This window comes from Theropithecus gelada, chromosome 11 (assembly GCF_003255815.1).
Source record: "Theropithecus gelada isolate Dixy chromosome 11, Tgel_1.0, whole genome shotgun sequence".
Lineage (NCBI taxonomy): Eukaryota > Metazoa > Chordata > Mammalia > Primates > Cercopithecidae > Theropithecus > Theropithecus gelada.
In genome coordinates this window covers 17500160-18076875 of record NC_037679.1, presented here as the reverse complement: position 1 = coordinate 18076875, position 576716 = coordinate 17500160, and the positions used below count along the sequence as shown (strand labels likewise).

Sequence of the window (576716 nt, the reverse complement as noted above, 5' to 3'; positions counted from 1 at the left end):
CAGAGAAAGGCAAAGCCCAATGTAAGGAAATCCAAAAAATGATGCAAGAAGTGAAGGGAGAAATATTCAAAGAAATAGATAGCTTAAGAAAAAACAACCAAAAATTCAGAAAACTTTGGACATACTTTTAAAAATGCAAAAAGCTCTGGAAAGTCTCAGTGATAGAATTGAACAAGTAGAAGAAAGAAATTCAGAGTTCGGAGACAAGGCCTTCAAATTAACCCAATCCAACAAAGACAAACAAAAAATAATAAGAAAATATGAACAAAGCCTCCAAGAAGTCTGGGGTTATGTTAAAAGACCAAACCCAATAATAATCAGTGTTCCTGAGGAAGAAGAAAATACTAAAAGCCTGGAAAATATATTCGGGGGAATAATCAAGGAAAACTTTCCCAGCTTTGCTAGAGACCTAGACATCCAAATACCAGAAGCACAAAAAACAGCTGGAAAACTCATCGCAAAAAGATCTTCGCTTAGACATATTGTCTTCAGGTTAGCCAAAGTTAAGACAAAGGAAAGAATCTTAAGAGCTATGAGACAGAAGCACCAGGTAGCCTATAAGATTAACAGCTGATTAATTTATCAGATTAACATCAGATTTCTCAGCAGAAACCCCTACAATCTAGATGGGATTGGGACCCTATCTTCAGCCTCTTCCAACAAAACAATTATCAGCCAAGAATTTTGTATGCAGTGAAACTAAGCATCATATATGAAGGAAAGAAACAGTCATTTTCAGACAAACGAACACTGAGAGAATTCGCCATTACCAAGCCATCACTACAAGAATGGCTAAAAGGAGCGCTAAATCTTGAAACAAACACTGAAAACACATTAAAACAGAATCTCTTTAAGCATGAATCACACAGGACCTATAAAACAAAAATACAAGATAAAAAGCAAAAACGAAAAGATGAAAGTACACAGGCAACAAGGAACACGATGAATGCAATGGTACCTCACACTAAATGCTCCACTTAAAAAATAGGGAATGGCAGAATGGATAAGAAATCACCAACCAACTATTTGCTGCCTTCAGGAGACTCAGCTAACATATAAGGACCCACATAACCTTAAAGTAAAGGTGGGGAAAAAGGCATTTCATACGAATAGACACCAAAAACGAGCAGGAGTATCTATTCTTATATAAGACAAAACAAATTTTAAAGCAACAGTAGTTAGAAGAGATGAAGAAGAACATTATATAATGGTAAAAGACCTTGTACAACAGGAAAATATCACAATCCTAAACATATATGCACGTAACATTGGAGCTCCCAAGTTTATAAAACAATTACTAATAGACCTAAGCAATGGGATAGACAGCAACACAATAATAGTGCGGGACTTCAATACTCCACTGACCTTACTAGATAGGTCATCAAGACAGAAAACCAACAAAGAAACAATGGATTTAAACTATACCTTGGAACAAACAGACTTAACAGATGTATACAGAACATTTCATCTAACAACCACAGAATACACATTCTATTCAACACCACATGGAAATTTCTTCAAGATAGACCATATGATAGGCCATAAAACAAGCCTCAATAAATTTAAGAACACTGAAATTATATCAAGTACTCTCTCAGACCACAGCAGAATAAACCTGAAAATCAACTCCAAAAGGAACCTTCAGAACGACACAAATACATGGAAATTAAATAACCTACTCCTGAATGAGCATTAGGTCAAAAACGAAATCAAGATGGAAATTAAAAAATTCCTTGGGCTGGGCTTGGTGGCTCACACCTATAATCCCAGCACTTTGGAAGACCAAGGTGGGCGGATCACCTGAGGTCAGGAGTTCGAGACCAGCCTGGCCAACATGGTGAAACCCTGCCTGTCTCTACTAAAAATACAAAAATTAGCTGTATGTGGTGGCACATACCTGTAATTCCAGCTACTTGGGATGCCCATGAGATGGAGGTTGCAGTGAGCTGAGATCGTGCCACTGTACTCGAGCTGGGGTAACAGAGGAAGACTCTGTCCCAAAAAAATAAATAAATTATACATATCTATATACGGATACAGATATATATGAGCTGAATGACAATAATTATACAACCTATCAAAACCTCTGGGATATAGCAAAGGAGGTGCTAAGTTAAGAGTTCATAGCCCTAAGTGCCTACATCAAAAAGACTGAAAGAGCACAAACTGACACTCTAAGGTCACACCTTAAGGAACTAGAGAAACAAGAACAAACCAAACCTAAATCCAGCAGAAGCAAAGAAATTACCAAGATCAGAGCAGAACTAAATGAAAATGAAACAACAACAACAACAAAAAAAAAATACAGAAGATAAAGGAAACAAAGAGCTGGTTCTGCTAGGTGTGGTGGCTCACGCCTGTAATCCTAGCACTTTGGGAGGCCGAGGTGGATGGATCACTTGAGGTCGGGAGTTCAAGCCCAGGCTGACCAAGAGGGAGAAACTCCGTCTCTACTAAAAATACAAAATTAGCCAGGTGTCATGGCACATGCCTGTAATTCCAGCTACTTGGGAGGCTGAGGCAGGAAAATCACTTGAACCTGGGAGGTGGAAGTTGCGGTGAGCCGAGATCGCGCCATTGCACTCCAGTCTGGGCAACAAAAGCGAGACTCTGTCTCAGAACAAAAAAAAAAACTAGTTCTTTGAAAAGATAAATAAAATTGATAGATCATTAGCAAGATTAGCCAAGAAAAGAAGAGAGAAAATCCAAATAACCGTACTAAGAAGTGAAACAGGAGATATGACAACTGACACGACTGAAATACAAAAGATCATTCAAGGCTACTATGAACAACTTTATGTACATAAACTAGAAAACCTAGAAGAGATGGATAAATTCCTGGAAAAATACAACCCTCCTACCTTAAATCAGGAAGAATTAGTACCCTGAACAAAACAATAACAAGCAACGAGATTAAAATGGCAATTAAAAAATTACCAACAAAAAAAGGTCCAGGACCAGATGGATTCACAGCAGAATTCTACTAGACATTCAAAGAAGAATTGGTAACAACCCTTTTGACACTATTTCATAAGATAGAGAAAGAAAGAACCCTCCGTGATTCATTTTATGAAGCCAGTATCACCCAAAAACCAAAACCAGGAAAGGACATAACCAAAAAAAAAAACTACTTTCAAGTTCATATGGAACCAAAAAAGAGCCCCCATTGCCAAGACAATCCTAAGCAAAAAGAACAAAGCTGGAGGCATCATGCTACCTGACTTCAAACTATACTACAAAGGTACAGTAACCAAAACAGCATGGTACTGGTACCAAAACAGAGACATAGACCAATGGAACTGAATGGAGCCCTTGGAAATAATACCACACATCTACAACCATCTGATCTTTGACAAACCTGACAAAAACAAGAAATGGGGAAAGGATTCCCTATTTAATAAATGGTGCTGGGAAAACCGGCTAGCCATATGTAGAAAGTTGAAACTGGATCCCTTCCTTACACCTTATACAAAAATTAATTCAAGATGGATTAAAAACTTAAATGTTAGACCTAAAACCATAAAAACTCTAGGAGAAAACCTAGGCAATACCATTCAGGACATAGGCATGGGCAAGTACTTCATGACTAAAACACCAAAAGTAATGACAACAAAAGTCAAAATTGACAAATCAGATCTAAGTAAACTAAAGAGCTTTTGCACAGCAAAAGAAACTACCATAAGAGTGAATAGGCAACCTACAGAATGGGAGAAAATTTTTGCAATCTACCCATCTGACAAAGGGCTAATATTCAGAATTTACAAAGAACTTAAACAAATTTACAAGAAAAAAAAAATCAAACAACCCTATCAAAAAGTGGGCAAAGGATATGAACAGACACTTCTCAAAAGAAGACATTTATGCAGCCAACAGACACATGAAAAAATGCTCATCATCACTGGCCATCAGAGAAATGCAAATCAAAACCACAATGAGATACCATCTCACACCAGTCAGAATGGTGATCATTAAAAAGTCAGGAAACAACAGGTGCTGGAGAGGATGTGGAGAAATAGGAACACTTTTACACTGTTGGTGGGACTGTAAACTACATCAATCATTGTGGAAGACAGTGTGGCAATTCCTCAAGGATCTAGAACTAGAAATGCCATTTGATCCAGCCATCCCGTTACTGGGCATATACCCAAAGGATTATGAATCAGGCTGCTATAAAGAGATATGCATATGTATGTTTACTGTGGCACTATTCACAATAGCAAAGACTTGGAACCAACCAAAATGTCCATCAATGATAGACTGGATTAAGAAAATATGGCACATATACACCATGGAATACTATGCAGTCATAAAAAAGAATGAGTTCATGTCCTTTCTAGGGACATGGATGAAGCTGGAAACCATCATTCTGAGCAAACTATCACAAGGACAGAAAAACAAACACCGCATGTTCTCACTCATAGGTGGGAACTGAACAATGAGAACACTTGGACTCAGGGTGGGGAACATCACACATCGGGGCCTGCTGTGAGGTGGAGGGAGGGGGAGGGATAGCATTAGGAGATACACCTAATGTAAACGACAAGTTAATGAGTGCAGCACACCAACATGGCACATGTATACATATGTAACAAACCTGTACATTGTGCACACATATCCTAGAACTTAAAGTATAATAATTAAAAAAAAAAAAACTACTGACTGATATCCTTGATAAACACTGATGCTAAAATCCTTAACAAAATACTAGCTAACCGAGTCCAATAACATATCAAAAAGATAATACACCATGATCAAGTGGGCTTCATACCAAGGGTACAGGGATGGTTTGACATATGCAATTCAGTAAACGTGATACACCACATAAACATAATTTTTTAAAAAATCACATGATCATCTCAATAGATGCAGAAAAAGCGTTTGACAAAATCCAGTATCCTTTTATGATTAAAACTCTCAGCAAAATCGGCATACAAGGGACATACCTTAATGTAATAAAAGCCATCTATGGCAGACCTATAGCCAACATAAAGAACGGGGAAAAGATTAAAGCATTCCCTTTGAGAACTGGAATAAGACAAGGATGCCCACTCCCACCACTCCTATTCAACATGTTACTAGGAGTCCTAGCTGTAGCAATCAGATAAGAGAAAGAAATAAAGGACATCCAAATTGGTAAAGAGGAAGTCAAACTGTCACTGTTTGCTGACAATATGACCATTTACCTTGAACCCCCTAAGGACTCCTCCAGAAAGCTCCTACAACTGATAAAAGAATTCAGCAAAGTTTCCGAATCCAAGATCAATGTACACAAATCAGTAGCTCTTTTACACACCAACAGCGACCGAGCAGAGAATCAAATCAAGAATTCAATGACTTTTACAATAGCTACAAAAATAAAATAAAATAAAATAAAAATAAAATAAAATAAAATACTTAGGAATATACATAACAAGGAAGTTGAAAGACCCTCTACGAGGAAAATTGCAGAATACTCCTGAAAGAAATCATAGACAACATAAACAAATGGAAACACATCCCACGCTCATGGATGGGTAGAATCAATATTGTGAAAACGACCATATTGCCAAAAGCAATGCATTCCCCATCAAAATACCACCATCATTCTTCACAAAATTAGAAAAAGCAATTCTAAAATTAATATGGAAACAAAAAAGAACCCACATAGCCAAAGTAAGACTAAGCACAAAGAACAAATCTGGAGGCATCACACTACCTGATTTCAAACTACACTATAAGGCCACAGTCACCAAAACAGCATGGTATTGTATAAAAATAGGCACATAGAACAATGGAATAGAATAGAGAACCCAGAAATAAACCTACATGCTTACAGCCAACTGATCTTCCACAAAGCAAACAAAAACATAAAGTGGGTAAAGGACACCCTTTTCAACAAATGGTGCTGGGATAATTGGCTACCCATATGTAGGAAAAAGAAACTGGATCCTCATCTCTCACATTATACAAAAATCAACTCAGGATGGAGTTGATTTAAAGACTTCCAAGCCCTGAAACCATAAAAATTCTAAAAGATAACATTGGAAAAATACTTCTAAACATTGGCTTAGGAAAGGATTTCATGACCGAAACCCAAAAGCAAATGCAATAAAAATGAAGAGAAATAGCTGGGAATTAATTAAACTAAAGAGCTTTTACATGGCAAAAGGAGCAGTCAGCAGAGTAAACAGATGACCCAGAGGGCAGGAGAAAATCTTCACAATCTATACATCTGACAAAGGACTAATATCCAGAATCTATAACAAACTCACACAAATTGGTAAGAAAAAACAATCCCATCAAAAAGTGGGCTAAGGACAAGAATAGACAATTCTCAAAAGAAGATATACAAATGGCCAACAAACACATGAAAAAATGAGCAACATCACTAATGATCAGGGAAATGCAAATCAAAACCACAATATACCACCTTACTCCTGCAAGAATGGTCATAATCAAAAAACAGTAGATGTTGGCATTGATGCGATGATCACGGAACACTTCTACACTGCTGGTGGGAATGTAAACTAGTACGGCCACTATGGAAAAGAGTGTGAAGATTCCTTAAAGAACTAAAAGTCGAACTACCATTTGATTCAGCAATTCCACTACTGGGTATCTACCCAGAGGAAAAGGAGTCATTATTTGAAAAAGCTACTTGCACGCGCATGTTTATAGTGGTACAATTTACAATAGCAAAATCGTGGAACCAACCCAAAAGCCCATCAATCAACGAGAGGATCAAGAGGATAAAGAAACTGTGATATATACACACATATATATATGTGTGTGTGTGTGTGTGTGTGTTATATCATATATGATGGAATACTACTCAGCCATAAAAAGGAATGAATTAACAACATTTGCAGTGACCTGGATGAGACTGGAGACTATTATTCTAAGTGAAGTAACCCAGGAATGAAAACAGTACATCGTATGTTCTCACTGCTATGTGGGAGCTAAGCTATGAGTTACACAAAGGCATAAGAATGATAAAATGGATGTTGGGGATGTGGGGGGAAGATGAGGAGGTGAGCAAGGGATAAGAGACTACAAATATGGTGCAGTGTATACTGCTTGGGTGATGAGTGCACCAAAATCTCACAAATCACCACTAAAGAACTTACTCATGTAACCAAATACCACCTGTACCCCAATAACTTATGGAAAAATAAAGAAATAAAGTATTGCTTCTAAGTTCAAAAGCTAGCTCTTTCATTTACTTAGCTTGTAACTTTAAGCAAATTTATTTAGCTTCACTTGGCCTCAGTTTCCCCATCGATGGAATGATGACAATACGAGTAATTACTATATAATATTATCAAGAAGAACAAGACATGATATAAGTTATATGAAGTTCTTGGCTGGGTGTGGTGACTCACGCTTGTAATCCCAGCACTTTGGGAGGCGGAGGAGGGTGGATCACAAGGTCAGAAGTTTGAGACCAGCCTGGCCAACATGGTGAAACCACGTCTCTACTAAAAACACAAAAAAAATTACCCGAGTGGTAGCGGTGCACGCCTGTAATCCCAGCTACTCGGGAGGCTGAGGTGGGAGAATTGCTTGAACCTGGGAGGTAGAGATTGCAGTGAGCAGAGATCATGACGTCACTGCACTCCAGCCTGGGTGACAGAGCAAGACTCCATCTAAAACAAAAAAACAAAAAAACATAAGTTCTTAGTCAAGTGTCTAGGGCAGTGGTCCCAACCATTTTGGCACCAGGGACTGGTTTCATGAAAGACAATTTTTACAAGGACAGGAAGCGAGGAAGTAGTTTTGGGATGAAACTGTTCCACCTCAGATCATCAGGCATTAGTTAGATTTTCATAAGGGGCATGCAACCTAGATCCCTCGCATGCGCAGTTCCCAATAGGATTCAAACTCCTATGAGAATCTAATGCCAAGGTTGATCTGACAGGAGGTAGAACTCAGGTGGTAATGCTCCATCAGCTGCCACTCACCTACTGCTGTGTGGCCCGGCTGCCAACAGGCCTCAGGCTGATACCTGTCCATGACCCAGGGGTAGCAGACTCCAGGTCTAGGGTATAGCAAACACTGAAAAGTACTGGCCATTATAATTATTTATCAGGCTTGGAGAGTAAAGTCTAGACTCTGTCATCATCCTTTTATTGCTGTGGGGTTAGTAAGTCTGGGCCTACATCTCATGTTTGGTTTTATTCACTCACATTCCTGGGTTTTTCTGCCCATCTTGGGTATTACTGCATCCTTTATCATTGGGAGATAGTAAATAGCCTGAGTAAACAGGGATTACAACTCAGTACATGGCTCACTACATCTCATGCCACAACAGAAAGAGCTGTGAGCACTGTAACTACCTGATTCATATCTCACCAAAATGACATTGAGGTTGGCTCCTGTCTACGTAACTGGCAAAGTGCAAAATGTGTATTAAAATAATTTACTTTGTTTAAGAGTCTATAACTTACTTTGACTAGATTTTACCAAGCTGAAAATAAATTTTAATTGCTAATTGAATTTATCCATGCTTTTAGTCTTAAGGTTTTGGTCACCACTTATTTTCTCCTAGTTTTGAAGGAAGTGGTAGGAAACCATTTTCAAATTTTTCTAATGAATGAGTTTCTTGATAAGAATGATTCTGATTTTCCATGTGTATGTATTTGATTTTTCTTTTTTTTCAGTATTTACTTAGGTTGACATCTGAAAACTTACATAAGAAGTGCAAGTGAAGGAAAACAAATTATAAATAGAAGTGATTAGCTCACCCCCACCAACCCCCCAAAAAAGAAAAAGACTGGCTATATCTTTAGGAAAACCTAACTTTTCTTCTTTTATAAAACATAGGAAAACTACCTATAACTAAACACTATATAGATATTAGTTTGGTGATTTATAACTTACTATTAAAATATGACTAGCCGGGTGTGGTCACACGCAACTGAGGAAGCTGAGGAGGGATGATCACTTCAGTGAGCTATGACCTCACCACTATACATTAATCTCAGCGACAGAATGAGACCCTGTCTTAAAAAATATATATTAAATATAAAAGTAAAAAACAAAATATTACAAATATGGCAATCAACATATTACCTGCTGGATCAGTTTGAGAAAACGACTTGAGAGATTTAGGTTTTCAGAGAGAAGCCAAATTTTTGTTTTCTTTCTTTTTCCAATTTTCTTTTAAAATATTTCTAAAGTTAATTTCTTATAGTAGCTGTGTATATCCCCAAGTGTTAAACAATCTAATTCAAAAGTCAAGTAAGACTGAAATATTATCTCCGTAAAATATAATTAATAATTTAAAGGTAATATTTTAAGTTTCACCTTGAAGACTATATGTGTTTTTCTCCCAAAGCAATGCCTATTTTAAAAATTCTAAAGTAATCCCCATTCATATAGTTAAGACATGACTTTACAGTATTTACTGTTAAATGGAAAAAAGTAAGTTTTGAACTTAAAGGTTGAATGTACCCTATAAAAAATAAAACAGGAAATGCAACGACAACTTCAACTTAAGCTGTATCAGTAGCTGATTTAAGTTATTCACTCCAAACAGTGACATTCTTCCTTCCCCCAAGAGCTTTCCATTTCCTTCTTTTCATCTATTCTTCTTTTTTTTTTTTTTTTTTTTTTTTTAACTATAACTGAGTTTCCTACAGGAAAGGGAAGCTGGAGTAGCAAAATTTAAGTGCATGTACACCCCGTTTCTACTCATTTTTCTCTTGCAGATGGTTAGAAGTAAGGTGTATACTTATTTTTTATTTTTCCCAAAACTATGCCCCTGTCACAGGAGTGAAAGGCATTTTCTGTGAAATTATAACCAGCCTTACTAAGTGAATTTACCCTTTCAAAAGTAATTGAAAGAGAAGGAAATGTATCAAGGCATGAGATAAAACGAATTCAACATTTTAGCCAATGTTTCGCTACAGTGACAGAGGAAGAGAGCAATACCAGCAAAACAAAGCAGAAAAGCCAGGTGGCTGACAGTTCCACTTGTGAAAAATCTGGAAACAAACCAAGATGATATTAGGAAAAGAAACCTAACAGTTATTCTTCTAATGGCACAATTGTTGCTAATTATGTAAAATCATTGTATTTTTGTTGTCACTTATATTTTGATTGTATGCTATGCAATATAGTGAGCACATTCAAAACACTAAGTCTCACAAAAAACTGTCTGAAATATAATATCTGTTCTATAGGTTGGAAACCGAGCCTTAGAAATTCTCAAATCATTGCCAAAGATCACTTAGGATTTGAACCTAGGGCTTAGCCACCATGGTAAGTTGATAGCATTTCTCCCTACCTTTTCATGTTCTATGTAGCTACTAATTGCATGGTACCACGCATTTGGTCTTTATTCATTAAATAATATTAATGTGACCCATTCTTTCATTATTTTATATCAAAATAATTTCTCTTCAACTTTCCTTGGGAATTGCTACAGCAAAACTTTGTTTTGTTTCTTCTGTTTTGTGTTCATTCAAGTAAACATTTCATTTAGGCTCCTCTGGGGGCATAATTACTTGGTTAGATCATTCTAAAGTTCTCCAATAGCTTTTTCCCCTCATTTTCTGAAATATTTTCCTTAAGCACTCAAAAACTATTTTAAAAAAGTCCAAATTGTTAACAACAACAACAACAACAATAATTTCCTAGGCTTATCTATCCTTACCATCACCTCTACATAATATCTTTACATCCTTACCTCAAAACTTTTACTAAATGCACTCCTTTTTCTCAAATTACACAACTACCACTCCTTATGCAGGAAATACTATAACATTCTCCTAACCTAGTCTTCCTGACACTACTTTCTTCCTCTTCTGGTTAGTCCCAAATACCTCTACCAGAGTGATCTTCCTGAAACATAATCCAATTTGATTTCAGACTGTAGTTGAATTGATATATTGTTATGAAATATCACATATACAAGAATATATAAAATATATATTTGGCATTTAAGGAATAAAATGAAACCAACAACTAAAGGTCTACTAACTTGACTGAGAAAGAGAACATTCCCAGTATTTTAGAAGCCCTTGTTTGGCCCTCCCAGATCTCAGTCTGTCCTTCCCTCAATAGGTGAACACATTCTTAAAGTTTGTATTAATTATTGTCTTGCTTCCCAATTTAGTGTGGTCACATAGCATGCAACTCAAGTGATATAAATACATATGTACACATACACACACACACACATACACATACACACACACATATACACACATATATATGTATTTTAGTATTGTCTGTTTATCTGCACTTTATTCAAATAGGTTCATACTGTACATATTCCTTGGTGATCACTCCTTTTTTTAATACTATGTTTTTCAGATGCATCCAGGTTACTGCCTCTAGCTCTATTGCATAGCATTTCTTTGTATCAACATTACAAAATACATTTATCTATGTTATTGATTATATAATGTGAGTTATGCTATGTATTAGTCCATTCTCACACTGCCAATAAAGACATACACCTGAGACTGGGTAATTTATAAAGGAAAGAAGTTTACGTGACTTTTAGTTCTGCACGGATGAGGAGGCCTCAGTAAACTTACAATCATGGCGGAAGGCTAGAGAGAAGCAAGGCACCTTCTTCACACAGCAGCAGGAAGGAGAAGTGCTGAGTGAAGGGGGAAGAGCGCCTTATAAAACCATCAGGTCTCGTGAGAACTCACTCACTATCACAAGAACAGCACGGGGGAACGGTCTCCCATGATTTAATTACATCCACCTGGTCTCTCTCTTGACAAGTGTGGATTATGGCAATTATAATTCAAGATGAAATTTGGGTGGGAACACAAAGCCTAACCATATCATGCTATAATCTGAATGTGTATAACCAATGTAGTGATACAAGGAGGTGAGGCCTTTGAGAGGGGAGTAGGTCACATGGGAAGAGCCCTCATAAATGGGATAGTGCCCTTATAAAGAAGATCCAAAAGAGACTCCCACCCTTTGCCAAGTGAGGACACAGTGAGAAGGTGCTGTCTGTGAACAGGCCTTTACCAGACACTGAATCTGCTGGCACCTTGATCTTTGACTTCCCAGCCTCCAGAACTGTGAGAAATAAATTTCCTGTTGCACACAAGCTACCCAATTTATGATATATTATTATTGCACCCTGAATAGGCTAAAACAAGTTGTTCTGTTATTTTGTTATTATAAGCAAACTGCCATGAACATTCTTGTACATTCCTTTGGTGTACATATGCTGGAGATCCTGTATAGTACATGCCAGGATACATTGTACATAAACTATTTTCAAACATTATTTCCAAGATTTATACCAATTTATACTCCCATGTGATTTCTCTTTTCCTCCACATCAGAGATCAGCAAATCTCAGCTCATGAGCCCAATCAAGTTTGCTGCCTGTTTTTGTCAATAAAGGTTTATTGGAAGAAAATTATGTTCATTTGGTTAGATATTGTGTGCAGCTGCTTTTGTAATACAACAGCACAGTCAAGTAGTTATGAGAAAATTTATGCAAATCCTAAAATAATTACTATCTGACCCTTTACAGAAAGTTAGCCGGCCGGGCGCGGTGGCTCAAGCCTGTAATCCCAGCACTTTGGGAGGCCGAGGCGGGTGGATCACGAGGTCAGGAGATCAAGACTATCCTGGCTAACATGGTGAAACCCCGTCTCTACTAAAAGTACAAAAAACTAGCCGGGCGTGGTGGCGGGCGCCTGTAGTCTCAGCTACTTGGGAGGCTGAGGCAGGAGAATGGCGTGAACCCGGGAGGCGGAGCTTGCAGTGAGCCGAGATCCGGCCACTGCACTCCAGCCTGGGAGACACAGCGAGACTCCGTCTCAAAAAAAATAAAATAAAATAAAATAAATTAGTACTTTTACTACCTCCAAAACAGTGTATAAACCATACAACAATTTAACTATATTTACCCATTCTGGCTTTGTACTATTGCCATATCCTTCACTTTTATGTATGCTACAAATACCACAAGACATTATTATTGTTATTTGAAATAGTCAATATTGTCTTACATTGTTACACCTTCTAGCACTCTTTACTCTGTGCATTAGTTCCATGCATCCATATGGATACTTTTCCTTTAGCCGGAAGACTTCCCCTCAGTATATTATGAAATGTAATTCTGATGGCAATAAAATACTTTAGCTTGAGTTACTTCTTTGGTTTAAAGAACCTTGATTTTGTCTNCCTTTTTTTTTTTTTTTTTTTTGAGACAGAGTCTCGCTCTGTCGCCCAGGCTGGAGTGCAGTGGCGCGATCTCGGCTCACTACAAGCTCCGCCGCCTCCCAGGTTCACGCCATTCTCCTGCCTCAGCCTCCAGAGTAGCTGGGACCACAGGCGCCACCACCACGCCCGGCTAGTTTTTTGTATTTTTAGTAGAGACGGGGTTTCACCGTGTTAGCCAGGATGGTCTTGATCTCCTGACCTCGTGATCCGCCCGCCTCAGCCTCCCAAAGTGCTGGGATTACAGGCGTGAGCCACCGCGCCCAGCCTTAAATTACATTTTACTTCATTACTAATGATGTTTATTATCTTTTCATATGCTTATGGACTTTTCCGATTTCCTTTTCTGTGAAATGTCTATTCATGCCTTTTGCCAATTTCTCTATTAGCTTTTGTTAGATTTTCTCCCTTTTTAAATCATAGGAGTTCTTTGTATATACTAGTTAGCAAACATTTTTCAGTGACATGTGTTGGAAATATTCTCTCCCAGTCCCTGGCTTATCTTTTACTCTCTCTCTCTCTCTCTCTCTCTCTCTCTGTGTGTGTGTGTGTGTGTGTGTGTGTGTGTATTTCCTGAAACAGTGTATTTTTTTCTGAACAGAAATAATTAATAAATTAATTTGAGACAGTCTTGCCCTGTTGCCCAGGCTGCAGTGCAGTGGTGCTATCTCAGGTCACTGCAACCTCTGCCTCCCGGGCTCAGGTGATCCTTCCACCTCGGCCTCCCAGGTAGCTGAGACGACAGGTGCACGCCACCATGCCTGGCTCATTTTTGTATTTTTGAGAGAGTCAAGGTTTCGCCATGTTGCCCAGGCTGGTCCCAAACTCCTGAGCTCAAGTGATCCACTCGTCTCAGCCCGCCTTGGCCTCCCAAAGTGCTGGGATTACAGGCGTGCGCCACTGTGCCAGGCCGGGATTGATTTTTGAGTGTGAGATGAGATAAGGCTTCAATTTCACTTTTCATCCTCAGGGGTCATCACTTTTTCCAGCATCGTTAATTACATTGTTTTTTTCTTTTCCCACTAATTGGCAATGTCTATTCTTTCAAAAGCCAAATACCAAATAGGAAAGGATCTCTGTCTAGGTTCTTTATTTGGTCCTACTGTTCTATTTTGTTTTCACTATGACAACACCACACTGTCACAATATCTGACTGGGCAAGTGGCACATGGATCATCTCTGTTCATCGACACAAACTGTAGAGTTAGTTTGTCCAATTCCATGAAAAACCAGGATGAAATTAATTTGAATTTTTAGATCAAAGTTGAGAGAATTCACTTCTTTATAATATACAGCCTGAGAACATGGTATATAGATTGTGCATCTCTTATCCAGACTGTTTGGGACCGGAAGCGTTTGGATTTTTTTGAATTTTGAGATACTTGAATATATATAATGAGACATCTTGGGATGAAAACCAAATCTAAACACAAAATTTATATACATTTTATATATACCTTATACACACATACATATAATTGTATAAAATTAGCCTGAAGTAATTTTATACAATATTTTGAATCATTTTGTACATGAAACAAAGTTTTGACTACATTTTGATGGCGATCTGTCACATGACGTCAGGTGTAAAATTTCTCCACCTGTGGCATTATGTCAGTGCTCAAAGTGTTTAGGACTCTGAAGCACTTCAGATTTTGGATTTTCAATTAGGGATGCTCAACCTGTATATGTCTCTATTTATTTAAGTATTACTTAATATCTTACAACAAAATGTTATAATTTTCTCAATAAAGGACATTAGTATATTTTAATAGTTCTTTTGTTGTTCGTGGTGGTTATTATTTTTATTGTTGATTTAAGAGCTGTTAGAAAAAAGTTTTTTTGGTTTTATTTTAATTACATTTCTTGATTGTTACAGGCATGTGGATATACAATTGAATTTTATATATAGATTTTGGTATCAAATACATTTGCAAAACTCTTTTACGCTGGTTAGAAATTCTGATAATGAGCATATTCGTCTTGTTCTGGATTATAAAGAGAATGTTTCCTATATTTCATACCAAGTATGACATTTATAATATACTTCTGGATATGAACTTTTTCAGATTTGGGAAATTCCCTTTTATCCTAGCCTGCTAAGATCTTTTTATCATTAATAAATATTGAATTTACCAAATGTTCTTTCTGTATTTATTAATATAATTAAGCACTTCTCCTTTAACCTATTAATGCAGTAAATTAAATTAATTAATTTTCTATTAAATTAACCTTGGTTTTCTAGGATAAACAGTCTGGCTCATTAACTCTGAGCATTGTTGTATAATTAAAATATTTAAGGCTGTGAAATTCATTCCAAAATTTGCTTTACTTTCAACCCACAGGTTTTGTAACATATTTTTGTTATTATTTAGTTTTAAATACTTAACATTTCAATTATGATTTCTTTCTTTTAACCTATCAGTTATTTGAAAATGTAGTTTTAAGTTTTCAGATATTTGTCTTTTTCTTCCTAGAAGTATGCCTAGATTGATTTTTTTACTTCCTTGGGTGGTATTTAAGAAATGTGATGTAATCCCAGCACTTTGGGAGGCCAAGACGGGCGGATCACGAGGTCAGGAGATCGAGACCATCCTGGCTAACACAGTGAAACCCCGTCTCTACTAAAAATACAAAAACTTAGCCGGGCGAGGTGGCAGGCGCCTGTAGTCCCAGCTACTCTGGAGGCTGAGGCAGGAGAATGGCGTGAACCCGGGAGGCGGAGCTTGCAGTGAGCTGAGATCCGGCCACTGCACTCCAGCCTGGGTGACAGAGCGAGACTCCATCTCATAAAAAAAAAAAAAAAAAAAAAAAAAAAGAAATGTGAGCTATATGGTTATCAATGGCTTAATATTTGTTGAATATATCTTTATGCCCTAGAATGTAGTCAACTTTCATAAAGTTTTTCCTGTGTTTGAAAAGAATATTTATACCCCAATCGTGGAGTATGATGTTCTCTGAATGTTACACAGATCAAATTTGTTAATTGTACTGTTCAAATCTTCTATGGAATTGTTGATGTTTTTTTCTGCTTGATTTATCAGTTACTGAGAGATGTAGTATAAAATCTCTGGCTACACCCAGAGACTATATTATTAGGTGCATATAAGAATAGCACTATTATGTCTTAACAGTGGTTGAATTCCTTATCTCTAGGAATGCCTCTTAAAGTTTACCTTTTCTGATAATAAAATGACTACACTAACTTTCTTTGGTTTATCAATGAGTGGTAAACAAAGTTTGTCTGTCTTTTGGCTTTCAATCTTTATCCAGAAGTTTTAAGTATATATCCTGTAAACACAATGCAACTTGATTTTTGTATTTTATTTGTTTTTAAATCCAATATGACATCTGTTTTTAACCAGAAAGTTTAGTCTACTTACATTAATAGTGATTGCCATTATATTTTGATCATTTCTACACTCATATATGCTTTCCACCTTTTTCTTTTTTTAAAATCAAGAAAATTGAGAGTTATTGAATCTTCAAAAAAAAAAAAAAGGAAATGAACTTATTTTACATAGGCAATACACATTGCAGAAAATAAAACACAGATAATAAACAAGAATCTTTAAAACGCTTCCCTATGCATCACTCTGGTGTATACCTATTCATATTTTTATGATTTTTATAGGTTCAATTATATTGGGTATAATGAGATATGTATACACACATAATGTTGAAGTTTTCTGAGGAGGAAAACTATGAAATAATATTTAAGGAGATTTCCTTAGTAGTGTAAAACAGATTGGAGGAAAGAGATTAGTGTCACCAAATGTAGAAAAAAAATAAGGCTGCTATAGTTTTCTGAACATAAGATAAAAGCATGATTACAGGTGCATTTGAGCACTCAGCACCTAGTTGCCCTTGATAAATATGTCACTAAAACTTAAAAGCCAGAAATGTTGCACTAAGTTTGAAAGCAAATCTTCATATCCCTGCCATTATTAATGAAAGACATTGTTTTAAGTTATAATTCAAGCATAGTTTAAAGTCACTGAACCTTAGCTCTTTAATGATATCATGGCCGGGCGCGGTGGCTCAAGCCTGTAATCCCAGCACTTTGGGAGGCCGAGACGGGTGGATCACGAGGTCGGGAGATCGAGACCATCCTGGCTAACATGGTGAAACCCCATCTCTACTAAAAAATACAAAAAACTAGCCGGGCGACATGGCGGGCGCCTGTAGTCCCAGCTACTCGGGAGGCTGAGGCAGGAGAATGGCGTAAACCCGGGAGGCGGAGCTTGCAGTGAGCTGAGATCCGGCCACTGCACTCCAGCCTGGGCGGCAGAGCGAGACTCCGTCTCAAAAAAAAAAAAAAAAAAAAATGATATCATAAATCTCCGCTGTGTGCAATAGAAATCAGCCCACTTTTGGAAGATCTTGACAAGTAGTTGGAAGGTGAATTAGTTAATCAAAGGTCTGTTCATTTACATGTCGTCAAATTAAATTGGGGCAATAGTTTCACTGAATTAACCAGTTGTTTAAGTGTTGCATAAATATAGCCTTAGTTTTAAAATTAAGAACTGGCAGGATTTCTTCTTAGAAGATTGCCAAGTCTGGGGCTATTAAAGGCCGTCCCATCCCAAGAACTTTCCACTTGTAGCTGTCAAGGATCTTTTTTCTTAATTAAGCCAAAATAGCTTGACGTCTGAGAGACTTCCTGATTGTAAATGAAGTGTCTTTGGAAACCTTTCTATGTCTTCCAGGCCTAGAGACTGATCCACTTGCTCTTAAGATTCGTGTACACTCAAGTGGGAAGAGCAGGAGGAGGGAGTGTTGCAAGGAAAGAGAGCACTGGCCAGTGAGTCAGGTGTTACTGAGAGGGACTTGCCACAGGAGCAAATACGTCCATTGGGGATTTGTTTCCATAAGCTGTCAGGAAGCCCTGTTTCCACACTATTGGGACTTTTTAGAAAGGCACCCACTGTCCTGGCAGAGTTCACCATCTTAGTTCTTAACATCCACACTGATTTGTTCTTTGTTCAACAGCCTAGTTCTTCAAGCTCGGGGATCTACATGTTTCTCTGAAAATGGCCATATTATCACTATCTAGACCTCATACTCAGTATCACGGTTATTTTCCCTCTTTTAAGTTTTTCCCTTCTCCCTTTACTCATTTCAACACACACACACACAAACACACACACACACACCCCTACCTCTTGAGCATGTACAATGTTCTAGGCACTAGACACTTAGCTAGGTTCAGGGAGTATGGTGATAAATAACTTAGAAATAATTTCTGCATTTCCAGTGCTCATAATAGTAGGGACACATAGCAAAGGCATTATCCATGTTCACTCCTGATAACCTTTTTATCAACTGTTGTCCCAAATAACCCTTTTTTCCCCCACACAATCTCAACCCAAGAGTCTCTATTTTTTCAATGACTGGAATAAATACTCCTTTTGCAAAATGTGAACAAGAAGGACCCAGACAGATGTCTTAGACAAAGACTGTAATCTGTTAAGAGTCATACCACATCAGATTTGGGCAAAAAGGTAAAGGATTCTGGATATAAGAAATAATTTCGTTCTCACTCATAGATGGGAATTGAACAATGAGATCACTTGGACTCGGGAAGGGGAACATCACACACCAGGGCCTATTATGGGGAAGGGGGAGGGGGGAGGGATGGCACTGGGAGTTATACCTGATGTAAATGATGAGTTAATGGGTTCTGACGAGTTGATGGGTGCAGCACACCAACATGGCATAAGTATACGTATGTAACAAACCTGCACATTGTGCACATGTATCCTAGAACTTAAAGTATAATAATAATAAAATTAAATTTTAAAAAATAATAAAATTTTTTAAAAAAAGAAATAATTTCACTTTCTCCACACTAAATACAGTTGCTTATTTTTAGTTGCCAGTTGTTGTTTTTCTTTTGGGAAACTTTCTCTCTTCAGTGAAAATTCAATGGTGACTCATTGAGACCCCCCATGGAGAGGACTGTGCTCCATGGGACACCTGTGGATAGGGCCACCATGGCAGCTCCCTGGTGGAGCGGGTCTGCTGGGCACACAGCCAGCCCCGCAGGCCAGCTCTGACCCAGGTTACAGTAATGCAAACGATTTGCTTTAATCCAACCAAAATAAGAGTAGGCAGTCCTAAAGCCCTTTAAGAAAAATCTCGTTCTACCTTTGACCCAGGCTATTTTTCTTCAATATTTAAAGTTCAAAGGCATCGTGTGCTTATGCTTTTATTTCAAAGCAGAAAATCACCTTTATTGTATTTGATCACTCTCCTACTTTAATTTGCAGACTTGCTTATTTACATAGCATACGCTGGACTTTAGCCTAATGTTTAATGGATATAATACAAGAACTTTTTAAAACTTGTTAACTAGGAAATACATAAAATACCGACCTTGTGGGTAAATGTCTTTTGCATACATTTTTAAGCATTAGTTGCTTACAAGTTGCAAGAGTGAGGTTTTAACATGACTCCTGGGAGAATTATACCAGTCTTTATGGAACACATTGCTCACAGCTGTGGTGAAATTGCGATCACTAAAATTCACAGCACTTTTTATTCCACATCAGTGACATCACTGGTATAATTTAACTATAATTCACATGTGGGAAGCAGTTGTCTACAAATTGAAATTCTCCACAGACTGATTCTAAGGTGGGGAAGAAACTGTAACATAAAGCAATTGTATGATTTTATTTTGCATTCATCATTAATGTCAGTTTCCAAAACATTTTGGATAACATTATCAGAGGGTATACTTCTCTTCCTATGAAAGCAGATGATATTTTGAGGATACTTTTTAAGGTACTAATAGAAAGACACTGTTCCATGAGACCAAAGTGCTAGCTTTCCAGCAACATGTTCTACTGTTTTTGTTCCATAAAGAAAGACTTTCTGTTTAGAAATATGACAGTAAGACAGCTTGTGTCTAAAACCTAATTCAGTGTCCCCTGGTAATCTCATGAGGAATCTGAAATTAAAGCAAAGAGAATACCAAAACGGGTGGATTGTTTTAGAATATTTAGGTCCTCACTGGAGAAGAGTAAGATAGAAAAAAGTAGAGAATTGCCCATTATTAACTCTCTGTTGTTTTATCGCTCATATTGACTTGCTTCATGGTAACTTGAATGTCACCCTGTATCCTTCTGTTGGGCAAATTAATTTGATTACAGGATGAAATAGATCCCAAATGTTTTTTTAATTAACAAGAACTAGACTGCTCCTTGACTTCCTTCATTCAAACAGGAGAAAATAAATCTTCCCATGGGAGAATATGGTCAAGGAAATAGAATTCAGGACTAGGCTAGAATGGCCACCTGTACGAAGTACATTCTGCTCAAGGGGAGTATTTGCAACCAGAAAAACAAAGCTTCTAATATTCATTCATTTAGCCCCTCAACATAGATATATGAAGCTCTGGTCATGTATCAGCGCTGGGCATTAGACATTCTATAAGGTTTTGTTGATTACTATGGCATGGCTGGCATTGCTCTGGGCATGGAGTTTCAGAGGTAAATAGGACGAAGTTCCTACCCTGTGGGGCTTCTATTCTAGTGGAGGGCATAAACAGTACAAAATGCAGATATAATTTCAGGTAGTGGTAATACAAAGAAGAAAAATAAGTCCCAGAAGGACTAGAGATTGCCTGGAGGCAGGGAGAGGAAGAAAGCTATTTTGAGGATGTGGTAAGGAAAGTTTCTCCGGAAAGTGAAATTTGAAAAAAGGCCTTAAGGAGGCAAGAATGAGGCATGAGGCTCCGGTGTTCCAGGTGGAATGAACAGCAAGGGCAACTGGCCTCAGATGATAATAGCCTTGGTATTGCCAGAAATAAAAGGAAGGGGAGCAAGTGTGGTATTTCCAGGGGGAGATAAGGTTGAGAAAGCAAATGGATCCTGTGGGGCCTTGTAGACCTCAGGCAAACCTCTGGATTTTATTCCGAGTGTGAGAGAAACCACAGGAAGATTCCGAGCGGGAGAGCAGAGGAATCTGGTCCATGCTTAACAAGGAGATGTGGGTTGCTTTGTGAAGAAATGATTACACGATTTGAGACTAGTATCAGAGATGGAGTAAGGGGCTTTTCCATTAATCCCAGTGAAAGACGATGATGGCTGAAATAGGGTGATGGGAGTGGAGGTGTTGTTGACACTGGTCAGAATCAGTATGAATTTTGAAAGTAGAGCTGACAGAGCTTGCTGAAGTGGGAGGTGGGTTGTAAACTGTGAGAGAAAGAGAAGAGTGAGGAAGATTCCTAAGAATTTGGGTGAGTGGATAAAAATTGATACTGCTAGCTGAGATGGGTACTCAGATCATTAAGACAGACCCTGGACTCAAGATGCAAGGAGTTCACATCACTGGGAATAGACCAACCAACACACACACACACACACACACACACACACACACACCCCTAGTAAGTGTTGTAATAAAAATATACACAGGAATTTCCTTATCTCTGGATTTTTCGTAACTTTTATTTAAATGATTCTCCTTTTGTCAGTTGCATAAATAGACAAGTGAATGGTGTGGCCTGCTGCTATGTGGATATCTGATATTTCTGTGCTGGCTGACTGTACAAATTAGTTTGTACAGCAGCAGATTCTTCATGGTTATTTACCATATAAGTATCTATTCCTTCACATCACAGAAGGTATTCTCCCTATCCCTTTCTCCAAATTTCCAAACTTGTCCAGGCTATGATGATCACTCAAGATAGAATCAGAGTCTTTTTCTGTATAGATGGATAAGATTCATCTATATTGTTTGATGGAGCAAGATGGAGAAAGAGAAGAGTTTATGCACGCTTAGCATTTCATCACCCACGGAAAGAAACCATAAGAAGAGCTACATGGTAATAGAACTTGTTCCTCACAATTCCAGAGTAGCAACTTCAGATTCTCAAATTTTGGAGGGTGTGTTAAAATGCTGATCCCCAGAACCCATCTGTAGAATATCTAATTCAGTAAGTTGGGAAAGAGCCAAATAGTCTTTATGGTTTATTATTATTATTATTATTATTTTAGAGACAGGGTCACTGTCACCCAGGCTGGAGTGCAGTGCCATGATCATGGCTCATTGTAACCTCGAATTCCTAGCCTCAAGTGATTCTCCCACCTCGGCAACGCAAAGTGCTGGGATTACAGGTATGAGCCACCATACATGGCTTGAATAGTTTTTGTGTTTAATAATTTCCTCCCCCATGTCTGATGCTAGATTTACACTGATCATCCTTGGAGAACCACTATCATCTATAAATTGTTCTGTTTTATCTTAGTGTGTTGTGCCTTCTAAACTGTAGACAGAGGAATCATATTCAGCATAAAGTTTTGCAATTAAGGATGATAAAAGATGAAAGATATTTTAAAGATTCTCTGACCTAAACTTCTTTTTATTCTTTTAAATATCAGAGTTATAAGAAGTTGACGGCTCTTAATCTCAGATCTAGTCACATATAAAATGCATCTTAAATATGTAACTATAGTTACTAAATATGGATTGCCTTAGGATATTGAAGCTATTTTTAATGGAGGCAAGCATGCTACATTTGAGTGATTTCATAAAAGATGATTTTAAAAACTCGCCTAGGGCAAAACTTTTAGAAAGAGCTTTTGTGGCTGCTATCAGTATGTTCAAATTATGCATAATTTTGTTTCTACCATTCTTGTCTTAAATCACCAGAACTCAAGTGTAATTATTAACATGATGGAGAATACTATCCTCACCTTGAGACATTTTTGTCAGGTACTCTCATGAACACTATGGAAAAAGATCTAAATTTATGGGGAAAATATAGTATATTTTCTTGTTTACTTCACAAGCATATCAATTTCAATGAATAATCACAAACTTCAGAAAAATGTCCATCAACTGTTAATGCTATGGAATCCTTTTGGGACAGATCTACTGACATTTAATGAAATTGATTATTCATGTTTCCATTAACTTCCTCATACTGTATTTTCATTAAGTGAAATAAATGTTTTATCCAAATTCCTATTTTAGTTAAGTTGCCTTGACTTTAAAAAATATTACCATTACATTAAATAATTTAATGTTCTAGGACTAACTGCCCAAATAAGCTTTACTTTCAAGAACATATTTTTATCTATCTGAAAAATTCAGTATACTTTTATATGAATTACTTTTGTGCAGAGACTGATAAAATCATAATTAGAGCTCTTAATATTGGATGATAATAAAAATTCAAAAATGAATTCACAACTTTTAATGCAAGGAGTATATGTCTCTAGTACTTTCTCTTATATGAAAATATAGATTTTATTAGAATTCTAGTAGGTTCATTTTCATGATGTGTATTGTGTTATTCATAGCAAAAAGTATTTGTCACGTAACTGAATGGCTTAACTATAAATTCAGACAATGAATATAACTTAAATGAATATAATGACTTTTAGAATTTGTGTTGTGTCTGAATTTAAGGGAAGATTCTAACTCAAGACTCACTGAGATGACTCAGGTAGTCTCCTAAAGAATGGAAGCCTCTGAGATGTTCCTTTGGCAGTGGACTTGAAGGTCAGCCTCAAAAAATAAAAAGCTGAATGGGAAACTAGAATGTAAACTTAGCCAATTTGGGACACTTCTGTTTGAAATTTTTTCCTTAAGCTGTTCAGAAGTTAGAAAAGCATACAAATTAGCATTTACTTATAAACAAAAAGAAAAATTCTGTTACCACATGTGAAGTATCTCAATAGTAAAAATAATCTCTAGCATTAATATTTAATTTCCCTGGACTTGTGGGATCATATGCACCCCATTCATGGTTCTCCTAATTAGGTGCAGCCCTAGAAAAAACTGTGAAGAAAAAAAAGACTGTTTCCCTTTCTGCATCCTTTTCCTCTTCTGATTACCAACCACCTAGGTTCTCCTGTGAGCCAAACTTAGTTTTATAGAACACTGACCCTAAAATATCCACGATACCTTATGCAACACTCCTGGAGGTGGGGGTGTATTGATATTGCCGAAGAGGACTTTAGAAAGACAGTAATGTCTGAACCCATAGTTCATCTCTAACGGTTAGATTCCGAGGACTACTATGATATCCGGGCAGGATATCAACTTTCACAAATTGGACCCTAAAGTGATTGATTCATATATCTGCATAAAACAAATCTTTTTTGGATCAACGAGGAAAGGAGGAAAAAAAAGAAGGGGGAGTGATTGCAACTGACCACCCTCAAAAATTACCAGGCAAGGTCCATGCTTTCCTTATTGATTTCAATCTACTGGAAACTCCTTCTTTTCAGCAGCAAGGAAGACAGTGAAAATCCTTGCTTCTCCTGACTGTAGTGGAAAGCAGGGTAGCATAGTGGTCAAGGGGTACACTGTGAAGTCAGGTTGACTGAGTTTGTATCCCAACTTCATCACAGGTCAATTCCTTAGCATCTCCATCCCTCCGTTTCCTTATCTGGTAATATGGGGATAATAAGGTGATTATAAAACATAAATGAGTTAATAATATAAAATATCTAGAGAATAGTAAGAGTAATAAGAGCTTGATAAATGTCAAACATTATCATTTGTATAGCTGTAAGGGCCTCATATCTCAATGTCTCCATATTCATTTCTATAAGGCACATAAGCAGAAAGACATCCCTGATACACATGAGGGTGTGAGATAGAAGAACAGTAGTGTTCATGCAAAAGTATTTAAAAGAATTGTAATTATTAGGCCAGGCACCGTGGCTTACGCCTGTAATCCTAGCATTTTGGGAGGCCATGGCAGGCGGATCACTTGAGGTCAGGAGTTCAAAACCAGCTTGGCCATCATGGTGAAACCCCGTCTCTACTCAAAATACAAAAAATTAGCTGGCCATGGTGGTACATGCCTGTAATCCCTGCTACTCAGGAGGCTGAGGCAGGAGAATCACTTGAACCTGGGAGGCAGAGGTTGCAGTGAGCAGAGATCATGCCACTGCACTTCGGCCTGGGTGACAGAGCGAGACTCCATCTTAAAAAAAAAAAAAAAAAAAGAACTGTAATTATTTAATTTGCAAAGAGATAGCTAAGGAATATTGCTGGTGACAGCTTTGATTTTGCCCAGGAAAAAAATAGATCAAACATACTTTGAGTATGTTTGTCATTTGATGACAAGAGAGCATAAGTTTATTTACGTGGACGTAAAGATAAATGTTCTGACTGAAAAAAAGTTTTTTGAGTCTGAAATAACTGCCGTGAGAGCAAAAGAGGGTTCCTGCTGTAGACACAGCTGTGCCTGGGGCAAGCAGATGAGCGAGGTGTTCTTGCAAAGCATCTTCATGCTTCACGTCAGTATTTCAGTGGAAATCTTTCTGCATGGATGTATACACATAGTAGAAGTGTAGGAAGCTTTGGGCTAAATTTTAAGATGTTAGCAATAAAGTATCTGTACTGTCCTTACTGTGACAGGTGCACAGTATCTTGCTGAAACTGACCCCATTCCACCAAAATTATTACTCACTGTCTATTTGAACAAACATATGCGGAATCATATTGTAACTTGACAGTGATCCTCATATTTAGGGACGGAAGCAGAGTTTTAGGTGCAGCGAACTTGATTCTGACAATGTTTATGACAAAGTCATCTTAATTATTTGATAGTCAGGCCTGGGTAAATGTAATATGTGTAAGAGGATTAAACTATAAATAAAAGCAATAAATAACTCATTTACGAGTGCTCTCATGGTTCTGAAATGCAAATTAATTCTTAAAATAGTGTATAGGCCAACTGTTCATCCAAGAAGTGGGAGAAAAACATTCTGCAAAACAGTTCCCAGGAGGGATATATAAGTCTTTTTACTAAATATGCCTAATGATTCTCTCTGAACTCGTGGCATAAATCATAACAAATTGAGTTATGCAGTAACTTCTTGAGATGGCATAATAAAATTCCTACTAAAAAAATCTCAGAATATGTATAGTATGCTGTCATAACAGACAGATTTAGAGCCTTGTATTAAGGTTAAAAGTGGTTTAAGTTTTGTTTTCATTTTAAAAGTAAATATTATTTTCCTCATTCTATTTCATATTAATAATTGAAGGTTTACTTAATCCCAACATTCCATTAGTAATTAATCTTAGCAGTGGGATGTTTCTGTAGTTCACTCACTTTGTTTCATTATTTGCTGCATAATGAAAACAGCAATTTGGAAGTAATAGGAACTAGAATCTATATGGGATGTTATAGTCACAAAATATTGTAGCATGGTACAGCAAGGTATCGTTTTTCATTGGATTTTACAGGTGAGAAAAATGGAGCCTAGAAGAGTGAGGAAATCTAAAGTTACAGTGTTTCACCTTCTGACCACCCAGCTTCTTCGCTAACAACTTTTCAAGCATTTGGATTTCTGTATTCCTGACAGGGTGGGCTATTTTACATGAGTTGAGATTCTCAGTGGAGTTTTAGGATTGCAGCTGGCCACAGAAAAAACAAAACAAAACAAAAAAAACGACAGATGACAAGAAGCAGCAGCAAGGATTGGAAAAAGAAGAGAAAGTGTTCTGAGGTTCTCAAAGGAATGGGAAAACTGGAGACCACTCAAAACCTCTACCGCTGGGAAGGACACTCTGCCTTGAGGAGGGTCTGGTGGAAGCCGAAGGCGCCCTCCCCCTTTTCCCATTCCTTACCCCATCTCCAGACTCCCAGCAGCTCCAAAATGATTTCCAGGATATCCTGTGTTGTCTACAGTATGAGATTCCCTCAGAGCTCACATTATAACCAGAGGGTGACGTGGGAAATGAGTAAAACACAAAATAGCATATATTAATTTGCAGTTCAGGTAACACTGTTCGTTTTCAATTCAAATAATATCACACAGTTGGCCAACTTGAGAAAAACAGATGGGTGGCTATCTTTATTTTTCTAAATATTTTCTGAAAGTTAAGACATGTTTTCTGAAAGTTAAGACATGTTCATAGCAGGCGTTGTGTAAAGTAATCTCTCTAAGTGAAGCTGTGCATTTTGTGTGTTTGTGTGTGTGTGTGTGTGTGTGTGTGAGAGAGAGAGAGAGAGAGAGAAAGGAAGGTTATCTATTTCTTCTAAAATGCCTTAATGAATGGGAAAAGATATGGTTAAGTTACAAAGTACAGCAACATTTGCTTTTGGCATCATTATCTGGGGATTTTTGTCCTTTTCTTCCTCCTTTGCCTTATCTCTTTTCCCTTTTCACAGCTCACACTTACACAAACTGTGTCATTCATTGTAATGATAAAGTAAGTACTGAGTGTTTAGCTTTCATTCTTGTCCTTGGATGTTAAAACTGACAGCTTAGCACCTCTATTACTTTTTATCGGTGAGTCACTGGCCTTGCCAGCACTCAAGATAAGAAAGTCTCACACTTGCCAGAGAAAGAAAAAAGACCAGGAAAACGAAAAAGAGCACTGGGGTTGGGTTATGCTAACCACAAAATGGGCGGTAGGAGACCCTTTTGAAAATGGATGAAACTTACCATTCACTGGGACACAGTTGGAAATGAGAAACTGTCTGGTGTGATCTCAGCAATTTCCAATGGAAAGTCAACTTCCGAGTACCTGGTTAAGCGGTGTAAACCTCTGAAGGAGTAGAGAAATCCAACATCTCATCTTATTTTATTTCAAATGTTAAAAGACCTCTGGTGAAAATGAATTTGACTTGCTCATACTAAATTCTTATTCGTAAGACATTACCGACAAAAACTGAGATTCAACATTTGATAGCACCGTGTCCTGTGTGTGTGTGTGTGTGTGAGTGTGTATACAAGAAAATAAATGACACATAAGCGTATCAGAGAATTCAGTGATACATTGTTTCTGGGTCACTGTTATTCACTGATAAATTTTGGGAGATTAAACAGAATCTTATGTGCCTCTTCTTTCTCTATTACAACTATCTTTGCTGTCACTCTGCCTTCATGCCTATTTTCTATCTACTATAGAGGAATCAGAACAGAGCTATGAGGGGCCTCAAAAGATATTAGCTCTCATCTGCCCAGATACCCAGTGGAAGTTCTCTCTGCCCTGTGGTTCATGAAAGGTTTGAGAAGCCTGTGAAACTATTACACTGATGTAAAGTTTCAGACAGGCAGGTGGCTCATGCCTGTCTTCAGGATGCCGAAACGGGTGGGTGAATTTCTTGAGCCCAGGAGTTCGAGACCAGACTGGACAACACTGTTAAACGCCATCTATCTATCTCTCTATATATATATATACACACACACACACATAAATACAAAAATTAACCGGGTATGGTGGCATGCGCCTGTGGTCCCAGCTATTCAGGAGGCTAAAGTGGGAGAATCACCTGAGCCCAGAAAGTTGAGGCTACAGTGAGCCAAGATCCCACCACTGCATTTCAGCCTGGGTGACGGAGTGAGACCCCACCTCAAAAAAATAAAAATAAAAAAATAAAATAAAGTTTTCATGTAGGACTAGTTCCCCTTTGTATTGACCACATGGTTAAGCACATATTGAAATGGAGAACAGTGATTTTTAATGTGTGCTGCATTCTTTCCATGTCATCCTCTTTTACTGTCTCAACGATCACATAAAGTTCTGAGTAAGCTTAAGCGACACCCATAAAAGATCCTCTGTTGACTGATTCCCAAATACACTTAAAGTGGAACAAGATCTTACTAGCAAAGTAACCTTTCCAAAGAAATCCCCTAGATATGTGTAATCTCCTCTTCCCACATTTACAATTGTCTTATCTTCATCTAATTGGATAGCACTGTTTTAGCGATCACCATTAAAGAATCTTTCCCAACCTTCAAATTCATTATCATAGAAATAAAGGTATTTTCTTGTTGTACTTGTATTTATTTGGTTTACACAATATTGTGTGACATTAATAATAAATATTAACAAGTCTGTAACTACTGTGGATCAGCACCTGACAGGTAGGAGCAAATATGCAAAAGCTGTTCTAGGAAAAGGCTGGTAGTTTCTAGATTTCAGCTGGTCATAGGCATCAGTCAGTAGGTTGTACAGACAGAACAGAGTGACTGCTAAGGAAGTAACTCATAAATGGAAGCCGGCCAGGTAAGAGAGTTTTTTATTGTATTCCTAATTTACAGACTGAGAAACTGGGGTACTGAAAACTTATGTAATTTAACTTCACCATAGCCAGTAAAAGCCTTAAAGGCGATAAGGAATACACATTTATGGGAAAATTCTATAGTATTACCTAGGGGTTAGAGTGAAAATGATCTAGTATACTCCAGTCAATATTGATGTGCTGGGAGTACACTGGAGGTACAGATAGTTAAACTTGACTCAGGGAAGTGTTTGCCAAAGGAGGAATGCCATCAACGGGGCAGAAGAAGGAGCAGAGAATGATTTGGACGGAAGAACCATTTGCAAGAGGGCTGCAGGCAAGAGCACAGCTGGGAAGAGAATTGCAAGTAGCTCCTAGAGTAGGAGAAAAATGAGGAAAGACAATGAACTAAAGAGGTAAGTAGAGGCTCAACGCCAAACAAACAAACAAACAAAACTGTCAAAGTCACTCTAAAGAATTTGAACTTTATTCTCAAGACACTAGGAACCCATGAAAAGAACTGGTCAGTTGAGTCACAGGCTCAGATTTGACCTTCAGAGATATCACTTGACTGCACTGTGGAGAAAGGAGTAGAATGCCAGATAGGTGGAAAGAGCAGCTGGTGGTCTGGATTTGCATAATTTCTACAGAGAGAAGATACATTTAGGAGCTAGCTTTAACAGGACTTGTTAATTGATTGAATGTGGTGGTGGTGGTGGTGGTGGTGGTGACAATGAAGTAATGTTAAGGTGACTTTCAGGTTTCTGGGGTATTCATTTGGATGCAGGAAAGTATCCATTTTTTAAGACAGTGAATTCAGGAGGAAACAAGTCAGTTTCAAGGGTGGTGACATTTAATTCTAGACATGTTACATTTGAGCATCCAATTTTTAATGACCTGCGGGTAATTGCGCATATGGGATTTCGAGTTTAGGAAAAAGAACCGGACTGGAAATATGGATGTTGTATATGTCAGCCTGTAAATGTAAATGGAATTCATGGAAGAAGATGAAATTATACAAGGAGAATAAAGAATAAAAAAAGGAAATGAGCCAAAACTCCCCAAAATGGTAGCACATTTATATCCCTGTCATATGTCTCATGTTTCAAGAGCAAGCCTCCATACTGATGCCACCATGCTTAGGCATAATGGCATGTGTATAATGGAATCTTTCTTCTTCTAAAAAACTTCAGTGAACTATACCTAATTTTCCTTGTATGAAATAGATGGTGGGCCAGGTGTGGTGGCTCACGCCTGTAATCCCAGCACTTTGGGAGGCCAAAGTGGGTGGATTGCCTGAGGTCAGGAGTTCAAGACCAGCTTGGCCAACATGGTGAAACCCTGTCTCCACTAAAAATACAAAAAAATTAGCCGGGTGTGGTGGCCGGCACTTGTAATCCCAGCTACTTGGGAGGTTGAAGCAGGATAATTTCTTGAACCCAGGGGGTAGAGGTTGCAGTGAGCCGACATCGCGTCACTGTGCTCCACCCCAGCCTGGGTGACAGACGGAGACTCCATCCCAAAATAAAAATAAAAATAAAAATAGATGGGGGATACTGAGCTGGAAAATTCTTACCATGACTGTAGTGTGTCTTGTCCACTCTCAAGCAGACAAAATCATAAATTCAAAACCAAGGTGCTATCATTATAGATATTTTCTAATTATAATTATACATCATCCAAAAAGGTAGTGAGGTTGTTGTTAATGGTAGCTGGAAATAAGAAAATGGGATACCGTATCTAAAATAGGGTGTGTTAACTTCAAAGTGAGTCTTTTCCTTTCCCCTGTAAATGGGAGTGATTTGCTACAGTGAAAAATCAATGGGCATTAGAGTCAGGGTTAAAGTCTCAACTCCACAAGCTATCTCCACTCCTCAATCATGGGCAGTTTACGTAACTCCAAGGACAGACAAGCTTGGGCAAACAGCATGCAATAAACAATGTACAGAAGTGAAAACTTACTTTAAGCTTCCAGGATTTGTTTTTTGCTTTGTTCATGTTTTTTGTTTTGCTTTTCTTTTTTTTTTTTTTTTCCCGCAACAAACACATTAGTTACCTTCTCTAGGTCTATTTCCTTACTCGGAGGAGGAAGGCCCCTTAGCACATGATTTCTGTGGTCTCCATTAGTTTCAACATCCTGTGGCTCTGATCACATGTAAGTTAAGGAACAAACTTCACTGTGAAGTCCTGCAGCCTGAATCCAGCCCCAAACATCCACTCCCCCAACTGAGGGGGCCGGGAAGCACTTTTACCCTGGTAGCATTCTCAATCAACATGTGTCATTACTCAAAGCGCAAGTGGCCCAAGGTGCATATACTAATATTTTCCTCCAAGGTCTTAGTTTTCATTTTATTTTGAAACGTCACTGTCACTACTTTCATTATTACTATTACCAGGAATCCGTGATTGCCATCGAGGTCTACTGGAAGGTCATTCCCCATCCCCCACTCCGCCCAGCTTTATCCAGTGCACGAAGGCTGGCTATTTGTAACTCAATATACACTTTACAAAACCACGAGTTTTACGTTTTATTATTGTTTTTACTTTTGAAACCGATGTATGGGGGAAAACCCACCAGCATTAACGTTAAAAGAGCTGTTTTCATTGAAACCACTGTTTCATCTGTGGATGGTAGAATAATTTATCAGTGTCTTTAATTTGGAATTGAAAGTTTTCCTGAAAACACTGCTAATTAAACTTTACTTCCCTGAAGTTCTCTTAAATACCTCCAACTCCGAGAACTAGCCTAGTATTTGCTCACTCCCTTTTGCCTTTCGACTCCATTGGATATATGTTTCCCACGACGCAGTGGAGACTTCTGGCTGGAGAGGCTGGAAAATATAACTCTGAATTTCCTACAATCTCAGCTCCACTTTCTCCCGCGCGTAGGCCCCCGGCTGGAGCGGTGTTATTGTCACGTGGCTGCGGGGACGCTCGCAGCCTGGCCGGCCAATGGGCGCACGTCGGCCTCTCCCCGCCCCGCCTCGCTACTCCGTCGCGCGGGGAGTTGGCGCAGCGCCGCGGGGTGGAGGCGAAAAAGTTTCTTTTGCGTACAAGAAGGGGCTTAGGCGAGCCGACGCTGCTCAAGCTGCAACTCTGTTGCAGTTGGCAGTTCTTTTCAGTTTCCCTCCTGCTGTTTGGGGGCATGAAAGGGCTTCGCCGCCGGGAGTAAAAGAAGGAATTGACCGGGAAGCGCGAGGAACAAGCGCGCACGCGGCCGAGAGGGCGGGCGTGCACCCTCGGCTGGAAGTTTGTGCCGGGCCCCGAGCGCGCGCCAGCTGGGAGCATCGGGCAGAGACAGAGGCCGCTGGACCGCGATGAGCGCGCCGAGTCTCCGTGCGCGCGCGGCGGCGTTGGGGCTGCTGCTGTGCGCCGTACTGGGGCGCGCGGGCCGGTCCGACAGCGGCGGCCGCGGGGCACTTGGGCAGCCCTCCGGGATAGCTGCCGAGCGCCAGTGCCCCACTACCTGCCGCTGCCTCGGGGACCTGCTGGACTGCAGTCGCCAGCGGCTAGCGCGTCTTCCCGAGCCGCTCCCGCCCTGGGTCGCTCGGCTGTAAGTGTTCTTCCCCGGGGGGGAGGGAGGCCGGGCCTCTGGAGTTTCGGGAAAACAGGAGCGGGCGAGGGCCTGGTTACTTGGGGTTTGGCGTGCATTGCCTTTTTTGCCGGATAGCTCCTTCTGGCCCAGGCCGCGATCGGCGCTCCGTGGACGTGGAAAAAGAACTGTCTGGGCCTCAGTTTCCCTCCCACGTGCCTTGCGGGCCGCGCAGGTGGGCTTTTGGCGCGTCCTAACTGCCTGCAGGTAGCCTAGGGGAGGGGGCCAGTGACTACGCCATAGGCCGGGAATGAAGTCCTGCGCCCTATGCTAGCCGAGGGATTCAAATGCGCGCTCCTGCCAGGCCTGGGCGAGATGAGTGGCAACCTGCGCACATAGGAGTTTGCTATTCTCCCTGAGTTCTGAGTCTAGTTCAGCTTTAGTTTCTAGCTGCGTCAGACTCCTTTTCCTGTTGCCACCCAGTAACTGAAGTCAGGCTTTTCATCTGGGAAGCCCCCTCAACAGAATTCGGTCACTATCCAAGTTATGGTAGACGTACTTTTGTTCTCCCTCTGCTTGCTTTCACATTAGCAGACCGTAAGTTCCCACTCCTCAACCAGATTGTAAAGACTGGTCAGTAGTTGTGGAAAGGAAGGAACTCGATTATTCAGAATCAAGGGCGTGATTTCTGTAGCTCCTCAGCACGCCCAGACGGTTTAGGGGAAAGCGCAGGGTGCTCTTATGCAAGTGTTTGGATTTTAGCTGCGAAGTCTGAAAACCTGAAATCACTGCCAACTGCGTGAAGAACAAGAAAGAAAATGTAATTTAGTTGGAAATGCTGATCTTTTCCAAATGTCATCTGTCTTTCTATTCTTCCTCAGTCCCAGTTTTAAAATTGGAGGAGTACTGTAGAAAGTATACGATCAAAACTTGTATTTTTTGAAGTAGTTGTTCTGTTTAAAATAAAGTGCAGTTCATACGTAATCTTAAATTTTTACTTAGCAGAATTGCAATGAAAATTTTAAGTTCTTAAAACAAATCTAGTGAACTATTCCAATGCCCTAATCGTGGTAGGAGGTTTGGTCAGGTGTTTAAGAATTTATATTTTTAAATTATTGTGCTAATCTAAATAACTTCTGTGAATGTAGAATTGTTGGCCATCAGAAAGTATACTCCTTGTGTTTTTAATAAGCCTTAGTTGAATAAAGTAGAATTAGAGAGTATTGGATTGATATTTAATTTCTTATCATGGGACGTTTTATTTAGTAGTTTTTATTACAATTGCAAGAGGAGATAAGGGCTTTAACGGAAAGCAGGGAGACTTTCAATTAGTTGTGGCTAATTCTGTTCAATTGCCTCTTGTGGAGGTCATGCTGCCTTATTCATGAAATGTGAATGGCTCTATTGACAACATATGGAACTGAACATGTAAATGACTGGCGGTGAACACTTAGGAATAATAGAGTGATGAGAAAGAGAAAATGAATACAGTGCTTCCTGGAGTGTATTTAGAAATGCTTAGATTATTCACGGCATCTAACTTGTATTCGATAGTTTTTCAATGTCAAGTTGTCTATTGTGATCTTGCTAGTGTGCAGTACTTTTTTTTTCGTGGATTTAGATGTTTAGAAAAAAGAAAATCTGTGTTGCCCTTGATTAGTAGTTGAGTTGAACCAAAAGGGGTTCGATACCTATTTAAACATTGTCTTAAAAGTAGCTGACCTAATTAGGGTTTTGTTTTGCAGATAATTTGGTGGCACACTAAAAACAAATTAGAGTTTATTTGGTTAGCACAGTCTTTAATTACATTTCCGCCAGCAGTAAATTGTCTCAATACTAGTCCACATTCCTTAAATGTATGTGAAAATAAGTTCCACTTGTGTAAATAAGCTCTCAGTCTGTTGTCAGGAACCCCACTGTGATCACTCATTGGACAGCTCTGTCATTCTTGTACTTCTGTGACTTTTAACCATCTTTGTAAGTGTCACCAAACCATGTGGTCTGAATTCTTTATTGTAAATGTTTTTTTTGTTTGTACCTAAAACTCTAGAGGTCTCCTCTCTCCACTTTTGAAAGAGGCAGAAAAACACGTGGAATTGAGTTTTACTTTCTCTGTTATTTGATATTTTAGAATAGGAGGTTCAAAAGGCTACTAAAGTTTTTCTTAATTAGAAAAATCATCCTAACGAGATGACTTCCGAGTTCAGATATAAATAGAAAAATGCGTGTTTTTTTTTTTTTTTTTCCACGTATCTTACCTTCTCTTTCCTCAGGTAATCAAAATAGTAGAAGTTTGTCTTTGGATTGGCTTATGAAAGCACTTTTCAGAAAAAGTTCAGTAACTGTCTTTCGTTTTGTTGAATTTGCAAGTTTAAGAAAAATCTCTACCTGTGTATGTATTTTTTCCACTTTATTTGGTTGTGATTTATTACTATAGAGGCCCATGGGTGAAAAGTTGAATAGTTTGAGCTGTAAAATAATGATACTGTATCAGTACTCCTTTTAGAAAATAACCTCTAGTACTTTAATGAAAGTGGCTTTTAAAGGAGTAACTATGTGAGCGAGCCTTTGTCTAAAAAAAACAACCCAGTAACCATGTGAAGCCTTGCTCACAACTGCCATTAAAGGCAAGCTAGAGTTTGTCTAGAATTTGTGCTTAAACAGTTCTCAACCTAAAGAGGAATGCTTGTTAGAATGTTATTTAGCCCAGAGATGGAAAAGTTGCTAAATTGCCAATGAGAACTTCCAGTATTATTAAATTCTCACTGGCATTTCAGAATTATTTGTCTTATGTAGAAATGTTTGAGTTCTCAACAGGACCCAGGCGAAAGTCCCAAAGGTAGTTTCTGCTGGTGTGACTTCTTTAGTGTTGACCTGTTATAAATCTTCTGGTCCATACCAGAATTGGGGGTGGGGTGGGGGTAATAGTCCTTATGGTTTTCACAGCTGTTTTTCTATATTTTCCAGACTAAAACTTGAATATAACAGGCTGATTTATGAGTCACTTTGGATCAGTGTCTTAAAACAGCTATAGCCTGGCTTTTTGTTTTTCAGCTTTCCAGATTTCTGCTGAATTAGCAGCTCTGCAGGCCCCAGTGGGATTGATTAAGAAGCTGTGCTGGATTTGCATTTAAAATTTGACTTGGAAGTCAGATTTCCAAATGCTAAAAGGAAGAAAATGATAGCTTGAACCAAATGTTGCAAATTGATTATTTTCATATATATTTATTCATTTGCTAATATGCAGGAAGAGAGAAGTCTGTCTAACCATGTAGAAAGGGTTTGATTTTCAAGTTTTGGCCAGCTGAGCTCTGGGTACATAGTTAACACTTCTGTGTCTTACCACCTTTCCCATTCATTAACCCCACTACAAAAAGCTTTTGTAAAAGTTTTGTGGGGAAGATGTTCATTAATGGAACTCTAAACATGAATAATCTCCTTTCTTATTGAATGTTTTATGATCTGGGTTTAAGAAAACATCGACATTGTACAACTTGAATCTGTTTTTAATGGTCTAGCCATAAAAACAATATAAGGAAGATTTAGGAAAATGTGACATCCCTTAACTGGAAAGTAATCATTTCTCAAATGTAAACTATATTAAATCTAAATTTAGGTACACTAAAACTTTCATAGCTGTAAGTATTTGGCAGTAAATGTCATTTAAGGGGCGTTTTTTTTTTTTTCCTCTTACATATAATGTAGTTTTAATAGTACACAAAACTCAGGAATGGAAGTGTGTTGCAATAACTGAAATATTCAAAGTTGCCAGCTCCTGCTTCTGGATCAGAAATGAGGGGTCCCCAGCATGTGTACTGGTCTCTGAAGGCAGTTTCTTATTTTTTTCAGGTCTTTTGTAGGAGGAATCTTATCCCATTACTAGTTGAAAAAAAGTTAGGCACTCTATCTCATTTCTCTCACAGGATTGCCCTGTGAAATAATCCTTAAAACGAAATGGAGAGCTCAGTTTTAGTTTTTTTTTTTAATTCTTAATTAAAAAGAAAATCACCTGTGTTAAATATTAATGCCAGATTGCTTCCCCCTTTCTTTTTAAGACCTGAAACAATAGGGGATGCAGTTTTACGCTGGCACAATGCTCTTTAGTTAAGTGGGTCCAAATGAGACTTTCTGTTGACTCAGGCTACCTCCCAGGTGAAAGACTCTTTTCCTTGGTTGTTTTTTAAACCATGTGGGAAATCTGTGACTGTCTGGGGTGCTAAAAGCACACAGGTTTTGTTTGAATTCTAACGTGAGTTGTTGGGCTCACGGTTTCCTTGATGAACTCCAGATGGACTTGAGCTGGGCTATGAGGGAAAGTGTCTGGCTCCAGCCAGCGTGGTGAGCATGCACAGCAGTGGTTGTAATTGCAGGATTTTTATAGTTTAAAGACTGTGCCAGATTTTTTTCATGTTATAACTCTACCAGAACAAATCTACTCATGTCTGTCACTGTCTGGTAGGTCTTTGGGCAAGCATATTTCAAATAAAAACTTGCAGTTTTTTTTTTTAGGTGAAAAAGAGAATCCAGGTTTATTCTCAAAACAAAAACTCAAAGACTGAAAGGATCTCTGATTTCTAATTGTTAACTAAACACTGAGTAACACTGTGCTTCTCTGGAGGTGGTTTCTCTTTAGTTACTTTTTAGAAGGGGTATACTTACGCATGTAACACATAATTCATGCTTTTCTCCAGTCAACTTTGGTTATTTAAAAATCTCTCTTTTAAACACTGAAAAGATTAGTATGGGTTGGATAACCTCTTTCAGTGGGAAGCTTCAAGCCATGCTATTTGTTAGCCTGGTTTTTCATCACTCTTGAACCATTTCATTTTTATCACACTGTTTTGAAGGCACATAGTGAATGTATTAACACATATGGGGAATATAACCAAGAATATTTGCTGGAATTTATTCCATATTTTGTATCTTAAATGAGATGACTTTCTAGCCTAGTATTGTATATGTATGATTTTGTTATTGTTTTTAATAGTAATGATGTTCTATGGAAATTGTTACTGAGTTAAATTGAGTTATTGAGTAAGAAGCACATTTATTTTAATGATTGAAATCTGTTCACAAGTTTTTGTGCAATCTGCTGAACTTTGTTAGATGGTGATGTGGTTTAAATTATATATTACCAGATATTGAAATTTGGGGAATTTAAGAAAGCAGAGGGTTTAGATTGTTTTCTACCCTCTCAACACTCACACACAAAATAATACTTTAAATTTAGTGCTTTAACGCAGAGAAACAAATATGTACGCAAAGCAATTTCTGTTTTCCTTGACTGCAATAAGGACATCGATGCTTAAATGTATAACAATGAAAAGAATTCTATAGAGGCTTTAGTTTCAGCAACCTGCCTAATTAGCTCCTTTTCATAAACCATGATGTCATCATATCAGGTTGGGAGTGGGGAGATGGGAGGGTGAAGCAGACCTGCCAGTTCACAAAAGATCTGTTCACCGTGTGCCAAAAAACATCTCTTAAAACGTTTGTGGGCTTAAAGTATTTGAATCTGCCAGTCTCCTTAAACTAATTTTGTCCTTGGAGCTTGTATTTTTGAGTTTGGCATTTTGGTTGCCATCTAGTTTGTGGACATAATAGACCAGTTATTTCTCCTGCTCCCACTAGTGTTCATAGAGATACTTCATGAGCCCACTTAGCACTATCAGTGATGTTTAGAAATGACTTACAGTTTTAATTTTGTTTTCTTATAGGGACTTAAGTCACAACAGATTATCTTTCATCAAGGCAAGTTCCATCAGCCACCTTCAAAGCCTTCGAGAAGTGTGAGTCTTCATTATTTTGCTTTTAAGATTTGAGTAAAATACATTACCCCTTATGCTATTTAACTGTAAGGAATACTTGGATTATAGTGAGTTACTCAAAACTTTTAACTTGGGAGGTATCTTGAAATAATATGTAAAGTTTTCACCTCTGTGAATGAAAGATTACCTAATCAGCTTTTCTTTTTCTTTTTTTGGCATTTGTAGGAAACTGAACAACAACGAATTGGAGACCATTCCAAATCTGGGACCAGTCTCGGCAAATATTACACTTCTCTCCTTGTAAGTGAATATCAGCAGAATTCCTTGTGTATGTTTGCAGGAACCTTGAGTAGTAGTTGCATAGGAACTAGCATAGAGATCTTAGAAGAAAAAATTGAATATTTTCTTCAGGGCATAATAAAGATACACTCTTTAAATTGGTTAACTTGTCTTCTAGCCTCTAACTCTGTCACCCCTAAATTTCATGTATTCTTATAACAACACACTTTACACTTTGCTGTCATTGCCGAACTGGTCTTCAAGATTCAAAGAGGCCAGCTTTACACCATAGAAATGTGTATTTGATCATATTCTGTAGACTAGGATTTTAATTCTGGTATTGCTCAATGGTTGACATGGGGATCTGTGGATTATGTATTACTTAGTTCCTAGTGGAGAATGATCAGAGGTGTTTTGTGAGGAGAAACTGGAGTTGAGAAGAAGCCATTGGAGTATCCTCTTTTAAGTGTGGTACCTGCAGTGGAAATCAGAGACATCAACTCAAAAAAAGTAAATATGTGACTGAAGACAGAAATAACTTTGCTGGTTATTTTGCAAATATGAGTTTTCAAATACAATTAAGGTTGTACCAAGTTTTCTGTGTTTTTAGTGTAGGTAACGTGTATATACATGCACCGACGTAGGTTTTGGAATAATTTTGACTTTCAGCATTTAAAGGTAGCATTTGGAATGCCTGTGGTTTAATTTCTAAAATCTAATAAGCTTACCACCTTAATCTTAAATAATTTAAAAATATATTTAAGCTACTGATGTTAAAAAATGTTTTTCTTTAAGCAACTTAAGGAAAAAACCACCATTGTTAGTTGCTTCTGAGAGAGGTGTTGGGAGGGTTGAAATTATACAGTAAATTTCAGGAAAGCTGTTCAATTAATAGAGTGATCACTACCCAATTGCTTACATCTGGTGATTTATAGCGGTTTGTTTTTACTGAGGGCCCAGGTCAGCCAAGTCACGGGTGCAGCCGCTGTGTCTGCTTTCCTCTGTTTGAATAAGAGCTAAGTGACATTTGATACTGATGTGGTTTTTCCAAAGATCAGAAACAGAAAGGAATGAAAGAAAAAGCAGTTGGTATTTGACAAATAAACACTGTATTTAAAAAACATTTTTATGCTAGCATAAATACCTTTTTTCTTTGTTTTTTACAATTGCTTAAAATGTTAGAATCTAAATGGAGTGCTGGTTTTGGTATCGTAAACATCTGCAGCTATTCTTGTTTGACCAAGGTGGCCTTTTTAAATTCCACTTTGCTCTTTCTGTCCTCGCACTGCATATTGGCAGTTTCTGTCAGTATGTTTAAGAGAGCTTGAGGGTCGCGGCATACTTCATGGCTGAGAGGATCCGCAGTGCAGTTTTGTAATCTGGGCGGGGTGGGGAAAGCAGTCTATTCTTTGGCATGGTATAGTGTTGAAAGCATTACGAACTTGTGAAGAAGTTAGAAAATTATAAGTAACCTAGTGTTTTACACTTTAACGTTATACTTGGAAAGCTACAGTGATCTCTCAAAAGTTAGAAATTTGTGCTCCTTCAAAATTTGTCCCCTTCTCCGTATTGTTTTTGTGTTTCACTTTAGCAAGTGCTGGGTGTGAAATCACCCTGAATAATTTCACTTTCTCCTTAATGAGTTATGGTACGTCTGGCCAGTGATATCTTTGTTCATCTCACATAATGATACATCCAATGTGTTACCTAGATTACATAGACTCTGCGAAGAGTAATTTATATCATGGGTCTGATAATTCAATGTGGAGAGTAAAAACTTCTTTTTATACCAATGAAATATCTTGAAAAATTTGCCTCTCTGGTTGTTTTCATCTAAAAATGTTTTGTTTCCTCCTGCAGGCTTCACTGGATATTGTAATACACAGTCATTGTTTCTCAAGCACTTTTAATTTCTGTGTTGTGTAGAGGAAAACATTTTCTTTTATGTAGAAACACTTGAAAATAAAGCTAAAAATGAGTTCTGAAATACTTTTCTGAGACTTAAAAAAGAAAATCTCTTAAGTTATATAACATGACACAGATTGAAAACTTGCTGTAGCACCACAATTAAATCTCATATCTTTCAAAATAGTTTTTAGAATGATTTGACTTTCATATTAAGAGTTTTTGTGGTTTTTTTGTGTCTTTTACATTTTGCAGAGGAAAACATTTTTATGGGTTATTTGCACAGGTTAAATAGTTTGAAAACTTGTGTTTAAAGAAAATGAGTAATTAGTTGAAGTCTTAATCATAGGATTTAATATTACTGTTCCATACTCTTTCTACTCTGTGCCATGAAGACCCCTCCCAGCTGGAGGGGCTGCATGCAGAGAAGACTGTCCTGGTGAGACTTGTCTTCTCATAGCTATAGGAGCCAGGAGCTGATAATTGGATCAAAGAGAACCCCATGTCCAGAGACGAATTCAGTTAGGGACCTATTCTCATAATATCAGGGAATCTGGGATGATAGGAATCTGGGTTAATCTTCCCACTAACAAAGCTCATCTCTAACCTTTTTAGGAATCTTTTAGCATGTACAAGGCCCGAATAGAAATGCTTTCCTTTGAATCCCACACAGAACTAGCTGAGAAGTCAACCAATGTGCTAGGTACAAGGCATGATTTGTATATTTTTTAAATTTTTCTCTCCCAATATCCTAGCTATAGCAGGATGACATATTTTAGAAAGTGGAATAATCTTTGGAGTGAACATATCTTACAGTAAAACTCTATCGACCTGGCTTACATAAGGGAGTTGATTTTTCTGAAGGTACGAACTCTGGCTTTGTGTGGTGTGGAATGACCTGCTTGAGCATTGGACTTGATTGAAACCTGTGCCCTGGGTTAGGGAAGTTTGAATCCATGAGTTCTACAACATTGTAGTTGAACAAAAGAGCCTTGTTGGTTATTGGAGCTAGTTGGGTCTTAGTCTTGATGCTAGTGGTTTATATAGTGTTACCCAGCATGCAGATGCTGGCCTGGTGTCCTAGAGTTGAAGAGTGTTAGGTCAGTGACTGTCAAAGAGGTACCTAGGGTACTTGTTAGATTCTCAGACACTATCCCTAGAGATTCTAAATTAGTAGATTTGGGTGGGGCCCAGGAGTATCAATTTTAACATATGCAATAATCTAATCAGATACTGCATAAATATTTCTAGAGTTACTGATAAGGGTCATATCATAAGTAAGCCTTTTCTCTTTATTTCTTATCTCAAAAGTAGAGCATTTCTTCTTAGTCCATCATTGTCTTATAGCCTGTCATCTTTCCAGAGGTGACATTGTCATCATTCCAGAGAGGTTGTTATATATACTGATGACCTTTGCTGGTAGGACACCAAAACATGTACTCTACCAATGGAAAGCCATTGAAGAGGTGTAAAGCAGGGTGACATGATCAGATCTGCTATTTGAAAATGTCACACTGTCTTTAGTGTGGCAAATGACCTGGAGGTGGCAGGAGAATGGTTTAGAGGGGCAGATAATTAAACCACGTGATAGTTGACAAGCTGTGGTGGCCTGTTCTCCAGTGAAGTCACATCAGTAGAACAGTGATTAAAAGTAAAGCTCAAGTCAGGTGGCCTGGAATTAACTGTTGGCTCCACCCTTTGCCAGGTTTGTAACCTTGAGCAAGTTACTCACTGACCATGTTTTCTCATCTCTAAAATGAGAATAATGCTGGTGTCTATCTCATAGAGTTACTGTGAAGATATAGAGAATACAGGTAAAGCTGTCTTACATGTACTGAGTGCTCAGTGAATGTGAGCTGTGATAAGGATGATGATTCATTCAACTGCAATTTATTGAGTATCTGCTATGTACCAAGCCCTCTTTTAAGTGCTGGGACACCCAGTGAAAAAGCATGCAAACTCCCTCTTATCCTGAGGCCTGAGGCTTCCATTCTAGTGAGGAGAGAAAAATAAATAAGTAAATAAACATCAAAAGAAAAGATAACATCAGTTCATGATCAATGCTATGAAGGAAAAGAAAGGAGAATAAAGGGATTAGAGAGCTCTGGCAGTTGTTCTTTAATGTAATTAGGAAAGGCACATATTTACCAAATCCTACTACGTTCTGGGTACTGATCTGAGGTTAGGATTCAGAAAACAGACAGGAATCCCTGCCCTCATAGAGCTGACCACCTCATGGAAGGAGAAACACAAAAAATAAGAGATGTGATCAGAAGGGGATAAGTGCTGGAGAGAAGCAGCAGGGAAGAGGTGTCGGAAGACTGTGGCCAAAGAGGGGTTTTACAGTTTTAAATGGGGATGTAGGGAAAGGCTTGCCAGCAGGAAGATACTTGAATCAGGGACTGAAAGTGAGGGAGGGAGTTGTGTGTGTTTCTGGGGACATTGGGTCATCTCCGCTAAGCCTGCCCTGCCACATTTGGTGCCATCTTACCTTGTATATCCAACTTACATAGTAATTAAATAATTTTGTTTATATTTTTCTCCTCTGCTGTATTTTGAGGCCTCAGTAGCTAACTCTTCTTTTCCCCAGCATTTAGTGCAGGTATATGGCATAAATTAGTGCTTAATTAATGTATGAATTACATTATCTATGAATGTATGAATTAAAGAATATTCATAGAATAACCACATGCTGCACTTAGCGTAATTCAGACAGATCTCCTTCTGTACACTTAGTTTAAACCAGTGGCTAAAGATTTACAGTGGCAACAGCATACCTATGTTTTACATAACTTGTGTTCAACTATGCACACTTGAGGAAATAACAATAATAAATTCTGACAATAGCAATAACAATTAAAAGGAAAAAAAGAACAAGAGAAGTAACTTAACACAAAGATTCAGCTCACCACCCTAAGCTGGTGAGTGCATGCCCTGGAGTATGTATGAGGTGGGAAATAAAAGCCTCCTTTCCCATATGCCTTTCTAAGCATGAATATCTCAGCCCCCTGAGGGTGACATTGGTGTTCAGATATACAGCTTTTTCACAACCCCCTGCCTTTCACACTTCTGAACTGCTTTGACAGACCCTGAACCAAAGATTTAAAATGCGCGACAATGACAAAACCCTCCTGTTTCCAAATTGATCTCTTCCCACACAGAAGGAGAACTGCCCATGTTAGAGTCATTGAGAGGGGAGAACTGTCTACATAAAGTACCTTGCTGAAGTCATAAGCGATCTTCAAGAGTGTATTGATGATACGTGGTTTTCTCCCATCTGCTGGCTTGGAACCTACTGCCGCGAGATATGGTTCCATCACATCATGCATCCTTCTGTGTTGGAGATGCTTTGGGGGTGCAGGAAAGTAGGACAGTCATGCCCATTGCTGTGCTACAGAGATCAATACTGGGTGGTAGGAAGTACTGGCAATTTGTATGTCATGAATAGTTATTGTAGAATCCCAAGGATGGCAATTTTTCTTTTCCAGTTTTGAAGCGTTTACAAGCACAGCATGTGTAGTCTCTAATGGCATGGTCACACATCTCCTTCCAGGGTCCGACTTCTATCTTAGCGAGCTCTCAATCCCCTCAGCCCACTACAGTCTCAGACACACAGAAGGTGCTCACTAAGAATCGAGTGGACAAGAGAAATCACAGGCCCTTGTGCAATAGAGGGGAGCCCTGAGCTGGGAACTGGACTCACAGAAGCGCAGATTTTTGTCTCGTCTCACGCTACTAACCTGTCTGACCTTAGGCAGACTTAATTAACTTTTCGTTGTTTATCTGTGAAAACAGTCTAAGATGTCTGCCCATCTCTCTCCTGGGGTTCCGGTAAAGGATCAAATGGCATAATGTACATGAAAGAGTTCTGAAAGTGTGAGCACAGGCAGCTGCTGCTTTTGCATTGTGGTGGGCTTGGCAGAGGAGCAGAGACTGGAGGCAGTGGGCCAAAGTGGATTCTTGAATGGGAGGGTCACAGGAGGAATGCAGGATTTAGAAACATTATCCTGGCAGCAAGAGATGAGGGAAGGAAAAGCCACTTTGCATTGGGGGTGAATTTTCAGGAAAACTTCCACTCTCTTCAAATAGTTCCTAATAATTTTGGTGGGTACTCAATTATAAATAACAGCAGTATTTGTAGCCTGAGGGCTTGTGTATCTATAAAGTGAATTTCAAGCGCTTCAGAATGCCCAGCAACAATGCCGACTATGTACTAAGTGCTAGGGAACAAAGGAAAAATAGGATTTGGCCCCCACTTTCAAGGTGCTCTGAACAAGAGAGAAGACCGATGGTAAAGACATAGCACACGTGGGGTGTGCCCGGAACAGTGGAGGATGCCTGGGCCACCGCATAGATTTCAGGATGTGCGGAGCGTGGGGGAAGTGAGGAGGAGAAGGAAGGAAACTTGTGTGAGTTGGTAGAGATCAGCTCAGGAAGCTTCTTCCATGCTTAGGTGGTTTGCATGTTTGGAGAGTCTTCATTGAAGACTTTAAAAAAAAAAACAAAAAACCGGGAATAAAATGACTGCACTTAAGCACAGAATCTGCTTTTCTCCTTTTCTTTGATAGCCATTAGAGAAAAAGTCATTCATTTTCATTCGTTGAAGTCATTTAATTTTCAAAATCAAGTGGATAAAAACAAATGTGGCTTTGATAATAAATAATTATGACTTGCCAAATGCCTGTTACCCACTGACCCCGGGAGCTGTTCAGTGTTCTGAGCCCTACTGTGTGTTAGGACCACATCTCTTTTTCTCACAAAGGGAAACGGGCCATGAGGTGGGAGTCAGGAGCGTTGGCTTGTGAATGATGAATAGGGTAGAGTTGGCTGGAATGATCACAAATCAGATCTGCAATATTCCACTATTTATATACTGAACCCAGCACCATATTAAGTGAGAATTTCATTCATAAGCGTGCATTTCTCATTACATTCCAAAAATCAGACCATTAAAAAAACAAGTTTGGGAAACTCTTATTCGAGAGACTGTTGCTTGGGTACATGGCATAGAGTTTATTAAATTCATCAAACTTAACCTATAACTTTAAAGTAATATTGATATTTTAATGTGCTCTGAATTCAGAGGTAAAGTTGCAAAGAGGGAAGGCAAGCATTAAATGTATTTTCAAGTGATGATGTCTCTCAGTAACGTTGTGCAGTAGAGCTCAAAGAATTGCTAGCTTTTTTTAAAAAACGGAACTTTTATAACTCAGTATTTGAAAAGTGGTCGTTTGTCAAATTAATTATGGAAGTTGAGGAGCAGCTTTAGCCACAATTAGAACTTAAGTTTCTGGGGAAATGGGAGAGTTTTGTTTTTATGAAGTGGACAGAAACCATATCCCATCCTTATACTCTCGTCTTAGTGTGGAGAAACCCATGGAACTTGACCGTCTTTACTGCCAAATTTATCTAGAACGTGTGCTGTCCTGATGCAGATGAATGGGCTGTTTCCTTCACATGTAAAGAACATCATTGTATTAGAGGTTGTCCTAGTTTGTTTTCTGTTGCTTATAGCAGAAGACCTGAAACCTATGCAGAAAGCTATACAGAATACCTATAACATCTTTAATTTATACAGAAAATGAATTTACTTCTTATTGTGGAGGCTGAGAAGTCCAAAGTTGACGGGCCTCATTCGGTGAACCTTTTTGCTGGTAGGGACTCTGCAAAGTCCCTAAGCCATGTGGGGCATCTTGTGTCAAGGGGGCCTGAGCACACTAGCTCAGGTTCTCTTCCTCTTATAAAGCTGCCAGTCTCACTCCCATGATAACTCATTAATCTATTAACCCAGTAATTCACAAATAGATTAATCCATTCATCAGGGCAGAGCCCTCATGGCGCAATCACCTCTTAAAGGCCCTATCAGTACGACCGCATTGAGCGTTACATTTCAACATGAATTTTGGAGAGGAGCGATGTTAAAACCACAGCAGGGGACTGCAGCCTTCACCAATACATACAGACCAGATATTACGTTTAATGGAAATAAACTTATGAAGCTCAAGTCTTACAAAATAAACACATAAACATCTTAATATGATAAGTTGTAATGTTTTATTGGATTTTAAAGTGTTTATAGATGAGTTACACATAAAAGAGAGTTTGCTATACACAGAGCTGTATTTGTGACAAACACTGTAAGTTTATCTTCACATTTAAATATAAACTGGTCCCCAGAATTCAAGGTTGCTAGGTTTTTGAATTCTCAATTTAGAATGGCCGTATTTGACACACAAATTTGTGATTGTTGCATAGTTCTTTAAACCCTTCAACAGTTCTCATTGCTCCTAGGTGAAGAGAAGAATCCTCAAGATATACAATCCTCTGCATGATCTGCTTCCTGTTGGCCCATTGAGCAGTCTCTGTAGTCACCCCTCAGTTCTCCAGATGTGCTAGGTTGTTCCAGCGCTGGGTCCTTTTGCATATGCATTTCCCACTACCTAGAATACTCACCCTGCCTGCACTCTGTTTAAATCAGACCCTCAGGTTTCCCCTTATACATGTTTATATCTCCATTATTATAATGTCTACTTTATCATCATATAAGTAATTGCATTTTTTATTCATCTATTTTGTTATTCTTTAAAAAGTTTCCCCCACCAAAATGAAATTTTATAGCAGCTGAGATCATGTCTATTATTTTCCCCATTGCAACCCTGGCATGTAGCACAGTGCCTGGCCCATGATGGATGCTCAGTACATGTGTGTTGGATGAACGAATGGATGGCTTAGTCCAGATTAATATATATGTATATATGGGTAACTTTTCTGTTCCTGCATCTCCATTGTTTTCCTTAATAAGACTTGGTTTTTCCAAGGTAACGACAATTTTAGATTTGACAGTGACCCATTTTGGGCAACCTTTCTGTGGTGTTGAAGCCCGTAAAATTCATTCCCACCTGCTTGACTTGACTTCTCAGTATGGCTTGCCACAAAAACTCTTGTATTACCGATATTTATCCTGAACCTACACCATTCTCTCATGCCCTCTCTCACCTTCATTCTATTAATAGCTATTTCAGTTGGTGCTTTAAAGTATCAGGTACAACTTCTACCAAGAGACTTCTCTGTGCCAAAAGGAGACTTGTTCTACCAAGAGAGACAAGACAATAAAGCTACAGCTAGTTTCTTTTCATGATTGGGATGGCAAGATTCAACATGTGTCTCTATCCTGGCCTAGTTATTTTTCCCTCTTCTCTTCCTTATTTTGGTTTCTCAGTTGTCTTCTATAGGGCAGAGGTTCCGGGCTCTCATTTGATAGAGAGACCAAAACAATGAAACAGAGCTCTAGCAGTACCACCTCCTCTCTTTTTGGCTGAAAGTTGCTTAAGTACTAAATTTAAAACATGAAAGAAAAGGTAATTATAAATATAAACACCTCCTTTCTGATACTTAAAATCACCTGCCTGCTGTCTCCCTGTCTCTCATATAGCTTTATCGAGCAGATAGAGCAGTCTCTAGAGTGAGGTGGAAGGCAAAATGAAATATTAAGGTAATATTCATGCTGCGGGTACCATACAGCATAGGATAAACATGGTAAACATTCTTCGACTGTCAGTTTTAGTGTGCATGAGCAATTTTAACCATTTTTAAAATAAGAAAGTATGAAATAGAATCAAAATGAGCCTTTTTTTTTTTTTTTTTTTTAAGAATAAGATGCTTTTGAATTGAGTCACATCACTTTGTGATCCCACACAAAATATCGACCTAGGATAGAGGACAGTACTCTTCAAAGATGAATGGATATTTACAGACTCAGGGAAGTAGTCAATTAATTGTATAGGTCTCTCTTTCTCTTATTCTCCTCTGGCCTTTCCTGTCTTAATTTTCTCAGTACACTTACCATGTAAATTTTAAAGAAAAGGTGAAAGGAGTTAGGAACAGCTTGCTATATTATATTATATCACTGGTGATAACCATTTGTTGATAGTTTAGTGTGTTGTTGCATAATTCTGGTAACTTGGAATCAGAAGAGACATTTTCCTCTATAGAGAAATCCCTGGAAGGGTGGTTGTCTGACCTACCTCTCCTTAATCACTTCTAAGAATAGAAGGTCATTCTTGGTGAGCAGCCTTTCTGTAGTGACTAATTCTAATTGCTAGGTTTTTTTATACGTTAAGCAGAGGTCTGCCCTTCGGCAGCAGCTTCTACCTATTATCGTAGTTCTGTGTGCTGGAGAGAGCAACTTCTCTTTTCTGCGTAATTCTTGTAAATCTTAAAATACAAGATTTTCTTGAAGCATTCCCTTCTCCTGGGTCAAATTCTCATTCCCATTTCTTGTATGACACGGGGTATAGACAAGTGCTGTCCAATGGCACTTTCTGCAGTGATAGAAGTATTCTGTATCTGTGTTGTACCTGGTGGTAGCCATTAGACATGTGAATATCAGACACTTAAAATGAGGCAAGTGTGACCCAGGAATTGAATTTTCAGTGTAAATTTAAATAGCCACTCATAACTAGTGGCTGTTATACTGGAAAATGCAAGTCTAGAGCCTTAAAGTCCGCCCCATCACACACCTGTCTGGCATGACAGTATAAGCACAATGGCCAGAACAAGATAATTGAGATGTGGTCTGACTTATACAGAATGTGGTGGGGTCATCTCTCGACCAGAATACCGAACATTAATGAAGCTTAAGATTATATTAGCATTTTAAGCACCATGTTGTATTATTGGCTCATACTGAGTTTGTGGTCAGCTGTTGTCAGTAAGCTTGTTGTCGCTTTTCACAAGAATTGCTTTCACATAGGCCTTGTAAAAATGCTTGATTAAAATTCCAAAACACTGCCTTATCCCAGCTCAATTCTCATCTTGCTATTTAGTACGTTGAGAGGTTTTGGATCACGATTCATCTAACATATGAATTACACTTTTAGTTTTTTGGTGTTTGCACTTGACCATTCACATCTCTATGTTCATACAGATGTCGACAGCACAGGGCCACAGTAGCTGCCACTAGCTGCTTCCCTAAAGATTAATGCCAGTCTGTGAATAAAGACTTAGGGATATGAACTCACCTGCCTGTATGATAATTGTCACCACATTTTCTATGTCTTATTCACAAGGACAAGATAAATACTCGGGTGAAATAAAGCTATTCTGTGTCTGCATTCTAGTCCATTGGTCTGTGCACCATATCAGAAAATAAAATGAAATTAGTTTAACTGGATGTGTTTATATGGAATCAGTCGTCTATATGGTAACTGATGCAGTGTTTTCTGGTTTGTACTATCATCTGAAGTGAAAATTCTTTAGGCTAATTAAAAAATATATACAAATCTAAGTTGATTTTTTTTTTTTTCAGTAAAACAGACTACAGTAACTTAATGGTTTTATTTTGGTGTTTAGAGAAAAACTAGTTTCACTCATTGAATTTCTGTTGAAGGTGTGCTATTAAGCATGATGGACTGAGTGCATTTATTTCACTCTGCTCCTTCCTAAAAATCCCTTTAAAATAAAAAGTAAAGGAATAAAAAAGTGCATACCAATGGGAGCAAAGAGAAAATAGAGAATACGAAGAAAGGATATAGTTCAAATGAAAGATACCATACAAATTTTGCAAGCAAATGGATAACTTGTAACTGACTTAAAAGTGAGAAAAAGTGAAGTTGATCCAAAAAAAAAACAAACAAAAGAAAAAAGATGCTTCAGAACCTCAAAGTGGCTTAGGAATTTAGAACCTGTAAAGATGGGAGTGCAGAGTAGGACTGAAAACAGGATTGGTTAAAACTTTTGTATAGCAAGATAGAAGTAATCAGACCTCCAGGTTTCTCCTCCAAAACTCAAAGCCCAGTAACTATCTTTCCCATGACACAAAGGTTTGGAAATTTAATTTTGGGAGACCTTAAATAGAAAGTCTCTGGGATTCAGGACACAGGCCCAGCTGTGTTGGGGTAATGATTGAGGGGGGCCACATCTTCTAAAATCAGGAAAATTAAGTCAAATTTCAATACTGAAGACAACACTCCCACCCCTCAGTTTATTTCCTGTTAGCCTTCCCAGATGGTAGCATCCAAGCTGTACGCACCAGACTGGAGACTGGAGAATTTGAGAGAAGATTCACAGAAACTGACATGTGGCCATTTCATCCTGAAATAGGTCCCTCCTTCACCTGTGCTGGCACTCACTGTTCAGCAAGCCCATACCACACACAGCCCTCAGGAGGCTCTTAGTGCTGCTTTTTATTAAGTATAAATGAGTAGCCAGTGATCATCAGACTTTTGAAGATATTTCTAACAATGAAGTCAGAGTCTGAAACAAACGAGGAATGAGAATCAGAGACAAATGGAAGGAGAAAGGAACATCAAAACAAATTTAATATCTTTGGAGAGAAAAGAAAAGGTACTATGTCCACAAAATCAGAAAAACATGGTGAAAAAAAAAACAGTAAAAGGAATATTCAGAAAAGTTAACAATACGATACCAGACACTTTAAAAAGGTAATAAAAGTGTTGGAAGAAAGCTGAAAATCTCAGAAAAAAGGACCAAAAAACAAAGGGATGGAAATCATCGGAAGAAAAAATAAGAAAACAGGAAGATGAACTAAAAAGGCTAGCAGTTGTCTAATTGGAATTTCACAAAGAGATGTCAGTGGAGATAGAAAGGAGGAAACTATGAAAGATACAAAATTTTGAATTTCCTGAAACTGAGGAATATACATTTCTAGATTGAAAGGACATGCTGAGTGACGTCTCAATGAAAACAAGGCAAAGGTGGTCCTATGAGGACTGTGCTCCTAGCGCATCACCATCACCTGGGAACTTGGTAGAAATGCAGCTTCTTTGGTCCCCACCCACGCCTAGTGAAACAGAAGCCCCTGCCCACCAATTCTGATGTGTGCTAAAGTTTGCAAAACACTGGTGCAGAGAGTCAGAACGGCCTCTGGCTCCCCAAGCTGGCATCATCCATGAGCAGTGTCTTCAAAATGCTGAGAGAGGTTGGGCGCGGTGGCTCCCACCTGTAATCCCAGCACTTTGGGAGGCTGAGGCAGGTAGATCACGAGATCAGGAGATCGACACCATCCTGGCCAACATGGTGAAACTCCACCTCTACTAAAAATACAAAAATTACCTGGGTGTGGTGGCGTGTGCCTGTAATCCCAGCTACTCGGGAGGCCGAGGCCGGAGAATTGCTTGAACCAGGGAGTCGGAGGTTGCAGTGAGCCGAGATCGTGCCACTGCATTCCAACCTGGCAACAGAGACAGACTCCATCTCAAAAAAAATCCTAAGAGAAAAGGATTGATAACCTAAACTATACACACCCAAATCCTATAAGGATATTTTCAAACAGGAAGTGACAGCTTTTACACATGGTTTCTTGCAAAACTAACAAAAGATAGACCCCAGGAAAATGAAGGAGCAAGCTGAGAAAGAGGAAGACTAGACATCCAGGTAATGGGACTCCCAGGAGGAGAGAGGTGAAAGAAACCCCCAAGAGGGAGGGTAGGTTCTACAAGAGGCTGCAGTATTTACATGATGCAGCTGGATGACTTCTCAGCAGCAAATCTGGTCATTCGCAGTGTTTCTCATCCAGATCTAGAGTCACAACTCAGTAGAGCTGGAAGATATCATTTCATTTCATTTCATTTCCCTTTGTTTACAGGACAGAAAACTAAGGTTCACAAAAACGTAGTAGATCAAGACACAAAACCGGGAATAGAATTCCTGTCCGGGGAGGTGTAGTTTGAGTTATTGTGTCAGATCTTATCAGCAGGTTGATTAATGTAGAGTATCACAGTTTTATGTTTACACTTTCTGGCTGGCAGCAGTAATGGACATTCTGTTTTCTGATGTTCATATGCATTTTGAACAATAGCTAAGGTAAATCCTTATGGTGCAGTCTACAGCTGCTCTTGAGTGTCTGAACTCTAGTTTGTTCACTCTGGGGTCTTGAACTCATTCATTTTATCCTAAGTTCTGGGGAACCAAAGATAAATCAGAGGTTCTCTCCACTCACAAGTAAATCGCAAGCCTAGTAGGGGAGACTCAAACCGGATCAATGGTCCGAACTGTGAAAATGACTGGAAGGCTTCTGCCCCAAAGAAGAAATAGGAAAATTTTTTAAGTTTACTAAATCAGAGTAGAGTCCATTTTTATTGTACATAAATTACTTCAGATTAAATATTTTTTCAATGTTTTCTTTATCCTGTTGTCTTCCAGGATTTGCTTTTTAAATTCCCATTTACATAAAGGACTAGATTGAATTTATACTTGGGGATCAAAGAAGGGCTGTTTGCTATGTGGTATGAATGGGGCTTTTGACTTCTTTTTCTTTTATTGATCTTTTGTTGTTGTTGTGTTAAGAGACAGGGTCTTGCTATGTTGCTCAGGCTGAATTTGAACTCCTGGCCTTAAGTAGTCCTCCCACTTCAGCCTTCCAAATAGCTGGAATTGCTTGCATGCACCATGGAGCTTGGCTCATATTTCTTTTTTCATTTTTAACATGTGTTATGACTAGTGCATGAATAAGACACTGATTATTGCAGGACCTCTATATTAAAATATTAATATGTGGCCATCTTTATTATGTTTGTGATCCAAAGGATAATTATATTTTATGTTGACCTGGCTTTTTGCTGAAAGAACTGACTCTTTGCTTTTTTTTTTTTTTTGAGACAGAGTCTCACACTGTTGCTCAGGCTGGAGTGCAGTGGCATGATCTCCGCTTACTGCAATCTCTCTGCCTCCTGGGTTCAAGCAGTTCTCCTGCCTCAGCCTCCCAAGTAGCTGGGACTACAGGTGCATGTCACCATGCCCGGCTAATTTTTTTTTGTATTTTTAGTAGAGACGGGGTTTCACCATGTTGGCCAGGCTGGTCTCGAACTCCTGACCTCGTGTTCCACCTGCCTCGGCCTCCCAAAGTGCTGGGATTATAGGCGTGAGCCACCATGCCCGGCCTGACTCTTTGCTTCTTACACCAACACACGTTTGCTGGTTAGTGTCCTTAATTCTTCATCAAGAATCTGTCTCCTTACACAAGTTTCCTCCCGTGGCTTTATTCTTTGATGCCACAGTACCAATGGACCAGTCTAAACATGTGTTCTTTTAATGAAACCTCTTAATTATCTTTTTAGAAAAGAGATGAACAGAGACTGTTTATTTTTTATCTATATGAGAGGAGTTCTTTGCTTGCCAAATTTCTGTTAAAAGTTGCCTGATATTATGGGGTGTTAGTTATTCCAGCCAAGATAGTTTTCAGGGAAGCTTTTTGGAAGGGAGTGGGGGTTATTGTTGGAAATATAAGTGACCTTTAATGTGTTGGTAGAATGTAATGTTTTCTTTAACAGTTTGTAATTCCTTTATAAATGGTGCTAAGCTGGTTGTTTGCAAGTTATATATAGAAATTAGTATTTCCTTGGTGCCAGGCTTGACTGTACCAGTCAATACATTTAATCTGCTTGCTTGATGGTTCTTTGTATGGGATGACCATAGATTCAGCAATTCGTTAGTTGCAATCACTGAATTGGACTTAGGATTGTGGTTAGAGTGATGCATTCTAAGAAAAGACGGTATTGCAAACATAAAAAATGGCTTCACATTAAATTTCAGTGCACACATCCTCTAAAAGGAAAATGCTGCATGCAGATACCTTCTCTAAATTGCCTAGATTGCACGTCCTTACGCATCACAGCTACAAGGTCTTAAGCTGCCTGTTATCTCGTGTACTAGGGAGGAGACAGCTAAAACTATTGACAGATATCCCTTATTCAACAGGAAGCTACACTTTGGTTGGTTTAGGAATTCCAGCGTGAGAAAACCTGATATTCTGGTTCCTCACTAACAAAGAATATTCCACTCTGTGGTTCTCCTTTCAGACCCTGGAATTAAATTAACACCATTTATATCCACTTAAGAGAGCGTGAAGGTTCTTTTGAGACAGTTATGCTTTCTGGAGATTACAGTGAATCAAGAAGGAGAACCGATCATCACACTAAGTGGCCATATCACTAACCTCATAAGTTATATTTTGATGTTGTTAATTTAGTCCAGATTTAGATTCAAGGCAGGTGTTAAGAGTATCCAGACAAACTAGCATAGTTCTTATATGTGAGAATAACGCACTTATCCATTTTCTTAGTGATTACAGATGCATTAAAATGCCAGTATTGAGCTGTTCTGGGCAGTAGCATCTCACACCTGAGCACAAGGGGACCCTAGTCTGCACTCTGTGTCTTAGAAAACCTCCCTTATCAGAAGCACCAAGTGCAATGGTAATGGATAGTGAATGAGAACTCCAGGAGAGCTGAACTGGGTCCCCGTGGCCAGAGGCTGCAGAGCTGGAAGAACTGATCCTGTATGTCAGGGAAGGAGAAAAGCACAGTGTGTGCCCTGGAAACCAGAGGAAGTGTGGTGCTTTGCCCCAAAGTGGGCATCAAGGTCACCTGTCATCCTTCTGTCATCTGTCCTGCATGGAGTTAGGAGCCTCCAATTGGTGCCCTTGCACCTGGTCGTGCCCTCCTCATCCCAGTCTTTCCACCCACAGCCATCAGAGTAGCCTTTCTAAAATGTACATGTGATATTGTCACCCCACCATTTGACATCCTCTGGCCCCCTCCCCACAGTTGACCTTGAGATAAAGGTCAAATGCCTGATGTGGTTTCCAGGGCCCAACTTGACGGCTCTCATCTCCCAGCGGCCTCACTCTTGAGCCTCTTCTTTCTCCAGTCTCCACCTGTGCACTCTGTACTCAACCATCAGGTGTTCCTTCATTTCCTCAAAGGGAAGCCTTGCTCTGCTCTCACTTGCCCAAATCTTTGCCTCTGCTTGGAGCACTAGCCTCTACTGTCCCTCGCTGAGCTAACTCATCCCGCAGATCTCAGTGTGGCCGTTTCTTCCCTTCCTTTGGGAAGTTTTGCTGACCTCCAATATTCTCCCTACCACTGTATAGAAGTCTGTCCACAGTACCTCCACTGCCCACTCTTCCTTTCCCGTTGCTGGACTTACCACACTGTGGGCAGCTCCCTGTTGCCTGCTGTTCTCCCCACTAGACTTTAAGCTCTGTGAGGTCAAGGGGCATGTCCATCTTGCTCATGTAGAACTCCAGCACTCTCAGAGTTAAATATCATCAGATGAAAATGGCAAGCCATGTTTGCCTCTGCATTTTAAAGGTGTTTGGCAAACTCGGCTGAAAAGTGAAATGGGCAACAAAATGAAACCATTATCGTTGGACCCAAGAAGCCGAGGCCAAAATACCTGGGACTCCTGTTTTTCCAGTGGCCTCTTAGAAGCCTGAGGGAACCATCTGGCATTCCTGACCAACCCAAGTCCCCAGGTCTGTGTGTCCACAAGGGACTAATTATACTTCACTTCAGAAATTATTTAACCGTGGAACTCCCTGTACTATCAACAAACATAGAGGACCAAAATATTCCTAGTCTCTAAGATGGATTTGTACGAGACTGAAATACCTTCCAGTATTTACAGTTTGTTTTGTGATTTTTGAACAATGGAAAGATGGTATTTCCACATTCAGTAATGGAAAAAGGTATTCGGAGTTCTGTTTTTGTTCAAGCGTTGCACGTTTCCTGCCAAAAATATTAATTAACTACAGTGCTTTTTAATGTGTTGATCAAGTTTGGGCTTTATTCCTATTTGGAGAAAAATGAAAGCTGGGGTTAAGTTGAATCTTTGTCGTCTAGAACTGGATATTTTTGACCAACTCCATAAATTTTTTTTTTTTTAAGGATTTTAGATGATAAAACAGATTTTTTAATCTAGTTTTTTAAGGTAGTTGTCTCCCGTTCTTAGCCCTCTTCATTATACAAAACAAGTTTTTTGTTTGTTCGTTTTGTTTTAAATCGGTTTGGTATATATCAGGTGGTTACTTGCTAGTTAGTGTGAGAGCTAATACGAAACGGGTATTTGGATTTAATTCAGTTCCATTAGGACAGATTTAAATTTTTGTGATACAAGGACTATTATTCTGGCAGTTGTAAGGGATTTTTGTGCTAGGAAGCAGTGCTGACAAAGACAGCACTGTGCACGCGCCATCTATAACTGAGCACTTTCACACTGCCATTTAAGAGGTGTGCAGTTCAGGAAATTGCTGGCTTTGGCTGGAGCATACTTTTACTGCAAGGAAAATTTTAGTCGTCACTCAAGTAATTGGCAGTTTTAATACCTTGTTCATAATTACCTTATAAACAAACGAATATATAAACCAAAGATTGTATGGTCTGTTATCTAACTTGTAGCCTTATTTGACCAACGTAATAGACACCTGTGGGCCTCCCCGCCCCCACCACCAACTGATTTGCTTTATTTATTGCACACATCCATTGCTGAGTGTTTTGTTTTTGTTGTTGTTAAATACAAATGTAGCTAGACGTGCCTGAGACAGCCTGGGGACCAAAACCAGATGCAAAGTTTGAAGGGAGATAGGGCTAGGGATGAGGGAGGGGATAAAGGGAGGGGCACTCGGGCACTTCAGAGTGACTCTAGTGTTTGTAGGAGGACATCCTGCTAATGCAAACATTTGGATTATGCATTTAAGAGAAAACTTTGGTCCCCTAGAGCAGTGTGGTTTTATTTAACCCACACACCCTGACCCTAAGGCCTTGTGGCTTGTCTCCTGGATGGAATCCATCTCCGGGACCTAGGAATTGACTAATTGTCTCACTTGCATTACCCTATACCTCACAGCTAGATCAAGGACTTTATACGCAGGCAAATCCAGATGTGGGAAATGGTCAAAATCAGAGGTCATGGCTGACTTGACTCTAAACAAAAGCCTGTGAGACTTTATGGGAATCTGAAGGGCTTGATATTCATTTGTGACTTGTACGTAGTACTGCTGAATCATCTCTTTTTTAAAACTTTACTATCATCATAAAGTTCAGCTCTTAAGATATACATTGTCTATGCTAGTTACCTGACATTAGATTTTCTGATGACTTGGATTTTAAAGTTGGAAAAAGACAATCCACCCACAGTCCTTAAAAATACTGTGCAGAAGGGTTTTAACAATATTTCGAGAAGCTTTCTGAATTTGTTCTTTAAATATAAAATGTATGCCCGTTTTCTCCCCTTATTCTCTTGTGAAGAAGGTGGCACCTGACAGAAAGTCAGCCATCTGACGCTAGTAGATGGTAAATACATGCAAGCCCTGGGGCCCCCTCTCACCTGCAAAGTGGGCAAGCACAGATTGGGAGGGCCTCTGTTCTGTGGCATTCTTAGTGTTGGCATGATGATGGCTCAGTGAGCCAGGGTAGATTCCCAGATCAGTTTAAAACCAGAAGTTCAGCATTTTTGCAAGGTGGGAAGTAGGGGCCTTTTCAAGGGAGGTACATATCTGTGTAAGAAATTAAATGCCAGAGTATCTTTCATACTCTGTATTCTATGAAAGAAGCCTTAAGGGATTGCTTCAGGAACAATCGGGCTTATTCTTTGAGCTGACTCGGGAATGCTTGAACTTGTTAGGTGAAAAGCCCTAGTTTTAAAATGTTTTGTTATGTCTGTACCAGAGAAATGTTATTATCATTAAAGGGTATAATATATGAAAAGAGTTTAGCAAAGGGCTTGGCACTTAATCGATCCTCAATATTATTAGATTTTATACACATCCTAAGGGTGGTACATAGAGAGAATTCTGCTTCTAAGAATATCTCAGTATGGCAGAGAAGACCAGTGGTGTAAGTTCAACATCAGCTTGCAGCACAAGATTTTGTGAAAATATATAAGAGGTACACCTCGCTTGGAAACCTACTGTGATAGTGAGAGACCGATGAGTTAAAATAATGCAGAAGAGCTCAGAACACTATAGAAATCCAGTTTTGGGTACAAAAAACACACAAGATATATTTTGCAAGTTTTCTTTTTAGTTGAAGATTAACTGCAGACCATGTACAAACATCAGTGTGTGACTTACATAAGACACAGAATTCTGTTTAGAGCATTCAGATTGTTTCATTGTTCCTTGCGTCGTAAAGAGGAGAACTTTCTATGATTTGTAGATATCCTTTCTACCTTAATGTTATTTTCTCCTGCCTAAAGATGGTCTAAAAAAGACCAAACTTCCTGATCTAATGTAACAAGATGGCTTGCACATCCATTTGATTGCTGTTTTAACAAAATTGTCATTTAATGCTGCATTTTTCCCTTGGGAGTTACTATATTGATTGATGACTTTTTAAGAACTTTGAAATGGCCTCTTTTTTTTCTGTTTGTTTCTTTCCATTTGTTCAGTAGAACACTCACCAATAGAACTTTACACAATGGTAGAAGCATTCTGTATGTGTGCCGTACCATTTGATAGCTACCAGGAGTGTATGGCTATTGAGCACTTGAAATGTGGCTGCTATGACTAAGGAGCTAAATTTTAGCATTTAATTTGAATTAATTTAAATTTAAAGAGCCTCATGTGGCTCGTGGCTGCCATACTGGACATCATGGTCTGATGTTTAAGACTTTTAATGTAAAACATGTTTTGATCTAATTATGCCAAGGGATTATTCAAACTGGAGTGCTCTTATGTAATACTTTTGTACTATTGAAAGGGCTGGAGCATATTCATTGATATTGAAGACTATGGCAGTGCCTTGAAACTTGCTGTTTCTTAAAGAAAAGGGGATCTCTCTAGAATGGTTCTAAAAAATCCCCAATCTGACAAGTATTTTAAATTCATTAGCACCTGTAATATGGGCACTTTTCAACAGAAGAATTAGAAATAGATTAGGAATCAAGAAGAAGGAACAGGGAATTAACTCATCAGTGCCTGGTATGCCACCTTGGTGTTAGGCATTTTGTATACCATTTAATAAGGAGAAGGGAGAAGAGCTGTTAAGAAAAATAGCCAGGTGTGGTGGCTCACACCTGTAATCCTAGCACTTTGGGAGGCTGAGGCTGGAGGACTGCTTGAGGCCAGTAGTTGAAACCAGTCTAGACAACATAGTGAGACCCCCACTGTACAAAAAATTAGCGAGGTGAGGTGGCACTTACTGTAGCCCTAATTACTTGGAAGCTGAGGTGGGAGTGTTCCTTGAGCCCAGGAGTTTGAGCTGCAGTGAGCTATGAGTGTGCCACTGCACTGTAGCCTGGGTGACAGAGTGAGACCCTGTCTCTAAAAAATAACAATAAATAAAAAATTTTTTTAAAAAGAAAAATAGAATAAAGAAACATCCAACCGTTGTCTTTAAGTGCATAGCATTTAGACAGCCATAGCTGCTAAACAGTACCCCAGATTTATATAGGAATGTTTTCCACATATTCGAATATTATGATTTATAATTTAATGAGTAACTTAAAATGGCCATGGTATTGCTGTTTAACTTTTAAAAGTACTGTTTAGTCAGTTCCATATTTCTGAAGAACCAGTCAGGAATAGAAAATATTTGTCTTCTTTCAGATTGTTGCACCATTAACCTTGTTAACGGTGCTTTCTTTTAATTCTAGGGCTGGAAACAGGATTGTTGAAATACTACCTGAACATCTGAAAGAGTTTCAGTCCCTTGAAACTTTGGACCTTAGCAGCAACAATATTTCAGAGCTCAAAACTGCGTTTCCACCCCTACAGCTCAAATATCTGTAAGTGAAGTTTTCTTTAGCAAAAACTTTCACCTGTAATGAAAATATTATAATGAAAAAATATAACAAACTTTGTCTACTTTACTACTGATGGATCAAAAGTATAATTTATTGACTTGAAATTTGCTGTAAGCTTGAACGACCACAATCTGCAGTTTATTCTTAATACTTTCAGGTTATAAAAAAATTACATATTTTTTATTAGAAAACCTATATGGTGTGAAAAGTGCTCATTTTTAAAAAAAAACAAAATCAGACCATTGCTATGTATTATTAATAAATGAATGTCCTAAAAAGTGGATATTTATAAAAAAAAAGTTGCATCCGTCACATATTTTAATCACTGTTTTCCCAGCAATATGTGTGAATCTTAGCATCTGTCCTTGAGGACCTAAAAAGTAATTTTTTTAAGTTTCCGTTGATGGTTAGGTTCTCCGGAAACTCCTTCTTTTTTTTTTTTTTTTTAATTATACTTTAAGTTCTAGGGTACATGTGCATAACGTGCAGGTTTGTTACATATGTATACTTGTGCCATGTTGGTGTGCTGCACCCATCAACTCGTCAGCACCCATCAACTCGTCATTTATATCAGGTATAACTCCCAGTGCAATCCTTCCCCCCTCCCCCCTGGAGAATCCTTCTAATACAGAGATGGCCTGCACTTTAACTTGCAAATAAATCAGAAGGAGAAGCTCATCTTTAAACTTTCAACAGGTATCTCAACAGCAACCGAGTCACATCAATGGAACCTGGGTATTTTGACAGTTTGGCCAATACACTCCTTGTGTTAAAGCTGAACAGGAACCGAATCTCAGCTATCCCACCCAAGATGTTTAAACTGCCCCAACTACAACACCTGTAAGTAAAATGTTCTCTTAGATACTGTTTCTCACCTCCCCCAAACCCTTTGTGTCTATTCCTTAAAATCCACAATGTGGCAAAAAGGAGTTTAGAAACAAGAATGTAGCTGCCTTTCCTTTGAGAATTGGAGCTATAGAATCTCCAAATTGGAAAGAGTCTTAAATGTCACCTCGTCACCTCCTCACCTTGTGCCAGCTGCTGCTTGACAAGACACGTTAGATTGTTACTGAAAGAGTGAACAGTGTAATCATTGACCAACGCCGGCACAAAAGTGCCATTGTGGCACTGAAAACATCCGCGGTCTCTCAACAGCTGTGGTTTATGAGAATAATACCGGCAACTCCAGGAGTCTCTGATAGCTTAAGTGGCTGTAAAGATCTGTCTCGTTAATAATGGTAGAGCGATCTATGAACAGACTCCTGCAATAGTGCAACTTTGGCTGCACATTGCAAACATTTGGGGAGCTTTTAAAAATCTCACTGCCCAGGCCACACCCTAGACCTCTGGGGGTCAGATCCAGGCTTCAGAAATTGTTAAAACTCCCAGCTTGGGTCCAGTATGCAACTAAGGCTGAAAACTACTGCCATAAAGAGAAAGCATTAAACCTAAAAAGAATAGTGAAAGATAGTAACCAACTTGTAAACAGATCGTACAGGATAAATTTGAGGCCCAGCTCCTTATAGACCTCATATTTTAGTGTAACATTTAATAATCTCATTCTGGATTGTTTAAAAACAAATCTTAATTTGTTTGTGTCTATCCTGAGTGGACAAGACTTTAGACATTGAAATGCAGTCTAGTTTCAGTATTTTATTATTCCAAAAACACATGACCCATTTCAGTAGGAAATTCACTCCCTGCTTAACAAATTGAAATTCTTTGCAATAAAAATGTTTAGAAACTGAAAACACTCTATGTAATTGAACACTGACTGGTTTAACTATATTGTAGTAATGACACATTTTATTACTACCTCCAGAATTTAATTGTCATATAAGCTAACTCTTATAATACTCAATGCAGCGAATTGAACCGAAACAAGATTAAAAACATAGATGGACTGACATTCCAAGGGCTTGGTGCTCTGAAGTCTCTGAAAATGCAAAGAAATGGAGTAACAAAACTTATGGATGGAGCTTTTTGGGGGCTGAGCAACATGGAAATTTTGTAAGTGTGGGTTATCACAGTTCCTGCTCAGGTAATATGATCATAGAATGCTCAGTGTACAGTCAGTAGGTCTTATGTGAAATCCTATGTTAAAAATCTCATTATCCACAATCTTATTTATAATGTAGTATTCAGTTTTGATTCAGGTAATGTGATCGATAATTTATAAGTACCTAAATTTATAACCACCTAAATTATAAGAATATGTATTTTTTTTTTTTTTTTTTTGCTGACGTCTTCATATAACAAAAGCTTAAACATCTAATAACAGTAGGAATATGTAATAGGTTGTAATCATATGTCCCCTTTGAAGAGACTAGATAATGAAGTTTTGATCCTGCTTTTGATTCTTATTGTAAATGTAGGCACCTGGACCATAACAACCTAACAGAGATTACCAAAGGCTGGCTCTACGGCTTGCTGATGCTGCAGGAGCTTCATCTCAGCCAAAATGCCATCAACAGGATCAGCCCTGATGCCTGGGAGTTCTGCCAGAAGCTCAGTGAGCTGTGAGTTGCCTTTTATTCTCCTCAGGTTTGAGAGCAGGGATCATGCCAGGGCATGAGCTTCTTACCACTGATCTGTGAAATTTTCATAACAAAGTTTCCAAGGTGACAGCTTTTTTCACATGCAACCTAGTCTTATTTTTGTTGTGGTAAGTTGAAGCCAATTCTGTTGCAGTTCTATGGCACATTGGCAAAAGCAATGATGGTTATTTTCAAGCAAAGAGAATGTACTGTTTTAATTCCTGAGATTAGAAATATTTACTTGGGTATTATTAAGGCAGAATTTAAAAATAAGGATTAGTGTAGCTGATACGCTACCTGTCTTTTGGAAAAGGAATCATTGCATTGAACTGAAAAATAAAAGCTATTGTTTGTTTTTCTCTTTTTTCTTTACAGGGACCTAACTTTCAATCACTTATCAAGGTTAGATGATTCAAGCTTCCTTGGCCTCAGCTTACTAAATACACTGCACATTGGCAACAACAGAGTCAGCCACATTGCTGATGGTGCCTTCCGGGGGCTTTCCAGTTTAAAGACTTTGTAAGTTAACACATTTTGCTGTCAGTACACGAACCTAATTGGTTCCTAAATGTGCCCACGTTTCTCCTAGCAGATTTCTTTTGTTGTCAAGGAAATGCGTACAGCCTCAGAAGTAGTGTCTTAATCTTTCCCAGATCAGTTTGATTAAAATGGATCCATTTCATCCATATGTGTTTCGTAAAGGGATTAAAAAGGACAGTAATCAGTTTGTTTTGGTGATTACAGTTAACCTTCTCAGGATCTCCAGGAAATTGGTAACTGCTTAAGAGGGAAACAATTTTAAGTCCACTAAGTTTTCTTTATAAAATGCAGATTAAAAATTACTTAGAGCACAAAGGTCTACAAAGGGCAGTGAAGGAAGATACTGTTTATCATGCCGGTTATATCCTCAACCTGATCTCCGTCCTAAGAGAAAGAAAAGGGAGTTGAATTAATTGACCTTTGAAAAATTTCTCAAATGGTAATTTAAGGTTGTGCAATGGGCTTTTGATTTTTGCTCTGTCAGAAACTTTTACTCTGTTCATGATGTGAAGCATTACATAATTGAAAGACAGGCTGTATACTTTGGCGAACTTCTGCATGTGTGGTTGGAACAGTGGTTTTAAAGTTTAATGTATTTTTCAGACTGTTCAGATCTTTCAGAATGTAGTCATTTTGATAGAGGAATTAATAGGGCCAGTGTCAACTTTTTCTGATTTTAGGGGAAAACTTAAAATGTGGTTGAGGGAGTCAGGCAGGGTATAAGAAGTAAGTTGGAGAAAAAGAGTTTTCTATTGTTTTGAAAGAGGTGGAGATAATGTGGGAAATTAGGAGAAATTTTTTACAAATCATAAGCCACCTGGGTGGTGATATTAGGCTTTCTGAGCTTATCACTCTAAAGGGAATGCTTCTTTTAAAATTAGGGATCTGAAGAACAATGAAATTTCCTGGACTATTGAAGACATGAATGGTGCTTTCTCTGGGCTTGACAAACTGAGGCGGCTGTGAGTATGAATTGCCTCATAATTTAGCTCGCTCTTCGATTTAAAAATTTTGTCTTCACTGAAGTCAGCTATACAAGTTGACATCATGAAGAGATGAAATCGGTGCTTAATCTGGTTACTACCCTTTATCCTCTCCCCAAATGCCTGCTGTTGCACGCGATATATACTATTAACTTTTTCTTCCTTAGGTGAAAGTGTTTTATTCAACACTCTAGTGTGTGTAATTTACTTTAATATCCTCATAATCATTTTCATCTATGTTGAGGGCTTAGACTTTTGGAATTATCATTGCGTAAAAGTTAGTGCATGCACTTCCACATTTTGAAATTCTCAATCTTGTACTGTCCTCGCAGGAATTTTTTTAATGAAGTAATCTAGTAGCGACTGATAATGCTGTGGTAGGTTACAAGCAAAACGGGATGAAAACGTCTTATAATTAGCCATAAAACGGTCTTGCAGATGGTCATATTGCATGTTTTAAGCCAGCAGTATTCAAATTCACTTCCCTAGAGTCCTAAACTCCTGTGGATGGAGGGTATCCACAGAGAAGGAGGGGAAGGAGAAAACATTCACTATTATCTGCTTTGTTAGTGTTCTGAGACAGTTTACTTGAAATAAAGTCTCTGCCTCTTCCTAAAAGGACTCTGAAAAACAATTTAACTTAATCAGCAGAGTAACTTACTGAATACCTATTTTTGTTGGGCTCTTTGTTGAATGCTTTGAAAACCATGTTGAACTACGTTAGTGAACTAGATGGCGTGGGCACATTTTTACAGGATATATTGTTTAATTGAAGAAAATGGAATTGCTCACACATAATTTAAAAAGCAGTTCTGTTTATGAGAGTTCCACCCCCAAAATGGCTTTTTAATTTAAGTGTTCCAATGTAATTTTTTTCCCCAGGATACTCCAAGGAAATCGGATCCGATCTATTACTAAAAAAGCCTTCACTGGTTTGGATGCATTGGAGCATCTGTGAGTAGCTAGAATTCAGTTACCCTAAAGAGAATCTCTAAGATGGTTTTTACTTATGTGTCATGAAAGATAAAACAAACTGGAATGTGATTTTGTTGGCATCCTTCCAGTTCCATAAAATATATTTAAACATCTCCCTATTTTTCTATCTCTTTCTCTGTCTACCTACTTACCTACCTACCTATATAGAAGTGTACAGGTATATGCTTTCCTTTGTATTTAAGGACAAAAGCTGTATCTCCTTAATGGGTTTTTAATTGTTTTTCTCAAACAGTGATTATTTATTTTTTTAAAAAACCTACTAGATGTAGTTCGTTCACTATATGTCAGGTATGGTACCACATATTCACATATGTTGTCTCATTTAATTTTTAATCAGAATGCAATTCAATAGCTATTATTATCTTTATTGTTAAGCAGAGGTTCTAAGAGTTTATTGATTCCATTGGACAGTTAAAGAGATGACTTGGCTTTTAAAGAACAGAGACAATGTTCCACAGTCCTTAAGGGTGACATAGAAGAGTTTTAGCACTACTTTGAGAATTGTTTGTTGGTCTCTGATTGTTGTTTAATTATGAAACATGCAATCCCCTTACCATTGTTCTCTTTTTTCGTTTGTTTGTTTTCTTTTGTTTCTTCTTGACCCATCAGTTAGTAACTGTCAGAAGCAGGACTCAACCCAGAGCTGCCCCTACTTTCACAGTGCCCCTGCATCACACTAGCTCTTGCCTGTACAATCTCTGCTGCTACTCCCAGTAACTCGTAACTCCTGGCACACATTTCTGAAATGTCATTTAGGGGCTCAGGAATTTTCAGCCACTAAGAGAGGAAAGCTAGCTAACAATGATAGGAATCAATATTTTGCATGTTTTAACTAAGGAAACCAACCAGCTGCTTATAACCATGGTTGTATGTTTTACTCTTGTACAGTAAAAGTACAAAGTAATGTATGACTGTTAAGGAATGCTTGTAGCTGGAAGTTTTAATATCTATTAACCAGGACCAAAGAAGTTACAATTTAAAATACATATTGGGTTCTCCCATGTGTGCTATGTATTGAGAGTGAAGATTTAGCTGTTATCTATAAACCACTTTGTTGTCACCTTCTGACTGCGCCGGTTCTTCTGAGGGAGACTTGGATCGTGAGCCACCCTGACAGTGAACGCGGCAGTTCAAATTATAGTAGAATGATTCTGCAAAGCTGAGTTTTGGAAGGGCAGACCAACATTACAGTATTTATTGAAACCGATTATTTTGAAAAGAAAACCAGCCAAAAGGGTTTGTCATTTGGCCCATTCCATTTCTGGGAAAGTGGAATTAGTGGATCAGTGGAGTATTAATCTCTGCTTCAGTTTTCTTAAATCTCCCTTGATTGCCCCAGCCTCTTCGTCTAGCCATGTCTGGTCCCTTCTTTCTTTGTCTTCTCTTCCCCTTGTCTTACTCAGTATGCCCTTTGTATACTCTGACCCCTGTAAAGAAAAACAGAGTGGTAATCATTCTGGTGAATACTTCAATGCAGACTGCTTATAAGTCTCTGTAAAAAGAGAATTAACCCAGAATATATGTTCATTTTGTGAATTTCCTGCCTGAAGTATTTGCTTTAACAAGTGTATCTTGTCTGAACGTCTTACTGCGTTTATGTTAGTGAGCTGTGAGTGACAGAATTAGGTTAATGGTTAAAAGCACAGGTTTTGGAATTGAAAATAATTGTTTCAACCCTTACCTTCCCCTTTTGTGCTGAGCTAAATAGTAATACCGTCATATTTTGGGTTGTTATAGGAATAAATGCAGTAACACATGTAAATCACTGAACTGAGTGCCTGTCTTCAAAAATACTGTGCAAACGGTGTTTTATAAAAGCATAATTATGAGAAATTTTGTTTGTATATTTAGAAGTTTCTAATAGTTACTAATTTGAATAAAGAGTAACAGAATAAAATAATAGAACAGCTTGGGCCCCAATGAGTCAAATAATCTGTAAGTGATGACATAAAGTGAATCTTTTTCGCTAAAACACAACCTATCTGTGATACAAAATGCCCTGGTTCTTCAGCACAAGCTTTGCAGTGGATTCTTCTGGGGTTGCCCCAGTCATGTATTTCAACACATAGAGGGAGTATTTGTTTGGCAAATGGGGTGGGCAGTGTGGGCCCAAACTTTGTCCAAAAGCACGAAATGCTGGTAGTTTGTTCTGATGCATTTGATTTGGTGATTTTTCAGAGACCTGAGTGACAACGCAATCATGTCTTTACAAGGCAATGCATTTTCACAAATGAAGAAACTGCAACAATTGTAAGCTTTTCTTTTCCTTCTAGGAGTCTGAAAGTATAGAGGGGAAAACTGTCATATGGTGTGTCACCCTAGCTTATGTATCTATAAAAAGTGCCTGGCACATTCTTAACATTATTTAATTTTTATACCAGACAACAAAAAAGGAATTTATTTGTTCTTTTTGTTGAAATGAGTTTTTCTTTCTATTTTAAATTTGCAACTTTGTGGGACCAAATATAGTACAGTCACTCAATATAGTATTAATTTTTCAGTTGTAAGGAACTTTTGATAAATCAACACTTCTGTCTCCATGGGACAGTAAGAACAACAGAAAATCATGCTAGATACATTTCTTGTATTTTAAAATGGACCGTAGAATGCTTATTTCATGGGATGTGTGTATTCAGTTTCCAAATTCATTGCTTTGTTAATATTTACTTGGGTTTAGTTTACTTGTAGAAATCTGCATTTCATACAGAACAAATTGAATATAATTACTCTCCTCAGGCATTTAAATACATCAAGTCTTTTGTGTGATTGCCAACTAAAATGGCTCCCACAGTGGGTGGCGGAAAACAACTTTCAGAGCTTTGTAAATGCCAGTTGTGCCCATCCTCAGCTACTAAAAGGAAGAAGCATTTTTGCTGTTAGCCCAGATGGCTTTGTGTGTGGTGAGTATAAGTATTGCCCTTGCCTTTTATTTATTATTCTTTTTTCCCCTCCCATTTATCCAAATAATGGTTTCGAATAGATTTATGATCTCTTTATAAAGCTTTTATTTCTGCTGAGATAGAGGAAAATGGGTCTATAGTTTGCTGATTATTTTAATTTCACAGATGGGAAAGAGAGTTTTCTAAAATTGCTTCATCTTTGTTTTGACATCAGGATGGTGTGGTGGAAAAAGAATGAAATTGGATCTTGAGAGAATGGAAGGATAATCCCAGCCCTTCTACTTAACTTAAATTCCCTAAATGTTAGTCTCTGCCTCCATGAAATGGGGACTCTCTTTTCTTCTCTTCCCAACTCTGAGGCTTGTTGGGAGGCTTACATGAAAGAGATAATTATTAATGATTTATGGGGTGCTAAAAAAATATTGGTAGGTAACATTTACAAGTAATAGGAAATGTGTTGTTTTAGCATCCGAGAATCTCAGCATTAGAAATCTAGTTACCTAAACTTTACATAGCTGGATAGTAGCAGATCTGGATTTAAAAGAAAAGTATTCGTCTCTGGTGCAATTTTCTATCTATTATATGATGCTGCTATTTACTATTAGCTGCCATGGAGACCTCTGTAAAAGTGAATATGTTTTATAAAACAATAAATCAGAATTTGCTTATATTTAAGCATGAGTGTTAAAATATTAAGAACCTTCTTTTGCATTGGCATTTAAAAATTTACTTAAAACTGCTTTGTCCACGATATATATTTTTAGGTTGCAGCATTAAGCAGTGCCAGTAGTTTCTGGAAATAAAACCTCTGATGTAGCTTTTGGAACTGAATAAGCTTTTGGCATTCATCTGTAAGGGCCTGAACTGCTCCTTTCCCATGGTCCTTATTTCATAGTTTTTTTCGTCCCAAGATCTGATCCCCCTATTACTTTGAAACACATATATAGTGTCCATCGTTTTTTTCACTTCCTTGTGAATCTGAACATCGATTTATTAGATGAGAATTTCAGAATAATACAGAAAAGAAACCACCTCGATTACAGTATGCAGACATTGAAAAATAGCAGCATTGGAGTTATCAAAGCATCCCCCATAACCCACTCAACACACATAAAAAGTTTTTTCAAATAGTAGTAGCACCCAAATAGTACACTTTGGTAGATCTCAGATGTTTCCTTCTGAGTTTACATCATCATCACTGAGAAACTGAAGTTCAAAAAGGTAACTTTTCCAAAAAGTAACAGAGCACTAAAAATAACTGTTTAGAATGAAAGAGTTGCTTAGCTCTAATTATAATGTAGCTTTGACAGGGTAGCACAGCAGCGTGATTGGCCACTCAAAGCTCCAGGCCGAAGCCAGTGTCTTACAGTTTGTTTTAGAGATGCTTTTTCTTTTGCTGTCAGCTTTTTTTTTTTTTTGGATCTACTTAAAGTACTGCTTTTTAATAGTGGTTCTGTTTTGGTAAATGGAGTGTTAATGGCTGTCTTTGTTGAGTAATCATGATTGATGTTTGATTTCTTAATTTTGCTGCACCTTATCTGGGGAGAACATGGGAACAATTGCAGTTTCGTGATAGTAGTAGCATTCAGAAATGATCCATGAGCCTGGAAGTTTTTAAACTGCTTTCTTCTTGTACTTATACAAAGCATAAGGGGTCAGGAATAAACTGTGGGTTTTCTGATAGCCCCAAAATAACAGTCTTTTCTCAGGTAATACTGATTGATAAATAGATCTCCATCTGTATTCGAGATGAATGAGTTACTTTATAAACTCATTTCAACACGGGTACTGCTAGTCCATCTGGAAAACATACACAAAGGGTAAAACCCAGGCCGCTGTTTTTGCATTTCTTGGTGTTCAGATTTGAGTAGTATTTGGACTCTTGAGCCTTAACATTGTTTTGTCTCCTCCTCTCCATTTTGAACAGATGATTTTCCCAAACCCCAGATCACGGTGCAGCCAGAAACACAGTCGGCAATAAAAGGTTCCAATTTGAGTTTCATCTGCTCAGCTGCCAGCAGCAGTGATTCCCCAATGACTTTTGCTTGGAAAAAAGACAATGAACTACTGCATGACGCCGAAATGGAAAATTATGCACACCTCCGGGCCCAGGGCGGCGAGGTGATGGAGTATACCACCATCCTTCGGCTGCGCGAGGTGGAATTTGCCAGTGAGGGGAAATATCAGTGTGTCATCTCCAATCACTTTGGTTCATCCTACTCTGTCAAAGCCAAGCTTACAGTAAATAGTATGTGATCTGACTTTTCCTTTAGCATTTAAAGATACCTTTTAGAAATAGAAAGCACCTATTTTTCTCTCTTAATCTTAACCCTGTCTTTTCTTCTCACAGTTCCCCACCTGACTCTTCCTTTCCCTACCTTTCATTCCACAAAATTAAGATTCTTGGTTATTTGTATCTAAACCTGCAATTATGTTGAAGATGACACCGTACTCAGTGTGGTGAGTAACACAGAGATGAACCAGACATGTTTTGCTCTTTTGTTTTCTTTTTCTTTTTTTTTTGAGTCGGAGTCTTGCACTGTCGCCCAGGCTGGAGTGCAGTGTTGCAATCTCAGCTTACTGCAACCTCCACCTCCCAGATTCAAGGAATTCTCCTGCCTCAGCCTCCTGAATAGCTGGGATTACCGGTGTGCGCCACCATGCCTGGCTAATTTTTTGTATGTTTAGTAGAGACAGGATTTCACTATGTTGGTCAGGCTGGTCTCGAATTCCTGACCTCGTGATCTGCCCACCTCGGCCTCCCAAAGTGCTGGCTGGGATTACAGGCATGAGCCACCGTGCCTGGCCATGTTTTGTTCTTTGAGAGTTTACAGTGCAGTATACTGATCTGGAAGGCTGCAAAGCGTCATGCTGGACGCACAGTGCCTTTAATTCAGAGATCTGTATGTGAATCCTGCCACTCCTGCGTGATTTTCAGCAGATTACGTCTCTGCCTCCAGTTCCACATCTTTTAATTAGGGATAATAGGACCTGCCCCCTGGAGGCATTATGCTCATTCAGTGAAATAATGTGTGTAAAGGATGTAGCAAAATGGCTACAAGGTGTAGTGCTCAGTAAATGCACTGTTAGCCACTGTTAATGGAAGTCTATTCTTGTTTGCTTTGTGTGGTAGGTGTACAGTTTTACAGTAGGATGCTTGCCACTTTATCATTTAACTGTCTGTATCTGCCATGGTAGAAGATTTTGAATATGATTCATTAATGCATTCACTCAGCAAATAATGGCTGTGACCTGGCACATAGAACAGTTCAGAGTTTAAATTGTAGAATAAAACATGTATCAAAAGTCACAGAATGTTAGAGCTACCAGGAGGGACTTAAAAAAAAATAGATGAAGTGAATGGTCAGGGTACAAAGAGATTAATTGATACGCCCAAGATCTCACAGTTCATTACTGAGGAAACTAAAAAGCGGCAGAAAATAGCAGGAAGACCTTCATTCTGAGAATCAGATAACCTGTGTTTTATCCTGACTTCCTTGTTTCTGTGTCTGTAACCTTGAGCGGGCTTTTAATCTTTCCATCTCAACTTTAGTTTCCTTGACTTGAAATTGGAATTAACCCCTGCCCAATCTATGTCAGGGACAATCTGTAAGTATCAAACAAACAAAAATAATAAATAAAAAGGAATGCAAGTGAATCTCTAAGACTCCATTGGGCTAATGCCTGTGTTGTTTCTCTGATTTCAGTGCTTCCCTCATTCACCAAGACCCCCATGGACCTCACCATCCGAGCTGGAGCCATGGCACGCTTGGAGTGTGCTGCTGTGGGGCACCCAGCCCCCCAGATAGCCTGGCAGAAGGATGGGGGCACAGACTTCCCAGCTGCACGGGAGAGACGCATGCATGTGATGCCCGAGGATGACGTGTTCTTTATCGTGGATGTGAAGATAGAGGACATTGGGGTATACAGCTGCACAGCTCAGAACAGTGCAGGAAGTATTTCTGCAAATGCAACTCTGACTGTCCTAGGTGGGTGAGTTTGTTAAGATTCTGTAGTATAAATCAGTCTTGAAGATACTGGCTCATCCAAGGTCTCTAACTACCAGAAGTTGTGAGGATAAGAGATGAAGATCTATGGGGCATTGCCTTTCCCTAGGAAGTATTAATGCAAATGGCCTCTTGAACACTTTGAAGTTAGGGATTGCATGACAGCCTCAAGTCTGGCCACTGAGATGAATCCCTGTCCCCTCCATCCTGAAGAGAGGGGCCAAGCAAAATTTGTGATGCTTTCCCTTTTAGGGGAGATCACCCTCCTATAATTTTCCCACTGTGCTATCTATATTGGTACCTTGTTTTTTTGAGACGGAGTCTCGCTCTGTCGCCCAGGCTGGAGTGCGGTGGCGCAATCTCGGCTCACTGCAAGCTCCACCTCCCGGGTTCACGCCATTCTCCTGCCTCAGCCTCGCAAGTAGCTGGGACTACAGGCGCCCGCCACCAGGCCCGGCTAATTTTTTTTTGCGTTTTTAGTAGAGGCAGGGTTTCACTGTGTTAGTCAGGATGGTCTCAATCTTCTGACCTCGTGATCCGCCCGCCTCGGCCTCCCAAAGTGCTGGAATTACAGGCGTGAGCCACCGCGCCCGGCCTATGTTGGTAGTCTTAACACCATAAAGAACATATTTTAAAAATGTAGGAACAAATTGGGAAGGCCTCACTCTCTTCGCTCAGCCTACCATACCTCTCTGGAAATTTTTTTCATCTTTTACCTAAACAAATGCTTTTTAAAAATGTAAACACAATTATTATTCATGTGTCTCTGAAAGAGCTAATTAAAGTAACCTATTAAGATACTAAATAATAAAAGTAAATTATTGTCAGAGATTTTTTTTTTTTTTTTTTTTTTTTTTTTTTTTTTTTTTTTTGAGACGGAGTCTCGCTCTGTCGCCCAGGCTGGAGTACAGTGGCCGGATCTCAGCTCACTGCAAGCTCCGCCTCCCGGGTTCCCGCCATTCTCCTGCCTCAGCCTCCCGAGTAGCTGGGACTACAGGCGCCCGCCACCTCGCCCGGCTAGTTTTCTGTATTTTTTAGTAGAGACGGGGTTTCACCGTGTCGGCCAGGATGGTCTCGATCTCCTGACCTCGTGATCCGCCCGTCTCGGCCTCCCAAAGTGCTGGGATTACAGGCTTGAGCCACCGCGCCCGGCCCAGAGTTTTAATATAGGCCTGGGCATCCGGCCCTAAAAAGTTTCACTTAAAAAACTTAAGCGTTCTGATTTTTTTATTTATCAACGTACCCTTGTGCTTGAAATTATTTTTATACTTTCTGTTTTTAAAAAAGGTTTTGTTGCCCACTCTCCCCACCACCACCAGCTTCCCGACTTTTACAAAAGTGAGGGAAGTTGAGATTTTAAAAATAGTAGATATTATGCTTAACCGGTGTTATGAGTTAATGATAGCAGAATAGTGAAATACTGAATGTTGTAGATGTTTAGGCTCTTAAAAAAAGCCTGTCCAGTAAGTTGTGGGAGAATAAAATTTTAGGTTGCAATTTGAATAAGTTTAAATGCTACATTTTATGATATGGAAACTAAATTTTATTTGGGAAATTAAAAGCGTAACTTGTTATTTCAGAAACGCCATCATTTTTGCGGCCTCTGTTGGACCGAACGGTAACCAAGGGAGAAACGGCTGTCCTACAGTGCATTGCTGGAGGAAGCCCTCCCCCCAGATTGAACTGGACCAAAGATGATAGCCCTTTGGTGGTAACCGAGAGGCACTTTTTTGCAGCAGGCAATCAGCTTCTGATTATCGTGGACTCAGATGTCAGTGATGCTGGGAAATACACATGTGAGATGTCTAATACCCTTGGCACTGAGAGAGGAAACGTGCGCCTCAGTGTGATCCCCACTCCGACCTGCGACTCCCCTCAGATGACTGCCCCATCGTTAGATGATGACGGATGGGCCACTGTGGGTGTCGTGATCATAGCCGTGGTTTGCTGTGTGGTGGGCACGTCGCTCGTGTGGGTGGTCATCATATACCACACAAGGCGGAGGAATGAAGATTGCAGCATTACCAACACAGGTGTGTAAACAGAAGCTTGGCACAGGTCACGGGAGTCATGTGTATTTGTGGTTCTGCAAATACTTCTAGAACGTGTGTCTTGCAGTCTGAGTTCATCTCAGAAGGGTAACTCATTTTTTTCAAGCTGCAGAAATATGGTTCGCTAAAAATAACACTCCAGCCCCAAATAAAGCTGATGTTTAAAGATTAATACTCTTTGTTAAAATGACATCAGAATATCCTGTGACTATGAGATAAAATCCAAGTCACTAACTAAAATATTTCTAACTCCTTCATAAGGTAGTGATGGAGAACCAGAAACAGTCCTTTAATGATGAAGTTTACTTTCTGCAGTAGTTGTGTGTCTTGTGTATGTGTGTGTGCATGTACTTAGGTTGGATTTTATTAGTGGAAGAGGGGCTGTGACTTGATTAGTATGTGCAAAGTCAGATATTGATTGATAATATTAAGCAGAGAATATGGCAGTAATCAAGCTTAATTTGAAAGCTTAGATACTGTCCCATGAAAATTCTTAAGCCTTCAGCCTTTTAAAAAATCTTTTTAAACATTTGTTGTTTTGAAATTTGGGAGGTGCATCCAACGGGTGATAAAATGGAAAGTCAGCTTATACTTCCCGGAGCAACAAAGTCCTAATTTACCATTCCAGAATACTGTACAATCGAGATGGTTTTGCCACAGTAGATCCCCCCTAATTTGATGTACACAGAAGCCAAAATTAAATCTATGCCATTCCCCTGGGATACCTATGGGACAATTACGATCATTCTTGGTTAATAAAATGCTGCTGTTTTATTACAGATGAGACCAACTTGCCAGCAGATATTCCTAGTTATTTGTCATCTCAGGGAACGTTAGCTGACAGGCAGGATGGGTACGTGTCTTCAGAAAGTGGAAGCCACCACCAGTTTGTCACATCTTCAGGTGCTGGATTTTTCTTACCACAACATGACAGTAGTGGTAAGTGTTTAAAATGAACGTGGGCTGTAATTGTTTTGAAGTCATATGGTGGAAGACTCAGATACAATATTCATTTTCACAAGATATTGATAACACTGACATTTAGGACCTGGCCCAAGATCACTAGCAAAGTTGAAATTGTATAGTTCTATACCCTTCTCTTAAATACTAGGAAACAAAATAAATTTTTGTTTCTAACAATAAAAACAGACTAGTGGGTTTAGAAAAATGTAATTATTCTACGTGTAAAGGATGTTCGTATATTCTTTATGTTATAAATGTTCTTTGGCCCTGAACGTTGTCCTTCCTTAAATGATATTAACTGGTTACATGAATGGGCTTAACAGTCAAATGGTTTACATTATTTTCTTTTGAGAAGTCTATTTTTTGTTTATTTATTTTTATTTATTTATTTTGAGACGAAGTCTCACTCTGTCACCCAGGTTGGGATGCAGTGGCGTGGTCTCGGCTCACTGCAGCCTCCACCTCCTGGGTTCAAGAGATCCTTCTGCCTCAGCTTCCCAAGTAACTGGGACTATAGCCATGTGCCACCATGCCTGGCTGATGCTTTCTTTTGTTTTGTATTTTTAGTAGAGACGGGGTTTTGCCATGTTGGCCAGGCTAATCTGGAACTCCTGACCTCAGGTGATCTGCCCACCTCAGCCTCCCAAAGTACTGGGATTACAGGCGTGAGCCACCGCGCCCAGCCTCTTTGAGAAGTCTAATTCTGACCCTTGCTTTCAATGCTGCATGGTTTCGAGAATAATAATGGAGACAGCATAATACAAGAGCACAGGTTTTGTACAAGACCGACTCCTACTACTTACTCCATGTACTGTGGGGCACGTGGAGTACTTTCTGGTGAGGTACTTGTGCAAATGACATGAAAATGGAAAACTATGTGGTGCTAGGCACATATTAAGGGCTCAGCAAGTGGAAGCCATCGATGTTATTCTAAAATATATGACCAACTTTTCCCATAAGTATTTATTATACGCTCTGTGCTAGACATTGTAGTTGGGAGAGAAGTATATTTGTTTTCAATTTCACAGTTTCATCAGAGATGAGATAAATTAAAAGTGCTTGGCAAGTCACAGATAGCATAGAGTTAGAGGATCTGAGCATAGAAGTGAGTATTCTGGTTTAAAATTTTTAAACCCCACTGTAAATTTTTGCAGTTTTTTTGGTCTATGTGATGTTCTAGTCAAACTTTCATCCATAAATATGGAAAATGCCAAAATTGGGGAGAATGTTGAATGGCACTTGAATAATTGGATCAGTGACTAAGACTTTTGTTTCAAAGGGACCTGCCATATTGACAACAGCAGTGAAGCTGACGTGGAAGCTGCCACAGACCCGTTCCTTTGTCCCTTTTTGGGATCTACAGGCCCTGTGTACTTGAAGGGAAATCTGTATGGCTCAGATCCTTTTGAAACGTATCATACAGGTAGGTAATTTTCTTGCCTGAGTACAGTTCTGTTTCTTAGAGACTTCTAGATGTGCTAACCATAATCTCCTTCTGTTATTACCCCCAAATTAAAAAGGTTGCAGTCCTGATCCAAGAACAGCTTTAATGGACCACTATGAGCCCAGGTACATAAGGAAAAAGGAGTGCTACCCATGTTCTCATCCTTCAGAAGAATCCTGCGAACGGAGCTTCAGTGATATAGCATGGCCCTCACATGTGAGGAAGCTACTTAACACTAGTTACTCTCAAAATGAAGGACCCGGAATGAAAAATCTGTGTCCAAACAAGTCCTCTTTAGATTTTAGCACAAATCCAGAGCCAGCGTCAGTTGCCTCGAGTAATTCTTTCATGGGTAAGTTTATTAAGTTATCAGGTACCTCGTCTGAGGATCCGTACTCCAAGTTGTATGTGAGAGAGCAATGAGAGCCTTGAATGTCAAACTGGTAAAAAATGGTTTCTTGAATGAGGCTGCCATGACATCCGACTAAGTCATGTAAATGCCTCTAAAAGCAAAGTCAGAGGTGGGATTTTACTTGATGATGTGTTTAATCTGTAACTAAGCCTCAGGAGCTTTCTGGGTAGCACTGTGTGTGGCATCTACTCCAAGACAAGGGTTTGGGGAGGACTTAGGAGCTCAGCTTGTCAGCCATGTGGAAAAAGTGGTTTTGGGCTCCCACGGCCTTTGGGGTGGAGTTGTGTGCTCTGCATGATTGTGGTTTAGTATGTCTGGTGGCTTCCAAGTGAACCCGCAGTCGAAGGGTGGAAAACAGCATCCTACCTAGCAACAACTGTTAGTCTGACAAGCTGGACTACCTTTGGCAAAGAAAACCAGCCTTAAGGTCCAAGTCGGTGGTGTTAGATGCTGGCTGGCACTGAGATTAGCTTGTGAATTTTTTCGTCTGATGCATGGGGATAATAGGATGGAAGAGCTGAGGTCATCTTTTCACTGAACGGAGAGATGAGAAAATCAGCCACAACTTGCCATGTTGACAATAAAAAAAGGGAGAATTTTCAAATATTTTACCCAACTTCTATGAAATGTTATGTTTTATCACGGTGTAATTATTTATATTCCTTTCTGGAAAAAATTAAAATAATATGTTTTGTATGACTGAGGCAAGAATTTGATTCAATTGAGTAATATTTTGCTACAGTTAATGAAGCAAGGGCAGGACATAGGTTTATTTTGAAAGAAAATTTGTATATTTAGCTCCAGTTAATTGGATGTTACTGTCCAACGCATCCTTCACCGAAATTGGTGGGCTCTCAGCTAGGATATGGGGAAACTTATATTGGGGAGCTTTATTGCATGACCATTAACATCACTGCAGGTCACAAGAAATGATAAATAAGAGATGCATTTGTTCAGTGAATGTAAATATGAGGGAGGGCAAATGTCTTTTGCTCCATTCTAGAAGTGATCTGTCTGTAACACAGATGTACATGTATGAGTGCCACAATGTGGACTTGTAGAAAACACTTACTCATATTCATGGGGTAAGATGTTTCTTCATTTGCAATGGGTTTTATTGATTCACATGCTAGCAAAGGGACCCCTGTGCTCAAGGTGTTTCTTTCTTTCAGGTACATTTGGAAAAGCTCTCAGGAGACCTCACCTAGATGCCTATTCAAGCTTTGGACAGCCATCAGATTGTCAGCCAAGAGCCTTTTATTTGAAAGCTCATTCTTCCCCAGACTTGGACTCTGGGTCAGAGGAAGATGGGAAAGAAAGGACAGAGTTTCAGGAAGACAATCACATTTGTACCTTTAAACAGACTTTAGAGAACTACAGGACTCCAAATTTTCAGTCGTATGACTTGGACACATAGACTGAATGAGACCAAAGGAAAAGCTTAACATACTACCTCAAGTGAACTTTTATTTAAAAGAGAGAGAATCTTATGTTTTTTAAATGGAGTTATGAATTTTAAAAGGATAAAAATGCTTTATTTATACAGATGAACCAAAATTACAAAAAGTTATGAAAATTTTTATACTGGGAATGATGCTCATATAAGAATACCTTTTTAAACTATTTTATAACTTTTTTTAATGCAAAAAAGTATCTTACATAAATTAATGCTATAAATCATGATTATTTTATGTATTTTTATAATGCCAGATTTCTTTTTATTGAAAATGAGTTACTAAAGCATTTTAAATAATATCTGCCTTGTACCGTTTTTTTAAATAGAAATTACTTCATTATATTTTGCACATTATATTTAATAAAATGTGTCAGTTTGATGCCAAGCCCCATTTATACAATAACAATTTTTATTATTTTCAGCACAACTTAGGCTTAATTAGTTCACATTATGACGTCTCAAACTGATGGGAATTTTATTTAGCCCGTTAAAGTACGAACAAAAATGACCGTTCTTTCTACCTTCCAGGATTGTTGTAATACAGATTGAAATCAGATTGTGCATATGCAAGCACAATTGTAAATGAGAAGGAGCTACAGAGATTTAAGGTACATTAATTTATTTCTAAACCTATGAACAAAAAAAGATTTGTTGTTATAATCTGGTGTAATATAGTACAACTACCATTCCATCAATCACTACTCAATTCATGATTCTTTAATTATAATAATGGTTTACATGGTCCAATGCCTTATGCTTATCAAGTAGTTTCACTTTTGCCGTCCCTTTTCTTACAAACAAGCGAGTGGTTTATTGCACATGTCTGTAGCTAAAATGGCTATTGCAGAGGTGGACTTTCATGCGCTGTTCCAGGTTATAATGAGATGCTGCTAGAATTGTTTTCTGTTTTTATTGATTTTCTGCTGGAAGAGCAGTTTGTATATAAATTGTACTTCTAAGCTAGTCTTGAACAATTACCGAAATATTTTCTTTGATCATCAAGGTTTGGTTAAAAACTAAGTATAAAATTTGTTACTTAAGCATATAAAACTATTTAAAACATTTGTTTTAAAACAGTATTTATTGAAAAATGTAATTACATGACAGGCATATATACACAGAAAAATGAATATAACAACAGTTTCAAAACTAGATGACACAATTCAAAATAATTGAATGGAAAAGCAATTCAGTTTAATTCAGATTATCAAACTTTCTTCTTTAGTAAATTCTAGCTCATATGTGTAGTTTAAAGAAAAACCCTCTTGCTCAATATAAATTGGCACAAAAGGAGTTAATATAGCACAATAAGCTTTAAAAATCAGCTAACCTTCAAGGTGTGAATTTATGCCGTTGTCTTGTCTTTGAACTAAACTGAAAGCAGCTATTCAAAAAGCGGATTCTTCTTAGAGAATATGTCGAGGGTAAAGTCTTCCAGCTTTTAGTAAGTTTTGAGCTTTGTTGCTTGTGAGCCAGAAGCCTGGAACCCAGATTGCAGTCGATTTTCCTGCTTTAATTTAGACGCCAGAGTCAGAGTCCAAGACAGGAAGTTGATCCTTCCTTGGGCCACCAGTGACTAAGTACAGAGAAGTAATTTGGTATACTTTGGCTTGATCATATTGCCAGATTTTCAAAATTTTATTGTTAATTTGTCTTCATTATTGCCAGATGGGGCCTTTTCCAGTTATTATGAACTTCTTTTGAAGGATTTAATTTTTCCATACTTCAGCACAAAGGTTTAAATCATTAATGCTTGAAATTCAAAAATTAGATTCACTCTACATCAATATGATTTTACCCTTTTACTGTGTGTATGTGCTGAAATGTGTGAATTAGATGTAATCTTAACTGTCCGGAGAAAGAGTAGGAACTTGATTCCTCTTTCACAATTTGCAGGAAAAGAATATATACAATTTTGAGACTCCATATTAAATTAAAATGAATTAGTAGGTGGTATGATAGCCGAAAATAACATAGACTCAATGTAAAAAGCCTAATGTAGATAAATGTCACATTGCTTGGAGGAATGCTTGAAAATTCCAGTTTAATCATCCTATGCTTTTTGATATGAGTTTATGTACAACATATCTTAAAAGATGTTCACAAAATTTCTGTATTGTTTTTATCTTAATTCCACTATTGGCACTAATTGTAGGATATTGGGAAAGAAAAGCATTCCTTAGTTCTGGCAAAATTTTATGAAAGTTAAGTATCTGGAATATATATAATTTATTTTCACAGCCTTTCTACAAAAAGAAACCAAAAGTTATTGGTCACAATAGAGCCATACTACTTTTTAAAGATTGACAGAAGAAAAGAAAGTGGTTTGGTGTTTGTACACAACTTGGGAGGCTTTATTTCTTTCAATTCAATGTGATAGGAAGTAATTTATACCCAATATTATGATAGATGTGCTATACTGGTATTCTTCAAGAGAGTGGGAACCACATGTCCTTGCAAAATACCTGAGCTGTCCTTCCCACTCTTGCAATCTGAAGTGATCAGATTTATGTAATAGGATAATTTAGAACTCATCGTTTAAGACAGCATTCTGTTAACACATTGGATAACACAATACCCTGCCAAGAAAACAATTAGTCTTCAAAGAGAGGTACAGTTTCTTCATGAATTGAATAATTTTCATACTCCAGAAATATCTAGGTGCCAGAACTTAACCTTTTTCATGGAGCATTTCTTAAACAAATGTGTAATAGGAAAGTCCTGAAATAATTATCTTGCTTGGTCTCAAATGTGAGCTAAAATGGCACAGAAGTATTTTCATTGGTATTTTATTTTAATAGAGAAGCGGTTTTGCCCACATATTTTCTGAATTATCTCAATAACTTGGGCCATTTGGTTTTTTGTTGTTGAAAAATCTGTTACTGAATGGGATGTCTTTTGACAAAGAAATTCTGTTTTACTCAAGGTATATTATTAAGATAAAACATGAAAGTCTATATTGTAGGCCGCGGTGGCTCAAGCCTATAATCCCAGCACTTTGGGAGGCGGAGACGGGCGGATCACGAGGTCAGGAGATCGAGACCATCCTGGTTAACACATTGAAACCCCGTCTCTACTAAAAAATACAAAAAACTAGCTGGGCATGGTGGCGGGCGCCTGTAGTCCCAGCTACTCGGGAGGCTGAGGCAGGAGAATGGCGTAAACCTGGGAGGCGGACCTTGCAGTGAGCTGAGATCCGGCCACTGTACTCCAGCCTGGGCAACAGAGCCAGACTCCGTCTCAAAAAAAAAAAAAGTCTATGTTGTAGATTAAAATGTGCATAATTTATCAAGTTCATTCTCACTATTGTAAAAATTACAAGTTCATTTTTCATTCCTATTTTTTTTTAGTGTCAGATCTGGATTCCATATCTGCCTATGTGATGGTTGATACCCGTGAATACCAGAAAAGTTAAACCAACATTCACATGTAGCTTTTAATTAAAATTACATGTTTTAATTAAAGACATTTTAAGAATACATTTTAAAGAATACAAAAAGGGAATTCACAACCATACAATTCTTGCTTTTCTTCTATAATTTTTTTGTATACCTTTGTTGGGTTTCATGTTGAACTTTGGCTTCTATTTTACAAGTTTAACTTTTTTCTTAACTCTTTTTTTCTTCAGTACGACACCTAATACTTTTATGAGGTTATTCTAGTTGTTTTGGTGGTTATTTTGAGATTACTTCCTATAGCTTTATTTTGATCTAACTACAGCTCAGAGTTGAAATTTGGTAACAATACACTCAGTTTTCAAACATTTCTTATGCTCTGGTGATGTGAAAAATGAATAAAATCTTATTCTAATTATCAGTGGGATGGGAAACAGGTTCATGAATAAATACTTACTATTGATGTGTTAAATGCTATAGCTCAGTAGGCCCTTGTAACTGGCAGTGATTGTCTCCAAATGTTTACTTTCTAACTACTACCTGGAAGTGTTACATGGGCCTCACCAGCATGTCCCAGGTTAAGCCAATTATCTCTTTTCTCCACCTGCGTTCCACAGCAGTTCCAGTTCTGGTACTCTCGTTTAATCACTGTAATCACCATGCCTGATGGTTTTGCTCCTGAGTTTTCTCAAGGCTGATGATACCTTCCCGCTTATCCCATTGCCGCAGCTGAAGTTCAGCCCCTTTGTAGCAGTGTTTTAACTCATCTTCTCCTCCCTTGTTTTATCTAATCCATTGTCTTTGCTGTGACCAGAAATACTTTTTTTCTAAAGTAAATCTGAATGGGTCGCCTCCCTGTTTGAAAACCTTCGATGACTAATTTTAAATCCTAGTTATGTCATATAAGACCTTTCGTACACATCCCTGCTCACCCTTCAAGCCATGCTTCTCATCACCCCCAAATGTTTTGACCATACAGTACTCCTTATCCACCCCTATGCACTGTGTCCTTTTATAAACTAAACATCATTGTACATATTTCATATTGAGTTCTGCAAACATTTGAATGGCTACTGTGCTAGGTGCTATCTTAGATGCTATAGATACCGTAACGTTACTAAGACAAATATTATCTCAAGAAAGTGCTAGATAAACAACAAAACTTTTGTCCTGAAATGTGTTTTCTTCTTTCTCACTTGGCAGAATTCAGTTCTTCCAAGACAAAGCTTTTGCTTTTACCCCAAGCATAATAGCTGTTTTCCCATAGAACCCTGTGAACCATCTGATAAAATCACAGAGAAGCAGCTATTACTAAGCCAGCTGTGATGTCATTGTTTAAAATACTAAAACAGTTAATCTCTGTGTTAATCAGATACTTTCTAGGAAGAAATGAAGTGAAAAGATCTGTTTTTGACAATCACCAGGTGATGTGGTCTAGCACTTAGCTGTGTAATCACATGATGAATTAGATGATGTGTGGGCACTTAGCAGGAAGTCAACTTGTGCAGTTTACTAAAGGTAAACAGGTGGCCACGTGCATCAAGAGATGTTTTTCTTTTCTGTGGAACACTGAGTGGCTCCAAGTTAAAAAGTATGGGGTTTATGGGGGAACTACAGTGATGTAGCTGGAGTGAGAAGTTGCCGTCCCTCTTTTGTCCTCAACTATAAATTTGATTGTGAGAATCCTACAATGCAATATCCATCTTCCCTTAACCTTGCCTCTATGTTATCCCCTCTCTTATTTTTCTCATTCAAACGTCTCAAAATCTTAGTTCCTTTTCAGCCTGGGAAGATCAAAATTTGTTCATGTTCAATTGAAATTGCTTTTGCCAAGATGGCCAGTTTTTCTAACTTCCACACTTGACCATATGTTTACAGTTTTTATTTTACTGGACTAATACATTGTTGTAGCACCTTAATGAAACTCTACATTTTCCTAGTCCTACTTATCTTGCTGGTCATTTTCCTTGGTCTCTTTCATTACTGCATCTCTCATGGCCCACTTCTTAAAAATCAGTGTTACTCAAGGTTTAACTTGCTTGGAGTGTCTGATATCTGTCTATTGTTTACGAAGTTAATTTTTTATTTGCTTGGTATATTTTCCCCAGTTTTGTCATTTCCAATCTTACTGTGCCATTTTTGAAGTATGATTTACATGAAGTATATGAAGTAGGCAAAGAAACAGAAAGTAGAATAGTAGTTACCAGGGGCTGACGGGACGGGGAAATGGGAGTTGTCGCTTAACGGATATAGATTTTCAGATTTGCAAGATGGAAAACTTCTGGAAATCTGTTCCTGAACAATGTGAGTATGCTTAACATTACTGAGCTGTACACTTAAGTTTTAAGATGGTAAGTTTATGTTGCATTGTTTTAATCACAATAAAAAAAATTGTGTCTGTTATAATCAAAATATACTTAAAACTTTTCCCAACATGGTCATCTTTAGTTTTTTATAGGCGTGTGTATTAGGGTTCTACAGAAAAACAGAACCAGTAGGAGATATATATATATATATATATATATGGATTTATTATGGGAATTGGTTTATGTGATTATGGAGGCTAGGAAGTCCCACAATATGCTGTCTGCGAGCTGGAGAACCGGGAAAGCCAGTGGTGTAATGCAGCCTGATCCGAAGACCTGAGAACCAGATGATGTAACTTTCAGTCCAAGACCTAAGGCATGGGAACCTGGAGCTCTGATGTCAAAGCACAAGGATAAGATGGATTTCCCAGCTCTACCACAGAGTGAATTCACTTTTCTTCCTGTTTTTTGTTCTGTCTGGACCTACAATGGATTGGATGATGCCTGTCCACATTGGTGTGGAGGGATCATCTTTACTCAGTCCACTGATTCAAATGCTAATTTCTAATGGAACCACCCTCAAAAACAGAAATAATGTTTTGCCAGTTATCTGGGTATCCCTTAACCCAGTCAAGGCGACATATAAAATTAACCATCACAGTGAATTCATGCTATTATAATTTGAGAATTATGAATACATTTGGAACAATGTCTTTTTTTTTTTTTTTTTTTTGAGACAGAGTCTCACTCTGTCACTCAGGCTGGAGTACAGTGGCTCACTGCAACCTCTGCCTCCTGGGTTCAAACCATTCTCCTGCCTCAGCCTCCAGAGTAGCTGGGATTACAGGCATCCGCCACCATGTCCGGCTAATGTTGGTATTTTTAGTAGAAACGGGGTTTCACCATGTTGGCCGGGCTAGTCTTGAACTCCTGATCTTGTGATCCGTGTGCCTCAGCCTCTCAAAGTGCTGGGATTAAAGGCGTGAACCACCACACCCTGCAGAGCTATTTCTGCTATTTTATTTTGTTCTGTTTCTCATCATTTCTCTTTTTCTCCTTTTCTTGACTTGAATTTTTTGTTTTCCTTTGCTAGTTTGGAACTTACAGGTTAGTTATATTCTTATTCTTTGTAAAGTTACCACTAAAATTTTAACATGTTTTCTCTCTCTCTCTTTCTATCCCTCTCCTGTTTTTTTTGGTTTTTTTTTTTAAACTAATGAAGGGCTATACTTCTTTGTCTTCCCAGGAAAGACAGTGATTTAACAAACTTTTCCTGCTCACCTACACTGTCTTCATGGATTTTTTTAAAAATTGTTTCCACATATTTATTAGAATGACCAACATACTTTACCATTCCTTCAATCTCCTTAATTTCATTACATTTGGTTAATTTTTCTTCTTGATAAACTACAGTTGTCCCTCAATGTACTCTGGGGATTCATTCCAGGAGCACCTGTGTATACCATAATCCACACATACTCAAGTCCTGTGGTTGGCCCTGTGAAAGCCACTTTTTTGAAGTCAACTTGCCTTATATGCAGGTTTGGTATCCCTTGAATACTGTACTTTTGGTCCAGGTTTTTTTGTTGTTTTTTTTTAAATCTCCATATAAGTGGACCTATGTAGTTCAAATTCAATCTGTTCAAGGGCCAGCTGTGTATTCCTTAGGAATTCTTTTAACCTGTTAAAAAATATGTTCTCATGGCTTTTGTGGGTCTAAAGATATCCTCATCTTGCCCTAACTTGAATGATGGTTTAGTGAATAAAAAGTATTACATTGGTGGTCGTTTTACTTGACTGTCTTTCAGATTCATTTGTTGAAATCTGTCCTCACTCTATTGTCAGTGCTCTGCTACTGATCCGTCTTTCCCTCTGGTAGCTTTTAAGTCTCTTCACTTTATCTTTCATCCTTTTCAGTTTCATTGTAATGGTTCTAAATGTGAGTTTATTTAACATACCTGACCTGATGCCCATTTAATCTGAAAATTTGTTATAATTCTGGAAAAACCTTGACCTTTTAGAAAACTGCTTACCTGCCTTTCCATTTACTCCGAAATTCTCAAATCCCTTTAAGATGTATTTTGGAGCCTCAAATAATCTTTTATATTTCTCATTTACTCTCACGTGTTCTTTCTAGGTGAATAATTATCTTAATTATTACGCTTAATTATCTTATTGCTCTAATTTTTAACTGCAATCTAAAAAGACCTTTTTTATGTCGAGGACTGTATCTTTACATATGTCAGAATGCTAGATGTTTCTGTTTTTAGCCATTTCTTATTAAACTGTGTCTGCCTGCTTGTGTTTCACAACATTATACGGGTGCTACTTTCTTGTGTCTCTGATAATCTTAAAATTATTTCAAAATCACAAAGATTGTTGTATTTTTATTTTTTCAAAACTGACACAATCTCTGTCTTGTTTACCATCCCTCTTAGTGTTAGTTTTGGTTATGTGATTTGGAATTTTTGTTTGCAGGTTTATCTTTTTCCTTTTCTTTTAGGGTTGACTCTCCCTTTTTAGTGGTTTTATGCTTGTGGTACCATGGGACCCTTGGTCCAGAAACAGCTTTTGTATTAAAAGCTAGGGATGATGTAGGTACTTGCCATAGTCAGTCATAGAGCTGGCCGTCATTGGCTCAAGTACTACCTCCTTCAAGCACTGTAAGTTCACAAATTGACATATACCTTAGTCCTAGACCGTGGTCACTGCTGTTTCCATAGGTGGAGAGCCCTGCTCCCATGTCCAGTTTGAGCCTGCCTCCATTCCTTGCAACACCAAGGGAACTTTTGGCTCTTGATTAAGCTTTTGGCTTTGCCAGTTTTCTGACTTAGAGCTTTATAGAGCACTCATTTTCGTCTCTGTCACTGCTGTGTGTGTGTCTGTTGTTTTTTGTTGCTTGAGTCTGGTCCATGGATATGTTCTCTAATTCTATGTCTCATATGTAGCCATGTGTGTGTACCATATATGTGACACATACACATGCACATATGTTTATATTTGCTGGGTGAAGATTAAAGCATAATGCCATTTGGGCCATAAAGGGATTTCCTAACTGAGGAAGAGACTGTGGCTCTAGCTTTTGTGATTAGATGGACTGTAACACCGCTAAGCAAGATATGGAACAAAAGTTTGGAGAGAGAACATAATACATTTTATTTTATACAATTTGAAGGATTTATTAGAAAACTAAAATGGAATTCCAATAGGCTCTTAGAAAGTGGGTATAATGTGAAAATGCTTGAGATTGAAGAGGCAAGAATCACTTGCACGCAAGAGTCTAGGTTCTGAGAGGTTACAAGATGAAGGGAGTTTGTTGAGTGTGTAGATAAGATGCAAAAGTATAGGGGAAAAACAGATGAAGTGGAATTAAAAGGAAACCTGAAAAGAGTTTTCAGAAAGGTAAAAAAAATGAAGAGCAACGAAGAGTTTTAAAATGTATTCATTGCCTACTATTCATTCAACAAACATGCATTGAACACTTTTTTGTGTGTGTGTTTACCTGCAGAAGATACAGTGACAAAAGATGCTATCCTAATTGAGCTTATAGAGGATAGATGATTATGCAAAATAAATGCTATGTGGTATGTTACATAGTGATAAGCGCTAGAAAGAAAAAGCAAAGAGATGAGTTTACTAGTATCTGGGGTGGGGGCTGAAATTTTAGATAGAGGAAATTCACTCATTTGTTATGTCCTAAAAGAAGTGAGGGACCCAGCCATGTTATGTGCAGGAAAAGCACTCCACACAGAATGGACAAACTGCCAGTGAAGTGGTGTTGGGGCAGGAGGAGGTAGCTACAAGTGGGTGGCCAAGACAGAAAGGAGTCACACGTAAAGTCAGAGAGGTAGGTTTTTAGAACCAGGGGTCCTAAAAACGGCCTTACATGCGAGGACTGTGGCCTTTTCTCTATGGGACAGGCCCAGAAGTTGAAGGGCTTTGGTCAGAGGGAAGGCATGTTAACAGGTTCATCTTATAGTTATGCTGATAGTAAACTAAAGAGGGCAAGGCTGGAAGCAAGAAGACTATAACCATTTCATAATCCAGGCAAGATATGATAGTAACTTGGACTAGAGTTCTACCTGTAAAGGTAGTGAGGTTATTTTTTATATAGCCATAAATTGGCTATAGGATATGACAGAAAAAGTGGATTCAAAGATGACCATAAGGTTTTTGGTTCGAGTAACATGAGAAATAGAGTTTTCTAATCTCAGATAAGGGAGTTTGTGAAGGATCAGGTTCATAGAGAAGGTCAGCTGGTCGAGTGTGGTGGCTCACACCTGTAATTCCAGCACTTTGGGAGGCCGAGGCGGGAAGATCACCTGAGGTCGGGAGTTCAAGTCAATATGGTGAAACCCTGTGTCTGCTAAAAATACAAAAATTTAGCTGGGCATGGTTGCAGGCACCTGTGTTCCCAGCTACTTGAGAGACTGAGGAGGGAGAATCTCTTGAACCCGGGAGGCCGATGTTGCAGTGAGCTGAGATTGTTCTACTGCACTCCAGCCTGGGCACAACAGAGCAAGACTCCACCTCAAAAACAAAACAAAATAAAAAAACCAGAAAGCTCAGCTTTGGATACATGCATGGATTCTGAGGGACATCTCAATGGAACTATCAAGTTGGCAGTTGAATATGAATCTAGGATGAATGTGTCATGCGCATCCGTGTGAAGAGACCACCAAACAGGCTTTGCATGAACAATAAACCTTTTTAATCACCTGGGTGCAGGGCTGAGTCCAAAAAGAGAGTCAGAGAAGGGAGATAGGGGTGGGGTAAGTAAAGGAAAATTACAAAGGGGGTTGTTCTCTGGCGGGCAGGGGTGGGGGGTCACAAGGTGCTCAGTGGGGGAGCTTTTGAGCCAGGATGAGCCAGGAAAAGGAATTTCACAAGGTAATGCCATCAGTTAAGGCAGAAGCAGGCCATTTCTACTTCTTTTGTGATGGAATCTCATCAGTTAAGGCAGGAACTGGCCATCTGGATGTGTATGTGCAGGTCACAGGGGATATGGCTTAGCTTTGGCTCAGTGGCCTGACATTCCTGTCTTCTTATATTAATAAGAAAAATAAAACAAAATAGTGTTGAAGTGTTGGGGCAGTGAAAATTTTTGGGGGGTGGTATGGAGAGATAACGGGCGATGTTTCTCAGGGCTGCTTCAAGCGGGATTAGGGGTGGCGTGGGAACCTAGAGTGGGAGAGATTAAGTTGAAGGAAGATTTTGTGGTAAGAGGCAATATTGTGGGGTTGCTGGAAGGAGCATTTGTCATATAGAATGATTGGCAATGGCCTGGATGCAGTTTTGTATGAATTGAAAAACTAAACGGAAGACACAAGGTCTGAATAAGAGGAGGAGAAAATACAGGTACTAGAGGACTAAGAATGGGGAGGACCCAGGACATCTAATTAGAGAGTGCCCAAGGAGGTTCAGCATAGCCCTGCCAGCAAAGATTATTTATTTACTTTAAGAGGGAGTTAAGAGTGGTGGTTTGGGATAGCACCAGGAGATATCAGCTGTGATGGCTTGGAGAAATAGTGTAAACTGGGAGTGTAAACAAGAGCAGGGCATTTATGAGTAGTTGAGAATGGTGAATAGGAGTATGACTAGACAGAAGATACTAGGGATGACAGGTTTTTTGGGGTGCAGTCCAAGTTGGTCTGGTGTCTGGAATGAGACTGGGGCCTAATAAAAGGAGCATCTATACAGGAGCTTAAACAGGCTGTACCCTGTACATTCCGAGGACGGGCCTGAATTCTGAGAAGGGCAAGTGGTAAAAGTATTGTCCAGTCCTTTTTAAGTTAGTGACTGAGCTTGGTGAGGTGTGTTTTTAAAAGACCATTAGTCCGTTCTACCTTTCCTGAAAATTGAGGACGGTAAGGGGTATGAAGGTTCCACTGAATACCAAGAGCTTGAAAAACTGCTTCGGTGATTTGACTTATAAAGGCTGGTCTGCAATTGGACTGTATAGAGGTGGGAAGGACAAACCAGGGAATTATGTCTGATAGAAGGGAAGAAATGACCGCGGTGGCCTTCTCAGACCCTGTGGGAAAGGCTTCTACCCATCCAGTGAAAGTGTCTACCTAGACTAAGAGGTATTTTAGTTTCCTGACTTGAGGTATGTGAGTAAAGTCAATTTTCCTGTCCTGGGGGCGGGGGGCAAAACCTTGAACTTGATGTGTAGGGAAGGGAGGGGGCCTGAGAAATTCCTGAGGAGTAGTAGAATAGCAGACGGAACACTGAGAAGTGATTTCCTTGAGGATAGATTTCCACGATGGAAAGGAAATGAGAGGTTCTAAGAGACGGGCTAGTGGCTTGTAACCTACATGCAAGGGGTTATGAAATGACGACAGAATAGAATGGGCCTGTGAGGCTGGAAGAAGATATTTTCCTTGGTCTAAGAACCATTTGCCTTGTGTGGGAAGAGATTCATAGGTGGAAGTTTCAGCTGGGGAGTAGGTGGGAGTGACCTGTGTGAAGGAGGAAAACTGCCGTGAGGGATAGAAGTTGGAATGCTAGCTGCTTTTTTAGCTAATTTATCAGCATAAGCATTATACTGAGTGATGGGATCTGATGCCTTTTGATAGCTGCCTTTTTAGCTACCTTATCAGCATAAGCGTTGTCGTTGTCTTGAACGATGGTGGGGGGAAGCAAATAGATTTTGGAAGTTATGAGAACTGTAGAGAGTGAGTTGAGCATAGTTTGTGATTTTTAGGGCCTCTAACAGTATTAAAGCAGTGACAGCCGCGGCACGCAGATTTGTGGGGTAGGCTAAAACAGTAAGGTCAAGTTGTTTGAACAGAAAGGCTACAGGACACAGTCCCGGCTCTTGTGTAAGAATTCTGACCTCACTAACCATGCCCAGGAGGGAAAGGAGTTGTTGTTTTGTAGAAGGGATTGGGGTTTGGGAGATTAGCTGGACAGGATCAGCAGGGAGAGCACCTGTGTTGTTATGAGAAGTATGCCGAGATAGATAACAGATGAGGAAGAAATTTGGGCTTGACTGAAGTAATGGGGGCTGTCCGTGAAGCCTTGCGGCAGTACAGCTCAGGTAATTTGCTGAGCCTGATGGGTGTCAGGGTCACTCCACGTGAAAGCAAAGAGAGGCTGGGACGAGGGGTGCAAAGGAATAGTAAAGAAAGTATGTTTGAGATCCAGAACAGAATAGTGGGTTGTGGAGGGAGGTATTGAAGATAGGAGAGTATATGGGTTTGGCACCACGGGGTGGATAGGCAAAACAATTTGGTTGATAAGGCGCAGATCCTGAACTAACCTGTAAGCCTTGTCTGGTTTTAGGACAGGTAAAATGGGGGAATTGTAAGGGGAGTTTACAGGCTTTAAAACGCCATGCTCTAACAGGTGAGTGGTAACAGGCTTTAATCCTTTTAAAGCGTGCTGTGGGATGGGATATTGGCGTTGAGCGGGGTAAGGGTGATTAGGTTTTAATGGGATGGTAAGGGGTACATGATCAGTTGCCAAGGAGGGAGTAGAGGTATCCTATACTTGTGGGTTAAGGTGGGGAGATACAAGGGGAGGATGCGAAGGAGGCTTTGAACTGGGGGAAAAGGCAGCAATGAGGTGTGACTGTAGCCTAGGAATAGTCAGGGAAGCAGCTAATTTAGTTAAAATGTCTTGGCCTAATAAGGGAACTGGGCAGGTGGGGATAACTAAAAAGGAGTGCATTAAAGAATGTTGTCCAACTTGGCACCAGAGTTGGGGAGTTTTAAGAGGTTTAGAAACCTGGCCATCAACACCCACAACAGTTATGAAGGCAAGGGAAACAGGCCTTTGAAAAGAAGGTAATGTGGAATGGGTAGCCTCCGAATTGATTAAGAAGGGGACGGACTTAACTTCCACTGTGAGAGTTACCTAGAGCATCTGTGATGGTCCTCTAGGCTTCCAAGGCAATCAGGCAGTGTCAGTCTTCAGCTGCTAAGCCGAGAAGATCTGGGAAGGAGTCAGTCAGACAGCCTTGGGCCAGAGTTCCAGGGGCTCTGGAAGTGGCTGCCAGGTGAGTTGAACAGTTCGATTTTCAGTGGGGTCCCACACAGAGGGACACGGCTTAGGAGGAATCCTGGGCTGCAGACATTCCTTGGCCTAGTGGCGAGATTTCCAGCACTTGTAGCAAGCTCCTGGGGGAGGTGGTCCTGGAGGAATGCCTGGCTGCTGCGGTTCAGGCATTTGGAAGTTCTTGTGCGCTGGAGATATGGCTGGGGTTTCTCTCACAGTGGAGGCAAGAAATTACAACTCAAAAATACATTGCTACTTGGCTGCCTCTACTTTATTATTGTATACCTTGAAGGCGAGGTTAATTAAGTCCTGTTGTGGGGTTTGAGGGCTGGAATTTAATTTTGGGGGTTTTATTTAATGTCGGGAGAGGATTGGGTAATAAAATGTATGCTGAGAATAAGACGGCCTTTTGACCTTTTAGGGTCTAGAGCCGTAAAGCGTCTCAGGGTTGCTGCCAAACGAGCCATGAACTGGGCTGGGTTTTTCATATTTGATGAAAAAGAGCCTAAACGCTAACTGATTTGGGAGAGGTCGGATAAAGAAAAAGGAGCATTAACCTTGACTATGCCTTTCACTCTAGGCACCTTTTTAAGAGGAAATTGCTGGGCGGTTAGGGGAGGGCTAGTCGCGGAATGAAACTGTAAACAGGACAGGGTGTGAGAAGGAGAAGTGATAAAAGGATTACAGGGTGGGGGAGCAGAGGCTGAGGAAGAATTGGGACCTAGCTCAGCCTGGGAGGAGCAGCCTGGGGAGGAGGGGAGAGGTCAGATGGGTCTGTAGAAAAGGAAGATTAGAAAGACTCAGGGATGCTTGGGGTTGGGACTGAGAGGACAAGCGGGAAGGAAAGAAGGAGGACTTGGGATGAATCGCATTGGGAACAGAGAAAAGGGAGGAAACAATGTGTAAAAGAATGCCTGGACGTCAGGCACCTCAGATTGTTTACCCATTTTATGACAAGAATTATTTAGATCTTGTAGGATGGAAAAATCGAAAGTGCCATTTTCTGGCTATTTGGAACTACTGTCGAGTTTGTATTAGGGTTAAGCAGCATTGTAGACGAAAATAACGGCCGGGCGCGGTGGCTCAAGCCTGTAATCCCAGCACTTTGGGAGGCCGAGACGGGTGGATCACGAGGTCAGGAGATCGAGATCATCCTGGCTAACATGGTGAAACCCCGTCTCTACTAAAAAATACAAAAAAACTAGCCAGGCGAGGTCGCGGGCGCCTGTAGTCCCAGCTACTCAGGAGGCTGAGGCAGGAGAATGGCGTAAACCCGGGAGGCGGAGCTTGCAGTGAGCTGAGATCCGGCCACTGCACTCCAGCCTGGGCGACAGAGCCAGACTCCGTCTCAAAAAAAAAAAAAGAAAAAAAAGAAAATAAGGCATTTAGGTTTTAGGTCAGGTGTGAGTTGAAGAGTTTTAAGTTCTTGAGAACACAGGCTAAGGGAGAAGGAGGAGGAATGGAGAGTGGAAGTTTGCCCATAGTGAAAGAGGCAAGCCCAGAGAAAAGAGAGAGTAGAGACAGGGAGAGAAGGGGTTGGGGGGTTTCTTGCCCCCCAGAAAAGCGGAGAAGGGGTCTGGGGGGGATCTTGTCCCACAGAAAAGCAGAGAAGGGGTAGAGACGGGGTTGGGGGTTCTTCCCCCCACCCCCACCCGGAAAAGCAGTACTTGCCACTGAGGGTGAAAGATCAAGGCAGGTGTCCCCGCGGTGATCAGACACCTCTGAAACATGGGTGAATAATCAGGCAGGCGTGCCTGCGTGACTAAACACCAAGGGAAGACTGTCTTCCCGAGTCCGTGACCGGCGCCGGAGTTTTGGGTCCACGGATAAAACGTGTCTCTTTTGTCTCTACCAGAAAATGAAAGGAATTGAAATTAAGAGAAAGGAGAGATTGAAGTGTGGCCCCAAGATTGAAAGGAGAAAGACGTGGAGGGATAGTGAGAGAGGTTGGAGAAGAGAGTGAAAAGAGGCCACTTATCAGATTTAAAATTGGTGGAGATGTTCCTTGGGCTGGTTGGTCTGAGGACCAGAGGTCGTAGGTGGATCTTTCTCATGGAGCAAAGAGCAGGAGGACAGGGGATTGATCTCCCAAGGGAGGTCCCCTGATCCGAGTCAGGGCACCAAAATGTCATGCGTGTCCATGTGAAGAGACCACCAAACAGGCTTTGTGTGAGCAATAAAGCTTTTTAATCACCTGGGTGCAGGCGGGCTGAGTCCAAAAAGAGAGCGAAGAGAGATAGGGGTGGGGCCGTTTTATAGGATTTGGGTAGGTAAAGGAAAATTACAGTCAAAGGGGGTTCTCTGGCAGGCAGGGGTGAGGGTCACAAGATGCTCAGTGGGGGAGCTTTTGAGCCAGGATGAGCCAGGAAAAGAATTTCACAAGGTAATGTCATCAGTTAAGCCAGGAGCAGGCCATTTTTACTTCTTTTGTGATGGAATGTTATCAGTTAAGGCAGGAACTGGCCATCTGGATGTGTATGTGCAGGTCACAGGGGATATGATGGCTTAGCTTTGGCTCAGAGGCCTGACAGAATGTATAAACTTAGGAAGAGTCATTAGCATAGAGATGGTATTTAAAGTCTTTGAACCAAATTAGTTCACCTTGGGAGTGGGCATAGACCGAAAACAGGCAAGGTCCAACACTGAGCTCTGGGCCTCTCCAACAGTAAGAGATCTAGAAGATGAGGAGTATTCATCTAAGCTGATTGAGAAGGAGCCACTAGTGACATAGAAGGAAAAGAAGCAAAGGCAGTGAAAGTCAAGTGAAAAAAGTGTGTCAAGGAGACGGGAATGACTGACGGGCATGGTTTGGCTGTGTCCCCATCCAAATCTCATCTTGAATTGTATTTCCTATAATCTCCACATATCATGGGAGGGACCCAGTGGGAGGTAATTTTATCATGGGTGCAGTTACCCCTATGCTGTTCTTATGGTAGTGAGTTCTCATGAGATCTCATGGTTTTATAAGGGGCTTTTTCCCCTTTGCTTGGCACTTCTTCCTTTTGCCATGTAAAGAAAAATATGTTTTCTTCTCCTTCTGCCATAATTATAAGTTTCCTGAGGCCTCCCAGCCCTGTGGAACTATGAGTCAGTTAAACCTCTTTCCTTTATAAATTACCCAGTCTTGAACATGTCTTTATAGCAGCATGAGAATGGACTAATACAGTAAATTGGTACTGGGAGTGAAGGTGCTGCTATAAGCATACCTGAAAATGTGGAAGTGACTTTGGAACTTACTGGGTCACAGGCAGACATTGGAACAGTCTGCAGGGCTCAGAAAACGATAGGAAAATGTAGGAAAGCTTGGAACTTCCTGGAGACTTGTTGAAGGGCTTTGACCAAAATGCTGACAGTGATACGGACAATAAAGGCCAGGCTGAAGTTGTCTCAGATGGAGATGAGGAACTTGCTGGGAACTGAATTAAAGGTTATTCTTGCTATTCTTTAGCAAAGAGACTGGCAAAATTTTGTCCCTGCCCTAGTGATCTCTGGAACTTTGAACTTGAGAGAGAGAATTTGGGATTGCTGGCAGACGAAATTTCTAAGCAGCAAAGCGTTCAAGAGGAAGTAGAGCATAAAAGTTTGGAAAATTTGCAGACAATGCAGTAGAAAAGAAAATCCCATTTTCTGGGGAGACATTAAAGCTAGCTGCAGAAATTTGCATAAGAAATGAGGAGCCAAAGGCTAATTGCTGAGACAATGGGGAAAATGTCTCCAGGGCATGTCAGAGACCTTTATGGCAGCCCCTCCCACCACAGGCCCTGGAGGCCTAGGAGGGACCCCTAGGGGTCCCAAGACCCCCCTGCTGCGTGCAGCATCAGAATTTGATGCTCTGCATCCCAGCTGCTCCAACTGTGGCTAAAATGGGCCAACTTACAGCTCAGGCTGTTGCTTCAGAGGGTGCAAGCCCCCAGCCTTGATGAGTTACACATGGTGTTAGGCCTGCAGGTACACAGAAGTCAATAATTGAAGTTTGGGAACTCCCACCTAGATTTCAGAGGATGTATGTAAATGCTTGGATGTGCAGACAGAAGTTTGCCACAGGGGTTCAACCCTGATGGAGAATCTCTGCTAGGGCAGTGCAGAGAGAAACGTAGGGGTAGGGTCAGAGTCCCCACACAGAGTTCCCACTGGGACACCACATAGTGGAGCTGCAAGAAGAGGGCCACTGCCCTCCAATCCCCAGAATAGTAGATCCACTGACAGCTTGCACTCTGTGCCTGGAAAAGTCACAGACACTCAATGCCAACCTGTGAAAGCAGCCAGGAGAGAGGCTGTACCTTGCAAAGTCACAGGGCCAGAGCTGCCCAAGGCCTTGGGAGCCTACTTCTTGCATCAGTATGACCTGCATGTGAGACATGGAGTCAAAACAGAACATTTTGGAGCTTTAAGGTTTAATGACTGCCCTATTGGATTTCGGACTTGATTGGGGCCTGTAGCCCCTTGGTTTTGGCCAGTTTATCCCATTTGGAAAGGGTGTATTTACCCAAAGCCTGTACTTACATTATATCTAGGAAGTAACTAACTTACTTTCAATTTTACAGGCTCCTATGTAGATGGGACTTGCCTTGTCTCAGATGAGACTTTGGACTTGGACTTTTGGGTTAATGCTGAAATGAGCTAAGACTTTGGAGGACTATTGGAAAGGCATGATTGGTTTTGAAATGTGAGGGCATGAGATTTGGGAGAGTCCAGGTTTGGCTGTGTCCCCACTCAAATCTCATCTTGAATTTTGGTTCCCATAAACCCCATGTGTTGTGGGAGGGACACACGGAATTGAATCACATGCATGATTCAATTACCTATGATAGGAGGTGATTGAATCATGCGGGCAGTTATCCCCATGCTGTTCTCGTGATAGTGAGTGAATTCTTATGAGATCTGATGTTTTTATAAGGGGCTTTTCCACCTTTGCTTGGCACTTCCTCCTTACATTGTAAGCTTCCTGAGGCCTCCTCAGCCCTGCAGAACTGTGAGTCAATTAAACCAATTTCCTTTACTAATTATCCAGACTTGGATATGTCGTTGTAGCAGCATGAGAACAAACTAATATACTAACCATATCAAGTCAGCTAACAAGAAAGATGAGGACTGATAATTCATCAGTAAACTTAATAATGTGGAGATCATTTGTGACAATAATAGTCACTGTTTCAATGGATTCATAGGTGCAAGGCTTGATTACAATGGGTTCAAGAGAGAGTGGGAGGGGAAAAAGTTAGATACAAAAAGTATAAACAATACTTTGAACAATCCTTTCAAAGTATAAACAATACTGTCAGAGGAACAAGAAATAGAACAGTCACTGCAAAAGAAAAACTAGATAAAAAGAGGTTTGTTTGGTTTTGTTTTGTAAGATGCTAAGTAAAAGCCCAGCATATTTATATGTCAATTAGAGAGATCTGGTAGGCAATTAAAAGTTACTGATGAAGCAGAGAGAAGGAGACAGAGAAACAGAGAATTTCAGGGCCTGAGCCGAGGAATGTACCTACATGTTCTTTCTATGTCAATTCTGTGGAAAGCTCCAATAGAAAGCATGCCAAGAATGGTCTTTATTTTTGAGCATTCTTATGACTCTGTCAAATCAATATCAGAAGAGCAGTGGTGGTAGAACCTAGGTAAGTTGAATAGTGGTCTTGAGGTGAAGACAAGTGTAAACTGTTACCAAGAGTGTGTCAATAAAGGGAGTTTGAAAGATGAGTTTGTACCTTGAAGGATGGGCAGGATTAAAAAAAGTTACTCTTAGGGTGTGGAAAAATATGACTCAGTTTATAGACTTGGAAGATGGAGTCAGTGAAAATCATCCTTAAAATATGTAGTCATCTTGGCTAATTGAGAACGCATCTCGGATATTTTACAAGTAAGTGAAATGAAAGCCTATTTAAGAGGTTAGGTCATGATAGGTATTTTGTATGGAACTGGAAGCTGTAGTTCCTAATCCTCAATCGTGTAATTGTGTTTGAGCTTGTGAACTGTAATATCATTTTTTTAGACATTGGGTCTTCGCCCTGTGGCCAGATGTAACTAACCATGCCTGCCCACCAATGCAACGCTTTCTAAGAATACAACGAGATGGCTCATAAACTCTGGACTCCTATTGACCACATTGTAAAGATTAATGTATGAGAGGATAAGCTAAGTCTAATGATGTATGATTAAGTTACTACTTTGTGACCAGTTAGATATCTACTAGTAAAGGCAGTCAAATTATGTATCTACCTTTTCACAATTAAAAAGGCTCAATGACTTTCTAAGGGGATAGTTGGAAAGAAATATATGAACTAAATCTATTTTGTGTTTTAATATTTACAATTGAGTTTATTTTCAGGGAGGCCATATTTTTAGAAATGTCTGGGTATTTACTATTGAATGAAGAGAGAAATATGTCAAGAGGATGAGAATACGGGAGAAACTTTCTGATATAAATGATTATATAGACCTCATCAATGCTTTTTAATTACTGTGAAACAAGCACTGAGAATGTTATACAAACAAAACAAATGTTTATAACTTAATGTGGTACAGTAGTTTATTAACAAGACCCAAGATTTAGGAGTCAGACATATCTAGACTCCAATCTCTAACCCCATACTTAATATATGAATTATTAATATCTCTAAGCCTCAATTTTATGTGTAAATTGGAAATAACACATACTTTTCAGGGTTACTATGACTGTTATATGTAATGCAAGAGTGCATGATTCCCAGCACCCAGATTAAATAAAGATAGCTACTAACATTTTTTTTTTTTTTTTTTTTTACTCTTCTTAGTGAGTAACATGGGCAAATAGGAAACCTGGTTTTATTTCTGCCAGTAAAAATCTAGGGCAAATTCTATATTTGTTATGGAACAATAAGACCTGCTGCTACACTTCCTTCACTTATCTCACTCTGATGTTATAGATTTAAAGGAAAAGCTATACTTATGATCATACATTAGAGATCAAAGAGTTGGGTCTAACTTGAAACTACACTTTGAGTGCTTCTGGAAATTATTTTTTATTTCCTCACTTATGAAATGTGGTTATTGAAATAAGTATAGTCTTTGTCATGGGAAAGTTGTGGAGATCAAGTGAAATGACATACCAAAGGACTCAGAAAACTGTACAGGGCTCTATAAAGAACAGGTGTAAGCACCCAGGATCCCACAGGGGAAGCTGGATTCCCATGTTCTTGTTGTGGTTGAGCTGGTATTTTTTGAATGATCCTAGGGCAAGTCCCTTAACTGTTCTGGGGATCAGCAATGAGCCTCTACTGAAGAAAGAGCACCCAAAGTTGGCTACAGAGAGAAGCTTTATTCGACTGTAAGGGACCAAAGATGTGGTCTCTTACAGTCGAATAAAGCTTCTCTCTGTAGCTTCCAGAAGCTCTTCAGAATAGATAATGTAACCTGCTCTCTAGAACACTGTAGCTGCATTTCAACATAGAGACCAAGAAAAAGAGAAAATGATCTCTAGAGACTTTGTTTTCTAGGAGTTTATGGAATTGCTACAGAGTGGAGTTGGCTACAGATAATTCAACAAAGGTTCATTGGGTATTTATGCATAGAAACGTACTGTCATATTCTGTTGGGGAAGGAAAGGGAGGCTTTTAAAGAGGCAAAGATGAATAAGATGAAGAGATAGATTCCTGTTCATCTCTACCACTACCTCAATGTGGTCCCAAAGAGTAGCAGAGACAGGGTTCAGAAGTCGGAAGAAGTGAGTGGTTCTGGCCGGGCGCGGTAGCTCAAGCCTGTAATCCCAGCACTTTGGGAGGCTGAGATGGGCGGATCATGAGGTCAGGAGATCAAGACCATCCTGGCTAACACGGTGAAACCCCGTCTCTACTAAAAAATACAAAATATTAGCCGGGTGTGGTGGCGGGCGCCTGTAGTCCCAGCTACTCGGGAGGCTGAGGGAGGAGAATGGCGTGAACCCGGGAGTCGGAGCTTGCAGTGAGCTGAGATCTGGCCACTGCACTCCAGCCTGGGTGACAGAGCGAGACTCCGTCTCAAAAAAAAAAAAAGGAGTGGTTCTGACTGGCAACCATCTGGCAAGGCCAGATATAATACATTAGGAAGTGGCAGGGATCATGGTGTTCACCAAGGATGCCAACAGGTAAAATCATGTTTGCCAAGACATTCTGCGAGTTTCACTACTATTTGGGAGCTCTTGCATATAACCATTTGTACCAAGAACCAAAATTATAGTGAATGTGTCTCTTGTGCATTTTCACCATGACCCCCGTTTTGCCAATTTCTTCAGGCTCTCTCAGCTTGAATTTAACCTCAGACCAGGTGTTTCTAAATAAGTAATGTATGTTTCTAATGCAGGAGGAGTAAGGCCTAAATGTAAAAAAGAACTATTAAAGCTAACTACTTTTTTTTTTCTTTTGTAAAAAAAAAAGTAGTTGTGAGAAGAAAAAATTTTGAAGTTTTTTTTTTTAATGCCCCCCTCAAGGGAAAAATGAAGCCCACCTTTTAGAGCCAGGTGCTCTTTATAGTTAAGTGATAATGGCAAGGAGAAGTTAAGCTCACTGGACTTTTCACAGAGTAATAAAAGTTTATACTGGCTTTATTAACATGTATAATGTTAAACACATTGCATAAAAATAAAAAGAAAAATATGGTATATATGTTCAATTCTTTTGCAAATCTCTCATGTCCACAGGTAACTGGGCAATTTGGTAGTCTAAAGTGGGCCCAGGTTCACCCCCTCCTTCACCCTACTTCATTGCTACAGATGCTAATATAAATCAATTAGAGGCTGACACAGCAATTGGCTGCCTGACAAATGTTCCATAATAATGCAGCTCAAGAGAATGTGGAATTTCTGAGGTGCTGGTTATAACGCTTTCAATAATAGCTGTAAATTCCATGCCATGTCAGCACAGGTGGAAAGCCGAGTCGTAAATAAAGTGTTTCCCCAATTCCTAAAGAGCTCCCTAGATGATTGAGCAAAGTAAGTTGGGATTTAATTCAACCACTTAAACTTTCAGGAAGTAAAAACCAGACCTTCATCAAATTTAGACCAAAAAAAAAAAAAGGAGGGAGGAAGTGGGGAGAATGTGTGTGTGGAGAATAGAGAGAAGGAAGAAGGGAAAGAACACTGGCTGCCAAGTATTAGAATGAGCCCGGGCTGCTCCAGCTGAAGTCATTAGAGTACTCATTATTTGGGAAATAGTAAAAGACCCTGGCTAGACATGTGCTCAGTTCCATGGGAGTAATTAATGGAGGCACGCCACTGCCACTTCAGCCCCCTTCCTGGAGCACAGCATGTCACACATGTGGGGACTTAAATTTTCCATTGTATTTTAATGGCTAATGATAGAAGCACGCTACCAGACAGCCCTTCCAGTTTGAGAAGTCTAGCCGATTACCTTATTTGAATGGGGGATGAAGGGAAAGCTGAAGTTCTCACAAGCATTTTCTGGGCATCTCCCCAAGGAGAAGTGTTGTGTATTCCCCACAGCTTTTAACATAACTCTAAAAACATAGCAGACGCACTAATACCGCATTGAAGAATGAATAAAATCAAAGGGTTGTCCTCAGAGATTTATTTTAGGACACATGAGGTAAATACAGAAATATTAACAAGTTTATATGAAGTCCTAAAATTTGAATATACCCAGTATACCCCGTTACCTTTTTTTAATAGAGAATTATTACTCTGCCAAATTTTCCCTTAGTTCTCTATAGTTTTAGGTGCCATTATGTCCAAGTATATTTTGACTATTTACGAGAAGAATAGAAACCTCCTACAGATGTAAGTATTGAAAGATATTACTATCCGAATTGATGCTAATGCATACTCTTATTTTCAGAGAGATACCTAAGTAGAGAGAAAGAACTCATTGCCAAGATAGTAATTGGTTTTATTTTTATGGTCTTCCATTTCACATTTTATCTAGCTTCTTTGCAAAATTATGAATGTGTATGTTTGTGCATAGGTGTGTGTTTGTACAATTCTGAGTATGTTCTTAGTATGCTTCTATTAAAGATATTAAATATTATAAGTACATCATTAAATTCCTCTCTAATGTAATAGCTATAATGCTATATTATAGAAAAGCTGAGGATAATATAGTCTATTATCTGTGAAATGATGAATACTTCTCATATTTGTGAATTGCACTTACGCTTACTTTTCTGTTCATGAAGCTAATTGTGACTTTCATTAGGGAAATCAGTAATTTCCAGTGTATCTGAAATTTCCAAGTAGACATACATTTCTTCTCTTGACTTGTGCTTCAGTAACTCTAATTCACCAGATATTTTTATTATCCATGTCATCAGACAAGACCAAACTCCTGCTTAATCAAAAGTAATTAATAATAATAAGCTATTTTAAAATTTAATATATTTGGGTTGATTTAGTATATTTTTAATTTTTGTTTCCTGGCATAGATATTATCTATAGAATTCCTAGAAATATAAGACCTGAAAAACAAATCTTCTAGCCATCTATTTCTACAATCCCAACCTACTCTTCTTATCATGCACTGAACTCAACAATATTCAGATTCAAATGTGCTATGCTTTTCCCAGTCTTCAGGTCTTAGCACATACTATATTCCCTTTTCCAGAAGATAAATCCTCTGTTCATTAGAGTAACTGCAGCTTATTCTTAAGGTCTCAGTTTCAAGATTCCCTTCCACAGGAAGCAGTGGCACACTCTCTAAACAAGTACCCCCGTACTCCTCTATGACTATTTTAACTTCCCCTCTTCACAAGCCTCTAAAACCTCCCCGTCCCCTCTTCTCATTCTCAGGTAATTTTATTGATAAATAGAGGCAAACAGAAGTACATTTTTACAAGTTCCACTATTACCCATCTACCTCCATCTATGCCCAAATAACTTGCCATCTCTCTTAGTTCATCTCTTGGATGAACTATCAATTCTCCAACCAAGGCTTAAACCTATTGTACTGTTTACAGTTTATGTATCACCACAGATCAGTGTACTTTCCTTTTTCTCTGCTTGGAGCAGCAATGACAGTTTACACCATTAAAAACTAGGTTCATACTGCTGCTGCCACCAGACAAGAAGCATACTCTGGGAGCTGCTTCAAGTCTCCAGTTATTCGTAAGCTTAACTCAATGGCAGCTTCCTTAACCCTTGCTAGAGACGCACACCTCTTGCCTCCCACCCCTCATCTTCTCTCACTGAGGCAACTTTTCTCACTGAGGCAACTTTTCTCTCACTGATGCAACAGATGGGAGGCATGAACAGTTGAACAAATTCTTCTCCCTTTCTCCCCCTTGGATGGATTCTTTGGGAGTTTACTAACTTCTCCGATATAGTATCTCTGAAGATGGCTTGCAAGATTAAGCAATTCGTTTGTCACAAAGCTATGGTCAGATCCAACATACTATCTTATATTTGATTCTTTTTTCTTTCAGACAGCATTCCCTTTATGCTCACTTCTGCTTCCTTGGGTGGGATTTCACCCTCCTGATAAGATATTAACACATAAGCCTTTGTTTTCATAAGAACACACTAAGACACCCTCTACCTGTGCACTGGGTCCTCCATTGCTTACTCAAGGACACTGCTCCAATAATCTTCCCTTTCTTGCATCATCTATCTTTTTCTGTGTTCTGAATTTTTCCTATAAAGATACAGACAATTGTTACTTATCTCACATTAAAAATAAAAATCTGGACAACACCTGGATTTTACTTCTTTCTTCATCTGCTCAATTTTTCTCCTTTTACTATTTTTCAAACTGCAAAACTGTTGGAAGAGTTGTATCTAACTCTTGGCTTCCTTTCCTTTCATGAACGTACCCCCACCTCTTCTCTAAAACTGTTTTTGTCCTGGTCACTTATAATTTCCATGTTTCTGAATCTAATGGTCATTTTTCAATCTTTCCTCTACTTGACCTATCAACAGCATTTGACACTTGATCCATTGTGCCCCCTTAGAGCATTTTATTCTCTTGTCTTCAAGGATATTTTACTGGTTTTCTTTCTATTATAAGAAATTCTCCTTCTCATTCTCCTTTGGTGATTCCTTCTTATACTCCCAGTCTCTTAACACTGGAGTCTTGGAGCTCAGTCTTGAACCTCTTCTCATCTCTATTGATAGCCCCTCTTTAAGATAGTCATTGTCTTGTCCAATGGCTTTAAATAACATCTAAATACTGACGATGCTCATGTCTATATCCCAGCCCTAATTCCTTCCCCAAATTCTATACCTCTGCCTCTGTGACATCTCCCATTAGATGTCTATTTGGCATCCTGAACTTCACATTCTGAACTTATCTTTCCTTCTCAAAAGCTGCTTCTCCTATAGTTTTTTTTTTTTTTTTTTTTTTTTATGGTCATTTCATTCTTCCCTTGCTCATATATATTTTTAAAAGTCATTTTTAGCTTCTCTCTTCCTGTAATACCCTATTTTCAATTCATCAGCAAATTACGTTGACTCTACTTTCAAATTATATCCAGAACCCAGCAATCTCTCACCTCATCCCTTGCCACTGACCCTTATTCCAAGCTACCAGCATCATCACCTGCACAAGTACAATATACTTATAGTTGGTATCCTTAATTCTTTATTTTCATTCCTTCAATCTATTCTCAATAGAACTACCAGAGTGATCCTACTATAACGTAGAGATCCTGTGATTCCTATCCTCAGAACATTGCCATGAATTCAGAGTAAAACACAAAGACCATTACATTGGTCTGCCAGATCGCATAGGATCTGAATTACTGTTAACCTCTTTGACAACATCACCTGCTGCTATATTGTCTCCTTCCTCACTGTCTCCAACCATGTGGACTACTTACTGTTCCTGGAAAGTGTTAGACTTGTCATGCTGGGCCCTCTCTTCTGTTTATCTCTCCTTCTTTCCCTTTCCCTCTTCCAGAATAATCCTCCTCTAAATACCATATGACTCACCCTCTTCACTCCAGTAGGTCTTCATCAAATGTTACCTTTTCTGGCAGGCTTCCATGATTCTTTATCTAATTCCAGTTGCTCATGATTCACCACCCACCTTCCAACTGCTTTTTTTCCCTTAGAACTTACCACCATTTCACCTACCTTGTATTTTATTTGTTTGATTTTCTCTCTTCCTTCACTAGCATGTAAGCTCTGTAAGGGAAGGGATATTCAATAGCAGAGTTCATGGCAGTATCCTCAGTGTGTGCAGCAGAACCTCACACATAGTAGGCAGTTAGTAAATATCTGTTGAGTAGCAGCATGCCGCACTTCCGCTCCCATCTGACAGTGAGTGTTCGTTAAATGTCTCTCTCCCCAACCTGAGTGAACAGTTTGCTAGAGCAGGGTCAGGTTCCCCAGGGTATAGTATAGGACTGGCATGAAATTAAATGCCCAATAAATATATTTTAGAAAACCAAATGCAATGTTCCTATTATCCATGTGAATTACTTATTTATATGAATTTAGATGATTGATTTGCTAAGGTTTATATGATGTCAATGGGAAAGTCAACAAGTTAGCTTTTGACTTAGCCTAGTACATTAACAGCCTTTGCCATGGTTTTAAGAAACACTCAATCTATTTTGTTATAAATATATTAGCAAGATTTGGGTTGACACTCATTACTTAAATGAGTTGCAGTCCTAGAGATAATGTCACCATTTATCATGTTAGAATCTGAACCATATGGATATCTAAAACCAACTTCTCCTAAATGCTTATTGCAATATTTCTCTAGTTCCCACTCCCTCTTTGTCCTTTTAAGGAAAGCAACAATAACTATAATGCCACACTTTTCTTATTGTTGTTCTTATGAAAATAATCACTATAAAACTTTGGAGACGATAGTTAAGAAAGAAAAGAAATTTCAAATCATCTGTCATGGCTGTGTTCAGTAATAACCTGTGTGTACATTATACATATTAACTGCTTGAAATCTGATCATACTTTCTTACCTTATTTTCCATATAAAACACTATATGTACAAATATGTAGATAGCACTAAATATACTGTATATACATATATATCACACATATATGCAATACACATGCTTTTAAAGAATATATCATAATTTATTTAACCATCTTCAGATTGTTGATTATTTAACTTTAATGAAAATAACACATTTGATAAATATTAGCTATTTGCTCAGAACTTAATATATTTTGAAATATATATGTATATATACACATATATATATTTAAGGCTTGATATATTTTGTGCTTTTGAAAGACTGTATTAATGTGCACTCATTTAGCTGTGATTATCGGGATCTAATTCTTCAAGGCTTATTAGAAGTATGATGTGTACAAGTTTTTTACAATATGAGAAGTGAAAGATGAATTCTCATTGTTTACCTAAAAATTCTTCAGCACTTTATGCCAGAAAAACACATTTTAGAGCATTTAAAATGAATTACGTAATTTAATCCTCACAATAACACTGTGAAATACTCTGACATAATTCCTTTTCATACTATTATATCAAAGGCAAGGAAAATGAGGAACAGAGACTTTTTCATAGTTCAAAATGTTTTAAACTAAGTAATTTACCCTTGTTTAAATCTTTTAACTTGTAGTTAATCCTGGATTTGGGCATATACTAACTTGTAGCTTAGTTAATCCCTGTGACAGTAAGATTGCATTTCTTCATATGTTTATTGGTTCTTTTTCTTATTTTTGTGAATTCGCTATTTAAGACATTTTCATTATTCTTTTAGAGTCTTCACCTTTTATTGATATGTAAGAAATATTTATATATTAATAATGCTTTGTGGCATAGCATACATATGTTTCTCATGTGTGTTTGTATTCTGTATATAAAAATTTGTCTTAAAGAAATTTTTGTATTTCATGTAATCAAATATATCACTTGCTGCTCTTATGATTTCTATTTTGTTGTAATATTTAGTAAATCATTTTCATATCAGAGGTATAGAAATAACTGCCTACATTTTGCTGTAGTTCTTTCAGGATTTCTCCTTTTACATTTAAATTATTGGGCCATCTAGAATTTATTTTGATGTGAGAAAGAGACTTGTTTTTTCAGATGATTTAACAGTGTTCAAGATCACTTATGAAATCATCCATCCCCTTTCCACTGGTATGAAATGCCTCCTTTATCATATACTAAATTTTTATGTCTACTCGGATTCATTTCTAGATTTTTAACCTTCCATAATTTTGACAATGCGTATTTCAAAGTGCCATTTTATGAGATTTTTAGTGTTGTGTTTTTTTTTTTTTGAGACGGAGTCTCGCGCTGTGTCACCCAGGCTGGAGTGCAGTGGCACGATCTCGGCTCACTGCAAGCTCCGCCTCCCAGGTTCAGGCCATTCTCCTGCCTCAGCCTCCGAGTAGCTGGGACTACAGGCGCCCGCCACCACGCCCGGCTAGTTTTTTGTGTTTTTAGTAGAGACGGGGTTTCACCATGTTAGCCAGGATGGTCTCGATCTCCTGACCTCGTGATCCGCCCGCCTCGGCCTCCCAAAGTGCTGGGATTACAGGCTTGAGCCACCGCGCCCGGCCTAGTGTTGTGTTTTGGAAAGAACATGGGTTTAGACTTACTAGATATGTCATCCTCGCCAAGCAATTTCTTTGATCCTCTTTCCTTTGTAAAAAGGAGGGAGCATAGTATTTGTCCAAACAATAGCTAAGCTTATGTAGGCTTTTTATGAAAAAGTGTTTAACCAAAGAGCACTATACATCTTCATATTTTAGATATTTTCAGCTGCTGTTGTATGTGACAGGTATTTAACCATCATTTTAAAATTAATGGGTTAGCCGGGCGCTGTGGCGGGCGCCTGTAGTCCCAGCTACTCCAGAGGCTGAGGCAGGAGAATGGTGTGAATCCAGGAGGGGGAGCTTGCAGTGAGCTGAGATCTTGCCACTGCACTCCAGCCTGGGCTACAGAGCAAGACTCTGTCTCAAAAAAAACAAAAAACAAAAAAACAAAAACAAAAAAACCATTAATGGGGGTTGCTGGCAAGATGGCTGAATAGGAATAGCTCCAGTCTGCAGCTCCCAGAGAGATCCAAGCAGAAAGCGGGTGATTTCTGCATTTCTAACTGAGATGCCTGGTTCATCTAATTCGGACTGGTTGGATGGTGGGTGCTGCCCAAGGAAGGCGAGTCAAAGCAGGGTGGGGCATTGCATCACCCGGGAAGTGCAAGTGGTCGGTGAACTCCCTTTCCCAGCCAAGGGAAGCCATTAGGGACTGTACCCTGCACTCGGGCCCAGATACTGCACTTTCCCCACGGTCTTCGCAACTGGCAGACCAGGAGATTCCTTCCCCTTCCCATGCCTACACCACCAGGGCCCTGGGTTTCCAGCACAAAACTAGGTGGCTGTTTGGACAGAGACCAAGCTAGTCGCAGGATTTTTTTTTTCATATCCCCGTGGCACCTGGAACACCAGAGAGACAGACTGTTCACTCTCCTGCAAAGGGGGCTGAAGCCAGGGAGCCAAGTAGTCTGGCTCGTGCCCCACAGAGCCCAGCAACCTAAGATCCACTGGCTTGAAATTCTCGCTGCCAGCACAGCAGCAGTCTAAGCTGGACCTGGGATGCTCAAGCATGTTGCCAGGAGGGGCGTCCACCATTGCTGAGGCTTAAATAGGTGGTTTCACCCTCACAGTGTAAACAAAGCTGCAGGGAAGTTCAATCTGGCTGGGGCCCACCCCAGCTCAGCAAGGCTGCTGCGGCCAGACTGTCCCCTCTCTGGGCAGGGCATCTCTGAAAAAAGGCAGCAGCCCCAGTCTGGGACTTACAGATATAACCCCCACCTCCCTGGGACAAAGCGCCTAGAGCTGTGTGTGTAGCTTCAGCAGACTTAAAGGTCCCTACCTGGCAACTCTAAAGAGAGCAGCGAATCTACCAACACAGCATTCGAGCTCTGATAAGGGACAGATTGCCTCCTCCAATGGGTCCCTGACCCCATGTATCCTGACTAGGAGACACCTCCCAGTAGGGTCCAATAGACACCTCATACAGTAGAGCTCTGGCTGGCATCTGGTGGGTACCCTTCTGGGATGAAGCTTCCAGAGGAAGGAACAGGCAGCACTCTTTGCTGGTCTGCAGCCTTCACCGGTGATACCCAGGCAAACAGGGTAAGGAGTGGACCTCCAGCAAACTCTAGCAGACCTGCAGCAGAGGGGCCTGTTAGAAGGAAAACTAACAAACAGAAAGAAATAGTATCAACATCAACAAAAAGGACGTCTGCTCAGAGACCCCATCCGAAGGTCACCAACTTCAAAGACTAAAGGTAGATAAATCCATGAAGATGGGGAGAAACCAGTACAAAAAGGCTGAAAATTCCAAAAACGAGAACCCCTCTTCTCCTCCAAAGGATCACAACTCCTCACCAGCAAGAGAACAAAACTGGATGGAGAATGAGTTTGATGAACTGACAGAAGTAGGCTTCAGAAGGTGGGTTATAACAAACTCCTCTGAACTAAAGGAGTATGTCCAAGAACCCTGAAATAAGGTTAGACGAATTGCTAACTAGAATAACCAGTTTAGAGAAGAAAAATGACCTGATGCAACTGAAAAACACAGCATGAGAACTTCATGAAGCATACACAAGTATCAACAGCTGAATTGATCATGCAGAAGAAAGGATATCAGAGATTGAACATCAACTCAATGAAATAAAGTGAGAAAACAAGATTAGAGAAAAAAGAGTGAAAAGAAATGAACAAAACCTCCAAGAAGTATGGGACTATGTGAAAAGACCAAATCTACATTTGATTGGTGTGCCTGAAAGTCACGGGGAGAATGGAGCCAAGTTGGAAAACACTCTTCAGGATATTATCCAGGAGAACTTCCCCAACAAGGGAGGCCAACATACAAATTCAGGAAATACAGAGAACACCATGAAGATACTCCTCAAGAAGACCAACCCCAAGACACATAATCTTCAGATTCACCAAGGTTGAAATGAAGTAAAAAATGTTAAGGGCAGCCAGAGAGAAAGGTTGGTTTACTGACAAAGGGAAGCCCATCAGACTAACAGTAGATCTCTCTCAGCAGAAACCCTACAAGCCAGAAGAGAGAGTGAGGGCCAATATTCAACATTCCTAGAGAAAAGAATTTTCAACTCAGAATTTTATATCCAGTCAAACTAAGCTTCATAAGCAAAGGAGAAATAAATCCTTTACAGACAAGCAAATGCTGAGAGATTTTGTCACCACCAGGCCTGCCTTACAGGAGATCCTGAAGGAAGCACTAAACTTGGAAAGGAATAACCAGTATCGGGCACTGCAAAAACATATCAAATTGTAAAGACTATCGATGCTATAAAGAAACCGCACAAATTAAAGGGCAAAATAACCAGCTAGCATCATAATGACAGGATCAAATTCACACATAACAATATTAACCTTAAATGTAAATGGGCTAAATGCTCCAATTAAAAGATAAATTGGATAAAGAGTCAAGACCCATTGGTGTGCTGTATTCAGGAGACTGATCTCAAGTGCAAAGACACACACAGGCTCAAAATAAAGGGATGGAGGAAAATTTACCAAGCAAATGGAAAGCAAAAAAAGCAGGGGGTTGCAATCCTAGTCTCTCATAAAACATACATTAAACCAATAAAGATCAAAAGAGACAAAGAAGGGCATTACAAAATGGTAAAGGGATCAGTGCAGCAAGAAGAGCTAACTATCCTAAATATATATGCACCCAATACAGGAGCACCCAGATTCATAAAGCAAGTCCCGAGAGACCTACAAAGAGACTTAGACTCCTACCCAATAATAGTGGGAGACTTTAATACCCCCACTGTCTATACTAGACAGATCAACAAGACAAAAAATTAATAAGGATATCTAGGACTTGAACTCATCTCTGGACCAAGTGGACCTAATAGACATCTACAGAATTTTCCACCCCAAATCAACAGAATATACATTCTTTTCAGTACCACATCACACTTATTCTAAGATTGACCACATAATTGGAAGTAAAACACTCCTCAGCAAATGCAAAAGAAGAGACATAACAAATAATCCCTCAGACCACAGTGCAAACAAATTAGAACTCAGGATTAAGAAACTCACTCAAAACCACACAACTACATGGAAACTGAAACTTAACAATGTGTTCCTGAATGACTACTGGGTAAATAATGAAATGAAGGCAGAAATAAAGATGTTCCTTGAAACCAATGAGAACAAAGACACAACATACCAGAATCTCTGGGACACATTTAAAGCAGTGTGTAGAGGGAAATTTATAGCACTAAATGCCCAAAGAGAAAGCAGGAAAGATCTAAAGTCAACACCCTAACATCACAATTAAAAGAACTAGAGAAGCAAGAGTATAAAAATTCAAAAGCTAGCAGAAGACAAGAAGTAAATAAGATCAGAACAGAACTGAAGGAGATGGTGACATGAAAAACCTTTCAAAAAAATCAATCAAACCAGGAGCTAGATTTTTGAAAAGTTCAACAAAATAAATAGACCACTAGCCAGACTAATAAAAAGAAATGATATCAGAATCACATGTAATAAAAAATGATAAAAAGGAAATGACTACGGATCCCACTGAAAGACAAACTACCATCAGAGAATACTATAAACACCTCTATGCAAATAAACTAGAAAATCTAGAAGAAATGAATAAATTCCTGGAGACATACACCCTCCCAAGACTAAACCAGGAAGGAGTTGAATCCCTGAATAAACCAATAACAAGTTCTGAAATTGAGGCAGCAATTAATAGCTTACCAACAAAAAGAAGTCCAGGACCAGACAAATTCACAGTTGAATTCTACCAGAGGTACAAGGAGGAGCTGGTACCATTCCTTCTGAAACTATTTCAAATAGAAAAAGAGGGAATCCTCCCTAACTCATTTTATGAAGCCAGCATCATCCTGATACCAAAGCCTGGCAGAGACACAACAAAAAAAGAAAATTCCAGGCCAATATCCTGATGAACACTAAATGTGAAAATCCTCAATAAAATACTGGCAAACCAAATCCAACAGCACATCAAAATGCTTATCCACCATGATCACGTTGGCTTCATCCCTGGGATGCAAGGCTGGTTCAACATACTCAAATAAATAAATGTAATCCATCACATAAACAGAGCCAATGACAATAACCACATGATTTTCTCAATAAATGCAGAAAAGGCCTTAGACAAAATTCAATAGCCCTTCATGCTAAAAACTCTCAATAAACTAGGCATTGATGGAACATATCTCAAAATATTTATCAGAGCTATGTATGAAAATCCACAGCGAATATCATACTGAATTGGGCAAAAACTAAAAGCATTCCCTTTGAAAACTGGCACAAGACAAGAATACCCTCTCTCACCACTCCTATTCAACATAGTGTTGGAAGTTCTGACCAGGGCAATCAAGCAAGAGAAAGAAATAAAACGTACTCATGTAGGAAAAGAGGAAGTCAAATTGTCTGTGTTTGCAGATGACATGATTGTATATTTAGAAAACGCTGTCATCTCAGCCCAAATTCTTCTTAAGCTGATAAGTAACTTCAGCAAAATCTCAGGATATAAAATCAATGTGCAAAAACCACAGGCATTGCTATACACCAATAACAGACAGCCAAATCATGAGTGAATTCACATTCACAATTGCTACAAAGAGAATAAAATACCTAGGGATACAACTTACAAGGATATGAAGGGCCTCTTCAAGGAGAACTACACACCACTACTCAAGGAAATAAGAGAGGACACACAAAAAATAGAAAAACACTTCATCCTCATAGGAAGAATCAATATCATCAAAATGGCCATACTGCCCAAAGTAATTTATAGATTTAATGTTATCCCAAGTAAGCTACCATTGACTTTCTTCACAGAATTGGAAAAATCTACTTTAAATTTCATATGGACCAAAAAAGAGCCTGCATAGCCAAGACAATCCTAAGCAGAAAGAACAAAGTGGGAGGTATCATGCTACCTGACTTCAAACTATACTACAAGGCTACAGTAACAAAAACAGCATGGTACTGGTACCAAAACAGATATATAGACCAATGGAACAAAACAGAGGCCTTAGAAATAATGCCACACATCTACAACTATCTGATCTTTGACAAACCTGACAAAAACAAGCAATAGGGAAAGGATTCCCTATTTAATAAATAGTGTTGGGAAAAACTGGCTAGCTATATGCAGAAAACTGAAACTGGATCCCTTCCTTACACCTTATACAAAAATCAACTCAAGATGGACTACAGACTGAAATGTAAAACCCAAAACCATAAAAAAACCCTAGAAGAAAACCTAGGCAATACAATTCAGGACACTGGCATGAGCAAAGACTTTATGAATAAAACACCAAAAGCAATGGCAACAAAACCCAAAATAGACAAATGGGATCTGATTAAACTAAAGAGTTTCTGCACAGCAAAAGAAACTATCCTCAGAGTGAACAGGCAAACTATAAATGAGAGAAAATTTTTGCTATCTACCCATCTGATGAAGGGCTAATATCCAGAATCTACAAAGAACTTAAACAGATTTACAAGAAAAACAACCCCATCAAAAAGTGGGTGAAGGATATGAACAAACACTTTTCAAAAGAAGACATTTATGCAGCCAACAAACATGGGGAAAAAAAGCTCATCATCACTGTCATTAGAGAAATGCAAATTGAAATCACAATGAGATACCGTCTTATGCCAGTTAGAATGTCAGGCATTAAAAAGTCAGGAAACAACAGATGCTGGAGAGGATGTGGAGAATAGGAACCCTTTTAGACTATTGTTGGGAGTATAAGCTCATCATCACTGTCATTAGAGAAATGCAAATTGAAATCACAATGAGATACCGTCTTATGCCAGTTAGAATGGCAGACATTAAAAAGTCAGGAAACAACAGATGCTGGAGAGGATGTGGAGAAATAGGAACCCTTTTAGACTATTTTTGGGAGTGTAAATTAGTTCAACCATTGTGGAGGACAGTGGCAATTCCTCAAGGATCTAGAACTAGAAATACCATTTGACCAAGCAATCCCATTACTGGGTATATACCCAAAGGATTATAAATCATTCTACTATAAAGACACATGCACACATATGTTTATTGCGGCACTGTCCACAATAGCAAAGTCATGGAACCAACCCAAATGCCCATCAACAATAGACTGGATAAAGAAAATGTGGTACATATACACCATAGAATACTATGCAGCCATAAAAACGGATGAGTTCATGTCCTTTGCAGGGATATGGATGACACTGGAAACCATCATTCTCAGTAAACTAACACAAGAACAGAAAACTAAACACCACATGTTCTCACTCATAAGTGGGAGTTGAACAATGAGAACACACGGACACAGGGAGGGGAACATCACACACTGGGGCCTGTTGGGGGAGTGGTGGGGGGCCAGGGGAGGGATGGCATTAGGAGAAATACCTAATGTAGATGACAGGTTGATGGGTGCAGCAAATCACCATAGCATGTGTATGATACCTATGTATCAAACCTGCACGTTCTGCATGTGTACCCCAGAACTTAAATTATAATATATGTTAAAAAAATTAATGGTAGAAAACAAGTTGCTAATGCAAATTAACTAAAATAAAAGAGAAATTATTTTACCAATTCTGAGAGTTTAAAACTAGATTAGTATTTTTTAAGAGAAGGTAGACCCTTTTTGACACATCAGGGCAAGGCCCCATGGGTTTCCTCAAACAGCTGCAACCTTCTGTTTACATTGAGTAAAGTTAAGGGTTTCTAGTGCTGTAATACAATCAGTCTAGGCAGGCAGAATGGCAATCACGTGATGAGAAAAAGGTGAGATGTCCTGGAGATTGTCTGCACCTGAAACATTTCCTAAAGTTTGATCATAGAGCCTGAAATGCACAACCTCTTGGGTTTCAACAGCTCTCTCTGATTGTGTAAAGGGGCCTCAAATCCAAGTGGCAGTGCCACTATGGTGCCTTTCAGGCACTATGACAAAAATCTTAGGATGTATGTGTGCTGATGTCTTCACTCAGCTGCAGATTCTTCCTTTACTGAACTCCATCTTACCTGAAACCTGTTATACAGATAAGTATATGTAGCCCTAGATTAGAGTTATTTGTTCTCTAGGTCTCTGTTTACTCAGAGTGAACTCTTGGATAAAGTTGTAGCCCAATGCCTTTCATAGAGTAGTAACCCAATGATGTGATTTGATCTATGTGTCCTCCCAAAATCTTGTGTTCAGTTGTAATCTCCAGTGTTGGAGGTGGGGCTTAGTGGAAGGTGATTGGATTATGGAGGTGGATCCTGCATAAATGGTTTAGCACCATCCCTTTGGTGGTGTTCTCATGATGGAGTTCTTAGGAGATCTGGTTGTTTAAAAGCGTGTGGCACCTCCCTCCGTTCTCTCTTCCTCCTGCTCTGGCCATGTAAAGAGATGGCTCCTCCTTTGTCTTCTGCCATGATTGAAAGCTCCCTGAGGGCTCTCCAGAAGCAAAAGCTGCTGTGATTCCTGTACAGCCTGCAGAACCATGGGCCAGTTGAGCCTCTTTTCTTTATAAATTACCCAATCTCATGTTTTTCTTTGTAGCAGCATGAGAATGGACTGATGCACCCAATATACGGTGGTTTGTTGGAATAAGGCAGTGGCTGGGGGAAGTTATTAAAAACCATAGGAAAACAAATTCTGCAATCACAGAGAGGAAAATTTAAAACAATTTTGTCAACCATTACAATTTTGTCTTAAACTATTACAGAAATGTAGTTATTATTTTTAAGAGTGTCTACAGTCATGCCCCAAACTATCTTCTGCTGGTTGCCTCTCATTATTCTGCAACAGCTTCTACATTCTCTTTGACACAGCCCTCATGGATAGAAGTTCTAAGCTCAAGGACTCTGTACAGCCTCCCTCTCTCTCCTTTATGCTTCAAATACCTCCCATTTTTAAAGAACCATTTAAAAATATATTTTGTTCTGAGAAGTCACATATACTTCCTTATATAGCTGTCCATATTCATAGCTGTTACAGTTTTCATTACCCATTTTGAACTTAATTTATTGAATGATATTGTTGGTTACTTTTTATATATTTATATTCCACCTGTATAGCTGAGAACATTAATTCTTACAGGGGGTTACAAGTCTGTGCCTTTTTAAACCATCTTTGAAACTATGTCAGTGCCTCGGTTAATGCTAAATAAATAGTTGCTTAGTTAAATTGCCTTCCTAGCACACATAGTATGTCTAATACTATTTGCTTGTCTCGATAGGCAGCTTAAAACCTCTCTGGAACCTGCCCTTCACTTTACCATTCATTTCTCCCTTCTCTTCTTCTTATAGCCCATTGTACTCAGGGGTTGCTCAACAAATGTTAATGGCCATGATCTTTTCAATCAGCAATTTGTAAAGTGGGTGATTATTGTCTATAAGTGACAAGGGAGACACTATTTTCTATTTATGCTAATAAAAGACTTGACTTATGAAGACAATATCTACAAACGGTGCATGGCAAAACTAAACTCCTTAGTTCTTCCAAAGCGAATATGGTCCATTTTCAGGAGGAAGAGTGACATCTATTGTTCAGAAGATACTCATTGGTGTTTTCTGTTGTTAATTTCTGCATTGATTCATGCCTGTGTCAACAATATAAGCTATAAATAATAACATGTCTAACACAAAATGGTACTTGTCGGCCCTTTGTCGCATTGGACATCTAATTTGAGCCCTGTTTGGTTGTAAAGCTTATTGGCAGTTCACACATTCAGCTGCAGCTGTATTTTAATTCATACCCTTTTAAACAGCAAGTCATTGAAGATTGGCGAAGGACTATGTAAAAACACAACTAAGCCACATCTTTTTAAATTACTGAAGAAAACCATGAATTATGAAGAAGTAATTCCTTTAAGCATGCCTGGTGAAATTTGACTTCTTTGTATAAAATTATAGTTATTTAAAGAAGAAATGAAAGCTTTAAGTTTTATTTTACATGTGACCTATGTAAAAACAACTTCTCCTAAAAGGTCATTGTCAACAGCCACGCTGACACTGACTTGTATGTAGTCAATTTGTATTAATATTTTCTTGAAGATGGAGAATGGCCCAGTGGGGATAGTCTGTCATCCAGCCTCAACTTCAATACCTCCAGTGACAGGAATTTTGCTCTTTTTTGAGGCAACTACAACATAACATGGTACAACCTGCCTTTGCTTTGTTATAGTGTTATTGAACATATCCAGTGGTAAATGTGCATGAAAGCATTTGAAATGTGTTGAGTACTACTAAAGATGAGATAAATACGGTGAAAGCCATGTCTATTTGGAATTCTAGAGGAAGTTGTTAATCTGCATGACGTAACTTTTAAAAGGTGATTATCCCTTTAAATACTACACAATATATATTGGAAACTGTGCTAGAGATTGGCATTTCTAAAGAATATAACCATCTTTGGAGTTTTTTAAAAAGTTTATCCCAAAGATAGTTTAAATTTCTATAAAGGGCTCACAATCAGCATTTAAAATACTCTCATTTATATATGTTTTATAAATTATAAAGCTATATTAGTCACACAACACAAAATGTTTACTATGTTCTAGATGCACTATATGTTGTGGCATAAAGTCCATACCCTCAAAACAGTCTCAAAATGAGTTGATTTCAAAACAATGTGGGATGAGAAAATTGGAGAACATAAAAAGGAGGATTTAGGCCCAAAGGTAAAAAAGATATGATGGAATAATTGCCAGAGGAACTGATAACATAGAATGTTTATGTGTTAATCAGATGAAAATAGAGGGGGCAAAGTGAAGGGACAAGGAAAGTAATTCTAGGCAAAAAATAGCATGAGCCCTGTCACAGAGAATAATCTACTATACAAGAATTGGCTGAGAAGGGAAGGAGAGAAAGAGCTGAAAATATGGTCAATGGATGTTTCCTTTTCTCTTGAGGATGTTTAAAAGCTAAAAAGGAGGAGTCAGTAAAGGTCGAAGAGTGTAGAAAATGAAGAGAGACAATATTCTAAAGGGAGATGAAGAGAGACTTTATAGTGGAAAAAATAGAATCCAGTCAAGATAGTTGGGTCTTTAAAATGAGAAGGACATCTTATCCTCTGAGCCTGAGAAAAGTAGGGAAAAAGGAGAATTAATGATGATAAATTTGTGAGGAAAAATTCAAGGAAGCACATATCTGGTTAACTCAAGTTATTTGCCAATTTTATTTCCTTTTTGGTCAGCTTTGTTATAAGCATCATTTACATATGATAACAGTCATCAACTCTATGTGTATAATTTGATGAGTTTTACAAATGTATACAGTAATCATCACAACAATCATGACATACATTTTTATCACCCCAAAAAGTTCTAACATGTGCCTTTGTAACCATTTTCTTTCCTATACCTCCTAGCCCCCCAAAACCATTGATCTTCTTTCTGTTGCTATAATTTTGTTTTTTTTCTAAAATTTCTTATTGATAAAATCATACAGTATACAGTCTTTTGTATCTAGCTTCTTTCACTAGAGATTCAGCTGAGTTGCATGTTTTGATAGTTCATTCATTTTTATTGCTAAGTGGTATTCCTTATATGAATAAAACACAATTTATCAATTGACCAATTGACAGATTAGATTCTAACAAGTTTTTGGCTCTTATAAATAAGATTTCAGTAAACCATCAAATACAAGTATTTTTCTTAACATAGATTTTTATGTCTCTTTTGTAAATATCATGAAGTGGAATGGTTGGTAAGTGTAGGTCTAACATTTTGTAAACAAACTTTTAAACTATTTCCAAAGTGAGTGTACCATTTTACATTCCCAATAGTAGTAGTTGAAAGTTTCAGTTGCTCTACTTCTTCATCATACTTGATATTATCAGTCATTGTAGTTTAGAATTCTAATAGGTGTGTAGTAGTATCTCGTTGAAGGTTTAATTTGCATTTCTCTAATGATGAATGATGTTGAGAATCTTTCCACGTGAGTGTTTATCATCCCTATATTTTCTTTGATGAAATGTCTGCTCATCTCTTGACTACTTTATATTGGAATATTTGCTTTTATATTATAGACTTTTAAAATTCTATATGTATTCTGAATATGAGTTCTTTATCAGATATGTAATTTGCAAATAATTTTTTGGAGTCTGTGGCTTAACTTTTTAATCTTTTAGTGGTGTGTTCATCAAAAAGCCAGTGTTTTAAAATTTTGATGAAGTCTAATTTCAGAATTTTTCTTGCATAATCATGCTTTTGGTGTTGTACCTAAGAAACATTTGCTTCACCCAGAGTTACAAAGATTTTCTCCTATATTTTTTTCTCTAAGTTTTAAAGTTTGAATTTTATATTTAGCTCTATAATCCATTTTTAGTTAATTTTTATATATGATATAAAAATACAAATAGACACGGTATACAAATTAAGTTTCTTATTTTTCAAATATGGCTGTCCAAAAGTTATAGCACCGTTTGTTAAAGGGATTATCCTTTCTCCATTGAATGCTTTTGCAATTGAAAATCAGTTGATCCTATATGTGTGGGCCTATTTCTGGACTCTGTTTAGGTTCCATTGATCTCTCTGTACTCTCCAGTACCACACAGTCTTGATAGTAGTAGTCGTATAATAAATCTTGAAACCAGATAGCATAAATCCTCTGTAGGGGGCTGAATGGTGGTCCTCCACAAATGTCTATGTCCTAATCCCTGGAACCTGTGAATATTACCTTATTTGGGTAGAGGGGTCTTTGTAGATGTAATTAAATGTAAAAGCTTCAGAGAATGAGATTATTCTGGACTGAGTGGACCCTAAATTCTTATAAGTGTCCATTAAAAAGACACACAAAAAAACACAGACACAGAGGAGGTGGTGATGTAACCACAGAGGCAGAGACTGGAATGTTGTGGCCACAGGTCAAGGGATACTGACAATTTCCAGAAGATGAAATAGTCAAGAAATGGATTTTCTTTGGCAGTCTACAAAAGAGTATGACCCTCTTGACACATGATTTCAGAATTCTGGTCTCCAGAACTGTGAGAGAATACATTTCTATTGTTTTAAGCCACTCAGTTTGTTGTAAAATCATGACAACCACCTGAAACTAAGCCATCCTCCAACTATGTTTTTCCCTCACCATTGTATGTGTACTGCTTTATATTCCCTTATGAATTTTGGAAATACCATGTCAATATCCACAAAAATGGCAGGAACTTTGATTGAGATTGCTTTGAATGTACAGATCAATTTGAGAATAGTTAGCACCTTAAAAATATTGAGTCCTTCAATCCACCTGTATGGTATCTCTATTTTTTAAGGTTTTTTAGAACTTAAGTTAGCAATGCTTTTGCAGTTTTCAGCATATAGTTGTTGTACATCTTTTATCAGATATATTCATAAGTATTTTATATTTTGATAATATTAAAATGGTATTGTGTTTTAGATATTCAATTTCTAATTATTCATTGCTAGTATACAGAAATACAGTGGGTTTTTAAAATACTGATCTTTAATCCTGCTACTTTGATAAACTAACTTATTAGTTATAGGAGCATTCTTTTTTAGATTACAAAGAATTTCCTGTGTAGCCAATGATATCATCTGCAAATAAAAGTTTCACTTCTTCCTTTCCAAGATGGGAATGATGTTTTCATTTCTTTTTATTGCCTCATTACTCTGACTAGAACCTCCAGTGCATGTTGAATAGAAGTGTTGAGAGCAAGCATCCTTGCATGTTCTGATCTTAGAGGAAAATCCAGTAACTCTGTCTTTTACTAATAATGATATTAGTTGTAGATTTCTTTTATAGGTGCCCTTTATCAGGTTGAACAAGTTCCTTTCTAGTCCTTATTTTCAGTTTTTTTTTTTTCTTAAATAAGGAATAGAGGTTGCATTTGCCAAATGATATTTTTGTATCTATTGAGATGATCATGTTGTTTTTGTGTTGCTTTTTTCCTAGTATTTCTGATGTTTCTGGTCCGTTAATACAATAAATTTTATTGTTTTATTTTCAAATGTTGAATCAAAGTTGCATTCCTAAAATAAACCTCATTTGGTCATTATGTATAATCACTTTAATATATTGTTGGATTCACCTTGCTAAAAATTTCTTTTAGAATTTTTGCGTATATGAACATAAGGGATATAAGTTCACAGTCTTACTCTTGTAGTGAGCTTCTCTGATTTTGATGTTGGAGTGATGCTGACCTGATAGAATGGGTTAGGAAGTCTGTCTTCAAATTTCTGGAAGTGTTTGTGTAGAATCAGCACTATTTCTCACTTAAATGTTTGGTAGAATTCACTAGGAAGTCATATAGGCCTGGAGTTTTGGTTTATTCGTTTGTTTTGTGAGATGTTTTTAAAGTACAAATTTAATTATTTGAATAACTCTAGGGATATTAAATTATCCCTTTTATTCTTTGAAAAATTTTTATTGATACATAATACTTGTACATATTTATGGGGTACATATTATGTTACATGCATGGAATTGTAATAATCAAATCAGGGTATTTAGGATATTCATTACCTTCATTGTATTTGTCATTTCTATGTACTGGAAACATTTCAAATCCTCTCTTCTATCCATTTTTGAAATATATAGTACATTGTTTTTAACTATAGTTACTCTACTCTGCTATCGAAGATTCGAACTTTTTCCTTCTAGCTAACTGTATATCTGTACCTGTTAACCAACCACCCCCTGCCTCCTTGCCCACACTATTGCCAGTCACTGGTATCTATCATTTTACTCTCTATCTCCATGAGATTAACTTTTTAGGCTCCCACATGGAAGTGAAAACATGTGATATTTGTCTTTCTGTACCTGGTTTATTTTGCTTAACATAATGACCTCCTGTTCCATCTCTGTTGCAGCAAAGTGACAGAATTTCATTCTTTATTGTGGCTGAATTGTATTCCATTGTGTATATATACCACATTATAATTTTTTAATTTTTTATTTTTTAACTTTTGAGTTCAGGGGTACATGTGCAGTATGTGCAAGTTTGTTTCATAGGTAAATGTGTGTTATGGGGGTTTGTTGTACCAATTATTTCATCACCCAGGTATTAGGCCTGGTATCCATTAGTTATTTTACCAGATCCTCTTCCTCCTCCTGCCCTTCACCCTCCAATAGACCCCAGTGTGTGTTGTTCTCCTCTATGTGTCCATGTATTCTCATGATTTAGCTCCCTCTTATAAGTGAGAACATGCAGTGTTTGGTTTTCTGTTCCTGCAATAGTTTGCTAAGGATAATGACCTCCAGCTCCATCCATGATCCTGCAAAGGACATGATCTCTTTCTTTTTTATGACTCCATAGTATTTCATGGTGTATATGTACCACACTTTATTTATCCAATCTATCATTGATGGGCATTTAGGTTGATTCCATGTCTGTGCTATTGTGAATAGTGCTGCAATGCACATATACTTGCATGTGTCTTTATAATAGAACTATTTACATTCCTTTGGGTATATATCTAGTAGTGGGATTGCTGGGCCAAATTATACCACATTTTAAAAAATCTATTCATATGTTGATGGATATTTAGGTTGATTCCATATCATTGCTATTGTGAATACTTCTATAATAAACGTGGAGGTACATATGTCTCTCAATATAATGATTCCTTTCCTCTGGATAAATATCCAGTAGTGGGATTGCAGAATCATATGGTATTTCTGTCCTTAGTTTTTGAGAAACGTCCATACTGTTTTCCATAGTGGCTGTATTAGTTACCATTCTCACCATACGTGTTGGAGAGTTTCCTTTTCTCCACATCTTCATCAGAATCTCTTTTTTTGTCTTTTTAATAGTAATCATTTTAACATTGGTAAAACGACATCTTATTGTGGTTTTTATTTGCATTCCCCTGATGACTAGTGATATTGAGCATTTTTTCATATATCCATTGGCCATTTGTATGTCTTCTTTTGGGGAATGTCTATTCATGTCCTTTGCCCAGTTTTAAATCAGATTATTATTATTAATTATTATTACTATCGAATTGACTCCCTTGTATATTTGAGATCAGTCCATTGTCAGATAATTAGTTCACAAATATTTTCTCCCATTTAACAGGTTGTCTCTTCACTTGTTGATTGTCTTCTCTGCTGTGCAGAAGCTTTATAGTTTATTACAGTACCATTTATTTATCATTGTTTTTGCCTGTGCATTTGAAATCTTGGTCATAAAATCTTTGCCTAGACCAATGTTCTGAAGTGTTTATGTTTTCTTCTAGTAATTTTATAGTTTTGGGTCTTACTGTTCAGTCTTTAATCCATCTTGAGTTGATTTTTTTGTATTTGCTGAGATAGGGATCCAGTTTCAGTCTTCTGCATATTGACATCCCATTTTCCCAGCACCATTTATCAAAGAAGGTGTCCTTTCCACAGTGTATGTTCCTGTCGACTTTGTTGAAAATCAGTTGGCTGTAAATAGATGGATTTATTTCTGGGTTCTCTATTCTGTCCCATTGGTCTATGTTTCTGTTATTATACAAATACCTTGCTGTTTGATTGCTCTAGACTTGCAATATATTTTGTAGTCAGGTAGTGTGATGCCTCCAGCTTTCTCTTTTTGGCTAGGATTGCTTTGGTTAGTCAGGCTCTTTTTTGGTTTTCTGTAAGTTTTAGGATTGTTTTTCTATTTCTGTAAAAAGAATGACATTGGTATTTTGACAGGGATTGCACTGAATCTGTAAATTGCCTTGGGGAGTATGGTCATTTTAACAATATTAATTATTTTGGTCCATGAGCATGGAATGTCTTTCCATTTATTTGTGTCCTCTTCAATTTCTTTCATCAGTGTCTTGTAGTTTTCCTTGTAGAGGTCTTTCACCTCCTTGGTTACGTTTATTACTAGGTACATTTTGTGGCTATTACAAATGGGATTTTGTATTCCACAACTTTACTAAATATATTTATTAGATCTAAGAGTTTTTGATAGAGTGTTTAAGTTTTCCTAGATATGAGATTATCTGCAAAAAGAGCCATTTTGACTTCCTCTTTTCCAATTTCAATGCCTTTTATTTCTTTCTCTTGCCTGATTGCTCTGGCTAGCACTTCTAGTACTATGATGAATAGAAGTGGTAAAAGTGGGATTCCTTGTCTTGTTACAGTTTTCAGAGCAAAGGCTTTCAGGTTTTTCTCATTCAGTATGGTGTTAGCTGTGGGTTTGTCATATATAGCCATTATAATGTTGAGGTATGTTCCTTCTATGCCCCGTTTGTTGAGAGTTTTTATTATGAAGGGGTGCTGAATTTCATCAATTTTTTTTTTGCATCTGTTGAGATGATTATAGTTTTTCCTGCATTGGGTTAATGTAAGATATCATGTTTATTGATTTGCATATGTTGAACTATCCTTGCTGCTTTGGATATATCTTCCTTGATTATGGTGTGTTATCCTTTGGATGTGTTGTTGGATTCAGTTTTCTACTATTTTGTTGAGGATGTTTGCATCCATGTTTAGCTGGGATATTGTTCTGTAGTTTTTGCTTGTTTATTTATTTCATCCTTGCCTGGTTTTGGTATCATGGTAATGCTTGCCTCATAGGATAAGTTAGGGAAAATTTCATCCTCTTCAATTTTTTGGAATAGGTTGAGGAGAATTGATGTGAGATCTTCATTGTAAATCTGGTGGAATTTGGCAGGAAAGCCATCTAGTCCTGGGCTTTTCTTTTTGGGAGACTTTTTACTATTGATTTAATCTGATTACTTGGTACTGGTCTGTTCAGGTTTCTATTTGAGATTTGTTTTCTGGGTCAGAATATGGACTCACTTGAAAATGCAGTGTTGGCACCTAAAAAGAATGTATGTTCTCATGTTTTCGGGTGGAATGTTTTATACTCATCTGTTAGATCAAGGTGGGTTATTTGTATTGTTCAGGTCTTCTATATTTTGTTGCTTGTTCTACCAATAACTGAAAAAGAGTGTTGAAATCTCCAAATATACTTTTGTGTTTGTTTATATCTCTTTGCATTTCTGTTGGTTTTGCTTCATATATTTTGAACTCATTTATGTGGTGCAAAACATTTAGAACCGTTATGCCCTTTTGATGAATGAAGCAGTTTATTATTAGGAAATTACCTTTCTCCCCCTGGTAATTTACTTGTCTGAAATTTACCTTTTTTGGTATTAATAAAACCATTCTAGCTGTCTTCTGTTTACTGTCAACAGTATATTTTAACATCATTTTACTTTTAACCTATTTGTATCGTTATACGTAAGGTGAGTTCCTTGTAAGTGGCATGTTGTAGGGCCTTCCTTTCTTGTTCAGTGTTAAAAATTCTACTTTTTAGGTATTTGGACAATTATCATTTAAGGTGAATATGTATATGGTTGTGTTTAAACCTGCCATCTTTCTCTTTATTTTCTGATCGTCACATTTGCTTATTTTATTTTTCTTCTTTTTCTTTTTTTATGATCCCATTTTATCTTTGTTGTTGGATTATTAGTTATATCACTGTTATGTTACTTCAGTGGTTGCTTTGGAGTTTATAATATATATTTTTGACTTACCAGTCTCCCCTCAAGTAAGAGTCTTTACTTCATGTATAGCATACAATAGAAACTTCCATTTCTCTGCTTCTTGCCCTTGTGTTATTCATTTTGCTACTACATGTGGTATAACCTTACATTACATTGTTATTATTTTGTTTTAAACAGTTGACTATCTTTTATATAGGTTTAAATAGTAAGAATAAAATACATTATATTAACCTATGTAGTTATGACTTATGGCACTTTACTCCTCTGTGGAAGTTCGAGTGTCTATCTGAAATCATTTTTCTTCTGCTTGAAGGACTGCTTTTACATTTTTGCTTGCATATCATTTGGTGGCATTCTCTTTCAGGTACAGACAGTTTTTTTCCCAATACTGAATCAATACATGTCTTACTACTCTAACCTGTCCCTAATTATGTTAATGATGTTCCTAGTCTAGCTGTTAAAGGCCAACACTATTCCTAGGAGAGTGTTGAGCACGTTTCCCTCTAATTCTTTCAAGTGGTTCTTTCTCTGGCCTTAGGTAATTTTCTCACACATAACTATGGAAAAATACTCAACAGAACACTCTGAGAAAGACCCTCTGTAAATTTCCAGGGTTCTTTCTCTGTGCAGCTCTCTCTTCTCTGATATTTTGCTCTGTGAACTCTACTCAGCCTTGAACTCTGAGAAAACCCATGTCCATCTCATCAACTCAAGGACACAGGCTCTGCTTGAGTTTCCTCTCACTTTGCTAGTTGCTTCCTAAACATCTCCTCCAAGCAGTAAGCTAAGGCAATAGTAGAGCTCACCTTATTGGTTTTTCTCTTTTGTTGCCTGAGGTTCAATATCATTACAACCATTTATTTCATACATTTTTATAATTTTTTAGTTGTTCCCATTAAAATGATAAATCTGGTCCCTGTTACTCCATCTCGTCTGAAAATAAAAAGCGGAATTTTTAACTGTATTTAATTTCAATTGATTTAAATTTAAATAGTCACATCTGGCTATATCAAATAGCACAGAAGGTACTGATTACAGAGATATTCACATAGTGAAATTTCATTGAATTGTATACTTATGATTTGCATACTTTTATGTATGTGTAACACTTCAATAAAAAGTGACTGAAGAATTAAAATACTACTCTTAAACTTGTTCATCAGAAACGTCGTTTTTTCTGGATCATTGCTCAGGACAGCTGACACATTCTCTCTCTCTCTGTCTCTGTGTGTGTGTGTGTGTGTGTGTGTGTGTGTGTGTGCATGCCTGTGTGTGTGTGAGACAGAGAGAGAGAGAGAGAGAGAGAATGATGAAAGTTTTAACAAAGAAGTAGTAACCAAATAATGCTCTCATTTTATTTTCCAGGAAAGATGAAAGAATGAGAATGAGTGACAAGTAAAGTATGTCTGTATAAATTACATATGCTACATTCACATTACAAGATCAAGAATTGTGTCATCTTTAAACTCCAGTGAAATTAAACTGAATGATAAAAGATCTACCATGTATAGTAACTTTACTTAGTATCTTATACCAGATTTATTATTATTATATACTGGAGTTAGTTTAACTTGTGTAATTCCTACCTTTAAAAAAGGTTTTTTTTAATGTGCCTAGCCCTAAGTGGTTTGATTCGGCTTGATCTTTGCATATGACAGAGGTCTGAGGAGGCAATGTGTATTTATAGCATGAGGAGAACTGTAAAATAGGTCATGTTTTTAATTTTTTGAATAATTCTATATTTCCCTAAAGCCTGATTCCCTTTACATGTGACCCGTTTCTCTGCCTGGGGATGAGTCTGACTAGGTCATTCTATTAATTTCTCTTTCTCTCTCTCTTTTTTTTTTTTGAAATGAAGTCTCACTGTTGTCCCCCAGGCTGGAGTGTGATAGCGTGATCTCAGCTCACTGCAACCTCCACCTCCCGGGCTCAAGCAGTTCTCCTGTCTCAGCCTCCCGAGTCTCTGGGATTATAGGCGCCTGCCACCACGCCTGGCTAATTTTTGTATTTTTAGTAGAGACAGGGTTTCACCATGTTGGCCACGCTGGTCTCAAACTCCTGACCTCAGGTGATCTGCCCGCCTCAGCCTCCCAAAGGGCTGGGATTACAAGCATGAGCCTCCACGCCGGGCCTAATTTTGTTTTGTTTTGTTTTGTTTCTGTTTTTAATTTTTTATTATTTTATTATACTTTAAGTTCTAGGGTGCGTGTGCACAATGTGCAGGTTTGTTACATACGTATACATGTGCCATGTTGGTGTGCTGCACCCATTAACTCGTCATTTACATTAGATATATCTCCTAATGCTATCCCTCCCTCCTCCCCGCCCACAATAGGCCCCGGTGTGTGATGTTCCTCTTCCTGTGTCCAAGTGATCTCATTGTTCAATTGCCACCTATGAGTGAGAACATGTGGTGTTTGGTTTTCTGTTCTTGTGATAGTTTGCTGAGAATGATGGTTTCCAGCTGCATCCGTGTCCCTACAAAGGACACGAACTCATCCTTTTTTATGGCTGCATAGTATTCCATGGTGTATATGTGCCACATTTTCTTAATCCAGTCTGTCATCGATGGACATTTGGGTTGGTTCCAAGTCTTTGCTATTGTGAATAGTGCCACAATAAACATACGTGTGCATGTGTCTTTATAGCAGCATGATTTATAATCCTTTGGGTATATACCCAGTAATGGGATGGCTGGGTCAAATGGTATTTCTAGTTCTAGATCCTTGAGGAATCACCACACTGTTTTCCACAATGATTGAACTAGTTTACAGTCCCACCAACAGTGTAAAAGTGTTCCTATTTCTCCACATCCTCTCCAGCACCTGTTGTTTCCTGACTTTTTAATGATTACCATTCTAACTGGTGTGAGATGGTATCTCATTGTGGTTTTGATTTGCATTTCTCAGATGGCGAGTGATGATGAGCATTTTTTCATGTGTCTGTTGGCTGTATAAATGTCGTATTTTGATAAGTGTCTGTTCATAACCTTTGCCCACTTTTTGATGGGGTTGTTTGTTTTTTTCTTGTAAATTTGTTTGAGTTCTTTGTAGGTTCTGGATATTAGCCCTTTGTCAGATGAGCAAATTGCAAAAATTTTCTCCCATTCCGTAGGTTGCCTGTTCACTCTGATGGTAGTTTCTTTTGCTGTGCAGAAGCTCTTTAGTTTAATTAGATCCCATTTGTCAATTTTGGCTTTTGTTGCCATTGCTTTTGGTGTTTTACACATGAAGTGCTTGCGCATGCCTATGTCCTGAATGGTATTACCTAGGTTTTCTTCTAGGGTTTTTATGGTTTTAGGTCTAACATTTAAGTCTCTAATCCACCTTGAATTAATTTTCATATAAGGATTAAGGAAAGGATCCAGTTTCAGCTTTCTACTTATGGCTAGCCAATTTTCCCAGCACTATTTATTAAATAGGGAATCCTTTCCTCATTTCTTGTTTTTGTCAGGTTTGTCAAAGATCAGATGGCTGTAGTTGTGTGGTATTATTTCTGAGGGCTCTGTTCTGTTCCATTGGTCTATATCTCTGTTTTGGTACCAGTACCATGCTGTGTTGGTTACTGTAGCCTTGTAGTATAGTTTGAAGTCAGGTAGCGTGATGCCTCCAGTTTTGGTTTTTTTTGGCTTATTGTCTTGGCAATGCGTGATCTTGTTGGGTTCCATATGAACTTTAAAGCAGTTTTTTCCAATTCTATGAAGAAAGTCATTGGTAGTTTAATGGGGATGGCATTGAATCTATAAATTACCTTGGGCAGTACGGCCATTTTCACGATATTGATTCTTCCTATCCATGAGCATGGTATGTTCTTCCATTTGTTTGTGTCTTATTTCACTGAGCAGTGGTTTGTAGTTCTCCTTGAATAGGTCCCGGCCTTATTTTTCTCTTTTATTCATGGATGCATCCATCCATTCATCTATTCATCTATCTATCCATCCATCCATTTATCCAACATATATGGATTAACTGTTTTGAATTGGGAAGATCACTTTTAAAAGGATAGATATTTATCTTAACACAACTTACAAACCAGTAGGTACAACACATATGAATGAAATAATGATTTAAGTTATACATGGCATAAAAATGTACAGTGTTAAGTGCGGATATAGCAATGAGACCAGCTCTAGTGTAACTGGGTCAGAAAATGAGTCTTCATAGTGATATTGATGTGAAGCTTGAAAGGTGAGTAGAAATTAGACCATGGGGTTGGGGTAGGAAAAGTTCATAAAAAATTACAGGAAAAGGTAGATCATCTACAAATGTGCTGAAATATGCATCGATAAATAAATGCAGGAAAGAGTTTCATAATTTTTGAGGAACCTGAAGAAGGTCATTGCAACTGGAGAACCTAGAGTAAGAGAAAGTGACTTGAGGTGAGGGTGAATGAAGGCATAAATCAAGCGATGCAGGCCTCATTGATCTTGCTGGGGACTTTTGTCTTGATCGTAAGAGCAATGCAAAGCATCAAGTAGTTTCACCCTGGACAGTGAGAAAGTCCAGCTTATATGTTAACATAATCCCTTGGCTGTACTCTGAAGTTTAGATTAGGAAGCAAAAAAGCATAAAAAGTATAAAAGTATATGTGGGCTGAAGAGTAGAAGGGTAGATTTGGGGAGAATAGTTTGTATACCATACAGATAAGAAATAGTTTAGGCTGGGCGTGGTGACCCACGCCTATAATCCCAGCACTTTGGGATGCCAAGGTCGGTGGATCACCTGAAGTCAGGAATTTGAGACCAACCTGGCCAACATGGTGAAACCCTGTCTCTATTAAATATACAAAAATTAGCTGGGCATGATGGTGCACACCTATAGTTCCAGCTACTCAGGAGGCTGAGGCAGGAAAATTGCTTGAACCTGGGAGCTTGCAGTGAGCTGAGATTGCACCACTGTACTCCAGCTGGCGGCAAAGCGAGACTCTGTCTCAAAAAAAAAAAAAAAAAAAAGAAAGAAAAAAAGAAAAAGATATAGTTTAGATTAATGGAGATTTAAGGAACCAATTAAAGCCATTCTTACTGGGAGTATTAAGGGAAAGAAGAGAGAGTTTTTTTCCCATCACGCAAATAGCTTATGTTTCTGGATTTGTTGCTGTACTCATTTCCCTGAGATGGAGAGCACAGACTGCTCTTGATGGGGAAAATCTAGGTATGTCTTTTGGAGAAGCTGAGTCTTATGGAGGTCAAAGAGCTTAGTTTATTATGATGGTCTAAATAAATATATGCCATTATTTCAGTATTATTCTTATTTTTAATTAAAAAACAAGAGGATTGGGTGGGAACTCTGTCCACTGGTAACTAAAGTCTCTCTTGAGACTGACTTATCTGCACATTTTATAGACATATTTATGACGAAATTATTGCTTATTACAACAATTCTTCCTAACACATTTTTATCAATGATTTTTTTTTGTTTGTTTAACTTGAATGATTTGTGAATATTTCAGGGTAGCTCTCCGATCAATCAGACCAGACTTTGTAGTATAATTCCACCTCTTATGAAGTGGGTTACTTTGGCCAACTTATTCTACAAGCTTCAGTGTCTTTTCCTGCAAGATAATAGTGATATAATGTAATGTGTTATTATCAGGTTTAAATGAACTTATGTATTTAATCTCAGGGAGAGGTTATAATATTGTATTATTGTAACTGTTACTTTTTAGTGCCAAAGTCAGACTGAGGAATAGATAAAATTAGTATGTAAGTGAAATGATGCAAAAAAGAACATTTTCAAGTAAGAACATATTTCTACAAAATGCTCATTAACTTGCATTTACTATGTGCTTCAAAATCCTCTCTTAAAAGTGTGTCACTGTTTTTCCCTTGAAGCAAAAAGAAATTTTATAAAAGATTAAACAGACAAAATACAGAGATATAAATAATGAGATCCAACTTTTTCTGTGTGTATTGGGAATTTCCCCTTTATTTTATAGTTTTGCACCTAGTAGCATGAACAATTTGCCTCTAACAAAATTAAAAGTGCCTTTAGGACTATCACAATTACATACTAGAACAGAATTGCCAGCAAGAATTTTATTATGAAATGGGGCTGCATTGCAAAAATTCTTGTTTCAACTACAAATGGGAAAATAGCTTCAATTAGTTCTCTGAGGAACCTTGATTTATGTAGATTAGGTGATGAATCAAAGGAGTTTAAGTTACTGGATTTACTAAATTCAATTTAAAGTACTACTTTGGGATATCACATAAAATGCTTTACTCAGAAAGTATTTATTAGTAAGACAAAATGAAATAATCACTTTATGCTTCCAGAAACTATCATGATTTCATACCATCGCCTTGAGAAAAAAGTGAAATATTTAAAACCTGTGAATATACATATATATATGTGTATATATGTGTGTATATATGTATATGTGTGTATATTTGTGTATATATGTATATATGTGTGTATATATATGTGTATATATGAATTGAAATCTAACACTGTTAAAAATTTATGGAAGTTTGAAAGCCTAATAAATTTGACATTCACATTTAAATACTGTCTTTAAAAAATCTTCAAGTACAGAAAGCAACTTAGACACACCTTAACAAAAAATCCAGACAAATTTTTTACTTCTAATATGAGAATATTCCTCCATGACACAAATGTTCTAGAAGTCTCCAGCAGACAGAAAGCCCCAAACCCAAGTTGGAACAAACAGGATTTTGCAGTTCAAAGGAACATTTGATTCATAGAACTGGCCTCCCTTCCTTAAGAGGTTGAGCTGTAACCAGGGCAGCACAGTCCTCAAGACAGTGTGGCAGAAAATGAAAACAGAGGCCTGTTTTTGTTACCTCTTCTCCTGAAGAGCTTTGTGTTAGAAGCGGGGTTGTGTTACAAGTAGGAAACTTTTAGCAGTCTGTATGAAAAACTCATCTCAAAATGATTTAAACAACAATGGGCATTTATTATCTCACAGAATTAGAAGTTCTGAGGAAAAGCAGCTCGGACATTGATTAATTTGATGGCTCAAACACTCTATCTAGGAACCAGGCCCTTTCCACACTTCCTTTCTGTCATTCTCACCTCCAGACCTTAACACACAGCAGAAGAAAAATAGCATGTTTCCTTAAAAGTATGGAAACCTTTCTCCAAAGCTTCACAACTATCTTCCCTTCATATGTCACAAGCAATTATGGATCCTATTGAGGCAGGGTATTTTCTTGACCCCTTCGTGGGACTGTGACAGGGGTGCCCTGTTTACTTAGCCCACAGTGCTCAATCCCTCGTGGGAGGGAGTATGTAAGCAAGCTAGTGTGGGAGCCAGCCGGCTGCTTTGGCACCCGTAGAAGCAAACTCCATGCAGGCCTTGCAGCAGCATCCAGGTGGGGGTGCCTGACCTCAAAGCCCTAGAGGGCATGTTACAATGCTCTCTTAGTTCAGCCATCCGCAGACAGCAGTGTGTTCTCAGCTCAGTGGGCCCTTTGCCTCATCCTGTGGGGTGGCTATCCTCTGCCAGTGAGGGCAAAGGGTCGGTGTGACAGCATTTTTGGGTACCTGCACTTAGTGGGCCCTGAATTCTTGTTCGATGTCCCAGAAGAATGAGGTCATGCAGACCAATTGAAGGATGGTGGATGCAGAGAATTTTATTGAGCGATGAAAGTGGCTGTCAGCTGAGACAGAAGCCGGGAAGAGGATGGGAAAGGCAGGTCACTTTCCCCTGAAGTCAAGTCGCCTCTCTGCCTCTCTCCACCATCCAGCCATTGTCTCTAAAGTCAAGTCACCTCTCCTCAGTGTCCAGCCACTTCTCCCTTCTACCAGCTGAGTCTGGGGTCTTTATAGGCACAGGCTGGGTGGGGTTGGGGTATACCATAGGCAGTTTTGGAAAAGGCAATATTCAATTGGTAAAAACACATTATTTAGAAAGAACCAATTGGGAGAGAGCAGGCAAACAGGGATGGAAGTTCTCACTTTGGACCATGGGTTTCAGGCTTTTTGGCTTGAAGGTGGGGCTTTACCAGGGACCCACCCCTATCTGCCTAGAGTTTCTCTGCCTGCTGTCTCTGTCAATACGCGCTTTCCTAAACCAGTTATTGACAAGGGGAATGGGATTATCCTTTTTGCCTTAGACCATGAGTAGGTACTCTTTCCCTTTAAGGAGCCAGGTAGTAAATGTTAGACTTTATGGGCCATACTGTCTCAGTCACAACTACTCACTTTTGCTGTTGTAGTGCAAAAGTTGCCACATCCCATGGTGCATAAACAAATGAGCATGTCTGTGTTCCAACTACATTTTATTCCAAAAGTTGACGGTACAGATTCAGCCTATGGGCCATTGTTTGGCAACTTCTGCTTTAGATCAATTGGGATTTATCTTTTACAGGACTTCAACATGTGACTTTTAGGGTAGGCACATTCAGACCATAATACCATGCACCTTTCTTGAGAGGATCAGGAAAAATAACTAGTGGGTACTAGGTTACTGAAACACATGAAAAACCTATTTGGGTACAAAAATGTTTCTCTTCTTTTATTCCAGGGTCATGTCCAAGATCCTTAGATTAATAATTTAGAGATTTTTGGTGATATCTGAGACCCCTGCTCAACCTCATTTTTTTCTGTTTTTGTTCACTAAAAAGAGAAACTGGAAAAGTCAAATACTCATTTGCCCCTTCTTTCCCAGGACTAGTAAGAAAAGTGTATTTGAGAGTTCCTTTCAGGAAAAGCCGTCTGCTCAAAATAATCTCTTTTACTCTGCCAGTAATTACACCAGTGAGATTCGTCTCAGCATTGAGGGGTCACTTACATTTCTTACCATGTGACTCTGTCCATCTTCAAGCCAGGAATGACATGTTAAACCATTTTTGTGCTTCCAATGTCTGACTTCCTTTTCTGCAGCCAGCCAAAAACAGTTTTTTAAAGGGCTTTTGCAACTAGTTCAGACTCACTGATAATCTTCATATTTTAAGGTCAATTGTGCCATAACCATAACCATAACCTAGTCCTAGGAGTAAAACCTGTCACATTCACAGACCCTGGGATTCTGTATGACATGTGGTAGATTGGAGGAATGAAAAATCCTGGGAAACATCTTAGAATTCTGTCTACCACACACCTACAACTAAAGCTTACATACAAAATTTCAAAACATCAAGGTGTTAAAAAGATTCTAAAGTAGAAAAAGCATATCAGCGTATCACATTCCATATACTATGTAATTAATTACAGTTGACTAGTATTAGACTTATTTCACCAGTAACAGTGGCTACCAGAATGCAATAAAACAATACTTTTAACTTTCCAAGGGAATTATTTTTTCAATGCAGAATTCTATTTCTATCCAAATTATCACTTAAGTAGATGAGCAGAATACAGATATTTTTAGACATGCAAGGAGTCATAAAACTTTTATTTCCCATGTGTCTTATAGTCCACTTGGGCTTCTATAATAAAATAGCATAAAATGGGTGGTTTATAAACAACAGAAATTTATTTCTCACAGCTCTGGAAGCTGGAAAGTCCAAGATGAAGGTGTTAGAAAGTTGTGTATCTGGTGAGGACCCTTTCCTGGTTCAGTTCTTGCCATGTACTGATATGGTAGAAGGGTAAGCTCTCTGTAGGTAAGGCAAGCTCTCTGTAGTCTCTTTAACAAAGGTAGTCATCCCATTCATGAGGGCTCCGCTATCATTACCTAGTCACCTGCTAAAGGCCCCAACTTTTCATACCATCATCTTGTCGGTTAGGATTTTAACATATGAGTTTTAGGGGAGGCACATTCAGACCATAAGACTATGCACCCTTTCTTGAGAGGATTAGGAAAAATAACTAGTGGGCACTTGGTTTAATACCTGGGGACTAAATAAATAAGCCTTACACCAATCCCCTTGACACAAGTTTACCTATGTAAGAAATCTGCACATGTATCCCTGAACGTAAAAGTTAAAAAAAAACTGTTTTTGTGTAAGAGAGAACAAATGTCACTTTATCCTCAACATGAATATAAACTAATTATCTGTAATTATATGAAACATTATGTATTATCAACTTTATTTCTATAAAACCACTATCATATTAAAAAAACAGAGTTAAAGGAAATTTTAAAAAATTAAGAAAGAGGATAACACCAGATTCTGTATAGAGTAGATTCAACACAGGAAAGCAGGGAAGAGAATTTCCAGGATGCAAGCTGCTTGGCAAGTCTGATCATCAGTCTAGATTGGAGCTAGGAGAAAAAAAAAATTCCATAGAAAAAAATAATTATCATTCAGCTTCAATTTCTTCAACCCAAAATGACTCTAATAATAGTACCTACTTTATAAGGTCATTAGGTTACTGAGGCCACTAAATAAATCAACATTTATAAAATACTCAGAGCATTGTTTCACATTTATAAACACTTCCAAGGTGTTTGTAAATTAGATTTGGTGGTAACTATAAGAAAAACTAAAGAGAGAAATAGTTTTGGGAGGTGGGTCAAGGTTTTTGCTTTCATTCAAGTTCTTTATATGCCATACTTTTTTTTTTTTTTTAAAGTGATGCTGGTCAACAATGTTAACTACTTCAGATAGGTTAAATAAGAGAATGTCTAAGATGTACCCACTGTGTTTATTGTAAGAAGGTAATTGGCAATTTTAGCCATAGCTATTTCAGAAATATGATTTTTATTTTAAAAAAAAAACAGAAAATCTAGTAAGTTTGGGAGTAATGGAAAGTGATAGGCAGTATAAGTATTTCTTTCTTTTTTTTGTTTTATTTTCCTTGTATGGTAAGATTTAATGAATTATGAGCCATTGATAATTACAGACTTTAAACCTTATAATTTCTTCTTTCCTATATAAAACCAGGTAATTAAAACAGCTTATCTCAAGTATGACAGAAAACCATAGTAAGAATAAGAATCATAGTAATGGTGCTTCCACAGTATAAGTATTTCTTTCAAAAAAATGTGACTTTGTTGAGGAACAGTAAACCGGATAGTAGCAAGGAAAGGAAGAAAGTTGAAAGAACATATGTTTTTACTTAGAGACCCCACTCCTAGTCATCTCCCTTAGGTCCTTTTTTTTTATTTATTTATTTTTTGAGATGGAGTTTTACTCTTGTTGCCCAGGCTGGAGTAGTACAAGGGCGTGATCTTGGCTCACTGCAACCTCCATCTCCCAGGTTCAAGTGATTCTCCTACCTCAGCCTCCTGAGTAGCTGGAATCACAGGCATGTGCCACCATACCCGGCTAATTTTTTGTGTGTGTGTGTAATTTTAGTAGAGACGGAGTTTGTCCATGTTGATGAGACTGGTCTCAAACTCCCAACCTCAGGTGATCCGCCCACCTTGGCCTCCCAAAGTGCTGGGATTACAGGTGTGAGCCACTGCGTCCAGCCCATCTCCCATAGTTCTCTCAAGCCAGCCTAACTAAAAGTGAGGATATAAAATTTTGATAGATAATAATTTTTATAATTTTATGTAAAGTGTAAGTACAAATAGCTTCAGAAAAAAACAATGCTTTTATTGATCTCTAACGAATAAGCTGAGTAAAAGCCATTGTTTACAGTGCAAACACAGCTCTAACACACGATCTGTGGTGCAGCCCTAGACAGAGCTCTGAGCCATCCTAGGTAAGAATAAAGGTGAAAAAGATCCGAGAACAATGCAAACCCACCTGCCCTCTGTTCTCCACTCCTTGTCAAGCTTCATTTCACCCCAGTGCAAGAACAGAATCCACACATAGTTAGGCAGAGCAGTTGTCTGGAGAGCAAGGGTAGGCTTAGATCATTCTTCTACATCAAAAATGTAGGGACCACGTGTTGATGTTTTGTGAAAATGTTCTTTGAAGGATGGTCCAGGGAAAGACCGGGTGACTGAGAGTGGCTCAGCTAGTCATTCTGCTTATTTCGAAGCGAGGAAGAGTTTTTCATTTGTGTGTGTGTGGTTTGGGGACCATCAAATACATATTCATTCAACCAGTAGATCAACACAAAGTTACTCGAAGTGTGGAATATAGACTGATGTTTGCCCAGGAATCATTTGTTACCAGTCTATGGTGGTAATTGAAGGTAAGCATTTATTTTTATAGCAATTTCAAAATGTAATTTTATATGTTTCGAACGTATTCTTAAAATATCTGAGTCAGTATCTCTTCTTGTTTCTTTAAATTTTATTTTGCTAGTAAATCTTTTTTAATTTTTATTTATTTATTTATTTTTTTGAGATGGAGTCTTGCTCTGTCACCCAGGCTGGAGTGCAATGGCTCGATCTTGGCCCGCTTCAAGCTCCGCCTCCCAAGTTCACACTATTCTCCTGCCTCAGCCTCCCGAGTAGCTGGGACTACAGGCACCCACCACCACGCCCAGCTAATTTTTGTGTTTTTAGTAGAGACAGGGTTTCACCTTGTTAGCCAGGATGGTCTTGATCTCCTGACCTTGTGATCCACCCCACTCAGCCTCCCAAAGTGCTGGGATTACAGGCGTGAGCCACCGCACCCGACAATCTTCTTTTTTTAAAGCATCATTACAAAAGTGACAAATTGTAATTTTAAGAAGTCCTTTGCCATAGAGAGTTTGAGAAGCACTTCTTTGGAGCACCTGTTACAGGAACCCTGGACCTCAAGAGGGATTGACGTCTCCACCAAACTGACTGAGGACTGTGTGTAAGTCATTTAACTCTTGGAGACTTCATGTTCTCATCTTTTAGTTCAGGGCAATAATTCATACCTTGGAAGGCTACTGTGGGGGTAAAATTAGATAAAGAATTGGTCATTAACTGTTTCTCTGTGTAGAAAGAACACTTCCAGGCAGATTGGACTGCTGTAGCTGTTCTGTACATGATTGAAGAAAACACCTCTGCCGTTTCTATGTGAAATAGTGCTTCATAAAAATGTTTTGTGTCCTAACTCATTTTAGGGCTCTTTTGCAAAGTATCTCACTCCAATGTTGTCTGTATCGAGCTGTGTGGTGACAGGTTTCTTTTCTGGGTGATTAGTGAACAAGTAACATTGCTTGGGCTTTTATCTCCTTTTGCATTGTCTTGTTGCTTGCTGGCCGTGCCTTACATTCCTAATTTAGTGGGCAGGAATGAAATGTGGTTGGCAAATCCTATAATGCTGAATTACAATGTCATGAATCTTTCACATTCCATCCCTAGATTCTGCGGATCTTCTGCATAGCAACAGACCTGGTTTACCTTCAGAGACTCATCAAACTATCTGAAGGAGTGCAATTCTTTTAAGATCTCTTTTCTGTGTGTGTGTGTGTGTCTGTGTGTGTGTTTTAACATACTCTTGCATTTCAGTAGTTGATTGAGATGGGATTCATGCACGAGAGATTTACAGAATTTGTATCCGATTAGCCCGGGCCACTTTATACTCTGTCATTGTAGATGTGGTTTTTAAACTGACAATTGTAAGTTTGCATGTATTCCTTCTCTCCTAACTCTGTTTAGACTTTGTATTCAGGATAGAAATTACCTTTTCTAAGAAGTTTTACCAAGCTGGGTGTAAATCTATGATACCTCAGCAGTAAAACAACCCTGAAGGGATAATTTTGGGCAAGCATTTCAATCTTGATACCAATTAAAATGGTATGATCTGTCTCACCGCCATCACACAAAACAGGTTTCTATGCCATCTCCTCACTTCTTGCTTAGAGAAAACTATCAGACTGGTTTCATCGCACTCAGATTTAAGATCATACATCTTTTTTTCAGAGCTTTATGGATTCTAATAACAATAGAAAGTACTGAAATAAGCCTATTTTCGTGGCTGCCTTTCAATCAGTATGTAACACACTTCCCATTTTGTCTTCACCAGAAATAAATTGTACTTTAAATCTCTGCTCTCCTTAAATATTTCAAATATGTGGGATATGATATCATCTCTAAAGAGGGAACTTCTTTAGACGGTATTGTTAGGAAGGCTTAGCAAAAGCATTTTGCAAGCTAGTAACATGATTCTAGAACAGGTTTTATTGCCTTAGAAGATGGTAGCATCCTCCTGAGATTAAGAAATTGCTATAATTGCTATGTGAAAGGGAAGGCAGAGAGACAGTTTTTGCTGATAAACTTTGAGGAGGTTTAGAGAAGCAAGACACGGTTGTTTTAAATATAGAACCGCCTTTCTTCACTCTCCATTGCCCAAATCCTATTCCTCGACACCCTTGCACCCCATTTCTCCCACTTTGTGCTTCAGCTCACCTTGGTTCTTTGTGATACAACTTTTTCCGTGCAATTGAGTCACTTGAAGAGACCTCTGCAACATTCACAAGGAAACAAGCATCATCGACAGTGCTGAATTTATTGTTTTGTAAAGGCATGGGGTCTTGTATGTGAACTTCTGGAGACAAAAGAAACATGAATTCTGACTATAATTTATCCCATGCCATATATTCCCTATTCTACACTTAATGTTTCATTAATTGCTCTTATCAGTTAGGCTCTGTGGCAGCATTTTACCTTTTTGAATAGCTGCTCATTTTCCCTACATTTCTGTAGTTTTCTTTAGCGCTCTCTAAAGGGTACTATTCTTCTTGTGTGACAGATGGGCATAGCTTTACAAGAAAGGGATCTAGTCATTAACACCCATGTAAACAGATTATTCTTGCTAAGAAAATACCTTGTAAGGACACAAGAGCAGTGTAGCTTTTGAGAGAAACCATATCTCATACATTAAAATTGCGAAACACTTTCAGGTTAATTGCTCTTTATTAGAATTGTTTGTGGGAAGTCAGGATGTTGAAGCAGAAGGCAGGTCATAAAACAGAGGTTTGGTTGTAACCTTCCAAAGTCTGCAGGTGACAGCTGCTCGTGGCAGGTATAGCAGAGCGCTTGGAGATGTAGAGTGGGAGGTCAGCAGTGGTGATGGACTCTGGAGATACTGGATCACCACAAACAGAGCTCTCATTTCTCCCCCAGCTGGAAGTGGCAGCTACTATTTGAGAACTGCAATAGATAAACATTTGCCAAGTTAATCAGGCATGTACTATGTCCATTAATCCCTCCTGTTCCAGGTCAAACCTTATCCCTTCCCTCTTTGAAAGGAAACAACAGTTATGTGCTCAATATCATGAAGGACATTATACGTTTATTCGTTTCTATATATCTATGAATCCTTTCTGAGCTGTGGAGTATGCATTCCTTCCTTCAATTAAGAGGTATTTATTGAATGGCTACAATGTGTCACTGCATAAGGTGACACATGCCTGTGGGGAAACTCGCTGCCTGATATCAGAAAGCTTACAGTCTGTTGCAAGAAACTTAGACATTAAGTGAGAAATTACAAATTAAAATGTGAATTGTAATCACAGCAATAAATTAATGCACCTTATAGTAAGTCTTCTGGGTTGAGTAAAGTGTTGTCTTTTGAGGTACTTCTCTTTCATAATACTGTTTTCAGCTGAGTAGCACAATGCAGGCGAAAAACAGAAAGCTGAAAAGAATAAATAAGTGATTAGAAATTAAGCAATTAAGATGATAGGACAGAGAAAGTAAGGTTGGAAATTGGAAAGCAGATACCTAAGAGATGAATTAGTCTGTAATCACATAAGGAACGCTAAAATGCCTCATAACAATGCCTTTTTTTTTTTTTTTTTTTAATTTACAATGTTTCTCATTCATTAGGTTACTTTGTCCTCATAATGACCCTGCAGGGATAATAAGGGCAAGTATGACCCTCCTGGCTTTAGAGGGAAGTTCAAGTCTTGCCTAATGTTACCCAAATAATAATGAACAATGTTGAGACTGGGACCCAGGCCTTCTGGTTTCCAGTCTATTATGAGTTCTACAGCTACATGACAACACATTTCTTTTCACCTGTCATCTCTAAATGTGTTTGACAGCCCCAAAGCAATCCATGATCACTGACAGGACAAAAGCAATCAAGTTCACATCAAGACCCTACTTTCAGAGAGGAGCTCAGAAATTCAGAATTTTTGGAAAAGCAATTTGTGTCAAATGCAGAAAGTCTAGAAAATCTAGAGAGACAACAAAACTCACCCATAATTCCATCAGCCAAATATAACCAGTTTTAAGATTTACATATATATCTTCCCGGTCTTTTTTTCCTTGCGTCTTTATTATTTTACACATTGAACTTCTACTTTGCAAACTGCAGGTTAAAATTAGCTCTCTCTATATATATGCTACATATATGTGTGTGTGTATATATATATCACATATTACCCCATATTGATATTTCCCTATAGTATGATATTAAGGTTAAAATATTTTTGTTATATAAATGTACTTTATTATTTTTATTATATTATTTTGTTTAACCAATTTTTAATTCTTAGGTACTAATTTTTTTTCTGCCAATATGTACATGGCAGCAGTGATATGCTGATATTTCTGGTTAAAAAAGAAAGCCCTGGTCCATAATATTGGTGTGCTGCACCCATTAACTCGTCATTTACATTAGGTATATCTCCTAATGCTGTCCCTCCCCGTCCCCCTACTCCACAACAGGCCCTGGTGTGTGATATTCCCCTTCCTGTGTCCAAGTGTTCTCATTGTTCAATTCACACCTGTTCTACCTCTGGTAGACTTAGGCTGTGAATCCATCTGGTCCTGGACTTTTTTTGGTTGGTAGACTATTATTGCCTCAATTTCAGAATCTGTTATTGGTCTATTCAGGGATTCCACATCTTCCTGGTTTAGTCTTGGGAGAGTGTATGTGTCCAGGAACTTATCCATTTCTTCTAGGTTTTCCAGTTTATTTGTGTAGCGGTGTTTATAGTATTCTCTGATGGTAGTTTGTATTTCTGTGGGGTCAGTGGTAATATCTCCTTTATCATTTTTTATTTTGTCTATTTGATTCTTCTCTCTTTTTTTCTTTATTAGTCTTGCTAGCAGTCTATCAATTTTGTTGATCTTTTCAAAAAACCAGCTCCTGGATTCATTGATTTTTTGAAGGGTTTTTTGTGTCTCTCTGGGTGACAGACGGAGTATCACTCTGTCACCCACGCTAGAATGCAGTGGTGCGATCTCAGCTCACTAAAACCTCCGCCTCCCAAGTTCAAGCAATTGTCCCACCTCAGCCTCCTGAGTAGCTGGGATTACAGGCACCCGCCACCACGCCCAGCACATTTTTGTATTTTTAGTAGAGATGGGGTTTTGCCATGTTGGCCAGGGTGGTCTCGAATTTCTGACCTCAGCTGATCCACCCACCTCAGCCTCCCAAAGTGCTGGGATTACAGGCATGAGCCACCGTGACTGGCCCAGTCACTTATCTTAACCAAATATTATGTAATGTTTCTCTGTGTCTCATTTGTGTTTAAAGACTGAGGACAATCAGTGGATTATGTATACTATTTAATTACATTTATAAACTTAAAACTTGTACTCAGTGCATATATAATAGATGTGGGTTGTCATACCAGCTCTATCAATTAACAGATTGTTAAATTTCAGCCACTTTACTAACCTCATTGAGGTTCGATTTCCTCATCTGCAACCATTCAGTTTATTTCATGGAATTACCACGAAGATGTGCTATAAGATTTAAAGATTCTTTTGATGGTGGGACACATGCAGTGACATTTGGATAGGTGAAAGGCAGAACTCTATTATTTACTGCTCCCAAAGAGAGCACAGGGAGTTGTGCTGCGGACAAGATAACAGCAAACTGGAGCTGTAGCGGCCAACTCATGGACGGGAAGTGCGACAGGGTTAGCTGGGTTTCACAGACTTTCTGTAGATTGGCTGTAGAATAACTTTTCAGGCTTCAGGGACTAGGTCTGTTCCTGGAACCCATCCAGGTTGTCTGGTACCTGGCCCCAGGATGATTAGGGCTGGTACAGAGTGACCTGGAGTATGGGAGTTTAAGATAGATGGTTGGGGCATAGTCTGAATCAGCTGTTCGAGAAAGGGACCTGACTGCTCCGTCTACTTTTCTTCACCTTTTACCCTCATTAAATCCTCTCACATGACGGAAAAATGACCATGATCAACCCAAGCTATCACAGAGTGCTTTCTAACCTCAGTGTGGTTTCATCTGTGAATTAAATGTTGAGGTAACAGTGGTTCTTTACATTCTGAAGTCAAAGGCTTATTGAGAATCCTTTGAAAGCTGTGGGCGGCCTCCCCTGAAATGTGTAAGACTCATGTACAGAACATTTTGCCACCGTTTATGTTGTTGCTTCAGCACATGCACTTTACAGAAGCATTTATTTTGCAATGAGATAGCTCTCAGAACACATTGCCTCCATTTTCTTCTTTTAGTGGAGCGGCTCGGCCAAGAGATTACAGGCCTTCAGTAAAACTGTTGGTTACTGCAGAACACTGAAACAGAAATCTACCTGATTAGCATGGCTAAAATTATTCACTAATTCAGACTGGTAGTGAGCCCCTCCTTGTCAAACTGCTCGGAATGGGCTATCTTTAATCCTCAATAAAAGTGAAAATTATTCCTCAGGTTCAGTCCAGGCCTTTGAAACTTGTCTTCCAAAAGTCAACTGATCTTCTAAAAGATTTTTCTACACAGTGGAAAAGAAACTTATATTCTCTTTCCATTTCTTACAAACTTCTTGAAGAAACTCTGTTTTTCATGAAGGTGATGATTTCACAGCAGTAGACAAGACTTATTTCAAGATAATTGGCAAAAGTCTTTGATCTCAATACATTCTGATGTATTTATAATACTTAATCTAGCAAATATTTATGAAGCACCAACTATATATCAGGACCTTTATTAGGCATGAGGGATACAGCAGGAAATAGGAAAGATAATTAACTGCAATAAGCCATGATGATATGCGAAGCTTCTACCTTCAGCCAACAAAAAAACCCAGATGTGCTGCCAAACACTTCAAATGCTCGACATCATGTCCCAATTTCTTGTCCCAATTTTTCTTCCAATCAAATATAGTGCATTTTTCTTCTTAAAAATCTGAAGATATGAATTTTCTTAAAGTTTCCAGAACAGACATAAAATAGGAGGGTATTTCTGATAGCATCATGATTTACTTATTCGCTCACTGTAGATGCAGTAGTAAACAATATAGACCTGGTCCCATGCCCACTAGTAAGCTGTGAAGGAAGAAAGCTAGTAACTGTAACTAACTGCACTTGGAGATACCAGCAATTCCATCTAGTTTATGCTGAAGGAAAATGGCATATCTGCCAATTCCTCTAAGACTTGCTTCAAAATATTAAGTGAATATCAGCATTTCTGGAGTAGATGATATAGACAGAAGTACAAGCTACAAACCAAGCCACAAACCACTTCTCCTATTTCCAAAGCATGGATCCTTGAAGGATTTCCAATTTGTGTCATACCTTCTATTTGGTAGTGCAAAAAAAAAAAAAAAAAAAAAAAACCTCACAGAAAACCAGTTTTTGCATTGAATTTCGAGTGAGCATTTTCAGGTTTGTCTATTTCACATTTTCTGAAAACTCATCTTTCTTCCAAATGTATCGTTGCATAGGAGCTACCATGTTTCTGTAAAATGATCCATTCACTGGCCACAGCCATTGAGTTAAGCAATGGACACTTGACCCAGATGGGATAAATACATCTTTTCTCGGGAGAATCTGGATCTACTATGAAGAACTTTTTTTAAGAAGGTAAACTTAAGAAAGGAATATCAGAACCATCTGATAAGAGTCTAATATCTTAGGGTTAAAAATATAAATCAGATTTGATTTCTCCCTTGATTAAAATCACACAATGGTTGTCCATTATTCTTAAGATAAAGATCGACTCTGTCTTTATATCTGCACTGTACTACAGGACAGCTTCTGCCTACCTTTTTGACTTCACTTTTTATCACTCTACCGCTCATTCAGCCTCACGAATATTCCTATTTTTGATATATGGCAAGCTCCTTCCAGTCTTAAAGACCTTATATTTGTTCTTCCTAAAAATTAAAATAAATGTCTGAATTTTCCTATGACAGGCTCCTCCTCATCATCCAAGTTTCAGCCTTCCTTCATGACCTCATTTAACGTACTCCCCCCTCAAGTCCCTCTGATTTGCATTTTCCCATTTATTTATTTATTTGAGACGGAGTTTTGCTCTTGTTGCCCAGGCTGGGGTGCAATGGCGCTATCTCAGCTCACTGCAACTTCTGCCTCCTGGGTTCAAGCGATTCTCCTACCTCAGCCTCCCGAGTAGCTGGGATTACAGGCCCCCACCCCCACGCCTGGCTAATTTTTTGTATTTGTAGTAGATACGGAGTTTCACTATGTTGGTCAGGCTGGTCTTGAACTCCTGACCTCTGGTAGTCCACCCGCCTTGGCCTCCCAATGTGGCATTCTCCCTTTTCTAACATCCTAATTATTACCTAAAATCATATTTTAGTGTATTTGTTTACTTATCTCTTTTCCCTAAATTAGAATATGCCCTTCTAATTAATTTCCCTGACTAGTTCACTGATACTGCCTCAAGACCTGGAAGAATACCTGGCATGCTGTGGCAATCAGCAATTAATACCAACAAATATTTGCTGAATTGATGAAGAATCAAATAATCCTATAATATACCATACTCAGGAACTGTCGTCATTTTTGTTTTCCATCATTTGGAACTGAGAAGTAAAGAAAGATATAGAGAGGCAGGGAAAACAAAGCAGATATGCTACTATTAGCTTTAGTAGGAGAATGAGATTCCCGAACACATTCAACTCCCTGGCTCTAGTTCACTGCTTAGGCCCATATGCATCCCTCTTGCCTTCCATGAGATGCTCTCAAATTCCCATAATCTATTGCTTTTTTTTCTGAAGCTAATTCGAGTAAGATTTCTATAATCTTTAATGATTAAAAAATAGTTGTATGTTTAAGATATAATTTAAACACAAAATACACAAATCTTAAATGTTCAATTTGATAAGTTTTCACAATTTTAAGCATCTGTGTAACAACTACCCAAAGCAAGAGGTTGAACACTTTCATTACTCCAGGATGTTTACTTGTGTCCCTTTCCAGACAGTCCTCCAATCCCTGATGCAGAGGCAATCATCTTCTGACTTCTATTACTGTAGAATAGTCTTTTTTTGATTTTGTTTAATATAAATAAAATCATACCATATGTGTTTTCATGTCTTACATCTTTGATTCAGCATGCTTTTGACATCCATATTTTTGTATCACTGAAAGGTGCCTTCTTTTTATTGATGAGTAAAATTTCATTGTATGAATGTATGCAACTTGTTTATCCAAGAAATAATTTTGAATGCAGAATTTGCACACTAGTTGAATGAAGGTGGGGTGAGAATAGCAAGAATTCTTTATTTGGGACCAGGAGGAGGATTATGCCTGTGGTAGCAGAACAGTTGGTTATTTATCTTCTGTTATATCTAGTATCCAAGATTTTTAAGAGACTTTGTGGCAAAATGTCAAAATATTTTAGTATGTTGGCTGATTTACTCAGGCTTCATTATGGATTTTTTATGAAAGGAATAATCTTCAGTTCAAGGTGGCTCTCCTGAAAGAAGTCCATGGACAATAGCACAAATTCATAGCTCCTGTCTTTAACCAGCTTGGGGTAAGATAATCTTTTACCTTGCTAAATTGCAACAGCCTTTTCCTCAGTTGCATTCTATTCTGAAATTAGAACATATAAATTGGATTCTACAAATCAGAATGAGAATATCTGCGGGGTCCCAGGTGACTTAAGGCACCTCTCTGAAGCACCAATACTGCAGGGGTAGACACATTGATGACCCCATACAATGGCCCTTTCGTAAACCACATTCAACAAGACCCAGGTCAGGATAGGGATTCAAAGAATACAGCTCAATATTTCTTTCATAGGTTGTTTAAAAATAGAATTTTCTTAAGTGAAATTGACAGAAAACTGACCAATCTTTTATAGAAGTTATATCTCCAGAAAACACAGGAAGGCAAGGCACTGATACAGACACTGATAAGAAATGAACTACAAAGTTGGCTTAGCCTCCTATAGAGAAATCCTCCAAAATCCCAGCCTCAAATGTTGCTCCTGAAGAACACCTATAACAGGAACCCCACCCAATCAATAAATGCATTAACCAAAAAATTTACTTCACTTTCAAAGAGAGTTAACAAATGGAGGCCCAAGATGTTTGTTCATCTTATAATTTAATAATCAGGATATTCTCTGAACCAGTGACCAATTTATACCATAGCATTTTTCATTTTTTAACAAAAAATAAGTTTTATTTTAATATATCGATTTTTCTCTATTATTGTTTATTAAATGTATTACATATTGTAAGGAACCATATAAATATATAATTGAACTTGAGTGGACTAGGAATAGATAGTCCTCAGAAAGCCTAGTCACAGAGAAATACTGCTCAGGTCATTATATCACGGAATGCAGGGCAAGTATGATTTTAGGCCAGAAAACCACTATTTGAGGTTTTACCTGGGAAAGTTGGAACATTTTAAGCAGGGCATTTTGGAGTTGTGTGTATGAGAAGAATGTTACATTCATGTTTACTGGGGGACCAAGGGTGGACTGTACATTTCTATACAATAATACGCAGTAATAACAATATCTTTCTAAGAACTTGCATTACCCCATTCATCCATTGGTGGCAGCAGGAATAGCTATTGTTCCCCAAACCCTGGACACAGTTAATCGTCTGTGGGTACACACCTTCCCCAAGCTGAGTTAATCAAATCCCTGCCTGGGAATTTTCGAGCTGGTACTGTAAGAGAAATAAGATTTTTTCTGGGTGGCTAAATTTACTCATATTATGAGAAACTTGGAAATGCTGGGGGCTGTATTTTCTATTATATAGTCCATAGACCAGAAAAATGTTGGAAGTTGATTTGAGGAGACAATAGAATGAAGTAGATGGACAGAAATAAGCCCAGTAAAATAAAATGAGTTTAACTAGTGTTAATCTCTCTTGTTGCAGTTTCTTTCTGGGGTCCAGTTAAATCCTTAGGTTCCAAGGGAGAATCTGGTATCATGGTAATAATTTCTTTTTGATGCTTAAGCTAACTCAATCTGCACCTTAAAATGAGCAATCTTTAATGAGATATTTACAGTCATAGGGTGGAATACATTATTCCTAATGTTTATCAAAGAAAAATTATTCTAGACATCATAACATGACAACAATGGTAAGGATATATAACTTAATTGTCTACAGAAATGCCTCAAGCTACTGCAAAGTTGCCTTAAGAAGTTTTTAATTTGACAGAAAAAATTGACCAAAAAGATAGTTTTTAGTGTGATAAAACAAAATGAAAAAAAATTCATTTAGAACAACCCTGATTCTATCCTTGGACCTCAATGGAGGCTTGTGTTCCAGGACATTGGAGGATCTATTTTTCTCTCATTGCTCAAGCATTCATTTTAGATACCTATTACTTCCCAGCCCAAAATGACTTGGCTCTCCAAGGCAGACAAAGCAGGCTCCCACTGATCTATTTGTGAGAACTGAGGTTTGAGGGATGAGGAAAGAGTCCCACCTGTGAGTCATAGTCTCACTCTTCAAGTGAAATGCATGAACTGCAGGGTACATCTCGTATCAGAACCTCCACTGCCTGCAAAGCTTTGGTTTGGCCAATCCTATGTATTTGCTTTGCTATATTCCCAATTTCACTTTTAAATGCATGCTCGTTTATTTCAGCCTAGAGTGTGAGGAAAGAGCAATTCCACTTACCCCTGGTTGCATAAATGGCAGTGCCGTACATTTCTGCCTTTGTTTTTCACAATTTATTTGTGTTTAACCTAAAATATAATAAATGGTCATAGAACATTAAAGCTAATAGAGTCCTTAATGATTATTGAGCATACCCTGCACCCCTGCCTGCATCACTTCACAGACCATATGACTGAGTTTCAAGAAGATGAATGCATTTGCCCAAGGATACAGTTAGTTATCAATGGAATTGGGTTCTTGTTCCCTGGACTCCTCAGTCTAAACTTATCGCTTTTTGTATGGCACCAAGTTTATGGTAGATAGTGCGGAGGGAAAGATTCCCATTTATTTTGAAACTCAGAGATCAGCTATATAGTATTTTTCTAGGTAGCAAGCTTCCATCCATTGCCTTTTCCTGAAATTTTAAAGTAATCCTCATGAATTATTCCAAGCACATGGAAATCCGGCATCAAAGGAGAAAAGTAGAAATAATAGAATACAAAACTTGCAAGCAGGTGCCTATTTTTTATATGGAGAATATTTAATTTTCAATTACTTGTTTGCAAGAAGACATCCAAAATGTCTCAGAACTAGTTAGTCTTCAATATGAAATCTTCTTCCCTGCTGCTTCTGCCAGCCAACATTTTATTTCTTCTTGTAACCACCTCTGCATTTATTAAAAAGGAAAAAAAATTCCAGGGAGATGACTCTTGTCTTCATACTTAATTCTTGCTATTACTGCATAAAAAAAATGTGCATGCTATCCCTGGGACAGTATTTTCTTGCCTGTACTCTTTTTATTTGGCTAAGTTGAGGTATTGGAAATTTCAATCACTGTAAAATTGGAGGGAAATGTTGTTCTCATCCCATAGGCCAGGTTAGAAAGCCCCAAATGAACAGAGTATTAGACAGTTATCTATTGTGTTCAGGACCACACACTTTCTCCATCTTCCAAAAATTGGAATAAGATATTTCCCATTTGCTCCAAAAGGCATTTAAATTAATCACGTTGTCCTTATAAATCCCAGTACCGATACACCACACATTTTAATGCTGTCAGAAGATACAAAATGATAGTTAAATACTCATGGAAACAGAGCTGTTGAGTTTATTGACTGTGTTCGACTTTATCCATCAACCTTCTGAGGTTTGGAGTCAGGGAGGGTAACTACAGGACCTCCCTACAAACGTCTCTTGTTGGTAACATCATAAAGTAAGGACTGGGCTGAAGCGATGAGGAGGCTGTCAGCCTGCCCATCTCAAATACATATTGTCATTTTCCGTTTTTAAAAAGTACTGTTATTTCACAGGGAATAATAAGTTTCTATACTTCTGGCTAGTAAGAATTGGTGTGTTCTACCAAATTATTTTTGCTTTTGCACAAGTAATCTCAGCTTCAAAACCGAGTAAATAAAAACTTTCAATCAATTAGTGTTTGTATCAACCCTTGAAAATAATCCACAGGAAAAAAAAAATCAAGTGTCTATACTACAGTAATGGGGCAGATGAAGAGACTTGCAACTAAGGCAGCAGCAGAACTCTCAAAAATAGACTTATTTCTTACCGAAATGTTGCCAGAGAAGCAGATTCCTGATGTATCTTGGGGCTTGCAGCTGCCAGGAATGTTTTCTGGGTGGTCACAGAGCTCATTAATCACTTCTGTGTGTTCACTAGCCTGGTGGCAGGTTGACATGTAGAAGCCTAAAGGACTGGGTAAACCTGGCAAATCTCATCATTTTATAGGCTGGCCTAAATCCCTTCAAAGCCCAAATTCCTTTGCATGGCATATGAGACATTTCCTGATGTAACCCCAAACCCGTCTCCACATCATCTCTGACTATTTCCTTTGTCCTATCCTAAGCTTTAGGCTATGCTGGGCCATGTTGTTATACCTTTTAACATTCCACTCCCTTGGTTGTAGTATCCTGCCTTCCTAGTCAACCTGATGAACCATAGAGCTTTCAAAACTCTGTTCAAGCTCCACTGACCTTGTTCGTTACTTCCCTGTTTTAATCCTCAACACACATACTGTAACTTTTTATTATTGTATCTATTATTTACTGTTATAACTACTGTTTACTATTGTAACTATTCTGCAAGGGCAGGAAATAACTTGTTCATGCTTATCTCTGCACACAGCACAATGCCTAGCACCTGACAGGTGTTTAATAAATGTTTGAAGAATAAAAGAGGGAATGAATCCAGCCAATGGATGTCTAGATTGTGACCAAGAATGCCAAAGGCAATCATACTTTTATTATAGAATCAAACTATCCACTAAATTCAATGTTCTCAGTCCTAAATATTCAAAACTTGAGGTTAGAAATAAGGCCAAGATGAATGATATCTAGACATATCTAAAAGGCAGCAGGCTAAGTATGGAATTTGAACAAAGGTTTCAAGCCAGAGACTGGCTTTTCCAAAGTAGCGGGGGTGGGGGGCGTTGGGAGGAACACAAATAATGAAGTTAGGACTGAAGATGGTACAGCAGCTCAAGGAGAATTGAAAGAGAAAGATAATGATGGACAACAAATTGTCCCAACCATGTTCAGGTCCCAGATGCCTGACTATGCAGAGCAGGGTTATGGAAACTTACTTTGAAATCAGGAGCAGAAAATACAGACACTGAGGAGGAAATGGAAAACCAGTTGGCAAGTATCTCAGGAACAAGTAAGATGGATGAACAAGAATGTCTCATACCAAGTCATTTACTTGCATATATATACTTGCTATATATATATATATAGCACCATGGACAAGTCCTAGTCAACAAATTTCAAGAAAGGCTATCCATACCTGTGTGGGGTGATGAGAGTAGTGTTTAATAGTTGAGCTGTGGAGTTAGGCTGCCTATGCTACAAGCCTGAGTCCATCACTTTCCAGATCTGAGGCACTGGTCAATTAACCTCTGTGAGCTATAAAATAGGGCTGCAAGAATGCTTCTAGAGGTAAAAAGAGGAGCCAGTACCATTCCCTCTGAAACTATTCCAAACAATCAAAAAAAGAGGGACTCTTCCCTAACTCATTTTATGAGGCCAACATCATCCTGATACCAAAACCTGGCAGAGACACAACAACAACAACAAAATTCAGGCCAATATCCCTGATGAACATCAAAGCAAAAATCCCCAATAAAATACAGGCAAACCAAATCCAGCAGCACATCAAAAAGTTTATCCACCATGATCAAGTTGGCTTCATGCCTTGAATGCAAGGCTTGTTCAATATACACAAACCAGTAAATGTAATCCATCACATAAACAGAACCTGACAAAAAACTGCATGATTATCTCAATAGATGCAGAAAAGGCCTTCGATAAACTTCAACATCCCTTCATGTTAAAAACTCTCAAAAATCCAAGTATTGGTAAAACATATCTCAAAATAATAGCTATTTATGACAAACCCACAGTCAATATCATACTGAATAAGCAAAAGCTGGAAGCATTCCCTTTTTTAAACTGGCACAAGACAAGGATACCCTCTCTCACCACTCCTATTCAACATAGTATTGGAAGTTCTGGCCAGGGCAATCAGGAAAGAGAAAGAAATAAAACATATTCAGTTAGGAAGACAGGAAGTCAAATTGTCTCTGTTTACAGATGACATGATTCTATATTTAGAAAACCCCATAGTGTCAGCCCCAAAACTTCTTACGCTGATAAGCAACTTCAGCAAAGTCTCAGGATACAAAATCAATGTGCAAAAATCACAAGCATTTATTTACACCAACAATGGATGAGCAGACAGCCAAATCATGAATGAACTCCCATTCGCAATTGCTTCAAAGAGAATAAAATACCTAGGAATACAACTTACAAGGAACGTGAAGGACCTCTTCAAGGAGAACTACAAACCACTGCCCAAAGAAACAAGAGAGGACACAAACAAATGGAGAAACATTCCATCCTCATGGATAGGAAGAATGACTATTGTGAAAATGGCCATACGGCCCAAAGTAATTTATAGATTCAATGTTCTTCCCATCAAGATACCATTGACCTTCTTCACAGAATTAGAAAAAAAAAAAAAAACTACTTTAAATTTCATATGGAACCAAAAAGTCCCCATATAGCCAAGACAATCCTAAGCAAAAAGAACAAAGCTGGAGGCATCACACTACCTGACTTCAAACTATACTGTAAGGCTACAGTAACCAAAACAGCATGGTACTGGTACCAAAACAGTATATAGACCAATGGAACAGAACAAAGACCTCAGAAATAACACCAGACATCTACAACCATCTTATCTTTGACAAATCTGACAAAAACAAGCAATGAGGAAAGGATTCCCTATTTAATAAATGATGCTGGGAAAACTGGCTAGTCATATGCAGAAAACTGAGCTGGACCCCCTCCTTATATCTTATACAAAAATTAATTCAAGATGGATTAAAGACTTAAATGTAAAACCCAAAACTGTAAAAACCCTAGAAGAAAACCTAGGTAATACCATTCAAGACATTGGTATGGGCAAAGACTTCATGACTAGAACACCAAAAGTGGTTGCCACAAAAGCCAAAACTGACAAATGGGATTTAATTAAACTAAAGAACTTCTGTACGGCAAAAGAAACTACCATCAGAGTGAACAGGCAACCTACAGAACAGGAGAAAATTTTTGCAATCTACCCATCTGACAAAGGTATAATATCCAGAATCTACAAGGAACTTAAACAAATTTACAAAAAAAAAAAAAAAAAACAAACACCCTCATCAGAAAGTGGGCAAAGGATATGAACAGACACTTCTCAAAAGAAGACATATATGAGGCCAAAAAAAATATGAAAAAAAGTTCATCATCACTGGTCATTAGAGAAATGCAAATCAAAACCACAATGAGATACCATCTCATGCCAGTTAGAATGGCGATTATTAAAAAGTCAGGAAACAATAGATGCTGGTGAGGCTATGGAGAAATAGGAACACTTTTACACTGTTGGCAGGAGTGTAAATTCGTTCAACCATTGTGGAAGATGGTGTGGGGATTCCTCAAGAATCTAGAATCAGAAATACCATTTGACCCAGCCATCCCATTACTGGGTATATACCCAAAGGATTATAAATCAATCTACTATAAAGACACATGCACATGTATGTTTATTGTGGCAATATTCACAATAGTAAAGACTGGGAATCAACCTAAATGCCCATCGATGATAGACTGGATAAAGAAATTGTGGCACATATACACCATAGAACACTATGCAGCCAACGAAAAGAATGAGATCATGTCCTCTGCAGGGACATGGATGAAGCTGCGAGCCATCATTCTCAGCAAACTAACACAGGAACAGAAAACAAACACCACATGTTCTCACTCATAAGTAGGAGCTGAACAATGAGAATGCATGGACACAGGGAAGGGATCATCACACACTAGGGCCTGTTGTGGGTTGGGGGACAAAGGTAGGCAGAGCATTAGGACAAATACGTAATGCATGTGGGGTTTAAAACCTAGATGATGGGTTAATAGGTGCAGGAAACCACCATGGTACATGTATATCTATGTAACAAACCTCCACATTCTACACATGTATCCTAGAACTTAATGTAAAATAAAAATTAAAAATAAAATACCATGTTAAATATGATAAGAAAATAGGGCTGAAAATAGTAACTACTTAATAGGAGTGTTGGAAGGATTGATTGTGTTAATCCATGGCAAGTGCTTAACCCAGATACAGGAAAGATCAGAGTGAGTATAGCCAGAGAAGTCATTATACTTTTTGAGAGTTCCCTGGTAGGAAACACATATTTAATTTTTCATGTGGATTCTAAATAGGCTGTGTTTCTATTTATTTGTTTTTAGAAAATAATTACCACTGTGTCCTTTAGAAGGGAAAAAAATCCACCAACTAACAAAGATACCCCTTTGAGTAGAAATAAGAATGGAGAAACATAAAACAGATCTAAAACTTTGAGAAAGAAGTAGAGTTTTATTTGCTAGTTGATGTGTCTGGTTACAATGAATGTATGAGGTTTGGTGACAATATTTTTTTTAAAAAGCAGTTGCTTAAGTAATATAACAAAATAAAATATAATTTAATTTTGTGGATATAGGCAATTAGGAATTGGTCCTGTTGCACTGCAATCCTTGGGAGCCCAGGCTGTTTCCAGCTTTTCATTCCACTATCCTTAAAGTGAGCTATCAGGGGCCTTAGAGTTCCAGACAGAGCTTCAGCAATCTCATATGCATCCGAGAAGCAAAAAGAAGAAGGAAATACACTTCCCCTTTAAGGACACATTTCAGAAATCATCACACCACTTTCCTACACTTATTATTGACCAGAACTTAGACATTTTACCACAATTGCCAGTATAATACAGACTATACATCTGTATAGTATATACAGACTATACACCAGTATAATACAGACTATACATATGTAATCTACTTAACTAAAATTGAGAATTTTATTATATGGAAGAGGAGAGACTGAGGGCATCAAACAGCCTTTGCCAGAGCTGACTTTGATGTTCTTCATGTGTACTGGGGTATTATCCTCATAACTCTACTGTGATAAACACATTTGTATGAAAGAACTTTGTTTTGCTTGTTGGTAACTCATGAAGTCAAAACTGGATTTTCATGTGTTTTTCCATATCTCTGTGCTTAATTTCAGGGTAACAGATATTTGGCCATTATTTCCTGCTAAAATGAGTTTCTTTCATTGCACAACCATTTCCCAGGCTACCAGTCCAATTTCTAGATCTGAAGCAATATTTATGAGGTATTTACTCCTAGCCTGAAGTCCCCCAAACCCTGGAGGATTTAAAATTGCATAAATATAATATTTCTTGACTAAGGGTCCAATGTCCACACTGTTCCCATTACCTGTAATGATTTGCTAACTTTTATTTCTAGCAAACTCTTACTCATTCTTCAAAACTCATCTTCAGCTTTCCATCTCTGTGAAGTTTCCTATAATTCTCCAGGTTGTCTTCCTCCATGCACTCATAGAATGTTGTTTTTATCTCTAGTGTCACACTTGGCACATTATGTTGTGAATATGTGCATTCCTGCCCTCTCAGGTTGATTGTGAGTTTGGGCAGGCAGACAGGCACTCAGAAGCATTCGTTTAATGAATGAGTAAACTGTTTGCTCCCCTAACAGGTGGTTATGTATATACCATTATTTCAGAGAGTTTCTTTAATTAGCAGAAATACAGCATGGGTAATAATATATAACAGCATTAATATGCACATGACCTCTTCTACTACATCACAGAGAAAATAAAACCATCAGAAAAAAATGCCTTCACTTTTCTGCCATCAAACCTAGAAACCTGCCTGCATCCTTATCTCTCATATCTTCTGTTTTCTTTCTATCTTATTATAGTTCTGGAGATAATCCTCCATCTGTGTTATAGGATCCACATCCCAACTTTCCACAGAAACTCATATTATTCATTACAGTTTTCTTTCTTGTTCTTTTAACTTCTTTCTATTGCACTCTTCCATCATCATTTAAACATATGCAATTCATTTTCATATTTTCAAGAAAATACCATCTTTGGACTCTACTTCCCTTTTCTACTGTTGCTGTATTTTTTCTCTCTTTTACAAAGCCTTGAGAAAGTCACCCAAGCTCACTGATTCACTAACCAGCCACTTACTCCTCAACTCACTCCAGGCGGTGACCCTCTCCCACCCCTTCATGCACATGGCTCCTGCAACAATCAAACTAAGCCATTCAGCGTTTTTCTAGACAGACTTCTGCTATTTGACTCTCTCAGTATCATTAGAGAGTGTAGAGTATTATGTCTTCTTGACACAATCTCGACGCTAGGCTTCTGTATCACCAGATTCCCTCATTTTCATTTACTTCTGGGACTAATTCTCAGATTTTCTTGCTAGATCACTTTCCTTTATCTAGTTTTTGATCTTGAGTTCTTAAAGGTTTTGTCATTGATCTCTTCCTCTTCTTACTCTGTATTCTCTATTTCATGATTTTATCCATGCCCACATTATTAATTACCATCTATATTATGAATACTTTCAAGTGAGTATCTTCATTCCAAAGTTTTCCTCTAAGCTCCAGACTCAAATAGCAAATTGCCTACATAAAATCTCCAATTGGAAATCTTAGAAAAACTACAAACCTAACATATTTAATACGTGCATACCTGAACTCATGATCTCCTTCCTCAAACCCAGCCTTCCACAAGTGCTGTCTTAATAAATGGTGTTATTATTTATCCAGTTGCCCAAAATGAAAACTCAGAAGTCACTATTTTGTCTACAGAAAAGAGTACACTATTTTGTCTACAGAAAAGAGTTCTGTCTACAGAAAAGAGTTTTGTGTGGCCGATTTTCTGGCAACTGAAGGTAACTTTGGTATATGGTGTTAGCTAGCCACTAAGATGGCCCTCAGTGATTCTGTGCCCTGATGTTCACCCTTTTGTGAATCCTCTTCCCTTAAGCGTAGATTGCACTTAGTGATTCACTTGCAACAAATGGAATGTGACAGAAGTAATACGATACCACTTCCAGATTAAGTTTTAAAAAGACTGGCCTCCATCTTGGGTGTGTGCACTCTCTCGCACATGCGCGCTCTCTCTCACCAAGTGTACTGAGAGAAGCAAGCTTCCATATTATGTATGAGGTCATTCAGAAAACCCATAGAGAGGCTCACATCCCAAGAAACCAAAGGCTTCAGTTGCAGATGGCATGTGAGGAACCTCACCCTGCCAGCAACCATGTGAGTGAGGTTGAAAGTGAATTCTTCAGCCCAGTTATGGTTTGAGATGACTACAGCCCCAGCTGACAGCTTGACAGCTACCTTATGAGAGACTTTGACCCAGCTAAGCTGTTTGTCACTTTAACTTGCTAAGTTTGGGATAATTTGTTATGCAGCAAATGATAACCAACATACATTTGAAAAAACTTGCCTTTGGGGAAACCAGATGGCTCCCGATCTATAACAACTTTATGATTTTGTAGAGATTGCAAAACAGACATGCATATATAGACTATTGTGTAAATATTGAGCTAATTAATGACACAGTTGAATTGTATGTTTTTCTATAAAAAACAGCTTACAGCAAAAATTTGTTTTCAGTGTGGATTGTCTTTTACTTTTGAAAACTTTAACTGTTGTACAATTATAAAAAGATGAAGTTAAATATCCGTCATTCAAGACATCAAGATCTTGGTCAAATAACCCGATAAAGTTTATGCAACCAAGCCATACTGACGTAGCCTCATCTTTACATATTCTGGTGACAATGTTGGGCAGAGATAATTCTTTTGCGCTACCGAGGATGTGTGGTAATACCATAAGCATACACTAATACATTCCATGTCCTGTGTAAAATTTTTTATTTTTAAATCAAAGCTATGATTATGAGTTTTTTATTTCTTTTTTAAATGAATGTAAGTAAAACCTAGTTAGACTCTCAATTGCCCTTTCTCTTTTTACCTCCTTAACTAACTTACCTACTGTTTGTTTTCCCCTGCTTTTCTGTCTCCAAATAATGGTCATTTATTTCTCATTAATGTTATACCTAATCACAAAGAATGCAGGAATCAAAGGTAAGTGTAATATAATAAAAAAGAGTAAAAAAAAAAAAATAGTAACATGGGCAATAACTAAAGTCAATTATTATAGCTTAGATAAAAATAAATATGCAACTTACAGTTCATTTCTTCTCTGAGAAAAATAATGCACTATAATAGTTTTAAACAGAAAACTCTTAAGAACAAATGTAGGCATCCCAGAGCATTGAAATAGAAAAACATGTCTTTCAAAAGAGACAACAGCTGAAATAATCACATGGTTGAATTCTGTATAAGAATATAACAATTTAAAAAATCTCCACAAATTAGAAACCCAAAAAACTTACTACCAAAGTTTTAACATGAGTATGTAGAAATAACTTAAGAATGGAGCATAATATGTAATTTGAGTCTAATAGGAGAAAAGTTTAAAACTTTTTAATAATTATTCAGAAATCTTTGTGATAGCATTGAAATTTTACTTTAACTGATAAATGTTTTAAAATTAAAATTAAGAATGAGTCCTATTTATTTAAGTTTTAATGCTGAAATTAAAACTGTGATAATTGAAAGAATTTTAACTAAAGTTACTTGATTTTTAAAAAATGGGTAGAAAGGTATATACATAAATAAATATACTAATTCAACACTGCTAGAGACAAATCCTTCAAGCAAAATAAAAAATATTTTCCTTATACAACTAGGTGATTCAACAGAAAATTATAGCAGTTATTACTTTTTATCTTTCATTTTTGGTGAGCCCAGGACTCCTTATGACTGCAGCACATAATGGGAAACTGAGTGATCACAGTAGATCTTTTTTTGGTTTGTTTTTAACACCATCAGCACACTTTCACTTTGTAAGTAATCTGCCAGTTACCATGCAACTGATACTTTAGATCTCTGGATACATATAGCCTTCACATTAATGAGAAACATACCTTTTACTTATTACTATTCCCTGACACATGCATACACATAAATGTATAAACATATAGAGTCCTACATAAAACACTACCAAACCTGTAAATATTTTTGCGTGATATCTTTGAGAATTTCCAATTAGCTATTCTACTTTGTTTTATTTACCTTGTAAATCAATTTTGTCTGTTTATGATAGTCAATAGTTTTCTTACACCTCTTTTATGTAGACAATTATAGAATAATGATGCCAATGATTACATTAGGTATGTTTTCTTATAAAAAGCAAAAGACAGAGCATGGGAAATATGACTACTATGCAAATTATATAAAATAAATAATTCATTACCTGTATCTCAAATACACTCTGGCAACATTATGAACTTTCATGAAAACCAGCACTAATTCTTTTTTTATTCAGATATAATTTACACATAAAAATGTTTCCCTTTTAAAGTGAACAATTCAGTGGTTTTCAGTATACTCACAAAATTGCACAACCATTACCATCATCTAATTTCAAAACATTTTTATCACCCACAAAATAACCCTTATGCCTATAAGCTATTGTTTCCCATTTCTCCCTCCCTTCAGCCTTTGGTAGTCACTTGTCTACTTACTGTCTCTTCTATGTATATGACCATTTCACTTCATTAGAATCATATAATATGTAACCTTTACGTTTCTGTATTCTTTCACTCAGCATAATGTTTCAAGGTTACTGCATGTTACAGCATGTTACAGAAATTTATTCATTTCTATGGCCAAATACTGTTTCATTGTATGGGTATATGTTGTTTTATCCATTCATAATCTGATAAACATTTAGAATGTTTCTACTTTTTGACTATTGTGAATAATGTTTCTATGCACATTCATGTACAAGTTTTTGTGTGGACATATCCTTTTAATTTTTTTTGGATATATATCTAGGAGTAAAATTGCTGGGTCATATGGTAATTCTGTGTTTACATTTTTGCGAAACTACCAAATTGTTTTCCACAGTTTCTGTACCATTTTGTATTTCTACTAGCAATGTAGGAGGACCCCAATTTCTCCACATCTTTGAAAATCCTTGTTATTTTCTGTTTTTCTTTTAAATTATAGTCATCCTAACAGGTGTGAAGGAATATCTCATTGTGATTTTATTTTACATTTCCCTAACTATCAATAATGTTTAACTTTTTTTATGTGCTCATTCGCAATTGGTGTATCTTTAAATTTTTTAATTGGATTATTTGGACTTCCTAAAATTATTAAAATGTTAGAATACTTTATATATTTTGGATAACAGCCCCTTATCAGATATATTATTTGAAAACATTTTTCTCATTGTGTGGGTTATCTTTTCACTTTCCTGATAGTGCCCTTTCAAGCATAAAAACTTTAAATCCCAATAGAAAGTTTTAATTTTTCTTTTACTGATTATGCTTTTGATGTGATATATAAGACAAATATTTGTACCTATGTTTCTTTTAAGAGTTGTATAGTTTTAGCTCTCACTTTTATTTATTTTGAGTTAATTTTTGTACATGGTATAAGGTAGAGGTCTGGCTTTATTCCTGCAGATGTGAACATTCAATTTGCCCAACACTATTTATTACAGAGACCTTTCCCCAATTGTGTATTCTTGATGCTCTTGTAAAAGATTAGTCAGCTACATATGCATGAGTTTTATTTCTGAACTCTCTATTCTGTTCAACTAGTCTAGTGTCTGTTTTCATGCTAGTACCACGCTATTTTTATTATAATAACTTTGTAATATTGTTTAAAATCAGGAAGTATGATGCCTTCAGCTTCTTTCTTCTTCCACAAGATGCTTTGGCTATTAGAGATGAATCTAAAGAATTGTTTTTTCTGTTAGAGATGCCATTGGGATTTTGATAGGTATTGCATTGAATCTATAGATCACTTTGCGTAGTATGAACATTTTAACAATATTAATAATACCAATCCATGAACACAGGATATCTTTCCATTTGTGTCTTCTTCAATTTTTTTTCATTAATGCAGTATCGTTTTCTAGCATACAGATTTTTTACCCTTTTGGATTAACTTTATTCCTAAGTATTTTATTGTTGTTAATGCTATTGTACATGGAATTGTTTTCTTGATTTCTTTTTCAGATAGTTCATTGTTAGTGTAGAGAAACACAATTGATTTTTGTATGTTGATTTTGTATCCTTCAACTTTAATGAATTTCTTTATTCTAGCAGTTTTACGGTAGAGTCTTTTGGGTTTTCTACACATAACATCATGTTGTCTGCAAACAGGAACAATTTTGCTTCTTTCTTTCTAATTCAGGTGCCTATTATTTATTTTTATGCCTAATTGCCCTGGCCAAGATTTTCAGTACTATGTTTAAGAGAAGTGTCGAGAGTAAACATCCTTGACTTGTCCTGATCTTAGAAGAAAAGCTTTCAGCTTTTCACCATTTAGTATGGTGTTAGCTTTGGGCTTGGAATATAGGGCCTTTGTTATGTTGAGGTACATTTCTTTTATACCCACATTTTGTTGAGAGTTTTCATCATGAAATGATGTTGGTCAACTTTTTGCATTAATTGAGATGATCATGATTTTTATTCATCCTGTTGCTGCAGTGTATGACATGTATTGATTTGTGCACACTGAACCATCTTTGCAGCCTAAGGATAAATCCTACTGAATCATCATGTATAATATGTTTAATGTGCTGTTGAATTTGGTTTGCTAGCACTTTGTTGAGAATTTTTGTATCTAAGTTCATCAAGGATATTGGCTTGTAATTTTCTTTTCTTATAGTGTTCTTATCTGGCCTTGGTGTCAGGGTGATGATGGCTTAATAAAATAAATTTGGAAGCAAGTGTTCTCACTTTTTCAATTTTTTTTTATAAACTTGAGAAAGATTGGTGTTAATTCATTAAATATTTGAAGGAAGTCACAAGTAAAGACATCTGGACCCGGGCTTTTCCTTGCTGGGAAGTTTTTGATTACTGCTTCAATCTTCTTGCTGAATATTTTTCTGTTCAGATTTTTATTTCTTCATAATTCAGTCTTGGTAGATTGTACTTATATTAGAACAATAGACTTTAAGTCTAAAATAATCACAAGAGACAATGAAGGTTATTATTTAATGATAAAGGGGTCAATAAATCAAGAAGATAGAACAATTGTAAATATTTATGTATCACACATGAATACCTAAGCATATAGAGCAATTACTTACAGAACTGAAAGGAGAAATAAACAGCAATAGTGGTGGGACTTTATTGCTCCACTCTCAATAATGGAGATACAGACAGAAAATCTGTAAGGAAACAGTGGGTTCAAACAAAACTATAGACCATACAGACCTAACAGGCATACACAGAACATACCACCCAACAGCAGCAGAACACACATTCTTCTCAAGTGCAAATGACAGATCATATGTTAGGCCACAAAACAAATCTTAACAAATTTGAGAAGACTGAAATCATATCATGTATCTTTTCAACCATAAAGGTATGAAAGTAGAAATTTATAACAGGAGGAAAATTGAAAAATCCACAAGTACATGAAAATTAAATAACACACTTCTGAACAACCAATGATTAAAAGAAGAACTATAAAGAGAAATTTAAAAATTTCTTGGAAACAAAAATAGACACACAACATACCAAACTTATGGGAAATTGTAATCAGTATCTTTCTGAAGTCACTTACTCTGGCATCAGATTTGCACAAGCAATGACCTTGGCAAACTTGTCACTGAATTTCTTGGCTGTTTCATGATCAGCAGATGCTTTATCACCATAAAAGTTAAAAAATTTAATGCTGTGACTTTTCTTAATGTTCTGCAACTAGCCTGTTGAATATTTACAATTGCCTTCAATTTTCAGTTCATTGTGATAGATCTTTGTTTCCTCATCAACATACTGAGTGTCATGTGTTCACTGCAATGCTGATAGATCCACCCCTTCAGCAGGTAATCGAAATCTTCATTTTTAGCTTTATGTAGTGTTTTCCTATTTTTCTTCTGTTCATCCCTTTCAGCATAGAATTTTGACAGTTTATCCTTCTGTTTCTTCGGGTCATATATGGTGGTCATTGTGACACCATACTTCTATAAGGCATTTCACATTTACACCACTGTCCAGTTTCACCAATAGCCTGATTTTCTGTGCTATGGACAAAAATGTTTTCTGGCTTTAAAAGAAAAAATTCTGGATGTTACTAGTCAAGTTTATATAAAGCAGTCAATAGGGACTTGTTATTGTAACATTAAGAACAATACATAAACTAATTTGTACTTTTCCTTTTTTGTTATTTTACTGTAGACTCAAGGAGTACATGTGCAGGTTTGTTGGACAGATATATTGAATAATGCTGAGGTTTGGGCTTCTAGTGAAGCCATCACCCGAATAGTAAACATTGTACCTGACAGGTAATGTTTAACTCTCATCTCCCTCGCACGCTTCCCACATTTGGAATCTCCAGCATCTATTTTCATGTTTATGTCTGTGTGTATCCATTGTGTAGCTCCTACTTAAAAGTGAGAACAAGCAATATTTGATTTTTTTCTCTGAGTAATGTCACTTAGGATAGTGGCCTCCAGCTCCATCCATGTTGCTGCAAAGGACATAATCTCATTCTTTTTTATGGTTAGGTAGTGTTCCATGATAAATGCACATACCATGAAATACAGTCCACAACACTTGACTGGCTTAAAAATGTGGTAGGTATATATACACCATGGAATCAACCTAAGTGTCAATCAACATATACCAATATGTATGCACACATATAGCATGGAATACAATCCGTAACAGTTGTTTGGATTAAAAATGTAGTATATCCATATGTACCATGGAATCAACCTAAGTGTCAATCAACAATGGACACTTAGGTTGATTCCATGACTTTGTTATTGTGAATAATTCTGCCTTAAACATACAAGTGCACCCCATCTCTACTAAAAATACAAAAAAATTAGCCTGGCATGGTGGCGGGTGCCTGTAGTCCCAGCTACGAGGGAGGGTGAGGGAGGAGAATGGTGTGAACCCCGGAGGCAGAGCTTGCAGTGAGCCGAGATCGTGCCACTGCACTCCAGCCTGGGCAACAGAGCAAACATACAAGTGCAGGTGTCTTCTTGATAGAATGATTTCTTTTCTTTGGTTGATACCGAGTAGTGGAATTGCCATGTTGAATGGTAGTTCTATTTTTTGTTCTTTGAGAAATCTCCATACTGTTTTCCATAGGGTTTGAACTAATTTAATATTTCCACCAACAGTGTAGAAGCATTCCCTTTTCTCCACCCCTTTGGCAACATCTCTTATTTTTTGAATCTAGTAATAGTCATTCTGACTGGTGTGAGATGGTATTTCATTGTGGTTTTAATTTTCATTTCTCTGATAATTAGTGATGTTGAACATTTTTTCATGTTTGTTGGCTGCTTGTATGTCTTCTTTTAAGGAGTGTCTGTTTATGTCCTTTGCACACATTTTAACGAAGTTGTTTTTTTTCTTGTTGATTAAGTTCTTTATAGATTCTGGATATTAGATCTTTGTCAGATTCATAGTTTGAAAGTATGTTCTCTCTTTCTATAGATTTGTCTTTTTGCTGTGTTGATTATTTCTTTTGCTATGCAGAAACTCTTTAGTTTAATTAAATGGTGCTGGTAAAACTAGCTAGCCATATGCAGAAGAATGAAACTGGACTCATGTTTCACCATATACAAAAATTAACTCAAAATGGACTACAGACTTAAAATGTAAGACCTGAAACTATTAAAGTCCTAGAAGAAAACCTAGGAAAAACTTTTGGACATTGGCCTATGCAAAGAATTTGACTAAGACCTCAAAAGAAAATGCAACAAAAACAAACATAGACAAATCGGACTTTCTCTTTTTCTTATTATTGTTACCCATATGGGTATCAACAGGCCTTTTTGACATTTTCAGCATTATCTTTTCACCACAGAGCAGAGAATAAGCAAAACAACAACAACAAAAACACAGTGATTAATGTATGTAGGTCTTAGCTCCACGGGGGCCATTATGAGGAACCTACTGTTGGTACATCTAACCCACACTCCTGCCATTGCATTACCCTTTGTGGGCGTGCTTGCATGAGGAAATCTTAGCATTCCTGTAAAAGATATATTACAATGGAAGAGGGCTGGGAGCGTCCCTTGGGGATGCTAAATGAACTCTGTGTTATGTGCCTGCATTTTGACTGTGATCCATCACAGGAGATGAGGTGTGAATACTTCCACTTGTGGCTTCATATTGCTACTGGAGAAGTTTTGGATTTTAGTGCATTTGGATTTTGGATTTTTGCCTTAGAGATGCCCAATCTGTACTTTTACTTCTTCCTTTCCACTATGGAAGACTTCCTTTCCTTTTTCTTAATTACCCTGGCTAAAACTTCCAGTAAAATATTAAATAGAAGTGGTGAGAGTAGATATCTTTGCCTTGTTTTTAATTGTAGGAGAAAGTATTCCGTATTTCACCATTGAATATGACATTTTGCTATAGGTTTATACAATTTCTTTATCAGGTTGAGAAAATTTCCTTCTATTTCTAGTATGTTGAGTGTTTTGTATTATAAATTGGAGTTGAATTTTGTCAAATGCTTTTTAAGGTATATATTACGACTATAATAATCTACTAATTGGTATATTACATTGATTGATTTTCATATGTTGAACCAAACTTGCATTCCTAGGATAAATCCTACTTAGTCATATTGTAAAATCCTTTTCATGTGTTGGTAGATTCGTTTTCTATTATTTTGTTGAGAGTTTGCATCTATATTCATAAAGAATGTTGTCTGCAGTTTGCTTTTCCTGTGATGTCTTTGTTTTTGATATCAGTTTAATATGGGCCTTGTGAAAGGAGTTGGAAAGTGTTCTTTCCTCTTACAGTTTTTGGAAGATTTTATGAAATATTGCTGTTAATTCTTCTTTCAGCATTAGGTAGAATTCACTGGTGAAGCCTTCTGATTCTGGGCTCTTCTTTGTGGGAAATTTTTTAATTGTGGATTTAATGTCTTCTTTGTTATAGGTCTATTCATATTTTTAATTTCTTCTTGAGTCATTTTTAGTAGTTTTTACCTTTCAATGAATTTGTCCATTTCACCTAGGTTATCTAATTTGTTGATATACAATTATTGATTGTATTCTCCTATAATCCTTTTAAAAATTTTTTATAATGTTGGTAGTAATGCTCCCTCTTTCTTACCTGATTTGAATAAACTGAGCACTGTCTTTTTTTCTTGGTCAGTCAAGCTAAAGGGTTTTCAGTTTTGATGTGCTTTTTCTTAAGAACTCAAATGAGCTGCAGAGAAGTGGGCTGCTAGAGTAGCCAATTAAGACAATAAGCAAAATAAATGTAATATTAATAGTTAAGCCTTTAATCACTTACTGCAATAGTATTGATGAAGACACTAAACCAGAGAAAGCACTGATTCCTGACCCCCTTACCCAGCCCCAGTTTATTTCCTCCCACTGAATGGCACTGGTCAATTGTCAGATGGATCTGTACAGATGTCGAGATGATCTCAATATTGAGAGAACCCGGAACAAAAACCTTTTTCAGTTTTATGGACCCAGGAGCCAGGTGAAAGCAAGGAAAAAGGACTTGGAGTGGAAAAGTATTGAGTATTCAGTCAGATGAAAAAAAGTATCTTTAGAGTTTCCTCCCTCCTTTCCCCAAGAAGGAATCTCTGCAGAGATACCCAAAGAAGGCCTCTGCTAAGTCTCCAGATAAAGAGACCTCTGAATGGGGGCCTAGTCTAGGAATGCTGACATATGTAAGAGCATGACAGGTCAGGGAGGTCTTCGTTCTTGACTGTAACTCTCATCAGAGATGGCAATTCACCAGCTGTGCACAAAATCTGGGGAGACAAGGGGGCAGCGTTCTCCCTTTAGGCCTGCCAGTAAAAGCCTTTCCCTATGGTCTGCCTTGAAAAATGATACAAAGGGTTTTGGCTATTACCCCAACTTCTCACTTTCAAAGAACTAACTGGTTTTCTCAATCTTCTCTATTACTTTTCTATTCTTTATTTCATTTATTTCTGCTCTTATCTTTTTCTGCTTGCTTTGAGTTTACTTTGTTTTTCTTTTTCCATTTTCTTAAGGTGGAAGGTTATGTTGTTAATTTTTTTTACATGTGCATGCTTGTTACATTGATCTATTGTTTAATGCTGGAATTTGAGTTTCTAGTAAACACATCCCCCAAGTAGTGAACATAGTACTCAATAGGTAGTTTTCCAACCCTTGTCCCCCTTTCTCCCTTCCTGCTGGTGGATAAAGAAATTATATTTATCCACTTGTTGATTGATGGGCATTTGGGCTGTTTGCATATTTTTGCAATTGTGAATTGTGCTGCTATAAACATGTATGCGCAATTATCTTTTTATATAATGATTTCTTTTCCTCTTGGAAAATAGTGGGATTGCTGGATCAGATGTAGTTCTACTTTTAGTTCTTTAAGGAATCTTTACACTTTTCCATAGTGATTGTACTAGTTTGCATTCCCACCAGCAGTGTAAAAGTGTTCCCTTTTTACCACATCCCTGACAACATCTATTATTTTGTGATTTTTTTTTTATTATGGCCATTCTTGCAGGATTATGGGTGATATCGCATTATAGTTTTGATTTGCATTTCCCTGATCATTAATGATGTTGAGCATTTTTCATATGTTTGTTGGACATTTGTATTTCTTTCGAGAATTGTCTATTCATGTTCTTAGCCCACTTTTTGATGGGATTGTTCGTTTTTTTTCTTGCTAATTTGTTTGAGTTCCTTGGAGATTCTGGATATAAGTCGTTTGTCAGATGTATAGATTGTGAAGATTTTCTCCCACTCTGTGGGTTGTCTATTTACTCTGCTAATTGTTTCTTTTGCTGTACAGAAGCCTTTAAGTTTAATTAAGTCCCATCTATTTATCTTTGTTTTTGTTGCATTTGCTTTTGGGTTCTTGGTCATGAAGTCTTTGCCTAAGCCAATGTCTAGAAGGGTTTTTCTGATGTTATCTTCTATAATTTTTATGGATCCAGGGCTTAGATTTAAGTCTTTGATCCATCTTGAGTTGATTTTTGTATAAGGTGAGAGATGAGGATCCAGTTTAATTCTTCTACACGTGGCTTGCCAATTATCCAAGCACCATTTGTTAGAATGTCCTTTTCCCACTTTATGTTTTTGTTTGCTTTGTTCAAGATGAGTTGGCTGTAAGCATTTGGCTTTATTTCTGGGTTCTCTATTCTGTTCCGTTGGTCTATGTGCCTATTTTTATACCAGTACCATGCTGTTTTGGTGACTATGGCCTTATAGTATAGCTTGAAATCAGGCAATGTGATGCCTCCAGATTTGTTCTCTTTGCTTAGTCTCGCTTTGGCAGTAAGGGCTCTTTTTTGGTTCCATATGAATTTTAGGATTTTTTTAATAGTTTGGTGAAGAATGATGGTGGTATTTTGATAAGAATAGCATTGAATTTGTAGATTTCTCTTGGCAGTATGGCCATTTGCACAATATTGATTCTACCCATCCATGAGCATGGGATGTGTTTCCATTTGTTTGTGTCATGCATGATTTCTTTCAGCAGTGTTTTGTAGTTTTCCTTGTAGAGGTCTTTCACCTCCTTGATTGGGTATATCCCTAAGTATTTTATTTTTTTGCAGCTATTGTAAAAGGATTTGAGCTCTTGATTTGATTCTCTGCTTGGTAGTTGTTGGTATATAGCAGAGCTACTGATTTGTGTACATTAGTAAAGCAGAGCTACTGATTTGTGTACATTAATTTTGTATCCTGAAACTTTGCTGAATTCATTTATCAGTTCTAGGAGCTTTTTGGAGGAGTCTTTAGGGTTTTCTAGTTGTACGATTATATCATCAGCAAACAATGATGGTGTGACTTCTTCTTCATCGATGGGAGTTGTCCTTTATTTCTTTCTCTTGTCACATTGCTATGGCTAGAATTTCCAGTACACTGTTGAAGAGGAATGGTGAGAGTGGGGATCCTTGTCTTGTTTCAGTTCTCAAGGGGAATGCTTTCAACTCTTTTCCTTTCAGTATTATGTTGGCTGTTGGTTTGTCATAGATGGCTTTTATTACATTAAGGTATGTCCCTTCTATATTAATCAGGTTTCTCTGGAAAGACAGAATAGGATATATGTATATGTGAAAGGGAGTTTATTAAGGAGAATTGACTCACACAATCACAAGGTAAAGTCCGACCATAGGCCATCTGCAAGATGAGGAGCAAGGAAGCTAGTGGTGGATCAGTCTGGGTCCCAAAACCTCAAAAGTAGGGAAGTTGACAGTTTGGCCTTCAGTTGTGGCCACAGGCCTGAGAGTCCCTGGCAAGCCACTGGTGTAAGTCCATGAGTCCAAAAACCGAAGAACTTGGAGTCTGATGTTCGAGGGCAGGGAGCATCCAGCATGGGAGAAAGATGAAGCCTGAAAAACTCAGCAAGTCTAGTCCTTCCACATCCTTCTGCCTGCCTTATTCTAGCTGTGCTAGCAGCTGATTAGATGGTGCCCACCCAGGTTGAGGGTAGACCTGTCTCTCCCAGTCCACTGACTGAAATGTTAATCTCCTTTGGCAACACTCTCACAGACACACCCAGGCAATACTTTGCACCCTTCAATCCCATCAAGTTGATATTCAGTATTAACCATCACACCTTCTATGCCAATTTTGCTGAGGGTTTTAATCATAAAGGAATCCTGGATTTTGTCAAATGCTTTTTCTGTGTCTATTGAGATGATCATGTGATTTTTTGTTTTTAATTCTGTTTATGTGGTGTATCATGTTTACTGACTTGCATATGTTAATAGGTTGTTAATTTGGGGTTTTATGATATTTTAAAAATACAGTTTATAGCTATAAATTTCCTTCTTTTTTGAATTATACTTTAAGTTCTCACATCACTGGTCATCACAGAAATGCAAATCAAAACCACAATGAGATACCATCTCACACCAGTTAGAATGGCGATCATTAAAAAGCCGGGAAACAACAGGTACTGGAGAGGATATGGAGAAATAGGAACACTTTTACACTGTTAGTGGGATTGTAAACTAGTTCAACCATTGTGAAAGACAGTGTGGCGATTCCTTAAGGATCTAGAACTATACATTTCCTTCTAAACACTGCTTTGGTTTCATTCCATACACTTTGGTATCTTGTGTGTGTACTAGTTTTTAATCTCAAGGTACATTTTAATTTCCCTTGTGGTGTCTTCTCTGATCACTTGGTTGTTTAGGGTTACATTGTTTCATTTGAATTTGCTTACTTTCCTTCTATTAATTTCTAATTTCATTCCATTTGAATTTGTTTACTTTCCTTCTATTAGTTTCTAATTTCATTCCATTGTAGTCATAAAACATACTTTGTTTAATTTCAGTTATTTTAAAGTTATTGAGATTGGTTTTGTGGACTAATATGTAGTCTGTCCTGGAGAATGCCTCATGTTGATTTGCAGGACAGGGCTCTGGGTAACCTTGGCTGGCCCAGCTCTTTCCGTCATCTCACTTGTAATTTTCAGAATGGCTATAGAATGTGCCAAGAACACAGCACTGTGAGATAAGGAGAAATTGTTTGGAACAATCTGGGTTCTATTTCTGTTCCTCCTAGAACAGGATGTCCTACAATGTTGTAGCACAGTAATCTAAGTTATTTCTGTAGTATAAAACATAAAGCAGAGTGCTTTTGGGGTTCCTCAGTTGCAGTGAGATGTGAGGCACTTGCAGAGACTCAGTCCACCACCCTGGGCAGCTTTTCCGAGACTTAGGGACTGGCTTGCCGTAATTCATAGCTTCTGCTGTCCCTTGCTACCTGCCTGTGAGTAACCGAATTGCTTTCCTTAATTTGTATGAGTGTTCTATCTCACTGGACTTCTGCAAGTGATAAAAATTACAGCCCAAGATGTAGTGTACAGAAGTGTTTCAACTTTTAGTTCTGGTGGTTGGCATTGTGATGATCTTTGTTATTCTCCATGTAGTAGGGGTTCTGCCCTGGAATTGGTAAATGGCTCATGGTGAACCTGGTTCGTAAAACTTGTGAAGAATGTATATTCTGCTGTTGTTCTGTGGAGTGTTCTATAAATATAATTTAGGTCCATCTGATTTATAGTGTTGTTCAAGTCTTCTGTTTCTTTAATATTATATCTAGTTGTTCTATTCATTATTGAAAGTGAGGTATTGGAGTCTTCACCTATTATTGTTGAATTGTATATTTCTCCATCAGTTCTATCAGTTTTGCTCCATGTATTTTGAGGCTCGTGATCATTATGATTGCATACATATTTATAATAGTCATATCTTCTTTATGGATTGACCCTTTTTTCATAAAATATCCTTTTTGTAAATAATTTTTAATTATTAAAGTTAAATTATAATTATTGAAATAATCCTTTTTAAAATAATAGTTTTAAGTCTATTTTATCTGATGGTAGTATAGTTACTCCAGTTCTCTTTTGGTTACTGCTTGTATGATATATCTTTTTCTATCCTTTTACTTTCAATCTAATTCTGTCTTTGAATTTTAAAATATGTCTGTTGTAGTCAGCATGTAGTTGCATTATGTTTTGTTTTTTGTTTTTTGTTTTTTTTTTTGAGACGGAGTCTCGCTCTGTCGCCCAGGCTGGGGTGCAGTGGCGCGATCTCCTCTCACTGCAAGCTCAGCCTCCCGGGTTCATGCCATTCTCCTGCCTCAGCCTCCTTAGTAGCTGGGACTACCAGTGCCCGCCACCACACCCAGCTAATTTTTTGTATTTTTAGTAGAGACGGGGTTTCACCGTGTTAGCCAGGATGGTCTCGATCTCCTGACCTCGTGATCCGCCCGCCTTGGCCTCCCAAAGTTCTGGGATTACAGACATGAGCCACTGAATCATGTTTTTTAATGGTATCTGCTTTTAAGTAGAGGTTTAATCTATTTAAACTTAATGAAATTACTGATAAAGTACGACATATGACTGCGATTTTGTAATTTTTTTATATATAGCTTATGTAATTTCTGTTCCTTTATTACTCTATTACTGCTTTCTTTTGTGTTAAATAGGATTTTTCCAATGTACCATTTTAATTCCTGAGTAGTTTCTTTTGCTATCTATTTTTGTAGGATTATTAGTACCTAAATTTATAATAACCTAGTTTAATGTCTACTTAATCTCAATATTTTATAAAAACTTTGCTCTCATACAGTCCCATTTCCTCTTCTTTCTTTTATTTATCTATTATGGCTGTGCAAATTGTATCTTTATACACAGTATACCCATCAGCACAGGTTTATAATTATTGCTTTTTTTAATACCATTGTCTTTTAAATCAAACAGGAAAATATTAGAAACAAAAAGTTCGTCTATACTGTCTTTTATATCTACTTATGCAATCTGTTTGACTGGTTCTCTTTATCTCTGCATATTGATATGAGTTACGGTTTAGAATAATTTCATTTTAGCCTTAAGAACTACCTTTAGTTTCCAAGTCTTTGCTATTATGAATAGTGCCACAATAAACATACGTGTGCATGTGTCTTTATAGTAGAATTATTTATATTCCTTTGGGTATATACCCTATAATGGGATTGCTGGGTCAAATGGTATTTCTAGTTCTAGATCCTTGAGGAATCACCACACTGTCTTCCACAATGGTTGAACTAATTTATGCTCCCACCAACAGTGTAAAAGCATTGATAGACTGGATAAAGAAAATGTGGCACATATACACCATGGAATACTATGCAGCCATAAAAAAGGATAAGTTCATGTCCTTTGCAGTGACATGGATGAAGCTGGAAACCATCATTCTCAGCAAAGTAACACAATAACAGAAAACCAAACACTGCATGTTCTCACTCACAAGTGGGAGTTGAACAATAAGAACAGATGGACACAGGGAGGGGAACATCACGCACTGGGCCTGTGGGAGGCTGGGGGCTAGGGGAGAGATAGCATTAGGAAAAATACCTAATGTAGGTGTCGTGTTGATTGGTGCAGCAAACTGCCATAGCACATGTATACCTATATAACAAAACTGCACATTCTGCACATGTACCGCAGAACTTAAAGTATATAAAAACAAAGAACTACCTTTGGTGTTTCTTATAGGGTAGGTCTTCTAATGACAACGTCTCTCAGTGTTTGATTGTATGGGAATGTCTTGATTTTTCCCTTTTTTTGAAGGACAGTATTACCATATGGAAAATACTTGGTTGACAGTTTTTTCTTTATTCACACTGAGAAAGTCATTTCATTACCTTTAGGCCTCCATGATTTTTTTTTATCAGAAATTAACAATTTCTCATTTTAATTATCTAGTCTTAGTCTGCTAATGCTGCTCTAACAAGATATCTGATATTGGGTGATTTGTAAAAAATAGAAATGTATTTCTCACAGCTCTGGAGGCTGAGAAGTCCAAGATCACAGTGCTGGCATTTGATGTTTCGTAAGGGCCTTGTTGCTACATCCTCACATGGTGAAAAAAATGAAAGGGCAAAAAAGGACAAGCTAGTTCCCTCCAGTTTTTACATAAGGCACTAATTCCATTATGAGGGCAGAGCCCTAATGGCCAATATTACCTCCTAAAAGACTCCACTTTTTCCTTCACCTTTTAATACTGTTGCACTAGAGATTAAGTTTGAGCATGAATTTTGGAGGGGACGCAAACATTCAAATCATAGCTATACTATTGAGGATTCTTTGTATGTGTTGAGCTTCTTCTCTCTTGTTGCTTTCATGGCTATTGCTTTGGCTTTGGCTTTCGGCAGTTTGCTTCTGAGATTTTTAAGGGTAGATCTCTTGTAGTTTATTCTACTTTGATTTACCTGTGCTTCTTGGATGTGTAGACTAATGTTTGGCAGCAAATTTGGAAGACTTGGCTTAATTTTTCAAATTTTATTTATGTCTTTTCTCTATCACCTCTCTGTTTTGACTCTCATTGTACATATATTGATATATTTGATAGTGTCCCATAGGACTCTGAAGCGCTATTAATTTTTCTTCACTCTTCTTTCTTCCTATTCTTCAGGCTGGATAATCTTGATTAATCTCCCTTCGAGTTTACTGATCCTTCTGCCAGTTGAACCGTCTATTGAGTCCCCCTACTAAAGTTTTCATTTCAGTTATTGTACTCTCCAACTCAGAACTTTCTCTGTTTCTTTTTTAAAAATCCTATCTCTGTATCGATAATTTCTATTTAATGAGACATTGTGTTTTTTTTTTCTTTTCAAGTAGCTTTCTGAAAATATTTAAAATAGCTGATTATAGAGTAGACATCTTTTCTAGTATATCCAACATCTGATATTCTTCCCATAGAGTTTCTATCCTATCGTTTCACTCTCGTATATAGCCTATATTTTCTTGTGTCTTAGCATGTCCTGTAATAATTATTGAGAACTGGACATTTGAGATGGTATTATGTGGAATCTCTGAAAATCAGATTTCTCCTCTCCCTAGGGTTTGTTTCTGTTGCTGTTGTTCTATGTTTTATTTGTTTAATTCATTTCTGAACAATTCTGTAAAATCTGTGTTGTCACGTGTGGCCACTAAAATCTTTACTTATTAGTGATCAACTAATAATTAGATACAGATTTGCTTAAATGCCTGAAAACAGTAAGTCTCCCAGTCTTTGCTGAGGGATTCAGTGTGTGTGGTGGGATTTGCCTTCAATGTCAGGCAGGCAGTTTACAACTCCCTTAATTCTAACTTCCTGATTACACAAGGCCTCAAATTCAGCCAGAAGTGAGAACATAGGGCCTTCTTAGGTCTTTCCTGTGCATGTACATAAACCAATTTATAAGTGGCTTTCTTGATTCTGGGAAATATTTCAGAACTTTTTAAAACCTCCTATGGACATTTCGTTCCCCAGGTTTTCTTTTTGGATGTTTTGTTCCACTTGTTTAGCCCCATGTATTATCAAAACTTCAAGTAGTTATAGTATTAAGCTACTGCTACTGATTGTTTTTGACAAATGCCCCAGGAAAACGGCTGTTCACATTGGTAGAGTTCTGAGTTGGGTCAAATAAAGATAAGCCTTTTGAATATTTCCATGCTCTTGCATTAATTATATAAAAGGACAAAAAAAAAAAAAAAAAGACAAGATTTCGAGTGGGATTATTCAGGGAACTACCGATAGCTGAAATGACAGTTTTCCGGGAAGAAGGTGTAGGAGAAGCTCTTGCCCCCTCCCCACCTTTTTTTTTTTACTGTCCCATGTCCATGAGGTTGCGGGCTTTTACCATGACTGCAGGGGGCTTGGTTTTTAAGACTCTCAAAGGACTGGGGAACCGGGATGGGACTAGGACAAAATAAATACCACAGAATTCACTGTTCTTACTGAGATTTAGCTGTTGTACTTGAGTAAATGATCTTGAGATTGTTGGAAGCCTTTGGTTAATTTCTAGAGTTCTGAAAGAGAAAAATTTAACTGTTTTTGTCAGAGTTCCTGTTGCTTTTATGAAGGAGATGTTTTTGTATGTCCTTACTCTGCCATTCTCAATGACATGTAGCAGCATTTCTTGAGATGGCATTCTTCTTCTTGCTTTCCAGGGAGTTTTGACTGAAACAAGTTATAGTCAGTAGTATATATTAATATAACAAATATTTTAATAATAAATTTGTACTTTTATTTGCTTATTTAAGAGAAATATTTGTTGAAATTAAAAACTTCTTAAAAACAAAGCTTTTGACATGTTAATATAATCCAAATGAGTTTAACTTTTAAATATAACATCTTGATCCATACAAGTTTCAAAATGATGAATTGGCCTTGAAACCATTCAATTGAAAAGAGAATGATTGTCCAAGGTACAGTCACTGTTATTATTCTTATGTTGATTATTACTGATTATAACAACTATATATTGAGTTTTGCTATGTGAAATGTTCAATGCTATTTTCTGGGAGAAATACAAAGCAGAAGAAATCTATATTTGCAATTTAATACAAAAAAATTCCATTATTAATCACTATAGTTATCAGTCACCAATATTTAAACATATAAAATTTATTATTATAGATAAGTGAATAAATCAGATTCCTTTTACTTAAAGAAACAGATATGACATATTACTAATTGATAGAAAAGATTTTGTGCATTATAGCTTTTATTTTATAATATACTGTACATAATTTTTAATTACAATGACAAAAGAAATGTAACCTTCCTTCTAATGTTTATTTACCGCTTTTATATCTTTCCATACTTTCCAGTATCTCTTTATGAATGCAAATAACACAAATTATTTTGATTAATATGTTCATAATTTTAGAACGTGGGGTAAGAAAAACAGTCTTTAAAGAAAACATGAACAAGAAAGCATTTGCTGATTCCCAGCTGTCAGATGCCGATGAGTTTGGTCATTCTTTCCATTGCAGTTGTGTGTGTGTGGGCAGTAATGCAGTTCAAGTTTTCCTTCCTTTTTCTGTTTCTTGTCATGTTGGTTTTAGACTACTGCTATTAGGTGCAGCTGAAACCCATCTCACGTTGAGTGAGCCTGAAGATAATTTCTCCCTATATCCTTTGTAATCTCATTCCCCTATTGATGGTAAGCATCTTTATTTCCACCCAAGTAAGAATCAGTTTGCAAGTCTTTTGTTGCAAGATGAGGATTTGGTCCCCCCAAAATTAAAATGATAAATACTTTTATATCTATAAAAATGTTACGTTTCAGTGAGAGATCTGGTGGGTAGACTTACTTTCAGAAAATGTTTCATGCAGTGTTAGATTTGAATGCTCCTTGTGTGTTCTCTTCCAAACCATAAATAGGTGATCCTCAAAGGAGTAAAGTGGAATATTAAATGTAAATGCTGATCCAAACTATTTACTTAGGTTTTGGGGGTCTTAAAGACTGAATTGAACAAAATATTTAAAATGATTTTTTTCCTTGATGCTTCTGGAAAATCACCTTCTTTTTGCATATGAACAAGAAGACTTTGAGGAGAACAGGGTCATATTATAATGACTGTATCATTACCATTATAGAATTGTTTACAGAAGGAAAAAAATACAAATAAGCCTCCAATCTTAGTTTAGCCAATAAAAATTCCTCATGTTTACTTACTGGATCTAGAAAATAAGGGTATAATGGACTAGTGAATTTGATGTTTACTACCTTTCATTTCCCTGTTCTTATGATATAAATGCTGATAAGAGGAGTCATATTAAAAAGAAAAAAGAAGACAAGCTGAATTCTAGAAACTGTACCTTAGTGAGTTCCAAGCTTTTCTAATTACTCTATTAGATACTGTGATGCTGATCTATGATTGAAACAAGGATAATGATATCTATTTCCCAAATTTTATATAGATTTTGGAAAATGTGAAGGTTAAAGTGCTATACACACATGAAGCATTATTGTAGATAATATATTGTAGATAATACTCATTTGTGCTGCAAGGGAAAGAAATGCATTAAAAGCTGAGAAGAAGAAATAAGGTTTTTAGCAACTATGCTAAAAAGTTAGAGAACAAGTTTCCAGACAGATGAGAGTGTATTATAAGCCAAATGCATTAATTTGTTTAATACATGTTTCTCAATAGTTTGTCAGTGAATCTGAAGTGTGGGTATCATTTTCTTCATATTCCAACCTGATAGACTTTTGTGGCACTGGTCATTTTCACCATCATTATTTCTACCACCATCCCAACAATGTAAATAAATAATGTTTAAGAAAGTCCCATATTTATATGGTGCCATTTGTGGCAAACAGTGCTAAGCATTTACCAAACCAGTTTTCATTCTTCTGGGCACATAGCTAAAACCACAGTTTCCAGCTTCCCTGGCAATTAGGAGAGGCATGTGGCCAAATTCTGAACAATAGAATGTGTGTGAAAGTGATGTAATGCAATTCAGATCTGAACTTAAAAATACTCCCCTTTACAACTCTTGAGCTTTTTCCCTAACTTTTAGCTTAACAGAGAGGGCTCCATTGATCCAGAAAAAGGAAGGGCCCAAGGGGAAAGGAGCCCAGGTCCCCCCAACAACTGAATGGAGTGCAATATGACTCTCCTTTCTCCCACAACCCACTCTCATTGAAATATGACTGAGTGAAATATTTTCACTGTGCTAAGTCATTGAAATTTTGGGATTGTTTTTTATATCAGTTCGCCTACCTTTACTATTCTTACATTGTAGTATTCTGTTGTCAGTTTAATATAATATTCTGGGTATCTATTTTATGAAAATAATTTGTCTATGTAGTCAATTTAGAGTTCAATTAGTTGGATAAATTATATTTGTAATGATTATCTGTCTGACAGGGTATGAACTAAATAACTGACTAGCTGATCAAATCTTCAAAAATCAACCTGGTGTTTGAGTATTACATTTGCAAATATAACCATAGTGCTTGCTTTCTGGGAGTTTAAAGTAAAACCTTCAGTTTCCATATTGACATATGAATGAGATGTTAAAAGTTGTTAACTGTCTAGGTTTCTATTTTTGTGAGAGATTACTAAGCCTTGCAGTGGGAAAATAACCAGACACACAATGGCCAGTTGGTTTTATCTCTTTCAAGTATGGAGAATCACTGAAGGACAAAATGGAGAACTGCTGACATATTTGGCCAAGAAAAATGAGTTGAACAGAATTCCTGCCAATTTCAGCAAATGTTGCCTTAGACAACAAAGTTAAACAAACAGCAAAAAGATAAGTTTGGGTTTAACTGTTGGAATGAGGTTGGTTGCAATTTTCTTGAAGTTAAAAGGCAGACACTCCTGCTACAGTTTGTAATGAAGAATATCTTCTCCAACTCCAAAAATAACTCTAAACAAGGATGATGACTACCAACAAGTTTGGAAGAGCCAAGATATTAAGCTTTCTAATAGGAAGTCAAAGCCTTCACATACAGAAAAATTAATAAGCTCTTTTGTCATCAAATGCACCTTTTCATCACAAAAGAAAAGATTATTAACAATATAGTTGTAATGGTGAACTTAGAACGTTTGAATTTCTGAATATTATAGCTGGAAAACTGCTATACAAACAAATATACTTAGAAACTGAATACTAGGTAATTACTCAGTATTCCAGTAAATACAAAGAACCATTGACACATGCCTCAGAAACATAAAAATATAGACTGTTAAAACAGTTCATCAGAGGGACCCAGTCTAAATTATATAATTATGGTACAAAAATGAAATCTCATAATATGTGTTAAGAATGGCAATTGAGTGTAGCTTCTCATTCTGAAAAAAGACAGAGATCCATCTATAAGGTGACATCTTTATAACCCTTGTATATACCTGCTTTCATGCTCTGTTCCATAAAATCAGTGATGATTCTGAAGAACCAGAGTTTGATACACTTAAGTCATTTGAAAGAGTCATCTTGAGTAAGGAACTGAAAGTTCTTGTTTTAGTCTGTTTTCTGCTGCTATAACAGAATACTACAGACTGAGTAACTCAATAAAAGAGATTTATTTCCTGGAGTTCTGGAGGCTGGGAAGATTGAAAGGGTTGTATCTGGTAAGGGCCTTCTTGCTGTGTTATAACATGGCAGAAGGCATCACATGGTAAGAGAGCACACAAGACGAAGAAAGAAAATTCAGCGGAACTCATTCTTTCTATCAGGAGTCCACTCCCATGATAACTAATTTACTTTTCATTAATTCATTCACAAAGGCAAAGCCTTCATGGCATAATCACCTCTTAATGGTGCCAGCTTCTAATACTATTACAATGGCAATTAAATTTCAACATGAGTTTTAAAGGGGACATTCATATCATAGCAGTTCTGTACCTTAGTGATTTTACCCTGTCACTAAAGAGAGATAAGCTTTAGCCTGAAAATGCTGGACCTTTTTCTCTTTGGTATTCCCTTACCCAGAAGGATTAGCTTCCTTGAAATGGTAAGGGATGCAAATATTAAAGCCATTTCAAAACTCTGATTTTCGCTGAGATAACTGCCAGTTAAGATTCATAGATATAGGGGGTGCGAGCAAGATGGCTGAATAGGAATAGCTCCAGCCCTCAGCTCCCAGCGTGAGTGACACAGAAGACAGGTGATTTCTGCATTTTCAACTGAGGTACCGGGTTCATCTCACTGGGGAGTGCTGGACAATCAGTGCTGGTCAGCTGGTGCAGCCCGACCAGCGAGAGCTGAAGCAGGGCGAGGCATTGCCTCACCTGGGAAGTGCAAGGGGGAAGGGAATCCCTTTAGAAACTGAGACATAACACCTGGAAAATCAGGTAACTCCTACCCTAATATTGTGCTTTACCAAGGGTCTTAGCAAACAGCACACCAGGAGATTATATCCCACACCTGGCCAGGAGGGTCCCAAGCCCATGGAGCCTCCCTCATTGCTAGCACAGCAGTCTGTGATCTAATCAAGGCAGCAGCAAGGCTAAGGGAGGGGCGACTGCCATTGCTGAGACTTAAGTAGGTAAACAAAGCCTCCAGAAAGCTCAAACTGGGTGGAGCCCATCCCAGCTCAAGGAGGCCTGCCTGCCTCTGTAGACTCCACCTCTGGGGACACGGCATAGCAAAAAAAAAAAAAAAAAAAAAAAAAGGCAGCAGAAACCTCTGCAGATGTTAATGACCCTGTCTGACAGCTTTGAAGAGAGCAGTGGATCTCCCAGCATGGAGGTTGAGATCTGAGAACGGACAGTATGCCTGCTCAAGTGGGTCCCTGACCCCTGAGTAGCCTAACTGGGGTACATCCCCCACTAGGTGCAGACCGATACCTCATACCTCATACGGCGGGGTACACCCCTGAGAAAAAGCCTCCAGAGCAAGAATCAGACAGCAGCACTAGCTGTTCAGCAATATTCTATCTTCTGCAGCTTCCGCTGCTGATACCCAGGCAAACAGGGTCTAGAGTGGACCTCAAGCAATCTCCAACAGACCTATAGCTGAGGGTCCTGACTGTTAGAATGAAAACTAACAAACAGAAAGGATACCCACACAAAAATCCCATCAGTACGTCACAAGCATCAAAGACCAAAGGCAGATAAAACCACAAATATGGGGAAAAAGCAGGGCAGAAAAGCTGGAAATTCAAAAAATTCAAAAAATCAGAGCACATCTCCCCCTCCAAAGGGATGCAGCTCATCACCAGCAACAGATCAAAGTTGGATGGAGAATGACTTTGATGAGTTGAGTGAAGAAGGCTTCAGTCGATGAAACTTCTCAGAGCTAAAGGAGGAACTACGTACCCAGTGCAAAGAAACTAAAAATCTTGAAAAAAGAATGGAAGAATGGATAACTAGAATAATCAATGCAGAGAAGGCCATAAACGAACTGATAGAGATAAAAACCATGACACGAGAAATACATGACAAATGCACAAGCTTCAGTAACCGATTCGATCAACTGGAAGAGTATCAATGATTAAAATCAAATGAATGACATGAAGTGAGAAGAGAAGTCTAGAGAAAAAAAAGGAAAAAGAAATGAACAAAGCCTCCAAGAAATATGGGATTATGTGAAAAGACCAAATCTACATCAGATCAGTGTGCCTGAAAGTGAGGGGGAAAATGGAACCAAGTTGGAAAACACTCTGCAGGATATCATCCAGGAGAACTTCCCCAACCTAGTAAGGCAGGCCAACATTCAAATTCAGGAAATAAAAAGAACGCCACAAAAATACTCCTCAAGAAGAGCAACTCCAAGACACATAATTGTCAGATTCACCAAAGTTGAAATGAAGGAAAAAATGTTAAGGCCAGCCAGAGAGAAAGGTCGGGTTATCCACAAAGGGAAGCACATCAGACTAACAGCAGATCTCTCGGCAGAAACTCTCCAAGCCAGAAGAGAGTGGGGGCCAATATTCAACATTCTTAAAGAAAAGAATTTTCAACCCAGAATTTCATATCCAGCCAAACTAAGTTTCATCAGTGAAGGAGAAATAAAATCCTTTACAGACAAGAAAATGCTTAGAGATTTTGTCACCACTAGGCCTGCCCTACAAGAGATCCTGAAGGAAGCATTAAACATGGAAAGGAACAACCAGTACCAGCCATTGCAAAAACACGCCAAAATGTAAAGAACGTCAATGCTAGGAAGAAACTGCATCAACTAACGAGCAAAATAACCAGCTAATATCACAATGACAGGATCAAGTTCACACATAACAAACAATATTAACCTTAAATGTAAATGGACTAAATGGTCCAATTAAAAGACACAGACTGGCAAATTGGCTAAAGAGTCAAGACCCATCAGTTTGCTGTATTCAGGAGACCCATCTCACATGCAGAGACACACATAGGCTTAAAATAAAGGGATAGAGGAAGATCTACCAAGCAAATGGAAAACAAAAAAAAGCAGGGGTTGCAATCCTAGTGTCTGATAAAACAGACTTTAAACCATCAAAGATCAAAAGAGACAAAGAAGGCCATTACATAATGGTAAAGAGATCAATTCAAGAGGAAGAGCTAACTATCCTAAATATATATTCACCCAATACAGGAGCACCCAGATTCATAAAGCAAGTCCTTAGAGACTTACAAAGAGACTTAGACTCCCATAAAATAATAATAGGAGACTTCAACACCCCACTGTCAACATTAGACAGATCAACAAGACAGAAAGTTAACAAGGATATCCAGGAATTGAACTTTGAACTCATCTATGCAGCAAGCGGACCTAATAGACATCTACAGAACTCTCCACCCCAAATCAACAGAATATACATTCTACTCAGCACCACATCACACTTATTCCAAAATTGACCACATAATTGGAAGCAAAGCACTCCTCAGCAAATGTAAAAGAACAGAAATTATAACAAACTGTCTCTCAGACCACAGTGCAATCACACTAGAACTCAGGACTAAGAAACTCAATCAAAACCACTCAACTACATGGAAACTGAATAACCTGCTCCTGAATGACTACTGGGTACATAACGAAATGAAGGCAGAAATAAAGATGTTCTTTGAAACCAATGAGAACAAAGATACAACATACCAGAATCTCTGGGACACATTTAAAGCAGTGTGTAGAGGGAAATTTATAGCACTAAATGCCCACAAGAGAAAGCTGGAAAGATCCAAAATTGATACACTAACATCACAATTAAAAGAACTAGAGAAGCAAGAGCAAACACATTCAAAAGCTAGCAGAAGGCAAGAAATAACTAAGAGCAGAACTGAAGGAGATAGAGACACAAAAACCCCTCCAAAAAATCAATGAATCCAGGAGTTGGTTTTTTGAAAAGATCAACAAAATTGACAGACCGCTAGCAAGACTAATAAAGAAGAAAAGAGAGAAGAATCAAATAGACGCAATAAAAAATGATAAAGGGGATATCACCACCGACCCCACAGAAATACAAACTACCATCAGAGAATACTATAAACACCTCTACGCAGATAAACTGGAAAATCTAGAAGAAATGGATAATTTCCTGGACACTTACACTCTCCCAAGACTAAACCAGGAAGAAGCTGAATTCCTGAATAGACCAATAGCAGGCTCTGAAATTGAGGCAATAATTAATAGCCTACCAACCAAAAAAAGTCCAGGACCAGATGGATTCACAGCTGAATTCTACCAGAGGTACAAGGAGGAGCTGGTACCATTCCTTCTGAAACTATTCCAATCAATAGAAAAAGAGGGAATCCTCCCTAACTCATTTTATGAGGCCAACATCATCCTGATACCAAAGCCTGGCAGAGACACAACAAAAAAAGAGAATTTTAGACCAATATCCCTGATGAACATAGACGCAAAAATCCTCAATAAAATACTGGCAAACCGGATCCAGCAACACATCAAAAAGCTTATCCACCATGATCAAGTGGGCTTCATCCCTAGGATGCAAGGCTGGTTCAACATACGCAAATCAATAAACGTAATCCAGCATATAAACAGAACCAAAGACAAAAACCACATGATTATTTTAATAGATGCAGAAAAGGCCTTTGAGAAAATTCAACAGCTGTTCATGCTAAAAACGCTCAATATATTCGGTATTGATGGAAAGTATCTCAAAATAATAAGAGCTATTTATGACAAACCCGCAGCCAATATCATACTGAATGGCCAAAAACTGGAAAAATTCCCTTTGAAAACTGGCACAAGACAGGAATACCCTCTCTCATCACTCGTATTCAACATAGTGTTGGAAGTTCTGGCTAGGGCAATCAGGCAAGAGAAAGAAATAAAGGGTATTCAGTTAGGAAAAGAAGAAGTCAAATTGTCCCTCTTTGCAGATGACATGATTGTATATTTAGAAAACCCCATTGTCTCAGCCCAAAATCTCCTTAAGCTGATAAGCAACTTCAGCAAAGTCTCAGGATACAAAATCAATGTGCAAAAATCACAAGCATTCTTATACACCAGTAACAGACAAACAGAGAGCCAAATCATGAATGAACTTCCATTCACAATTTCTTCAAAGAGAATAAAATACCTAGGAATCCAACTTACAAGGGATGTAAAGGACCTCTTCAAGGAGAACTACAAACCACTGCTCAGTGAAATAAAAGAGGACACAAATGGAAGAACATACCATGCTTATGGATAGGAAGAATCAATATTGTGAAAATAGCCATACTGCCTAAGGTAATTTATAGATTCAATGCCATCCCCATCAAGCTACCAATGACTTTCTTCACAGAAGGAAAAAACTGCTTTAAAGTTCATATGGAACCAAAAAAGAGCCCGCATTGCCATGACAATCCTAAGTCAAAAGAACAAAGCTGGAGGCATCACCCTACCCGACCTCAAACTATACTACAAGGCTACAGTAACCAAAACAGCATGGTACTGGTACCAAAACAGAGATATAGACCAATGGAACAGAACAGAGTCCTCAGAAATAATACCACACATCTACAGCCATCTGATCTTTGACAAACCTGTGAAAAACAAGAAATGGGGAAAGGATTCCCTATTTAATAAATAGTGCTGGGAAAATTGGCTAGCCATAAGTAGAAAGCTGAAACTGGATCCTTTCCTTACTCCTTATGCAAAAATTAATTCAAGATGGATTAGAGACTTCAATGTTAGACCTAATACCATAAAAACCCTAGAAGAAAACCTACGTAACACCATTCAGGACATAGGCATGGGCAAGGACTTCATGTCTAAAACACCAAAAGCAATGGCAACAAAAGCCAAAATTGACAAATGGGATCTAATTAAACTAAAGAGCTTCTGCACAGCAAAAGAAACTACCATCAGAGTGAACAGGCAACCTACAGAATGGGAGAAAATTTTTGCAGTCTACTCATCTGACAATGGGCTAATATCCAGAACCTACAAAGAACTCAAACAAATTTACAAGAAAAAAACAAACAACCCCATCAAAAAGTGGGCAAAGGATATGAACAGACATTTCTCAAAAGAAGACATGCATACAGCCAACAGACACATGAAAAAATGCTCATCATCACTGGCCATCAGAGAAATGCAAATCAAAACCACAATGAGATACCATCTCACACCAGTTAGAATGGCCATCATTAAAAAGTCAGGAAACAACAAGTGCTGGAGAGGATGTGGAGAAATAGGAACACTTTTACACTGTTGGTGGGATTGTAAACTAGTTCAACCATTATGGAAAACAGTATGGCGATTCCTCAAGGATCTAGAACTAGAAGTACCATATGACCCAGCCATCCCATTACTGGGTATATACCCAAAGGATTATAAATCATGCTGCTATAAAGACACATGCACACGTATGTTTATTGCAGCACTATTCTCAATAGCAAAGACTTGGAATCAACCCAAATGTCCATCAGTGACAGACTGGATTAAGAAAATGTGGCACATATACACCATAGAATACTATGCAGCCATAAAAAAGGAAGAGTTTATGTCCTTTGTAGGGACATGGATGCAGCTGGAAACCATCATTCTCAGGAAACTATCACAAGAACAGAAAACCAAACACTGCATGTTCTCACTCATAGGTGGGAACTGAACAATGAGATCACTTGGACTCGGGAAGGGGAACATCACACACCGGGGCCTATCATGGGGAGGGGGGAGGTGGGAGGGATTGCGTTGGGAGTTATACCTGATGTAAATGGTGAGTTGATGGGTGCTGACGAGTTGATGGGTGCAGCACACCAACATGGCACAAGTATACATATGTAACAAACCTGCACGTTATGCACATGTACCCTCGAACTTAAAGTATAATAATTTAAAAAAAGAAAAAAAAGAAATAAATCTGAAAGTGGAAATACTCAAGATGAGGATAAGCAAGATAACTAACTGGGAGATAAGTAGTTGATATTTAAACAAAGAGAATGTGTTAAATGAATAATATCTGCCTTCAAAAATAAAGTTAGTCTGCCAATTAAAAACAAACAAACAAACAAATATACTGGGAAGCACATGCAAGAATATGCCGTGTTCAGGGACAGCTTCCTGTGAGGAGGAGGATTTTATCTTTATAGCAGATGATAGTTGGGGCTTCCATCCTGTTTATCTAGAGTTGTACTAATGTCTGAAGACACCTTAAATTAGTTTTCTTCATGTGCTTCTTTAAAAAATTGTTTAATCATTTAAATTTAAAAAAATTTTTAAAAATATGTAATTAAAAGCAATACAAAGAATAAGAATTGTGTGTTATTTTTATATAGTTAAACATAAATACATTTTTTTCTAGTTAACTTAGAAAACAAATTGCCTGGATTCAAGTTTTGGCTCCACAACTTACTAGATGTGTGGCCATATTAACTACTCTAAACTTTAATTTCATTTGTTTATAAAATAAGAATAATAATCCTACCTGTCATTTAAGATTATTGTGAGGATTAAATGAGAAACTGCTTGGAATGTGTGTTGTATATTGAATGACACATAAGGAACATTCAATAAATATTAGATCCAACTACAAATTCTTTAGCAGGTCTTTCTGATATTAACTTACAATCCCTCCACAAAAGCATGATGAAGCTCTGAGCCAGATGCACCTAAAGGAATTCATTCCACATCACTTTTTACAAGAACCTGCCTGCATGATGCATGGGCTCCACGCTTCTCTAAGTTCATGGTAGTCTTTCTCAGCCAGTTGTTTCTGAAACTTTCAGAGTTTAGGCCCGAGGGTCCTCACCATGTATATTTCTAAGGAACATTGGCTTTTCTTCAATATGCTAAATAAAATATTGAAGCCAATTTCTTGTTACATAGAAAAGAGGTTCTTCATCTGCCAGCATTTCTTCCCCAGTTATCCTTAATGCTTGCTCTCTTGCACCTGCTTCAGATTTTGCTTAAATTAATTTTCTCAGGGAGCCCTTTCCAAACCTGACCATTTAAAATTGTAACATCTGCCCTTTTCTTCCAACTCTCCAATTCCAATCTTTTCTTTTCTGATTAATTTACATATAACATTTATCATGTTCTGACAGTTTGTTTTGTTCATATTTCTTTTTACTTATTTTTACTATTTTCTACTAGAATGTAAAATCAAAGTGGGCAGGGAAATTTCATCTATCTCACCCACTGCTCTATTCTATGGTCCTAGAACAGCACTTGGCACATAGTAAGCACCCAAATACTTGACATATGAATGAATGAATGCAGTTGTCTTGTTCCTTCTTTCTTTCCCTCTCCTCTCTCCCCTCCTCTAAGAATTATTTTATTAATTAGATGTTCTTATTTTTTGCCACTGCTCTACTGTAATATGGAGAGTATGGTTGTATAATGCAATGTTTTCAGAGGGGTAAGTCATTTCAAATTGGTTCCTAAGGACAGAAAAAGTCACCTTAATTTGAAGACCATGAGTGCCTTTCTCTCACTGGTATAATGCCATTAGACATTTCCTCTGGGTCTATCAGTTTAGGGTTTTAACTGTTGCATCCTCCATTATGTCACCCACCTAAACTTTGAGTACAACCTCAGTGGAACAATAGCAACTGTGTTTAAATATAGGCATGATCTAAGTTTTATGATGTTTCTTGGAAAACTAGCATCACTATTCTCTGCATATGTGCTATGAAGGGCATACCAAGGAAGTAAAAGTTTCCAAGGTGTATATCAATTTTTGTTTAACTGCCAAGCTACAGTATTTCATTAAAAGAAATCTTTACCTTTTAATGAATTTCCCAAGCTGCTTCTGCCAGTGGTATATCCTGTTGCTCAACTAAATAAAGCAGCTTTGGAATTTTCAAAACCTCTTTTTGACTGCTCAAGACACTTGTATTACCTGGGATGTGTACTCCAAATGGATTAAACAGACTTTAACATTACTCTACTTGTTATGGATCAAATTCCTGCCTGAGGGAGCAGATGATTTGAACAGTGCTGACTGAATCCGCATGACATGGGACCCTCCAGACTATCTGAAAAGACTCCACACTCTGTGTTATACTTCCCACCTGCATGTTTTCTCTCATCTTCCCTACCTGCCCGTCTTCTCTTTCCTGGCCTCTGCCACCTCCTCTTTCTTCTTCTTTCTCTTCTGAACATTTCTAAGAAGATATGGACCCTTCCTTACATATTGTTCTTCTTCTATAGAATCTTAAAAATTTAGAGCTAAAATGGTCCTTAAAGACTACCTAGTCAGGCCGGGCGAGGTGGCTCAAGCCTGTAATCCCAGCACTTTGGGAGGCCGAGACGGGCGGATCACAAGGTCAGGAGATCGAGACCATCCTGGCTAACACGGTGAAACCCCGTCTATACTAAAAATACAAAAAAAACTAGCCGGGCGAGGTGGCGGGCGCCTGTAGTCCCAGCTACTCGGGAGGCTGAGGCAGGAGAATGGCGTGAACCCGGGAGGCGGAGCTTGCAGTGAGCTGAGATCCGGCCACTGCACTCCAGCCTGGGCGACAGAGCGAGACTCCGTCTCAAAAAAAAAAAAAAAAAAAAGACTACCTAGTCAGTAGTGTGAATGCAGATGCATGAACATTCCTTTATTTACTCAATGTGTATTTATTGACTGCTCAATGTGTCCTAGACATAGTTGCCAGGCTACAGGGGTTAGTTGCTAAAGTCTATACACAAAGATTGCAAGCTTTCCAGCTGCAATGGAAACCCTACTCTCACTCAAAATGGATTTCAAACAGCAAACAAAAGATGAAGCTCATTTCAAAGGTCAACAAAGATATCTTTCTGAAATGAAATGTGAGAACTTATTTATAGACACAAGGTTTCATCTCAGTAGAACACACAGAAAATTCCTAAGAGTTTTAAAGACTTGAAATATGTAAAAATGTGGGAAAAAGTAACAACTATGTGAAGATAATTTCCAGATTGATGTGAGTCTTATCTGGCTTCCAGCCATTTCCTAAACAAGTACTTCTTCTACAAATAATGAATTGTCTAAGGTTTCCAAGACAATCCTATGTGGCTAGCCCCATGGTTTTGAGAAATCTGGGAATATTACGGACTTTCTAGGGGCAGATATTAAATATAAACTCAGAGATTAGACATTGATGTTTCAGTAAATGAATTATAAAAACCAATGAACAATTCACGAATTGGCATGTATGAAGTCTCTCCTACAACTAGGAATCAAGTCAAACTAGTGACAAAGAAAGGCTTTTCTGTAATAATAATTAATACCAACTCATATCTATAGGAGATGCAACAATATAATATTTTGGTTTTCAAAATATATAAAAATCCAAAAGTTAGTGGAACTGGACTTATTAGGAACTGTTGAAATAACTTTCTTGGAAATTATCCCAAGTATTTGCAGTTCTTTAAATATATTGTGCTGCCTTGTATGTCAATGTTGTACATGTCCCTCCCCTTTTATTTATAGTCTGCACCTCCTCTTCAATCTACTCTCCTGTGTGATTCCTACTAGCTTGTTAAGATTTAGTAGAGAGGCCACTCCTTCTTGCAGTGTGTTCCCTTCTTAAATGGTTCCCTAGCAACCAGTTCTTTACCTTTATCACTGTAGGTGTCATAACCATCTAATATTGCTTGTCTATTTATCTATATCCCCTCTAGAATAGGAACTCCCTAAATATAACAACCATGCTTACTCATCACTAAAATGCTCAAGGCCTCACCAATTTCCTGGCACATCAATGGCGCCTAATAAATATTTCTTAAATGTTGATTGTTACTGAATGAAGATAAAAGAAGCCAGGATTAACATGAATTTAGTGTTTACTTTATATTCTTACTTCAAATTCAGCAGTCTAATCTTTGTTTTATTCTTTGAGAGATTGCAATAATAATGCCTCTAGTGTTTCATGGTTAATTACGACATTTACTTCAACTTTTCATTCTCTGCTTATAAGATCACTTATTTTAGAAGAAAGAAAATACATTGTTGTCATCAATTATTCACACTTCTTTCATGTAAAAGTGCTAAAAAGTCTGTGTGTGTGTGTGTGTGTGTGTGTGTGTATGTGAGAGAGAGAGAGAGAGAGAGAGAGACAGGGTCTCTCTCTGTTACCCAAGCTGGAGTGCAGTGGTGTGATCACGGTTCACTGCAGCTTCAACTTCCTGGGCTCAAGGGATTCTTCCACCTCAGCTTCCCGAGTACCTGAGACTACAGTTCTGTGCCATGCTTGGCTAATTTTTTTTTTCTTTTGTAGAGACAGGATCTTGCTACACTGACCAGGCTCGTCTTGACCTCCTGACCTCAGGCTATCCTCCCACTTTTGCCTCCCAAAGAAAAATCAGTCTTTTGTTATGTCTTCCTTTTATTCACATGCATGCTTGATTCATGTTCTATTACTTCTATTGATTATTAAATCTGGTTTCAGAGTACTAGACAGACTGTCTTGCTGTGTTGCATTCTATTGTGTTGACCATGAAAGGACAGGTTAAATTTTGTGTTCTGTTACAAAATGAAATGGAAAACTAGGATCATTCACAAAATATTTCATATGCTATGGCTCATTCTTTTCATGGTTGTCTTTATATTTCAGAAATGCTTCTTTACTGTTTGAATGACCATATATGGAAAATAAAACAGACATAGTACAAACTCTTCTTCCTAGTTTCAATTCTCTTTTTAGCAAAATGCTTCATTCTTTTGTTGGACACAGTATAAGTAATATGCATGCAACAGACATCCCTGAATTTCAACTCATCCTACCTTCCTTCCAATTATGGGAGACTTACAACTGATGTTTTATTCATTTCTAATTTTTGGCTGTTTTATAGGAATGTATTAATAATCAGAAAAATAAGATACTAATTTGTACTAAGAACAATAGATTAAGCTGCCTAGGTGAATAGACTAAAATAAGCTGGCAATTGTCCTTTGGTTGTTATCCTGGGATAATGATTAAACAGAGACAGGAATAAAGGAGGTAAAGCCCTACATAAAAGCCACCTTTGTAAGAGACAAATTGTAGTCTTCCAAAATTATCCACATGTGCCTTTTTGCACAACCCAATTCAAACTGTCTGCTGTTCATAGACAACTTTTGAGTCAGCCTAACATTATTATTAGTTAATAACAATTGACTTCTCAAAATCAATCTATATGGCTTATAAATTACAACATCAATTATTTCTTCACTTACGAGGTCTCATAACTGACAGTAGGAAGAAGCAATGCTGTGTGTAGATTGTATGAGGGCAAAGCATAGTTGAGTTCCTTTTTGTCCAACTAAGCTGCCCATCACTCAGTGATGTAAATTCATAAGAATGCAGATTGCAGTAACTACTCTTGCCTGATAATGTTGTCTATATTTTACCTGATATGTTACATATGTTTATTTTTCCCAAATACGGACATAATAATGGCCAATTCACAGAGGGTTGTTGATGAAACATGCCTCAAAATATTATCTCTCCCACTACAAGTAACAGAAAATGCATTTAATTATTAGAGTTTTTACAAACCGAGTTTGTGGAAATAAAGCAGGATCACTTGCTCCCTTGTTATCAGTCCGGGGTGTCACATTCTTGAATCAGGTTGGGAAGGTGCTCATGAAGTTTATACAAAGCCTGTGATGTGGGGAATCTCTCAGATGTGTGGGCAACTCCCTATTTTGTCTTACAGAATGTGAGATGTGTACCTTTTTATTCTCTTGAACTAATCTAAAGACGTTCTAACAGTAATGAGTAGAAACCAGCAAATTATGTAACAAAACAGATTTCTTATAGTATGATGGAAATATTAGTCTAATCCCTTCATTTTACAAATAAAGAACTTGAAACCTGTAATGATTAAGTGGCCAAGTGGTTACATGGTCAACTAGTGGCCTAACTGGAGTCAAACAAACATAAGTCTTCTGGAAAAGGGCACTTTTCATAACACTGCATGATAGCTGCTAGAAGAGACCCCAGACACCAAAAGGTTCTTCCTGTAAGATCCAAAGTCCTACGGCTCATTCTTCAAAATGGTCTAAGGTAAAGAGTATGAAAAAGTCAAGATCTTAGAGGATTTAAAGAAAAATTCCTTTTATCACAGTCTCTTTTTAATGATTGTAGCTGTCACATTTTAGAAGTAAGGTAAGTTTGACTATGGTTCTGTTTCGTATATTTTAGCTTGTCTTTGTCAGCAATGTCACCTCCCTAACAACCTAAAATCATCTCTTGGCTTCTTTCTTAAAAACATGTATCCAGGTAGGCCAAATGATCTGTGGTCTCTGGAGTCAACTGCAGAAGAACAGATTTCTATTACAATGTCCCTTTGATGAGCACAATGTATTAATTTCACAAAACATCCTGCTGGCATAAATGACCTGGTCTCAAGAGTTCTTTTAAATGTCAGTCTGTTGGTACTATACTACTCAGAGCATGAGACTGGCAACAGAGAGAAAACTGCTGTGCAAAGATAACTGAATGTACTCTTATGGCTAAAATCGCCCACAACGGATTTTCTTATTTCTCTGAAAAGAAAAGGACACCAAGTGATTCAGTTTCAGTGCCTGTGATAACTATCTTTGAAGTATTGCAGAAAATGTATATTTAAATTGCTCTTACATATTATAACACCTTACTACAGTAACAAGACAACCACTAAATCTAAGTCTCAATGAATCTCAAATAATACTGTACTGAGGCTCTAATTAATCATGTAGAAATTCCCTAGATGCCTCACATAAATGCTACCATCAGTAGAAAATATTAAAATTTATGTATATGTCAATACATTATATGAAAATTGGTATGACAGATCTGTACAACTTTCACACATTTAAATACCAATTGCTATGTTACAAAGCCATTTGACCAAATTATTTCAGTGCAGCAAATCGAGGTAGAGAAGATGGAAAAGTCTAGGAAATAAAAATAAGGTGTTCAGAAATGGGGGAGCTTAAGAACTGTGGGAATGTTAAAGGAAATAGTATTATTTAGGACAGGGAAGACAAGTCTGAAGGGTAATTTAATCATTATATTCTTGTACTATGTCTCCTCCTGATAGGTACAGTAACACTGCACATGTAAAGTATGAAAATCACTTCCAAGCTTTTGAACATATTCAAATATTTTTCTCATTTAACTCAGCTTAAGCCTTGCACCGTGAAAGCACAGGCACAGATCTATTTTGCTTTGGCAGTATGACACAATCCTCCTGCAGTTCTTTCAAATTAAATTTCTCTACTGTTTCTAATCCAGGTCTTAGTGACTCTCTTACTTTATGGCAAGGTCTACCACTGCATTAAATGTGGGCAATGTTCTTGAAACCAGTGTGTAATAAAATGTCTATGGAAGCAGCTTATCTTTCAAGCTGCTTTCTTGCATTATGAGTGAGTCTTCAACTTGCTTCCAATTTACTGTTGAATGTCAGAAGATAAAGGACTTTGGTATCCTAGTAACAGGTGGGTTTTTCTTTTTCATGCATCAGTTCTAAGAGTTTTCCTTTGGAATGCTTCCCATAATATTGAGCAAAGCTCACTTTTGCTGGTACAGAAAAGCAGCATGAAAAATGGTAAGGAGAACATCTTTATGTGTGTGTGCACACAGGCACGTGTACACATGAACATGTGCATGTCACAAAGGACACAGCATCAATATCTTTGTCTTTATTTAAAATATTATGATTTTCCAGATAGATGCTGCACTCAGACTTTGAGATATATTTTGTGAGACAAAGTTTCAGAATGTCTGTCACAGCTGCCACTCATTCTTGTGTTTATTTCTAATTGTTGGATAGGTGCCTCTTCAAATAGTATGCTGGAGGTTTGACAAATTTCTCTATTTTCTGAGTGCCAGGGTCACAAAAGGATAATCTAAAAATCTCAATTGTCCTTGGTTTTTTCATAATGTTCACTGTCTTGCCTGCAGATTCAACTGTCTTTAAAGGTTAAAAAAGGCATTTTCTTTACTTAAACTTCTAGAACTTTTGGAAACGCCTATGAAACTTCTATAAGGGAGAAATTTCACTCATATATATAACTGGATATCGTTGAAGGCTTCTTTGCGCTATGAAAATTGCTTTGTAGTATATTTTTCCACTTGTTTTCCTTCACATAGTTTACCTTCTCCAATGTTACTATTTCAGAAATATGTGATCTCTGATTATTTTTGATATTAAGAGGGCATATGAAAATATTTGACAACAATTTATTTTACAATTGCTGGTACAAAAGAATCCATATGGATTGTTTATGTGACAGCATAATCATACTCATCTAAAAGCATGGAGTAGTTTCAATGTAAAGCTATACTTCTAAGTATTTGAGGCCAAGAAACTTTGCCTTCCATTTTTTCTATAATATATGCTTTAATTTTACAGGAATTTTGTTTCATCTCTAGCAATGAGACATCTATATGTCATCAAAATGGATGACCTATGAAATTTGTTTCATATTTTTCATAAGCTGAAACAAAGGAAAAAGCTAGAAACTAACATTTTATCAACTTGGAACGAAAATATTTCTTCTTTCAAAGAGCGAGAGATAGAAAATATTCTATAAAGTTGAAACTGTAAAAAATTATGTGCTAAATAAACAAAACTTCTGCATGTTTAATATACCATCTCTAATTCCAAAAATGGAGGTAGAAAAAAATGCCAGGATTCACTGAGATGATTTGTTATGAGACTAAGAAATTGACCTTCTAGAAACATAAAGAGAAACTGAAGTTGATCTGATGCCCAGTGTGTGTCTTTGAGCCTTTGGAATGCTTTACCAAGTAAATAATAGACCATCTCATTTTTCAAAGAAGAAAACAGTGTAGAAACAATAAACAATAAAATAAAAGGCAAACATTTTGTAATTTTGGACTTGTCAAGTGAATTATACCTTTTGATGTACTCTAATTCTTTCTTCAAATAACTGATTTTAGACAGAATAACAGTTTTACAAAAACAAAAATTGACAATTGGGAGCTAATTGAGCTAAAGAGCTTCTGCACAGCAAAAGAAGCTATCAGCAGAGTAAATAGCCTATGGAATGGGAGAAAATATTTGCAAACTATGCATCTGACAAAGGTCTAACATCCAGAATCTACAAGGAATTTAAACAAATTTACAAGCAAAAGCAACCCCATTAAAAAGTGGGCAAAGGACATGAACAGACACTTCTCAAAAGAAGACATGCACATGGTCAACAAGCATAGGCAAAAAAGCTTAACATCGCTGATCATTAGAGAAATGCAAATCAAAACCACAATGAGATACCAACTCCCACCAGTCAGAACGGCTATTATTAAAAAGTCAAAATACACAGATGCTAGCAAGGTGGCAGAGAAAAAGGAATGCTTATATACTGTTGGTGGGAATATAAATTAGTTCAAATCTCATGGAAAACAGTATGGAGATTTCTCAAAGAACTAAAAATAGAACTACCCTTCACCCCAGCAGCCTCAGTACTGGGTATTCAGCCCCACTAAAAACAGAGATTATTCTATCAAAAAGACATCTGCACTAGTACGTTTAGGGCAGCGTTATTCACAATAACAGTCATAGAACCAACCTAGCAGTCATCAACAATTGGTTGGATAAAGAAAATAAAGCCACATATTATGGTTGCTTAGTATTCTGTGGTGTGTATATGTGTGTGTGTGTATGTTTATCTTGACTTTAGTCTTCTCTCAATAGAGACACCTCAAGACCAATTAGAACATATATATATATACACACACACACACACATATATCCCATGGGGGGTGTGTGTGTGTGTGTCCACGAAATACTAAGCAGCCAGCCATAAAAAAAAATAAAATTATATTCTTTGCAGCACCATGGATGGAACTGAGGGTCGCTATCCTAAGTGAAATTATGCAGAAAAAGAATATCAATTATTGCTTGTTCTCACTTATAAGTGGGAGCTACACAGTGGCTACACAACAGACATAAAGAAGGGAACAACAGACACTGGGGCCTACTTGAGGGTGGAAGGTGGGGGGAGGGGGAGGATGGAAAAACTGCCTCTCAGATATGCTTATCACCGGGGTGACAAAATAATCTGTACACTAAACATGACATGCAATTTACCCATGACCTGAAATTTACCTATATAGCAAACCTCCACATGTATCCCTGACCTTAAAAATGTTTTGAAAAAGGAATAAAACTATTCAGTTTTATAACAAAATCAACATGTCCAAAACCCATCATGAGACTTAGAAGTGAGTTCCTTCAAGCTTGCTTTGCCTGTAACACTGTCTGCTAGTTCCTTAGTTGCTGCCAACAGACACAGCCCTGAAAGTCTCCAGAACTCTCATTACAGAACACCAGGCAATCTCATGCATGCATTTATTGGGTTGTCCAAATGTACTCTCTTTACTTGAATGTCTTTTTAAATCTATTACTGCCTTCTTACTGCGGATTGAAAGTAAAATTCTCTAGTGTCTAAATTTTAAAGATGGGAAAAAATAAAATATATATGAAGAGCCTGAGAAAATACTTTTAAGTTAGCGTTTTTGTGTCTTACTATCATGTGTAAATTTGTAACAATAAAAAGTTTTAGTCTAACCTTTGTGTTCTATTGTAGATCTGGCTGTGCCTATCTGCTAGTCTTGCCTCTATAAATGTCCCACAACCTCCTTTTCCATGCCCACTCCCCTCATTCCCTTCACGACCCTACAGTCATCATGAACTGCCTGGCACTGTGCTTACCTTGCAACTTGACTTTATGTCAACCTGCCTTTGTTGCCTCTACCGTCTTCACTTTGATTTGGGCGACATTTCACTATGACTTCCACCCTAAACCTCAATCATCTTTTAAAATTCGACATAAAACATCCCTGCTAATTGAAGGGGTATTTTGTTTGTTTGTTTTACTTTGCCAGGGAAAGTCAATTGCTCCCTCTTCTATGCCCTGTATCACCTCCAGTAAACATCTGTTAGAGCACGTGTCATATTTTATCGTAGATTTTAAATTTATTATATCCACAAGCTTTAACAGCCTCTCACTCCTTGTGGACTGCAACCATATCTAATTTATCAGTGCATCCTGCCACCCCTCTACCTGGCACACAGTAAGCATTCAATAAATATTTGTTGAATTTATTTTTATTTGAAAGCCATTTCTATCAAAAGTTACAATAGTGGACAAAGAAAAATAATCAAGGACATATGAGGTAGGCAAACTAATGTATATGCTAAAGATAAATTCATAAAACAGACATTGCAGAGAGGGTTTATTCTATTAACTACTAGGTGATGTGTCATAAATTTGTTTCATATACATGCTGCCTCAGTATCTATTTTTAGGGCTGATCTAAGTTGTTTGAACCCAGTTGTGCCCTGTCACCTTTAGTTTAGTTAAAATTTCCTTCTTCCTATGCAGCTGTTTGTGATATAGGCCATTGTTCCTCATCTCAGTGATCTAAAACCCAAAACATTTCACAGCTCCTGACCACGATAAAACCTAATGGTCAACTCTAGAGTTGTCAATAAGTTCTCCCCAGCCACACACGGTGGCTCACGCCTGTAATCCCAGCACTTTTGGGAGGGTGAGGCGGGTGGATCATCTGAGGTCAGGACTTCGAGACCAGCCTGGCCAACATGGTGTAACCCCATCTCTATTAAAAATACAAAAATTAGCCAGGCGCGGTGGCACGTGCCTGTAATCCCAGCTACTTGGGAGTCTGAGGCAGGAGAATTGCTTGAACCCGGGAAACGGAGGTTGTAGTGAGCCGAGGTCAGGCCACTGCACTCCAGCCTGGGTGACAGAGCAAGATGCTGTCTCAAAAATAAATAAATAAATATTTTCCTTAAACTAGCTAATCCACAATTCCCATGGGAAAGCCTAAAGGATAACCCCCTGGACCTTAATAAAGGAATAGTTCCCAGGTCTCTCTCTCTCTCTCTCTACATATCTTCCTCTACTTCCACAGCTCCAGCTCCCTGCCACCTCCAAATCTCCCAGTCGGCCTCTTGTTGACACACTGAATCACTCTGGGGCCAGTGAGTAATAAATTTGCTCTGTTTCATGCACTTTGGTTTTACTTCTTCATTGTGCCTCACCTGAAACACACGCTTGAACTTAACTTTCCCCTGTCAGGGCTCTCCTGTTTATCTTGGCTTTAGGCCTCTCTCAATAGAGAGACCTCAAGACCAATTAGAAAGAAATCATAACAATAGAAATTATCATAGCATAACGTATATGTAATGGTAATTCAGCATTTTAGATTAGCATTTTCTTAATAGTTCTTTTGGGGGTGATAATTTCATATTGTGTATATATATGATGATATTGATTTAATGGATACTAGCAAGTTAAAAACTTCATTTCATTTTTATTTTGTAATATTTTATTCATGTAAATATTAAATCCAGTTGCCAACAATAGTAATTTCTCCATGAACAGATTTCAAGGGATTTTAATTTTATTTTTACTTTAATATTACATACAGTAAAAATGTATTGTTTGAATACCAAAATAACCATTTATTTTAAAACATTCGGTCTCATGGCATTTTAAGCCAGACTTATAAAATATAAATTTTTCATATATAATCAATGAGCTTTCATATACTTATCAACCAAATTTAACAATTAATTTGCTTCATCTAGTCTCCTTTTCTTCTCTACTGAAGTATTTAAAAGTGAATTCTATACATCATGTTCTTTTATCCCTACATCCTCCATTATACAAGTAAAATAATTGCATTTTTATACAATGGCAATGCAATGATCATTTATAGGAAAGTAAAAATAATTATTTGAGATAATATAATGTCCATAAGTAAATTTTCTCAATTATAAAAAGTGCCTTTTTAACAGTTAGTTTGCTTGAAACAGTATCCAAATAAGATCACATGTTACACTTGACACAGCCCTTCCACCAACTGAAATTTAGCCCACTTTCCGCTCATCTCTTTTTTCCTCTTTTGTACAATTTACTTGTTACAGAAACAAACTATTTGCTCTGTAGAATGTTCCACATTCTAAATTTGTCTGCTTTGTTCCTCATGGAGTTAACATGTGCCTCCACCTCCCATATTTTCTCTAAATGGAAATTACTTCTAGAGTTTTTATTAGATTTAGGCTCAACATTTTTGCCACGAATGTTTAGAGATGGTGTTGTATGCTTCAACTGATATCACATCAAAGGCCTGAAATATTTGGTTGTTCCCAATTTAGTGATGCTGAGATTGATCAGTGATTTCAGGTGGTGACAATCTGGTCCCTCTATTTTAATATTTTACATTAATCTTTGATATGATGTCTACATTTCTTTATGATAGTTTCCTGATTTAATTTCTTCATTGGGGGTAATTTTCTAATTCTATTATGCTTCTTAATTTTTTTAGATGAAATTTATAAAGAATATCATTCTTTCATCAACTATGACTATTTGGTTTTCTTGAACTATAGTTTATATTCAAGGCAAAATAAGTGTTCAGTTATGTTAAATTATCCATTCTGTAAATAGTACTTGGTACTCTAGTTATTTCTAGTGATGTTTACGGAGTTTTAAATTTTGACCTGTTTCTCTCTCACCATCTCTCTCCTCTTCATCACTATGAACATAGAAAATTTGCTTTATTTAATTGCTTTCAATCAATTACTTCCATTAATTTTTATTCATTTTTTTCTCATCTTTGATCAGTGGAGATCCTTTATGTTTGCTTCCATGACCAACTGATACAACTCCATCAGTCCTTGAAATTTTTCTCTTTTGTGGCACATCCTAGACTCATGTTATATGTTTTCTGCCCCAGACCTAGAATTAGCCATTTTCTCAAGGAATTCTGGTTCCATTTAGTAGGGACTGTAATAGCTCTACTTATCTTTAGTGTGTAGTTATATCACAAATTTGATCCACAGATGTATTCATTTCAGTTTGCTTTCAATTTTAATGAGTTTTTAAATTGATTTCATTTTTAAACACATAAAAATTATATTTTATTTTCAAATCTTCTTTTATTGGCATGTAATTTACATATTTATGGAATGCATGTGAGTGTCTGATAGAAAATCGTATATTCTTTGCATGTAATTGGATAATTGGGGTATCCATCACCTTGAGTATCATTTTTATGTGTTGGCATCATTTCAAAGTGCTCTTTCTAGTTGCTTTGAGAAATATACATAATATTGTTGCTAACTATAGGCACTCTAGTCTGCTATCAAACATTAGAACTTATTTCTTCTATTTAACTGTATGTTTGTACCGATAACCAACCTCTTTTCAGTTCCCACTCCCACCCATCCATGCTTGTCAGTCTTTGTTATCTATTGTTATTTCTTTAGGTCCCTGAGTTCAGGTTTTTTCACTCCCACTTACGAGAACATGAGATATTTGTCTTTCTGTGGCTGGCTTATTTCACTTAACATAATGGCTTCCAGTTTCATTCACACTGCTACACATAATGTGATTTTATTCTTTTTTATGACCAAATAGTATTCCATTTTGTATATGTACCACATATTCTTTATCTAGTAGTCTGTTGCTGGGCACTTAATTCCATATCTTTGCTATTGTGAATAATGCTGCAATAAACATGTGAACGCAGGTATTCCTTCGATATATTGGTTTCTTTTTCTTTGAATAGATACCCAGTAGTGGGATTGCTGCATCCTATGGTAGCTCTATTTTTAGTTTTTTGAAAGCTTTTCATACCGTTTTCCCTAGAGGTCATACTGATTTACATTCCCACCAACAATGTATGAGCATTTTCTTTTCCCCTCATCCTTGCAAGCATCTGTTTTGTTTTGGGGCTCTTTATTTCAAATCTTTTAATAGTAAATTATTTATATTTAAAAATAAATCCTAAATGTCATGGGAAAATAATGATGGAGTATTAAATGAGAAAAAAACAAGCACAATATTGTTTATAGCTGTCAAGAATTTGAAAATATACTTGCATGAACATACTGTAGGCAGTTTACTAATATTTTCTGCAGATTTCATTGTGTTTGTGGTTATGGTTTCTTTTAAATTTCTTTTTAACATATTTGTGGTTATAATTTCATATCTCATTCTACATAAATATTCACTTCAGTCCTAGCTGTGCATTTAATAGAGTCTCCAATGTTATATAAGCTTTAGGTCCCACAAAACCTGGATCCCACTTTGCTCCTAACATAAGGCTAAATGACTGTAATTAAAGATTGACAAGGAAGAGAATCAAGAAAACATATAGAAACTTTGGACAGAGAATGGGAACTTGGTAGTGATTAATAAAATATAGTAAGTTTCCTGAAAAATTAGAAAAAGTTGAATGTATATCTTTTAAAATTATGAACACTCTGTTTGTTGAATTATTTTCTCATTTATGTATAGTCCACCAATCTTTTTTAGTAGTTGAATCTGGGGACAATAAAAGCATGTAAAATAAATTGCTAAAACATAAAAGTTTAAAAGTCAAAATCCAGAATAATAAAAATTAGGTTAAGGATCCAAGACCAAAACTTAAAAAGGACACTACTTTGCATACCATAAGGAACAATATAAGAGTTACCTGAATTGTAAATTCAACTCTAAACTTCTTGGTACAAAATGAAGGGGGAAACGTTTTCATGCACATAGTTTTTTGGTCAAAATCAAAATCAGATCACTTTCTCAGGGGAATAAAAACTTCTCTGAGCATTTCATTGTAAACAAAATGTTGTAAGGGACACTTTAGGGAAAAGTGAGTGATATCATGGATAAAGTCCTCAAAATAATCTTCAGGCAAACACAGTAATTGGTTTGACTTGCCTATTTCTATGAAAGCTGCACAATATATTTATTACCCTGTGAAAGCTGTACTGGATTCATTGTTTCAGTTTCCCAGAATGAATTCCATTTTAGGGAGTGGTTCTTGGTTTCTAATTCTTTTGAAGAAATGATTATCTCATGTTAAGAACAGTCAGCAAAACAGTCCCTTATCCTCCTTATGTGGGGCATAGTAGTTACCGTAATCAGATGTAACAAAGAAACTTCAAAGTAAAGGAGGTAGGAGTTAATTTCTCTTTCTCATAGTACTTGCCGTTTCAAGTTGGCAGATCAGCTTTGCTACAGAAAGTCATTCTAGGATCCTGATCCTTCCATATTGTTGCTCTGCCATCCCCAGGCTACTGTTTTCACTTGCTGTAACAACACTGGACACAGCTAACCTGTTCCACATGTTCATGTTTCTGTACGTGGGACTGGGAAAAACAAGTCCTGGTAAGGTGACTTTATCTTTATGAGAACCTGACAGTTGTGAACATCTTTTTGTTCACATTCTATTGACTAGAACTAAATCACATGCTCACACCTGGTTGCAAAGGAAATATAGTCTCTAGGTGCAGAGACTGTATGCAGCTAAACCTCTGGAGTTCTGTTTTAGAAAGGAAGAAAGACAAAATAGGTGTTTGGGGAAAGTTATTACCCTCTGCCACATCAAGGGGGTGAATGCAAGTTAACCTAAGATAAACCAATTAGACTCTGCCTCTCTAAAGCATGCATGGTGATAATACAACCAAAAAATGGTTAGAGCTAATTCATTGCAGTGTCTGAGACTGCAATGAAAGACTGTCTCGAAGCATCAAAATACCTGCCTGTGAAGGCAATTCTGTTGGGGATAAACATTAAATAGGGTGCAAGTATGCATTTTTTCTTTCATTCTTTAAAAAAAGTGAACTATTTTTTATTTTAAAAGTACACTTTTATTTGATTAGAAAGGTAACATAGTTTTTGATTTTGCAATATGGAAATATCCTAATACACCTGCTCCATTACACACAAAACACCAGAGGGACAAAGTGTTTAAAAAGTCATTGATTTGCATCAGTCAAGTCTGAGCTCTTGCATTAAAGACATTGGTAAATGGTAAATTAATGGGAAGAAGAAGGTAACATAAAACAATCAAACGGTTGTCTGTATCTTCTATGACAAATGTAAACTAAAACAGAAATGATTTTAGAAGTTTACTGCAGAGTAGAGATGTTTACTGCATTAGCTGAGAGAAAGAGCCTAGCCTTCTCCATAATATGAAACCAAGAAAAGGACCAAAAATCTGGATGTGTGAATATATTGTTAATGTTAATGTTAATAATAAAGATTAGTTCACAAAGTCATATTATGTGGCATTTTCCCCCCAGGGTGTAACACTCTCAATCAACATCTGAAAGACAAAATTGAAAATGTTTTCACAATCATGACAGGATCATAGTGAGGTAAATGAAACAAATGAGTCAGCTGAAAAGACTTGATTGTGGAAGCTATAAGTTATTTGAATTTCTCAATTCATTTACTTGTGATGAAAATTACAGTGTTAGAGATAAAATAAAGGACAAAAACATCAGACATCTTTCTTCACTAAAGGAGTTATTTAAAGCATATTTCCCTGACACGACAAAAGATGGATCAGTGGACCATATATTCTTTCAATTCCTGGTTTGGACAAGAGATGTGACCTTCTAGCAAACAGACACAATTAGCAAAAGTTCCAGAGTAGTCTTATGTATTGTACCTTACCACTTCTTTGTGAAACCCTGGGACTCTCTTTTCATTGATAGTTGGCATGGATAACAAGAAGAAAAATTTTTTTAGAAACCAGAAATCTCCAATCTGCAGCTCCCAGTGTGAGCGATGCAGAAGACTGGTGATTTCTGCATTTCCAACTGAGGTACCAGGTTCTTCTCACTGGGGCTTGTCAGACAGTGGGTACAGCCCATGGAGCAGGGTGGAGCATTGCCTCACCCAGGAAGTGCAAGGGGCTGGGGAATTCCCTTTCCTGGCAAAGGGAAGCCATGACAGATGGTACCTGGAAAATCGGGACACTCCCCCCCAATACTGCACTTTCCAATGGCCTTAGCAAATGGTACACTAGGCGATTATATCACACACCTGGCTTGGAGGGTCCGACACCCATGGAGCCTCGCTCACTGCTAGCACAGCAGTCTGAGGTCGAACTGCAAGGCCGCAGCCAGGCTGAGGGAGGGGCATCTGCCATTGCTGAGGCTTGAGTAGGTAAATAAAGTGGCCAGGAAGCTCGAACTGGGTGGAGCCCACCACAGCTCAAGGAGGCCTACCTGCCTCTGTAGACTCCACCTCTAGGGGTAGGGCATAGCTGAACAAAAGGCAGCAGAAACTTCTGCATACTTAAACATCCCTGCCTGACAGCTTTGAAGAGAGTATTGCTTCTCCCAGCACAGAATTTGAGATCTGAGAGCAGACAGACTGCCTTCTCAAGTAGCTCCCTGACCCCTGAGTAGCCTAACTGGGAGACATCCCCCAGTAGGGGCCAACTGACAACTCATAAAGTTGGGTGTCCCTCTGAGATGAAGCTTCCAGAAGAAGGATCAGATAGCAACATTTGCTGTTCTGCAATATTTGCTCTTCGGCAGCCTCTGCTGGTGATACCCAGCAAACAGGGTCTGAAGTGGACCTCCAGCAAACTCCAACAGGCCTGCAGCTGAGGGTCCTGACTGTTAGAAGGAAAACTAACAAACAGAAAGGACATCCACACCAAAACCACATCTGTACAACACCATCATCAAACACCAAAGGTAGATAAAACCACAAAGATGGGGAGAAACCAGAGCAGAAAAGCTGAAAATTCTAAAAATCAGAGCACATATTCTCCTCCAAAGGAATGCAGCTCCTCACCAGCAATGGAACAAAGCTGCATGCAGAATGACTTTGACGAGTTGAGAGAAGAAGGCTTCAAATGACTGGTAATAACGAACTTCTCCGAGCTAAAGGAGGATGTTCAAACCCATTGCAAAGAAGCTAATAACTTGAAAAAAAGATTAGACAGATGGCTAACTGGAATAAATCATGTAGAGAAGACCTTAAATGACCTGATGGAGCTGAAAACCATGGCACGAGAACTATGTGATGCATGCACAAGCTTCAGTAGCCGATTTGATCAAGCGGAAGAAAGGGTATCCGTTACTGAAGATCAAATGAATGAAATGAAGTGAGAAGAGAAGTTTAGAGGAAAAGAGTGAAAAGAAATGAACAAAGCCTCCAGGAAATATGGTACTATGTGAAAAGACCAAATCTGCATCTGATTAATGTACCTGAAAGTGATGGGGAGAATGGAACCAAGTTGGAAAACACCCTTCAGGATATTATCCAGGAAAACTTCCCCAACCTAGCAAGGCAGGCCAACATTCAAATTCAGGAAATACAGAGACCACCACAAAGACACTCCTTGAGAAGAGCAACCCCAAGATACATAATAGTCAAATTCACCAAAGTTGAAATGAAGGAAAAAATGTTAAGGCAGCCAGAGAGAAAGGTCGAGTTACCCACAAAGGGAAGCCCATCAGACTAACAGCAGATCTCTCATCAGAAACTCTACAAGTCAGAATAGAGTGGGGGTCAATATTCAACATTCTTAAAGAAAATAATTTTCAACCCAGGATTTCATATCTAGCCAAACTAAGCTTCATAAATGAAGCAGAAATAAAATCCTTTACAGACAAACAAATGCTGATTTTGTCACCACCAAGCCCGCCTTACAAGAGCTCCTGAAGGAAGCACTAAACAGGGAAAGGAAAAATCAGTACCAGCCACTGCAAAAACATGCCAAATTGTAAAGACCGTCAATGCTAGGAAGAAACTGCATCAACTGATGAGCAAAATAACTAGCTAACATCATAATGACAGGATCGAATTCACACATAACAATATTAACCTTAAATGTAAATCGACTAAATGCTCCAATTAAAAGACACAGACTGGCAAATTGGACAGTCAAGACCCATCAGTGTGCTGTATTCAGGAGACCTGTCTCATGTGCAGAGACACACACAGGCTCAAAATAAAGGGATGGAGGCAGATCTACCAAGCAAATCGAAAACAAAAAAAAAGCAAGGGTTGCAATCCTAGTCTCTGATAAAACAGACATTAAACCAACAAAGATCAAAAGAAACAAAGAAGGCCATTACATAATGGTAAAGGGATCAATTCAACAAGAAGAGCTAACTATCCTAAATATATATGCACCCAATACAGGAGCACCCAGATTCATAAAGCATGTCCTTAGAGACCTACAAAGAGATTTAGACTCCCACACAATAATAATGGGAGACTTTAACACCCCACTGTCAACATTAGACAGATCAACAAAGACAGAAAGTTAACAAGGTAATCCAAGAATTGAACTCAGCTCTGCAACAAGCAGACCTAATAGACATCTACAGAACTCTCTACCCCAAATCAACAGAATATATATTCTTCTCAGCACCACATCACACTTATTCCAAAATTGACCTCATAGTTGGAAGTAAAGCATTCCTCAGCAAATGTAAAATACCAGAAATTATAAGAAACTGTCTCTCAGACCACAGTGCAATCAAACTAGAACTCAGTATTAAGAAACTCACTAAAAACCACTCAACTACATGGAAACTGAACAATCTGCTCCTGAATGACTACTGGGTACATAACGAAATGAAGGCAGAAATAAAAATGTTCTTTGAAACCAATGAGAACAAAGAAACAACATGCCAGAATCTCTGGGACACACTGAAAGCAGTGTGTAGAGGGAAAAATATAGCACTAAATGCCCACAAGAGAAAGCAGGAAAGATCTAAAATTGACACCCTAACATTACAATGAAAGAACTAGAGAAGCAAGAGCAAGCACATTCAAACCTAGCAGAAGGCAGGAAATAATAAGATCAGAGCAGAACTGAAGGAGATAGAGACATAAAAAACACTTCAAAAAATCAATGAATCCAGGACCTGGTTTTTTGAAAAGATCAACAAAATTGATATATCATTATTAGCAAGGTTAATAAGGAAGAAAAGAGAGAAGAATCAAAAACAAACAATAAAAAATGATAAAGGGGATATCAGCACTGATCCCACAGAAATACAAACTACCATCAGAAAATACTGTAAACATCTCTTCACAAATAAACTAGAAAATCTAGAAGAAATGGATAAATTCCTGTACACATACACCCTCACAAGACTAAACCAGGAAGAAGTTGAATCCCTGAATAGAGCAATAACAGATTCTGAAAATGAGGCAATAATTAATAGCCTACCAACCAAAAAGAGTCCAGGACCAGACGAATTCACAGCCGAATTCTACCAGAGATACAAAGAGGAGCTGATACTATTCCTTCTGAAACTATTCCAATCAATAGAAAAAGAGGGACTCCTCCCTAATTCATTTTATGAGGTTGACATCATCCTGATACTAAAGCCTGGCAGAGACACAACAAACAACAAAAAAAAAGAGAATTTTAGACCGATATCCCTGATGAATACCAATACAAAAATCCTCAATAAAATACTGGCAAACTGAATCCAGCAGCACATCAAAAAGCTTATCCACCATGATCAAGTTGGCTTCATCCCTGAGATGCAAGGCTGGTTGAACATATGCAAATCAATAAACGTAATCCATCATATAAACAGAACCAAAGACAAAAACCACATGATTATCTCAACAGATGCAGAAAAGGCCTTTGACAAAATTCAACAGCCCTTCATGCTAAAAACTCTCAATAAACTAGGTGTTGATGGGACGTATCTCAAAATAATGAGCTATTTATGACAAACCCACAGCCAACATCATACTGAATGGGCAAAAACTGGAAGCATTCCCTTTGAAAACTGGCACAAGACAGGGATGCCCTCTCTCACCACTCCTATTTAACATTGGGTTGGAAGTTCTGGCCAGGGCAATCAGGGAAAAGAAAGAAATGACGGGTATTCAATTAGGAAAAGGAAGTAAAATTGTCCCTGTTTGCAGGTGACATGATTGTATAGTTAGAAAAGCCCATCGTCTCAGCCCCAAATCCCCTTAAGCTGATAAGCAACTTCAGCAAAGTCTCAGGATACAAAATCAATGTGCAAAAATCACAAACATTCCTATACACCAATAACAGACAAACAGAAAGTCAAATCATGAGTGAACTCCCATTCATGATTGCTTCAAAGAGAATGAAACACCTAGGAATCCAACTTACAAGGGATGTGAAGGACCTCTTCAAGGAGAACTACAAACCACTGCTCAACAAAATAAAAGAGGACAGAAACAAATGGAAGAACATTCCATGCTCATGGATAGGAAGAATCAGTATCGTGAAAATGGCCATACTGCCCAAGGTAACTTATAGATTCAGTGCCATCCCCATCAAACTACCAATGAATTTCTTCCCAGAATTGGAAAAAAACTGCTTTAAAGTTCATATGGAACAAAAGAAGAGTCTACACTGCCAAGACAATCCTAAGCCAAAAGAACAAAGCTGGAGGCATCACACTACCTGACTTCAAAATATACTACAAGGCTACAGTAACCAAACAGCATGGTACTGGTATGAAAACAGAGATATAGACCAAATGGAACAGAATAGAGCCCCCAGAAATAACACCACACATCTACAACCATCTGATCTTTCACAAACATGACAAAAACAAGAAATGGGGGAAAGGATTTCCTATTTAATAAATGGTTCTGGGAAAACTGGCTAGCCATATGTAGAAAGCTGAAGTGGATCCCTTCCTTATGTGTAATACAAAAATCAATTCAAGATGGATTAAAGACTTAAATGTTAGACCTAAAACCATAAAAACCCTCGAAGAAAACCTAGGCAATACCATTCAGGACATAGGCATGGGCAAGGACTTCATGACTAAAACATCAAAAGCAACAGCAACAAAAGCCAAAATAGAGAAATGGGATCTAATTAAACTAAAGAGCTTCTGCACAGCAAAAGAAACTACCATCAGAGTGAACAGGCAACCTACAGAATGGGAGAAAATTTTTGCAATCTACCCATCTGAAAAAGGGCTGATATCCAGAATCTACAAAGAACTTAAACAAATGTACGAGGAAAAAAAAACATCCCCATCAAAAAGTAGGCAAAGGATATTAACAGACACTTATCAAAATAAGACATTTATGCTGCCAACAGACACATGAAAAAATGCTCATCATCACTAGCCATCAGAGAAATGCAAATCAAAGCCACAATGAGATACCATCTCACACCAGTTAGAATGGCAATCATTAAAAAGTCAGGAAACAACAGGTGCTGGAGAAGATGTGGAGAAATAGGAACACTTTTACACAGTTGGCGGGACTGTAAACTAGTTCAACCATTGTGGAGGACAGTGTGGTGATTCCTCAAGGATCTAGAACTAGAAATACCATTTGACCCAGTCATCCCATTACTGGGCGTACCCAAAGGATTGTAAATCATGCTGCTATAAAGACACATGCACACATATGTTTATTGAGGCACTATTCACAATAGCAAAGACTTGGAACTAACCCAAATGTCCCTCAATGATAGACTGTATTAAGAAAATGTGGCATATATACACCATGGAATACTATGCAGCCATAAAAAAGGATGAGTTCATGTCCTTTGCAGGAACATGGATGAAGGTGCAAAGCATCATTCTGAGCAAACTATCGCAAGGACAGAAAACCAAACACCACATGTTACCACTCATAGGTGGGAATTGAACAATGAGAACACTTGGACACAGGGTGGGGAACATCACACACCAGGGCCTGTCATGGGGTGAGGGGAGGGAGGAGGGATAGCATTAGGAGACATACCTAATGTAAACGACGTGTTAACGGGTCCAACATACCAATATGGCACATGTGTACATAAGTAACAAACCTGTATGTTGTACACATGTACCCTAGAACTTAAAGTATAATAAAAAAAAGAAACCAGAAAGCATGTTGTTACTTATATCTATATGTATTTAAAAATATTGTGACACCATGGTAAAGAAAATATTTGCATGGAAATTGAACCTGATAAGCAGCATGAGCTGTCTTCAATTTTTTAGTTGTTTTTCCCTCCTCCAAACCAATTACAATTTAGTACAGTAAATTACTCATTAGACAATGACATGAGCATGATTTCACTTTAGGGACTATTTGGTTTTCGGTAGTAATTTAATTTTTTAAAAAATAAAATATGCAGAGAGAGCCAAATTCACATCAATGTTTATGGTAAAATGGAGATCTCAATCTTTTCGGGCCATTGCTACTTTAAACTATGTTTAGAGCTGGGCAAGATCTGTTTTATAGGCTGAAGTGACACAAATCCCATGATCTCATGTGATCCACTGAGGTATGATAATTTAAGCATGATGTGTTTCTGAATTCTCTTTTCATATTGTTGTATTTTCTTCTCTGGTAAGCTCTGTTTGATACTCAAAAACAGCAAATGTGAAAGAGTGCTGATGAATTTAATTACGTTTGTGATTTCTAAATGCATGAGTCATGATTTCAGCATCATGTCTCTCCTAGGAACTCTTAGCTCTGCAGAGAACAGATGCCTGCGAGCTCCATCGTGTCTTTATTTATAATGTGAGCTTCTTGGGGGACATGACTAATATTTTGATGTCCTCATGATGACTAAACTCTACATAGTGATGTCAAATTACATTTGGGGAGTAAATGAATGACTTTATGCCAACTTTAGTACAAAGAAGCAATTGCGAGAAGTCATGTATTAGCTATTATGCCATTCACAGCTGATTTCTCATTGGTGCTACTAAACACTGAAAAAATAAATGATATACCCCATGGGACTAAAGGTTTATCTTACTCTTTAGACCCTCACAAACAAATCCCATACTTTGTGATTGAGGTTTAGATAAGTTGATTCGTGACACCTTGTTGAATGCATAGGGAGCATGTGGTAGAGTAATTCAGAACCACGGCTTGGCAGTGAGATAGACCAGTCTCTGCCATTTCCATCTCTGTGATCTTAAACAATTTCTTGATCTCTCTAAGACTCAGTTATCTCAACTGCAAACAAGGATAATAATAGCATATGTCTCACTAGGTATTTGTAAAAATTAAATGGGTTAATATGTGGAAAGTGCTAAGCACTGTATCTGGCAAAAACTAAATATTTAATAAATGATAGATGGTAATTACCACCCAGCACTATGGTGGCATACCAAGTGAGTGCAAAGTGAGTATAAAGAAAAACCAACCTTGGCTTGTGCTCCGAGACTTTGCCATCTATTTGAATAGGCCGATATACACATAAGAAAGTAAAATCCAAAAACACGTTGAGGGAGTGTTTTTGCACACCATAGGAAATGGCTACTTATAATTTCAGGGAAGAGAAAGAGCAAAGAAAATAGATGTTAGAAAAGGAATTACAAAGGGGGATGAATGTGAAGTGAGCCAAAAAGAATGAACAGAATTTCAATAAACTGAGAATGAAATATGGGTTGAAGGAAAGACACTGAGTGAACAAGAGTTTGAAAGCAGCGGTGAGCATGGCCTGCATTGGAGGCAGTGAGGTGGAAGATTGATTGAAGTGGGGCCTCCTTTTGAAAGCAGATGAAGATCCATTCAGCTATGAAGTGATTCTAAATAGAAAGGAAGATAGACAGGAAGAAAGTTTTCTTTCTTTTACAAAAAATTAACATTTATTTTAGTACACTGAGGCAGAATATCAAAGAATAGTTTTAAGGAAAATTAATATGTATTTTATGCATTAGTACAATAAATAGCAAATTATGATGTTATGAACAGTGGAAGAAGTTGAGTTGTGATGCCATCTCCTCTGAGGACTCAGCCAGTCCTACAGAGTTTGGAAGCTGGATGACCCTTGAGAATTGTTCCTAATTGGGTGATGGGCCTGGGACTTTATACCCCACACTGATTAATCACTGGATGTAGGCCATTGTGACCATGATGTGTGACTGTGTGAGGTGGCTCCCTGAGCCAAGCCAGTCCCTAGAAGGAGCTGAGAGCTGAGGGCCACCTTCTGACAGTAATCCATGCATGTGGGGAAATAAAAGCTCCATTTCCAGAGGAGGATTTGGACAACACGCATCTACTGCAGTTGTCAATACAATACTTTTAAAGGAGACAAATGTAGAATAGTGAGAATGGTGACTTAAGATCTAGTCTAATTATTTCACTCCCATTCTTCCTATCCTTAATTTAAGACTCTTCCTTCTACAGCGATATAATGGGGAAAAGAAATTAATACAAAAAGAGCTTCTGCACAGCAAAAGAAACTATCAGCAGAGTGAACAGGCAACCTACAGAATGGGAGAAAATTTTTGCAATCTATCCATCTGACAAAGGGCTAATATCCAGAATCTACAAAGAACTTAAACAAATTTACAAGAAAAAACAATCCCATCAAAAAGTGGGCAAAGAATATGAACAGACACTTCTCCAAAGAAGACATTTATGCAGCTAACAGGCATATGAAAAAATTCTCATCATCACTGGTCATTAGAGAAACGCAAATCAAAACCACAGTGAGATACCATCTCACACCAATTAGAATGGCAATCATTAAAAAATCAGGAAACAGATGCTGCAGAGGATGTGGAGAAATAGGAATGCTTTTACACTGTTGGTGGGAGTGTAAATTAGTTCAACCATTGTGGAAGACAGTGTGGCAATTCCTCTAGAATCTAAAACTAGAAATACCATTTGACCAAGCAATCCCATTACTGGGTATATACCCAGAAGATTATAAATCATGTTACTAAAAAGACACGTGCACATGTATGTTTATTTTGGCACCATTCACAACAGCAAAGACTTGGAACCAACCCAAATGTCCATCAATAACGGACTGACTAAAGAAAATATGGCACATATACACCATGGAATACTATGCAGCCATAAAAAAGGATGAGTTCATGTCCTTTGCAGGGACATGGATGAAGCTGGAAACCATCATTCTCAGCAAACTTACACAGGAACAGAAAACCAAACACCGCATGTTCTCACTCAATAAGTGGGAGCTGAACAATGAGAACACATGGGGCAGGGGCACTGGGAGAGGGATAGCATTATGAGAAATACCTAATGTAAATGATGGGTTGATCGCTGCAGCAAACCAACATGGCACATGGGTACCTATGTAACAAACCTGCACGTTGTGCACATGTACCCCAGAACATAAAGTATAACAAAAAAAAATACACTCAAAAAAAAGTTGCGAAATTAAAATTGAATAAAAAGACCCAAATTGTGTCTCTACCATGGTTTCTTGAAAACACCAAATGTGATTTCAATTCATATACAGCAGAATCTCTTAAAATCCTTTTTCCCCATGTTTTTCTTTAATGTCTCCTATGAATGTGGGCTGCTTCTAATTTCCTCTCCTGACTTCCATCAGTGATTCAAACCCAGCCCTGCTGCTGTGGTCTCACCTTCCCTCTTTGTAGATCTATTCCAGGCTTCTCCACTGGGTACTCTATTTGCTGTCAGCAAACCTCCTTCCCACTAGTTTGTGTTCCTCTCTAATTTCTTTCCATCATTAACCTGGTATTTTACAGCCAACGTCCAAGAGCATATATGGCAGACACAATTGTATGCTGAAGGTTGTTTCCTCTCTTATCCCTGTTATGTCCCTAACACATTACTTATTATTGGAATGATGTATTTGTGTTTAGTTTCCCCATAGTTTCTTTGTAGTGTCACTCTCAATAGATACTAAATGAATGTATTGGACATCTGTAAGTTCACCATTTACTCTGGCCATTTATGTGGCAGCCATTTTTGCACAGGTATAACCTGGCAGCAACTTGCTTCTGTTATATCATGTGTCTCTTGATATCAGCCTCTGGGCTTCTATAATACTGTGATGCAGAACTCTGTCTTCCATTCATTCATGAGCAATATGAAAGCACAGGACAGTCAATACTCAAAAGGACAGCCCTGGACCAATGAGAGATGGAGCTGGTAAATAAGTGATCCCTTTCTCCAGTGGACAATTCTGGGGTACACTCTATGTGGCTCATCAGAAGGACCCTGTGAGATTGAGTCAGTTTCCCACAGTGGCGAACCATCTGAGAAGACACTCTTGTATTGGCTTTGCCTCCATCCTGGTCTTCCTGTTTCCTGAGATCACTTTCGAAACAACATATCTGCACATAAATTCTTATCTCGGTCTCTACTTTCCGGAAGAACTGAGGGAAATGATAAAGGCAATAAATGAATGAATGAGTCACTATAGAACAGAACCCGAAGGCAGGGACAGTGTTCTCAAGTAATCAAGGAAACTGCAAGAATTAATTTTTTGATAACTTCAGAGAGGTAGAAAGAGCAGTATTTTTCCAATTTTCTGTCTAACACAAAATACTTTAGATACAAATGCAGACCTCTAATTTAGACTCTGTGTGTGTGTGTGTGTTCTAGTTAGTTGGAATGCTTTAGACCTTAGAATTGAATTTCTAGATAGAGTTTCTAGACTGCTTCTGTCAAATTTTTCCTGGGGATATGTGTGTGGGGTGGAAGCAAGAAGAAAAGGGGTTAGATCTGTATCTTACAAGGCTTTTGTCAACACTGATGACTTAAAAGCAAAAATTAAATCACTATCCTTTCCTTCAGATAATGAAATGATAAAGCGGGTTATCTTGGACAATCTAAATTAACTCTTGCAATTTTGATAAACTACCACCTGCCTTTGAGCATTTACATAGGAGATACAAACTTTCATATGATAAAAAAAGCTTTATCAAAAATTTTTGCCATCTCCTTTCAAAGTGATTTTTTCAGACTGCTCACTTAGAGAGGCTTAATTTTTCTAAGCTATTGAAATTGGTGAAGGGTGAACATGAACATGACACTGACAGCTAGAATTAGACTTCTTGCAATGAGATCTGATGGTATTTTCCAGGTGCACCCACCTTCCCTTCCTCTCACTCCATACTCACGAATTTATCACCCATATTTTCCAACATTGCTTTCTGGATGTGCATTTTAGTATCCTGAATCAAAAAAGATTAAAATTATCTGAAAACCACACTATAAAATCAGCTCTGAGTACAATACTCTATTGAAATGTGTATTTAGTAAACATGAGAAGTGCAAATAGAACTAGATTCTTATGAATGCCAATTTGGAGGAGAGCTGCTCTACCTGCCTGCTGGCTAATCCACAAATATTTGACAATTGCTATGTGGGAACCATTGTGTTAGGGCCATAGCAATTACAAAGACCTTGAGTAATCCTTCCCCCATGGTGAATTCTCCTTGTACAAAAGTTAAGCACACTGAGATTTAGTGAGTCACTCCTGTTGTTTTTCACTAGGTTTGATGGGGCTTATGCTGTTGCTCTGCTTTAGCTAGAAAGTGAAGAGACATATCTCACTCTTTCTGCTCCTTCCTCCTTTCTTTTGTCTCCCTCCCTTTCCATTTCCCTTTTTTTCTCTCTCACTTTGCTTTTGAAGAATAAAGTATTGGAAGTAGACATGGTGGTTTCAGCAACGATTAGTGTCAAGTCAGAAGCTGTGAACTCCATGTACTCTGAATGATTAGGGCTAAAAGAAACCCTGGGTTGGCAACCGGCTGAAGCAGCCACATCTGGCAGAGGAGAGATGGGAGGTGGACAGCAGCCCTTTGTTTGGGCAGTTGCAGGGACAAGTAGCAAAGAAGACTTGCCCACAGGCGGGTTTGTCACAGGTGACATAGCCCAGCAGGGAAGTAGAACTGGAACTGTCCACACACACCTGTGCTTAACGCAGCTGTTGCCAGAATGCATGCCAGCATTCCAGGGCTACCACCCCAGATGCAAACTCAGTCCCAACTTGCATCAAAGAAAACATAGAATAGCTGCAAAATTACTGTCAGGCTTCTGAGTCCAAGCCAAGCCATCACATCCCCTGTGACTTGCACATATACGGCCAGATGGCCTGAAGTAACTGAAGAATCACAAAAGAAGTGCAAATTCCCTGCCCCACCTTAACTAATGACATTCCACCACAAAAGAAGTGAAAATGGCTTGTCCTTGCCTTAAGCAATGACATTATCTTGTGCCTGGCTCATCCTGGCTCAAAAAGCTCCCCCACTGAGCACCTTGTGACTCCCACTCCTGCCCGCCAGAGAACCCCCCTTTGACTGGAAATTTCCTTTACCTACCCAAATCCTACAAAACAGCCCCACACTTATCTCCCTTTGCTGACTCTCTTTTCAGACTCAGCCCACCTGCACCCAGGTGATTAAAAAGCTTTATTGCTCACACAAAGCCTGTTTGGTGGTCTCTTCACAGGGATGCGCATGACATTTTGGTGCTGTGACACGGATCAGGGGACCTCCCTTGGGAGATCAATCCCCTGTCCTCCTGCTCTTTGCTCCATGGGAAAGATCCACCTACAACCTCTGGTCCTCAGACCGACCAGCCCAAGGAACATCTCCACCAATTTTAAATCTGATAAGTGGCCTCTTTTCACTCTCTTCTCCAACCTTTCTCACTATCCCTCAACGTCTTTCTCCTTTCAATGTTGGCGCCACACTTCAATCTCTCCCTTCTCTTAATTTCAATTCCTTTCATTTTCTGGTAGACACAAAAGAGACACGTTTTATCCGTGGAGCCAAAACGCCGGTGCCGGTCACGGACTGGGGAAGGCAGCCTTCCTTTGGTGTTTAATCATTGCAGGGACACCTCTCTGATTACTCACCCACATTTCAGAGGTGTCTGACCATGCTGCGGGGACACCTATCTTGGTCCTTCACCCTTAGCAGCAAGCCCCAGTCTTCTGGGGGAGGGGCAAGCACCCCAACCCCTTCTCTCCCTGTCTCTATCCCTTCTCTGCTTTTCTGGGGGAGGGGCAAGAACCCCGACCTCTTATTTTTGTACCCCAACCTCTTATTTTTGCACCCCAACCTCTTATTTTTGTGCCCCAATCCCTTATTTCCACACCCTGACCCCTTTCCTGCTTTTTTGGAGGGCAAGAACCCCCGAACTCCTTCCCTCTGTGTCTCTACCCTCTCTTTTCTCTGGGCTTGCCTCCTTCACTATGGGCAACCTTCCACCCTCCAGTCCTCCTTCTTCTCCCTTAGCCTGTGTTCTCAAGAACCTAAAACCTCTTCAGCTCACACCTGACCTAAAACCTAAACACCTTATCTTCTTCTGCAACACCGCTTGGCCCCAATACAAACTTGACAATGGCTCTAAATGGCCAGAAAACGGCACTTTCGATTTTTCCATCCTACAAGACCTAAATAATTCTTGTGAAATGGGCAAATGGTCTGAGGTGCCTGACATCCAGGCATTCTTTTACACATCGGTCCCTCCCTAGTCTCTGTTCCCAATGCAACTTGTCCCAAATCTTCCTTCTCTCCCTCCCACCTGTCCCCTCAGTCCCAACCCCAAGCGTCGCTGAGTCTTTCCAGTCTTCCTTTTCTACAGACCCATCTGACCTCTTCCCTCCTTGCCAAGCCGAGCTAGGTCCCAATTTTTCCTCAGCCTCCGCTCCCCCACCCTGTAATCCTTTTATCACCTCCCCTCCTCACACCTACTCTGGCTTACAGTTTCGTTCTGCGACTAGCCCTCCCCCAACTGCCCAGCAATTTCCTCATAAAAAAAGTGGCTAGAGCTAAAGGCATAGTTAAGGTTAATGTTTCTTTTTCTTTATCTGACCTCTCCCAAATCAGTTAGCATTTGGGCTCTTTTTCATCATATATGAAAAACTTAGCCTAATTCATGGCCTGTTTAGCAGCAACCCTGAGACACTTTTCAGCCCCAGACCCTGAAAGGTCAGAAGGCCATCTTATTCTCAATATGCATTTTATTTTATTACCCAGCCTGCTCCTGACATTAAATAAAGCTCCAAAAATTAAATTCCAGCCCTCAAACCCCACAACAGGACGTAACGAACCTCGCCTTCAAGGTGTACAATTAGGCAGCCAAGTAGCAACTTATTTCTGAGTTGCAATTCCTTGCCTCTACCGTGAGACAAACCCCAGCCACATCTCCAGCACACAACTCCAAACGCCTGCACCACAGCTGCCAGGGGTTCCTCCAGAACCTCCTTCCCCAGGAGCTTGCTGCAAGTGCTGGAAATCTGGCCACTGGACCAAGGAATGCCCGCAGCCCGGAATTCCTCCTAAGCCATGTCCCATCTTTGCGGGACCCCACTGGAAATCGGACTGTTCAACTCGCCCAGCAGCCACTCCCAGAGCCCCTGGAGCTGTGGCCCAAGGCTCTCTGACTCCTTCCTAGACCTTCTCGGCTTAGTGTCTGAAGACTGACACTGCCCCATCGCCTTGGAAGCCTCCTGGGCCATCACAGATGCTTTGGGTAACTCTTACAGTGGAGGGTAAGTCCATCCCCTTCTTAATCAATACAGAGGTTACTCACTCCACATTACCTTCTTTTCAAGGGCCTGTGTCCCTTGCCTCCATAACTGTTGTGGGTATTGACGGCCAGGCTTCTAAACCTCTTAAAACTCCCCAACTCTGGTGCCAATTTGGATAACATTCTTTTTTAGTTATCCCCACCTGCCCAGCTCCCCTATTAGGTCAAGACATTTTAACTAAATTAGCTGCTTCCCTGACTATTCCTAGGCTACAGCCACACCTCATTGCTGCCTTTTCCCCCAGTTCAAAGCCTACTTCACATCCTCCCCTCGTATCCCCCAACCTTAACCCACAAGTATAGGATACCTCTATTCCCTGCTTGGCGACTGATCATGCACCCCTTACTATCTCATTAAAACCTAATCACCCTTACTCCACTCAACACCAATATCCTATCCCGCAGCATGCTTTAAAAGGATTAAAGCCTGTTATCACTCACCTGTTATAGCATGGCCTTTTAAAGCCTGTAAACTCCCCTTACAATTCCCCAATTATACCTGTCCTAAAACCAGACAAGGCTTACAAGTTAGTTCAAGATCTGCACCTTATCAACCAAATTGTCTTGCCTATCCACCCCGTAGTGCCAAACCCATATACTCTCCTATCCTCAATAATTCACAACCCATTTTTCTGTTCTGGATCTCAAACGTACTTTCTTTGCTATTCCTTTATACCCTTCATCCTAGCCTCTCTTTGCTTTCACTTGGACTGTCCCTGACACCCATCAGGCTCAGCAAATTACCTAGGCTCTACTGCCACAAGGCTTCACAGACAGCCCCCATTACTTCAGTCAAACCCAAATTTCTTCCTCATCTGTTACCCATCTCAGCATAATTCTCGTATAAAAACACACATGCTCTCCCTGCTGGTCACGTCCAGCTAATCTCCCAAACCCCAATCCCTTCTACAAAACAAAAGCTCGTTTCCTTCCTAGGCATGGTTAGTGAGGACAGAATTCTTACACAAGAGCCGGAACTGCGTCCTGTAGCCTTTCTGTTCAAACAACTTGACCTTACTGTTTTAGCCTAGCCCTCATGTCTGCACGCAGCACCTGCCACTACTTTAATACTGTTAGAGGCCCTAAAAGTCACAAACTATGCTCAACTCTCTACAGTTCATGACTTCCAAAATCTATTTTCTTCCCCCAACCATCGCTCAGGACAATGCTTATGCTGATAAGTTAGCTAAAAAAGCAGCTAGCATTTCAACTTCTATCCCTCATGGCAATTTTTCTCCTTCACATCGGTCACTCCCACCTACTCCCCCGCTGAAACTTCCACCTATCAATGTCTTCCCACACAACACAAATGGTTCTTAGACCAAGGAAAATATCTCCTTCCAGTCTCACAGGCCCATTCTATTCTGTCGTCATTTCATAACCTCTTCCATGTAGGTTACAAGCTGCTAGCCTGCCTCTTAGAGCCTCTCATTTCCTTTCCATCGTGGAAATCTATCCTCAAGGAGATCACTTCTCAGTGCTCCATCTGCTATTCTACTACTCCTCAGGAATTTCTCAGGCCCCCTCCCTTCCCTACACATCAGGTTGGAGGTTTTGCCCCCACCCAGGATGGGCAAATTGACTGTACTCACATACCTCCAGTCAGGAAACTAAAATACCTCTTGGTCTAGATAGACACTTTCACTGGATAAGTAGAGGCCTTTCCCACAGGGTCTGAGAAGGCCACTGCAGTCATTTCTTCCCGTCTGTCAGACGTAATTCCTCAGTTTGGCCAGTTTTGCCTCGCACAAGGTCTCTTCTTCCTCTGTGGATCCTCTACCTACATGTGTCTACCTGTTAATTGGACAGGCACATGCACACTATTTTTTCTTACTCCCCAAATTCAGCTTTCAAATGGGACTGAAGAGCTAGCTCCCTGTTCCCCTCATGACACTGACATGACAAAAAAAAGTTATTCCACTAATTCCCTTGCTGGTTGGTTTAGAACTTTCTGCCTCCACTATTGCTCTCGGTACTGGAATAGCAGGCATTTCAACCTCTGTCATGACCTTCCGTAGCCTGTCTAATGACTTCTCTGCTAGCATCACAGACATATCACAAACTTTATCAGTCCTCCAGGCCCAAGTTGACTCTTTAGCTGCAGTTGTCCTTCAAAACCACTGAGGCCTTGACTTCCTCACTGCTGAAAAAGGAGAACTCTCTATATTCTTAAATGAAGAGTGTGTTTTTAACCTAAATCAATCTGGCCTGGTGTATGCCAACATAAAAAAACTCAAGGATAGAGCCCAAAAACTTGCCAACCAAGCAAATAATTATGCTGAACCCCCCTGGGCTCTCTCTAATTAGATGTCCTAGGTCCTCCCAATTCTTAGTCCTTTAATACCTGTTTTTTCTCCTTCTCTTATACGGACCTTGTGTCTTCCGTTTAGTTTTTCAATTCATACAAAACTGCATTCAGGCCATCACCCCACAATATCCCCTCTTACCACAAGACCTCCCTTCAGCTTAATCTCTCCCACTCTAGGTGCCCATGCCACCCCTAATCCCACTTGAAGCAGCCCTGAGAAACATCGCCCCCTCTCCATACCACCCCCCAAAAATTTTCGCTACCCCAACACTTCAACACTATTTTGTTTTATTTTTCCTGTTAATATAAGAAGGCAGGAATGTCAGGCCTCTGAGCCCAAGCCAAGGCATGGCATCCCCTGTGACTTGCACGGTATATGCCCAGATGGCCTGAAGTAACTGAAGAATCACAAAAGAAGTGCAAATGCCCTGCCCTGCCTTAACTGATGACATTCCACCACAAAAGAATTGAAAATGGCCGGTCCTTGCCTTAAGCGATGACATTATCTTGTACCTGGCTCATCCTGGCTCAAGAAGCTCCCTCATTGAGCACCTTGTGACCCCCACTCCTGCCCTCCAGAGAACAACCCCCCTTTGACTGGAATTTTCCTTTACCTACCCTAATCCTATAAAACAAACCCACACTTATCTCCCTTTGCTGACTCTCTTTTCGGACTCAGCCTACCTGCACCCAGGTGATTAAAAAGCTTTATTGTTCACACAAAGCCTGTTTGGTGGTCTCTTCACACGGACGCGCATGACAATTACTTGCATGTTAACAGGAATAAAAGTGAGTAGAAGAAATGAAATAATTCACCCTTGATATGTCTCATTAAAACTTTGGAATGACTTTTCATTCCACCTGATTTTTCAGATTTTATTCTCACAGATGAAAAAAAGTTTTTAATGTCACAAAATGTTTGATTGAAGAAGTAAACAACATTGAGTAACTGACACTTTCAGACACTAGCTTTTATCTTTTGGACAGGAGGCAAGTTAATCTCAAGGAGTCAATTGCATCTTCCAACAAAGCAGGAAAGTATCAAAATATTTACAAACATGAAACAAATATTTTTTGTTTCAGGCAACAATGTTCTTGGTCTAACCTTTGAAACTTAAGGATGTCACAGTAAATACTGATCTTTCTCCATGCATAAAATTTTATTGTTGAATTTATGCAACAAATATTTATTGAGTACCTGCCCTGTGCTAGGCACACAGCTGTTACTTGTTAATTTGCTACAATATTAGGAAAATATGCAATCAGACTTTGACCAAAATCATTTATGTTTTTGTTTTGTTTTTCTTTAACAGAAAAGGTAGAGAAAATAATTCCAACACAACTCAAAGCACTGTGAAGAGACATTCGAATGAGCTTGGTAGGCAATAAGCCTAATAGAACACACACATGAAAGAGACCAAGACACCTCTCTATGACAAACCATGGGCCTTTGGCATTTTTTTTCTCTTCTCATCTTTATGACAACCACAGTAATTAAGGCAACAGTAGGGTCTTAAGGTTAAAAGCAATTGGAAATTAATTTCATAATATCTATTAGTATTCATGTTAGGATGTTTAAAATGCTGTTGAGACTCATTGTTTAATGCACTTTTTTAAGCGAAATAAAATTTAAGAGTTAAAATGTTTTCATGTAAACTTGCTCTTATAAGCTTATTTTTCTTAAACTACTTTAGGCATGATTAACATTCAGAAAGTTGTACATAGTTAATATACACAACTTGATGAGTTAGGAGATAAGTATACATCCATGACATTATCCCAACAATCTATGCCATAAACATATCCTAACCTCCAAAATTTTCCTCTCACCCTTTTTGCTAGTTATTATTATTATTCATGTGTGTTTACACTTAAGATCTACCCTCTTAGCAAATTTTTATGTATACATTACAGTATTGTTAACTGTAGGCACTATGCTGGACTGATCTCTAGGACTTGCATAACTGAAATCTTGCACACTTTGACTAATCTCCCCATTTCATCTTCTCTCAAGCCTGGGTAATCACCATCCTACTCTCTGCTGCTATGAGTTTGTCTATTTTTGATTCCTGATATAAGTGGTATCATGTGATATTTGTCCTTCTGTATCTGGCTTATTTTACTTAGTATACATCTTCCAGGTGCATCACGTTGTAGCAAATGGCAGGATTTCTCTTTTCTTAAGACTGAATATTTCATTGTATGTATATACCATGTGTTCTTTATCATTTCATCCATTGATGAATATTTCGGTTGCTACTGTGCTTTCACTATTGTGAATAATACTGCAGAAGGTACAGATGCATACAGACAACGCATGAAGGTGAACATGGAGGTGCAGATATCTCTTTGAGATTCTGATTTTGATGCCTTTGGATAGATACCTAAAAATGGGATGCCTGGATCATACTGTAGTTTCATTTTTAATTTTTTGAGGAAATTCCATACAGCCCTCCATAAGAGCTGCACAAACTTACATACCCACCAATAATGTACAAGGTTTGATCATATATAAATGGATTTATTCCTGGACTCTTTATTCTGTTTTATTGGTCTGTCTGTTTTTATGCTAGTACCATACTATATTAATCCATTCTCATGCTGCTTTGAAGAAATACCGAAGACTGGGTAATTTGTAAAGGAAAGAAGTTTAATTAACTAGTAGTTCTACAGGACTGGGGAGGCCTCAGAAAACTTACAATCATGGCAGAAGGGGAAGAAAACACATCCTTCTTCACATGGCAGCAGAAAGAAGAAGGGCAGAGTGAAGGGGGAGAAAAACCCCTTATAAAACCATCAGATCTCACAATAACTTCCTATCACGAGAACAGCATGAGGGTAACCTCACCCATGTTTAAATTACCTCCAACCAGGTCTCTCCCACAACATGTGGGGATTATGGGAACTATAATTCGAGATGAGATTTGGGTGGGGACAGAGCCAAACCATATCATTGACGCAGCCCCTCCCAAATCTTGTTATCCTTACATTTCACAACACAATTATGCCCTTCCAACAGTCCTCCAAAGTCCTAACTCATTTCAGTATTAACTCAAAGTCCAAGTCCAAAGTCTTGTCCGAGTCAAGGCAAGTCCCTTCTGCCTATGAGCCTGTGAAATCAAAATCAAGTTAGTTTCTTCCTGGATACAAAGGGGGTACAGGCATTGGGTAAACATACTTGTTCCAAATGAGAGAAACTGACCAAAACAATGAGACTACAGTGCCCATACACGTCTAAAATTTAATAGGGCAGTCATTAAATTTTAAAGTTCCAAAGTGATCTCCTTTGATTCTGTGTCTCATATGCAGGGCACACTGATACAAGAGGTGGGCTCCCCTGGCCTTGGGCAGCTCTGCTCCTGTGGCTTTGCAGGGTACAGCCCTGCTCCTGGCTGCTTTCACAAGCTAGTGTTTAATGTTTTCAACTTTTCCAGGTGCATGGTGCAAGCAGTCAGTGGATCTACCATTCTGTAGTCTGGAGGACAGTGGCCCTCTTCTCACAGCTCTGCTAGGCAGTCCCCCAGTGGGGTCTTTGTGTGGGGGCTCTGACCACAGGCTCAACACTACATGTAAGCCACCCAGGCTTGTGGTTTGTACCCTCTGAAGCAACAGCCTGAGATGTACGTTGACCCCTTTTAGCCATAGCAGGGACACAAGGCACCATGTCCCAAGGCTCCACAGAGCAGGGAGACCTGGGCCCAGACCATGGAACCATTTTTCTCTCCTAGGCCTCTGGGTCTGTGGTGGGAGGGGCTGTCATGAAGGTAGGTGTCTGACATACCCTGGGGACATTTTTCCCATTGTCTTGATGATTGGCATTTGGCTCCTTGTTACTTATGCAAATTTTTGTAGCTGGCTTGAATTTCTTCCCAAAAAATCAGGTTTTCTTTTCTATCACATCATCAGGCTGCAAATTTTCCAAACTTTCATGCTTTTCTCCCTCTTGAATGCTTTGCCGCTTAGAAATTTCTTCCACCAGATATGCTAAATCATCTCTCTCAAGTTCAAAGTTTCACAGATCTCTAGAGCGGGGCAAAATGCTGTCCCTCTTTGCTAAAGCATAGCAAGAATCACCTTTATTCCAGTTCCCAACAAGTTCCTCATCTCCATCTGATATCACCTCAACCTGAACTTTATTTTTCTTATCACTATCAGCATTTTGGTCAAAGCCATTCAACGGGTATCTAGGAAGTTCCAAACTTTCCCACATTTTCCTGTATTCTTCTGAGCTCTCCAAATTGTTCCAACCTCTGCCTGTTACCCAGTTCCAAAGTCCCTTCCACATTTTTGGGTGGTGTTACAGCAGTGCCCCACTCTCTGTGGTAGCAGTTCACTGTATTAGTCTGTTCCCATGCTGCTGTGAAGAAATACCCAACACTCCATAATTTATAAAGGAAAGATGTTTAATTGACTCACAGTTCTGCAGGGCTGGCAGGCCTCAGCAAACTTAAAATCATAGCAGAAGGGGATGCAAATATATCCTTCTTCATATGGTGGCAGCAAAGAGAAGTGCAAAAGAAACAGGGGGAATGCCCCTCATAAAACCATCAGATCTCATGATAACTCACTCACTATCATGAGAACAGCATGAGGGTAACTGCACCCATGATTAAGTTACTTCCCACAAGGTATCTCCCATGACGTGTGGGGATATGGGAACAAATCAAGATGAGATTTGGGTCGGGACACAACCAAACCATATCACATACTGTTTTGATTAGTCTAGCTTTGTAACATACTTTTATGTAAGAAAACATACTGTCTCCAGATTTTTTTCTTTTAGAAACAGAGTCCTGCTCTGTCACTCAGGCTGGAGTACAGAAGCATGATCTTAGCTCACTGCAGCCTCCACTCCTGAGCTCAAGTGATCCTCCCACCTCAACTGGGACTATAGGTGTATACCACCACACCCAGCATATTTTTTATGTTTAATTTTGTAGAGACAGGACCTCACTGATTTGCCCAGGCTGGTTGTGAACTCCCGGACTCATGCAATTATACCATCTCAGCCTCAAAAATTGCTGCAATTATAAGCTTGAGACATGGATTTCTGGCCTCCAGGTTTCTTCTTGCTCAAAACTGCTGTCGTGATTCAGGGTCTTCCATGGTTCTACATAAATTTTATATTCCCATATAATAAATGCTGCTGGGAGAACTGGCTAGCCATATGCTGAAAATTAAAACTGGACCCCTTCCTTACACCTTATACAAAAATTAACTCAAGATGGATTAAAGACTTAAATGTAAAACTCAAAGCTATAAAAACTCTAGAAGAAAATCTAGGTGATACCATTCAGGACATAGGCACAAAGATTTCATGATGAAATTGCCAAAAGCAATTGCAACAAAAATAAAAATTGACAAATGGGATCTAATTAAACTGAAGAGCTTCTGCACAGCAAAATAAACTATCATCAGAATGAACAAGCAACCTACAGAACAGAAGAAAATTTTTGCAACCTACCTATCTGACAAAGGTCTAATATCCAGAATCTACAAGGAACTTAAACAAATTTACAAGATAAAAACATGTAACCTCATTAAAAAGTGGGCAAAAGATATGAAGAGACACTTCTCAAAAGAAGACATTCATGTGGCCAACAAACATGAAAAGAAGCGCAACATCACTGAACATTAGAGAAATGCAAATCAAAACCACAATGAGATACCATCTCACGTCAGTCAGAATGGCGATTATTAAAAACTCAAGAAACAGCAGATGCTGGCAAGGTTGAGTAGAAATAGGAACGCTTTTACATTGTTGGTGGGTGGGAATGTAAATTAGTTCAACCATTGTGGAAGACAGTGTGGCAATTCCTCAAATATCTAGAACCAGAAGTACCATTTGACCCAGCAATCTCATTACTGGGTATATACCCTAAGGAATAGAAATCATTCTACTACAAAGATATATGCACATGTATGTTCCATTGCAGCACACTATTCACAATAGCAAAGACCTGGAATCAACCCAAATGCCCATCAATGATAGACTGAAAAAAGAAAATATACATATACACTATGGAATACTATGCAGCCATAAAAAGGAATGAGATCATGTCCTTTGCAGACACATGGATGGAACTGGAAGCAATTATCCTCAGCAAGCTAGTGCAGGAACAGAAAACCAAACACCATGTGTTCTCACTTACAAGTGGGAGCTGAACAATGAGGACATGTAGACGGCACAGGGAAGGGAACAACACACACTGGGGCCTCTTGGATAGTGGGATGGGGAGAGGGAGAGCATTGGGAAAAATAGCTAATGCATGCTGGGCTTGATACCTAGGTGATAGGTTGATAGGTTCAGCAAACTGCCACGGCACATGTTTACCTATGTAACAAACCTGCACATCCTGCACATAAACTCTGGAACTTCAAATTAAAATTAAATTAATAAAAAAGATTTTTAAAATGCCATTCAACTTTTAATAGGGATTGCACTGAATCTGTAAATCATGCTGGATAATATAAACATTTTAACAACATTAATTCTTCTAACCTATGAACATTAATTTATTTCCATTTATTTGTGTCTGCTTTAATTTCTTTCATCAGTACTGTATAGCTTTCAACGTACAAGTTTTCAGTGAACCTCACTGAGTAAGCTTATTCCTAAGATTTTTATTCTTTTTGATGCTATTGTAAAAGGCAAAGTTTATTAATTACCTTTTGGGATAGTGTGCTGTGTCTAGAAATGCAACTGATTTTTGTATATTGATTTTGTATCCTGCAACTTTACTGAATTTATTATTTTTAACCATATTTTTGTGAAATATTCAGGGTTTTCTATATACAAGATCATGTCATCTGCAAACAGATAATTTTATACTTCCATTTTTATTTAGATGCCGTTTATTTCTTCTTTCTTAATTGCTCTAACTAGGACTTGCAGTACAATATTTAACAGTAGTGTCAAGAGTGAACATCCTTGCCTTGTTCCGGGTCTTGTTCTAAATCTTTTCCGATTTAGATTTTCACTACCATGTTAACTGTGGGCTTTTTACTATAGTCTTTATTATGTTGAAATAAGTTCCTTCTATATGTAACTTGTCTATATTGAAAGAGTGTTGAGTTTTGCCAAATGCATTTTTTGCATCTATTGAGATAATTGTTTGATTTTTATCCTTTATTCCATTAAGACATCACTGAAACTCCCATTGAACAGCTACTTCCCATTTCCCACTTTCCCAGCCCCCGGCCAGCACCATTTTACTCTCTGAGTGTAAGTCTGGCTATTTTAAATATGCAGTCTGTTTTCTATGGAGGATGTAGCATCAGGCCCAAATAATGCTTTAAATGTGAATTGGAGAAGGCTTTCTCAAACTTAAGAATTTTTAAAGTTAGTATATGTTTAATATATCTATAAGAAGTAAAATAAATATAAAACCATTTTTGTAAATTTTACAAACCAAAATAGTAAACATAAAATCACACAAAATGAAAATTTTAGTCACAATGATCAGGGACTCAGAATTAAAAGATATATGATAAAATAGTTACAACTCTTACTTTCATAGGGAACAAAATTCTTTACGACTGCTTCGATGCTGACTTGTGCTCTTTATGTACAGTAAAAAATATTTCCTTTAAAGGTCTTCTTTCATGGCATTCTTCTCGCAAAACATGCAAAGTGATTTGGGGTTCAATAATTGGGCTTCATCAAGCTCCACTGAAACCAACCAATTCTCAATTCTCAACTCATGCGTCAAGATTTCATTTAACCAACCAATCATTTTTCCTTGTGAAAAGTTCTGGCTTTTGCTCCTGTGAGTTCTGCCCTTGTCTTTGTATTTTCTTCTGCATAAATAAACCCTCAGTGTTTTAAAGTAATTGCCTCAGAGTTATTCTTTAACAGTTAATCCAAACACGTCTTCCTGCAGACCGGCCCTCTCTGATTTAAATCAGATTTTCTCTGTCCTCTCAGACAGAAACCACGGCAGAGCACTTGTTCAGTCTCCAAGTCATTATGTTTTATTAGTCAAGTTTAATCATATTCTTAAATTAAATGCCATCAAGGATATTAAAAAGACCACACTTTTTAATGATTGTACACTTGTTTAAGATATTGTTGCGTACAAAAAATTATTTTAAAATTTAGTTTTAAATTGTAAATAATGGGGTTTGATATCAAAATGTCTTCCCTTTTCTCATATTTTCTGTTTGGAGAAATTCACATCATTGTAAAAATACAAGTTTTTTGGCATCAATGATATAGGCTTCATAAATATTATCACGTCTATCTTTTTTTAAAATTCTGAATTGCTTTGCTGCTTTCAAGGACATTATGTGTAGAGAATTTTGACTAACACATCATTTCACTTAAAACATTGAGGCACATTAGAACTTAGAAAATACACTTCAATAAATACAGCTTTGAAATATTTTTGGCTTGTATTCTGTAATTTACATCTTTATTAATAGCACCAACAGTTTCTATATGAGCACACACTGCATCTAATTGGGTTTTAATGGCATAATGGCAATGACTGGACTTTCCCATTGTGTATTCTGTAATGGTTCAAATTTGCATTTAGTAAATATGTTTTCAAAACAATTCAATATTTCATTGAAGCCAATGAGTAGTAATCATATAACCTTTCAATAATGTCAGAAAAGAAAAAACTAAGTGATAGTAAAAGAGTTTTATGCTTCATTTTTGCTACCAAGTTTAAAGAATATATATAACAAGAAATTTAGAATGCCTTAGAATATTTTTCAAGAATCTTTTGTAGCAATCATTATGTTTTCCATGTTTTCCAATTCAGATACCTTAGGATTCCAGGCTTCAAAAAATTTTTTGGTCTAGATTTATTATTTATATATAGTTTTATAAATCAACCAATATATACATAATACTTCCTCAGGATTTGGTTTTGCATTTCATTCCCTAAATAATGTGCAGTATTGCAATATTACTTATTGTCAATGTTTGTATTTCGCATACAAGTTCTGCCACAATGCTCTCAAATTTGGCTTTGGTTTTCTTCTAAATGTCCACTCTCAAACACATAAAGCTTCCTGGATGACTTTCTGGATGGTAGACTTCAACTTGCCAAAAACTGAATCATGTATTATAAGTTCAAAAACAGTATATGAATATTTTTATCACTAAATGTATAATTTTTGATTTTAACATTTATAATTACATCTATAAAATATTTTAGTTTATATACAATACTACTGTTAATGAGTGTTTCGCTTTGTTCTTTTTGTTAAATTGCTATAAATGCTTCCATGTGTATACTCACTTTCCATCTTCAGTTGATTTTTAATCCCTCAAGAGTTTACAAAATAAAAAAGTGCAGAAGCACTGGAGAAAATAAACTGACCAGTATATAATGTTTTAATAATTATTCATTATTTTGAATAACTTATGTTAAATAAATTTCTGAAAATTTTATATTAGTATTGTCATTTGAAAAACTAAATTGTTTTTACTTATCCAGGCTATGTACTTAGATCAGCAGACAACATGTTTGATATAAGTCCTTTGTGATTTTCTTTTTTAATTCTTTAATAGTGGTTTTGATGTAGATTTACAGTTAATTCACCCATGTTTCATCTGAACTCTAACTGTGATTACATTCTACCTATGCTTGGACTTCCAAAGTACTTCTAAATTTTTCTAACTTTTAATCTATTTTCTCTGAAATGTTATTCGATGAATACAATAGTTGTATTTTCTTTTAAAATTGTTTTCTGACAGCAACCAATTGAAGAAAACCTTTTTTGATATCTTAAACTTGTTTAGCTCTTTATAATTTAAAACAAATTTGAATAGATTCATGTAATATCTTGCTAAATTTTATTAGAAATTAATTTTTTGTATTAACAATTGGCAATTTTTTGTAACAATAAACAATAGTTATTTAATTTGTGGATTATTACATGATAATCTGTAATTTATATGTATGCAGTACTTTGGAGATTAGCAATGACATATATTTTTTTCAAAGTGATTCATATCATATTTGTACACTTAATAATTCAGAAATACCATTCACCACAGTAAACAAATGGCAGATGAACTAAATTTTAGAATGTCTAATTTATCCATGTATTAATATTAATATGAAATTAAAACCATAAATGTTTACAAATCACTAAGTATATCAGCCATATAAACAGCATCTTATCTAGTGGCAAAGTGAATTTTAGATATGATCAGATCAAGGTTTCTGAATCATCAAACTTGCCCCCTCTTTCATAAGTTAATGTGGCATGGAATTTCATGTGTGTGTGTATATATATATATACACACACACACACATATACATATATATGTAAAATATGTGTCTTAGATGACATAATTTAGCACCATTAGTCAGAAAATAATTCCCATAATATGTTCATTTTTCTAGAATAAGACTCCCTCACTCTCAGAAAATTGTCAACATAAATATTTAAATAGTTCACCTTTGAAGTCAAAAGGTATAGTAAAAATACTGACATGTTACAGTATGAAGAAGATATCTGCGATGTGAATCGTGTTCTGATGTGACGTTCTGGCGTCGTGCACAACCTGTACAATTGAACATAACAGCTCTATGAATTGGAATCTGCCCCTTAATTAAAAGATGCAAACAAGAGGGAAAAATTTTACGTAATGTGTTCTTGACTGCTTGAACAAAATTGATCGGAACTCAGGCAACTGTCCTGAGGCAGGCTAATCACTGCCCCTCACATATAAATGTAACATTAGGACCAAGACAGAATTTTTTTGGGGGGTAGGTGAACCAGAAACATTGAAAACCAGACGGCAGTTACCATGTTTCACAGAATGAATAGAAAGAGCAAACAAAAAAGCCTGCACTTCAGAGTGTGGGGAAAATGTGAAGAGTTTGATGTCATCCTAATGCCTAGTTCCAGGCCATACCAGGGGCCTGGCTGCATCTCTGACTCTGGATCTCATAGGCCAAACTTGCATTCATTGGTAGAGGGGTACCTGGAGAAACAAATAGACATACACACACACATGCACATGTGTACAAACACATACACTTTTTTGTCTGCTTTTAAATAAGAAAAACTACCAGTCACCACTCCTTTGTCTAACAGACACAGAAAGTCACTCAGGAGCAGTTTTTTTCTGATTTTTTTTTTCACAACACTTGAGTACTGCTTCTAAGTTATGAAAATATAAAATTGATAAGACACCCAAGGCCCTAGAGAAGGGGACAGAGCATCCTGTGGTCCAATTAATGCTGCCCTCCTAGAGGCTGTCTCCTAATATCCTAATATGCAGAGGTAAGTGCTATCTAGAAGCAGGCTGAGGGGCAAGGCACCCCATGAGACAGAGGTTGATTACAGTCTCTTCCCTTTTCAGGTTTAACATAACTAGGACCTTTATGATAGATGGTGGTGGATTTGGAAACAGGTCTGACCCCTTTGGATGGAGGAAGCCCAATTCATGAAGTAGAGAACTCTTTCAAGGAGAGATTGGATTTCCTATTAACGTGAAAAGCGGGTGGACTGAAAGCTTAATTAGAAAATAAAAGAGACATATTCATATTTGTACTGCATGTAGAGCTCAGATAAGTCCTGATTCTAATCAATTTTTCTTTGAATTAAATGACCTAGAGTTATCTTCATTATATGCAACCAAAGGAGGCCTCACTAATACAGAAGAGTTATATTCTGGGGACACAAACTGATCTAAACTCATGTCAAGCTTGCCTGTTCTATTAGTGAATTCTACCTCGAACTATTAATGTTTTATAATAGTCCATAAACTGTGAAACAGTATATTACATTCAGTAATGACAATAATACAATATAAAAAGGTAATATGGTTAAGTCTTTTTGTGACCAGCTTTCCCCACAGGAAAAGCAAAATGAATTGGAATCTCTCCTGTCAAAGGCCAGAGATGATTTGTCACCCAAAAGCCTCTCCAAACACTTAGTTTATATGGATGTTGGTAAATTAACCCGGAGCAACATGTTAGTGTGTGGAAGGAGGTTGCTTAAAATCTACTCCTCAATTTATTCAATAATTTTACAATAAATCAACTGCCTTTTCCAAGCAGTAAAATGTTTCTGTTAAACAAACAGAACCAAATCGAAGAAACAGTTTGATTGGCTAACCATTACTATTTTGTTGTTCCCTGTAAAATGTTATAGTGAGTACATTTATATTTTTGTGGTTGCATTGCTTAAAGAAAACTACTGCAGTAGCTTTGATTTACTAACCTAATTTATACACATATGGACTGCCACTCTCAGCTGCATTTATCTTCTTTAGTTATCCCAGTCATTTCTAAATTCCAGTGTTGTAACTCTCTGTAATGCCATTATTTTTCTTTAATACTGATAAAACACAGATAACTTCACAAAAAAGTTATCTATTTTTGACGAAAATTTCAATATATAAGCAAAGTTGGTCATACAGTAACTTTAGGCTTTTTAGAGTGCTCTATTCTTTTTTATAGTTGAGTAGAAGATCTCTTCAATTTCAATTGCATCACCCTAGATCATATTCAAATAGCTTGTTTCATTTTTAATTCGAAATGTTAGGTCATACTTTTCCAGCTCCCTGTTGAGAATGACATTGTTTAGAAAAGGATTGTGAATAAGTTAGTTATTAGTAGAAGGAGCTGATAAAACAATATTTACTGCATCCTTTTTTATTCTTGTTGCAAAATATGTTAATGCATACCAGACTGATAAGAAAAATAGTAGCAGCAACAGCCATATATTAGATAATGTCCTGGCAGGTTCTATTAAAATGTGGAAATTCAAAGACAGTGTACTGTCTCCTGGGTCAAGTTGTATTTGTTTTTTCCAGAATACAAATGCCACCTATTTGTGGGAGGTTTCTTTGCAAAGTGTATATTTAAAAAAGCAAAAACAAATAAACAAAATCACAGAGAAATTTAGGATTGAGTGAGACATAGTCACCAAATATAGAACTGATTCATTTATCTGCACTACAGATTTAGCAAGTGGATTCTGGCTGATTTTAAGAAAATAAATATGACAAGGGAACACTGTTATATTTGATATTTTCCCCACTGGCATTGCTTTTATTTCCAAACTTTTATAATTTGGTTCCTTAATATATTCATATTTCTTGGGATTACCTAAAAGTTTTAACCTTAGAATTATCTTTTATTTGTGCCATTGAAATGGAGTACATTAAAAGGGAGCTTCTGAGGAAGAACTAATTCACAAAAGCAAGTTTGAAAAGAGAACATGAAAATAATTTTTAGGTATATAACGGTGAAAATAAAGAATGTGTCATAGTTATAAAATAAAAAATAAATTGTGTCAGAAGTTTGAACAGAATAATCAAAATAAAAGTCAAACATTAAATTTTGGAGAAGAAAACCATCACAAATGAAATAAAAGAAAATAATCCCAGTAGAGTAACATATACTCAAATGAGAAACAAATGAGAGAAAGATAGTGGGAGTGGGGGTGCTTAGTTTAGAAACTTCTTGTTTCTACTCTGTTCATTTAGGGCTGATATTTTCTCTTGAGTCAAGGCCTCAGGTCCACCCCATATTATTTAGATTTCCCTCCTCTAACCTCTGAAAGCAGTCTATGTATTTTTCTAGCACAGGACTTTTTACATGCACTGTAACTGTTGATTTTCGTTTTTTCTCATTGACTGAGGACCAGGGATCAAGTCTTATTTTTTCTGTATCTCCAGTGCCCAGCACAGTGCCTGGCCAAAATAACTACTCATAATTATTTGTTGGAGGAATGAATAAATTCCAAGTTTACAATTCCTACAAACACCTAATGAGTGAATGAAAATCACGGAGTTTTACTTGGCATTCAGGACACCACAGTCTCTCGGGGTTTTTCCTACCTTATTGGCTGTCCCTTCTCTTTCGCCTTTGCTCATTCCACCTCATCATCCAGATCTCTTAAGTTTCAAATGTCCCAAGACTCAGTCCTTATTTAGATCTCTTCTCTCCTATTAATACTCAAATCTTTGAGGATCTCAATCAGTGTCTCACGGCTTTACATGACTAAAGACTCACAAATGTATAACTTCCGTCCAGACCTCTCCTCAAAACCCCAGTCATTTATATCCAACTGCCTACTGTTGATTTCCACTAGACGTCTAATGAGCACTTTCAACCTAGCATGTCCAGAACAAAACTCCTGATTTCTTACCTACCAAACCTATTCAGATAATGGCAACTCCATCCCTGAACTGATAGACCAAAAATCTGGAGTTATTCTTTTCTCACATTTCATATTCAATAGGTCAGCAAATACTCTGATCTCTGCTTCAAAAATATAACCAGGACTTATCACCTTCTTACTACCTCTCCTGCTATCACTCTGACAAGCCTCCTTATTGGTGCTGTTCTTACTTCCACCTTTTCCAGCCCTTTGTGTTTATTCCCAGTGCAACAGTCAGAATAATCCTGTTACACGTAAGTGTAAGATTCGTGCTCAGACCACCCCCCATAGCATCCTAGCTCACTCAGTCAAAGCAAAAGTCAATTTAATGGCTTAAGGGCCCCACGATCTGGCCTCTCTCCCACTTCATCTCTTGCTATGGTTCACTCAGCTTTAGCCATTCTGGCTTCCTTGAAATTCTTCTAATGAACCTTTCCTGACCTTCTCACAATTGCAAACCTTCCCTATAAAACTTCCTTAACTTATAACCATCTGATATCCTTTAAGATTAACTTTTATTGTCTATTTCTCTTTACTAGATGTAAGCCCTGTGAGGTCAGGAATTTGTGTTTTATTCAATACATATCTCCAGTGTTTAGAAGGGTGTTTGGCACATACTAGGTGTTCAAGAAACATTTAATAAATAAATAAGTGAAAAATTCATTCATTTGCATATTTCACAAATATTTATTGAGAACCCACTATGTTTCAGGTACTGTTCTAGGCTGCTTAATTCCGTCCCACTGCAATAACCTGCCCCTGGGTTTTTGGTCAATAATGCTTACCTTTTGCTGGTGTTGAGCATAATTTAATGAATCAACTCATTTTCCATTCCCTCTAGATCATTATGTATGCATCTTTTCATCTGCTCTCCCAGTTGGTTTATTATTATCATTATTTATTACTTCCCACCTTCATTTGTCTTTCTCTCTTTCCAGAAGTGAGACAAAAGTCACTTAACCAATTTAAGTACTAAAGGAGAGAGAGACATATGTTTTAAACTGAACTTGGATATGATGACAAACAAGCTGTGTTGGCCTTTGATGCTTATAAGCATCTAAGTCTTGTTCAAATCATTAAAATACTGTCATCTGCCTTTTGATTCCTTTAACTCACTTCTATTTGTTAAAAAATTTTTTGTATATTTAGGGAATATATGTGTAGATTTCTTACATACATATATCATGTAGCAGTGAAGTCTGGGCTTTTAGTGTACCCATCACCCAAATAGTGAACACTACCTCCAATAGGAAATTTTTCAACCTTCACTTGTCTCCCACCCTCCCATCTTTTGTACTCCCACATTCTATTATGCCGTTCTGTATGCCCATGGGTACCCATTATTTAGCTCCCACTTGTAAGTGAAGATATGTGATATTTGACTTTCTATTGCTGAGTTATTTAACTTACAATAATGGCCTCTAGTTCCATCCATTTGCTACAAAAGACATGATTTTATTTTTCATGGCTGAGTAGTATTTCATGGTGTATGTGGATGTATCTATATCTTTCATCTGTATAATAAATATAATATATAGATACATTTATATATAGGTGTATGTTTATATATAGGTGTGTGTATATATATGTGTGTGTATTTTCTGTATTTCATCCTCTGTTGATGGACACTTATGTTGATTCTATATCTTTTTTATTGTGAATAATACTGCCTTAAATATACAAGTGCAGGTGTCATTTTCCTTTGGTTATATATGCAGTAGTGGGATTGCTGGATTGAATGGTAGTTCTATTTTTAGTTCCTTGATAAATCTCCACACTGTTTCCCATGAAGGTTGTACTACTTTACATTCCCACCAACACTGTATAAGTGTTCCCATTTCTCCACATCATTGCCAATATCTGTTATTCTTTGACTTTTTAATAAATAGCTCTTCTGACTGGGATTAGATGGTAGCTCTTTGTTGTTGTTGTTTGAGAAAAGGTCTCACTGTGTTGGAGTGCAGTGCAATGAACATGGCTCACTGCAGCCTTGATCTCCTGGGCGCAAGTGATCCTCTCTCCTTAGCCTCCCAAGTAGCTAAGACTACAGGCACGTGCCACCTCAGCTGGCTAGTTATTTCATTTTTTGTAGAGATGCGGTCTCACTGTATTGCTCAGGCTGGTCTCAAACTCCTGGGTCAAGTCATCCTCCCACCTCATCCTCCCAAAGCACTGGGATTACAAGTGTGAGCCACCATTCCCAGCCTGATGGTAATTCTTTTTACCTACTTTGTGAATGTCTTCATTCAATATATGCGTATATGAAAAATACACTTTCTTATTAAATTTTCTTACCATTTCCATTTTAGATTATATTGTAATAGAATCATCTTTTATTATTTTACATTGTGTATGTACATGTTTGTGTAGGCCTGCATCTGGGAATATCACTTGTGCGGAAATGAATTCTGATTATCATCTAAAGATAAACTTTCATAATATACTTAATGACTTGTTTATCACTTGCAGACCAACTACATTTTTAAGAATGGTCTTAATTAAAATGTACTTTTCTAGGCATTCTTCAGCTAAGTGGCAAGCAACACATGAAAGCTACATAAAGACAATCGTTTATCGTCTGTTCTTTTTTCATTGAAAAAATCCCTCCATCTAGAGCAGTGCTAGAAACATAGTAGACACTCAGTAAATATTTGTTCAATGCAAGAATAAATAATAAGATGAAAATGAATAGTGAATATATACAGGTAAGGGTTAACATGGCATTGCTGAATACAGGCAATGTAATTAAAAGATACATAGATTAATAGTATGAGAAGGTGCTAATTTTTTATTTAATTTTTTTAAAAAAACTACAAGTTTATAGGAGTCATAATTTCTTTTTAACTTCTTGGAATATAGGCAAACACAAACAGAACTTTGAAAATCCCGGCCAGGTGAATTTTGAAGGGGTTGGTATACAGCTAAGATTTTTTTCTTCATCCCTTAATGTTACAAAGAATCATGCCTATGAGGGATGGTCAGGAGTCTATAGAGACACAGCAGCATATTTGGAGGGAGTCACAGAGCTTTCTAATCATAGAACAAATCCATGGAATCTCAAATGTGTCAGTCTCAAGTCTCAGAGGGCAGGATGAAAGTAAGTATCAAATGAGTATCAAATTAAATAGCATATTCTCAGCAAGATTCAATAAATGATAGCCATAAGGTATTTTTAATGAAAGTCAGGCAATTTCTCCAATCTGTATTCTGCTTATGGTATTACATGCAAGCACCACACACACAATCATCTGATAAACAGATAGACACTTACCATGGCTGATAAGAATTAAATTATGACCAGAATTAATGATGCCAAATACAAGAGTCATCTTTTAATATTGAACTTACCAAAGCCTTTTTCCACATTACATGTGACAATTCCTTCTTGAAAATCTACCTCATAGCTCACACTATAAATATGGCCATCCAAGATCATTTGAGACTGAAAAAGTAAGTTTACATATTCCAAAGCAATAAGAAAATGTATATATTCTTTTTCAGTCAAGAGTTTGGGCTTTTGTGATAACTGATATATATTAGGTAGCGGAATGTAGTCATCAAAACATATTTTGATCTTCTGAATAAATGACTTTGTTCCTAGGAAAATTCTCAGTGGAAGCCCAGAGCTACAAGAGGCAAGATACTTGACTCTTGGATTGTTTTTCTAGGGCTTGTTGAAATGCAGCCAGTGTGGTAAAAAATGACTGTGAAAATGAGACTTCTCCGCTGATATGCCACCAAGAGAAGACGACAAGTTGCTATTCATTTTCAGAATGTGTCCACAGGACAGTGTGCCACACCGGTCGCTTCCTTCATCACTCATTACAGCTCATGACAAGTCTCTTCAGTTGAATGTGGACCCCTTTTCCCATACCCTTTCAACCAGGAATTATATAATAATTAGAGAATGTCGCAAGTTAGATTCTATTACTCTGCCCATACATTCAACTAGTAATTTGCTCACCATGAATGTGTTTGGCCTATACATTTTATCTCTAAACTCTTTGCTCTGACATTTCTTTAAAGTTGGGATTCTAATGTAAACCCGGATGTAATGTAAGTCTTTCAGTGAAGATTCTCTACCCTCAAACCATTAAAAAAAAAAAAAAAAATAGGAAAATGGGCCACTCATAGTGTGCAAAAGAAGTCCCATTGATGAGAGTGGACCTCAATTGCAATTGCCTGGTTTTTGCAATTCTTCCTCTGAACATCAAATATTGTGCTTTAATTGCACTTGTGGAAATCTAGTGACTACAGGAAGTTTAGGCATCTTTAAAGTGGGTATTTCATATTGCTTAGGGGAAATAAAATATGAATAGAATAATATAAATGTGAGAATCTAAATATTATTTCAACTTCTAAAATGCTGTAGTTATTTAATATTTCACTTGGCCAGAATATTAAGCTAATGATTGCTATCTGAATATATTCATTGGCTTTGTCCTTTAGATAAGAATATTAAGCTTAAAATAAAATTGATAGCAACTCCACATTAACCTTTGGGATTACTAATTACTAATTAAATTGGCAAATGAGCTTCTGCCAGAAAAATCTCATTCTAACTCCATAAAACCCAGAGAATTTTAAAAGCACTTCATCAAGTCAAGAGATTGGAAAAGAAAATGTTATTGGGTAGAACTTATTATTTCTGAATTCATTTTTTTCTCTATCTAGTCTTTTAGCTTGCCTCCATGATTACACTGGAATATATCACATACTTTTTAATCATTTAGCTGTGCCCCTCTTTGTGTTTGTTTGTTCATTCATTCACTCACTGATTATCCATATCAGTTAGCTTTGTTTGCAATACAGAAATGGACGGTGACTAAGCAGAAATAAAAACGTAAATACATGAATTATTAAATAGCATGGAGTAGCTCACAAAATCAAAGGGAAAATGATGACCCAGTCTTTTTTTTTTTTAAGTCAAAATGAAAGGTTCATCAGTGATCTAGGAAAGAAAACAGATAGACGTTCTTCTTAAGGTACCATTGTATTGGATGAATGTGCTCTGAAAAGTGTGTGTGTGTGTGTGTGTGCGTGAAAGAGAGAGAGTTCACTTCTTCTAAAGTAGGTACTGAGCACCTCAGTTCATGCTGTATTCTAAAAACGTACATGTATTTTAATTTCAATTCCTATTTTCTAGTAACTCATATGCAGACAGAGAAACTCATTATATTTCTCTTGTAAGGACATTTGGATTATGTCTATCCTTTTTCATTTTCGCTTGCTACTATAAGCACTGTTATAATAAACATCCTGGTAATATATGTTTGCATACTCATTATTTGTACTTGTGGTAATTATATATAAGTGGTATTGAGTCAAATAATATACCAATTTTATATGTCACATACATGTGCATAGGGCCATAGAAAATATGTAGATGGATATATACTAAATTGCCATCAATGGTTACTACTATGGTATATTTATGTCCATGAAGAGGTCTATCATTAAAATAGAACTGAAAATTTTATGAAAGGAAAGAAAGCTTCCTAGACTACTTCCTTTGCCTTGATGCTGCTGGTTTTTTTTTTTGTTTGTTTGTTTTTTTGGGGTTTTTTTTGAGACAGAGTTTTGCTCTTGTTCCTCAGGCTAGAGTGCAATGGTACAATTTTGGCTCACTGCAACCTCTGCCTCCCAGATTCAAGCGATTCTCCTGCCTCAGCCTCCTGAGTAGCTGGGATTACAGGTGCCCACCGCCATGCTTGGCTAATTTTTGTATTTTTTTTAGTAGATACAGGGTTTCACCTCTTTATTAGAAATCTGACATTTTTCTCCTCAAGAAGAAAGTTTTAAATGGCCTATTTTTCCTTTTCTTAAGACAAACAAACCTCCCAACCAGGGGGAAAAAAAAAAACCCCTTTGTATACATAATTCCCTTTTAAAAAAATTGCAAAAACAGTTCAAAGAACTGCATATTGTCTCCATTCAGATTCCCCAGTAGTTAACATTTTACATTTCCTCTATCTTTTCAACCTCCTTCCCCCGCATATACATGTATTTTTTTCTAATCTGTTGGAGACTATGTTGCTGACGTAATACTCCTTAAACCCTGAAATAAGGAGTCTGACTCCATTTTCTGAAGTTTGACAGCTGACAGCTTTTAAACTTCTCCCATCCCTCTTTTCCTCTGCCCCACATCTGAATAAGCTGATAAGAAAGCCCAGTGTTCTTTCCTTTGGGGCCATTGGGAAATTCAAACCATGCACAGCCCTGCCTGTATGAAGCGCCAGTCTGTCCCCATCCCCTAACCATACATAGTGAATACCTCAAGCCCATCTTCTATCCTTCCTCTCTTGGACCTCCTCGGTAAGCCTGACCTGTTCTCCCAAGATGCATCAAAAATGTAAGCAATAAATATTTTCATACCCTCTTCAGGTGTGTGTGGCATCATAAATCTCAACATGGGAACCAAATTCTAGGTGAGGGTATATTTTGCACCTGCGGAGTGGTCACAGCAAACCATAAATAGAACCTCCTACATAAACACAGTATAATTATCAAAATCAGAAATCGAACATTGGTAAACTATTTATTGTTTAATCTACAGACCAGATGTCCCTATTTGTCCCAGTCATGTTCTTTAACACCTAAGAAAATCTTGCATGGCACTATGAGTTAGAGGGCACGTACTTTTAACCTCTTTTATTTACACAGTTCCAGAATCTTTGCTGACATGGACATATTTGAAGGTTGTTTTGTAGAATGTTTCTCAATATGGGTTTGATGTTTCCTTATAATTAAATTCAGGTTGTGTTGTATTAGACGTTCCCTTGGTTTCTGTTCATTGGCTTCGTGTGCTTTTTGCCCTAACAAAAGAGGTTTTGAGGTTTCCATTATTTCTTACATCTTTCAAGTAGAAACAAATTCCAATACAAATCCAGACTTAAGTTTTGAATATCCAAAGGGTGAGACCAGACTGCAGGACAATGTTTTCTATTGCCCCACTTATTAATTTTAGGATGATAGAAGGAAGCAGTTGTGGAGAAGTGGCATGCAAATCTTTGTAAAATTCTCCTCTCTTGAGTCAGGCTGCGTGAGATCTGATATAACAGATGACATGTTAAAGTCCTCTCTTGAACAAGTTTGTTTCTGCCTCCTTATTAAGTTACCCTAGCTATCTCAAAGAGCTACCAGAAACTAAAACTAAGTGGACAGATGTGGTTTCTAGTCCTTGTAACATTTTTTACTAGGTGTTGATCCATGGCTTTCACATTTTAATGTAAGCATTTTGGGATGACTTAAACATTTTCTTTTATAATCAGTAAACAGGATAAAGTTATTTTTATTAAAAAAAAAAAACAAACATACCCTTGGCCAAAACTCTGTTTCTTCCTAATTATTATTCTGTCTTTTTGAAGCTAAGCTCTTGAAAGAGTGGCGACCACTTTGTGTCCCTACCTCCTCATCTCCCATTTACTCCCCCAGTGACCTTCTCTGTCCTGCTTATGGCACCTGATCAGTTTTGATCACTTCCTCCTTTGGTGTTTGATTCAACATCTTCTCTATTTGCACGGCTGCTCCTCTCAACCCATAAATGTTGTCCTTCCTCAGGTCTCACACATGTCCCAATTCTTCTCAGTGCTCAATAATTCATACATTTTTATACCTTCAGATCCCATTTTTCAACAATGATCCACTATCCAGACCAATATCCTGGTCCTCTCTCCTAAGCTCCAGGACTTTAGGTCTATCTGCCCAGACTACTACTCCACTGAAAAGCCTCACAGGCCACTTCAACCTCAGGCAGTAGTGCCTTTGATAGCTTGTGTACTCAGTACCCAACTAAAACAATGAGTCTAAGATTTATCTGGGCATCGAAGTCAGAAGTAGGAGTTGTCAGAGATCCTTCATTTCCCACATCCAAGTCCGGTTGAGTCTGGCTCCCATATACTTCTCAGATCCATTTCCTCCCTTCTTTTATATCCCCTCTACTACCTGGCTATTTCAGTGGTCTACGAATTGGGCAACCTGCCTCTAATATAGACTTCCTTCACCACATCATGACCAGAGTGAGCTCCCTAAAATGCAAATTTGATATCATCTAATTTTATAAGCTTACAGTATATACACTCTCATGCACAATAATATTCTGAACAAATCCCAAACATTTCACCACGGCATAAAATCTCATGATTATCTATTTTACCTGTGCTACTTCTTCTCTCTAAAATTATTTACTATATTCTAGCATGTTTATTCATTCAACAAATACTTGAAAATCATGTCTGAAATTGGTATAGACAGTGGGGATACAATGGGGAGAAAAAGAACTCAGCAACAACAAAGTTCTTCACTTTGAGGAGTTTATTATTTTTTTTCTTTATGGTCATATCAGATGAAATTTACTTACCCTTATCTCAACACTTCCTTCACACAGTGTCATCTGTTTCAAATATATCAAGAACTAAAAATCAGTGTCATAGTTAGTGTATATGACATTTGGAACAGATTCTATTATTTAACTCTCTACTTGATAAACCTAACTTTAGGAATAATAATTAATCATGAAACAAAATACAGAAAACAATTGACCAGAAAAGAGGCAGAGAGTGAAAATTCTATTGAGTTTCATATATATTATTATGCTAGTGAAATAAAATAAAAAACACAAAGTAAAAATAACATTACAAGAAACAGAAAAGTAATGGATTAATAGTCCTTAACTACACTGATAGATTTTTTTTTTTAATGGGGGGGGATCTCAATATTGGTACATTACAGGAATGTTATGTTTTCTTTTTTTGTGTTTTAGTGACTTGATTTCTGCACATTTGTTAAGAATTTCATCAACATTAGTTATATTTTCATTTTTAATAGAAAGCATAGCCAGATTCGTCAATCTGTCTTTGCCCATAGGTGGTCAAAGAAGACTTTTTATTAATTCCATAATTTAAAAATTTATGTCCAATTAAGACTTAGGAAAAGCCTTAAAAATAGTGAGAACTTTGGCATCGATCCATGAAAATCCCATTTCACTGTATACTTCAGAAGTTTCAGTTCTACCTACCAGCTTTCAAATATCTCCATACTCAAAAAAATTCCTGCTAAATATCTTCATGACCACAATTGTCATAAATTTCTACTATATTTAGTAAAATCTTTTGAAGTTTTATTTCCACAATTTTTTTCTGTAGAAACTAGACAAAATAGTTAAAGATATGATCATTCACATTATGTGATTATTACTTTAGAAATGAGTGTCCAATTCTTAGTGAAAACAATTGAGGCACTCAAATGCTGCTCTTTTGATTTCTTCTGACAATGAAAGACCATTCTCTTATGCCATTTTTCCTGGCATTGTTTTTCACATTTGATTTCATTTTTCTATTTAAACATTCATTTTCTTACATTTGGTTATTGCATCGATGCCTTCCCGATGTCCAGGTGCTGATCTTCAAGGAATCGCTCTAAAGCTTGGTATTTCATTGTGTATTGTCCAAGTCTGATCCTGGATGTTTGTGATTGATTAACTTCATCTAAAAATTTTGAACAAAAAAGAGGACTCAGAAAAGAAAAATCCTATTCATCAGAGTAATATGTAAGCTGATCTTTTTGAATCCATATTTCCTATTAGATCACACAGTACTTCCAAAGTTGGTATTAACTTTTAAAATGTGTCTGTACTGCATGCACAGCTCTCTAATGAGCATTTTAGCTTGTCTGGGAAAGTCTTTCCACTCTTATGTCTTAATTCTGCAGCATTTTCCAGTGAATGAGGTGAGCCTAAAAAGAATAAATAATTTTTCCTTAAAGCTCTAAAAAAAGACACACCTGAAGAAATGTTTCCACTAGAATGATTTCTGCAGAATTCAGAGAATGATTATTCATAAAATAAGAACTTGGATGAGAACACTGACCGTAGTTGCAACATAATTATATCCTTCAACATTGTGTATATGTGATGGTTAATATTAAGTGTCAACTTGATTGATTGAAGAATGCAAAGTATCATCTCTGGAAGTGACTGTGAGGGTGTTGCCAAAGGATATTAACATTTGAGTCAGTGGACTGGGAGAGGCAGACCCACCTTCAATCTGGGTGGGCACCATCCAATCAGCTGCCAGCATGGCTAGAAAAAGCAGGTGGATGAGGGTGGAATAAGCTGCTTTGCTGAGTCTTCCAGCCTTCATCTTTCCTCCCACGATAGATGCTTCTTGCCCGTTAACATCGGACTCCAGGTTCTTCGGCTTTCGGACTCTTAGACTTACACCAGTGATTTCCCAGGGGCTCTCGGGCCTTTGGCCACAGACTGAAGACTGTGTTGTTGACTTCCCTGCTTTGGAGGTTTGTGGGACTCGGACTAAGCCATACTGGCTTCCTTGCTCCTCAGCTTGCAGACAGCCTATCATGGTACTTCACCTTGTGATCATGGGAGTCAATTCTCCTTAATAAAGTCTCTTTCACATATACATCTATCCTATTAGTTCTGTCCCTCTGGAGAACCCTAATACAGTATAGTTAACAATCATTCTTTAGAAATGCAAGTACACTTGGGTATCTATACTAGAAAAAAACACAAGTAACCATACTAGAAACAACACAAAATTCAGATAGCACAGGAGTGAAAGAAAATGTTGAAACAACATCTATAAGCACTGACAGTAATGAAGAGAAAGAAAATGCTGGTAAAAATCAACATTAACAGGATAAACAGATGATAGACAGATGATAGATAATGATAAAGACAGATAATGATAGATAATAAGGATAGATGGATGGATGGATGGATGGATGGATGCATGGATAGATAGGTAGATAGATTATATATATATATATAGAGAGAGAGAGAGAGAGAGACAGAGAGAGAGAGAGAGAGAAAGAGAGAGAGAGAGAGAGAGGGAGAGATAGGAATAGTAAAGACTGAGACCAAGAACTTCAAGCAGAAGAGACAACGATATTTTTCATTTATTCTGATATTGCTGCATGGCCGGTACTGGTTCCAGATGATTTGAGAGTTAATTGGATTAAGAGAAGACATAAACCTCTTTAGATTAAAGGTGAACCTTTCTACACTACAGTTCAATAAGAAGGAAAAAAAAAATAGCAGAGGAGATAGTCAACATGTGACAATGTCGTGGTTTTATAAGTCTTTACCAAAACCAAAAAGAGACAAAAAGTTAAGAAATTGCTTTCTTCAAAATTAACAACGTGTTTGCTTTACTTTCTGCTGCAGACCATTTGCAGTTGAGACAAAAAGTGAAACAGGCAGCTTTATAACTAGCCTTAAAACATAGTGAAAATTAAATCCTCAAATCTCTGAACATGAGACATCTGAACATTTTTCCTACTTAGAAAAATGGAAGATATCAGCAACGGTACCAAAACTAGAATAAAAATTGTTGACAAAATCTAGCATGTGGAAATGAATAAAGAGTGGGAAAATGGGGAGACATTTTATACCATCTTTTTGACACAATTATGTTTTTAGCTACACAAAAACCTTCTCTTCTCTGGTCACAGAGAGAATATGCCATCAACAAACAAAGGAAATTTTTGGAGTTGCTGGAATCACTCTCAAATTGGAATCCAATTTTGAAGGAACATTTTTTAAAAATTTAATATATTATTCCTTTTGAAGGGGAATTAATTGCATATTTATCTCCAAAACTCATTTTCTGGAAAAATGACATCCAAGAAAAAATAGTAATGGATGTTTAAAAAGCAAAATATGTTGGAATTATTTGACAGCTCAGCTTATGCATGGGATTCAATTTTCAAATTCTATTCCCAAGAGTCAGAGATCTTACTCAGCATCGACCTTTACTTCCAGCCTTAAGGATACAGACAATCAAGAGGCTCAGTTGGAGCAGAGAGGGGTACAGCCTCTTATGGTCTCCATGTGTCCAGCTTTTCCACAATGGACACAAGCACAACAGATGAGGTCCCCATGAGGTTTGGTAGGATTCCTCACACTGCAAAGACCACTTAACTTATAAAATATTTCTGTGTTATACCCCAGAGTGTGTTACATAGCTTACGTGAAATTCTCTAGGGAGTCATGCCTCATGGATTAAATCCTTATGGGGTTTATTTACCATAAGTAATCTTTTAGCCAGAGACATCCTGCTGATAGGAACTCTTCCTCCTAGTGCATATCGTTAGCTTATTTACCAAGTGAGGTCCAAGTGAGGAGGACATAGACTTGTCTTTTGTTCTTGCCCCAGGAGGCATGCCTTCTTCCTATTCAAGCCAGCTTCTGAAATTCCTTCCTCCTAGTAACACTATGAATGTTTCACACTGAACAAATGTGCAAAATAAAAAGTTATGTCAGTATTGAAGATGATAAAGTTAAAATAAAAGAATCTTTCTTGGGCTTCTTTTTTACTTCTGGGAAGATTGGATCTGAACTGGTAAGGGAAACCAATGGACAGTGATGGATGGGAAACAACAAATTTGGCAGGGATTCATAAAAATTCCAATTCACTATAAATTTCAGAAACTTTGATACTGTGTTTCTTTTAGCAGCTTTCGAATGTTTCCAGAGTTGAAAAATTCCACTAAATATCTTCACCAGAAAATTATCCATAAATTTATGTTACAGTTAGTACAATCTTCTGGAGTATTTCATTTGGATAAATCAGAAAAATGGTTGAAAGATAGCAAACTGACATGATTTGACCCATTACTTTAGAACCAGTGTCTGATTCTTAGTGACACAAATTGGGCATTGAAATGTTACTCTTTTCATTCGATTTTTTTGTTTTGTAAGCTTTAGTATATTGATGTTTTTCAATGGTAAAGGTACCCTAATCCAAGTCTCTTTAAAAAATTCAGAATAACTTTGAAACAGCTGCTGGTTTTACAACTACCTTGCAAACAACTACAGATTTTCTCCAAGTTTCTGCAAAAACTTTTTTAAAAAGCATAAATGTTTATTCAAAATTCTACGTATCCTTTTACATTTGAACTTTGAGCTTTTGATTACATTGAAATAATAAGGGTTATGTGGATATTGTCTAGTAACAGATAACTCAATTTTTATAAAATCAAACATTTGAAAAGTCACAATTTAAGCAGCTACTAAGTCATATTATTTATGTAACATTCTATTCTCTTGATTTGTTCCTTAGTTTTAAAACAATTGAAAAAATTTTTAAATACATTCTGTTTTAAAGATATATTTAAAATTTGGTAAAATAGTTTATGTATGAGCTAAAACTTTCCAAAACACAATTGATATAACCTACTTAGGAATTGCCAGTAATATTCTTGCCATCAATACTCTTGCCTCAAAAATGCTAGAATTTATTTCACAGGAAAATAAACACAACATGTGCCTTACAATGCATTTTGAAAAGCCTATGAATATACTCAGTCTAACCACAGACTATTTGTCTGTTCCCTGATGACTGATATTTCAACTCAGTATGTAAGACAGTCTTCACAAACTTTCCTACATCCTAGCAAATATTTTCCAAAAAGCTTGTCAAAACAAAAATACTTTGGCCTTATCTATTACCACTTATATATATCAATATTGTCTGCTCATATTAATAGTATTCTACTTTGGCTGACATTTCGTAGTCCACAATGTTTCTGGTGTTTTTTGTTTTGTTTTGTTTTGTTTTTTAATTCATTCCATCTCTCATTCAACAAACATATATTAAATATCTTCTAAATGCCAGTTAGGTGCTGAGAATACAAAGATAAAAACTGCAATTCTTTCCTTCAATAAGGTATTATCTACACAGATAGGCAAACAAATAAATAATAAATTTCGGTAGGTGCCAAGACAGAGGTGCCTTAAGGGACTAGAGAGAATCTATTAGAACGTGTACCCTGAAGGCTTAGAGGTTTGAAGGATGGTAGTTAGACCTTGAAAAGTTTTAACTAAGACAAAATAAAATTATTTTTTGCTTTAGAAAAATCACTCTGGCTTTAAAATTAAAGGTGAAAAAGTTAGTTAATAATGCTGATTTGCGGCCAGGTGCGATCGCTCACGCCTGTAATCCCAGCACTTTGGGAGGCCGAGTGGGGGTTGGATCATGATTACAATAGATCATGAGGCCAGGAGTTCGAGACCAGCCTGGCCAACATGGTGAAACCCCATCTCTACTAAAAATACAAAATTAGCCAGGTGTGGTGGCACACACCTGTAGTCCCAGCTACTTGGGAGGCTGAGTCAGGAGAATCCCTGTATCCAGGAGGTGAAGGTAGCAGGGAGCTGAGATCGTGCCACTGCACTGCAGCCTGGGTGACAGAGCAAGACTCTATCTCAAAATAATAACAATAATAATAATCACCATCATCCCCATTTTCATCTTGTTAAAAGAGAGAAATAGGAAATAGGAAACGTGTAAATATGGCAGATGGGCAGAAATGGCTGTCAAACTGGTGCCCCGCTCAATATCAGATTAGTCACCGCTACAGAAGGTGGAACCATGGCTTATTCATCTTTGTTTACCAGACCATGACATTAAGCACTGACTTCAAAAAATGTTTTTTAGACCAAACATAAGACAGTATTTCTGAAAATGAAAACTTGAAGCAAAAATTCTGAAATAAGTATGTATTCTTTCCCTCAAAACACAAAGTAGACAAATAATGTAGGAAAATACATTTTGTATTAATTTCCTAAACCAGTTGGATTCATACTTATCTTTTGTTTTTTTTTTTTTGTTTTGTTTTGTTTTTTTTTTGACTCAATGAGAGACACTACATAATGGAACAATAACTATAAGTTGGCAGCTTTAAAAAGTCAATATCCAGAAAACCCACAACCTTCAGAATTTAGAGTTGGCACCTTTTATTCAACAAACACGTAATAAGGTCCTTACTGTTCATCGGACACTACAAATAAAATAGAGTAAGAATTCCTACTTTAGAGAACACTATTTTAAAGAAATATAATGATTTTGAACATGATCACTGTTTTTCTTTCCTAAGTTCCTAACCCTTCTCCTATTCTTCTGGGTACTCTTTTAGTCTCTTTAGGCTTCACATCAAAAGAGGGGATTGAAAGCACAGGCTGCTGTGGGGCTAGAGAGATCTGACATGAGGGTCAGCACCTGCCTTGTATAATGATAAGTACCCCCCACTGCTGATGTGTACCTAGTGAGGACACAGAGGAAGTAGAACATAGCATATGTACTGAATGACAAACCTGTGGCTCCATCAGGCTCCTTTCCAGAACTTCCCCTGTCTGGAAGGAGGGAGCTGGAGGAATCAGGAGGAATGAAGAGTAGAGGGAGGGGTTCAGGTGGTTTATTCGACAAACCTTTCAGAATTATTTTGGATAACTATAGTGTTTAAGCACCACCTGGATGCTTCCATGGTCGCCATAGCATGAACGATTCTCCAAAGAAGGCTCCTGTGTCAGTGTGCTTCAGCTTTTGAGGCTGTAGGTTCCTTGGCACATTAAATTTGGATGGGTTGGAAGGGTGTAGTGGAGTTGGGGAGAAAAAATGCCTATAGCTGTCATGGTGATGGTGACTGTGATCTGGCTAAAGCTAGCATTACAGAGTTTGGAGAGAATTATTCTAATCCCTGACTCGCACAAATTTGGGGTATGAATTATATAGTGTATAGATCACAAAAGCAAATGCCTGGCATATAATAAGTATTCAAGAAAGAAAAGCTATGATAACTATTACTATTTCCATCATCCTCATCATCATCTTTGTTGTCATCACCTTCCTTCAAGAAGGACAATATTCCAGTTGCCAGTCCCAATTATTCCCAGCTGAATCTAGAAATTCTTGGTTTTCTAATTTTCCAGATAAGATTATGCAAACAAGAGAACTGCAAGAGCATTTACTAATGACTTGAAGGTTGTAAATGATAAGTAGCAGCTCCTTCCATCACTGCCACCCAACAATCTATACTAGCCCAGAACAAAGTCATGACAAACCACGTCTTGTGGGCATGGCAGCCATCTTGCTCTGAAGTGGATTCATCCAAAGGTACACCATGGTTGCTATTTTAATTTTGACTTTTAAGCCTGTACCATTAGAGATACTTGAAGCAGTCAGCCAACTTACCCTCAAAAGGAAAAATCAAATAGTGGATAGACAGCGGGTGGATCAGGATGTTGAGAAATAGTCACCACAAGGAGAAATGCTTTGACTTAGACATTTCTAAATAATTATTCTCCTAGATTTACCACTTTACTCTCTCTTTACCTCTCACCCAAGTTGAAATAAGGACTCCATTGCCAAGCAAAATAAGTATTGTGAAATAAAGAGCCCCAAATCTGATGATGCTTTATTTCATTTTCTTTGAACAACATTATGGCTCTGCGAACAGATCCTGTACAATTTTCCTGTGGGATGCATTGAAATCCAAAGTAAGGACACCTTTATGCAAATCTATGAAAATACATTTAAGTAAAATGGAAGACTGAGAGAATGAGACAACCCAGAACTGAGTCAGTTATGTTAGAATTCTCACTACAGATTCGGTATTATAAAACTTCCATATTATTTTTTTCAGCGCATTTTTATATTAGCAACTAATTTATTTTTTACTCTCAATGTCCTCTGATATAATAGGAACGTAAGGTATTATATCTATACTACAGAAGATGCACAAAAAAGTCATGAAAAGTCACATATTTATTAGACCCAAAGAGTTTTACTTTATTTGCTTCTCAATTATTTACTTGACACCTAATAATTATCAACAACTATGCAAGTACCAGGACAACAGAGGTGAGGGAGAGATCCGCTTTCTGCATTTGAGTGGCCACTCCAATGTGTTTATTAGAACTCAAAATTCTAAATCTGGTTCGTACATCCATCATTTCAAGCAAGTTATTGCAAAGGAGGCCTGAGAGTCTCAATATAGTTTCAAACAGCTGTGCATACTAAACGGGAACAGATGTGGTTCTCTGATAGTCTTTATTCTTTTTTAACACCTGTTAGGGAACACTGGTCCAACTTTATGGGCATGAGATCACTTCAGCATTTTCCACCTATAATTTAGAATAAAGGGCCTGTGAACCCTGGGTGGGAATTGACCTCACAATTTAGTGGGTTTTTTTTTTTTTTTGGTGGCCACCTGCATTTGAACTCATTTATCTCCATCAAGTTTAATAAGCTAAGAGAAGGCAGCAATTCATTGATGGAACTAAAAATCTTTCTCCTCCAAAGGACCTTGTTAAGAAAACAAAGTGATCTTAAAACACACACCCAGGTGGAAGCAAAGTTTGGCACAATATAACAATAATAAAGCTGGAAACATTTTTCTTCAAACTCTGCTACTTATTAAATATTTTAAATAAATCTAATGAAAATAGTTCAGTTGTGACTTTGTGACTGAACCACAAGACTGTTTCTTAAATTTAAAACACAAAATATTTCAAGATATTTTTAAGCCATACTTTTTATCTCAAAAGTGAGCATAAAAAAGAATAGGTTAGATTTTACTTCTTAAAAAAATTATATTTTTAACTTACATACAGAAAAATTCACTTTTTGATGTATGTTTCTATGAATTTTGAAAAATGCAAAGATTCATGTATCTATCAACACAGATGAGATCCAGAGCAGTTTCATCAACCTGGCATCTCTCTCAGGCTGCCCTTTTCCCTCCTTCAACCCCTGGAAACAACCATACTTTAAGCTTTTCTTTTTTTAAAAAAAAGAAAGAAATATACATGCAATGATATAGTATGTAGCCTTTGTGTATAGCTTCTTTCACATAGTATAATTTATTTGCGATTTGTCCATGTTGTGTCAGTAGTATATTCCTTTGTACTGTTTAGTAGCATTCCCTTGTATTGACATACACAGTTTGTTTGTCCATTTTCTAGTTGAAAGATACTTGGGTTATTTCCAGTTTGGTGTAAATTATTAAGAAAGATCCTATAACTGTTTGCACACAGGTTTTTGTGTGAAATACATTTTCAGTTCTCTTGGGCAAATTCCTAAAAGCAAGATTGTTAGGTCACATGTTACATGTATGTTTAACTCGATAAGATACTGCCAAACTATTTTACAAAGTGGCTATCCCACTTTTATTTCGTCTAGGAATCTATGAAAATTTCCTATTCTCCTCATTTTTACCAGCACTTGGTATTGTCATATTTTTCTTTTGTTTTGTGTTTTAATTTTAGGAATTCTCTCTTTGTAGTGGTAGCTTTTGTTTTAATCAAACATTTTTCTATAACAACTATCACTGTACATATGAGTTACCAAAAGTGACTGAGACTCTTAACTTGGAACTTAACCTGGGCCCTTCCCCAAAACACCTTACCTGCTACAATAACTGAGAACCTCAGGTATTTTTATGCATTTTTACCTAAGGAATTAAATAATAACTCAACAGCTAAAGCATAAAAACCTAAGGAATAAACTAAACAACACCTAAGGAAGAAAATTACCTGAAGAAAATCCAACAGCTTAATAGCATATAGCATCTGAAACACAAGTATTGGAACAAACCAACCAAAAGTTTAAAACAACAAAAACAAGTGTATTGAAAGAAACAAAAGAAGGTATTAGTGATATGAGAAAAGCAAGTGACTATAAAAATGAACAAAGAGGAAATGTTAGTTATCTCACATATAATGGTTGAAATAAAGTCCACAATAGCTGGGGTAAAGAGTAAGATGGATATAGCTGAAGAAGGAATCAGTGAGTTGGAGAGAAAAAAATGGAGATAATAATGCAATTCTTATTATCAGGATTAGAGATAGTTTATGATAGGGCCAACTCAGGTTGTGGTGTGGAATATAGAAAGGCAGGAGCTCGGAAGCCTCTGAAATCAGTTCATGGGTTTTAAAACCCATGAACTTTGGTAAGTACATTGACCTCCTTAAGTCTCAGTTTCCTCATCTGTTAAAAAAAAAAAGGAAATAAAAGAAAAAGAAAAAAGCATATTACCCTACCCACCTCATAGAATTCTTCAAGATAATTAAATTGTATAATGAAGACCAAATGTCTGGCACAAGGCCTGACACATGATAGGTATTTAATAATCAACTCCTCCATACTCTTCAAAACATATCATTCTCAACCCCTGATCTTGAAACTTTTGCTTGAAAACATTCTGATTTCACAATTAGATATAAGTACAAGTCAAATGCACTTGAAGTAGGTTATGCTTGGGATAAGCAACCATTAACAAACTTATATCAGGCATAATTTATTGATATAAACCTCTTTCCAGAAAATAAGGATTTATTAAAAGAAAAGGAGAGTGAAATGAGAGTACTGGATGGCTGAGGTATGAAAAGAATAAATAGAGGAGGATATGTATAAAAAGAAAAGAGTTGGGTCCAAGAAAATAAGCTTTACTTATTTTAACTCTCTATTTGAGAATGGTTATATGTCTCAGAGTCTGGCTTATAATATTCTTCTGGAATCTTGGTCTTTAGCAGGCAGCATACTATGTTTATCAACCATATTATAAAAGAATCTGTGCTGTATGACAAGGCTTTTCTGCTACTCCCAATAATAAACACAGGCTTTATTCTGAATTATATCCTATGAAAGTTGTGTTATGCTCAAACTTTACTGTGGTGCATGAAACCTTTCCCTTTCCAAACTATAGTCCAAGTCCCTTTGGAGCCAATCAATGCAATTCCCGGCCCAGGTATCAAATGACAAGAGAGAAAATTTTGAGTTCTCAGCTGATGATAATTTAAGTATTCACTGTCAGTCAATCAATGTTGAGTTTCCATATGCAGATTTATCTCAGAGAGATGTGAATCTCGTCATGACATGTATGTATTCTGTGAATTTAGTAACAATAGCCTACCCATTGATCACTTGCAAATCCAGTATCACCAGCACTGCCCCAGTCCCCTCATAAATGTGAAATGCTACCAAAAAAGTCATCGTTTTTTCCACATGTACTAAACATTACATTTACTGACTTTTTAGTAATACCTAAAGATAACATTGATATTACTCTCAAGATACAGCTCTCAAGATCAGGGCAGTAGAAATCTTAGTGGAATATTTTGGAGGTTTGTTCCCTTCTCTGAATCTCCATATGCACATGTCTTTCTTTTCTCAGTTAACTGTTCTATGTATAGAAAATTCATTTCTATAATGTTAGAAGTGCTTTTAGAAAAAAAAATAAACAATTGTCTGGTACAAATTTTGTCAATGTTTTTATGTGTTTCTGGAAGATAGAAAGTACCTTCAATTAATTTGATTTATTCAATGCCTGGTACATTTCAGACTTTGTATTAAGTGTCAAAGATCCCATGACAAGACAACTTCCCTGCTTGCTGGGAGGACGTGGTGAGGACAGGGTACATCTGAAACCTTTGGTGTGTCTGGCAGAGTTGCAAATAACTAGATTCCATCCAAGATCAAATGAATCAGAATCTGTAGTGAGTGTCCTAGGAATTACACCACATAAACTTGTGTGGGTTAGAGATTGTGTCTTGTTCTTCATTTTATTCCCAGTGGTAAGCACAAATCTCGAAACAGAGCAGACAATACCTATTTGCTAAATTGAATCATTTCACAAATATGTGAGTGTCTTCTATGGATCAGACGTTATCCTAGGCACTTGTATCAAGGAAGAAAATAGACAAAAATCTCTGTTTTCATGGAGTTTGGAAGAGAGAGGGAAAGGGAAAGATAATCTAAACATAACAATGAAATAAACTGCACAGTGTGCTAAAAGCTGATATGCTACAGGGGATAAAAGCAGAGCAGGGTAAGGGAAAATAGGGAAAATCAAGAAGGTGGGTGATGAAAGAAGGAAATCAGCAGTATTAATTCAGGTGCCAGAATAGGTCCTTGAGAAGGTGACATTTGAGCAAGGACTCAAAGAAGGTGAGGAAGTCAACCTAAAAGACACCTGGGGGAGAAAAACCCCAGGAAGAGAAAACAACTAGCACAAAAGAAGTAAGCCAGGAGTGTGCCTGGCACATCAGAGTGACAGCAAGTAACCTCCTGGGCCTGGATCAGAGTGAGCAAGGGAGAGAGAAGCAGAAGAGATAAGGGACAGGTCATGTGTAACCTCACAGGCCAATGTAAGGACTTTAAATTAAATGAGAAAATGTGTTAATGATTGAACGAGTTAATAAATGAAGTTTCTGCCATGTCTTGTAAGTACTACTTAAAGAAATTCAGATGGTGCTCAGAGGAGAGCTTATAGTCGGCATTCAAATATTGTTTTAATATTAGATATTATCTTTTTGCAATTAAAAAGTGCATTTTACCACCATCCATCTTGCCAATGACTAGGGAAAATTAAATATGATTCTAATAAGAGCAGCACTTTTTCTGTTTTCTTTTTTCTTAATAAGTGCACTATTTTTAAAGGGAATCAACCCCTATTCTTGGTTTCCTTACAAATAACTAACTAACATGGCAGAAGTAGGATAAAAGCCTTATTTCTGTCTTTGAGCCAAGAGTTTCTTCCATTATCTCACATTGTCTGAAGATATCCAGAATGTCTGACAAATCAGCTTTATGATTCCAAGGGCCATAAAGAACAGTGGTGAAATGACTGCCCTAACACTGACACTCTGTACCAAGTAAAAATCTTTTTTAAAAAGACTCCATATATAGTCTGCAGTGCATTGATGTTTTCTAAGGCTCCCATACAAATTTTTCCAATAGTATCAGATAGTATTCTGCAGAAAGTTCAGTCACATCCATGAATACCTCACACATTTTGATAAAATTATATAGATTACTTTGCCATAGAAAAACTACAGTTTACTAAACAAATAACCAAATAAAACTAACAAACAAAAGCAGAAACCACAGAAAAAAGAAATAAACGAAAACAGAGTTAAGTTTCAAGCACATGATAGGTAGCAAACCAGAAGAGAGAAAGTAGAGGAAATGTTATATTTCAGCCTATTGTTTTATATGAAATCATAAAACTGATTTCAGAATCTCTAAATTTTTTCAAACTGTATGTAGTGACGGAATATAACATTTCATGGTAACTTAATTATATTAGGTTTATTAAAGATATATTGAACCTGCCATGCATATATAATAGAACCATAGTTTTGCATTTGACATTAATATACTGCTGTATTGATTGCTTTTCCAAGATGACTGAATAGGAAGAGCTCTGGTCTGTAACTCCCAGCATGATCAACGCAGAAGATGGTTGATCTCTGCATTTCCAACTGAGGTACCTGGTTCATCTCAATGGGACTGGTCAGACAGTGGGTGCAGCCCACAGAGGGCGAGCCAAAGCAGGGCGGGGCATCCCCTCACCCAGGAAGCACAAGGGATTGGGAGATTTCCCTTTCCTAGCCAAGGGAAGCCATGACAGACTATACTGGGAAAATTGGGACACTGCCACCTAAACACTGCACTTTTCCAATGGTCTTAGCAAATTGCACACCAGGAGACTATATCCCGCACCTGGCTCAGCAGGTCCCATGCCCATGGAGCGTTGCCCACTGCTAGTCTGAGATCGAACTACAAGGCAGCAAGCCTTGCTGGGGCAGGGACGTCTGCCATTGCTGAGGCTTGAGTAGGTAAACAAAGCAGCCAGGAAGTTTGAATTGGGTGGAGCCCACTCCAGCTCAATGAGGCCCACCTGCCTCTGTAGACTCCACCTCTGAGGACAAGGCATAGCTGAACAAAAGACAGCAGAAACTTCTGCAGACTTAATCATCCCTGTCTGACAGCTCTGAAGAGAGCAGTAGATCTCCCAGCATGGTGTTTGAGCTCTGAGAATGGACAGGCTGCCTCCTCAAGTGGGTCCCTGACCCACATGTAATCTAACTTGGAGACACCTCCCAGTAGGGGCCGACTGACACCTCATACAGCTAGGTGTCCCTCTGAGATGAAGCTTCCAGAGGAAGGATCAGGCAGTAATATTTGCTGTTCTGCAATATTTGCTGTTCTACAGCCTCTGCTGGTGATACCCAGGCAAACAGGGTCTGGAGTGGACCTTCAGCAAACTCCAACAGCCCTGTAGCTGAGGGACCTGACCGTAAGAAGGAAAACTAACAAACAGAAAGGAATAGCATCAATATCAACAAAAAGGACATCCACCCCAAAACACCATATATCTGTAGGTCACCATCATCAAAGTCCAAAGGTAGATAAAACCACAAATATGGTGAGAAATCAGAGCGGAAAAGTGGAAAACTCAGAAAACCAGAGCACCCATTTTCCTCCAAAGGATCGCAGCTCCTTGTCAGCAACGGAACAAAGAAGGACAGAGAATGACTTTGATGAGCTGACAGAAGTAGGCTTCAGAAAGAGAGTAATAAGAAATTTCTCTGAGCTAAAGGAAGATGTTCAAACCCATCGTAAGGAAGCTAAAAACCTTGAAAAAATATTAAATGAATGGCTAACTAGAATAAAAGTGTAGAGAAGACCTTAAATTACCTGATGGAGCTGAAAACCATGGCAAGAGAATGACGTGATGCATGCACAAGCTTCAGTAGCCAATTCGATCAAGTGGAAGAAAGAGTATCAGTGACTGAGGATCAAATTAATGAAATGAAGTGAGAAGAGAAGTTTAGAGAAAAAAAGAGTAAAAAGAATCAAAGCCTCCAAGAAACATGGGACTATGTAGAAAAAACAAATCTACATTTGGTTGGTGTACCTGAAAGTGACGGGGAGAATGGAACCAAGCTGGAAAACACTCTTCAGAATATTATCCAGGAAAACTTCCCCAAACTAGCAAGGCAGGCCAACATTCAAATTCAGGAAATACAGAGAATACCACAAAGACACTCCTCGAGAAGAGTAACCCCAAGACACATAATTGTCAGATTCACCAAAGTTGAAATGAAGGAAAAAATGCTAAGGACAGCCAGAGGGAAAGGTTGGGTTACACACAAAGGGAAGCCCATCAGACTAACAGAAGATCTCTCCACAGAAACCCTACAAGCCAGAAGACAGTGGAAGCCAATATTCAACATTATTAAAGAAAATAATTTTCAACCCAGAATTTCATGTCCAGACAAACTAAGCTTCATTAGTGAAGGAGAAATAAAATCCTTTAGAGACAAGCAAATGCCTGTCACCACCAGGCCTGCCTTACAAGAGCTCCTGAAGGAAACACTAAACATGGAAAGGAAAAACCAGTACCAGTCATTGCAAAAATATGCCAAATTGTAAAGACCATTGATGCTAGGAAGAAACTGCATCAACTAACAGGCAAAATAACCAGCTAACATCATAATAACAGGGTCAACTTCACACATAACAATATTAACATTAAATGTAAATGGGCTAAATGCCCCAATTAAAAGACACTGACTGCAAATTGTATAAAAAATCAAGACTCATCAATGTGCTGTATTCAGGAGACCCACCATCTCACATGCAGAGACACATATAGGTTCAAAATGAAGGGATGGAGGAAGATCTACCAAGCAAATGGAAAGCAAAAAAAAAAAAAGAGGGGTTGCAACCCTCCTCTCTGATAAAATAGATTTTACACCAACAAAGATCAAAAGAGACAAAGAAGGTCATTACGTAATGGTAAAGGAATCAATTCAACAAGAGGAGCTAACTCTCCTAAATATATCTGCATCCAAAACAGGAGCACTCAGATTCATAAAGCAAGTCCTGAGAGACCTACAAAGAGACTGAGACTCCCACACAGTAATAATAGGAGAGTTTAACACCCCACTCTCAATATTAGACAGATCAACAAGACAGAAGGTTAACAAAGATATCCAGGAATTGAACTCAGCTCTGCAACAAGCTGACCTAATAGACATCTACAGAACTCTCCACCCCAAATCAAGAGAATATACATTCTTCTCAGCACCACATTGCCCTAATTCCAAAATTGACCACGTAGTTGGAAGTAAAGCACTCCTCACCAAATGTAAAAGAACAGAAATCATAAAAAAACTTTCAGACCACAGTGCAATCAAATTAGAACTCAGGATTCAGACACTCACTCAAAACCACTCAACTACATGGAAACTGAACAACCTGCTCCTGAATGACTACTGGGTAAATAACAAAATGAAGGCAGAAATAAAGATGTTCTTTGAAACCAATGAGAACAAAGACACAATGTACCAGAATCTCTGGGACACATTTAAAGCAGTGTGTAGAGGGAAATTTATAGTACTAAATGCCCACAAGAGAAAGCAGGAAAGATCTAAAACTGATACCCTAACATCACAATTAAAAGAACTAGAGAAGAAAGAGCAAACAAATTCAAGAGCTAGCAGAAGTAACTAAGATCAGAGCAGAATTCAGGAGATAGAGACACAAAAAGCCCTTCAAAAAATCAATGAAACCAGGAGCTGGTTTTTTACAGATCAATAAAACAGATAGTTCACTAGCAAAAAGAACAAAGAAAAGAGAGAAGAATCAAAAACAAACAACAAAAAATGATAAAGGGGATATCACCACCAATTCCACAGAAATACCAACTACCATCAGAGAATACTATAAATACCTCTACACAAATAAACTAGAAGAAATAGATAAATTCCTGGATACATACACCCTCCCAAGACTAAACCAGGAAGAAGCTGAATCTCTGAATAGACCAATAACAGGCTCTGAAATTGAGGCAATAATTAATAGCCTACCAACCAAAAAAAGTCCAGGGCCAGAGGGATACACAGTCGAATTCTACCAGAGGTACAAAGAGGAGCTGGTACCATTCCTTCTAAAACTATTCCAATCAATAGAAAAAGAGGGAATCCTCCCTAACTCATTTTCTGAGGCCAACATCATCCTGATACCAAAGCCTAGCAGAGACACAACAAAAAAGGAGAATTTTAGACCAATATCCTTGATGAACATCAATGCAAAAATCCTCAATAAAATACTGGCAAACCAAATCCAGCAGCACAGCAAAAAGTTTATCCACCAAGATCAAGCCGGCTTCATCCCTGAGATGCAAGGCTGGTTCAACATACACAAATCAATAAACGTAATCCATCACATAAACAGAACCAACGACAAAAACCACATAATTATCTCAATAGATGCAGAAAAGGTCTTTGACAAAATTCAACAGCCCTTCATGCTAAAAACTCCCAATAAATTAGGTATTGATGCAATATATCTCAAAATAATAAGAGCCATTTATTACAAACCCACAGCCATTATTATACTGAATGGGCAAAAACTGGAAGCATTCCCCTTGAAAACTGGCACAAGACAGGGATGCCCTCTCTCACCACTCCTATTTAACATAGGGTTAGAAGTTCTGGCCAGGGCAATCAGGCAGGAGAAAGAAATAAAGAGTATTCAACTAGGAAAAGAGGAAGTCAAATTGTCCCTGTTTGCAGATGACATGATTGTATATTTAGAAAACCCCATCATCTCAGCCCAAAATCTCCTTAAGCTGATAAGCAACTTCAGCAAAGTCTCAGGATACAAAATCAATGTACAAACATCACAAGCAGTCTTATACACCAATAACAAACAAACAGAGAGCCAAATCATGAATGAACTCCCATTTACCATTGCTTCAAAGAGAATAAGATACCTAAGAATCCAACTTACAAGGGAACTGAAGGACATCTTCAAGAACTACAAACCATTGCTCAATAAAATAAAAGAGGACACAAACAAATGGAAGAACATTCCATGCTCATGGAAAGGAAGAATCAGTATTGTGAAAATGGCCATACTGCCCAAGGTAATTTATAGATTAAATGTCATCCCCCTCAAGCTACCAATGACTTTCTTCACAGAATTGGAAAAAAACTGCTTTAAAGTTCATATGGAACCAAAAAAGACACCGCATTGCCAAGACAATCCTATGCCAAAAGAATAAAGCTGGAGGCATCACACTACCTGACTTCAAACTATACTAGAAGGCTACAGTAACCAAAACAGCATGCTACTGGTACCAAAATAGAGATATAGACCAATGGAACAGAACAGAAGCCTCAGAAATCACACCACACATCTACAACCATCTGATGTTTGACAAACCTGACAAAAACAAGAAATAGGGAAAGGATTCCCTATTTAATAAATGGTGCTGGGAAAACTGGCTAGCCACAAGTAGAAAGCTGAAACTTGATCCCTTCTTTACACCTTATACAAGAATTAATCAAAAATGGATTAGACTTAAATGTTAGACCTAAAACTATAAAATCCCTAGAAGAAAACCTAGGCAATACCATTCAGGCCATAGGCATGGGCAAGGACTTCATGACTAAAACACCAAAAGCAATGTCAACAAAAGCCAAAATAAACAAATGGGATCTAATTAAACTAAAGAGCTTCTTCACAGAAAAAGAAGCTACCATCAGAGTAAATAGGCAACCTACAGAATGAGAGAAAATTTTTGCAATCTACCCATCTGACAAAGGGGTAATATCCAGAATCTGTGAAGAACTTAAATTTACAAGAAAAAAAATCAACAACCCCATCAAAAAGTGGGTGAAGGATATGAACAGACACTTCTCAAAAAGAAGACATTTATTCAGCCAACAGACACATGAAAAAATGCTCATCATCACTGGTTATCAGAGAAATGCAAATCAAATCCACAATGAGATACCATCTCACACCAGTTAGAATGGCAATCATTAAAAAGTCAGGAAACAACCGGTTCTGGAGAGGATGTAGAGAAATAGAAACGCTTTTACACTGTTGGTGGGAACATAAACCAGTTCAACCATTGTGGAAGACAGTGTGGTGATTCCTTAAGGATCTAGAACTAGAAATACCATTTGACCTAGCAATCCCATTACTGGGTAAATACCCAGAGGATTATAAATCATTCTAGTATAAAGACACATGAGCACGTATGTTTATTGCAGCACTATTCACAATAGCAAAGACTTGGAACCAACCCAAATGTCCATGACAGACTGGATTAAGAAAATGTGGCACATATACACCATGGAATACTATACAGCCATAAAAAAGGATGAGTTCATGTCCTTTGTAGTGACATGGATGAAGCTGGAACCCATCATTCTGAGCAAACTATCACAAGGACAGAAAATCAAACACTGCTTGTTGTCACTCATAGGTAGGAATCGAACAATTAGAACACTTGGACACAGGGTGGGGAACATCACCAGCCAGGGCTTGTCATGGGGTGAGACAATGGGAGACAGCATTAGGAGAAATATCTAATGTAAGTGACAAGTTAATGGGTGCAGCAAACAAACATGGCACATGTATACCTATGTAACAAAGCTGCACATTGTGCACATGTACCCTAGAACTTAACATATAATTTAAAATAAAAATAAAAATTAAAAAAAGAAGCTGAGCTGTAATTGTCTTTCAAACTAAATGCGAATTTTATTTTTAGTCAATTCTGTGTTGGCAATCTGGTTTTTAAAGTTCAAAAGTGTTCTTGTTTTATTTGAAAGGCATTTATAGAACTTCCCTGCTTCTCTGAAAATGCAACCCTCCTCCTGTCATTTGGCTTAATGCTCCACACATGTTTTCTCACTTAAACTTTGCCTCATTTGGCTCTGTGTGTGTGTGTGTGTGTGTGTGTTAAATGCAGCCTTTGAAACCATCTCTAATGGAAAAATGCAGCTGTGAGCAAGATTTCCTAAAAGGTACATGGAATTAACTTTCCAGGCATTTCATTCAAGGGCTCTGATGTATCTGAGGGAGAGATTTTGCCAGAAGGAGTTTTAATGTAACCGAATGAAAGAGAGAAACAGCCAGAAAAAAAGGTTAGGGAAGTAAGCAGAGCCCTAATGCACAAAGAAGAGAAGAAATGGCAAGGAGGAAAAAAAGAAGAGGAGGCAAAGAAATGAATGTTAAAGATGAGCAAGAATAAGAAAAAATAAAAACATTCTATGGGAAGGAAGAAGAAAAAGGAAAAAGAGTGGAAGTGAGAGTTGGAGGAACGAAGAATCTTGCTAGAGAAAAAAAAAAAAGTTATTTCCTAGTAGTTTCTACTAGGACATTTGCTTAAACAGATCAATATCTCAGAATCTGCCACTTAAAACTATATTTTACATCAGATCAGTGAATTTTATGGTCTATAAATATAAACAAATTTCAGTTTAAAAAGCATATTTAAAACTATTTTAAGTATCACTGTTGAGAATTTTTTATAAACAACTTCCCCTGGCCACATATTGTGTTTTTATAGACACTATAAAGTTAAAACCTTAAACTATGATGTTTGAACTTCCTAATGCAAAGCTGCTGAGCTTTTCATGCCCATGGGATTATAAAAATATAGAATTGTGTGGTTGACTTTAGACTATGAAGACATATTTTGTCTATTCTTTCTATGTCAATTTTTTGCCTCCTAAGTTCTCAAGATAGGTGAAAAATGTCTGAAAATCAAATGTATTTTTAATTGCATATAGGGGTTTGATTATGTATAATCCAGGATTGCTCCCAGGGAGAACATAAACTTCTAATGTATGTGTAACATATATTCCACATTATAAAATATTAATTAATGTAATACAAAGAAATTAATAATTTGTAACTATGTGGAGCTACAGGGTAACCCAACCTCTCTGGCTGCCCTTAACATGTTTTCCTTTATTTCAACCTTGGTGAACCTGACAATTATGTGTCTTGGGATTGATCTTCTCGAGGAGTATCTTTGCGGTGTTCTGTGTATTTCCCAAATTTGAATGTTGGCCTGCCTTGCTAGGTTGGGGAAGTTCTCCTGGATAATATCCTGAAGAGTGTTTTCCAAATTGGTTCCATTCTCCTCATCACTTTCAGGTACACCAATCAAATGTAGATTTGGTCTTTTCACAGTCCCATATTTCTTGGAGGCTTTGTTTGTTTCTTTTTACTCTTTTTTTCTCTAAACTTCTCACTTCATTTCATTAATTTGATCTTCGATCACTGATATTCTTTCTTCCACTTGATTGAATCGGCTCCTGAAGCTTGTGCATGCATCATGTAGTTCTCATGCCATAGTTTTCAGCTCCATCTAGTCATTTAAGGTCTTCTCTATACTTTTATTCTAGTTAGCCATTCGTCTAATCTTTTTTCAAGGTTTTTGGCTTCCTTGCGATGAGTTCAAACATCCTCCTTTAGCTAGAAGAAATTTGTTATTACTGACCTTCTGAAGCCTACTTCTGTCAACTCATCAAAGTCATTCTCTGCCTAGCTTTGTTCCATTGCTGGCAAGGAGCTGCGATCCTTTGGAGGAGAAGAGGCACTCTGGTTTTTAGAATTATCAACTTTTCTGCTCTGGTTTGTCCCTATCTATGTGGTTTTATCTACCTTTGGTCTTTGATGTTGGTGACCTACAGATGGGGTTTTGGAGTGGATGTCCTTTTTATTGATGTTGATGCTATTCCTTTCTGTTTGTTAGATTCCTTCTAACAGTCAGGTCCCTCAGCTGCAGGGCTGCTGGAGTTTGCTGGAGGTTCACTCCAGACCCTGTTTGCCTGAGTATCACCAGTTGAGGCTGTAGAACAGCAAATATTGCTGCCTGATCCTTCCTCTGGAAGCTTTAGTCCCAGAGGGGCTCCTGCCTGTATAAGGTGTCAGTCGGCCCCCACTGGGAGGCATCTCCAAGTTAGGCTACACAGGGGTCAGGGACCCACTTGAGGAGGCAGCCTGTCCACTCTCAGAGTTCAAACACCATGCTGGGAGAACCACTGTTGTCTTCAGAGCTGTCAGATAGGAATGTTTAAGTCTGCAGAAGTTTCTGCTGCCTTTTGTTCAGCTATGCCCTGACCCCAGAGGTGGAATCTACAGAGGCAGCAGGCCTTGCTGAACTGTGGTGGGCTCTGCCCAGTTCAAGCTTCCCAAGCTGCTTTATTTACCTACTCAAGCCTCAGCAATGGTGGATGCACCTCCCCCTGCCTGCTGCCTCGCAGGTCGATCTCAGACTGCTGCACTAGCAGTGAGCAAGGCTCCGTGTGTGTGGGACCCACCAAGCCAGGCACAGGATATAATCTCCTGGTGTGCCATTTGCTAAGACCATTGGAAAAGCACAATATTTTGGTAAGAATGTCCCGCTTTTCCAGGTACAGTCTGTCATGGCTTCCATGGGTTGGAAAGGGAAATCCCTTGACTCCTTGTGCTTCCTGGGTGAGACAATGCCCCACCTTACTTCAGTTCGCACTCCATGGGCTGCACCCACTGTCCAACTACTCCCAGTGAGATGAAACAGGTACCTCAGTTGGAAATGCAGAAATCATCTGTCTTCTGCCTCAATCATGCTGGGAGCTGCAGACTGGAGCTGTTCCTATTTGGCCATCTTGGAAGGGAATCTACAGCTCAGCTTCTTAAGTGACTGGTAAGTAGAAACCATGTATGTAAAAATAAATTGAAATGTGAATGATAACAAAAGGAGTGAAGATAGAGATAAAGACAAGTGGGGGTGAGGGGAGAAAGAGAGAAACTCAAGTAAAAGCATTCCATCTATCACTATTATTATTGACTATTTGATCATAATAATGCTCTTAAAATCATAGTCTACTAAAAACCCTGCTGTTTATCAAACTTCCACTAATTTAACTCATTAATTTATGATATTGCCTATGATTAACATATATTTTCTGTTTCTCCATTTGGGACAATGATCTTTTTCTACTGATTTTTTTTTCAAATATATCAAACATATAAGTAATATAAAATTAATATCAGCAAATGATTAAATACTATCTAATCTTTAATAAATGTTTCAGTACACAGATTTCCCTGAAATCTCTACAACCCTTTGGTGTAGGTTGTGGAACATGTATAATGAATTATCAGCCTTTTCTCTTCTCATCTACTATACGTGCTTGAGAAGAAATAATACAATAAAAACATTTTTAGAAGAAATAATAACATTTCTCTACAGCCTCCCAAGTTTCAGAAGACCTTTTATACATGTTCTTATTTGATAGAATTGTCTATTTTTAGGGGAGTAAAAGGGACTTTTCTGTTGTCTCATAACTTAGAAAGTTTAGATTGGGAAGGAAAAAAGCATAAAAAGTATAAAAGTGTATGTGGGAAGAGGAGTAGAAGGGTAGATTTGGGGAGAATAGTTTGTATACCATAGAGATAAGAAATAGTTTAGGCTGGGTGTGGTGACCCACGCCTGTAATCCCAGCACTTTGGGAGGCTGAGGCAGGCAGATCATGAGGTCAGGAGTTCAAGACAAGCCTGACCAACACGGTGAAACCCCATCTCTACTAAAAATGCAAAAATTAGCTGGGTATGGTGGCATGTGCTTGCAATCCCCGCTACTCAGGAGGCTGAAGCAGGAGAATCACTTGCACCTGCCAGGCAGAGGTCACAGTGAGCTGAGATGGTGCCACTGCACTCCAGCCTGAGTGACAGAGCAAGACTCTGTCTCAAAAAAAAAAAGAAAAAAAGAAAAAAGAAAAATGAAAGGAGTTGTTAGTTGCTTTGTTATTAAGTGAGTATTCATTTTAGCTTTATGTAGATAAATATTTACTGTAATTCTCAGATTCAAAAGTCAACTGAAAAGGAATTGATGGAGGCCAGGGCAGTGCGGCTGCGGAGCCTAGGCCGGGGGCGGGGCGCACGGAGAGGGAGAGGGGTCGGCCCAACACAGGGTCCAGGAGCACTAGGGCCGTAGCAGCGCTGCCCGTCCGTGGGAACAACTGCGCTGTCCCTCCGCCCACGCTCCAGCACCTCGGCCTTGGCAGCCTCTGAGCTGCGCGTGGGCCCGCAGGGTGGGCCTGGGGCGGGGACTGACGGGCATTTTTTACTATCTACAGAAACTTATTGTAATTCATTTTTCCTCACTCAGGTAGTAAGAATTACACCAAATTGAAAAGATATGAATGAGTATCCTAAAAAAAGAAAAAGGAAGACTCAACACCCTTCTCGTTATTCAGATTCCTCTGGAATAAGCAGAATTGCAGATGGATTCAATGGAATTTTCTCTGATCATCGTTACATGTCTGTTCTTTGAGACAGCCAGATTTAAAATATTTTGACAGCAAAGATGATGATTCTGATACCAAGACGTCAAATGAATTGCCAAAATTTGCAGATGGAATCAAGGCCAGAAACAGAAATCAGAACTACCTGGTTCCCAGTCCTGTACTTAGAATTCTAGACCACACTGCCTTTTCTACAGAAAAATCTGCTGGTATTGAAATTTGTGATGAAGAGTGTGACTCACCTGAATCAGTCAACCAGCAAACCCAAGAGGAGAGTCCTATAGAAGTTCACACTACTGAAGATGTTCCAATTGCTGTAGAAGTGCATGCGATTTCTGAAGATTATGATATAGAGACAGAAAACAATTCCTCTGAGAGTCCCCAAGATCAAACTGATGAAGAACCACCAGCTAAACTTTGTAAAATTCTTGACAAGAGCCAAGTTTGAATGTGACTGCCCAGCAGAAATGGCCTTTACTGAGAGCTGATAGCAGTGGCCTCTATAAATGTGAACTTTGTGAGTTTAACAGCAAATATTTTTCTGACTTAAAGCAGCATATGATCCTGAAGCATAAATGTACTGATTCAAATGTGTGTCGAGTATGCAAGGAAAGTTTCTCTACCAATATGCTTCTGATAGAACATGCCAAACTACATGAAGAGGATCCCTACATTTGTAAATACTGTGATTATAAGACAGTAATTTTCGAGAACCTCAGCCAGCACATTGCAGACTCCCATTTTAGTGATCACCTCTATTGGTGTGAACAGTGTGATGTACAGTTCTCCTCAAGCAGTGAACTCTACCTACGTTTCCAGGAGCACAGCTGTGATGAACAGTACTTGTGTCAGTTCTGTGAACATGAAACTGATGATCCAGAAGACTTGCATAGCCATGTGGTAAATGAGCATGCATGTAAATTAATAAAGTTATAAGTATAACAATGGAGAACATGGACAGTATAGCCTCTTAAGCAAAATTACCTTTGACAAATGTAAAAACTTCTTTGTATGGCAAGTATGTGGTTTTCGGAGTAGATGTCATACAAATGTTAACGGGCATGTTGCTATTGAACATACTAAAATTTTTCTTCATGTTTGTGATGACTGTGGGAAAGGCTTTTCAAGTATGCTAGAATATTGCAAGCATTTAAATTCACATTTATCTGAAGGGATTTATTTATGTCAATATTGTGCATATTCAACAGGACAAATTGAAAATCTTAAAATTCATCTAGATTTCAAGCATTCAGCTGACTTATCTCATAAATGTAGTGACTGCTTGATGAGGTTTGGAAATGAAAGGGAATTAAGTCACCTTCCAGTCCATGAGACCACTTGATTATTCTCTTTAACTTACAGAATGTTTAAAATAATAAATTTAGCCTTTTTTTGGAGATGATTAAATGGATGATTGTAAACACAACTTATGAAATTTGCCTTTAACAAGTAACTTTTGTAAATTATAAAATCTTTTTGGCATTGCTCCATTTTCAGTATATGAATATATCTTTAATGTAGTATTTTCCATTGCGTGATAGTTTGTAGTTTTAACCACTCTTGGTGACTGTCATCCTGTTTCTTGCATGTGCTCGATTTCATGAATTGAAAAGAAACAAATGTATTGAAATGAGCTGCAGTTTTCCTTCCTTAACCATGGGTGCTAGTAACTTTTTCTTTTTAAAACTCAAGACAAGATTAGTTTTTTTGGTGTATGAAGTCATGAAATTATATGACCAGAACTAAAATGCAATATACAATTAAATCCATGGATACTCCCATTAATAAGAAATAACACTAGGAGGCCACTATTATCACAGGAAGAAAAGATTTGGTTTTCATGGCAGTCTGTTTTTTTAAAAAAAATTTTTGAGGCCCTATCTATTGTTGAATATTTTAAGATAGGATGAGGGAGGAACTAATTAATAAGGGCTTACACAATAATAAATAACTGTAACATAACTCAAAAAAAAAAAGAAAAGGAATTGATGTGAAATAATAACTTAATTTCCAAGAGTTTCTGCTAATTACAAAGAGGACACTAATGAGGAAGTAACAGGGAAAGATATAAATATACAGTTTATACCTTCATGACCAGTTTGCTTTTCTGCTAACTTAGGAAGATCAGATATGAAATATGACCTTTGTTTAGAGAAACCTCTCACTCTACCACCTCCATGTTAATCAGTTTGACTTAAAAGACTGAGTTAAAAGCTTAACTGAGATACCTTCTCTTCACTAACTTATGAACTCTCTCCAATAACTGATGGTCAAGAGCTTTTTTCTAATCCTTTTCTGAAATGTCTGAGGGACTGGAGCAGTTTGGAAAATTTTCAAGTTGCAAAAAATGTGGTAGCTATTTATCGAATGGCTCTAAAATTCATTGTCCAAGCCAGAACACTCTTGATAGTAAAGGGGGCTGCTGAGTGATAGAGCACCATGAGGAGATGAACTTCCCAACAGGCAAATGGTTGGAAGCATCCAAAAACAAAGAATATTTCTATCAAATAACAACAACAATACACATAAAATCTATGTAGAATGAATAACAAGTAATAGCTGTTGACTCTGTTGGGAGAAGACACGTAATTTAGATTTTTTAAAAATTTTAATGTGTTTTCATTTATTGAAGAGACTGCCCTTTTCCCAATGTTCTTGTCACATTTGTTGAAAATAAGTTGTCTGTAAATGCATGGATTTATTTCTGAGTTCTCTATTCTGTATGTCTTCAATAGTGCTGGGAAAACTGGATATCCATATGCAGAAAAATAAAACTAGACCCCACTCTCTCACTTATAAAAAAAAATCAAATGTATTAAAGACTTAAATGTAAGACTTGAAACTATAAGACTACTAGAAGAAAACATTGGAGAAATACTTCAGGTCACTGTCCTAGGCAAAGATTTCTTGAGTAAGAACTCAAAAGCACAAGCAACCAAAGCAGAAATTTAAAAAGCTTCTGCACAGCAAAAGGAAAAAATAAAGTGAAGAGACAAGCTACAGAATGGGAGAAAATATTTGCAAACTATTCATCTGACAAGAGAATAATAACCAGAATATTTGAGGAACTCAAACAAGAGGAGAAAAATGATCTGATTTTAAAAATAGGCAAAAGATCTGAATAGACATTTTTCAAAAGAAGACATGCAAATGACCAACAGGTATAAGAAAAAATGCTCAACATCACTAATCATTAGTAATATGCAAATAAAAATTATAACAAGATATCTCCTCACCACAATTAAAATAGCTACTATCAAGTAAACAAACGAACAAAAAAATAAACCACCAAAATATGGCAAAAATATATAGAAAGGGGAATGTTCATCAATGTTGATGAAAATGTAAATTAGTACAGCCATTTTGGAAAACAGTATGGAGGTTCCTCAAAAAACTAAAAATCGGACTACTATATGATCCAGAAATTCTCCTGCTGGGACTTATTCCAAAGAAAGAAAAGCAGTATATTGAAGAGATTTCTGCACTCCCATGTTTATTGCAGCACCATTTATGAGAGCCAAGACATGCAATTAACCTAAGTGTTCATCAGTGGATACATGAATAAAGAAAATAAATATGGCATAGGTACACAATGAAATATTATTCAGCCATAAAAAAGAATTAAGTCCTGATACTTACAACAGCATGAATGGAAGTGGAAGACATTTTATTGAGTAAAATAAGCCAGTCACAGACAATGATTATGTTTGCACTCATATGTTGGAGCTAAAAACAAGATCTCATAGAGGTAGTGAGTAGAATGGTCATTACCAGAGGCTGGGAAGAGTAGTGGAGAGAAAGAGATGAAGAGAGTTGGTTAATGGGTACAAAACCACAATCAGGTAGAGGAAATAAGATCCAGTGTTCAATAGCACAACTATAGTAAACAATAATTTATTGTATATTTCAAAATAGCCAAAAGAAGATTTGGAATGTTTCCAACACAAAGCAATGATAAATGTGTGAGGTGATGGATATCCCAATTACCCAGATTTGGTAATTACACATTGTATGCTTGTTTCAAAATATCACATGTACCCCATGGTATGTACAACTATTATGTACCCATAAAATCAAAAATAAAAATATTAAAAATATTTTTCAAGTAATATATGGTCCAAAAAAAAAACAAATAAAAACTCAATACTCTTAGCTCTTCATGCTTTGCCTCATCACACGGGCAAGCTCTTTAGAAACATTTAGCGGATAATGTTTCTCTCAATGCTTCTAACTGATAAATGCATCATGGTTTGTATAGTTTGATGTTATCTATGGCCTTTAATCAGAGAAGTTGAGGACTTTTCATTCTCTCATATGCTTTCTCTATTCTCCACACATGATTTTCATCATATTTTGCTAATTAAAATTTTAGTCTCCTTTATGTACTTTGTATATTACCATATGTATTTATAAGTTCATTTTAAAGTCTCAATCAGATTCAAGTTCGACTTTTTTAAAATAGAAAGATTAGTTTGTAGGTACTTCCACCAGGAAGTACATAATTCCATTTGGCTCTCTTTTTGGTATGTTAGAAACCATTAATTCATAAAAGATTGCAAAATGGTAATATTCTAATTCTCTCATTTCTTCATTTATTAGCTCAAACACATTTCTAAAGATAAACTTACCCTCATAAATTGTTTTGTTTTATTTTTCTAAGGTATAGTTTGAATAAAAAATTCAAGATAAATGCTAATTATTTCCTTGCATTTGCCAACCTTCAATTTAGTGAGTTGATTTCCTTTTTTCCTCCAAAGGTAATCAATAAAGTATCTCATGATATCATCACAAATGCATAGACTTAATTGTCTTTGATGTATCTCAATTATGTTCAATAATGCCATGGGCTGCAATCAACAAATTCAAACTCTGAGAAACTTTTTTTAGAGTTTTACAAAATAGCTTTTATTTTTAACTTCTATTTTAGGTTCAGCAGTACATGTGCAATTTTGTTCAATAGGTAAACTGCATGTCATAGGGGTTTTGTTTACAAATCATTTCATCACCCAGGTAATAAGCATAGTACCCAATAGGTATTTTTTTCTGAACCTTTTCCTTCTCTCACACTCCATCCTCAAATAGGTGCCAGTGTCTGTTATTCCCTTCTTTGTGTTCATATGTTCTCATTGTTTAGCTCCACCTATAAGTGAGAATCTGAAGTACTTGGTTTTCTGTTCCTGCGTTAGTTTGCTAAGGTTAATGGCCCCCAGCTCCATCCATGTTCCTGCAAAGGGCATAATCTCATTTTTTTTTTTTTCTTTTTTTGAGACGGAGAATCTCATTCTTTTTTATGGCTGCATAGTATTCTGTGGTGTGTATGTATCACATTTTCTTTATCCAGTCCACTGTTGATGGGCATTTAGGATGATTCCATGTCTTTGCTATTGTGCATAGTACTGTGATGAACATATATGTTCATGTGTCTTTATAATAGAGTGATTTATATTCCTTTGGGTATTGTATTAGTCTGTTTTCACATTGCTATAAAGAAATACAAGCGACTGGATAATTTATCAAGGAGAGAGTTTTAATTGACTCAAAGTTCCACACAGCTGGGGAGGCCTCAGGAAACTTACAATCATGGTGGAAGGTGAAGTGGAAGCAAGCACCTTCCTCACATGGTGGCAGGAGAGAGAAGTACAAGCAGGGGAAATGTCAGATGCTTACAAAACCATCAGATCTCATGAGAATTCACTCACTCACTATCATGAGAACAGCATGGGGTAAACCACCCCCATGATCCATCCGCCTTTCTCCCTCAACACTTGGGGATTACAATTCAAAATGAGATTTGGGTGGGGACACAGAGCTAAACCGTATCAGGCATGTACCCAATAATAAGATTTCAGGGTTGAACAGGGTAATTCTGTTTTAAGTTCTTTGAGGAATTGCTACACTGCTTTCCACAAGGGCCGAACTAATTTACACTCCCACCAGCAGTGTATAAGTGTTTCTCTACAACCTCACCAGCATCAGTTACTTTTTGACCTTTTAGTAATAGCCACTCTGACTGGTGTGCAATGGTATCTCTTTGTGGTTTTGATTTGCATTTCTCTAATGATGAGAAATGTTGAGAATTTTTTCATGTGCTTGTTTGCTATATTATGTCTTCTTTTGAAAAGTGTCTGCTTATGTCCCTTGCCTACTTTTTAATAGGGCTGATTGATTTTTGCTTGTAAATTTGTTTAAGTTCCTTAAACATTCTGAGTATTAGACCTTTGTCAGCTGCATGTTTGCAAATATTTTCTCCCATTCTGTAGGATGTCTTTTTACTATGTTGAAGTTTCTTTTGCTGTACAGAAGCTCTTCAGTTTAATTAAATCCCATTTGTCAATTTTTTGTTTTGTTGCGATCCTTTTTGGTGTCTTCATCATGAAATCTTTGCCAAGTCCTATGTCCAGAATAATATTTCCTAGGTTATTTGCCAGGGTTTTTTTTTTTCAATGGTTTTAGGTTTCATATTTAAGCCTTTAATCCATCTTGAGCTGATTTTTGTTTGTGGTTTAAGGTAGAGGTCCAGTTTCAATCTTCTGCATATGGCTAGCCAGTTATCCCAGCACCATGCATTAAATAAGGAGTCCTTTCCTCATTGCTTGTTTTTGTCAGCTTTGTTGAATATTAGATAGTAGTTATATTTGTACAGCATTATTTCTGGGCTCTATATTCTAGTCCATCAGTCTATGTGTCTGTTTTTGTACCAGTACCATGCTGTTTGGTTCCTGCAGCCCTGCAGTATTACTTGAAGTTGGGTAACGTGATGCCTCCAGCTTTGTTCTTTTTGTTTAAATTTGCCTTGGCTATTGGGGCTCTTTTTTGGTTCCATGTAAATTTTAAAATAGTTGTTCCTAATTCTGTGAAGAATGTGAGTGGTAGTTTGACAGAAATAATACTGACTATGTTAACTGCTTTGGGTAATATGGCCATTTTAATGATACTGATTCTTCCTATCCATGAGCATGGAATGTTTTTCCATTTGTTTGTGTCATCTCTGATTTATTTAAGCAGTAAAACTCTGAGAACCTACAGGAGAAATAATCTGTTTATTTTTTTTTTTAAGTGTTTTTTTTTTTTTTTTTTAAGAAATGGAAGAGAAACCTGTGGAGTTAAGAGAATGTTAAAAGACATGTTAATACATTGCAATGAATCACTTTTTAAATCTTGATTCAACATTCACAGGAATATTGCAGAAATGTGAACATTAAATGATAGCTAATGATATTGTTGCTTTGGAGACTAGAATGATGGGAATGTGGTCATTTTTAAAGGAGTGATCATTTTAAAGGGGTTTAGAATTGTTGAAGTTGAGTGTAAGGTAATTATACACTATGCTTTCTAACTTCGTGTGTTTGACATTTTCCTTAATAATAAACCCTTAAAATTATCTTCTGGACTTTAATACTATGCCTATACGAATATTGTTCAATATTGTGCCAGAGTATTTTGTTCTCCCTCTTTTTTTTTTTTTTTTTTTGAGACAGAGTCTTGGTCTGTCCCCAAGGCTGGAGTACAATGGCACAATCTCGGCTCACTGCAACCCCCACCTCCCAGGTTCAAGTGATTCTGCCTAAGCCTCCTGAGTAGCTGGGATTACAGGTGCATGCCACCAAGCCTAGCTAATTTTTGCATTTTTAGTAGAGATAGGGTTTCACCATGTTGGTCAAGCTGGTCTCGAACACCTGACCCCAGGTGATCCACCCACCTCAGCCTCCCAAAGTGTGGGATTACAGGCGTGAACCACCATGCCTGGCCAAGTATTTCGTTTTCTTACTTGAATAATGTTTTGTTTTTGCTGGAGTTAAAATTACCTGATTTTAAAAATGTGCTTGGTTTTCTTTGAACTTACAGCTGTGCTTTTTCACACCATATAATAATTGAGTAAATGTCTCTTGTTAAATTAAGTTTATCCTAAAGCTGCCTCCTTACATATTTTAAGTTCAGCCGAAAAGTTTCTCCGTACACAATGAACTGTAACCCAACTGGATGTCTAAACAGGCTATACCCTACTCTTGTACCAATCACTGAGTTTCAGCCAATTCAAGGCAGCCAACTGTTCAAATCATTTTTTAAAAAGGTAAACTCCAAGCTGTAACCAACCCAGCTGTTTCTGTACCTCACTTTTTCTGTATACCACTTTCCTTTTTCTGTCCATAGTCTCTTTTGCCCATGCAGTGGCACTGAGCCTCTTTGAACCTATTCTAGTTTGTGAAGCTGCCCCATTTGCAAATCATTCTTTGCTCAAACTCTGTTATATTTAATTGGTCTACAGTTTTTATTTTAACACTCGCAACACAATATCTCCACATAATCAAACCTATCAGATGATCTGTCATTTTTCATTCCTTTTACTGGAAGAACTCATACTGGAATGCTCCATCCTTGTGTTCTATTTTTCACTCTACTTGCCCTTTGGCATAATTAACAGTTGTCATCCTAAGAATTCCCCTTGCCTTTCTCCTCTCCTGTGTCCTGTAGAGTGTATCTTTTCTTTTCCTTGCTTCCTTATTTTGATGGAATACATCATTCAGAAGTTTTCTGAGAAAAAGTACATGAATTTTTTTGAGACATTGTCTGAAAATATCTTTATTCTATCCTCACAGAAGATTGATAGTTTGCCTGCATACAGAATTCTAGATCGGCAAAATTTTCCTTATAATTAAAACCACTGTTCCATTGTTTTGTAGCTTCCAACGTGGGAAAAATGTGATTTCAGGCTTATTTTTAATCCTTTGTGGGGGACCTGTATTTTTTTTTGGGGGGGGGTGGGGAGAAAGGCTTAGTATCTTTATGGCTAGTGGTCTTAAATTTTACAATTTAGGTACTTTGGTGTATAATTATTATATGTTATACTATCTGAATGTAATGATTATAGTTTTTCAGAAATTTGCTTAAGTTTCATACATTTTAAGTGCTTTTTCTGAGTTCACTTTTACTGTGTTGATGTTTCCTTTTATAATATCAGAGTTTTTCCTCAAGTATTAGGTGATCTTTGGCAGTCCATTTATTTATTTATTTATTTATTTATTTATTTATTTTATTTATTTATTTATTTTTGAGACAGAGTTTCACTCCGTTACCCAGGCTGTAGTGCAGTGGTGTGATCTCAGCTCACTGCAACCTCAGCCTCCCAGGTTCAAGCGATTCTCATGCCCAGCCTCCCAAGTAGTTGGGATTACAGGTGCCCACCACCATGCCTGGCTCATTTTTGTATTTTTAGTAGAGACGGGGTTTTGCCATGTTCGCCAGGCTGATTTTGAATTCCTGACCTCAAGTGATCTGCCTGCCTCGGCCTCCCAAAGTGCTGGAATTACAGGCATGAGCCCCCACCACTGGCCTGCCCATTTATCCTTAATGATGCCATACTGAAAAGCTAATTAGAAAATATGTCGGCATGAATATAGCCTATTAACCGGTAGGTCTCACTCTAGATTGATCAGGTGATTGACTGAATTTGGGTTGGCAAACCCCAAATGTCAGTATCTGTAGTACTTTTCTTTGAGGAAGATAAATTTATCAGAGAAGGATACACATGTCTCTTGCTAAGGCACAAATATGGAGGCAGGAACATACAGCTGGTTGCCATGATTCTAGTGAGGAACATGGCTGGGGTGATCCCACTGCTCAATATGCTAACTTTCATCTTATCCCAATTGTCCATCAACCGTCTCACACATTCATACACTTAGCTATATTCTTGATTTCTTTTTTTTTTTTTGAGACGGAGCCTCACTCTGTCGCCCCAGGCTGGAGTGCAGTGGCGCGATCTCGGCTCACTGCAACCTCCACCTCCCAGGTTCAAGCGATTCTCCTGCCTCAGCCTCCCGAGTAGTGGGGACTCCAGGTTCGCACCACCACACAACTAATTTTTGTATTTTTAGTAAAGACAGGGTTTTGCCACATTGGCCAGGCTGCTCTCAAACTCCTGACCTCATGATCCATCTGCCTCGTCTCCCAAAGCGCTGGGATTACAGGCATGAGCCACCGCTCCTGGTCCTTGATTTCTTTTGATAATATTTAGCTAGATAACCATCCATTCAGTGCAATCAAAGGCAGACCTAACATTCACTCCCTAGTAAAAACTTATCTGGGTATTAAAATTGCAGTTACAATATACCTGGGAAATAATAGGTGTGTTTTTCCCCAGCTAAATTTGCAAACACACATCCATTAAGTGACAGGAAACACTGCAAAGTTTTACAGTTTAAAGGATTTTTGTGGCATATGCTTTCTTATAAAACTCTGACTAAACAATGAATTCAAATAATATTCACCTCTGTAATGGGTGAACAATATTTGATGGGATTCAATATTCTAAGGTATATTTTCAGATTGATATTGATGATATAAAAATCAATATAATAGCACTATAGTAGTGAATGCCCCCCACATCTAATTATTTATGAAATTTGGTCAATTCTATTTCAAAATTTCTCTCAGATTTTAGTCCCTTCTTTCAGATCCATTATTTTCATTGAGATTAATAAGACACTTTGCACAAACCACCTTTTTAAACTTTCTGCCTATGTTTAATTATGCCACAAGATCTGCTTCTGGCTATAAGTCTGAATATGGCACTCCACTCATTAATGTTTTTGTGGCAATTTATTACCTATACCATAAAAGTATAGCCTCTATACACCCACAACATTGCTTCACTCTGTTCTATACCTTGCACCTTACACTATAGCAACAGAAGCATGATCTTATGTGTCACACTTGCTAGCACACAGCGATTGTTATCAGTGCTGTCCCATTATTTAACTAGCATCCTGTTTCCTCCCACCCTCCAGGTCTAGCATACCACTACTTATTTTTGGAACTTGGAACAGATGACTTCTTTGTCTCCTATGGGTAAAATCAGTCATTTCTTCATTCAGTTACTTGTACATATCCATGTCATATCACTTTGAACAGACTTAATTAAATTATTCGTAATACACAGTACAGAGGTGTTATATAAAATGTATCATAGATCTTATATTTAGGGCTCTTGGTTTACATAAAAACATCAACAAAATACAGTCGGAATTGTATAAGTTAAATGGGTAAATGAAGCAACCCTAAATAATTCTAGCAGGTCAGCGGTTATTGCAGTGACCTCAGGCGCTCGCTAGGCCTATCTTAACTAGTAGGCCATATTGATCTAAATTAATGGAAGTTTTGTTCAACAATTTGAATTTGAATTCAACAGTTCATCAATTTGACTCTAGTACAAGAAGGAATCTAAATAAAAACTAAGTCTTCTCTTAGTAAAAAACTAGGAGTCTTCTCTTAGTAAATTTCATCAATGACATATCCATGAATTTTAAATCTTTGAAAATTAGATTATTTCACAATCAAAACACATTTTTCACTGTAATAAAACTTACTATTACTCTTTAATATTTAAATTTTTATTCTTCTACTCTCTTCTCGCTTCTACTCTGCTTTCCCAAATAGAATGGATTTTCTTCACTTGTTTCCAAAAGGAATACAATTATTTTTATATAGTGATCCCTGTGTTGGTATTTAAAATATATCCTGTGAAATGCTGAAAATTCAACTAAATTTGAAAATCATAAACTGATTTTCTATTTTTTTGCCAAGTACTAAAGTAATATTCTTACTGTGTTGGAAAACCGAGAGTGTGATACAAGCAAAAGACTTTGGAATCCCAAGTCAGAAAACCTAGATTCAATCCCAGGTTTCAATATTATAAGCTTCATGAGCCCAGGCTAGCCACTAGAATATAGTTTGAGAAAATTCTGTGTTTGTATAGAATATTCTTGTTAACTTCTCCATCTCAGGGAAAATTTGGTTGGAAACACAAAAATTCTTCACATTAATTTAAGTAAAAGTGTGTGTATGATTCATAGTTCTGTAGAGGAAACAGAAACCTCTATAGGTATTTTAAACAGAAAGGGACTTCATACAGGAATTAAACACCTCTATAATCATTAAAAGGACTAGAGGAGCTGTAATGAGGAGATTGCTACTGGCAAAACTATGTGCATGAATATGAAGCCAAAGCTTTGATCCAGGGATCAGAAATAGTTCACTAATACTTCACCTGCTTCTCGACACCTATGAAGGCAGAGGCTAGACAGGGACTCAGAGTTTGACCTCCATCCCAGCACCGCACTGTTTCTCAATACTCATGCCTCTAGGACATGTTTACCATCAGAAATATCAGAAGGATTATAGCATCCACCTCACTACCAGCAACCAAATCTTGCATGAGTGTGTTTAGCTGTATCCATAGCTAACTGCGAGAGAGTCAGAGAAATGGTACAATTTGGCTTTCCAACTTCTGAAATTCAACAAGACATATATGGCAGGAGATAAATATAGAAGCTGAATGCCTATTAACCATATCTAACCTGGAGAGTATGGAGGCAGTGAGGGAGTATATAAAGATGTACAGAGCCTTGTGGCATGAAAATGTAGCTGGACATATTCAGATAAAAACTGGAAACAGGGAGTGAGTAACCTTAGGATGCTCTCTGTTTCCCAAGAGCTCTGTATACTTATATTTTCTCTCTCTCTCTTTCTCGCTCTGCCCCCCCCCCCCCCCCCCCCCCCCCCCCCCCCCCCCCCCGCAAGAGCTCTATAATATAAACAATCAAGGAAGGGTCTCACATGTCTCAGGTGTATGAAGCTCTGTAGTACATAGGACATGTTCAATAGAAAGAAAAACATAAAGAAGTGAATACTTTCCCTAGTTTCTTCATCAAGTGAAATATCTGCTCAATCCTTTCCAGAAAGGAAAGGATTCCGAGTTACAAGGATCAAATAAAATAATTGAAAAGGGCTTATTTAAATGTTAATCTTTTGTATTAGATATGCATCATTTTACCATCAATTTAAAAATGTTAAAGCAGGAAAAAAGAAGAGAAGTATTATTTACAACAGCCTTTTTCTATACCCTTTGCTACGGTTTATATAGATGCATTATCTGACACTGGGTCTCTAGTTCTCAGTAAACACTAATTGAAATGAATCTAAATGTGTACTCATGTGTTTAGCAAATAGCATAAATGAGATATTTTTATCATTGCTACCAATCGTTATTTTCTTTTGTGAAGTCATCTGATAATTGAATTTCCAACTGTGTCATTCTATGGAACGGTTACCCATGACTAATATATTCTGTTCATTCTCAATAAACTTCACTTTAATTCATTCTAGAAATATGATTCCAATAGTTTTATGGGACATTACACTATATATAAGATTATTATCACCACAAAGTTATATACTTCTAACAGCACTAAATAGCAATAGGTTTTTGTATAAAAACTGAAATCACTATAAGACCATGTTCACTCATTCCATAGCCTAAGTAAAATTTTCCTAGGAAGCAAATGAGAAAGGGAAAAGAAATAATATTTATTGGAGGACTACCTTGAACATTTTATATAATCACTGAATTCTGACATTTTATTTAATAGTAGGGCCCATGACAAATAATTTACGTAGTCTTATCTTTTTGTATTATAAATATTAAGTCAGTATCTAGTATATGCCAGAAAATAACCTTGGAATATAATGATGAGTGAGGTAAATGTGCCCCGTGCACTCAAGGAACTTCAGGTAATTTATGAATAAAAATCCAGTTACAATGCACTAAAGAATGTGTTGATGGTATGCTATGGAAAAACACAATAAGAACTCTGAATTCAGCCTCTGGCCGACAAGACATTCTGCAGGAAGTGGCAGCAGAGCCAGGCACTGAGGATGAGCATGTCTGAAGCACAGAGAAGGAGAGGCATGGTAGAAATATATGAGACTTTTGTAAAACTTCATGAGATGCTACAGCATTCTGATTTAATGAAAAGAGAAATGGAGGACTTTAAGTCAAAAGGGATGTAATCATATTTGCATTATGGAAAGATCAAACTGGCTGTTTATGGGAATCAGCTGAAAACCTGCAAGCACGAAGGTGGGCAGGACACTTCGGAGAGAGTCTCAGGAATAAAGGTGAAAGGTGATATGGGCCTGTGCTAGGGCAGAGCCAGTGGGGACTGAAAGAAGAAATATTTTAAATGGGCCGGGCGCGGTGGCTCAAGCCTGTAATCCCAGCACTTTGGGAGGCCGAGACGGGCGGATCACGAGGTCAGGAGATCGAGACCATCCTGGCTAACATGGTGAAACCCCGTCTCTACTAAGAAATACAAAAAACTAGCCGGGCGAGGTGGCGGGCGCCTGTAGTCCCAGCTACTCGGGAGGCTGAGTCCGGAGAATGGCGTGAACCCGGGAGGCGGAGCTTGCAGTGAGCTGAGATCCGGCCACTGCACTCCAGCCTGGGCTACAGAGTGAGACTCCGTCTCAAAAAAAAAAAAAAAAGAAAAGAAATATTTTAAATGTTTAAATGAAAGAATCTTGTGATTTGATAGCACGGTAAGAATGAGGGAGAGGTTATAAATGACATTCGTGTTTCTAGTTGGCCTGGACAAGTGGAAGGATGAGAGAACCATTCACTGAAATTGGGAAAAAAGAAAAAAAAAATGGAATTTTGGAAGAGATGATGTGAGTTTGGATCATTTTGAAGGCGAGGTGTTAAAAAGGCATCTGGGTGCAGATTTCAATAGTATTTCTATTCCATGCTTTAAGTAGGTCTGGAAGGGAGATGATAGAAGCCAGGAGTGAAAGATAACTGGGGAGAGTAGGTAGGGTGTCCCTGAGTGACACCAGTGCCTAAGAGACAGGTGAAGGAAAGAAGCTTCCAAGGAAGAAGGTAGGGAGCATTCAGAGGGGAAGGAAAAGAAGATGGAGGAAAATGCTGGATCCCGAAGCCAACAGAAAGGGATGTTTCAAGAAAGAGTGGCCAACAGTGTTAAATGCTACTAAAGGAATAAGTCCAATAAGCATTGGGAAGTGGCCAGTTCAGTTCGGTGCAGCACTGTAAGGAACGGAATGTAATGAGTTGGAAAATGCAGAAATGAGAGAAGGAGAGCAGTTAGTGTAGACAGACATTTCATGAAGTTTGACTGTAAAGGGTGTAGAATGCCAGTGTGTCATGCTGCAAGAGGCATTTGATCGACAAAAGCTCTTTCTGGTTTTGTTTTGTTTCGTTTTTCAAGATGAGAGAGGCAAATAATTTCAAACACTGAAAGGGAAGAGCCAAAATAGCAGAAACAGAAAGGTAGAAAGGATAGGAGAGGAAAAAGATACTCAAATGAGAAAGGTAGGAAAGAAACCAGAGCATAGATAAGGATGTATTATTGGCCTTAGAGCCATTTAATCATTAACTCAACAAATGTTTATTGACTGTTACGCATTTCTGAAAAAACAGAATGAATGGAGATTCAGGTGGGAAAAAAGTAAATATGTTTGTGAAGGAAAAGGTAAAAAAAAAACAGAGAAACTGGAGGTGGTAAAAATGGAATGTGTTATTAAACTGAAGTGAATTAACTTTGGGGAGGCATTGGATTTAATAGAATTTTCCAGATTAATCTCCTGAATTGTGCTTTATTTATAAGCTTTCTCTGAAATCATGTGTATGTTTTTATCATATTCTATGGCTATCGAGTCTGAAGTCAGTTTGTTACCCCTAAAAGAGTGAATTAATCTGAATTGTTTTCTTCTTGGTCTTACAAAGAGCAGTTCATTTGTCACGAGGCAGGACTTGTTAACTCGGGCAGATTTGTTTCTTAAGCATTTGCAGAGAGATGACCAAGATAAGTCATTTTAAATCGCCAAATATTACCAGATAGAAACAGTTTCGAAGGCAAAAAAAATGAATAAATAAATAACGGGGAGGTCACACTCTCCGCACCTAATGTAGTCCAATGTTTCTTCATTCAATTGAATCAGAGTCTTTTTTGAATTTATCAGTTCATGCCATGGAGGATAAGACCAAAATAAAATAGAGTGTGCCCTGGTACAAAGAAGGAAACCACACACAGCTTTTTATGCTTAAGAGGAAAGACTCTTGGGTAGAGTCAAATAATGTGTGCCAGCTTGTGTGCTTCTGCTGTTTAGGTCTGGACCTCCAAGGAATCAGACTGACAATTTCATGAAAGGTTCTGATTTAACTGCTCCTTTCAAAAACACTTCAAAGGGTGGTGATGAGGGATACCAAGGGATAAAAGGTTTCTTTCAGGGCTATGTTAATTTATTTTAGACCAAAGAGCAAATATCCCAATAGACAAGGCAGGTGATTCAATCCATCTGATTGTAGTAACAAACCTTGCGTAAAGACCAGGTCGGGAGGAGGCTGGAAGAAATTTTTAATCAATTGTGCACCAACTTGCCTACAAAGTAAGTCTCTTAAGTAACTCTAACTGGAATATGTGTGCTGATAGTTAAACCCAGAGAAAAGTCAATGCAAGCAAGGTCTGGAGAGGGAAATCAGGCAGATGAGAGACATTTAGTAACTTTGCTCACCAGGCTGCTAATAACATCTCTGCAGATACAGAGGCAGAGACAGGCAGAGGCAAAGGAGAATGAAAGAGTATTTTGTCACAGTCAACCATCTCAAATCTAGTTAGAAAATGTACTTACTGGCTTTGAAGTTAGAATTTCAGAGTGTGGATTTCAACATGTCGCAGGTTGGGTTATCTGTGAGGCTGGCAGCAAGAAACTGCCTGTAAATTTCTATGTGTCTAAATGGAGGCAATTTCTCAAAAGTAAATTATAGAGTTGAAACCTTTAAATGAGATACTATAACACAAAGTACTTTGAAACTCTAAAATGTGAAACAAGGTAGAATTTTTTTTAGTTATAATTGTAGGACAAACATGCAATGGCATATTCAAATTTTAAGAATAATATTTAAAAAGCAGTAAAAATGTCACCAGAATATTTGAATGATGACAAGCATGAACTCAAACTGAAGGAAAACCAGACTTACAGAAAATATAGGCAGCAGCCCAGAAGCTGAGGCTGCAATGTATTTTAAAAGATCAAGTAGAACAGTTAGAGGGAAAAAACAATGGGAAACCATGTTCTTGTCCTGCATTCACCATTACTTGGTAAGCTGGTGATACATTTTGAGAAAGAATCTAAAGCAAACTGCTGAGGCTCCTTGTACTTACGTTGAGTTTTTGTTTTTCGGGGTAAAGATAATAAATCGTCCTTCTCCGCTGTTTCTATTGTTACTTAGTTCAAGTACCTTTACCTTTACCTTACTTAACACCGAAATGATAAAAAGCTATTTAATTTCACTATTAATCAGGGTTATGCAAATTAATACCACACCATTTTCCACCCATCAAATTAACAAAAAGCAAATTTTGATGAATATATTGTGTTTGCAATAATGTGAAGACACAAACATCTCTATACATTGCTGACAAGTGTGGAAACCAGCCTTCGGTGCATGACAAATTGTCAATATCTATCAAAAGTACAAGGTCATTGACTAAATAATTCCAGGGCTAGGAATTTATTCTAGATTTTACAGATACGAGATGATGAAATGGCATGGACACAGAACTCTTCACTGCAGCATTACTTGTTATAGAAAAAGATTGGAAAAAAATAGAATGTTTGTCTCTAGGAGTTAGAAAAATGAATTATAGAATATCAGTACAATGAAAACCAGCCACCTATGTGAAATAATAAAATCTGGAGGTACTGAAATAGAAAGGTCTACAAGATATATTGTAAGGTGAAAAACATTAAAGTGTAAAACACTATGTTAAATGATCTACTATTTGTGAAAAAAAGGGGAAGATAATATATATTGATATTTTCATTTGTATCTATTCTAAAATATCTAGAAGGCTACATGTAAAATTAATAATACTGCATCTTGGAGGGTGATGTTTGTGAACTGAACAATGGTGAAAAGGGGACTTCATTTATACTTTTTGGTTTTTAAAACATAAATGTATCATTGTTGTAAAATTTAGGTAACTAATTTTTTAAAAAATTATTTGCATGGAAATCCATTTTCCTCACTAAATTATATACTATGCCTTCTTCATTTTCATAGTCTCATTGCTTAGACCAATGCATAGCACATAGCACCTGCTCAACAAATGTTTACTAAATAAACATTGAATAATAAAATATTGTAAACTTTCTTGAAGGAAGGGCAAACATCTTGCCCTAGCTCCAAGAATTTTTTATGTGACATTGTGGGATGGCAGAAAAGTGCCTGAGAAGATAAGAAAGTGAGATGCAATGGAAAATCCTAATTCTAGATGTCATTCATTTTTTAGTTATTTCCATAGTTTTTCAATGAACGTTAGAGTGGGTAGAGTGAGGACCATAACTTCAAAATATATATTAAAGAAAGAGAGGGACATAAAAGAAGTTTCTGGTAGAAGCAGCTGCTTTGAAAATCATAATGATTTAGAGTTTATTGTTTCTGGTAAACTATTCTGTTTTGTGGACCCCTGTTTTATAAGTAGTTACAGATTTTGAATTTTTACTTTATGTTTTTTAAAAATGCTTGTTATTGTTTTCCAAATACATTTTCCTTGTCTCAGATTTAAAGTAGCTAGCCTGCATTTGCTCAGTTGACGAATGAATGATTAGCACAAATGTTATATCCTGTGGCTTAAAGCACTAGTTCTCAATGTTGGCTGCAGGTTGGATCCATAAGGAACTTTAAAAATAATATTGATGCCCAGGTCCCACCCCTAGAGAATCTGCTTTAATTGTTCTGTAAAGTGACACAAATATCAAGGTTCTTAAACGTGATTCTAATATACGACAAAGATTAACAACTACTGGTTTATAGCTTCTCCAGCCTTTGTGTAGAGAGAAACCATCTCCAAAATCAAATGAATATAGAACTTGCTATTTTGAATAATTAACTCTTATAGTGAAGACTGTAAAAATAAAACGTCACATTCATTTTTTTTTCTTCTGAAGGGTAGCCTAGATTTCACGAACTTTACCTTGTTAATACAGGGGCTACATATTGTAACAAGGACCCACTGACTTCATATTAATGATCACAGGTAGTGGCAACACCAAAGGGCAGCTCTGAGGGTCTTCAGGCTGCCACTGCTGCTCTCACAAGTTTTCCCAATGTTGTCTGGGAAAGGCCATTGGGCTTGCTCATAGGTGATTCACCTGTGTTTGCTCAACAACATCAAAATAGTTGGAGTAGAAAAAAATATTGGAAAAAATTCAGATGCCCACCCACAGAAAAATGGATAAATATTGTCCTTTATGTTATAGACACACACACACACACACACACACACACACACACACACACACACAAAATAAAAAAAATTGACTGCAGGCATATCTACCAATACAGATTAATCTTAACATAAAACAGTATCAAGTGTAAAAAACAATTCCCAGAAGACTACATATAGCCTTAAGCCCTTTTTATAATTTTCTAAAACAAAGCTAAATAATTTATTGTTTGGGCATACACATGTCATAGAAATACAGGGGTGGAAAGCAAGACAATGCTAAGCATAAAATTCAAGCTGGCAGTGACCTCTGGGGAAGGAAGAAGGGAAAGGACATAAATAAACATGAGTCCTTGTTAGTGTTCTAGCTCTTGGTCTGGGTAATAGGTCTGTGGGTGTTCATGATGTTATTAAATAAGGACATTCAAAACTGAACACACGAATAAGGAAGATGGGAATGAAACTTCTTTGTGTTAGAATCATGTAGGATTTGGTTAATATAAGTATGGTATCTTTGTAAGCTTTTACTTTGTGTACATATTTACTCTACTTTTAAATATTTATATTGGCGGTAGAGTTTAATGTACTAACAACTTTTGTGTTTCCAACTAACATACTCCCTGAGACTTAAATTGGGACTTAGAGGTTATGAGAAAACATTTTCAGTCCTTTAATCTGAAAAATCACTTTGATAATGAGTAAGTGACATGAAAATAACTCCTGGAATAACATTGAATTTTGGTGGATTCTGAAAAGTCTAAGAGTAAAACTGAGTTCTTCACAAACAACTGTATAAATGAAATATGACCCCCTAGACGTCTTCCTGGTCTTACTCTTTCAGCCACTTACCTGCCCCAGTAGAAGTAGCATAAAACTAATAAACATTACCCTTGTGTAGAGCTTTACCGTTTATAAGAGGAGCTTAATTTTATCTCCCATATTTATCATAACAACCCTGTGAAGAATGGAGGGCAAAGATTAGCTCAAAACATGAGTATAGATGATTCTTACAATATAAAACAATGATTCCAAAAGGTGGCATGTACACCAGTGATTGAACACAAGACAAATTTTCAAGTATGAACATATTGTTTACTACTTATGTTCATGCATACATTTTTAATAGCTGTATATTGCTTTTAATTTGCATTAATCTGTACCTGCTATTTGTGGTAAATAATGCTTTTTTCACTTATAGTAATGGCATAAAGTTGCCTTTAAAAATAGACTTATTTTATGGAGGGCAATGCAAGATGTCTAACTAGAAGGATTCCATGCCTGCCTTGTCCACTTAAAAGAACCAGAATAGTAGATAGACAGTCACACTTCAAATACATTATCCCAGAAACAACACTGGATTTCAACATAGAAGTGACAGGAAACACCAAAGTAGGCAAGGAGAAGGAAAAAAGGCAGCCTCTCTGACAGGGAGTGGCTGGGAGCCAGGAGTAACTTCCCAATGTGGGGGAAGTGTGAATGAGAGAATTTCAATGGCCCACATTCCTACCATGAAATCATGCAATCCTTCCCATGGAAGAGTCCCTCAATCCTTCCAAGCCCTCAAAGTAACATAGGGAGCTCCCAGGAGACCATGGGATGGAACTGCTCCAGGAAGGGATCTTACACTGGGTCCCACATGCTTTCTGAGACCTAAGCAGCTATAACAAGATGCTATTTTCAAGCCTACCCTCTGGTAAACAGCACACTGTCATGGGGCACAGTGTTGGCAGGACCAAGGCACTGGGGATACTCAGGCTGTTGCTTCTGGGACAGAGAAGTGTCCTAGGAGCATTCCCACAGCTGCGTCTAAGAAACAAGGGAGCCATGGTCTGTAGAGGCCAGTATGGGGAAGTAAGTGCTGCTGGGATTTGAGACCCAAATGTGAATAACATATGAGTTGTCAATGGGATTTAGTCAGGAGCTGGGTGAGGGCTCCTGCAATCAGGGCAGGGTGTGAGCTAGACACTAGCTACTGCCACCAGAGCAAGGGAGAACACCCTGCCAGTACTGGGGTATGAAAAGGATGATGTTACTTACCTGTCAGCCCAAGCTGTGGCCACCAAAGATGACCCTACTCTCTCCGGTGGCAGTCTTGGTGTGGCTGCTACTGACTCTCACCCGAGCACTCTACCTAGGGTCTAAGGATGGCTGTGCCCTCACTCACCACTGCTGGTGCCTGCTTTAACCATTGGGGGCCTAAAAAGAAGCCCATTCAGTTTGGCTTATATCCCATCTCCAAAACAGAGCACATAGCCCAGAATTCTGTGGATTATCCAACTCAATTCACCACCTTGAATACCTGAGCCCTTGTTCTGAGGGCCTGAGATTGGGCCTCAACTCCTGGCTGCTACTATTTTAGCTAGCATCTACCTGTAAACACCACAAAGGGGCCTAGAGACTGACCCACTTAGCCCATCGTAGCCACTGTCAATATCAATGAACACTGCTCAGGACCCAAAGAATCATCCTGCCACTGCTTCTGCCATTGCCCATACTGACTTCCCAGGGGTCTGAGAACTTGCCCACCTGCCAGTTCCGCTGCTGCCACTACTGGCATCTGTGAAAGCCAACTCGAAGTCCATTAATTGGCCTGATAATAACCACCAACACAGGTATCAGAACGCATTACCCTGGGCATATGTAGCCCACTGCTGCCACTACTGGGGTCTGAAGACTGGCCCAGCTGGCATACCTGTCCCCAGCACAATTTCAACACAGTTTCCACTAATAACATCACCCAAACCCATCAAGGAAATCATGGATACCACTAACACAGTTTACAGCCAAATAAATCATACAGAGACTACACTACTGCAAGCACCCAGAATCAAAGGCAAAGTCCCCTACCCATCCAAAACCATAGATACAATTTCAGGAAAAAGCCCCACCCCACCCCCCAACATACACACAAAAGTAAATTCAAAAATAGGAAGAAATGAATGTTACACCTGATGTGGAGATATCAACATAAAGATACAGGAAACATGAAAAACAAAAAAATGACACCTCCAAAGGAACACAATAATTCTCCTTCAATAGATCTTAATCAAAAAGAAATTTTTGAAAGCCCAGATAAAGATTCAAAATATTGATTTTAAAGAAGCTCAGTGAGATACAAGAAAATTCTAAAAAGAAAAAATAAGGACACAAAGAAGTCAGAAAAAGAATTCAGCATACAAATGGGAAATTTACCAAAGAGATATGATATTTTTAAAAAGAACCAAATAGAAATTCTGAAACTGAATAATTCATTGAAGGAAATACAAAATACATTTGAAAGCTCCAAGAGTAAACCAGATCAGGCAGCAAAAAAGAATCTCAGAATTCAACACAGGTCTTTTGAAACAATCCAGTCAGACAAGAAATAGAAGAAAAAATAATTTTAAGGAAGAGAAAAGCCTTCAAGACATTAGGGAAAACAAAGTGGCTGAATTTACAAATTATTGATATTCCCAAGCACAAAGAAACAAAGAAAGGATTAGAAAACTTATTTACCAAAGTAATAGATGAAAACTCTCAAGATCTAGCAAGACAAAGACATTCAGATATAGGAGACACAATGATCCCTAGGAAGATACAGTGCAAAAAGGTCTTTTCAACAAGGCATTAAGATCAGACTGTCTAAAGTCAAAGATAAGAGTGAATCCTAAAAATAGCAAGAGAAAAGCATGTAGTTACCTATAAAGGAAACCCCATCAAACTAACAGTAGATTTTTTAGCAGAAACTTTACAGACCAAAAGAGAATGGGATAATATATTCAAAGTGCTAAAAGAAAAAAGAAAAAAACTGCCACCCAAGAACACAATATCCAGCACAATTATCCTTCATAAATTAAGGAGAAATAAAGCCATTCCCAGAAAAGCAAATGTTGAATGAATTTGTTACCACTAGACCAGACCTAAAAGAAATGCTCAAGGAATCCTAAACTGGCAACAAAAGGACACTATCTACCACATAAAAACACATGAAAGTGTAAGACTCACTGGTAAATCAATTACACAAAAGAGGAAGACAAAGGACTCAAATGGTACCAATATAGAAATTCACCAAACCACAATGACAAACAATAAAAAAAAAAGAAAGTAACAAAGAATACATAAAACAATTAACAATATGACAGTAATAAAACCTCACATATCAATAATGACCTTAAATGTAAAGGGATTATATTCTCCATTTAAAACATACGGAATGGCTGAATGCTTTGAAAACTGTGATCCAAAAATATGCTACTTACAAGAAACTCACCTCACCTGTAAAGACACATACAGACTGAAAGCAAGGGAATAGAAAAAGATATTCCATGCAAATGGAAATCAAAAGTGAGCAAAAGTAGCTATACTTATATCAGGTAATACCAACTAAGTCAAAAACAATAAAAAAAAGACAAAGAAGGTCATTACATAATAAAAAGTGATCAACCCAGCAAGAGGGTATAACAATTCCAAATATATATGCACCAACACTGGAACATTCAGATTCATATGCAAATGTTATTAGATCTAAAACAAGAGATAGACTTTAATACAATAGTAGTGAAGGACTTTAATACTTCACTGTCTGCATTTGACAGTGCATCTAAAAGAAAATTAACTAATAATTTAAAAAAAACTGAATTTTAGACCAAACGGACCTAACAGACATTTACAGCACATTCTATCCAACAACTGCAGATGACACATTCTTGTCACCAGCACATAGAACACGTATCCCAGAACTTAAAGTGAAAAATAAAATTAAATAAATAAATAAATAAATAAACAGACAAAAAAAAAGATGTTGGTGAGGAACAGGAGCAAATATAACTCTCATATACTGCTGATGGGAATGCAAACTGGTATGCCATCACAGAAAACTGTATGGAGGTTGCTCAAAAAACTAAAAATAGTATTACTCTTCAATCTAGCAATGCCACTACCATGTATCTACCCACAGAAAAATCAGTATTTCATAGAGATATTTGTACTCACATGTTTATTGCAGCACTATTCAGAATAGCAAAAATATTGAAGGAAGTTAAATGTTCATCAACTGATGAATGGATAATGTGGTATGTGTACACAATGACATACTATTCAGGCATATAAAAATGAAATCATGTCATTTACAGTAACATGGATGGAACTATAGGACATTATCTTAAGTAAAACAAGCCAGGCACAAAAAGATATCACATATTCTCGCTTATATTAGGTAGCTAAAAAGTTTGAACACATGGAGGTAGAGGGTGGAAAGATAAATAACAGAGACTGGAAAGGGTGTGAGGGGAGAGGGTAGAATGAAGAGAAGTAGGTTAAAGGCTGTAAATGTGTAGTATGATAGAAAAAATAAATCCAATGCTTGATAGCAGAGTAGGATGACTATAGTAAAAAAAAAAAAAAAAAAAAGTATTGTACTCAAGTGATGGACACCCTGAATACTCTGATTTGATTACTACACATTATATACATGTAAAAAGTTTCTCATGTACCCTGTGAATTTGCACAAATAAAAAATTATTTAAATTAAATAAACTTATTTTTATAAAAATACCTTTATCTAAAGAAAATTCTTAGATAATAGCACAGGCATTATTTAGAGCAGACTAAGGTTATAAAGGTGATATGTGAATAACTGAAATACTCATCCTGTTAAACAATATCCAAGATTGTACTGCTATCCCCCCAAAAGGAAATATACATGTTTCAAGCTCACTTACAATTAAATTAATTAAGCAATTTGTTTACAGAGGAATAATTACTGTTTCTCCTATGGTTTACCTTGACGGCTAGGTACTAGAGAAATAATAGTGAAAAGTGCATAGTCTATATCCTTATCAAACTTTCAGTCAAAGGAAAACTTAAAGAAGATGAGTAGGTGATTTGTGTGTCAATAGAGAAGTAAAAACATGGTCATATTAGGGGAGGTAACAGATTCTTTAAGTACTAGCCAAAGCTTCCTAAAGGAGTCAACATCTAAACTGAAGGATTTATAAGAATAAGCCAAGACCGGCCGGGCATGGTGGCTCACACCTGTAATCCCAGCACTTTGGGAGGCTGAGGTGGGCGGATCACGAGGTCAGGAGATCCAGACCATCCTGACTAACACTGTGAAACCCCGTCTCCACTAAAACTACAAAAAAAAAATTAGGCCGGGTGCGGTGACTGAAGCCTATAATCCGAGCACTTTGGGAGGCCAAGATGGGCAGATCACGAGGTTAGGAGATCGAGACCATCCTGGCTAACACGGTGAAACCCAGTCTCTACTAAAAAAGACAAAAAACTAGCCGGGCGAGGTGGCGGGCACCTATAGTCCCAGCTACTTGGGAGGCTGAGGCAGGAGAATGGCATGAACCCAGGAGGTGGAACTTGCAGTGAGCTGAGATCCGGCCACTGTACTCCAGCCTGGGACAGAGCGAGACTCCATCTCACAAAAAAAAAGAAAAAAAGAGAGTAAGCCAAGACAAGGGGTATTCTGGAGGAAGAAAGAACATGTACCTATACCTGGAGAATGGAAAACATAAGGCATTCAGTGGGCTCTAAGTAGAGTGGAAGGACAGGACTAAACATAGAGAGGGAGTTGGGGGTGCCAAGAAGGGAGCCTCAAGAGAAAAAGCAAGTAACAGATCGTGAAGGGACTTGTCCCTGTAGATCAGATCATTTGCTGGAAAGCAACAGAAAACAAACCTGGATTACACAAAATATTTTTTGGAAGACTATCAGAGGGAGGCAATGCATTGCCTCCCACTGATAGCACTTACTGGTGAATTTCCCAAAATAAAATAGATGAGACATAGATATAAATACACAAGACAAAAATTAATAAAAATAGAACATTCTAAGGAATTTGAATGTTATTTTGTGGGCAACTAAGAGTAATAAAGAATTGACATGTTCAGATTTGCCTTTTGAGTCTTGCAGTAGTGGGAGTAAATTGAAGTTAGGGAGAGGATATCGAGAGCTGTTACAGTGACATAATTGACAGATGACGGTGACCTCAGTAAGGACAGTGCAGTAGAAAAATAAGAGAATGGGAAAGAATACATTTGAGAGCCAGCTTTGATCACAATGGTAGCAGATTTGCATTTCTGGGCATTAAAAAGCCATGGCTTTAGTGGCTTGACTTTCATGAGCAGGAAAAGGAAAACCTCAAAAGGGGGTGGAGATAAGCAATGGAGAGGTAGCTCTTCCCTCCTCCTGAACATTTCTGTGTGGTCCCAGAGTCCACAAAGAAGAATTGTCCATTACCCCCACTTTAAACACTGTAAAAGTTGTCTGTTTTGTTTTCAAACACCTCCTGTTTTCCCATAACATCTAACCTTGACTGTCCCCATAATGGGATGTAAATTTATTAACACCCTTTAGTCAGTTGCCTGCAACTATGTTTTGGCTGCCTCCCAAGTCTTTAATTCCTTTATTGATGCATTTCATGATGGTTGTTGCTTCTCCTTAAAGGCTTTTTTGCAATCGCTGAGTTTTTAGACTCCTATCTGTTTTTCTCCCATCCTGTCTTTCATTAAAATTGATTTTCTCAGCTTCTCACATATTTCTGTATGAGGCAAAGAATTTTAGATAGATACCACAACCTAAGCATCAGAGGTAGAGATGGACAACTAAGATCTAAGTAATGTTATTTTAATTGCAATTTAAAGCCAAAAGGCAAAGACTTAGTAAAGAGCTGTTTTCATTACAGTTGTTCCATGCATGAAATGAACCATTACACATTGGAAAAGAAGAAATTATTCCAAAGTGGCTTAGTTATAACAAACAAAATGAGTTCCAACAAGCTGTTTTTAGTCCCATGGCCAAAAAATGCATTCTGTTGGTATTTTTTCTAATGTGACATTATATTTTGAAATGTTATTTCATGTTATACTCTCTTTATATAACATATTTGCATTGAATAATGAGAGAAATGACCAGCTGGTCTCTAGCAATTATAAAAACCTTTATTGGAGGCAGCAGGATGATGGCAGATGGCAATTTTGGGTTGAAGTCTCACTAAGAATAGATTTGTAGCATCTTGTTGATGTGGAATATAGTACAACCTTTCTCTGAGTCTATAAGCAGGATGGCAGGGTGGTTTATTGAGATACTAATTTGCATTTTGATCTCCTGTATTCTTTTCTTCCCTCATTTAAATAGGAAAAGCTTTTGGGTTCAGTGTATTTGAGTTCCAAAGTCGAAGATAGATGTGTTCAAAGACAATGACTCTTACCAACTTTTGGTTTTGAAAGCCTGAATTGACTAAGGGGATAACAGGCCAAAGAGAGGAGGAAAGGAGAAAGAAGGTCTTTGGGGTTGAACAGCAGGAAGAACAATTCCATGTCTCTAATAAGGCAAATTCTGCAAGCCTGGGGAGAGGAAGGTGATACTTGATGGAGTAGCAAGATTGACCCTGGCTCCTTTGCAAGCTGTGTCATGCATCTTGAGAGACTGTACCAACCATCAAGACTCTCATTGGCCCCTAGGTTTGGTATAGGTATAGCCACACCACCTAGATCTATGGGGCCATCAACTAAAAGTAGACATTTAGAGGTGAAAAAAATAAAGAAAAAATAAAGGGACCATTGATAAGGTGAATCAACTGTTTTCATAATGATCATAAACATTTGAGTAATAAACTCTGATCATATTGAAGACAAGAAACTCTAATCTTTCAGAGACTATATAGACCCCTATTCTCTCATGTGACTTCAGAAGTACAGGGCCTGCACCATCCCCTTCTCAGCTCCATATTCTGTGATGGATAATAAATTTCTCACCACCCTCAAGAATGGAGATTTGGAATCTGTTTTAAAATGATTTAGAATGATAATGTTATATATCTTGCACTGGCAAGTAACGAAGTAAAATTTAAACCCTTCACAAATGTAAGATGACAGATTATTTAAGGTAGAATAATATAAAAGAAAGGGTCTTGAAGATATAATTCCAGATCACTATGTACTTTATTACAATATGTATTAGAAGAGCAGTAGAAAAGCACAGACTTTGGTGGGGGGAAGGGAAAAGAACTGATTCCTGAAACATAGATTTATGTCTTTAATTGGCAACCCACCACTATATTACAATCAATGTTCCTGAAACCAAGGGGTTAATTTGATCAGGTCCACCAGCCCTGCTTGCTTTTGGTCACTTACTTTTTTCCTTTTTCCATGAAGATGAAGGTCCTGGTAGCTGAAGGCTACTGCTGAACACTGAAGCTTAACCTTCACTGGCTACTTTATAGATAACATTCACGTGTCATCATGGTAATGGTCATTTCAGTAGTTTTTCAGGAACTTGACCCAACTCCTGTCCAGTTCAAACCTGTTAAGACCACTGACTCATCAAATGGCCTGAACAAGTGCCCAAGAAGTGGGCTTTTGACATCAGAGAGCCAAAAACTGTACCCTCAGATCATGCTAATACTGCCATTTTCTGTACATATAATTTATGAAATGCCATGAACACTGATTGTGCCTGCACAGAAAGGACCTGTTACTTCATTCTTCCTCACTGCAAATCACCTTTCCCCATACCTTAGGCCACTCCACTTCCCTAACCCATAAATATCTGTAAGACTTATCTTTGGAGAGGTGGACTTGAGAGTTATTCTCCCACCTCCTCACTTGGCAGCCTTGCAAATAAATCCTTTCTCTTTTGTAAAACCTATGTCACAGTGATGGATTACTGAAGAATGGACTCAGACCTGGCCAGTGCATTCCTAGGAACCTTTTCATTTCTGTCCTGAGTCCTTTGTGTGGAGATAGGGGTAAACCCCAGTGCTTCAGAGTCCAGGGTCATTGTCTTTCACGACTCAAGCTTGCCCCTAATTCTCCTCTTCACCAGACTAAATGATCCCGGTTTCAATAATTTAAGCTCCTCAAGTCTAGTTCCAAGGGTTTTGTTCTTCTCTTTGCACTCATTAAAAGCATTTCTATTTTCATATTCCATCATCCATTTGTGCCTAAGATCATTAAAGGTCATGTGGCATAAGGGCAAAAACCAGGGGGCTGTCTAAAAGCCAAAGCTATACAGGATTTTCAGAGGCAGATTGAGCAGGTTCATGTCCAGACTTTGATACATCCTGTGTGATTCTGGGCCACTTCTCTAAACTTTTCATATCTCAGTGTCCTCATTTGTATTAATCATACTTTCTATTTTCTTTATCTTATGATGTTTTGACATCTTGAGGTGTGGGTGGGGCAGGGCTTACAGATGCAGGACAGACAGCCCCTACCAGGGCTAGTTAATCCCTAAAAATAGTAAACAATTCACCTGGGAGCACACCTTTCACAGGCAAAGCAACTAACCCAGAGTCTGCATCCCATCTGCTGTCTTCATCTGACTCCCAGACACTAAGCCAGTATTCCTCCTGAGCTAAATCATCCCAGGGCCAGACACTAGGCAACAACAAATTACTCCTACAGCCCAGAACCCACCAAAATTATTCAAACTAACCAAGTTTACACTGTTGACTCTGCCCTGCCTTGCCTTTCCTGCAGAAACCCAGTTAAGGCTCTGGCCCAGGCTTTCTCCTCACTCCTGCCTCTCTGCCTCTGCCTCCTCATCCAGTCTGGCTCTTCCCCCGTCGCTCTGTGTAGTGAGGCATGGGCCCTTCTCTTGAGAAATATTATATATATATATATATATATATATATATATAGGCATTGACCTATGTCAATCACTCCATCACCTCCATAAATTAAAATCCCATGGGTACAAATGAGACATTGAAAGTTCAGGATGACTGTAATAGTAGGTTGTCAGAAGGATTAAAAGACCCAACAATGTATGTACATATAAGTCCTGTGAACAGCACTCTGCACAATAAGTGCTTAGCTGCCTATTATCTTTAATAATCTTTAAGAAACAACTGTTGAGAAAAAAATCTCCTCACCTCACTTCTTCAGTTTCTTCATTGGTTAAGAGGTATATGATCACAGTATGCCAACAGCAAGTGAATAACTTGACTATTAATGTTGACTTAAAGAGAAAAATAAAGGGGCTACCTGGGTGTGGTGGTTTATGCCTATAATCCCAGCACTTTGGGAGGCTGAGGTAGGCAGATCACTTCAGGTCAGGAGTTCAAGACCAGCCTGGGCAAAATGGTGAAACCCTGATTCTATTAAAAATACAAAAATTAGCTGGGTGTAGTGGTGCATGCCTGTAATCCCAGCTACTCAGGAAGCTGAGGCACAGGAATCGCTTGAACTTGGGAAGCAGAGGCTGCAGTGAGATGAGATCATGCCACTGCACTCCAGCCTGAGCAACAGAGTGAGACTCTGTCTCCAACAATAAATAAATGAATAAATAAATAAATAAATAGACTATATTCATACACAGTATTACTTTAGAAGATTCCAACAATAACTGCTGCATTATAACCTGTAAAAACATGTTGCTGTTAGAGCAATCTTATTGATCTAATAATGATAAATAACTTTAAATGACTGGATTAAGGCAATTTAACGATAGTCATTTTTACTTTCTGGAACGTTGTTCAAACTAGACAGTTTCCCCAAGGAACTCCCAGCTGCTGCTGAATCCCAGTCTTCCCTTACTGGGAAGGAAAGGATTGTGAAGCGAATCTGCTCACGGTGGAAATGACTGTCACATCATCTTTGTGTTCTCGAGAAGGCTCAGCCGCATTTCTGAACAATTTCTACATCACAACAACATTGTTTTTTTAAACCTGTTTTCTCATGTTCAGTATGAACCAGAAACTCCTGCCTAGGGCACTACACTCAAAAGCCACTCTTGACTGTGCTATCTAAACTTGAGCCCTGACAGACATTGTGGTCCTTCTGTTCACCTTCTGCAACTATCTCAAACCTTTAGATTAAAGTGATATAAGACATGACTATACAGGGGATTTATGAAGGGATTGACAAATAGGGAAAAGGCTTTTCTGCTAAGATAGCAACAGTGACCCAAAACTTTAAATGTTAACACACAGATGCTCATTCCTTTGCCCCACAGCTGTGGTAGAAGGGAGGTGGTTACAAAAACATAAAAGCAAAGATTTTTGAGAATTTAGTAAGCATCAGAATGACCTGGAGGGCTTATTAAAATGCAGACTGGGTGAATGCCACTTCTGGAAAGATGGAGCAGAAATGCTTTTCACTCTTTCTCCCACTAAATAGTAAAGTAAAAGCCTTGGATACTTATGTCTATCTATCAATCATATAAGACAACTCTGAAAGGTCAAGAGAATAAGTCAGATGGACAAAAGCCTTGAGACCTGAGGAACCACTCAGGATAGTGTGTTCCCTAGGTTTTCCTTTTGCCTCATATATCCCAGACATGGAATGGAAGAAAACAGCAACCAGAAAATACCAATGGTCTCAGACAGACAAAAAAAAAAAAAAAAAAAGCCCCAACTAAAGGAATAGGAAAGGGGCAGCCTAGCAAGGCAGAAAACTTTCTGAAAATACAAATTCACTCCAGCTAAGCACCACAGAAATGAACGGTAGCCTTACCTTCACTGGCCAGCAAAGTTGGAGCAGGGAGCCTAGACATCCGTCCTAGTGAGTCTGTCAGGAACCATCCCAACCCCGCTGCTGGGTGGTGTAAAAGAAGACCTAGTAGGGAGCCAGGACTTTCTTCTTCTCCAATCAGTAATAAGTCCTCATCCCATGTTAATGGAGATCACATGGGAATCCTGGACTTCCCCCAACACCTGGCTATAATAATGAGGCACCCTTCCCTTTCCTGCCTGAGGTGGTATCAGAAGAGGCCTAGTATACAGTCAGGACTTTCATCTATTACCCAGCAGTAATAAGGCCATCCTCACCACAGTATAGCGGAGATCACGTAGTCTCCCACCCCTACACAGTGCTAAGGAACCCTCTTCTTTGAATGGAGGCCAGGTGGAGAATCTGGTCTTCTATTTCCACCTTGTAGAAACAAGGTGATACACCACCTCCTTACTCCCCTGCCAGAGCAGTATCAGAGAAAGTCAACTAAACCAGAGGTTTAAATAAGATTCAGAGTCTCATAACACAATTTTTTAAAAGTTCAAGTTTCAATTGAAAATCACTCATCATATCAAGAATCAGGAAGATTTCCAACTGACTGAAGAAAAAGATAATCAGTAGATGCTAACATCAATACGACTGACATATTAGAAAGATTTTAAAGCAACCATCATGAAAATGTTTCCATGAGCAATTATGTTTGAAGAAATAGAAAACGAAAAAATAGAAAGCCTCAGCAAAAAAATAGAAACTCTCAGAAAAAAAAAATAGAAACTCTCAGCAAAATAATAAATGAATTAAAAAAACATGGAAATTTTATAAATGAAAAATATACTAACTCAAATAGAAAATCTCAGTGGGTGGGATCAACAGCAGATGGAGGAGGGAGAGGAAAGAGTCAGTGAACTGAAAGAACAAGAGAAATAACCCAATCCGAACAATAGAAAGAAACTTAAAATTAAAAAATAACAGAACCTCAGAAACCATGAAACTATAACCAAAGATCTAACCTTTCTGTCATCAGAGTCCTAGAGGAGAGAAAAAAGAGGGTGTGGAACTGAAAAGGTACTCAAATAATACCTGAAAACTCCGCGAATTTGGTAAGAATCTCAAACGAGATAAACCCAAACAAATTCATACCAAAACACATTATAATTAAACTTATAAAAGCAAAAGACAACTATCTTGATAGCAGCCAAAGAAAAACACCTACCTAGGGGAAAGAGTAATTCAGATATCTGCAGATTTCTCATCAGATACCATGGAGTTCAGAAGGAAGTAGCACAGTGTTTTCCAGGTGTTGAAAATAAAAGGAATGTAAACCCAGAACCCTGTATCCAGAGAAGATATCCCAGCTACTAGGGGGAGCTGAGGCAGTAGGATCTCTTGAACCTGGGAGGCAGAGTTTGCAGTGAGCTGAAACCGTGCCACTGCACTCCAGCCTGGGCAACAGAGTGAAACTCCATCTCAAAAAAAGAAAAAAAGTGAAGTTTTCTATACTTCATTTGAACTGTTAAAGCCATGCCAATAGACTTTGTATGTATAACAGGAATGTACAGGGACACAGACACTCTGGAAGATAATTTGGAAATTCTTTTAAAAACTGAACATGCAACTACCACACCAGCAATTGTACCCCTGGGCATTTATTTCAGAGAAATGAAGACTTACATTCACACAAAGAATTCACAAATGTTTATAACAGCTTTATTTGTAATAGTCAGACAAACAACCAACCCAGGTGTCCTTCAATAGGTGAACAGTTAAACAAACTGGGATCCATCCACACCACGGACTCTTAGCGAGAAAAAGGAACAAACTATTGATGCAGCAACCTGGATGAGTCTCCAGAAAATTAGGCTGAGTGGAAAAAAAAAAATCACAAAAGGTTACATACAGTATAATTCCATTTATATAACATTCTTGAAATGACAAATTACAGTATTCAAAAACAGATTAGTGGTTGCTAGGAGTTAAGGAGGGTATGGAGGCAGAAAGGAAGTGAGTGTGACTATAAAAGGACAGCATAAGGAATACTTGCAGGGATGAAAATGTTCTCTATCTTGACTATATCTATGTCAGTATCCTGGTTTTGATACTGTACTATGGTTTTGCAAGATGTTACCACTGGGGGAAGCTGAGGAAAGGGTATAGGCAATCTCTCTGTATTATTTCTTACAAGCGTATGTGAACTATGGTTACTTCCAAATAAAAAGTTTAATTAAAAAATTCAAATTGCTGGCCAGGCACGGTGGCTCTCGCCTGTAATCCCCGCACTTTGGGAGGTTCGAGGCAGGCGGATCACGAGGTCAGGAGATCGAGACCATCCTGGTGAACACGGTGAAACCCTGTCTCTACCAAAATACAAAAAATTAGCCGGGCATGGTGGCGGGCGCCTGTAGTCCCAGCTATTCGGGAGGCTGAGGCAGGAGAATGGCATGAACCGCGGGGGCAGAGCTTGCTGTGAGTGGAGATAGCGCCACTGCACTCCAGCCTGGGTGACAGAGCAAGACTCCGTCTCAAAAAAAAAAAAAAAAAAAAAAATTCAAATTGCTAGGTCCCACCTCCAGAGTTTTTGATTCAGTAAGGCTAAGGTAGTACCAGATAATCTGCATTTCTTTTTTCTTTTTTTTCAGTTTCAAAAATGTGCTTTTATTTAATTATACTTTAAGTTCTGAGATACATGTGCAGAACACACAGGTTTGTTACATAGGTGTACATGTGCCATGGTGGTTTGCTGCATCCATCAGCCCGTCATCTAGGTTTTAAGCTGTGCCTGCATTAGGTATTTGTCCTAATGCTCTCCCTTCCCTTCCTCCAATCCCTGACAAGCCCCAGTGTGTGATGTTCCCCTCCCTGTATCCATGTGTTCTCATTGTTCAGCTCCCACTTATGAGTGAGAATATGTGGGTTTGGTTTTCTGTTCCTGTGTTAGTTTGCTGAGAATGATGGTTTGGGTGAAAAATATGAACAGACACTTCTCGAAAGAAGACATTTATGTGACCAACAAACATGATAATCCACGTTTCTGAAAAATCTCCAGCTGATGCTAATACTGCTGATTAGGACCACGCTTTGAGAACAATGGTCCTAGAGAAAGAGGGATTTTGGTATCAGGGAAAAGCTTACAAGAGGCATTTATACCCAGAAACTCTTTTATCCTATCAAAAACCAAAATGGCAATATAAATAGCCCCTTTCTAGGGTGCTAGGTCCAGAAGCAAGAGAAAGAAGAGGGACCTGAAAAGGACTAGGAAGAAACCAGCCTTAAGCCTAGACCCGTTGTAACGTTAAGACCAATGTGGACAGTGACCAGAGATGTCACTGACCCTGTGGTCATGGTAGTGCTTTTTAATACAGTGGTCCCTAATCCTGGCTTGAAACTAGAAACACTGTGGTAGAAATACGGCTTTCTGGACCCTACCTCAGAAGCAATGAAATCAGAATCTCTTCTTAGGGGCTGGGAGAGACACAATTCTATACTTTTCACCAAGCTTGTGAGTTAAGGTATGCACACTTAAGTTGGAGAAACACCACCGGGCTGGAGACTTCTGATACAGTTAAGCAAGAATAACCCAGCAAGGAAAACAGATAAAGCTGCCAGCCTAGACCGGTATAGAGGACCAGGGGCTCTTGGTAAGAGGCAATGCCTCTCCTACCTTCCAGATCAAGGGGCTTCTCCTCCAGCACCCTTATTAGCTACTTATTTTGGAGCACCTGCTTTGTATCAGTCAGAGCACCTGGTACATTGTAGACTCTAACTTGATCCTCACAACAGTCCTACATAACAGCTATGATTATCCGTATTTTGTATATGAGCAACTCAAGGTTCAGAAAAGTTCACAGCTGAATGTCGTATACTTGATAAGTAATTAAGCAGGGCTTTCAACCTGAGACTTTCATCTGGCTAAACTCAACCTCAAAACTCACATTAAAATCACACTATCACTTGGATTCCCCAGTACAGTATATAAGAATGGAAATGGTAAGAGCAAAGGGTAGGGAAAGATGAATCAATAACAGCACCAAACTCACAAATGCAACAGCTGAAGTGGCATGGGGTTGCAAATAACAGAGCATCCTGCAGAAGGAATATAGTTTAGAGAGTGAGGGCTGGTTATCAGAGGCAGGAATGAAAGGAGAGAGAGTGGGGCTCTGTGGGGCAGAGAGAGATACCATGGAACAAACTTATGTTTTTCACTAATATTACAAAAGTGGTTTATTTTAAATTACAATGGAAATTTCTATTTGTAAATTAAAATAGTGTATGTAAAAATATAGTTAGAAGGCCATATATGCTTTAAGTGAAGAAACTTAACATATTTTCTAGGAGCTATAAATTACCGGAATAATGTAAAACCACAGTGCTTCAAAGAAGCAAATGTCTTTAGATTTGCTCTTTCCACTTTAAACATTTGTTTTCCTAGAACATGTGTCCTATAAATAATCTAACACCCAATATAAAATTTGGCAAGAAATATAGCCCATTAAATTTCTCCTATTGTGCTTTATCTGTCACATATTTTAATTGGTTTTATTAACTGTGATAATTGCCCCTTTACTGCTAATGATAGTATGATACTGTTAACAATCAACTTCCTAGGTAACAGTCTTTATGATCTCCACCTCCCTCAATAATTGCACTAAAACTGTGTGCATGACTCTTGAGTTAAAGGATACCTGAGTTTCTTGTACTTGAGTCAATTTGGTCTCCTTTCCAGATGGTAAATTAAGGACTATGCTACCCTCTTACTCCACATTTCCACTATTTTACTTAACCCCTGAAGGATAATATCCTTCCCTACAACTGTCATATAGATTAAATGTAATAATAGATGTGCAGCATCTGATGTATTGTCTGCTTAAAAAAATTGGTAGTTAGTCATCGTGTGGCAGCTAGTATTACCACTACTACCACAGCAGTACTAGTGGTAATAACTAGTAGTAAACAGTAGTGGCAATACCCAATAAAGAATTCTGAAAGAAATGAACACTTGGTATCTATTGGTATCTATTTTGATCAAAACAAGTTATCTTATTTTCAGGGGTTTTTCTTATATTGTTCGGAGGAGAAACTGCTAGTACCTGGCCCATTCAAAGGGTTATCTGAGGTTATCATTAATTACTAACCTCAGACTCTAAATCTCTCAGCTTACTTTCCTCACTTTGAGTCCATGCTTACCAAACAACCTCATTGTCTTTCTATGTGGATTCAGCCTTCAGCAAGAGAATGCATTGATCACCTGGTATGATTATCTCAGGTTTTCATGGTTTGTTTTTGTTTTAATTTTATTATAATTCTGGTTTACAAAAAAATAAAGAAAATGAAATATCTTCGCTTGTGCAAATTCTAATAAGGGTTTTAATTTTCTATTTCCTCTTTTATTCAATGAATTATCCATTGATTAGGGCAAAAGTAAGTGGTGAGAGTGTTTCTCTAAGAAGCAAATATCAAAATAATAATATATGTATGTTTCGGCTCTCTTTATGAATTAAGTTTTAAAAAATTTTAACAATGATAATAGTTAATAAGAAATGTTCAGAATTCCATCCTGATGCTACGAACTATCAATAATGACCTCTGACAGGTTAGTTTCCCTCTCTGGGATTCAGTTAACATCTATAAATGAAGGGACTTCTCCAAGACACCATGCTAAACAAAATATGTGTCAATTACGGTTGCATATGACCAGGAACAATGTTTATTTTTATCTTCCACATCAACCTGCTCTTTGTCAGCTATAAAACATATTTCTGGCCAGGTGCGGTGGCTCATGCCTATAATCCCAGCACTTTGGGAGGCCGAGGTGGGCGGATCACGAGGTCGATATCAAGGCAATCCTGGTCAATGTGGTGAAAACTCATCTCTACTAAAAATACAAAAATTAGCCGGCTGTGGTGGCAGGCACCTGCAGTCCCAGCTACTCAGGAGGATGAGGAAGGAGAATCGCTTCAACCCAGAAGGTGGAGGTTGCAGTGAGCCGAGATCGCACCACTGCACTCCAGCCTGGCGACACTCTGTCTCAAAAAAAAAAAAAAAAAAAAAAACTTTCTAAATTCCCTCTCATCACCCAAAATGCAAAATAGTTGTTAGAGGTTTTCAAACAAACTGAAATGTGGTTAGGTTGTCGTTGGCAATGACAGGCAGATTTTCATAGATGTTGAATTCTCTGAGGTATGATTAACTGCTTTCCATTGCAATATTGACAGTTTCCCAAACATGTTATTCTCCGCCAGTGCAGACATGGTAATTAAACTCCTAGAGGAGGATTCTTTTTGGCCATGATGTATTACTTCTTTTGTTAAAAAATAAAAATGTGGTTTCTTTAGTTCTGCTCAAAACTGCCCTTGCTTTTTAGCATATTCATCTGGAAATTTAAGAAAGAAGAAAATAGAACTATTTTATATGTCTTCCCGATTGTTATTCAGGTCTCAGTCATCTGTAAATCCAGTCTATTGTTTCTAAGGTCGTCTTAATCTATGAAAATACCAGAACTATCTCTAGGGCTTATTAGGGCATGTTAATATTAATTCTGAAGCAACCCAAACATTTGTTCTATGTGGTGGACTGCAAAATTTAACTCATTCGTGATGTCTAACCTGCCAGTTCTTTCCAGTAAGATTGGATAAAGGAGTCAGGATCTCTACTCTTTAACTGTGAAGAAGGAAATTTGACCTTTCAACCAAAAGATTGTTTTTGGAGATGCATGAGTCTGTTTTACATTTGCTATAAATAAATACCTGAGGCTGGTTAATTAATAAAGAAAATACGTTGGCCAGGCGTGGTAGCTCACGCCTGTAATCCCAGCACTTTGGGAGGCTAAAGCGGGTGGATCACCTGAGGTCGGGAGTTTGAGACCAGCCTGACCAACATCGAGAAACCCCGTCTCTACTAAAAATACAAAATTAGCTGGGCGTGGTGGCACGTGCCTGTAATCCCAGCTACTTGTGAGACTGGGGCAGGAGAATCTCTTGAACTCAGGAGGCAGAGGTTGCGGTGAGCCAAGATCGCGCCATTACACTCCAGCTGGGCGACAAGAGCAAAACTCTGTCTCAAAAGAAAAAAAAAAGAAAAGAAAAGAAAAGAAAGAAAATATGTTTACTTGACTCACAGTTCTGCATGCTATACAAGACGCATGGTGCCTGCATCTGCTTCTGGTGAGGCCTCAGGAGATTTTACTCACAGTGGAAGGCGAAGGGGGAGCAGGCATATCACCTGGCAAAAGAGGGAGCAAGAGGGAGAGGAGGGCGGCATCAGACTCTTTTCAACAAACAGCTCTTGTGTAAACTAATAGAGCGAGAACTCACACATTACTGTTGGGTGAGCACCAAACTATTCATGAGGGATTGGCCTTATTACCCAGACACCTCCCACTAGGGCCCACCTCCAATATTGGGGGTCACATTTCAACATGAGATTTGGAGGGGACAAATATCTAAACCACATCAGGAGATATGTTTTTTAATAAAAATATACCGCTATATACAATTTGGATTATTATATATCCTTTCTATTTGGGAATCAATCTCTGAAATAAATACTAAAATAAACAAATGATGCCTACAGGGTTGACTTAATAAGAGATTTCAGTTCCTACCTCTTGCAAATATACATTCTTGGTGGCATCTTACTGTTAGTCCTATCAGTGAGTATGTTTGAAATGTTTGTTTTGTTTCATTTTGTTTTGAAAAATATATTTACTTTTAAAATGATTGAAAAGGAAAATATTCAGAATAATGAAAAAAAAGACATTAAGACAACACCAGCACTTTTGAACCAATTCATTACAGTATATCCATTCTTTTATTGAGAACCTTTCATGTGAGATTGTCTTAGGCATTATGAATGGAACACAGTATAAATACTACAATTAATACAAATTTTCATTTACTGAAAATTTATACCCTACACAGAACAAGGTATCAGACTGATATGGTTTGTCTGTGTCTCCCCTAAATCTCATCTTGAATTGTAACTCCCACAATTCCTATGTGTCATGGGAGGAACCCAGTGGGAGGTGATTGAATCATGGGGGTGAGTCTTTCTTGTGCTGTTCTTGTGATAGTGAATAAGTCTCACGAGATCAGATGGTTTTATAAAGAGGAGTTCCCCTGCACAAGCTCTCTGTCTCTTGGCCTGCTGCCATCCACATAAGACGTGACTTGCTCTTCCTTGCCTTCCGCCATGATTGTAAGGTCTCCCCAGCTGTGTGGAACTTTAAGTCCATTAAACCTCTTTTTCTTTCCAGTCTCCAGTATGTCTTTATCAGAGCATGAAAACAGACTAATATACATATATACACTTGTCTCTCAACAAATCTGTGGGATAGGTATTGTCATAACTCATTTACAGATGAGAAAACTGAGGTTCCAAGAGTTTAATAGAATGGCTCAATGTCACACACTTGTAAAAGTTGGATGTGGGATGTGAAACCAAGTTGTCTGACAAATGTCTGGGATGTGAAATCACATGTCTGACAAGTTGTCTGACAAAAACTAACTGCCTTCTAAAGAAACTGTGTTATGAATTCCCCTATTAAAACATATCATCCCACACACTGGGATCTGTCTGGGGGTGGGGGGCTAGAGGAGGAATAACATTAGGAGAAATACCTAAAGTAGATGATGTGTTTATGGGTGCAGCAAACCACCATGGCACATGTATACCCATGTAACAAACCTGCACATTCTGCACATGTACCTCAGAACTTAAAATATCATAAAATAAAATTTAAAATATCACCCCACCTTAATTTAAAGATCATTTACTCGAACTACCCATTCATTCTTAAGATGGCCCAAAATATTAATTTCTATTGTATTTGAATTTTCAATCAATAGAATTAGCCAAGAAAGGGTAATATTTAAGATTTCAAGTCTAAGATTCTGACTTTAAATAGGCTCATACATACAAGGAAAAAGAATTCACTCATTCTTTTAGTTTTGATCTAAAAGTGAACTTTGATCTTAGCAATTTCACTTGGAAAGAAAAAAGGACTTTTTTGGAAGAAAAGTGTACAATTAGAAAATAAGACAGAAGGTCTTAAAATACATTAGCTATTTTATCTTGAAAACAGCATAAGAAAGGGTAGTGTTTTTGAAATGCTTCACTAAAAAATAAAAAGTTTCATTGATCAGAAATTAGAAAACTTAAAAAATGGTAATTTAAATTAAAATGTTCATGCCAATGTGACTGCTGACTGAAGAAATGGCAGTAGTTCAATAAAAAAGAAAGAAAAAGAAGGAACAAAAAAGATAAGATAAAGAAGAGGAAAGAGGAGATGCATGAAGAAGAGGATGAGATGAAGTGGAAAGGAGGAGTGGAAGGGCAAGTGTAGGAAGCAAGGAGGAAAAGAAGAAAGAAGAGAGAATAAAAGAGGAAAAGAGATTTGAAAAGCAAGAGTTGTCCATTTACTTTTATTCTTTTCCTTCTGTTAATCTTTAACTTCCATTGAGTAGATATTCGCTAAGGTATTTAATGGGGTCTATTATTATTTTTCTATAGTCATAATGTAAATTTTGTGAGTCAGAAATTTCTTTTTTACTTTTTACTGTTTTCTCTCCAGCATCTAGAGCAGCATCAGGCACATGGAGAATATTCAATATGTTTGTTGAATAAATGAACTTTCAGGTCATAGGTGATACTCTTGAATATACTAAGACCTAGTCAATTAGATGATTAATCTATTTCTTATATTGAATAAATTAAGAATACAGAGAATAACTGTCTGTTGACAGAATAGACTTTTCTAAGTGAATGCATTTCCATTTAGTACTTAACATGTCAACTTGGTAAATATTTCAGAATTATCATAACAAATTAGCAAAAATTTTGCCAATTGGATCTGTGTACTGATAAATTCCTCCTTCCTTTCAGAAAGCTTCGATTTATTACCTCTGCCAACAGGGAAAATTTTACTGATGTTGAAATTAAATCGAATGAGGGAGTGGGCCTAATAATTTTGAATGTGAAATAGTTCTAGTAATGGGTGTAAGGAGAATGTGGGCCTTGGTAGCTTCTTCCCTTTCCTATTTTATCCTGGAAAATGTCAGATAATCCCATAGGCATTTGTGTAGATGTAGCCACCACCACCCCAAATTGACAAAAGCAATAAAACTAACAGCCATCATTTTATCACTTATTAGATGCCAAGGATTGCTCTGAGTATTTTATGTGTGTTAACTCATTTAATCCTCAGAACAACCCTTTGAGGTAAACATAACTTGAGTTCCTTTTAAGTTCCTTGCTTTTTTTGTTCCTCCCTTTCTTCTCATTGGAGCCACAAGGATGTATTTTGAAGGTTGGCAAATTCTGATTTACTGCCTGTTTTAGTAAATCAAGTTATTAGAAAATAATCACACCCATTTATTTGTGCATCATCTAGAGATGCTTTTGTATATTTAAAAAAAAAAAAAAAGTCATTGTGATGGAGACCATATGGTCCGCAAAGCCAAAAATATTTTCTATCTGGCAATTTACAAAAAAACAATTACTAACTCATGACCTGTATGTTTCACAGAGGAATCTGGAAAATTTTATTTCTTTCTTTCCAGCTCTCTAAAAGTTGTGCCTCCACTTTTGTTTCTCCATTTCCCACTTCTCTTGGCATTTTATTTTGCAGAGTTAGTTAGCTTAAGACTAAGGGTGCAGACCTAGCTATATGTAATGCACTCATTATATGAAATAAACTCTAAGCTAGGGGTGAAATTGTCTGGATTTTAGTTCTTGCTCTACCCAAAATGGCTTTATGATCCTAAGCTGTCCCTTTACCTTTTCTGTATTTTCCTCTCCTCCCTTATAAAATCAAGCATGCTAGGTAATCTCTAAGGTCCCTCTTTGCTACAGGATTTTTATAAAGCTGTATAATCCTGAACCCACTGTAACGGACTCTTAAAACTTGCCCAAATGAAGTCTGTTCAAACAGACCTGAATTTGATATGGGTTAAAATCATCAACTATCTGGGCTATGAAAACAATGGCCTTTGTCTTAGCAAAACAGCCTAATGGGTCATCTCCTCTGAGGGTCCTTTACATTAAACAGGTTCAAAAATTATAGAGAAGAAAATAGCTTGCATAGTCTTTTTACAGATAGATCAACTGTTTCTTGAAAAAAAAAAAAAAGAGAGAAACGACTTACTTTCCTTTACAATAATTTCTACACCTCAAGCTGTATTTCACCACAAACCTCTAGGCTCCTGGTGGAGGAAACATATATGGCAGTATATTGGAGGAGTTTAAATGTCAGATATATTCAATACTTTCTAAGCAGTAGCTTCAGTATAAGGGGAGAAAAAAGACAACCAGGGACTGAATTTGGGGCAAAGATTAAAGGCTGTTTTTGCAAAGAAGGGGGGAAATAACATGATGATTTGGGAAACAAAAATAATCTGAAAGTATAGATGTTTAAATTTCAATGACATAAATTTCAAGCTATTCCTGACACATTATGTGAGGTCTTTATTTGTAATTCTACTTCAAGAGAAGGGGATGAAAAGTATTCAATTGTGGTTTGTGAGGAGACATTGCTAAAATTCCATTTCTGAATAAAGAATGAGTATACTAAGTACAGATATTTGGGTCCTGAATACTGTAAAGAAGTCTTTGAAAATGTGTTCATGGGCCATGTTGGTCAGTGATGTATTGAAGACTATATTTTGCAGTTGTTATTTCAAGAGTTCTGTCACCCCTGTTTAAACACATTTAGAATGAAGAACAGAGAAATCAAATTCAAAAGCTAGTATTTTGTTTTAGTAATTTATGTAGACTAATAAAGGAGTTCTTACAAGTGAATTTTTAAAACTTTTTGCAGAAAAAATATAGAGATTCTTTAATTTGGAGAGAGAGAGACACAGAGAGAGAGAGAGAGAGTGTGTGTGTGTGTGTGTGTGTGTGTGTGTGTGTGTGTAGGGAGGACTGTTGCAGAGAAGAAGTGATAAATGGCAGAAAGTGCTTGCACATGTCTTTATCTGGGTGAAAGAATTATGTTTAAGCAGCAGTGTGCCTGTCACTCAAGAAGCCTCTGAAAAGCATGGCAACATATGCCTTGATAGCACACTCACTGATGGCAGCAGCGGCCCATCTGGAGTGACCCCTGCAAAGATGCCAGGTGCATCTGGGAAGCCACAGCTGGGGTTATGCTCCACAGGGCTGCTGGGAGTTGGGAACAGACAGGAGCCCCATCTCCCACTGAAATAGCAGGGCAGGATCCCTGCACTCTCAGGGGCAGTTGCAGCCTCCTAGCTGCAGCACCAGACCTGGGCATCTCTGTGCTCTCAGGGGCCTAGAAAGCCACCTGCCCCTGAAGGCTTCGAAGGTTCTACTCCTGCTCCCTGGCTTCTCCTGGTACCTGATCTGATTTTGGAGCAAAGTTATGGCCAAGTCTGGGTGCTGTCGCAACCTGGTGTGTAAACACTTGGGGCAGCGCCAACACACTACCCGCTCCCCGCCCCCGCACATACCCCCTGCCATCTTGGCCCCTTCTGGGCATCCATGAGTGTGGGAGGGAGACCAGGTGCAGGGTGAGGGCAGCTCAGCAGTGGGCCTGCAGGTGTCCCTCAGCACAAACAGCCTAGGCACCATGGAACACATGTTGACAGTGGGAGGCAGACAGGTTCCTGGATAGAAAGGGGTGGATGCCTGCTGAAACCCCACCCTCAAGCCACTGACTGCCTGAAGCCTGAGGGCCAGACTGCCAGTTCCAGATGGCATCTAAGTTCAGAGTAAGAGCTTATGGTGCTTTTTCTGGACTGCCCATGGCCACCTGTGGACCAATCAACACACACTCCCTCCCTTCTGAGCCCATGCAAAACCCAGACTCATCCAGGTTCACACAGATGTCAGGGCTATCAGCTGCGGGAAGGAACTACCCACTTAGGGTAACCCCCACTCGTGGGGACAACCTGCCAACAGATAGGAGCTAACTACTATCGGTCTCCTCTCTGCTGAGAGCTGGACACTCACTGGGATGAGCCACCTGCGGAAAGGAGCTACCCACTTCAGGTCTCCTAAGAGCTGCTCTGTTGCTCAATGAAGCTCCTCTCCACCTTGCTTACCCTCTAGTTGTCCATATAACTCATTCTTCCTGGACATGGGACAAGAACTTAGGGCCCCCCGAATGGCAGGCCTGAAAGAGCTGTGACACAGACAGGGCTGAAACATGGCCCCTGCTCACCACATCATGGATGACGAAGAGAGAAGAGCTGTGACCCCTTGGGGAACCCAGACCTAGTGGATCCCCAAGCCAGGGCTGTGACAGCCTCTTTGGGGCTCTGCAGTTCCTGCAGTCTACGAACTTCCGCAGTGCCTGCAGTGGAAGCTGCTTGCAGTATACCTGGTCCAACTGCAGCCTCACATAGAAACGGTGCCTCTGCCAGTGCCTGGATCTGCCCACCTTGCCGTAGCTGGCATGCCTGGCTGTGCACAGTGGCCGGACCTCATGCTTACTTACACGTCCCTCATGTCTCTGTGCCTAGCTCACCCTTGGCAGGAGTGGGATCCAGGCCATTAGCACTCCTGAGCACAGCCTGCCAGGCTGAGTGGGCAGAACAAGGCCAGTGGGCCGGAGCAAAACTTGGGCAAAGGTGCTGCTAGCCACAGAGGTTTCTGGCTGGAAAAGCAGTACCCTAAGGATCCTGTGACATCACGAGGCCAGAGGCTATGGGAAGTAAGCTTTGCTGCCCAGCTTCCACTGACTTCAGCCTGCTGCACTTTGTAGCACATTGTCAAAGCTAGAATTTCTGGAAACATATTCAAAAGAATTAAGAAAAACTCAAGATAGCATCAAAAAGTCACCCACAATAACAAAATAATTATTGTAGTATAACAGTGATTCACATAATCTAAGAAAGCATCTGAAGTGATATGATTTGGCTGTGTCTCCACCCAAATCTCAACTTGAATTATATCTCCCAGAATTCCCCCATGTTGTGGGAAGGGCCCAGGGGGAGGTAATTGAATCATGGGGGCCAGTATTTCCCGAGCTATTCTCGTGATAGTGAATAAGTCTCACAAGTTCTGATGGGTTTATCAGGGGTTTCCACTTGTGCTTCTTCCTCATTTTTCTCTTGCTGCCACCATGTAAGAAGTGCCTTTCATCCCTCACCATGATTTTGAGGCCTCCCCAGTGTGGAACTGTAAGTCCAATTAAACCTCTTTTTGTCCACAGTTTTGATTATGTCTTTATTAGCAGTGTGAAAACAGACTAATACAGTAAGTTGGTACCAGTAGAGTGGGCCATTGCTGAAAAGACACCTGAAAATGTGGAAGCAACTTTGGAACTGGGTAACAGGCAGAGATTGGAACAGTTTGCAGGGCTCAGCAGAAGACAGGAACATGTGGGAAAGCTTGGAATCTCTTCAAGACTTGTTGAATGGCTTTGACAAAAATGTTGATATGAACCATGAGGTCCAGGCTGAGGTGGTGTTCAATGGAGATGAGGGACTTATTGGGAACTGGAGTAAAGGTGACTTTTGTTATGTTTTAGCAAAGAGAGTGGTGGCATTTTGCCCCTGCCCTTGAGATTTGTGGAACTTTGCACTTGAGAGAGATAATTTAGGGTATCTGGCAGAAGAAATTTCTAAGCAGCAAAGCATTCAAAAGGTGACCTGGGTGCTGTTAAAAGCATTATGTTTTAAAAGGGAAACAGAGCATAAAAGTTCAGAAACTTTGCAGCCTAACAATGCAGCAGAAGTTTTTTAGGAGAAATTCAAGCCAGCTGCAGAAATTTGCGTAAGTAGCAAGGAGCCTAATGTTAATCCTCAAGACCATAGGGAAAATGTCTCCAGGCCATATTAGAGACCTTCATGCCAGCCCCTCCCACCACAGGCCCAGAGGCCCAGGAGGAAAAAGTGGTTTCATGGGCCAGGCCCATGGTCCTTGTGCTGTGTGCAGCCTAGGGGCTTGGTGCCCTATGTCCCAGCCATTCCAGTCATGGCTGAAGGGGCCAACGTAGAGCTTTGGTCGTGGCTTCAGAGGTGGAAGCCCCAAGCCTTGACAGCTTCCATGTGGTGTTGAGCCTTAGGTTGCACAGAAGTCAAGAATTGAGGTTTGGGAACCTCTGACTGGATTTCAGAAAATATATGGATGCCCAGGCAAAAGTTTGTGGCAGGGGCAGGGCCCTTATGGAGACCCTTTGCTAGGGCAATCCAGAAGGAAGGAAAATGTGAGGTCAGAGCCCCCACACACAGTTCCTAGTGTGCATTGGCTAGTGGAACTATGAGAAGAGGGCCACCATCCTTCAGACCCCAGAATGGAGGATCCACTGACAACTTGCACTGTGTAGCTGGAAAAGCTGCTGACACTCAATGCCAGCCTGTGAAAGCAGCTGGGTGAGGGCTGAACCCTACAAAGCCATAGGGGCAGAGCTGCCCAAGACCATGAGAACCCACCTCTTGCATCAGTGTGATTTGAATGTGAGACCTAGAGTCAAAGGAGATCATTTTGGAGCTTTAAAATTTGACTGCCTCACTGAATGTCAGACTTCCATGGGCCTCATAACCCCTTTGTTTTGGCCTATCTCTCTTTTGGAATGGCTGTATTTACCCAATACCTATACCTCCATTGTATCTAGGAATTAACTAGCTTACTTTTGATTTTACAGCCTCATAGGCTGAAGGGACTTGCCTTGTCTCAGATGAGACTTTGGATTGGATTTTTAGGTTAATGCTGAAATGAGTTAAGATTTTGGGGGACTGTTAGGAAGGCATGATTAGTTTTGAAATGTGAGGACATGAGATTGAAGGGGCCAGGGGCAGAATGATATGGTTTGGCTGTGTCCCCACCCAAATCTCAACTTGAATTTTATCTCCCAGAATTCCCACATATTGTGCGAGGGCCTCAGGGGGAGGTAATTGAATCATGGGGGCCAGTCTTTCCCATGCTATTCTTGTGATAGTGAATAAATCTCACGAGATCTAATAGGTTTACCAGGGGTTTCCACTTTTGCTTCTTCCTCATTTATCTCTTGCCACCACCATATAAAAAGTGCCTTTCACCTCTTGCCATGATTCTGACACCTCCCCAGTCATGTGGAACTGTAAGTGCAATTAAGCCTCTTTTTGTTCCCAGTTTCGAGTATGTCTTTATCAGCAGCAAGAAAATGAACTAATATACCAAGCTATCACATCACTGAATGTGGTGGGCCATCAGTACTGCTGTGATGTCCTGCATAAGTGGAATTGTTTCTTGACTTGACCTCACTCTTATGTACTTGAGAAGCTGAGTTATCTTCTTATATGTTCCAATAAACAAGTCTTACAGGTTTGGGTCTGGTTAGCCCACATGTTGAACCTCTTACTTGCAACCCCACTGATGTGTCTCCCTATGCCTGGACATAAGAGCCTCTCAATCTCACATTCATCCAACAGCATCTCTATGGCAATATGTGTACTCACTTGTAGCCAAAGTAAATTTTACACCATGATAAAAATTAGTGTAAAGACTTTACAGGGAACCAAAGTGCCTGGGAATTCTGATGAGTAACTACGGAGTGGGTTTCTTTAATCTCTTTATTCAATAGACTTAAAAGTTTAACAGTTGAAGATTTTAGGTGCCTCATTTTTATATTTTGATTTTTCACTAGGGCATGCACAAATATACTTTGGCACACAGTACCCTTTCCAGAGCCATCAAAATTTAAGTCATCGTTTTAAGGACAATGTTAAAATGTTTACAGGTTTATGACCCATAAGTATCTGGTCTAACTACTCTGTGCTGCAACCATTTTTATAATTATTTTCTCTTTCACAGCTTTTACAGTAATTTTATATTCATCCTTGGAGATGCCACATTGTGTTTTCTTTTGGCTTACTAAGTGGACATCACAATCAGTTGAAAATTTGCCCTTTGTGTGTATCAGGACATAGAAGGTGGATGATAATAGTGGGGGTTGTTAATGCATTGGATAAATTATACGATACAGTATTTCAGTGTTCATTTATACCCATCTAGTACAAGCTTATATGTCACCCAAATGTAGCCTCAGTTAGGCTGTGAACACTGTGGCTCAGTATCAGAGTAAGTAAGTTATTCCTAGAAGAGCATGTCCCTGCCAAACACATATCAGGGTTCCACAGTTTTGACCTTATTTCTTGTAGTCCCTCTTGCAGCTAGAGTCTGGCACAGAAGGCAGGACTTCCAGCTGGCACTTTAGGTACATTGGGGCACTAGAGATAATGAATGCACTTGACATTTACAGTTGGGTCTAAATTCACAACTGTGTCAGATAACAAGAGCTGGATTAACGAGCAGCCAGTATGCAGAGATACAGACCATCTCAATGGAGACCTCCCTGGAGTATCAAGACTTACAAAGAGAAATGAACACATTGGAAGCCAAGAATGGTTTATGGATTATATTTGCTAAACATGTACAATCCTCAACAGGAAAAACACAGCCAGGTATCCGAAGCAGAACTGGAGTGTGCTCATATGTGTCAGGGGAAGATGTTTTTATCTCTAATAGGCACAGCTAGTTTAACATGAAACTTGCACTGACAGTTTGTACCTAACTCGACTCAAGACTTTCATAGTTATCTGTAGAGCCAAATACTATATTTGACTGGCTGTTGAATAAGCATGGCAGAATTGTGAAGACCAGTATTATACAACTATGAAGGGAATTAAACCTTTCTTACCGCCCCTCTCCAAAAATCAGAAAAAAAAGTATTCTTTCACTCCTCTTTTAAAATCATAAGAGATACATTTTTTGTTAAAAAATTAAAAATGCAAAAGTGCAAAAACAAGGATATAAAAATCCTCACAATCTCAGATAAATCCCATTCGTATTTTGCTTAATATCCTTCCGGTATCTTTTCAACGTATGTGTGGGATCAATTTTAAAATATATAATATGAAGTATAAAGCATAAAATATACTTTTTCACACCCTGATTTTATTTTGACTCACCAAAACATTGTGATTATCTTTCCATGATATTGTTCTTCAGCTGCTTCAGTTTTAGTAGCACATGATATTCCATGTTATAATCTTACTGTAATTTACTTAAGCAGCCTCATATTTTTGGACATTTGTTATGTCCAAGTATTTTGTTACTACAAGCAATGCTGTAACGCACACTAAGAAGAAACCTATCCCTTGAAACTGGTTCTACTTTTAATATTTTCAAGTGTTCTTTCTGCCATTCCCATCATTATGAATTAAGTCTGCACCCACCCACTTGCTGAGCATCTAGTTTTCCTCTTTGTCTGGAACTTCATGTATGTCTCCAAATGGAAATGACAAGAAATATTTAAACCCCAAGTGGTTTAAAAATTAGGTATCTATCTTATTTAGGGACAGTTTTATTTATAATAATTCTAAATTTCTGTGACATTTTTAAAAGGATTGCATCTGCATGATCCAGTTTCTTGATGTATATATTGCTGTAGTTTATGCAGTGATGCATCTATTTACAGAGTGTGTAACACTCAGGACATATATGTAGAGCATTGTTAATCAGATTGGGGCAAGGTGTGACCTTGGGATTAACAGGAAGCTGGAGTAAGTTAGCACTGGTTCTCAAAAAAGAGTTCAAGCTAAAAGCATGTGGCATGAGGAACTAGTTGAGTCAGGCTACAGGGTTGAAAATCCTGAGAGAGCAAGCACTGAAATCCAGTTCATGTGTATTGATGCCAGGGAAGGGTACCAGCAAGTAAGAAAGTAGCTTTTTATATGGCAAATTTTGTCTGAAGCAGGAAGTCTCTATCTCCTTTCTGCCAAAGTTATCTGATAATCTCAGAAAGTAGACAGACATGAGCTCAAAATTATAGTTCAGTGAAAGGTTCTGTTTTTGATGGCATGAAGATACAAAGAGACAGAGTAGAACGTCTCTGACACTAATAGCTTGTGGATGAGCAGCTTCATAAGCAACCAATTATGCTTAGAAATGGTATTGATTGGCCTGGGAAAGTCTTTAAGGGATTTTCCAGGCTGATGAGCATATGGTCCCCTCTGGAGTGACACCATCTATGATATAAGGAGAAACATGAAGAAGCTAAGCTTCTCATCTAGTCTGCACAGGAAAAGAATGAATCAAACTCATACTTTAATACTCTTTCCAGGGCAGCACAAAGTCAATCCCTCATGTATTGTCTTACAAAAGCAAGACAGCTAAGAAGGTACATATGTCTTTTAAGATGCTGGCGCAGTCACCACTCCATTTGCTTATTCACCTACAGAAATAATAGCTGTAGAAGTTATTTCAAATGCAAAACTGCTATTATACGTATTTAGTATTTATATATGACTACATAGTTATGCATTTATCTTTTATTTTGAAGGAAATACTCTTATTCATAGAGTAACCTTTATTAATTAGCTATTTCTTGACTTACACTGTACTAAGTACTATTAAGTACATAACTAAATGATTTCTGTGCTTAAGGAAATTATGTTACCAAGAAACATATGTGTTTTTAATAGTAGTCTCATGTTGTATGTTCTATAAATTGTTTCCATATATGTTATCTCATTTGTTCAGCTGTATTTCAGAAATTTCCCTCTGAAAGAGACCAGGATATCATTTCACCCACCAGGTGTACTGATGAGCAGAAGTAAGACCCACAGAGATTGGGACTTGTTTGGACAATTAATATCAGAACCAAAATCTTCTGATTAGACAGCAATGCACCTTTTAAACAGACCACTACTTTTTTATTCTTCCTGTGCAAACAGATACAACAATGCCTCTTCTCCTTTCCAATATACATTCTAATTTTCAGTTTGTCCAGTCAATTCTAAGTTTGTCAAACAGCTTTAACTACTTTCAAATACTTGAGGTTTGTCCTGATACAAATCATATTTATGAAGAACATTTTTAAAAATTTGCAGAGCTGTTATATTTAAGGGAGAGCTAAAACATATGTTTCTGATTCATTACAATTAACTAAAACTTTTATTTTGCAATAGTTATTTGACGCTTAAATACATCATTTTGGCTTCAATACAGTTTCTCCTAAAAGTAGATGCCATTGTTCATTAAAATTAAATTTACCCCTAAAAATAATCATTTAGGGCTCAAAACTAGTCTTCATAATATTCTATTAGATTTCAAGCTTAAAAACAATTGTTCATTTTTACTAAAACAAACTTTTTCTCCTTTTAGATTTATTTTCAACTCCCTATTTGCTTATAGATAAAGCTATTTCATTTTACATTTTCTAAGACTCTTTTAGACTGTGTATATCACAGTTATTTAAATGACTTTTGTTGTCAAAAAAGAAAGAAGGAGGAGGAAAAAATTTACTTTTTTTTTTCTAAAAAATAATAACAAGGCTTTAAATGAATACCTCTTTTCAACATTCAGACATGACTGAACTTGGCATTAAACCTGTTCTTAATTCAACCCATCTGTTCAGTGCCCACTACTTTATTTTTAGTGCCAACATTTAAAACTGCCTGAAATATTTCATAGTAAAAATTATCGAAGAACACACCACTCTCAACATAACAAAAACACATATATGTTCACCAATGAACAACCCTTTCTGACATGGTGATGTTTATCTCATGTCTCTCTAATACCAAATACATCTTTTGAAAAAAATTCTCAACTCTTTGTCAGGAAGTTTAAACCACTAATCATTTGGTTTTATTCAGTGTGGCATTTGAATTTAAATCACAAACTTCGTACAGTGTCAAGTATATACACTGGATTTTTTAAGTTACTGGCAATAAACAGAAGATGGGTGCATATTTTATTAATGTCTGAAATTGTGGTGGCAATGAAAACAAATGACCTCATGTAATTCCTCAAATGGTATAGATGGGGTTGTTGATGGTGGACTGCATTTAGTTGAAGTTCAGGCTTTGCCACTGTCTTCAGACCCATGGACATCCTGGTGCTGGAGTGAGAAGCCACACCACAACTGCAGAGCGATGTGGAGGGCACTGTGGTGAACCCAGGACAACAACCAGCAGACTTTGCCTGGGACATGCCCAAGCTTCCCCTGTGGATCCTCTGCTTTCCAAAACAGCCCTGGGAGTTTCTCTGAAAAACTTGATTGTACTGCTTGGAACTACAGTTTCAGTCTCTGTATAGTTCAGAACTGGAGTTTCCTATTACAGCAAGAATTCTTGGTATTTGTTATTAAAGCCAAAAATCAGTTTCCCATACTTTAAAACATTTTATTTTACATGAGCTGTACATCAAAGATACACGACCATTTTTTATGAGAATCCTGTAGTTTTAACTTCTGGGATAACATGTTTTATGCAAAATCTTTTTTTAAAAATAGGCCTTTCATTGCTAGTAAGAATTTGAAAGCATTGGTGGGGTTGGAGACAGTAAAAACTTGTGCAAGTAAGTGCATAATCCATTGTTTTTCTAGTTTTCAGTATGATTTTAAGCATGATGATTGCTATTATCAGAGGTAGTATAGTCTAGTAGAGATAGTATACAGTCTTCAGAGCTGCAGGTGACTTCAGAAAGCATATTGTTTAATTCCTTCCTGCACAGGGACAGCCTTGCAAGGTTGAGCAACTACCCTCAGCACTGGCATATAGCAAAACTAGGAAGTACTCAGCACACTGGATCCAAGTCCATTTTTGTTTTCCACTCCACTATCTGGACTGGGATTGAGAAAACGTGATCTTAGCTTTCCACTGACATTATGACCTTTCTAAGCCCCCGTCTCCCCATCTTTGAAATGACGGGGGGTTAGACTGCATGATTTCTAAGATTCTTTCCAACACTAAAACGGCGATGTGTTCTAGTCAGAGAGCTGCATATTTTTCATTTATGGAAAACATCTATTTTGAAAAAATGCAAAATTCTCTATTTTTGTCTTCTACTCCCTTTTGAATGATGGGCATAGTTAAATAAGATAACATGTGTAAAGACATAAAAATGCCTGATACTCAGTACATGGTAGCTTTTAGTATTCTCATCTCTTCCAAGGAGGCAGGGATATTTTCATTCCTTTGCCAAAATTTCTTCTACGTTGTGTGCTTCAGGGGCTGAGCTCACTTCTCAGCCTAATCTTGCTTCTGACATTTTTCTCACTCCCAACTCTCTTTCCAAATCAGAGGCAAAAGGGGCTTGAAGAAAAAAAGTGGAGCTATGAAAGGGTGACGGTGGGGGAAGATTCTGAGAAAGTGCTTCTAATGGAAAAGTATTTGTAGGTAAGGAAATCTCATAATAAATAACAAAAAACAAAATACACAAGAAATATTTTAACAGTTTGCTACCCAGAATAATTAAAGTGGTCTAGTGAATTTCTGGGAATTTCCTGATGATTTCCCATGACCCACAGGATAGAAAATGTCAAGTATTCAATTAGCAGTGCCCAAGGACACCAAGAAAAGTGCCTGGCCACAACTCTGTGGGTTCTCTAAGCTTAATGAGGCCATGCTCCAGGGCTTCAAGAGGCTAAAGTGCAGTTAATATTCCCAGCTTGCCTATCAGGTATCTAGAATGTATATCTTTTTGCAACTCACCATTTGGGAGTGCCTTTTTAACTCCTGGTTGTTTTCCAGGCATTTGAAAGCTGTAGCTGTATATGTGATATATACCAATGTATCCAACTAGTTGCTCCAAGCTTGCCAGTAAACTGAGCCCAGAATGAGCTTTTCTTCCAAAGCCCACTATGAAACAAACACTACATCATAGAGTAGGCGATACCCAGTTAACAAATGACCTAAAAGGGGAGAAGGGGCAACTTCTAGTGTCCAACACCCAGGGGTCCCAGTGGTTACAGAAATAATCCCTGGGGCAAGATCCTATCAGTGGGCAAGTTTCTAAGCCACAAGGGTACTATTTAGAGCACAGAAGCAAGAATAATCTGCGAAATTGTACCTTGGTGTCCTCAAGAAATGAAGGCACCTGCCAAAAGAAGTTTATTTATACTTGGGGAACAGGTTACTTGTGCACAGGATCCAGCACCAAAGTTAATGTATTGTCTTAAGGATCCACGGAGTTGTTTCCGTGCTCAGAGGGGAAAAGGAGAAACAGGGGAATGATTTTGGCTACTTTATTTGCTTTATCTTATGGTAATGCAGAACCCTTTCTCTTTTAGGACTTCAGGAAGAGTTTTTGCCTTGAGGCAGTTTGGGCTAAGGAACTGTGTACTGGTCCTCTGGGAGTTAATCCTGAGTTTACTGCTAACTGGCAGACCAATCTGTAGCAAACCACTCTGCATTTTCAGTTCCTTTATCTGTGAAATGGGGATAACCGTATTTGTTTCCCCATGTCACAATGGCTTTTGTGATTTAAGTAATTAATGTGTGTAAAGTCCATTGAAACCAGATAGAACTATATAAATGCTAAGAAGTATTATTATAATAAATCCCAGCTACTTGTCTGGTTAATTTCCTGCTAGGCCAGACAAAAGGAGAAATTGAGTTAGATTTGCAGGATGGGTGTGACATTGTTTGGGGTTGGCTGTACCATAATTACTTTAGATTGTTTACACAGACTCAAGTATGATTCTCCACCCCCACCCCCACCACCCCCAAGAGAGAATGGCTTCAACAACATTTTTTCATCCTGCAGCTATAGGAAAAACTTGTTACTATTTTCTAACCCCAATCTTATTTTCTCTGTACCCACATAGATGTAATGGGAGGTACTGTCCCTTTGTTAAGAAACTTGCATTTTGGCTAGGCATGGTGGCTTACATCTGTAATCGCAGCACTTTGGGAGGCCCAGGAGGGTGAATCATTTGAGGTCAGTAGTTTGAGACCAGTCTGGCCAATATGGTGAGACTTTATCTCTACTAAAAATAACAAAAAAATTGCTAGGCCTGCTGGTGTGTGCCTGTAGTCCCAGTTACTCAGGAGGCTGAGGCAGGAGAATCGCTTGAACCCAAGAGGCAAATGTTGCAGTAAACTGAGATCACGCCACTGCACTCCAGCCTGGGTGACAGAGCGAGATTCCGTCTCAAAACAACAGCAACAACAACAACAACAACAACAAACCCCTTCATTTTGTTAAGTAAAGGTCTTTATTCAATTTGTTATTGGTATATGTCATGCTCCATGATTAATATCAAGTTGAAGCAGACACAGCCCTGCTTTATAGGAGGTCGCAGTCTAATTGGGGAGATAGACCCATCCATAAACATCAAGAATGTAAGAGCTGCCTGAATGTTATCACCTAGGCACAAAGGTTCCCCAGCAGTGAACTTAATAAAGCAAACAACAAAAAACATTCTGTTCTTATTTAAAACACAGTATTCAAGATAAAGTACAAACCTTAATATGATTTAAATAGACTTTATGACCTGACTCCTGACCAGCGTCCAGCCCCCATCACTTCACCCCTAGAAACAGATGGTCCTTTCTGTTTAGTTCCAGTCCCCCAATCCACTGAGCTCCTCATCATCTCCATGTCTTTGCACATGCTGCTCCTTGGCAGGAAAAGCATTTTCTCCATGTCACTCCCCGTCTTGCCCTTTGTCTAGTCTCTGGCTCACCCTCAGTGTTTCAGATTTCAGTTTGGATGTCACATCCTGCTGGAACCTTTCCTGATGCTTCAGGTGCCTCCTCTGTAAGCTTATATCTCTCCTATCTCAGCTATTGTGAACAGTATTCTAATTGCCTGTCCCCTTGTATCTTGCACTGGACTGTTGGCGCAGAGATGGCAGCATATATCACTGACACAGCACCAGCATAGCAAGTGTGCAATAAATGTCCTTGAGAGAATGAATGAGTGTATAGTCTAGAAGCACCCTCCTGAGCTGCAAAGTGCATAGCTTAGCTTAGCCACAAGAATATGAAACCCGTTTTGTCTTATTTCTCCAGGATTACTTCTTATCTTGACTAAATTATGTCTGAAGCTAGGATCTGCAACTAAGATCACTTTCTTATGCTGTAGGCCCTCATCAGGCATATACTGTTTATACCATAATGAGTTTCTAGTTTTTATACCACACTATTGTAACAAAAATACCAATTTCCAGTGACATGAAAGTCCCAGCATACTTTTAATTATAACTTTGTATTGAGTTTCTGCATAATCCATTTTATTCGTAATGGGGGAAAACAGAGATTTATTGGCATGTTTCATCACAATAGTTAATTGAATATAAGATACATTTTTAAAAATTTGTAATGTATGTTGTCAATTTCATGTTTCCTGAAAATTCATTTTGACATTGATCCAAACCCATTCTGTAAAAATGATGTTTTACTGCATATAATTATGTATCTCATGTTGCTCTACAGCTGTTCTCTAGTAGTTTCAGCAATCAATCAACACTTATTGAGTGCCTGCTAGGAAGGTGCTGGGCATTTAGGTGGGAGCTATGGGGGAACAGAGAAAAAGTATAATTAGTCTGCCTCCTGGCCTCAGGCAGTGTGACATCTAGTTTAGGAGTTAACTGACATGTATAAAAAATCAAAATCATTATGCAGCAGATATAAGTCTCTATCCACAAACTTAGGAAAACATGAAGCATATTTCTCTTTATTTCCTTACTGCCCAAAATGTGGTTTGAGGATCTACTGCACCAGAATCAACAGAAAGCTTGTTGAAATGCAGATTCTCAGGCCTAGCCTTGGAACTACCTGACCAGAATCTGCATTTTAACAAGGACCCCAGGTCATCAGGGTGCACATTAAAGTTTCTGAAACACTGCTCTTGTAGAATATTTTGCAAAATGGTATACAGATAACCTGCATGGGATCACCTAGGGACTCTTGTTTAAAAATTCAGATTCAGCTAAGACCTATGAAATCATAATTTCTGAGTGCCAGATCCAGGAATATGCAATTATATAAAGTTCCCCAAGTGAGAAATAACTACTAAAAAATTTGAGAACCTTTGCTATACCACTTAGAAATGAGGTAGGTTTAAATAATATGGAATTGCAGTTAATTTTAATAAACTTCAGTTTAATAATTTTCAACAGATAATGTACAAATATGTGTATGTACTGAATAATGCATTTATAAATTTTGATGGAAAAGAAAAGGATAATTGATATGGATGTACAAGATGCTTAAATTTTCAACAAATTTTAGAATTATAGTTAATGCAGTTCAATTAAATTCAGCAAATATTTATTTAGCACCTGCTATGGGTAAAGAGTTGTATCTTTGCTATAATGATTCATTAACTGAATGTACATTTATTAATTTTCTATTAATTATAAGGAACTGCATTGGGAATACAGCAATACAATATGATATGGACTCATTTCTTAAGCACCTGGCAAAGGAATGTTTCTGAGTTTTCCTAAAGCATTTTTTTTACAATTATCTCACCTCAAAAAAGGAAAGAAGAGCAGAAGCATACTTATTGTTTACGGGAATCTCCTAAAGAATCTGGTATATGAATATGTTACATTAGAAGAAGTAAATATTATATTGAATATGTTTTTATCTTTCAAATGTATTGTTCTGAGTATATTAATTAGACCTAATGCTATACTTATCACTGGGATTAAAATACAAATACTTTGGCTTTTATGATTTCTAATCTTTGCTCCATAATTGTATCAAACAGATTGGGCTAAGTTATCCTAGAGTAACAATTCCTAAATCTCAGAGGCTTAAAAACAACAAAATTTTTTTGTTGTTGTTTTTGTCCATGCTGTATGTACATTGTATTTGACAAAAGGGCCATGCTCATGATAGTCATTCAGGAATTTGGCCTGATGAAGGCTCTACCTTGACATGGGCTCCCATGATTGAAGAATCAGGGAAGACAAAATATGACAAGCCACATGCCGTCTCATGAAGCTTCTGCCTGGAACTGACACACATCCCTGCTGCTCACAATTCACTGACCAAAACAAGCCACATGGCTGCCTGAGCTCATTCTTCTACACGGAGGAACACTAAATACTTATAAAGTTAATCACAATAAGCAGACAGAATAGTTGATTAAATAAAAAGTAAGCCAATGAGATTTAAACTCCAGGTTCTGGTGCAATAGTGAGGGCAGTAGTTTAGTGAGAAGTAGGGTTGGGAAAAAAAAAAAAAGAGCAAAGCCCCTGACAAGGAGTATAATTGCTGCAGTATACATCTTATTTGTGCAGTAAATGCTGTGAGGCTCAATTTAGTTCCCCCCTTCAAACAAGTAACCAAAGAACCGTACCTGTCACATTCAAATCATTATCAAGAAGAGTCATTAGCTCTTTTCCATGGCCACCTGTGTCTTTCCCAAAAGGAAATGCCTTAACCTTGAAGGCATTCAGTTTGTTCAGCTAGCGGGGAGGAGATAACTACTAGTAGGCAGGGTGGTATCATATTCTTCTCCTTTGCCCATCACACCCAAGCAAAAGTCCTCTTTTCCTCACTTAAGTGCCTAGTCTTAAGAATGTTTGATTCTCCTGGTTCATGCAAGTTAAGGAGGAGTGGGACAATCCATTTTCCATAGCTCTAACTCATTAACTTAATAAAAAGAGAAGTTTTCTGTATATTGTCAATAAAAAATGCAATGCACTTGCAAAGGATGAATAGTAAAGATGTCAATATAATGCTGAAAAAATGATAAATACACTTCTTATTTTCAAGTTTCTCAGTGTTTCACATTGTGTACATATATGCAAAGTTAAAAATTTCTCATTTTCCAGAGCAGACTGTTCGAATACTGAAACACTATATACCAAAGTATTAATAGAAAATGTAGAATGAGGCCAAGTTGCCTGAGGACTCCAATATCTATAGATAAATGTGACCAACTAATTAAAGAACACCAACTGGTGACATAATGGAGAAACTCGAGCCGAGGGGACCAGGTAGGAGGAAATTGCATGAGGCTAGACAGGAAAAGCTGGTAGGAATAGAATTTAAGAGAACTGTTGGCTTATGGGATGTAGAAAACTTCAGAAGAGGAGTCAAGAACCACTGGCCACCAATCTTGCTCTCTTCCTCTAGACAGTCCTTATCTGTTCAGGAATTCTCCACTGATAGACAGTAAATGCCAGGACTCAGGAAGTCAACCTAAACATGAAACCACCAAGTAAATAGGGCTTAAGAGCTTTTCACTCAGGGCCTTGCCTTACTGAGAAGATGTACCATAAACAGGTTACAAACATCAGTCATTGCCCCTGCAATAGAAGTTGCAGTCAGGTAGAAGATCTCACGCCTCTCACCAGTCCTCATATGTTTCTGTGATTCTCCCTTGGAATGTCCTTGACCTGTCAAAATGTGTCCTCCCTTAGTATAACTTCTGTTGCTACTTATTTTCCTGCCAATGAAAATCCCATTCTTGTTGACATGGCGTTATTATTTTTCATTCTGTCACTATTGAACGGGGGAGAAGATCTCTATGTTTCCATGGTAACATGATTCCCCCCTCCTTTTTTTTTTTTTTTTTTTTTTTGCTTCTGAAATACTTTACTTAAGTAAAGAATATATAGTTTTGTAGTTAGGCTTGGTTGAGTTGATGAGGTCTTCTGAGACTAAGGGAGCCCAATACTAGAGCTATATGTGCCCATTTGGCCCCCTCTTATAAGTGATAGGTCACAGAACCCTTAGAAGTTAGCAAGAAGATATACTTGGTCCCTTTCCCCAAAAGCCTCCTGTGTAAGTAATATTCACAAAGCTCCTCTTATTGGAGCTTTAAAAAAGCTCCTAAAAACAGACAGAAACACTAAAAACATGGAAGATAACAGTGATGGAGTAAACAATATGAGGATATGGGGAAGTAAAAGTAGACGAGGGGAAGAAAGGAGAAAGTGAGAAGATGCAAAGGAATGCTTTGAAGGATCACAGCTGAAAAAGCTGTAAATAAAAAAAAGGGGGATTAATCTACTGAGAGTCCGGTAGTGGAGGTGGGATTAAGGCTTTAGCAAAATGGCACTCACAGTTTCTAACAGTGGTGTGAGGCAGGTATGATGGTCATGTAGCCTTGAGGACCAACTGGCATGACACAGCAGGAATCTGTTACGGATTCATGCATCTCATTTTTGAGGTCCTGATGAGACAAGCAATCCTAGGTATGGAATATGCATGGGACAAATGAGACACAAGGTGAATAATGCACTTCGGAAGTATACATTCTGCCGCTTCTAACTTCACCCAGACCTCTATATGTGCTGGTAAAGCAACTGTGTGAGAGCCCTGTAATGTCAAACAGTGAGTCAGAGGGGTTTTGAAGATAACTACATGGAGTGAAGCCCCTAAAGACACTGTAGATTGCTGAGGTTACATGCCTATCAGAAGAAGAGTCAAGAACTATTGACCACCAAGCTTGCTGTCTCTTTCCCCAGGAAATCCCTACCTGTTCAGGAATTCTTTCTCAATAGACAATAAATATTAGGATTTGAGAAGTCAACCTAAATATAAAAGAACCAAGTAAACATGCATTTGGTTGTGAGAGGCACCATCCATACTAATATAATTCGTATTTCACTTTTAGAGTGATTTTTTCTCCCTTTAACAATCCCATTCAGGAACAATGTAAAGAGTTTACAGAGGAGGAGGGAATTAACTTGTGGGGATTTTATATGCTATTTAAGGAAGACAAAAACTGATAATTCATTGTTTTCTTCTTTAATAACGATTTAAATAGGGTATCTGTCATTTTACAGTCCTAGTAGAACGTCATAACAGTTAGTTTATGCAGGTCCTATAAAAAGAGAGATATGGAGAGCTACACACAGACTCATAAAACTATTTTAGAAACCTCAAGACAGGAACAATTGCCAAATTTCTTTTTTCATTTTTAATTTTGGAATCTGTGTGTCTTCTAAGAGAAAACTATCCCACAATTTATGATGCATTTATGACTCATTTACACTTAATTTATCAAAGCCACATTTTTCTGATAATTCTCAGATAAGAGACAGGCTACAGTCTACTTTGTTAAGTCACTTGAAATGGTGATTCTTTGAATGTGAAGGACTAGCTAGACTTTACCCACACCTAGTGGAATATATTCTTGAGTTGGAGTTAACTCTGAGTATCTAAGAGCTTATAGGATTTCAAACATGAAACAACCTGCTCTCCAGTGTAATTATCAAGCTAAGCTTTAACTGATGAGGTATATTTTATTTATTAGACACTTATGTCATCAAAGGTTTTAACCAGTTCTATATTGGGCAAGACCTGGCTACTTTCCAATTTATAATGTGCCATCTGATCGCTTCAGAGCCACAGGGCCAGCAATTATCCAAGTCATCTATACTGACACAATAAAAACAGATTAGCCATCTAAAACAAATGGGTTTACAATTAGGTCATTAAGAAGATGGCCACCCACTATCCCCTTTTCTCCATCTCTGTCAAAAAAGGAAAGGCCGAATAAGTCTGGTCATTTCCTATTGTTTCTCTGTTAACCCCTGAGGTATTTGGTGAGTGAAAAACCTATAAAATTTTTCTAGTGCTTTTTATCTTCTGCTATTCTCCTCCATCCTGCCGTAGGTCATTTAAATAAATGTTGGCTGCTTGAATCCATTTGTCCTCGTGGCAGTGATTAATGTACCTGTTTGGTTTAATTTTATATGCATTTTACATCACCCATTGTGCATTTTCAGTCTTATTAAATAAGTGCTCCATCTTTTCATACATAGTCAGTAAGCATTTTATTTATATAATGCGTATGTATGTATATATCTTATTTTAAAAACTATTTTCTTTTACTCTGAAAATAAAAAGTACCTACAGCTTAAACAACCTGTGGTTGTTTGTTCTCTAACCCACATGCTACAATGCAAAATGAAGACAAAGCTTTGAGTTTAATAATTGGCTGTATTAATTTAAAATAAAATAGCTTCAAATTTTAACTCTTAATTGACAATACATTGGATATGTTTTCTAATAACTCATCCAGAAGCAATAACTCATCCAAAACCCAATAACTTTGGGTTTTATAATATAAATTTGTAGACAAAATTTTTAACTGATTTTTAAAAATTAGGTTTCATTAATGTGGAAAGCTCCATTTTGATTTTAGACAAAGATTCGTCTATCCTTTTACTTCTAAGGATTACTTAGTGCCAAGACTATTAGTTCAAATCCTGGGCTAACCAACCATAATTCTTAAGAGGATCATTTTATCTTCAGCCCATGCCAAATAAATACATCTGCAGGGAAGATGTGCTATTCCAATGCTTCCTGCTACTTCAATCTCTATCACCAGGAATGTAAGGCTATCAACAGACTCAGCGGATTAAATCAGTCATCTCAAGGCTTCTTTCTTTCTGACTTCAATATCTTAAAGGCAATGCTTGCCCTTCAGTAACTGCCCCTGCAATCAATATAGTGCCATTAAGAGCACTGTAAGCCAGACAATCTTACCCAGAAATAATTATGACCACATGCACATGCATATGCACACACATGCTACCAAAAGCCCAAAGTTAAACAAAGACACTTGATTGAAAGATTATTCTCATCTAGAACAACAGTTTTGACCATAATCTTCAAAATCCCCAAATTATTCAAGAACTCTGCAAAGTTCTGCAAGCTTCTAATTCAAACTTTGAAATAGACTTCAAACTAATTTACTCTAAAAAGCAATAAAACCACTCACATTTGCTGCATTACCACATTTTGTCAGTAAGAAACCATCAGCATGTTAACTAGGACAGCCAGGTTTACTTAACTTTTCTGCCAATCTCAGAATAAATTTTCGTCTGCCACACCTGTAGACATTTCACTTCTTGGAAACATAACTTTGAGGTTGTAGCTCTGGGATTTTTGTTTGATTGATTTTAAAATTCAGACATGAACATGTCTGTCTGTAAAAGATATTAGTTTCTCATTAGCACCGGCTTTTGTTATGCCATAATATTCAGTTAGGTAACAAAAAAGGAATTTATTATAAAGTTATCATTTATTGAGCACTTGCTGTGTACCCAGCATCATTTTTAAGTTCCTTCCACAATCCATCTCATTTAATTCTCACAACAACTCTATAAACTAGGCACTATTATTAATTTTTTTATTTTCAGTTTTTAAAATGTATTTTAACTGAAAAATAACAATTTTATGTATTATGTATTGATGATGTAAAATGTGATGTTTTTACATATGTTTACATGGTGGAATGTATAAATCAAGTAACAAATCTATAACCTCCCATACCTATTTTTTGTTGTGAAAACATTTAAGATCTACTATTTCAGCAACTTTAGAATATAGAACGCATTATTATTTATTATAGCTATCATTCTGTGCAAAAGATCACTAAAGCTTATTCCTCCTGTCTAAGTGAAATTTTGAACCCTTTGATCAACATCTTCCTCTCCCCATCCACACCTCCCACCCTGCCTGGTAACCACCACTCTACTCCCCACTTTTATTAGTTTAACTAATACTAATTAATACTGTAAGTGAGATCATTCAATATTTGTGTTTCTGTGCCTGGTTTATTTCACTTGGCATATCCTCCAGGTTCACCCATATTGTCACAATTTTTTTATTTCCATGAAAAATGACATTGGAATTTCAATAGGAACTGGATTAAATCTTTAGATGCTTTGAGTTAGTATAGACATTTAACAATATTAACTCTCTTAATCCATGAACACAAAACTTTTCCATTTATTCATGTCATCTACAATTTCATTCATCAATGTTATATACTTTTTAGCATACAGATCTTCCACCTTCTTGGTTAAATTTAATCCGAAGCATTTTATTTTGGGTTTTTTATGCTGTTGTGAATGGGATTGATTTCTTGATTTCTTAATTTCTTCTTCAGATAGCTTGTTGTTAGTGCAAAGAAACATTATTTACTTTGTTTGTTGATTTTGTATCCTGAAACTTTTCTGCATTTGTCTATTAGTTCTAACCATTATTATTATTTTTTTTTTTTGGTGGCATCTTTAGGATTTTCTACATGTAAGATCATGTTGTCAACAAACAAAGACAATTTTGTATCTTTGTTTTTTCTATTTGGATGCCTTTAATTTCTTTCTTTTGCCTAATTTCTCTGGTAAGGCCTTCCAATACTATGTTGAATAGATGTAGTGAGAGTGGGCATCCTTGTCTATTCCAGATCTTAAAGGAAAAGGTTAAATTATTTCATTTTTGAGCATAATGTTAGCTATGGGCTTATCATAATATACAGCCTTTATTGTATTGAGGTACATTTATTCCATTCCTAATTTGTTAAGGGTTTTTATCATGAAAGAATGTTGAATTTTGTCAAATGCTTTTTGTGTATGTAATGAGGTAATCATACGTTTTCTGTCCTTCATTCCATTAATATGGAATATCACATTTATTTATCTGCATATATTGAACCATCCTTGCATCCCAGGGATAAATCCCACTTGATAATGGTGAATGATCCTTTGAATGTGCTGTTGAATTTGATTTGCTAGTATTTTGTTGAGGATATTTACATCTATGTTCATCACAGATATTGGCCTATAATTTTCTTTTGTTGTCATGTCCTTGTGTGGCATTGGTATTAAGGTAATGCTGGCTTCATAAAATGACGGACATGTTCTCTCTTTAATTTTTTGGAAGAGCTTGAGAAGGATTGGTATTAGTTCTTCTTTAAATGTCAGAATTCAACAGTAAAGACATCAGGTCCTGGGCTTTTCTTTGATGCAAGATTTTAAATTATTGATGCACTTTTCTTATCATTCATCTGTTCAGATTTTCTGTTTCTCCTTGATTCAGTCTTGGGAGGTTGTATGTTTCTAGGAATTAACCAATTTATTCTAGGTTATCCAATTTATAAGCGCATAATTGCTCATACTAGTCTCTTATGATCCATTGTATTCTGGTGGTATCAGTTGTAATGGCTCCTCTTTTAATTCTGATATTATATATTTGAGACTTCTCTTTTTTTCTTAGTCTGGCTAAAGATTTGTTGATTTTGTTTATCTTTTCAAAAAACCAATTCATAGTTTGGTGATATTTTCTATTGTCTGTCTAGCGTCTTTCATTTATTAGTATCTTTATTATTTGTTTATATCTTTATTATATATATTATTTACTAAATATCTCTGCTCTGATCTTTATTATTCATATTTTACTTCCTTCAACTAACTTTGGGCTTAGTTTGTTCTTTCTTTTCTAGTTCCTTGAGGTGTAATAAATTGTTTATTTGAGATCTTTCTTTTTGATTTTTGATGTAAACATTTATTGCTATAGCCTTCTCTCTTAAAACTACTTTTGCTGCATTCCATAAGTTTTTGCATGTTATGTTTTCATTTTCATTTGTCTTAGGATATTTTTAATTTCTCTTTTAATTTCTTCTTTAACCCATTGCTTATTCAGGAACATATAGTTTAATTTTCATATATTTGTAAACTTTCCAAAATTTCTCATGCTATTGATTTATAGTTTTATTCCATTATGGTCAGAAAAAAATACTTGATATTATTTCAATCTTCTTAAATTTGTTAAGATTTGTTTTGTGGCCAAAGAGATTATTTATCATGGAGAATATTCTATGTGTTTTTGAGAAGAATGTATATTCCATTTCTATTGAATGGGAATATTCTATATATGCCTGTTAGATCCATTTGGTCTAAAATCTTATTCAAATCAACTCTTGCCCTATTGATTTTCTGTCTGAATAACCAATCAATTTCTTAAAGTGGAATATTAAAGTACTCTACTATTGTTATATTGTACCCTATCCTACCCTTTGGATCTACTTATATTTGCTTTATATATTTAGGCATTCCACTGTTGATTGTATGTGTATATTTAAAATTGTTACATTCTCTTGATAAATTTACTTCTTTATCATTAAATGATGACCTTCTTTGTCTTTTTTTTTTTTATCATTTTTTTCTTAAAGTCTATTTTGTCTGATATAAGTATACTCATCCCTGCTCTTTTGGTTACCATTTGTCTGGAATATCTATTTCTGTCCCTTCACTCTCAATCTATGTGTGTTCTTAAGGCTAAATTTCTTATAGGCTGCATATCATTGGATCTTGTTTCGTATTTTTTTAATCCATTCAGCTGTTTTGTATTTTTGACTGGAGATTTTAATTTATTTAATGTAATTGTTGAAATATAAGAACTTACTACTAGAATCGTTATTTTTTCTCCAAATGTTTTGTAGTTCTTTGTTCCTTTTTCCCTATGTTGCTCTCTTTCTTTGTGATTTGTTGCAGTTTTGTAGTAGTATGCTTTGATTCACTTATCTTTTTCTATGCACTAGAGGTTTCTCCTTTATGGTTACCATGAGATTTATATTAGAAATCTTACTGTTATAATATTCTTATTTAAGCTAATAGTACCTTAACTTCAATCACATACAGAGATTCTATACTTCTCCCTCGCTTCAGATTTTATGCTATTGATATCATACTCTACATTTATTTACGTTTTGCATCTGTTAACCAATTTTTTATAGCTATAGTTGTTTTTAAAACATTTGTCTTTTAACTTTTATACTAGAGTTAAGAGGGATTTACCTTTACAGTATGAGGGTGTTGTGAATTTGACCATATATTTACTTTTACCAGTGAGATTTATACTTTCTTGTTTTCATATTGTTTTTTATTATCCTTTCATTTCAACTCAAAGAACTCTCTTTAGCATTTCTTGTAAGGCCAATCTTGTGGTAATGAACTCTCTCAGCTTCTGTTTGTTCCTGCAATGTCTTTATCTCTCCTTCCTTTCTGAAAGATAGCTTTTTGAATAAGTCATCCCACTCCTTCCTGACTTGCAAGATTTCTGTTGAGATATCGATTTATGGCCTTACGGGAGATTCTTTATATGCGATGAGTTTCTTCTCTCTTGTAGCTTTCAAGATTCTCTTTTTGATTTTGACTTTGACAATTAGGTTATATCTTGGAGTATTCTTTTTTTCTCTTGATCTTACTTGAGATCCTTTGAACTTCCTGAATCTGTATGTCTATATCCCTCCTAATATTTGGAAAGCTTTCAAATAGTAATTATTTAAATAATCTTGCTGCTCCTTTCTCTTTCTCTTCCCCTTCTGGTACCTCCATAATTTACATATTTGTATGTTTGATGATGTCCTGTAGGTCCCTTGTGTTTTCTTTACTCTTTTTCAATTTTTTTCTTTTGTTTCTTTAATTGTCTAATTTCAACTGAATTGTCTTCAAGTTCACTAATTATTTTTTCTGCATGATCAAGCCTGCTGTTTAAATTTTCTATTGAATCTTTTAGTCCTGTCATTGCATTGTCCAGGATTTCTGTTTGAAAATGTTTTATTCTTTCTGTTCCTTTATTAAACTTATTTTGCTCATGTGTTATTTTTCCATCTGTATTTTCTTGCTTCTCATTGAGCTTCTTTAAAATTATTATTTTGAATTCTTTTTCAGGTAAATTTTATGTCTCTATTTCTTTGGAGCTGATTATTGAAACTGTATTAGTTTCCCTTGGTGGTGTTATGCTTTCCCAATTCTTTATTATCTGCAAAGCCTTCCATTAGTATCTGTGCATTTGAAGGGGCAAGCCCCCTTTTCAATCATTACAGACTGGTTTGAGCAAGTTAAAATCTTCTTCTGTTAGGTCTCCAGGCTGATGAGATTACCTCTGGGATTGTCATTGAGTGGGATTGGATCAGGTCTCATGACTGATGCTGAGTCTTCAGTGGAGGCCACAATTGGAAAGCCTGCTACCAGGGATTCTAGGGGGCATGGGCCTCTATGGTCCCTGAGTAGACTGGATTGTCTTCAGTACCTGGTCTGTGTGGCTGGCACTGAGATAAAGGTCAACTTTAGGGTTTGCAGATGCCAGGTCTGTTACCATATGTACTGAAGGGTGTGGCTTCCCTTCAAAAAGGAGAGATCTCACTGGATGACTGGATGGGTTCCATAGCTAAGATGGTCTGAACTGAGGTACAAGGTTATTTCAGGGTCCCCCACCAAGACCAAATCTTTAGGCCTGTCTCCAGGGTCATGAATTGGTATGTCTCCCAGTGATTTTCTGGGTGAGCAGGCCTGTTCTTAGACTGCAGTTGAGAAGGACTGGAGTCAATTTACAGGCTTATTTCAAGATCTACAACAGGACCAAGTTCAGGGTATCACTATGCAGGGGCCCTACAGGGTGTGCCTCCTTCTGGTTCTCCAGGCAAGCGAAACTACTCTTACCCTGAAGACAGAAAGGGCCAGAAATGAAATCCAGGATCATTTGAGGATCCACTGTGGGAAAGAAATTGGCGAATCTGTCACAGGGATTCAGATGGGCTTGTCTCCCAGTGGGACCTGTGCTTGGAAGAGCTGTTTCCAGAACACAGCCAGGAGGGGCTACAATCAAGCTTCTGAGTTATTTCAGAATCTGCTATGGGATCAATGTTGGCAAGCCTGACTCAGTGACCCCAATGTGTGAGACTCTCAGCATAAGGACAGAGTTACTCTCAGACCTCAGCTCAGAGGGGCCAGAGCTGAGATTCAAGGCCTCTCCAGGAACTGCTCTGGGACAGGCTGGCAAGCCTGGCCAGGATAATAGTACCTGCATAAGAAAATTAACTCTGGGGATGTGGCAGGGCGGCTGAGGCCAAGAGAGGGTCCCTTCGGGATCTACTATAGGACAGAGGCCAACAAGCCTGTCCTGGTGCATCAGGTAGGCAAACCTCCTTCTTGGTCTATGCACAAGCAGTACAAAGCTGGGACCATAGCTGAGGGGGCTGTAGCCTGTTTACAGGGTAACTCTCAGGTCCACTGCAAGACAGATGTCAGCAAGCAGACAGGCCTCTCTGTCAAGGAACTAGCGTGTGTGATTCCTCCTAGATCCCTTAGCAGATGGTTTTGGTAGTCGCCTCAAGGCCAAATGGGGCTGTAGCCAAACTCTTTGGAAAATGGGGTTGTTTCTGGGTCCAAAATTGGGAGCATAACTGGAGGGCCTGCCACCTGGGTGCAGATCTGTACTCTCAAACCAATCCTCTTAGATCTTCGGCTCCAAAGGGAAGTTTTGCAACCCCCTACATGAATCCCAAACCTTCCACAAAGAGACTTTTGTTTGTAGATGGATGCAGAATTCATGTTGCCCTGGGGGAATACAAGAGGGTGACCTCCTATCCCAACTTGCTGACATCACTGATTTATTAATAAAATTTTAAACAGCTGACAAAACTAAGACACAGGGAGATAAAGTAACTTACCTAAGGTCACGCAGCTGATAGGTGGAAGTATTGGGATCTAAACCTAAGTGGTTAGACTTTCATATGCACACTGTTGATCATTACATTCGACTGTTTCTCAGGCTTAGTTTTTAGGAATGAGACTTCTAAGATTCCAAGACATGTAAATATATTTTTCCATGTTGTGTGTAATTGTAGAAAACGTTGAAGTTTATGGTTTATGTAACAGAGGAGAAGTTTCTTTCATTTGTTTATGTAACTCTGTTGAGCCACTTATGCTTGCAATCATTTACCCACACAAAAATTATTTGTTGAGAATATGTACTAAATATTGGTAATAAAAATACAAAACACAGTTATTTCCTCTAAGTTGCAGTATAATATGTGAGGCAAAAATTCCAAATAATAAAATACTCAAAGTGATATTATAGAATAAAATGAAATTCTATGGGAGCACATAAGAAGGATACCTATAGCAGATTGGAAAGACAGAGACTTCCAGAGAGTAGGAGTGATGCCTGAGCTCAGTCTTTAAGAATGGGTAGGAGTACTGAAGCAAATAAATGTGGGAAAGGCATTCCAGCTGCAGAAAAGCCATTAGTGGGGAACTTCAAGTAAATAAAACAGTGCATCTAGAGTTCAATATTTAATAGGGTGGGGGGAAAGAGATACTGAAAGATGAACGTGAAGAATTAAGTAGGATAAAATCAAAGAGACTTATATGTGCTATACAAATAGCTTGAGTGTTGATGTGAAGGGAATGAGAAATCCTTACAGATTTTTAGCAAAGGAAAGACCTAATAAACTTGCACTAATGAGTCAAAATGGAAGTCGAGAATGGATGAAGAAAGCAGTAGGTATAATTCAGATAGAAAATGATAAAGCCTAAAGTAAAAGAAATGGTAGTTCCAGCGGTAATGGGTAGAGACTTGATTAGATGAAAGTGTCTTGCTATGGAGGAAACTTTGATTCTCCGGCTACGGAAGGTTAATATGTTAGTTCCAGATTTCTGGCCATCTGTGTCTTCCTACCTGAGAAGAAGCTAGTCTATGGTAGAAGATAATAACACCAACATCCAGAAACAAACAGAAGATAGAGATGAAGAGAAACCTTGTCCAAATGTTACTAGCAAATTGTTTTTTAGATAAGCAAATTTGTACTTTTTTTTCTTTTTTTACTTGTAACCCAGAGCCCTTGAATAATACAGGCAGAAAAAATTCAACATCTGCTTTCAGATCAAGAATTATGATAAAACCTGATGCTGTGGAAACCTCAACTTATTATTCTTTCCCCTGCCACTTACTTGGTAAGTTTGTCTATTTCCAAATAGACAAAAGGTGTTTCGCCAGAGATAATGTCTCCGGTGTTTGTATCTTTTCCTTGTCCCATTAGCTGCCTTTTCCCACAGTTTTCGTGGTCAAATGACATATTCATTTATTCAGCAATTCCTTACTAAATGCATACTACTCTAAGCACAGAGGATAAAACAGTGAAAAAAAAAAAGTTCTGGCTCTCGCAGAGCTTACACTTCAGTGAAGTTGTATAATGTAACCAGAAAGTATAAAGAAACTGGGAATCACCTATGGAAAATAGTTTATTTTCAGGTACCTGTTCTCATGTTACTCCTTTAAACTCAACTTGCCTTGAAACATTGCTCAATCTTTTTGTAACCCTCCCACTTCTACCCTCGGTTAGCCAACTGTTCCAAATCATAAGTCATGCACGTTTCCTTGTTAATTTACTTCTGTCCCATCATGCTTATAATGCTATATATTCTAGTATTACTTCTTAGATACCTTTATGTACCTGGATAATTAACCTCCTAAGCGTCAACTACCTCATCCAAAAAATAAGGGGTTTAACATAAGTATTAAATAAAATAATTCATGTTGGGAGCTCAGCATAGTGATGGACACATAGTTATAACTCTTAGATATGTTGTTGATAATAATGATAAGGAGGAGATAATGAAAGAAAATTACTGTGTAGTAGGCTTTAGGAATTACTAAATCTCTTGGACTAGATTAAGGAGCCCACAAGTTTTTCTGTAAAGGGCTAGAGAGTAAATATTTTAAGTTTTGTAGGCCAGATAGGCTCTGTGACATCACAGCTCTGCTATTACAGTGTGAAAGCAGCCATAGCCCATAAATTAACAAATGGACATAACTATATTTCAATAAAACTTTATTTATAAAAAGAGTTAGTGGGTCAGATTCGGCCTGCAGGTTACAGTTTGTCAATCCCTGTACTGGACCATAAAATTTCCAAATTCAGGCGAGTTTTGCCTAACAAATTTATGCAACCTAGAGAATTCAATGCCTTTTGTTCAAAAACTTTTAGCTGACTTCCAAAAGACACTAACTTGCTTTAGTAGCAATTAATTTACATAATGAAAAACATGAAACTATGAGCTAAACCAAATAGAAAATACAGAATAAGCCCTTGCATACTTTAAATATGACTTAAAATTATACTGTAAATTCTAAAAGTTCTAAAGAGTTAAAGATCATGAGCAACTGTTATAAAGAAACAAACAGTGTGCCACCATGAGGTTATGCCTAACTGCTGATGGCAAAAAGTGATTTAGATGAAATTTATTTTATTTTATTTTATTTTATTGTTTGAGATGGAGTCTCGCTCTATCGCCGGGCTGGAGTGCAGTGTCTTGGTCTCAGTTTACTGCAACCTCCGCCTCCTGGGTTCAAGCAATTCTCCTCCCTCAGCCTCCAGAGTAGCTGGGACTATAGGCATGCGCCACCACGCCTGGCTAATTTTCATATTTTTAGTAGAGATGAGGTTTCACCACATTGGCCAGAATGGTCTTGATCTCTTGACCTTGTAGTCCACCCTCCTCAGCCTCCCAAAGTGCTGGGATTACAGATTTAGATGAAATTTTATATTCTGAATGCAAAAGTTATGGCTCATAAGTTATGATATATAAGAAGAGAGTAATATGCAGTAGTATCGATCAACATAAGCTAGTTTTTGTTTGTTTTAAATGGTGGGTGCTTAACAAATCAACTCTTTTTTCTCCTAAAAATATTTTTTTAATGCATAGGTTTTTTTAATGGATTTTTAAATCCATCTATTTAACTATAGATGGCATCTACAAATTGAGGGCATACAGTATTCCTTTCATGAGGAAATTTGTAATAATATACATTTTGTAAAAGTAGAGTTAAAGCTTAGGAATGTATTCGTGTTTATCCAGCACTGTTTAAAGGAAAGAAACTGATGCCAGAAGACATGAGTATTTTAGTACCTAATGTGGTAGACACAGTGATGAAAGAAGAAGAATACTTATCCAAACTTGAATAAAATGTTCCATAAGAATAGCAACTCTCTTTTATCAGATATGGCTTTCATCCACCTATCTATTGATTATTTATGTGATTTTCCAGATACCAGGATAACAGAAACATGTGTTCCCATGATCCTTAATTAATAACTACTTATTAAAGGTTACCTATGATTCTAGCCCCATAATAAGCATTTTATATGAGTTAAGTCATGATAGTTTAACGAAATGGGACTATTACCTTCATTTTATACATGGGGAAACTGTGGATAAATATATTGGCCAAGGTTACAGAGCTAGTAAGTGGTAGATCTTAATTCAAATCTAGGGCTAAAATAATACAGGCTAATGCCCATACTATTAACCATTGCTCATTCCAGTCACAGGAAAGGAAAAGACCACCAACCGGAAACTATTAAATGATCTTTCTGTGTGATAAGCTCAGCTCTTTTGAGCTTGGCTGATTTGAATTAGTTGCTAAGTCTATAAACGCAGGACTCATCTTTGAACTCCAAGTGTCCTAGCCAACATTCCACTAAGCCATATAACTACACTGTCAGAGTGGTTAATTTTGGTAATGTTCCTAAAGGTTAAATAAATACAAAGTTCAAGAGAGCACATATCCTACAACGAAACTCCCTGAGCACATATCCCAGTATTCCCACTTAGCATCTGTGTGTCCCTGGAGAGGCTACTTAAGCCCGAGTTTATTCACCTATCAAATGGGAATTCTATTTGAATTTGTCTCATAAAATCATACAGTCAATTAAATGACACAATCTATACAAAACACATAGCACAGCACTTAAGACACAGTTACTGGGCAACAATTAGTATCTTTGGGAAAAAAAAAAAAAAAAACATGACTCAGGTAATTGAGTAGAATCATTCAAAGACAATCTCTTTGATGTGTCTCTCTACCATAACAAGGCTGAAATGATTTGACTGCTTTGCTTTGAGTAACACCCACACCTATGGCAGAATACATGTAATAGTAAAGTTTCCAGTTTTTAAAATGTCCCTCATTTTCCCTTTGATCTCCTCAGTAAACTTTAGACAGTATAGTAACATGTAAGCTGTCCTTCCTAAATAGCATTTCAAACTTTACACCAAAAATCAGAGGTTGGATAAGCTAACCTAGTTTCCCCCACTTAATGGGAGAGTCAGTTCCATCATAAGGCTCACCACAAAATTTTTCAGTTATAGAATTGTTTAAATATGGTAGAAGTTATCCTTCAGGACTACTTGCTTCACTTACAGAAATAGGAAAATGAATTACCCAGCTGAAGCCAGATTAATAGTATGCACACTTAGGAACTACTTTTAAAAATTGACTTGGGAGGGTGCAGTCCTCCAAGACTGCCACTAATGCCACACCAGCCCTACTTGTTCAGATCAGTTGGTTCTAAAGCCAGCCACACAATAGCTGTATTATATATGCAAATGAACTTGAACTTGAAAACATTAACAAAATAGCTGTTAATTCAGTCTGACAGCTTTGAGATTTGGGGGCCAATCTTCCATATAAATATGAAACTAAGTGGACAATTTCTCTAATCTGAACCTAGTCTTTATGTCTGATTCTGTTTTTGACATTTTTTAAAGTATGTGCTTAGAAATAGCAATTAGAATAAATAAGTTTGCTTGAAATAAATAAATAAATAGACAAATAAAATGGCATTACTGCAAGTTGTGTGCCTTTTTTTCTCTCCAGAACCTATAGCATAATTCTGAATTTTGTAAATAAAGAATTACAAAGTTATTTAGCAAATAAAAGAACTAAAAGAGATGATGACCATGTGCCATTTGAAGGTATCAAGTTTTTTAGATTGTAATCATATAAATGAATAGTTTTGTTGATTCAAGCCTTGTAACTTAAAATTAGTCCCTGAGTGGACCATGAGGCCAGTATTATTACATTCAAAAATTACAAATCAAATGATTGCCTTGACCAAAAATAAAATTTAAAAAATTATTTAGAATTTTTTCTCCCTGAAAATATTTATGAGTATTTAAGTTTATTAATATTAAAAATATACTTTAGGAAGATTTATCATCCACCTAAATTTTTCATTTACTTCTGCTACTGTTTTGAGCCTGCCTTCCTGCCTGCCTGCCTTCCTTCCTTCCTTTCTTCCCTTTCTTTCCTTCTTTTTTTCTTTTCATTGTAAATATTTTCTGGGGTATAAATTACAAGCAGTTCAGTATAATCAATATATTATAATAAGTTTAATGCAGTCTCTGTAGCTTGTTATTCTTTGAGTGTCCCGACCAAAACTCATGTTGGAATCTTAATTCCCAATGCAGCAATGTTGGTAGGTGGAACCTTTAAGTCGTGGGGCCTCATGGGAGGCATTTGTGTCATGAAAGATCCACCTTCATGGGTGGCTTAGTGCCATTCTTGCAGTAGTGAGTGAATTCTTACTCTTGTGACACATGATTAGTCCTCATTGCAATGGATTCGTTCCTGTGAAAGCAAGTTGTTATAAAATGAGAACATCCTTCCTGTATTGCACCCCTTTTACATGCTTGGTTCCCCTTCCATTTCTTTGCCATGCTATGATGCAGCACAAGGCCCTCACCAGAAGTTGAGTAGATGCTGGTGCCAAGCTCTTGGACTTCCCAGACACCAGAATTATGAGCCAACTAACTCTCTTTTTTAAAAAAATTAATTACCCAGACTCAGGTATTCTGTTATAGCAACACAAAATGGGCTGAAACACAGCCTATGGTATTTTCCAATGCCTCTGAAAGCACCTTGATAAATAATGTTATTGATCACCGGACTAGCAAAACTTTACTCATCCTTTGAGTCCTAATTTAAATCCAACCTCCTTTATGGAACTGTCTCTAATCATTCCCAGCCTAAAAGACACAGTGCTTTAATCAATCTCCCAGAGCACATATTTTCTGCCCATGTACTTCTTTATCTTTTACTTTCCCTCTCTATTAATAACTTAATTTTCTCATCATTTGTTCATTTATTCACCTATCCATTCATCTTTTAATAAATATTTTCTAAGTACATTCCGTTTGTCAGTCATTGTGCTACAATGTGGAGATTCATAAATCAAGAATCAGCATTTGGTTTCAAAGATTATATATTTTCATAGGTAAACAAATTTGTACAATATTGAATTACATATATGATAGTTGCTTTATAATAAGGGTATTTTATAGAACACAATAAGAGAACCAGAAGTCAGAAAAGCTATCTCTGTCAAGGGGCATCAAGAAAAGCATCACAGAGAAAAGGGGTAAGTAGCAGTCTGCTAGGTTAAAAAGAGGAGAAAATCTTTTCCATAGTGAGAGACAGGAAGTAGTAAAATAGCATGAGAGTTTTCAAAAGTGAACACATTTTCACTAGTATTTCATCCCTTGCCTCAGATGCATTTCTTCCCACTAGCCACTTTCTCAGAAGAAATCAAGCTTTCTCTGTTCATACTCGAATATAAATGTAGTCCTATAAGTGCCTATCTGAAAAGGACTCTGTAAGTAAACTAGACATTTGTGTTCCAAATATCACAGCAATTAAATGCCCCTCCAACTGAGACACCATGTTTGCATCCCTTCATTTGGAGGGTATTGCTCAAAAACTGAGAAACCTAATGTTGATTGAAACAGAACTATCAAATCTCACCCTCAAAAAAACAAAAATGTATACAACAGATGTAAGGACTAGACACTAACCTTTTTGTAAAAGATGTATGTAGTAGTATAAGAAAAAATACATCTCAGCACTTTGGGAGGCCGAGACGGGTGGATCACGAGGTCAGGAGATCCAGACCATCCTGGCTAACCCGGTGAAACCCCGTCTCTACTAAAAAAATACAAAAAACTAGCCGGTCGAGGTGGCGGGCGCCTGTAGTTCCAGCTACTCGGGAGGCTGAGGCAGGAGAATGGCCTAAACCCGGGAGGCGGAGCTTGCAGTGAGCTGAGATCCGGCCACTGCACTCGAGCCTGGGTGACAGAGCGAGACTCCGTCTCAAAAAAATAAAAAGAAAAAGGAAAAGGAAAAAATACTTTGTTTAACCAGAATGCTCAAATTGTCCATGAGAGAGAGTTACCTGGAAATTCCTTTGTTTCACCACTTTTAGTTGGAAAATACAAGTTTACTTCTCTTTTAGAATGGAGTATACCACAGATTCCTAAACCTTTTATTAGTAGGTAGAGATCTTAACATTTGTTCCTGTGTTTGCACTTCAGTCACTCCTGGAAAGTACCAAAAATGCACAAAAAACATTGGGTCAGTGGCCTCAAGAAAAATAAATTGAATTCATGAGTAAGTCACTAATAAAATCCTATTTGGTTTGTGTAAAAGCTAAGTGAATAAGGAAAAAATACAATTTGGAGAATTGGATTTCTGCAAATTTAAAATGAGAGGTGAGATGGGGGGAGATTTCCATCATTAAACTCCTCCTGGTTAGATTCATAATAGTATTATCTATCACATCAACTCTTTTAAGCTTTACCTATAGCTATGATGGGCACAATTTTCTCAACTAAAAATCTGGATATACCAACTGACAGAACAATTTTTTTCAATCTACTGTTTATTTTGTATTTTTTTATTTTTGTGGGTACATAGTAGATATATATTTATGAGTGTACAAATTCATCAAAACAGGTACGTACATTTATCAAAACATAGATGTTTTGATGAATAAAAATATATTTAAAGGAAGCATTTTTAGAAGATTTAAAAAATCACATTTTTCAGATATCTGCCAATTTAACTTTTTGACAGAAGAAATTATGTTCTAAGTGAAGGAACTCCCAAGATAAAAAACTGTTTGCTCAAGTGATTAATTAAGGAAGTTCCCCAGGAGCAGCATGGAAGAGGAATAGGGGAAACAGAACAATGAAGGGGAAGAAGGCCAGTGAGGGTGTAATCTCAAGATCCCTCAAGGGTGTTCAGGCTGATCCAGGGGATTTATAGAGTGTGAGTTATGCCTCAAAGTTGTCCTGACAAAAATAAGGGAGGTGGGCTTTCATACCTCAGCACTCACTGACTTAGGACCACCTGAAGGCTCATGGAATTTTCTAAGTACTCTTGGCTCTCTAGGGATGTAGCCAATGTGCTCTGTAGCATGAGGACAGTTCACCAAAAAAAGATACAGGTGCTGCCTATTGGAAACAAGAGTTAGTACAATTTTGAAAAAAGAGAGAAAAACGAAGGATGGAAAGGAAAAAGAAAAGAAAGAAAAAGTAAGAGTGAAGGAGAAGAAGGAAAAAATGAAGAAAAGTAGGAGAAAGAAAAAAATGAAGAATCAAGACTTCTAAATGGGGCACTGATACAGGCTTACATGAAATAAGAATAATCCAGGAAAATGTCATATTTGTAATCTGATACCTATTTCATTTTTCCTTACCTACCTTGCCTGCCACTTGGGGAAATTTCATTATTAACATTATTAACCTCAGCAAACAGGGAGGCTAAAGTCTTTAGATGGGGCACGGATAAAGTGCAGGTCACCACACTTTATTCACATGCCACTGACTATTCTCCTTTTCTCTATGATACCTTGGTGTCTGTAAGTAACATTCTAAAGAATTCTGTACAGATCAATTAGCACAACCCTGTCATGAATTGTGATTGACTCTTGTTTGTCATTTTGTTTTGAATGCTTTCTAAACTCAAAATTCTGTAACCCACACTGGGTCTTCGTGTCATTCACGTGAAGTGATTTTGCTTCTTTATAAAATAGGCAGGTATGTATTAGTTTTATTTCTCATCGCGGGGAGAATCATAAGGTAATTGGCAAGTTCTGATGCTCCAAGATGACTTAAAAGTTATCTCTGCTTTTCTTGACATTGATGAAACAAGACTATATCCACAGGCAACGGCTCAAGGTCACACTTTGTATTTTCCTTTATCTTTGATTTTCCTTCATTCGATCTCTGCACATTTATATTGGTAAAAATGAGCTCACTTTGTACTGAATGACCCATCTTAATGAATACTGATGTTGTGTAACTTCTCATATGCGTAGCTCTATCAGACATTTACATGACAGTCTCTAGTGGATAGAGCAGGTTAGAATATAATGGTTCTATGAATTCTTTTCTGCTCATGGAGCTAAACATTTCCACCAGTCTCAGTAAGAATTTTTAAAAAGCAATTCTGTAAAGTTCTGTGCCTCAAACCTTTCCTTTCTGTTATATCCTTAAAGCATACATTTCAATAGTTTTAATGCATGTTAAAATACTACATACATGTAAAGTTCTCAATATAAAGCATTATAACATCAAAGAAAGTAGTCAAAACTTGAAAATTAATTGTACTTGTCAAACTTTTAAATTTAGAAAAATTACTGGCTTTATTTTTTTTCAAAAAATACTTACATGCACATTGAAAAAAATAAATAAAATCATACCTCATTCTCATTGTCTAGAAGGAAACACCATTAAAGCTTCCTGTGCATTTAACAAGGCCTATAATATGTGCACAAACATCTGTCTATATGTACATGTATGTTTTCCATTTTCAAACAAATATTGGATTACATCCCTATATATTCTATAAATTGTTTTATTACCAAAAAATATATCATCAAAAACTGTCCATACCAGTCAATAAAATATACTTTATTCCTTTAAAAATATTTAGAGTAATCAATAATATGGAGGTACCATAATTACTTTTATCAATTCCCTATTTATGAATATTTACATTCTCTCTAGGTGTTTGTTCTAGGAAAATTCCAAACACTTTTTTTTTAACCTTTACATATACAAGTATAGATTCCTAAAGTGGAATTGCTAGATTAAAGAGTAAACACATTTTATTTCATTTTAATTTTTTTAAGGTTGGAATTGCTTTTATTGGGGGCGGATGCCACAAGGCCCTGCCCATGGTCAGGTTAGTGTTCTGCCCTTGCAGAGGTTCCGGCAGCCTGACACCTCCACCTGCCACCTGCCCGGGTTAGTGGAACATGCAAAGCTCAGAGGGTAGAGGCAGGGGTGGCGCTGCTGAGGCCAGGGCTGGGTGGAACGGGAGAGTCAGCACAGACCCCGGCCAGTGTCCCTGGGCTCAGTGGGGGCTGGGGCTCCCTGGGAGAGAGATGGGCAGGCAGCACCCAGGTGGGGCTCCACAAGCTCAAGGGGCCCTTGGGCCAACCAGGAGGATAGGTCTGCCGCTCCCAGCCATGCAAGCTGGAACATATGTCTCCCGCCTGGGTCTGGGTCCATGGGGCCTGGGTTAAGGTGGACACAGAAGGCACTTACTAGAGGAGCAGAGGCTGGAAGGCTGAAGCCAGAGGCCAGGGGTCTCAGGAGTGAGTGTGGGGGTACGAGCTGCAAAGCAGAGATCAGACAATGCTGTGGGATTCGGCCCACATGGCCTTGACATCAGATATGGGCCTTGTCTTCCCATGGGGAAGGGAAAGAGTAACCACATTTTAAATGTTGACAAGAATTGCTAAATTATTCTCAAAGAATCATACTGTCTTAGTCCATTCGTGTTGCTATAAAGGAATACCCAAGACTGGGTAATTTGGTGATTTATTTTAGAGAGACGTTTATTTGGCTCATAGTTCTTCAAGCTGTGCAAGAAGTATGGCATGAGCATGTGCAACTGATAAGGAGCTCAGGCTGCTTCCACTGGTGGCAGAAGGTAAAGGGGAGATTGCATGTGCAGAGACCACATGGCAAGAGAGGAAGTAAGAGAGAGAGGGGCGGAGGTATCAGGCTCCTTTTAACAACCTACTCTTATGGGAACGAATAGAGCAAGAATTCATCCAGGGAAGGAAGTCATCTGTTCATGAAGGATTCACCCCTGTATCAGTCTGTTTTTACACTGCTGATAAAGACATACCCAAGACTGGAAAGAAAAGGAGGTTTAATTTGATGTACAGTTCCACATGGCTGGGGAGGTCTCTCATAATCATGATGGAGGGCAAAAGGCACTTCTTACATGGCGGCAGCAAGAGAGAAATGAGGAAGAAGCAAAAGTGGAAACCCCTGATAAACCCTTCAGATCTCGTAAGACTTGCTATTATGAAAATAGCATGGTAAGACCAGCCCCCGTGATTCAGTTACCTCCCCCTGAGTCTGTCCCACAATACATGGGAATTCTGGGAGATACATTTCAAGCTGAGATTTGAGTGGGGACATAGCCAAACCACATCAACCCCCATGACGCAAACACCTCCCATTAGCTCCTATCTCCAAAATTGGGGATCACATTTCAACATGATTTTTTTGGGGGGAGACAAACAACCAAACTATAGCATATACCAAAGTCCACTTCCCTTAATAGTAAAGTGGTCCTTTCACCGACTATCATCACAATTTTTTTTCTTTTAAAATAAAACTTTCTTTTTTAAATGTTATTATTGGTACTTGTATTATCTCTATGAATTGTCAGTTCTTATGTTTTGCCCATTTAAAACAACTGATCATCTGTGTTATTGAGATTGATTTGCAATATCGCTAAGAATATTTTTCTGGGGAGTGTGAGTTGTGTATATTTTATTCCAGTTTCTTCTTGATGTTTTGGTTAGAGTGTCTTTCACTGTAAAGAAGTATTCATTTTTCACTTTTTTAGGGGTTGAAATTTTTAATCTATCCTAACTCCTAATTAATTTGTTTGTTAATTTTATGTGATGAAAAATATAATTTTAGGCTGAGCATGGTGACTCCTGCCTGCAATCCCAGCACTTTGGGAAGCCGAGGTGGGTGGATCGCTTGAACCCAGGAATTTGAGATCAGCCTGGACAACATGCCAAAACCCCATCTCTACAAAAAATATAAAAATAGCCAGGCGTGGTGGCACATGCTTGCCTATAGTTTCATCTGCTCGGGATGCAGAGGCAGAAGAATGACTTGAGCCTGGAAGGCAGAGACTGCAGTGACCCAAGGTCCTGCCACTGCACTGCAGCCTGGACAACAGAGCCAGACCCCATCTCAAAAGCTGAAAACGAATGAACGAATGAATGATTGATAGATAGATAGATAGATAGATAGATGATAGATTTATGTATAGCTTAAAATATTTTATGTAAGATATAAAATAGATATATATTTCTCTCCCACAATTCATTGGGATTAAACCATTTACAGAATTGGCCCAAAGCCATTTACTGAATAATTCGCCATCTTTCCACCAACTTGAAATGTCACCTTTATCATATGGAAGGACTCATTCTAGAATCCATTCTTATGCCATTATCACAGTGTTTTAAATTGTGTACCTTGGCAGCATTATTTGACCTTTTTAAGCTATATATCTTTTGCTTAATCTTTTTAAAAATCTATTTGTCTCTACTTTTTCAAATACTTGTACTTCAATTCTCTTTGGTATTGTTTACCTTAGCTAATAAGGTAGAACTTCCAGAACCATATTAAGCAACAGTGCTGACAAGAAATATCTGTGCCTTTTTCCTAACTCTAATTGAACAGTTTCTAATGACTCACTGCTAAGTATGATGTTTGCTATTTCAAATGGCCACTCTCTTTCTCTGTCTCACAGCCCCCTCAACATCTTTCCAGACTTTTTGGTATCCTGACCCCTGACTATGTTTCTGGGAATATGACCCCATTTTCAGTCAATCTTACTATCTAGATGAGCACATGACTCAAGCCCACCTACCAAAAAAGCTTCCCCAGAATTTTTCAGCTGACCTTGCAGGGGAAATTATCTATAGCTTCTCAAGTAACAACGCTAGAGGTGTGCGAATCTGAGGTTGCTGGCAGCCATGCTTCACGCCATCTTGTTTCATGCTATATGGCAAATCCTTACATTAAATAGGAAAAACTAAGGCTTACCACAGAGATAAGATGGGGGGTGGGAAGAGAGAGAGAGAGGAGAGAGAGGAGAGAGAGAGAGAGAGAGAGAGAGAGAGGCTGTATTTGTCTCTTGAGCCAACAGGTCTTTTCAGAACTTCACTTCAGGGAATCATTTTTACCTGATTAAAGTGTTTCTCTACTGTTTTCTGAATTTTTTCCTTCAGTTTTGTCTCTCAAATATTGTTTCCCATTTCCTAGAACTCTTTCATCTGCAGTATTTGCCTTTTCACACATCTATTCTAATCATAATCTGGCCTAGTAATCCTTAATCTTACCAGGATATGCGTATTTCTGATGCCAGAGAAATATCTCTATAAACTCGATTGTTTTTATAAACTCTAGCTGGAATACCTGTTGCCTGTTGGAGCCCTCAGTAACAGAATTACAAATTTTTCATTCCAAAATCTCCCTTAAATTTCACTGACCCCATCCTGTCATTGAAATCTCAAAGCACATAGAGTGGTTAACTCTCATATTTATCTGTCCTGGGTTTGAGCCTGGACCTTCACCTGCCAGACACCTCCATCCCCCCTCTAACCAGGTGGATGTATTTTTCTTATCACCTCTACCATCCTTGGAAACTTTGGGTAAGTACTTTAATTTGGTTCAGTTCATCCACCAGTAAAATGAGATCATAATAACTGCATTAAACTTTTGAGACGACAAAGAAATGAGATTATATATAAAGCATGCAGTGCAATCCCTGGTGCATAGTTAACATCATAAATAGTTATTATTACCATTATCCATCAAAGGAGTGTTTTTTAATTATAACTGAACATCATAATCACCTGGGGAACTTTAAAAATTACAAAATTCTCTCTCCACATCTCCCTAGAGTTGGGGCCTTGGTATCCACAGTGTTAGAAAGTCTCATAGTTGACTGTAATAAGCAGCTGGGTTGTGCGAAAATTCCTGAGTCAACCATTTCCATCTTTTTGAAGATCCAACTTCCAGAAAGATCTTTCTCTTATTAAGCTAAATGTATTTATTTATTTATTTATTTATTTTGGCCCCAAGCAGGAGAAAGACAATTAAATAATCTTTTTTTTTTTTTTTTGAGGTCCTTCAGACACATGCCAACAGCTATTAGCTTTCCCTCTATGTCTTTTCTCCTCTTGGCTAAATATCCTCAGTTTCTTCAACCGCTCTTCTGTAACATGGTTTTAAGTCCTTTCATCTTTCTAGCATGCTGCACTTTCATGCTTTGACCAAAATGCAGCCTCCAGATTTCTTCTGATTAGTCTCAAACAGGGAGGGAGAAGGGTTCTATCACTGCCCTAAGGTGGCATTTGGTTTGTTGATGTTGAGGAGTTGGAGCAAGTTGCTTTTAACCACTTTTGATTCATATTGTTCTTAATGTCACCTAAAACTCCCCTATTATCATCTACAAAACGATCCTCATCTCTTTCTTGGCTCCATCTTGCTAAACTGAGTAGTCGCGCTTTTAGATTCATGAGTAAGATCTGATATTCATCTCACTTACATATCCTTTTGTTACATTCCATTTTTTCCATCTGCCTCTTAGACTTTATTTGAATCGCAAGTCAAACATTCAATTTAATTACTACAATTCTACAGCATTGTACCATCAATATTGGTAACAATATTGAACGGGATAGTAATTAGAGTAGAACATACTGGCAACCACTAGAAAATACCCTATCTTTTGTTGTTGTTGCTGTATACGTGTCATTAAACTAAGAGACAGACTTTGAGTTAATGTATCTGGTTCCAATTCTAGCCTCTCCATTTGTTAATTGCCTAATTTGGGGAATGTTAAGTTTCCTATACCCCGGTGACATCACCTATAAAATGAAAATACAATAAAATGGGAATAAAGTAATAATAGTACCTGACTCCTGGGGTTGTTGTGAGGATTCAAGGAGTTATTTACGTAAAGCAGGAAAACACAGCTGGTTATTAGTAAAGTCAGACAATGTTGGTTGAGGCATGTGTTTAGATTCAGCTTGTGCTACCACTTACCATTTAGAAGGTTTTTCAGCATAAGAAAGTTGTCTACCATCTCTGAACCACAATATGCCCCCTGTGAAATGATAGTCATACCAACTTCACAGAGTTATTGTGAGGATTTACATAGGATGGTGCATGTAAAGCATTTAGCACAGTAGCTAGTACATAGGAATTCACAAAATGAAGTGTAGCATTGTTGCTGTTATTGTTACTATTATTATCATTTAGTTCTTTTTTTCCCCTGTGCATGGTTCTTTCCACTATTTTATATCATTCAGGCTCCACTTTTCTTTTCTTTTTTTTTTTTTTTTTTTGAGGTGGAGTCTCGCTCTGTCACCCAGGCTGGAGTGCAGTGGCCAGATCTCGGCTCACTGCAAGCTCCGCCTCCCGGGTTCACGCCATTCTCCTGCCTCAGCCTCCCGAGTAGCTGGGACTACAGGCGCCCGCCACCTCGCCCGGCTAGTTTTTTGTAATTTTTAGTAGAGACGGGGTTTCACCATGTTAGCCAGGATGGTCTCGATCTCCTGACCTCGTGATCCGCCCGTCTCGGCCTCCCAAAGTGCTGGGATTACAGGCTTGAGCCACCGCGACCGGCCAGGCTCCACTTTTCAAAACTGAACATTTGGCCATTAGTGCCTAAATAAATCTTTGCTGTTTTAAAAGAAATAAAGTAATGGTGTAATATCTTCCAATTTTCATAGCTTTCTTTACAATGGACTTTTTAACATACTACTTGGGATAACATTTCAAAGAGTTAATAAATCTTTGAAGCCTTTTATTTTTCAAGTTGTATTTCATGTGTCTTTTATTACATATAGAAAATTCTACTATGACTGCAGAACAGTGATGCTGTGAATTCTGCAGTTCTTGAATTGCCCTTGAAATAAGTTTAAGTCTCCTTGCATTTTTATTGCAGTCTTCTCAAATCAGAAAAAAAAAAAAATCAGTGGATTAGAGGACCCTTACCACAACTTCTTATTGACACTTTATCTGAGTGCATATGAGTTATCACACAAATCTCCACTAAACACAAATGAAAGTTCTGAAATGGGGAAATAATGGTTGATGTATTCAATTGTTTGCTGGGATGTGCTTCCCTGAGGCTTGCCAGGCAGGTGGAGAGGAAAAGGATAATGTGTCCGTGCTCCCAGCAGCCATGCCTCATACCTCTGCTTGCTCATTCTCATCTCTGCTCATGTGGCTAGACCCCCATCTGCAGATCCCTTAGATTCTATTATCTTCTCAATCATTATTTCCTTGGCTCCTGACTCAAGCTTGCTCGTTATCCTTCTGCTGCAGGGCTCTGTAGACTCTGACCTCAGAAGTCTTTCTCTCTCTTCGGTATTTTCTCACAGATAACCCTATGAATCTGCAATCTTGTTCCCTCATCTCTCTTCCCATGCCCTGATCCCAGAAGAACTAGCCCAGATACAGGTAATCTTGAATTCTGTGTACTTTGAGGTTGGCTATCGCCTTGAGAACTTGGTAGAAATACAGACAATGGATATCCCAATTCATTAGGTCTTGGGGATATAGAAATCTGTATAATTATAAAGCTTCCCAGTTAATCCTGATGTAGACTCAAGTTTGAAATCTATATTTTACATATAATTACGATATCAGTTTTCCTAAATTATGGTTCAGAAAATGCCAAGTTCCTTCTCAAAATACTTTAATATTTCTTCAATGTGTGTAAATTAAAATCAAAGTTCCAACTTGGTAGGTAGGGTCACCATAATTTGGCCTCAACAAATGCTATTTGCCTTTCTTTCCATTACTCCCCTGTACATATGTACCATAAACTCGAGCCAAATACTGCCCAAGGTATTCCAGAGGCTTGCCAGGCTCCAGGACTTAACAGACGCTTTGCCTTCTACCTGGAACACTCTCCTCCTACCTCTAGCAGCTGTTGAAAACTCTCTCCATCTTTTAAGAGTCAATTCAGACTCTGCATTGCAGTCTTGTATAACCTTGATCCCTCACTTTTACCTCCAAATAGAAAGTTTATTTATTCAATCAAAAAGTATTTATTGAGAAGCGATCATATGCCTGGTGATAATGAAAGCACTGATGATACAGTGTCTCATAAAACTGAGCTTCCATGTAGCTTACAGTCTAGCAGATATATGCCTTTAAAGCCTTCTAGCACTTGGTTTGTGCATTTCTTATAATACTGACCTTGTATAATAGTTACTTGTGTGCATGTCCTGTATTCTCTCTTAGACTGTAAGTTCATCTCTATGTGCCCTGCAGCATCTGCCTTGGGGTTATACACATGACTGGTCCTCATCAAAGTGTTATTGGAGTGAATTGAATTCCTCCACAGGGATGAACACAAAATAGATGCTCAACACTGATTGACATTAGGCACTTCAACTACTGCAGATTGTTCTCTGCAATAGAAAATATGTTTTATGGATACCAAAGCAGAACAAAACAAGAAAAATATTGCTAAATTTCCAAAAATAAATGTGTTTTCCTCAAAGTGTCCTTAATATTAGGATCTGAAACTAGAATACTTTGCAATACACTTCAGAGGAAGGTAGTGAAATAATTACAAACCTTTGTATGATTTATCAGCCACATTGGTGAACTGAGATAAGAGAATATGCCCAAGGTGCACCATGTCAGCTGATTTCTCAGGAAAAAAAGCTCAAGAGTTTTCTGTCTTGAAAACCTCAAGATACGCAAACCCAAGAAGAAACAATAGTAATAAAAAAGCCTTGGAAGTATGTGACTGGCCTCTAAATTCTGCAATAAATGTGCTTTGTTGAACATTAGTGTCAGCATATCATAACGTCCGCTCATTTGATGTGGCGTAACTCCCGTAAGTCTTTTTAAAATGTCAAAATACAGGCTATAGTACTTTTTTTTTCCTATGGAGGAAATAGGAAATAGTAATAAATTTCTCTACCACATGTAGGCTGCTGGACAGGTCTGTTTCTAGGCTCCCAGGCTGATTGTCAAGCAGTTGTACCTCCGAGGAACATGAAATGTCATTCCATGGGCATCTAGTGATTGGTCCCCTGGCTTTGCTAAAAGGGAAAAAGGCAAAGTTCCCAGCAACAAGCAGGGAATGGAGGGCAGGGAAAACCTGATGGAACGCCTCTGCTCTACAAAGGGCTCTGCCTACATGGTGCTTCTGTGCCTAGCATTGTGTTGGGCAAATAGTAGATGCCCTGTAAATACTTGCTGACAGGTGGATGTTGAATGAATCCTAGCTTCTTACTGATAGAATGTACATAGGCTGTGTCAGATGCTGAAAGGCTACTGTATAAACTTCTGGAGCTTGTCCATAGGAGTATCCAAGTGATGGAGCTTCCAAAGAAGTCCAGAGAAACATGTTCCAATATATATCGCCAACGTTGCTTCTTTAATCTTTTTAGAAAGACTCTATCATTCTAGCAATAGTGTCTCTAGGGCAGGGTATACAACTCATACATCTTATGGATCCTCCATAGCCCCTATGAACTTCTGAGCATGCTTATTCTATGTTTCTTGCCTTATTAGGAGTGGGAAGCACACAGGCAAGAGGAATCTTTGATGTCAATCCCCATGGCAAACCCACAAACCTCAGGAGGCTTGGGCCTCCAATGGGGCCCTGGAACAAGGCTGCTCCTTCTGTTCCTCTTCCCGCCTTCTTCTCCTCCTTCTCTGTACAGGTTTACACATCGACGATCACTGATAAAGTGTGGAAACCATGCCCAGTGGATAATAGAAACTAAACACACATGAGCATTCTTTCCCTTTCTTCTCATAATAGGTTGACTTTCTCTTCCATGGGTCCTCTTCCTGCATGATGCTGTTTTGGGCTGGCTTCTCTAATGTTTCTTGAAGGCATAGAAGAACACCTTTTTCCACCTTATTCACCTTCTTTACCCTTTAAAATAACAAACAGGGAAAGTTTAATTTTTTTCTCAAAGACTTCATGTTTCAGTCAAAGAGAAGTCTGAATCTGAGAATATTCAAATGATTCCTTCAGGGTTGGAATGCTCAGTGACATTCAAAGTCACATAACACTCTCTGAGAACAGATGTCTCTTTGAGATAGTCCCAAGTACATTCTACTGTGATTGTCAGCAAGAATACAAACCTTTCCATCAATCCTGAAGAACTCCCTACTCGAAACTGGTATCCCAAGACAAAACCTCAAAGGGGTCTATTTTCTCATCCGACACTCAGTGCCTCAACTCTTACCTAATGAGATGATATATTCAACATGCATCATGCATCAAGTTAGGGAAATGGCTCTCCAGATTTATCAAGGCTTAACAAGGTTAGTGTCACTTTGTGAAAAGACCTTTGGCTTAAAGGAAAGACCATGCTTGGGTTTCAGCTCTGACTAGTCATTTATTGACTATATGACTAGGGGCCAGGCATGGTGGATCATGCCTGTACTCCAAGCACTTTGGGAGGCCAAGGCAGATGGATCACTTGCGGTAAGAAGTTTGAGACCATCCTGGCTAACATGGTGAAACTCCCGTCTCTACTAAAAATACAAAAATTAGCCAGGTGTGGTGGTGCTCACCTGTAGTTCCAGCTACTCGGGAGACTGAGGCAGAAGAATCGCTTGAACCCAGGAGGCGGAGATTGCAGTGAGCTGAGATCATGCCACTGCACTCCAGCCTGGGTGACAGAGTGAGACTCTGTCTGAAAAAACACAACAAAACAAAACAAAACAACAAACAGCTATATGACTTAGGGCTAGTTAATTTACCTGTGTCTAACCCACTTTCTTCAGAGTGAACATGTGTACTACCAATTCTGTATCCTCTGAGGATTTTATGGGTTAATATATATGAAAATGCTTTGAAATGCTGCCCAATTGTAAGGCAATGATTATACTCTGATATTCACAGAGATAAAGCAAATAGTCCTCTAACAGCTGAACTCTTTCAAGTCATTCATTCATTCATTTAATCAACAAATGTATGTTGAATGCCTCTCATGTGCCAGGCACTGTTCTTGGTATTGAGGATGGAGAAGTAAACAAAACAAAGCCGTTTTTCTCATGAAGTTTACATGCTAGTGGGAAGACAAACAATAAGTGATATGAAGCACAGTAAAGCAGTACTGGGAACAGAACATGATTTGGGTGGGAAAGCATCACATTACCCATAGGGTGGGCAGGGAAGGGTTCTCTGATACAGCAACATTTGGGCAGACCCCTGAAGAAAACAAAGGATAAAGCCAGGAAAACATCTGAATAAGCATCATTTTACATGAAAAGGCCCCAAGAAGGGAGTGCACTCAAGGCCTTCAAGGTACAAGCAGGAGGTTGGTATGGCAGGAGCCCATTGGGGAGGATCAGAGTGGTTGGGGAAATAGTCTGAGTGGTGGTAGAGGACCAGGAATTGGGCTCTGGAATTGTTCTGGGTGTGATGAAAAAGTATTGGAGACCTTTAAAGACAGGAAAAACATCTCCTGAATTTCGAGATAGAGTCTCGCTCTGTCGCCCAGGCTAGAGTGCAATGGCACGATCTCGGTTCACTGCAAGCTCCACCTCACGGGTTCACGCCATTCTCCTGCCTCAGCCTCCCGAGTAGCTGGGACTACAGGCACCCGCCACCACGCCCAGCTAATTTGTTTTTGTTTTGTTTTGTTTTGGTATTTTTTTGTATTTTTAGTAGAGATGGGATTTCACCGTGTTAGCCAGGACGGTCTCAATCTCCTGACCTCGTGATCTGCCCACCTCGGCCTCCCAAAGTGCTGGGATTACAGGCGTGACTGAATTTCTTTTTAAAAAGAAACCCTCAACTGAAGGGTTGATCATAGAAAGGAAGAGATAGAAGCAGAGAGACCAGTGAGAAGCATTTTGCAGTAATGCCAGCAAGAATTTATAATGACTTGGATTGGGGAGTTGGTGGAGGCAGTGATTCTGAATATATTTTTAAGGTAGAGCCAGTAGGATTGCTGAAGTATCTGGTGTAAGGTGCAGAAAATAAAATGAGTAAGGAATGATTTCAAGTAAAGAGCAGGTTTTATTTTGGCAAGGGGAATGGGGAGAGGGGGAATCAAAGAGATCAAACTAAGCTCCTAATATATTTGACATAATTCCTGACCTCGGAAGAACTCACATTCATATGGGTAAGCAAAACTCAAATGAGGGGTGGGAAAAGTTAAACAATATTTAGCTGAGAATTAATTTGAAATCTCTCTGTTTAAAAAATTTGTAACATTTTTTCAAGGAAAAAATAAAATGGTGTTATTTAGTGAAATTATCTCTAGATAATTCATTTAGGCTGTGGTTAAAATCCCCAAGCTGCTGTAATTGTGCAATTGAGAACCAATTGACCACAGTAGCCACAACAATATAATACAAAACTATACATTTCCTAACCAAATTTAGTTTGATAGACCTGTGTTCCAATCATGGCTCCATTACCTATTAGCAGTGTGGCCTTGAGCAAGTTCCTTATGTGCTCCAAGCTTAGTTCCCTCTTCATTAAACCCTGGATGATAATGCCATCTAGCTCATCTTCAAGATGAGCACAGGTGATGCACAGGTGATATTATATTGAGCACATAACTCTCAATAATTGGTTGCTGCTGTTGTTCCCTCCTCTGTAAGGGTCCCCTATGTGCATAACACATCTGCCACACTCATTGGGACTCTTACTATTCAGTGTATTCTTTTCACAGAGATATCTGGTCTCTGCCACAAACTACTCAACAGAATCATTTTTATATCCTTCATATTCTCTGACTGTCTGGTGCTGTGCTGAGTGCTAGCAGGAGTGGCAGATGTGTTTGGTACTTGATAGGCAGCAATGGGGCATGAGACGCTCTGTTAAGTAGCATGCAGCAATACATTACAGGAGCATTTGCTGATTGACCGGCAGCAAAGCAGTATGGGGTGGAATGCTACCTGAATTGTAAAGGTGGTGAAGAATGATGAGGACCTCACAGCTGCACTCATTCTCACTGTACTAGTTTGGAAGGGCTGCCATAACACAGTACCACAAACTAGGTGGCTTAAACAACAGAAAGTTATCATCTCCCAGTTCTGGAGGCTGCAAGTCCAAGATCAAGTGTCAGCAAAGTTTGTTCCTTCTAGGTGTCGTGAAACAAAGTATGTTTCGTGCCTCTTACCTAGTTTCTAGTGTTTTGCTGGCAACCTATGGCATTCCTTGGATTTTAAAAGCTTCTTTGCCTTCATTATGTTCTTTCTGTGTGTGTATCTTGTCCAAATTTCCTATTTGTTATAAGCACATCAGTCATATTGAATAAAGAGCGCACCCTACTCCAGTATGACCTCATCTTAACTAATTACATCTGCAACAAGCCTATTTTCAAATACAGTCACATTTTGAGGTCCTGGGGGCTAGGATTTCAACACATAAATTTTGGGGGAACACAAACCTACAACACACCCATGCCCTGCCATTCTGCCTGATTTTCATGTTGAGGACCTTGACTGTCTCCTGCTCTCCCCTTCCTTGTATTACACATTCAGTTTTCAAACTAGTATTTAATCAGCCCACACTCACAGGTCACATATGGCAGCTCTCTGTATTCTTAACACTGCTGACTTACAGGCCGTTTGCTCTGGAAAGGAATGAAATTTGCCACTTTGGGAACACTGCAGATTGCAAAAAACAAACAAAACAACTTATTTGAAGGACTGTTTGATGACCCCCTCATCACATCTCCACTCAAACTGTCTTTACTTGTGTCTTCTAACCTACTGGTTAGAAATTAGAATAAATGTTGTTTATGAAAAGCACATGTTCCAAAATGATCTGACATTTTGCAAAGCCAGCAACATTGTTTCTTTGGTCTTGTTTGGCAGCAAAATGGGTGCATTATATGGTAGGATGGTAAGATTTGTCACAGTGCTTAGGATCATAAATATATAACAGTTGTCTTGGCAAACTCTTTCCAAGAAAGAACTTCTCTCCTCCTCAAAGCTCAGCCCACCTACAGCACACAATTCTGCATGCTGACCATGCATGGCAATGATCGGCATAGGTGCTATGAGGCAAGGTTAATGAAGAAGAAAAGTTTTAATTCTAGGGCCATCTCCAAACCCGTTCCTCCTTCCCATTTATATTTTCAACATATGGTTAGGCTTTTTAGTGTTGCTTTAATGTTTTCTCTTGTATTTAATTATTTAAAGATTTAATAACAAACTGCAGAGAATCAATTGCACACAAGGGACACATTTCTTTGAATTCTTGCTCTTTTTTCTGCTATTGCATGAAAGTTAATTTAAGTCACTGAAAACTAAAAGCACAAAGCTAAAAAGGGAAAAAAGAGAACAACTTTAAGGCATTCAGGAAAGACTATCTGTAGGTGAAATCAAATTCTCAACAACATCTGATATGTATTTCTTATCAGCAATGGGCAGCAGTGATAACCAAGGAATGCCAAAACAAATAAATTTAATTCCATTTTGTACCTAATAATATAAAGCCAGAAGCTCACATATCAAAAATTTTCATTTTGTTTTATATTCCTTTTGTAATTGGTTCTAATGTTAGGGGCAAGGAAATAGAAGTATAAATATTGTTCTAATCCTAGTTACAGAAAAAGCTGTTTTTAAAATATCACTTAAGAATTTTAAATGGTTTGTTGCTTAATATTTTAGGGTATTCTTTTCCCATTTCTAACTACTATTCAGACAAACGTTTGTTTTCTTTCTCCTCAGTGTGCGGACAACCACAGGAAGACATTCATTCATCAACATATGGAACGTATGTGTTTTGAATGACCACCTCTGCTAGATAATTGTGCCAGGTACCAAGGATACCCTCAAAAGCAATAACAACCTGATCCTGCCTTCATTGACACTCACATCCACCCATGGGGAACAGATTTAACGAAAGAGCAATTGGAATTCATGTGCTCTGATGCGGGAAGTACAGGATACTATGGAAGCAGAGAGAAAGGGCACCTAACCCAGATTTTGAAGAAATGAGAAATGCTTCCTGGAAGATAAGACAACTACCCTAAGACCTGCAAAATCAATAGGAATATGACCTATGAAGTGAGAGAAGAAAGATAAATAATGGACATGAGGAAAACTCTACTATTTAGCCATTTTCTGTCTGTACACTTTAAATAAGAATTATAAATTAAGCAAGCATTTTACAAATTACTCCAGAAACTGCTCTTCTAAAGGCAAACTCCATTGAGTTTTTCTAGAAAAAAGGAGGCCTCCTGAATTCTCAACAAATGCCTGATAGTCTACCTGCTTGCTCCAGCTGACATAGTCAAGAGAAACCTAAGTCCACTTCTACAGACCATGGGGTTCCCTGAACAAAAACCTCTTAAATTCTTGGAATCCCAACTTTCAGAGTAGCCAACGAGTAGTCCAGAAAATGTCAGAGCAAAGCCAAGACATTTTTTTTTACTTCGAACTGAAGGTTCACATCTCTTGAAATTATTCTCGTGCGAGGTTCCTCACACCCTTACTTTTCATGTTCACACGTATTTAAAACGGTGATACTTATCTGAAAATCAAAATGCAATTTAGAAAATATGTACAAAAGAAGAATATAAGCCATCATGGATTTTTTTTCTAGGTTAGATAAAGTTCATTTCAGTTAACTTTCTGGTTTCAAGAAATATATATTTATTAAATATATAGTTAGAAATTTTTTAAACAGTGGGCAAATAAAGCTTGCTCGCTCTTTCTTTCTTTCTTTCTTTCTTTCTCTCTCTCTTTCTTTCACAGAGCCTCGCTCTGTCACCAGGCTGGAGTGCAGTGGCATGATCTCAGCTCACTGCAACCTCCGCCTCCCAGGTACAAGCAATTCTCCTGCCTCAGCCTCCCAGGTAGCTGGGACTACAGGCGCACACCACCACGCCCAGCTAATTTTTGTATTTTTAGTAGAGACGGGGTTTCACCATGTTGGCCAGGATGGTCTCAATCTCTTGACTATATCATCTACCTGCCTCAGCCTCCCAAAGTGCTGGGATTACAGGCATGAGCCACCACGCCCAGTCTAAAGCTTTATTTTTTAATACTCAATGATGTTCCTCCAGGACTTCATTATAATACACCCATTTTGCTGCCAAACAAGACCAAAGAAACAATGTTGTTGGCTTTGCAAAATATCAGATCATTTTGGAACATGTGCTTTTCATAAACAACATTTATTCTAAAAGAATTTTTTGGTGCACCTACTATGTGCCAGGACTTCTTCTAAGAGCATAAAGCTGTAAACAAAAAGACCAAAACAAAACAAAGAGAAAAGCTTATATTTTAGTTGGGGGAGATAAAAAATAAATAAAGCAAATTATGTAATATATTAGAAGGTGATAAGAACTGTAGAGAGAAATAAAGCATGTAAAGGAATGGAGGGCTGGGCTAAGGTTGTTATTTTAAACAAGATGATTGGAAGGTAACACTTAAGTAATGACTTGAAGGAAGAGGAGGAGCAAGCCATGTATTTATCTGCAGGAGTGCTGTTACAGCAGAAGAGATGCTTAACGGAAAGGCCCTGAGCTGGCATGTTCATGAAACTCCAGGTTCAGTGGCCTGGGTGGAATGAACAAGAGTGATAGGGGCCGATTATGGCCACATAGGCCATGGAAGGACATTCCAGCTTTAAAGAGAGAAGACCTTGCAGGGTTCGGAGTGGAGGAGTGACATGCTCTGACCTCATTCTGGCTGCTGTGTTGAGAATACACCACAGAGTAATGAGGGTGGACACAGACCAATGAGGAGGCTACTGCAGTGAGTCAGGCTAGAGATGCTGGGGACCTGGGCCAGCATGAAAGCAGTTGAGGTAATGCCCGTAGGTCAGATTTAGGATGGATTAAAAGGCAGACCCAGTAGCCTTTGCCCATAGTTTGAAGGTAGAGTGTAAGAGGAAAAGAGAAAGCGGGTTACTCCTAAGTTTTTGGCCTGAGCAACTGGAAGGGGCAAGTTACATTTAACTGAGCTGGATGATGTCAGATAAGGCAGATTTGGGCACATTTTTCTTGGAAGAACAGAAAACATGGCAGTACGCTTTATTCATATCTCCTTAAAGCTATGCTATAGATTTTTAAATTCTCAAATGTAAACTTGGTGCTGGTATAAATTGCTATAGATTAAGAGTTCCAACAGCCTATTTTATCTGGAAAGCATTTACTGGCAGATTTACCTGCATGGAAAAGTAAAAATAAATACATAAATAAAAATGTATCTCCCTTGACCAAAAAAAAAAGGGGGGTGGGATTTACTCTTTATTCATGAATGCTGCACTTCGTACAATTTGCCATTGACACTTCTGGCTCGGTTGAAATACAGATGTTTTTCTAAACCTATTAATTTCCCTCATCTCTTCTTTTGACATGCATGGATATTGTTAAAGTTTACTGAAGGCTTCAATCTAGCCAAGGCTTAGCCCAGACCTGAAATTCAAAGCAGAAGTATTATATCGCTGGCCCCATCTTTTCCTTTGACCTCAATTTTACCGTTTTCAGCTCCCAGTAATTCTACACTTTCCTTGAAAAATAAATCTAAGGGACACAAACTCATTTACAATCTTTTTCTCTAATTCCCTTCCTTGGTAACTCATTTCATGTTTATTACTCTCTTTGAGTGAAATAGCTCCGCCTGAACTATCCATTTACTTTCATTTTGCAGAATGTTAAAATACCTTCTTCTTTTAGTCCCATATTAGGTTCATTTCACCAAACTGTCTCATAAATCTGAAAACCAGTATCAACATGATCTTCATCACCATGAAATGACACAGGTGAACACGAAGTTGATATGTTCTATGATTTACTATAGGACAGCATCAGAAACAAACTGCAAGGAAGCACAATATAACAAAAATCATCTTAAAAATTCCACCCAAGGAATGAGTTGCCTGATGAATCATTGCATTCTCTATCTTTTAAGAGATGAGGTAGCAAGAAGAGTATTAAAGAAAGGATCTTGGTGTTAAATAGGGGGTTAAATTATAAATTATTACTAAATTCGCTTTATCAATAATATACTTTTTATTTTCCTTACAGGGTCACAGAAAGATCATTTGAGATATACATAAAGGGTATATACCAGAACCTGGCTCAAAATATATTTCATAATTGGTAGTTGACTAGTAATAGAAGTAGCAGCAGAAGTAGTAAGAGTTGTTAGGAAAAAAAGAGAGAAAAGAAAGCACAGAAAAGTAAACAAAAAATTTAAATATCCTGTAATATGTCCACCCAAACAAAAACACTTCATATTTTTGACATTTTCATTGAGATGGATAGATGAATGGATGGCTGAGAAAGAGGGAGGGAGAGAAGAAAAAAAGGAAGGCAGAAGGAAAGGAACAAAGAAGTAAAGGAAAATGAAAGAAGGAAGGGAGGAAAGAAGAAAAGGAATAAAGGAAGGAAGGAAGGAAGGAAAGGAGGGAGGCAGCGAACAAGGGAGGGAGGGAAACCATACATTGTTTTGTTGAGTTGAAATATCTGACTTCCACATTTCATGATAGTCTTAGAACTTTTGAATCCCATCTGAATCTGCTGTTACATCACTTCTCTTTTCCCTTGTTTTGTTTGAATTCTATTTGTTTGTTTTGATCTCTATTCCATTTCTCTCTGCTTACATATAATAATTTTTTCTTATATGTTCTTTGCTTATTGTTTGCTTATTTGTAACTTCTTGAGTTCATTATTAGTTATTTTTTGTCAATAAATACTGTTATATTTAAGCCTAAACTTTTCTTTTTCTGTATCTCACTCATTTTGATATGTGATGTTAGCATTTCATTTATTTCAGAATTCTTTATAGTTATAGTTTTATTTTTATCTTGATCCATAGAGATATCCATAAGAACTTTATAATTCTAAAATACATAGGATTTGTATACATCACTATTTTAATACCCTTTTTTATTTTTAGAAACTGAATCTTATTTAAATCTACTTTTAGAAATTATTGTGATTTCTTTTTTTATTTATTTTTTATTATACTTTAAGTTCTGGGATACATTCGCAGAACGTGCAGGTTTGTCACATAGGTATACGGTGCTGTGGTGGTTTGTTGCACCCATCAACCCATCATCTACACTAGGCATTTCTCCTAATGCTATCTCTCGCCTAGCCCCCCCCCCAACAGCCCTAGTGTGTGATGTACCCCTCCCTGTGTCCATGTGTTCTTATTGTTCAACTCCCACTTATGAGTGAGAACATGCGGTGTTTGGTTTTCTGTTCTTGTGTTAGTTTGCTGAGAATGATGGTTTCCAGCTTCATCCATGTCCCTGCAAAGGACATAAACTCATCCCTTTATATGGCTGCATAGTATTCCCTGTTGTATATGTGCCACATTTTCTTTATCCAGTCTATCATTGGTTGGTTGTGATTTCTTTGTGAGGTAGTACATAATTGATTCCGTGAGGCCTTGGGCTAAAAAATATGTTTTCATTTTTTGTCCACAAAATTTTATATGTATCTCAGAAATCCTTATGTTTACTTTGGTTTTATTTGCTTGATCCATTTATGAGCAATATATGTTAGACGTCTATCAGCTTTATTTACTTTCCTTTTATTTATAACAGGTTTGCTTTGCATGTTTCATTTCTATTTTTTATGAACATAAAAGTTCATTATGGTTATATCTTCTTCAAGAATTGGACCTTACATTATTAGAATAGATTGTACATTATTAGAAAAGTATTAAACATTGTCTTGTTTAATACTTTTTACCTTAAATTCTATCTTATTTGATATTCATGTCAATTAAATTCTCTGGGAGCATTTGCTTTAGATCCTATTTTCATTTTCTTTGTCATTTTGGGTTTTACTTTTTTTAAGCTCTATCTGATGACATTCGTCTTTTAAGAGAGAAATTTAACACATTCTCAAATATTTTGCCTGAAGATGTTGGGTCTGATTCTGCCCATCAGCATTTGTTTTCTGTTCCCCATGCTGTTGCTACTCTTTCTCCTTCTTCTTCCATTCCTCACTATTGCCTTACTTTCCACTCTAGTAAATAAGAGTTGTACCTCTAATTTCAATCCTATCAATATTATTCTCGAAATTATTATAAATCTACTTGAAAGGTATTTTTGCATATAAGTTGGAAATTTAACAATATCCACCTTTGTTTAAAATCTTCCTACGTTCAGGTTTTGGTATAATAAAATGGAATTTAACCTATGTATTAACTTACAAATCACCTTTTTAATATCAATAATTCTTACTGAAGAGTTGCATTAAATGTTATAGCCACATTAATAATTATTTAGAATTAACTATAAGCTTCGCTGGCTTATTTATTCACCACTTTTCCCTTGTACCCCAGGCTATTCCATTTTCTATTGGTTTTTCATTTTTGTATAATAGAAATTATAAAAGTAAATTTTTCAAAAAAGAAATCAGTGATAAATTTTGAAGATTCTCATTTTGCCTTAGCACTTAAATGATGTTAGTAGGTATATAGAGTTTCCAGTATGAAACCATTTTCCTTCAGAATGTTATAGATTTTATCTCATTAACTTTTTGCATTTTGCCAGAGTCTGATTCTTGCTTTTTGTAAGTTTTTCTCTTTTATAGGACTTTCTGTTTACTTTTGCTCAGAAGCTTCACAAACATGTCCTGAGGTATACATCTTCTTCTTCGTTTTAATTTTCTTCCTTCTCTGTCAACTATTTATTAATATTGGAAGATTTTACTTCTATTTCTTTTCCTTGCTCACTTATCCTCCCTCTTCTCTTCTACTTTTACTGATGTTAGCCATTAGGTACCTCAGACACATCCTTCATATCTCAACCAAAGCGGCAGCCATTTTCTCCCACAGCTCAGAAGGAGGTGGGCCTCACAGAAGCCCTCCCTGCCAGGAATGAGAGAATGTGAGCAAAAGGAAAGTTTGCCTTCTGAGCCAGGGAGCTCTTGTCCATTGCCTTATTCTACTTCTTTCCCTGGAATCAATGTCCATGCTGGATTTCCACGCGCATCGATTGCTCCATTTGTTTAAAGAATTGTGTCTATGTCTTTAAACTGCAGCACATGCTGACTCAGCCACTTTGACAATGGAGACTGGAGCAGCTGGTACCATAGGCCTTTTAATAATCAGCACGCCGACCATCTTTGGCTTATTTCTACTTGAAGTTTTGAGTCTCTGATCTGGGACATCTTTCTGAATTCAGCTAAAAAAAAAAAAAAAAAAAAAACCTCACTTTTTTTTTTTTTTTCTTTTTTTGAGACGGAGTCTCGCTCATTTGCCCAGGCTGGAGTGCAGTGGCACAATCTCGGCTCACTGCAAGCTCTGCCTCCCAGGTTCACGCCATTCTCCTGCCTCAGCCTCCCGAGTGGCCGGGACTACAGGCGCCCGCCACCACGCCCAGCTCATTTTTTAATTTTCAGTAGAGACGGGGTTTCACTGTGTTGGCCAGTATAGTCTAGATCTCCTGACCTCATGATCCGCCCACCTCAACCTCCCAAAGTGCTGGGATAAAAATTCACTCCTGAATGGTACCCGTTTTCACTTCTATGAGTCACAGGCAGTCCTCTATGAATCCAAGTCCATCTGCTCTGTGTCTTCCAGAAGTTCCTTAGCATATCTAGCCTGCTGATGGTATCCTTTAAAGGGTTGCCACAAATAGCTTGTTTTATTTTACTGCCCAATAGTATGCAGTGGCTTTGGCCTTCTTCGATTTCTAATTCTACTGTGGATTTATCCTTGTTTTTGTATTTCTTCTGTCATTTTAGTAGGATCATGGAAGGAGAAAAAGCAAATGGATTTTCTTAGTTAGACATCTTGAACCAGAGTTGTTGAATTACGTTTTACTCCTTTATTTACTTGCTTGTTTCTCCCCACTAGATTTTAAACCCCTTGATACCAAGGTCTTTGTATTATTTCATTTTTATATACCTGGGCCTGACAGATAGAAAATATAAAATAGAGATTTATATAATGAATAATTGATTAAATTAGGTAGAATGGCTACAAACAGACATTTTATTAAATTAAGTCTGCATAAGTAAGTAATAAAAAGTAGTCCTATTTTGAACTTGACAGAAAACAATGGGAAAGGAAATATCTACCATGTCCATTGCACTGTCGTTGTACATCAGAGACTCAAACATTCAAGTAGGAATAAGCCAAAGATGGTCAGTGTGCTGATTATTAAACGGCCTATGGAGCTATTCCAGTCTCCATTGTCAAAGTGGCTGAATCAGCATGTGCTGTAGTTTAAAGACACAGACACAATTCTTTAAACAAATGGAGCAATTGATGCATGTGGAAATCCAGCATGGACATTGATTCCAGGGAAAGAAGTGAAATAAGGCAATGGACAAGAGCTCCCTGGCTCAGAATTATAAAGAAAGCAGCATTTTATGGGCACTCAAGGCTATGGAGAGAGGTTGGGAAGGAGAGAAGGTGAGAAGTAAAGGAAGAATTACCTCTCGAATACTCTCCTCAACCTGTCTTTACAAGAGATGGACTCCCTTTCTCATGCCTTCTACACTATTGATCATTTCTTCTCTTCTTTGAATTTCACGCCTCGCCTCATTTCTGTGGTTGCCCCAGCTCCCTGGTTTAGGTGACCTCATTTAAATCTTCCTCTGGCTGAGTTCAATCTTCAGAATCCATTCATGGCTGCCCTTTTCAGGCTGTGTCATACCCAGTCCCATAAGTAAGAACCAAACAAGTTTGTACATACTTTTGCCTACACTTCCTTGGTGTCCTATTTAACCCTAATAAAATTAATACAATAATTGACTCTTCTTTTCAACCCAGGGGGTATGGTAAATTGAATGCATCATAATGTATTTTCAGAGCTTCCAAGAATTATAAAGAGTGCCTAATATTCAAGAGCCATGATGACAATTAGCCCAAAGGACAGAGTAAATAAAAGGTCAAAGCATCTAAGCTCCTGAGCTACTAACCACTTACTCCCCCAATTAAAATAAGTGATTAGTAAAGAATTATGTGCATTAAGTTAAAATAATTGAGCCTGATTCTTAAATACTACATGTAACAAATAAAGAGAACAACAAAGATAATTATAGCATTACCATAAGGCAAGGAGCTTATGATTGAATAAATTTACATATTTTATTGTTAGTAATTCTAGTATCTAGTGTAGCCAACCATTTCGTTATCTGAAGAAGAAATGCTGCTTTGGGTCATTTTCTGGCATTGAGTTTAATGAGCTAGAAAGTAGATGCTGTGAATTTTTACTTGTGGCAAGAATTTTTGCATTGAAGTATTACATTTGTAATTCAGGATTGAATCTTGATTTACTGTTTAGATATATGAAAATTGGCCAGTTTGTGGGGATAAGTGGGCTGCATGAAATTAACTGCAGGAAGTTAAAATCAGTGAAAAAAAATCATTGGAGATGAATTTGAATTCTCTCAGATAAAGGTGCATTTTATCATACGCACCTTTTTCTTACTTTATGGTGGTCATCAAATTTAAATATATTTCAAACTTTAGAAAAAAAGGACTCTAGAGCAGCAAACTATGACAGAGACTGGCCAGCCTCATAACACCCACTTTTGTTTGTTCCAGTGCCACAATGAAATTACATTTTCCAGCCACCTTTGCAATGAGACATAGCCTCTTTGTTCTGGAATATGCAAATCACCACTTTCATTACAGGTCCACAAAATCCTCCCATATGTAGTATTTTCCTTTCTTTTTGTATCCTCTGGCTAAATGTGGAGAACTCTAAGATCCTAGATGAAAATGAGACCAGAAGATGGAAGCATCTAGATCTCAAAAGGTCATCTGCCAACAAAGAACACCCATATTGAACTGTCACATAAATAAGAAATCAATTTCTATTGTGTGAAGCCACTGATATTTGGAGACTTGTTTGTTATGGCAGCTAACATTAGCCTTACTGACTTATTCTACTGACTTGTAAGTTAGTGGCTAGCCTTTAAAAACGAGAATTGGTCACTATGACAAAGAAATTTTAAATAATCTTAATGACCGTGGACGTTAGAATAGAGCTAAATCAATGGGGATAAGAAAACCATATGCCTGGAATGGCAAGTATTTATAACTCACCTCTGATAAGCTTAACTCTTTGAGTCTTCCATCATATAGGATAGAGAGACACAATGGCACTTCCTTAGAGGACTTCATTCATCACATTTACCCCAACCAACTTCCCTACTACATGGTTTTCTCCATAAAACTTGTCATTCATCATTTTAAATTATCTTGGTTCATTATTTATTTATTTCCTGTCACACTCCCTCTTGAATGTCAGCTCTATGAGAGAAGAGACCTTGCTAGTCCTGTCATTTCTTGATACCCAACAACTTGAACACTTAATCTAGATACTCAGGGGATAATTGTTGTTGAATTGATGAATAACCCTTGATGTCCACGACTAAACAGGATTTTTTTAAAAGTTATTACATTCCTCCTTCAGTCAACAAATATTAATGTTGATGAAAACAAATTTAAAATATTATTTGGTGCCCTCAAGGAGCCTGTAGACTAGATGAAGAAAAGACATGACAGAGTGAAGCACTACAAATGGTGAAAGAAAAATGCTAAATTTAATTTCAGTGGTAGAATTCAGGTGTCTATAGGACTTCAAAGCCAAGGATGTTAAGAACAATTTCATAGGAAAAGTAGCTTGATTTAAATTTTAAAGAATTGGTAAAAATCAATAACCTGTGTTCACCAAGTGACATGTGCTTACTTCAAGGGAAATGTGGGCCACAAGACATCTACTGGAGTGGAGAAAGAAATAATTAAGATTTTCATTTATAATCACTTTTTATGTTTTTTTTTAAATTAGACTTTACTAATATTTATCATATAAACTAATAATATGCATATACGCAATTCATATACTAAACATGCACATATTATAGAGGCATGTCTACAGTCAAAAAGTTTAGAGACCACTTATATAGAAAGGATACTTTAATGAGGAGACATGAGCAAGGAATGAAGGCAGGAGTGCACAAAGGGACTTAACTGTACCCTACCTTGGCTGGCACAAGAGACATGGAGCAGTGACATGTAAGTTCAAGTTAGGATAGAGGGTTTATAGCCAAATTATAAAGACTATTAGATATCAGTAAAAGCATTTATATTTTATTGTTGACTCTTTCTCACAATATATTCTTATTTGTCCACTGTTTCCATCTTCGTGCTTGCCTCCTTAAGAGAATCGCCTATCAGTTAGTCTCTGGATGGCTGCACCACCTCCTAATTTATCTCTCTCCTTCCATGCTGGTCCCACTACCACCTACACAGTATCCTTGTGATATTTTTAGAATTTCAGTGGGATCACTCCACACCCTTGCTCAAAACCTTCATATGGCACCCCATTGAACTTAGAATAAAATCCAAATTTCTACAAGCTTCTATGTGATCCAATCTCTGCTTATTTTTCCAGTGTTATCTTTTTTAAAAAAATAATTTTTATTGTGTACATTCCAAGTTTACAGCACAGTGTTATGGGCTACATATCAATAGTAAAATGGTTACTATAGCAAATTGACACATATATCATCTCACATAGTTACTTTTTTGTGTGACAAGACCAGCTAAAATCTAATTATTTAACAAAATTCCTAATGCAATACAATTTTATTAAGTTTAGTCCTCCTATTGAATATCAGATATCTAGGCCTGTTCATCCTACGTGTCTGCTATTTTGTGTCCTTTTATCTAAAACTCCCCATTTCTTCTCCCCACCACCTGCCCATGGTACCCACTGTTTTATTCTCTATTTCTGTGTATTTGAGCTCTTCCCCAAAATATATTGTACATACAGGTGAGAGCATGTAATATTTTTCTGTCTGGCTTATTTCACATAGTATGAAATAAACATCTATGTTGTAGATAATGTCGGGATCTCCTTTTTTACAGTTGAATAATATTGCATTATATAAACATATACCACATTTGCTTTATCCATTCATCTGTCAATGAATCTTGCTTTCATAATTTGGCTATTGTGAATAATGCTAAAATGAACATGCGACTGCGGATATCTTTATGAGATGCTGATTTCATTTCCTTTGGATATATGTCAAGAAGAGGGAATGTCTAGCATCAATTTGTGTCACTCCTGCCCTTGTTTCCTATACTCAAACCACATTTGTCAATCCTTTCGTTCCTCCTCCTCCATTCAAACTCTTTCCTTCCATAGTATTGCTGCACTAACTGTGCCTCCTGTTTCAAGTGTTCCTCCCCATGATGTATGACTGGTCCCTTCTCATCATGCAGGCATCTGCTGTGCTAGGCACTTTCACATACATGTATCTTTAATTTTATCCTCCCCACAACACAGTAAGGAAGGCACAGTGAGAAACACTCAATTAGATATAAAATGTACATATACATATTTATATGTGAATATATTATGCACTAATTCATTTGCAAAGTCATTTAACATGACTTCATTTCACCCTCACTCAAATTTTTTCAGGTAGAAGCAGATTTATAGAGGAAAGAAATGAAAATATAAAGATTATAAGTTCATCAAAGTCACACACAGATTTTGCATGGTGGGTCAAGGATTCAACTAATGTCATTTGGTTTCAAAATCTAGTGGTCTGTGTTGTATCCCATAGAGACAAACATGGTTTCAAGAAAATGAGGAGTGGCAATAGCATCTCTCAGAGAGCAGGCAAAGAAAAAGTGTATTGACTAGGAGGTCAGGAGTGGCTTCCAATGACATAACAAATCAATCAAAACCTCTGTTGAATTAAAGCATTAATTAAACTCCTACTGTGTGCAAAGTGCTGGCCTAAGCTAAAAGCAGCATTTTATAAGATGAAGTTTGCAAAAAAATAATAGCAGCAGAAGTCAAATTAAATGAAACGATGTTCTGAAGAAAGAGAAGGAACACATGCAGGTCAATTCTCCAAGTTTGGCTGTGAAAGGAGACAGGAGCTCAGTAGCAAGAAGCAGCAGCAGGTTAAGTGAAGGTTGTACTCAAGACTTGAGGTAATAAGTAAGTAAGTAGATTTCAGCTTTTCTTTTTTTTATTATTATTATTATACTTTAAGTTCTAGGGTACATGTACATAACGTGCAGGTTTGTTACATATGTATACTTGTGCCATGTTGCTGTGCTGCACCCATCAACTCGTCAGCACCCAACAACTCGTCATTTACATCAGGTATAACTCCCAATGCAATCCCTCCCCCTCCCCCCCCCAATGATAGGCCCCGGTGTGTGATGTCCCCCTTCCCGAGTCCAAGTGATCTCATTGTTCAGTTCCCAGCTATGAGGGAGAACATGCGGTGTTTGGTTTTCTGTTCTTGTGATAGTTTGCTAAGAATGATGGTTTCCAGCTGCATCCATGTCCCTACAAAAGACACAAACTCATCCTTTTTTATGGCTGCATAGTATTCCATGGTGTATATGTGCCACATTTTCTTAATCCAGTCTGTCACTGATGGACATTTGGGTTGATTCCAAGTCTTTAATTTCAGCTTTTCTAACTTGAGATTGTTTAGTGGACTTTGCAGCCTATATTAATAAATTTGCATTTTCACCTCAGGCCTCTAGTTACCAGCATTTCAGTGGTGTCATCAAATTGACTTTTCCTAAAGGCCTCTTCTGGGACCATATGTCAATATTGAAAGCTCAGTATTCAGGAAGGGGTGATGTTGACTCACAGAAAATGCCCTTCCCATGACTGATGGCCTTACTGCCTCAAGTTGGCAGAATGACACATTGACCCAGAGCCTCCCAGGATTTGGCTGATCCTTGGAAGTAATATGAGAGAGCTTTGCGAAGCTTCATGAATACCTGTGATGGGGGAAGGGGACATTTGACAGATATACTTTTGCCTTGGTATACTCGCTGGTACCCAAGAGACCTACTTACTCTGGAGAGAAGACAGACTCTCAAACTGTCAAATTTAACTCAAAATATTTCACTGAATTCAGTTAACAATGGGTCCCTCATTCATTTAAATTGATCTGAATTCAGTTAACAGTGGGCCCCTCATTCATTTAAATTGCTTAAATTGGTATCGTTTCAATTGTCCAGGTCTGCGTTTAAGTCCAAGAGAAAGAGAACACAGTGTATATGAAACAGCAAAAGTTCCTGTCCTAAGGAAACTTACATCCAGTGAGAATATGGACTATAACCCATATAAGTCAAGTGTACATTGATAAATGCTATGTAGAAAAATATTATCCTGAGAAGTCTATATATTTTAGATAGGCAGCCAAGGAGAGATAATCCCACATATCTTATTTGGATTTACTTCCAATTAACTGAGTTTTTAATCTGTGAAACCAGGATTATTTGCCTTCCTCTCTAGGTTTGTTAGGAAAGATAAGTGAAATTTTGTAGAAACCCTTGAAAGGGTGCCTGGCAGGCACTAAAACCTCTATTCACAGAAAAAGAGAAAGAGGGTGACTAAACCCGAGTCAGCAGCACTCTGAGTCTGGCAATATTAGAGCTAGAACCAGAACTCAGGGCCTCAGGCCTCAAGGTGGGCAACTGTTCCTTCACATCTCAACTCTGCAGTACAGTATCATGTGTGGAGAGTGGGTCTGAGTATTTAAAGTTAGGGGAGTCACACTGTAGCTATGGAAACCATGAGAGATCTACAAAGACAGAGAGGACTCTGGTCCCCACCATCATCTAGGAGTATAGTAAGCACTCAAGTAATATTTACAGACTATTAACTCCACGTATGACTCTAATTACTAATGGTAACTAATAAAATTCAACACATATTAGCCATGGAAATTCTGTACCTCTGTAGGTATATTTGGTTTTACCCAGGTGCTGAATGAACCACTAACACATGCTTAATTAAATTTGTGCTTTGTTTATTGGTTTCATTTACTTTAGGATATATGAGTAAGTAGATTTCAAGGTTTGAAATAAAAATACAAATATATCATTTTAAATAAATGTTTGCCTTTTTCAAGTCCTTGTCTATCACCATGACATTTCAATGCTCAAAATTCTCAGTTCCAAATCTATTTTTCCTATAATATAAAGAAGACAGCTGTATACTGCAATCACTATCCTTGCTGTTTCCACTTCTAAATGCTTACCTGCTCTTCAACCTCCTGTCCCCATAGTGGACAACACTCTTCTGAAGATCACTCTTGTCACTTTAGCATCTGAATTCTGTCTTACCCTCCTTGGCTTCTTGGCAGCCCTTGAGGCTTGGTTAAAAGCATCAGTTTTTTATTTTTTATTTTTTTTAAGTTCCAGGATACATGTGCAGAACGTGCAGGTTTGTTACATAGGTATACATGTGCCATGGTGGTTTGCTGCACCCATCAACCCATCATCTAGGTTTTAAGCCCTGCATGCATTAGGTATTTGTCCTAAAAATCATCAGTTCTTAACTGTCTCCTTCCTTGGCTTTCAGAAGGTTAGACTTTTTGTTCTTTGTCTTCTCCTACCCCTTTTTTCCTGTCTCTTTCTGCATGGATACCTTCCTCTCTGTTTGCTCCCTGCATGTTGTCAGGCCCCAGATTATAATCCTCATTTCTTGTCCCTTCCCCCTTGGTTAACCTGTTGTTGTCCTCATTGTTGTTTCTAATCATGACTTCATCACCTCTCAATAGGACAGTTATGTCCTGTTATATGCTCATCGCTTTATGAGGGATGCCTCTAGTTTTTTCTCCAGATAAGACCTCTGGGGTTCTAGACCTGCATGTATACAAGCAGGACATTTTCATGGACACATTTCTCTGTTCTCACATGTGTAGCATGTCCAAAATAAAATTTCTTTGTTTTTTGTGGTTTTTTGTTTTGTTTTGTTTTGTTTGTTTGTTTGTTTGTTTGAGACAGAGTCTCACTCTGTCACCTGGGCTGGAGTGCAGTGGCGCAATCTGGGCTCACTGCAACCTCTGCCTCTCAGGTTCAAACGATTCTCCTGTCTCAGCCTCTCAAGTAGCTGGGATTATAGGCGCCCGCCACTACGCCCAGCTAATTTGTTGTATTTTTAGTAGAGATGGAGTTTCGCCATGTTGGCCAGGCTGATCTCGAACTCCTGACCTCGTGATTTGCCCGCCTCAGCCTTCTGAAGTGCTGGGATTACAGACGTGAGCCACCGCACCTGGCCCAAAACAGAATTTCTTATCCTTGGGCCTTTTTTTTTTTTTTTTTTTTTTGAGACGGAGTCTCGCTCTGTGGCCCAGGCTGGAGTGCAGTGGCCGATCTCAGCTCACTGCAAGCTCCGCCTCCCGGGTTCACGCGGTTCTCCTGCCTCAGCCTCCCGAGTAGCTGGGACTACATATCCTTGGGCCTTTTATCCTCTGCCATCCCCCTGCTCATTCTCTGTGTTCTCTCTTCTACTCCTGCCATGGCAGATGTGAAACCTCCACCCATTCAGTTACTGGTTCCTACTCTTTACTCCAGATATGCCATAAGCCATCAAGTTCAGTGTGATTTGGCTCCATGATGTTCCTCATCCCCATCGTTTCTTTTAATTCCCTCTGTTGTGGTCAACATTAACTCTGATCTATACCATTGCCTTATAGCAGTTTTCAGCCCCTTCCTGCCCTGCAGTTCATCTTCCACACTTCTGCAGTTCTAATTGTGTTCCTTTCCTGTTCAGAGGCACTGACAGCTTTTCACTGCTTCCAGAATAAAGTTCAAAATCTTTGCGCCTAGAACAATCTGGCGCCAGATGCCCTCTCCCACTTAATTGTCTATCTTTCCCTTCTCATGTGCTGTCTGTTAGCTGCACCAAATCACCCATTACTGAAACTTGATACCTTGATGCTTTTGTCCCTGTGGTTCCCTCACCTGGAATGCATTGCTTCCTCGTCTGTCTTCTAAACACTTCTCCTCTTCCTTCAAGATCCTGCTCAGATGTTACATTTTTCAGGAAGTTGCCCTTGGTTCCTCCAAACTAAAATAACATCTTTCTATTCTATGGCCCTTTCATACATTATTCTTTTTCCATTGTTCCCTCACATTATCTTTTACCATATTTTAAGTGTACATATGGTAGAGACATTTAATCACGTAACCATATGGCTCTCAGCCTGCTACTGTATTGCATTGACTGAGCACATAATAGGACATAACTGTCCTATTGAGGTGAAGCCAGCTGGGCTTCTAAGTCAGGTAGGGACTTGGAGAACTTTTCTGTCTAGCTAAAGGATTATAAATGCACCAATCAGTGCTCTGTGTCTAGCTAATTGGGTGGGGACCTGGAGAACTTTTCTGTCTAGCTAAAGGATTGTAAATGTACCAATCAGCACTCTGTGTCTAGCTAAATGTTTGTAAACACATCAATGAGCACTCTGTAAAATGGACCAATCCGCGCTGTGTAAAATGGACCAATCAGTAGGATGTGGGCAGGGCCAAATAAGGGAATAAAAGCTGGTCACTGGAGCCAGCAGTGGCAACCCACTCGGGTCCACTTCCACATTGTGGAAACTTTGTTCTTTTGTTCTTCGCAATAGATCTTGCTGCTGCTCACTCTTTGGGTCTGCACTACCTTTATGAGCTGTAACACTCGCCGCAAAAGTCTGTAGCTTCACTCCTGAAGCCAGTAAGACCACGAACCCACCGGGAAGAATGAACAACTTCAGACGTGCCACCTTTAAGAGCTGTAACACTCACTGTGAAGGTCTGCGTCTTCACTCCTGAAGTCAGCGAGACCATGATCCCACCAGAAGGAAGAAACTCTGGACACATCTGAAAATCTGAAGGAACAAACTCCAGACACACCATCTTGAAGGACTGTAACACTCACCGTGAGGGTCCACGGCTTCATTCTTGAAGTCAGTGAGATCAAGAACCCACCGGAAGGAACCAATTCTGGACACATTTTGGCAACCATAAGGGACCGTCAGCCATCACCAAGCAGTGAGTACCATCGGACCCCTTTTGCTTGCTATTCTATTTTTCATTAGCATTCGGGGGCTAAATACCAGGCACCTGTCGGCCAGTTAAAAGTGACTAGCGTGGCCACCAGACTAAAGACACAAGTGTCAGGCTTTCTGGGAAAGGGCTCTCTAACAACCCCTGACTCTTCAGAGTTGGGAGTGTTGGTTTGCCTGGGCCAGTTCTGCTTTTTCTGTACTTCCGGGCTGAGCTGAGGGTCGACAGAGAGGAAAGCCATTCAGCTCTGGGGTCCTGACAACAAGTTGGTTGACCCTGTGGCCATGAACAGAACTCTCAAAGCCATGTCACCCAAGCAAGACTCACCCATCTATCCTATCTATCCTGACACTTGCCTCCTGGGTCCTAATGCCTGTCAGACAAACTTCCTCTCACATCTCTTCTCTGAGGCTAGTCCCACTTCCAAAAACCACTCCCTGTCTCTGGTGCTTTTCTAGTTTCTCCTGTAAGAATGATTTCTAGTATAAACTTCAGGACTCTGTTACCTTCTTTAGGCACCCGGGCTCGCCAGTCAGAAATACATAATTTTTTGCCCAAAGACCTATTGGAGGGAGGACTATCTGGAATTTTAGGATCCCTCCTCAGACAAGCAGGCCTAACAAAAGCTATTCCTGAAGCTAGATATGGGGAGCCTCCAAAATCGTATCCTTCCTATTCAAGTAAGGACAAAAGGTGCCACTCTTCCAACCCTGGAGATCTCTTCCCTCCCTCAGGGTATGGCCCTCCACTCCATTTTTGGTGCATAACATCTTTATAGGACAGGGGTAAAGTCCCAATACTAACAGGAGAATGTTTAGTATTCTAACAGGTTTTCGAGAATGGGTCGGTAAGGGCCACTAAATCCAATTTTTCTTGGTCCTCCTTGTGGTCTAGGAGGACAGGCAAGGGTGCAGGTTTTTGAGAATGTATCAGTAAGGGTCACTAAATCCAACCTTCCTCAGTACTCCTTGTGGTCTAGGAGGAAAACTAATGTTTCTGCTGCTGCGCCAGTCAGCGCAACTATTCCAATCAGCAGGATCTAGGGATGGTTGCAGGTTCTTGGGCAGGGGGAGGAACAAACCAAACCCCTGGGCGGTTTTGTCTTTCAGATGGGAAATACTGAGGCATCAACAGGCTCACCCTTGAAATGCATCCAAAGCCATGGGGACGAATTTGACCTGCACAACCTAAAAAAAAGGTGACTCATTTTTTTCTGCACTGTGGCCTGGCCCCAATATTCTCTCTCTGATGGGGAAAAATGGCCACCTGAGGGAAGTATAAATTATAATACTATCCTGCAGCTTGACCTTTTCTGTAAGAGGGAAGGCAAATGGAGTGAAATACCTTATGTCCAAGCTTTCTTTTCATTGAAGGATAATAACAACTATACAAAGCTTTGCAATTTACATCCCACAGGAGGACCTCTCAGCTTACCCCCATATTCTAGCCTCCCTATAGCTCCCCTTCCTATTAATGACAAGCCTCCTCTAATCTCCCCCACCCAGAAGGAAATAAGCAAAGAAATCTCCAAAGGATCACAAAAACCTATCAGTTTGTCCCCTTGAAGCTGTAGGGGGAGGGGAATTTGGCCCAACCCGGGTACATGTCCCCTTCTCCCTCTCTGATTTAAAGCAGATCAAGGCAGACCTGGGGAAGCTTTCAGATGATCCTGATAGGTATACAGATGTCCTACAGGGTCTAGAGCAAACCTTCGATCTCACTTGGAGAGGTGTCATGCTATTGTGAGATCAAACCCTGGGCTTTAATGAAAAGAATGCAGCTTTAGCTGCAGCCCAAGAGTTTGGAGATACCTGGTGTCTTAGTCAAGTAAATGATAGAATGACAGCTGAAGAAAGAGACAAATTCCCTACCAGTCAGCAAGCCATCCCCAGTATGGATCCCCACTGGGACCTCGACTCAGATCATGGGGACTGGAGTCTGTAAACATCTGCTGACTTGTGTTCTAGAAGGACTAAGGAAAATTAGGAAAAACCCCATTATTTATTCGTGATATCCACCATAACTCAGGGAAAGGAAGAAAATCCTTCTGCCTTCCTGAAGCAGCTATGGAAAGCCTTCAGGAAATATACTCCCCTGTCACCCGACTCACTAGAGGGTCAATTGGTTCTAAAAGATAAGTTTATTACCCAATCAGCTGCAGATATCAGGAGAAAGCTTCAAAAGCGAGCCCTGGGCCCTGAACAAAATCTGGAGGCATTATTAAACCTGGCAACCTTGGTGTTCTATAACAGGGACCGAGAGGAACAGGCCCAAAAGGAAAAGAGAGATCAGAGAAAGGTCGCAGCCTTAGTCATGGCCCTCAGACAAACAAACCTTGGACAGAAAATGGAGCAGGCCAATCACCCGGTAGGGCTTGGTGTCAGTGTGGTTTACAAGGACACTTTAAAAAAAAATTGTCCTATGAGAAACAAGCTGCCCCCTCGCCCATGTCCACTATGCCGAGGCAATCACTGGAAGGCACACTGCCCCAGAGGACAAAGGTTCTCTGGGACAGAAGCCCCCAACCAGATGATCCAACAACAGGACTGAGGGTTCCTGGGGCAAGCACCAGCTCATGTCATCACCCTCACTGAGCCCCAGGTACATTTAACCATTGAGGGCCAGGAAATTGACTTCCTCCTGGACACTGGTGTGGCCTTCTCAGTGTTAATCTCCTGTCCCAGATGACTGTCCTCAAGGTCCATTACCATCTGAGGAATCCTGGGACAGCCTGTAACCAGGTATTTCTCCCACCTCCTCAGTTGTAACTGGGAGACTTTGCTCTTTTCACATGCCTTTCTTGTTATGCCTGAAAGTCCCACACCCTTATTAGGAAGGGATATTAGCCAAAGCTGGAGCTATTATCTACATGAATATGGGGAACAAGTTACCCATTTGTTATCCCCTACTTCAGGAGGGAATCAACCCTGAAGTCTGGGCATTGGAGGGACAATTTGGAAGGGCAAAAAATGCCCGCCCAGTCCAGATGAGGCTAAAAGACCCCACCACTTTTCCTTATCAAAGGCAATATCCCTTAAGGCCTGAAGCTCATAAAGGATTACAGGATATTGTTAAACATTTAAAAGCTCAAGGCTTAGTAAGGGAATGCAGCAGTACCTGCAACATCCCAATTCCAGGACTACAAAATTCGAATGGTCAGTGGAGACTAGTGCAAAATCTTAGACTCATCAATGAGGCAGTAATTCCTCTCTATCCAGTTGTACCCAACCCCTATATTCTGCTCTCTCGAATACCAGAGGAAGCAGAATGGTTCACTGTTCTGGACCTCAAGGATGCCTTCTTCTGTATTCCCCTGCACTCTGACTCCCAGTTTCTCTTTGCCTTTGAGAATCCCACAGACCACACCTCCCAACTTACATGGACGGTCTTGCCCCAAGGGTTTAGGGATAGCCCTCATCTGTTAAGTCAGGCACTGGCCCAAGATCTAGGCCATTTCTCAAGTCCAGGCACTCCAGTCCTTCAGTATGTGGATGGTTTGCTTTTGGCTACCAGTTTGAAAGCCTCATGCCAGCAGGCTACTCTGGATCTCTTGAACTTTCTAACTAATCAGGGGTACAAGGCATCTAGGTTGAAGGCTCAGCTTTGCTTACAGCAGGTCAAATATCTAGATCTAATCTTAGCCAGAGGGACCAGGGCCCTCAGCAAGGAATGAATACAGCCTATACTGGCTTATCCTCACCCTAAGACATTAAAACAGTTGCAGGGGTTCCTTGGAATCACCAGCTTTTGCCAACTATGGATCCCCAGCTACAGCGAGATAGCCAGGCCCCTCTATACTCTAATCAAGGAGACCCAGAGGACAAATACCCATCTAGTAGAATGGGAACCAGGGGCAGAAACAACCTTCAAAACCTTAAAGCACGTTGTAGTACAAGCTCCAGCTTTAAGCCTTCCCATAGGACAAAACTTCTCTTTATACATCATGGAGAGAGCAGGGATAGCTCTTGGAGTCCTTACTCAGACTCATGGGACAACCCCACAACCAGTGGCATACCTAAGTAAGGAAATTGATGTAGTAGCAAAAGGCTGGCATCACTGTTTACAGGTAGTTGCAGCGGTGGTCATCTTAGTGTCAGAGGCTATCAAAATAATACAAGGAAAGGATCTCACTGTCTGCACTACTCATGATGTAAATGGCATACTAGGTACCAAAAAGTTTATGGCTGTCAGACAACCACCTCCTTAGATACCAGGCGCTACTCCTTGAGGGACCAGTGCTTCAAATATATACATGCGTGGCCCTCAACCCTGCCACTTTTCTCCCAGAGGATGGGGAACCAATCGAGCATGACCGCCAACAAGTTACAGTCCAGACTTATGCCGCCCAAGATGATCTCTTAGAAGTCCCCTTAGCTAATCCAGACCTTAACCTATATACTGATGGAAGTTCATTTGTGGAGAATGGGATATGAAGGGTGGGTTATGCCATAGTTAGTGATGTAACCATACTTGAAAGTAAGCCTCTTCCCCCAGGGACCAACGCCAGTTAGCAGGACTAGTGGCACTTACCCAAGCCTTAGAACAGGGAAAAGGAAAAAGAATAAATATGTATACAGATAGCAAGTATGCTTATCTAATCCTACAACCCTACATGTCCATGCTGCAATGTGGAAAGAGAGTTCCTAACCTCTGGAACCTCCATTAAATACCACAAGGAAATTATGGAGTTATTGCACACAGTGCAAAAACCTAAGGAGGTGGCAGTCTTACACTGCTGAAGCCATCAAAAAGGGGAAGGAGAGGGGAGAACAGCAGCATAAGTGGCTGGAAGAGGCAGGGAAAGACCAGCAGAGAGAAAGAGAGACAAAGTCAAAGACAGAAGGAAAGAGAGAAAGAGACAGAAAGTCAGAGAGAGAGAGAGAGAGAGAGAGGGGAAGAGACAGAGAGACAGTGAGAGACAGAAAGAGAAAGGAAGTCAAAGAGAAGGAGACAGAGAGGAAGAGACAGAGAAACAGAGAGTCAAAGAGAGAGAAAGAGATAGAAGTAGTAAAGAAAAAACAGTGTACCCTATTCCTTTAAAAGCCAGGGTAAATATAAAACCTATAATTGATAATTGAAGGTCTTCTCTGTGATCCTGTAACACTCCAATACCACCTTGTTGTCAGTGTAAACAAGGGCATTGTCAGAAAGCACTGAGGCCACTGACAACCCGTAGCCTTCCTATCAAAAATCCTGAACCCAACAGGTTTTCTAATAGGGGATCTAAATCTGAAGGTCCTACCAGACATAGGAGGAACTCCCTTCAGGATAGGACAATAGATGGTTCCTCCCAGGCGATTAAGGAAAAAGACACAATGGGTATTCAGTAAGTGATAAGAAAACTCTTATAGAAGCAGAATTAGGAAAATTGCCTAATAATTGGTCTGCTCAAATGTGCGCGCTGTTTGCACTCAGCCAAACCTTAAAGTACTTAGAGAATCAGGAAGGAGCCATCTATACCAATTTTAAGTTAATCTGGACTGAATGAGGTCTTATTTATAACAAAGAATAAGTGAAATCCCAAACTTACAAGGTTTTCAACAAAAGTAAAGTTTGCTAAAAGTTAACAGTGTAATATATATTATCCTAACTTCTAATCTTACGGAAATCAGACCCTATCAGTGTCCCTCAAAGCTCAAGTCCATCAGTGCAGGGCCATACAACTAATAACCCTACTCATAGGGTTAGAAATGACCACAGCTACAGGAACCAGAATAGCCAGTTTACTTCATTATCCTACTACCACACGTTCTCAAAGCATTTCTCAGATAGTTTGCAAGAAATAACAAAATCTATCCAGTAAAGATAGTAACTACAATCCCAAATAGACTCTTTGGCAGCAGTGACTCTCCAAAACTGCCGAGGCCTAGACCTCCTCCTTGCTGAGAAAGGAGGACTCTGCACCTTCTTAGGGGAAGAGTGTTGTTTTTACACTAACCAGTCAGGGATGGTATGAGATGCCGCCCGGCATTCACAGGAAAAGGCTTCTGAAATCAGACAATGCGTTTCAAACACTTATACCAACCTCTGGAGTTGGGCAACATGACTTCTCCTCTTTCTAGGTCCCATGGCAGCCATCTTACTGTTACTCGCCTTTGGCCCTGTATTTTTAACCTTCTTGTCAAATTTGTTTCCTCTAGGATTGAGGCCATCAAGCTACGGATGGTCTTACAAATGGAACCCCAAATAAGCTCAACTAACAACTTCTACCAACGACCCCTGGACTGACCTGCTGGCCCTTTCACTGGCCTAAAGTGTTCCCTTCTGGAGGACACTACAACTACGGGGCCCCTTCTTCACCCCTATTCAGCAGGAAGTAGCTAGAGTGGTCATTGGCCAATTCCCAACAGCAGTTGGGGTGTCCTGTTTAGAGGGGTGATTGAGAGGTGAAGCCGGCTGGGCTTCTGGGTTGGGTGGGGACTTGGAGAACTTTTCTGTCTAGCTAAAGGATTGTAAATGCACCAATCAGCACTCTGTGTCTAGCTAAAGGTTTGTAAACACACCAATGAGCAATCTGTAAAAATAGACCAATCGCACTCTGTAAAATGGACCAATCAGCACTCTGTAAAATGGACCAATCAGTGCTGTGCAAAATGCACCAATCAGCAGGATGTGGGCAGGGCCCAATAAGGGAATAAAAGCTGGCCACTCCAGCCAGCAGTGGCAACCCAGGCAGGACCCCTTCCATAGTGTGGAAGCTTTGTTCTTTCACTCTTTACAATAAATCTTACTGCTGCTCACTCTTGGGGTCTGCACTACCTTTATGAGCTGTAACACTCACTGCAAAGGTCTGCAGCTTCACCCCTGAAGCCAGCGAGACCACGAAGCCACCAGGAGGAATGAACAACTCTGGAAGCGCCACTTTTAATAGCTTTAACACTGGGTGCAAAGGTCTGCAGCTTCACTCCTGAAGCCAGCAAGACCACAAACCCACCGGGAAGAACTAACAGCTTCAGATGCCCCACCTGTAAGAGCTGTAACACTCACTGCGAAGGTCTGCGTCTTCACTCCCGAAGTCAGTGAGACCTCGAACCCACCAGAAGGAAGAAACTTCGGACACATCTGAATATCTGAAGGAACAAAATCCAGACACACCATCTTTAAGAACCATAACATTCACTGCGAATGTCTGCAGCTTCATTCTTGAAGTCAGCGAGACCAAGAACCCACCGGAGGAACCAATTCCGGACAAACTATCGCTTCTGTTATTGCCCAAATGGCCACCAGGCTCAGCAAGCCTCCATCATCACCTCCTGGCAGGCCTAGCTCCCTTTTGCAACCTAGTCCTCAAATGCCCAGCACTGTTCATCCTTATAATAACTCTCCTTTGAGTAAGAGCGAGAAATTTCGGTTAACGTGTCATGTTTTCATCCCCCATTTTCCCCGCGCTTAAGGTTGCTAATCAGTTCTTTTAATCACCATTTTTCCCATCAACCTCAAAGACCCAGGCATCTTCCTGCTCCTTAGGCTAAAATCCTTGTAGCAGGGTCATGCTGCAAAGCTGGGGGCACCTCTCTTAGGAGCCTCATCATTTTGCAGTTAGAAATGCATGCAAGCAGCCCTGCCTGACAGCTTTGCTACAGGGCTGAGAATTCAAACTAATTGATGTGCCAGAGAACATCATGTGCTTACTTAGCAGCAAGGAGAGCATTTTCTAAATAATTAAGTGCAAGTTCAGGATCTTCCTGAACTGTGCTCAGTTCCTGGAATCCACCCTGAAGGATCTTGCATGCTACCTATTCATAACTGTCACTGTAGCTATAGATCTGCTTCAGTATGCTTTTGATTTTTCTATCTGCTTTTCTCTAAAGAAAAAACAAATGAATTTCTAGCCCCAATGTGATTTTAAAGATTTATTTTGATTAGTCAAAAGTGAATACAAAAAAAGTTTCCCTGGATGCTAATCTTCCAAATGCTTACATTTGAATTTGTCCTTGACATGCTGTTCCTCACATTCCTGCTCACACAGTCTCAAGTCCTTTGCCCGAGCATGCCTTCTAGCTTTGCTTTTGTTTGGGGGTTTAGTATATGGGACGACAAGTGGTACAAATTTTGAACAAAGGAGGTGTCAGTTCAGGGGAGATGGATGGTTCCTATCAAAGAATACCTGCACAAACAGTAGGAAAAATATTTCCCCACAATCTTCTAAATCCATTTTGGCCAAGTAAAACTTAAACTAAACCAGGTAACAGATCAAAAATGGCTTTATGTTAAATAAATACTCCCAATCTGCCACGGATTATGTGTTTTTTTCAGTGTTGTATTGTGGCAACAAAATAGATTGTTAGGACCTGTAAGAAATGACCGCACCCAAACAGAGGCTCATAACTGATATAAAAGACAAAGGATATCAGTGATGCTCAGATACCTAGAAATGAAAATCCTACAATTCTACAGCTGTGAGTGGTCACTAAAGCTAGTCCTGTTAGAAAACTGGGGCTCACATAGGTAAAGGAGCTTGCCCAACCAACGTCTCACAATCATTTTATTAGTGCCAAAGCTAGATGAAACTTTCATGCCTCCTTTAAGCCATGTCACTAAACCAAACCACATCAACGTCATATATAAGAAGTGGCCTGTTAAGATTTGCCCAGAGTTTATCAGATAAACCAGCGTTTAAGAAAACAAACAAACAAAAATCCTATCAATGGTTAAATAAAATCCCTTGTTTGGGTGAAGACGACATAAGAATGACATAAACCAAATCAAAATAGTCTCGAGCTGGAAGACCTAGGAATTAAGGGTTAAAATCAAGAAATAAATTTGTTACCAAATGGTCTCTCTTTGTTCTCCATCCTTGTGTTTCTTTTCTCTACCTCTTTCTTCAAGCCCCTTTCTTTCCTTTTCTCTTCCCTCTTCTATTAAAGTATCCAACCAAAATTAGCCAGCAGCTCTTAAATCAAGTAACCCATTTAGGGAAAAGTCTCTGCCATTCATCTTTAATTAATCAAATGGCAAATGTGAAGAGTTGCTCAGAGCCAGCTTCTGGGGGATCTCTGTGCAAAGTGTGCTATCAGGGTTCAAGAGCTGTCAGTGCCTCCAAGGAGCCTTCTTCTCCTCATTAAAAATAGTTTCAACCTGATTGCATAAGTACTTTGAATGGTTGCTTAAAGTGACTTAGTTTAAGCAGTTGCCACCCATGGCTCAGCTGTCAGAGTCCAGTATATGAGGACTTAAAAATCAGATCTTGACAAAATTTTTTTATCTCCATTAAGATCTAGAAGCTGGAGGAAAAAAAAATCCATCACACTACTCAACTCACCCTCTTCATTATTCTGCCTGTGCACAGCCCAACATTGTGTTTTCTCACCACCGAGCTTCATCCACATATCTTTTCATACGCTATCCTAAGGCAAAAAATTCTCAATGAAATACCATCAGACCAGGTGTTTTGTGTTGCATTTTTCTATATACTGCACAACTTTAAACTGTGTCCCACAGTGAGATCTTTGCAAAAATGGCACCCATCCTCGCATTACCTCAGTAGGAGTCAAATTCTGGTTTAGGTTCTCTTCCATTCTATTTTCTCTTATCCACCCCAACCTGGGGTTTTTTCTAACATTCCAGTGCCAAAGTTACTAAGGGTGTGTTGTATTCAGCATGTAAACCTTGTCCCAGTGCAGTGCCTGCTAGATAGTAGTAGCTGGCATGTTTGTGGAGTAAAGGAATAAATACAAACTCATATTGCTGCTTCCTCCTTGAAGCACTGTCTGCCTTTCTCTACCTCTATCTTCTCTACAACTCAAAACACTTGTCACCCCCGAATATTTCAGCAGACCTCTTCACACAGTCCTATGTACCTTTTTCAGCTGCAGATTCTGTTTTCATGATGGAGCTGGACAGAGTTTTCCCTGGTTGGATCTTACTTTTTCTAAGGCAACTGGGGACATTTCCAGTGAGTATATCATTAGAGCGATTTTTCAGTGGCTAACCAAGCTGTCGCAGACATTTAGCACTGCCAAGTAGTGAAGCTCTTTGATGTTACTCACTACCCAATCCTCTTTTATTTATTTATATAAAATATTTAAATGCTTCATTGTACACTAAAACTAGTTCCAGACAAGGACCATAAGAAGCAAGTCGATAGGGGGATTAATAGGGCATTGTTTGTAGAGCACAGAATTCCATAATAGATCTAAAATCAGGCTTCTGGAGCATGAGATGTTTTCAAATTCATTACTACTTTCAAAATAACATAATTTTCTATATGCAAATATCTTTGAATTCCTAGGAATAGAAATCAAGAGTGGCTTTATTCACCTATTTTTTTGTTTCTGGTGGCTGATAATTTTCCTTTTTATGCTTGGAAGATTTCATGACCTTGTGGAATATGATCTATAGAATATAATAGTTTGGTGTATTTGGTTTCCAATTCTGAAAAATAGTAAATTAAGAAACATCATTTTAATTCTGAGAACTTTCATCAATAGTTAATCAAGAGGTAGAATTTTTCAATAATATTTTTAATCCTGCTTGTACCAGGCCTATACTATGGCAGAGTAATTGATTGCTAGATTTATCACACTGGGGAAGCTGGAGATACTTTGTTGTATTGATTAAGGACTTAGCATTTCTGTGAAACATATCTGCAAACATTCCAGGCATCTGGAACGAATAAAGGTATGATAATCTCAAGATAACAGATAAACTTAATATTGTAATTAAGCTATATATTGATTCTAATTTGCTAGTAAATTTGACGTGGAAAGGGATTGAAGCAGAAGGTAGATCTCCCCTAAAATATCTTTACCAAGAAAGCATAGCTTTTTACCTATTACTTGAAAAGTGTCCACCACATATTTTCAGAATGGATTTGTGGGCTGTGGTCATAGCAGCCACTAGCTGTCACAGTCTATGAAATGTGACCAGGTGGAAAGGAAATTCACTGAGTTTTCCTCTGACAGAGGGCCCAGAGAAAAGGGAGAAGAGATACATCCTAAGTGCCAGCAAGAATGAAAAGCTCCTGGGTGGACAAGTTAGAAGGATCTGAGACATTGAAGGATGGGCATTCACTCCTTAAAAATACAAGTCATGTATTCATCTAACATCACTGGTTTTTAGAGTCAGGGGACTGCCTGTCCTAGAAGTCTAAATCTTTGACTGTTAGCTCTAAATGAATGCCTTAGTCTGTTCCTTCTGCTATATTAAAATTTCTTAGACCGGGTAACTCAGAGTTCTGGAATCTGTGAAGTTCAAGGCCAAGGCACCAGCAGATTCAGTGTCTAGTGAGGGCTGGCTGTCTCTGCTTCAAAGATCATACCTTGTTGCTGTGTTCTTACATGGGGGGATGTGGAAGAGAAAAGGGGATGAGCACTCTCTGAAACCTCTTTAATAAGGACATTAATGCTATTCATGAGGGTGGAGGCCTCATGACCTAATCACCTTTCAAAGGCCCACCTTCTCATACTATCACCTTGGTGATTAAGTTTCAACATAGGAATTTTTGAGGGACACATACATTCAAATCATAGCAATGGGATACCAGAGATCAAATAATTAAACCCCTCACTTGCCATGTGTCTACATGAAGCCAAGAAGGTTAAGTAACTTGCCCATGGTAAATCGAAGCAGAAAGTGAACTATAATCTAGGCCTGTGTGTCACTTCCAAGCCTTGGGTATGGCTGTGGAGTCCCTAGTACCTGGTGAGTAATACTGAAGATTGCACTGTGAGTACCATAAGGCTTAGCTTGAGAATTTTAGTAAAAGAGGCAAGAGGGAAGCTAGATTGCATGTTTAGAGTGAAAAGTTAGCTTTACTATATATCTTATAAGGGGAATGGATAATATCAATGTTCACACGTGCATTTTATCCCAAGAGTCCTCAGAGCAAGACTCTCCCTGTATAGTTGTTAGGTTCAAGCTAGCTATTTTAAACCTAGTTTTTCAAGCTTAGGAAAGGAAAAAACTTCTAAAGGCAAACAGAGAAGTATCTTTTCTTCTTTGGATAGTTGCTACAATGGGAAAATTTTGTCCTCTCTAGAGTTCCTGTGAACATCTTGGGAACGTGGTGTATTAATTTTCTATTGGTACATAGCATATCACCATAAACTTAGGAGTTTCAAATAACACCATTTATTAGCTCACAATTTTGTAGAACAGAAGTCTTTCACATCTTGGTGTGTTTTCTGTGCAAGGTACCACAAAGCTGAAATTAAGGTGTTGACCAGGCTAAGTGCTCATCTGGAGACAACAAAGAGGACATCTGCTTTCAAACTCATTCTTGTTGTTGGCCGAATTCAGCTCCTTGCAACCGTAGGGCTGAGATCCTTGTTTTCTTGATGGTTGTCAGGTGAAGGCCACTCCCAGGATCTATGGGCCACCCACATTCCGTGCTCTGTGGCCTTCTCCATTGTCAGAGCTGCAATGATGCCTCAAACCCTTCTATTACTGCCAGAGTCTGACTTCCTCTTCTCTGGCCAGTTAGAGAAAACTCTCTCCTTTAAAGGGATCGTGTGATTAAGTCAGGTCCACCCAGATTATCTTTCTATCTAAGGATCAATTGCTGTAGGACCTTCATCACATCTGCAAAATCCCTTCATAGTAGTCTTTAGATGAGTGTTTGATGGAATAACTGGAAGGAAGTGTGTGTACATCAGGCATCAAGAACTTTGGTAGCCAATCAGAATTCTCCCCACTGTAACCTGGTGGCATCCATCCAAAGTAAAGAATGATGCCTCTTTTCTTCCTTAAGAAATGCTGCTGTTCAATACTGAGAATTTAAAGACCCAGATACATTATTTTTATTTAGAGTGAACACAACTCCTAACTAAGATTGTTATACTTTAATATCTATAGCCTAAACCAGTAGTCCCCAACCTTTTTGGCACCAGGGATTAGTTGTGTGGAAGACAATTTTTCCATGGACAGTGGGACAGGGTGGATGGTTTTGGGATGATTCAGGTGCATCACATTTATTATGCACTTCATTTCTATTATTATTACATTATAATATATAATGAAATAATTCTACAACTCATCATAATGTAGAATCAGTGGGAGCCCTGGGCTTGTTTTCCTACAACTAGACAGTCCCATCTGAGGGTGATGGGAGACAGTGACAGATCATCAGGCATTAGATTATCATAAAGAGTGTGCAACCTAGATCCCTCACAGGCACAGTTCACAATAGGATTTGCACTCCTGTGAGAATCTAATGCTGCTGCTAACCTGACAGGAGGCGGAGCTCAAGAGGTAATGTGAGCAATGAAGAATAGCTGTAAATACATATCAAGATTTCCTCACTTGCTCACCATTTACCTCCTGCTATGTGGCCTGGTTCCTAAGAGGAACCAGGGGTTTAGGCCAGGGGTCCCCAACCTCCAGGCCATAGATGATACCAGTCTATGGCCTGAGGGTTGGGGACCCCTGGCCTAAACCCCCCAGACTTATATGTGAAATTGGTATGACCACACATACATACTTCTGGGGAGAAATATATATATTTCATCAGATTCTTAAAAGATTTGAGAGCCTCTACTTAATCATGATTCTCTTAATCCTACTAGAATATAGGTGTCCTAAGCCATTTTGTGTTGCTCTAAATGAATACCTGAGGCCGGATAATTTATAAAGGGAACAAGTGTATTTGGCTCATGGTTCTACTGACTGTACAAAAAGCATGATGTCAGCATTTTCTCAGCTTCTGGTGAGGCCTCAGGCTGCTTCCATTTATAGCAGAAGGCAAGGGGGAGCTGGCATATGCAGAGCTCACATGAAAGACAGGAGCAAGTGAAAGAGGGAGAGATTCCAGGTTCTTTGTTAACAAGTAGTTATCACAAGAATGAAGAGAGTAAGAACTCACTCACCCCACAACATGGGGAAGGCACTAATCCATTCATGAGGGATCCACCCCCATGACCCAAGCGCCTCCCATTAGACCCCACCTTCAACACTGGGGACCGAATTTCAACGTGAGGTTTGGTAGGGACTAACACCCAAACTATAGCAATAGGCAACCACTGTTTTAGTCCTGTTAGAAGGTACTTATCCCTTTCCCCATACAGGGAACATGAGCAGTTGGTAGAAAACCCCAAGATGTCTTCTCTCTCCCTAAGAATTAGAAACAACTCAATTACTACTCTAGACAAGTTGAGTTCAGGTCTGGTTTAGGTTCCTTGCTGTGGAATCACCACTACTTGTCCTTGGTGTTCCCATTCCGTTGTGCTCCCTGAGACCTGAAGGCCTCCATTCTGGTTTGTGCCAACAGACACGATGGAAATCACAAGGCTAGAATCTGCTATTCTGCAGCCAGAGCAGTTGATCTTTTTTGCAACTCCAAATGACTACTTTGCAACTGCCTTATGAAAAGAATAAAATTTCACCTAAGTGTGACACAGTCCTGTCAAGTAGGAGGAAGTCCTGTGTGTAATGGTTCACAGAGCAGGCTGCACAGTCAGCCTGGCTGGATTAGAATCCTGTCTACAGCACTTACTAACTGCGGGACCTGGGGAAAATTTCACAAATTCTCTGGGCTTTGATTTCCTCATGTTTAAAATGGGATTCATACTAATATGGGGTAAGCATCCCTAATCTGAAAATCCAAAATCTCAAATGCTCCAAAATCTGAAACTTTTTGAGCACTGACATGAAATTCCAAAGAAATGTTCATTGGAGCTTTTCAGATTTCAGAATTACTGTTTTGGGGGATGTTGTAAGTATATAGACATCGCTTCGTGTCAGTGTGGCATTGACTCCAGGATCACCGCATATACCAAAATCCGCACACACTCACATCCCGCAGTTGGCCATGTGGAACTCACCTACATAGAAAGTCAGCCCTCTGTATAGGCAGTTTTTAAATTTCGCAATACTGTATTTTCCACCTGCCTTTGGTTGAAAAAGATCCACATGTAAGTGGACCCATGCAGTTCAAATCTGTGTTATTCAAAGGCTCACAATGCAAATATTCCAAAATATGAAAAAATCCATATTCCAAAACACTCCTGGTACTAAACTTTCAGATAAGGGACATTAAACCTGCACCTACTTATAGAGTCCCTGAAGGGGGTAAATGAAATAATACAGGTAAAGTACTTAGAAATCACTTCAAAATACTAGTGTAGCTGTTTTATCATTGCTATCATAATTATTATTATTCAGCTCTTATCACCATCTCTCTTGTCTGAAGCAAGACATATATCCACTGGCTCTCTTCTGGCTTGGGTTTACTCCCCACTTCTCCAAGGTATCCTCTTCAGTTACCTACAGTGCATCATCATTCTATTTCGGCACAGTCAGGAGGAGAGGGTGTCCACCCAAATGGAAGAGAGCTGACAGTAAATTCACAAAATCTCTCACAAGAGAGATTTGTGGCTTCTGTGGCTGTTTGGACAAACAGAGACTCTAACACATGCTATAGATCCCTGAGAAATAAACTTGGAAACTTAGCCCCAACCCAGGATCATAGCACACCAAAATAGGCATAAACTCTTGGAAAAGCTAACATAGACAGAAAAGTCCATTATTTCATCATTGGACAAATTTGGTTTACAGCCAGAAACAGATGTCTCTGGGGAATATTGATGCTTGCTGATGTGATGAAAAAGGGGATGTAATCTTGAATGCCAAGCAGCTGTGGCAGCTTCTAGTGCTATAGACTGTGTGTGCAGGTGGTACCTTCTGTTATTCGCTGTAACACAAAAAATTATCCCCCAGGGACAACATATGAGGGGAATGTAACTATGGGCTGAAGCTGCAATTCTAAAGGGAATTCAGAGAAGGATGACAGTAGAGTCCTAAATCCTTCTGGAAACACATGGAGAAATAGCTTTAAAACTGGGAATATGAAGTATTACATGGAGACCTGGTGAAGCAATATAAATAGAGGGCCAATTTATTGTAATGAAATATTACATTTTTGTCTCTCTGCACTTAGCTCTGGGTCAGTACTATGTCGAATCTTCAGTCATATTTTAATAGTATAAACCTCAAAGAGAAGGGGTTAGGATGTTTATCACTTGGCTTGCACACTTTCCTTTGCTGCTATGTAAATTCATAGGTGAAACAGATATATGGACTGAAGGCCCTTCCCAATTCACACAGAGCAATATTCACTTTCTATATATCAATGGACATGGCAGGGGAGAGACAGTGTGACTCCATGACTTCGTCTTGGTTCAGAAGTGACTTAACAACTAGAGCAGCATTAATAAATAGCAAGATTATTGGGTACTTGCTATGAGCCAGTTTACTTATTAAATCACATATTGGTAAAATTCTAGGCATAGTCTATCCAAGGCACAATTCCGCTCCATCGATGAGACTATAAAACTCAACAAATTTCTTGCTCCAAAAATACAACAAAGAGACAGACATAGGATACCAATTATAGACAGTCTGGCCTCAAAGGAGAAAAAATGGAAGGAAAAAATAAGTCACCAGTCCCCAAGACACTTTGAAATCCAGCCAAGCAAACTCCATTTGGTTCAAGACCTAGGAATAATTTTCTGTGGCTCAAGGCCCCACCCTCTGGAATCATAAGACTCCACCTCAGAGTTATCCTTCCTTTGTCATGAAAGGTAGCATATTTTTGCAGCTGAGTAGTTTTATCCTTCTGTTTCTTGCTTGAAGAACGTTGGAGGTTCTACAACCTTTTTTTTCATATTATACCCTCAGTTACTTTCAGTCGAAGCTAGGGCCCTTGTCTGGGTCATCTAGGTAAGTCATGGAGGATTCACTCCATTTGACAAGAGGCTCCTCCACCTATCCTTTCAGGATAATCACATCCCTATTTCTGGCTTCTGCTGAGTAGCTAAGGGGATCCATGAATCACAGGCTTAATCTCTCCAAAGAGCCTTCTGTGTGGCTAAATCCTCTGACCTTGTGATCCTTTTGTGGCACTGCAAAAGGTCATCCACTCACACCCTTGGCTTTCTCTCAAGAGCATACTTTCCTACCAATGAATCTTCTCATTTTAGCATCACTGCAACATGGATAGGCTGATAATTTCCCAAGTCATCAAGTCCTGTTTTCTTTTTGCCTAATAGTTCTTCCCTCAATTTCTTTCCTTCCACTCACATTTGACTCTGAGTAAAAAATTTTAAAACTTTTCTCTCACATTTTTTAGAAGCAGCAACAGGCTGTGCCTCCGACACTTTGCTAAAAAACCTCCTCAGCTAAATATCCAACTTTTTCTGTTACAGGTGTTGCTTTCCACATAACTACAGGACACAGTTCAAGTACATTTTCTGCCACCGTGAAAGAACAACTCCGCTCCCTCCAGCTTTCAAGAATGTGCTCTTCATTTCCATCTGATTCCTCACTGGCAGTGCATTCAGCTTCCATATTTAATAGTCTGTTTATGACAACTTAGGTATTCTCGAAAATGACTTGGGTTTTCTCTCCTGTGCTTCTTACTTCCTGCTGAGTCTATATTACCTGAGTCATTGACATCTATATTTCTATTAACATTACCTTGATGACATTCCAGGCTTTTTCTATATCATGCTCCTTTTTCCAGCCTCTGCCCACTGTGTAATTGCAAAGCCTTGTCCACAATTTTTAAGAATTTGTTACAGCAACACCACACCTTTAGGTACCAGAATTTTTTGCTGCTCTAACGAATTTCGACACATATAGTGGCTTAAAATAATACTAGTTTGTTGTCTTGCAATTTTAGATGTCAGAAGTCTAAAGAAGTTCTCACTGAGCTAAAATCAAGATTTTGGGAAGGCTGTGCTTCTTTCTGGAGGTTCTAGGGGCCAATCTGTTTTCTTGCCTTTTCCAGCTTCTAGAGGCTGCTGTGTCCCTTGGCTTATAGGTCCCTTCCATTATCGAAGCTAGCAGTGGCCAATCAAGTCTTTCTCACATTATACACTCTTATTGACTCTTCTCTTCTTCCCCATTTAAGGTCCCTCATGATTACATTGCACCCACCCAGGTAATCTAGCTTAATCCCTTTATCTCAATGTCAGCTGGTTAGAACTTTAATTCTAGCTGCAACATAAATTTCCACTTGGCATACCATATCATATCATATCATACCATATCATACATTCACAGTTTCCACGGATTAAGATGTGAACATCTTTAGGGGCCATTATTCTGCCTGCCACACATCATTTAGTCCCCACAACTCTATGAGCTCTGTAAATTATTGCCTTCATATTGCTAGTAAGAAAATAAGCTCAGAGAGATTGAGCCACATGTCCAAAGCTAGTATGTGTGGAGTCCAGCTAGTTGTATAGTTTATGTGTTCATAAATATCTCTCTCTCACATAAAATCAGGGTCCATCTCGAATACTATGTTTCAGACTTTCCCAGCATACCTTTAAAGATTTATGTCAGTCGTGGACTTTATCAATGCTCCTTTTTGTATTTATGTTTATGTAGAGGTTTAAGCATTTGCTAGGGTATTCCCAGTCAATGGGTCTCATAGAGCCAAGCAACACAGTGAGTAGATGAGATGTCCCTCAGCTGTGCAGTATTCTACCCTATGTGGATGATGAAGTAGTATTCTACCCTATGTGGATGATGAAGTAGTATTCTACCCTATGTGGATGATGAATGCTCAGATGGAAGTAGATGAAAACAGACTGGTTGAAAATAAATTGGCCAAAGCAACCATTTGGTTGAAAGTGAATCTTCTGAATCACTGTTTTGCTGTTACTTTTGGTACGCTATGGGGAAGCCCTGACAAATTTTTATATGTTCTTTAATTGCCCACTTTTTCAGAAATGTTCCCTAGGTTTTTTGCTTTAAAAAATGCTCTCATTTATTTTATGTCTCTTCTGAATCATGTGTAATTTTTTAGAAAAATAAATGTTGGAAGCAAACTAAATTCCCATTACCAGTAAAATTACCATGCCCCAGTTAATACCATTTACTCAGTGCAGAGAAATTATTAAATATAAACTGATTTTAAAAAATAATTTTCAAGTTTTGAAAATACAAGCAATTAAACAAAACATACAAAATTGCTTGAAAAATAGAAATTTTAAAGAAGAAAAATGTATGCTTTTCTTTCAACTTTTTAAATATTTATTTTTTATTTTGTCATTACAAAACAATTATTGTTCATTTTAAGAAAATCAGAAATACAGACAAGTAGAAGAACATATACATCCATAATGCTGGAAGACTATATCATTAATTCCTTACTAACTCTTATAGATCCTTCTCTAAGTTATATGTTATGTGTTATATGCATAACACTCATATGCTATTCTCAATAGAATCAAGTGTAAAAACTACTTTGCAACCTGCTTGTCAAGCCTGACAACATCTTATGAATATTTCATGGCAAGAGATGTATTTATGTATTTCTGAAAGATACTTTTTTTTTTTTTTCTGAGACAGACTCTCACTCAGTTGCCACACTGGACTGCAGTGGCACAATCGCAGCTCACTACAACCTCCAACTCCCTGGTTCAAGCTGTTCTCCTGCTTCAGCCTCCCAAGTAGCTGGGATTACAGGCACACACCACCACGCCCAGCTGATTTTTGTATTTTTAGTAGAGATGGGGTTTCACCATGTTGGCCAGGATGGTCTCAATCTCCTGACCTTGTGATCTGCCCGCCTCAGCCTCCCAAAGTGCTGGGATTACAGCTGAAACATACTTTTCCATTTTATCGACAAGCCATAATTTTGTTTAACCAGTTTTACAACTAGGTTTTTTTCTACATTTTGGGAAATACTGCAAAGTAGGCATAATTGCTGGGAAATGAATTAGCAGCAAAATATGAGAACATGAAAATATTTTAAATCTAAAAATGTACAAAATTACTTAAAGATGCACAAAGTGTCACAACACATCAACTATAAAAAATCAATATTGTTGATAGGTAGGGAGAAAATCAGCATATGAGTTAGAGTGTTTACTTTTAACCTATTATTTTTGCCAGTTGTTGTCTGGATTATTTTTCCTCAATTAAATTGCTTTAACCAACTCATTTAAACTGAGCCTGATTCAGTGAGAAAGATCTTTGGTTATTCATTTCAACACATGGTTTTTCATCAAAGTTAAGATTAGTACTGGGAAATGTGTCTCTGATGAGAATGGTAAAAACTTCCTGCTAACTTAAGACAGAAAATGGAAGAGCCAGGTGTGATGGCCCTGGGAGGCAGTAAAGAGTATTCAAATGATTAGTAACTTGAAGAATCAAATATCATATTCTTCTAAAAATGCCAACATTATATTAATCTGAAATATGAAAATAGTGCTGGCAAGCATGCCTTGGGTTTACATTGTATATTCGAGTGAGACATTTCCAAACCAAAGTCATCCACACCTTGGCTGTGGATACTGCTGGTGATCATGTTGCCCTACTTCAAATCATGAATTGATCTCCATTGAGTCATCTGTCCTGAAATTTTAGGCAGACTCTGTGCCTTTTCTTGTTAAAAGCCTCTGTACTGTGGAGTTACAGGATAAATACAGCAAGTGTCATCTATTATTGTGGGTTAAATGGTTTCAAAGTTGTAAACCAGTTGCCTTTCTTATTGTGACACTAGTTTAGTTAAAATATGTTCAACAACCAATTCCCTCCTTTAAACCCTATTAGAAACACGGATACTTTACTAAGCTGTAATACTACATCTTTAAAAACTTTAGAAAAGTAAATCATTTTCTCCAGATTTACATAGTCAGATTTTCTCAGAATGGTAAATATAGTGTTACTGTCTGTATTACTTTGAAGGCAGATTACCTACAGTAATTTAGTTCAATCTAATTTTGTGTCCAGAAGAACTTCACTTGGTCTGGCCAAAATTTTATTGGCTAATTCCAAAGAAATGATTAACTTTTCCATTCTTGCATATGAGCTTTATTTTTCAATCAGCCTTTACAGGCAGTTATCAGATGATAGGTACTGGGAATATGAAGGTGAAGAGTAAAAACAAAACAGTTTTGCATCAAGCACATTTCTCTGGGTCTTAGAACAGGACCTGGCACATAGCAGATGCTCAACAAATACTGAATAAATAAAAGAGGCTAGAAGAACTGGCTAGCCATAAGCAGAAAATTGAAACTGGACTCCTTCCTTACACCTTATACAAAAATTAACTCAAGATGGGTCAAAGACTTAAATGTAAAATGCAAAATTATACACCTTATACAAAAATTAACTCAAGATGGGTCAAAGACTTAAATGTAAAATGCAAAACTATAAATACCCTAGGAGAAAATCTGGGCAATATCATTCAGTACATAGACAAGGGCAAAGATTTATTTCATGACAAAAATGTCAAAAGCAATGGCAATAAGAGTAAAAATTGACAAATGGGATCAAATTAAACTAAAGAGCTTCTGCACAGCAAAAGAAACTATTATCAGAGAGAATGAACAATCTCCACAATGGGAGAAAATTTTTGTGATCTATCCATCTGACAAAAGGTCCAATATCCAGAACCTACAAGGAACTTAAACATATTTACAAGAAAAAAAAAACCCTATAAAAAAGTGGGCAAAGGACATGAACACACACTTCTCAAAAGAAGACATTTACCATCTGTAATCCCAGCATTCTAGGAGGCCAAGGCAGGTGGATCACGAGGTCAAGAGATTGAGACTATCATGGCCAACATGGTGAAACCCCGTCGCTACTAAAAATACAAAAATTAGCTGGGCATGGTGGAACGTGCCTGTAGTCCCAGCTACTCGAGAGGCTGAGGCAGGAGAATCGCTTGAACCTGCGAGGCGGAGGTTTCAGTGAGCCGAGATCGCACCACTGCACTCCAGCTTGGGCAACAGAGCAAGATTCCATCTCAAAAAAAAAAAAAAAAAAAAGACATTTACACAGCCAACAAACATGAAAAAGAAGCTCAACATCACTGATAATTAGAAAAATGCAAATCAAACACAATGAGATACCATCTCATATTAGTCAGAATGGCAATTATTTCAAAATCAAGAAACAACAGATGCTGGCAAGGCTGCAGAGGAATAGGAATGCTTTACACTCTTTGTGGGAATGTAAATTAGTTCAATCATTGTAGAAGATAATGTGGTGATTCCTCAAAGACCTAGAACTAGAAACACCATTTGACCCAGCAATCCCACTACTGGGTATATACCCAAAGGAATATAAATCATTTTATTATAAACATATATGCACATGTATGTTCATTGCAGTAATATTCACAATAGCAAAGACATGGAATCAACCCACATGCCTACCAATTACAGACTGGATAAAGAAAATATGGTACATATATACCATATATATGGAATACTACACAGCCTTTAAAAAGAATGAGATCATGTCCTTTGCAGGTACATAGATGGAGCTGGAAGCATTATCCTCAGCAAACTAATGCAGGAGCAGAAAACCAAACACTGCATGTTATCACTTATAAGAGGTAGCTCAACAACAACGTGAACACATAGATGCAGGGAGAACAACACACACTGGGGTCGGTTGGTGGGTGGGGGTAGGAAGAGCATCAGGATAAACAGCTAATGCATACTGGGCTTAATAACTCGGTAATGGATTGATGGGTGCAGCAAATCACCATGGCACGTGTTTACCTATGCAGCAAACCTGCATATCCTGTGCATGTATCCCAGAACGCACAAAAATATATAAATAAATAAATAAGCAGAAAAGAGGGAAGAGAGGCAGAAGAGATTAAATGAAGATAAAAATTTCTTCCCTTAATAACTCACATAAGGCCGGGCGCGGTGGCTCACGCCTGTAATCCCAGCACTTTGGGAGGCCGAGGCGGGCGGATCACAAGGTCAGGAGATCGAGACCACGGTGAAACCCCGTCTCTACTAAAAATACAAAAAAAAAAAAAAAAAAAATTAGCCAGGCGCGGTGGCGGGCGCCTGTAGTCCCAGCTACTCGGAGGCTGAGGCAGGAGAATGGCGTGAACCCGGGAGGCGGAGCTTGCAGTGAGCCGAGATCGCGCCACCGCACTCCAGCTTGGGGGACAGAGCGAGACTCCGTCTCAAAAAACAAAAAAACAAAACAAACAAACAAACAAAAAACCTCACATATCTTTGTACGGAGTTGTATAAAAGCCCTGGGCAGAGAGGCAAGACATCTAGGCTCCCATGGTCTGCCCCTAACCACTCAGAATCTGGGTAAGTTATCTCTTCCCCGGACCTTGATTTCCTCCCCCATGAAATGCAGGATTTGTGTTCCGTTACAGTCTAAAGTTCTAGGATGTTAAAAATAACACTTTCCCAATGAAAGCAGTCATTTATTTTCTCTAGCTGCCTTTTGCACACACATAGTCACCCTTGTGTCAGGACCTCAGCTCACCTTCTCCTCCACACATGCCCTTCCCTAAACAACATCCTACCTGAGAGTAAGCTGCTTCTCCTTGCTGCCATCATCCTGTGTCCTAATGATAAACATTGCTCTCTCCTTTTGGCCATGTCCTCGCCTTTCTCTTTCCTCTTGAAGGGAAAGTCAGAATCTTCTCAGAAGGGTGAGTGTTCCGAAGCGGCTCAGCTATGTTGGACACACAGTAACCTCTTACATGAGCCACACCTAAAATCTGAAGTGAGTCTAAGGAAGTGAGTTTGGATCTGAGGACACAGCAGAAGGAAAAAAAATGTCCTGGTCTATCTTGCTAAGTAACAAGTGTTGAGCTTGCTAATGTTGCTTTTCTCTCTGGGTTTGCCTGCTGCCTTCTGGGCTCCCATTAAAAACCTCTTGTATGACAATTACTATTTTTTGCTTTTTCAAAATGTCACGGAAACTATTTAGCCAATAGATCACCTCATGCAAGGCTACAACTTCTCTTTTAAATATCGCATTAATCGTTTATATGTTGGATGATGTGAGTTATTAGCTTGGCAACAAAATGGGTTTTCCTCTTGGCTCTTTTTATTTCTTCTCTCATTATTACAGGAAAGCCAAACCAATACTTCATGGTGGACACTTATGTCATGCCCCTGGGGTCTAAATAATGGTCCTTTTTTTCTACCTGTCATTCAGTGTGTGAAGCATGCTGTAGAGGTATCAACTCCCCCCTCCCCCGTCATGCCCTCAAGGGCATGGCCACCACATTGTGCACCTCAGTTGATATTCTAAGGATGGTTCACAGTTGCGAGAGGGAATAAAAGGAATTCAGGTGCTGTGTCCAAAACTTAGATCTGGCCTGTCTCTGACACAGCCCAGCTGTGCAGCCTGGGGAAAGTTACTTAACCCCTCTGAGTTCTTCTCTAAAAGGGAGTTATAAAGATCTCCTCTAAGTTTTGACGTTTTATAATTATCAGACTCTGCTGTCCAAAGTATTTCAGAGAGTAGAGTACCTATGGCAAAAGCTTACATTGTAACTGCTGGTCAACAAAAAGCATGGGTACGTAATGCAAGAGAACAGTGGTGGGTATTGGGATTTGTGATGTCCCTTTGCTGAAACTGGGCTGGTGATGCAATAAATGCTCAGTTCTTTGGAGTAGAAGCCCTTCTCTAGTATCCTGGATCTTACATTTATGATGGCCTTAGGTGAACCATTTGAATTATCTAACTCTTAATTCCCTCACTTGTAAAACAAGTACATATATGCATCTTATCCGTGACAATGTGAACGGGGTGCTGTGCCAATTTCGAGAAAGAGTTGTCCATGTCACCGTCACTAGCCATGTCACTGTCACTGGCCATGTCATGGTACTATAATCATATGAGTCTGTGCTATCATGACTGAGAGTTTCTGTATCGTGTGAGTGCCTCTGGCACTATTTATATCCTTATTCCCCTGAGTATGTGAATGGATTTGTTACAGCTGTGTGGCTGAGTACTGCTAGGCTAGAAATCCTAACTGACTTACAGAGTTGCTGTGAGGTTAAAATAAAATGATAATCATGAACAATTTGGTACATTTTATAACTTACAAAAGGTTCGCCCACATGACATCTGTTTTTGGCATCCTAACAGCTGAATGAAATATTGTATTACTTGTATAAGTATTATTTTATGGAGAAGAAAATCTATAACTTAACTGATTAACCTGAAATAACTCAGCAAATCAAGGAAGAGCTATATTTGGAACCTAGATCTGTGTCAGTCCCAATACTTTATTTATGTTTTTTCTCATTATATATCCACCTTCTCATGAAAAAGTTACAAGGTCTATTATAAAACATTATACAAATGTTAGGTGGTGGTGGTGATATTAAGGAAAACTCTGGAGGGAAGGCTATAGATTTACAATTTCCTGTGTAATTTATTAGTTAGATTTTCCTAAGTAATTGCATTATTTCCTGGTTCTTTACCATTTAAGATGTAGCTGAAGTTAATGGCAAAGTCAGAGCAAAGTCACAGTTTTGAATGCCAACTAGTAGAGGAATTTGACTGAAATACCTGCACACTTGTTCTGTGGTTGAAATTGTTACAATGTCTTCTGAATGCTTTCAGTGTATGAACTGAGTTTGCACATGATCTGTTCTGTGATCCATACTTTTTCTGGCAGATGCTACAAGAGCCTCATGTTTTGTGCGCTGAGACACCACAGCTGCAGAGAGAGCTGACACATGAACTGCTTCTACAGGATCGGGGTGAATTCTCACTGAGCCAATTTCCTCTTTCTATTACCCTGGTGATCACTTGGTCAGAGCAGAAGTTGTTCCTGTCATCATGTTCTCTAAGTTTCCTTATCTATCAAAAGAGTATATCAACAGTTACCTTATGGAATTAGTATAACTTGTTTATAAAATAGCATATGCAGAGTGGCTTACACAATAAATGATAGTTGCTTACAAGAGGCATTACTACAAAAAAAATCACATCCAGAATCTTTGTCATGTAACACAGAACTCCATCAGCTGAGCCAAGTCAGCTATAGTCACTTCCATTCTATATTCTAACAATCATTTCTGAAACACTTAAGAGGGTTATTAAATTAATGAAATAAACACTTTTCATTAGTGATGTTAAAGAAAACCATCTTTAACATTTTTTATACAAGTTTTATGCATTTGTTTGCTACTCTTTTAGAATAATGAATAAATTCATGTCTCTTACTACTCAGCAAAGGATGTCTTTTATTTAATTAATTAATTTTTGTAAGAAACAAGGTCTTGCTCTGTCACCTAGGCTGCTGGAGGGCAGCGGTGTGATCATGGCTCACTGTAACCTACAACTCCTGGGGCTCAAGGGATCCTCCTGCCTCAGTCTCCAGAGTAGCTAAGGCTATTATTTTAATAAAGATGGGGTCTTGCTATGTTGGCCAGGCTGATCTCAAACTCCTGGCCTCAAGTGATTCTTCCTTCTTGGCCTCCAAAAGCACTGGGATTACAGACATGAGCCATTGGCCCAGGGCAGGATGTCTTTGTATTACCATTTCTGTATGAGAGGCTAACTTTAGGTCTATACCAAAGAAAATCTAAATTCACAGGATTCTATAGCTGCTAAGGCAAGAAACTAACATGTTGTTATTATTGTTATTAACTTCCATTTATTTAACAAAATGTATGCAAAGTTCTGAACAAATGTTTTATATGCACCATTTATTCATTTATTTATTGAACATCTACCATGTGCCAGGGGCTGTAGTGAAATACATTGTGGAGAGGACAGGGTTATGGTCTCCTCCAGGATAAAAAAATTATAAAACATTATTTTCCTGACCTCGTATTCCTCATCTGTATACTAAAGATAATAAAATCTATTTTTCTTCCCAGGACTATTACAAAGATCAAAAGAGATAATAGACATGAAACCTTGTAAATGAATAATCAAAAGGGATTCAAAAATTTAAATGTTAAGAATACCACTGAAAGGTTTGGTGTAGATTGTTATTTTGTTCCTTTGTCTGTTTTACTAGATTCTGAAGCACCTTTTATATCAGCTAAAATTTTATTAGACTGTATGCCATAGAAAATGCAAATCAAAGTGTCTTAACTGGGAAACTCTTGTTTTTGCAAAATAACAAAAAATATGATGGTAGGAAGTCCTAGGCTCAACAACATAGTTAAAGACTCAAGTTCATTCAATCTTTCTGCCACAGCAACCTCAGAATTTGCTTTTTTCCCTCATGATCATACTATTAGTTGCTTCATCTCTAGGACTGCATCCACTTTCCAGGCAGACCTCCTCATGAGATCTTATCAGATAATTCAGGAAAATAAGCACTTGTTAACAAATTTTTGCATTCATTTTATTTACCAGAATTGTGTCACATTGCTATCCTCAGACAAAAGGGAATTTTTTAAAGTGAGTTTTAGATGTTTAACCTTTAGGAGAACAAAACAAGAGAAAGAGGGAACAGGGTTGTAAATGATTCAGTGAAGGCTCATCATGACATAGGTTAAGGTTCAGTGACATTTTTTGTTGGTTTACTATATTTCTCAGCTGTGACTTCAAACTGCAAAGACACTCAAGAGTCACATATGCTAAAAAGCTCTAGTGAATTTCTACCCTAAAATTGTTGGTGCCACATCTGGATAGGTGGATTAAGATTGATTAGTTGTTCAAATTATCCCTGCGTGGTCTCAGAATGGCTCTGGATTTGATAATTACACAATCTCTGATGATCTATTTCTAATTCAAGATTCAGACTGTGGCTTCCCCCATATAAAATGGTCAATTTATTAATAAACAAATAAAAAGAATAAGATCTCTTATTATAAAAAGAATAGGCTGTCTTCTGTGGTTGCTATAAAGAAAGAAACAACCTCATATAATTATTATAGGCCCAAAGGCTAAAAAGGAAATTAAATGGGCATGTGCCTAGAAACTGTCTGTAAAAATCAAGTTTGCTGAAAGAAACAAGAGGGAACTGGAAGGGTTGGAAAACGTGCATTACTCATACTATCAGAACAGGAGCAAGGAATGGAAACAGAATAAAGAAAACAAGTAGATTAAACTAGAGGAAGAAAGTAGTTTATCTAAGGGGAATGTATTAGCCAGAGTTCTTCAGAGAAACAGAACCAATAGGAATAGGGTGTGTGTGTGTGTGTGTGTGTGTGTGTGTATACGTACACAGAGACAGAGACAGAGAAAAAGAGAGAGAATAAATTGGCACAATAGATTATGGAAGCTATCAAGTCCAAAATCTGCAGGGTGCACCAGTACTCTGAAGACCCAGGGAAGCATTAAGCTGCAGTTTGAGTTCAAAGATAGTTTCCTGGAAGAATTCTGTCTTTTGGTGAGGTCAGAGGTTTTTTTGTTGTCATTGTTGTTTTGTTTTTTTGGCTTTTTTTCTTAAGGCCTTAAGTGATTGAATGAGGCTTACCCACATTATAGAAAGTAATCTGCTTTACTCAAAGTCTACTGATATAAATGTTAATCTCATATTATATCTCCACAGCAACATTCAGAAGTGTTTGACCAAATATCTGGGTACCATAGCCAAGTCAAATTGACACATAAAATTAACCACCACAGAGAAATTGAGATCTTAGAGAACAAGTCAGGCAGATAAAAAGTACAGATTATGTTAATTTTCTCAGAGCATCAGGATCTAGGAAATTAATGGGAAGCACCTTCCTAAAACTCAGAGATTTCATATTAAAAATCCCTCAAATTTTGGGACAGCTATATCTGGTGGTTAACAAAAATATGAACAGAGATGAGACTAAGATCAGTAGATTATAAAATACTCAGATTGTTATAATGCATTGTTAAAATGATGGTCCCCAATGAATCATGGCTCCTTTGAGCCATTCCCATTTGCTATGTCAGGTTGTTATGGCCTCCCATCCAAAGATGAAGCCCATTTCCCCATCCCCTGAAGTTGGGGTGGTCTTATGACTTGTTTGACTAATAGAATGCAGCAGAAGTGACATGGTACAACTTTCAGGGCTTGTACCTTCTGCTTTCATCATCTTAACCTTACCCTAAGGCCACTATGCTGTGAAGAAATCTAGGCATGTGGGAACAGAAGTCCAGCCATACCAGCTATGGCAACTAAGTTCAGTGACTGCTGACCTGAGAGCCACCTGTAGCCTCATGAGTGAGCCCAGACAAAACAGCAGATGAACAGCCCAGCCCACCCAAAGAATACTAGGAAAATAATGGGTTGCTTTCAGTCACTAAATTTTGGTGTGGTTTGTTGCACAACTACATAGCTATAAGACATAGTTGCAATTCATTTATTTTCACTGCTGTCTAGTACTCCACTGAATAATGTCAGACTCTTTTAAAGTACATTTTTTTTCTTGGTAGACATTTGGATCATTTCTACTTTGTTGCTGTTTAAAAAAAATGCCACTTGTGAACATAAATATGCACACCTCCAGTTACACACTCTGAGGTACACACCTCAGAGTAGAATTGCTGTTGAAGGTATGTGCATTTGCAACCTAACTTTTAAAGCAGTTATCAATCTGCTTTCCAAAACACAAACCAGGCAGAATTATGAATCAATTGGAAAAATACTATTATAACAAGTCATTAGAAACAAGATATGAACAAATATACCACAGAAGAAAAAAATAAACTGGTCCATCAACATATAAATGAGTCCCTGTTTCATTAGTGAAGAGAGAAATGCATTCCTTAGTAATCCCAAAAAAGGTTAGTTTCCTTTCTTTTCTTTTTTTTTTTTTTTTGTTTTGCTTTTGTTTTGTTTTGTTTTTTGAGACAGAGTCTCACTCTGTTACCCAGGCTGGAGTGCAGTGGTGTGACCTCGGCTCAATGCAACCTCCTCCTCCCCAGTTCAAACAACTCTTCGGCCTCAGCCTCCCAAATAGCTGGAACTACAGGCGCGTACCACCACGCCCAGCCAATGTTTTTGTATTTTTAGTAGAGACGGGGTTTCACCATATTGGCCAAGCTGGTCTTGAACTCCTGACCTCCTGATCTGCTGGCCTCAGCCTCCCAAAGTGATGGGATTACAGGCGTGAGCCACCGCGCCCAGCCTCTTTTCCATTTTAAAGGGAGTGGCTGACACTAGTAAAAGAAAATTTAGGCTATGCCCTGTAACTACCTACCTACAAATGTTTCTCTCGAATGATCAAAAAGAACAATTGTGGGATTGAAATGGTGGCAGTAAAATATGCAATGTTGATACAGGAGCAGGGAAAGGTGATGTTGATTCTGCTGGTAAGGATGTAAATTAATACCATGTTGCTAGGGATGAATTTGGCAATACACATCAAAACTTTTCAAATGTGTATACTTTTTGAATCAGAAATTTTATTTCTGGGAATTTATCAGACAACTTCAAGGATATTTGTACAAGTGTTGATTATTGCATGCCTTGACCATGCTCCCTTCTGTCTACCCATAATCCTTCCTGAAAGCAAGGCCCACTTTTCTACCAGGTAATCCTGACCTCATCCTGTCAGAATTGAATGGACCAAGAATTGAACTACCCTAAAAGTGAGTAATCCATAGACTCTAGATAGAGGGCTGACTGGCCAGGTGTAAAACAATGAGCAGGAACAACAGGATTGTTTTCTTGGGAATGAGGAATGGAGAAACCAAGAGATGAGAGCTGTTGGTTACAGAGACAGGAGCCAAAAGGATATATTAAGGATTATCATGATGTATTAATAGACACAGGGAAAGCCATCACATACCATATATGAGAATCAGCAATTATGAAGCAAAGGAAAACTGTTAGTAGAAACAAGGGAATGAGACAGATGCGCAAAGAGAAGTAGCTCTCCTCACTTAGTGCTGCCTCAGACTCCAGTAGCTTTCTAGTTCCAGTTCCAGCCACATATGTTATTACAATACAATACCTTTTCATTGAGAAACCTCAAATGTGTCTCTGTTTCTTTTCTTTTCTTTTCTTTTCTTTTCTTTTCTTTTCTTTTCTTTTTGAGACAAAGTCTCACTCTTGTAGCCCAGGCTGAAGTGCAACGCGTGATCTTAGCTCACTGCAACCTCCGCCTCCTGGGTTCAAACAATTCTTCTGCCTCAGCCTCCTGAGTAGCTAAGATTACAGGTGCCTGCCACCATGCCCAGCTAATTTTTGAATTTTTAGTAGAGACAGGGTTTCACCATGTTACCAAGATGGTCTCGAACTCCTGACTTCAGGTGATCTGCCTGCCTTGGCCTCCCAAAGTGCTGAGATTACAGATGCTGGCCAAGTTTCTGTTTCTTGATATCAAACATTTTTCACTGAAATAATCCCCAAATGATATAAGGATGTAAAATCGTGATGCTGAGACATGTTGATTAAACGACAAACCCATGATAAGCTTTTTTTCTCCTTTATGTGAGATGTGGTCTAAACCCTTGGGACAATTTACTTCAGGGAAAAAAAAAATTAATAGGAAGCTTTTTTGACTGTAGGATCAAGGTATATTTTTTAATCAAATTCCACCAGTAGTAATACAGCATTTTCAGTCCCCTCAAAATAAGTTAATATTTTGCCAAGTGAAAAAGAGACACATTACAGGACAGTATGTCTAAATATCCACATTATTTTCTTGTTATTTATATATACAGTATGTTATAAACACAGAGATTATAAATAGGTTAGAAAGGCTACATACCAAAATATTGACTGTGGCCATTTCTGAATAGTGATATAATTGATTTGGGGTGTTTTTGTTTTGTTTTTGCTTCTCTGGGTTCTTGATCTTTCTACAATAAAATCAATAATTTTACAAATGAATATTTTAATGTGTGATTGTGAATACTGGTGCCATTGGATATGACTCCCTATATGTTTCTTCTAAGGGTCAGTTTTTCTGGAAATAGTTTGAAGATACCGACTCATGGTCAGATGTTTCACATTTACCCTCAGAAATGAGTGCTACTATTCAGAAACAGAGGTAAGGGTCTTCCCTGCCGTTGGACATTGGGAAGATGTTGATAGTCTTAACTGACACCCTGGCTAAACCGTTTCAGGACCACTATGGTTAGGTCTCTTGGTTGTTCTTTTTGTAGGTGCCCGCTTTGCTTGTGGGATTTAGGAGGAAATGCCACAGATTGTTATCAGAAAAGTGAGTTATTTGATGTATTATTTAACATTGAAAAGTTCTTTTAATGAGAAAAAATTGGTAGTTGGGTCTGTTTATTTTTGTGGTAATGTTTTGAATTAAAATTCTCTAATAAGCTTATCATCAAGATTTTGTAAGATGGTTGTTCAATGTTAGTTTATTGTTACAGGATATGTATTTAGTAATGACTTTAAAATAGACTCCATTTGTAATCTGCTGCAAATAGAATTTTAATAATCAAGAAATTGTTACATTTATGCCATGTTAGTCATTAAATTGAGCCAGGAAATAACAGAGTTGATGCAGATGAAAATATTAAATCTGTAGCAGAAGACTGGATAAAACTATTTGATCATTTCAGGTTTATCTCTGAGTTAACTCATTGTGAAAAGATTATAAATGATTTAATTGTTCTCCATCTATTAGAAATTCAATTAAATGCTGTTTAGTTTATGTAACCACAAACCTCCTATTATCACTTCATTCTCAGTATTAACTCTACTGTGTATTAACACCACTGAAGGGTAGATTACAACTATCTAGAGGGGAAATAGAACAATTCTTACTGTAAATGCCATGACTTATCCATGCTCTAAATTTTACCCACTATATTTCATTCATTCAACATATATTCACTGGTAGAAATCAACAGATCCCCAGAATCCTCGGGCACACTATGCCCTCTACCTTCAGGGTTCCTCTGACTATTGGGAACTCTCTGTCTCTCTGCACTTACCCTGCAGTGTTGCCATGACGTATTTACATGGTGACTTCTTCTCAAATGATAAGGAGTTCTTTCAGGTCAGGGACAGTATCTAACTCGTTATGAAGTAATAGGACAAAAAATATTATTTAAGGACAAAGTTGATTGTGCCATATTCTACCCATTAGGAAAAATTCCATTATTCTATTAAGCAAAGATGACATTTGATGTGCTCTTTTACCCTCCCAGAGACTTTAATAAGGGAGAGACAAGAAAAGACTGAGATTGCAAGTCCTCTTCCAATTCTTTTGTTCTGCAACATGGTGGAAACTGGAGTTCCCACATGCCATTGTTTAGCAGAATGCTTTAAGTGTGTATTTCCACATATTCAGACGTGTACTCAGGGAGTAGAAAATCTTAGTTGCTTTGTATAACACAGTGAGGAAGATTGAGTTTCCTTGGGGTGCTAAAGGATGGAGTTTGCACCAAATTGAAAACTTGAGAGTTTGGTGAACGGCTCTCAAATTATCTGTGGTGAAGAACCAGGTTTTTGTTGTTTGTTTGGGGGGAGGTTGTTGTTTAAGTTCTAATCATCACTGATCAAATGCTTGTAAATGCTTATTCTCAATTTCTAACTTTGTGAAGTACTAACTTTGTGATGTACTGATAATACCACACTCTGAGTAAGACCGGTCTAGAGAGTGGCGAGGTTGAAGGACTCACAAGAACAAGGATACCTAATATTCAAATGTAAGTTGTTATTGCTAATCTATATGAACCCTTACCTAGGTTACTACATTTTTAAATTTTGTTTGACATGCAAATGCTTCATGAGATTGGACTTTGTTGTGGTTGTTGCTGGGGATTAGGGAGTTTAAAAAACAAGAAAGGGAGTTAGTTTTATGTCATGGTCAACATAGAACAGAGACAAGAGAAGGGAGTAGATGACAATACACAAAAACTCAGTAAAATCAAGGGACTGAAGCCAGAGTGACCCTGAGAATGTAATCTCTGTAGATTGCTAACTCTCCAAAAATTCCACCAAAAGACACAGATTAAGCAAATTTAGTGTACTACCCTTGTAATAAGGGAGATCACTAACTTGACAGAACCATAGTAGCAACTTGCATGATAGAATACAAAAAAATAAAAAGTAGAGAAAAATACTTATAAGAGTGTAGTTTAAGGTGGGTATTTCAATGTAGGCACCTGATTAGAATAGGACAGAGTTTGTTACATAATAGTTCAGCATTAGCAGACACAATGAAAAAAAAAGGGGGGGGATTTGAAGGAAGCCTTGAAAAACAGTCCCTTGAGAAGCCCAGTTGAATCATTTATTGTTCTGAGAAGGAAGATATGTGCCTTGATGTAGGCTACTTGGCTAGTCTACTGTTGGAATAAATAGACTTCGGAAAGTTCATGAGACAGACATCCTCCTGAGAAAGAATTCTCTGGAAAAATAAAGTCAGGTTAATGCAGAGTTTTGAGTATAATAGTAAATTCATGCAATTAGAGACGGTTAAGCTACAGGTTTCAGTTCTGAGTTCGCAGCTGTAAACCCTAGAGAAGACATTAGTTTCTCAGAGTTTGTGTGATAGGAAATCTGATCTTATGTGACATCTGGGTTATATTTGTTATCCCTAGCATACAGCAGTGTTAGTCACATAATAGGGACTCCACAAATACTTGCAAAAAAGGAATGAATGAGTAAATAAATGAGTAAGTGAGAGAGAACACCACTCTAATACTGTCTAACCCAATGCCTAAAAACTCCAGTTTTAGTGTCTACTATCATAATGTCTTCTTCTTCTTTTATTTATTTATTTATTTATTTATTTATTTTTTAGATGGAGTCTCGCTCTATCGCCCAGGCTAGAGTACAATAGTGCAATCTTGGCTCACTGCAACCTCCCCCTCCCAGGTTCAAGCCATTCACCTGCCTCAGCCTCCTGAGCAGCTAGAACTACAAGCACATGCACCATACCCAGCTAATTTTTTGTATTTTTAGTAGAGATGGGGTTTCACCATGTTGGCCAGGCTGGTCTCAAACTCCTGACCTCAGGTGATCAGCCCACCTCAGCCTCCCAAAATGCATTATCTATTTCATTAAGAAAAAGGAAAAAGCAACCATACTAAGCTTCAAATAAGAGCATGTGAGCATACCTGATGACCCTAGACCCACTGGAATCTCACATAACTCATCCTGAACTGGTTGGGAATCAAGTCTCTCAGGATTAGCCCTGGTAATCTGAAGGTCAAGTCATCAAGAAGTGGCATCTCTACCATGTTGGGCAATCATAGCCCTGAACTCAAATTTCTGTCTGATGTATTTGGTGTGATCCCTTCTTTTATACTCTTTTAATTTCTGCTTGGAGAGACCCACTGACCTTGTAGCTGACTGTCAGAGCTTTTCCTTGCCAGGCCAGCAATAAATTTGGCATTGTTTTGGACACTGATTTGGTGGTCTTTGTTTCTTAGTGCTCAACAATTTTAATAGAATCAGAATGCAGAGATATAATGGATAAATGGACTATTAATAAAGCACTATTCACAACAGCAAAGACTTGAAACCAACCCAAATGGCCATCAATGATAGACTGGATAAAGAAAATGTGGCACATATACACCAGGGAATACTATGCAGCCATAAAAAAGGATGAGCTCATGTTTTTTGCAGGGACATGGATGAAGCTGGAAACCATCATTCTCAGCAAACTAACAGAGGAACAGAAAACCAAACACCACATGTTCTCACTCAAAAGTGGGAGTTGAACAATGAGAATACATGGATGCAGGGAGGGGAACACCACATACTGGGGCCAGTTGAGGGGTGGGGGACTACGGGAGGGATAGCATTAGGAGAAATACCTAATGTAGATGACAGGTTGATGGGTGCAGCAAACCACCATGGCACATCCCATACCTATGTAACAAACCTGCACCTTCTGCACATGTATCCCAGAACTTAAAGTATAATAAATAAAGAAACACATACATACATACATAAATCCCAACCCCACAGTCAATGAGATTCTGAAGTTATAACTGTTGCTTTCTCTAAAACTATAGACCAAAACTATAAGAATTATAACTTATAATAGTGTAATTTTAAAATGCAATTGTAAAAGACTATGGCATATATTGTGGCTGAAGGGTTTTGTATTTCAAACAAACACTAAAATATTCTATGGACAATATCATGACCTTTTCAAAACCAAAACTGCCCCCTAGAAAATCTAAAAATTTGGCCATGAGTCCAGAAATATTTCTACCCACACTATTTAAATTATGTATTTTATAATACTGTTTGAAATTCCATTACACGTTAAAAAAAAAAAAAAGCATTTTAAAATGTAAATGCAGCATTACTTATTTATATATTATCATGAGTTTGGCCAAATAGGGGCATATGATTTGGGCATTTAGTAGATATCCAGGAAGAGTACAAGTCTGAGTCAGCTCCCTCACAGGGCTGCTAGGACAGAAAGAAATTACAGTAAGGAAGTAAACACTGGGAGAGTAATGACCCAAGAGAGATGGGAGTATCCTAGTCTGTACACTCAAGGCACCGAATCACAAAGCGGGGGTCTGGATTGTCTGCTTGGGAGTTGGGGCCTGCTTGTAGTATTTTTAGGATACCTTGGTCTCTGAAAAACCATGCTTTCTAAGCAGAAAGGGAGAAATATCTCAGCTATGTATTTTTAGAATATCTTAGTTTTGTTTATCTCCAACTGAGCATGGGCTTCCAGACTGATAGTCTGCATTTAAAATGTTCTGTTGAAGTGTTCAGTTCATTTATTTTTAATTAAAATTTTATTAAAATTATAAAACTGGTGTGAAGATTAAAAGCAGACAGTACAAATTACATATGTGATGTGGTGACATTAAATATTCACCCACCCAGCTAATTTGGGTAACTTCAGAGTGAATAGTAAAAACTAACTACTGCTTCCAACTTTGTTCTTTTCACTCTCCCACCAGTTGTCCCTGAGAATCTCTCTCAAGAGTAAATGCTTTTTCCTGGCCTGCTAGACTGCTTCTAATTGAGCCCTGCAAATAAATGATCCCTCACCAGCCCATTGGTGTGGAATGATAGGAATGGCAGAGTGAACAATAAGTTACCTGTTATCATCTCAAACATGAAAAAAGTTTCATGATCAGCACAGCCCATTCAACAAATGGAACATGGACACTTTAAAATGATGAGAGAATTCAGGGCACATTAAGATGTCTCCAGCAGTTTCAGGACTCACAGGAATGGTGATTATGTGCAGAAGAGCAATAGCACTATAGGTACCTGGCATGACTCCTACCCTGGTGGGTAGACACTGGAGATGCTGAGGAAAATAAGAGTACCAAGAACTCAAAGTTTAACAGGGGGAGACATGACAGCTTTAAAGCACCTCTAAATTCATGATATATCTCACTTTTTACTAATCAGTTGAAGTTGAGAGCAATAGTTAACAGAGCACAAGTTTAGAAAGGTGCAGTCATCTACTCAAAACCAGTCTAGAGGTGTGGGTGGGAGAGTGAGCACTGGAACCAGCTTCTAAACCCTAGTCTTTTCTACTTCACTAAGCATGGAATTCTGAGTGGTGTGTGTGTGTGTGTGTGTGTGTGTGTGAGAGAGAGAGAGAGAGACAGTCAGAGAAAGAGAGAGAGATAAAAACAGGTCAGAACATTTCTGCATACGATAAACAAAACCTCTGCCTTCCTATTCTGGATATACAGTTGTATTAGTTGATGTCTTAGTTATGTATTTTTGAAAATGTAGCACTTTCCCCACCTTGGAATGACAGACTTATTAACCCAGTTATTAATAGATAAATCAGATTATTTGTAGAAGCTTCTTAAAATCAAAGTTAAGTTTTGTCTAACAATTTCTGCTAAGAAGAATAAATTTAAAGAAAAAATATACACTTTGTTTACTTAAATGTCATTCAGATAGAAAGCAGGCAGTCTAAAAAATGACAAATATTTCAAAATTAATGTTGATTATAAATACAAAAATCTACAGTGGTTTGGGAAAATAATAGAAGGAAACTAGAAAGAACTCATTGAAGCCATCTTTTTCCAATAAGAAAAAAAATCAGTAAAGTTACTCCTAGGTTTCTCAGCTAGCACAAGAAATCTTATATCAATTCTTTCACTCAGATCAGGATCTACATGTTGTACTAATTGCAAAGTGCAGAGTTACATATATCTTCCTAAGTTCTGGGCCCAGCATTCAGGTGCAGACTGTGGGGCCGGTGTTCACTGAGGTCTAGTAGGGACCCCCTGGAGTAACCAGCAATGTCACTGGACAGTGGTCTGTCTGTGCAGTCTCCAAGTCTAATTCTCTAGTCCTCTTGATATGAGAGGAGGGCAGGGAAATACTAGGTAGACAAGGGCAGGGTCCCTGCTGAGGGTTCCACCCTCCGGCCTGTGCTCATGGACCTAAGTGAGGACAGGCACTCCTGTTTTCCCGCCCAAATGTTGCATTTTCCGAGACCACTCTGGCCCTCCCCGTGCCCCCATCCTGTGCCTATGAAAAAAAAAAAAAAAAAAAAAAAAAAAAAACCTGAGGCCCTAGCGGGCACACACACAAGCAACTGGATATCGAGAGCAGCAAAGGAGCTGAAGGGCACACCGACAGGCACCAGCAGACACCGACAGGCCATTGACAGCAGAACGATGTGGCATTCGGCGTGGGGAGGGGGAGTTAGAGGACAGTCCGGCCGCTGGGCCGCCCAACTCCAGGGAAGACCACCTTCCCATCCATGCCCCTTGTGACCTCTCCATCTACTTCACTGAGAGCTACCACCAGTCAATAAAAAACCCTGCACCCATCCTCCAAGCCTGCATGTGATTCATTTTTTCCGGTCCACTAGGGAAGAACCCGGGATACAGAAAGCCTTCTGTCCTTGTGATAAGGCAGAGGGTTTAACTGAGCTGATGAACACAAGCTGCCTGCAGATGGAAAAACTGAAAGAGCACACTGTAACACATGGCCACTGGGGCTTCGGGAGCTGCAAACAATCACCCCTAAATGCTGCTGTGGGGCCGGAGCCCAAAAAGCTCCCCACAACCTACCCATCTGCATGTCCCCTAGGGGTTTGCGCAGAAGGACATTGAAGAAGCCAGCCCTGCCGCACACTCTGCGAGCGGGATAAGGGAACTTTTCCCATTTCACTCTCAAAATTTCTTTAAGTGTCCTAAGGTCCCTTACTACATTCCTTTTCTGTTTAAACTGCCTCGACTGACCTTTATTCTTTGAACACTGTCACACAGAGAAACACACAAGGTGCATCCACCACCCAATAGCCAGAGTGAGATTTCTAATACAAACATCAATACACGTCACTTCCTTATTCAAAACCTCCAATGGACTTCCTCCTGCGACCACACTACAGCTCACACTCCTCTCCAGGACTGTGGGTCCTGGTCTTGTTCAATCACAGGGACCTCTGTGCGGCCTGTGTCCCCACGTGATCTGCCCTGCCCATCACTGCATTCCAGCCACATACCAGGATCCTTCCCACCCCAGGGCCTTTGTGCTTGCTGTTCCTTTAGCTTCAAAGTTTCTCCAAAACTTGTCATTGCTGCCTCCCTCTCACCACTGAGGGCTCAATAAAATCATTACTGTCTCACAAAGGGCCTCCTTGACCACCCCAGGTGCTCTCTATTACATTGTCTCATTTTATCTTCTGTTCACTTAGCTCTCACATGTCTAGGAAGTTTATTTATTTATTTATTTATTTATTTATTTGCATATTGTCTATTTTCTCAGACATAACAGTAAACAACTGAAAGGTAAGAACTCTTTCATATTAACAGCACTTAAAACAGTACCAAGAACATAGTACTCACTTAATTACAGACTTTCAGGTTTTCTTTTAATGTTGTTGCTCAAGTTTTACTTTTAATTTTATTTATTTTTTAAAAGAATGAATTCTCATTTGAGATGACTTGAAAGATGAAAGATTATAAAGGAAAAAACCAAAATCACCTTTATTCCCATACCCAGGGATAAGTATTATTAACATTTTGATCCATTTCTGCATATATCTTTTCTATAGAACATAGAGATAGCCTTAAGCATAATTGGGATTATGTTCCATAGTTTAAATTACCACAAACTGGAGGGCTTAAAACAACAGAGACGGGCAACCCATCGAACATGAGAAAATATTTACAAACCATATATATCTGATAAGGGGTTAATACCTAAAATACATAAGGAACTCCTACAACTCAATAGTGAAAAACAAATAAATAACCCAGTTAAAAATGGGCAAAGAACTTCAATACATATGTCTGAGTAATCAATAAAAAGACATTCAACATCACTAATCATCAGGAAAATGAAACTCAAAACCACAGTGAAGTATCACCTCACACCTGTTATAACATCATTATCAAAAAACAGAAAATAACAAAAGTTGGTGAGGATGTGAAAAAAAATTGGAATCCTTGCGAAGACGTAAAACAGTATAGCCCCTTTAGAAAACACTATAGAGGCTCTTCAAAAAATTAAAAGCAGAACCACTATCTTATCCAGAAACCTCATTCTGGGTATCTATCCAAAAGAATTGAAATCAGGATCTTGAAGAGATATTTACACTCCCATGTTCCTTGCAGCATTATTCACAATAGCTAACAGGGAGAAACAACCTAAATGTCCATCAGTGAATGAACGAGTAAAGAAAATATGGTATACTTACAATGGTGTATTATTCAACCTTTTAAAAGGAAATACTGCCACATGCTACAACATGAATAAAGCTAGAGGACAGTATGCTGAGTGAAATAAGCCAATCACAGAAAAACAAATACTGCATGATTCCACTTATATGAGGTAATCTAAAGTAGTAAAACTCATGGAAGTTTTACTTTAAAATGGTGGTAGAATGTTAGTTCTACCATTACCTGGCAATGGTAGTTGCCAAGGACTGAGGCAGAGGGGAAAATTTGAATTGCTGTTCAATGGGTATAGTGGTGCAATCACGCAAGATGAAAAAATTCTAGAAGTCTGCTGAACAACATTGTGCTTATAGTGAATAATACTGAACCATACACCTAAAAATTTATTAAGAAGATAAATCTAATGTTAAGTGTTTTGTACCATGATTTCTTTAAAAAATAATAAAGAAATGGCGGAAATTGATTCTTTCACAGTTTGAGAGACCAGAAGGCCCAATCAAAATGTCGTCAGGATCATCCACTCTCTGAAGGCTCAAGGGAAGTGTCCTTCCCTGTCTCTTCTGAGCTTCTGGTGCTGGCAGTCACTTGGTTTGTAGATACATCACTCCAGTCTCCCGCTCTGTTGTCACATGGTCTCCTTTCTTGTGGGTCTCTGTCTCTGTATGTTCATGTGGCCTTCTATAAATACACCAGTCACTGGATTTAGGGCCCACCCTACTTAATTAATTATATCTGACCCCCTCTTAATTAATTATATCTGCAAAAACCCTATTTCCAAATATGGTCATATTTCTGGAGACCTCAGTATCTGACAGGAATTGCCTCAGCTCCCTCAGGTTTTACCCTAAGACTCAATATGAAGTTATGCTTCAGCTGTGCATTGACACTGGCCCACTCAGTCCTCTTGCCCTTAACCACTTGGGTGAGGCACTTTCATTCAATCTTCAAGGACAGGCAGGCTGTTTACCATCAACCTACCTGACACTAACCTTACAGATTTCTCTTTCATCTCTACTAGAGATGAAGAAATGGTTTAGGAGCTAGAGATAAACTTCCCTGACCTTAGGCACATCTTTCAAAAGAAGTTCAGCTTTTCAGATGATCTAGGACAGCACTTAGATCCAGTTTCCTATGGGGCCTCCTACTGCAGATCTTCTCTAACTCACAGATGAAAAATTGGCATAAATTCTCTTTTGAAAGCTTGTGAAGCACTGAACATGCCCCTGAATTTCTGGGATTTTACCTTAGTAAGAGAACAGGAAGAACTAGAACATGCTGAGCTATAAAATGCTCAGGCAGCATCTTCTGCTCATTTCTGGTATTCTAATTAGCCTTTTCCCAGGAAAGTATCATGCAAACAATATCAAAATGCATTTGAAAATAAGCAATATCAAAATACTTTTCTCAGAGGCTTTAGAGATTTTGGTTTAGACTTGTGCTTCGGAAAGCTAGTTCTTATGTTAGGGAGTACAGAGAATAAAGAATAAGAGAGATTAGCAAGGAGACTGGTCAGTAGGTGGTTTTGAGATTAAAAGAAAGTCTTTGAACTAGGGGAGTATTAGAGAGGAGGAAGCAGTCATAAAATCCTATATTTGTCTTAACTAATAGGTTACTGTGACTTGGCCAACTTTCCCACATTTCAAGGAAATGTGTCATTGAGCAGTTTAGACAGGTACAGACTATCAGAAAAATGTCTGTCTGAAAGAGACTAACCAGAGTGCCAATAGGGGAGAAATGACAACACAGAGTTTTGATATTGATGCTTGAACTAATTAACATGCAAGGTATAAAATCTCTAGGTGACTCGCAATGGTAGAATACCATTAGATCCAGCAGGTTTTTTAAAGCCTACATGTACCCATAGAATGAAGACGGGCTGAAAAGGACAGGCTATTTTGCTTTCAGATTATCAAATATTTGAGAAAAAAATGTTTAAGTGTATTTTCTAAATAAAACTCTATCTTAGGCAAGATACCAGTGTGCTTGTTACAAAAATATTAAAATAACGGTCAAAAAAACCATATAGGTACTCAGAAATTAGTTTAGTGATTAGAGCCTTTTTTAAAAAAATGCATTTCAACCCCACTATTTCCAGTATTAAAAACTGTATAATTAAATGCCTTTATTAAAAAAGGATTTTTAAGTCATTTGTTTTTAAAATTCTAAAGAGGAGGAAGTATGGAACAAATATCTTTGTACTTCCTTAGGCACAACAAATATGACACGATCCCTTTTATTATTTTTGTATGCCTGTGGAAATGTTCTACACCAGAAATACGATTCAATTTAAGAGGCTTTAACCTTATTTCATGTGATTCTCTGCTGTTTGTCATTAAGACACTTCCGATTAAAGGTTTATTGACTCAATGGATACTCTCTATTATATATTACTGTTTTAAAAGAGCAAAGCTAACTCATTAGTTAGAAACCAGCAAAGCATGCAAGTGCTTTGTTCAACTGACAATAAGAGAGAGAACCAGTGGAAATTTACTGCTGGAAAGTATTATCACCAAAAGATATTCACTGAGCTGACAATTTTTGACATTTCCCATGTTCCTTCTGAAAATATTTGTGTTAGAATCAGACCTTTCAACATACCAAATCACATCTGATTGATTTCCCTGTGATTTTTCAAACTCTGGAAACTGAAGTACAAGTAAAATGGGCAAAGTTTCTCTGAATCTTCACCACAGACCCAGAGCCACACGAAGGATCTGACTCTTCATCCCTGCCCCCACCACCAACACCATTAAGACTGTACTTAAGTAATAAACCTTGTGTAACTCGTGATTCTGAAGCCCTGAAGAAGTAAAGGCAAACAATCAAGGGATGCGACTAATGTCACTAACAATGCTAACAAAAATAGGCTTCATCTCTAACTGGAGGGGAATGGCTGGGTCTTCTCTCTTTCCCAGGCGGGGTAACTCAAATCCCTACTCCAACCATGCCTTCTCTGTGGAGCCCCCAATCTTCCCTTGCTGTGGGAGCCTTGTTGTCTGCCATCTTATGACCTAACATGATGCCATCCTTGAGTGGCTCCTGCTTCCACAGCATCTACCCTGGATTTCTTCTCCAGACTTCTTATTGCTGTTTCTGGGACTCAGCTTGCCACCCCATTAACCTTCCTTCCATCAAAATGTCACTGCCCTCACTGAGTGGGGAAAATTCCCTTCTATGCTCCCAGACAGGATGTCCTGTTTTGTAGTATGGATTTCTGTTTTCTAACCACGGGACCTTGCCACGCAGACTACCTGAAGACTTATACATGTTTGTTCCTCTGACATGGGATACTGCATGACATGCCTTCAGAACAAGGGACCCACTTTACAGCAGCTGCAGGCCTGATAGAGCAATGGAGTGGCCTTGGGGAGGCACTGCTGAGGCACCACCTTGGAGATGGTGCTCAGTGAGAAGGTTGATGCTCGGTTCATTTTTTTCATATGTTTATTCAGCTGTTCCAATATATTTTTTAAATAAGTATCTTTTTCCCATTAAACTAAATTACTTTGATCCATGGTTTAAAAAATCAATTGAGTATATGCATATATGGATGTATTTCTATCCTCTCTATTCTGCTCCATTTCTTTCTTGTTCTCTCCTTATGCTGCTACTACCCTCTTGTCTTAATTGTTGTAGCTTAATAAAAAGTTCTAAAATCGATAATAGGATACATTTTCTAGATTGTTTGGCTCCTTTCTTTCAGAGATATTTTGCCTCAATTTCCAGCCACCCCACAATTCTAAGCTTTGCCCTCTATTTTTTCAGATCAACAGGACTATGACTTTCTCAAAAGCTTCCTGAGCAGAGGAAGAAGCACCATAAAGCAATGACCGTTATATGGTTTTGTAGTCCATAGGTCCAGGAAGCATGGCAGGGAGGTAGTAGAGACCCCTCAGACAATTATTCTAGGTGATATATCTGAAAAATTTGTGCTTTCAAACACTGAAACTTTAGGCTGTGTGTGTCTAGAAGTACTGGTTCCCAGAAGGGGAATGCTTCTATCAGGAGACTTGGGTAGAGCCCTATTTAACATTAAGCTGCAGCTGCCACACAGTTTCTTTGAGTCTTCAGTGCCAATAGACCAGTAAACAAGGACAGGCGTCATTAAATGGGCAAGAATAACTAACCCTGATTATAAGGAGGAGGCAGCACTGCTCTTATAAAATGAGGACAAGGAAAAATATGACTGGAACCCAGATAATCCACTGAGCATTTCTTGTTACTTACCTACCCAATTTCAATGGAAAACGGAGATGTACCACACCCATAGCCTGAGAAAGCTATGAGAACCAAGGGCTCAGAACCCTGAAGGATGAGGATGTGGGTCACCCTGACATGTAAGCCACATAAAATTGCAGTAGTATTAACCATGGACAAGGAGAATCTAAAATGAGTACTAGAGGAAGAAGAAGAGTATCAGCAGTTGAGTTTCAGAAGCTACTGTGGCAAGAGGCTGAGTTGGTCCCACAAACCTTCCCCCTTTAACTTTCATAAGGAAACAAAAACAATCAGAATTTGGGGGAAGTAGTTGTTCCCAGATGTGGGGATCTTAGTATATAAAACCAATGGATCCAAAGAATAAACTGTGGCAGATGGTGTGTGTCCCATCTAGACCCCTTCCTTTAAGACTGAAGCGCTCGAATTCCCCCAGCTTCTGAGAATGCATGCTGATGACAGATTTAGGAGTTGTCCTCATCTAAATTAAGCTTCCCCTCTTCAGGGTCAGCTGATATCCAAAGACTAATTGAAGAGAGTTTTCAAAGGGCCAGTACCCTTGCCTTGACATAGCAGAACTCTGAAAGGTTATCCTACCACCAGCTCTCCTTAGGAGATGCAGAGGCCTCAGTCGCATCACCTCAATTCAACTTGTTCCTCTGCTCAGTCATGCTTTCCTCACTCCTTTACAAATGCTGCCAGCACTACTCAGTGAATCTTCTGCACACAAATCATGGAATATATTCCCAGCAGAATTGAACCTAAAACAACCTCATAAGCCTTGGTTTCTGCATGTGTAAAACTCATATAGCAACACCTACTTTACAAGGTTGCTAGGAAGAGTAAATGAAAAACCACATGTAAAACATTTAGCATAATGCATAATGCATGCAATGTTCAATAAGTGCTCATTCTAGTGGGTCCTGCTATGAGTTAATTCTTGGTTTACATGTCAATAGTGACATCACTATGAAAAGAATATAAAGCCTATGCTTTAGTGGCTCCTAAAACTTGCAATAAGAGGGCCTTCCATATTTCCCCTGCCCTCTCTCCAATTCTAGTTCATCTTCAAGCCTGAATCTCCTAGTTTCCATTTCAAACCTCAAAGATGTTGTAGTGTCCATGGCTTTTCTCCTTAAGAATGGCAAGAAAAGAATCACCATGGCCATGAAAGAAATAAATGAAAATTATCAGACCTAGACCTGAAAGAGAAATGAGTTTCAAATTAATTCTAACTTGATTTGGAGTGCCATGGAGACTGTCAAATGAGAATTTGAAGATACATTACTGATCTCGAGAAAATGAATGTCCAATTCTGAGCATTCAGTTCCTAACCTAGAAACCATGGAGTTGTCTTTGGAAGGTTATCAAGTTGAGAGTTTTTCTGTTCTCAGCATGCCTCAGAACTCTAACTGAACAATCCACTCTGCTAAAAATGAATGGGCAGCCAACCACTCTCCTCTGTGGTCAGCCTTGTGTCCAGGCGGGGTCAAGGGGAGCTGGCTGCTTAACAGGAAATCCTCACGTCTTTCGATCAGAATTATTCCCATCACCCTGTCCAGACTTCTGCACCACTCACCCACCAATCTGATATCCTCACTGTCTCCAGAGGAAACTACACTTCTGCCAATTTTTGCTCACACCGTGCCTTTTATGTGAGAAGGGCAAATGTTCTCCAGTGGACATCCTTCAGTGGATGTCCATATCCCTCATCCCACCGACCATGAAATCAAATACAACATCTGTTTATCTGGGCAGAGTTAAGACCCAGATCTTGTTTTTATACCATTCCTTTGCTAAAAGCAGCCAGAGGTTCTTAAAGAAATAGCTGATTCTAGAGCTTAGGAAAGGAAAGTAAAAAACAAATCTGGAATATTTTGTTGTGTTAGAAAATGAAGAAGCACTCAAAGAACAGTGGGGATATGTCAAAAAGATATGGAATTCTGTTTTAGGCATTCCCTCTGGTAAAATATGATAATTGAACATCAAATTGAATATTGGCTTAATGAATTCTATATAATTCAGTAAGATAAAGAACCAAGAGTCCATATTGATAAAGAATCAATCTTTGTCTTTTCCTGAGGTTACAAAAATATTCCACATTTTCTCCTAAAACTTTTAAACTTTTAGAAATTAATTAAATCTTCCATCCACCTCAAATTTGTTTTTGTGTCTAATATGAAGTAAAGATTAAGGTTCATTTTTTATATGTTTATTCAGCTGTTCCAATATATTTTTTAAATAACTTTTTCCCATTAAACTAAATTACTTTGATCTATGGTTTAAAAAATCAATTGAGTATATGCATATATGGATGTATTTCTATCCTCTCTATTCTGCTCCATTTCTTTCTTGTTCTGTCCTTATGCTGCTACTACCCTCCTGTCTTAATTGTTGTAGCTTAATAAAAAGTTCTGAAATCGATAATAGGATACATTTTCCAGATTGTTTGGCTCCTTTCTTTCAGAGATATTTTGCCTCAATTTCCAGCCACCCCACAATTCTAAGCTTTGCCCTCTGTTTTTTCAGATCAACAGGACTATATGACCTTCTCAAAAGCTTCCTGAGCAGAGGAAGAAGCACCTTCAGAGAAAGTGCCTTATGTATGTGTATTTCACCCAGTGTGGTTTTCTTCTTGCAGGGGTTAAATCCCCTTCAGTTCTTACTAGTTTGTGGTCTCTCTCCATCATCTATAATGGGTTAGTTTAATACGAGCTATTTGACCATGACTGAGAGTCTTGTCTTTCCACTGTTTTTCAACACTGACTTTTGGGTCTGTGCTGACTGCTCCTATCAGCCATACCTGGTGATTCCTATCAGGTGGGTGAGCTAGGCACCATCCTTTGCTGTCCCTGAAGCTTTTTATTACCTCTCTACCTCTAGAAAAAGTCAATGTCTCCCCAGCTCTATCCCTAATGCACTCAACCACACCATGGCACTGTTGCGCTCCTTGCTGGCCATCTAGTTTCTGTCTACCATTATGCTTCCCTCAAGACTTACTCAGTACAATGGAGACAGAAGCAAAACCAGTAAGTATCCATAAACATCCTTAAGAAAGGTGGAAGAGCCAATGGAGGGTAGGAAGGAGGAGCAGGGATCTCAGCCACATCTGATGCAAATGGGTGGGCAGAATGGAGGTACTGGGGCCAGGGATGCTAGGACTCAAAACAAAATCTTGCTTTCTAGACAAGAGCTATTTGTCAATGTCTGTTGGTATCGAAGAAAGCGTTTTTTACTCTATTGACACTGTCTATTTTGTCATCCCTGGCACCACTAATCCTTTAATTATTGCCAAGGGAACCAAAACTGTATTTACCCTTCTAGCTACCCTTGATTCTCCGGGCAGCTTGGACATCACAGTCATGTCAAATCTCCCTTCCCTGCCATGGATTCCTTTGTCTCTTTTTCCTTTCAAGGTGGTAATTCTTATTTCTGAACCACCCCTATTATTAATCTGTTTCAACTTCTACAAAAAGGCAAAACTATGCATTTTCTAATGAAAAGGAAACTGATCCTCTTTTGGAAATCATGCTTGTCTTTGAAAACTCTGCAACTGCTTCAGAGAGAAGAGCATGAAGAAAAAATAATCATTATAATCATCTTCAGCTCCATGACTGCAGTTTAGTAAGACGTGAAGAGCCTCAGGTTATGAGACTTAGGTCAATTGTTTTGTTTATCAAAGAAAGATAAGGTAAGCCCTAAACAAATTCAGCTGCATGCTTTTTTCCCCCTGCCCTTTCATTGAATGATACCAGTTGTCGCTTTTGCTTGCAGACTGACATTAAAAAGGATGAAAATATTGCTTTCTTAGTACGGATTCCTATTGGCACAGCTTTTGTTCAGACTACGATGCTCTGACAAATTAGCCCAGGAAAACAGGGCAGGAAAAAACTGTCTTTACTTCTGCTTGTTATCGTCTTTAATATTACCAGAGCATTTACTGTTCCATATGCTTCCGGCTCTTTGCTCCTCATTAAAGAATGGGATCTGCATAGATTATTCACTGGTAAACACCTAACTAGATTGTAAACTCTCTGGGTGAAGAGGTTGTTTTAAATTCCCACAGCACTCAGCATACTTCTGGGCATGAAAATGCTAAGTAATTCTTCTTTGATTGTATAGTACAAATGTTGTTCAATATTAATATTTTATATTCGACCTCTGTTTCCCTGAGTGTCAAGGATCCGTACTAATTTTGGGCTGGTTCTGTCAATAACGATTTTTTTTTCATGAGTTTTGTAAATACAGTGGGAAAACCTTTAATAACTATGGTTAATGGGTTATTATTTTGAGCTTTTCCTGTACAGAGTAATCAAATTGAAGGAGATAAGGCCTTTTAGCAAACGCAAATCCTTGTAATAATACTTCACATTGTCAAAATAGCAATTTCTATTTCAGCACATTTAATGGTAAGAAACAATATTGATAAGTATGATGTTGTTTGGGGTGGTGATTAATGCCTTCCACATGTTTAACCATCTAGAATTTGCTAAATAATTTCTAATTTTCCTTTGCTTTCCATACTCTGCAGATTAAAATAAGGTGTTATTACTTGGGGTGGGGATGGGGGGAATCTCTTAGCCTTATTGTCTTTGCTTGTAAAGGAGGAATAGTAACACCTGCCCAGCCTACCTCTCAGATTTGTCGTGAGGGTCAAGTAGGATGATGCATGAGAAAATGGTTTGTAAGCTGCAAAGCTTTGCACAAATTGAACTTGTTAGTATCATCTGCAGTTTACATAGGTCAAAGCTTTGCAAGGCAAAGATTCATTCTAAACTTGTAGGATAAACCATTTCTAAATCTTCAGCGTGTAATGTGAACTATTTCTTTCAGTGCCACAGATCAATGATAATACTGCCTAGTCACTTATTTCATCTGACAGGAACCTAAATAAAAATAATTAAAAGCTGATCTACATACCACATATTCCTTATTGCTATATAGCACCTCACAAGCCAGTCAGAGATCAATTACTCAACGTTTTCTTCAATTATGGTCTGTCAGCAGATAAATCTACCAAACGAATCAGGGGTATTACAGGCCCATAGTCGTGCAGGAATGAATTTTGCAACTGCTGAGCCATTTCTCTTGAAAGGAAGGGGTGAGAAATGATTGTTTTACCTTATCTTTTCTGCAATCATAGGAAGTTTCCAACTCATGAAAGGGTGTTACTGACAGTCGCAGTAAGACATTTGGAATCCATGTGTAAACTTTGTGATGAACATGGCCCCGCACAGAGGACCTGAGACATTTTGAGGAGGGCCTTCTATGTTTCTTCTCCCAGCACATGAGGGAAGTGAACCCCACTAGTGTAGCTCTCTGTCAGTTAAAAAGAGCACAAACTCCTGTTTCTGAACCAACATGAAAGAATGGATAATATTGCCAGTAATCTTGGGGAAGGCATGGGATTCAAAGGTGAATATTTTTGTATGTTTATGTATATTTGCTTTGATGTATAAGATAATAAGACAGGCCAGGCACAGTGGCTCACAGCTGCAATCCCGGCACTTTGGGAGGCTGAGGCGGGCAGATTGCTTGAGTCCAAGAGTTCAAGACCAGCCTGAGCAACACGGCAAGGCCCCGTCTCTACAAAAATAAATAAATAAATAAATAAATAAATAAATAAGCCAAGCATGGTGGCATGTGCCTGTAGTCCCAGCTACTCAGGAGGCTGAGACTGGAGGATCACTTAAGCCCAGGAGTTGGAGGCTGCAGTGAACAAAGATTATTCCACTGCACTCTAACCTGGGTGACAGAGCCAGACCCTGTCTCAAAAAAAAAAAAAAGCTAAGAAAGATAAGACAATTTTCATTAAGCATGGAAACCATTTCAATTTTAAATGCAAACTTTTAAGGAAGGAAAGATTTTACTATTTTCTTCCTCTAACAAATATCTTTTATTAACACATTTCATTGATTAATAAATCCCACCACACTTAATTTTATTTTTTGTTTTCTTTTCTCCTTCTCTGAAAAATAATATAATAAGGGAGAAACCCAGGGACCTGCCTGCTCAGCCAGACCTGGCCTTCACTGCACTGGACTCCCTAGCAACATGGGGCTCTTTAAGGCTTGTTTTCCCTTTGGGACTATAAGAAGCTTAATGCACAAGAAACTTCTTCATTGGAAACTTATCAAAAATAAGCTTTAATTTCTAAGTTTGCAGGCCGTGGATCCCGGGTAACTGTCATGGATTTAGGGGACCCTAGAAGAGTTGAAATCATGAGTTCCCTATTTCTCCCTCTCCTTTTTCAGCCTATCCCCTTTTCCTAGATAATTTAATCTGTTATAATTTACATCCAGAAATAGATTAAGATTGTGCTTCCACAAGTGACTTTTCCAGCCTTTAAAAAACATATCAACATCTGGGTCCCACTCCCAGATATCTAGCTGGTTTGAGGTGAGGCCTGGAAGGCAATATTTTTTAGAAACTCCCCCATGTAATTTCAATGTATGGCCAGGGTCGAGACCACAGATTAGAATGTAACATGCAATGGATCCTGGAAAAATTACCTTTGCCTGGGAAAAACTTTGATTTATGGGAATTCAGGCCTATATTGTAAATTAGTGTGTGGTCACGTGATTTTAGGAAATGTACTTGAGTTTCCTAAATGTTGCAGGTATGGGCTTTGCATTGAGGCAGTCCTCTGTATCTTGTTACCCCTGTGGAACTTTGGAAAAGCGGAGTATATGAAAGTTGGAGTAAAATTAATCTACTTTCAGAGATTCAGAAGGAACTACAGATGCACCCATGGGTGCCCCAGGCAGAAACTGCCAAAGGTGAGAATGAGATTCCAACCAGGTTGCTGAGAGAAGCCCCTTTCACTGATATTGAGAAAAATAAGAAAAAGGAAAATTCAAAAAAAATTATTCTGAATTACTTTCTTACATCCTTGAGTTCACTAATTTATTTGGGGGAATAAGAAGAGATTCATTTTTAAGAGAATGGGTTGATTTCTCCATGAGAACAAAGGATTAACTTAATAATGGGATATGAGGAGCCTAGGAGTTTACCTGATTGTATGATAAAGGCAGTATCTTGTCCTGGGTTACGTTTAATTAAAAGAATATTCTGTTATGTTTTGAAGGCTTCTGAAGAAAATAAATAAAAGATATTTATGAAGTGACTTGGAAATATGAACTGCCCACAACCTAGATAATATACAAAAGCAATGATGACGATGAAGCAGTGCTTTCTCAAAGGCATATACAAGACATCTCACCCTGTGATTACCTTGTCCTTTACGGCGGACAGCAACCTCTCAGAAAAGTCATTGGATTAAGTAATTTTCTGCAAGACGAGCTCAAGATTCAGATATGTCACACAGAAAGCAGATTGTCAGCACAAATTGAGGACATCCAATTGGATCATAATACCAGGAAGTGGAGTTTTCAGTGAAATAAGCAGTTTCTGTTTCTCTCTCTCTCTGTGTGTGTGTGTGTGTGTGTGTGTACGCACGTGTGTGTGTCTGTCTCTCTCTGTCTCTGTGTGTGTGTGTGTGTGTGTGTACGCACACGTGTGTGTGTCCGTCTCTCTCTCTCTCTCTTTCTCTCTATGTGTCTGTCTCTCTCTCTCTCTCTTTCTCTCTCTCTATGTGTCTGTCTCTCTCTCTCTCTCCCTGACTCCTTTCTCTCATCCTCCCTCCCTGCCTTTGTCTCTCTCTCTGGCTTCATTTTTCTCTCTCTTGGATCCTTACTTCTTCCTTTTGGTTTACTTTTTCTATTGCTTTTTCTCTATTTTTACCTCTTCCCTTGGAGCAGATGAAATATGAGCCAATTGTACAGATTCTCCAGAAAGAAAAATATTCTTTCTTCTGTTCCCCAAGTCCCAAGAGTTCAAGGGAGAACAGAGAAAAAGAAGCTTGGAATAGGTGACTGGAGTCTACTTTGTTGAAGGCTGCAAGCGGAACTTTCTTTCCCTTGGATTAATCTTTTGGACCACACAAAAGATAATAAAACTCCTGTCAAAGATGAAGGTTTGGCCCTGGGGAAAGAAGCCGAAAGAGTCCTTTGGCCTGTTCCTGGTCAAGGGTCTTGGGCTAGATGCACAAAGGGAGTCACTGAGGCTCCCCTTTCATTAGTTCCAGTCACTGTGTTTGGAAACAAAATCTCTATCAGGAAACTAGAGAAATAGTGGGGCCAATTCTCCAGCTGAAACTGATTGTAGAGCTTCTTCAAAGAAACCACAATATCAGCAGTGCTGGTTGAAAATGCAGAGATTGGGTCCTGGCCATCTCTATTTATCTCCATAGGACATACAACAAATAGCAACCAATATCGGTACCCTCTGCTTCACCACTATTTCCTTATTTCTTCTCCTTGGTCTCCTGGAGTCATTTAGTTTACTAAAGTGTATGCATTATGTTGCTTTCATTGGTAATTAAATAAATGATATGACTGGTCTGCCTATCCTGACCAGCATATCTTTTCTGTGCACTGGTCAGAGCCACATTTTTTACCTAAAATACCTTAAAAGCCTGTAATTTTTATGAAAATGCAAGATTTTTCATACCTTCCCCTATGATCTACATGAGGATATCTGAAACTTGACACACACTCTGGGGTTAGCTCGAATAAACAAATAAAGCCCAATATTCTTGGTGAGTTGCAAATGACCACTGATTTCCAGAATCTGATATTGTTCTATTACACTTGATTTTTAAAAATCAATTTTATTTTCCTGAGTTGTGCATTAATAGTAAGGTGAAAGCAATGTTTTGTTATTTTTTACTCCTTTGTTTTAACACACTTACATTTTATTTATTTAATTTGTCATTCTCTACCTCTGATTAGAATAAAGGCAGATATTTCTTATGATACTATAGACTAAATTACAAATGACTCTGATCATTAACTAATGAGAACATGGCAGTTACTTTACTACAATGGGAATCAATTTTCCCTTTCCAAATGTTAGTTTTATAGCCCAGCTCTTCAGGAAAGAGCTCAGAGTCCATTTAGATAATTTCAGCAGCCCAGACTTTCATTTCACATGGGCAAAGATAAAGATACAGTCACTCAAAACCAAAAATGAGGCACAAGTGGAAGGTTAGACAATATAGGTCTCCAGCAGGTTCTCTTAGAAAAATTGTGATATTTGAATTCCAAATTCTGTATTCCAAATTCAGAGATTGAAATGTCAAGAACTATTAAAGGTCTGAGGTTTTTCCCTATGTATAAGTTAAGAAGTTAACCAGCTACAGCTTCAGAGACCCTGGGGCAGACAAACCAAGTCTCTTGGGTCAGTGACAAAGTGTATAACTCACAGCATGGCAAGCATCATGAGCTTCATGTTCATGCCAGTCACCCTCTCCATCCCAGCCCTCCAGCTGCATGGAGCTGATGTGGTGCAGTTGAGGTAGATGTTGAGTGTGCAGTGAGTTTGTGCTACACAGCTGAGGAATCCGGGGCTTAGGAATCCAATTATTTTATAATGCACTGCCAGCAAACCTACCCTGAACTTTGTACCAGAAGGACACATTATTATAATGGAAGGTAAGCAAATCTGCTCTCTGCTCCATAGAAAAACACTATCCCTATCTTCCAAGGCTGTTCTCCATAAAACATCCTTGAAAAGATAATTCAGAGCAAAAGGTTGTCATTGCTTCTGCTAACAAGACATGCAGAAAGATCCATGGAGAATTGTCCTCCAACATGAAGGTTACTAGAAAGCATCCCATCAAAGGCCGTTCAGGTCACATACTAGTGAGTGACAGCACATCTGTGCTTATTCCCTGATAATCCGCCTCATCCCAATTAGACTATGAATTCCTAGAAGGAAGAGATGGTTTGGTTCATCTTCATATCTCCAGGACATAGCCTAAAACCCTGTACCTAACAAGTGCATGATAAATCTTTAATAAATGAGCAAATGATTGGAGGTACACAGCAAAATTTACTCTATGGTCTATCTGCAGATGTAAAATATGTCACATCATGGAGAAATTAATTTTAATATTCATTCATTATTATATTCATGAATAAACTGATCCTTAATAGATATGGGTACCCATGGGTAGCAAAGCCTCTACACATAAGCTTTCATTACATTTTGCTTAAAAAGCTATTGTATGATTATGCTTTAGATTAGGGAGCTTTTCCTAGGCAAAATGATTAATTAGCATATTGTGAAAGTAACTAAAATAATTCCTTGGCCTTAGTATCATGTCAGTATGTATGGAATCATCTTAATGGAAGGTAGCTAAATTAAGCAAGTCTTATATGGCTTTGTGTAACCACCAAAAGAAACACTAAATGGCCACCAGGAGAATAAATCAGAACATTTCAATATCAAGTCTTCAAATTTTGACCCTTGCCTCCCAATACTCTGCTGGTCTCTTAGACTTAGTTTCCATTCCTCTGGATCATCTTAAGGATATATGGATGATGATACTCTCAGGCAGGTCTTAAAGTCTTCATGTTTTAAGGCAGCTAGTAAAATGATGCTAGAACTCAGAGACCAAAACTGAGAATGACTCTGAAGGTGCTGGCCCAGGGAGCAGGCAGGAAGCCTAAGACTCTGGATAGGTCATGGCTCCCAGGATGGGCCCAGAAACAGGAGGGCAGTAAAGAGAACACCACATAGACCCATGACTGCATTTATAATGTGTTTAATGGACTTAAATGACATGCCATAAACATTCATCCTGGAGTTGTCAATAATCAAACCAATGAGGGTAGGAATCTCATTTGAAAATAACACACTGACTTAGAGTAGATCTGTGGTCAACGTCCAGCACCTCTGTTGACCTATGTGAGCTTAGGTTAGTTACATACTCTATAAAATTATCTGTGATAATACCCACCCCACAGGACTTCTTTAGGTATTAAGTGAATTAATATATGTGAAAGGGCTTCATATGCCATGATATGAACGGTGGTTACTATCACTGCTACTTAGAAATAGTGTAACAGCAGCTTGATTGGGTTGGTGACATGACAGAATAGAGCTGTTTTACCCAGCTCCAAGCCTTTCACTGAAAAATAACCCAAACAATTAGGATGGCTGGTAAAAAATGATAGGAGTAGAAAAGTTTTAAAGTAAGAACTAATCAGATATTTCTTTGTAAATATTTTAATAGACATGAAATGTCTGAGGATTAAATGTAATATTTGGGCTCTGTGATTTTCAGATTGCATAGAGGCTAGGTTTCCAGAATGGCAATGGGCTTTACTTTTTTCTTTTAAATTGACTTTTGAGTAAATCTGTACTCCTAAAAGCCTATCGCCCTACATTAAGCCACCAGGTTAAGCACAAAAGATCCTCAAGGATTTTTTTTTTTTTTTTTTTTTTTGGCTTATGACTTCCTATTTTAGACTTTCTCACCTCCACTGAAACCTTGGGAACACACAAATGAGAGATCACAAGACAATAACTTAGGCCCCTGTGTAATTATAACTCCAAATATAAACAGCATTTGTTCCATTACTGTAAGTGGAAAAATTTTTATGGAGATCCTAAATGATGATTATCTTTTAAATGACTTTTCTTAAATGTGTGAAATAAACAGGGTATGATGGATTGGAAAGAAATCATTTGACTCATCTGAAAAATTCAATCTGCCCATCACTCCACCTTTTAATATTTCTCCAAGGATGTAAATTTTTCTTCAGTGCTTAGCAAAGTGCCTAACACATAGTGTGTAATTAATAAAAGTTCAATGAAAGGAAGAGAGGAAGAGGGAGAGAGAATGAGGGAGGAAAGAGGGAAAGAAGAAACTGAGGAAGAAAAGAAAGTAGTAAGGAAAGAAATTAAGAGGAATGAGGGAGAGAGAAAAGAAGAAAATAGGAGAGAAGGAAAGAGAGAAGGAGGAAGAGAGAAGAAAGGGGAAGAAGGGACTTAATGAGGGAAAGGAGGTGGAAAGAATGGAAGGAGACAGAGAGGAGAAAGGAAGAAGGGAAGAAAATCATTTAAAAGGAAGTAAGAGATGGAAAAAAGGGAAACATGAAGGAAGACAAAGGAAAGAAAGAAGAAAAGAGGAGAGGAGGAAAACTCCTGTCACGTAGAATGCTAAAAAAAAAAAAATGCAAACTTAAGTTATCCATCATGAAAGTTAATTTAAACTCAAGCATAAAATGACCTGGCACAACAAGAATTATTCTTCCACTGAGGTCAACCTAAAATATCCTAGAACAAAGCAGGACATTTAGACTGATCTTTTTCAGTCAGTCATTTGACATACTTGTATATGTGAATGCAACAAACACATCTCACAGTTATTCCATCCTGAGGCTCACTCAATTTCTTTCTCCCACTCCTAACTCCTTCTTTGCCCTACCTCTCACTCCATAACAGGTCTACCCAATGCCTGAGGCTTACTCCATTCTGAGGCCTCATCTTGTCTTTGGGCCTCAGGTAAATGTTGAGTGAGATGGTCAATTGGGGTTAGAATGCCAATTGACCTCAATATTTAGTAGTTTAAAATTTTAAATATGGGCCGGGCGCGGTGGCTCAAGCCTGTAATCCCAGCACTTTGGGAGGCCGAGATGGGCGGATCACGAGGTCAGGAGATCGAGACCATCCTGGCGAACACAGTGAAACCCCGTCTCTACTAAGAAATACAAAAAATAGCCGGGCGAGATGGCGGGCGCCTGTAGTCCCAGCTACTCGGGAGGCTGAGGCCGGAGAATGGCGTGAACCCGGGAGGCGGAGCTTGCAGTGAGCTGAGATCCGGCCACCGCACTCCAGCCTGGGCTACAGAGCGAGACTCCGTCTCAAAAAAAAAAAAAAAAAAAAAAAAAAAAAAAAAAATTTTAAATATTAAAGAGTGTCTAAAAAATACTATATCAAACTGTTCTGACATCAAAATGTGTACCCTTCAAAATGGTAGCATTAAACGGGCTTTGTCCAATTGTCATGTACCTGTTATTGAGGGGCTCTTGCTTTCTACTGGGTTCATGTTTTCATCATCAATGACCAATAAGGACAATGACCAACATTAGTGATGTTTTCATCATCAATGAACAACAAACATGATCAAAGAAGACAAGAAATTTAATCTTGCACCTGGTTTGGGGGAGGTCCTGGCAATTTTTAATTAGCTTCCTATTGATCAGCAATTCTAAACTGGTACCAATTTAATCAGGCCTTTGGTTTACAGAAGTATCATCTACTTTAGTACATCAGAACAATTGAGGGTGATTTTGTTTTGGTTGTTGTTTCTTCAGAATAAAGAATGCACTATTCCCTTTTTTGGGCCCTTACTCCACACAAATGCACCTTCATTTGAAGTCGTGAAAAGAAAGCATTGGCTTTACGATAGAAGACCTACTATAATACCTAATTGATGAAGTTACACACCGTTCCCCACCCTTGTATCTCTCAATCCTTCTCTCCTCTGGGCCTCATTTGTTGGTTGTGTGATTGCATCCTGTCTTCCATAATTTCCAGATTCCCTTCCCTATCTTCTTTTTACCACTCAGTGTAGCACCAGGTCATCAGTTCTTTGCTAATCTCCTCTGATGCATATTGGCATGCCCTTCCCTTCATCTTTTCAAATATATCTTTTTTATTTTTGCGGGGGAGAGAATCACATTCGTTGTCCAGGCTAGACTGCAGTGTCTGGAATTACAGGAATCAGTCACACTCACCTATTTTTATTATTATTATTATTGTTATTGTTGTTATTTGAGAGATGGGGTCTCACTATGCTGTCCAAGATGGTCTCAAACTCCTGGTCTCAAGTGATCCTCCAGCCTCAGTCTCCTAAGTCACTAGGATTAGAGGCATGAGCCACAGCACTTGCCTCCATCTTCTCATGTTCTTTGCTCACCTCTTTAGCCCTCTTCCCATACCTAAGAGCATAAGCCTCCTAAGGTTTAAGTTTCCATTTCTTTCAAATATTTTTGATATTTTCCTGAACTTTCAGAAAACTAGTCACTGTTTCTTCTGCCCCGGGTTTATTCTAATTTTTACTTCCATTTTAGCTTTCATGTATTCAACAAAATGATTCCTACTATGTGTGGAATTCTGCCTATACAATTTCCATACCAACTATATCAACAACAGATTCCTAGGCATCATCCATATCTAAACTTGCCATTTCTTGATTCTTGACATACATTTCCTGGGTACAAGGTAAAAGTTACGGGAAGAAAGCCCTTCTCACAGTTACAACAGATATTTCCAGTCCCTGGAACATAGTTCTGTTCATGTAACAAGTATGTCAGGAATGTGTGAAGCTAACACTGTGCATGCAGTGTTCCCTCTCGCTGCTGAAAGAATGGGAAATTTGGGGGAGCTGAGCGAGGAAATTCATCCTGAAATGACTGGCACAACTCCACACATTCTTTCAGAACAACCATACCTCTATCATAGAATATAACCCTGCTTGAGCTTCAAAGGCCAAAACAATGACAAAAATAATTGATATAATACCTTCATTTCATTAAAAATTACCTAAATCTGTGATTGCTAGATAGCTTTTCCAATTTCAGTCATGTAGCTCCTGTGAGCATAGCAGAGGACAGTTTTTAATAAAAAGCTTAAGAGAATAGGAAAGAAGGAAAACAATCCGAGCAAGAGAAACAGTTAAGGATTATGAAATCTGGTTTTACAGTTTATGCTGACAGATCTTTATTTTGGATTGTGCTGCATTGACTTGTATAATAGATGTAGTTTATGATCATCTCCATTTAGGAGATTTTTATTCTCTCTTTAAGAGTGTGAGGCAGCTAAGCTCATTGCTTTTGCAGTTCAAGAAGAGGAAGGTTTAGGATAGATCTCCCCCTCAAAATAACTCTGAAATTAAAAAAATAGAAAATCTAAAACATAAAAACTTACCTCACCAAAAGGACAATTTGGGGTGCATGCAGGAACAGTTTGTATTTTTGCTGATTTCAGGGGAAAAAAAATCATTTAGAGGGTGACTGTGAAGTGCAGTAGTGAATTAGCAGCTTAGTTAACTTGCTGGCTGGAGTGTACGCCTGCTCTTGCTGCAGCTTTTATCCTTCGCATCCCTCATCCCCAGGCCCAGAACGCCAGGCCAGACCATTTGCGGAAGTGCGCCACTGCCATCTACAGGAGCTGTTGCACTCACATGCAATATCCTGGGTCAGGTCACACCACTCTGTACAACTTGTTTTGTGTGCTATCTTTACTAGAAGGCCATAGTTAATTTTTCATTAAGAGTAATCACTCTGTGAAGAGCCTAGGTCATTGTTCAATTAGTATCAGCAATTAATGGACTAAATAACCTTAAGGGGTATATTTCCTTGTTGTAGGCAAGCTGTTTTTAAATCCAGTGGGTTTGCTTTTAAATAAATAAATCAGTAATTCATCTACTGTATTGTTCACTGTCAATGCACAATCATACAAGCAAAGCCCTCATCTAGGAACAGAATATTTCCCTTGCCCTTAGTTTCTAAAATATTTTCCAAATAAAGAGTTCATTTTTTTTCCCAAGAACATATAAAGTCAAGTGAATAGGATTCCTTTTTTTAAAAGAAAAGCACACTAGTATGTTTAATATTTGAAATACGATTAGAGGTTCCTGTCTCTACAGCACACAGCTTACCTCAAGGAAGTTTACATAGAGTGACTCCCCAGATGATGGCTTTGGGTTTATTCAGCAGGTGATGCCCCATGCGGAGAACAATACTGAGTTATTCTAGAAAACCAGCCTCCTACAAATGTATTTCCAGTGTTTATTTATAATGGAGCTCCCTTAGGCATAGGATAAATTTTTCATATGAGACCAAAGATGACCAATAAACACAGAAAAGTTCAGTATCAAATCAAACAATAACTGTCATGCTGGTTTAAATGGTATTGTCTCTGCTTCGATAGTAAGTCTGCATGTGTGGTTTGACAAATCTCAGACAACAGTATGCTTAACCATCCCAGATCTTCTCCTTTTTTCTCTGCACTAACAAACACTCTGAAGACAATGATTTTAAAGCATTTCAGAAGCACACTTAAAAGGATAAGGAAGGCACAGAAAATGTGAGATTTCTTTCCCTGATTTCCGGTTGATCGACCGCAATAGCACTGCTGACTTACTGAAAATGATATGAAAATCAAAAGGATAATTAGAGCTTATTTCTACTTGAAGCAACAGCCTGAAATTTTCATTGAATTTACACAAATTGGAGAAAAATCAGACTTGGCATTATCTCATCCTGAAATTTCTTGCTCATACCATAAGGGTCCATCTTCTTAGCTGGGGCTGGGGAAGTGAAGGAAGGGCTGTGACGTCATGTAGGTTTATTGCTGCTGCATTCTACCATTGTTTTTCTTCTCTTTGTTTCATCTTTCTTATGTTTAAATTTATTTTATTTTGTCCTATTATTTTCATCTATGAGAGGAACTCTAAATCCTTTTTAGCATGAAGTGAGAATAAAAATCAATAGGTATATAAATTTTGTTCCTGCAGTTTATGATCATCCTTACACTTCTCATTCTTAACCTCTCTCTAGAATCCTATGGATCTGTCCAAATGAACAAAACCAATGTCGTCAATTATGAGTCCAGGCACTGGCTGTGATTGCCCCTGTGAGCCTCAATATGCAGTTTCCCTGCCAAGGTGGAAGGCTGTGTGTGTAGCCAGCTCGCCACAACCCCTGCACAAGGAGCTTTACGAAGACCATCAGAAGCACAGATTCTTCATCTGTATATTACTTCCCTGGGGCTACCATAGCCAATTACCACATACCCAGTGACTTGTAACAATAGAAATTTATTCTGTCACAGTTCTGGAAGCCAGAAGTCTAAAACAAAGGTGTTCTCAGGGTCATGCTCTCTCTAAAGCCTCTGGGAGAGGCTGCTTCCTGGCCTCCTCTAGCTGCTGGCATTGCCCACAATTCTTGGCATTCCTTAACCTGCAAATGCGTCACTCCCGTCTCTGCCTTCACCATCATGTGGCCTTCTCTTCTATGTCTCTGTCTTCACGTGATGTTTTCTCTCTGTGTCTGTCTCCCACTACCTTCTTCTTAGAAGGACATTTATCCTTGGATTAGGGTCCACCCTAATGCAGTATGACCTCATCTTAACTGGATTACACCTACAAAGACCCTACTTCCAAATAAAGTCACATTCTGAGGTACCAGGTAGGCATGAATTTTGGGGGAACTCTACTCACCTGGACTAATAGTACCTATCTTAGCTATGGTGACACATACATAGTACTCTGAGTGCCACATACTGAGCATGAATGTAATGGTAGCTCTTATTAAAAACAAACTATACTTTGACTTCTCATAACTTTCTCCACAGTAATGATTTTTCCATCAGGAGTACAAACTCAAAGTGTCTTTTGTTGTTGTTTTTATTTTCGTGCATTTCTTTTTAAAGAAATCTCTTTGGTTTATTTTGGATATTTTGTTTTGTTTTTATTTGTTTTCCAAAACAAAAAGGATCAAGGTTTGACACTCCCAGTGGAAAGGTGGGTGGGGTGGATGTGCAATACAGAGAGGCTAGGTCACCAGATGCTTGCTAGATGCTAGAAGCATCTTCTTTGGGACTTAGCAGTTCTTAAGTCTGAATGGCTTGGGCCCTTCTCGGAATTCCATCCACATGCACTTTCTTCTCACTTGCTTTCCTTTTGCTTCTGGGCACCATGGGCAGTACCCTTTTATTCTCCCTCCCAATCCATTAATCCAGAGAAGCTTGCAAAAGCCTAAAGCATAAGATGCAGCAAAGCTAACATGAAAAGACATGTCAGATACAATTCGGAGCAACACCAAGTAATTATTAGACTCCAGCAGATTCAAAACAGAACCTCCACTGAGAGAGAGAAATAAAAGATTATTCTATCCATTTGATGTTCTTGTTAACCTAATAGCCTTTCTTACCATCACTCATGCTCCAGAGAATTTTGGCGTGGAATGAATCTTGGATGTTACACTCTCGCCTCATTTAAAGAGAACCAGGTCTAGCTTTACTATGGTTTACAAACAATTATAGTTTTAAACTATTTTAAAGTCTGTGTTTTCCACCATTAGGTGTTTACAGAATTTCCTTGGCCAGGATAAAGTCCCACTGCGTTCAATACAGACCAATGTGTGTCCATTCTCACATCCTGGAAGCCATTTCAGAGCATGTAGATGGCATGTGTGTGCTAGTATGTGTTGCCAGTGTGTCTATTAGATGCACAGGCCATGTAGAAGACATCTGTAAACACAGACTCTGTTCCCACCACATGCTTGCTCTCTGAGTCAGCAGCACACATATGGCAGGAAAAACTGGAACATTCTTCTTTTAGGGGGTAAATTTGGAACCAAGAGTTGATGTTTCTCCATCTGTGTGGCAGTGGAAGACATTTAAAATAAATACAAGCTCTTGTAATCTAAGCCAGAACCAGGGAGGAACAGGATAATGCTGAGACTTATATCTAAGAAGTGGTAAAAATCAGAGTTCTGTTAAGAACAGAAATAGTCTTTCTTCATATGAGAGAGGGCCATGTGTCTCTAACAGAAAGTAGTCCTCACTTCAGCTAGAGGCACCACCTTGTAAATAAACCAGCATGAATCAGCCTCTTGCCCCTGGCTGATAAGAAGAACAGGAAACAATTGGAATATTTCACCCTGAAGTTAAAGTAGCTTCTGCCTCAGGTCCCTGCACCTGTTTAGAGTCTCATGAGGGCTGTGAGGTCCTAGGAAGTATGAAGCGTTCTAGGTGGTGAGGAGAAGCCAGGTGGCAATCAGAGAACATTTTGACGTAAACATTTCTGGTAAATTGCTTTAAAAAGATCTAAAGAATTGCTGGGCCACCAAGACTCTAGTAATTAATTGTGAATTATTTTATCATTCAATTGTTTACCTAATTTTTAATTCATAATTTTGTCTTTTTTTCTAGAACAAAGAGGGAGCCTCAAAACTATATATACTCTGGACCACACAAAAGCTGGACATGCCCTTGGCTCTCACTAAGGGAGCCAGAGCCCCACCCCTCTTTCTGGAAATAGCACCTATTTAGGAGAGACAAACAACTATGACCGGATGTAGGCAGGCCAGTGGACTATCTCCTACTGTTGGATACAGTTGAGTTTCCCAGGTGAGGATTTGAAGTATCTGACTGCAGGCCATATAAAAAGATATGTGTAAAGGAGGTGGTGATCGAGGAGAGAGGACATTCACCCAGTAGACTCTTCTTGCAAAGCCTTAAAACTATAGGCCCACTCCCTGCATGGACCAAGAATTAAGTAAAACTATTCCTTTCACACTCATTAGAGCTCTAAATAATCCTTCACGAAGAAGCTGTGAGGGTTCCCCATAGTACTTGTGGCCAAGGCAGGAGGTCCTCAGAAAGGGATGGTCATGAATCCTAAACTAGTGTGGGGATTCAGGGAATGTGGGGCTAGGAATAAATGAAAAATTAATTCCTAAACGATTTATAATTGGTTTTTGGTCACAACAAGAGCCTTTCATGGCTCTTGTAGCTAAGAAAATACCCAAGAAAGAGAAACACAAAGAATTAATTCCCTATCCTCCATCCTCCCAAATATTAACAATAAACACTTCTTTTGAGATTAAAAATAGGGGCTCTGCCACACCCACATTGCATTTATATGATTGGAGGACATCCCCTGCTGGTTTCACACCAAGGAAAATGACTGCAAAAAACACCTAAATTTTCAATTACAACCCAGGTGGTGATGATGAGGAGCTCTTGCAGGAGACGAAATGCGTGAGCTTTGCTCGGACACATGCCTGTAAAGATTGGGACTGCTTATTGTCAAAGTAAATTTCTTCTAACAGTGGGCCTTTATAAATGTATATGCCAGTTCTCTAGGAGTATGGTAGTAGCTAAAGGCAGGGATGTGGATTACACTGGGCGCCCAAACATTTTGATGAGAAAAAAAGTTACATTATTTAAAGCTTTTGGACCTTTCAGGGAAAAGAAGTTGTATAATGATGCTAAAGACTCAGTCTGGAAAGAGAGAGGAAGGAGGCAAGGGGTACCCTTAGAGAACCAGACAGATGAATTGGGAGGTCAAAGAACTTAGAAAATGTGTTATATTATTAGATGATGGCAATGACCTTTGTTTATTCATCTACCTATGTCCTATAAAACTTATTACAATGTTCTACACATAGTAGAAACTTAGTCAACATTTGTTGAATGAATAAATGAAGTTTAACAAATCAGGCTTAACCATACAATAGTAGGTACCAATGAATTAGGCCAGTAGTTTTTAGAATAAGCTGGAGAGCTTTTTAAAAAGATGATGTCCCAACCACACCAATTAAATCTGGGATTTTGGGGTTTAGGACACAGATATATGTATTTTTCAAAGTTCTTTAGGTGATTCTGCTATATAGAGAGCAGTGAAAACTACTAAATTGGGTGCTAAGCCAAGGTGCCTTCTAAGATCAAGATGCTGTGGCCTCTAAAACACTGTCAGGCTCTTTGGTTAATGTGCCAGTACCAAGTATAAAACTCCTTTGACTGTAGTCAGGATCAGCTATATAATTTGTGGCCTCAGTGCAAATAAAAATGCAAGACTCCTTATTCAAAAAGTATTAAAAATTTAAAATTATTAAGAATTTCAATATAGCAACAGCAAAGCACTAAATCAAGTGTAGGATCCTTATAAGCATGGGTTTTTTATGACTGAGCTGGACCCACACACAAGGCCAGCCCTGTCTATAGCACCCAGTCCTAGGAAGTCCCTACCTCGTAATCTCTATTTGCATCACTACTACAACTGTTTGTTTATGTATTATCAGAGAGATCACTCTTGGACACTCTTTTCTGCTCCACGAAATTTTAAGAAATAAAAGATATTGAAGATAATCTGGCAGATTTGTAAAATAATCTGGAAGATTTGATTCAATACACACCAATATGTGTCCATTCTCACATCCTGGAAGCCATTTCAGAGCACTTGTACCCAAGGAATGAATTTCTTTGAAGTTGCCTCTGTTACAGTAAAAATAAGATGAATAACCTACTGATTTCGATTTCCCTGGACCTCATTTTCTTTATGTGTATATGAAGACAGAATTGTCCGCTGCATCCGATGGCTATGAGAATTGAGATGTGTGACACAGATGTGTTTTTCCATGGTCCACCATGGTTGCTCCAAACCAATTTTAGGGTTAAATTTAGTATTTATTGGTTTCTACAAAATGTAGCCAAAGCCACAGTTCATTAATAAAGAAATAGATATTTTGCAGAAATTATATGGGGAGATGGGGAGAAAATGATTATACTGTAGACCCACAGCAGAAACATCATCAAATTCCCATAAAGTATCTCTGTTGTTCCCTCAGAATTTCTCTCCTTTGGCAGCTACCTAATCTCACATTGTTTTCTTCCCTAAATTAATCTCCCTAAACATTTTCCTCATCCTTCTTTGATTATTTTGAAATATCGAGCTACCTCTTCAGTTTAAAAATAAAATTCAGCAAAATAAAAGCTTGTTAGTCAACTGAGCCATGATCATCTACTGTGCCTCGAACATGTTCTGTGAGCATCTCACCCACTCTAATCCAAGAGGCATCTCGAAATATCCCCTCTCCTAGGAAGATGGTACAGATTTGGAAAAGTCTGCTGCCAGGAAAATAAGATTTCCTCCATATAATTATATAGGTAAAGTAACTGGTTTGCAGTAAATGTTAATTCCCTTCCTCCTCTCAGCTTTTTCACGGTTTCTGTCTGAACACTTCCAGTTATGAGAGAATTTCACTCACAAGGTAAATTCATTCTATTTATCAACAACTCTACTTATTGAAAAATGTCTTCTTATGTTGACTCAAAATCCACTTCCCTGTAACTTCTGTCTAATATATGCCATTCCCTCTAGGACAAGCTAGTACAAGCTTCATTCTTTTCCAAGATGACAGCTTCTTCCTTCACAGGTTTCTCCCAGTTATTCACTGCTCTTTCTGTGACAGACTTTGCAAATTCTGGACTGTACTGGTTTCCTTCTATTGAATAGGCTCCAACTTTTCTTTATACCGAACTAAATACAATATCCTAATGTGGTCTTTGATGTAGTCTAAACTGCCAAAGGATCATTTCTCCTCTAGTTCTGGACACACTCTGATTTAATCAAAGCATCTCAATTTTCTCAGCTCTTAGGGAAGCCCTCTTAGGAGGCTCTTTGGAATAGCACAAGGTAGAAGTGAAGCAATTGTGTGAAGCCTTGTGATTTAATACTAATAATGCTGAAGCTGGCCACCAAAAACCTCACGAGTCAGGGACGGAAGGATGGGTAGAACTCAGAGCAAAGTCATTAAGTAGCATTAATTGAAGTTTCAACATCCCAAGTGACAGGTTCCTTAATCTAGTTGAACCCAGGGAATAAATATTACTCAGTAACAGCTTGTCTGCTCTTACGTCTTCAGTGATTCAACAAATCAAATACTTAGTGTCTCTCAGGCACTGTGTTGACATGGTCCCATTCTCAAGCAAGTTAGAGCCTAATGAGAAAACAAACAACTGCAGTAAAGGCTATAAAAGAATATAATAAAGTCTAATAAGAAACAGGATAAAAGGAGGCACATACTTTAAGTGTGTATGGTCAAAAAAAGATGTTTTTGCGAAGATAATATTTAAGCTGACATCTGAAAGAAAAGGAAGATCTAGCCAGACATAGAGTAGATGAAGAGAGGTCATGGCAGCAAAGGGCATGCCAGCCGGGGTTGGGCGGGGGTGGGGGAGGGGGGGTCAAAAGTCCCAAGGGAGAAAATGTTGGTGTGTTGAAAGCATGTCAGTGTGATGAAAGCTTAGTGAATCAGAGGGAAGAAGGCAGAAGATGGAGATGAAGATAGAAAGATGGGCAGGGACCAAATCACACAAGCCCTGGAGAGCCATGGGTCAAAGACTGAGTGTTATGGAGTATGTGCTACTAAAAGTGTTCAAAGAGCTTTAAGCAAGAGAGTAAAATGATCTGATTAAGGCTTTAAGAAGATAATCCTGGCTGCTTTGTAAAGGATAAATTGGAGGAAGGCAAGAAAGGATGTTGGAGACCAGTGTGGAGACTGTTGTACTTCAGGTGAAATTGATGGAGGATTGGATAGCAATGATAAGTAACAACACAGATAGAAAAGATCAGAAGATTTGAAATGTAGTCTGCTTATCACAGTCTTAACTGAAGTTCAACTCATCCAATCCAGGTATCTACATATACCTAAATATACCTAACAGTTCTTAAAATATGGCCCCCAGGCAGGCAGCATTGGCATCACCTGGGAACTGTTCAGAAATGCCAATCTCAGGCTCCACTCCACACAATGAGCCAGAAATTCTGGCGATGGATCCCAGAAATCTATGTTTTAACAAGCCCTCCAAGAGATTCTAATATGTACTAAAGTTTGAGAGCCACTGACCTAGAGGAATTAATTAACTTGTGACTTTCTGAATACAACAAACATGCATGGAGAGTTACTGGGCCAATAGTACGTAATTAAAATACACTTGCTCTATTGTTAATAAAGCCTGGAATAATACAACAGACTTCAAATATTATTATAGTGCTCTGCAATCAAATTCTAGTTTCTACATTCTAGGAACTTATATGAAAACTTTGCCATTAAGGTCAAGAGAATCCTCTTCTGGGCCTGCTGGAACATTTTTTGTCCTTACATAGTCCCAGCTAGGCTTCTACTCTTGTGTTTTCCATGATGCTTTGTACAAGGATGGTTGCATCCTTGTATCTGATCTCAGGCTTTAAAGTCTGCTTATAAATTTGTTCAAATATGTCATCTTTATTATTTGGATTCCACAGAGATTCCTCCTTCCAATATACTTGGAGAAATATTGCTTGGCTGCTTTGTTAATCATGGGAATAATCTTTTTGGTTTGCTTTGCTGCTCTCTGTCTCATCCTAGAAAGAGAGAGAAGTTTGATTTATCACACTTAGTAGACAAAAGTCACTACCTGACGGTGTAAATTAAAAATAGCTGTCTCCTGCATGCAGTACAGTGGCACTTCCTCTGGCATGCCATTAAACATGCCCCTTGGAAGCACTGGTTTAAAGACATCACTATGATTGTATTTCACAACATTTTTGGGTACGCTACTTCATAGTGATTAGTATAGATTATTAATAATTACATATTTATAGTCTTATTCAAAGAGTAGTCACTTGAATTTAGACCTAAGAAAGGGAAAGACATTGTCCTGTCTAGCAGCCAGGAGTCAGGATAAAGTGATCATGTTCCCAGAGTGTGGACACCATGGAGAAAACATAAACAGATTTCCCAGTAAGAAATTCAGGTCTGGAATAGTGTCTGAAACACTAGTGGGTCCTGGAAAAATTAATTGTTCATTCAGCTTTAACAAGGAATGAAGTTCTGATACACGCTACAGCACGGATATACCTTGGAAACATGATGCCAAGTGAAAGAAACCAGTTACAAAGGGATAAATATAGTATGATTCCACTAATATGAGGTATCCAGAGTGGGCAAAGTCATAGAGACAGAAAGTAGCATAGAGGTTACCAGGGTCTTGGAGGAGAGGGAAATGGGGAGCTACTGTTTAATGGGTTCTGAGTTTCCGTTTGGAAAGATGAAACAGTTCTAGAACTGGATAATGGTGAAGGTTGTACAACATTTTGAGTGTACTTAATGCCACAGAAATGTACACTTTAAAATGGTTAAAATGTTATGTATGTTTTGGCACAATAAAAAATAAAATAAAATTGTTTAAAGAAGGCACTGAGTAAATACTGTTTACTGATATCTCCACAGGGCTATTAAAATGATGAAACAATATATTAAATGACTGCAAATACTCATTGTCATATTATTGCATATTCTGAAATTATTATATTTACCCTCTTCATTGTCAAAAAACCTCACAGTTGAACACAAGATATCTGCATTTAGAAAGCAGGCTTTGTCAGCAATAGAGTTATACAAATGTGACCACAAATATTACTCATTAGGTCTTGCAGCTCCTAGACCACATGCCTTCATCCTTGGTCTATCAAATATTCTAAATGACTAAATACACATATTTTACAAATTTACTTTAGACCATATGTTCATCTTAATTCATCAAGGAAATAAAAATTGTACCATGAATCCCTTCCCTTTCTTTTTTTACACTAAACCCAAGAAGTCAGTAAAATGTAAAAGCTAAGCAGTTTCTAATTTCGGTTTACACATTTTCTGTAAACTGCAAAAATCCACCAGAGGAGGATTTTTATGTGTAATAAAAACCTGCATAGTTTTCTCAGAAGGGGGTTTCATACCATACGATCCTCACCAATCTAGAAAGAAAGTGCAATTCCTGATCTGTAACTGCTAGCACACCCACCTGTCCCTTCTTCCCTAATGAGATGAAATTATAACAAGGAGAGCAATTTGCAAATATCCTCCCCTTGGCTGATTTACGCTTCTACATCGTGTGTCAAATCCTTTCTGAATCTGAATCCTTTTTGTTGCATATATGAGAAGACATTTAGAAAAAGATTTTGGAATGCCTTTAATCTTCTAAATCAACAATAAAGAAAAAAATGAAATAAAGGTCAAGGTTTTGATACACTGCTTCTAAAATACATCCCATACTGAGTAAAATACCATGAAATCATCTGTCAGAACCGACTTTCGTCCAGAGACTACATTCCAAGAGCGTGAAGACAGCGAAGTGGCTATTGATGGTTTTCTTAGATTCCAATGCACCTTAATCATAGTCACAAGACTGTGCGTTTTCATCACTGCAGGAGCTGGCAGAATTTTGTGACAATCCTGGGAAATGTTTTCAGATGGCCCCTTCTATGAATTATGAATGTTTCACAAAGCTCTATGGTAAGTGGAATAGCCTTGTTCTCCACAAATGCAGGGGAGGATTAAGAGGTGGCCTTTCTTTGTTTCTTTGCCTTGAAATTTAATATTTTTTGCACACACAAAAATTAAATCTTGATGAAGGTAAGTAGGTTTTAATTAGTTGTAAACAATTATTTTGTCTTATAAAGAATTATATTTGTTTATTGTATTCATTAGAGATTATATAAATACTACCATTTTCTTTCCAGACTGTGCTTAATGTGATATAAATAGATTTACAAATGACTGCTTTTAGTTGGGGAAAAAAAAAAAAACCTCAGTTCTCATTATTCATTCTAGTAGTTTTCTATAAAGTCACCACAAATGCTGAATAAGCAAATACTAAACCATTGCTCCTAGGGGAAGTACAGTGTTAGGTTCCTGCAAGCCTCTGGTCACACTTTTGTGAACCTTGTTTTATGTGTGTCTCTGTTTAAATACATCTTATTTAATATATAGTGTTGACTCATTAACATTGAACTCAACCACCGGCACAACGACTCGTGCCTGAAGGAAGTTTATTTAACACATGTATTTTTTCTGTAAGGCACATTACAGTTTTCTTCCACTGAGGAACAATAGACAACACTTCAGCACTACACTTGGGGACCATTTTAAACACTGAAATCACCAACAAGTAAGCACAAACATGAAAAAATGGCACTCAATACACTGAGAAAAGGACTCTTGTTTACAATATAAAAGCTAAAACAAGAAGACAGAGCATTGCCTTCCTTGACTTCAGCTGGGAACATGTGCTTCAGATGACTCAAATTCTTCCTGCTCTGCACATGTCCTTGAATGGCCATGAAAACACTAACAGTGTTGATCTTGCGATTATAAATAAATTTTAACAAGTAGGAAAACTTACAAATACCAATTTCTCAAATAATGGGAATCAACTATATACATAGTCACCTGAGACGTGTCTCTGCTCGAGACCATTTTTCACCTCAAAATAGTGGCCAGTTGTTAGGACACAGTCAGGAAAGCCCGCCCAGTTACTGTGAGATCTCTGTTCCACTGTAGTCTTCATTCTACTTCCACAGACTCCAGACAGTCTTATAATAAAAGTTACCTTACTCATTTCTCTTTGTTCTATAGGTTTCCATGAGTGAATTTGGTGTTATGGCAAGATTTGAAACTGTCTGACCTGTTAGGGGTGAAAACAACTTGTCTGGACTGTCTGCCTCTCACTGTGGGAGCAGCTCCTGGCTTAGAAGTTCTAGACAAGGTCCAAAGGCAGTTAACAGAGAACCCACATCTTAACACAGGAGATTCCAGGGAGTCACACAGATGGCCTCCATGGAGGGTCAAGCTGGACGAGGAAAGGGAGGTGAAATATGAGAGAAGCTGGGAGGATACACAGCAGGAAGACAAGCTTTCAAGGAGCGTCAGCATGTGCATCTGCATTTAGACCACAAAGAGCAACAGTGCTGGAATTTCCACTCTCTGAGGTGTTTGGTATGTGAATCCCATGGTAGGGAAAGTTGTTTTGAAAGAATCATGCAAAATTGAAGAGAATGTTTATTTAATAAGCATCAAGTTTTGCTCAAGCTTAATACATTCTCAACTGTGTGACTTTAGGAAATACAATCTGTACAGTGTCTCTGAGGTAACCACTTACCATAGACAATAATACAACTCATACAGCTAAAATAAGCATCTCAAAAGTATCTGCCCAGCCCTCAGCTTCCCAACCACTCTGCGCAGATATGTGTCTATTTTGTACCTAAATATTACCCAAAGTGGAAACTGTCCACCTATATCTCATTTCTGTGTTTTATCACAGTAAGTCCCTATTCCATGAATTTGCTTTTGCCATTTTTATGACATATCAATGTCTGTCCAAAAGACTCCCATAAATTATTCAGCTTCTAGTAGGTCACCTAAGAAAGGCCAAGAGAGGAATTTTCCATCAAATTAGTACTTTCTTCACCAGAAATAAGGGTGGAAGACTCTCTCAACAAGACACCACAGAAGAGGCGGGTGGGTGGTAAATTTCTTCTTTGTTTTTCTTCTGTAGTCGATGCCTCCTCCATGACAGTTTTACTATGTGATAATTATTTGTTAATATGTTTGGTTTTCCTCTAGATCCAACCTTCCTTGATGAAAGGATGTTAGGTGCTCAATAAATGCTTCATGAAGACATGAATCCAATAACATGCCAGGTCTGCTTCTATCTATACCTTATCACCTACATTTTTGGCTTTATTAATTAACAAAGAAGTGGGGAGGGAGTAAATTTTTTTATTCTAAGAACTCACTTTGCTCTAAAGTCCTCTGAGCAACATGTGGGCATCAGGGTCTGTCTGCATCCCAATTAATATGTTTTCACTGAGCTTCCTTTCCAGGCTGGATGCACACAGAGTGCCAAAGCAAGTGTTGAAGACCTGCTCCCTAACCCTACTTGGACAATCTGTTCTAGTCCTTTGGAAGCTTCTTCCTCTGACAGGATACTGTCCTAGAGATTATCCCACTGCCCAGGGATAAGGTAAGGAGGCAGAGACCTACACTCAATCCCCAAATCTTATCTATGATTCAGGCATGAGAGATCATCATGGCTACTGATCCTTCTCTGCCCTCTTTCCCATGCAAGTGATCCTACAGGATTTCTAGTATTCTAAAGGTAGCCCAGAGCCATGAAAACATTTAAAATAGCATTTTCTAAAGTAAGGGAAGAGTACTTGATGTGGAGTTTGGAGATTAGGATTCAAAGCCAAGTTCCATCTCTTTGGAAAAGTCATTGGTTAAACTTTGAGCTTCAGCTTCCTCATCTGTAAAATGGATGCAATAATAACTATCTTGTGAAGTGCAAATAATATAATGGGTGTGAATATATTAGATGAACTAAAAAGTTATGCACCTACATTTACTAACTTACTACATGTAAGTTAGTGAATGTAACTCAGCTCTCACCACACAGGCCTTCAATCTGGTCCATTAAGTTCATTCCTGCCCAAGTCCTTTGTACTTCCCTCTCCATCTGCCTAGACTGCTATTTGTTGGGTTCCTTCATGACTCATTTCTACTTCAATCATGTCTACTTAAATGTCACCTCCTCAGAAAGAATCTCCCTGGCCTTTTATCACCTTAACCCACTTTATTTTTTCTTGGCAGCACTTATTGCTTATATTACGCTTGTTTGTCTACTGCCTCTCTCTTACTGAAACACGAGGTTTTTGAGGGCAAGTACTTTGTCTTTTGCTGTGTGTCTAAAAGCTATAATGACCCACAAATAGTAGGTGCCTATTAAATATTTGTAGAATGAATGAATAGATGTGTAAATATAAGCATAGGAACAAAAAACATCTAATGATGAGATGCAATTATAGCCAGAGAAGTAATGAAGATGAAGAGAAAACATTTGATCTGGAATTGACCCAAACCAGAATGTTAGAATTTTGTAAACAAAGTTCTATCAATTTTTTCATAAGCATAAATTATCAACGCTTTAAATTCGTATGTAGATTATAAATTATTGCAAACAACAACTTGTCCTTATCTCTTTGTATGCCCCCTCTCCTATTGCCAAGCAGAGTAGTCAGTGAAACTGGATAAAATGTTAGTTTATTTGTTTATAAAGACATCACTTCAATGCAATGCCCCTGACAACTTACTAGGGTATTGATTTAGCATTAATTCAGAGAAAAGGTAATAGCCCTTAGACAAATTAGACACTGTTTGTGTCTACAATTATATTTCTTGGTGATATCTTGTTCAAATTGACCCAATGCTTGTAAAAATCTGCTACAAATCACAGACTGGGGTAGAGAGGAGGGCTCAAGAATTGCAATGCATGGAGGAAATATACGTGTTCCTCCATGAATTTCCCCCTCTTCCTTTCTCTCTTGCTGCTGTCACAACCTTGCAGACTCAATAAAGATGGTGATAAATTAGGAAAGGGGAGATGATAGAGGAACCTGTGGAAGAGGAAAGAGGAGAACAGAAAATGAGAAGACGAAATCTAAATGAGAGCACATGAATATGGCAGGAGATCTATGAGTCAAGAGGACCTGCACTGAATGTTTATCTTATCAATGACCCATAGTAATGAAAGCCAACTGTGCAAAAAATAATATACCTACAGGAATCTCGCAAGCTGTAGAAAAAAATCACGGGATGGTTATTTTAGAATATGGACACAAATTCTTTATTTAAAGCATTAAGTAATGTTAATCTATTCATTTTGCAAATACGTATTAAATGCTAGCCATGGATATTACTAAACCATGGAGATTATTAAAAAGAGCCTGGAATCCCTTCCCTCTCTATCTTGCTCCCTCTCTCATCACATGACACATCAGCTCCCCATTCGCCTTCTGCTATGATTGAAAGCTTCCCGAAGCCCTCACCAGAAGCAGATGCTGGTGCCACACTTCTTGTACAGCCTGCAGAACCATAAGCCAAACAAACTTATTTTCTTTATAAATTACCCAGCTTCCAGTATTCCTTTAGAGCAGTGCAAAATGGACTAACACAAAGGGCATTCAACAGAAAGACAATAGATGAAAGGCCATTGCAGGTGGAGGGGAAACCAGAAGCAGAGACAGGAGTTGGAGTAATGAGAATCTGCAAGAACTCTTTGAGGTGAATGGGCAGAATGAAAACATAAGAGAACTGATATCAGAGCTACGAAGAACACCTACATCTAAAGCTTGGACAGAACAAAAGGAACTGTGGTAAAAGGAGCCTCTTTTGCCATTAGGCTGGCTCTTGTAATTAGCTAGTGGAATATGGAAGGAAATGGTGTGTGCCAACCTAGGCCTGAGCATGAAATCATTTTGCTTGACTCTTAACTGGATCCTAATCCCCAAGGCTACCTGAAGCCATATTGCATATGGCAGGGACTCCAACAGCTTCAGTTCTTCATCTCCATCCCTACTCTTACCACCACCCCCTTCCTTAGAGTAAGGCATGGTCAAAAAATGAACTTACTGTGTTAAGCCACTGAGATTCATTGTAAGAGTAGCCTAATCCGATGAATTCAGAAATGTTTTATTTCAAGATACAGTACAATGTTAATAATTAGGGACTCACACAACCATTTGAACAGCTAGGGTACAAAGGTGAAAGAAAAACCACAGCTGGCCTACAGGAAATTTGGATGAATAGGAATCACAGAAAGTGCCTGTTGATAATCTCCCTTGACTGCAGCACCAAAGCAGGTGATTTGCAGAAGCTCTCCTAGAGGCTGCTATAAATCTCTCATCTGCTGGCTGCTCACATGTCTGCCTACAGCTGCCAACAGAGAAAAATGGCTTCACCTTTCTTCTACCTTCCAAATCTTGTGCCATGCTTCTCTTTGGCAGAATCTAACTCAGAACTCTGCAGAAAGAGAAAATCTAGAAGATTTAATTTTACTGCCTCTACTGTGAGATGCAAAAGAGAGTTTGGAAAGGGACTAGGAAGACATTACGTTGATAACAAACTAGCACAAAACAAAAAGAAAGATGAGCGGGAGGGAAAGAAGGAGGAAAAGCAACTTTTTGTGGACTCTAAAAGATGGAATGGTGCCAATGTTGCAGGGATGTCATATAGAAGCAGTACTTAAAAGAGAGCTTTAGAGTTACCAGTATAGACACCAGTCACCAATGAGAAAAGAGCTCAGTAACATTGTGGAGAAAGTGCCTGACATAGTTGAGAAAAGGTGAGACACTTGGATCAAAAACAGGGAAGAAAAGAGTAAGTTTTAAGGGCAATTTATATAACTTAAAAAGGACAGAGTTGAATCAAAAATAAGGAAAATGTGGCCAGGTGCGGTGGCTCATGCCTGTAATCCTAGCACTTTGGGAGACCGAGGTAGATGGATCACCTGAGGTCAGGAGTTCAAGACCAGCCAGGACAACGTGGTGAAACCCCCTTTCTACTAAAAATACAAAAAATAGCCAGGCTTGGTGGTACATGCCTATAATCCCAGCTACTCGAGAGGCTGAGGCAGGAGAATCACTTGAACCCAGGAGGCAGAGGTTGCAGGGAGCTGAGACCATGCCACTGCACTCCAGCCTGGGTGACTGGCCATTCCAAGCTTTTCATCTGATAAGCAAGAAAACAGAGCTCCATATTGTCCCAGTGAATTGCCAAATTTACACAATGGAGATTAAAATATAGGAGCTAGAATCCAGCTCAGGGGTTGCAGCCAAACCAGACTGAAGGATCTAGTTCTGCCCTGCCACCACCAACCCCCTACTCTTCAACCAGGCCTAGTACCAAGAGAAATTTTCCTGTGGATAAAATGAGTGAGAATAGAAAGGTAGTGTCAGGCTGTGCTGTGCAATGAAACTGAGTGTCTGTCTCAAGATCTGGTTTGCCACTACATGCTCACCATAATATCTAAAGGTAAAAATGTTGACAATACCAAGTGTTCACAGAGATATTAAGTAAGTGGATCTTCCATACAGTACTTTAGTAGGAATATAAATTAGTACAGCCTTTTTGGAAAACTATTTGGAAGTATTTACAAAAGCTAAAATATGCTTATCCTATGACCCAACAATACCACTCAGGTATGTGCCCAGAGACATGTGTATCTATCGACTAAAAGACATGAGCAACAATGTCTGTAATTACTCAGTTCATAATAGGACAAATCTAAAAACAGCCTACATGTCCATCAACATCTAAGATCCATCTAATTGAATGAATAAATAGATGGTGGAATGTTTAGATAATGAAATACTGTACAACAATGAAAAAAGCTATTGCTATGCTCACCAGCATGGATGAATCTCAAATATCTTCTGTCGAACAACAACAACAAGCCAGACACAAAAAAGTCTGTAGTGCATGATTCTATTAATCAGACTGGAAGACTGTGGGGATTAACTATAGACAATTCTAAATAGTCCTCAACTCTGTTTAATTCCAATATCTCTCATTTTTCTCTTATTAAGAGAATACTTTATTGTTGTTTGCATGGTCTTTCATATGTATGTTTTGTAAACAACCCTGTGTCTTCTCTTCTGGGAGGCTTCCTTCTCCATTATCTTACAACATTGTTCTAAACAAAAGAAGTACTCAATTAATGTTAGCTAGCACTGTGCCTGTCACATAAAAAATAACGAATAAAGATTTTCCAAATGAAGAATGAATTACCATGAACAAACACTGACCAATTTCTAACTGAATGCCTAATTTAGGGCCTGGAATAGTTTGGACAGTAAGAGTAACAGAGTTTGATGGATATTCAAATGAATATCTCATTTGCAAATTCTAAGTAACCATTCTCACTGTTGTTGAGACAATGACTTTCTTTAAATAAAAGTGTTTCTTTCTTCTTTTTAAAAATTGCATAATCTTGCTTCAGACCTATTTTTCCATACTGCATTCTATCAAATTTACCTTTTCAGAACTTGTGATACAATGAGGTCAACAACTGCTCTTAAAGTGAAAATTATATGGTAATGGGAAAAGGAAGGTGTAGTAGATACAGCATTCTCACATAGGTCTTCAACCACTACCAGCAGCATCAACAGCAGAAGCAGAATTACAACAATAATAATAATTGGTAACATTTGCTGAATGTGTATTACCTACCAGGGCCTAAGTTGTTTACATATCATTTAGCCTTCATAAAATCTCCATAAAATAAGTTAAACACCATTATCCAAATCACATGAACTTTCTGGGCTTCAGATTTTTCATCTGCAAAGTCAAAGTGTTGAAGCAAAGAATAACAATATAATATACAGCTCATTGCCACATACTATTTTAAGGTGTTCTCATATATACTATTTAATTTGCCATTCCAGTTATCAACTTACTATAGCATTTCCCAGGAACAGTCCTGAATTTATTGGAAACTATCCTGGAAGCCAACTTTACGTATCTTGACATCTAAAAGTAAACAAATCAATTTCCAAAATTATTGTAGGGTATGTAGTTTCATTAAAGTTTCTTGAGGAGACCAAGGGAAGTGGTTATATCACATGGCCCCCACTAACACACTATCTTTCTTTCTTAAACCGCTTGGCTTCTCCAGACTTACCTACTCACCTCTCACTCACAATCTGCCCTCACTATTAAAAAAAAAAGAGCAGATCTAAAAACATTAAACCAAACAAAACTAACAGTTGGTCAAAATAATAACCACCTATTCCCCTCATGCTTCCCCATGGGAGCCTTGATTCATCCTGCTAAAGGAATAACAACTTAATGGAGTAAGTAGGGCAGATACCCGGAGACACATGGCTAGTTTGCTGCAAATCTGGGACTGGAATCCTTATCCCAGTTTCTAAGCAGTGTTTTTTCCCCTATACCACAAAATTACCTATAAGGGTTCTTCCAGCTCTGAAATAATACAATTCTTTGAAATGTAGAAATAAAAATGGTACAATAGTATAAACAAGTAACCACATGTGTAATGTTCTTCAATTTTTGAGAACTACCAAACACAGTTTCCCCATCTTTTACAGGATGTGTGGATTGGATTTGGAATTATTGCACAGGGCAGTCCTTGGGCCAGTGACTGTCATGGTTTAATATGCCTGGGATCAATCCCAGAGACTTACCCCCTGTCTCCTAGGTAAGATCTGGGAAAAACAAAATAGAAGGAATTAGCATTCATTGAGCATCAAGAATAAACCAGGTGCTCTGTTTGGCACTTACACTATCCTCACAACAGCCTTTCAAAGAGGCATTGTTCCCGCTTTATGAGAACAATGAGACACCAGGAACCTAAACCACTAGTCAAAGTCCACATAATTTATATACGGCAAAGCTACACTTTTTGTTCAGAGAATATTTGAAACAAAAGTCCTAGAACAATCTCTCCACCAGTATCTTGGTCCATTTGTGCTGCTATAAGAGAATACATGAAACTCGATAATTTATAAAGAATAGAAATTGATTTCTCACAGTTCTGGAGATTTCAAACGCCAAGATGGAGGGACCAGAATCTAATGAGAGTCTTCTTGCTGCATCATCCCATAGTGGAAAGGAGAAAGGCAAGAGAGGGTGAGGCTGTGTGTGTGTGTGTGTGTGTGTGTGTGTGTGTGTCTGACAGAAAGAGTGTAAAAGGGAGCTGAACTCCCCCTCTTATAACAAACTCACTCCCAGGACAAGAAACCTACTCCCACTATATCAGCATTAATCCATTCACTCTCTCCTCATGGTCTAATTACCTCTCATCAGGCCCTACCCTACCTCCCAGCACTGTTGCTTTGTGGATTAAGTTTTCAATGCATGCTTTCTTGGGGAAGACACATTCCAACCACAGAAACTAGACAATTAAGTATGCCAAAACCTAACAAATTTAACTATCCTTATGGGGCATATATATTCTGTAATCCCTGTTCTCTCTCTGTTGAGGTGGTGAGACTTAAGGACAGGTCTGCCCCTGTCTGAACACAAGTTGGTAGATCTCTGTTCTAAATTTTTCCTTTAAAAAGGACAGCTGACCTTCCACCAGTCTTTTATAATACTGGAAATTATTGTTACAGATGAGAAATGGTGATGTGTTAAATTGACGTGTGGTAGTGATAAAGATAGCAAAGGAGACATAGATTTGAGAGGATATGTTTAAAAGACTGAAGTGGCAACTCTTACTGATGAATGAGATTCAGAAAATAGAACAGAAAAATCAAAGATAAGATAGTGAGAGAAATCACAGGGGCCTCTCTGAAAAGAAGAGAGGAGGCTAAGAGAAGGTAGGGGTGTGAGTTCTTGGGGGTTGAAGGAGGTCCAATGTTCAGGTCCTGCAGTGGGAAAGAGATTGAAATCACTGAGGAGCAAAAAGAAAGCAGGTTGAAGTCAGGGGAGTGATGGACAAACAAGTTTGGAGAGGTTTAAAGACTTGTTACCAAAACACCAGGAGTTCCGTCTGTATCCCCTTGCTCACTGCACAGAAAGCCAATCACTGAGACAACAAGTATTGCCAGGAAAGAAAGGCTTTAATGGGGTGATATCAGCAGAGAAAATGGAAGATCAGTCTCAAGTATATCTCCTCAACAAACTAAAATTGGGGGTTCATAGCTGGGAAGGAATGTTGCTACATGTAGGGAAAACAGGAATTAGGGAGGGGTAAAGAGACAATCATGACAAATAAAAAGTCTGGTGTTTCATTGTCTAGATGCAGTGATCTTGTGGGTTTCAATTACTTAATACTACCTTGGAGGCCTGAGGGTCACTTTCTTGAGAAAGGAACTCAGGTAAGACAAACATAAATTTCTAGCTTTAAGATCAGGATGGTCAATTTCTATGTTTATTCAAAAAAAACCCATAAACATGAATTCTGTGGGACAATTCTACCAGACTCAGAATCATTTTAGACCTTGTTAAGGAGTCTGGAGTTTGTCCACGAGTAACAGAAGAAGAGTTTTAAAAAAAGAGAAAATGATCTATGTTTATGTTTTTAAATTTTTGTTCAGGCTGAGTCAATGTTCCTTACTCCTGATATTAGAGTACAAATGTAACCAAATAATACTTGTTTTGAGCATTATGCTTGTTTTCCTCATAGATCTTACCACGATTTATAATTCTATATATTTTAATTTATTGTCTGTTTTTCCCACTAGATTGTGAAGCACATAAGGATTGTCTGTTCATTATAAGCTCACTCCCTAATCCAGTGTCTGTTATATATTGGCTGCTTAAATATTTGTTAGATGAATGTACTTCTTTAAAACTCTCTGGGGTGAGAAAGGGGCTGATACCTTTTTGTCCCCAATCACTTCCAGACCATTTTGTGATAACCATCTTTCCATTATCTCTCTTTTGTAAAAGTCCATGATATCTACTGCTATCCAATTTTCCATTTTCTATAAACCTTTTCCTTCCTCATCAAAATTTGAACATTTTCTTTATAGTCTTACCCTCCTTTGATGTTTGTGTGATGATCTTCCAGTACTCTAATACCACAATTCATTGGGCCTGGATACTCAGATTACTGTCATCTCCATTATGTTGTAGCCACCCCCCACCCCCACAAGCCTTGCTGCATGTAGGGAAAACCTTGGCACTTTCTGCCTCCACATCTCCTTGTCATTCTTCACTTGTCATCTTACTTATGCACTCCTCCTGAGCCAGGATTTCATTATCATCACTTTCAAGTCCCCATGTCCTCTCAGTTCATTACCCCCATCCTGGATCACTTCCTTCTACACCCAAACTGGGTGGGCATGATTACCCACTCATGCAATGCCCTCAGGAGTAGGCTATGTGCCCTCACCCTCTTTCTCTACCACAAAGCTGTGTCTTTCCCACCCTAGGAAACCCCACTTTCTGTTTTCTCTAATCCACCTCATAAATGGCTGAGTACTGTTGGGAAAATTACAAATATGGCAGGATCACTTTAACAGAACTCTCTCTTACTTTGTCACCTGTGCTGCTGGTCAAGTATTTCAAATCTCCATGGAGGATCATCCCTTCCACCCTCCAGAATCTACTTTAAACCTCTTCTGTTATCCCCATGTCCCAAGCTTCCACATTGACTTCAGGAACCTATATCTGTTATTTACTGATAAAATAGATATAATCTAATTTAAATGCTCTTAAATATTTCTTCCCTTTCTATTTGTCCTTAGTCCTTCAATAATCTTTTCTTCCTCTTGTATCAGAGAAAAATTTGTCCTGCTTCCCTTTTATCCACAGGCATAGTTTTCCTCTTATATATTGGTTCTAACCCCTGTTACTTCTCTCTATATATAAAACTATCAATTAAAAATATGCAGTAGATAGATGGAATATATATCTCTATATATTGACTTCTTTCCCTTGATCCATAAGTATAATTATATTATCTAAAGAATTCTGCTATCCTCCTGAGTCTTTTTATCTGGAGCTCTTCTTATTCTTAGTTCAAAACACAATTTAAATCCCTGTCTTCATTTTGTGAGCCCAGTTCACTAAACAAATCTCCTGAAATATGATTTTCAAAGCTCACAAGATGCTGATTCTTCTCAAAAACTGCTACTGTCCTCCTGGTTATCAAGTCCAAGTATATTTCTCAGTCTTCATCCTTCTTGACTTCAAGATAATTTGATACTGTTCACCACCTCTTCCCTCTCAAAATTTATTCTTCTTTTCATAGTCAATTAATCAGTCATTCATTCAAGAAATATTTGTTAAGTACTATGGTAGGCAAAATAATTGGTCCTCCAAAGATTTCTGCATCTTAATCCCTAGAGCCTGTGAACAAATCATGTTACATAGCAAAGGGGAATTAAAGTAGCGGATGAAACTCAGGTTGCTGATCAGCTGACCATAAGATGGTAACATTATCCTGAATTATCCAGGGGAGCTTAATGCAGTCTCAAGGGTCCTTAAATGGTGAAAAGAGAGGCTGAAGAGTCAGAATCAGAGTAATGCAATGTGAAAAAAACTTGACTGGCTGGCTTCAGAGATGGAAGGGGACCACAATCAATGAATGCAAGGAGGCTTTAGAGGTTGGAAAAAGCAAGAAAACAAGTTATTCCATAGAACCTTCAGAAAAGGATGCATCCCTTCCTACACCTTGATTTTAGCCTACTGAGACCCATTTCAGATTTCTGACTTCCAGAACTATAAAATAAACTTATGTTAAATTAAGCCACTAAATTGTTGGTAATTTGGTACAGCAACAATTAGACACAACTACAAGTATCAACTAAATTCTTTACTAATGAATTAAGCCTGGCTATAGAAGCCACACAGTAGGAAATCAACTCACCTTCCCTGCTTCCAGTGTTAGCTAATAGCTCCCACCATTCATCTATACAGATGCCCATAAACTGAGCATGTCTGAAACAGAGTATTTTAATTTTTTTCTATTATGACTATGATTTTTCTCATTCAAATATTCTGTAGGCAACTCAAAGCTTATTGATAAATTTTCTTAGAGACTGGATATTCTCTATGCATTTAATTTTTCTTCTTGCTTCTGTTAACTCTCAAGTGCCTCCTATCAATTACTTCCTACAAAATTATTCAATAGCTAGTTAGTCTAAAGTGATAATTATATATATTTTTGTATACTGAAGCAGAAATTTGGCTGAGATCAATCATTATGCTCTTCAGTGGGCTGCTGATTGAGTTTTTCTCTCACTGCAGGATGATGAGGAAATTGTAATGAATGAGACGTCCTAGAAGTGAGAAGGGTAGGGAAAATCATAGTATTAATATATAGTGAAGGCTTTATTCTGTGTCCTTCAATGATGGTTTCAGCACAGCATCTGAAGGTTTCCATTAACACACAGGGAATGCCAATCTTGCTGAAACACAAGGATATCAACCAAGGCTACTTTGGATGCTTTTGACTAGAGCAAGCACAGCCTGCCCTTGCTTGAAGATTAAAACATGTGACAACTCCCTAATGGTGTCCTGTGGGACAAACTTAAACCTCTCCCCAACACATACTTCCTTCTACATTCAAATACTATCACCTTCAAATTAAACATTCCTCCAAAGTCAGTTTCTGAGGAACTTGTTCACATTTTGCTTTAAAAAGACTAGAAGGATTACATGAAATTTTCAAAAACAATCTTCAGAGTAATCAGAAATACAAGTTTTCTTAAGTTGCTTTTTTAGCTGTGTGTTTGTCTTTTTACCAACACACTAGAAAATATTTATTTTTACTTTGTACTACCACAACTTCCCAAAATATTTGAAAGCAACTACAATATTTTCTAAAAAGAAGAACAATCAAATACTTCATCAAAAAGAATTACAGACTAATGCTGAGTATTGATATGTTAGTAGTATAGACTCCATGCAAAATAAACCCAACACGTGCCATTTCCCAAGGTGTGATGGTGGTGAGTGAGGGATTTGCAAACTGACAAAGTCCAGTGACTGTTTTTCTAAAGCCTCAGAGAACACAGCTCTCAAACTGATATCACACATCCTGACCCCACCAAAATGACACAAGATGTAGAAGGAAAATCCCAGGAAACTGAATTGCGGCAACACAAACACATCACTCACCAGGGACAAGAGTTGGTACCTAGGGAGGACAGCTAAGCATCCAAAAGTATCTCTATTAAACACATCTCAGATTTAGATTTACATTAAAACCATGAGATTCTTTTTTTTTTTTTTTTTTTTTTTTGAGACGGAGTCTCGCTCTGTAGCCCAGGCTGGAGTGCAGTGGCCGGATCTCAGTCCACTGCAAGCTCCGCCTCCCGGGTTTCTCCTACCTCAGCCTCCCCAGTAGCTGGGACTACAGACGCCCGCCACCTCGCCTGGCTAGTTTTTTGTATTTTTTAGTAGGGACAACCATGAGATTCTTAATTCAGACTTCATACATTTTGAACTATTTTTCTTCACATGTAGTGTTTTGGCACATTTCAGTTGACCTTTGTTTCTTGAAGTAAATTTGAGATGAAATTATTTCTTCCCGGTCAGTATCAATGAAATGACATCTCTGCTACTCTGGCAAACTCTACTTTTAAGAGGAACTGAAATGTGCTTCTAGTGGGCCAATTAACAGCTTTCTTTTTCTGCTGTGCGTATGTATGTGCACGCACACATGATACAGGGCTTTTGGATGAGGTTTCCAAACAGCAATGCATTGTTTAATCTCTTCTGTGATACCTCCAGGGATTAGTTAGGGGACACAATTGCTAATAAAATTTTACACCAGTAAACTTGGCTTGAAGAATTGCTGTAAAAACCCCACTGATTGTCATAAGCATTCATTCATAAGAATGCACACTACTGTGCATATGTGGGGCAGGGCATTTTGCTAAGCCAAAAGCAAATTTTCATGCTGTTGAATTTATGCATTTCCCGCTGCTACTCAAAATGCTTGTCTGAATGTTCAGGCAGGGGAGAGTGCTCTCTGTGGAAAATGCTCTTGTTTGTGTCAAAAGGTCTGACCTGTGCTTTAGTTCCCACTCACAGGTAATTTGCAGACTGTGGTAGATAATCTTAAAAAAAAAAAAAAAAATCCATCAAGAAAGAATACTGGGTTAATTTTTGCCTAAAAAGAAAAGGGCTATAAAAGGCATATTAGGAAGGGAGAAGATGGTCTTAAAATGGAAACCAAAACAGGCATTTGGGAAAGATAAATGCAACATCCCTTTCACCCTCAGGAAATGAAATTTTTCTGACAGGGTCGGAGACTCTGCTTGGCAAACCTTCTTAAATTAATTACCTTCTTGACATTTTAAAGGAAGGTTTCAGATTGTAAATTTAACCCAGACAAAGCATTCTTTTTAATCTTGTCAGTATGCAAACTACTTTGCACTGCAGTCTGTGAATTATTTATCAGAGGAACGACCCCAAAGGGCGAAAGGAAAAAGCAAGCATATTTAATCTGAGATTCCACGGCTAGATGTAGTTCTTTGCCTTAGATCTGTACCTGTTGCAACTACTTAACTTTTTCTGCTTTTGATGTTCTTAATACCCTGAGCATTCCTTGTCTCCGAGATGAAGAAATTCAGTGCCATTTTAGAATGCGCTTATTAAGATGAGTAAAATACATGGCTCGGTAGGTTTTATATGGCAGCAACAATCAGGTTGGTGTGAGGAACAACGGGGCTTCGTTTCAATATACTTGCTCGTTTAAGTGCTAGACAAGCAGTGTCTTAACCTACTCTAGTGCCTGTGTGAAATGGAGCCTGCAGAAATGGATTCTCAGGGAAATTAAGTCTTCCAAGTATCGATAAATTGGATACATGATATTTCAACAGACAATAGAAGATTAGTTTAGGGCTTAAAGAAAATTGAAATTTACAATGCCTAGAAGTTATAAAATGAAGTTGTGGCTTTAGTTCTAGTATTAAGTGTTCTTAAATTAAATGATTTTGAATCAAGAACACCCATGCAATGGGATATGCTCATTACTTCTAAAACATTATATATATATGTGGAACTCCATGAAAATAGGAAAAGTGCACACAAAGTAATAGAGAATAATGTCTGTTGTCTCCAAGGCAAGGTTTGCAGCATGATGGAGAATCTCAACTTTGCAAAGCATCCTAATGGCTTAGGTCCTAGGAGACTGGATGTATGTGTAGACAATAAGGTCTTACCTGACAGGTCTTCCTGGGCCCTGTTAATGACTCTTCTCAGGAATTCCTGGGCTTCCCTTGAGAGAAAAGGGAGGGATGCAGCCTCATTTGCCCTTCTCCTGCCACATCTGAATATTTCACTTTCAACAGATATCCCCAGCCCAAATCAAAAGACTGTGTATCCCTAGCAACTGTGAATAAAAATGTGCAACATGCACAGTTATATTTCTGCATAAGAAACACCTCTTGAAATTAATAAAAGTAATAAAGGTGATAAAACTATAGGATAGAGATAATTTTTCATTCAACTTTCAAAACTATATGGGGAGGATTTATTCTCCTTCCAAATGTTGATTTGTAATTATAACAGCTACCATTTATTAAGGAATTCCTATGCCCTCTCATCTATGAGGTAGCTCTCATTGTCCTGACTTTCCTCTTCTTTTTCACAGCTGAGGAAACTGAGACTTGAAGAGAGATTAAGTATTGAGCCCAAGCTCCTAATAAAGCTGAGATTTAAAGCCAGTTCTCCATCACCTCAAATTCCATGTGCTGTGCATCTCTAAATGTGGGGTTGATCTTAATTCCATTTGGTTGTCTGTAATTCTTCTCTTCATACACATATAAGTCTGGTATAAGTGTGATAAACTAATGTGCTTCGCTAAATAAAGAGCTGCAGTTTATATATTTTTTAGCCATTGCAGAGATATTTTTCAAGCTCATATTCATATCCTAGCAATCTATCCTCTGAAGAAGCTGTTGTGTGCAGTTTATTTAAACCAAACAAATTAAAGATGGCATATAAATTTGAGCTTCAGTGGATACATTTTCTAGAAGAATTAGGTAAGCATCGACCAAGAATACAGCATGCAAACAGTAGCAAGTAAATTGATGTTTGTTAGTCTGTGCTCTCTCAGATACACAGAGGATTTACCTACTTAATAGGACTTATAAGAACAAATCCCCTGAGCATAAATGAGAGAAACTGGGCACTCTGAGGTTTATCCTTTCATAAAGCTGTCACACATACTAATTCAAAGACCATAAATATCCTTCTCACTTCTTTGATAATTCCTCTTTCATTGGCCTTTTGAATAAGCACCAAATGCAGAACAACAGACCTTCCTGCTGAGGTCATCTTTACTTGGGTGATACTGAAAAGTAAGAGTCAGATTGAGGAGGATGTCTTTTGAGAGTCATGACATGTTGGATTTCAGATCTGGAAGGAAACTTAGAGATCATCTAATCCACATCTTTTATGTGTTAGAAAGTGAATTGTCTTAGTCAGTTCTAGCTGCTACAACAGAATGCCATAGACCAGATGACTTAAGCAATAGAAACTTATTTCTCGTAGTTCTGGAGATGGAAGTTCAAGATCTAGATGCTAGCTTTATTAGTCCATTTTCATGCTGCTGATAAAGGCATACCCGAGACTGGGCAAATTTACAAAAGAAAGAGGTTTAATGGACTTACAGTTCCACATCACTGGGGAGGCCTCACAATCATGGCAGAAGGTGAAAGAAACATCTCACTCGGTGGCAGACAAGAGAAGAGAGCTTGTACAGGGAAACTCCCTTTTTTAAAATCATCAGATCTCATGATACTTATTCACTATCATGAGAATAGCACAGGAAACATCTGCCCCCACGATTCAGTTACCTCCCACCAGGTCCCTCCCACAACACGTGGGAATTCAAGATGAGATTTGGGTGGAGACACAGCCAAACCATATCATCAGCAGATTTGGTGTCTGGTTTCCCAGTTTTCAGATGGTCATCTTCTTATGTGTGTTCATGTGGCAGTGAGCAGAAAAGAAGCAAGCTCTCCTGTGCTTCTTCTTTTAAGAAGACTAATCCCATTCCTGAAGGCTCCACCCTCATGACCAAATCACCTCACAAAGTCTGCACCTCCAAACACTATCACAATGGGAGTTAGACTTCAACATAAGAATTGTGCAGGGACACAGGCATTCATTTCATACCATGAAGAGACAGGCAGAGAGTCACCTACCTGTCTGAGTTAGAGCAAGAACTACACCATAAATGTCTTGACACCCAGCATGGGCTTAACTAAGACAGAACGTTTAAATATGTACACATATATATTTATTTACATATATTTATATATTACATATATTTATTTATATATTTATACATATATTTATTTATATAGACACTTATCTCCCTCTCTGTCTCTCTGTCTCTCTCTCTCTCTCGCTCGCTGTGTTATTCTGGGTTCTCCAGAAAAACAGAACCAATTCAAGGGTGGGAGGGAGAAAGACATTGGTTTGTCATAAGGAATTACTATCACGGAGTCTGAGAATTCCTAAGATCTACAGTGTGAAAGAATCAGCAAGCTGGAGGCCCAGGAGACCTGATAGTGGGTTCCAATTCAAAGGCCAGCAGGCTCAAGTCCCAGGAAGAGCCTATGTTCAGTTCAAGTCTAAAGGCAGGGAAGAAATGTAATGTCCCACTTCAAAGGTAGTCAGGAAGAAGGAATTCTCTTTCTTGAGGGAGGGTCAGCATTTTTATTTTATTCAGAACTTCAACTGATTAGATGAGGCCCCACCCACATCAGGCAGGGCAATCTGATACTCAGTCTATACATTTTAATGTAAATATCATCCAGAATCACCCTCACAGACACATTCAAATTATGGTTAATCAAGTATCTGGACACCATGTGACTTAGTCAAGTTGACAATTAGCCAACATATCACTCAAGTTGGGGATGGTATTCTACTGGTTTACATATCTGTCAGGGACTGATTTTTACACTTAAAGGTTAAAAGCAATTCAAATATTCACAAAATGCCATTATTATTATTAAAGCATAAAATAAGCAGATGTGCTTTTGTTTATCTATTAAAAGGTTACTGGTTCAATAGTGAAGTCAACTTGCATTTAACAAAATCCTCGATAATAATGACTGGCTCTATTCAATGTCTTCAACCAGATATTTCAATTATTCTTTCTTATTCTCTAAATTACAAGAGCAAAACTCACAAATATAAATGACATAATTAATCATAAGTCTAAGTTCAGAGTTTATTTAACTATCTAAATCACCTAGCTCAATATATGGTGAAACTCAATGGTATTGTAATTTGTTGTCTACAGGATGTGAAAGACTAAGGTCTGTCTGAATCATATGAATGTAGAAATGCATTTATTCTACTACCCCATGAATGTTTAATGAACATGGAAATAAGACAAGCTTGTCACTTATTTCTTGAGTAAATTCATACAAATAGATATGTATTTAAGATGGTGTGGGTAGTGGTTTTAAAATATACCAACAACAAATTATTTGTTACTTCTCCCTTTAAGAGGTAGATCTTAATTCCCCCATCCCTTGAGTGTGGGCTAGACTTAGTGACTCACTTCCTAAAAAATAGTATGTGTCAGAAATGATGATGTACAATGTTTGAGATTAGGTTACAAAGGATAGCATGTTTTCTTTTTCCTTGGATGTGTCTCTCTGAGAGAAGCCAGCTACTCTCTCATGAGAATACTCAAGCAGCTCTATGGAGAGGTCATGTGGTGAGCAAAACTCAACATCCAGCAAGGAGCTAAGGCCTCGTGCCAACAGCCATGTGAGAATACGCCATCTTGGAAGTAGATCTTCCAGCCTCAGTCAGGCCTTCAGATGACTGCAGTCTCTGCTGAGATTTTCACAACAGCTGACTATAACAGGAAAGACTGAATCAGAACCTTCTAACTAAGTCTCTCATATCCCTGATCCACAAAACACTGTGAGATAATAAATATTTTTTTAAAGCTGCTGAGTTTGGGGGTAATTTGTTAGATAGCAATAGACAACTCAGACATGTAAAATTTACATTGACATTATCATTAAATTTTTGTCCATGAATTTTTGTTTGCTTACAGTATGTTATATTCACAATTTATTAGCCATGAACTTTTAAAGTCAAAATATTTAGGTGTGTATCTATAGGAATAACACAATTTTAATATTTTAAAATATTTTCCTCATATGAACATCACCCTGAGCACAAGTGACAAAATTGTTAAACTGTTGTTCCATATTTGGTGAACAGATTTCTCTACCACAATAGTGGAAGCTTCAAAAGTACTTTGAAGTCCACCTTAATTATGCTCCTTTTTTTTCAGTTGCAATGTTAGCTTCATGGGAAAATATAAATGATGGTTAGTTATTTCAATTTTTTTGTTTACAAAGCTCAAGTGTAAGTTAAAAGAACAATGAATTCTAAATAAACTCTGCATTAGAATAATTATCTGTCATTGTTTCCCCAAGATTAAAAATTGTTCTCTTCTTTTCCTTTCCTTTACTCATCTATTCATTTTACATTAAGACTTATTTAATTGATTTTTCATTCTCTGTGCAATTCTACATTTTTCTTTTGTTCTAGCTACTCTCTATCTTCACTTCTTTCCTGATGTTTTTATTCTACCTTTCCAGCTAGCACTAACACCTCCGTTATCTATATTCCAGCTACACTTATAACGTAGCATCTCAATATATCTATACACATACATGATATTGTTCATATTAACTTACAAATATTTCAACTATGTCATTTTTGTCTTTTAAACAAGATTGTGCACATTTTTTTTCTTTCTTTCTTTTGCTTACTCCTGATGCCTACCTAGTACAGGGTTTGGCCTAGTACAGTGTGTGAAGCATTCTATTAAATCACAATGCATTGTATTTACTTTTTTCTCCCCATGGTCCCTGCCTCATAGTGTCTTACTCTCTGCTTTTGAGAATAGCCTTATCTGGCACTAACCACAGCTGCAAAGAAAACTAGAGGTGCCACAGACAGAAAGCAGCAAGTTACAGAAAAAGTTACTAACAAGTAGAGGCCATAGCACTCTCAAGCTTTCTAAATAATTCCTGAATACACATTAACTCCAGACCCACAAAATCATTGTCTCTTTTCTTTTGGTTTTTCTTTGACTATCAAGTATTGGCTGAATAGAAATATATTAGGCAGAGTCACTGCCCTCTTTCAGTAAAGCTTAGCTCATAAGTTTTGCTCATATCTGCCCAGCCAGCTGAGTTCATCATTTTCTTATAGTTAACTGTACATTTATGAATCTTTTAAAATCTTAATGTTCCTCTAATGCCCACTGCAATACATCTTGTCTCATATTTTCTATTATCTATGATAGAGTTGGCATTAGTGGAGGTGGTTTTACCTTCTATGAGTGTATTTGTTCATTATACCTCCTAATCTTGCATTCAGTATTTATTTTTCATCATTGACAGTTGACTGCTCTGTTTCAAATATTTGAGAAAGAAAAAAAATGAGAGGAAAGTAGGTGAAAATTGATGATAACCCAGATTTAGGAGTGTTAACAGTAAAATTTCTCACAGAAAATAGAAGAGTGAAATGGATTGTAAAGGTATACTGGGGGAAGAGGGCCTGCACCCTCCACTCATTCTTATTTAGGCTTTCTCATTGCAAATGTGTCTCGCACAGTTATTAATACAGACAGGTCTTTTTGGATGGTTTGCTCACATTTGCTCAGCCCCAGAACCTATATAGACACACGATGATTGCCTTTGGTATAATTATTTTCTCCATACTTTCCTCTGCTGAGTTATTTGTCTCTTCTAGAATTTGTTAGGTAAACAGGTTTTTAAAACTCCTCACTTTCACAAAATATTCAGACAATATGAAATAGAAAGGACCGAGTAACAGAAGGTATGGGTGGCAAACCTGTAAAGATTTTATTACAGTAGAAGAGAAAGATGTCAATGACAGAGAGCCACAGAGTAGTCTGAGTACAGCAGCCTTACAATTTTATTCTATTGAGGGATTTGTGCTGTATCTTAAAGAATCAGTACTAGTTTTCTAGATGGAGAAGAAACGAAAGGAAATTAGTCAGAGGGAAGACATGGGGCCCTGGAAGGACATAGCATGTTCAGAGAAAGGTGAGAAATTGGGCATGGGTAGAGTTTAGGGTACACATAGAGTAGGGAGTGGGGGAGATTCTAATAAGGTATACTCTGACTAGTTTGTGAAAGACTTTATACACATCCATTCATTCAGAAAATATTTTTTTGTTTTTAGAGATGGACTCTCACTGTCGCCCAGGCTGGAATGCAATGGTGTAATCTTGGCTCACCGCAACCTCTGCCTCTGGGGTTCAAGCAATTCTCATGCCTCAGCCTCCTGAGTAGTGGGATTACAGGCATGCACCACCATGTCTGGCTAATTTTGTATTTTTAGTAGAGACAGGGTGTCTCCATGTTGGTCAGTCTGGTCTTGAACTCCCAACCTCAGGTTCTGCCTGCCTCGGCCTCCCAAAGTGCTGGGATTACAGGCGTGAGCCATGGCACCTGGCCTGATTCAGAAAATATTTAGAGATGGCCTACCATGTGTGCTCTACCCCAGATGAACAAAATAGTCACAGACCCCAGCTCAGGGAGGGTTATCATCCATGAATGCTGTGAGAGGACGTGTGAACTTGATGCTCTATGGGAACGACTTGCTAGACTTTACTGGATCATAACTCTATGACTTTACTAGATCACAATTTTATTCTATCATAACTCTGTAAGAAATGCTGAGGATTTTACGGGAGCAGGGACACCACTCAGAGGGCTGTGGGGAAGATAAATAATAATAAGAAGAAGAAGAAGAGAGGCTTAAATAAGCCAATAATGGGGTCAGAAAATAGATTAGATTTGGGATGCATTTTGAAGTGGAATAAACAGGACTAATTACTTAAGTAGATGTGGCCTGTGAGGTCAAGAGAGACAAAGTGAAGGACATCCCCAAGGTCATGAGGGTGGAGGCCAGACAGACAAGTGGCAGGGGATAAGAAATGGAGGAGGAGCAGGTTTGCTTCCAAAGAAAAGGAGTTCACCTCTGAATCTATCCAGTTTTACAAGTGGCCCACCAGAATTTCTTTTAGTATTTAATTAAACTGCCCTCATCCTAAAAGCTGTTTTTTCTCTCCCCTCCCCTGACTGTTCACCTTTACTCTCTTGACACGAGAGCTTTAGGAAGGTGGGGAATGTGAACAGAATCAGGACATGATTACAGTGTAGTGAGAGGGATGTGGAAGCCCTGGTCCTCATACTAAAACCACATGGAAACATGGAACCTTCAGTGACTCCGAGTACCTGATCTACACTGTGTCAAACAGCAGCTTGTTTTAACTGGTTATTGGTTCAGATATTTTAAATTGCCTGAGCAGAACGATGGCTTTGCCATTGCGTGTGCAAACCTATTTTGTCCATAATGTACAAAAGCCACAAAGCTACTTCCAGCATCTGTCATAGTCACAGCCAGCTGGTTGTGTAGATGATCTTAGGTGGTATGACCTCAGACACATCAGGAAGGGAGCTTACTTTCAAATATCTTCAGCATAGGCTGAAAGTCCAACATCAACAGAACCATTATTTGGTCCAAACAGCACCACTCCACAAACGTCCGACAGTGCAAATGGGCTGTGATGGCAGGGATGTGTATCCATATTTAAAATATCCTTATTCCTTCTCTGCTACCTTAAATACTCTTCTCCACATGGTTTGTCTCGTTTTTGAAAGCCAGCTTAAATGTTACTTCTACTCTACACATTTCCTTCAATTTCCTTTATGTGCCTCCATGAAATACACATGCATACACACTTTTCCTCAGGTAATAGATTTCTCCCTCCCTATGTTCCCAGAGCTTGTATATATGCTTCTATTGTAGCAAATATTATATTACATTATCATTTTAGGTTTTTGGATCTTTCTTTCCCACTGGAGAATGAATTTTTAAAGGGTGGGGAGCATATTATATGTTATACATCTTCATGCCCCAACATATAGCACAATGAATAGTAAACAATAGATAAATATTTATTGTTGAATTATAACCAATATAACACCCTTGAATGAGTAATCCTTCAGGCCCAACCAAGAAAATAAGATAGGGATAGAAAATAGATTTCAACTGATCAACTCCAATATTACTCATGCTTCCCAGAGCCTGGAGGGGAAGGAGGCCATTACCTCATCCAACTTCTGTGGGAAAGAGTTCCATGATCAATTAAAGACATATGCCACAACATAAGAGGTAGCAGTCACAGTAAATTTATCCTCTATCCTTGAACTAGGTTGTATTCTCAATGAAATAATCATTTACTCACTCAACAAATAATTGTCATGCATATGGCACAGTTGCTAAGCACCAAAAGACATGTTCTTGTAGATCATGAACACACAGCCCCTACCCTCAGGGATCCTGGAGATCTACAAAGTAATTGATGTGACAACACCTGTAATTTACTCAATTGTGTAATAATAGCTGTCTAATAATAATTTGCCAGATATGAGGCAATGACGGTTGTAGTAAAAAACAAAGCAGAGATCATATATCTCAGCTGTCTCATATATTTCCCAGAGTGGAGAGTCTGTTGATGAGTGCTCAAGAAAATTGCAGTCCCCAAGATGGATGATTGCATCATGCCATCATTGTGTGATGAAACTATCCATTCATTCTTCCGACAAATGTTTGTCAAATGCCTACCACATGTAAGTCTACATGCTAGACAGTGGAGAGACAGTAGCAAGTAAAATATCTAAATGGAGAAGCAAAAATTAAACAAATAATCACACAATAAAATATGTAATTACAAATAATGATGAGTGAGACCATTCCACTCCTATTACTTGAATTCCGTACCAAACCATCTTCTGAACGTATGTTTGTTTGTCATTTCTTTAATGAGGTAGGGATGCAGTAACATTTACATAGATATTCCATTCTGGTTTTCTCTGTTCATTAGTAAAGGGACTTACCATTTTCAAGTATTTGGTGGTTACTCATCTGTCCTCCAGTGTCTGCTACCTCCAACTTAACCAATCAGTGCATTTGTGGACAGGACCCTGCCAGCCTCTCCTGGATTGCTTTGATCTCAAGTCAGCGCAGCCCAGTGGTACACAGCTTTAATAGCCAATCTCCCTCTTGACATCTTTTAGCTGTATTGAAATCCATATATCTAACAAATATGCCCTCTTACCAAATCCAGAAAAATATTTCTATTAAATTTTATTTGCAAAAATTAAATGCAATAGAAAAGAGATCTGAAAAAGTGTGTGTGTGTGTCTCTCTCTCTCGTGTGTGTGTGTGTGTGTGTGTGTATTTGACTTTGGGTGTCCATTAATTAAAAATTCATTAATATTAGATAATATTCCTTTCACCATAAAATTTCATGGTCTTAAAATTCATTGAAAAGTATGCCCTAACATCTAGAATTATTTCATATCCCATTTTGCAGAGACATCATTATTCACATAATTTTAAAGGATTTTTGTTTATTACTTTATACAAATTGGTATTATCTGTGCCCTCTCTCCTTGATCCTGACTCACTGCTGCTGCCTGCATACAACCATTTCATCTCAACACAAACCTGTATTCAATGTTATCATGCTGTGGCCTCACTCACTACAATAACACTTCCTTTATTCTCTCATTTTTTTGTGACAGGTGCTATAAAAAGGGGACCCTTATAAGCAATATAAGGGTCACAGAATTTTGGTGGTGTTTGCTGGCCATCAAATCCACCTTCTCCTTTGGTGTAGGAATAGCCTCTTCAACACCCTGTGACAGTCCCTCTGAGAAGTTGCCCCTGTGGAGCTGAGATCACTTAAAGCCAAAGTCCCAGCTCAGCTGATACTTGGTCGTGTGACTGAACAAGTCACTCCTTATAAAAGAATTTAGTTCCTTTTTATACCCGTGTCAGAGGTTTATTGCTGTAGTATGTAAAAAGTGCTTGTAAGCTGTCAGGAACTCCACCAGTGCAAGTGTGGACTGAGAGCTCCATTTCCCACAAGCTAAAGACTCCAGAGTAACACAGAGGATGGAGCACGGACTCTGCCACAAATCATTTGAATCCCATTCTTCTATGTACTCCTAGTGTGTCCTCGGACAAGTAATAGAACTCCTGTCACCCTCGGTCTCCTCATTTGTACAATTGGGGTTACAGTGCCTGACTTGGGCAGAGGCTGTTCTAAGAAGTACACAATTATACAGACAACATACTGATGTTCAGAAAGTGCTTGATTTTGTTTTTGTTTTAAAACTGCTGGTAGTGGTCTCTGCAATAACCCAGAACAACTCTAAATCCCCTTTTATAGCCCTTCAAATATGGAGGGAGGCTACTATGATCCATCACTTTTTCCATCAAACAATTCTTCTTTCTTAAATTGTGGCCTTTGTCATCCTGTCATCAAGGCTTCTGGGTCTCTCGCTGTCCACTCAGGCTCTGGGCTCTTTCCAGCCTGCCTTTGTCCCCTCACAAAGAGCCAGCCAAGGCCATCTTCTAGTCTGCAACAGAAATGCTTTTGCTTTCTGGGGTAATTACTCCTGCCACATCTGTGTTTACTTTAGAACCTGTGGCTAAGGTAATTAGCTGGCAGCTGGCTAAGCTTTAGATAATAATGTGCCTGACATTTTAGGTATCTCTTTTCTAGAAATCATTTTTTTTTTTTTACTTTATTTCACTTACACAGTCAACAGATAGGAATGGCAAATCGTCCCTCTGTGGAACACAATTAGGATTCATTTGCATCTGGAAGATTTGCTTTTTTAAATGTGGCTGGGTTCAGAATGACTGCTTTTAGGCACAGAGTGCTTTTTGATTGCAGTGTTTTTTTACTTATTCACTAAACATGTATTAGAACTCTATATACAGGACTTTGTGGCTAGGTGCTAGGGACACAAACACAAATCTGAAATCATGCCTTCTCAAAGACTTTGAAGTTTGAAGGGAGGTGCGCATCAAACAAAGAGGTGTCTCTGCAGATTGCTGTGGGGACATATATGGGGGCATGGGCATTCAGGAGGACACCCATAAGCAAAGGCTTGGAAAGAAAATACATGTGTTAGTATTAGTCAGGGTTCTCTAGAGGGGCAGAACTAATAGGAAAGATGTATATATAAAGAGGAGTTTATGAAGGAGCACTGACTCACACCATCACAAGGTGAGGTCCTACAATAGGCTGTCTGCAAGCTGAGGAGCCAGGCAGTCAGTCCAAATCCCAAAACTTAAAAGTAGGGAAGCCAACAGCCTTCAGTCTGTGGTGGAAGTTCCAAGAGTCCCAAAGCTGAAGAACTTGGACTCCAATGTTTGAGAGCAGGAAGCATCCAGCACAGGAGAAAGATAAAAGCCAGAAGACTAAGCCAGTCTAGTCTTCTCACATTCTTCCGCCTGCTTTGATTCTGGCTGCGCTGGCAGCTGATTAGATTGTGCCCACCCTGATTGAGGGTGAGTCTGCCTTTCCCAGTCCACTGACTCAAATGTTCATCTCCTTTGAAAACACCCTCACAGACACACCCAGGAACAATACGTTGCATCCTTCAGTCCAATCAAGTTGACACTCAATATTAACCATCATAATGTGTAAACACTTGGTGGACATATTGGCACAGAGAACTTCTCTAGACCAAGGAGTATAAACAAAAATGTGAAGGTTTTATATCCGTGACACAACATGATTAGTTGACAGTCAAAACCCAAGACAAGGATGAAGCAAGCAAGTTACCTAGGGCACAATATTTAAAGAGGTACTGCAAGTGCACCGTCCACCTGAAGACTGGTGACACCCACTTGGAGCAGCCTGAGATTTTAATTTAAGGAACGCCTCCTTAAATTTTGTACTATAAGCACCTCACTTGCCTCACCCTAGTCCTGGCCCTAATATGTATAAGGATTTGAGTGCTTCCACAGAGCCTATACACTGACGAGCAGTACTCCAAATATTTACTGTTTTATTCAAGCCTAGAGGTGACAACCACTAGTTCTGATATCTGCTCCTACAATAAAGTCATGCCTACCCTCATCTAGCCCAGTCAGGGGAGCTCACATTAGGCAAGTAGGACAAAAAAGAATTAAGCTTTTAAACATCCATGACCCTAGTCATTTGATATGCAGTGTCCTATAATCATCCATTATGTTCTTTATACTTTAAAAGCTACTTTTATCTAGATGTTCTAAATTAAGATTTTTGTGCGAAGAGGGTGATTTGGTGCCAAGATGTAAAACACAAAACAGTTAATAAAGCCCTTTATGTTTGTCATTAAAAATAAAGATTTTTGTAGTAAAGAGAATAAAAGAACATGTCTGCGAAGCAACTCCAAAAACAGAGGGGAGAGAGTTAATGACGAGTCGGCTGTTACTCAAATATATTGAGACATAATAATTATCTCAATGGCTTAAGCAGGGTAAATGTGCATGATAAAATCTTGTAAGATAAGATTACTGAAAGAGTAGAAATCACACAATTAGGTAATTGCAGAGTAAACCTGAATAGTGATAATAGCTGATGGGTAATGCTATAGGAGTGCTTCTGTACCACCTGATGGGATACAAATATAATATTTCATTTCTACTCTTCAGTTAATCGTATGTCATCATTGCCTCATGACAATCACGTGAGAAGTTCATAAGTTTTCCAGTTCACACCACTGAACATCAGTGATTTGCTAAGTGTAGCTATTATTCAAATTTGACACTATTCAAAATGTGTCAGTTTAAGTATGCATTAACATATTTGTATATATAGGATACTTTTTTTTCAGAAAATCTTAATAGCTCTGGGACTGTATTTGACTTACTGCTACAGAGTTTTACTGAGGCAGTCTTCACCCTTCTCCCATGCTCCCCGCACATCCTCAAACCCTGTGGTGGCTTCAGGCCCTATGTCCCCCACCCTCAGGACCCTGTGTTCCTGTCATAAATTAAATCTTGCTGGTGGAGCTGGCATCAATCTTGCTGACTATGGTACCCCAGCACGCAGCACCATGTCTGGCACATACAAATTCTTAATAAATATTTGTTGAGCAAATTATGCATTAATGATGATGCATATAAGCTATATCTGTGTGTGAAGGTCTGTCTATTCCAAACTCAACAACCAGGGTGGACCTTTAAAACATAAATGGGATCATGTTCTTTGTGAACAGAACTCTCCAAGTGCTTCACACCTCATCCAGAGTAAGCACTCAAGTCCTTGCAGTGGCCTACAAGCCCCGGCGCGACCCAGCTCCAGGGAACCCTCTGGCTCCATCTCCTAGTATGCTCTCCTTTTTGCTCTCCCTAATGTGACTTCCTTGATGCTATGTATTTTTTTTAATGTGCCAGGTATACTGCCTCATCGGGCACTTTGCTAGAATTCTTCCCTCTATCCACCTAGCATTCCCATGCCTCAGTCCGGAACCTCTCCAAGCCTTTGCTTAGAGCTCTCCTTCCCAGTGAGGCCTGCCTGCCACCCTATTTAACTCATAAGTCAGCCTTCCCCACTCCTCACGTTCCACATATGTGCTCTTCCTCCCCACCCCCCCTATAACCTTTATTTTTCTAAAATACTACATAATTTTCTTAATATCACTATTATAGTTTTGTTATGGCTCTTTCCCCACCAGAAGTTAAGCTCTTCAGGGCAAGGATTTTGTCAGGTTTTTTTTGTTTTTTTTTTTTTTTTTCCTGATCCATCCCATATACCTAGAACCATGCTTGAAATATAAGTATTTATTGATAAATGATTCAAAGATCATAGCTGAATAAGCACTACCAAATTTGATATAATTTATAATTTATAAGTCTACTTTCTCAACTTGCTTTATCACAACAACTTTTGGTGACAGGTGTTGTTCTTATTATCCTCATTTTTAGATGAATAAATTGGGCCTGAGAAGTTCAGTGGCTGGCTCTTTGGCCTAGATAGCACGAGTCTGTTGCTCAACCTCCATTTGCCCCTCCTTCTATTTGGAGATATTGGAAAACTGAAAGCCACATTTTTCAGACTCTCTTGCAATTTGTGTCAAATGCACATCTCACTGAGACTGAAAGGCGGAAGTGAGGTGGAGGCCATATTTCTGTCTCTTTGTTTCTGCTGGTCAGTATGACTGTGGAAATATGACCTATCTTTGTAGCAGTATTCCAATGTCCATTCTCCAGCTTTCTGGGTGTTCAGAAGCAATTTTGGAGCTAGTAGGAATAGTAACACTTTCTGATCTGGCTTCCGAAGCCCTGGATCACAGAGGTGATAGCCATCCTTCAACCTCCTGTGTATGAGAGGCACTTCAAGCTAGACAGCAGAAACAGCGGCGTCAAGGTCTTGATTCTGCATGGTTCTAGGGGTGGCCTGTGAGGTAGCAGCTCCTATTATCTCCCACAGTAGGTCAGTTCTGTTTTGTTCTAGGAATCAGAACTAGAGGCCAGTCTACAATATACTCCTTCAGCCCTTCCAACAATTTTGAAAGCCCCTTATCCATTAAAGTGAATACTCTACTTAAAATATTTAAAGTGGCTTCTGTTTCTGTTCTGAATGTGATGAATAAGGCTTCGGAACACACCATGTAAGCTGGATCCTGTTTCAAGTGCCATTCAATTGCCCTTTCAACAAGCTTTTTCCTGAGCTCCTTGGGTATTCTAGACTCAGGATGAGGTTCACAGCTACAAATGCAAATGCACAATAGTACATAATAACGATATTCCCTTGAGAGCAATCTCCGTTGCAGAATTCGGGGGAGTCTTGGTCCCTTTCAAATCCCTTGTAATTCCGGAGAGCTCCAGGGGCTGTCTCACATGTGCTGCCAATGTCACCTTCCATTTACCACTGGCAGCTTTTTCTCCCCATGACCAGTAGTAACCACATGACGGCAGCCTTGCTATTCCCAACACAGGCCCAAAATTGAAAAAGCACCAGGATGAAGCTGCAACATCCACTGCCATCCACCGGAAGTGGTTTCTCTCTCATTCCCACTTGCCAGAGAGGAGAAAATACTCCTCACTCTCACGCGTGCTGCACTCCAGAGTCATAAAGCAGCACTAAGAAAAGTAGAGGGAAAATAGCCGAGAGTCACGGAATCATCTGCCAATTGGTGGCTGTGGTACTCTAATAAATTAACTTAACCACTCTCTGCCTCAGTTTCCTGCATGAGCAGGAAAACAAAAACAAAGACATGTATTCTGCAGGGTGTTTTTGAGGATTAAGTGAGATGATATATTAGCTCAGTCGATTCAGGCTGCTATAACGAAATATCATAGACTGATATTTCAAAATATCATAAGTCACTTGTTGTGACTTAAATTTTTATTTCTCACAGTTCTGGAGGGAGCAAAATCCAAGATGAAGGTGTATGGAAATCCAATATCTGGTGAGAGCCTGCCTTCTGCTTGGCAAATAGCTGTCTTCTTGTCATATTCTCACAGGGCACAGAGCAGAGAGAGAGAACAAGCTCTTGTGTCTTTTCTCATAAAGGCACAAATGCTCTTCATAAAGGCTCCACCCTCATGAACTAATTGTCTCCCAAAGGTCCCTTCTCCCGATATGATCACATTAACTTTAACATATGAACTGGGGGAGGACACAAACATTCAGTTCATAGTACATATGTAAAATATTTGTCAAGTTGAATATACTTAGTAAATAATCATAGCTGACATTTAAATACTTATTAAATACCAAGTTATGTGATAGACATTTACTTATACTTAATTATAATCAAAACTATGGGATATTGTTATCTCCATTTTACAAGGTAGGAAAATGAATTACTGCTAATAATTACTACCATTATTATTATCATTTTTATACTATACTTTCATGATTTTCTCAGGAATTCAAAAAGAAACACTCAGATTTCTTACAACTTTCTTCATCCAAAGCTTTCTGGAAAGAGTAGGTGGCCCCGAGCAGTGCTGAGTTAGGAACAACACAGCACTTGACATACTCAACATAGTCTCTCCACTATCATTGCCTTTGGGCCAAGCTTGCAAAAGCTTCTCATTTCCCATAGAACGAGAACCTTCTCAAGAGTCTTGGCCACTCGTGGTCACAGACATCCTCCAGTGAGTAATGGCCTACTCCCTTATTCCTCTAAGAATGTTAGACATTCCAGAATTCACAGAAGATACACAGATTGGGCCATAACTTTCTAATACCCAGCATCAACACCTCAACATAGATGAAGAAGACATGTTCCCACCTTCAGGAAGCCTATAGCCTTATTATGAAGACAGGAAAAATAAATGTTAATTTTAAAAACTGACCAAATAGAGAGATAGCTATGGCATGCAAGTAACAGTAGTGAGAATGTAGGCTCTGAAGTCTAGAAGACTTCAGTTAATATCTTTTCTCTCCTACATTCCAATATGAGACCATGGGAAAGTTGTGAAGGCTTGTCAAGTCTCTGCTTCCTTAAATGACAAATCAGATATCTATGAGGATTAAATGAAGTGACCATGGAGAGTACTAGGTATGGTAGTAAACACCAAATAAACAGAAGCTCTTATTATTTTCACTTGAACTAGTTTATGCAAACTTCCTATGAAGTGGGGTGGACACCCAGTGTCTTATAGGTTGGAAAATGTTCATTACTGTATAAGTGGTGAATTCATCGTAGACCAAATTTTTGCAACTTTTCTCTTTACATATCAGTATGACACTTTCAAAAAGATGTGATACCCAATGCAGTAAATTACTTTTTCAACAACTAATATCAAAATATACAGCACACTAAACATTGACATGAATTTATCATTGGTCAATATTTATGCCTCAAGTGAACAAATTTAGATATCGAATATAGCCTAAATCAGTTACTCTTTATTATTTTCTCTCATGATAATACTATGTTCCAGATGAATAGATTTCTTTTCAACACATTTATCCCCATTCGCAATTACATTTTAATATGTTCGTTCTGTTATGTGAATTTTAATTATCTATTCCAAAGATAGTTACTATAATTAGCCCACACAATTTTAAATTTCTATCAGTTTTTCTTCCTTTGCACAGACATGTGAGGGAGATAAGCTATTAATGATTTCTGCTTGTGAAGCTCAGAATTAAATACCTGCAGAGTAGAGTAGATGACAGTGAAAAGAGTAATTGCCTTCTAACACAGTCTTGCCCTCCTGTTTTTTTATTAAAATGCACAGTTTCTCTGCTGGATGTTGTTACAATGACCCAGGTTCTGAGACTCAAATTGCAGGTCTGATACCGAGGCCCTGAAACAAATACACAGCAAGGAAATGCAGAGATTGGGGTTTGATAAGCACCTTCTACTTTATGAAAATTGAGAAATATATGTCCCCATTAAAGAGATTTCTATCATCTCTTGGATACTCCCTTTTACCTTCTTGGTTTCTTATCATCCAGACTTAAAACTTCCTGTCAGGTTGGAATTTTTTCCTTCCTCATCCTTGACTTTCAATCAGTCAACAAATGTTATTGCTTCTTCCTTTACCAACTTTCTCTCTGCCTAATTATCTCTACAATTTTTATCTGAAGTCAAGTACCCTGTACTTTATGACTGAGTTATGGCAATAACCTTCCACTGGTCCTCCTGCCTCTAGTTTCCATCCCTCCGAATTCTTTGGGCACACTACCACTAAGTTAACCTGCATCAACTGTCATTTTAACACTTCACATCCTTGGAAGACAGCTATGCTAACCACTGTTACCACCAATATCTCGGTACATTTCACATCCTGGATCAAAAATCACCAATGAGTCTTCAGATCCTGGATCCATAGCAGGTCCTCTAATTTTGATTGAATAAATTAATAAATTTATGAATAAGTATTCATACAGATACATATGTATTCCTAAGCAAGTTCTAGAAATATCCCCACTCATTTTCACCTTAAACATTGTATATCTATGTTTATAAATCCTCTGCTTTGTTTAATTAATAACAAATCTGTGTCAAAAATAAAATCAAATGAGAAAATGCTATATCCAAATTCTAAATCCTAATTCTAAAAAATTAATACATTCACAAAGTCCCAGAATCAACTAATTTTTCCAAGCACTTAAGACAAAATAACACAAGTCTTCATGAATTTTTCAGATTATAAGAAATGAAAATACTTCCCAACTCATATTTTGAATTTAGAAGGACTCTGACACCAAAACCCAATAGGAATATACAAGAAAGCAAGGTAGAAATTATATTTTCTTGTGAGCCAAAATATAAAAATCCTAAAGCAAAATGTTAGCAAAGTGAGTCTAGCAATAAATAAAAATGATAATACATCATTACCCAGTTGGACCTATTCTAAGAGCAAAATGCTGAGTTTTATGTTAGGCAATCAATTAGTGTATTTCAACACATTAACAGAATATAGGAGAAAAAATCATGTGATTATTATCTTCACAGATGCAGAGAAAGCATTTGACAAAATTTAATCCCTATTAGTGTTAACAGAAAACAGCAAATTAGGGATAGAATATCTTTAAGAGTAGCTACAAAAATCTTATAGCAAATGTCATATTTAATGGTGACATATAGAAAGTTTATACAAGAATGAGACAAAGTTGACTGCTATGACCACTTCTATTTAGCTGCAATAGAGGTCGTAGCAAGTAAATTAAGACAAGGAAAAAGAATTAAGAACTAAAAAGGAAAAAATATAACTGCCATTATTTACAGAAAACATGATATGTATAGAAAATTCAAAAGAATATTAAAATACACTATTGTTCACACCTATAATCCCAGCAATTTGGAAGGCTGAGGTGGGCAGATCACCTGAGGTCAGGAGTTCAAGACTAGCCTGGCCAGCATGGTGAAATCCCATCTCTACTAAAAATACGAAAATTAGCTGGGTATGGTGGGATGCACCTGTAGTTCCAGCTACCCAGGAGGCTGAGGCAGGAGTATCACTTGAACCTTGGTAGCAGAGGTTGTTATGAGCCAAGATCACACCACTGCACTCCAGCCTGGATGACAGTGAGACTCCAACTCAGAAAAAAAAAAAAATACAATATTAATTTAATAAAGAATGTAATAAGCTCACTAGAAACTAAATCAATATAATCAATACATAAAAGTCAATTGTATTTCTACATACATGTGACAAATATTAAAAATTTTTTAAATAATATAACTTACAATAGTATCAAATACCTATAAATAAATGTAACAATAAATGTGCAAAACCTTTATATAAATAACTATGTAAGACTATTAGGAAAACTATAGGAGACCTAAATAAATACAGGGATATATTATATGAGTGAGAATAGTCAATATTGTCATCATAATTCTCCTCAAATTTATGTATAGATTCAATGCAATCCAAATTAAAATTATAGCAGATATTTTTGTGGAAATCTATAAGTTAGTTTTAAACTTTATATGAAAATACCATAGGCCAGAAATACCGAAGTTGTATTTTTTTCTTGAAGAAGAAAAATGAAGTTGGAAGCTTACACTCCCAGGTATCAAGAATTATAATAGGGGTCAGGTAAATCCTGACACTTTGGGAGGCCAAGGCGGGTGAATCACTTGAGGTCAGGAGATCGAGACCAGCCTGACCAACATGGTGAAACCCAGTCTCTACTAAAAATACAAAAATTAGCCAGGAGTGGTGGTGTGCCCCTGTAATCTCAGCTACTTGGGAGGCTGAGGCAGGAGAATCGCTTGAAACCAGGAGGCAGAGGTTGCAATGAGCCAAGACCACACCATTGCACTCCAGCCTGGGCAGCAAGAGCGAAACTCCATCTCAAAAAAAAAAGAAAAAAAAAGAATTATAATATAGCTACAAGAAGACCGTGTGACACTATCTGTAGAAAGATACATAGAACAGAATAAAGAGCCAAGAAACAGACCAACATACACGTGAATATTTGTAAAAAATATGTAGTAATGCATATCAGTGGAGAAATGATAGGTTTTGAAATAAATGTCAGTACGTCGATTGTATGAGAAAACCTTGAATCCGTATAAGGAAAACTTGACTCTTGACCTCTTACTGCACACCATACCATTCCATATGAGTTATAGATCTAAGTGTAAAAGATAAAGCAATAAAGTTTTGGGGCAATGATACAAACATATCATTTAAGTGGTATGCAGAACTTGTAATGGAGTTGTAAGTTTATTATCAGTTTATAGAACATTGCTTTTCTTTATTACACTAAGATGATTAATAATTATTACCTAATATTGAGTCCATATGATATCCCAGATGCTATGTTATATGTTTTACATAGATCATCTCCCTCTAAACTTACCATGGATTTGGAGTATGAGGATGATTATCTATGTTTTGTGGGATTAAAAAAAATCAACCTATAAAGAAAGAAGCTTGTCCAAAGTCAACAGAGCTATGAAGTTAATAAGTCAGTTAAGTTGCCTCCTAATATTTACTTTACTCCTCCCAATCTGCATATTTACTGTAAACTCATTGAGACACATATTAATTGAGATCATATACACAGGGTGAATAAAATAATCAAAACATATTTAATCCAAATGAAGCAGCACAACAGAGTACACTATAAGAAACTTGGTGAGAACATCATTGGAAAAAAATTGTACTCACTGTTTTGATTTAATAAATAATAGGATACTAATTTATGGAAATTTATTTCAATCCTTATAAAACTGAAGACCAAGATATTATATGTACTACTAGAATGCTAAAGATTTTTTTGAAAAATAAAGAGGGTATACATATTTGGTCATTCTGGTTTCCTAAATATCACAAAGCCTGGATGTTAAAGACCACTGTTTACATGATGCTGTCACAGCAAACCAAATGATCCAGATGAGACTGTCTTCAGTTGGTGGAGTTCTGCATACACGAGCAAACAGAGTTACCATATTTGACCCTTCCAGGATTCCCTGATCCTCACATAAGTCTTTGGTGACTCTGATAAATAAGCAAATCTGGTCTATGTTGCTCTGCACAGGCTGCTATAACAAAATACCATATACTACATGGCTTAAAGAAGAAACATTAACTTCTCATGATTGCAGATGGCCTCTTGCTGCATGCCTGTGGTGGAGGGAGGAGTGGGAGACAGAGAACAAGACACTGAGATCTCGTGTTTCTTCTTTGCAGAAGGATATTAATCACTTCATGAGGACTCCACCCTCACGACCTAATCTAATTCTAATTACCTCCAAAAGGCCCCGCCTTCGAATTCCATCATGTTGAGGATTCAGCCTTGCACATTTCAATGCTCAAGCATTCCAATTTTGCAGGGGTACCCAAACGTTCAGTCCATAGCATAGTCCTTAATTCACTTTGTAGGAACTTAGTTAATACACAACGAATTCACATGAGTATATGGGTAAGTTTTCTATCAAGAAAAAGAACCTGCTATATATGTGACATCTACTGTTCTGGTTTCTGCATGTTATATTTTAAACAGAACTATATTACCCTTGCTGAGCTAAGCTACACAAAGTTAAACAGGTTAAAGTTTATGCAGCCAGACATTTAAATGGCAAGTGAAACAGAGTGGGCATCACTACTTTTCTGGAAAGAAGGAAGCAGAATCATTATCTTAACGCCCTGGAGGCAATAAGATGAAAGAAAAGGTGGAGCATCAACGATAATAACTTCATTTTACTTGGAACAGAGATGGTCTCTTGTTGACAGCTAATGGAAAAGTAGTGGTTTCAGACAAAATGCGGGTGAACATCCTCTGTCTATTTAAGTAGAGTGGTTAGAATCGGGGGTACATTGTTATGTTGTGAAATAATACCTTTGGAGTAGAGCTAAAAATTAAGACAAAATACTTTAGTGAAACTCATTGTAAATTTGTAGGTCAAAAAAGCCCCAGCACTGGGGCGACTAGTAATTCTAACATGGCTTTAGCTGGAGGTAAATGACATGTATCACAGTTGGGCGACCCATACTGGGGCAGATTTAATATTCACGTTGTGATTCCGCATGGAGCACCAGCCTGCCTGTCTCCCAAAGATGTAGTTAACAGTACTAACTTCCTTTCCATGATTCCAAGTTTTAAAATTTGTACCTCACATGAACAAATTAGTCCCCACAAATTGCCTCTGAACATAAGGTCAAGTTCCTAAATTTTTTTCAGAGTAGAAATCTGTATTTATGAGACATTTACAAGGCCACACAGAAATGACAAATGATCCATGATCCTGGGATTAAAAATTTGAATTTCCAGTGCCTCGTACCATATCTACATGAGTTTAAACCTGATTTAAATTTCTTGGCTATACTATGTATAAAGATCAAATGATCATGTGCTGTGTTTCATAATTCCTTTTCTCTTTATTTATATATATCTTTCCCTATGCCAGCAAGAATTTAAAGTGACTTGTTTTTGAAATGATACCACATGGTATAAAATCTAAAGTAAGAAGTACAAGGTTAGAAAAGGGGAAAAATAAGGAGAAAAAGAAGAAGAAAGTCAGAATTAAATTCACTTACACAGTGTGGGACTCTTACATTTGCCAGAGGTGGGACACAGATTTTAAAGCTTTGTTTTCTTGTGGCCAATGTAAAGAGATTCTCAGTGTCCAGAATATAAAGACAAACATGGCACATGTAAGGAGCATACTGTTTTAATACCAGAAAGAAATCGCTCACCTACACCCACACAGAAGACTCTGTGTGATATAATAAACCACCACCTAAACAGTATCCTGAGACTAAACACAGGATGGATTCCTTAAAGTCCCTCAATCTAGACAGAGGAAATATGCTGGGCATTAGGGAATGATAACACAGAAAATTTCTTCATTTCTAAAAATACAAACTGCTGCTGTTGTCCTTCCTGCTTACTCAGAGAATATTATTTGTCATAAAAGACCCTGAGACCAAAGTCATTGCTTGACTGAGACTGTCAGCTGGGCTGGCCCTGCAGCAACCACCTCTTATTATCAGTCATGTTTTTCCTTCCCTGAGGTTGTCAGAAACAAAGAGGGTCAATTCATGGTCACCTCTGCCAAAACTGTTTTCCCTGACAGTCATAGATAGGAAGAAGGTCTAAAACTATAAATGTGAGCAGACATGATTTTTTGGTGTTGTTGTTGTTGTTGTTGCTGCTGCTGCTGCTGCTTTAAATTCAAGTCTTAAAGGAAAATGATTTTAGCCAGAAGGGAAACAGAAATTGGGGAACCATCTGGCCATGTTTCAGGACAATACTTCATCATCGAGAAACCCAAATTGGAAGCATGATATTGCAGGCTTGTGTGTTCTAATAAGTAACACAAATAGCTGCAAAGAAGTAGGAGCCACATGGAGACCAACATGTCCGCTTATTTATAGACTAGGCGAGTAGTACCCAATAGCTGTCAATACACAGAATTGTTGGGTAAACTGTGCTGCCAATCAGGGCTTGAAGCTGAGGACAAAGGTCAGTATCATAAATCTTCCCTAATGAATGCAGGATGTTGGGCCCAAACTATTGGCCCGAAACGTTGGGACAAGGAGCATACATCTAGTTCGTTGTATGAAAACGAAGTGAGAGGTGATTTCCTGAACCCAGCCATAAGAAATAACAAGGAAGAGGCAAGAGCAGTTGCCTTTAGCTCATTAACCATACCCACTGATGAAATGTGGTTCAGTGGATTAGACTCTTAATAATCAGTATCACTGCTCCTCCCTTCCCAGGAACAAGAATGTGCCATGGGTGGAGAAAGAGGCAGGAAGCATTTACTCCAATACTCCCTGCTTACAGAGAGGGGTCGGAAGCTCCTTCATCCATGAGAATCAGAAAGAATGCGAATAATGGTTTTCAACCAAGCAGGGCCAGCTTCATGGGCATGCAGCTTATGTAGTCATTTGGGACCCCATGCTCAGAAGGCCCTCCGCTTGGTTTAACACTCTGTTGCTGCTGTCCTGAAATTATTAATAATTTTTAACATTTTGCAGTGAGCCCTACAAATTATGTAGCTATCCCTGCAACCAAGAATTGAGACAACGGTAACATCAAAGAAAGTGACAGTGTGCCAGTGCCAGAACAAACATTGTCTGGGTATGAGGAAAACTGACACCAGGGTCAATAGATGACAATGGCCAAAGGAATAGTGGCTAATATAATCTGATAGCATGAGCATCAAAGTGGGAGGCGGTGGAGGTCACGAAGGGAGAAGAGAGAAGTGCAGGGCAATGCCTTTCTCACATCCTGGCCCATTTGTTTAAGGGTTTGGGGAGGAAAACAGCATGTTTGTCGGTATACAGGCCACAAAAATAAATTGCTCCATTGCTTTTGTATACCCATCCCTTTATAAATACTCTCCATTGTGTATTAGGTTTATAGGATTAGAAAAGATGTATTTTGTCTTCTCATCACATACAGTGGGCATTGGAATTGAGGCTCTGTTTTATGAAGAGTTTCTTGGTTTATTTCCTCTCCTTGGAATGACAAACATGAAGAACCATGATATCAAGACAAAATGCTTCTCACATTGCACCATCCTGAACCCCCCTGGGTTTTGCTATGTTGGGAATATGAGTCTCAGCCCTGGACTTCCTCCATCATGAACAAAAATAATAGCTAACATTTATATGGTACTTATTGTTTATTGGGCATTCATTTTATCCTCACAATAATTCAGTGAGGAGAAAAATGCTATAAATTTTCCCATTTCATACATGAGAAAATTGAATGAGAAAATAGTTGCTTAACTTGCCCAAAATCATACAGCCAGTAAGTACGAGGGTCATGATTCAAACTAGATTATCTAAGACTAGAGACTATGCTTTGACTCCTACACATCCTGTCTCTGATGTGGTTGATGTGGCTGATGCAGTAATGTGAGAACAAAGTATGTGAGGCTCAGATAGAAAATGGCATGCACTGATGGTCTGCACCTCAGCTTGTAGACAGTGAACCAGGACGCTTCTTGGAGATGCCAAGGAGAGGGAGCTTTGAGTTTCTCATGATCTCTATCAATCTCTGTCTATTCCAACCTATACTAAATAGGTATGCAATACAAGGAAAAAGAATGTGCTTGCCATAACATGTCTCATCAAAAGATCTTCTAGCACTCCATTCCAACAGCTTGCTGCCCGAGGCTCTCCTTTATAGAAATTCCAGAACCTCCTCTGTTTGATTTATAACTGTTTCAAAGGTTACAGATGGTCTCATTGTTCTAAAAATAAATACATTCGAATCTTCGAAATTTGAAACCAGACCATCTCTCTCATTGCACTTTTCTTTAACATTCTTGAACGGCTTCATGAAAGCCACATAAAAATCAGCTTCTAAAGGGTTAGCATCTTTGATTGACATTGAATTTAGGCACTTGCCTATTTCTTCATTTGTATGACAAATTTTGAACTTATGAAGAAAAACTGTGTCAGTTCTTTCGTGAAAAGTTCAAAGCCAAAGCAGGTAGCAGCAGCATTATATTACAGTCTTACTATATATATATATATATAATATATATATATGTATAATTAATCATTCCTTCAGCAAACCCACTGGCATTCATCCAAGAGAAGAGAAACTTTCCTTAGAAGAGAGTTTAGTACCACAATCTAGGTTTACCTCTATTAATAGCCTCTTTGGGAAACACAAAGCAGAAATGATGATGAGCGGAATGCTCCAACCCTTTCTCTGTGAGCTGCAAGCAGCCGTTGAATTCTCCAGGTGTGGAGACTGAATTTTCAGAGTAGACTTTCTGGGTCGTGAGATTATTTGCATTCAAGTATCCAAATTTTTCTATTCATGCATTATTTATGAACTATCATATTTCACACAACTCTTAGGTATCTAGCAAGTGTCTAAGTCATTGATCGATTGCACATCATGTCAAATATTACAACTGATATGTCTGCTTCATCGTTTCCAATAAAAATGTTTCTTTTGTGTGTGTGATTTGCATTTGGAAATGTAGAATTACATTTTCTGTTGTATGGAAAAGAGTGTATTTGTGTTGTATACACACACACACACAACCAACTTTTTACGTTTTTATGGTGGTGCATAGTCTGTGAACTGACAAAGGTATGCCAAACAAGAGACTGGCTCCATTTAATACAGTGAAGGACACTCTCTTTTCCTTATTAAGTATTAGTAGCATATCAAAGTATAGTACAATTGTTATAATGATTGCTGGAGGGAAACAAATGGACATAATTAAACATTATCATTTTTCCTTAATTAATGAATAGTATAGAGTGTATTAGCATTAATAAGAAGATAAGTTAATGAGTCAATAATGAAGTTGAAAGTGGAAATGTTAACAGGTCCACTCTACTGAAGTTAGAGTTGATTATGTTAGCCCAGGAATTGACACTCACACAAATGACAGCCTGTACCTGAAATCTGGTTGTTGTTTTTTCTATAGAAGATATTCAATATGGGTGTAATTTTTTCAGTTGGATTGCTGTTGTTGCCTACCAAATTGACAAGAAAATCCTAAAATATGTTGAAACATAATAACTGAAATAATTGCATTCACTTGGAAAAAGATAACTGACAACAACAGCAATCCAACTGAAAAAAATTATGCCCACATTGAACACCTCCTATAGATATCTGTAAGTATCATGGAAGATACACAGAAGAAAATGTCACAGTCTCTGGAATACAGTTAAATCCATATTCCAGTTAATCAGTGATCAATTTGAATTCTCCACACTTGGGTTCTTTACACGGTCTCTTGCCTGTGCCTAGCACTGACTCTTTTCATGGTATTGCTAAGGGGATTTCATTTCCCTCCTGTAGTGGATGCAATATTATTTCCATTGGAGTTTTATTTCCCAGAGACTGGCTTGCTGGACATTTGCATGATGATGCATTCTGCTTTCTTATACTCCGGAGAATAAGAGGGTTCTGCCCTCTTGTGTTTCATATGTTGCCTGCCCCTGGACCCTATTCCTTGGGAAGTTTTATTCTGCATTAGTTGGTGAGAAGAGTAACTTCTTATTTAAGGTCTGAGATGAAATGGAATCACCCATTGGCAGAGAAATGCCAGGACACTTCCATTGTAAAGTTACCAAGTCTTCCTTGCGTCCCACTCAAATCTCAGAGATTCAGTCTACCTTCTTAGCCACTTCATCGTTACTATCATGGAGGCTGTTCAAGGATATACAACTGCTTTTTAAATTGCTTAAGCTAAGCCAGGCGCAGTGGCTCAAGCCTGTAATCCCAGCACTTTGGGAGGCTGAGACTGGCAGATCAGCTGAGGTCAGGAGGTCAACACCAGCTCGGCCAACATGGTGAAACTCCGTTTCTACTAAAAATGCAAAAATTATCCAGGTATGATGGTAGGTGCCTGTAATCCCAGCTACTCAGGAGGCTGAGGCAGGAGAATCGCTTGAACTCAAGAGGCAGAGGTTGCAGTGAGCCAAGATGACATCACTGCATTCCAGCCTGGGTGACAGAGCAAGACTCTGTCTTAAAAAAATATAAATAAATATAAATATAAATATAAATAAATTGCTTAAGCTAGAATTCTGTTAACTAAATTTTCATTAAATTAGGTCTATCCATATACAATGCAGTACTTTTGAAAGACGAAGATGATACTATACTTTCCCTTAGGTTTTTTTGTTTCAGATTGATGATGCAAAGTTCTGAAATCTAAAATAGCAAATAATGTTTGAACTGGTGTTTCTACAAAAGTAAAATTATTGCCAACAAAATTATTCATCATAAATATATATAAAATTTTATATATGTTTGCTTATACATGGTAGACAACCCCTAAGACACATACCCCAAACAAGTTACTTTTAAATTTGTAAGTTTAATACAAAAGACTAAGACATATATGGAAAATATTAACTGCTTGAGTTGAATTCATTTTACTACATGGGATGCCACTCAGAAATGGTTTCAGAAAAGCTTTTTTTTCCTTTTAAAACAACGATACACAAACATGCTGGTCAACCAGTTGAGTTACATAACTCAGGAGCTTAAATTAAAAGAAGTTGTATTCGTGGTGGGGTTTTTTTTAATCAATGAGTAAAAGGTGAGCATTTCCTAATTTAGCCACCAAACCTTACTCTGGATTTCTGGGCCAGTAGAGGTCAAATCATTGATTCATATCTCACAACTTCTTTAGCTTTGATTCATAAATCTTAAGTTTCCCTAATTGCTAATGTGTAAAGATAGCTTTAGAGACCCATTTTCCTAATGATGGAACATTTTTCTGATAAATTAGGTGTCAAAACTTGGTAAAAGTTCTTGTGTTATCATGGAAGTTAGGTAGGGCATTTAAATAAATGTGTTCATGGAGAAATGAAAAAACCTTCATGTGCACCTAAGACTTTTGAGGATTGATTTTTGAGCTAACGCCATCCTTGAAAGGACGAGAGTACTTGAAAGGAAACTCTATTTTATTTTTAAATCTCAAAACCAGAAGCTGCTTACACAAAGACACAGCAGACTCCTTGGTGAATAAACACAATGACAGGGAGCTGGTATTTTTGTGAGACGGTTGCCAATTTTAAGGTATCATCATGTCTATTTGCTTAACATTTACTCAGTACTTATACAGCTACGTAATTTATTACTATTATGCATGCAAAAGATCTGATCTCACCGTAAGAAATGTGCCTATGCAAGTGGCAAAATAGACAACAGAGGAAAACACAGTAACTGTCCATGGCTATTTTCTGATATTGCAAAAAATATTTTGATATCTATAAAACAGTTCATGGCTAGAAACTACCTATGAAGGAAATAAATAATAACTGAGGCTGCAGTGAGTCATCCATCAGAATTTTGTGAGGGCTCAGGAGTGTCCCCCAATTTTTACCCTTCATGACGTTCAACATTCCTTTGATTTGACCTGGTAATTTTTATTTGCTGCCACCATAGTGGTCCACTCTTGGTGTGACGCCCTCTGGCTTTCCAGTTTCTGTGATCGGATTCCTCTTTCATCAGAAACTCTCTCATTCCAGGATTTACCTCTTGGATCTTTTTTTTTTTTTTTTTTTAATTATACTTTAAGTTCTAGGGTACGTGTGGATAACGTGCAGGTTTGTTACATATGTATACTTGTGCCATGTTGGCATGCTGTACCCATCAACTCGTCTTGCTTTCTGTATCTGTCTTCACTCCTTGCTTTGGCCCCTAACTACACAGTTGACTCCACTCCCTCCTCCCTACCCAGTTCTTAGAGTATACAGAAGATTATGATTGTGGAGGAAGATGAGTTCTAAAGTCCTGAGTGGGGAATACAAGGAAATATTTTACAATATTTTAAAAACACAAAGAAAAATATCTAATATTCCTTTTTACTGACATATTCTTAAATGAGGATCTCAAAACTATACTTTTCCCCTAAGCAAGACTTCCTTCAAAGAATTGTTAATGTAAGTGCTTTGACAAGTGATATCTTGACTTATATGTGTACAAGTTGATAAACTATAATACAGCATAGAGAAGGAACAGTGCCAAACTTTTATTCATATTAAAACCAGCCACGGGCCAGGCACAGTGGCTCACGCCTGTAAGCCTAGCACTTTGGGAGGCCCAGGCAGGTGGATCACCTGAGGTCAGGAGTTCAAGACCAGCCTGGCCAACATGGTGAAATCCTGTCTCTACTAAAAATACAAAAATTAGCCAGGTATGGGGGCGGGCACCTGTAATCCCAGCTACTCAGGAGGCTGAAGCAGGAGAATCGCTTGAACCTGGGAGGCGGAAGTTGCAGTGAGCCAAGATCGTGCTGTTGCACTCCAGCCTGGGCAACAAGAGTGAAACTCTATCTCAAAATAAAAATAAAAATAAAAATAAACCAGCCATGAAGGAAATTCTTACTTCATAATAGCTTATTTAAAGCAGAGTTCTTGTCCTCTAATTAATAGATATTTGCTAAGTTCCTAGTAGGAAAAAGTTGTTATAGATGCTTTAAATTTGATAGAATTCTTAAAATTATGACATGTTTTTTACTTTCAAGGAGCTTATATTTTATTTGGAGAGACAAGTTACAGGGTAGGTAAATGATAAACTAAAAATGAAATATAAGATTTAAATCATATATCTAGTACAGAATTTGGATGTCCTCTATTCAGGATTTATCTTTCATGAGGCCAAGTTAACACTTTTTTTCATCCCTTTTCATGTAGTCAGGAAATCGAACCACCAATTTTTATTTTAGACTTTTGGGAGGGTAATGATTAAACTGTATATAAAGTACTTACCACTGATTTTTAGAATTTCAGATAGTGAGTTAGTTAACTCACTTGCTTTTCAAATTCGGGATTTATATGATTGTCTTAGGCATGAGAGTAACTAACACATAGATATAAAATCAAGAACCATATATATTATAGAGTTGTTTTAATAATTCTCATTTTGTTATATAACTTTTATTATGTACTTATAACAGGGAGATATGAGATACCACTTATGATTGTATGATATCCAGGTGAGACCCAAGGAGGTTAGGGTTAAGAGCTGTGAGTAAGAAGCAAAAATCAAAGGATATTATAGAACATGAGGGTTGCTGGTCAGGAAAGTGATGTCGTTGTAATTCCAAAAGTTAAGAAGTAGAAGAAGATTGCCAAGGATCTCAGCAACAAATTGATTTTTTGACCCTAAGGGAGAATTAAAGACAGATTGAGATATGTCAGCAAGATACAAGGGGACCTCAAGGGAAAGCTGGCATTGACTCCATAGGAGGCATCTGTTGGCCCTGCTCATTTCACTGCACACCGTTGGTGCACCCGTCATGAATAATGACAACGAAAATGAACTCATTCAGGAAATGACTCTTTATCACTGCAGGGACAGATTGTAAAACTTCATCCAAGAAGCCATATTTTAATAAGTTACTTAGAATTACAATGTTGTTGGACTGTATCTTGTCTACCAAACGAGTAGAATAAAACCAAAATATTTTCTAAACCAAGAATTGGTATAGCCAGCTCATTTTTAGAGTACATAGTGCTGTCTCTTTTTATGTCTTTTTTTAAAAACAAAAGGTCAGAGGCTTTTAAAGTGACAGGTTAGAAGATGTTTTGATTTGTCCTTTTCCCCACCTTCCCAATTCCTAGGAAATACAAAAGACTTTTATGTAGTAACACTAATATCCATTCATTTCACCTTATGTCAAATGTATTCACAACTCTGCAGCACAAAATAGCATATAAATTACAAAGGAAATAGTGTGCTTTCTCATTTATATTCTTATCTTCAAATTCTGACTATCAGCACAAGTTTAAATGTGGAATTTAAAAGTGAATGGGACTGTAAGATCACCTCATTCCAGGCTTCCTATTTTACAGATGAAGAAACAAACCTGAGAGTGACCCTCCCAAGGTTACGAGCTTTAGTGACAGAGCCCTGACAGAGAGCTTTTGACTGTCAGCTCCATGTTCTCTTTATAACACACATCCTCTATGTCTAAACCATGGAAGAGAAAACTTCCCCAGAGTATCATCCAAAACAGCTATTTTTCTCAGTTTTCTTTGACCACAAATATATTTGTAATCAGTGTTGGAGGACTGATATGAAACAATGCTAGTAAAAATGTTAATATACTTCATAATTGTAGGTGTCTTCATGATCTGCCATCAGGAAAACATGTGCTTTGTGGCACTCTGGGGCATAATCACAGACCCTAAAGTTGGAAGAGGCCTCTGAGGGCATCTTGTCCAACTTCAAAGTTTTCTATGAATATAATGAGCCTCAGAGGTGCTAAGTGACTGGCAGAGGTAGAGCCGTGTTTTTGCCCTCTCTGTTCTCCTTTTAAACTTTTCCTTGTGAACACAGACCCACATTATCACATAGCTATTCAGAGTCAAGAGCACATACGGCCATGAAACAAAACAAATGTTCCACCCGCATGGGAATAAAACCAATTTCTAGTTTTCATAAGCAGGATCAAACTTTCAGCAAGCCTTATTAAAAGAGATGGTACAAATAGAAAATAAAGATTTAAGAAGGGTTCAAATAATTCTTGGACATCAGCTTCATAGAGTATAGAACATGTTAGACATGTTTTGAGTTATTGCAACAATACTTAGACAAAGCAGGCACTAACCCAGACTGCCTGCATTCAAATGAAGGCTCTGGCATTTTCTAGTGGTGTGAATTTTACTCAGATTGCAAGACAGGAATAAAGCAACGCCCACTCTCATGGAATAGTTGTGGGGGGAGATGAGTCAGATACACAAAGTGCTTAGTCTGTGCCTGGCACACAAATGTTCAACAAATGTTACCTGGTACATTGATGCCATGGAAAATAATCAAGCACTCTCCCAAGAGATCTGCTGGAAAGATACTGTGATTTAGTAGCAAGAAAGTTGGATTTGGCTTCTGAGGTTTTCAAGTTTCCAGTTTTAGCCCTTCTGTTTACTGGCTACGTGTTAGGCAAGATATTACGTTGTCTGGAATTTCATCTCTATGCCAAACATATTGGTAATATTGCTTTTCCTGTTTACTTCATGTGAGTAGCTGTGAAAATCAAATGAATTGGTGAATATAAATTTGCTTTCTGAAGAGTAAGGCGATTAACAAATGACTAATATTGTTTTCATTCTTTTCTGCTGCCTCTATATTGAGAGGTACAACGTGGCTGGACAAGGTTCTCAACTCAATGTGAGAACACAAGGACTCTACCCATCCAAAATTCCCTCGTAGATTCACAACAGCAGGAAATGAGGAGTGGGGACTTGGTTAATAAGTTAGTAACATTATTAAATCTTTACCATCTATAGGGCACTCTGAACAAAAGAAATCACACACAAATTCTAAGTCCTCTGTCATTTAAAAAAAAAAAAAAAAAGTTTCATTTAAAGGTGTTAAGAATGTTCCGTGATAAAGGACACCAGTTCTGACTGTAATTCTTGAGTATTGTGCTGTGGCACTAGCCTCCAAGATGGCTGCTGTTACTTCCTTTCCTCTCTGTATGTGCATTGTGCTTCACACATCATGGCATGGTGTCCAGTTCCCCTCCCTTTGAGTGTGAGCTGCCCTTAGTGATCTTCCGGATCAGAAGAATGTACCAGAAGTGACTGGGATTGCTGAAGCTCACTCATAAGAAGGCTTTTCATTTCTGCCTAGGCCTTTAAGAACACTCACTCTTGGAGCACTCTCTCTAAGAACCCACATGCAGAGGCCACATAGAGGAGCTTCAGTTGACAGCTCTGGCTGAGCTCCAACCCAAAAGGCAGCAGCAGCTGCCAGGCTTGTGAATGACATCTTGGACATCCAGCTCAGTCAAGTCCTCAAATGACTCCAGTCTCAGCTGCCATCTGACTGCAACTGCATGAGAGATTCCAAGTAAGAATTGTCCCAGTTGAGCTTAATCAACATGTAAAAGTTGGGAGAGGATTAAAAATTATTGTTTTGAGCCACTAAGTTTTAGAGTAGTTAATTTTGCAGCAATAGACACCCGAAGCACATGTTTTCTTGAATTAATTTGCGAATCGTGAAAATTTTCAAGAGGTGGTTAGTAAAAGGTTTTGTGTGCATATTTCAAGTTTAATGTACCTGGTGTTGAAAACCATTTAGAACTGGAAGCATGCTTTATTCTTTTTAAAAACAGTAATAAAAATTACTATAATGTGTAGAGAATCTATTATATGTCTGACTGTCAGTTACTGGGTAGTTTATATATTTATCTCAGAGCTAGGATTTAAAACCAAATTTATTGTTTCAAAATAAAAACACCATTCATTACACCATATAGCCCATTATAAACATCATCTCTTACACACAAAGAGCAATTCATTTGAGGAAGTTTATGCTTTCCCGTTAGGAAGCTCTAAACCCTATAAGAAGGGAGTGTGGTATGTTCTGGATTTCTGGCAGTCGGCACAAAACCTGACACCAAGTAGTACTTAATTAATGGCTATTAACCTAGTTCTTTATTACCTGTTTACTTCTACATGTACCATCTAGCTCTTCACTACTGAGACATTATCCAACCGGTTTAAGGCCTTTTCTTCCTCATAGCTTGGTCATCAAAATTTAATTATCAAACTCACAATTCAAATTAAATTTAAAAGTCAGCAAAATTCCTACTGCCCTCCCTTAAATATTTATAAGATCCTAGAAGACTGACAAGAGCCCCATATCCTCTCAGACCTCTCCTGCTGCCATATTATTCCTGGTTCAATTCACCCTGGCTTCACTGGTCTCCCAGCTTTTCCCCTAAATCACTAGGCATGCTTTTGCCCCAAAGCTTCTATGTGGAAGTTTCTCTCTCCTCCCTTCAGACCTCTGCTCAAAGGTCACATTATCTGTGAAGCCTTTCTTGACCAGCCTTTTAAAACAGCACTCCCTGCACCCCACCTAGCTCTCTTATCCTCTTTTATTTTTTCTTCATAGTGCGTATCATCATCTGACATGGGGTATGTTTGCTTCTAAATCCCTTTATTAGAATATAAGCTCTTCAAAGGCAGGGACTTGGTTTTGTTCTCTGTTGCATTTTGAAAGCCAAGGACAGTGTCTGCACATGGCAGGAGCTGAATAAATGGATATTATTGAATGAATGGATAGCCACAATTCTGTAGTTGAGTCAGAGAATAGAAATGTCAATAACAGGACAGGAAGCATTCCTTCCATTACATTTTAGGTAAAGGGTTCACATTTGGAGTTTCTGCCACAAAGAGAAGAAAATCAAAAGTGTTGGGAAATTTTCACTGACATATTTTGGAAAAAGTCATCAGGTTGATCTTCGCTTTCACAAAGTGCTTGCAAAGTTCTTTGCCGCAGAGCGGACCCGGAGCTCTAGAACCCCACATATCCCTTATAAGGAGCGATGGCCTAAGGCAGGCGCTGGGGAGGTAAGAGAGGATCTGTATAAAGTCTGAGACATGAATAAAGTGAAAGTCAGTAGTCAATAATAGTTTATGCTTTGTGAAAGGAGGACTAAATTCTCCCTCTATGTTTGGGTGGGACTTTGGCTTCGAAAACACTATGTATTTTTTAAAACAATATTTTACAACTATCTTTGAAGAAGCACTAATTTTTATAAAAATGGATCAAATGTGTGTTCTTATAATCAACTGTGCTTATGGAAATACCTGGTAACTTGAATCAAATTTCTACACAGAGGTATCACCCTCCCTTAGGAGAAAGATGGTAAAATGGAAAATAAAATCCTTCTAGAGCAAAAGTGGTCAAGATATCATTAGAAGTCTCAAATTTAAAAGTAATAGCAAACATCATAAGAGTAAAGGGAAATTAAAGCCCATGTCATAAAGTAGGATCTCTGTATGGGGCAGAATGAGGCACAGCAGAGGCTGCTCAGCCCTGCTTCCCCGGATTCAGTCCATGTTTAATGCAATGTGAATATTGTGTGCTGGGAGAAAGTGTGTTTCTATCACGCTTAGCACTGCAGGCAGAAATAAACTTTCTTAAGATGGCATTAAGAAAATGTGCCCCTTTGCTTACCTGGATTTTGCAGTTCTGGGCATGAGACCCTTGACAGTAATCAAGAGAATTCAGCCTTATGCTGCTCAGGACTGTCTTTCCCTATCTTACTTCCATTCTCTAATTGCTAAGTTCTTATTCATTGCATCTTAAAGACTCAAAGTTCATCCAAAATACCTACAAACTGGGTTCTAGGGAATTTTTTCAAATATGCTCTGTAGAATGCCTGCTCCTTGGTTTACTTGTCTAGAAGCACGGCATAGTACTGAAGAGTGTGGATTGTGCAAGGAGAAATTAGGATTTATAGGCTGGCATTACCACTTACTGATATGGGGGCTTTGTGGAGAGTTACCTCACCTCTCAGCTTCTCTGTTTCTTCATCTATAAAATGCCAACATCAATATCTTCCCCAAAGGGCTTTTGTATGTGTTAAATGACATAATGTATGATTGCTTAGCTTAGGGCTTGCCATGTATTAAGTCTTCAACATATGGCTAAAAGAGGGAAGGGTGTTCCTAGGGTGGACACTGCCCTTTTGACTATGTCTGCAGCCATCTTTCTTCACACTATTGTAAAAACTTATCTTCTATCACAAAGTGCCTCTTCCTGTGGCTTGATAATGAGCTCTTTCATAAGTGGTTCACCTATCAGCACCAGCCATCTCTCTAGCAATGATGACTTGGGGAGTTTACTGTCTTGTCACTTAGTGGTCAGTGTGCTTCACATCTTCTGAAGTTCTGTGCTTTCCTTCATCTGGCTGTGCCTGCCTCCATCAGAAAGCATTGTTGGTAAACTCAGGAGGCTGTCTCTGTGAGGGCTGTTTAAGTTATTAATTTGGCTTGGTTTGCCTCTAACTTTTTTATTCCATGTGAGTAATTTTGTGGGTCTCGTTTAGTGTTTTTGGGGCATAAGAATTTATAGTTGCTGCCATTTATCATTCCATCACTTGACACCATGCCAGCACATAGAGATAACCTAATATTACTAATAATATTTCAATGTATAGGGTGCTAATAAAGTTTCCCCTAGAAAAAGAGCCAAACCTCAAATGTAATATGGCAAATCCCAGCACCTACCCACAAGGAAACAGAAGCAAAAGTATTTAGAAAATCTGCGGTACTATATCTCCTCCTGTTTATGACTAATGAGGATTCTAATAAGATATGTGACTGCAGAGATGTGAAGGAAGCCTGTGATCATTCAGTACCTGTGAAAACGACATTGTGTCATTAGGGGGAAAAACACAAAACTCCTACACAAATAGTAAGCTGGAAGTAAATTGAACATTGTAAATTATTAAAGGGGCTTGACATAGAGTTTGATCCTGGCTAAGCTTGCAGAATATGCAAACAAACAAAACCAGATAAGAGTGCAAATGACCTAGTCAATCAAATATCAGATAGCATCACCAAATGAACAGAGCTGATCATCCCTCAGAGAACTTATCAGAGTGCCAGGGAAAGGTTGTTGAAGCTTTTATGCATGCCCAGCACAGTCACTTACATGTACACACACTTAACTGAGCTAGTAATTTCACTCCACCTGACAGATAACAAGGAAAACCTAAACAAAAAAAGTCAACTTTTAAAAACTACCAACCATAATAAAATACGAGAGAGGCAAGGATTGGATCATAAACTTGAGATTTCAATGGTGGGGTGGGAGGGCTCATTCTTTGATTCATAATAGAAAGAAAAAAACCAGGTTGTAGATATCTAAAAAATGAATACTTGTGTCAACACTATTGCATTGAACTCTGTTATCTTGTTTCGTAGCAAAAGCACTAAGAATGCAATTCAAAAAATTTGTGATAATCAAGAGATTGATTCATTAATTCACTGTGAACCTCCAGCATGCCAGGCAATGTAACTGAATGAGATAAATAGAAGCCCTTGCTTTAAAGGAGTTTGTGGCTTATTTGGAAAGAAAAATGAACAGATAAATTATAATACAGTGCTGCAGATGCTATTATATATATACTATATATATGTAACATATATATAACATATATATGTGTGTATATATGGTAAATTTACCAATTTACTGCTATATCTGTTTAGGTAGAAGAGGAAGATAAAGCATTCATGGGACTCTACTCATTTTTGACAGTTGTATTCCTTAGGAAACATTGTCCCCAAAATCTGACCAACTGGAGCAGGACTTCTCCATCCTGGGAGGAGGGACAGGGTTCCTTTGTTGAAAGGACAGCATAGAGAATGGTGCTATATTGTATTTATATATATACACATATATATACACACATATATATATACACACACACACACATATATATATATATACATGCAAGGCCCTGCAAGGTTTGGAAGTGCTTCTCAATTTTGATGAACTATGAAATTTATTTTTAGAAGTGTGATATGGTTTGGCTCTGTGTCCCCATCCAAATCTCATGTTGAATTATCATCTTTAGTTTTGGAGGAGGGGCCTTGTGGGAGGTGACTGGATCATGGAGTAGTATTTCCCCCGTCTATTCTAATGAGAATGAGTGAGTCCTCACAAGATCTGGTTGTTTAAAAGTATGTAGCACTTCCCCCTTTACTCTGTCTCTCCTGCCAACATGTGAAGACGTGCTTGCTTCCCCGTTGCACTTCTGCCATGACTGTAAGTTTCCTGAGGCCTCAGCCATGCCTCCTGTACAGCCTGTGGAACTGTGAGTAAATTAAACCTCTTTTCTTTAAAATTACCCAGTCTCAGGTAGTTATTTATAGCAGTGTGAGAACAGACTAGTACAGAAAATTGGTACCAGAGAAGAGGAGGCATTGCTATAAAGATACCTGGAAATGTGAAACCAACTTTGGAACTGGGTAATGGGCAGAGGTTGGAACAGTTTGGAGGAATCAGAAGAAGACAGGAGAATGAGGAAAAGTTTGGAACTTTCTAGAGGCTTGTTGAATGTTTATGATGAAAATGGTAATAGTGATATGGACAGTGAAGTCCAGGCTAAGATGGCCTCAGATGGAGATGAGGAACTTAGTGGGAATTGGAGTAAAGGTCACTCTTGCTATGCTTTAGCAAAGAGGCTGGCAGCGTTGTGCCCCTGCTCTAGAGATCTGTGAAACTTTGAACTTGAAGAAATGATTTACGGTATCTGGTGGAAGGAAGAAATTTCTTTTTTTTTTTTTTTTTTGAGATGGAGTCTTACTCTGTCACCCAGGTTGGAGTGTAATGGCATGATCTCAGCTCACTGCAACCTCTTCCTCCTGGGTTCAAGCGATTCTCATGACTCAGCCTCCCATGTAGCTGGGACTACAGGCACATGCCACCATGCCTGGCTAACTTTTGTATTTTTAGTAGAGACAGAGTTTTGCCATGTTGGCCAGGCTGGTCTCAAACTCCTGACCTCAGGTGATCCACCCACCTCAGCCTCCCAAAGTGCTGAGATTACATGCGTGAGCCACCATACTCAGCCTCTGGTGGAAGAAATTTCAAACCAGCAAAGTGTTCAAGATGTTGCCTTGCTGCTTCTAAATGCCTACACTCATTTGCATAAACAAAGAAATGGTCTGAAACTAGAACCTATATTTAAAAGGGAAGCAGAGCATAAGAGTTTGAAAAACTTGCAGTCTGACCATGTGGTGGAAAAGAAAAACCCATTTTCTGGGAAGGAATTCAAGCTGGATGCAGAAACCTGCAGAAGTAAAAAAGAGCCTAATGTTAATAGCCAAGACAATGGGGAAAATGCCTCCAAAGCATTTCAGCAACCTTTATGGCAGCCCCTCTCATCATGGACCTGGAGACCTAGGAGGTAAAAATTGTTTTGTGGGCCAGTCCCAGAGCCCTGCTGCTCTTCTCAGCCTTGGGACATGGCACTCTGCAACCCAGCCACTCCAGCTTCAGCTGTGGCTAAAAGGGTCCAAGGTACAGTTTGAGCCATTGCTTCAGAGGATATAAACCACAAGCCTTGGCAGTTTTCACATGGTGTTGGACCTACAAGTGTACAGAAGGCAAGAGTTGAAGTTTGGGAGCCTCTGCCTAGATTTCAGAGGATGTATGGAAACACCTGAATATCTAGGCAGAAGTCTGCTGCAGGGGCAGAGCCCTCATGGAGAACCTCTATTAGGGAACTGCAAAGGGGGAATGTGGGGTTGGAGCCCCCACAGAGTCTCCCTTTGGTACTGCCTGGTGGAGCTGTGAGAAAAGGGCCACCATCCTCCAGATACCTACAAACAGCTTGCACTGTGCACCTGTAAAAGCCACAGGCACTCAACACCAGCCTGTGAATGCATCCACAGGGGCTGTACTCTGCAGAGCCACAGGGAAGAGCTTTCCAAGGCCTTGGGAGCCCACATCTTGTATCAGTGTGGCTTGGATGTGGGACATGGAGTCAAAGGAGATTATTTTGGAGCTTTATGATTTAATGACTGCTCTGCTGGGTTTTGGACTTGCATGGGGCCTGTAGCCCCTATGCTTTGACCAATTTATCTCTTTTGGAATGGGAAAATTTACCCAATTCCTGTATCCCCATTGTATCTTGGAAGTAACTAATTTGTTTTTTATTTTACAGGCTCATAGGTGGAAGAGACTTGCCTTGTCTCAGATGAGACTTTGGACCTGGAGTTTTGAGTTAACACTGGAATGAATTAAGATTCTGGAGGACTATTAGGAAGGTATGATTAGTTTTCAAATATGACAAGGACATAAGACATGGGCAGAGCCAGAGGCAGAATGATATGGTTTGACTCGGTGTCCCCACCCAAGACTCACGTTGAATTATGATCTTCAGTGTTGGAGGAGGAACCGGGTGAGAGGTGATTGGATCACAGGGGCGGATTTCCCTCTTGCTGTTCTCACGATAGTGTGTTCTCATAATAGTGAGTGGATTCTCATGAGATCTGATTGTTTAAAAGTATGTAGCACTTCCCCCTTTGCTCTCTCTCTTCTGCCACCATGTGAAGACATGCTTGCTTCCCCTTCACCCTTCCCATGATTGTAAGTTCCCTGAGGCCTCCTCTGCCATGCCTCCTATACAGCCTGTGGAACTGTAAGTCAATTAAACCTCTTTTCTTTAAAATTACCCAGTCTCAGGTAGTTCTTTATAGCAGTGAGAGAATGGACTAATACAAAGTGTTTTATTTATCTCAGGTGTATTTTGTTATTTGAAATATATGATAATTCCCCTTAAACCATGTTCTTACCAGGATAAGTAAAAGTTTGCAGTATTTGAATGCAGTATTCGTCTTTATGCTCTTTAAATGAGATGGGGGAAGAGAGAGAGAGAAAGTGGGTGTTCTCATTGCAGCATGGGAATCTGAAAGAATTGGCTGGTGATAGAATAAGGAATTGGAAAGGGTTGGGATGTCACATAGGCTGGGCTTCCACCTGACACATGAATGTCCTTTTCAATATGTCCATACGTGTTTCTCTGGTTTCTCCTATACTAGTGTAGGGACAGTCAATCCCTCACTGTTAGGTCTTGTAGGAAAGACTTTTTTATACTGAGCAGAGTCCACTACCTGGCAATTTCCTTGTTGCTGCTAATTAGATCCTCTGGAAAAATGAGAGTAAGCTTAATACTTTACCCACAGGATACTCTCAAAATATAAGAATGCTTCTATTAAAGCTTTCTCATAAAAAGATGAGTCATTCTCATTTCATCCAAATATTTCATTTGGAGTATTCTTTCCAAATTCCTCACTTTAGGCACAATTCTTTAAGTTTTCTATGACACCTCCGAGGGTTGGCACGTGGTGCTTACTTTTCATGAACATCCTGAGGAGCTTCGTTGCTTGGCTGGTTACTTCTCTTCTTGAAGTCTTCCCCTATTGCTTCTTCCTTTCCTACCAGCTAGGACTGGGTACCCCTCCTCTGTGCTTTCCTCCTTCTACAGACCTCTTTAATACTTTGGCTCTAAACTCCAATGAATAACTTAAATAGATTAGACCAAATACAAACAAAACTCTTTTTTCTAGGCTAATTATGCCTGAATAACGTCAAACTAAAGTGGGCCCTAAGGTCTATTCCACTAGATTCTCTACCTTGGATGTGAACACTAGTGGGCAAGGAAGTGTATGTCCAGCACCCACCCACCAGTGTCAAGGAACAAGACACATAAAAAGATAGCAAATTTGCCTCCAAAGTCCCATGCTGAGCTGAGTCCAAGCCTGATTAATGTCTCTAGCCTGGCAGCACATGGGGAAAATACAGTGTCCAAAGAAAGAAATGATGGGTTGATTTGCCCTTGGTCAATTTACCAATTTACTGTTCTGTCTGCTTGCTTGGGCAGAAGAGGAAGATAAAGAATTCCTGGGGCTCTACCTATATCTTAAAACTCTATTGCTTAGGAAACATTGTCCACCAAATCTGACCAACCAGAGCAGGACTTCTCCATCCTGGGGGGAGGGATAGAGTTCCTTTGTTGAGAGGACAATGTAGAGAATGGCACTGTATTGTAATTGTCTGCTTACCTATTTTTCTCCCTCACTAACCTTGAGTTTCTTGAGGTAACTGAGTATTAAGCATGCTGGGAAAATAAATAAAATGAAATAAAAACTCTGCACTTTCAAAGAGCCAGTCCAGTAGTACCATTTGGTAGTACCATTTGTTAATGAAATACATCCTCATCATCCTCTAGTCTGTTAGAGTAACTCTTAATGTATTGTACCTGGAATGAAATAAAACGCTTCACATGTAAAATATCCCACAAGGGAATTCTTTCTCCTGTTGTTCCCTGATCAGGTTGCTCTGTATCCTTGTGAGGGTCTGTTTCCTCAGTCTGTGCTCAGAAGCCAGGCCACACTGACTGGCCTACTCATAGATGATGATTTCTTGCTATGCATGGACACCGTGCAAGAATGAAGGCACCATTCTATACCAACAGACCTCACAATCATCCCTTCCATCAAACTTTCTTTTCTTCCATAAACACTTTAAAATATAGTTTTAATGAAGCAGAACTATTTTAAATACCATGAAGGGTCATATGTTAGTTTAATGTTATTTTTTATGCAGCTTATACTAACTACTATTTATTCAACTATTATATTTCATTTATTCCATCCATAATTATTGAATGACTGTGACGAATTTGGCACATAAGATATCAGAAGAAAGAGCACCTAGCATAGAATTTGATAGATACTAAGTACTTAATAAATATTGCTTTAATGTTATAAAATTTAAATCTCAAAATGATAGTTTAAGGTAAGAATTATTATTATCAATTGAGGCAATAATTAATAGCCTACCAACCAAAAACAGTCCAGGATCAGATGGATTCACAGCTGAATTCTACCAGAGGTACCAGGAGGAGTTGGTACCATTCCTTCTGAAACTATTCCAATCAATAGAAAAAGAGGGAATCCTCCCTAACTCATTTTATGAGGCCAACATCATCCTGATACCAAAGTCTGGCAGAGACACAACAAAAAAAGAGACCAATATCCCTGATGAACATCGATGGAAAAATCCTCAATAAAATACTGGCAAACCGGATCCAGCAGCACATCAAAAAGCTTATCCACCATGATCAAGTGGGCTTCATCCCTGGGATGCAAGGCTGGTTCAACATATGCAAATCAATAAGTGTAATCCAGCATATAAACAGAACCAAAGACAAAAACCACATGATTAACTCAATAGATGCAGAAAAGGCCTTTGACAAAATTCAACAGCGCTTCATGGTAAAAACTCTCAATAAATTCGGTATTGATGGAATGTATCCCAAAATATTAAGAACTGTTTATGACAAACACACAGCCAATATCATACTGAATGGGCAAAAACTGGAAAAATTCCCTTTGAAACCTGGCACAGATAGGGATGCCCTCTCTCACCATTCCTATTTAACATAGTGTTGGAAGTTCTGGCTAGGGCAATCAGGCAAGAGAAAAAAATCAAGGGTATTCAGTTAGGAAAAGAAGAAGTAAATTGTCCCTGTTGGCAGATGACATGATTGTATATTTAGAAAACCCCATTGTCTCAGCCCAAAATCTCCTTAAGCTGATAAGCAACTTCAGCAAAGTCTCAGGATACAAAATTAATGTGCAAAAATCACAAGCACTCTTATACACCAGTAACAGACAAACAGAGAGCCAAATCATGAATGAACTTCCATTCACAATTGCTTCAAAGAGAATAAAATACCTAGGAATCCAGCTTACAAGGGATGTAAAGGACCTCTTCAAGGAGAACTACAAACCACTGCTCAGTGAAATAAAAGAGGACACAAACAAATGGAAGAACATACCATGCTCATGGATAGGAAGAATCAATATCGTGAAAATGGCCATACTGCCCAAGGTAATTTATAGATTCAATGCCATCCCCATCAAGCTACCAATGAGTTTCTTCACAGAATTGGAAAAAACTGCTTTAAAGTTCATATGGAACCAAAAAAGAGCCCTCATTGCCAAGACAATCCTAAGTCAAAAGAACAAAGCTGGAGGCATCACGCTACCTGACTTCAAACTATACTACAGGCTACAGTAACCAAAACAGCATGGTACTGGTACCAAAACAGAGATATAGACCAGTGGAACAGAACAGAGTCCTCAGAAATAATACCACACATCTACAGCCATCTGATCTTTGACAAACCTGAGAAAAACAAGAAATGGAGAAAGGATTCCCTATTTAATAAATGGTGCTGGGAAAATTGGCTAGCCATAAGCAGAAAGCTGAAACTGGATCCTTTCCTTACTCCTTATACGAAAATTAATTCAAGCTGGATTAGAGACTTAAATGTTAGACCTAAAACCATAAAAACCCTAGAAGAAAACCTAGGTAATACCATTCAGGACATAGGCATGGGCAAAGACTTCATGTCTAAAACACCAAAAGCAATGGCAACAAAAGCCAAAATTGACAAATGAGATATCATTAAACTAAAGAGCTTCTGCACAGCAAAAGAAACTACCATCAGAGTGAACAGGCAACCTACAGAATGGGAGAAAATTTTTGCAATCTACTCATCTGACAAAGGGCTAATATCCAGAACCTACAAAGAACTCAAACAAATTTACAAGAAAAAAACAAACAACCCCATCAAAAAGTGGGCAAAGGATATGAACAGACACTTCTCAAAAGAAGACATGCATACAGCCAACAGACACATGAAAAAATGCTCATCATCACTGGCCATCAGAGAAATGCAAATGAAAACCACAATGAGATACCATCTCACACCAGTTAGAATGGCAATCATTAAAAAGTCGGGAAACAACAGGTGCTGGAGAGGATGTGGAGAAATAAGAACACTTTTACACTGTTGGTGGGATTGTAAACTAGTTCAACCATTATGGAAAACAGTATGGCGATTCCTCAAGGATCTAGAACTAGAAGTACCATATGACCCACCCATACCATTACTGGGTATATACCCAAAAGACTATAAATCATGCTGTTATAAAGATACATGCACATGTATGTTTATTGCAGCACTATTCACAATAGCAAAGACTTGGAATCAACCCAAATGTCCATCAGTGACAGACTGGATTAAGAAAATGTGGCACATATACACCATGGAATACTATGCAGCTATACAAAAGGATGAGTTTGTGTCCTTTGTAGGGACATGGATGCAGCTGGAAACCATCATTCTCAGCAGACTATCGCAAGAACAGAAAACCAAACACTGCATGTTCTCACTCATAGGTGGGAACTGAACAATGAGATCACTTGGACTCGGGAAGGGGAACATCACACACCGGGGCCTATCATGGGGAGGGGGAGGGGGGAGGGATTGCATTGGGAGTTATACCTGATGTAAATGACGAGTTGATGGGTGCTGACAAGTTGATGGGTGCAGCACACCAACATGGCACAAGTATACATATGTAACAAACCTGCACGCTATGCACATGTACCCTAGAACTTAAAGTATAATAATAATTTTAAAAAATATTATTATCATAATATAGACAACAAAATGAAAATTCAGTGAGTTTAAGTAATTTATTCCAGGTCACAAAGATAAAATCAGAGATGTCTCTAGATAAATTCAGAGACAGAATTTTTGAGGTATGGCTCTGACTCCAATGCTCATTCTATTATATCACAACTGCCTTTCCCTTGAGATAAGTGCAGATAACTAGTAGGCTACTGTCAGGCCTTGAATGCTGGGCTAACGGGACCTTAGACTGATGTATTCTTATTGGACTTCCTCCTTACTGGCTTAAACAGTATTTCCTATTTTGCTTGAACTTAAGACTTACTTGAGACTTCCAATAAAAAAATACCAATTATCTAACTCTTGTAGATTCTGATTCAGTGGATCTCAGGTTTGGTTTGGAATTATATATTCTTAATGGGCTCCCCCAAATAAGCTTCTTATCAGGAAAATTTGAAAAACACCGGGCCTAAAGACTTGCTAGCTCATTATAATACTGTTGCCATTTTTCTTGACTAAATTTACATATAATTAGACGTCACTAAAGGAGGGCACGTTATTGAATAAAAAAACCTTCTGCAAAAGTCCACGGAAGCAGCCCTGATTGTCAGGGGGCTCTGGACCCATTGTGCTGCCCTGTTGCAGGTATACCTGCCTGTATTTCAGACCCTCTAGCCCACTTGACTTGAGGGATATTTGTGCTTCCTGTAATTCAGTGAATCTCAGGAGGTAACTGCACATTCTCCTTGAAGTACTGGCTTAGGAACATTTTCCATTGACAAGTGCACCTGATGAGGTCTGACACAGGGGATGAGGTATTGATGATGACTCATCAGAAGTTTGTTTTACAAAGGGCACTTCTAAAGGGTTCTTCACAGTGAGGCTGCAGAGAGATGATAGACTTTGCAGTTGGGAAAAATGCAGATTAAGCAGATGTTCTCCTTTGAAGAAACTGGTTTTTCTGACACATTTAAAATAGCTTTGTGTTTAATGTGTAAGAAATATCTGGCCAGGCACGGTGGCTCACGCCTGTAATCCCAGCACTTTGGGAGGCCAAGATAGGCTGATCACGAGGTCAGGAGATCGAGACCATCCTGGCTAACACAGTAAAACCCCATCTCTACTAAATATATAAAAAATTAGCTGGGTGTGGTGGCAGGCACCTGTAGTCCCAGCTACTCAGGAGGCTGAGGCAGGAGAATGGTGGGAAGCTGAGAGATGGAGCTTGCAGCGAGCAGAGATCATGTCACTGCACTCCTGCTGGGGTGACAGAGCAAGACTCCATCTCAAAAAAAAAAAAAAAAAAGAAGGGGGACAGTTCCAAGATGGCTGAATAGTGAATAGGAACATCTCCAGACTACAGCTCCCAGCATGAGCAATGCAGAAGACGGGTAATTTCTGGGTGATTTCTGCATTTCCAACTGAGGTACTGGGTTCATCTCACTCAGGTGTGTCGGACAGTGGGTGCATGACAGTGGGTGCAGCCCACCGAAAAAGAGCCAAAGCAGGGCGAGGCATCACCTCACCTGGGAAGTGCAAGGGGTAAAGGAATTCCCTTTCCTAGCCAAGGGAAACCGTGACACACAGCACCTGAAAAATCAAGTCACTCCCACCCTAATACTGCACTTTTCCAAGGGTCTTAGCAAATGGCACACCAGAAGACTATATTCTGCGCCTGGCTCGGAGAGTCCCATGTCCACAAGACTTCCCTCACTGCTAGCACAGCAGTCTGAGATCTAACTGCAAGGCGGCAGTGAGGCTGGGGGAGGGGCACCCACCATTGCTGAGGCTTCAGTAGGTAAACAAAGCAGCCAAGAAGCTCGAACTGGGTGGAGCCCACTGTAGCTCAAGGAGGCCTGCCTGCCTCTGTAGACTCCACCTCTAGGGACAGGGCATAGCCAAACAAAATGCAGAAGAAACCTCTGGAGATTTCAATGTTGCTGTCTAACAGTTTTGACGAGAGTAGTGGTCCTCCCAGCATGGAGTTTGAGATCTGAGAACAGACAGACTGTGTCCTCAAGTGGGTCCCTGACCCCCAAGTAGCCTAACAGGGAGGCATCCCCGAGTAGGGGCAGACTGACACCTCACATGGCCAGCTACCCCCACCCCCCCGAGTCGAAGCTTCCAGAGGAACGATCAGGCAGCAACATTTGCTGTTCAGCAATATTCACTCTTCTGCATCCTCCGCTGCTTATACCCAGGCAAACAGGAACTGGAGTGGACCTCCAGCAAACTCCAACAGAACTGTAGCTGATGGTCCTGACTTTTAGAAGGAAAACTAACAAACAGAAAGGACATCCACACCAAAACCCCATCTGTATATCACCATCATCAAAGGCCAAAGGTAGATAAAACCACAAAGATGGGGAAAAAACAGACCAGATAAGCTGAAAATTCTAAAAACCAGAGCACCTCTCCCCCTCCAAAGGAACGCAGCTCCTTGCCAGGAATGGAACAAAGCTGGATGGAGAATGACTTTGATGAGTTGAGAGAAGAAGGGTTCAGATGATCAAACTTCTCTGAGCTAAAGGAGGAAGTTTGAACCCATGTCAAAGAAGCTAAAAACCTTGAAAAAGATTAGACGAATGGCTAACTAGAATAACCAATGTAGAGAAGTCCTTAAATGACCTGATAGAGCTGAAAACCATGGCACAAGAACTACGTGACAAATGCACAAGCTTCAGTAACCAACTCGATCAACTGGAAGAAAGGGTATCAGTGACTGAAGATCAAATGAATGAAATGAAGTGAGAAGAGAAGTTTAGGGAAAAAAGAGTAAAAAGAAATGAACAAAACCTCCGAGAAATATGGGACTATGCAAAAGGACCAAATCTACATCTCATTGGTATACCTGAAAGTCACGGGGAGAATGGAACCAAGTTGGAAAACACTCTGCAGGATATTATCCAGGAGAACGTCCCCAACCTAGCAAGGCAGGCCAACATTCAAATTCAGGAAATACAGAGAATGCCACAAAGATACTCCTCGAGAAGAGCAACTCCAAGACACATAATTGTCAGATTCACCAAAGATGAAATGAAGGAAAAAATGTTAAGGGCAGCCAGAGAGAAAGGTCAGGTTACCCCCAAAGGGAAGCCCATCAGATTAACAGCAGATCTCTTGGCAGAAACTCTACAAGCCAGAAGAGAGTGGAGGCCAATATTCAACATTCTTAAAGAAAAGAACTTTCAACCCAGAATTTCATATCCAGCCAAACTAAGCTTCATAAGTGAAGGAGAAATAAAATCCTTTACAGACAAGCAAATGCTGAGAGATTTTTGTCACCACTAGGCCTGCCCTATAAGAGGTCCTGAAGGAAGCACTAAACATGGAAAGGAACAACCAGTACCAGACACTGAAAAACATGCCAAAATGTAAAGACTATCGATGCTAGGAAGAAACTGCATTAACTAATGGACAAAATAACCAGCTAACATCATAATGACAGGATCAAATTCACACACAACAATATTAACCTTAAATGTAAATGGGCTAAATGCTCCAATTAAGACACAGACTGGAAAACTGGATAAAGAGTCAAGGCTCATCAGTTTGCTGTATTCAGGAGACCCATCTCACGTGCAGAAACACACATAGGCTCAAAATAAAGGGATGGAGGAAGATCTACCAAGCAAATGGAAAACAAAAAAAGGCAAGGGTTGCAATCCTAGTCTCTGATAAAACAGACTTTTAACCAACAAAGATCAAAAGAGACAAAGAAAGCCATTACATAATGGTAAAGGGATCAATTCAACAAGAAGAGCTAACTATCCTAAATATATATGCACCCAATACAGGAGCATCCAAATTCATAAAGCAAGTCCTTAGAGACTTACAAAGAGACTTAGACTCCCACACAATAATAATGGGAGACTTTAACACCCCACTGCCAACATTAGACAGATCAACGAGACAGAAAGTTAACAACGATATCCAGGAATTGAACTCAGCTCTGCAACAAGCAGACCTAATAGACATCTACAGAACTCTCCATCCCAAATCAACAGAATATACATTCTTCTCAGCACCACATTGCACTTATTCCAAAATTGACCACATAGTTGGAAGTAAAATACATGTCTGCAGATGTAAAAGAACAGAAATTTTAACAAACTGTCTCTCAGACAACAGTGCAATCAAACTAGAACTCAGGATTAAGAAACTCACTCAAAACCGCACAACTACATGGAAACTGAACAACCTGCTCCTGAATGACTACTGGGTACATAACGAAATGAAGGCAGAAATAAAGATGTTCTTTGAAACCAATGAGAACAAAGATATAACATACCAGAATCTCTGGGACACATTTAAAGCAGTGTGTAGAGGGAAATTTATAGCACTAAATACCCACAAGAGAAAGCAGGAAAGATCTAAAATTGACACCCTAACATCACAATGAGAAGAACTAGAGAAACAAGAGCAAACACATTCAAAAGGTAGCAGAAGGCAAGAAATAACTAAGATCAGAGCAGACCTGAAGGAGATAGAGACACAAAAAACCTTTCAAAAAATCAATGAATCCAGGAGCTGGTTTTTTGAAAAGATCAACAAAATTGATAGACCAATAGCAAGACTAATAAAGAAGAAAAGAGAGCAGAATCAAATAGATGCAATAAAAAATGATAAAGGGGATATCACCACTGACCCCACAGAAATACAAACTACCATCAGAGAATACTATAAACACCTCTATGCAAATAAACTAGAAAACCTAGAAGAAATGGATAAATTCCTGGACACATACACTCTCCCAAGACTAAATCAGGAAGAAGTTGAATCCCTGAATAGACCAATAGCAGGCTCTGAAATTGAGGCAATAATAGCCTACCAACCAAAAACAGTCCAGGACCAGACGGATTCACAGCTGAATTCTACCAGAGGTAGGAGCTGGTACCGTTCCTTCTGAACTATTCCAATCAATAGAAAAAGAGGGAATCCTCCCTAACTCATTTTATGAGGCCAACATCATCCTGATACCAAAGCCTGGCAGAGACACAACAAAAAAAGAGAATTTTAGACCAATATCCCTGATGAACATTGATGCAAAAATCCTCAATAAAATACTGGAAAACCAAATCCAGCAGCACATCAAAAAGCTTATCTACCATGATCAAGTGGGCTTCATCCCTGGGATGCAAGGCTGGTTCAACATAAACAAATCAACAAACATCATCCAGCATATAAACAGAACCAAAGACAAAAACCACATGATTATCTCAATAGATGCAGAAAAGACCTTTGACAAAATTCAACAGCTCTTCATGCTAAAAACTCTCAATAAATTCGGTATTGATGGAATGTATCTCAAAATATTAAGAACTGTTTATGACAAACACACAGCCAATATCATACTGAATGGGCAAAAACTGGAAAAATTCCCTTTGAAAACTGGCACAAGACAAGGATGCCCTCTCTCACCATTCCTATTCAACATAGTGTTGGAAGTTCTGGCTAGGGCAATCAGGCAGGAGAAAGAAATAAAGGGTATTCAACTAGGAAAAGAGGAAGTCAAATTGTCCCTGTTGGCAGATGACATGATTGTATATTTAGAAAACCCCATCATCTCAGCCCAAAATCTCCTTAAGCTGATAAGCAACTTCAGCAAAGTCTCAGGATACAAAATCAATGCGCAGAAATCACAAGCATTCTTATACACCAATAACAGACAAACAGATAGCCAAATCATGAGTGAACTCCCATTCACAATGGCTTCAAAGAGAATAAAATACCTAGGAATCCAATTTACAAGGGATGTGAAGGACCTCATCAAGGAGAACTACAAACCACTGTTCAATGAAATAAAAGAGGACACAAACAAATGGAAGAACATTCCATGCTCATGGATAGGAAGAATTAATATCGTGAAAATGGCCATACTGCCCAAGGTAATTTATAGATTCAATGCCATCCCCATTAAGCTACCAATGACTTTCTTCACAGAATTGGAAAAAACTACTTTAAAGTTCATATGGAATGAAAAAAGAGTCCCCATTGCCAAGACAATCATAAGCCAAAAGAACAAAACTGGAGGCATCACGCTACTTGACTTCAAACTATACTACAAGGCTACAGTAACCAAAACAGCATGGTACTGGTACCAAAACAGAGATATAGACCAATGGAACAGAACAGAGCCCTCAGAAATACCACACATATACAACCATCTGATCTTTGACAAACCTGACACAAACAAGAAATGAGGAAAGGATTCCCTATTTAATAAATGGTGCTGGGAAAATTGGCTAGCCATATGTAAGTAGAAAGTGGAAACTGGATCCCTTCCTTACACCTTACATGAAAATTAATTCGGCTGGGCGCGGTGGCTCAAGCCTGTAATCCCAGCACTTTGGGAGGCCGAGACGGGCGGATCACGAGGTCAGGAGATCGAGACCACCCTGGCTTACACGGTGAAACCCCGTCTCTACTAAAAAATACAAAAAACTAGCCGGGCGAGGTGGCGGGCGCCTGTAGTCCCAGCTACTCGGGAGGCTGAGGCAGGAGAATGGCGTAAACCCGGGAGGCGGAGCTTGCAGTGAGCTGAGATCCGGTCACTGCACTCCAGCCTGGGGGACAGAGCGAAACTCCGTCTCAAAAAAAAAAAAAAAAAAGAAAATTAATTCAAGCTGGATAAGAGACTTAAATGTTAGACCTAAAACCATAAAAACCCTAGAAGAAAACTTAGGCAATACCATTCAGGACATAGGCATGGGCAAGGACTTCATGTCTAAAACACCAAAAGCAACGGCAACAAAAGCCAAAATTGAAAAATGGGATCTAATTAAACTAAAGAGCTTTTGCACAGCAAAAGAAACTACCATCAGAGTGAACAGGCAACATACAAAATGGGAGAAAATTTTTGCAATCTACTCATCTGACAAAGGGCTAATATCCAGAACCTACAAAGAACTCAAACAAATCTAGGAAAAGAGAAAACAACCCCATCAACAAGTGGGCGAAGGATATGAACAGATACTTCTTAGAAGAAGACATTTATTCAGCCAACAGACACATGAAAAAATGCTCATCATCACTAGCCATCAGAGAAATGCAAATCAAAACAACAATGAGATACCATCTCACACCAGTTAGAATGGCAATCATTAAAAAGTCAGGAAACAACAGGTGCTGGAGAGGATGTGAAGAAATAGGAACACTTTTACACTGTTGGTGGGACTGTAAACTAGTTCAACCATTGTGGAAGACAGTGTGGCGATTCCTCAAGGATTTAGAACTAGAAATACCATTTGACCCAGCCATCCCATTACTGGGGATATACCCAAAGGATTATAAATCATGCTTCTATAAAGACACATGCACACGTATGTTTATTGCGGCACTATTCACAATAGCAAAGACTTGGAACCAACCCAAATGTCCATCAATGACAGACTGGATTAAGAAAATGTGGCACATATACACCATGGAACACTTTGCAGCCATAAAAAGGATGAGTTCATGTCCTTTGTAGGGACATGGATGCAGCTGTAAACCATCATTCTCCTGAAAACTATCGGAAGAACAGAAAACCAAACACCGCATGTTCTCACTCATAGGTGGGAATTGAACAATGAGATCACTTGGACACAGGAAGGGGAACATCACACACTGCGGCCTGTTGTGGGGTGGGGGGCAGGGGGAGGGATAGCATTAGGAGATATACCTAATGTAAGTGACAAGTTAATGGGTGCAGCAGACCAACATGGCACGTGTATACATATGTAACAAACCTGCATGTTGTGCACATGTACCCTAGAACTTAAAGTATAATAACAAATAAATAAAGTGACAAAACCAAATGCTGGTAAGGATGCTGAGAAACTTATAAAAAGAAAAGAAATACCTTTGCGGAAAAAGTCATATGCCTAAATGAGGGGCAAAAGTAGAAGATGTCTGAAACTCTTCTTTGTTATTTGTCCAACTGAGCCTGAGATGAGTAGAGGACATTGCCTTTGCCCTTTGACCAGCATATTGAAAAGAAGAAACAGCTCTTTCCATCTTACCTATAAATTTTTCTTTGAACTCCCTGAATGTTGTGACTCAAGTTGCCGTCAGCACTACAAGTCAGTTCTATGAGTTAGTGTGATCCTTGCATGAGAAGCAGGAAAGGGTTAATGTTTTTCTGCTGGCCTGAAGACAAGAGCTGCAGCCCAGAGCAGTCACTTTCTTGGCATGTCAGAAGATTTCGCATGTGAAAAATAGAGAGATAGTGCCTGCTTGTGTTTGGAAACCATAAGTCTTTCAAAATCATGACTCATATAATTATGGCTTTTCCTATAGAAAGAAGAGGAAAATGTGTTGCTTTCTTCTCATGAAAACAAAATGATCTCCCACATGGAGTCAGAATTTTGGCATTGAATCTAGAAAGAAGATTTAAAGAAATATAATAATTACTATAGTAAAAGATAAATAATGTTTGTAGTACTAATGGCATTTTTGCAGTTAGGAATCCATTAAGTAAATTTGGAGTCTAAGCTCTCATAGTGAAGAGAGGCCACCTTCGATTCAAGAAGAGGGCATCTTGTTCAGGAGTGAAGAGGATGACATCAAAGATGTGAAGAGCCAAAAGGAGGAGCAACTCTCTTGTTCCAGGTGTCCTTCATTGGAGGGAGATTATAAACCCCCAGTGAGGATGCACTGTTGAGGAAACCAAGAAACACACCTATAGAATTCAGGTATAAATAACTGTCTGAACACAAATATGTTTTAAATTAACTGTTTTCTAACCACATACAGTCAGCCCTCCATATCTGCAGGTACCACATCTGCAGATTTAACAAACCACAGAGTGAAATGGAAGTGGGCCCACCATGGTTTCATCTGTACTAAACATGTACAGACTCTTTTCCTTGTCATTATTCCCTAAATAATACAGTGCAACAGCTATTTGTACAGCATTTACATCATATTAGGTATTATATATAATCTATAGATGATTTAAAGTATACAGGAAGATGTTCAGGTTATATGCAACCACTATACCATTTTACGTAAGGAATTTGAGCATCACAGATTTTGGTATCCACATGGGTCCTGGAACCAATCTCCCATAGATACTGAGGGATAACTGTATTTCTTTTATTCGTAATGTATTGGTTCTTTTTAACTAATTTATTTGCTTCTGGTGTCTCTTCCATTCCAGACTGTTTCTACAAGCAGAAAAACTCAAATCAGGGAGGAAGAATTAGCTAATCATGTGGGGATCACTGTTGTGGAATCCAGGTAGTCTTGGACATCACTTGTTCCATGAACCCACCCAGAACTGGATGTAAACATGAACTATTCCTATATGGGAAGTAATAGAAGGCAAAAGATAACATTCGAGTTTAAGAACTGTCTTATTCCCGAGCCTATACTTTTTTGCTTCATCAGATACATATAAACCTTATCATTTTTACACATAGTTGATGTTGTTGCCCATATAAACTTTTTGAGATGGAGACTTTATCTTTGCATCTTTTATGTCGCAAAGTAGGCAATGTAATTGCTGTTTAATAAAGATTTATTGAATAATGGTTAATTGTGGGGGGAACCCTGTTTATTGTAGAATTGGGCCAAGTTGAAGTAGGATGCAAAACCTAAATTGAGCTCACTAGCATTAGAATATGCTGCTTTTGCTGTCTCATCTTTAAGGGATAAAATGACCCTACAAAGTTTTGCACTTTTAGAGTCTTCCTCAGATAGGTTACATTTGTGGAGATCAACAGTCACTACAGAGCTCCTCTGAAAAGACATCACCCAAATAGTCAGCAATTTCTCCTTCTGTGGATGGAGTCATACATAATGAATGTTCTCTGATGGCTGCAGGAGCTGTGCAGCTATAATTAATGTTATAGAACCCAGTGGAGTTCATTTAATCAAGTCTGTAATGGTGGTATTGACTGTAAAATGTAATGAAGTGATACTAAACATAGTTGATTTGAGATTGGAGTGGGAGTGTTCAAAGACATGTTTGATACCATTTGTAGCCTAAAATATTGTTAAGGACAAAAGCACAAAGAGTTGGGACAATAGAAAACCACCTTGTTTTCATTTTGAAGTGGATTTCAACTATTTCTGGTTTGGAAAAAAAATTTAAACCACTGTTCAAAACCTGTTTGCTCTCAATATAAACAGGGAAATTTTATGTTTTGAAGAGTTAAAAATAAACTTGAATCTTCAGGGGCTCATGTGAAATTTGAAAAACAAGCTCTAATAAAATTTGTCTACCTGCCATTACTGGACATGTAGTCATAAAATGAAAATAAATGACTGGATATGGATATAAGAATTGAGATGAGTGCATGCATCATGTGGAAAGGAGAGGAAAAGGAAATAATCCTGAGAAACTGATCAGAAGGCTTAAGAAACTTGTTGGAATTTCTCCAGCAATAAGATAAAGAGCAAAACAAAAATATTTTTTAAAAAGGCAGCACATGCTTGCTGTAGATGTAATGGGAAAAAAATATATGGTGTGTTAGTTCAGGAGCCAAGATAAAAGTCTTCAGTCTGGTGGTGGTGCCCGTTTGAACTTTTAGGAGTAAATGACCCTGGCAGAAATTGTGATCAATAAACTGGATCTCTGCAGAAAGAGAATGCTGGGACAAAAATCAAGATAATAGAACGAGAGGCATGGAACAAAATGACTCAATACATTGCAACATAAAGCAGTTATCTGCAAATATTAGTGTATGAAATAGATAGCTTGGAAAGTTTCATTAAAGGAAAGAAAAAATTGAGGAGATAATATCAGCATGGAATGTGATAGTTTATTTCCATGTTATTAAAGGATGCTTATAGCCTTAAATCCAAGTTCATTAATAAATAAAACTTGCGCAAGCATTTGCAAAGGCTAGAAAAGAATCGGGAGGAATAAAGAGCTGAGACATAAGATTTCCCCATCTTTTCAAGCCAAAATTTCTCCAGTAAAAAAGCTTTCTTCATTTAGAGTATCCTCACTTAGAATAAAGATAGATGTCCCTCTTTTCTTTCCTCTATTCTTTGAAATAGCCAAACATTCAAAATCACTCATTCAGGTCCCATTTATATTTATTTTGGAAAAATAATGCTTTCTAAAGCAAAAGTAGGATCTTATGCCTTGATTAGTTTATAAATAAGTATTCGCATTACTGAGCCAGATACAGCTGAGGAATCATGGGGCAAGAGAAGCAGCTGCACACCTATCTTCTGGAGACTTCCTGGCATTGCCTAATCGTGTGTGTGTGTGCGTGTGTGTGTGTAATTTTATTTTTTTTTTGCTTATTTTTATTTATATGACATCAAAGTCACATGCAAATGTGCAAATGTAACCTATACATTTGAAATGGCCAGAGAGTGTAACAGTGACTGATAAAAACTGGATTTTCCATTAAAATACACATGTTGAACAAAGATACATGAAGGGTCTAAGAAAATGTAACATCTGTAACTGCAGCAATGACAAGAAAGAAAGGGCAGGCAGGTGGAGGTAAAGCCAAGAATTGCAACCATGACTAGATATCTCAGAGCACCTAGATGGAGTTCTGTTTTGAGCAGGTAGCAAAATAAAGTTCACAGATTGAAAGCAAAGAAGATAGAAGAGTACAGAGGCCAAGTGAGCTCGACTATAATTTGGGGAGAAGCCATGGGTGGATGATCTGCATTTCTAGAACATATATTTATATTTTTAGAGGAGTGTTGGCCCCTTGGTGAGAAACAGAGCACTGACAAGATATACTCCAGAACATTTCAGATTTTCGTGAAGAAGCAACTGCATATTCACACACTGGTGAGTGCATACCCAGACATCTTGCAATGTGAGTTAATGTCTAGAAATAGCTTTTAATCTCACTTGTAGCACCTGGAAACAATTCTCAAAATTTTTATACTCGAAAACATCATAGTTTTTTAAAATTACACCCTTGGGTTTTTTTGTTTGCTTGTTTGTTTGTTTGTTTGGCAAACATGTGAGCTTACTTTTCCCTTGTTTTTATTCTTAGATTATTTTATACATTCCTCAAAACCGGTAAAAGCAAAAGGGGTGACTTGATTTTGTAGTTCTAGCAATTTCCCACAGCTAAACCGTCTAAAGTATGATTGAATTACAATACACAGAATAAACTGTGGCTTAATCCTCATGGTTCCCAAATGCTCTATGTGCAGTAAGATCTATTTTTATCAATTTAGCAGTATTGCCCCTATTATTTATTAAGCACTGACTACACAGAGCTATAAAACTGAATGAAGATGTCAGAGCTCTGCCCTGTGGTTTTATAATCTACTCATAAAAGGTGAACTACTTAATAGTAAAAACCATGATGTAACTGCTTGGGGTCATTCATGGCCTCCTCTTGGGTCATGGCAATAAACAAAATTAGCATAGAGCTTCTTTGGAAAATATCCAGGTTATTATTCACAGCACTCTAATTCAGATATCTCAGTTCTTAATTCTATTAGCCTCAAGGAAAAACCAGAAGCAGAAGTTATTACCCAATAAGCCATGTTCTTTATAAGAAACATGGAAATGTATAAGTCAATAATTATGAAGCACATGACTACCTAGTCATACTCACCTAATCGCACTCACAAAAAATGTATGTGGAGGGGGCCTGATTGGAAATCTACACTATTCACACACTAACCCAGATGTACACTCACTGTGCCCCCCAACCCTGATAATAATTGATGCAAATATTGGCTATAATGAGAATGGACAGATATTTTCTTAGAGTCACTCCGGGGCAGAGATACTTTGGGCAAAGTTCTGGTGTATCCTGATCCTCCCAGGATAAGGATGGTAACAAAAATGCGGGACCAGGTGCAGTGACTCAGACCTGTAATCCCAGAACTTTGGGAGGCCAAGGCAGGAGGATTGCTTGAGCCCAGGAGTTCAAGACTAACCTGGGAAACATAGTGAGACCCTGTCTCTACAAAAAAAAAAAAAAATTAATTAGCAGAACGTGGTGGTGTGCACCTGTGGTCCCAGCTACTCAGGAGGCTGAAGTGGGATAATTGCCTGAGCGCAGGAGATCAAGGCTGCAGTGAGCTGTGTTCATGCCACTACACTCCAGCCTGGGCAACAGAGCAAGACCCTGTCTCCACAGGAAAAGAAGAAGAAAAATAATACAGAACACAGAACACAAGGAACCAGTTTCTAGCAACATAGAGACCAACTTGGCAGGAAATACTTGCCGGAAACAGAAACCAGAAGAGAAGAGATACAGGCCCAAGAGGAAAGTCAATATAAATCAGCAGAAACATGAATGCGTTTCCATAACTAAGTATTTTTCCATTTATGAATCTCATTTGATCTTCACAACATATTATAAGTGATAAGTAGTCAAGTTTGCAAGGAACCTCCTTGATAACTAAACATAACAGTTTTTCTAGCCTCTGTTTTCAGCCATGCTATGTCAAAGTGTCCCAGCTTATCACTCAGTATCATCTTGGGAAGCCTTAATTTTTTAAAACTTTTCATTTTGCAGTTTAATGTTTGCAAGAAAATTGCACAGAAAGAATGAAGTTCCCATATGTTCTCTACTCCCCTACATACAGTTGTCCTCATTATTAACATTTTACATTAGTATGGTACATTTGTTACAAGTAGATCCCACTATTTTCTTATATTTAAAAATAGAAGTGAGGTCTCACTATGTTGCCTAGGCTGGTCTTGAACTCCTAAGCTCAAGTGATCCTCCAGGCTTGGCCTCCCAAAGTGCTCAGATTACAGGCGTGAGTCACCGTACCCTTCCAGATTTTTCATTTCTTTTTTAATATCACCTTCTCTCATTCATCTTTGTCCTTACCTTACACTTGTCAGAGTCTTTTCCCCCAGAGGCTAGTGGTTATTCATGAGACACCAGAAAAACTATAATATATAATATGTAATATATAATATAGAATATAGTGGTTAAGAGGGTGGGCTCTGCAACTAGGCTGCCTGGGTTTGCATTCCAGCTCGCCTCACACTGCCCGTGACCTTCAAGTTATCTATGGTTTCCACATCTATAAAATGGAGATAATAATACTACCGACCTCATATAATTGTATCAAATAGGTACCTGCACACTCATTTGATACAACTGCACATAGTAAGCTCAATAGCTTTTTGTTTTATTATTATTACTATTATTATCATTATTATCATCATTATTACTAGTACTATTACTCTATTTCTCATTTCTCAAGATCCCTCCTGTTAATCTGTCCCACAGGTCAAACATCAAGCCTTCAATGACAGAGAAACAAAAAAGTTCACAACCGGCAATGGCCCAGAATTCAGATCAAGATGCACTCAAGACTTTTAGTTAAGTTTGGGCTCAACAGGCCTTAAAGGGTGTTAGGAGGAGTTTGAGAGCCACAGGCAACTGGCCATACAAAGATGTCTCCTTGGGCAGATGCATGACAGGTCAGGGTACTCATTAACCCTGTTCTACTCCACACCCAAACCCAGCTCCATTGCCTTTCTGCTCCCATCATTTTTTGCAGTGTAGAGCTCTCTGGAAACAAAAGCACTACGAATAAGTGAGCTCTTCTAGGGGACTGGTGTGACTGAGGTTCTCTCAGCAGTCCTTTGCCATGTCTTAAATGTAACACTTGAAAAAGAGGAGGCAGCATTGCCAAGGCACCAATGAGGAGCACTGGCAAGATGGGAATCCTCTCTTCAGACTCCATCTGAGGAAATCAAAACTGTCCTGCCGCAATGGCATGAAGGCTGGGAGTCACTTCACAATCATCAAGTGTGTATGTGCATGTAGTGAGGGATGGGCAAGTAGATAAAGGCCAATATAAAACAAGATCGTTGATAATTTTTGAAGTTGGGTAGTAGATACTTGTACATTGCAGTTTGCCTTACTATTTCCTCCATTTATTGCATGCTTGAAAGTGTTCATAATAAAATAGTAAAAAGTAAAATAAAACAAAGACAAATTATCTTGTCTAATGGATCTTTAAGAATTGAGAGCAAGATCCTTTTGTATTGTCCATGACTGAGTCCCTGGTCGCTAGCACAGTTCCCCACAGAGAGTGGAGCTCAGTAAATATACACTGACTGAATGAATGTCATGGTATTAGAGGTCAGAGACAGAGTCAGTAAGCAGAGAGAGCAAGGAAGAAGAATGCACATGAGTATGTATCTACATGCACACACACACACACAAACATGCTCTGGCATCAGGGTTAAACAATGATGAAAAACACAGGCTCATGTCGCTTCTGCTGCTGCTGCATGTCTTTGTCTCATGATCTCTTCAACCATTTGCCCATTTGAGTAAGAGGCTCAGAGCAGAGCAGGATCCATGGAAAGAAGGATGCAGTTATAGGAATATACTCCAGGAATGAAATTACCAAGTTAGTCTTCTCCTTACAAGACCAAGAGAAGATTGGAATTCAGTCCTGGCTATGCTCCCAGTCCTGTATTTTGTTCATTAGGCTTTCTTTCCTCTATTGAATATTGATCAAACCCTTCTATTGATTACCTTCTGCATCACTTCAGGCTTCATTTGGAGATGAGTTGCATAATTCAGTGGCTGGACAACAGGCTGGCCAGCTAGTCTCCAGTATTGACTCAGATTCAAAAACTGCATGAGAAAACATTTACCTAAGGGCTTACCTGAAAGAGCTGCTATGAGACTACTAATTTAACATTTGTGAAGGTTTTTAAATACAAAGAAAATTGAAGTATGAAGTCTTGTTTTTACTAACCCAAGTTTGCTACAGGTTTGTGATTTGCTGGTTTGTTCTGGTGCTTTGGGAACAGGATTGTTCTTGATGTCTAGTTTATATCTCTGCTCTTTTATACTAGAGAAGACAATAATAATAATAATAATAATATATACATATCTCCATAAAAGTTAGTGCAAAATTGAGGAAATAGCTCTACAGCAAGGACATTCATTTCTAAATGAAAATATAAATAAGAGGCCTCCAAAAATAGCAATATTGACAAAAGAAAGATGGAGATCACCCAGAAGAAGATGAGGTTGCCTTTATCTTGTAAATATATACGAAGTGTCTCTGACTGGAGACATTGCAGATGGATAAGGTAAATTATACTTAAAGAGTATAATATAAGAGTACCAAACACTTCTCTTAACAAAATATGTAGGAATACAGATGAAGAATGAGAGTCACAGCCACTATTTTGTTGAAGGATCTGATTACCTCATGCTAGGCTCTGCTAAGTGCTTGCATCTAGATAATTTAATCTTCACAAGAGTTCTATGAGTTAATATGTTGTTATTTCTATTTCACCACTGAAAAAGTTACTGGCTGGGGACAGTGACTCCTGCCTATAATCCCAGTACTTTGGAATGCCAAGGTGAGAAGATCATTTGAGGCCAGAGTTTGAGAGACTAGCCAAGGCAACACAGAGAGCCCCATTTCTGGAAGGAAGGGAAGGGAAGGGGAGGGAAGGGGAGGGGAGGGGAGGGGGAGGGGAGGGGGAGGGGAGGGGGAGGGGAAGGGAGTTGCTTTGATAATATTAAACTTCTTTCCCAAGATGATACCTAGTAGGTAATAGAGCTAGAATTCAAGCTCAGATAACAGGACTCCAAAGTCCACACTTTAAACTATCATACTACCTTGGTTCCTGTGTTCTAGAGTACGTTGATTAGGAGAACAGATGTAGAAGAATCATCTTAAAAGAAAAAGCCCAATAGCACTAAAAGGCAGAAGAATGTGCAGGTCTCCCAGGAGCCACTCTGGGGAGGGTGTGTGGGCCCCTTCTGGGCTGGCGAGGTGAACCAGGCAGCTGCCAGCACAACAGCCCCACCAGGATCCAAGACACGGTATGCTTCAGGCCTTCCCAGAGATTGAGGAAGGGCTAACAGTCTAGAGTTGTGGTGAGAAAGCAGAGCAGAACCAACAAAAAGAAGTGAAGACTTATGGAAAGTTGTGCCAGATGCCAAAAAAGATCAGATGGTATTTTAAATGTTGAAAATCCATTCAATCTTTTATATTCAACATCCAATCACATTTATGATTTGCCTCAACTTTGGAGTTGAAGGCAACAAGCATTATTGAGTACCTCTATATCCAAAGTACTATCCTAAGTATAATAGGGTTATATTGTTTTTATTTTTTTAATGAGACTTCCAAATTGGATAAGAAAACAGGTGTATATATATATGTGTGTGTGTGTGTGTGTATGTGTGTGTGTGTGTGTATATATATATATATATATAAAAACAGGTATATATATAAAATAATTTCACTGTAGGATAAAATATGATACATTATATAACAAATGTTCAAAAGATTTTACAAATATGGAAAAAGGAGCATTAACTTCTACTGGGAGAATCTATGAGGAAGGAGGGTGATTTCAGCTGAGACATGAAGAATGTGTTGGACTTTGGCAGTCATAGTATGAGAAGGCATTCTAAGTAAAGAAGACAGGTTGAGAAATGGCTTAGCATCTTTTGGCTGAAGGCGACATTTGGGAAATGGTGAGTGGATGATTGTGACTGAAGTCAGGTATATTGAGGCATATCCTGAGAATTAAGCATGAAAAGAAAAAGAAGTGCCAAATTGTAAAGCTCTTTAAATGCCAGGCTGAGGAGTTTGGTGATCTCAATCAATCAAGTCAATTGACTCTGAAATAATAGATTGCTACAGATGCAGTTACTAGATAAAGGTTACCCTTCAGCTCCACTGCCACCGTATAGGTCAGAGGGGTCTGAGGGTGAGTTCTGCTATACCTCAGAAAACAAATCAATCAACTCCTCCTCCCACTGCTTCTTTAAGGACCTAACAGTGGGTCGACCCATGGCTGGACCTAAGCCCTACTCTCCAGAGATGGAACATGACTCTGAAAGGCCTCCTTGAAGGAGATACAGGCTGCATGCCTGAGCATTCCTGTAATAGCCATTGATTTTGTCTCACTCAATCCTGGAGGAATCCAAACCAGCCCAGTGCCACCTAGACTTTCTCAGCTGAGACTCTTCTTTCAGTAATAAAACAATTTTCTTCAATGTTCATTGCTCTCTTCTGTAAAGTTCCTCTCCTAGACCATATGTAACACCTCCATCTCTCTGCACTCCTTCTATGTATTAAATTGTCATATCTGCTTTCCCTGCTATAATGCTGTAGTTTCTACTTCTAGGCACACTCATCTCTCAGTAACAGCAATATTTTTCTGGTACTTGCCTCTTTGCCAGAGAGTTAGGAATACCCTTGCGAGTGGCAACCAAGAAGACATTCCTAAAGTATACATCATTTGTCAGAGTTTAGAACCTTGAGAAATGCTGTTCAGATTCTAAGAGTGAGAAAATTCAGATATCACAGAGGGGATATCAGAGACGCTAGAGTACCAGGCCTCAAGATTTGACAGGAAATCTGTAAAACTCAGCTATCTCTTAGATCTCTGTGCACTCCCTGCACCTAAGAAGGTGACATGAGCAGTAGAAACTGTATGCCTACATATATGCCTATGTAACAAAACTGCATATTCTGCACATGTATCAGAACATAGAGTAAAATTAAAAAAAAAAAAAAACCTAAGACCTGAAACTATAAAAATTCTAGAAGATAACATTGGAGAAACCCTTCTAGACATTGGAATAGGCAAGGATTTCATAACCAAGAACACAAAAGCAAATGCAATAAAAATAAAGATAAATAGCTGGGACCCAATTAAACCAAAGAGCTTTCGCATGGAAAAGGAACAGTCAGCAGAGTGAACAGACAAACCACTGAGTGGGAGAAAAATCAACAGACAACCCACAGAGTGGGAGATAATCTTCACAATCTGTATATCTGATAAAGGACTAATATCCAGAATCTACAATGAACTCAAATAAATCAGTAAGGAAAAAAACAAACAATCCCATCAAAAAGTGTGCTAAGGACATGAACAAACACTTTTCAAAAGAAGATATACAAATGGACAACAAACATATGAAAAAATGCTCAACATCACTAATGATCAGGGAAATACAAATCAAAACCACAATGAGATACCACCTTACTTCTGCAAGAATGGCCATAATAAAAAAATCAAAAAACAGTAGATGCTGGCATGGATGCAGTGATCTGGGATCACTTCTACACTGCTGGTGGGAATGTAAACTAGTACAGCCACTATGGAAAACAATGTGGAGATTCCTTAAAGAACTAAAAGTAGAACTACCATTTGATGTAGCAGCCCCACGACTGGGTATCTACCCAGAGGAAAAGCAATCATGATTAGAGAAAGATATTTGAACATGCATGTTTACAACAGCACAATTCACGTTTGCAAAATCATGGAACCAACTCAAATGCCCATTAATCAATGAGTGGATAAAGAAACTGAGATATATATATGTGTGTGTGTGTGTGTGTGTGTGTATACACACATACATATACATGTGAGCCAAACAGCTCACAAATGCAGTAGAATAAGATTATTTCTTCAAAAGGCCTTCTCTTCTTAGGTGAAAAGCTTTTTAGTATGCATGCCACAAACAAACCCCATTCTCCACTTCGGTCTAGAGAAACCTGCAGAGCTACTCATACTAATGCAGAAGCCTAAAGACATTAGAAGAAATTCATGTTCAACTCTGTAGAAATGATGCTTGTTATTTGACATAAAACTATCAAAAAACATTTTTCCATCTATTCTGTCATTGTCATAAAAATATTACTTTAATAAAGCTATTTACCCCAGAGATATAAAATATAAGGCAAAAAAATGAATTTGATTTTATAAAAATTAAGGATTTTTGCTCAACAAAAGATGTCATGGTCAAAGTTAACAGAGTCATGACAAATTTTGAAAAGATATTTGCAATATCTAAAACTGACAAGAGACTCCAGCAATCAACATGAAAAAGACAGGAATCCCAATAGAGAATAGGCAAAGAAAACAGTTAATTTACAGAAGATGCATCATGAAAAGTCAATATCTAAAGAGAAACATTAGTAAAAACATGTAAATTAAAGCAATAATGGGAGATCACTTTCTACCCATAGGACAAGCAAAAAGTAGAGAGCTGGATAATGCCACGCTGGCAGAAATACAGGGATGGAGGAACCCTCATCACTGCTTGGGGGAAGACAGACTGGAAAGCCATTCTGGTAAGGAATTGGCTATAGTTGATTAAAATAACTGTATAATTTTGCCCTTATAATCTATTAATTTTAATCCTGGATATATATGCCCCCCAAAATTATCATACACCTCCGTAAGGGGACAAGTACCAGGATGTTTGCCACAACACCACTTTTGGAGCAGGAAATCAAAGGCAATCCAAGTGTCCAACACTGAGGAGTAAATAGATAGAATAAAATGTATGTACCCCATAGTAGACTATGCACAGAGGAAAAAATATATATAATATTAGTAGGAAGAAGAAGATCTGTGTCACAGTACAATGTAAATTTAAAAATAATGCACACAAAATATGACACACATTTTACAAAATATAAAAGCAAAGGGATCACACCAAACATGAACTTGGTCACATATGGAAAAGTGGGTAAAATAGGAGTAGGAAATCAGGATGAAAATGAACAACCAACATTAAAAAGTTCCTTGTTCTCATAAAAAGAGCTAGTATAAAGAACACTGTATGCTTGGAATTTTTACAAGAGAACATTCTGAAAAACTAGTCAAAAAGGGCAGTGAGATGGAAGGAAATAGAGCAGTCTTGTTTCTTTTAATTCAATGACTTTAAGGTTGTTGACTGTAATACAAATCAAGTCAGAACTGGTAAGTTTGACATCCTTGATGTTTCTGAAAATCACAGAAAAAAAGAGCCTTTTCTTGCCATTTTCTCATTTACTCAAATATTATTAAGTGTCCCTTATGTGTCTTCAGGTCTATGTGGGATGCTCTTCTTTAGGCTCCTACCTCATGAAGCCTCAGCACTGACAGAGAAGTCCAAGAGCTGCCTGGACCCCTCTTCTACTTCAAGGCTAATAACATGGGCCCTGCAACTTACGTTCAAAGTAGAAATCTGAGGAGTAAGCTCCGCAAACAGCTTCCCTTCTCCCTGCTTTTTCCCAGCACAGTTCAGCATTATATATCTCCTATGATGCTCTTAGAAATACTCTGAGAATCTGCTGATTTCCTAAACACAGCAGAATTTTTTCTCCTATGGTTCTGGAATAGCATGTGCTAGGAAACTGGAGAATGAGGAAGCCACTTCTTTTTTAGCCATTCTTTTTCTCCCTTCCCTAAACTCATCCTAGATGAAGAAAAACATAGTTTGGAAAAGCAGATATATGTCAGGATCAAGCAGGAGGGAAGAGCCTTTCTCTCCTTTCTGCATCCCAGAATGCTCCTGAGCCTAAAGAACTACGAAAAAGGAAAGAAGAAAAGACAACAGGATATTATCCCACCCCAAAGGCTATCTACTCTGTAGTAAACTTTTGCCTATTTAATCGTTTATGAAACTTTAAACTCAGGAAAGAAAATTCGATTTATACTTAAATCTTCTCAGTAAGCACTACTCAGTCATCCCTATTTAATGGTGTTCGTTATCTGGTGTTCAGTTCTATGTAGGATTCCTCTTTCCATCGAGAAACAGAAATTGAGTGTAGTAATTAGAATTGAGAGCTAAGTTAAGAAATGTAGATGTATGCTGAAAGTGAAATATTTTATTGTGCTGGTCAGTGGTACATGAATTATTCAATAAGTAAAACATAAATATCATATAGGCTAGCAAAAAAAGAGAGCACATGTAAGATTAATTTTAGAAATGGATATTTTAGGCCAAATTCAAACCTCTTCTTAATTTCCTCAATAGAAAATTAGTTCTCTATATGAATTTCATTCCTGGTAAATTATGTTTTGTGTGCTGCCCAAGATTTCCAATGATATATATTTTATAATCTTGGGTAGGAAACTGAAGGACTTAGGGGCACAGGTAAAGTTCCCCTCTCTTCTAGTTTCAAGTCATGGCTTTGGAAGAAAAAGATATAAGTCAGAAATGAAAGGCTAAGGTAAAAATATAGTCATAAGATGAGGATTTGGTCGTCTGGACCTGACCTATTGGAACGAGGGTCTCAAGATCAGATTCCTCGGAAACCTCTATACTGAGAGGGCAAGAGGAGAAAAAGAAGTCACAGAGAAGGAGCCCCAGAGATGTGCAGGAAGAGTTAAGAGAGTATATCATCTCAGGTGTCAAGGCATTGCAAGGAGTAGGAAGTCAAAGGGGGCAGACAGGCCTTAGGGAATGAAAAATTAGAAAATTACACTGAATTCAATAGCTTGGGGGTCACTTTAAGAGAGTAGCCTCTGTAGAGTAAGACACAAGAGCTGAAGGGATGGAGGATAACGTGCAGACTGGGAAGCTAATGATTTATGAGTGTTGATACTATAATTTCACCTCTCAGGAGGTAGAAGAGACGATGATGATAGTAAGAGTAACCATCATTGTCTCTGTGCTAATTGTTTTATGCTTATTATATACTCATTAATTCAATAAATATTTTTTAAGGACCCCTGCCTCCAACAATATCCCAAATTCATCCATTTTTCATCATGCCCACTGTGGTCACACAAGTCTAAATTCCCTCTTTTGCAGTAGTTGAAATTTTCAGTTACAACTTCTGCAAAAGCCTCCATTGCCTCTACCCCATCCTCTCAGTGGATTATCTACAACAGCAGCCAAAGTGTTTAAAGTAAATTAGATCAAATCAAAACCCCTCCAATGACTTAATTTCATTTACATAAAACCCAAACTTCTTCAAAGTCCTGTGTGCTCTGACCCCCACTTTTCTCTCCAACCCCATCTCCTACTCGTCTCTTTTTCTCCCAATGCTCTCACCACACTGGCCTTGTTGTCACTTCTTGAACATACCAAATTTATTCCTGCAGATAAAATATTTAGAAGTCAGGGTAAATAAGCAGAGACAGATGGCATGAATGGTACTAAGAAGGCCACAATCCAGAATGATTTCAAGATTTTTTTGACATTCCTTTCCTTAAGGTGGTATTGAAATGTGATGCATAAGATGTTGGCTTCTGACGCTGGTTAATCTGGATTCAAATTCTGGCTCTACTACTCATTGGCCATCTGATGTTGTAACCTACTTAACCTCTGTAAGCCTCAGTATGAAATAACAAAACCTCTATAAAGAAAACAAAGGGAGGTGCCTGTTATGTTACTAAGAATATTAAGTTAGAGAATGCAAATAAAACACTTTGCATATATGCCTTGCTATAAATATTAGCAATAGCATATTTAATGTTATTTAGCCTGAATAATACATTTAATAAATACTGAGCACAGTTCTGCACTCTATGCTAAACTCTGGGAAAAGGATATTTGCCCTTATGGAACTTAGAGTTTGTATTTTTTAAGGGGGAGGGATTTTTAAATAGTATATGCAATAGAAAAGGAAAAATAAGTTCATGATCAGTTCTCTGATGAAGATGCTATAATGTTCACAGATATTAGAGGAAAAAAACTCAACTCAGTTTGATTTATCAAGAAACACAATCAATTTTCAAAAGGCAGAAAATTAAGTGAGAAGTTTACTTGATGTTCAAAACCCAATTATCCCTTGAAGACTGCTATGTGACAGGCACACAGTGCAGAGATGACCAAGAAAAAAGGAGCTCTACTTAAGCAGTTCAAAACATAAGGAGTAAAATCAAAAAATAGTTGCAATGCAATGTGTCCAGCCAGTGCCGTAACAGAGGAAACAAAGGGATGTACAGGAACCCTGAGGGAGGAGCTTGAGCTGAGTCTTGAAGGACACAGAAGGGCTTCATCAAGTGAGCAAGGCAAGTGGGTTCCCAGCAGAGGGACATATGGTGAGAGTTTGACAAACTGATACTTACAGATGAAGATTAAAATATTTAACAGCCATTATGCAGTGGGTGCCAACTGACACTTGCATTCAATAGCCAATACAGTTGCCCCAATACTGTTACACAAACATGAGCCATGTGCTTGGAGTTGATGGGGCTGCTGGGAAGAGCCACCCTCAGTTGTTTGAGCTTTCCCAAGCTAAGTCTCAGATATCTAAGAGATGAGCCCATCTCTACTACTTCCTCTATGAATTCCTAATCCACAGAATCAGTCAGCGCACACACACACACACACACACACACACACACACACACACACACATAGTGCAGTTTTATGCCACCAGCTTTAGGGTAGTTTGCTATGCAGCAACTATAACTGAAACACACCACATAACAGACTGGAACACTGTAGAACAACACAACAAAATGGACAGTCCTCAACATAATCTAAGAACACCAGGCAGATTTTAAGCTGGGGAGAGGGTAGGATGAGCTGAGAATATGAATTTTTTTAAGGAACATATGATGAGAAATGAGAAATTACATTTCCCCATGTTAAGAACAATATGGATCAATTATTAGGTGAATGGCATGCCAATAAAGGGACGAGGAATTAGAAAATGAAAAGTGCACCTTGAAAAAAGAATTATTGCATAAAAAGGAGAAACAGTATGAGGGAAAAGAGCTAAGTGACTCAAAAGATATCATAGTGTTTTTGAACTCTGCTGGCAGCTTCTAACCTTGTGAAGAGTAACTTTCTAGTTAATATCTGTGCAACTTCAGTGATGAAACTCAGTTAAACTGGTCTATTTTTGATAATGTGTTTACAATGATTTTTTAAATCGAGCAACTGCCTACTACGTAAGGTAAATCAAAATCAAATTTTATTTTATTAAAGGAAGACTCCTACGATTCTAGTGGCAAATATTTTGAGGCTTGTCAAAATTATGCTGGCATAAGCACACTTCCAATGAACAATAAAAGAAAAAGGTGTTGGAAAAGAAAGCTTATAATCTACTCATGATGGAAAGATTTTTTGAAATTTTTTTCACAGTGGCCTTCTTTAACAGTAGAGAAGAACATTCTAGCACCCGAAGCTCCTGACAATATTTTCTATGTGACAATATTTTCTATGTCTATTTGCTAGCTAAAGGACAGTCTAGGGTAAAATTCTTCATCATTGCTTTGAACCAGCTAAAAAGTTTCACATTTTGTGAGTTTAATAGGATTGAGAAAATGTCCAAAAATAGGTGTTTATATTTCCAGCATTGCTTATTTCCCCATAAAATGATAGAATAGATTCTTAGCTCAGCCACAATATAGCTTTCCATCTCCCTCTCACTATGACTTGAAAAACTCAATTATCTCAATGTCTGATATGGTCTGGGTCAGTTCTGTAATTACAGCTAAACTCAAAGTTCTAGCAGGTTCTGCAAACAAACACTGATAAATCTAAGGGTAAGGTTAAAGCTTTATTTCTTACTTTAAAAATATATATATCCACTATTTGGCTGCTGGAAGATGAAAAAAATGGCAAAGACAGGTATTTAAATGACCATACTATAGCCACAAAAATTAAAAACAATTATTTTAATGACATGGTACCCCTGTTAAAGAGTCCACTGATTCTTGTAACTCTTATGTAGCACCAAAATCTATTCTATTCATTAACTTTTTCAGGAAATTGCTCTCATTCAATTAGGGTTACCAAATAAAATACAAACATTGCATGGGACCTACTTATACTAAAAAATTATTCGTTCTTTATCTGAAATTCTTACATAAATATGCATCCTGTATTTTTGTTTTCTAGGTCCAGCAAGTACATGGAATATTACTGAAAGGACTCTTGTCCTTTCCCATGAACCCTCCCCCTCCCTCCTGGGGATATCTAGGATTTTGACACTAATCTTATTACCACAGAGCTATACTAGAAGTTCAAACAAGCACAATCTATGTTACACATATATAAAACCTTCAGTGTCCGAGTTTCATAGAGACTGGGATGTTTCCGGAGCTGTCTAGGTGTTCAACTCCTCCCTCCCCACCCGCCCACACAGACACACACACAGACACACAGAGGTAATAAGCTAATGTTCACCTCATTTTCCCCTCCAACAAGACAGAGTAGATCTTGCAAACAGGAAGAAAAGCCTCTCCTCTATGTCCCAGCACAAGGGTCCTCCTGTGAGCACCATCCAGGCTCCTTGGGCCTGCACCACCATTGTCTGCTTTATTGGTTGCTTCCACTTGATAGGCAACATCATTGTATCATCGAACATCCATATAAATAGACTCATGTTTATTCTGTAATTAAAAGGGAACAGTTTGGGTTACTGGAACAAGTCTCTCCTTGTTGCAATTTTTTGCACACCAGCTGGAGAAGATCTCTGATCTACACTGGGTCATTTTTCTCCCACTTAGTCCACCAAATCCCCAGCTCAGGCCCACCCCATTGATTAGTACTGTCCTGTATGATACTCTTGTTGCAGTTAGAAGGAGTTAACGGTCCTCTAGTCTAAACCCCATGTTTGACGAACAGGACTCTTGAAGTCCAGAGAGGTGATGTAACACATGGCAACCACAGAGATATTTAGCAGCCTGTACTGGACAAGGCCCCGGGTCTTCCAGCCATTCAGCGTTCTTTCCGGTACCACCCTGTGCCTCCCTCAACAACATACCTTTATCTAAAGCAGAGCTGACAAAGTAGAATCTGAGGAAAATAATTCTTGCTAGGCAGTATTATAGGAAATTGCTTTATAAAACAGACTATTAATTTGATCACTTGTAACAAATGACCATGTCCCTTGTGGAATAAATAATAACTCCTTTCTAGAGCAGGGTTAGCAAACTTTTTCAATAAAGAGCCACACACAATCTGTGTGTCTCACTCAAATCTCCTTTTAGAATATAGCTTAAGAGGCTCCAACTGCCACATTTTTCAGTCCACCAGGGGGCATCATTTGCCCCATAACCACAGTCTCCTAGGGCTATTCTCAGCCCATAACTGAATATGGTGGGGGTATTACAGTGGGCCATTTCTGTCTAACATGAGATTACTCTAAAGCAAAGGTTAGAAACTTTTCTATAAAGGTCCAAATACTTTATATTTTTCCATTCACATGTTCTCTGTTGCAACACTTTAAACTCTGCCAGTTAAGCACGAAAGCAGTCATAGCCAATATGTATATGAATAGACATGACTGAATCTCAATAAAACTTTAATTACAAAATCAGGTAGCAGGTCAGATTTGTCCCATGGGCCAAATAATTTGCCAACCTTAGCTTGAAAGAGCTCAGGGACTACCCCTTGACCTGGCAGAACATTTCTCAGAACTATGTGTGATCTGAGGCTCTTCCTACTCAGTCTCTCCCTCCATCTCTCCTTTCACTTCTCTCAGACCGGTCCACTCCTGCTCTCTACCTACTCCTCCTCCTTCCAGTTCTTATTCTTCACAGGTATTTCACTCAATAAAGTCTCTTGCATGTATCATTCCATGCTGGTGTCTGCTACTTTGAAGACGCAACTGGCACTCCTTGTATTTATTTTAAATGTGATTGGCTGCCAGTAGATTCTATGTAACTAAGTTAGGAATAAAATGAAACACAAAGTAAAAATTGCTGCATTGGTCCCATTCAAGAAAAAAAAAGGTAACTAAAAATAAAATGGTATATATAAGTTAAATATACTATAAGGTGGGAAAGAGGGAGAGAGTATAATGTAATAGAAATTATAAAGGACTGCCCTCAAAAGACCTGGGACAAGCTCTTGCTTTGCCATTTTCCAACCCTATGGCCTTCACTCTTTAAAGTCATCTCAGAAATGGCTTCATCCCACATTGCCTGCCTCACAGGATTGTCAAAAGCAAATCACTAGCATTCAAGTCATCACCTGTGTTTGTTATCACATTTGAATCATTGCACTTCTTTTTATCCCTAGTTAAAGCCACATCATTTCATTGAGGAGTTGAATTTTTTATTTTATAGGAAATATAAGGTTATCCCCTGTAGAGGTACAACAAAGCCTACGCACACTTCAAATAAGTTATCCTGGCCGGCCATTGGCCTTAGTTGGAATATGATGATAATGCAGCCAATGTTGCAAACTTGATCCCATCACTGACCAATTCACTTTGAACTGAGGACAAACAAGGCATGTCTCACCTGTGTCAATAGGCCTGCTTCCAAAAGGAACAGATAAAACATTACCATTACAGAAATAAATACGCAAATTTCATCTTCTTTCTACACTGAACTAATAATGCCTCTTTTAATCTACCAGGCTCAAACCAAAAATTTCTCAACGGCCCCTCCAGACTGAAATGGACTGGTATGAGTTACCCTTGATATGAAAGGAGGCAAGAGAAATAACTGAAAATATCGTCAAGTTTGGGTTTATTAGAGAGAGAGGCACAGAAAACAACAACCAGATTCATTCTGTACCTGTGTGATTTTCAACAGTCAACATTAGTGTATTGGTGCAGGATATGTAAGATAACTCCTTTGTCGAGAGATTGGAGTGACAGTAACAGACTCGAGGACTCAAAGTGTAGAAAGAATCATAAGAAAGGAAAAAGGCAAAAGGCAAGAAAAGGCTTTCAAGAATACATACTAAATTGTGAGAAATAAATGTAAATCTATAAATCAGTCACAAAGTTTACTTATCATTTATTCAAAAATACTAAGCACCTACTGTGTGCTAGCCACTGATCAAGATACAGAGATGTTGGGGTGACCAAGATAGGCAAGAGTCTGCTTACATTTTATCATGAGAAGACAGCCCAAAAAAACAACCCATACTTAATTATTACTTTTAGAGGTTGATAACAGCTAAGAAAATAAACCCAAGTAAAATAGGGCAGAGAGAGGAAAGGCTGATTTGGATAATGTGATTGGGAAGGTCTCTCAGAAGAAGTCACTTTTAACCTAGACACAAATGAAGAGAAGACGACAGCCACAGGACACCTGGGGAAAGGGGTTTCTATATAAAAGAAATTGTAAGTGCAAAGGCCCTGAGGCAGGGACAAGCCCAGGAACAGAAAGAAGGCCTGTCTGCCTGGAGCTTAGTGAACCAAAAAAGTAGTACGAAATAAGGTCACAGAGGTAGGCAGTGGCCAGATCAGGCTTTTGAGGTCATGATAAGGAGCTCAGATTATTCCAACTGAAATGGGAAGCCATTGGAGACTTTTATCGTCAGATTAATAGATGGAGATAAGCAGATCAACCAAAATGATTCCTTAAAGGTATAGACTTTGTCTTGCTTACTCCTCCATCCCCTTGATAACTAGTCAGTGCTTAAAACACATGGTGCGTTCTCATTAACGCACATTGCATTGAATTGAGAAAAACAATTTATGTCCATCTTGCACTGATCCTTATGAGCCCCATAAGGGATATAATTTTTAAAAAAATAATTCCAGTGATGAGAAAAATATCTGGTATTGTAATTTTCAGAAATACTTGTGAATGAATGAATGAATGAACCAGATACTGAAATTGGAGAGTGGAAGACACAGTTGCTAGACTGATTTCATCCTGGGGAGAGAGGTTACTTTCAGGGCCCACTATAGCTAAGGAACAATTTTGAAACAGAAAGGGAGCCACTGTAAATCATATTGGGACAACAGGTGTGAAGTGGGACTATCTTGAGCACTCCAGAACATATGGTCACCCTGAATACAGTTTTTATTAAATCTCCCCAAATCATCAACACTATCCATGGCTCCAGACTTGCAAGAAAACTTCTGATGACTATTTTCTTAACTTATTTTGTTTTCAAACTAAGCTAACAAGAAGAACATTAATGTTAGAGATTAATATGTAGATAAAACAGATAGATTCTTCTCACTTTTTCCATTGAGATAGCAATGTGCTATTTTTCCCCCAAACTATTGTTTATTGATATATTAACCCAATCACAAAGTCAAGAATCATGGCATACTGTTCATAAAGTTATTTCACAATTGTTAATGCCTTTGAAATCAAGCCACGAGTCTAGTTGTTTTTATTTTCTCCTTTTAAGCCTCTGACCTCTCATTTTCAGGCAATACATTGTGGTTTATGGTTGGTTGGTTTGTTTGTTTGTTTGTTTGTTTGTTTTCCCTTTGATGAAGGCAGTGGTATAATATAGCACTTTATTATACTTTGCTTTCAAACATGAGTGATTTTCTCACTGTTTTGTCAGTTTTGAGAATGAGAAAATAGGTTTTGTCTAAACAAGTTCTCTAATAGTTATCCTGGTAGGCAGGATCCCTAGAATCATATTTATTTGCTTAAGTTTACTTCTCAGCTAAATTGCCAGAAAGCCTTGGCTTGTCAGAACAGGGCCTGAGGGAAAGGAAAGCTATGAAAGGGAAAACTAAAATGATAGAGTTGAAGTTTCCTATTTGAGTTTGCAGTTTCCTCTATATTATTCTAAAGACTGGCATGGATCAGGGTGCAGCTTGAGGAATGGGAGATGCTAGAGGGTATGCCTACCTGGCGCAGCCTCACAGAAGCTTGTTACATTGAATTCCAATGCTGTAAGTTCAGCTTCACAAAGTAATGTGACTACCGAGGAATCTGGGGTTTCCCAAAGGAGCTGGGAAAAGGCCACAGTTGTCCTCTAGTTACACTCAGCAGGAGACACCTATTAATTCTCTGTGTCAGTTCTGTAGAAATGGAAACCAATCATGCCCTGAAAGTGACCCCATCATTTCTACCCTAAGCATGACAAGATTCGTTCTGTTTGGGGACATTTGCAATAGCTGATTCCTCTACCTGAAACATCTTCCCCCAAATCTTCATGTGGCTGACTCCCTTTCTCCATTCAGGCCAGATTTTATCTCCATTGAGCAGCCTTTCCCAACATTATTCCCACTCATTACCCTGTTTTTTTCTTGTTAGTAGCACATGTGTCTGTTCACTTCCATGTCTATGCATGAACCACATGTTCTCTTCACCTTGCCCCAAACATTCACACACTCTCAACTTAGCTCTCCAAAGCAGGAAACTTATCTGTCTTGTTCACTCTTACAACCCTAATGTCTGGAGCACTGCCTGGCACAGGGTAGTGCACAGTAAAACTTAGATAAATGATAAATGAATAAATGTATGTCTTTCAGGGTCAACGTACTGAGACCTTCTCCAATAGGTATCCCAGGTCCCTTCTTACTAGAGGACCTGCTAGCTGCTACAATCACTCTGGCACTGAAGCACTAACTATCTTGAATTATGACCTACCTAGTTTCATATGTCCTTGTCCTATCTTTAAACAGCTAACTCATGGGCAACTCAAGACCACATGCTATGTCTGGTCTTCCAATGTCACATTATGTTTGGGTGCTGAAGTAACTACTTCCCTTTCTATATTGTGTTTCATGTACACCCAAACCACTTCTGATTCAACTATGTACACCTGCATCCAGCAATAGAGCTAATCAGGTTAGAGTGCTAACTATATGTCTGTTGAACCACACTTATATTCCTTTAACCACTTGTGCAGTGTATGGTTTAAATATCTGTTCCCTCCAAAATGTATGTTGAAATCTAATTGCCATCTTAACAGTATTAAGAGGTGGGGTCTTTTAGAGATGAGTTGGCCATTGAGGGCTCCACACTCGTCAGTGTGATTAATGCTGTTATGAATGGTAAATCCAGCCCCTTTGCCCTTCTACCTTCTTCTTCTTTTTTTTTTTTTTTCTAGAGACCCTTGCTCTATTGCCAAGGCTAGAGTACAGTGGCACAATCTTAGCTCACTGCAACCTCTGCCTCCCGGGTTCAAGTGATTCTTCTGTCTCAGCCTCGCAAGTAGCTGGGACTACAGGTGCACACCACTACACCTAATTTTTGTATTTTTAGTAGAGATGGGGTTTCACGAGGCTAGTCTTGAACTCCTGACCTCAGGTAATCTGCCCACTTTGGCCTCCCTTCCTTGGATTACAGGCCTGTAAGTGCTGAGATTACAGGCATTAGCCACTGCACCCGGACTGCCCTTCCACCTTCTGCCAGGTGATGACACAGCAAGAAGGACCTCACAGATGCTAGCACCTTGATCTTGGACTTCTCAGCCTCCAGGACTGTGAGAAAATAAATTTCTCTTCATTATAAATTACTCAGTCTCAGGTATTCTGTGATAGCAGCACAAAATGGACTGAAACACTCAGCATGGTAGATAGTAATGCTTCTGAAAGAAATATTCTTACTGCACTCCAAAATAATCCATTGTCTTCTAATTGAGAAAATCAAGAAGAGGTATTATACAATAAGAAAGCAAAGAAATGGTATTTTCCTTGAGAAGCTCTAAAGTTAAATATGAGTCTAATAAAACCGGTCTTTAATGGCATTCATTTATCCAGGATCGATTAAAGTCCTTTATTCTCTCATAGATAACAAAAGCAAGTTAAATTTTCCCATCCAGCAGGCTGTCTGTCACAGGCCCCTTGCAGTCCCACATCCAATTGGGATGTGTGCTTACCAAGAGTATTAATATATTTGTTCCCAAATCCTTTTTTTGCCAGTTATTATCATAATGGAACAATTTAATTAAACATTTGGTAAATTTATAAAATATGAATGAGAAAAAAAGAATTTTATTTACATAAAAAGGTCAAAGACACTCAATAAATATCTTTTAAAAATCTTTGTTCAATTAAATCCAGTGAGATAATTATAAATAATCAAGGAAATTTTGTAAGAGTCTAGAATTCTGCCCTCAAACTGTTTCACACATGTCTTTAAGTTCTCCAATTGAAAGAAATTGGAACTGGAAATTACAGGACATATATTTTGGGTATGGGTGTTTCAAAAAAATAAAACTATACTAAATAGCCTTAACCCTGCATCAAAAGATGGCAGGTGAATATTCATGTGTATGGTGATCAAATAAAATATCTAAGATATGTGTATGTCATTTTCTGGTATCCTCCACATTAACAGGCTTTTTGATCATTTTCCTAACTAGCAGTACTAAACACAGTTTACATTAATATTTTTTGGTTACATGCAACAGGGATCAACTCTGTCCACTTAAGTCCAAAAAAATGAATTGATTAGAAGAAAATGGATTACTCATCAAATCAAAAGAAAACCTGACAACCAGGCTTTAGAAATGACAGAAACCAGGAAATTTTCAGTGATCTGGAGAGAAGCACCTACAGAATGGTATAGTCAGGGAGCCATTGAGATGATTATTCAGTCCTAGCCATTTTGTCTATATTCTAGATATAAATTTTAAGGTGAGAAACATTGCTTTTCTTAAATTGCATGTATTTTTCCACCCCTTGGAATGGGAAGGTGAGATATATTGACTAAGAATCCAACTCATATTGCATGCGATGGAGAAAACTAATTATCCAAAGATAATGGAGGTGCTAGTATTAGAAGGGGAAATGCATTCTGGGAAGAAAAATACATCAGAAGTCCAGTGGTTAAACATCTATTCAATGGCAGATGAGAGGAAATACATTATTTAATGCGCTCCATGGTAGTTCCCCAGAATTATTTCTTTCATGCAACAAATAATTACTGAGCAGGTTCTCTGTGCCAGGCACTGTGCTGTCAGGGATCTAATATAAAGACATAGTCCTTGCCCTCCCACGGTTTACAAGCCAGTAGAAGAGTGTCCTGAATCAACAGATATTACGATGTAATGTGGTGGAGATGTTCAAGATAAGGAATGAAACCCCTGGGAAGAGCACTCCTAACCCAGCTGGGAGATCTCAAGGAAGGCTTCCCAGAGGAGCTAAGATGTGAACTGAACCTTGTGGCTGTTTTGGAAGGATGAGGCTATATTCCAGATAGAGGGGTTACAGGAAAAGCCAAAGTAATAAATGTTACGAAATAAAATAAAGCACAGAGAGAAGATAGAGAATGCTGAGTTAGTGGGGGAGAGGGCTACTACGTTTTCAGGTAAGGTTGTCAGGGAAAATCTCATTAAGAAAGGGACATTTGAGCTGTTGCCTAACAAGGCTGAGGAAGTGAGCCATGTAGGTATCTCTGGGAAGTGCTCTAGGTAAAAAGAGCAGGAAAAGTACTGAGGTGGGAGCATGTCTGGAAATTTCTACTTGGCTCTCCGTTTTCAACTCAACTCATATAAAACTGGGCTTATTGTCTCTCCTCTATGCCATCCCAAAACTTGTTCCTCTTCCAAGGTTCCCTGGTTTAATAAATGGCACCAAAGCGAATCAATCCAGCAATCTAAGAGTGATTCTTGACTATCTCCTCTTTCTCCCTTCCATTATATAATACTTACCAATCTTAGTTTATCTACCTTCTAAATTTCTCTCAAATCTGTTCATATCTCCCTTTGTCCACACCCTTGTCAAAGCCACCATCATTGTTCTCTTGGATGTTGCAATGGACATCATAATCACTCTCACTACCCCCTTCCAATTCACACAGCAGCCAGGATGCATTTTCAAAGATGCAGACTAGATCATGTCAATTCCTTGTAAAAACAAAGCAAATTAGAAACTCTAATGGCTTTTCATTGCCTATAGGGTTAAATTCCAAATCTATGATATGGTTTATGAGGATATTTGGCACCTCCTGCCTTGTCAAACCCATCTCGTGCCACGTCCTTCCCTGTTCACAATGGTCTACATTAAATTTACAGTCTGTCAAACATACCACATTCTGTTTCACTTTTAAGGTTGTAATGTGTTCTTCTCTGTGCCAGAACTTTCTCTTCACTTAGGGCAGCACCATCACCTTCACCTAGACAAGTCTTCTTTATACTGTAAGACTTAAGCTTAAACAAGTCCTTCTGGGAGTCTCTGGTCACTCTCACCACATTCTGTATTTTTCCTCTCACAATACTCATCACATGAAGCTGTACACTACTGTACTTATGTGAACCATGTGGTAGGTTTCTGTCTTTACAGTCTTACAGGATGCTCCCTGAGGAACAGAACCCCAGGAAACTGTTCTCTATTTTGATCATGGTTTGCAGATATTTGCTCCTCACTTCTCTGCAGTTCACATCAGAAGTCCTAATTGTGACCATGGATGACCATGAAAGGAGAAGCTTCCCAATACTTGCTTCTGACACCACTTCATTACCCAGTATCCTTATGGAAGTTCAAGGAGTTCCTTTCTGTAGAGTTCAGGCAGTTTTTCAAAGTCAAACAGAGTTGGGTTGGGGTGGTAAGATAAAATAATAGTCTTTTAACTCTGTTCATTCCTGAACTCGTTTGTCTGTAATGAGAAAGGCCCTGCTTCCTAGTATTTAGGAACTCTTCCACATATATGATCCCTTGTTCCTCAACACTTTCCCTCTGTCTTCAAAATTCATAGTCCTTTCCTACTTATGCGTTTCCTAACTAGTAGTCCTTTCCTACTTATGCATTTCCTAACTAGTGTTTCCAACTTCTCCACCTTTCCCCAGGATGTTTCACCCCTGTCTATAGAAGTAACCAACTCTTAGGTCTCCAGTCCCTTCTTGTATCCTACATACTGATTATCAATGTTCTTTCTTCTCTGCCTAGTTCTTCTGATTCTTCAATGTAGAGGGAGATTCTGATACTGTGAATGGAGAGAAAACAATGATTGCCCCTATTGCAGCTATTTTTCCATGGAAAATCCATTATCCAACACTGTCCAAAAGATAACTTTTCTTTGGAAAATTTTCCACTTGCAGGACTTAAACTTGGAGTTAAATATCACATTAAAATTTCTAAATTAACAAAAGAAGAGAAACAGACTAAAAATTCCAAACCAGAAGAGAGAAAAAAGTTGAATGCACAAAGTACACTTAATCATTTTTTTAAAAAGAAGAAAATAGAAAAGAACATAATCTTCATAACCTTGAATTTACCAATGGATTTTTAGATATGACACCAAAAGCATAAGTAACAGAGGAAAAAAGAAAAGATAAATTGGACTTCATTAACATTAAAAAGGTTTGTGTATCAAAAGATACTATCATGAAAGTAAAAAAAAAACCTACAGAATGAGAGAAAATATTTGCATACCATGTTTCTAATAAAGGTCTAGTACCCAGAATACACAAAGAACTCTTATAATTCAACAACAAAAAGACAAACAGCTCAATATAAAAAATGGGCAAAGGTTTTGAATGGATGTGTCTCCAAAGAAAATATACAAATGGCCAACAAGCACATGAACAGATGTTCAACATCATTTGCACTTGGGAAATGCAAAATAGAGATACCAGTTCACAGTTACAAGGTGGCTATAACTGAAAAATAAAAAATAACAAGTGGTCTTTGGGAGTCCTTTTGCATCTGTTGAAGTACAGAGTCAGAAAAACAAATAAATTATAACCCTTATACATAGTTACTGGAAATGTAAAATAGTACAGCTGCTGTAGAAAACAGCTTGACATTTCCTCAAATGTCGAACATGGCATTACCATATTACCCAGCAATTCCACTCCTAAGGATATACCCAAAAGAATTGAAAACAGGTATGCAAGCAAATACTTGTACATGTAACTTCATAGAAGTACTATTCACAATAATCAAACTGTAGAAATAATCCAAATGTCCACCAATAGATGAATGAATATGAAACCACCATCACAAAATTATAACTGAGAAAATTATTACAGTGAGAGAGATCTGGCCTAACCAACTCCATCTTGTTTCCACCCTCCAAGCTGTCCTTCCTGAGGACTAAACTGCCTTTGTAGGACTAACACAGTAGCCATAAGATTAGAAATTATGGTTTAGGTGTCATGCAGCTAGAGGCTACAAAATTCTGATCCTCCCCAGATTGCTCCTGGAGGGGATAACATCACTATTGTAAAACATAACATCAGTGCTAGAGATATTTTGTAGACCCTGCATTGATGGATCAGTTGGCACTACCCAGGTCAATAAACTGGCTCATCTGGTCTTGTAGTCCCCACCCAGGAAATGACTCAGTGCAAGAGGATAGCTTCAACACCCTATCATTTCACCTCTGACCCAACCAATCAGCACTACTGACTCACTGGCCCCTACCCACCAAATTGTCCTTAAAACCCCAAATCCTGAATTCTTGAGGTGATTGATTTCAGTAATAATAAAACTCTGGTCTCCCATGTAGCTGACTCTACATGAATTATTTCTTCTCTATTGCAGTTTCCCTGTCTTGATAAATTGGCTCTGTCTAGGCAGTGGGCAAGGTGAACCCACTGGGTGGTTACAGATAAACAAAATGTAGCATATATATATATACACACACACACACATATATATACACTCACACACAGTCATATATATAAGTCATATATATATAAAAAAGAATGAAGTACTGCTACCCATTATAACATGGATGAAACTCAAAAACATGCTAAGTGAAATAAACCAGACACAAAGTCACAGATTGCATGATACCATTATATGAAATAACTATAATAGGCCACAAAGACAAAAAGCAGATTGGTGGTTGACAGAGGCTGGGGGAAAGAGCAAGTGGAGAGTGACTGACTAATGGGTATGGAGTTTTCTTTTGGAATGACAAAATGTTTTAGAACTTACTATAGGTGATAGTTACACAACATTGTGAATGTACTAAATGTCACCAAGTTGTCTAGGAGACATTGGAGAATCCTTATATATGTAAAAAAGCATTGTAAACTGTAATGTAATATGCAATCAAAGGACAGTGATAATTTTATTATTAATTTATAATTATTATTAATCTCTTGTACCATATTAATGTTTGTATCTTATAGTAATTCTCCTATTATTCAAAAATAACACTTAAAATGTGAAAGCTTTAAATTAAAAATACTGCACTTCTTTCTCCCACTACTTCAAGCCTATCACCATTTACTGGAAGTTCTGAATGACCCACACTAGGATCTGCTACTAATTTTTTTTTTTTTTTTTTTTTTTGAGACAGAGTCTCGCTCTGTCGCCCAGGCTGGAGTGCAGTGGCCGGATCTCAGTTCACTGCAAGCTCCGCCTCCAGGGTTTACGCCATTCCCCTGCCTCAGCCTCCAGAGTAGCTCAGACTCCAGACACCCGCCACCTCGCCCGGGTAGTTTTCTGTATTTTTTTTTTTAGTAGAGACGGAGTTTCACCGTGTTAGCCAGGATGGTCTCGATCTCCTGACCTCGTAATCCACCTGTCTCGGCCTCCCAAAGTGCTGGGATTACAGGCTTGAGACTGCTACTCATTGAACTGTGCTATCTTTTAAGACGTAGGCCATCATTTCTCTGAGCTGACAATGGGAAGGAACTTGGGACCAAATCGCTCAAAGAATATTTTCAAACTGTTTCCCTTTAGAGAGTTCTAGATGAAATGACATTTTCTAGCTAGTAGAAATGACAGATGATTACCAGGGTTAAAACATTTAGATTCTTGCTTTCCCCAAATGCAGTTTTACTTCTGGCTTTTCCCAAATGCAATGAAAATCGAGTTGAATTAGTCTTTACACAAACTGGGAAATATAGCCTCCACTTCAATATTAAATTATATTAAAGAAAAAACTGTAAGCAGGTTTCTTTTTGAGGTTTTCCCATTTTTACATTTATTAAATGAACTAGAGTAGTAATTTTACTTCATGGGAAATACCATAATTATGATAGAAAAAGTTGTCTGGGAAATTGGGTTAAACTTGAGCTATAAAAATCAGAACAATTTTGACTCTCAAACTCTAGATCATCAAAGCATTTCCCTACAACAACTAAAACTTCAAAATATGTTCAAATTTGCTACCAAAAACTCAAGAAATGCTAACGGTTAAAATATCAACATTGAAATATTTATGCTAACACATCTCTGGTTAAGATATGAAAGCAGGAGAGATGGAAAAATTCATCAAAGTGTGCAATTCTAAACACGATAAAAGAAAGTCAGGCTACCTAATTCTAACCAAATATAGAGAAATTAAACTCACCTCATTTTGTACCTATTTTTAGAGCAAAGAGACCTTGCTAGGTGGAAAAAAAAAAGTATGTTTAACACTATTTTTTTTTAATTACAGTTTAAGTTATGGGATACATGTGCAAGAACGTGCAGGTTTGTTACATAGGTATACACATGCCATGGTGGTTTGCTGCACCCGTTAACTCCTCACCTACATTAGGTATTTCTCCTAATGCTATCCCTTCCGTAGCCCCCCACCCCCAACAGGCCCCTGTATGTGCTGTTCCTCTCCCTGTGTCCATGTGTTCTCACTGTTCAACTCCCACTTTTGAGTGAGAATATGGGGTTTTGTTTTCTGTTCCCGTGCAGGAAACTCACACAGTTTGCTGAGAATGATGGTTTCCAGCTTCATCCATGTCCCTGCAAAGGACACGAACTCATCCTTTTTTTGGATGCATAGTGTATATGTGCCATATTTTCTTTATCCAGTCTATCATTGATGGCCATTTGCATTGGTTCCAAGTCCTTGCTATTGTGAACAGTACTGCAATAAACATATGTGTGCATATGTCTTTATAGTAGAATGATTTATAATCTTTTAGGTATATACCCAGTAATGGGATTGCTGGGTCAAATGGTATTTCTGGTTCTAGATCCTTGAGGAATTGCCACACTGTCTTGCACAATGGTTGAACTAGTTTACATTCCCACCAACAGTGTAAAAGCATTCCTGTTGCTCCACATCCTCTACAGCATCTGTTGTTTCCAGACTTTTTAATGGAGTTGTTTTTTTCTTGTAAATTTGTTTAAGTTCCTTGTAGATTCTGGACATTAGCCCTTTGTTACATGGATAAATTGCCAAAATTTTCTCTCATTCTGTAAGTTACCTGATCACTCTGATGGTAGTTACTTTTGCTGTGCAGAAGCTCTTTAGTTTAATTGGATCCCATTTGTCAATTTTGGCTTTTGTTGCCATTGCTTTTGGTGTTTTGGTCATGAAGTCTTTGCCCATGCCTATGTCCTGAATGGTATTGCCTAGGTGTTCTTCTAGGGTTTTTAGGGTTTTAGATCTTAGGTTTAAGTCTCTAATCCATCTTGAGTTAATTTTTGTATAAGGTGTAAGGAAGGGGTCCAGTTTCAGTTTTCTGCATATGGCTAGCCAGTATTCCTAACACCATTTATTAAATAGGGAATCCTTTCCTCGTTGCTTGTTTTTGTCAGGTTTGTCAAAGATCAGATGGTTGTAGATGTGTGGTGTTATTTTTGAGGTCTCTCTTCTGTTCCATTGGTCTATATATCTGTTTGGTACCAGTACCATGGTGTTTTGGTTACTGTAGCCTTGTAGTATTGTTCAAAGTCAGGTAGTATGATGCCTCCAGCTTTGTTCTTTTTGCTTAGGATTGTCTTGGCTATACAGGCCCTTTTTTTGGTTCCATATGAAATTTAAAGTAGTTTTTCTAATTCTGTGAAGAAAGTCAGTGGTAGCTTGATGGGGATGGCACTGAATCTATAAATTACTTTGGGAAGTATGGCCATTTTCACAATATTGATTCTTCCTATCCATGAGCATGGAATGTTTATCCATTTGTTTGTGTCGTCTCTTATTTTCTTGAGTAGTGGTTTGTAGTTCTCCTTGAAGAGGTCCTTCACATCCCTTATAAGTTGGATTCCTAGGTATTTTATTCTCTTTGTAGCAATCGTGAATGGGAGTTCACTCATGATTTGGCTCTCTATTTGTCTATTATTGGTGTATAGGAATGCTTGTGATTTTTGCACATTGATTTTGTATCCTGAGACTTTGCTGAAGTTGCTTATCAGCTTAAGGAAATTTTGGGCTGAGACAATGGGGATTTTTAAATATACAATCATGTCATCTGCAAACAGAGACAATTTGACTTCCTGTCTTCCCATTTGAATACTGTTCATTTCTTCTCTTGCCTGATTGCTGTGGCCAGAACTTCCAATAAGATGTTGAATAGGAGTGGTGAGAGAGGGCATCCTTGTCTTGTGCCAGTGTTCAAGGGAATGCTTACAGCTTTTGCCCATTACGATATTGGCTGTGGATTTGTCATAAATAGCTCTTATTATTTCTAGATAAATTCCATCAATATCTAGTTTATTGAGAGTTTTTAGCATGAAGGGGTGTTACATTTTATCGAAGGCCTGCATCTATTGAGATCTATTGACATCTATCTGCATCTATTGAGATAATCATGTGATTTTTATCATTGGTTCTGTTTATATGATGGATTACATATATTGATTTACATATGTTGAACCAGCCTTGCATCCCAGGGATGAAGCCAACTTAATCCTGGTGGATAAGCTTTTTGATGTGCTGCTGGATTCGGTTTGTCAGTACTTTATGGAAAATTTTCACATTGATGTTCATCAGGGATATTGGCCTGAAATTTTCTTTTTTTTGTTGTGTCTCTGCCAGGTTTTGATATCAGGATGATGCTGGCCTCATAAAATGAGTTAAGGAGGAGTCCCTCTTTTTCTATTGTTTGAAATAGTTTCAGAAGGAATGGTACCAGCTCCTCTTTGTACCTCTGGCAGAAGTCAGCTGTGAATCCATATGGTCCTGGGCTTTATTGGTTGGTAGGTTATTAATTACTTCCTCAATTTCAGAACTTGTTATTGGTCTATTCAGGGATTCGACTTCTTCCTGGTTTAGTCTTGGGAGAGTGTATGTGTCCAGGAATTTATCCATTTCTTCTAGATTTTCTAGTTTATTTGCATATAGGTGTTTATAGTATTCTCTGATGGTAGTTTGTATTTCTGTGGGATCAGAGGTGATCTCCCCTATATCATTTTTTGTTGCATCTACTTGATTCTTCTCTCTTTTCTTCTTTATTAATCTGGCTAGTGGTCTATCTATTTTGTTAATCTTTTCAAAAAATGAGCTCCTGGATTCAAGTGATTTTTTTTTAAAAGGGTTTTTCATATCTCTGTCTCCTTCACTTCTGCTCTGATCTTAGCTATTTCTTGTCTTCTGCTAGATTTTGAAATTGTTTGCTCTTGCTTCTCTAGTTCTTTTAATTGTGACATTAGGGTGTCGATTTTAGATCTTTCCTGCTTTCTCCTGTGGGCATTTAGCACTATAAATTTCCCTCTAAACACTGCTTTAGCTGTGTCCCAGAGATTCTGGTACATTGTGTCTTTGTTCTTATTGGTTTCAAAGAACTTATTTATTTCTGCCTTAATTTTGTTATTTACCCAGTCGTCATTGAGGAGCGGGTTGTTCAGTTTCCATGTAGTTGTGCGGTTTTGAGTGAGTTTCTTAGTCTTGAGTTCTAATTTGATTGCACTGTGGTCTGAGAGACTGTTTGTTATTATTTCCATTCTTTTGCATTTGCTGAAGAGTGTTTTATTTCCCATTATGTGGTCAATTTTAGAATAATTGTGATGTTGTGCTGAGAAGAATGTATATTCTGTTGATCTGGGGTGAAGAGTTCTGTAGATGTCTATTAGGTCTGCTTGATCCAGAGCTGAGTTCAATTCCTGAATATCCTGGTTAATTTTCTGTCTTGTTGCTCTAATATTGACAGTGGGGTGTTAAAATCTCCCACTATTATTGTGTGGGAGTCTAAGTCTCTTTGTAGGTCTCTAAGAACTTGCTTTATAAATCTGGCTGCTCCTGTATTGGGTGTATATATATTTAGGATAGTTAGCTCTTCTTGTTGAATTCATCCCTTTACCATTATGTAATGCCCTTCTTTGTCTTTTTGATCTTTGTTGGTTTAACGTCTGTTTTATCAGAGACTATGATGGAAACCCTGGGTTTTTTTTTTTCTTCTGCTTTCCATTTGCTTGGTAGATCTTCCTCCACCCCTTTATTTTGATCCTATGTGTGTCTTTGCACTTGAGATGTGTCTCCTGAATACAGCACACCAATGGGTCTTGACTCTTTATCCAATTTGCCAGTCTGTGTCTTTTAATTGGGGCATTTAGCCCATTCACATTTAAGGGTAATATTGTTATGTGTGAATTTCATCCTGTCATTATGATGCTAGCTGGTTATTTTGCCGGTTAGTTGATGCAGTTTCTTCATAGTGTTGATGATCTTTACAATTTGGTATGTTTTTGCCGTGGCTGGTATGGGTTTTTCCTTTGCATATTTAGTGCTTCCTTCAGGAGGAGCTCTTGTAAGGCAGGCCTGATGGTGACAACATCTTTCAGCATTTGCCTGTCTGTAAAGGATTTTATTTCTTCTTTGCTTATGAAGCTTAGTTTGGCTGGATACGGAGTTCTGGCTTGAAAAATTCTTTTACATAAGAATATTGAATTTTGGCCCCCACTGTCTTCTAGTTTGTAAGGTTTCTGCAGAGACACCCACTGTTAGTCTGATTAGCTGCCTTTTGTGGGTAACCTGACCTTTCTCTCTGGCTGCCCTTATTTTCCTTCATTCGAACTTGGTGAACCTGACTATTATGTGTCTTTGGGTTGCCCTTCTCGAGGAGTATCACTGTGGTGTTCTCTGTATTTCCTGAATTTGAATGTTGGCCTGTCTTCCTAGGTTGGAGAAGTTCTCCTGGATAATATCCTAAACAGTGTTTTCCAACTTGGTTCCATTCTTCTCATCACTTTCAGGTACACCAATCAAACATAGGTTTGGTATTTTCACAAAGTCCCATATTTCTTGGAGGCTTTCTTCATTCCTTTTAATTCTTTTTTCTCTAATCTTGTCTTCATGCTTTTTTTCATTAAGTTGATCTTCAATCTCTGATATCCTTTCTTCCACTTCATCGATTCAGCTATTGATACTTGTGTATGCTTCACAAAGTTTTTGTGCTGTGTTTTTCAGCTCCATCAGGTCATTTTTGTTCTTCTCTAAACTGGTTATTCTAGTGAGCAATTCCTCTAACCTTTTTTCAAGGTTCTTAGCTTCCTTGCATTGGGTTAGAACATGCTCCTTTAGCTCAGAGGAGTTTGTTATTACCCACCTTCTGAAGCCTACTTCTGTCAGTTCATCAAACTTATTCTCCATCCAGTTTTGTCCCCTTGCTGGCGAAGAGTTGTGATCCTTTGGAGGACAAGAGGCTTCTGGTTTTTGGAATTTTCACCCTTTTTGTGCTGGTTTTCCCTCATCTTCGTGGTTTTATCTACTTTTGGTTTTTCATGTTAGTGACCTTCAGATGGGGTTTCTGTGTGGATGTCGTTTTTGTTGATGTTGATGCTATTCCTTTCTATTTGTTAGTTTTCCTTCTAACAGGCCCCTCTGATACAGGTCTGCTGGAGTTTACTGGAGGTCCACTCCAGACCCTGTTTGCCTGGGTATCACCAGCAGGGGCTGACAAACAGCAAAGATTGCTGCCTGTTCCTTCCTCTGGAAGCCTCGTCCCCCAGAGGGGCACCCACCAGGTGCCAGCTGGAGCTCTCCTGTATGAGGTGTCTCCCAGTCAGGAGGCATGGGGGTCAGGGACCCACTTGACGAGGCAATATATCCCTTAGCAGAGCTCAAGCACTGTTCTGAGAGATCCGCTGCTTTCTTTAGAGCCAGCAGGCAGGAACGTTTAAGCCTGCTGAAGCTGTGCCCACAGCCACCCCTTCCCCCAGGTGTTCCGTCTCAGGGAGATGGGCGTTTCATCTATAAGCCCCTGACTGGGGCTGCTGCCTTTCTTCCAGAGATGCCCTGCCCAAAGAGGAATCTAGAGAGGCAGTGTGGCTACAGAGGCTTTGTTGAGCTGCGGTGGGCTCCACCCAGGCGAACTTCCTGGCAGCTTTGTTTACACTCAGTTGGAAATGCAGAAATCACCCGCCTTCTGTGTTGATCTCACTGGGAGCTGCAGACCAGAGCTGTTCCTATTCAGCCACACAGAGTTTCCGTCTTGGCAGCTCTTCAGAATAGAAGCCATGTCTGAGGCAGCAGCGAGGCCAGATAGTAGATTCTTGTGTGGCTACCCCCACTATTTTTATTACATGGCTACAGAGCTATTTCATTATTCAACAGAATGCAATCAAACCTTCTGTCAGTAAATGGAAATATGTGAATTTTAAAATAGAGGATTTTACTCCCCACACTCAGTCTAATGAAGCTAGCAGTTTAAAAACCCCAAAATTATAAAGTGAAACGCTCCTTCCTCTTCTGGTGATATTCCTGAACTCCAATAGACAGTGCTGGGCCCAAGGTCCTTGTCCACCCAATGGTTTGATGAAAAATCACTGACATGAGGCAGATTGATTAGTTGGAGAAAAGACACACAAATGTATTAATGTGTATACACGGGAGCCTTCAGAAGGAAGACCCGACCTTGCAATGAGGTACAGAAACTTACAGAAAGAGTGGGGGGTTGGATGGACAGAACAGGTTACAGGAAAGGGAGAAGAGGAATTCTACTAACCAGCAATAAATGATTACTAGGGAGAATGATTGGATCCAGGGAAACAGAAATTAACTTGCAAATATTTCTCTTTGAAATTTCAATGATCCTTGGAGACAGTCAGTATCTTGAAAAAAAAGGGTTTGTTCAGGTGTAGTTTCATTCTTGGTCATCTTTTCTGTAATGGCCAGAGAGGGAACAAGAACAATTGTTCTCCTTGGCAGGTCGGATCTTAGGCAGACAAAGGAACTTCAACGTCTAAGAGAGGTCATAGAGACCTTGAAGGCTTCTTCAGTGCAGCATGTCAAAAATGCCATATTTGGGGGTATTGTTTCTGAGCCCCAACAATAGCCTTTGTAGGAGAACAGAATATGCCACCCTAAATTATGCCTTTTTGGCATAAGGGTTATTTTGAGCTGATTATTTTGAGAAATGGCAGACACGTGAGAAACTCTGAAAACAGAGTTAAAGCTACCTTTTTTGTAAGGGAAATTAATATCTATACAAAAAAAACTCAATTTGTAAAGCTCTCTCTCTCTCTCTCTTTCTCTCTCCCTGCCCCCCAACCCCTAGCCAAGAAGAGATGTATGATCATAAATCATTTGAGACCCACTTAAATCTGCATAACAAACTTTTCTCTTGTTTGCTATGCTTTTCCCTTACCCTTCTTTCTTTGTTTCAGTGGTAGATTGTCTGTAAGCCCAAGTCTAAACCATCTCTTTGAGATTTAGTGATTTCTCTAGATAGCTCCCAGTATACATGAGGTTACATGTTAATAAATTCTTATCAATCTGCCTTTTGTTGTAAGGGCCCATTCAACTAAAAACTATGAGAGTAAAGAGAAAATTCTTTTTCCTCTCCTACACCTTAAATAGGGAACATATGACTAAAAATATTCAGTCAAAAAGAATTTTTCTGAATTGATGCTGAGTTTCTGTTAAGAAAATTTGTGGATACCACACAAGGGAAAAAATGGGAAATTAAAATTCTCACTTTCTGGCGCATAAAGCAATGGGTTCATTTGTTAATATGGCTTTTAGTTTCATTATCAAAATTTGAACTTTTATGGTACATTAGCTGAGCTATTTCTAACATTCTTCTGAAAATGAGAAGATTCATGTCAAAAATTGGCTATCTGTGACCTATTGCTAATAAACAAATGGATAAGTGAATATCAGCTGCCTCTGCAATTCCCACTAACTTGAAAACTGCTTACTTTGAACCATTCAGGATAATTCTAGAAAGTTATAATGATTTTCTGGGAATGCAAATAATGAAACTCTGAGAAAGTGATTACATTACCATAGTTTTACTCTGGAACTTGGCATAATGAAACTGAACCTTTTGTCAACAGTTAAAAATATTTGAGATTTGCTGAAGCAATCTAGTGCTAATGTCTTGAGTTGACTTTATAATTGAGACAATACGAGCCCTACTGAATGCAGTTATTGTGATAGAAAGCTAATCTAAAGAAAATAGGAACACGATAGACTGCACACATTCTCAATCAGTTTCAATTTGGTATTTCAGTTTTAACAGTAAATGTATCAGACTGCTGAATATTTTATTGTTGTATAACCACCAAGGATACTGTGTAGACAGGTAAGATATTTTAATTTTTCCCCTTCTGGTGAATACAAGACCTATCAATGTCAGGAGTGGCACAGTGCAGCTGTGAAGTAATATTTTATTTTGCATTCCAACAGCAAAAAACATCTCTGGCTGCCAACAGTATCTGCATTTAAATTCTTCAGAATCAGTTTCTTGTTCTTGCAAAGGACACACATTAGGGCCTGAATGGCCTTTGAAAGTCATCTTATTTGTATTTGAGTGAGGGCTAAATTATATATCTTTTCCATGCTAGGAAGAAAGAAAGTGGATTAAAGAAGAAAGATAACTGTTTGAAATGCACAATGCCTTTACTAGGAACTAAAGGAGTTGTATTCAGTGGAAGCTGAATTTCAGACTAGTAAATGTGTTGGTAATCCTCTCTTTGTTTACTGAAAATGAATCACTTCTCAATTTCTGAAAGGAAACAAAGAAATGTACCCCGTGTTTGCAAAGGCTATAAATCCTCTAGTTGAGGCCACTTCGAGCTCACTGAGACTGCTGGTAAGGTTGAGTCAAGCTTTCAAGAATGCATGGCTCAGTTTCAAAAAGAAAAACCAAAATGTGTTCCGAGTCAGCAGTGTTGCTGAGCAAACTGATGATGAGGTTTTCTGCAGAATCAGCCTTCAGCTCTGTGCCCGCAGTCAGGTCACCCATTTATTCCTCAGAGTCAGATGGCAAATGTGTTTGTGGTGGTAAAGGTCAGTCAACACATCCAACTCTTACCCTTGGAGAGAAAGCTGGAAACCATCTTGGACACTTCTTATTGGCTTAGGAATGTCAGCTGAACTTGGAAACCTGCCCAGACTGTATTTTGCCATGACTGGCAGAGATAGAGATCGACTTCTCAGAACCACACTTGCAAAGATTAATTCTTTTGCACAGGAAACACCAACTTTCAAAAAAGTTGGTAACACTATATGTTCCTGGTTCCTTAGCAAAGCTGGCTTTCAGTACTATTCTTAAAATATTGAATTGAGAGAAAATGACAGTCAGTGAAAACCAGTACCATTGGTGTCAAAAACTTGAAGAAGCTTCTCTCTAAACATTTAAAAATTAAGGTGTGGGGGTGAAAAATCAAATCTTAGGTGTTGGACAGATTTTCTAAGTGATCTGTTTTAGTCCACAGGTTCATAAAAATCATTAAATAGCAAGAAGAACTTTATTTGCCAAAATACTAACAATATCAGAGTTTTTTAATACAAAGAATCTAAAAACACTTTCTAGAACATCTAGTATTTCAAATATGTCAGACATTATTCTGATGTAAACTTGTGCTCCTGAATAAATTATCTATACCAGAGATTTCTATCATTTGGAAAGCTTTTTAAAAATGCAAGCTCCTGAAACTGACTTCGCAAAAATTATAAGTGAGGATATTATGACAGTGAAAGAAGTCAGACCTAACTGACTCCATTTTGCTTTAAGTTATTCTTGTTCATTCCTGGGTGTCTGCCAAATTAACCTTGGGAAGGAATTTAGTTTATAGTTTGACTCTGAAATAAAAGTGTTAATAGTCTTTTTCCAAAAAGACCCTCTTTTTGCCTGGGGACCAGTCTGCCTTTGTAGGACTAACAAATTAGCTACAAGATTAGAAACTATGGTTTAGGGGCCATGCAGCAAGAGTCTGAACCTCCCCAAATTGCTCCTGGGGATAACATCACTATTGTAAACCTAAGATCAGTGCTTGAGATATTTTGCAGACCCTGTGCTCAGTGGATCAGCTGACACCACCCAGACTGATAATCTGGCTCAACCAAGTCTGCGATCCCACCCAGCAACAGAAGACAGCAAGAAAAATTCAGTTCAACCCTGCTATAATTCCATTTGCCACCTAACCAGTCAGCACTCCCCACTTACGGAGCCCCTATCTGCCAAATTATCCTTAAAAACTCTGATCCTCAATGCTTGGGGAGACTAATTACAGTAATGATAAAACTCTGGTCTCCCATGCACAGCTGGCTCTGCATGAATTACTCTCTCTCCATTGCAGTTCCCTTGTCTTGATAAATCGGCTCTGCCTAGGCAGCGGGCAAGGTGAACCCAGTGGGCAGTTACATTCCTAAGCCTTATACCAGATCCACAACATCAGAATCTCCAAGGGTAAAACTCTTGAATCACTTATTTTTTCATTCTTTATAATTTTGATCATTGCGAACCATTGGTCATAGATGGGATTTAAAATATTAGTTTAATTTGTTATACAGATTTGATCTTAAATATTTAGATTCTGTTTATACCCTTAATTACATCTAGAATAACCAATCCTAAAATGTACATTTTGCATTTTTTAAATAAATCATTAACAAAATTTAAAATTTGCACTTAAAAAGAAAATTTTTCACAGGTTTTATTCTACTTATGATAGAAAGAATGTGTAGGTTTTAAAAATTATCATATGATATGATTAATAACACAATTTAAAGGTGTGTACATGTCAATGGTTTTATCACAACTCAAAAATTCCTAGTAATTAGTGCTTTGAGCCCCATTTAGCCTAAGAGTGCTAATTTGGCCCTGTGTGTTACTGAGCTTTATTAATTAACTTGTCACCATGTATTTTATAAGTTCACAATTTATTTAGTGTGGTAGGAAAATAGATAAGCAGCGGCAAACAAACTTATTAATGCCAGTATATATTGTTTTATTTGCTATTTGCTTTCATTTTTTTATGTGATTTTTATCTTGCACCACCGTTAACCAGGAAACCTGGCCATGCGTTGTACACTAGCTCGTGTTGATTCAGCACAATGAATGAACATCTCCTTTAAGTGGAATATAAATGACCATTTTAGATGGTGGCAATGACTGCTAATTGTCTTGCCTGTCAGTCCTGGCCTCCAGCCTGTCCCCAAGATTATATGGGACAGAAACTCTGTCTTATTTAAGCCACTGCTATCTTGTCTCTGTTACAACCAACACCTAACTAATATACAGCCAATGGTGCCCATTGTGTCCATTTTTAGAACACTCTATATCCTCGTCTGTCATTTTGATATTGATAGCATTTGGGATGATGTAAACTCTGCACACACAACGTACAAAACATCTACTAAATAAGGCAATAGAGCTTACACTGCTATAATATTTATGTTAATGAAGGTACTGTTACACCTACAGCAGAGATGAAGCTAAACCACAAGCTCATAATACATAAATGAATCTTGGCTTTGGGGATTTAGACACTGAAAGAATTGCAGTCCTTCCCTGGGCTAACAGTATCTGTAATAACTCATTCTGAATAACATCCCAGGGAAGAGGAAAAGGAATAACTGGATAATCAGAAACCCAGAATTTTTAATGTGTATATGGTTAATTTATGAATACTAACTGAAACTCTCGGTTAAAGGACAGCTACAACTGTGCACATATTGAGCCAAGTTTTAACTGGACCATTGGCCCTTGATGGAAATTGTTAAGGTATTATTGAGAGTTGTTGCACAGATCGGCAACGGAGTGTTTTCCACAGTAAAGGGGAGAACTAGACCATATTCTGCCCTGGGGAATGTTTACGTGGCAGATATGAATCTAGGTTGAAGGGAACTTGGCTCCGACTGGAAGATTTTCTTTCTAAAAATCATTTAGTAGCACAAATGAATGTTCAGTGTTTGTTTTGGATAAATGGTCACATGTGAGGTTACCCTGGGCAAAAGGACTAATCCCTCTTTCTTTCACCTGCTTTTTTCTTCTTCTTTTATCTTATACTCCAGCTTTAAAGGTGAATCTTTCAAATTTTGATTTACTGTATGATTTTCTTCTTTTTAACCACATTTGTGTTTGGTTTGTTTTTTGTCACTAATTTCTTTTATGTGGTTTCCAAGGCAATACATATTTTTGTAATGAATGTTTTTAAAACACCTCTTCTATTTTCCATTAGAGTTATCTACAGAACAATATCCCATTATTTGTCTAGCAAACATATTTCATTGTGGATTGTGTTTTTCCATTTTAACCTGCTTCTCTATGCAATCAAACTTACAAAACACCCTGTTTTATAAAATGTGAGAAATAAAATACCGAGTGTTGGAAAGGCCCACCCCTGGTCTAATGCTCTGTAGATCAGCAATCTCAGCTGCTCTTCCCCACATATGCTGGCAAGATTCACTAGAGAAACTCCAGCATTTAGTCAATGAGCCAGTAAATGAAATGCTCCCTTAAAAATGTCCAGATTGCTTAGATAACCTAGAATGTTGCCATATAAAAGCACCTTTTCTGCTTAGAGGATCATCCTCCACCAGGTGTAAGAATGTCTCTTTACTATGGAGTCACTTGCGCATAGTCTAGTGCCTAGCACTGAGTAAATGTTAAAATATTTGCTAAATGTTGCTCATTGCCAACAAACTACATGAGAAAAATGGTGGTTTTTTGTTTTTTTTCTTAAAGAAGACACAGGTAAAATCTTCTTAAGTAGTACACTTCAATATCCCATCATTTATTTAGTCTTCCTCATTCTTAACTTTAATTACTTCTATTTCCTCCTATTGATGCAGGATATTTTCTTGACCCCTTCATGGGATTTGCAACGGGGTGCCCCATGTACTCAGCCTACCCCACTCAATCCCTCGCAAGAGGGTGTGCGAAAGTAAACAAGTGCAGGAACCGGCCGGCCGCTTTGCCATCGGCAGGAGAAAACTCCATTCACTGGGGTCCGCCCTACTCCACCTCTTGCAGGAGGGAGCACATAGACAAGTAAGTGCAGGAACCAGATGGCTGCTTTAGTGCCAGCAAACTTCATGCAGGGCCCACAGCAGTATCCAGGCCAGGGTGCCTGCAACCCCAAGGCCCCAGAGGGTGTGTTACAATGCTGTCTTCGCTCTACCATTCACAGACAGCAGTGTGTTCTCAGCTCAGTGGGCCCTTTGCATTGTCGCATAGGGCAGCTGTCCTCTGCCAGTGAGGGCAAAGGGCCACTGTGACAGCCTTTTTGGGTACCTGCACTTGGTGGGCCCCGAATTCTTGCCTGGTGCTCAAGAAGAATGAGGTCGTGTGGATGCATTGAAGGGTGGTGGTGAATGCATTTCTCAGCAGAGAGGGGAGCTGGAAGGGGACAGGAAGGGCAGTTCGCTCTCCCCTGAAGTCAAATTGCTTCTTCCCAATGTCCAGCTGCTTCTCCTCTCTACTGGCTGAGTCTGGGGTCTTTATAGGCACAGGATGGTTGGCAGGTGGGCCATAGGTAGTTTTGGAAAAGGCAACATTCGATTGGTAAAAAAGGCCCTATTCAGAAAGGTCCAATCAGGAAAGAGCGAGCACACTGGGATGGAAGTTCTCACTTTGAGCCATGAGTTTAAGGCTTTTTGGCTTGAAGGTGGGGTTTTGCCAGCGACCCACCCCTGTCTTCCTAGAGTTTCTCTGCCTCCTGCCTCCATCACTATCATGCCTTCTATTTTACCTATACATCTATTAGTCTCCTCCTTCTTCTATTATATCAGTTTTAACATTGTTATGGCATTAGAAAGTTTTATTTTTTTATATTTTTCATATTGAGAATAGCTACCAAATCCATGAGTTAGTACATTGTTTATCACTCATCATCTTTTCCATCAGACTGTCTTTGAAGTACAGTAACATTTTTTAATTCAATAAAAAGCTGTCTTCCTTTAGCTTTCAGTCTTGTTTTCTTATTGCAGAAGTATGTTTTTAAAATATTAAATATAGTAAAGTCAGCATAATGCATAAGCAAGAAAAATTGACCACAAATTCTTTTAGTTGCCACAATTATTTTAATATGCAACATTTACTATCTCCCCCAGAAGGTTTTAACTAACCAGATATTTTAAATATAAAATAAAGATGCCTTAATGCAAATACCTTTAACGATGCTTCATTGTTTAGTGAAAAATATAAATCCTTTAGGTTGGCATCTACAACTTGGCACCATATGGCCCTGATGTTCCTTTCTAACCAAATCCAAGTACCTATGTTACAGCAAAAATGGACTCTTCCTTACTCTTCAAACATATATTTCATTTTCTCCTCTTTGTTCTCTTTTTTGTACCCGGTACAACCTCTTCTGTCCCACTTCTACCTTCCATTATTTTCACTACCTTTTAGCTCCATTTTAATTGTCCCTCCTTCCACTTTGGCTCTCTTGATCCTACCAACTACCAACTAGCTCAAAAATCTCCCCTTCCACTGAATAAGCATAATGTATAATTGTTTCTCTTACAGCTCTAACTTTTTGCCTTTACTGATATTTCTTGCTTTAATGTCCTCCTACATAAGGATAAATAAAGAGGAAAAAACTGATTATTTTTACTTATCATTATAGTCCCAGCCATACCAACACAATACCTTGAACACTGCAGGTTTTCAGTAAGTATTTAGTGAGTGTATTAGTTTCCTGGGGATGCTGTAACAAAAACAAAAACAAAAACAAAAAACAAAACAAAACAAAAAAAAACACCACAAACTCAGGGCTTAAAACAACACAAATTTATTCTCTTATAGTTCAGGAGGCCAGAAATCTGAAATCACTTTCACTAAGCTAAAATCAAGATATTGGCAGTACTGCACTCTCACTGGAGACTCTATGAGAAAACTGTATTTCCTTGCCTTTTTCAATGTCTAGAGCTGCATTCCTTGGCTCATGGCCACTCCTTCCATCTTCACCATCAGCAGGTAACATCTTCAAAACGCTTTCTGCACCCATCTCATCACCTTCTCCTTTATATCAAATCTCCCTCAAATCTCCCACTTCCTCCCTTTTGCTTTTTTCTTTTTTTTTCTTTTTTTTTTTTTTTTGAGATGGATTATTGCTCTGTCACCCAGGCTGGAGTGCAGTGGTGTAATTCTGGCCCACTGCAACCTCCATTTCCTGGATTCCAGTGATTCTCCTGCCTCAGCCTCCCAGGTATCTGGGATTACAGGCACACACCACCACACCCAGCTAATTTTTGTATTTTTAGTAGAGATAGGGTTTCACCATCTTGGCCAGGCTCATCTCAAACTTTCTGACCTCAGGGATCCATCCGCCTCAGCCTCCCAAAGTGCTGGGATTACAGGTGTGCATCCCCACGCCCAGCTCTGCCTCCCTCTTAAAAGGACATGTGATTACTTTAGGGCCCACATGGGTAATCCAGGATAGTTTCCCTGTTCCAAAATCCTTAATTTAATCACATATTTTACCATATAAGGTAATATTCACCCTGATGCCATTATTTTTAAGTTCTGGGGTTTAGGACATGGTTATCTTTGGGAACCATTATTTAGCCTACCATGGCAAGTTTAATGCAGCAGCCTTCACTAGCTCTGTCAATTACTTTTGTCCCTAGAAGGGATGATATAATAAGGCTCTGAATAGTTTACAAAGTGTTTTTATATTTAATCATCAGGACAACCCAGTGAGTTCAGTATTGTTATTATCTATGTTTTTTTGTTGTTTAATATTTTTTTAGAGACAGGGTGTTCCTGTTACCTGGGCATGATCATAGCTTACTGCAGCCTTGAACTCCTGGGCTCAAGTGATCCTCCTGCCTCAGCCTACCAAGTAGCTACAATTACAGACACATGCCACCACACCCAACTAATTGTTTTTTAATTTGTTGTAGATATAGGATCTCGCTATGCTGCCCAGGCTGATTTTAAACTCCTGCTTTCAAGCTATCCTCCCTCCTCATCCTCTGGAGTTACTGGGATCACAGTCACAAGCCACAGTGTCTGATTTATCTGTCTTCGACCACAGAGAGGTCCTGTCCAAGGCTGCAGAGTTGCTCTGTGAGTAAGCCGGATTAGGCTGACTTTTTCCCTGCGACTCTCAGAACCGCCTGCCTTTGATTCCTTTCTGGGCATCTTTCCCACGTCCAAAGTACCCCCTTCTGTTAAAACGTTGTAAGCCACATTCATTTAAAGGCTTTTAAAATATAACCATCTGATGTAACATTCAAAATGTTCATGCATGCTGAGTCTTCACCTAACAAGCAGTTTCCCCACTGATAGCATCTGATGTCCTTAGAGGTAGCAATTCTACCCTAACAGCCTCAGCTCCTGCCTATCTGACCCTGCTGAGTCCTCTGACCCAAGTAACCCACTGGGTCTGCCTTCTATCTCTCCTAGCCTTGTTACAGAGTTTATTTTCAGAAGCCTTACTGGAAAAAGCTGTTTCTTAGAAGGAAATGACTACCTTTCAGTAAGAACTCTCTACTAATCTGGTAGGAAAATGGTTGGATCTGTCGCTCCTCATTTTTATACAGTCTGAGTTTTCCTGACAGTCAGATGCCTTAGGCACAGCACACTCCACAGTCTGGCTGCTTCCTGGGTCTCTAGCATCTTCCCACATGGAACCGTGTCTTAGCACAGTTTGCACAGGCATGCCCTCTAATGGGAATATTTACTCTCACCCCTCCTTTGTCTCCCTGACAACACCCGCTCTTCCTCCAGGGATTAGCTCCATCCACCTTCTCTTTACAACTTCCCCCAAGCAGAGTTGACCCTGCTTTATTTTGTCCCCCAGCATATCTGGGACCATTTTGCCTACATAGTACAGTATTTGTCAGCTGAATGGTATCATTGTTTGTCTCCTCACATAGGAATTCCCAAGGGACAAACATTTTGTATAATTCTTGCTTAAACTTAATCTCCCTGGGTCTCAGTTTCCTTATCAAAAAATAGTGATGATAATATTTCCTATCCCATAGGGTTATTAGAAGGATTAAATGCATAAATATATGCAAAATAGACTAGTTCCTGGCACATGGAAGTGATCAATAAGTGTTAGCTGTCGTTATTCATGACATTTATCACACTCAGATGTTATTTTAATACATTTGCTTATAGTCTTTCAACCTGCTTAGAAAGCAAGCTCCATAATGGCAGATATTTCTGTCTGTTTTGTTCACTAGTGTATCTGCCAGAGCCTGGGGACTCTATCATATGCCTGGTACACAGTAGGCACTCAGTAATAATTTGATGAACAAATACATAAGTCAATAAAACTTAAGCAGCTAACATTATGCCTGTTATATAGTAGGAACACGATACAGGTTTGTTTTTTTTTTTAATTTAAGTAGATTTTTTTCTTTAGTATCATTTTTACCTACCAGATTCTGAAACTGCACAATTGCTTTTTCAATGAAGTACTATCCTGAATTTAGATGAAAGATATATCGTCTTCATAACTAAAAGTTTCCTTCTACTAATTCACTTTGGTTCAAGGTTTCCTCATCTCCTGTATTTTCTGTTCAGTTGCAAGAGGTTTTGGAATACTTTCTCCAGGTGTTAAAGAAATCCTTTAAAGTATGAGTCAGGATACTGTGAAAGATACATAGGATCTCAGGACCCCAAACTCAGTATGCCAAAAGGAAAGTTAAGCTTGGAAATTGTCACCCACACTGTTCTCCTTTTATTCCCAGATAACTGTAATTTCACAGCCCATGTCATAGCGTCGCTTCCCCTACTCCTTATTTTCACATGTAAAGTGTAGGTTTACTGAGGCTACTCAGAGTCTCACAAGAATGTAATGACCTGCCTCACTGCCTACACTCCTTCCCCTCCTTTCCCACCCCCTCCACCCACCCACCTCCCCTCCCCACCGCCCTGCCCACTGTACTTGCTGTTTTTTCTTTAAATACCAAAGTTCACAAAATCCCCTTTGGAAAAAGCACAGATGACAGATGCTCCTGTGATTCATGATTTTTCCCTGGTGAGTCCTCAACTTTGGCTAAGTAAACCTCTAATCAATTGAGACCTGACTCAGTCACTTTTTGGTTTATAATGCTTATTTAAATTTAAATTCATTGAGGCTAGATAAAATTAAACATTCTTTTCCTGAATCACACTAGCCACACCTAAAGTGCTCAATAGCTGTATGTGGCTAGTGGCTACCATACCAGACAGTGCAGATATAGAACACTCCAATCATTACAGAAAGTTCTATTAGATAGGCCTGGTCGACTAAGTTATGCTTCAGGAACAAACACCACCAAAATCTCAGAGGTTTCATGCAGCAAAAGTTTCTTTCTGTGTACACAAAATTTACTTCAGGTCAGGATGACCCTAAGGTACTACCTTCCATGTGCTAGCTCAGAATTATAAGCCATTTTGTTTTTGTGGCATTTCTATATCCACATATATTTCCATGAATGCAGCGGCAGGGAAGAAAACAAACATGCATCAGTTCTTATGTGCTTCCACCTGTAAATGACAGCCATGCCTAACTTTGAGGGCCTGGGAAGCCCAGTGCTCTTTGAACACAGAAATAAAAAGAAATTAGTAAACATGAGTAGTATCTGCCACATTTAGCACGACTAAGTTTGTGTTCAAACAACCTCCTTTAGAAACTGGTTATCTTACCAAGGATTTGACTGGAATGGCATGCTTTCCTTTAAGGAATCAAACTTGACTTATAGGGCCAATAAAAGCCCCTTGGGAAAAGTGGCTTCATACCTTGCCTACACAGTCCCTGGGCAGGGCTCCTGACCTGTGCTAAGTACACAATGTCACTTTCTGACAGGCCCAGGAGCCCCACATAACCTTGGGACCTCAAGAGAAAAGGAATGTACCCAGTTCATAGGTATTTAAGGGTACAAACCCATGGCTGAGCTTGGCTTTAAAAAAGTCTTCTCTGAGATTCCTCATGGAACAAAGTTCCATCAAAACCAATTTTAAAAGGCTATGTTAAAAAAAAGTATTATTCTTGCTGTACTTTATACAAATAATCATGCCAAGTATAATAAAGCAAATCAGTCTTACCATAATTTGTCTTTAGTAAAAATGGGAAACTGCAGGGAGAAAACAATATGTTTCAAGAATGAGGTACATTCATTATTAGATTCTAGTCTCATTTTTAAGCTTGTTTAAGCTTTTTTCCTACAATTTAGACTAACCCTGCTTATTCCTGTAAACCAACCAGTGATCTCTGGCTGTAGCTCAAAAGAAACAAGAGGGATGGGTAATGTAAAAAAATCTGGATCAATATTCTAATTCTGGGCATATACTGGAAACAGCTAGCAACCCCATATCAGCTTGGTTCAACAGTTGCTCACTTCATGGAAAGCCTTCTAATTTGGTTTCTTTGGGGTAATTTTGCTTATTTTGCTTTACTGTTATGAAATACATTTACTGTTGTACTCTTTGTGTAGGAATACAGGATAAGCTTATTGAATGTTTTCTTAAATTGAACACTTATTAATCTTCCAGATATTACCTTTTGTCAGAGTTATGAATGGCCCTTACCATGCTGATGCTTTCTGACCGAGTTTGTCTCTCTCCTTAATACAAAGGACCCTAATAGTCAGGCAGGAATATCATCACTCCTATCCAGCCTGAAGAATTTACAGAAGATGGATCTTCATCCTCCTACAACCCTTAGGATTAAGGGTTCTCTTATAAAAGGGAGGGGGTAATATGTCAAAGGTGTTTGAACCAGAGCAGTTCCATCTTGAATAGGGGCTGGGTAAAATAAGGCTGAGACCTGCTGGGCTGCATTCTCAGTAGTTTAGATATTCTAAGTCACAGGATGAGATAGGAGGTCAGCACAAGATAAAGGTCATAAAGACCTTGCTGATAAAATAGGTTGCAGTAAAAAAGCCAGCCAACACCCACCAAATCCAAGATGGCAATGGGAGTGACCTCTGGTTGTCCTCACTCCACATCGTGCAATAATTACAATGCATTAGCATGCTGAAAGACACTCGCACCAGTGCTGTGACAGTTTACAGATGTCATGGTAATATCCGGAAGTTATCCTATACTGTCAAAAAGGGGGAGAAACCTTCAGTTTGGGGAATTGCCCATCCCTTTCCTGGAAAACTCATGAAAACTCCACTCCTTGTTTGGCATATAATCAAGAAGTGACAAAAAGTATCCTTAGTCAAGCAGCCCAAGCTGCTACTCTGGCTATGAAGTAGCCATTCTTTTATTCCTTTACTTTCTTAATAATCTTGCTTTCACTTTATGGAGTAAAAAAAAAAAAATGATCTCCTTGTATGTGCCCTCCTGTAATGAAGACTATGGCTTCCTCACTGTCATTGTAGAAACACAGTAGAGACTGTCATAAATGCTACTTCTCTACATCTTTCTCTTTGCAATCATTTTTAAATCTGATGTCTCAGGTTTTGACCTCAGCATGATTTAACCCATTTTCTACAATACCTCAGAATGACCAAATCATTTTTCTGCTCAAATCCTTCTGCAGTTCCTTACTGAATACAGATTAAAATGCAGTCTTTTGGCTGGGTATGGTAGCTCACACCTGTAATCCCAGCATTGTGGGAGGCTGAGGTGGGAGGATTGCTTGAACCCAGGAGTTTGAGACCAGCCCAGGCAACACAGTGAGACCCCATCTCCATTCTAAAACAAATTTTTAAATTTGTTTAATTTTAAGAAATGCAATCTCTTTAACATGAGATTCAATGTCTCCCAGAATCTGGCCCACCTGCTCTCCCGAACTCATCTCCCATTATGCCCTGCACTCCAGCATGACTGCACATATGGCTGTTTTACTCCCTGGTCTTTTGCATAATTCCCTTACCTTATGCTCTTACTCTCTCTGCCTGAATGTCCTTTCTCTCCTTCCCTATCCATCGTAGTTCTCTCAGCCTTTTAAATGCCACCTTTTGTGACTTCTTCAGTTAAAATTAACCTTCATCCTATATTCTCCCATAGCTTATATCTTACTCTGGTTACGTATCTCTTATAAGCAGCGTGAGGAAAAAAATGTAGTCTTATTCATCTTGATTGTCTTACCGAAAGCTAGGAACATACAGCAGTCTGTTCTTAGTAAATGTTTGGTGAATTTAATAAAACTTTCCCTGAGAAGCCTTTCTTCAGAAATTTTCCACCCAAACTATTATCGTCTTGCAGAAAAAAACTATATTCACAGATTAGAAATGCAATTTTTATTTTTCAATAAGCAACCAAATAGATTTGGGTTGAAAATATAAGGAGTAGACGAATACCTTAAAATTCAAAAGAAATTACTCGGTGTTTCACTCCTAAGAAAAGTAAACATTTAAGTCGTGTTGAATCAGCATTTTCTAAGACTTTGGAGAAATGAAAGACTATATTTTAAACGTTTTTAATAGAAATTGGGAAAATCAAAGCATATTTAAAAATAGCCTGCAAGAACTTCCTGTGTCCTTGAAATATATGTATATGCTTTAATGTGGTAAGAGAACATAATTATGAATTACCTCTAAAATTTCAATATCATTAAGAAGGCATTGAAAAGAGATTTTGAAAATAGATAGCAAAGACTTAAACTAGAAGAAGGAAGTATAAGGAAAGATGTGATTTGTTAAATTATAGGAGAATAAGATAAAATACTTCTTGAAATAATAGAAAATGGAAAAAGGAAAGACATTATCTCAAAACATCTGGAGATGAATGATAATCATTTCCAAATAGGATGAAAACCTAGAAGAAATATTATCTCAATGATAGTCTACATAAAAGCAAAAAGCTGTGAGGTTTTTCCAGTCACTTACAGAGATTATCTGTAAACTAGAAGGTGGATGACAAACTGATAAAGATGTAACAGGCTATTTCCTGAGAGAATGTTCTCTAGGGTCTCTGTGGGAGAAAAGATATTACAGCTGATTTTTCAAATTTGAGTTTTTAAAAGTTTAGCTCTATTAAAAAATATGCCCTTCCTCATTTTCACAGGATCACGGGGAACATATAATCACTCTTTCAAATACCCCTTTTGGAGTAGAGCAGCTGCTTTTCTTACAGATGGCCCAAATCATCAAAACATCATGGTGGGTGAGTTCTCTCCTAGAAAAGTCAAGGAAAAACATCAACACTGTCTGATGAGCCAGTCATAAAGACGGTAAAGAGTCTCTGTGCCCAGATGGCTGATCGCATTCTTTAACCCTTACCTTTGATTCTGCTGTGGTGCTCATGCTAAATAGATCAGCTCCATTAATGTAGTATCCCCTGGGATCAGAGTACAGGTGCCGTCTCCATCCAGGGAAGTGAGCTGTGCTCAGAGAAAAACTGTGCTATAGCCACAGGAGGTTGCTCTCTGGTGGTCATCCAGCTCACAAATTAATGTCATTGGTTGCAGAATCTGGGTCAAGATCCCCAGTTCTTGAGGGTGGGAGAGAGAGTGTCTAAATTTCTTTTAAAAATGTATTCATGGACTCCAGTGAATGAGTTTCTACCCAGCCTAGAGGACAAACCAGATGGCTGGGTCCCAATTTGCCCTAAGATTTAAATATGTTGTAGGACATGAAAAATGAGAGTCTCTGAGAAAATACAGAGAATGCAGCGTCCATTCTAGAAGAGCAGCAAGGCCTTAAAAGATCTAACTCTTTAAGGCCTAGAATAGATGTCTCAGAAGTGGGGCTGGCTGGGAATGACTCGTGCTGTTCCAAATAAGACAGTAAGAATCTGCTCTATGCCCCTATGGGACACTGACCCAGATTCTGCCATCTGACCTTTTCTGTCCTCAGTCTGATTACCAAGCCAGAGCTGGTCTGGAACACACATCTTTTCTTCTTGGTATCTAATGCCTCAATCCATTGTATAGCTAGCCCTCCTGACCTGTTCTTGCTTTGGCATTACCCACCACTTTGTCCCAATCTTCACCTATCTCTTAGGCTCCAGGATACCATGTTTCCCATCAACCCTAGCCTGTTGGTTCACATCTCCAGCAGAAATTTGCAGAAACCACACGAACAAAATGAGCCTTTGCTCCAACTGACCCCACAGGATAGCAGAAAGACACCCAAGCTCTGCCCTGGGCAACAGAGACAGAGACAAACATCACATTGCTCACAACATGTCTCTCACTTTGCCATGACTTGAACACAGCATCCACTCGAATACCCTGATATCTTCCTTCATGATGTCTTCTCTATAAAGGAAACCTCTTTCCATCTACTTCCCCCTTAGTGCCCATCTCCACCTCTATTCCTACCACTCATTAAGCCAGTGCTAGGGCATGTAGGGTTCATATATTCCCTAACAGAAACAGAGTCATTGGGGATTTCCAAATTGGTTAAGATTATAACCCTGAAGTCAGATAGAATCCCAGCTCTCCCTTCTTCTAGCCATAGTAACATATTCATAAAATTAGTCTGATATTCATTTTTATTTTTAAATCTCCAAAAGACTATTATAACTAATCTCATAGGTTTGGCATGAAGATTGTATCAGATAATGTGTACAATGTACCCAATACAATATCCAGCTCATAGCAAGCATTTAATAAGGTAAAATATTATCCCAAGTCTAGACCATACAACAGAGACACTATCTATCATGTTCATCATTGTATCCCCAAAACTTAACACAGTGCCTGGTATATAGTGGGCACTAAATAATTATTTGATGAATGAATCAATTAAATAGTAACAAAATGCACAATTGTATTCAGTATCCCTCCTCTCCCACCTGTTCGCATATAGTAAGAAAAAGAGTAAAGGCAAGGTCCATTAGACAGATCACTATTTAATAGACCTAGAATAGTCAGCTATAATCTAAACAAAATTAGTTCTCAGGGGACATGCAATTAGGTTTAAATAGAGAAAGGGACAATGTTCAAGGCATATTGTCTGAACACATGGACAGACTGTGCCAGTGGCCTGCAGAATGCACTCTCACTGTTCCTGTATTTCCTGAGCAAAGGCTTCCAAGGTCAGCAGACAAACCTCTGCACAGTCATGTCCTGGAGGAATGCTCTGGGACTCCCATGCCCAAGATGGATCTTCTGCCAGGTTTCTCTCTCGTCCCTGAAGACATTTGTGGCAGTTAAGAATTGGGTTTGTCTGCAAGTAACAGAGATCTGTTTTCCATGGTTTAGACACGTAAGTTTATTATTAATTACGAAGTCTGAGGATAGCAGCTGCTGTCACTAGCACAGCAGCTCAAAGATTTCAGGGACCTGTCTTTGTGTGGCCTTTTACTCATTATCCCTAGCATCCAAATATCATGTCCACATTGCAGGCATGAAGAAGGAGAGAATGAAAAAGCCAAAAAAGCACAGCATCTGTAGCAGAAAAACAACTGTTTTCAGAAACCAAACACTGTAGTTTATGCATCATTGGCCAAAATTTTATCACATGACCTCCCCTAGGTCAAGAAAGATTTGGAAATGTAGATTGTTGTTTTTTTCAGCTAGGCATATTGATGCCCTAAAAAAAAAAAAAAAAAAAAAAAAAATCCGTGAGTAAAGCAGGATGGGCAATGGATACAGGGTAAGCAACCAGCACACTCTGCACTAGCACTATACATGTCCTGAGACTGGAATGAATGACAGCCAGGGTTTCTTACTGAACTCTTCATTCTTAATCACTCCCTCTACCAAGCTATTTCAAAAATATCAAGTCTTTCAATGACTGCCTAAAGCTCAATTGTCCTTCATCCTCTTGAGTTAGAGAGCTATCCCTGCTGCCAGGTCAGTGACAGGTATTCACCTTGGAGAAAGATGCTTTTAATATAACAGTAGAGTCAGTCTCATCTCCGGTCAAGAAAAGCTGCTTCTCTCCCCTCATAAAAAGGCATCTCCAAATCAATAGAAAAAACTGGATCAATGTATTTTTCATTGCCTTACATATCAAGAAGGCAAAAGAGTTTTGCCCTTCTGCGCAGTGGAATCCATATAAGGAAGCTTCACTACATCCTCATTGCTTTCCAGTCAGTTAAAGATTCTCCTACACATAGAGGGGAACACCGGGGCCTTTAGCAGGGCGGAGGGTGGGAAGAGGGAGAGGATCAGGAAAAATAACTAATAAGTACTAGGCTTAATACCTGGGTGATGAAATAATCTGTACAACAAATCCCCGTGACACAAGTTTACTTATGTAACAAACCTGCACATGTACTCTTGAACTTAAACTTTTATACATATATAATATATATATTTTAATTATATAAAATATATATTATATATGCTATATAAATTATATATCATATACATATATTTAAATTATATATATTATTTAATTATATATATTATTATTTAAATGCTCATGGCTACGAAAAGAAAATATTTCACAGAGCACCAATATCCCCAGGTGAGTTTGGAAATATATCTAGAGCAGCCTCTCTAATCTCACAAAAACAAAACAGCCAAAACATAGGCCTCAATACATCTCTTGCAGTGGGAAACCAAAATATAACTCCCCACGAAGCATCTCAGCTTCCTGGAAAGTTAGGCAATGAGTCCATTCAATGAAATTCCACTGAAGACACTCAATGAAAATTTCCAAACCCATAGCTATGAGCCCTTTACTCCCCCTAAAGCACAATTACTCCTTTCATATATCGAATCAGGCACAAAACCACACTCTCAGTTCACACACTCCCTCATTCTAAAACTCAAGCTGATTCGTAAGAGCAGTGGAGATGGTGACTTTATATATACTAACGTGAATACAGCCCAGAGGCCTTGAGCCTTGTTCCCAGCTGTGTCCCTGAAAGGGAAGGTTGGGGAGTAGGGTAATGAGCAAAATATCACAGACCAGAAAAACAAACATTGAATGCCTATCTCGCCAGGCCGAGTTCTAGAAGATGATGAGTTCAGTGAAGAACATCAGACCTTTTGGGATGTTGTTCCACTTACCTCTCTGGCCTCTCCTCCTGAACTCCCCTCTTCCTGCTCTGCATTCAGCGTGCACATCAAGCATGCTCCCTCTAGCCTCTGCTTTTATGCATGCTGCTCCCCTGCCTGGAACACTCCCCCACCTCATTCCTGCCCTCTGCTTGGCTAACTCCTACGTGTTCCTCAGGCTACAACTTGGACATCACTTGTAAGTTAAAGATCTCACCTCTATGCTTCCATCATTTCCCTTATCAAGCACCTGCCATAAATACAGCTATAATACAACTCACACTTGCCTGTTGGTAAATCCTTCCTCTCAATCCCACAGTAAATTCCAAGAGGGAGGCAGCTGAGGCAGCCTTGTCTGCAGGTGCATCCCCCATGTCTGTGACTGTACCTGCTACATAGTAGGCACTCATTAGAAGTTTACTGAATCAATGAGTATCTAAAAGCAGGTGCAGGTCCAGACAGGTGGCCTCATGTTCTCTCTCAGAGCTGGCTAGCCAGAATTTTCTCCCAGTCACATACCTGGATTCACTCTGATACTAAGAACATGCAGATGGAGAGAATAAAATGTGGATGATTCATGGTATAGCGCCACAACTAGGGAAACAACTCATTAATAGCTCAACGGGTGAAAGGTCAGAAGCATCATATTGGAGACTGATGTGTCTGTATGAGTTTCTTTGTAAATTTGAGGGAAGGGTGTTTGTCTTTTCTTTTGTTTACCAGTATATTTCCATATTATTTTCTTCTTCTGGTAAGTTACATCTGGTTTTGTTCCAGGCAATTTGAAACATTTTGTATAAATTCAACCACCGCCATGACTTTAAAAAGGTATAAGCATACCAAAATCATTGTGGCCCAAGAGAAGTCATGACAGCCTTCTGTAATTAAAATAGAAGTACATACGATCATGTTGGGAGAATCTCAACAAGCCAGCGGGAGTTGATGGGTGCAGCACACCAACATGGCACAAGTATACATATGTAACAAACCTGCACGTTGTGCACATGTACCCTAGAACTTAAAGTATAATAAATAAATAAATAAATAAATAAATAAAAGAATGGGGAAAAAGCATAAAATGAGTTGTTTTGCTTCCGATTCGAGGCTGTCTCCCCACAGGCAGAACAAGTCTGGCTGAATCAAAATCTGTGTTCCAGGGTGTTAGCTTTCTTACCCAAATCAGGCTGTAGGGAACTTGGGGACATTTTTCTCTCTCCTTCAAATAACACCACTAACAACACCCCTCAATGTTAATATCGCCCTCACAAGCCTGCCATAGCACTAGATCTAAAACTCTCTTAAAACAGTTACCACACCACTTGGCTCTGAAGACATAATAAGTATTTGTATCTGTCACTTCAACCAGTTGTGAACTCCTAGAGGGGAAAGAGAGACCACTTCCTTCCACCTTTGAGTCCTACGTAACACCCAGCCATTCAGTATGCATAGGTTTCCTGATACTTCTTTGGAGGTGGGAATGTCAAAGAAACTGGAATTTTAAACATTTAACTGGGGCTCACTAAATATTTTTGACTTTTTAAATGATGTTTAATTCCATGAAACCAACAGCATTCTAGTAATTATGCTTTTGATTATTTTCCCTCCATATCTTATGACTGTTTTGACACTGTGTAGCTTGAGTATTTTTAAATAGTTATTGAATTGCTTCAAAATCCCATTAACTTTTACCTTTTATCTAGTGCACTTATTCTTTTAATCCATGAAATTTGGCTAATGGAAATTGATTTATTTCTTCTAAGTGTCATTTTCTTGCCACATCTAACCCACATCCTATGTTACTAAGCTTATAGGTTTGTTATGCAGTCATTTCTGGTGTTAAGTTTGTAAATGATGCTTATATTTCTTATACCTGAAGAATAATGCTTTGTTATCTTTCCAGGACTAATTAGTCTATAATATCTTGGTTGGTTTCAATGGGATTTTCACTTTTTTCCAGCAGAAAACTAAGTCAGATCATTACCGTCTCGTTCAACATATATTTAAATGCTCCAGATCTTTAAAGGTGATTGTTGCTATTGTCATTTATTGCAATGATTTAGGAACTATTCACTATGTAAAACTGACCTTAGTACTACACTGTGGGAAAGAAGATGCCTTGCTTATCCTTGTCTTTGATAACTTTCATGTGCTATTAACTAGCCGTGTGACCTTAGGCAAATCACTGGACGTCTCTGAGCTTTAGTTTCCATATCTGTACCTAAGTCACAGGATTGTTGGAATAATTGTATAAGAAAACATTTGAGAAAGTTTCAGGAAAGATGTCCACTGTGTAATAGAGGGTTATATAAGAGTTTATCTTCCTTTATCTTCCTAAAGTAGCTCCCTTTTTCCTATTTCTATTCTATATCCTAAGGGTCTTACTGTCAGACTACTTAATGATACTTTAATAGGGTCCGTCTAATGGAAGACTCTAAAAGTCTGAAAAAAAATTAATGTTCAAAAGATATGAATGTTGGGCATCAGGAGAGGTGAGAGGGGAGAATTCAGAGGCCAGAGGTACCTCCTGGCCCCATCAAACTACATTGTATTAGGCTATGCTTTCTGTCCTCATCTAAGGGCCTGTCCTCTGGGCTCATTCTTACAGTCAAGCAAAAAGAGAACAAAAAGTTTGGTTTTTCAGGATATTTGATAGTAGATAAGTCACTTGGGAAACAGTGCAACTTCCCTCTGAATTTTGGCCACAGGGTTCCATACCACTATAATGAGGAGAAAAGAGAGAAAGATTGTTTTTAAATCTTTAGAAATTAAAGACATTATGGACTCTCAGAAGCAGGTGCCCTACTGGCTATCAGCACATTACTCTTTTGGGGTCCCATTGTTTTTAAAGCTTTAACATGGAGTACTTTGAAATTCAATGTCAAAATAAAATGATGGGTGTGGTCAGGTGTATCTTATAGCTTTTCAATTCTCCTGTAACGTGGGGATTTTCTATGAGGATTTTTAAATGCTTCTTACTTTTATTAAGTGTCAGTTCTGCTGCTCAGCAGTAATTAAACTGAAAGAAAAATGTCAAGAATGATAAATTACTATTACAGGTTTATTCTTTCTTTTTTTTCAGAAACTAGTCAGCCCTGTATCATGAGATTCAAAAATATTAACTTTGAGGATATTGAAGAAGAAAGCCTTCCTACTATGTTATTTTCAATAAATGCTGTTTCAAATCCATGTAAATTTTAATGTCTAGGATTTAAATATAATCCATGTTGTCTGAATACCCCCATGTTTATTTTTAGAACTACTTGACCTTGCAGAAGTAAGCTACCATAGCTGAAACAGGCATACATGGCCAAGTTTGTTGCTTGACTAAGTGTCAATAACTTTATATTTCAATATTTAACATAGAGAATGAGGTGGGGGTTACTGAATAATTTTTCTGAATCAAGTCAGTCATCATTAAAGTTTTTTAGAGACAATTTTCCAAGTGTCTCTGGTATTTTCATCCAAATAGAGCCTTAGAGATCATGAGTAAGAGCATTAAAAGCCAATTACTTTTCTAAGCATTATATTCCAGACTTTAAGTCTCCTTATTTGAGATAATTACTTTTCCAGCTTATTTCTCAAACAAACAGAAGTTAATAAGCAGGATGGAAGTACAGAGCAATTTAAAGACCCCCCAACAATTGATTAGTTTTGGATGATAGTATCCAATTTCAAGGAGGGAATATGTAAAATCTAGAAATATAATCTTCATTAGTATTAATAAATACTAATAAAATGTACCCATTTATCTTACAGAAGCATTATATCAGTCCAATTGAGTTAGACACATCACTGCCTCACT

At 38.3% G+C, this 576716-nt stretch overlaps 1 protein-coding gene, 1 long non-coding RNA gene and 1 pseudogene across 2 annotated transcripts; 2 read left to right on the top strand and 1 right to left on the bottom strand.

The window, feature by feature from the left end:
* The first annotated feature begins 32208 nt into the window (after positions 1-32208).
* Positions 32209-78873, top strand: LRIG3 (leucine rich repeats and immunoglobulin like domains 3). The gene is made up of 19 exons (XM_025403665.1): positions 32209-32726; positions 38423-38494; positions 38699-38773; positions 60050-60181; positions 60896-61039; positions 62066-62209; positions 62575-62718; positions 63112-63255; positions 64158-64238; positions 65142-65213; positions 67434-67505; positions 67992-68155; positions 70083-70403; positions 71863-72144; positions 73743-74195; positions 74994-75152; positions 76456-76599; positions 76697-76972; positions 78205-78873. The coding sequence occupies exons 1-19, from the start codon at positions 32491-32493 to the stop codon at positions 78447-78449; spliced, it is 3360 nt and encodes a 1119-aa protein (XP_025259450.1). The 5' UTR covers positions 32209-32490; the 3' UTR covers positions 78450-78873.
* A 61290-nt stretch (positions 78874-140163) lies between these two features.
* On the bottom strand, positions 140164-386997 carry LOC112634872. The gene is made up of 2 exons (XR_003121840.1): positions 386831-386997; positions 140164-140419 (listed from the first exon to the last, which is right to left on the bottom strand). It is a non-coding gene; the product is annotated as an uncharacterized LOC112634872 (long non-coding RNA).
* LOC112634871 lies at positions 267721-269168 on the top strand (annotated as a pseudogene).
* Positions 386998-576716: the final 189719 nt, after the last annotated feature.

Bases quoted from the DNA above. Each gene is read 5' to 3' on its own strand.
- LRIG3 (XM_025403665.1), top strand. From the start codon at position 32,491: ATGAGCGCGCCGAGTCTCCGTGCGCGCGCGGCGGCGTTGGGGCTGCTG. The intron at 61,040-62,065 runs GTAAGTAAAATG...TACTCAATGCAG, and splicing joins CTGCCCCAACTACAACACCT to CGAATTGAACCGAAACAAGA. The intron at 70,404-71,862 runs GTATGTGATCTG...CTCTGATTTCAG, and splicing joins AGCCAAGCTTACAGTAAATA to TGCTTCCCTCATTCACCAAG.